We start from the raw sequence: 555,333 nt of genomic DNA, 5'->3' as shown, positions 1-555,333 counted from the left end.
TAAAGTACAAAAGGAAAAAACCGAATTAGCTTCTAGTTTGTCTAGGTTTCTACTTTTTCTGTTTCAGCCACCTACTTTCACGACCAGGGTTAAAATAAACATAAAGGGTCGCCTTTATTTGAGAAAAAAAGTTAAAATACAATGGAAATAATTGGTGTAGTAAGATCAGGTTCGTAATCGGTTATAATTTTAGAGATGTTTTTGGAATATTTTAACAACGATCGTAACATAAAGAGTTTAATTTCTGATAAAGCTGTGCCCGGATGGATATACACACACCCGAGAACGAATTTGAAGATGCCATTGGCCTTTTTCGTTTACTAGACAGGCATCACCAGCTTTTGCGTCTTTCATTTCCAAATAAATTTCCGAAATGTCAATGTTAACTCTATTACAATCAGTGAAGCTATTGATGTTGCGATATATGGCGACATCACCGGCTTTGCGACTTTTACTATTCGATTGTTCTTGAGAAGCCCTTTCCAACCGTATACGATCTCTTATTTGATTTTGGCTTTTCGATGCGTCTAGGCCGACATTAAATATTTTTGGGTAATATTTTTTTATTTTAACACCTTATTATATTAACTGTCACTATTTTACACTAATGTTTTATATACAATCGATAGATTGTGACGACAGCTGACGATTAAAACTCAAATGAACATCGTAGCTTCTCCGAGTCAAAAGTTATACTAATTGCAAATCTCGATACTCAGCAAAATGATCTCAAAATGGCGGCGCTTCCCCCTCCACCGCGCGCGATGCGTCACAGTCCTCGCTTATCGTAATGAATTCTTTGATCCTTTAGCTATCCAGTGGTCTAATTTAATTTTGGATATAGACGATAGATTCAAAACTATAATGCCAAACTGTATCCCCCGATTTTGTTATCATTAGATTTTTTGGATTGCCACCATATGATTCAAATTTAAAGACGTATTAACGTCAAAAAACCGAATTAGCTCCTAGTTCGCCTAGATTTCTACTTTTTTTGTTTCAGCTACCTACTTTCACGGCCATGGTTAAAATAAACATAAAGGTTTGAGAAAAAAATGTTAAAATACAAAAGGAAAAAACCTAATTAGCTTCTAGTTGGTCTAGATTTCTACTTTTTCTCTTTCTGACACTTATTTTCATGATTACGGACAAAAAACCTAAAGGGTGGCCTTGATTTGAGAAAAGAATGTTATAATACAAAAGGAAAAAACAGAATTGGCTTCCGGTTAGTCTAGATTTCTACTTTTTTCAACTCAGTTACCTACTTTTATAGCCAGAGTTAAAATAAACATAAAAGGTTGCCTTAAATTGGAAGATGAAATGGAAAATACAAGGTGAAATACCCAATTGTCTTCCGGTTAGTCTAAATTTCAACTTTTTTCAACTCAGTTACCTACTTTTATAGCCAGAGTTAAAATAAACATAAAAGGTTGCCTTAAATTGGAAGATGAAATGGAAAATACAAGGTGAAATACCCAATTGTCTTCCGGTTAGTCTAAATTTCAACTTTTTTCAACTCAGTTACCTACTTTTATAGCCAGAGTTAAAATAAACATAAAAGGTTGCCTTAAATTGGAAGATGAAATGGAAAATACAAGGTGAAATACCCAATTGTCTTCCGGTTAGTCTAAATTTCAACTTTTTTCAACTCAGTTACCTACTTTTATAGCCAGAGTTAAAATAAACATAAAAGGTTGCCTTAAATTGGAAGATGAAATGGAAAATACAAGGTGAAATACCCAATTGTCTTCCGGTTAGTCTAAATTTCAACTTTTTTCAACTCAGTTACCTACTTTTATAGCCAGAGTTAAAATAAACATAAAAGGTTGCCTTAAATTGGAAGATGAAATGGAAAATACAAGGTGAAATACCCAATTGTCTTCCGGTTAGTCTAAATTTCAACTTTTTTCAACTCAGTTACCTACTTTTATAGCCAGAGTTAAAATAAACATAAAAGGTTGCCTTAAATTGGAAGATGAAATGGAAAATACAAGGTGAAATACCCAATTGTCTTCCGGTTAGTCTAAATTTCAACTTTTTTCAACTCAGTTACCTACTTTTATAGCCAGAGTTAAAATAAACATAAAAGGTTGCCTTAAATTGGAAGATGAAATGGAAAATACAAGGTGAAATACCCAATTGTCTTCTGGTTTGTCTAGATTTCTACTTTTTTGGTTTCTGTCACCTGCAGCTATTGTCAGGTCTAAATTAAACTTGAGGGGTTGCCTTCTTTCAGAATATAAAAACTTAAATTCATGTAAAACGCACCGAGTTGGCTTTTAGTTCGCCTAGATTTCCATTTCTGTCTTTGTCACCTACTTTTTTGGTCAGGGTTAAAATAAAAATAAAGGTTAGCCTTCGTTTGAAATATGAAAGCAAAATACAAGAGATAATAACTGAATTGGCTTCCGGTTCTCCTAGTTTTCTATTTTTCCTCTGTATGCCACAAACTTTTATAGCAAGGGCTAATACAAACATAGGTTACCCTTCATTTTGAATATGAAAGGTAAGATACAAGGAAAAATCACTGAATTGGCTACTAGTTCGCCTAGATTTCTATTTTTTCTCTCTCTGTCACCTACCTTTGAGGCCAGTGCTGTAATCAATACAAAAGGTAGCCTATACTGGCAAAAATAAAGTTCAAATGCAAGGGAAATAACCGAATTGGTTTCCTGTTCGTCTAAATTTCCACATTGTCTGTCACTTTCACCTACTTACATACGTATATGTCCATGTCTAAATCAATGGTAAAGGGTAGCCTTCATTTTGAAAAGGAAACGTAAAATATTGGGAAAAGCACTGAATTGGCTTCCAGTTCTTCTGCTTCAGTGGTGTTAAAATGTTGGCCCGCAGGCAGCATGCGGCCTTCGGGGTATTTTTTTTTCCTAAGATTTTCTGAAATAAAATTAAAATAGAAAACTATTTATGATGAAAGTAGCGCTTAGGGAGACCAAGGGATTACCGTTCACACAACTCCTTTAACTGTTTAATTTAGGAATACTAGTACTCGTACGGGTATATACGTGGCCCAGTGCTTTTCCCAGTGGCCTGATGGCGCTGACTGGTTTCGGCAACGTTTGGAAGCTGTATTTCTGCCATTCTCAAAGTTACGTTATGTAAACAGTTCCCAATAGCGAAAAGATTCAAAATAGTATAATGTGTTTTCCACTTTGCCTATAAAATTGAGTTTGGCTTCTTTGCTAGAGGACGTAATTTACATGGAGAGCTTTAGATATAAAAATCGATATGGTTTGATGGACTTCTCTAAATATTGAGCCAGACTTGTTACAAAGTGTGTTTTTCCATGAGTATCAAAATCTTAATTTTTGGCCTTCGTGTATTCAACTGCCTTTTGTGACTATATCTACCTGCATTCGAGCTAATTATTTCCTTTATTTATTTACTTATTTAATGTGGTTATTTGCGCACGGTGCCTTTTTCGGGGGCAGTGCAGGTCTCTGTGGGTGGATGCTTTCATGTAAAATTTGGAAAAACGGCCACAGAAACTTATAAATTGATGTATAAGGTATATGGTAATGAGTGTTTATCTCGTGCTCGTGTTTTTGAGTGGTTTAAAAACTGCCGAAAAGACGTTGAAGATGATGCTCCATTGGGTTCCTGAAGGTCAAACTATTAATCAATATTACTACCTCTTGATGTCCTTGCCCACCTACGTGAAAGAATAAAAAAAAGACGTGAATTGTGGAAGAAAAAGTCTTGGGTTTTGCACCTGCTCACAGTGCATTGTCTGTTAGACATTGGCATCCTGGTGTTTGGCCATCCGCTTTATTCATCTGACCTGGCACCATGTGACTTTTATCTGTTCCCTAAGGTCAAGCCCCTGTTGAAAGAGATACGTTTTGATAGCTTTGAAGTAGTAAAAAAAAAAGCGGCAAGTGTCTTGAGGGAGCTTATCAAAGAAGACTTCCAGTCCTGCTTTGAACAATGTAAAGTTCGTATGGAGCAGTGAAAGGATAGTGGAGAGGTGCATATTGAAGGGGATAATCAATAAATATGTATAAATTTAAAATAAAAAAATTTGCATTATCAGTCTATTTTTCCTGCCCTCATAAAAAATGGTTAATTATTAAACAAGACCCCTAAAACAAAAAATAAATCAATAAATCAGTCTCGATATTTAATAGCCGCAGCTCGTATAATTTACATTAGAAAGCAGATTCACTATTTGAAAAGATTTAAATATAAAAATCTGACCTTCCCTTTATAATTTATTTTTACTTTATTTCATTAAAGTTGTAATAGAGCTATATTACATGTAAATCTCATTTAAATTCGAAAATTACAAATGAAATTCGTTCAGTTAACATATGAAAAAAATTAATAAATGAACAAAATTTAAAAAATATATAGTCATATGTTTTTATATTCATTACTTTATTTTGTTTTTGTAGTTAATGAGATGCTAGACAAATATATAGTTTTCCAAATTTGTTCAATAATATTTAATTGTATTTTAATACACTGTCAAGATGGAACAGAGATATATGGACAAGTAGCAAATGATAGAAAGAAATATGCGTCTGAGGTGGGTTTGATAAGGTACAACAAAGGATCGGAGACCGTCTACTGCACTGGAACCATAATTAACTCCGAATGGCTGGTGACCAGTCGACATTGTTTCCAGTCTGGAACTGAAATTGGAACAGTATGTAACCTAAATAATTTTTGCTTTTTGACATCGTTTTCACCATTTACCCAGAATTATACCGAATTATTTGAAAACTTTCATTTACTCAAATTAATCTAGATTTATTGCATCAGACATCAGTCTTCAGTTATTTGATTTACTCAAAAATTGAGCTTGTCAAAATAATACAAACTAACTACAAAATAAATTAACAGAAAGAAACAGTTCAAAAATTAACAACATTAAGAATGAATAAGAAAAAAATATTTCGGATTATACAAAATAGAATAAAGGCAAAAGCCACTTTTTCTAATAATTTTATTATTCAAAAATGACTTTAACAATTATATTTTGAAACTAGAACTATAAGTTATCAAAAAATTGCTCTTAAGAAGAATACAATTCTTTCTTTCTTCCGGTGAACTATCTGCTTATGGTAACTTACCTTGATTTATAATTTGTAAAATTGATTAATTTCCACTTTCTTTTGTTGACAAAACATTATTTTGGCAACGGTAAATTTTCTATTTGGGGCCCTTCATAGGAAATATCGGTTTTGAGCTCACCGGTGTTCCACCGGAAAAAGTGGTTTTTAGGAAATGGTATCTGGGTGATGATTTACAATTTATACAAAAACTTAATTTATTTGTTTTTTGTTCTTTTAGTACACCGCAAGTCAGCAGAAAATGACTTGCTACAGTCTGTAGTAAGGAAACTGTAGTGGCTCCTAGGAACCTCCGGCATATTAACCTACCGAATTACCAACTGAGCTAATCTCTTCTCTTTAATTATTATTCTCAGGTTTTGGTAAATGCATTGTCTTCAAAAGATAAAGAAGCAAAAAGTATTCGTTTTTCTCAAGTAGTGGTACACGGTGACTTTCAAGAAGCGGAAGGCATCAATGACGTAGCACTTGTAAAGGTGATTTCCAAAAAATATGTAACCGATCCGTTATAGTTGGTTTATTGATAATTTTCCCAAATCCCGCCTAATTTCCATGTATTAAAGTGAACATAGGCGCAGCTAGTATGTTAGCGGTTTAAACTACGGTCTGAAAGTTATTAAGGATATTCTTCTTCTTCTAAGACAAGATAAAAAATGTACAAATAGATGAAGTGGAGGGCGATAATTATCATATCTAATGAGATCGGTGAGGCAAATAAAAGTAAACATGTAAATGGTGGTAATAATATTTAGACCTTCATTTCACCTAAAGAAAAGAGAAGAAAAAAAAAATAAAAAAAAAAAATAGAAATAGCGAGATAAAGTGTATATATAAATTAAATCAATTAAAATAAGGTAAAGCTGCTACTGATTTTGCATAAAATTTTTTATCTTTAAAGATTTCAGAACGTAAAAAAAGAGGTTATTCAATTTACTATAAGAATCTATTGTCAATAAGTTTAACATTGTATTATCGCCCATGGGGTATAAAATATAGTTTGAAAGATACATTTGCCTGAAACAATTCAACATAGGGCATGATAAAAGGAAGTGTCCTATATTATCGCTTTCAATTGCACATAAGTTACATTGTTGCTCAGGATTAAATCTATATGAGACCTTATTAAGGAAGATTCTGCAGTACTTGCTTCCAAATAACAATTGGTTGGCTACTCTTAATTTGTTTATGTGACTCTGAAGAAAGAAATAAGATTCTCCGAGTCCTAAAGAACTTATATTTCTAAAAAAACTGGATTATAGGATGATGTGACCGCCTTGGTTACGTCTTTACAGATTAGGTTATTTTTAAAAGATTCCAATAGGTTGGGGAGAGAACAGGATAGGAGGTTGGGATCTTGAGATTTCCAGACATTATCAGCTTCTATTTCTAGTAAATATGACCTAAGTTCATGACACCAATTAAAGGGGATCTTTCTATTGTCTTGGAGTTCCAACATTTTACTATAACAAATTTTCGGAAGTAGATCATTCGGCATCAATAGAAGTTTGAGCCACCATCCTAATAAATATTTAAAAATTCTTAATTTGAGATGAACTCTTCCAGTCTCTAAACGGACGTAGAAATCGGGTGTTGTTCGCGGGAGATGTAAAAGAGATTTCAGAAATTTTATTTTTGTCCGTTCGACTAGCTCTGCATATGGTGCGGCCCAGACCTCGGTGCCATACATTAAAACACTTGCGACCAAGCTATCGAACAAGTGAGTCTTGGACTGCCAAGTATATCACTCTTTACCGAGCTGAGAATATTTAGAACAAGAGGGACAGATAGAGAACTCTTTGAGACAAAGTGCGTTGCCGAGCCGAGCAAATTTACCGGATGACGAGAAAGGGATTCCCAAATATGTAAATGTCTTACTGGTATTTACTGGTGAGCCTTCGAAATAGAGTTTTTTAACATTTGCTAATTTTACACTTTTTTTAAAAGGTACGATTACGGTTTTTCCCTTATTAACTTTTAGACCGTTTTCAGAGCAATAATTTTCTAAAATTCGAAGTTTCCTTTGAATATCATGCCAAGAGAAACCTATGATAGCAAAGTCGTCGGCATAAGAAAGCGTGAGCAAATCCCGAGAAGCATCAATACTGACCCCTTGAGTAGTGAAGTACTCGTAATCTACTAGTTCAGCAAAGTACGCCTGTTGTGACGTCAATCTCCTCAGAGCGTCCTATATTCCCCTCGATAAACATCTTCGCGTAATTATAAATTTGTTTAATGACTCTGATGGCTTTCGCGCTCATACCTGCTTTAAACAGTTTCAGCCAGGATTGTATAATTATTAAACGAAAATATTTTACAGACAGAGTCGCACATGGATGCAGCTATGGAAGGAGTTAATTTTGCTTATTTGATGAAGAATAACTGGCCGGGAGGGCTCAGGTATAATCGTTCATGCCGAATTGTGCACTACGTGCGAAGCGAAGGTTCTTCTGAAATTAAGTTGTACAAAGATGACGTTTTTGCAGAAGCTGGACCGTCTGCCTGCAAATGTAAAAACTTTGGATACGCTAAACAACCACCTTTGGGGTAGGCAGTTTTCATTATTATAGTTATTACGCAAATAGTATATTTAATGTACAGTAGTTTCTTATCCATACTGTTCCTATTCAGCTCCATACTGTTGCCCACTTTGTTTGATTGTAATTTTTCGAAAAAGTTAAGGTTAACTATTCCATAAACTTCATTGCCAGGATTGGGAAATCTTTTTGTAAAAATTATCCTTTTTCTTTTGTACATTATTATTCCAGACTATTTAATTTAATTATTTCATGTAAACATTTTTTTTTCACTTCTAAGACTTATAACTTTAGAGTTTTGGGTAAAATCTTTGGTGGGATGGTAATTTTTAATCAAACACTATCAATTCTTCCTAATCAGTGCTTTTCTAGTTTGGTCACTATTATTTTTTATATCAAGATTCCTTTTTTCATTCTTAGAGAAGTTTTTTGGTTTTAGAATGGTTTCTTCTGAATTTTCTAGTTATTTATCCATCTGGACTGTGGTGTGGTCGCTTCAACTTAATTACTTATATTTTTTTGGCTTTTAAAATACAAAATTTTACAGCCAGTGGTCTGGCCTACAAATTACATTCATATTATACTAAGAAATTTCTTACTAAGAAATAATATCTATAATAAATTTTTTAATCTTTAAAGCTTGACAAATAAAATATAGCTGGATAATCAAACTTTGTTTGCTCAAATTATTTCTAAGTTTCAAATAATTTTCTTTTCCTGTCAGACTACTGATTAATCTGTAATTAATAATACTTCAACTTTATTACTTGATTTGAGTAAACAGACCAACCAGCATCACCACCTTAGTTGGGCCACGGAGAACGAAGTGTGCTGCACCCTAAAACTACGATTCACCTGGCAAAGAGTGGCCCGGCTCTTACATCTGCGGTGAAGTTAAACCTCACTCATTATCCAAGTACTATTTTAAAAGCTTTAATCCTTTCGGTTTGATCCATTAATCGCTTGTGACTAACATTTTCAGTCTTCTTCTTCTCCTTCATCGAATCAGCTACCTACTGGACTCCACCATTGATTTCTGAAGGCAGCTCCATTATCTTGGGGGTGAAGTCATTACCGTCTCACCTGAATAAAGGCAGTAGCCAGTCATCTTAGTGTTTTTTTTTCTTCAATAAAGCCTTATTTCAAAACTGGTTACACCTACTTTTATACTTGCGTTGATGCTTTTTGAAATAAAAGCAGGTGCAAAAATAAAAACAGAGCGAAAGAAAACGATAATTCAGCGTTGAGACAGTGGCGGATCTACTGCATGAATAATGGGGTGACTGGGATGGCGTTGTGGATCCTATACTGTCAGTATTTATGTGTTTTATTTTTTCCCGATGTTTTAAAAGCTTTACCTACCATCTTCAGCGGATTAGATGAGAGGTATAAAACAAAAACCAACAATTACATGTTTAACTGTAGCATAATGATGGCTACGGGTGGGTAATCAACTTCCAATGTCTAAACCAGGTCGTCAAAGTGGTCTATATAGACCCCCAGGGGTCTATTTAACAAAAGTAGGGGTCGATTGGGGTCGAAGGAAAAATAATTTCGAACCCAATATAGCGAACCTTACAAAGAAACACCAGGCACACCTATCTCATTAATTAAGAAGTAATACAGTAGTTACTTTACTTATTATTTTACTTATTTATAATTACTTATTATTTAATAAATATTAAGGTATTTAAATTTCAACATTAAGATATTTTTCATAAAACTATAGTTACACAATGTAAAATTACTTTAATAAATGTTTAAAATCATAAAATAAATGTACAAACCTAATAGATAGTTTTATTTTAATTAACTGGAAATTACTTTTATGGGGTCGATGGAGATTTCGAAAAATGAAAAATGATATGATCAAAAACGTTTGGCGACCCCTACGCTAAACAATCGTTTTGATGTTAAAAATTGTTTCCCACGTCCCCAAAGTTAGTGAGATATTTATTAATAAGGAAGAGGAGTCAAAAGATACCATGATGTTTGAGAAAGACAGATTCGTTTTTTTGTAACATTATTTTTAGGTACAGCTTAGCCAACTAATTTTTAAGAAGAGTCAACATCAAATTTTTGTATATCCATTAATGGCGCAAAATATTCCTATTGTTCACATACTTGTGCCCCTGCGGGGGCGAGCAGCCAATTCCTTGCTAATGACATCCCACGGGTCCTTAGTTCCAAACTTTCACATACTCAACTCGCTTAAACTCACACACAGTTACTGGAGTTGTTCAAAAGAGGAGGTAAACTTTCGCTCACATATTTGCAATGAAGCCAGTCCATATTGGCGGAAAGGTGAGAACTGGGTCTGCTGAAGTGCGGTGGGTTTCTAAGGCCCTGCTTCGTCTGGATGGGAGGTCAGATGATAACCCTAGCATGATCAAGCGTATTGGACGATAATGATCTGCGTGAGTCCTGTGTGTGAGTTTGATTCTTCAGCGTTCTTTCCTTGAAGGGTTATATTCTGAAAGGGTCTATCCTGGTTTCCTCAACACCCCTGCGGGTTGTCTTGGCACCTATCGGTAACCACTTCTCTACTATGAGGAAGAAGAAATAAAGTCTTCGGGGGTAATTGAAGTGAAACGGGAGAAGACCGTCTCCAATAGTGGCGCTTACTTTTGATTTCACTGTAAATCTTAGGATAGTGAAGTTAGATTATGTAATATTAGCAGTAATTATACATGAATGAATTAACATTATAATACAAGCCCGCTTCGTGGCTTTAAAGATTTAAAATATGCTCGGACATTGGAACTTGCATGAGCGAGTTCCTCTTTCTAGGAGGAAAGTGAATGCAGTAATCCATTAAAATGCATGAACTGTACGAAAAGTCGGGTATGTCTAGGAAATGTAAAGCGAATGAAGATAAAAAGAAAAATACAAATATGGACGAAAATAAAGCAAATCAACATCCAATCCAAAAGAAGTATTTTTACCCGATCAAATAAAACGCTCATATGCACAAATAAGAAGGCTGAATCAAAATGGAAGAAAAGCTGGAAAATGTGCAGGATATAAGAGAAGAAGTTACAAAATAGAGAAGGGAAAGCCCAGCGATACTAGCCCATTTCTTTTGTAAGGAATAGTGCGACTGATAAACAGTAGATCAAATTACTCTCCAGAAAGTATTATCTCCCTTCAATATTTGGTTCAGGCGGAGCTGCTCCTCTGCGAACTCTTTAAAGATGAGTTTTTAAAGAAAATGTTGATGTCAGAAAGTTCTACAGACACTAAAAAACTAGAAAAAAGAAGATAATTTGTTTACAAATTGGCATCTGACTTTTGGACACCAATTGCTTATGACAAATAAGTAATTGATTTAGAATATTGTATGTATTTTCTTTTTTGTAGGTGTAATGTTTCATTTCGAAGGTGCAAAATATACTATCTCTGAGCGCCTAATGACATCAGTTAGTATTTATGTATAAGCAATGTTGTATTTTATTTGTATAAAAGTTACTTAAGGAAATTATTTTTGTCTTAGAAGCTTTTTTATCCGTCTGCACGATACTGTTCATTCCATTTAGACTAAAAAGAACATCTTTCTGTGGTTCTCTAGCTACAGAACATGCACTTTTTCTCTTCTTCTCGCACTCTTCGGGTTCTGTTGTTCGGCCGGCTAACGTTGTTTTCTTTTACCCTAGAATAAGTTAGAATAATCTACGATGTGGGCCATTATCTCTGTTGCCCAAATATGGAAAAATAGCCTTTTTTCTAATCTACTGGCGCTTTTGAAGCTGTTCTGTAGGCTTTCACTACGGTATTCACAGCAAACTACATCTCGTAAGCGATATTGCATCGGTTTTTGTAGGAGAGAGGTGAAGGATTTCTTTTTTTTTTTGTCGCAATTATTTGCTAAGGCTTCACATATCTCAAGTTGAAGTTGGATTTAACCACCGGGTGTTTGTTTCGGTGGTTTAGTTGCAGGGAACGTGTCATTTCTTGTTATCAATTTTGCCACCCAAAAACCATTACTGGCCATATTAAAGAGCTTTCTTGTTCTTTCAAGTTTAATGATACTTCTTTAGCCCTGACTTTGACCTTTTGGTGGTATCGTCTCTTGCCTTTGAATGAGGCATTTCTTTCCATAATTTTACCCTTTCTGCCTTGTACACTTTCAAGGACACTTCTTTACTTTCCCTTTCAATAAAGTATTCCTGGCAAGCCAAAGTCAGTGATAGAGCCGCAAGTTCCTATTCAAATGCACGTCATAAAACGTTCGCGTTTTATTTCCCAGGCCTATGCAGGATGTTGAAATCAATTCTTGTAAGCTTAGGTTCTATCGGTCTAGTTTTTGGGGTGATTGTGATCGAGAAGTCTCCTAGCAGATTTGCCACTAGGGTACAATGACGTCGTCTAAAATTTACTGCTTACAGAGGTTCCAAAAACTATTGTGCGGTCGAAGAATAGCTCGTTCCGACGACGTTAGGGCTCGTCTGAAGTACTCAAATTCCTTCCTATTTAAGAACTAGAAACAAGATTGACCGAGTTCTTTCAGTTATTTATCGTCCAGCAGTTATGGCTAAGCGATGACCCGCTGTAAAATAATTGTTAATTATAAAAGATCGACTAAGGAAATATTATTAGCCTTATTAGCCTTGGTTAAAATAAAAATTTCATCATTTACATTTTGTTCAAGATATTTATGATCCATAAACTTTATTTTCAGATCTGCCCCGCCAGAAATTGACTTGTGCATTGAAATTCTTTTTAGAAACTTAAGATTTGATAAGAGCATAAAATGGTTATTAATCTAGTCTCTTCCCACCCAAAAATTGTTTTTATAATTTGCTTTTATAATAACGAAATTAATTACAGCCTACTCTTAAGTGAGGTAATATGCGCACAGTCTAAGAAATTTAAGTCTTCATGTTATGCGCATAATGCAGCTCCGCTATTCTGCGACAAAAAATTGGTGGGCATTGGACATATGATAGTTGACTGTCAATCTGATGGGTTTAATTACAAGGACAATATTAAGATCTGTGACAATGGCCGTAGAAATTTGAATACATTCATTGAGTTAAACAATTACATTTATTGGATGAATTCCAAGGGAGTATTTTTACCAAAAACACAATTTGCTAACAAGGCTGCAAATATTTATCCTCTGCCAAATCTTATTTTCGTCTGTGCTGTTTATCTGAGTTGGTTTTAATTAGTCTTTGCTTCAAGATGACGTAAAAATTGGTAGTAACTGAGTTTGTCCGACTTTTCTCTTTTTTTTTTACACAATTGCTGACAAATAAATAATTGATATAGAAAATTGAATATAATTTCTATTTAACTTATGATGAGTTTTGTAGTTATAATTATACATTTAGAGGGTGCAAAATGCACAGTCTGAGTGTGTAATGTCAGCAGTGAATATGATCTTTAATCAATATGAACGTGATAGGCACATGATTATTTTGTCTAAGAGTTCATCTTCAGCTGGTCGAGTAAAGGTTCTTTTCAACTGGAAGAAGAAATTACTTTCTAGGCCCCTCGTGTGGCTACAAGGCTCTTCTTCTCTTTTTCCATCCTTTTTGGTTTTCTTGTTCCGTCCGTCTCCGTTGTTCCCATTACTCTAGTACAAGTCAGCCAAATCTAAAATGACAAAACTTCATATTTCTACTTCTTGCTAACATATACTAATTTAGCCCTTGCTCTAATTCCTTAACCAACAGCTATTCTATTCCGTTCCAAGCTTCAATTGAACTTCTTACTAACTAGTTAGTTATCAACTAATTTGTCACCCAATACTTATGAACTTATTTAAACCATTAATACTTGTTTATATAGAGGTTTGTATATTCGGTGACAGATATGTGCTGGTTTCTAATTCTTGTTATGTCCAGTAATGGCGCCTATCCCATCTTGATGTCTTATCTAGAACTTTTATTTCATAAGATAGATCCTCTATTCTGAGCGTCAACTTCTAAAGAGGCTTGCAGCGAAGAAGCAGACTGGTCGCTAGCAAAGTCCCTGCTTCAAATTAGCCAGCCTTACAGTCAGTATTTTACACCTCTCTCTCTCTGCATGCTGATTTGATTATTTAATATAATTTGTTTAGAAAAAATTAGTTGTTTTTTAATTTCTCCTCCCTGGGTTTTTGATAAATTATCAAATTATGCAATAACAATTCTATCAGATAATTTTTATTCAAATGTGATAATATTAATTGGTTTATCATATTTTTGCTTAAGGTAAAAAGAAAATTATGTAGATTTGTAATATATGTTAGGGAAGAAGCTAGAAGAACCGAAATTTTCCAAGATGTTTGTCAGGAGAAGAGATTTCGCCATGTTGTGATTAACATTTAATATTAGTTTGCATTTTAAGAAAAACTTGTTTCCTAAACATTATTGACTAAATATGTAGTTTTAGAGATAATTGGAAGTTCAATGCTGAAAAATTTTAAATTCTAGCATAAATGATCGATTCGGATGGTAATCTTCACTCTAAATTCTTCAACCCAGCGAGAGTCCTGGAACCTGATCTTACAATACATCCCTTGAAGCCTTACACCAATGAAGGAGAGCAGCTCTCCCTGCTGGTTATAAGGTCACTTATGTTTCAGATATATATCTTGTGATACCTCAATGCCTTGCAAAGAATCCATCCAGGAACTGAAAGATGACGTGAAAGACAAGCTACTTTCTGAATCAAAGTTAAATTTACTATGAAAAAAGTTTTAGTGCAACGTTATTGTTATTATAAAAATTATATCTAAGCTTGAATTTTTGCATTGAGTGACTGATATAGCTTTTTAAGTAAACAATCTATCAGTTTTGATTTCTCTTTTCATAGATGACTCAAGAGGAGGGGTTTGAATGTAAGATGTCTTATATATGCTAACGGTACATTATATATATATATATATCTTGCATTAACTTGTTATTAATAAACTGCATCACTACAGTTTATCTATGAATTTATCTTTTTTTTTAACCTACGCCATGGTCGCTGGCTTGTTCGGCCATTAGACTGCGTGCAGCCCAATATAAATTAGAATTTATCTTCTAATTTAGGAAAATCAAAAATCATTATTTTCGCTTTGGAAGGTAAAGAGGCGAAAAAAAAATTTGGTGGTACAATAGTGTGGCAGAACAAATATTGAAAAGTCTTTGGAAGAGGTCAAATTAAATAAAATAAAACTCCTACAGGAAAGGGAAGGGTGGGGACGCCACCGACACTCAGAATACCTTAAATGATTGAGACAAATACAATAAAATTTTATATATTTACCAAGTAAGATACAAATTATACAAGGTCCTAGAGTCTAAATAATATATCATGGTCATGGCCAGAGTAGACTTTAGAGGCACAAAATCTCACTAGACACATGCGCCTGCCGACGTGCCACAAGACAAAAGATGGCTGAACTGCAGACAAGACTGATATGCGTGTACACCCCTATACTCTCCTGCGAAGCCCAAGGGCAACTGGCTCGAGCTCCCAGGCACACGCTGGAGCCCCCTCTCCGTTGTCTTCTCCAGTGCTGCCAACCGGACAATACTGTGCCAAAAGATAAATTCTAGGCCGGGGGGCCGCACATCCCTTCGAGGATCGAACAAATATCTTTGCGTATTGTCGATCCCACAAAGGCTTCATTGTTTGCGAAGTATAAGATATTTGTCTCAGAGACCAGAGCAATTATGTGCTTTTCTGCAAAGTCTGGAATTGTCAAAATCTTCAAAAATATTTAATAAAAAAAAACTTGTTCTTGCCTACATATTGCCTTGATTACATTCAATATTTGGAGACGAGAAGATCGCCTCTGTTTCATTATAATCCAAGATTGCAAATTATGTATTAATAAAATTTTGAATTCATCTGTTTACCTTCAAAAACAAAAATGGATATGATGTGAACAAAAATATATTTTGAAATAAAGAAGTCTCATATTTTTTATTAACTATTATTGTGATGCAAAAAATATTTTGGACTGACTGTGAATAAATTATTAGAAGTGTTGAAATTAGATTTTTAGTGCAGTTTAATTTGTAAAATAACAGATGGAAAATTTCATAAAATTTATAAAAATAGGTCATCAATTGTCATGAAAGATAAATACGAACTAAAATTTTTTATCAATTACAATGATAGAGGGTAGAAGCTTCCATTAAATTATTCTGTACAGAGCAGCACAAAATGTATTTGCAAGCTATAGAAGATTTATTCCACTTTTGCTCTGCTACTTGATTTAAAAAGATGCATCGGCTGGTTATTCACTCGTCGGAGTCCTGCTTGAAATATCAATCTGTAGAGTCGGCAGAAATTCGTGATTTTCGGAACCCTCAACCGAAAAGTTGTGTACGCTGACTCTAAGGCTTTTATTGCATATAACGCTGTGGTTGCGATCATTAAAGATTGGCGTTATTCCATAAATGTTTGTGGTTTCCTTACGATGTGCTAGATTTAATAATTTGCGCCATCATTTCTGAATTGTACTCGAAATCAAATAACGCTAGACGTTAGATTTTGTAAGGGTGACTGTTCAGTTTATTTGTCACTAAGTGAACGAATATTAGATTCCAGGGTTATGTTTAAGGGTTAAGAACTTTGATGGAAGTCTGGGTTTCAGAACGTCTCCCAATAACATTCTCAATGAGCTGAATTTTCCTAATATATTCCTGTCAATGAAAATGCCATGATTTGCCTTTCTATAATTAATTTTGCATTGTCCATTCGCTTCACAATCAATTTCCACGCCAGCTTTTTTCAGTGCACGGCCGGTCAGTGAGCTGTATGAAGCTCCTGGGAAGAGAAAATCTAAAGGCCGACATCTGGATTTGAAACCGTGTGGAAATCCAATATGCTAACCGCATAGCTAATCCCCTTGCCTTAGTATTTCCTTTAAGAAATTATTTTATACTCTGATTTTAAGAAAACTTGAAATTAATTTCAGCCTTTTCCAACAAGAGGCGATATGCGCCAATTCCAAAATCAAGGAGTTTTCATGTTATACGCATACAGAAGCACCGCTATTCTGCAGCGATGAATTAGTAGGAATTGGACATTTGGTAATTGACTGTGATTCTACTGAACTGAATTATCAGGAAAACATTAAGATCTGTAAAAATGGCCGAAAAAATTTGAATACATTCACAGCAATACACACTCATAAGGAGTGGATGAAATCCAAGGGAATCAAGTTCCCACAAAAAAATTTGAGAGGTAAGGCTGCAAATATTAATTCACTGCTAAATCTCATTCTGGCTTCAGCTGGCCTGTGCTTCAAGATGACCTAAACAGTATGTCCAATATTTTGTTTTTTCACTCATTGCTTATAAAAAATAAATAATAGATGTGGAAAATTGAATGTATTTTTTTCGTATACGATTAGTAGTGTTGCTGTTTTATTCTGAAAAAAATAAACTGCACAATCCTTGTGTATGCATTAACTAGAGTAAATTAATTTAAATGATTATTCCAGTTTTAACATATTAGTGTCAACTAGAAATGGTAATTTTAGGAAAACAGCTTTTGCTTAGGACCTTATCTTCCGGCAGTTGAATTAGTGCTTTGCATTTCATTTTTAGAACTATGTATGTTATTTCAGCTTTAGTATTCTCAGTTCATTGCCTTGGAGTCTTCATTATTCATGAAGCTAATTTTGAAAAATTTATGAAAGCCAAGCCTATACAACGATAATTTGGAAAGTTAGGTATACGTAGATGAATGAATTTACTGGAATATTTTTTGGTGGGATAGATTTCCATTATACCTTTCTGTTTCATAAAAATTAGTACATACATATTTTTAAAAATATTTTCCATGCAATAAGAATGAATCACTTTAAAAGCGTCCTCACAACGTGGGTGGCTATAATCACTTGATAGAAAGTTTAGATAAAAATTAATTATTTATGAACCTGCTCTTTCAAAGGTTATCTAATAAAACCAAAAAGCTTGTACATGTGTTTTGTTGCTAAGCGAGTAGGTTTCCACACCACAGGCTTATTCTTGGTAGAGACACAACTGTGAGTGGTCTCACGAATCGCTGTGCGGCTATAGTCGTAAAAATAAAAATTAAAAATTAAAAAGAACAACGGGTACATCTTTTTACGCTCCGAAGTAGCGCGTTAGCTCTCGATCGGCTTCCTGAGCCAGCGCTGATTGGCTGTAGTAAACGTCTCCAACCGGAACAATCACCTTCATGCACAACAGTGCGTCGGCTATTTTGTTTTCTCTGCAGACGTGCTGTACGGGTATGTGTGCCTAGTTTTCGTAATCGCCAGGAGAATATTTTTTCAACGCGCTAGAGACACAGGTGGAGCTCAGTTCGGCGTCGCCTATGACCGCCAGCGTCTTTAATGGCCCTTGTCAAGTGGCCGGAACGAAGCGAATTGTGCGGGGGAAGCGCTGTAGACAGGTATGAGAGTGATGACGTCCAAGATTCTCATGCACGTCACCAAGCAGCACAGGCCATATAGGAGCTGCGAGGTGTACCGGGCCTCGAGCTTTCTTTCCGCGAACAGGCGGGCTACTCGCTGCCCCACTGATTGCAAATATGGATTTTAATCGCTTAACACTCATCTGTCCCTGACACAGATTCCAGCGGCCTCCGCCAATGCCTGTTAGTTGGCTTGTTTGCAGGCAAATCCTTGCTTGTCTCAAATTACAGGGACCACTTTTACACTTAGTCTGGCGCAAAAGGAGGGATAGATTAGCAACCTTTGGGCGGCTCCTTGTCATCATTCAGATTAGCAATTGTAGCGTTCTCTAGGCTTGAGTGACTATAACTACTTGTTAGAAAAGCGTTGACAAAAATTAATTATTACGAACCTGCTCCTACTAAGGATGAACCTAAACTGAATACAAAAACTAAAATACTTGCAGATATGTTATTGTTATTGTTGCTAGGCGACTTGGTCTTTACAATAACGATAATTCTGGATACAAAACCTTCCAGTATAAATATAAAAGAAACCAAGGTGTTCAGAAGTTTAATTGAGATTAGATGGATTTTAATTTAAAGGCTAAATGCATAACATTTGCAGTGGACAGTGGCAGAGCCAAGCCTGGAGGTGGGTCAGTTCTTTACATCGTATCAGATTGCGGTGCAATCGCCAGTTTATTATATGAAATCTAGAGTTCTGGTTGTCTGTAAGAGATAATACTCAAGAAGGGCCGAGGTATGACCTAAACCTTGTCTTCTAGATTTCTTTTTCAAAAACCAAAAAAGTCGCCATTTTTAACTGCATTACTGCAGAACAAAATCCGTTTATTCATATGTGACATGTTTAAAGATAAGTTGAGGTTACTGTCCCCCAGATACTTTCATTCTCGAATCATCAGTGGAGAAAGTAATAAATAAATAAAAATTGTTTACACTAAACATTTTATTTGTTCTAAAAAAGACGAAATACATATTCAAATTTAATTTTTTGTTTCTAATAATTTTAATGAAAACATAAATTCTCATCATAAATTTTTAATTAACAGACAATTCTAACTTTTCACGTTTATTTATTTTAGCAAATGAAATATTTGGTGCTTACTAAAGATTTTTCTAAAGAAATCATAATTAAGAACTTACCTGAATTTACTTCAAAAAACAAATAAAATTTCATACTATTTAATAAATAGAAATACACATTTTAAAATATACATGAAAATTTTACAATTAAATCAAATCTATCATTTAAACAATTAAAAATATTACATTTTGATTTAGTACAACTGCTTATTGTAAAAATAAATAACAGACATTCGAAAATGATGTATGTATAAAATAAGCAGTATTAAAAATTAAAATGCAGTTTGTGATGAACTTCAGAGCCTAATTGAGAATGCAAGAAGTAAAGGAACCAGTAGAGCTGCTGGATACATAGCGACTGAAGATCCACTCTTTCCACACTCAGCCGGTTTGCCATCTTTGATGTGTGCACACAACACGCTTTTGAAGTCGTTGCGGGCATCGTCTTTCTCCTTAGCGTCATAATGCTGAAACAATTTGTACGACAATTTGTAGAAAAAAAAAAATTGCGTACATTTTACCAATTTTTCAGGGGAGTAAACACTTTTTTACAGTACTTTCTGTGAAAATCAGAGTCAAAACATCTGCAGGTTAGTAATACGTACTCTTACCACTGATTAAAAAATATAATTGAATCCAGATTTATACAGAACAAAAATTTGGAAATATGTACTAGCTCGGTGAATGTAATAAAATTGCTCAAATATATATTAATATAGGAAGGTAATGAAAAAATAGTACAAATATATAATTACTTTAGTACAGTACATATTTAAAGGAATTAGAGAGTTTGTCGAAGAGTCAGAGGAATAATTTATTTTTAGCAAGTACTTAGAACCCAGATTTAGTTTGTATTCATAACTCTCCGCTGTTTCACTCAATACACTGTTAAGTACACTCCGCTGTTAAGTACATAAATAATCAGTTTGGCCACCAATCTGTGCGCTTAATATTTGAATGTAGGGCTGAATTATTAAATTTGAGCAGTAAACGTGGAGTAAGAATGGTATCGACAAGTTTCTCCTAAGTAGACATAGAAATAAATAAATTTTGGACGAGCAATCTTCAATAATCTAAGATAAGTGCTTAATAAAACTCCAGGCATAGAAATAAGTGTAAAAATATCATTGCGTGTGACCTCTTACATAGATTCCAATACGGGTTGGCCAGAAAGTCAATGATATCATAAGAGGGTGCATTAAGGCTCTACCTGATTTGGACAACTCTCCCAATTTAATTAAAATTAAGGAATCCTGGAGAGAGGCTCCTGGAAAAAATTGGAAAGCTTGATTCTTCTTCTCGACAGAGCCGAATCCTGAGCCAGCAAACCCTTACTGCATTCGTTCAGTACCATTTCTTTTCTTTTTAATCAAATGAACATCCGGATCAATGTGATGCATGAGTTTGCTCAGTGTACAGTGTCTCAGAGTTCTTAAATTCTTCTTTTTCATATCAAACAAGCATAAATTTCGAATCTATACTTCTATAAAACTCTTACGTCTTTCGTCAGCTTTACTTTACTGGAAGCCTCTCTGACTCCTCAGCCATTACTTCTAAAACAGGATGCCAAGGCAAGGTCGAAAACACAGAATGATGTGCTAGTTCATCTGCTCTTTCTAATCTAACTTTTCTATACAAGATGATGATGGCATCTTCTGATTCCTCTATAACCAACTGGTTTAGCTACTAATTTAATATGTTAGCTGCTTTAATAGCCGAGAAGATCCTTATTTTTACTTCTGCAATCACCTGCTCCGGATAGCCTCTCGTGCACCTGCCTGAAACCAACCATGAAGCCGTCGATAACATTCTCCAATTCAATTAACCAAAAATAAGGTCTCCTCCTTCCAGTTTATTCTTGATAATGTGAAAGTAATTGGTCATATACAACCTAACTTTGTCACTTTCTATCAAAAAGACTAGAATTTTGTCCATCTCTATGTTTCCCCAGATTTTGTGAGTCGCTCCGCCTTACAAGTAAATCTCAGAAAACTATGAAACCTAGATTCTCTTACAGCTAATTGTTAGGAATGTACAGATATGAATTTACAACTGATTTCAATTAAATTGCTCATAATACTAACATCAACCACAACCGTTGGTACAGAGATCAGTGGATTTTGAAACTTCATGGTCTTATCTCCTAGAGCGGCCAAATAGTCATTACCTTCGTTTGTGGTAGCACAAGATTCTATTTTTTCCAAAACGTCTCCACCGAGTTTGACCTCCTCGGCGCACTAAAAATACAAAATTTCATTTAATATTATTATTTAAAAAAAAAAATCACCAAACGCAAATGTAGTCAATAATAGCGAGATTGTAGATAATTTTATCATAAAGAGTAATCAAATTAATGTTTGATCGATCTCATTGTAAAGATTGGAAGATCGGACATGAAACACAAATTAGGATGCGAGTAGTGCTGTCATTACTTTTCCAAAATTAAAATAATACATAATTCAAACGCTCGGTAACAAGTTAAACTAAATGAAGAGATTATACAGTAGAGCACTGCACTTACACTTTTAGTAGGATACATATCCACAGAACTTTTAGCCATTGCCATTAGGCAATTGATGTATTTAACCTGCAAATCCATATCTGGAGTTGCTGGTATTAGCTTCAGAGCACAAGCTTGAACTTTGTTTCCAACACATTCCTTTTCTCCATGGTGGCAGGTGAAAGTGTAGTTATCTCCCATGTGTGTATACTGAAAACAGAATTTACAATAAAACTGCAGGCTAGTTATTTCTAAAATAATATTCAAAAATATCTTGTTAAAACAAGATTATTGTACTCAGATAGAGGAAGATTAAATGAACTTCACTTGTAAAGTATAGTCAGTCGAGAGATGCAATGCAGAACTTTGGTAATTAAAGATGAGCAATTATAATAAATAATAAAGTGCTATTACTGCTCATTGTACTGACTTGCTAAGTGCATAAAATTTAAACTCAGATATTACACTGAATTTCCAAATTTTTAATGATTCATTATGAAAGTTTTCAAGTTTTATAATTTACAGGCCATGTAAGAAATAAAAATAAGATCTAACTATACATATATATTTTTTATTTTATTTTTTCTAATAGGTGCGACGTCCTGGCATTTTTCAGTGCAATGCCGGCCTCTGGTCAGTAATTCTCTCATTACAAACAGCACTATCCATCAAGAAGCTCCTAAAAAGAGAAAATTTACGCGCCAGCAACTGGATTCGAACCCGTGATCTCCGTTTTGGAATTCAGTACACGCTAACCACTTAGCTAATCCCTTCCATAATAAGATCTATATATATATATATCAAATATATAAATATATCAAAAAACTGGTATCTTTATATGTTATCTGTTGCCGTACCTTACCAATAATTTAAGATGCAAAACTTATGATTGAAGCTTGAATGCATCACAAGATTTCATTTGATTTATACTTACATTGGATTTCCCAAATGGTACCAATTGCAGATCCATAAAAGATTTTAACGAGCTATTCCACGCTGGATACAGTTGGTTTGTGTAAAATTTGATACTGTCCGGGCACAGCGATTCATAATATACAGTGACTGGCACTTTCTGAAACAAAACAAAAGAAAAATAAAATAAATATTATATTTCAGTATTTCTCCGGTTCTTATTGACGGGAGCATTGTCATTAGATTCTTCTGCGGCTTAGTAAACAAAAGAATGTTATTATTTAAGGAAAGTTGAATAATCTAAAATAATTATAAATGATTTAAAACAATTGGGATTAGGGTTTCCAACTGTTTTCTTGCAAAATATCAATCTGCTTTTAGAAACTTCTCTTAGAAATATGTTTCATAATAGTGTGTTTAACAAATCATTGTTAACCACAAAAACCATCGAGTGAATGAATCATCCAAGCAAAAACAAATTACATAATCTTGTACGTTTCATAGCATAATGTGAGAACTATGGCCTGAATGATTAATAGTAGATTTTTGTTCAAAAATATATATTGACTCACATCTGATTAAAAAAATTAACTTTCTTGCTAAAACCTAGTAAATTAAAAAAAAGTTATTTCCACAAAAATGATCAAAGAAAAATGTTTTGATGTAGACCTAACAAATGATCTTATAATTAATAAAAACTGTTTTGTTATCGTTATCACCATTAAACTTTCAAAATTATGAAAATAATTAAATTAAATAAAAATTTAAATGATCCGAAATTAGTTGTTTAAAAAAGGAATTAATTATTACTAATTAAAATTTTACAATTACTTAGTTCAGATTTTATTAAATAAATTCGGAAATTTATTTTGTCAGTATGCTTATATATTTGGGTAGAAAGTCGATCATTATCTTCTTTGTCTATGTTAATAATAAACTATGGTGTATACCCTCCTAATCGAATGAAGAAAAAGTTTTCGCCCAACTCTTCTCTTCTCTGAGAGGTAGCCATTGCATTTAGCATAAATGCTGCGCTTTTTCTATCTGGTTATACCATCTTATTTTGTGTCGTTTGTTTCAAATCTCAAGTAGAACCGAAGATTAATATACTTTTTATGTCTACTCCAAGCTCCAAGCTCTGGGTATATAACAAAAGTCTGGTGTCACTACTTTCTCTGACCAAAAATTTCATCGTATAAACTCTGAATTTTTGGTACATATTAATTCTTCCAAGCATTATATTTTCTCCTTAATTCAATATTCTTCCTAGATTGTCAAACCGCCTGTCACACTGAAACCACACTTTTGAGGGTTGATTGCTTCCATCTCTTTCACAGAATGCTTTAAAACTTAATTTTTCTTTACAAAATTTGGACAAAAAAGTTATAGAACTTTGTGTATGTAATGTATACAAGAAGTTTATAGAAACTCTTAGGAGCTGATCTTATTTTATTTCTTCTGTCACCTACTATTGTCAATTTTATTTTTTTGGAAACTTTTCCCGTAAAATAATATAGAAATAAGTACATATTTCTTAAAATTAATTATGGAGAAAATTTTTCATTCTTAAGTGTATAATTGCGATCAGTGTCCTAGCAGAATCTTTATAAAAATATATTATATACATATCACGAATAGTAAATAGGGACCGAACAAGCAGTCTTTCATTCTAGTTTTAAATAGTTATTGATTCGCTAGAGAGGTTAATGTTCCTCGTATAACACTAGAGAGTTCAAGATTTTGGCGTAATTGAACAAGCTTGTACAAACTGGTCGCTAAGACTTGTTTTTGTGCGTGTGATCACTCAATAAAGATGTCCACGTGGATAGGCTGAAAAAAGTTTTAGATTTACTATCAGTAAACCTAGTTTAAAGAAAATCGGTGAAGACGATGTTGGAAAAATTTTTCATTAATTTTTGTTAAAATGGTACATATTTTGAAAGGAATAAGTAAATGTTAAGTATAGTAATGCCAATTGTTTTAGATAGGTTTTACATTATTTCAAGTTAATTGTATTCAGAATATACCTATCTTTATTTACACCCATGACTTAGAAAAGATAACAAATAAGTGTTCAGCTGTTATTATTTCCTGTGGACTGAACCTTATCTACATCGGCAATGGGGTACTTAAGTAGTTCAGTATCAGTATAGTTTTTATTTGTAAATAATATTAGGGAGTTCATTTTATACGAAATTTAGTGAAAGAAGTTCAAATTATTAATTATTTATTGAACTTGATGAATGAAAATTTTTCTATCACTGTTTTGTGCCTTAGTATATTTTATTTAAGCTGTCATTTTTAAATTAATCACATTAATTAATCGGTGTTCGGCATAAATGTTAACAACAAAAATCAGAGATACTTCAATCGGCAGATATTACATTTAAATGCCACTTGTTAGCCAGAAAATGGGAGAGTCACTTTAAAGAATAAATTTTTCACTTTTTTGTGCCATTTTATCAAAAACGGCTTCTACGATTTCTTTAATCTTAGTATATACATTTATTGCGAACTTGTGGATCTATAACTTTTATTGGAAACTTTTTCCCAGAATAATTGATTTTTTTAAAGGAGATTCTCATGAAATGCAACTTAAATCTTTTCCTAAAGATCAGATAATATGGTAGTAATCAATTTCATGAAAAACCTTGAAAGTTGATAAAGTCAAGTTCTACAGTCAAAAAATCTGACAAAGTTCCGAAGACTAAGTTCCAAAAATCTGACATTTCCTTCTACACAAATAAGGAAAATCAGATTTGGTGAACTCTAAATCAAAATTTAGTTGTCCATGCGGAATTTTCTCAGCTTATCGTTTGACTTTCGAAAATATTGTGGGAATTCTCTCAAAGAAACTTATTACATATTATTAGAAATAATATTATTTCTGAATATCTTTAAAATAAACCCAAAATTAGAACAGTTTTTGGAAAACATAACATCATTAGCGTGAATTAGCATAGTTAGTCCAACTGAGAACTACTCAACAGTGTGAATCAGCTTAGTTAGTGACTTTTAAATTACTAACTTTAATCTGAAAATTGTGCAGTTTTCAATGGGCACTGTGATCGTACAGAAAGGCTTTTTTTATTTCCAAAAAGAAATTGTGCAATTTAGTTCGTCATCCATACCTTATTTTTTTTACCTTATTACTAGTCCGCCCCGCCTCAATTTTCAATGCAGCAGTAGATGTGGACATGTTCGGAACATCAAATAAAGTCAAATCGATAGCACAGTTAAAGATCTCTCCTTAGTACCTCAGTACCATCGTTTGTGCGTAGAATACCAATTATAAGTTTCAAGAAAATTTAATTGCTTAAACGCCCATAAATCGTGTGAGTGTTCATTCATTGTTTTTGTACAATTTACATAATGTAGGAATTATAGTTAAATTAATAATGCAATTCTCTCAATTAAAAAATACCTATAAAACATGACCTATTTATTGTTTAGAAAAGTGGGGATGAAATCCTGCTTACTTTCAGGAGAAAGTTGTCTTCATCTAAATTATGTATACAAATATATGTAAAAGTGGATCTGTTTGGTTATTATAATTAACACGGTGGTCCAGTTATCATCTGCAGACTTTTTTTTTTTACTGTAAAAGAAAATCAGAGATGTTTTTTCAAAACCCTTCTTTCCTAAGTTTTGTTCCTTTCTCTTCATAGATTTTAGGAGGATTTAGGGGAATACCGCTTTATTGTAGGGTATGTACAATAAAATTGAATCTCACTAATATTCAGCGAAAATTTGAACTTAATAAAAATATAAGTTAGAATATTGAGAATTGTAAAAAAAAAAGTCATGTGAGAGATCAGACATTTTTTTTAAACTCATCAAGGAAGCAGTAATCTTGTTGATGAGAGTAAGAGAATAAAGGCGACATCCGAGGCTTGGAAGTAATGCTTCTCACACTACATCACCCAGTGTACTCAGAAGGAAGGAAGGAATGCGTTCTGGAATATGGCCAGATCCAATGGATAATGAAGTTTAGATAATACGGTATTGTACTGGACAGAAGACTAGCTGTTGTACGACGAATTCTAGTTATAAGAAATATTTCTTTCAGGACAATTTCCATTGTTTTACATTTTATAAAGATCTACCTCTATTTACTCTAACAACAGTTTGTCTAGAATGCTTAAAAGATTTCTAAAAAGTAGTTTAAACATGGAAATTCCTATTTGAAGGTTCCTTGAACATAATTGATTGTTTGCTTAAGGTTGTCTTGTCCCCATGACCCTACACCTAAATGAGGGAGTATTGTGCCGACCCCTATTTAGGTATAGTAGGAGAATATCCCAATTTTAAAAGTATTTCTAGTGCTCTTTCCCATTAGTCCATATTATGATATCATCTCCTCTGATTTATGGTGCCAAAGATCTCATATCGCAAACCGATTACAAACTACAACACACCTTGTTTTCAAGGGGACAAGACAACCTACAGTACATGACTTTGTTTTCCAGTATTTGTTGCGTTTTAAGATTGCGTTTGAACGACTCCGTTAGTTTTTCTTCCGACAGTTTCTGGTCCAGTAAATAGAATAGCGAACCAATCCCTTGCCAATTGGTCGGCCACTGACTTCACATTCAAGTACGGCCTTCATGCGACGGGAGAGCCACTTCTTACACTACCAAACAAGGGATAGGAAAATTTACCAAGCAACCATTGCCTTCAATACAGCTTCTAGAAAAAGACTTCCTTATTTTTTTAAAAGCCTTGTCTCAAGTTTTCCACATCACTAGTCTCAGTTTCAGTCTAGCATACCTCTAGCTTGGTTTGCAAGATATCATAAAAAGATTATGTCTGGATTCATTCCATTCCTAAGACGCAGGATATTTCAGAACTATCTTTAAACAGAACAGTTCCTTTTAGACCGCATGATTTCTATTAAATTTTTGTTCAAGTCGCTTGAAAATGATGTTCAAAACTGCATTAGGAGCCTCTTCCTGTTTTCGTTTTGCGCTACTGACCAAGACGTGTCCTTGGTTGTACCTGGGGCAGACACTGCAGCAAATGAGTTCAGTAGCTCCTGGCAAGTTAGTTAATATTAAAAACCAGCATTGGCCTGCTCCCACTTCAAGAAATTTATTGTTCCAGTAGAGTTAATTCAGGGAATTAGTTAACAATGCCAGGAAAGGAGAACATGGTTCTGAAATCTTCCAATCAAAAGGAACACCATTCTTAAGATTCCGTTTCTTAAGATTTTCTCCAAGTTATTTTTCTCAGTTAACTTCAGTATTCAAATTTTCCCATTGAAGTCCATTATTTGTATAAAAGCTGATTTTTTTGAGACTCATTTTCTTAATTAGAAATTAAGAATTTTCATTATTTGGCTGATTTATTAGGGCACATGTAGAGAATTCGATTACCAATTACAAAGTTTTCGTAACGTACTACACTGTGACGTGTGATGAAGGTTATTTCTTAAGTATTTATAACCTTCACAGTGTAATGTAATTCACACACTGAATTTTGATAGATAGTTAACCTACTCTGCTCGTTGAAAGAAGGTAGATTTACACGAAATATATTTTCTCTACGTGAGTACATCAGAGCCCACGACCTGACTACATGAACAATCGTACATGAAGAAAGATTGATGCAAGTCGGAAGGAAGGAAAACAGAATTTGAGTAAAGAAGCATAAACTTCTCTCGAAAGTGACATTTCAAGTTTGTTTAGTCTTGTGTCTGTTGGTTATCAAGACTAATTTTGTAGCCACCACTCAAAGAAACTGAATGATTGATTCATTGAAAAATTGATTGATTAACTTATTTAAATATGTTTTATGTTGTCTGTCATGTGGACAAACAGAGTGAAGATAGTGAACTCAGAAAATCACCCAGCAGCGATTCATTTTGAGCAAGCTGTACACCTAGACAGGTGCATGTTAAGTGTGGGTCATAAGTATCACAAGGAACTTAGCTGTCAAGGTAAACCGGTTCGTTTTTCTATGTTTCATGGCCTTCGTACGTATTGCATAACATAAACAACATTCTTGCCCAAGCTGAACAAGACGGTTTTAAGGGTATCTTGAGTGAAACTCACACACGAGTTTTTATTATGCTAGGCTACACTTAGGTTGTTAATTAAGTATATTATTTTAGATGGTAATGCCATGTTTGAAAGTACGTGATGAGTAAACAAAGGCGTGAGGGGGATTTGGGACTCAAAACCCCAAAGTATATAAAAATAAGTATTCTAATAATGTGTTTCAAAAAAATGAAATCGTAAATTACACTGCATACATTATTTAGGAAATGTGAGCTCTAAATAAGTTTAAACGGATCAACTCTTCTATAACTAGGTATATATGTAGAAAAATGAATCCATTTCTTGTTTAAATTCTCTTTATGATTCCCTTACCAAAAAGCTGGGCAAAGTTTTGATTCCGTGGATGTGCTGGGCCAGTTAACCTGCGCCATCGCGACAGTTGTGTCGTCTGTAGTTAGAGCACCCCTCCATTCCTGGTTAAGTCTTCAGCTGTCCGAATAGCCTCCTAGCCTTGTAGAAATGCCGTAGTAAACTTGAGCAAGTAGATCTTTTTCTCTTGCTTTAGTTTTTATCCTTCAGTATACGTTTAGTGATTCGCTAAATTTGAAAAAGTGGTATTCACAAATCGACCAGCCCATCATCATCAGTTCAATTCAAAATAAAAATTCGAAGACATTTCAAATTTGATATTTTGCTTTACCTTCAATAAGGTTTTGAACAATCGGTCCAGCAGGGGTGCTTCTCTATTGTACCGATTTTTAGTTTTTCGCGTAGTTCTCGAAAACGGCTCCTATATCTAACCAAATATCTAACATATATTATTTGTATACATACATTCTGATTTATAACTGCACAACAAAAATCTTATCAGCGCAACTTACTGTTAAGTCATTTATTAACAGAATCAATCACTTTTTAAAAAAGAGGCTAAATTTCATGTTTTGCAAAATCTCCCTATTTATTTATTCATCAATATCGTCTGTTACTTTTTTCTATAAAATGAGACTTAATTTGGATTTTTGTCTCTTAGGAATCGTATGTGGTGAGCAGTTTTTTATTGCTGGAATATAAGAGAGACCTGTTGGATTTACACTTTTTATCACTGCAATGGATTATCTTACTCTTTATTTGAGGTAAAGTGACCTATTGAAGAAAGTTTTTCTTTTATAATTATTAATTGTAGTCTTGTGAATTTAAAAACCAGTTTTATTATTATTGAAACAAGTAAATTTATTGGAAAATAATTTACAGAATGTCTCTTATGATGACGGAATTCCCATTGCAATTACTAGGATATTGGTTCAATTAGTTGTGAAGCAACAGGTTGCCTAACTGAGTTGCTATTTCCTCACTTTATATACTTATATATGTTCTCATTTATTTTAGTCTCATTGAATACAATATCTCAATAAGGGCTTAAACTTTTATAAAAAAATCTTTGACCACAGTATTCATAGTAAGGTTTTCTTGGACTTAGAATCGTACTTAAAACGCCTCTAGCATTAATGTTGTTCCCTTGAATAAAGGGATAGAAGAATTGAAGGAAGCGGGTTGTCACAGCTTCCACAAAATCGTATTTCTTTAAAAAAAAATTTAAACCCTGTAATGGGTCTAATACATGTACACAATGACATTCAAAATGGCTACAAACATTATTTTTATTCAGTAGACCCTCAAAATTTGTAAATTCATATTACAAAGCTGGATAGAACAAAAAATTGAGTCGTCAGTGCTCGACCAAGACTAGATCTCTGAATCAGCTGTCCACTTCACATCTTCTGAAATTCAATTTCCCATTCATTCTACTCTTTTTTGTATTCTAGAAGGTTTTTATATATTTACTACATAGATTACTTACTACTAGAATATATATATATTTACTACATCAACAAACGAGGTGGTTCAGCACATTGTAGTCTTGCATCCCATAAAGTTTAGCATATTTCGACCAAGCGGTGTCATCAGGTCGTCAGGTGTGAAATTATTCCTCAAATCCCTATTAGAAGACACACGTTAAAAGTTTGGACATTAGTCGATGCTCCACAAAGCCTACGATTCACTGAATTATAAAGGCCGATCGTGGGCTAGGAAACCATTCTTACGTCCTAGCATAAAGCCAAACTTTAAATCTTGTTTTTTGAAAAGTTGACCAACGTTACTAACTCTCTTTACTCTAGTGATACATTTGTTTTACTCCTACAAAGTTTTTGACCATGATACATAAGGAAAAGTTTGCATTCATGAACCATGTGTCCCAGTGATCGGCCCTGACTTTACCTTTAAACCATGCTTGGGGGACTAAACAGGAATTCCAGCGGATGCGTATTGTGCAAAACCAAAATTTTCACTCAAGCCTTGAGTGTGTCCTTGCTTGAGCTTTTCATCGGGATAGGCACTACAACCTCCTCACTTTATCTATTCTGGAGTCAAGAAGCTTTTTTCTGTATGCTTAGGGATGTGTAGAAGTTTGTCTTAAAAGTTCTGGGTTTGCAGGGAATTTGAGTTCTATTGGCTCAATATGTGGAGGCAAAGACAAGAGAAACACTCAAATAAGAACCACGACTAAAGTTATGGGCAGACTTGCTTGACCAGGGCTGAGTAGTCATCGTCCAAGAGTCACCGTCTGGACAAAGTTGGAATAGAAGACATATGAGCCAGCTGGGTCTGGAGGAAAGAGGTAGTTGTAGGGTTGCTTATTGAGGGAAGGATGCCCTTCTCGTACTTTCCCGTTGCGTTAGTGCCGATTAACCAGAGAACGTTGTTTCAGTAGATCGTTATTCTAATTATACCCACGATTTCATTGTGTAAAGAGTCATCCAATGCAGTACAATTTTGACTACAATTAAAATCATTTTTTGGTGCCAGAACCATAAAATCATGATGGCCACTGCCAAATATGAACACCTCGGTTTCTCTGCGATAAGAAACTATAGACAAATAAATATTCACCGTAATCAGTGGGCACCACGTTAAATATTTATTTTTATCGGGAATTAATTTTTGTTTAATATTTTCTGAAAAGGAAGGCAACCTTGAAGAAATTCGTGATATTTCTACCAAGGTAAATGTTATTAACTTGGTAATTATACGGATGATTTTTTTTTTTTTAACTTTCATTTCATTGTCAAAGGCTGAGCAATGTTCTTCTGTTAAACTTTTGCTAAACTTATTTTAGATTATACCCTTATTCCATTTTTTTGGCTAACTGAAGAATCAGGTGAAGTATAAAAATCAAAATCAAGGATAAAAATCATACTTATGTATGGTTGTAGCTCAAGAGAATTAAAAAGAACACTCTCACAAATTTCTCTGTCTACAATTTTAGAGCTCAGAGAGAACATTTTTTCTACTTCCATATTTTAAATGTTACTTTACTAGGAAATCCTTACCTAAGTAGTACCTTGTCTAAAAAATGTCCTTGATTGAATTTTCCTCGATAATTGTTTTAAAATCAATATTTTAGACCACCATCAGTGATCAGAGTGTAAGTACAAACTTGAAAGAAACATCATTTGAATAGTTTTCGACAAAATTTCAATTTTAATCGCCAGGTTATGCACCAATTGATTATTCCAAATCGAAATATAGTTGCATCTTCTTGCAATTTATTGGTCTTTAAGATGTTTTGTAAATACAAACACACACCTAATGAGAGAGAACAATTTTTTCATATTCAGGTGCGTCAATGTGGATGTTTTATGGAGGAATTTAATTTCGAAAAATTTAGCGTAATCGCAATACTTCCTTATACTAGTACACTATACAAAATGGAATGTACAAGTTACCTGTTTCATTGCAATGTAACGGTGAACGTGATCAATAAAGTTGTTAAAAATAACCGTATGTTTACTTTAAACGCAAATAGCGTTAGAAGTTAACTTTACTATTTTCTTTTTTGACAATATAGAATTAGTTATTTAATGTATTTAAATTTGCCTAAATTAAATCTTTGTAAAAGAGTTGCACATTATTGTTTTGTGTTTTTAGACGAGCTAGAATTGTCTCTCTGGTAACAAACAATAGAGGATGAGGATAGAGGGCACCTGGAGTAGATGTCGAAGAATAGAGATTCCGACTGTGACCAACTACTTCTTAGAAAGAAGTGTGGTCGATGGCACTTACTCGACTAGAAAGAGACGGCTGTACGAAGCAAGTGGACTCGCATACCTACACATTATACACCCAACCATGACTGACTCCTGATGCTAGTTAACCGGTAGCCAATTTTCAAATCATCATAACATTTCATCTGTGTAAACAATTTATTGTGTTTTACATTGGAGAGAAGGTAAGATTTTTGTTAAATAATTTATTTTATTTCCTCTTATTCCATAGTAAAGTGGGCACTTCAAATTTTCAAAATAATTTTCAATGGAATCGCTACATTACAAAAAAAATCTGAATTCAGACTAATCATGTTTATCATTACGTAATTTCTTAGTAATGTCATTACGTAAATTACGATAAGAGAAATTCGTATGAGTGTGTGACTCATATTCCAATGTAATTAAAGATGAAGAATTATATTAATATTAGTGACTAAATTGGTGATAGTGTGTAAAAGAAATTGATACATGGAGGAAAGAAAGTGGTTTGTGGTTTGATTGTACATCCGCTTTAAAAATTTAAATTAATTTCAGTGCACTAATTTTTTTGAAGTTATTCACTTTCCATTAGACTTTTTTGTACTACTTTTTATACTATGTCTTAGCCGTACAGAACTTTCATGTGAATTTCCCAAGGCAGCATCCTCTTTTTTACCAATCAAAACCAGACTCTGTTGTTATTATACTTATTCTTAAATCCAGAGAAAGTAAAAAATCGATAATGTTTATTACTAATTTTATTTGATTTAGGTAAGTTTTAGTTGATTTCTTTAAAATATAAAATGGAAAAAATGAAAATCTATTGCAAACTAAGTAGTATTGTAACTACAATTAGTTATTGCTGTAAATGTTTGATCTTTCTTGTTCTTACTAAGTAAGATGAAGCATTTTGATCATCTCAAATTTTCGATTTTGCTTTCTTAACCGAAAGTAGCCATTCTCTGAATGGATTTTTCACTTTTTGAAAGTTTCCTCCAAAAATAAAATGGAATTATTTAATTCTTAATAGTTGATAAGTCCCTACATCACCCAAAAATATCGTTTTAAAGAGATGCCTAACCGCCAACCTCGCTCTGAAGTGCGCTTAATTGTATTATTGAGAAAATGTTTCAAATAAAAGTTGAACATTATTTGTAGGTCTAGCGCCAAATTTAAAGAAAATCATAGGAACCACGGAATATGAGAAAATAAAAAGCGTATTTAATGAAATAGTATTTTTGGTTGATCGCTTTCACCAAAACTTAATTGACGCGATCCCTAGTGGCATTTAAGCAAAATAACAAATTTTAACTTTTTTTATTCTTTTGAGTTATCACGAATGAACTCATACATACAGACCAATTTGTATAAAACACTTTTTGGATCTCTCATAACTAGTTTTTCCTAGTTTCTCTCAAAACCGTAATACTTTTCTCTCACTAGTAAGAGAATGTAAAATGAAAATAAGAGAATCGTCTAAGATTGCTTAGGCTCATTTATTTTTAAAATACTAAATTTAGTTCCCAAATAATAAGTTAAGATCCCTTAGTGTAAAGATAAATAAGTGCACCGTAAAATCCAAAATTGTCAGATAAGGACCTAGCAGCGTAGACCACTAGACAGTCTTGACGAGGGTAGCTTCCTGTTGGCGTTTGGTTAAAGGGGGACACGACCCAGTAACCCTTAAATAAGTGAAGGTGCCGTGCAACGGCACAATTTCGTGAGCCGGCCGGCCGTGTCTAGCTAAGAGTTAGAGAGTGGAATGCTCGCCCCGGACCTTCTACTTGTTCTTCCAGTTACCCTACCTGCTTGGTGGCTAAGATAATTGCGCCAGCGTGAAAACAAAGTAATCTCCATCAACGGAATGAGGAGTGTTTCTACTGTTGACCCTGGCAACAACCGACAGAACTTGTTTCTCTTGCTTTTTACACTAAACCCATCATCTATCCTAATGCTAATTTTTCTACATTGGCAGAGATCTATTAAAAGAAAACACCATCTCCATAATAACTACTTGCAATGTATAGTAGAAGAAATTTATATACTTTTATAATTGCAACCGCCAGCGATGTAAATTGTAGGAAAAATAGGTAATTTATTATTTGAAAAATTCTATGGGGAAAATTAGAATTATTTAGTATTCAGACAATATTTTTCCTTGAATAGTATTATTACAAGGAAAAAGAAAATTTATCAGAACAGTAAAGTCAAATATTGTCACTTGATAATAAGAATTAAAAAAAAAGATAAATTTAATTGTAGGCTAGTTTTGACTTTCATTTATCATCCCTAATTAAGGGAAGTTACGATTGGGTCAGATGTTTTTGTCGGTAATATTAGTTTTAAATACTTCTAATTCCACTCCAAAAAAATAAAATTTTGTGTGTGTCTGGTATCTGGGTTGTGTGTGAACGTGAGAACTCAAGGACTAAAAATCGCAGGTACCTTGAGGTCTGCTTTAGGTGCCACCTAACTGTGGAGATTTTTCAGTTTTTTGAGTCTCTTTTTTATTTTTATTACTTCCTTAACATAAAATTTAGAAGACAAGAAAAATATAAGACAATAGTTCGATTAAAATTAGTTTTAGTAAATTGTGAATGATTGCCATTATTACAAGTATGATAATAAACCAACTTTATTAACCATTCAGTAGATCTCTTTGTGAAAGTAGGCGAGAATAAGAATGGGAATAAGATGGTAAATATCTCAAACTATATAAGGAAAATATCATAGACAAATATAAATATCATTGACTCTTATCTGGCATTAACCTGATTATCAACTCCAAATGTAGCTTTCTATACATGTATGTATATCATCTCACAATTCGGGAAAGAATGAAGTGAAATTTCAACATCACAATTTTATTACTATTAAGATCACCTAATGAGTCATATTCAAGAATTTATCGTGAAAAACATCTAATAAACAGTGAGTTGTTGTGTTTGCATTTTTCTTTTAATAATTGTAACTGTATCATTTGTTAGTTTGCCCTTTAAATAAACAATTGAGAATTCACCATATTGATAAAACTTAACAATAGAACCTTTGATCTTCCCAAATTTTCCAACAATAACTCAATCTATAAATTAAAAGGAAGTTTTTTTTCATTAAAAAGTGTTTCTCATGAAATATTTTGGTTGGTCACAATTGCATAAGAATTATTTGATTTATATTTTGGTTTCTCTTCGAATACAGTTTGGTCGAATGATCTTTATCTCTGTAATTCATTATAGTGTAATTTGATTCTTTTATTATTTCTGTATATTTCTGTTTACTTTCTGAAATATTGATTACTTAAACTTTTATTTACTTAATGTGATTATATATTCCTAAATCATTACTTTATTTTAATACGCCAAAATGAAAAATGTTTTATTTGTTTAATTCTATAGATGGTCAAATTTTATAGGTATTTTGTGAACAAAATTACTATGTTTATTCGGTTTTATTGCTAAAACAATAATAAATTTATCTAATAACTTTTTTCGTTTTTTATTTAAGACGCGTCAAACTATCGTAGGCATGCTATCTGCCAGCCCTCGGGCGGTGTTCACTCGTGATAGACAATGCTATCCATTAACTGCCTGCTGTAGGGAATTTGAAAAAATCTAAAGGCGATCACGTGGACAGAAATAACTTAAAATAATATTTTTCAAAGGCGCGTTAACGCCTAAGGTTGCTTGTTGGCGCTCTGAGCTGTTTTTCAGTGTTCTGCCAGTTTCCTTTGCTGATAATACTGTCAGCTACCGGAAAGTGAGCTGTTAGAATAACCTTGGAAGAGAAAATCTAGAGGGCTAGCTGCTGGATTCGAACCCGGGATCTCCGCGTAGGAATCTCACCATAGAACAATCTCTTCCCTCCCTGAGCTATTATTATTTACCTTCTCTTACTTCTGTATAGAGGGATTATTTTGATTGTGCCAAATTCTTAATATTGCGTTTTCACTGTAAATAAAGTTTTAGGGTTTCGTGAGTTCAGCAAGTTGTAGACCAGCTGTGCAAATCTCTCAGACGGAAGTTCTTACCCTTTCATGATTGGGTTTTTCAGCTCATTGAGTTTTTCTTACAAATTGTTTCTAAGATTCCATTTAAACGTAGCTAGTGATTTCAGCATGTAACTACAGATTATAATCATCTTATAAACAACCTTAGCGGAGGAACATGTGGTTCTACAACTTGCGTAATATTGCAGAAGATTGACTGCTAGATTTACCGAAACTTTCTTTATGTTTACTAAATCTTCTGTTTACACATACGGTAAAAATATCTGCTCACCACCTTGAATTTCATTAGAGGCCATCTGATTCTCTAATTTTGGTACAGCGTTCATCCTCAGAACATTGGAGAACCTTAAGAGGGATTAAGTGTGAGTTGCACCTACTGCCAGTGAGGCTTTGGTGGGAAGGCGTGAATTGCATTAGACAGTTTGATACCTAACCCTAGCTATAGGCACAGTTTTTTTCCAAGATCTCTCCCAGAGACCTACCTAGCTTGAGTTGATTTATTGAATTTGAGTTGCTAAAGGTAAGTGGTCCCTCGTGGCACCATTAGAAACCATAATTGGTGACAGTGCATAATTGTTTAAGAGCGAACACAAGCAATTCTAAAATGCTTCCACAATGAAAATTGCATTTAAAGAAAGTTGTGTGAGTTTCCTGCAGATTTGTTTTTTGTAACTATTGTTAAAAATTAAACCTAAAATTATTCAAAAGTATTAAGTTGAAATATTCATAATAAACAAAGTCAATGCAAATGAATAAGTAGACTAACAATTTACTCCCCTCCCACTGCCACATATAATTATATTTTAGGTGAAAAAAGGAACAGAAATTATGTGAGAAAGGAAATTCGTTCAAAACGGAAACAATGGGAATCATAGAATTAGGCAAGAAAATGGGAATGACTCAAGGAATTGTGTAGGAGGTGAATGGGAAACGTCGTAAAGGTCATTTGTGTCCGTCGGGTTGGTGACCTGCAACAGTCGTCATGTTTGGCGATGGCGTGTGTATAAGAATTTAATATTTTTCAATCAAATAATTCAACCAAAAAGTTCTAAATCTCATCGACTTCATTTCTTAAACAAAATTAAATTACTTCATTATTCAATTCTAATACAAATGAAGTTCATTTATTTCTTTGTTACAATTCAGTATGGTAATTGGCTAGATCTCTCTTGCCACAATTATTTCTTACTTTACAAAGTTAAAAAATAAAGTAAATTTAAAAGTTTGGACACGTATGTGAAAGAGGTTGAAAATCCAGAACAAAAATAGCTTTTACATTTTTTTTCTGTGTTGTGATATTTCATTATTCGAGGTTTATTTTCAATATTTAGTAATAGTTAAAATAAAATGATTAAATATTTTAACATAGAAAAAAAAAAGTTGAAATTAACTTTTTGTCTCTGATCTTAGCAAACAAGTTTCCGGTTCTGATGATTAAATTTCCATTCTTCAAAAACAACTTTTATCGAATGAGGAAAAAATGAAAATGGGAAAGATACCAATTTATTAAAAATTATCTCTTTGAAAGAAAGAAATTGATCGGTTAGAATTGTGCTTTCTAGTTCGTTATTTACTAAAATCTCTATTTGTGATGGGACATTGTAATTAACTGAGGATATTAGAGCAAATGGGTTACATAAATAACAGGCGTATAAATAACAAGAAATTACATTAAATAATTATTTACTCATTAAGGAAAAAAAAAAGAAAATGTTTACAGAAATACAATAATGTGATTACGCACTTTCATCATATGTAGATCAATTTAACCGGAATTACTTAATTTGGTTCAATATTATCGACGAAATACCTAGGGAGGATTTCTTCTTGAAGTTAATGATTTAATTACTGCTCATTTATTTGTCAAAATAATTACCCGTTAATTTATGACAATTGTGTGACCGTAAAAAAAACAGCACTACAAAATAAAATTATATCTATTAATTAATAACCGAAGCTATTAAGAGAGCACCAGGTTGAACTAGACATATTTAACCAAATGCTTTTACAATTCATTTGCTACAAAAAAAAAAAAAATGGTTCTTTTAAATACCGCCTGATTCTCAAGCTTGATTGAGATTTTGACTAGTTTTTTAAGATGTGCCGCGATTTCTGTACTTTCTTTTACTTGGAAAGTATCGCGAACATACCAATTTTTGAAATAGAGTATTTACCAGAAATTATGTCGATAAAAAATGTATAGTAAATATAATTAATGAAAATAATGATAATTGAAAAACTATAAGAATTAAATGTTAGATGTTTTCAACCAATGATACAAATAATATTATTATAGCAAACTTCCTGTAACAAAATATTTGGGTGGGGGACAAAAAGAAAGAATTTCACAAGTTATAACTCGGTTTTGGGTCATGCGCTAAACTTGTGCTGGTACATTTTAAAACAGGTGACGCAACTTAACATTTAGAAAGTAAACCAACTTCTTTATATGTATATTCTTATTTTAAAAAAAATAAAAAGTGTCACGCTTGCCAGAGCAGCATACAGACAGATAGACAGACGGTCTTAACGATAGAAATTAATTGCAGTTTCTCTTACTGGTGTACGAGAAAGTGCTGCACTAGTACGGATTAAAAATTTAAATTTTCGAAAGAAATAAGAGTTTAAAAAACAACTAGTGGTTTTTGTAATTTTTTTTAGAAGATCAATGATCAGTACAACTCAAAAAACAAAAAGTATTTATATTGTAATGGGCATATTTTAGATTTTAAGTTGTCACTGGTAATATGGCCGTTTTATCGTTCCTTGAGTGTGAAAAAGTTGTTTTTAAAATTGGTGCATACAGTGTGAGTGCTTTGGTCAGAATTGGACTGATTTAGTCTGAAGTTCCAAATAGGTTAAGATTAACGCAAACTAACACTAAATGACTGATGGAATGTAATATGTTAAACAGCGTTGCAGAGCCAATCGACCATCTACACTGAAGTGGGGTGGGGCTTTTTGACTCATTTTGGAATCATCTCTTATACTGGAGAGAATCTAAACAATAAGATACCGCTTGGAACGTGGTCTCTACTTTATAGGCGATTCCGTGAGGGTAACATTGAACACGAACGTGAAAGGAACATCCGTTTCCTGTACGGACAGGTAGATCTGAAACTTTTTATTGTTTAACCTTTTCTCTTTTAGGAGTAACATTTCTTATGAATAAAATCTCGTTTGACCTCTAACATCCGTCATGCATTCTTTTAACTTTCAGCTAGCTAAGTTCTATCTCCGACCTGGAATTTCTTATTTGTTATTAATAATCTGTCATCAAATAAGTAAGTAATGCTTTTAAGTCATACTGTCAGACACTTTTAGTAAAGAAAACCTCCGCCTTACTTGCTCTTAAGAATTAAATATAATTGAAGTTATTGCGATCTTTTGTCAAATTGGGTTTTTACTAAATACTTCCGATCTGCGATCCTCGTATTCAATACGTCATTTTATCGATTCGTTGAAGCTAATGGCAAAATGAAGCGATTGTTTTTTTAATATTCGTGAATTGATTTGTACGAATATAATGTTATTCACCTCAACCTACTTAAGAACAAGATTGCTGTCATAATCAATGTTATCTATTTTATTATTTAAAACTGAAATGTGAAAGATCTCAAATTACACCTAACTATGGACGCAATGGCATCGTTTTTGAAATCCCTTATTCTTAGCCACTGAATTCCATTTCTCTTTGCATTTTCCATGCCCTGTCTGGACATTGCCTTCGCCCAACCTACAAGTGGAAGTTTTTTTTTGAGGGGCACTCAGAAAATTTGATTTTTATCGTTGAATGAAAGGCAAAGATAAGACGTGTGTGTAAGAGTTCCCAAAAACTGAGTAATGAATTAAACAGTTCCCTACAGTCATTAAAATAATATTTCAGTAATGATTCATTTGAATTAAAAAATTTAGAATATTGTTTATTGAAGCCATTGTTAAGTAATATGAATTTATTACGCTCTGTCAACAAAATGAGTAATTTTTAATATGAACTAGGTATTGTTTATTTTGTAAAATAATTTTGTTTATCTCATGTAGTTTACTACATTTCTTAAATTGCTAAAATAGGTTATTTAAGAAATCATTTTAAAAAAAAGAATAATAAAGGATGAAAAATGTTTAGTATTGTACGTTTATTTTTGTCTTAAATAACTTTTGTCTCTATTATATAATCAGTTTTGTCTGTAGGAAAATTAAAAAAAATATATATATTTTGAACAACATACGACTTTCTCCTAATAATTAGCGAGCTATTGAACGTACATTATCTTAATTAAAATTTTAAGGCGTCTTAAGAAAAATGAAAAATTCATTCAGTAATGTGATATTTCTAGTTGGGAAATTTTGTTCAACAATTTTGGATTTTAGTAAAACAAGTATCCTTCATTTCGTATATTTAAAAAAAAATATTAAATTGTCATTTTTTGTTCTTGAGTTTTTGACATAAATTTTATTTCAATTATCATCAAGGGCATTTACAAATACTTATCTACAAAAATATACATATATGCGTTTAAAAAATATAACCCTGTCACTTTGTGGTAACAATAAGTAACAATCACCTTGTTAGTTATCTAGTCAGCCTTAAAATTTTAACTATAATTTATTTTACAATAAAAAAATAATAATAATAATACACCGTCTTGTTGAGGTAGAGTCATCTAAAACTGTTTGAAGTAATAGAAAATAGTCATTAATGTGAATTATTTTGAAACCTATTTACATGTTAAACTTGGTGTAACTTAATTTTGACAGTTATTAAAAATTTGTATAACTATACAAACATTTTTTATATCTTTACAAACAAACTATACATTTTCAACTAACTAGTTGAAAAAATCTAATTTGAATCCTCATAAGACTTTCTCTTAAAATCAAAATGAGCAGTTTCAAAAAATGAAAAGAAAAATTCATTGAAGGCTACTTCCGCTATATATAATTACATATTCTTCTCAGATCATTGTTTACTTTCTCTTTCTAGTGGCAAGTATAGCGATCATGATAAATTATCGACACTAATTTTTCATCGATAATTCAGTTTTGTATAGTTTTACAATTTTTTTCGAAAATTGTTCCAACAATTCTCTTCTAACTACTTGTGCATACTCACCCATTGCAGTTCTACAACTTTTATACGAAACGTATGTCCAGGAAAATTACGTTAATGGCACAACTAAGAGAAAGCGTGGTTAGACTTATCTCTGGAATGTCATGTTAGAAGTAAAGTAAGGTCTGTCAATTGTATATAATAATAAAAGGATTTAATATGTTGCTAAAATTTTGAGTTCTAAGGAAATTACTTAAATACCACTTTTCTTGTTTGAGATTTTCTTTGAAATACGAGCCTATGGACGGAAAATTAATCTTTGTGCAGTTCTGAAGAAGAGGTGGGATAGGCATTCGTCTGAAGTGTTGTTAAAGTACAGTTTGACAAACTATGTAATGTTATGAAGAATAATTATGTTTAAAAAAGTTTCAAAAATACGGAGTTTGAACTATTGAACTTAGGGATTTACAGTAAAGGAATATCGTGAAGGCACACACATTGGATTTTTCTGTGAATACGTAATATCGAATATTTGACATGATTACTTCCTCTCTCAGACATCTTTTACTTTGTACTAAGTGAAAGTTAAAAGAAATCAACACTTAGCGAACTTACTTACTTTGCAACTAAGTAATATTTTATGGCGAGTGTGCCAAATGAATAGCAGCATTAAAATTGCTTTACCGTGTTCATGTAATTGATTTTATTTCTTTATCCGCAATAAATTGATTAATAAATTAACTGTTTTCTGAAAGATTTGGTGAAAAAACACTTAATAACTTTCTCCTGACTGTAATTCTCACTAACTTCAAGCTTACTTTCTCTAACGTGGAATGTTTACGAAAGAATTGGCTTCAGTATTCTAGCAATTGTCTGTGAGACCGTACGAAAATAATAAAAATAAATAAATAAATAAAATAAAATAAAAAACGATTCTCCCAGAATATTCCATCAGTACTTTGGTAGAAATCAATATTCTTCGAGACAAAGTTCTAAAGTGACTGGCATAACGTGTTATGAAAAAACCTTTGGTATAGAATAAAACTCAAAAATTCATTTTGTAGGCGCACATGCGCTGCATTGATGTAAAAATATAAGATAATTAACGGTATATCTGATGTTTGCAATTGTTTAACATTAAATAATTGAGTAATTCTCCGGAGTCTTATTTTTATAGCAATACCGTTTTTATATGCGAACTTTATGTAGGTAATTAAAAAATAAAATTTTCAATTCATTTTAAACATTAAATGTTAAACCAAGGCTAGCTCGAAAATCTTGAACAGTTCAAATTCCTTGTTTAGATGAAGTAATTAAAACAAATTACATCATCAATTGAAAGTTCCTTCTGAGGTTTAAAAAAATTGCATTAAATCATTCTTTTAACTTTTTAAAACAGGTAATTAATATGAATAATTAATTCTTCCATGATTTAGATATATAACTAGTTTTGTTATTTATTATTAAAACCCCATTAATAGTATCACATTTTCGAAGTGCGTTTTTTTACTGCAAACTAAGGATACCCGGCCTAACAGTGTTTTCGAGACCATTTATACTGAAGGATTTACTAAGAGAAAAGAAAAACAACCACAATGAATTCTTATTTCTTTCTCAAACATGGGTTAAGGCAATCAAAAGAACACGACGCTACATAAATATAAAAAAAAAACCTCTAGCTTTAATAATTTTTTTTACATTCCATATATCATACATATGTTATATCATATGTCCGTATTATTATAATTATTTAATAATTACTATGATTTAAAGCGATTAAAATATTCGCTTACAGCTCGTCCAACCTGACCTTGATTGGTATCAAACAGTAATTCTTAGCAAAAAGTCGCGTAATGTGACACTATTTTACAACTACGATTTTCGTAAGATAAACAAAATTTAATAAACGAAAATAGAACTGACAATGTATTTTGCCTGTGGAAAATGTCGGTCAGCTGGAAGCGCTGTGTCAGAGCAATTAGTTTACTGCTTTTAATATGGTGTGTTTACCTTTATCTAACCTAAAAGATACACACCCAAACAAATTTCCCTTTAACCTAGATATTTCAAACGTTTTTACACGCTCAAGTGGCTAAATACAACATACTTTATAATGCGATTTAGAAGAAAAGTTCTGGTTTGAACAATCAAACAAAATAAACTGTCTCTTACTACAAATTCTTATCATATTCATCACTTACAACGAAGTAAAGGAAGTGTAAGGAAGTACTCATGCCTTTCAAGTTTTCAATACAAAAAATTGTATTATGAACACTCGTACTGTACTATTTTCTCTTTCTTCAAATCTCAAGATTATCTAAAGGTTCAAACTCCAAATTATTGAACCATTTTTAGTTCTTTTATACATACTTTTAATAGATATAATTTTATGTTTTTAAGACCTATGATGTATTTGATTTCCACTTAATGCAAAAGCTACGTTTTAAAGAAAATTCTGTTCGATGACATTTATGTTTGAGTTTGTTATACTTTAAAGAAAATCGTTCGTTGGATCCGTTTTTAAGAAGAAAATCTTTAAAATGGTGTGAGTAAAAACCTTCAAAGCGATAAGTCCCGTTGAGGAAGTTCCTTCAAAATGCTAGCTGCACCCTAAAGGTACTCAAACGAACTGTACAAGTTGACAGATATTTTCTGCTTTTTGAGCTCATATACTCACAAATCAACATTGCGCATAGCCATATTTTCGTTCTAAATTCTATAGTTCAAAAATTTAGCATGATCGCTATACTCTCCTTAACAAGAGAGAGTAAAACAAAAAATGACTTTCAGATTCCCTGAGTCGTTCACGACCGACGTGAGTAAGAAGGCTTCGCCGTAATTCCAGGGTCATAATCCCCTCCACAGTCGGGAGACTTGATCATAATTCTACCATCTCACTCTAACCTTTTCTTCTTACACCATTCACTCTGTCTTAGGGTTATTTTTTTTCTTTTGCTACCATAGCCTGTTAAACATTTTCTTATGAGCCGAGTACTTTTCAACGTTAGCAAGTGTTGTCACATTTTCTTTATAATTCTTTAAGTGCAAATTTCAGTGCAATTTGTTTAAATCAACTGCAATAATTTCAAAACGTCTGATGAGAAACTTTCATACGATCTACTTTTACTCTATAGTGAAATCATACTTGAATAATTTTCTTCAGCGGTTTGAAGTTCGGCCGTAGGCAATTCAGCCTTTAATTTTTACTACACCTAAAGTGGTAAACTTCTGTAACATATCAGTAGACCACTAGGGCACATGCCCGAACCGAAACTTTTGGCGTCTAGAGAAAGAAGAGTTTTTGACACCTATTCCCAAAAAAACAAACACAGTCCGAAACATATAAGTTGTCTATAAAATCTGGCCTTCATTAAATTGATAACTTGGCATTCGCACTCCACTTAACTGTGCGTTCAGCACCATAAAATTATATTTAAAATAAATAAAAAAATAGAAAGAAATATTAAAACTGTTGTATTAGGGTAGATCGTCGAAAAATTGCAAGAATAAGCGTACTGTTGAAAATCATTATAATGATGATATTTCTCATATAATAATAAACATTTTTTTGCATTCAGCAAACCCTTAAGACTGATATATAGTTAATGCAGGTCTTAGAGACAGTTACGATGATGCTAAGTTTTATAACTGTCCGGTATATTCAAAATAAACGTTATAAATACATGGACAAACAGCGGCTTTATTTTACAACTTTAGAGTACTGATTTTGTCAAGTACCTTGTTTCAGAAAATTTATCAAATGGTAGGCTTGAAATTAACAAGCTATATCTCCAGCTTCAGGATAGGTCGTCCTCTCCTCTTAAACTAAAGAAATGTGCTGCAAACGGAAGGCCGATTTGCGATAGTCAAGTAACTCACATATCTACCGGCACATAAAATCAGGCCTCATAGCGTTGGATCTAAATAGTCCTGATTATCGACAAGTAGTAAGCCGTCAAGAACGCCTAAATAAATGGAAGAGGAGCCGCTCGGAATCTTTTGTAACCAAGCAATTCCTTTTCACTGCTGGTATTCTTATTTCCCATACAGACAATGTCAAAAAAGTGCGTCAATAATAGACTGCGACTAATCGACATTTCCGATGCAAATGAGATATAGCCAAAAAATGAGAAGGGTTGAGACCTGGTGGTAGAACTGATGGAGCTCTACCATCTTGGAATTGCAAGAGTGACACTCATTGCTCAATCCTGAGGTCGCCTCTTGTGTACTTCGTCAATGCAGGAACGCATTATCTTGCTCTATCAGGAAAGATAATTAAAGAGACCCAACACTCGGTGATTTTAGTTACAAAATGAATAGTCAAGAAATCTTCTAAAGCGGTTGGACAGTTACTTTCCCGCTTTGAGAATTAATGCTAAAAGAGAGCAATACCTAAATATTAAACATTAATAATAATGCCCTAATGACAAAAACCCAAGCAGTTGATGTGCCCCCACCCAATAACAAATTATATGATAAAAATAAGTGAATGTCACGTATTCCATTAAATTATTATTATGATTAATTTGCCTTACTGAATTTCCAGACGGAAAATAAAAACTGTTCGCATAAATCAAAATTCAATAAAAAAATAATAATTCATCAAAGATAATTCATTATATTGTCTCTTTAAAAAGCTAATCTTATGACTTTAATATCGAGGTTAATCTAGATTGGTGTCATTGGATTGTAAGCCGTTCAATGATAGCATAAACAATCATTTATTATATTCTAAGTAATACACTTAACTTATATATTTATTTTGTGTAGATTTTTTACAATAAATTTTTATAATAATTAAATTTAATAATAATACCGAGCAGACAAATGTTTTGTTGTTTTTTGTTTGCTTATCAAAGGGTGTTTGATTAATGCCGGCAGGTACTGACTACCACACTATAGATATAAAAGAAAAATGACATATCTGTAAATCCCAGTTTGTCACTTCAATAATTATTAAATATATGCAACAAAACTGAGGGGTTGACTCATTCAATTGCACACAACGCAGCGCTAGCATCAAACCCAGAAGAACGATTTAAAATTTTAGATCTTGAATTTTCTTAGAATTTCTCTGGCAGAAAATAGCTACCCTCCACATTCCCAAATTTTCTTTTCACTTCCGGAACTGCTCTTGTTTCCCAAAGAAATGATAGCAGGGAGTAGTTTTTAGAGTTAGGTTTCTAGTTTGGAATAACTGCTTCCTAAACTTGGAACTATGTGAATACGTACCCGATGCTTATCAGAAAGTGTATCCAGACAGTCTCACACTGTTGCTTATCAGAAGGTGTATCCAGACAGTCTCACACTGTCTTGTATTAACTTCGAAGGAATTGATAATCAGAGAAAATGTCGACTCTAGGAATGGATTATCCTTAACTTATGATTTCAGCAACTTGCTTTAACTGCAAGACTATGAACAGTTTTCTCACCTTACCGTGATATGCCTTAGATTATTAGCTCCACTTACTCTCGGTTCTGCCCCATTATTTGTTTTGAAAAACGGGAAAAGCACCAAGTGTTGTCGCCTGACAACAGTTTTTAGGAGGGATCTTTGCGTTCAACTTCTAAACTTACCAAATTAGGGACGGAAGATAATATTGCTAAACCTTTTCCACATCTAATGGAGTTAAATATATACGAGAATAAAAGAAAATAGAAAGGTCATTTATCAGAAAAATCAGTTTAAAAAAGAAAAATTGGTGATGTTCTGGCACCCCGTGAAATTTAAAATTCCAGAATCTGCACAAATGCGATATTTCCATATAAAAGAGAGAGCATGTTGAAACAATGTGTTAATCAAGCTTATTAATGTAATTTTTTACAGGTACACATAGATGATGTTATATCTAGACACATATATCTGTTGATACAAGGCCATTAAGTAAAATGTTAGAGGTATATTTGTTGCCTATTTCAAATGAAGCGTTAAAGATAAAATATTAAAATTAAAACATACTTGCGCATATGCACTCCCGGCTGCAATGAAGACAATGAAAAAGGCAAATGTACTCATTTTTGCCAGTAATCTATGCAGAGTATAATCCTAAGTTGTAGGTGTGGACTTAATATGGTGTTACCGGCTTTGTGGTAAAGTAAGCGAGTACTCTTCTAGACTGACTACAACGTTGTCATCCACCGCCACTGCGACCGGTATGTTTCTCCTCCTTCGCTTCCACACAATCTGCCCCCCTCCACAATCTTGCGCCTCTCCATTCTTTTCCTTCTTCAACGGAAAGTAAAAAAAAAATTAACTACTACTGGCTGAATGTATAGGTGCCTACTTACTAAGTGCCTGATGGCTGACATCTTTTTTTTTTCTTTTTTTTTTCAAAGAAAAGTTGCCCATGAATAATAAAAATTAAAAAATCTGAAAAACTTGCATGAATTGCTCTCATTCAAGTTATTACTGTTTCAAGAGAAATATTTAATACAAAAACGCGTTATTTTTTTACTCAAATGAACGTAAGGAAAGTCGGGGTAGTTAATTGAGCTGCAGGTGGATTATGTTTTATTCCCATCAGATCAACAGGCAGCCATTCTCGCAAATTTACTTTGAACTCACTGTCATAGATTTTCCAGAAATCCAATAAATAAATATATTATTTATCATCAAATATATTATTTATTATTTATCATTCCATGTTTAAATAAAATCAATATTGCTGTTTTCCACATAATCCCCTACCCCAACACTTGAAAAGTCTAATATGCAAAGTCGTTTCCCCTCTTAACAGATTTCCTTAAAATTTGGAAATTTAGCAATGCTTTTAATATTACATTATTTAATAATATTATAATTTAATATTAAAATTTGTAGGCGACAGAGAACTTATTCTAAAGAAGCATACTTAAACTTACAGCCTACTAAGAAGCACTCGAAAAACTATTGTTGGACAAAAGTTTCTAATAAAATGATGCATATCAATATTAAAAATAGATATTTTATTTCCATTAAAAACATTTCCATATTTCTCAGAATTTACAAAAATCTTTTGGGGAACGCTCATGGCTTTATCTTACTATTGTTCTTAAAGTTCTAATTCAAACATTTTTTACAAACACCAAACGTTTGAATCATATTAAACACTAAGCTCTTTAGAAAAAATCTTCCTCTCTCCCAAAGTTTGAATTCTCTGGAAAAATATTCCCAGTTAATGTTGCAGAGATATGTATTTGTAATCAATATAAAAGATTAAATTAGTCGTGTAATTAAATAAAGAAAATTCGTGAAATACGGAAAATTCAACTCTCTAAAGTGGCACTTTCGGTCCGCCGACTTTCATCAAATTTGGAAATTCAGTCTGAGTGTTTTTTTTATTAATGTTATACAGGTGGCAAGCCAATTACAGTAAACAGAAATGGTACGTTAGAGTAAAGCCTAACCACCTTCTCTCTCCCAGAAGTGGCAAAAAAAAATTTACTAGCACGCTAAGTTAAGAGAAAATCGTACTGCATTAAAAAAAAAAATCCTTAAAAGTCAAATTTCTAGCTGACTGATTTTGACCAAAACTTTATTGTGGTATCCTCTGTTGGAAGCTAATCTTAAGTTTAAATTTTAACTCCCTTTGATTTTTAGTTTTTGAGGACGTTCGGCACACACACACACACACACACACACACACACACATATAAGAACGTATAAATTTACTTTTTCTCCGACACTGATATGTGTGGATTCCACAATGCGGAATTCAACATTCTTAGGGCTTTTCATCCACCTTGGCATTCTATATCTTTATCTGAGAAGCCATCCTTCTCAAATAGAGACCCCAAATATATCTCCCAAATAATGTAAAAGTTGTCTGAAAAGATGTGAACTTTCTTACTTTCATAGCTTTTTTCAGGTTTTCAACAGCACAAGCCTTAATAGTAAAATTTGTGACCTGATGATTGAATACATTGAAGAGATTTTCGAGAAGTCTTTGAAGTGTATCTCTGAAATCCCTTTGTAACTCCGGCCATTTTGAAACCATCTGTAAACGGAACGGTAAATGGTCTGCATGTAGTCCAATCAAATCTCCAATGCTCTTAAGCTCCCTCGAAATAGGTTTCAAAAACTAGAATTTCTTACCAGTAAGTATTTACATAGTATTTACCGTGCAGATTTTATTCCTTACATCAAACTTTTTAAACTACGTGAATATTTCATAAGGAGAACTATGTGTCAGCTTACATAATTCCGAAACATGATATCTGTAAAAAGGTAGTGAATTCGAATAATGATGGAACTGTATTAGCGAAGGTTATAATAGCATTGTAACCACTTCACATTGTTAACCTTACCTGCTTTTTAACTGCTCCCAAGTTGTGCTTTTAGTTAGTTACCAATAAATCGGGTAATATCGCTCGGAATGTCTTGGAAACTTCTAACAAATGTCAGATTTCTATTTCAAAACTTTAAGGCGAAGACCATGCATAGAAGATGGAAGAGCCGTTCGGTAAGAAGTTTGGAATTTAAAAATAAATAAATTTCGGTACAAAAACAGTTATTCAGTTTTATCTTTTATTTAAGATTAAGAGTAAAAAAAAAATAACATCTACAGATAAAGCGCTGGAATATTTTGATGATTTTTATGGAAATGTTTTTAATAAAATGTGGCCTTCAGTCAGATTAGCTTTACTTTCATCACAGAAGTACGTAGCCGTTGTTAATAATTTCAGTGATACCGACCGAATTATACCACACTTGGAGGTAAATATTTTTTTTAAAAAGAATTATTTAATTAAATAAATAGAAGAGATTTCTTTCTTTTGTGTGTGTGTGTGTGTATTTTCAGTAGAATTTAGGAGGAGTGAACATCCGTGACCATTTTGAGGTTGAAAGGAGAAAACTGAATGAAACTAAGCAAAACAAGGGTAAAGAGAAAAATATACGTCTTGATGTGCGCAAAAGAGTTCAAAAATTTAGTGAAGGAAAAAAGGAAGAGGAATTGACATCACTATATCCCTCTAATGAAAAATCCTATGTTGCAGCCTCTTCTTTGGGTGCGGAAAAGTAAGTTAATTTTAAGTAAACCAGGTTTTTTTTCTCATTATTTTTACTATATTTTAATGGTTTAGGGGGATATCTGAAGATAGACTAATAGAGCCCTCTTTAGGCATGTCTGCATCAGCATTATCTGAGTATATACCTGCATCTGCTCTTAAAGGAATGGAAGATTGGATGCTGGAATCACAACATTTTTCTTATTACGCCGGTAGTCTGGACTATCCAATCAGGGTAATAGAACAAGATATGTTGGAATTTCCAGTACATTTAAATGCATATACTTTTGAATTAGGAAACGTTGAACGATTTCCATCTCCTAAGAAAGGATCGACTGGCGTTTCTGGTGAGTTTGCAAAATCTTATTTGACTTAAATTCTTAGATCTATATTTTGTTTTAATTTCTATAAATTAATTCGAATAGACCAGTCGTCGGCAACCTATGACCCACTGGTCACCTAGTCACCCACTGGAAAATTTTAGTGACCCAGTAAAATTTTCCCAATTACGACGATCTGAAGATATTCTTGCCAACGAATTAAAGTGTGCTTGTATTGAGATGTACTGCAAAATGTGATGAAATTCTATTATAATGCAGAGAGTACACGTTTTAAACATGTACTTTTCTGCCAACATTTTATAATTTAGTATTTATTGGAGTTTTCGAAATCTGTAGTTCTTTTACTGGATTTTTTGTTCTTTGCTTTTCTCATTCCCAAGTGGGTGGGGGGAGTGTTGAATTATACATTTATTATGAATAATTTAGGTAATATATTGCAGAGTCAATGGGAATTAATTGGGGAAAAGAAAAAAAGTTAAGATACAGAGTTTATGGTTTTCAACTTTAATGTAATTATTTGATTAAAGACAACAAAACCTACATTTGTTTTAAAGAGAATGCACATGAAACATACATATATGTTTATTTTAATGAAATGTGGTTGGGACGGTTTTAAGAAAAGAATTGTGATAAATAATAATATGCAGGTAGCATACTTTTATTATTAATTTTTGGCTACCGCTGAGAATCCTAGCTTACAAAATCGGCAGTTATATTTCTCCTAAACCTTGATTGTTAAAAACTTTATTTTTCTCTTTTCGCTGCAGTCAATACCACCTTCAGACTTTATTTATCTATTAGTTATGATGGAATTAAACTCCGGAACCACGAAATAATACAAAGAAAATTATGTGTTCTACAACGTACAAAATCAGCGTTATTATCCAGCACTGCCGACCTAACCACAGTTTCACACATTAAAAATTTATTCTTCATTCACTCATATTGTGTTAATCAAGATCTTTAACATAAAGTAGAAGCTATTGCTAGTTGCTGCCCGCTAATATTTTTATATTTTCTACAGATTATTACCTACTTAACGGAGGTTCCTTGTTACCTGTTCTTGCCCTTGACTTAAAACCAGGAGATGATGTCCTGGACTTATGTGCGGCACCTGGAGGAAAGGGATTGTTATGTATACAAACACTTTATCCAAGTGAGTTATAAAAAGTTCTTTATGTACATATTTCTTCTTTCTTGGCATTACAGACCACTAACCATTAAGGGCCCTAGCCTCCTTAATTTTCCATTTGATTTTTATTTACACTCTGATTACCAAAACTAATATAGGTTATTTGAAGTTATGGCTGTCTACTTGAACTAGATGCAAAAAAAAAAATTCTTGGTAATCTATTCTCCTGCAACGATAACGAAGTTATTCACATCTCCTTAAGATCGTTGAAAGATGCAAAATATCCTTAACAACAATTGCGCACTCTCTACTTAACCAGTATGAGGACTATAGACCTCAGACAAATATAGTAGTACCGACGCAGCTGAAGATTAAAAAAAGATAACATTTCGAATCCGCTATCTATTTTAGAGGTTCTTAATATATATTGAACAGCTACAAATTTAGACGAAAAGTGCCTAATAGTAGAATAAAATTTTATACTTGGTGTAATCCCATGTAATTAAACTCAGCAACTGGTTAAATAACTTGTCCACTATAATAGAAATTTTTAAGACAACAGAGGGCACGTTTTTGAAAACAGTCCCAAAGGACTTACTTGTCAAGGTTTACAGTCAAGAATTTTGATTGCGATAATTTTCCAACTTTAATTTGTGAATCTCCCCAGGAGAGCATTACAATGTCTCTTGCGTACAGAATCAAAATCTTTAACAGAAGTGATATTTATACCTTCACGTTACTGTCTTCAAAAAACAGGACTATATTGGACAAAAAATAAGGCCTAAAAGGAGGAAGCTTAAAATAAAATCTTTCCCTGTAACAAACCTTCCAAGATTTCGAACTCCCTAGAGACCTGACCTTCGCAAGCCATGGGTCATTGTAGCAACACCTCTTTATAATTCGCCTTAATTTCTAATCTTAAAAAAAAAATTAATTATGTAAATTGTGAGTACACACCAGTTTTTTGTTTTTGTTTAATTAAAACAAATGTGTGTTTAATAGGATCTGTTGTATTAAACGATGTGTCAGGATCTCGAATTAATAAAATTAATAGGGTTATGCACGAATTTTTGTATAATTTTGAAGAAAGAAACCGAAAAGAAGAAATAGTAATTACTCAGCTGGATGGTCGTATGTTTAATTTGGAAAATACATTTAACAAAGTAAGATATTTGTCTTTTTTTATTTTGATTATTCTGCGATTATAAGTTTTTGTTTCTTTTTTTAAATTTTCAAATTTTCAAAGTTATGTTGGGAGTGAAAATGTTGAACTCTCCCTTACTACTCGTATATTAGCTAAACTCTGAATTCTAGAATCTGATTAGCGGTCAGATTTAATTTATCAGGTTAATTGTATGTGTATATATTATTGAAATGCAAAAAAAACAAACTTTTTTTAGATAATAGTGGATGTACCCTGCACTTCGGACAGGCATTCTGTCACAGAAGATGATAATAATATTTTTAAAAATGACAGACTAAAGGAGAGAATTAAAATTCCGGAATTGCAATCTGAATTGTTAATGTAAGTGCTAGTTCTATTTTTATTTTTTTATTTTATTATTATTATTATTATTATTTTGCTAGATATCTGTTACCTGCAGGTATTATTTGTTTTAAAAAAATGTTATTCTAATAAAGCTGAAGAATGAAATGATTTAACGCGCTGTACAATAAACCATTTATATTTTTCTTTTAATAAACACAGAAGTATTTTAAAACATCAAAACATAATTATTGTAAAAAAAAAAAAATTAATTTATTAATCTAATCAAATGGTTAATCTTTAAAGTAAACTGGTTTAAGGTTTTGTTTTTTAATCTTGAAAGAGTCTAACGAAGATTCACTTCAAACATGCTATAGGCTGTAGTTAGAATAAATTAACAAATATGTACCTTATTTTTGTTTCAAATCTGTATGAGTATAGAACTAAATAAATAAGTAGAAAAATAAATGTTGACGCAAACAACTACCTTTTCTGATCGTAACCATATGGTAAAAAGCACGACTGTGAAAAAACTAAATTTTCAGACTCTCCTAGTTCTAGAAGACCTGCTTATAGAAAAATAATTTTTAAAAAAATTAATTTTGATTTTAGCTTTTTTGATGTTGAAAATTTTACTACTTTTTTTTTTTTTTTTAGAAATGCTTTGAAATTGGTAAAAGTTGGTGGGATTGTTGTATACGCCACTTGTTCTTTATCACCAACCCAAAATGATGGTGTTATTGCACTTGCCTTAAGGAAATTATCAGAGCAGACAAACAACGAATATGTTGTCATGTGAGTAACAATAAAAAGTAATAGTAGCTATTTATTTTTTTTTGTACATATTTAATTTTGTTAACATTTTTTAAAGACTTTTGTTTTAATTCCGTTAGAAGTCAGAGTTTAGTGTTATTCTTTTATTGTTGGAAAAAAAAAATCGGCTCTAATAATTATTAGCATTATTGTGTAAACACCTTTAATGGCAACTTAGTAATAATAGTCATCCCTAGTGGTTACCACAGTTATCGATATGCGAAAAAGAAATGGTTTTAGTTCATTGGACATGCGAAGGATTTGACATTGAAGTTTTTTTCTGTAACTCACAACTAACTCTCATTACAACGCCCTGAGGACGACAATCAATTTGTCGAAACGTTGGCATAAAGACTAAGTGGGCTCGCTAGTTTAATCCTGAATTGTTCACGGTCACTAAAAAATAAAATAAATTCGTAAATTTTAGTAATAGAAGTATTGTAAAGTTCGAACCATATTTTTCTTTAAAAATTAATTTAATTTTTTAAATTACATTAAAGTACTTATTCAACATTAACTTTTTTGGTATAGATAATAAATAATGTTGATCATCAATAGAGCGTTCGCTTTTTAAAATTACATTCCTCTATGCACAACGTTCGCTACGCGCTTAAGTCACCAGGTTAAATGAGTTTAAGAAAAATACTACTTAAATTAGTTGTCAAATTACTACTATCACTTTACAGAGACATGAAGAAAGCTTTGGGATGTTCAGGCGAATTGTATAGATTTGGAAGTGAAGAGATACAAAAATGTGGTCACTTGGTATTACCGTATCTTCCAGCAAATTTTGGACCTACTTTTTTCTGTAAAATTGTGAGAATAAAGTGAACCTGAGAGAGTATAGATGATGTAAGTTCAGTATATCCTCAGAGACAAGGTCAAATGTAGGAATCAACAACAGAAGTGCCCATCAATTTTGACACTCCTAAGAGTTTGGTTATGTTGTTGTTCAAAGTTCCAATATAGAAGAAAAAGTGTGTTTGCGACAAGGTTACCGTCAATAAAATTTTTACTTTTTACTTTTTTACAAAAATGTATGTATTTACTGAAGGGTTATACCAAATTTCAGTGAAGAAATGTGTTTATTACCTACTTTGTATTCATTTTTTAATGAATTTCCTTAATACAACCTTTGTTTTTGACTGCAGTAAGCCCGCATGGTATGCCATTCCTTGCGTTCGAATTAAAGAAAAGATAAAAAAACAAACTTGGCTCCAATCTCAGCCTTGATGGTTATTATATTTTCTCCCTCAAAAAATATTTCCGTGGGCCGAACCAAATAATTGGATGGAGGTGGTCTGATCTGTAGAGTCGGTATAAAAGAACTTAAATGGCATCAAATTCTAAAATTTTCATTTAGAAGGTGGCCCAGGACAAAACAAGTTTGCGATTCACTAAAACGGTATAACGCCAGACTATTTTTGAGTGCAAACTATCTAGTTTTAGTGGTTTTATGTTTTTCCAGTGTATTTTTTAAACAATTTTATAGTATTATTTTTATGAATAATGAGATGTCATCTGGTCTGTAAGTCTTCTTGGTGAAAATAGAATATTATTTTCGTTATTACCTTTGGCATTAAAAGTTAAGCTATTATTTTTCTGTAAAAAGAAACCTTGAACTCCAGTCATATACACTCTTGACTTCGGATTATAAATATTACTTCTACGAAGGACGGCTTTGTCCTGGTTAGTAAAAATGTTTCATGTCGGCTTCCGATAAGTAATGACTGTAGATACTTAGATACCTGATAAGAAGTTTTAATCCCCTCCAGACAAAACTAATTAAAGATCCTGCCTGGTTTTATAGTCACTTGTACTGGATTGCTATAAACAGTGGTGAAAAAGAAAACTTAGTAAAGTTTAAAGGCTGTTACTAATTAGAAAATAATTGTATATAAATTGCTTTCAAACATTGCCCGCAAAGCTAAGAAGTATTACGGTATTGGGTAAGATTCCCTGACTTATTTAATTAATTTAATTGTTAGTGGTTGATTTTATTTAATGGTTAATAAATGAAATTTATAGCAAATTACGTCGGCTTGTTGGCTCCATCTGTGACCTAATTTGGCAGTTGGCTGTAAAGCCCGGCAGAAGAAATAGGCATTACATTACTCATTTCAGTATAATGTACAATATTACATTTTAAAGTCGGAATTAGAAGGATATTCTTAAATTTTTCTTAAGAATTGTAGAAAGTGAAATTGAGGAGTAGTTCAAACCAGATTTTGAATTATATTTTGTGCACAGTTCAGTTCGTATTGTCTACACAAGGTAGTGCTGCTTTGTCAGTTTATTGGCGCAAAAATCTCATGCTACAGTCATGTTAACAATGGCGCCTTCCAACCAGCGTTGTGTTTGATCTCATGATGTGGATATGTAGCGAACCTATTCTTATTGCTGAGCTCAGACTAGAAGTTTTGTGAAACTATGAAACCACCACCTAAGAAGATGAAATCAGTTTATTTTTCAGATAAAGTATTGTTCAACAGAGTAGATAAAGTAAGAATTATTTTCGCCATTTTTTTAATTATGGTTCATTGATTTCTCTTTTAAAAGATTAGATTTTTGTTTTATTATTATTGTTAAAGAACCAATTATCCACATTTCTGCAGTTTTATTTTCAGAACATTCATTCATGGTTGTTAACGAAAGTTATTTGTAACTTATCTTTACTAAGTTTGTGATTTTCTCAGGTGCAATATTACCCTCAAGTTCATTTAGCTAACATTCATCTATCTCAGCTATTTATTTGTATTTGAAAAATTGTTGGTTTACTTACTTAGTAATTATGTAAATAATGATATACTAAATTCTTTTCTATTAAAATAATTGTTCTAACAATTCCACTTGGTCCGAGAAGTAATTCTTTTATCATTTTATATTCTTACTTCTTCTCGATTAGATAGTATACTTTTTTCCAGCCCATACGAGTTCCGCAACGGATAACTTTCAATATTTTCAAAATCGGTTGTACCACAGTTTAGGTATCCCGTGATTGTTGATGTCAAGTAAACGTGATTCCAAACTAATTTCATAACAGAAAAAAAAACATGATTTTATTATTACACTGGTAATAGTTATTTGAACTGTAGGAACAGATTGTATGAACGAATTCATCCGAATCTCAGTTCACTTCATGCAAGCTTTGAAAGTGTGTTAAATGGGATGTAAGTTCTGCAGATAGTTATGCGACCGAATACCTGCCAGCTAGTTATCCCAAAATAAAAATCGATGCTTTATCAATTGTTGTAAGGGACTGACTTCTTCAGTAGCGATCTATACCACATGATTAATAAAACTTCTTTGTTTTTAGTATTTAGATGATAATATTGACAAACCTGTGATTGATAAAGAGGCGATGGTGGATGCCCTACGAGAGACGTATGTAGAATATAAAAGAAGAAATAGAAGTGCATTTCGAGCATCTGTTTTTAAAGGTAATTTCATCATGATTTCTACGTGTCACCCTGATTTCAGAAATAAGCTTAATTTTTATAGCTTGTTTAAACATTATAGTGTTATTCTTCTAACAATGATTGTTATTTTATAGCATATGATCTTATAAATCAAGTGATGTCTGAGACGGCAGAATACCCTGCGCGTTTATCAACAGACGATCCTGATGAAGTTGATGACGTTTCTATGGACCCAGATGATAATGATACATCAAACATGGTAGTATTATTATTATAATTATTTTTTATCATGATTAATGCTTAAAATGCTTCATTCTAAAGAAAAATATCTTGTAAAAAATAACCGACCTTCCTGGTCTATTTTCAACATTGAAGAAATTTCGTGATTTGCTTGTATTCATTTCATATACGATAAAATAATCACAATACATACTGAAATAATTCGCAAATTAGAATTCAGAACTTTAAAGTTAGAGAATCGCATGACAAAAATGAAGTGGAGACTAAAAACTTATTGCTAAGTATTGTTGGTGCCTAATCATAAATTTTTTCTCATTCAAGATTTCAAATTGATATCAATTTTTCCTTAAATTGCAAGAAGCCTTATAAATTGAAAGTCATTCCAATAGGAATTCTTATGCTTATTTATTTATTCCCAGAATTTTATTTTAGGAAACAACGTCACCAAACAGAACATCACCTATTGCGTATATTGAATCTGTAAGAAGTATGGCTAATCCTGGAAGCGCTGCTACGAGGTTAGTAGATAATACTTCGCACTTCCTTGAATCTATACAATCTGATTCACTTTTTAATCCTAATGATGAGGATAGAAAGTCGGCGGTTTTCAGATTTACAATTTATGGTAATTCCCGATTTTTACTAAATCGTACTAATAAAGCTTTCACAAGTTATATCTGATCTTTTACCGGAAGCGAACGTAATATAATATTATCATTTTTCCCTTAGATACATTTCTTAAATTATTCTGATGATTGCTATTCTGATTATTTGATGCTGTTTAAAATTAATCGATCTAATCAAACAGCTCCGAATTAATGAGCTTCTCTTTCATTAAATTCACTCTGAAGGAACGTATCAGGCATTATAATATAGAATAATGCCTGATACGTTCCTTCAGAGTGAATTTAATGAAAGAGAAGCTCATTAATTCGGAGCTGTTTGATTAGATCGATTAATTTTAAACAGCATCAAATAAATGAGATTTACAAATGATGGAGATTGGTCAAATTGGATAGGTAGCTTGGTCAAATTGGATAGGTAGCTTTAACTTTGTTGGTTGTTATTAGGGCAATGGATAAGATTAAGTAATGCTTATTGTCGTCACGTTGCCTTTGAAATCATCATCTCCTTAAATCCTTAGGTGTTGGTAAAATAGTTGATTAAGTTCAATTCTAAAATTTATTCACAAAAATAGTTGCTATCATTCACGACATACGATATATTTTATTATTATTTATTTTAGAAACAACACTTCAGAATTAATCAATATTAGCAGCGATGAAGATTGTGATGAACAGCCTTATCCACGGACTGGAAGTGACTTTGCTGTAAAACAGTCCTCTGCAAAATCTGTGAGAAAAACGCTCTCAATTATTTAATTATCAAAAATATCATTATACTGGTAACAATAATACTTTCATTTGAATTAATTTTCTTAGGTGTTGGATGCCCGGTCACTGATAGCTCGTAATTCATCCATCACTATATCTGCTGTCAATCCTAAATCACCAAATAAGAAATTATTAGGAAAGAGGAAATTTACAAATTCATCTTCACTTTTGTCTCAGAAACATTCAGTTTCAGTCTCCATACCAAATTTATCATTTAAAGACTTTGGTGGAAATGTTAAAGTTATAGAAGTAAGTTTGTTTGTTGTTTTTTTAAAAATAAAAACCTTACTATAACACAGTCTGTACGTGATCTTAAAGCATAAATTTATTCTAAAATGACCATGAGAAGGCAAAAAAAAATTCCGACTCCAGATTTTCCAGATATAATCTAAAGATGAAAAAGCGTGAGCATTTTCATAAACAACCAACTACTCCGTCAAAAAAAAATTGAATCTTTATACCTTTAACACTAAGTGTACCTTTATCACTGTAACTTGCGTAATTCGTTCCGCCATAAAAGATAATACATATACGGTAAAATGTAAGGTTGTCTTCACAAGACAAGATTATGTACGTAGATTAATTGGACTAAAAGTAACTTTGGGTTCGAAAGCACTTTAGTTTGCTTACCGAGCTTATCTGTTGATAGAACCTCCTATTAGCTGTATTAGCTTGGATGGTAGAAAGTAGAAACCGAATGAATTATGATAATACCTGGAATTAATACATAATCGCTCAATTTCTCTCGTGGCGGGGTAGGAAGAATTTTTGTTTTATTTGGAGTGTTCAGGTATGCCAATTCCCTAAATAATATATATTTGGACTCGAGGGACCTCAAATCGCGTAACACTGTTAGGGAGCAAAGCGGCTAGAAATATTTCTCTTCACACCGATAGTCGCTCTTTTCCGGTGTCCAGATTTAAATTATAGTAGAAGACTGATATGAGTGGGGTATGCTCTTCTTTCCACTTTGATCCAAAGAAAGTAAAAATATTTAAATTTTATATTCTCTAAGGATTAATTAGCTGATTGGTTTGCGCTTACGCGGAGATAACGGGTTCCAATCTAGCTATTGGTCCTTCGATTTTCTCTTCCTAGGATCTTCTTATAGCTCACTATCCGGAGGCCGGCCGTACACAGAACCCTAAATGTTGACACGCCTTAAATTAAAAAGAAAATCTCTTAATTATATTTGTTTTACATTTAAATTTGTCACTTTAGGCAGTGAGTGGACTTCTGTTGCATTTGAATTATTATGATGTATTTCACAAAATTGGAGTGCCGCCACCAAGAGGTTTCCTCTTACATGGACCTCCCGGATGTGGGAAAACTCTTCTAGCCAAAGCAATTGCAGGTGTGAGTATGACTTCAGTTATTGTTATTTGGCCAATCCATTGATGAGTGCGACTTTTAGATCATAAATAATGTATATTATGTGGAAAAATGCGTAAATTTTTAAAATAACCCTTTCTTTTTTTGCAAATTGTTTTTATTGCTTTAAATGATTGTTTTATTTGCGATATTTAGGAACTAGGGATACCTTTGTTAAAAACAGCTGGTCCAGAACTTGTAGGAGGCATTTCTGGTGAATCTGAACAACGTATTAGAGATTTGTTTACCCAAGCAAAAGAGCAATCACCATGTATTATATTTATAGATGAGATAGATGTAATTTTTCCACCTAGGGAGTCTGCCAGAAAGGATATGGAAAGAAGAATTGTTGCACAAATAATAGCTTCTTTCGACGGTACGAGCCTAATTTATATTTTGAATTTTATTTTCATCTTTAATTGCTAGATGCTATTTTTATTTCATTTTTGTTGCAGATTTGAATGATTCCTCCGATGGCATTGGCGTAGCTGTTATAGGGGCTACAAATAATCCGGACTCATTAGATCCAGCACTAAGAAGAGCGGGTAGATTTGATCGTGAAATATGTCTAGGAATTCCAGATAGAAATGAGCGTAAATTAATATTAGAAGTTCTTTGTCGAAATATGAAAATGTCCGAAGATATATCTTTAGATAAAGTGGCAGATCTTACGCCAGGTTATGTTGGTGCTGATCTTAATGCTTTGTGTAGCCATGCAGGGATTGCTGCTGTTACAAGGTTCGTATTACTTTGTATTTGTAACTTTTGTATTATATTAGTGGGAACAGTAAAAATTAGGCTTAACAATCAAACTAATTTTGTGATTGAACAATTCCGTCAAGTTCGTCAAAAGTTAATCTGGGGAGTTTTTTTATAATTTATTGTTGAATATTCATTATAATAACTAAAAATCGGTTCCATGAGTTGTAATTCTTCCAGTTACCAACAACTTTTTGGCCTCTTGTTTTGTATTAACGTTTTGTCTGATTGGAACTTTTAGGGATTTATTTGTTTTAGAAATATGCTGAAAAAAATTGAACTCACAAATTTCAGTTTCTAAAACTGTAAAACGGTAGAACCCCAAACATAATCTGTTTTGCAAATCTGTTCCAATGCAGTTGATCTGACCACTCTTCATTTTATTGCTCATTCTTCTAGTAGAGTGTCCAGAATAATATGAAAAGGTTTGACATAACTTACTTCAGTTAGCATCTATTGATTTTCCAATTTTCATTGGAGTAACTTAAAAGAGTAATAAGCCCTATGTATCCCAGCTCAACCTTGAACTTCTTACCAATTAATATTATAACTATTTTCTTTATATTTCTAATAAAATTAATTCTATAAATATAAATAACAAATAAAAGTAATCGCAATTTCTCCAGGCGGGGCTTAACTGTGTGCCGAAGCTCACCGTCATATTAACTTTTTCCCATACAGTATAAAGTAACTCGAAGTGGACGTCTCTTCCACTTGCCAGAACGCATCATCATACCTGACCCTAATTTTTGGAATAGTATGGATACTGTAATCTGAAAGCAGAACAGAAAGGCCAGATAGTAATAAAATTAAATACAAATTTTCATTTTGAAGAATGTTAGTTGGTTTAATGAAAGAAATTAAAAAACATTACTATGATAGCGTAATATTTTTTCTAATTAATGATTTCTTAACGTTTTATTTTTCAGGGCACTTTTGAAAAACAGCCATACACCAAATACTCAGACGAAAAGTATAGAAAATATTCCTTCAGGAGAAGAGGAGAGTAAAAAAGAAAATCCTCCAGAATCAGATAAACCTACAGAAAGAGATATAGAAATATTGGGCACTTCGTTTGGCCAAAAAAAAGATGAACAAAAAAATTGTGTTTTTGCTTTATTGAAAAAAGTTTTTAGTCTAAAATGTCAAGAAATTGACACTATGTGCATTGAAATGCAAGATATAATGGCTGCCATAAAGTCTGTTCAACCCTCTGCCAAACGAGAAGGCTTTGCTACTGTACCTGATATCAGTTGGAACGATATTGGATCTTTGAAAGAAGTCCGAGAGAAATTAGATATTTCAATTATGGTAAGAATGATTTTTCGCTTTATTGTTCTCAATTATATTTGGAAACCTCTGTAGAGCAGCAATTTAATTAAAGGCTTTCGCAAGATTTTGTCCGAACATCCTCTTCAGTTTCCATAACATTATGTTCCAGTTTTACTCTGAAAAATGTGAACCTTTCTTTTCTACGTGTCCTGATTCGCGATCTTCCGTGCATCATGAATAGTATTTAGTTCTAAACAGAGAAATAGTGACTGAGTAGTGGTAAGCGAAAGTCGTGTGAGTGTGTCCATTAGATTTTTCCTAAAATAGTTCCATTAGAATGTATTGTGTAATTTAAGATAACTACTATTCAATAAAAATACTAGTTTACAAGAAAACCCATTGTGGTGAATGGTAGTGGTAAGAGAAAGTCGTGCCCATAGTTTTTTTCCAAAATAGTTCCATTAGAATGTATTGTGTAATTTAAGATAACTACTATTCAATAAAAATACTAGTTTACAAGAAAACCCATAGTGGTGAATGGTAGTGGTAAGAGAAAGTCGTGTGAGTGTGCCCATAGATTTTTTTCTAAAATAGTTCCATTAGAATGTATTGTGTAATTATAGAAAACTTAACTCGGTACTTAAAAAAAGTCGTGTGAGTGTGCACATTAGAGTTAAAAATTAAATAGGAAATAAAATATTGGTCAGTTGAGCCGAAAATTACCGACAATAACCGATCGCATTCGGCTTGTTAGATATAAAAGAGAAAGAAAGTCGTGTGAGTGTGCATATTAGAGGTAAATATTAAATAGGAAATAAAATCACTAGCCGAAAATTGCCGACAATAACCGATCGCATTCGGCTTGTTAAAGAGAAAAGAAGAGAAGTGAAGTTAAAAAGTCACGGCTAAGGCTAGTTGGGTTACAGATCCAGTAATTCTTAGAAATCTGCTCTTTTTCTTAGAATTTTGCCGTTCTCTAACCCATCGGTCCTTAATCACATAGGTTTGGACTGACTTTAATACTATGTAGTCAGTTTATCGACTATATCTCAGGAACGGTAAATCGTAGAAATTTCAAATTTGATATTTAGTTTAAGAGACGTCACAGGAAGCTGCTATAAATTTTTCTTCCAATTAGGTGCACCGGAAGTACCACTTTACTGAATAGATTTTTCACTTTTTTAAGTTTTTTGAAAACACCGCTTCTTGGATTTTCTTGAAACTTGGTATAATTATAGCTGACAAATAGTTCTATAACTTTTATAGGAAACATTTTTCTGTAATACTTCAATTAAGGGCAGTTTTGGGGAAGGGGTGTGGTGGGTCAGTCTGTTAGAATGCGTGTGCTGTAATATACTCTTTATGGTAGGCTACTATTTACTGAACAAATATTTTGTATATGAAAATGTACCCTTATCTATGACATCTAATAAATTCAGTTAATGAAAATTTAATGCAGTAAAATTACTTAAATATCAATTGTAATAAAATGTCAAACACATCTTTTCGAACTATTCTAGTGGTCTCTCCAGATGGGGCCTCCTTTAGTTAGTAACTCTGGCACGTTCTTTTCAACTCGGTTTCTTCTTTTCAACAAACCAAATTGAGCTCGTGGAAAACATCGAAAAATTTTTTGTCACTTTGTTATTATTAAATACCTAAATTTTTACTTTTTAGATACCTGTCAAATATCCGAAACTTTTCGAAAGTGTGGGAGTTAGAGCGCCATCAGGTATTTTACTGTATGGACCACCAGGTTGTGGAAAAACCCTAGTGGCTAAAGCTGTTGCAAATGAGGCTAACATCAATTTCATTTCTGTGAAAGGTCCTGAACTTCTTAATATGGTAAAAATAATGTTTATTTATTTTATTTTACATCTATAACAATACAAATTTGTACAATATAGATGGAGAGTGGTAATGTGACTTACATAATTTTTTTGTTAAGGGAGGGGATTAGCTATGCGCTATGAGCACGCGGAGGTCCCGGGTTCGAATCCATCTGCTGACCCATAGATTTTCTTTTCCTAGGAGCTTCTTTCTTCTTTCCTAGAGCTCACTATCCGGTGATGGACGTATTGTCGGTAAAGAGAATTTGCTGTCCGGAGGCCGACTGTGCACTGTAAATTGCTCCGGGCGCCAATAACCTCAATGTTTTTTAAATCATTTTTAAAAAAAGTTGTTTATTTAATTAGTTATAAGAACATATTCCATATTGTAATTTCTCCCCATAATTTAAAAATCTAATTAACTTTATCCGCGCAATTAAATTATCCAAGTGATCCATTTTTCTTTGCCAGATTTTTAATTCAAACGTAGATCAAAAAGAATTCTCAAAAAGTAACCATTTATATATGACTTTTTTAAATTGTTTGCTTATTATTTCTGCTCTACAAAGTGATTACCAAATTGTCGTAACTTTAATGGATTTATTCCACTTGATTTTTTTGTTTTTTTAATTCTCGTTGTTAAGGGATTCTTTGTTGAGATTATTTCCTTTCCCATTTTCGTTGCCCCATCCAACCATTTTTTTTTCCTGGGCTCTCCTCTTTCACCTCAACTGTAGGAATTTTCGTACTATTTAGTTTTTCAATTTTTTCTCGTGACTAAATCATTGCATACTCCGCTTAATTGTCACCAACAGAATTTCCTTTACTCCTTACATGCTTCTTACTATAAAATCCTTTTTGTTTTGATTTTGGAAGGACATTAGGATTCCTCGATGTTGAGTTGGGCAATTGAGTGAGCGAGGCTGTTAATTAACAGGTGCTACTATATGTTGGATAATTTATATATCAGTACCTCGGAGTTGTATACAACACTAAGTCTATTTTCTTCGAATTCTTTTTTTTTTAATGTTTCAAATACAACTTTGCCATCTTTCCAATGGTGCACCATGTCACTAACCACACCGTAGTAAAGAACACATTGGACATTGCGTACAGTATTCTATCATCTTATGTTTCATCATCTTCGATTGTGGTCAAAAGCTTATTGCCGCAAGTATTATTTAAATTTTATTTAGTTAATTGTGGTGCTGTCTACAGTTTGTAAAGATTGGCAGTGAGCCTTATAAAATTTGTTTATAGTCTTAAAACTTTTTCATAAAGTTTAGTGGAAATTAAGTTTTGGAGCGTCATTGAAATAACACATCTTTTGAAATAATGTTCAACATTAAACAGTTTCGTAAGTCTCGTGCAGAGAGAAAGTATGTAGGCATACTTACAGAAATTACTCTTTAAATGTCATGTTATTGTTGTGTCTTCGTGGATGTAGCTAAGTAAGAAGGAAGAATTTTGTCCAATATCTTAGGCAACGTTCGCCAATAATAAATTATTTATTTTTTTAATTATTATTTTCCTTCACAGTTTAAGCAGTTTCTCGCTCTTCTGTGATATTTATTTCATATATATATATATATTTTTTTTTTCAGTACGTTGGAGAAAGTGAAAGGGCAGTCAGACTGTGTTTCCAAAGAGCGAGGAATTCACAGCCTTGTGTAATATTTTTCGATGAAATTGATGCTCTCTGTCCAAAGAGATCAGATTCAACGGAGGTAATATATTTATTTTAACTGTTGAGTGTTTTGCCCGTATTTGCAGTTTTCTCCACAAGAAAAACCCCCTCATTGATTTGAACTCTTACCAATATTTACTTAGCTCTTTTTGATGTCAGCATTTCATGCGCAGATTATATTGCAACAGATTTAATTGTAATAGTTTGCCAAATCTCAAAGCTGTGAGAATATTTTCTGACTATTCTTGTTAATTAATTCTCGCCTATGATACATAAATGAAAGATTTAAATTATTTAATACTAGTGTTTTTCAAGTGCCGTTCCGTGGTCTAATTGTACCTGTCAATGAAAAAATATCTTAAATTTGTTATTTAACGAATCGTAGTTTATTATTCATATGACATGCTAATTGGAAATGCGGTCACCAGAGCACATCCGTCACAAAATAACTTCTTCTTTTTTCTATTGAATGAATTCCTAACAAAACTTGAATTTGGTTAGTAGTTTTGAACTTTGAGGGAAAATCTTTCTGAAATTCTCCCTTCAAAGGCTTAAAGGTTGAGGGAGAAATACTGTATTTAAAGACACGCTTTTGGAATTAAGATGGATATTTTGATTTATTAAACCTCTACTCCGAAAGCTAGTAATAGTAGCCTTAATGTACTATGTATTTGATGCAAACAGGGCAGTGTAAGTTCAAGAGTGGTAAATCAAGTTCTGACCGAAATGGATGGTGTTGAGGACCGACAAGGAGTATTCTTAATGGCCGCTACAAATAGACCGGATATGGTCGACCCTGCTGTGCTGAGACCTGGCCGACTTGATAAATTAGTGTATGTGGGATTACCTAACCCTGAAGATCGTGTCGACATATTGCGTGCCATAACTAAGGTATGATTGAACTTTTAAATAATTCATGGTTGTTTGGAATTTTAGCAACAAAATAATAATAATAAATCGAAGTTCTTTATATCGTTACCATTTAAAAGAAATGCATATGTATTTTCAGAATGGTACAAAACCTCGATTAAGTGAGGATATCAAACTAGAAGAAATTGGACTGAATGAAAAGTGCTCTAGATATTCTGGTGCTGATTTGGCAGCTTTAGTGAGAGAAGCTTCAGTTTTAGCACTAACTGAATTTGTTAAAACTCAGACATTGGATGATGAAAACTGTGATGTTAACATAGCTGCTTCGCATTTTCTACAAGCATTTGAACAGATCAGACCTTCCGTTTCGGAATTAGTAAGTTCCAAAAACTTTAAGATATTAATCTTTTTTACTTTGTTTTAAAGATAAAATTCCGCTAATTTTGCCATTTAGCCTTTGCTACCAAGTTAATGGAAATTCTGTATCTGAAGAGTCTAAAGGTTTACCCTTTAGAAGTGACGAGCTGATTGGTTGGTCAAGGCTGAAAAGTCTGTGATTTGGTTTAAATATGTTTATTTTTCGACATTTCTACTTTTCGTTCATTACACTTCACTTATTTTTCTTATAGTTTCCACTTTCTGTGCAAAATCTACGGCTGTGATTATATCCTTAGTGACTCGAAAAAATTTTAACTGAAAATTTCTTAGATTTGGAATTAGGCGTAATTGTAAGCTGCTGTCTAGTATATCTTTAATCGCCGATCACCCAACGCTACATAGTCTACTTTCGCGATGATTTTCGCGAGCTAGTAGTTTTGAGCCATCTTTTTCTAAGATCTTGACGAAAAGTAGACTGTATGATCACTTTTAAATTCAGCTTCCTACTGCTTCACCTTGAAATTATGAAGTAAACCCTCTACAAACCTTCCGACAATCTTGAATGAATTTCTGATAAATTGTTTAGCTTTGAGCTCTTTCTATCGATTGGCCAAAAATGGTGATTTGAGAGCCATCCAGGCTTGTTAATGGATGTGAAGTCTCTTCACAGACCTCTGTTAGATACTGATTATTTTCTCCTTAGTCATTGTGGTTTAAGGAGGATACAATACATATCCATAATAGGACTCAAGCACCATCATTTCTGCAAAATTTGTGAAATAAATAAACAGACCTACTTCTTTTTTAAAAAAATCACTTTCATTTAAATTACATGTCTTAAGAGAGTTCCTAAGTTAATCAAATTTATTATGAACATTTACATATATTTAATTATATGAACATTTTTATAGGACCATCATCGCTATGAGCGATTCCACGCTATTTACGGAACAGTACAAAACAAATAATTTAAGGAAGTATATCAACAGGATCCGACATCTGTATAAACAATAGCAAACAAATGCCTCCGTAAAGACTTCTCCGAAAACCACTTCATTATTAACTTCCCAAATGTGGAATTATAATTTCGTTATCCACGCGCTAATTCTTCTTAAATCTGTATTATGTAAATAATTCGTGCCCAGTAAGCACATTAATTTTTAAATTATTGTAAATATTTTGTCTCGTACATTAGTGTAAAATATATTCAGATTAGTTAAATGTGTTAACAATTACTAGAAGGTTAATTTATATTACAATAGTGTCGATTAATTTAAACTATAAGCAATTGATGTAGTTTTTTTTTGTTATATTCGTGGCTATAGTTATATTTTTATTAAGAAACATTAATTTACCCAAAACAATAAGGATCTTTAAATTGTATTAACTGATCAAAAGAGGAAAGTAAAATTAGAATGACCTTAATTACCCTGAAGGCTGGGCAGCCATTTTTAAATAGATTACGTATTCAGCTTTTTGTTCAGATTATAAATTAGGAAATTTTTTGTGAAAGCAAAACGAACAGAATGTTAATAAAAACACTTATTTGAATTTTGTTATAATTTTTTTTAATTGTAAACCAGCTGCTACTTTCACTTTCATCTATGTTTATTAAAAAGTTTAATTCTATGCTTGTGATTTAATCTTAAAAATAAATAATTTTTAAAAAGTTTGTCTTTAACCAGATTTCTTCATTAATGAAAAAAAAAAATGTTTCAAGTTTCAAACCCCCAGATCTTTGCAGACGCCTAAAGTCCGCCTTTATCCTAAAAAACAACTTTTCAGACCTCAATCCGCTAATCTAAACATCGGTATTGATATTGGATTTTTCCAGTTCAATTAATTTTCAAACCAATTTAGGCTCGTAACAGTGATACTCCTGACTAAAGGTTGAAAGACTAAAGAGCCGACAGCTAGTAATTTTAGCTAAAATTCTTAACATTTAGTAGATAATCTGCTGGACCTAAAAGCAATAGGCTTAAGATGGACATTTGGAACATTCTTTACTTATGCAGCAGATTTACTTCACTCACCTCTTGAAAAGTATGCTTTTTCATGATAAAGAAGATTTAAGCAAAAACAAAAACATTAGGAAAATATTTATTTATTGACATAAAATCACGAATTTTTTGGGTTAAGTACATTTATACATTGTTTTTTCAAAAAAAAGGATACATAATGTTGGCAAGACTTTACAAAAAATCGAGTTGGAAGCCATGCTTGGACACAACTGAAACCTATTTCATACTCTTTTTCAACATTTCTTTTGGAGATCACGAAATTTTTCTTTTCAATTTTAAGAAAGACTAGTATTATAAGTAGAATACTTTTTGGTTATCTAAGTCCTTGATTTGCAATAAAATAACCTAAAAGTTTAATAGCTTCAAAGGTTTCTTTAGTTACAAAAGGTATTTGTCGCGGTGGAAGATCAAATCCTAGCTCTCCTCCACCTGGTAACTCGACCGTGTAAGAATACTTCACTCCTGCTTTCGCTTTCATCCAATCATCACTACCGCCGGCGGCAGCACCTGTAACAGGTAGGTTTTCATAACACCACAAATATTTTTCTGCCAATTCTTCATGCTGAATATGAAGCTCCATCTAAATGTAACCTTAACGTAATATTGTGAATGTATGAAAGATAGTCCGCAAGATACGTCGGATTAGCAGAATTTCTTGGAATAGAAGCAACCACCTGTCTTATTCAATATTAACGTAATTTTCATGAGACGTGGACTGATAAACACTCAGGACAGAGAAGGCTTGAATTTTTACATACAGTTCTTATTAATAGCGAACAGATGATGGATATGTGCTTTACACTGAAACCTGTACCTGAAAAAATGTTTCCACGAAAAGTAATGCGTTTGGGAAAATCAAGAAAGCTAATTTTTAACAAAACTTTATCCATCAAGTGGTACCCTTGACATCGAACGATGTTTTATACTTTTCTTTCTTTTATTTTTTATGCCAACTACACAGTTTTGTTGAGAAACTTAAAAGGTTTTATCGCTGAATTTAGACTCTTAAAAAAGTTAAGAGTCCTAGAGGTAGTGGGTAACATTGGAGAAAACCACCTCATAGTTCAGGAATAAACGGTAAACTCACCTAATAGTTGGGTCGAGGAGCCTACTCGATATCGTGTTCCATACACAGAAGAAAGAGCTTTTTCAGCATATCTGGCCAGTCTGTCCTATATTAAGAAGCAATTAGATTAAACCTAAGCATGAAATATCTGATTACCTGAAGTAATTAATTATATCTTAAATAATATATAATCATTATCTGAAGTGATTCGGTTAGATACACACCAGATCTTTCCAGTCTCTAGGCAGCTCTTCTCCAAAACCCCAAGGATATAAGAAGTACTGAAACATAAATGCTGCAATAATGACCATTCTTCTACTAAAAAAGTTAGAGAAAAAACTTAAAACTAAAAATATTTCAGCTAAACATATTTACTGAAGATAAAATTAATATGGACAGACAACCACCATATTACTCTGAATTCATTATATATATATACTATATATATATATTATATTCTACTTATTTTATTTTATTTTTATACTGGCCTTTTGCACTAATGCAAATTAGCCATTGAGGTTAATTGTAAGAAATAACAATAAATTAGAGAAATATAGCTTTTACCTTTTTCGCAATGCATATCAACATTTAATTTCCGCGGATACGGTTCGCTTCCTAGCCATTCCTTCCGCAAAACTAACAAAATTAAGGGAGTACAAAAAATGAACTTGCATGAGTAAACTAACCTTCCCGTAGCTATGGAGGGTCAGATACAATTTGACGTTTCTCAGTTTTAGCGCGTAATCTCTAAGCGCTCTTGTTTCCGGTTCAGAAAATGGTCCAGTTCCGATGAAAGTTTCATCACATGGATCTATACTGGTCCCATTACCTGGAAAGTAATCAATCAACACTATTGTCTTATCTAATGAATACCAGTAACTTGGAAAGTTTAATAATTTTCAGTTTAAAAAAATATATTTATACCTCCAAAATATAAATCAAAATTTCTGTTCAAATCTACCCCCGGGCAGAATGGATCAGAAGTTTTGGCCCTATTCTTTCTCCACATTCTGTCCTAAAATCAAACCTAAATTTTGTATGCAAAATATTTAAAATTGTAGAAGGGAGATTAAAATAAGAAATATACTACTACACTTCTACATTATTAAAATAGCTTAACATTTTTTTCATAATGAATTGTCTTTTCTTCATGTGTGTTTATATTGAAATAAGTGATTTGAGTATTAAAAGAACAATCCAGAGAGACTAAGGATCCAGTCCTAAACAAATAACTGCAATATACCTCATCTTACTCTCTTAGTTGGAAGAAATGGACGATCACACTTTCGAAATAAGTTATTACCAGAACAGGTGTCTTGAGACCTTATTCAATGAAATAGGTCAATATTTTATGAGTGTGTTCTTGCATGTCTGTGCACGATTTCTCTTAAGATCTTGAATGCGAAAAGTCATAGAAAGCTAAAACTTGGTGTTTCTTTTTAATATTATTTAATATGGCTATTTCTGAAAACCAAAAATGGAATTAGACTTTATTATAAACTCCGAGCATTATTCAGTTTTCTAGATACCTGACCTTTCGGTTTACCTTTTGTTTTTTGTAAGTAGGCAATACGGTCGGTCGGTCAATATTATGTTTATCGTGAGATATTAAAAATCCCTAATGCTAGTCTCCCTTTTGACAGATGGAGAAAAGAGCTAAATTTTGTTGTAGAGTTCTTTTAGTCTGGGTGCAATTATGTATATAATATTGATTCAGAGTTGGTTCAGGGTTGTTGGTAAGATCTTTTGGGACTACTCAGGCAGCTGATTGGTTCCCTTCTATTGAAGTTTTTAAGGCAGAGAAATAAACCCAAGGATCTTTCATGAGGTGTGAAAAAGTTCAGAATCATTGGTCGGTACTACTAAGGACTGGACTACCGTCTACTAGGTATGCTATATAGTATAATGCTATATAGTTCTTCATCGGGATAGCAAAGGGCCTTAGTTCACCCCAGAGAATAAAAGATTTCTCACCGAATGAAAGCTTGAGGCTTCAAATTATGGAAAAATTCAGCATTAATTTCTAATTGGAATGAAAATCGTTCACAAAAACTATGACAAACATTTTCTTGTCTCTCTGACTTTAAAATTTTTCAAGATTGTCGAATAAAATGAATAAATTAATAATAAATAGTTCATTCATTATCACCTCAATTCTAGAAAACTCATAACCATCTGGATTCAACAACGGAATGATATGCCACTCAATGGAGTTTGTTAGATTAATGTTTTGTTCAGAGTTCTCCACCAATGCGTGTATAATGTAAAGAGCAACAGCTGGTGCAATCCATTCTCTTGCGTGGATTCCTTAAAATAAATAAATAAAAATAAATATAAAATACTTTGCATATAACGATAAGTACTTAGTATACTTAGTATAAGGATAAAAAAAATGGCGTCTGCCGGCTATTGGCCCAAGGCGTGCTGTTTGCAATCGTACACTTCACATATCTTTGCTCTAGTTTTAGTTTGTAAGGCAGAGAAGGGAGGGAATTAGCTTTGTGGTTAACGTACGAAGTTCTCATGTAGAGAGAGACCTCGTGTTCCAATCCAGCTGGCGGACCTTAAATTATTTTCTTTCTAGGAGCTTCTTACAGCTTACTTTCCGTGAACTTCTCACGATGTTGACACGCCTTAAATTAAAATAATAATAACAATAATAAGGCAGATGCCGGCATCCAGGTAACCCAAGCTTCCAGTCGAAAGAAATACACTTTGGCAGCACAATGAAAATCTTTTGAGGAAAAAAAAATCATGAAATACAAGTGGTATAATAATACATAGCATGCTATGCTTTAACGGAAAATGTGCTACTGAATTATTAAATAGAAAATTAAAAAAATACCTGCATCAATAAGTATAGCAGGCTTATCAGGTACTTTACTGTTTGATATTCTAACTGCTTTGATTGGCCTTCCTTCAACACTCTGCCCAATAGTTTCCAATGTAACCAATTTCGGAAATTGTTTTTCTAACTGTTCCAAATATTCGTTTATCTAAAAAACAAAAATAATAATTAACTACAAACATTTATGTAACAGGTGCTTATTGTATTGAGCAAGGAATGCGAAAAAAAAAAATACCCAATTGGGTTAAATATTAAATTTTTTCTGCAATCGTTTCAATAAGCTAGAAGTTAATTGTGCGAAACTTTAAAAATAATGGCTATCTGCGTCATAAAATGTATTTACTATGAAGTTTAAGTTAAAAACTTAAATTCTAATAAACAAATAATGTAATTGTCTACTAATTAATAATATTGGTATTAGTTTTCTGCGACTTATTAATTTCATGAGAAGTATTACGCGAAAAATATTCACTATCACGTGAAGGTAGGAATTTTATACTGTAATAAAAGGAAGTTACAGAGTAAGATAAGGAATACCAAAATTTCATACATTAAAAAGTATGGCTAATCTTTGGTTTTTGAAATATTATTAATATAAAATGTAAAACTATTTTTAATAAATTAAATGGGAAAAAATAAATAAATACATTTTCGGCGTTTCGGACTCCTTTGGTGTCCTTTTTCCGGAACTGGTTCTTGACCTATCTTCCCTACATCCACAAACTAGTTCTTAAGAAGGACACCAGGAGTACATTTTTTTTGTTTTTTTGGGCCCCAAACAATCATTGAAGTTTGTAATGTAAGACCGGCTGGCTAAACATTCAATTTATTCATCAAACATTTTTGTTTGGACTTAATTAATGTAACCATGAACACACAGAAATTGAGAGCAAATCAACAATGATTAAAACTTCCTAAACAGAATGTATTAAGCTCGTCATTTAACGATGTGACAGAAAAACATATTTTATTAATTTTATATTTGGGATTTGTTTTTTGTCATTAAATTATTTATATCTCTGATGTTATCCGACGTAAGCTTTTTTTTTTATGCCTGACTAGTTTTGGTTTTTCTTCCCCATTAGAGGTTGTTTAGCCAGTCTGTTACAGAGTACTTCACTTGAAGTATCCACCTCATATTACACTTTCTGATTAAGTGAGGTGCGTTACTTAAAATGTTAATGTACAGAGTAATACATTTTGGCAAAAAATAAATAAAATTAATGAAAACTAGAATGTGTCTTTCTAGAATTCAAGTTGTCTTTTATAAGTTTCGTGCGAAATTATGCAGGTGACAAACTCATTTGTTCTAGGATGTAATTATGGTAAACTTATATATTTCTAATCATATGATTCTAATACTTAATAAATAGTGCACAAATATGTAAAATCTTTTAAAGAACACTTTAAATAGTAGGTTATATAAAGCATATTCAGTTATTTTTTTTTTTTTTTAAATATAAATAATGGTTGGGAGAGAGGTTTGCTCAGCTGTCTGTGTGTTTGTAAAGTAAATTTGGTCATTCAGAATGCTTTTGTAAACGCTGTTGTGATGTAGATACCGTTCAGTAGGTGACTGCATTTGATAAGGTGGTTTGCTTAAGATGGATTGCTTGTTGGAGCGTGATCTATGTGTCTGCCTGACCTTAACCCACTCTGGCCAAAACAGGTTCACCACTCTCGGTAAGGACAAACATCAGTTAGCATTAAGGGTAGTTTCGGTTAGTGCACACATTCTGTCCCGTGTTTATTGGGCATCCTAAACGCGGTTTTGAGCTCTAATTTCTTGAGAAGGTTACTTGGTTTTAAGTCTCGTTTTCGATGTAATTAAAACTAGCCAACACTATTTTTACAAAAATTATTCACATTTACTTTTTAGTAACACATACATACACAACACCCTCACTAATTATCAAATGTAATAAACAAACTAAAGCGAACTCAGGACATTGATGAAAATCCGAAACCGGTCTGGAGTATAAAAAATGAGCGTAACGATGGATAAAATCAGCGATAATTTACACTTACCTGATCAGCAGAATTATATTTATTTAAAATATATGACGATGCCGGTTTGAAATTGTATCCAAACAATGTATCCCTGTTGAAACAGAAATCAAACTTATTTTAGTGATTTGTACAAATTCAAGCATTCAATTAAAATTTCTAGACACTGTTTTCACATGATTTGAATGATCCTGTACCCAAAACACTTCTTAAAGAATGATCTCTGTGTATGTAGAACTAATAATTTTAAATTTTACTGAAAACAATTGGTTTATTCTTTAAATAAAAAAAATGGTTGGAATTGGTATATATTGCAGCTTGATTAAAAAGACACCTAAGGGATACCCGCTCTTAAATTATTACCTTATGTTACAATTTTCGTCAAAAGCCAAGCTTTTCAACTTATTAGCGCTATGAGCTGTGTTCAGTCAGATGAAAATATTTGGTGTAGACTACATTAATTCTTTTAATATTTCAATGACCTCAGACAAAAATACATAATTGATGCTTTGACTACCTTGCCACCTATCTGCCGAAACTATTTTATCTACCCAGAGATACCTAATCTTCTCCATAAGAATTAGTGTACAAAATCTTCATCTTAACTCCAACATTTCTGTCTTTAATTTATATATAATTCTAGTTGATTACAGGATAAAATTGGTTGTTTAATGGATGATTTTGTCGAGAATCAACACTGCACATTTTTGTATGTAAAAAGGGCCGTAGATGATTAAAAGTTCGGCTGTTCAGAGGAGAAAACCTGACACCAGCTCTCTCCAGTTGTTTAATCTGGCAAAGAAGGCACAAGGAATGCTCCAATAAATCCATGCTGGAAATCTAATCAATTCTAGACCAAGATTTGTGAGTGTTAAATTTATTTTACCGAGGCTTGTCGTTATTTCTGAGGTGAATACAGAAATAAACATAAAAGTTGCTTACTTATTTGTCTCTTTTCCTAATTTGTTTTTGTTTTTAATATTTGAACCCTCGTTTGTTGGGTATAAGTCTTGAAACAGTGTAATTATATAACACCCAAACGTTTCGTCATGAATGTGTACCCTAATCTGTAGTGGCAACAGTATAGTAGGTGCCACTACATGTGGAGGTTCTATGTTTGTTTAGATTGCTTGCTTGAATGAAAGAGCGATGCAACGTAAAGTGCTATGGCTCTTTTCTAATATTAACTTTTTCGTAAATGCTTTGATGTCTACAACAAATATTTAACCACACTACAGTTAACCTTCGAGACATATGAACATAAAACGAGAAAAAAGTAATGCTCATTTTCCTTAGATTTATATTTTTTGGCAGCACTTCATCTCGCTGGTGAAGCTAAAATTATTTAGAAAAGCTCGTAGATATAGTTTAATTTCAACAAAAATAAATCAAACGTTCCATCAAAACTGAAATTAATCCCCTTCCTTGACTACTTCATGGCTATGGCTAGCTATCCTATAAACTACAGATTTTTTTGTTGTTGCATAGCAACAAAAAATTGCCTGCATATATCCCATTTCCACCAAATCATATCAGTTGGAAACATAATTAGAATTATTTGAATCATTAAAATGAATGAAAAATTGAAAATGAACATATTATGGCTTACCTGAAGGGTGTTATCTCTCTTTCTAGTGAATCTTTATTCAAACTGATTACACTTATAATGAATAATATGAACTTCATTCTCCTGTTAAAAAATAATGGACACGATTATTAGACGTCATTATTGTAGATGCAAGTTTTTTCAATTGATGGTGAGTCAATTAAATTCAATTTTTATGGAATTTTACAATTATTTAAAATAAAATAAAAAAAATTATATTTAAAAAATCATCTCTTATTTCAATAACTCGTACTAATTACTATGGAAAACAAATTTATTTTTCTTAATATTAGACAAATAAAAATCCTTTGAGAACAAACACGATTTTATCTTTACCACTTTTCTCAACATTCAACTCACAAATTTTCTTTAAAGTCTAACCGTTTAAGTAATATTCGATTCTTAGCACTTAAGAATCGAAGGTTTCAGTAAAAGTTTTAGATGCAAACTATGCAAACTTCAAATAAAATCATTACTTTACATTACTTTACTTTACATAAAAATCACTTAACCCATTTCTCACATATTACCCTCATACAGATTGAATTTTCCTAGAAGTGTTAATTTTTTTTTTTATAACTAAAAAAAAAAGTTTAAAAAAATCGTAGGTGCGTTTTCGAAAGAACCTAAAAAAAAATGATAACTCCTTTAATAAAATAATACTTTCTGTGGTGCGATTTTGTTATTTCATACTAAATTCGAAGGTTTAACTTGATAGAATCGCCTGCCGGAAAGAGCCCTGATAACGCCGCTCAAATCTTACCTACGACTGTTCTGGAATTTAATGTTCCATTTTTTATATTCTTACTATTACTACTTATTATTAAACAATTTAATACCAGTTTTATGTCACTTAATTAACCAAATTCACTAATATTTTTTTCTACAAAAATTTATTAGTTATTTTATGTTACTGCTAGAAAACATGTAAAATATAAGTATGAAATATGTTGAATAATAAATTCCCTAGCATTATGGTTCTTCTTATTAGTGGGAAAACTAAGCTACAAAAAAACACACAGACACAGAAATTTTGTAAAAAAGTTATATCCGGTGAAAAGTTTAACTAGAAAATCTGTACGATTACAACATCTAAAATAATAAAAGAAAAGCCCTTACACATACATGGTAATCTGTGAACAGCAACTTCCCTGAAATCTGTCTCGATCGCTCGAACTACTTTAAATAAATTCAGACTAACGCTTATATATATGTACAGAAAATGTGTGTTCTTTTAGAGTATTTTAGATATGAATAAGCGGAAGGCAGATAAGAAACTTGAGATAAAAAGTGATTGTGAGATTGGTATGATGGAGGAAGGAAAGAATGGAAAGGGATACACTGACGATCACTTTCACACGAAATTAGTATCAATTTCTGCAGAATTCAAAATGAAAATTTAATAATTTCAGAAAACCAGATTTCCATTATCTGTAATAATTGCAATAATTCTTGGTTATAAATTTTCTTCAAACAAAACGAAAAGCCCCAAATAGTTATACAGTGTTTTAGTTGAAGACTCGCCTGATTGAGTTTAAGAATGGGGCTACCATTGTAAGGTATCAGGGCTGACACTTCTTCCTCCTAAATTTACTCGGTACCAAATGAACCAAACTCTCACTGCAGATTTTCTAATTTGAATATTCACTGGAATTAACCATTATGTGTCTCTCTAGAAGACAGATGTATGTGGTTAACATAACTCAAAATGAAAAACCAAAACTGAAGCCGAAGAAGTAATTCTTATTTTCTAAGCAAAACGCCAAGTTTCGAAATTTAGACATGATATCAGGTCTTCTGAGGAATTTGAAGAAACCGGAAATTAAAACTACAATAAATGCACCAATAAATGGAAAGTGTTTAGTATTAGTAGTCGACCAGTATAATAAACAACAGTAGTAGACAAAAATACAAATATACAATTAAAAAACATTATATAACATTGAATGTGCAAGGTCACTTAGACACTAACTGGAAATCATCATTTCAGTCCTGGAGCACTGGCACACCCCTCATTATTATACACGTAAGGAGTTTTACAAATTCTGCACAGAAAACGCCCAAGAATCTTTAACACGTTTTTCTGCTAATTTTGAATTGTTCGTTTGATGTTTGGTTGGCATCGCTGGTAGTATTTAATTTCATTAAGACTAAAAAATATTCGGCCGAAAGAAACGAAGCCTATAAATTATTGTTAAACAAGTTCCAAGCTGAGATGTAGATACCCACTTATGTAAATGAAAATTGTGGTTATCGTAGACAGACTGTAATTGTATAAAACTTATTGAGTAAACCAATAACTTTTAATGAATGAATTTTCATAGGCAATTAGGCTTCCTACTTCAAAAGTTTGCTTAAAAGTAAAAAATGAAATTACATTACCTTTATTTTACAGTGCCGTAACGTGTGTAGATAATTACTGTGACAATTAATTAGATATAGTTGAAAGATTCTGGCAGTAAAATGACGGCGTAATTCTCAATTACGGTGACGATCCCGCCTCGTATGCATTGTGTTAGATGTGGTTCTGATTGGAGCGGAACTGAATTATTAAAAGTATCTTTTTTTAATTCTTAAATTGATTTTTATAAGAACTTCATTGTACTAATTTTTTAAGCAAGTAATGGGTTACAAGTAACCAGGGGTACAGATGGCAGATCATAACAATGGATCCCCTTCTCTCTAAAACTCATAGAATTACAATGGTAATTATTTTTTGTCACTTTATTTCACACAACAATAAATTGCATTAAAAGTTTGTTTGTGCGAGATTGTTTTAACAAAAAATTAAAAGTTCCAAGTAAATTTAGTATTTTGTTTTGGTCGCTTCTAGTACTAAGGATTAGCCGATTTCGTCAAACAGAATACGCAATTTCATTTGCTCCAAAATAGTTCCAACAATTTAATTAACAAGGTTAGTAATCTGGCTTTATCGCAAATAATATAGTTTTCTTCAATTACATTCTCAATTTAGCTGTCATAATGCTTCTCATAATGTTGTACATATGTAGGTAATATAAAATAAATAAGATATGCATACTTTTAGGACAGCTAATTATTCCAGTATTTTACTACAAGTAAAATTAGGGGGACTAAACTAAATTACAATTGAGAAATGAATAAATATTGTTGAATAATCTACTTGTTATTAACTGTGTGTTATTTGTGCTCACGAATATTTCAGTAAGACGAATTCAAGACTGAAATATTGTTTTAAATCCGTCATTCAAATTTAAACAGTACCCGACTCTAATTTTATCTTTTTCTACTTTAACATACATGTGTATGTGACTTCTCAGAATAAAGAGCATATTAAAGATAAATCCGAAGAATAATTTGGAATAGAGTTAAAATAAAGTACCTATTTAAAAACGAAGATATAATATACATTTTATCATAATTATAACAAAATATTATTATGAATGAACTGGCCAGCATAAGGGTCTGCTGTGACATCTAATAAATTCTAAAAAATGTGAAGGAAAAGTTAATGCAGCAAAATTACTTAAATGATATCAACTAAGCATGAATGAAATGTTGGGTACTTGCTGATTTGTGTACCTTTTGGCGCTTAATCAACCCTTATACTTAACATTTTAAACTGTAACTTTTTATAAGGGGATTTTTGTACCTTTTGGATAGATTTTCAATTTTGTCTATTTTGCAAAGTTACATATTTGCTTTACTGATTTTTTTAAAATTTGGAATAAGCATTCTATCATTATAACCTGATAAGGTGTTAAGTCGGAACCGTAACTACCACTGGAGAGTTTTGAGAAAGCCTTTTTATATAAAATAGGAAGGTATTTGTACGTAAAAAGCAAAACTAAACTGCGATTTCAGTACTTCCTTTTAAGAGGAGTAAGAAAAAAAAACTGTGATTACAGTACTTCTCCCTAAAAGGCAGAGGCAAAAATTTTGAATCGAACGTCAATTCATTAATGTAAATAGGTTCACCCATTGATAATTTTAACGATTGCAGTACTTCCTCTTAGTAGGTGTAAGAGCATGATGGCACTTCACAGCCACGTAGAGGAGCTTTAATCACTTCTTCGTGCTAAATTTTATCAAAATCGGACTAAGTTATAGAAATATTGGTAATAATAGTTTTAGAAAGGGCCTTACTTGGGTGGGGCAAACTCCCCTCCTCATTAGGAGAGTTTTGCAAAAAGTGCAAATCTGCACAAAATTTCAATTCGAACGAACATTTTAGGGAAGGGATTAGCTATGAGGTTAGCATACTGGACTCCCACGCGGAGGTCCCGGGTTCGAATCCAGCAGCTGACCCTTAGATTTTCTCTTCCTAGGAGTTTTTTACAGCTCACTGTCCGGTGATGGACAGTGTTGTCTGTAACGAGAGAACACTGTCCGGAGGCCGGCAGTGCACTGGAAAAAGCTCCGGGCGCTAATGACCTCAGCTGTTGATGCGCAAAAAAAAAAAAAAAAAAAAAAATTCGAACGACACTTCATTCATGAAAATCGGTTCACGTGTCGATAATTTGAAATGATTGCTGTACTTCCCCTTAACAAGTGTAAGAGCAGATCGCCGCTTTAATGTTACGTAGGGGAGCCCTAACCCTATCATCCTACCAAATTTTATCAAAATCGGGCCAACATTTACAGAGTAATTAGTAATAATAATTTTGGAGGGGGCCTTACATAAAGGGGGCTAACTCCTCTCCCATTCGATGTACAGCGACGAGACCCCCAAAAGGCACATCTACAAAAAATTCCGAATCGAATGACACCTCATTCATGAAAATCGGTTCTCGCGTTTAGGCGCAACGCAGTTTACAAAAAAAGGTAACAACACCAACAAGAAGAACAACAACAATTTCTGAAAAAGCCGTTTTTGCTCATTTTCGGCAACTTTTTTCTCGAAATATATTAGATCTGGGTGGTTGCAAAAAAATTACAGTTATAAAGGAGGATTTGCCCTGTATTTTAAAGAAAATTTGGGAATTTTATCTTTTATAGAAAAAGAGAAAAAAATTGTCAAAGTTGGGTGTTTTTCAACGATACGCTTTTTCGTGCAGTTTTTGGCGATCAACCCTTATACAACTGTCCTACCGGACAGTTTTAATACTATTTAAAGGCTTATCTCCTGCCTATTTTGCAACATTTTGGATGATTCTCAAAAAAGCACGGTTAGAATTGCAAAAATTTAAAGCAAATACCTTTAACGAAATTTGTATCTTAGAATCTTACTTGTTAATGTTTTGGTACAATAACTATTACCTACTTGAAACTTGAGGACTAATGGATTTTAGCTGGCCTAGAAACTTTATACTAAACGCTTTTTGAGTTTGCTGGTCTCACTGCTTCCGGAGTAGAACAGAAAAACTTGTCCACTGAATCATTTCCTTCCAGTTAAAAACAACTGAGTTTCAGTAAAATTCAAGGTTATTACAAAATATGGCAATCAATATGAAATTATTGATTAAGGAAAAAGGAAGAATAAAAGAGAAGTTGAGGGAAGAAAATCGTTTTAAGTAATCATTTTTAATATGTAAACAGTACAATGACGGCAAGGACTAACGACTCAAAATTTAAAATCTGAAGACTGGAATATTTCCTTTTTAATCGGAAAATTGAGTTTCTTAAACGATTCTCCGCACACAATTATTTCACATTCAAAACGAGTTAACTAACGTATCGATCATTTTTATTTTTAGTTAGGCATGCTTATGCAATAATTAAATAATAATTATAAAAAGAATCTACTTATTTACATTTATTTAAACAATAAATAAAACAAAATTTGTACAAATTAAATTGATTAGATTAATTTTATAAGAAGATATGAACGATGACTAGTGGGATTTCATGAAAGCTTTTATATAACCGTTACAAAACTTAATAAGTATGCGAAACATCAGTTTTTAAAGATTAATTCTTGATTTTCAGATAAATTTCAGAAGATTTAACTACGTAGTGGATATACTCAATATTATTGTAGCGGACCTTGTAACTGAACTTCCTCCTGGCTCTACACTTTCCAAGATTTCCTCTCTGAGAATGCTCTTCTCTGAGTAACCATCAACAAATTTATTTTTTGGGGAAATATTTCCAAGAAAAGTGATAGCCTTTATGTGTGACTATAAAGATGGGACATTTTCCCGACATTTACACCTGGTCATCCATCCTTTGCATACCATATTATTATCAGTAACGGTAAAGCAATACGAAAGACAGATTTGTGCATTATGCTATTATTGACCCTGTGGGTACCCTAGAACTAGCAACAACTTTATGATATTTCTTAAAGACTAGACGTAGGGCTTACAGAAGTTGTTGACAATATGTAAGAATTCAAACATTTAACGGATCCATAGATTTTTTAGGTCCTAGTGGACTTGGCTTTAGAGTTACTTCTAGTACAAATCTAGAATTTAAAAGTAAGGGATTCTAGAGATAACGAAGGTCTGCTGGGTCTGCGTTGAATACTCTTACTAGAGTTCCTAAAGTCTTGTCGGTTTTTTCAAGTGTTAGTTGGTTTCAAAATTAGTCCACCGTTGAGAAAGACGCTGTGTAAGGAAAACATGCTCCATTTCCACAGTGTCCCTACTTCATCGAAATTGTACTTCCTACCATAAGGTTTTTTCAAGGTAAGATTTATAGCTCGATATTTATCATTCAGGAAGTAGATTCGCATGTTACGAGAAGCGTCGTAGGGAAAACCAGATTACCCTAGTTTGGATAAGGCCGCTATAAAAGTTTCGAGTATAACGCTTTCATTGTCAACAATTCCTGTTAACATTTTCAAAAAAAAAAAATTACCTAAATGTTCAAAAAATTATGTAACTTGTATTCTACAGTGAAAGTTTAAAAGCAAACAACAACAAAATTGTCAAAATTTACGTTTTCTCCCATTAGCCAATAATATTAACTAGACTAATCTCACTTCGTCTTAGAGAAGTAAGAAAAAGTATTGCGGTAGTGGCAAATTTTAGAAGCTAAGCTCTCAACAAAAGTAACCGGTGTCCGGTTTTAAGAGTTCGAAAAAAGTATTTTTTTAAACTTAGGATTTTTATTAGTAATTCCTTCTTAGGAAGACAACTTATTCCAATTAACACTCCTATTAATAATAAACATTTTAAAAAGAAATCTTATACCTTATATCTCTGAATAATAAGAATTAATAGAAGTTATTTATAAATATTAATGCACAGCTAGAACAGACAATTAACCGAGGTCAGCTAAACATCACCTCCCTATAATAATTTAAATGGAGTTTTTTTTTTAAATTTTCAAATAAAAAGAAAAACTGCAAGCAAATTTTGTGGGCAGAAAAACATCGCAAGTACAAAACAAAAACAAAAAATCTATTCTGACAATTCTAGAAGATGACGGCAGCGAGTTGATTATATTTTAATTTGGAAATTTGATTACATTATTTAATTCTTATAGTTCAGAAGAGCATGTTTATTACGTAAAAATGAAAATGTAAGGCTCCATTTCTCTACCAAATATACTTTTAAATGAATTTTCCTGTTAAAACGTTTCAGATAAAACTTGTATACAACGTATTTATCAAGGTTAAAAAAAATTATTCGACCCAACCATTCGTAAAAATTTCCCACACCTAATAAAATCGATTCAGTGAAGTGGTACTTCAGATAGTAAGGATTTTTCAAGAAAAATGGAAAACCTGCACGAATGCAATACATTATCTTACGAGCTAGATTCATTCAAACTATTTTTCTACGGCTTTCCCATTAAATGAATTTATAAATAAATATTAAAAATTTAGAAAGACTTATCAGGGTAAAAGTAAATAACATGCTGATGGTTCTAGAGTTAATGGGGAATGAGGCCGGCAAGGCGAAGGTCGAAAGCGAATCTCTAGTCAGGACAACGGATATTCTGCGGGCCTCCTGACCTCTTGGAAGCAGCTGAAGATAGGAGCGTTTTCTGCAGACAATAGCTTGCGTTTGGAAGATTAACCCCTCGAAAAAGCAGAGGAATTGTTGCAGCAAGAGGATTTTTGAAGGTATCACTCTCCAGATTTTTGCACTATCGTATTTTACATATTTCACCGATGTAGTGAAAGAAATTTGCAGAGAGATAAATAAGGAAGGATATGTTTAAGTATTTCCAATTCAAAATCCATTATATCAACAAACATTAAAAAAGTCCTTAAAAAATCTAAGGAAATAATATAAAAAATTAGAATAACTACTTATATTAAACAGCTGATTCAAAGTTTTGTGGGAGGTTTAAAACAGTTAATAACTGTTTCCAACATACCTATGTGGCTATGTGAAGGCGCGCGTGTTGGTTAAAGTTGCGCTGGCGGCCGTGGCACTAGTGGACGACTGACTACACCAACAATATGGCTTTCTGGAGGCGACTGGCGTCCAGCGTCCTTCTGTTCTTGCAGCAGCGTTCTTTACAATCGAGATGCCGTACAGACCCACCATCCCCACCATGTTCATACCAACTGCTTGGCAATAATTGCCCCATTGTGCTCACTCTTTCTCGCTCTACAGAATCCTTTTTGTTTCCTTTTAAAGATCAGAATGAATCTCACAGTTCACTTCAACTTTCTTTTACATCTGAAAGTATAATTGCGATTTTTACATAATTTTCAAAAAAACAAAAACCTATCTTCTAGCTGAGATGGTAATTTGATTCCTCAAAGTACCGTTTAAATCAAAATCATGTTCTCCTCTGAATTCAAAAAGTGGCTTTTGCAAATTGGTCTAGCTATTGCTGTGTCTGCCCTTGGGAACCGTTACTAAAATCTTTACTAAAAAACCGTTACTAATCTAAGAAAGCCAAAGTTCTAATTTATATATTTTATTACAACTAATGAACTTTAAAACATATTCTTACTCTTATTATATAAATAAAACCGTACATTATTATGAAGTAACACTAGGTGAAATCTCTGGCCATAACTGCTAAAAAACGAAATCTCCCAGAAAAATTTTCCAAATATAAGGTTTAGATAGATCTGAAATTGTAAAAGCTATTTCTTACAAAATCTTTCAAATTCGAAATATAATTTTCCTACTTTACCATTTCATTGGTATTGAGGCCGCACATTACAATGAAATGTATCTTTCAATCGCAAGCGACCTTGATTAATTTTCATGGGAAAATGAGTAAAATAAATGTTACTATCAACATATATGCAATGGTGTGCTAAGTTTAAAAAAAATGCTTACAAGCTATCGACCGAAATTCCGAAAAATCAAATTAGTAAAGTGGCTATTCTAGTTGGTTGAAGCATTTAATCGTATCTGCATTTCAAATTTGACCATCTTTTTGTTTTTGAATAATCTCACTACATACTCCAGTTTTTAAAAATCACTATTTCGGATCCAGAGGACCACAACCGATTTTTCCGGAAATAACTCTCTATTGAGTACTTGCCACGTTTTCAACAGTTTACGGCAAAGAGCACTGTCAACATGCGTTTAAGGGTGCAGGAGAATAGAACTTAAATTAATTTTATTAAGTTAAAAATTTTAATATTTGATAAAAATGCAAAGTTTGAAAAGAAAAGGTATCCTTTTATTTTAATACTGGTCGTGACAAAGGCTGGTTACTTCTTAATACTCTTACTTGAAAAAGTAGAACAATGGTAGCCATGAACGCTCGCAAGTATCGAATAACAAATAGCCCCGTACAATGGTCTGTTAGGTTTTCTTACCGAATATCCATGATTTCAAACATGACAAGTGTTCTATGAGTTTACAAAATACTCACAAAAAAATTTCTAGTTCTTTGAATAAGTGTAAGAAGTTTTCATGAACAGAAAAACAACACAAACTTCACCAACCTTTCTTTTAAATTACTGTCACTGTACTCATTTAATTTTTAAATTGAAAAGCCGGCTTTTTTTCCATTTCACCTATAAATTTTTCAGCCTTTATGAATATTTTGATAAATAGTAATCCAAGAAACTCGTCATTCGACATTTTTATGTTCCAGAATCGAAATTTTCTTCTAATTTGAATTTTACTTACGTGTTATTCTTGCGTAACTAGTCAGATTTAAGTGCAGTAGATTAAGAAGCCATGTTAAAAATTAAGAGTTAAAAGAAAATTACCTGCGAGCCGCTGCATAGAGGAGAACGGCAGGCGTACAGGAACATGTAAAAAATGAAAAAAGCTTCTTCATAGCGCTAGTCAACTCGTCAAACCAAACATCAATAGCTGTCTATGTGTCTGTCACTGACTGCAAAACAAAAAAACACTGGACTACATATTCTTGATGACAGCTCCATAAGATATATGAATTTGTGGGAGTTATGGTAAGATAAATAACAAATAACATCCAACTTTGAATCACTTAAACAAACTATAATGTTCGAAACTGGTACAATAAGCAAAACGGGTGAGCTCCCACATAACATAGTCTATCAACAACCGTGTACTTTGCAATTGGAGTCTGTTTTAAGTCCATCTATAACCTTATTGTAACCAGTGCGGGAAACTTAAAATATCTGTGGTGTGAGGCGCCACAAATTCAACGTTGATCTCCATTATCTACGAATGGATTTTCTGCAACCTTGTGACATTAGATTATAAAAAGACTGTAGAGTTAAGTATCACTATGAAATTATCAACTTAATAAAACTATGCCAAATGTAATCCGTCGCCGAATAAGGCTTCAAATCCAACTATGACCAGAACTGCAGGTATGAGACTTGGTCTTCGACCGGGCAATCCTATTTCTCCAGTATTAGTAATAATAAAGTAAGTATAAAAATATTTTCTTGTAGTAGTGACATAATTATAATGACCTTTTTCAAATATTAATTTACATAAATAATTAAGAAAGTCTACAAAAAACTGTTAAACTTCATGAATCTAAATGCGTCTGCAGAAATTGACTCCTTTTTTTATGAACTGAACTAATTTTTATGTTTCACAAAAATTAGAAAAATGCACCCTTGCCATTTCCTTAATATCCTCACTATTATCTATCACTCTTCCTGAAAACTCTGTGCGTCGACTTAGGCGTAGTGTCAAGAGTTCATTGAGACCATATAATACAAATATGCAAATTTCTAGTCAGAATGGTGTGTGGAGTCAGAATGGAACACTGGTGTGTTCTTCGATAGCGCCACATGTTTTTTTTAATTTGCGATTTTTTTTACTTGTAGTACTGCACTATATGGTAGTAAATTAATAAAAGTGAGACAGATAAAAAAAAAAATTGTCATTTTTCGTTTAGAACTGATCTTCTACTCCTCATAAACTATCTCTTCGGTATTGGTTAATTTAACGCACAAAATTGAGAGCCATTAGGACCAATCCAGAAGATACCCCAGCTTGCCACAAAGATAATGTTCGTATAGGTGAGCATTCCAGATCAAGTATCAAGATACGTGTATAAAACAAGGAACATTGTGAGTGTAAAAGAACCATTAATAAAGTAGTAATTGCACATCTGTTTATAGTGCAAAAAAATAAGTAGACAACGGCTGGTTATTTTTAAGAAATTAAATTTTATCCATTATGATACCTGGCCTGAGTATTTCCAATGACTTTTGTGGGAAGTCTTGCCAAGAAAATGCCTAATTTTAGCTGGTAAATTTACAAACAATGAGATATATTGTTTCCTGGATGTGCTTAAAAAGTCAGACAAATAAAAGGGTTTTACAAGGAATTCGTTAGCCTCATTTTGCACAATGGTATGTAAAGTTATTCTTTCTTGATTTTCAATTCATTAAATGTTCAAAAACAAAAATATTTACAAAAGAAGAAATTATGAAGATAAAGGACTGGGAAAATCCAATTGGCCAGAATAACTCAAAACACATTGCACAAATTTACGCCTTGAGGTCTCCTAAAAGTCTGGGGTGACTCTTAAATGTTCTTCAACTTGCGAATTTAAAAAAAAAAACTGGGAAAAGAGAATAGAATTTAGATTACAGCAGAAAGAAAAAGTTAGTATTCACGTCAGATTTTTTTTACTAACTGAACTCTAAACTCAGAATGAAGGGTGGCATTATTGGCACTTTACAAAATTGCTCCACCTGGGACAAGGTTCATTGTCTACAATACTGGAATTTTAATCATCAGGAATTGACAAATAAATTAGAAAGTGTTTCCCTGAAGTTGGTTACTAAACCTGAATAAGTATTCAACTGTTTATTGTTTTATCGTATATTTTATTCACTTCCCCTTCTTGTAATGGGTAAGAGGAATGAGTGTATCAAATTTTCTATTTTGAGTTTTAATCGAAAGTATTATCTTTATATATTATACAATAGTTTATGTATATAGAATAAAATCATTAAAAACTTAGTATACATACTGCAAACATTTAGAAATGTTACTTTAAAAAAAATCTAGCAACTTTGGTCTCCCCTTGAAATATACGTTTCTGTACATTTTAGGTACTAATATTTATGGAAATGAAGTGTCTAATCCAAATTCCGAGTTAGAAGAATAACAGTCGATTAGAAATGGGGCTAAAAAGAAAGTTTTTTTTTCAGGTTTTCTGAAATTTTCAGTCAATAAAGTTTTTCATTTGAACAAGTATCCAACGTGTGACCTACACTTGGTTTATGACTTTTCCTCAAGGAGTATGTATCCTGAGCATGATTCTGGGAAACCTGAGATGATAAGTTTCCTTCAACTTATCATTTTACATCAATATACAATATGTATGGCCTTATTACAAATTATTTAAGCTCCTAGACCATTTTATATGCGGCAAGAGAAAGTTGAAGGCCATTGAGGCCCTCAATGATGCTAGATGAGTCCACACACCTTATAGCAATAGCAACCCAAGATGATAAAACAATTTACCCAGATTTTCTAGAGAAGATCCAGGAAGAGCCTAATGCAAATCAAAATCCTCTAAAAGGAGAGTTAAATAATCTACCTCACCTATCACATTACTCTGAATTTCATTTTCTGTAAGGCCACTTTTATTCTGATAAATCCGAATATATTTAATTCGTTGCAATACTCCTGTCATTCGATTAGACATCTCGAGCGTTACAGTCCACAACTATGACGAGAACTTCTAAAAAATCTAATTGCGAATAAAAAAAGATTGCTATTTCCGAGATATTAAAAAAGTAATAAAGGCTTTCCATCTATTAATTAACAAATGTTTTGTATCAGGTGTCTCTGTTTTCTTGCACAAAACATACGTCGTTTAAAACAAATACACTGCTCCACAAAAAAAGTGGCGCACTTTAAAAATTCGTTATTTTTTTTTCTCTGTAACTTTTTTATTCCACATTTTATTTTAGTTAGCAAATATAAGAAGTATAAAGTTACGGGAGGGCTAAAATAAAATAAAAATTGATCTAAAAGAAATGAAAACCTTTAACTTAAAAAAGTACTTCTCAGCAAAAAATGAGTTTAAAAAAAAAATGTATTTCTTCCGATTAAAAGAAGAGAAAAAGAATTTTAGTAACGTGTATTGCTCGCATTACTGCATCCAATCTCCTCGGCATACTCCTTATTAAATTTCTCATGAAATCTTGTGTTAATTCCTCCCATATCTCCACCAGAGCACCTCGCAACTCTTCTAAGCTCCTGGGAGGATTATTTCTCCATCTTAATCGCCTACCCAGCTCATCCCAAAGATGTTCAATTGGATTTAGATCCGGGCTGCGTGCTGGTCATCTCAGAACACGAATGCCAGTATCGTGGAGATATTGAACAACACAGGCGGCAGTGTGTGGTCGGGCATTATCTTGCATAAAAATAAAATTCTCCCCAATAAATGGTACATAGGGTATCCACACATTGCTGCAAAAATTCCCTCACATACAAATCTGCATTCAAGATTGCCCTGTTGAACACGTGGAGCTCAGTCTTAGCCTCCATAGAAATCACAGCCCACACCATCACTGAATCACCTCCGAATGGTAGTCTACCAGAAATATTGCACGGAGCGTAGCGCTCCCCAGGCCTTCGGTAAACTCGTCGCCTCCCATCAGATACGTAGAGAGTTAATGTTTAATAATATTATTTAACATACTATTATTAATGGTTATAAAGAAGAAGTTATGAAGACTTCTTGTATCACTGATTGCATTTTATACTTTTTTTAGATTGTGAATAGCAAATAAATTTTAAAAAAAAAATTCTATCCAATAGAATTTAACTATTGATTCATTGTCTTCCATATTTATTTCAAATCAATCATATTTACAAAATCTATGAACCTTCAAGCTAGCCATTGTTGTTTGATGACCTTGCGACATAATATAATTAAATTATGGTCCACTAATCCCAAAATAATTAATGAACTTAACCTTGAGCTTGCTCCTTTTTTACTTTTTGTAAAATATTATTTATTAAAATTATAACCTTATAACTAATTAATTATTTAAAGCTATAAGTTTTTCACTTTCACTTTCCCCATAAAAGAGGAAGTTTTCTGGTATAAAATTTGTTATTTTTAACTTTCACCGAGAATACATTTTTGAGCCGGATTTTTAGAAATGATGAGGGTCGAAGGTGGTGCTTGGGTGTGTGTGAGAGAGAGAGAACTTTTTGTTTCCGGAGCACAAAAGACCTGGAAAGGTAGCTAGCGCCCTTCCGTACTTCGTTAAAAAAAGTGAGTCTGATAAATGTCGTTTCTTGCAAGTAATAGTTTCTATCATCAGACGGCCGGACAGTGTTAATACTCCTAAGAAGAGCTGCCACTAAGACTCGACCACGAGATTTCGGGCTTTCAATTCCACCGTACGGTCACTCAGCTAATTACTTGTTTTAAGTTTAAAAATGAAGTTTTTGAAACCCTGAAATTAACCACTAGAAGTAACAAGAGGCGGCTGGCCTAGATGAGGACATTACAACATTCACACAACCTATCGCTGACATTTTGGACGAAACCCATCAACTGGGATATGCGAGTTACTTGAATGTACTCTGCAGTTTTACTATCCTTCCCTAGAAAATACCACCAACTTCTGGACAATGGTTTTCAAGGGGGGCCTATTGAGGAATAATTTTTGAATACGTCTGAGTTCTTTCCTTATCGGACTTCCGTTTTCCTAAAATTGCTGCTCCTGAAGTTGTCAATCGTAGTATTTCGTGGTTTAGGCAATGGAAGGTCCTATTTGGCAAACATAATCTGGATTTCAAAATTTTTTTAGATAATATTTGGGAATACCGATTGGTGTCACATCTCGCGATTAGTACTTGAGACAAGCCCAGTCTTTAACTCAGTTTCAATTGTATAAAGAATTGTCTGACCCTAGTCCTTCAATTTTTAACCATAACATTGCATCGCCTTCCAGCCTTAGCCTGAGCTTCGATGGTTGTTTAAACTAAGAGAACTTATTTATTTAAATTATATACCTTGGATAGTGAGAGATATTGAGATGTGTTCACTTTGTAATTCTAGAGTCAGAGAAGACGTCTTCCATTTTGTAGCATAATGTAAAATTTTAATAGAACTGCGTTGTGCACGATATGCTTGGCATTATCGCTTTGAATTAGTTCAAAAGTTTAATTTTTGATTTTTATTTCTTTAAGAGTATGTATTCTTTTTCTTTTTTGGATTATACATATATCATCTTTTTTTATTTTTATTTCTTTGACGTTTTCATTATGAATAACCTCCTCCGGCAGACGGAATATATCCATGGCGATTAATACGTTTGTATTGTTGAATTTTTTGTTTAAATAAAGTAGTATTATTATTATATCTGGTCAATGATCTATCATTTTGATTGAATCAAAGTTCTCATGATTTTTTGAAACTTTTTCGAAAAACAGCTCCTTTAAACTTGATACGAATATTTATGAATAAAATCTAATCACTTTTAATAAGGCACAAGAAAAGTGTATTTTTTCTTATTTGTGCTTTGGTTTTGGTATTTAGTTGAATGTACTGTTTATGTAAACTTAACATTAATATTGTACTTTGATCTTGCTGATTACTTGACTACCAATTTTCAATGTAAAACCGCATTAAATAAAGATTACACTATACGAGTTGATTTACAAAATTGCAAAATGGGTGAATAATTTTTAAAATTCGATTGATATTGAAGCATTATTTTAAAAGAATTCCTGAAGAAGACCAATTAATTCATTATTGGTTTATGAATTTCATACAGGTATGAACCTTGAAAGCTCGAGGAGTGCGCACCGTTTCAAGAGAAGCTGTGGATATACTGATCCCAGTTCTAGCAGAAGGAAAAAGATGTCAGAATCCTGTTTTCCTGTTCCTCAAAACAAGCAGGAGAAAACTTGCAGGAAGGTAAGGACTATAAGTCTATGTACTCTATGCTGTATGTCTATTCATGATAGCTACCTAGCTGCATGACATTAGAAGATGCATAAAATAAAGAGGGGTGGCCCTTCGAATCCTCGCCATAGAAAAAGGCACACAAATTTGAAGTGATTAACATTTGAAGTTAGGGGAAGTAAAACCAAACTTAAAAGAGAATTATTAAAAATAAAATAAAAATATTTGTTGTGTGCACTTTATTTATTTATTTATTTAATTTTGTGATTACAATGAAATACAGTACAACGTCGATTAACCGGGCTGACCTCCGGCTATACCCACCCTGGTAAACTGAAATCCCGGTTAAAGCGAATACACAGTATTACATAGTAATGCATTACTGTTTCGTCCCAGAGATCAACTCCTATCTTAGACGGCAATCCTTTTTTTTCCTTTTTTTTCATACATATTTTATTATTATTATTTTTTTTTTGCCATCCCATGGTCTTTTGTAAGACCGTGGTAAATTCCAAGAAATTCAGTACCAATTGCACCATATTTTGGGTTTTTACATACATAATGACCCTTCAAGAAAATCAGGTATAAAAGAGTTGCTGCCACGCCTACAGTTATGTTACATCGGAGGACAAAAAATTTTCCTGTCGCCACCGAAAATTAACTTTTGTTCCGGCGCCGATCCAGGTGTTCTTATGATGACTCAACATAATCCCGGTTAATCCGAATCCCAGTTAACCGAGGGCCGGTTAATCAAGGTTGTACTGTAAATAATTTGATGAGTAGATTAATTAAATATTATTTAGTTTGATCCTAGTTGGCTGAAGGGAAGAAATGTACCTGCAAAAAACAGTTATACATTAGACTTTAATACATTTTCTCATTGCAAAAAAGAAGAAATTCTGGATTTTACCTTTTCACCATGTTTGGCAAAACATTCCCTGACAGATTTACCAAGTGAGCATTTCTCGTCCTTATTTTTGGTTACTGAAACAATAGAAAAGAAATTACAAATTTGATAATTAAAAAATATTTCCCATTGACAATTATAAAACTCAGGTAAATTGTCACTTCGTTTGGCTCTATTCCAACTACTTGATTGTCTACCCTGAGAAATTAGAATAGGGTGATTTTTAAATTCCCTTGACTATAGTTACAGGAAGACACTGATTTTAATGCTAAGTAAATATCTTCTCTTTATCAGCTCTTCCAACAGAACATTGACCAAAATAAAGCTGAGGCTTTTAATCGTGTCACGGTCCCCACAGCGACTAAAGAAGGTATTATCTAAGTTGTGCATTTCAGGTACATCCCATATATTGCACTCATTCGCTGCTGTATTTAACTTGATAGGCAGCAGTAGTCAGGTCCAACCTATTTCGTGAGGTTTATCTAAAGCTTTTTGCAGATCAACTTGAGCTGCTCGACACTGACAGAATTTTTACAAATAATTACATGAAGTTAAGTTTCAGACTTTGGAAAATGCTACACCCCATTGACATGATTGGGGAAACATACAAACTATGAAGTGTACCCTGGAAGAGGTGTGAACATTCAAGCATTTGCAGAAAAGGACTCTTGTACATTTCTCGAAGTGGCGCAAGCAAGATATTTCGACCATATAAACAGTCTAGGAAATACAGCAAGGGAAGGAACGGCCTATAGAAGCGCATGCAATCAATACCTGCCCTTCATATTCTTCGTTCTTTTGTCATCTTGAATTCGTCACCGGCAAATCTAGATGCTAAAGAGAGGTTGAGCCGTACCGGTTTTTTTCTACCCACCGTAAGCATTCTTTTCTGTCAACAACACAGAGAATAGGCCTCATCTTATCAGAAAGAAAGGGGAGTAATGAGCGATAGTAATTGCGATTGAATAGGGGAATGGATTATCTCAGTCTGTAACGCTGGATGTCTCGGGTTCAAATCCAGTAGTGCTACCCTTAAGATTTTCTCCTCCACAGCTCGTTATTGATAGACTGGTTGTCTGTAGAGTGCACACTTTGGAGATGACCTTCGATATTACCGCACCTTAAATTAAACAATAATAGGCTACGTAATCGCAGAGGTTGGAAATAATTGTTTGACTAGGTAATCATAGTCCACGCTGCTTCGATTTAGACTAACTAATTATTACATCGATTTAAGTGGAAAAGCGCCTTAGCTGCTTCTTCAGACATATTCATTCAGAAGATAGCTCAAAACAAGACACAACCACTAAGCACCCTTCAAATTCTATAAATCCTCTAAGAATATTGGATTTGACTTACGAATCATTGGTGTCAAACATATCTAACACGGAATACTGATTGTTAATAAGAATTTAAACACTTTGAAGGGGACATGATAATTTTTTAAAAGCCTATATCCTAATGACTACAGTTAAACTAATGAGGGTTATTTCGATAAAATAATCACTATATTAATACTTCAAAACAGATCAGATTTTGACCCTAAAATAAGCATTTGTTAAACAGCAATTAAATAAAATTAAAATAAAAAACTTACTGGAAGTCTTTTAATTATCGCAAAGGGAGTTGCTGCAGTAATCGTTTCTAAGAGAAGGGCCGGAGTTTAGCGCGCTCTCTGCCAGCTTCAAGTTGTTTTAAATTATATTTTTTTTCGACTTAATACTAAATTTCTACATACACCAGCAATAGTAAACTGTTCATATATTTAAAGCTTTAATCAAGCAAGCTCTCTATCCAATAACCTATATTAATAACGCAATATCTTCTACTAACGCTTATTTCTGATTATCTCGTTGAATCAATCAACCAAATTAGTTTTTATTTAACTAAATATAAACTGTCCGGTAGATAGTTGAGTATGGATTATTTACCTTCGTTAGTACAGGCATCGATCATCTTGTGGACAGTTTCAAGTTCTTTTTGGTCGGAGTACCTTGAGGTGGCCAATTTCTTGCTACCTTCCACACTGAATTCATCTCCTTCGACCTGTTGAATTGCAAATAAATAAATATTTTTACTAAGTACATACAGTGTATAACAAAAATATAAAAAGGAAAATAATTACTTACAACTCCAACTTCTTGGTAGACACATTCCAACAAACACTGTAGGTTTCGAAAACAAAAGAAAGAAAAAGTATTAGAACGGTTGTTTTAATTTTATGATTAAATTGTTAAAAGAGGCATTTTAGAATGAGTAGATATTGGCTTGAATGTTTAACTGTACTTTAATACTTATTAGCACTCTTTAGCAGCACAGAGCTGGTTTCCGTTCGTAGGGAAATGAGGAATATTATGTTATGTACCACATCCCAAGCTAATTTAGTTGTAAGAACAAAATTTTATCTATGAGTTTTGATCATTCCGGTTTAGTGAGAGCGCAAAATGAGGCCTAACACTTAATCAGACATAATCATTTCATCTCGAACATCATAAAAGTGTCTAATTTTATTCCATAATGTAAAATTAGAGACAACAAAAGGGAATAAAACCTGCTTGACTTTTTTCAAGTTAAAATCATAATCTCTTGTACAATTTAAACTTGTAATATGTATGTGATGTCACAAGTAAGGAAATAGAGGAAACATCAATCTATCTATTGACTGACCGCAGTTCCAGCAAGTTACTTAGGTTTGGGAAGAGGATATATTCTCCAAAAATCTTGGAATGAAGGGAATGTTCTGTATTTTCGTTTAGCTCCAGTAAAAAGAACAATGGATCTAGAAGATCGCGCTTAATTACACCTAAATAATGAAGGGGCACATTCAAAGGACTACGTTTTGCTTACATGATCGTAGCAGTTTATGCAGTCTATACATTTATATTTTTGCTTATTGTAGTGTCAAATTTATTTACATAACTGGCAGTGGGGTGTAATCCTAGCTGTTGACTCCTGTCTAATATTATATTACTAAGTAGTGTTACCTATTAGTTTCCTATAGTATATTTCATTTTGGAAGAAATATTTTCTGAAAAAATTCTTATCCACCAAGTGGATTTTCAGGAAATCGCGTTAACCAGAACATAAAGGTTTTCAATGTCACAAATCTCGGATATCCTACATTAAAATCTTTAATGGGTCACTTACTTAACGAAAAAGTAAATTTCAAAAGCTGCAGAAACAGGGAAACATCTGAAGATCAATGTAGAAGGGCTTATAACTTTCAAGAGCGCTAAATACTTCAATAATGTATTTGTCAAATAAAAGAAAAAAGTGATTACCTTTTCTACTTCATCTGAAGGAACTTTCTTTGACAATATCACCTTGGCTTGTTCTGTGGACAAAATTTACTTTAATTTGGATTTAAAAATACTAAGGAATTGTAATTTTCATTTATCTTTAAGGATATAATTAACTTTTTTCCACAATACCAATATTAAAAATAATCCAAATTCCAGTAATGTCAAATTAATTTTCAAGTAATATAAAATTAAGCGTAGTAATTAACGTTGAGAAATATTGTACTTATTTAGTAGTATTTTATTAAAAAACAATGTAATAAATAAACAAAAAACAGGAAATTTCTAAGATATTCTCCCAGCAATAAATTATTTTTTAAGTTAGCGATTTGTTAGTTCTTTGACGTCATGATAGGTAGCGTACTGTACTCTTTCAATAAAGATTTGCTAAAGGGATTCACATCAATAAATTTTACTGAATTTTTGAAACAATAGTTTTGTTCGAATTAGCGGTAACCCCTTCCGTGGAGTAAGGAAGTTAAATACCTGCGGTTGGTGTTACACTCGAAACTTACTTTCACCAAACATATAAATACAGTTTGTGATAAAGCAATAGGTATTATGTGTAGTCTATTTCCTCTCTTAAACTGCAACTCTAACATAGATTTTCTTAGCAAAAAACCAATTTAATATCTCTACATCCGTCCAGTACTCTTATATGCAGCCCTTATGTGGTCCAATACTTGTCGCACCAATTACGGGAAGTTACAAAGAGTCCAAAATAAATGCTTAAGACTAGTTGGGTCAGATCCCCGATGGACTCCCATAGACCACATGCATGCAGCAATAATTGATGTTGCCGGCGTATCTACATTTATCTATAACGCCACGGACAAATTTTTAACTTCCTGTACACTTAGTTTATACCCTCATGTAAAGAGTACTATAGACTAAAAGTTAAGTACTCTCAGTTATAAAAAATACAAGAACAAAAGGCTAAAGCATATCTTGCATTAATTAAATAAATGTAGTAAATTTTTTTTTCCTTAGTTTGACAGATTTACCAATGTAAATATTAAAGTTATGGAGTGTATATAGGCACTGCAGCCTGAAACTATATTTGAATAAACTGTATTTGTATTCAATTTTAAACTGTAAATAAAATATTTCAATTTCAAAACTGAATTTTTCGTACATAAATTCCATTTCTTTCATTTGTTTTTCTAATATCAGTACAAATTAGTAAATTTTCGCAAAAGTATCTGACTTGAAATATCAGGAGAAAAAGTGGCAATATCTATCTTCCAAATGGGTGTGCTACTCAACATCCTCCTACCAACGGCATTTCAAAAGTCTGCGAGGAATCCCGAATAGTCAGGGAAGACAAATTGGCGATGTGGGGTTTCTGTGTCCTCACAGATTGCTGTTTCATCTTTTGTAAAGTTATATCACTTACAAACGGAAAGTTAAGATCAGTGTGTAGTGTTCGTGGCGTAGTAGACTTATTGAGAGATAATATTTAAAATTTTGTTTTTTTTGTTTAATTTGGTTTGAAACTATTTAGGGTAAGTCACTTCTGCATTCCTTTATAGTTGAAGTCCAATCTAAGAAAAGGCTTTGTAAAAGTAAGAATAAGTAATCAACATTTAGTCACTCTGATGAGGTTTCTTAAGTGAGTTCCGTGGCTGACACTTGACTCTGTAAAGTCCGCTAACGAAAAACTTTCATGTGAGGCTAGGGTTAATTAGTTGATATAAACATTCGGCAGTTTGGACATTTGAGAGTAAAGTTAAGCGTGAAAATTAACGTTTTATTAATTTTGCTCTTCTAAAATTAAAAATGATTTTCAAGTGAAGCAGCGTCTTTATAAATTTGAAGTACTATTATGTCGTCTGCGTAAGTTACCAGTAATACTTCTTATACGTCTTAAAGGGAAGAACTTTTCATCACCGCTTCTTAAAGAGAAGTTTGAAACTATTTACAATCTGGTGGGCAGATTTTGTTTCACTTTCAAGAGAATGTTATATACCAAAATTGAATTACATCCAGGATGAAGTAACCTGACACATATAGAAAACCATTTCCAAGTAGGTGATATTCCATCTACCAGTCATTTGAAAATGCTGTGTACTTGACACAAGGTCAAACTGAAGAATAAGAATAAAGCTTTTTTTTAATAGTCGGCTAAACGCAGACCTGAGCTTTTTGCTCATACCAGTAGATGTTTTATGTCAATAAAATCTGAAAATATACCTGGGGTTGCTTTGAGTTCAGCTGAACATTTTTTAGACGCTGCAATTACTTTTTCTTCCACAGGGCTTTGTGTGGCGGCTCCCTAAAACAAATAAAAAATACGAATTATCAAATAAAAATGGTTTTCAAAATATTTCGATAAAGTATATTGCCTTATAACTTGATAATATTCAGAAGATGAAATATTCGCCTTTAATCCCAATTTGAAGAAAATGAAGTGATCGGAAATACAATTTTCCTGAGTTTCCTATAATATGTTCTCCATTCTTTCTCGATATTTTTAGCACTTAATGTGTAGCTAAAGATTCGAGATTAAAGAAAATCCCTCAAACAGAAGTACAACTTCACATTGTAAAAAATTTATAAGTTGGAGCGTTAGAATTAATGTACAAACCAAAATTGCCCTTCTCAGCTAACTTATTCCTTAATTTATCAATTAATGCACTTTACTCAACTTGTGAAGCATGTACTGTGCCTTCAAAGGTGCCTCCACTGGCTCGCAAGCCAGGATTTCCAGGAGGTTATCAACTGCTCTCTGTATCTGAGGAGGCACCTTTGAAGGCACAGTACATGCTTCACAAGTTGAGTAAAGTGCACTATTTAATAAATTAAGGAATAAGTTTGATCCTTTACATGCAAGATATTGATAACTTAAATATGTAGCAGAAGGTTTCCAATTTTTTCGGTAATTAAACGCAACTCTCCCAAAATTACCAAATAATTTTTAAACCTTCTTGTTTGTAACAGATGTAAAATTAATTTTTAGCCATTTTGTGTATGCTTGAGAACATCTAAAGCTCTTAACATTTGATTTTTCTTAGAAAAATCACTCAGAAAACAACTTATTTCCCGATATTAAGAAAAATACTAGCTTTACTGCTTTGGCAATATTTTTATTAGAAAGGGGATGAAAAAATACATAAAAATGACCTATCGCGTGCTCTTCTTTCTCTTTGATAACAAGTTAAAAAATTGAAATATGATTAATAAATACCAGATTTTGAAATGGCCTAGCACCTTTAATTTTAAAGATATCGAATTACGGTTTCCGGTTTCTTTCATAACTTTTAATACTCTTTAAAACTGCGTATAAGAAAATAGGGGTCAACTGCGAACCCTCACATTTGGTCGCGCATCAGCCGCATATTCGGGCAGGAATCAAAAATCAAGTCACATATTCTGAAATTAGAGGTGATGGGCAACAAATTTTACCTCTACCATTTTTTGCTCAGATTAACCGTTTCAGCATGAAATGCATTTGAGCCGTCTTAAAATGAACACCCTGTATATAAATTATGTATAATATTCTTTATATTTTTAATTTTTGCATAAATCTGAGCCTTGGTCATTTATTTCGGCACTTTTTTTATTTCAGAACTTTAACAACTCAATCCTCGTTAATGTTTTAGAAGCGGTAGGACCACAATTTAATTAAAACGAAACTTTCAAAAATGCCTAACCGTCACTTCCTGTGGAGCTCCCTTGAAATAGATTTAAATTAACACAAACTTCATATAAAAGTTCCAAACGTGTATTATATGAAGTTTACATAAGATGTTTTAGAAAAAAATTGAAAAATGATTAATTGAGACGGCTTTCTCGCGATTCAGGTTGAATTTTCGTTTATGATTGATTCTAAATGTAGGATGTTCAACTTTTTAAGACTCAATTTCAAAACATTTATTTCCGATAGAAATCAATATCGAAAATAGGACTGATCCAGTTACATTAGTGAGAGATAGTAAAAGTAATGATAGAAATGAAACTGGAGTGAAATTACATCATCTCACTTTTACAATTATTTTCATAATTCCGACTGGGGATCTGTACTAAAAATTTAAATGTTCTAAACATAATCAATTTGAATGCAGAAACAATAAGTATTTAAAATAATATTTAATAGTTTCAAAAAAAGTCTAGCTTTTAGGTTGCTTTAAAATCAATAAGCTTTACTGCTTTAGATAGACAATGAAGGTATATAGCAAGTTTGAAAACATAGCCGAATGCGTTTTTAAAAAAATCGTTGCAAGTCGTCAAAAAAATAATAACAATAAATGTAAAACTTTCAGATGACAAATTTTTAACAAGTTTCGAATTGAATCTTTGCATAGGATATCAATCCTTAAACCAGGATATATACAAACTGCTGAAAGAAGAAGTCGTCAAGTGATATAGAGAAAAACGCAGTATTTCCTCTGTTTATAACAAATACTTCAAAAGAGATACTGGAAATCGGGAAAGAACATAGACTTATCTTAATTACAATATCCAATTATAATATTCAATATTCTATTTTGTTGTGTCAATCAAAAATTTAAATACAAAATTATATAAACTTACTTTTATATAAGCGATGACTACGAATACAGCAAGAACTGAAAGTGTGGTCTTCATGATTGTTGATGGTAAAGGATGAGGTAAATTCTAAGTTAGAATTATTGGCTGTTATTAGCTAGATGGTAGAGAAATGTGTGATACTGTGAATCTTGCACAGACTATTTAAATAATAATATCCTCTCCACCCCCCATCAGGTACGCAGCCTCCCTCAATAAAAAAATAATAAAAACAATAAATTTGAATAGGTTTTTTATGTCTTATTGTTTTTTTTTAAATTTCAATTTTTGATGTACGATGTCGATATTTCCAAGGTGATATACTCTACTCTGATCATAAAGAGCTATTTATTCTTTTTGGTGACCGATTCGACCGAGATGGGAAAAGAAACGATTGCCAATTTTAAACTAGGGACTAGATCATCTTCAGGCTTTAATAATTATCAATTATTTTGCTGCATTAACTTTTCCTTCACATTTTTGAGAATTTATTAGATGTACAGACCCTTATGCTGGCTATTTTCATCGACAAAATATTTGTTCAAGTAGCATTGTGGATTGACTTTAATATCTATTAATCTATAATAATAAAACTATTAATTGCAGGTTAAAAAGAAAACGTTATAAAAAATAAAAAAAATTATGAGGCAAAAAAATTCATAAACTTTTTTTAAAAGATGCTTACATCAACATACATCAATGATTTTGTTTTTTTTTTTTATTTTCAATAAAAATCGTCTGTTTAAGTTCATTCTTCGATTAATGTAATTGTTATTTTATGTAGTAGTCAAACGTTTATATTAATAGGTAATAATTATCTGGCTTTATCGCAAATAATATAGTTTTCTTCATTTACACTCTCAATGTAGCTGTTCATCTCACAATGAGGGTATATATGTAATATAAAATAAATAAGATATGCATACTTTTAGGACAGCTAATTATTAAAGAATTTTACTATAAGTAAAATTAGGGGGACTAAATTAAATTACAATTGAGAAATGAATAAATATTGTTGAATAATCTACTTGTTATTAACTGTGTGTTATTTGTGCTCACGAATATTTCGGTAAGACGAATTCAAGACTGAAATATTGTTTTAAATCCGTCATTCAAATTTAAACAGTACCCGACTCTAATTTTATCTTTTTCTACTTTAACAAGCATGTATATGTGACTTCTCAGAATAAAGGGCATATTAAAGATAAATCCGAAGAATAATTTGGAATAGAGTTAAAATAAAGTACCTATTTAATAACGAAGATTTAATATACATTTTATCATAATTATAACAAAATAATATTATGAATGAACCTGCCAGGATAAGGGTCTGTAACTTGTAATAAATTCTTAAAAAATGTGAAGGAAAAGTTAATGCAGCAAAATTACTTAAATTATATCAACTAAGCATGAATGAAATGTTGGATACTAGCTGATTTGGGTCCATTTTGGCGTTTAATCAACCCTTATACTTAACATTTTAAACTGTAAGTTTTTGTTAAGGAGATTTTTGTACCTTTTGGATAGATTTTACTTTTTGTCTATTTTGCAAAGTTACATATCTGCTTTACAGATTTTTTAAAATTTGGAATAGGCAATTCTATCATTATAACCTGATAAGGTGTTAAGTTGGAACCGTAACTACCACTGGAGAGATTTTTTTAAAGAATGATTATAGTTGCCATCCTCAATAACAATTTTTTTGAGAAAGCGTTATGAATAAAATGGGAAGGTATTTGTATGTAAAAAGCAAAATTAAACTGCGATTTCAGTATTTCCTTTAAAGAGAAGTAAGAAAAATAAACTGCGATCACAGTACTTCTCCTTAAAAGGCAAAGAGGCAAAGATTTTGAATCGAACGACAATTCATTAATGTAAATAGGTTCACCCATTGATAATTTTAACGATTGCAGTACTTCCTCTTAGTAAGTATAAGAGCATGATGGCACTTCACAGCCATGTAGAGGAGCTTTAATCACTTCTTCGTGCTAAATTTTATCAAAATCGGACTAAGCGTTACAGTAGAAATATTGGTAATAATAGTTTTAGAAAGGGCCTTACTTGGGTGGGGCAAACTCCCCTCCTTATGTGGAGAGTTTCGCAGAAAGTGCAAATCTGTACAAAATTTCGATTCGAATGACACTTCATTCATGAAAATCAGTTCACGCGTTTAGGCGCTACGCAGTTTACAAAAAAGGTAACAACAACAACAACAATTTCTGAAAATGCCGTTTTTGTTCATTTTCGGCAACTTTTTTCTCGAAATCTATTAGATCTGGATTGTTGCGAAAAAATTACAGTTATAAAGGAGGATTTACCCTTTATCTTAATGAAAATTTGGGAATTTTATCTCTTATAGAAAAAGAGAAAAAAATTGTCAAAGTTAGGTGTTTTTCAACGTTACGCTTTTTCGTACAGTTTTTGACGATCAACCCTTATACAACTGTCCTGCCGGACAGTTTTATTATTCTGTAGCTTAAAAGTCTTGTTAAAATTCTGAATTTGAAGGAAACTTCTCTAACGGAAGTACCACTTTATTATACTTCAATTTTTTGGATTTTTCCGAAAATGAAAATAAAGATTTTTTCAAAACTCCCTTATGTATATTATAAACGCAGTGACCTTTAACTTTTGTTTTGAATTATGCAAAGTTATTATTAAATTTCTATCAGGACAGCTCTAGTCGAAGAGAGAGAGAGAGAGAGAGAGAGTAAAAGAGTTGTTTTCGTGTATTATTGTTTACATAAAAACTGTAAGTAAATCTGAAAGTTGGAATTATAAAAAAAAAATCTAACATTTTGAATCTCGAAAAATTTGGTAAGAGAAAATCATATGAGTATTCAATCCGGTGTATTTTTATTTTGTTTATTATTATTATTTTATTCCGGTGTATTTTTATTTTGTTTATTATTATTTAGTAATGTGCAAACAAGACCACTATAACAATAAATAAATAAATAAATATTATTATTATTTTATTCGTGTATAAGTTTTAAAACCATTACGGAGGAGTTCATTACATGCGAAATAAAAATTTACATTAAATCACAAAAGAAAAGAGAATGTAAATAAAATGAAATAAATAAAATAAATCATAATTTGCAAAATCTGATCATTATACAAAAGAAAGAAAAAATAGAATAAAATAAAGTAAAATAAATTAAACTTAGTGCACTATTTTAACTAACAACAAAGTTTCATGCTGTAAACATATTATGTTACATAGGCAAATTGAAGAATTGAAAATATGCATACATAAAGCCAAGGCGAACTAAGAAGAGAAAAACAGAATTAAAGAAGAAAATATACAAATATAAAAGTATTACATTTAATGTAAATAGAAATATGAAAATAAGATAATATTAAAAGAGAAAGAAACCATTTTAGAAAGCTGACAGATTGAGAAAGAGAGAGAAAATAATAAATAAATGAATGTATAAGTTTGATAAAAGTATAAAATTTGAAATATGGAGCTGACATAAATTTATAAAACATACTTAAGCATATCTGCTATTAACAGTTTTCTTTTTAAGCCTTTAATTGTAAAGTAATAAATATTATATAGTTTATTAATAGAATCTATTTTGAGGAGGCCAATCAGGCCATTACCATCCATCAAGTACTGATTTAAATGTAATATTCTTATAGATTCAAATAAAGGGCAGGTCAAGAAAAAATGAAAAGGTCATCCGGTAAATTCAGGTGGCAAAAAGTACAAATATTCTCAGCGTTCCATTTACAATTAATATCGTCAATTGAAAAAGTTATATATTTAAAGTTAATCAGCCGGATTCTGCTGATGAGGACCTTAATTCTGCCTTGTACCTTAATTGGAACAAGAAAATAAAAATATTCTTCTATGCCCGGCTCTGTTTTCAAGTGACAATATAAATGGTTATAAGTCGAATTTTTGGTTCTCTCCCAGTCTTCAAATCTTAATTTATTTTCAAACTTTTTTAACATATTATTGATATTGTTCTTGACGCTACTGGGATCCCGGTTAGACCATAACCATTCATGATCTGCTAATATAAACAGTTTTTTTAATTGAGATACCCAACTGTAAGTTTCATTAGAACTAGACTTATTTTCCAATTCCAATTGTCTATCAAAACAAAGTCTAGGCAATCTATTAGCGGGCATATTTAAAATTTTTATGTACCAGTGCAGGGTTAACTTGAATATAATATTATTAATTTTATTTTTGCCCAGTTCATATCTTATGAAATAATTAGGGGTACTAGCTGGCCAATGAAACACATATTTAAAGTACCTAGTGAGCACAATTTCTAACTGTTCTAGATAACGAGTGTCCACACTTCCGATCCGTAAACGAGGACAGATCGTATTAAGCTTTCGAAAAATTTATCTTTCGTAGCCAAACTGGATGATTTAGATTTAGTTAATATACCAATAACTTTACTAATGGCTGCAGTTGATTTGTTTATCATTTCAGTACTTGCTTAGGAAAATATACCCGAGCTTGAAAATAGAATTCCGAGGTAATTAAAACTATCAAATATGTTCAATTTGTTATTATTTTGTTTACACTCAAACTCAGATTTAGACAACGATTTTGTCCAACATTCCCAACTGTGTACAAATTTGAAATGAGAAAATTGAAGACAAAAATTTCATGAAAGTGTCACCAATATTTCTTTTAAATTTACTTTACATTTTTATTCATTATTTTCTAGAACTTATTATTTGATATGATGTAAAAATGAAAACAATAAAAATTAAATACTATAAAAAAAAAAATTTGAAAAAGGTTAATGTTTAATAATTTTATAGATTATTAATAGTTATAAAAAAAAAAACAATTGTTCTTGATCAGTTTTCAAAAATCAGTTTTATTGCTAAAAACATAAAACATTTTTGTCTTTTTTATTTTGTAATTAGTCAGTGACTATAAATAGCAATTATTTTAATGTTGTATTGTTATATCGACTAAAATACCATAATAATCTAATACTTTTTTGTCGTGAAACCCGGTTGAGACGTAGGAAATATGGACACCCTATCCGATACTGGTGCCAGGCGAATCTCTACAGTATCCTCCACTAGATCATTAAGTCGTTTTTTCCAGCGGATTACTATCTTTTGCTCTAGTTCTTATTAATCTATAATCTACAACTAGTAGATCTCGTAATATACAAGTAGAACACAATCTTAGGCTGGTTACACAAATAAATGTTACTTAACTTACCTATCCCTATCACTTTAATCTGTCACCGTAAACCTTACGAATCCATCTGCAGTTATGTAAGAAACTCCAGCGGGAGTATTGTTAGTGGGCAGCTTCTCTCCTCAAGCAAATCCAGTCATGAAGACTGGATATACCTTGGATGGTGAGAGATATTGAGATGTGTTCACTTTGTAATTCTAGAGTCAGAGAAGACGTCTTCCATTTTGTAACTAAATGTACGATTTTAACAGAACTGCGCCTTCTCTGGATGGATCACTTCGCTCAGCTTATTTTTTTTCCGCATACTGATAATTGTAAGCCTCTTGTCACTTATGCACGAAAAGTGTGTAATTATCGCTTTGAATTAGTTCAAGAGTTTAATTTTTGATTTTTCTTTCTCTTAGAGTATATATTCTTTTTCTTTTTTGGATTATACATATATCATCCCTTTTTATTTTTATTTTTTTGACGTTTTCATTATGAATAACCTTCTCCGGCAGACGGAATATATCCATGGCGATTAATACGTTTGTATTGTTGAATTTTTGTTTAAATAAAGTAGTATTATTATTAAATCTGGTCAATGATCTATCATTTTGATTGAAGACAATTTCTCATGATTTTTTGAAATTTTTTCGAAAAAACAGCTCCTTCTTTAAACTTGATACGAATATTTATGAATAAAATCTAATCACTTTTAATAAGGCACAAGAAAAGTGTATTTTTTCTTACTTGTGCTTTGTTTTTGGTATACTGATCCCAGAACAAGCAGAAGGAAAGAGATGTCAGAGAATCCTGTTTAGCTGATCCTCAAAACAAGCAGGAGAAAACTTGCAGGAAGGTAAGGAGTATGAGTCTATGTACTCTACGCTGTGTCTATTCATGATAGGTAGGTAGCTGCATGACATTAGAAGATGCATAAAATAAAGAGGGGTATCCCTTCGAATCCTCGCCATAGAAAAAGGCACTCAAATTTGAAGTGATTAACGTTTGAAGTTAGGGGAAGTAAAACCAAACTTAAAAAAGAATTATTAAAAATAAAAAAAATAAAATAAAAAGCTTTTTTGAGTGCACTTTATTTATTTATTATTTTAATTTTGTGATTACAATGAAATAAATAATTTGATGAGACGATTTAATAAATATTATTTAGTTTGATCCTAGTTGGCTGAAGGGAAGAAATGTACCTGCAAAAAACAGTTATACATTAGACTTTAATACATTTTCTCATTGCAAAAAAGAAGAAATTCTGGATTTTACCTTTTCACCATGTTTGACAAAACATTCCCTGACAGATTTACCAAGTGAGCATTTCTCGTCCTTATTTTTGGTTACTGAAACAATAGAAAAGAAATTACAAATTTGATAATTAAAAAATATTTCCCATTGACAATTATACAACTCAGGCAAATTGTCACTTCGTTTGGAGTGTGCTTATAACCAGTTGGCATTGAAAACTTTCAGTTTTTCGACGTCATAATTATTATTATGTCATAAGATTTTAATGTGAAATGATGATTAATAGACTACTGTCTTGTACAGCTAGTTGCGATCACCTTTGTTATCCATTAATTAGATCTCATTTACAAATTAATTGTTAATGTTTCTTCCGTTCTTATTACACCTTACGGTACAGTCTCTATTCCAACTACTTGATTGTCTTCCCTGAGAAATTAGAATTGGGTGATTTTTAAATAACCTTGACTAAAGTTACAGGAAGAATTAAATTTCTTAGCAAGCAAATCTAACATTAAAAAAAAGTGATTCAGTGTCTATTAAACAGTGATACAACCTTGGCCACTATTCCAATAGATTGTGACATAGATAATAAATCTACAAGACAGTAAAAAGTCAAGACAGAAGACACGGATTTTAATGCTGAGTAAATATCAGCTCTTCCAATAGAACATTGACTAAAAATAAAGCTGAGGCTTTTAATCGTGTCATGGTACCCACAGCGACTAAAGAAGTTATTATCTAAGTTGTGCATTTCAGGTACATCCTATATATTGCACTCATTCACTACTGTGTTTAACTTGATGGGCAGCAGTAGTCAGGTCCAACCTTTTTTGTGAGGGTTATCTAAAGCTGTTTGCAGATCAACTTGAGCTGCTCGACACTGACAGAATTTTTACAAATAATTACATGAAGTTAAGTTTCAGGAAAATGTTGTACCCCATTGCCATGTTTGGGGAAACACACAAACTATGAAGTGTACCCTGGAAGAGGTGTGGACATCTAAGCATTTGCAGAAAAGGACTCTTGTACATTTCTCGAAGTGGCGCAAGCAAGATATTTCGACCATATAAACAGTCTAGGAAATACAGCAAGGGAAGGAACGGCCTATAGAAGCGCATGCAATCAATACCTGCCCTTCATATTCTTCGTTCTTTTGTCATCTTGAATTCGTCACCGGCAAATCTAGATGCTAAAGAGAGGTTGAGCCGTACCGGTTTTTTTCTACCCACCGTAAGCATTCTTTTCTGTCAACAACACAGAGAATAGGCCTCATCTTATCAGAAAGAAAGGGGAGTAATGAGCGATAGTAATTGCGATTGAATAGAGAATGGATTATCTCAGTCTGTAACGCTGGATGTATCGGATTCAAATCCAGTAGTGCTACCCTTAGATTTTCTTCTCCACAGCTCATTATTGATAGACTGGTTGTTTGTAGAGTGCACACTTTGGAGATGACCTTCGATATTACCGCACCTTAAATTAAACAATAATAGGCTACGTAATCGCAGCGGTTGGAAATAATTGTTTGACTAGGTAATCATAGTCCACGCTGCTTCGATTTAGACTAACTAATTATTACATCGATTTAAGTGGAAAAGCGCCTTAGCTGCTTCTTCAGATCTACTGGAGAATCTGAGGCTGTAGGAATCTTAGCCTAACAAAACAAGTAACACTTGTCTTGACATCCCCACCAACATTCGTAATTATTCGTTGCAGGACTTGTGGAAGTTACAGTGCAACTGTTTTATTTTGGCATATTCATTCAGAAGATAGCTCAAATTAAGACACAACCGCTAAGCACACTTCGAATTCTATAAATCCTCTAAGAATATTGGATTTGACTTACGAATCACTGCCATCATACATATCAATCACGGAATTCTGATTGTTAATAAGAATTTAAACACTGTAGAGGGGACATGATAATTTTTTTAAAAGCATCTTTCCTAATGACAACAGTTAAACTAATGAGGGTTATTTTATATCTTCTAGCAACACTTATTTCTGATTATCTCACTGAATCAATAATGCTAAACTAAATAAAAACTGTGCGGTAAGTCAGTTGTGTATTTACCTTCTTTAGTACAGGTATCGACCAACTTGTTGACAGTTTCACGTTCTTTTGGGTCGGAGAACCTCAAGGTGGCCAATTTCTTGCTACCTTCCGCACTAAATTCACCTCCTTGGATCTATTGAATTGCAAATAAATAAATATTTTGTAGTACTTACAGTTTATAACAAAAATACAAAAAAGAAAATAAATACTTACAACTCCAACTCCTGTGTAGACACATTCCAGCAAACACTGCAGGTTTCGAAAACAAAAGAAAAAGTATTACAAAGGTTTCAATTTTATGTTCAAATAGTTATACGAGAATACATATTAGAATTAGTAGGTGTTGACTTGAATGTTTAACTGTAGTTTAATGATTATTAGCAGTCTTTAGTAGCACAGAGTAGATTTTTGTAGGGAAATGAGGAATATGTACCACATCCCAAGCTAATTTAGTTGTAAGAACAAAATTTTATCTATGAGTTTTGACCATTCCGGTTTAGTGTGACCACAGAATGAGGCCTAACACTTGATCAGACATAATCATTTCATCTCGAACATCATAAAAGTGTCTAATTTTATTCCATAATGTAAAATTAAAGACAACAAAATGGAATAAAATCTGCTAGACTTTTTTCAAGTTAAAATCATAATCATTTCTACAATTTAAACTTCTAATATGTATTACAAGAGGATGTGATGTCACAAGTAAGGAAATGGAGGAAACATCAATCTATCAATTGACTGACCGCTGTTCCAGCAAGTTACTTAGGTTCGGGAAGAGGATATATTCTCCAAAAATCTTGGAATGAAGGGAATGTTCTATATTTTCGTTTAGCTCCTGTAAAAAGAACAATGGATCTAGAAGATCGCGCTTAATTACACCTAAATAATGAAGGGGGCACATTCAAAGGACTACGTTTTGCTTACATGATCGTAGCGATATATGCAGTATATGCATTTATATTGTTGCTTACTGCAGTGTCAAATTTATTTATGTAACTGGCAGTGGGGTGTAATCCTAGCTGTTGACTCCTGTCTAATATTATATTACTAATTAGTGTTACCTATTAGTTTCCTATAGTATATTTCATTTTGGAAGAAATATTTTCTTAAAAAAATTCATGTCGACCTAGTGGATTTTCAGGAAATCGCGTTAACCAGAACATAAAGGTCTTCTATGTCACAAATCTCGGATATCCTTTAAAGATCAAAGTTGAAGTGCTTATAACTCTCACAAGAGTGCTAAATAGTTCAACAATGTATTTGTCAAATAAAGTATTAATTATTTTTGTAAAAAAAAAAACAATTTAACTCACCCTTTCTACTTCATCAGAAGGAACTTTCTGTGAGAATACCAACTTGGTTTGTTCTGTGGACAAAATTTACTTAAATTTTAAATTTGGCTTTAAAAATCACTATAAATATAAATTCCTATAATAACAAATTTATTTTTGAATAATACTAAATTAAGCAAAGTAATTAACGTTGAGAAATATTGCACTTATTTAGTAGCATTTTATTTAAAAAAATAATATAATAAATAAAAAGAACAGTGAATTTACAAGAAATGCTACCACCAAGAGATATCCAAGAGATTTGATAGTTCTTTGTCGTCACGATAGATAGCGTACTGTTCTCTTTCAATAAAGATTTGCTAAAGGAATTTACATCAAAACATTTTACTGAATTTTTCGTATTTAAATGTCGTTTCATTTACATGTTTTTCTAATATCATTACAAATTAGTAAATTTGGGCAAATAGTATCTGGCTTGAAATATCAGAAGAAAAAGTGGCAATATCCATCTTCCAAGTGGGTGTGTTACACACCGTCCTCTGACCAACGGCATTTCAAACGTCTGGGAGGAATCCCGAATAGTCAGGGAAGACAAATTGGCGATGTGGGATTTCTGTGTCCTCACAGATTGCTGTTTCATCTTTTGTAAAGTTATATCACTTACAAACGGAAAGTTAAGATCAGTGTGTAGTGTTCGTGACGTAGTAGACTTATTGAGTGAAAATATTTAAAATTTTGTTTTTTTTGTTTAATTTGGTTTGAAACTATTTAGGGTAAGTCACTTTTGCATTCCTTTATAGTTGAAGTCCAATCTAAGAAAAGGCTTTGTAAAAGTAAGAATAAATAATCAACATTTAGTCACTCTGATGAGGTTTCTTAAGTGAGTTCCGTGGCTGACACCTGACTCTGTAAAGTCTGCTAACGAAAAACTTTCAAGTGAGGCCAGCGTTAATTAGTTGATATAAACATCCGGCAGTTTGGACATTTGAGAGTAAAGTTAAGCGTGAAAATTAACGTTTTATTAATTTTGCTCTTCCAAAATTAAAAATGATTTTTAAGTGAAGCATCGTCTTTACAAATTTGAAGTACTACGAGTATTATGTCGTCTGCGTAAGTTACCAGTTATACTTCTGTCTTAAAGGGAAGAACTGTTCATCACCGCTTCTTAAAGAAAAGTATCTGGTGGGCGGATTTTGTTTCACTTTCAAGAGAATGTTATATGCCAAAATTGAATTACATCCAGGATGAAGTAACCTGAGACATATAGAAACCCATTTCCAAGTAGGTGATGTTCCATCTACCAGTCATTTGAAAATGCTGTGTACTTGACACAAGGTCAAACTGAAGAAAAAGAATAAAGGTTTTTTTTTATAATCGGCTAAACGGAGACCTGAGCTTTTTGCTCATTCTGTCCAGTAGATGTTTTATGTCAATAAAATCTGAAAATATACCTGGGGTTGCTTTGTGATCAGCTGAACATTTTTTGGCCAATGCAGCTACTTTTTCTTTCACAGGGCTTTGTGTGGCGGCTCCCTAAAACAAATAAAAAATACAAATTATCAAATAAAAATGGTTTTCAAAATATTTTGATAAAGTATATTGTCTTATAATCTTGATAATATTCAGAAGATGAAATGTTCGCCTTTAATCCCAATTTGAAGAAAATGAAGTGATCGGAAATACAATTTTCCTGAGTTTCCTATAATATGTTTTCCATTATTTCTTGATATTTTTAGCACTTAATTTGTAGCTCAAGTTTCGAGATTAAAGAAAATTCTTCAAACAGAAGTACAACTTCTCATTGTAAAAAATGTCTAAGTCGGAACCTTAGAATTAATGTCCAATTCAAAATTGCCTTCTCAGCTAGATATCCAATAAAATAGAAGTAAAAAGTAAAGTAATTGCCTATTTTTTCAGGCGGGCTTTACGTCCAACTACCAATTAGGTGTCGTGGACGGAGGAGGCTAGCAAACACACTTTACTGTAAATTTCTTGTATTAACCATTAATTAAAATCAAAGGCTTAAGACCGGGAATCGAACCCAGTGGTAATGCATATTGGCTTTGCAGGCCTCTTAACCGCTCGGCTACCGTGGCGCCTATAAAATAGAAGTATTTGACGCGTTAATCGGCGCCTTAATGTTACAATTTGTTAGACACGCACTTGGTACCCAATAAGCCCGTCTCTATACACTAAGCTACTTAATTCTTCAATTTAACTGTGGGAACTAAACTTGAAATGAATAGAAGCCTTGAATTATATTTAACATAAACCGGGAATGATAATTACTATAAAATGCAGATGGATACGTTTTTTATAAAGATTATTAATGGAATAAAAAGTACACACACACACACACACCTTATCTTTATTTATTCATTCTATTATGAACATTCCATTGTGGAAAATTTGGTAGGGAACTATCAGAAAATCATTCAATTTAATTATTATATTGTTTTTGTTTTTGTTTTTTTCATTTTAGGATAATAATAACAGGTTATTTTTAGAAAATGTTGGAATATAAATATAATGAAGTAGAAACCTTTGCCAAAATAAATAAAAAATAATCATAATTTCCCTTACTTGGTCGTAATTTTTCTTTTTTAAACTATATGTTCTTTATATTTTTAATTTTTATACAAATCTGAGCATTAGTCATTTATTTCAGCACTTATTTTATTTCTGAACTTTAACAACTCCATCCTCGTTAATGTTTTAGAAGCGATAGGACCACAATTTAATTAAAATGAAACTTTCAGGAATGCCTAACCGTCACTTCCTGTGGAGGTTTCCTGAAATAAATTTAAATGAACACAAACTTCATATAAAAGTTCCAAACGTGTATTATATGAAGTTTACAGAAAATCTTTTAAGGTGTTTTAGAAAAAAATCGAAAAATGTTTAATTCAGACGGCTTCTTGGCGATCCAGGTTGAATTTTCGTTTATGATTGATTCTAAATGCCGGATATACAACTTTTTCAGACTTAAGTAATTCCAAATACATTTATTTCCGATAGAAATCAATATCGAAAGTAGGACTGATCAAGTTACATTAGTGAGAGATAGTAAAAGTAATGATAGAAATGAAACTGGAGTGAAATTACATCATCTCACTTTTACAATTATTTTCATAATTCCGACTGGGGATCTGTACTAAAAGTTTAAATGTTCTAAACATAATCAATTTGAATGCAAAAACAATAAATATTTAAAATCTATAAACAATGAAGGTATATAGGAAGTTTGAAAATATAGCCGAATGCGTTTAAAAAAAAATCGTTGCAAGTCGTCAAAAAAATAATAACAATAAATGTAAAACTTCCAGATGACAAATTTTTAACAAGTTTCGAATTAGATCTTTGCATAGGATATCAATCCTTAAACCAGGATACATAGAAACTACTGAAAGAAGAAGTCGTCAAGTGATATAGAGAAAAACGCAGTATTTCCTCTGCTTATAACAAATACTTCAAAAGAGATATTGGAGACCGGGAAAGAACATCGACTTATCTTAATTACAACATCCAATTATAATATTCAATATTCTATTTTGTTGTGTCAACCAAAAATTTAAATACAAAATTATATAAACTTACATTTACATAAGCGATGACTAGGAATACGGCAAGAACTGAAAGTGTGGTCTTCATGATTGTTGATGGTAGAGAATGAGGTAAACTCTAAGTTAGAATTATTAGCTGTTATTAGCTAGATGGTAGAGAAATGTGTGATACTGTGAATCTTGCACAGACTATTTAAATAATAATATCCTCTCCACCCCCCATCAGGTACACAGCCTCCCTCTTCTCGACTGCTGCGACGGCGGTGGCGACGGGGTCGCTGTAGTTCTCCATGGCAACCTGATGTTTCATAGACCGGTTCTCTTCACAGAAGGACTTCTCTCTCATCTAACCTTTGTTTGTTGTCCATAATTATTGGAATTATTTATACACCTAGCCCTGAACTCTAAAATAAAGTTCTCTTTAGATCAATATATCTTTTTCCGCCTGTATACTTCCAGTGTCAACTACATCGCCATTTTTTTTTCTACTGTTTATCTAACCTTTACTTCCTTTTTTTTTAACCTTTCTTTCAGAGGTGGAGTATTGCTTAAACGTGACTTTAGAATTAAAGTTTTATCGGAAATACGAGTTTCGAGCGGCCTATGAGTTTGAAAAAAAACAGTTTATTTTAATTGGTCTATATGCTTCATTAACTACATAAAGTCACAAGTACAATTTTAAGCAATTCCCACAGGGTCCATTGCTCCACCGACTGCTCTAAAAAAAAACTGACACAACAGAAAAAAATTAAAAAAATTTCTACATTAATTATCATAATTACTGAGATTCGGCGACCGATCAAAATGTGTAAAGATGTTAAAGTTTCGAAATATTTAATATTTGTCAAGACATTTAGATGTGATGTAATTGTAATTGTACTTAGAACTTATAAAAACGTTACACAATTATAAATGTAACTGTAATGTAATTGGTAATTGCAAATATTAATTTTATAATTATAAATTAGTTATTTAAACCCGATAACCAAATTAAAATCTGGCCAATAATTAAATATTAGAGACTAATTTAGTTCATAAACTAAAACAATTCAATAGAATTTTTTATTGAAAAATTCGACAGTAATAGCACAATTAAGTCTTCTATGCTTGATGGGGGAAACTGAGTTTTCGGCAGATCAGAGAGAAGTTCGGAGATCTGTATAAGGAGAGTAAAGAAATATAATAGCATTAAAAAGAGTTGGTAGACAACTTGTAAAAGATATGTGCACATCAGTAAAATTTAAACAATATATTTGAATGGGTTTTCAATGTCTTGTTAATTTTTTTTTTTTAATTTCAACATTTTTTAATTTCGATGTTCGATGTCGATATTTCTAGGATGATAAACTCTACTCTGATCATAAAGAGCTATTTATTCTTTTTGGTGACCGATTTATCCGAGATGGGAAAAGAAACGTTGCCAATTTTAAACTAGGGACTAGATCATCTTCAGGCTTTAATAATTATCAATTATGACTGCTTCTAATTAAGTCTTTGAATTTCCACCAAAACCTTGTAATTCTCCACTAATCTGAAGCATTTTTTGTGCTAGAAAAACAAGCTGGTGAAGACACAATCGATTTGCCCTTTCTCAATTTTCAATGTCTTAAAAAATTAAATTTCTCCAAATATTTGAAACAAATTTAATTTTTACAAACAATATTACTTCGTAAAATAATTTACCACAATGAAATTAAACTGTAGAGCAATGGTTTTCAATCAATCTTTTTGCAATACCACAACACATTCATTCCATGTTTTTCTCATTTTACTGCTATTTTCGGGTAGCAATGTACGGTCCATTATCAACGATTTTGTCTGATATTAATTCCATGAAAATTGAACTGTGTACAAATTTAAAATGAGAAAATTGAAGTCAAAACCTTCATTGAAAGTGTCACCAATATTTCTTTTAAATTTTTTTTTACATTTTTATTCATTATTTTCTAGAACTTATTATTTGAAATGATTATGTAAAAATAAGATAAATGATTAAAGAAAAAAACTGTCAAGTAGTAAATCTTGTATTTGTGGTCAATATAAAATGTAGAAATTTAATTAGTGGTTTTTACTTTCAAATTGCGTACAATTCAACCAACTATCATTATTATTGTTCTAAGAAACGACTGAATAGATTTTCCGATTAGGCCAAGGTGTCTAAAGAGGACTATAAATGTGACATTGAATATACATAGCCTCCAATTTAGAGTTATTGCAGATAATTGTGGCATTTATTTATCGGTTGATAACGTTACAGTAGATAGCTTTATTCTCTCTGAAATTAGGTTCTTAATAATTTTTTAGTTACAATAGTGTGAAAACAGATATATTTTTAGCAATACAATGCACTTGAATTTGCGATTAACATCCCGTATTAAACTGAATAGGGGCCACTCACTAGTTGCGCACATACTTAGATTTACAGAACATTTAGATATATAGTTTCCTTGGAATAAATATTATTTGCATTCTATAAAAAGTCCTCTAAACCGCTTCCTCACTTCACTGCATCTAATAGCATTCACCTACTTTGCCCTGATAGAAAATGTGATGTCATTGTGTTAGTTTTTCCAGTCAAAATCTGGCGAATTAAATTGGCAGATTTTTATTTATTTACGCCCTTAATCTGCACTCGATCACTGTGATTCTCTGTACTATGTAATACATTAAGAAAAAAAATGCAATACTTTCTCTCACTACAATAATCAAAGTTCTAACCTAAATTTTATTCTTATTTAAACTTTTAAACAACTGCAGACGAAATTGCTCTAGCATAAGTAAATTAGATGACTGGATGTGGCATATATTATTTAAAAATGGAATTTCAAAACATATTGAACTTATACAATCTGCATTACACAGTTTGTTAAACCGTATGAAAATAATGAAGACATTCCTAACCATCCCAAAAACTACTCTCATTTAAAGACTAGCCCCGATATTTCTTCTTGTGAAGCCACCATTCAGACAATAAAGGGACAAACTTGGGCACTGATCAAGTAACTACTGTCCTCCATCCTTGAATTTTAGAAAAATTCAGTATTTAAAAAAAAAATATCATTTACAATTTAAATCATTGAGTGCTACTCTATAGAATTCTCAAAACGTATACTTCCGGAGAAAATTTATTAGTATTTAACATCATCAACATCATACTTCCACTTCTCATTCTTCATAAAACCTTAATCACTAATTGACTGCTATTTCAGTACGATGATGTTTATAATTAGTTAAATTATTTAGAAAAAGATTACCTCTCCGCTTTTAAGGCCAACAGTTCATTCTGATTTAGTATTCATATCAAACATTGCATTATCCAGTTTATATCTTTCTTTACCCTCATCTTGAGGAGAAGGTCCTTTTCGGCCGACACATCTGCAAATAAATGCAAAGATATTATCACAATTGCCTGGTAGACTCACATACCCGCTTACCATCCATTCCACAAATCCTTGCTAGTTTTTATTTTAACTGTTTAGATCCACATCTTTTCATAGTAGGATTAGTATTCATTTATTTGCATATTAAAACTGTCCGGTAGGACAGTTGTATAAGGGTTGATCGTCAAAAAGTGCACGAAAAAGCGTAATGTTAAAAAACACCCAACTTTGACAATTTTTTTCTCTTTTTCTATAAAAGATAAAATTCCCAAATTTTCTTTAAAATATAGAGCAAACCCTCCTTTATAACTGAAATTTTTTTGCAACCACCCAGACCTAATAGATTTCGAGAAAAAAGTTGAAGAAAATGAGCAAAAACGGCATTTTCAGAAATTGTTGTTGTTCTTGTTCTTCTTCTTCTTCTTCTTCTTCTTCTTGTTGTTGTTGTTGTTGTTGTTGTTGTTGTTGTTACCTTTTTTGTAAACTACGTAGCGCCTAAACGCGTGAACCGATTTTCATGAATAGGTGTCATTCGATTCGGAATTTTATGTAGATGTGCCTTTTGGGGGTCTCGACGCTGTACACCGAATGGGAGAGGAGTTAGCCCCCTTTATGTAAGGCCCCCTTCAAAATTATTATTACTAATTACTCTGTAAATCTTAGCCCGATTTTGATAAAATTTGGTAGGATGATGGGGTTAGGGCTCCCCTATGTAACATTAAAGCGACGATCTGCTCTTACACTAGTTAAGGGGAAGTATAGCAATCGTTTCAAATTATCGACACGTGAACTGATTTTCATGAATGAAGTGTCATTCGAATCGAAATTTTGTACAGATTTGCACTTTAAAAGTCTCGTCGCTATGCCTCATATGGAGGGGAGTTTGCCCCACCCAAGTAAGGCCGTTTCTAAAACTATTATTACCAATATTTCTATAACGCTTTGTCCGATTTTGATAAAATTTAGCACGAAGAAGTGATTAAAGCTCCTCTACATGGCTGTCAAGTGCCATCATGCTCTTACACCTACTAAGAGGAAGTACTGCAATCGTTAAAATTATCAATGGGTGAACCTATTTACATTAATGAATTGTCGTTCGATTCAAAATCTTTGCCTCTTTGCCTTTTAGGGAGAAGTACTGTAATCGCCCGTTTATTTTTCTTACTCCTCTTAAAAGGAAGGTCTGAAATCGCAGTTTAAATTTGCTTTTTACGTACAAATACCTTCCTATTTTATATAAAAAGGCTTTCTCAAAAAAATTGTTGTTGAGGATGGTTTGGGGACCGCAACTATAATCATTCTTTAAAAAGATCTCTCCAGTGGTAGTTACGGTTCCTACTTAACACCTTATCAGGTTATAATGATAGAATTGCTTATTCCAAATTAAAAAAAAACAGTAAAGCAGATATGTAACTTAGCAAAATAGACAAAAATGAAAATCTATCCAAAAGGTACAAAAATCTCCTTAACAAAAACTTACAGTTTAAAAAGTTAAGTATAAGGGTTGATTAAACGCCAAAAGGTACACAAATCAGCATGTACCCAACATTTCATTCAAGCTTAGTTGATATAATTTAAGTAATTTTGCTGCATTAACTTTTCCTTCACATTTTTTAGAATTTATTAGATGTCACAGACCCTTATGCTGGCCATTTTCATCTACAAAATATTTGTTCAAGTAGCACTGTAGATTGACTTTAATATCTATTAATCTATAATAATCAAACTATTAATTACAGGTTAAAAAGAAAACGTTATAAAAAATAAAAAAAAATACGAGGCTACAAAATTTAAAAACTTTTTTAAAAAAATGCTTACACCAACATACATCAATGATTTCGATTATTTTATTTTTAATAAAAATCGTCGGTTTAAGTTCATTCTTCGATTAAAGTAATTGTTATTTTATGTAGTAGTCAAACGTTTATAATAATAGGTAATAATTATCTGGCTCTATCGCAAATAATATAGTTTTCTTCAATCACACTCTCAATGTAGCTGTTCTTCTCACAATGTTATATATATGTTATGTAATATAAAATAAATAAGTATTGCATACTTTTAGGACAGCTAATTATTCCAGTATTTTACTATAAGTAAAATTAAATTACAATTGAGAAATGAATAATTGTTGTTGAATAATCTACTTGTTATTAACTGTGTGTTATTTGTGCTCACGAATATTTCGGTAAGACGAATTCAAGTCTGAAATATTGTTTTAAATCCTCCGTGATTCAAATTTAAACAGTAGCCGACTCTAACTTTGTCTTTTTCTACTTTAACATGCATGTATAAGATGTGACAACTTCAGAATAAAGGGCATATTAAAGATAAATCAGAAGAATAATTTGGAATAGAGTTAAAATAAAGTACCTATTTAAAAACGAAGATATAATATACACTTTATCATAATTATAACCAAATAATATTATGAACGAACTGGCCAGCATAAGGGTCTGTGACATCTAATAAATTCTAAAAAATGTGAAGGAAAAGTTAATGCAGCAAAATTACTTAAATTATATCAACTAAGCTTGAATGAAATGTTGGGTACATGCTGATTTGTGTACCTTTTGGCGTTTAATCAACCCTTATACTTAACTTTTTAAACTGTAAGTTTTTGTTAAGGAGTATACAAGGACATATTTGTTTAATTTTATTTTTTACATTATTGTTTTTCTTATAACCCCTTGGAAAATTCTGCAAGTAAATTCTAAACGAAAAGCAATTACTTCTGTTGCATTTTATATGCAACAAAATTAATAAATGAAACGCTTTCGTCTTTAATGTAATTATGGCGAACAAAGAAATGTTATTCAATATTATTTTCAATCATAAAAAAACAATAACGATCGCATTGAATTCTCAAATTTACTGGTCTCCTTCAAAAGACATAAATCTGGTGTAAACAGAACAAATTTCTCTTAAAGTAGTCCACGTAAATACACTTTCATGAAACTAACACTTTATACATGCTTACTTCATTGCTACCATTACCGAGACAAAATCCTAGAAAATTACAAAAATTTATTCGGTAGAGTGCACTTTCGGTCTGAAAATTTCGGTCAAATTTGCAATTTTGTGTATACATTTATTATTTAATATTTTATTAGTCCTAAATTACGTGAAATAGGATAATAGAGGAATGCCATACTACATACTCCTATAGAAATACCCTTATTGGAATTTATCCAGGAAAATGTCCCAAGTAACTAAGAGGTCTATTTTGGTCATAGTTCCATAATACCATCCATCTCCCATTTCAATGTAGAATAAACTTTACGAAGGCGAAACATAAATTTCTCTCTACCTAATATACCTGATAACCCAATCTTTGAACACGGAGGAGAAATACGAAACCTGACGGAATTAAAGAAGCAAGCGGACGATCAATGATAAATTGATTTGATCATTTTGATTTTTTTGCCTTCATATTACTTGCATGCATACTGAAATAATTACAAAGGTTATTCAACCACCGCACATTTGAAGGGTTGTACTAAATCAGCTGATAAAAATCATCTATTATTTAAGCTGGTTGCATTGTCGAGTCACTTCATCATTAAAAACACTTTCTAGACCAAGTTGGTTAATTAATTTGATAGATATCTGGTTAGCAAATTTATTACATGGGAAATGATTTATGATTAAAAAAAATGTTACGCAAACTTACTATCTATTAGCGACTTTAATTAGTAATAATTACAATAGTAAAGAAGGCAAATGAAATAAGGAAGTGTGCCCAACTGACGTCGAGCTTGTCGCTGAAACTGCCACAGAGGGTCGCGAAAAATTAAATATCTTTACTTTCTATTACACCCATTAAATTGATAAATATGTTTCAAGCTCTCGTTAAACGAGCAATACTCCCTTACAATATCATGAAACAACAACGTAAACTCGGGTTCCCGGAGAGGATATGAAGGCGGGCCTTACTTCCGAAAAATGGACAAAAGTATCCCGCGCAACCTAAAGTTTCAACAGACTTTGATAAGCAAGACGATTTGTGGAGAAACCATCCTTACCATTCCACGCTCGAGTTGTGTAGAAAAAAAAAATGATTGAGGCTTAATGATCACAGCTGTCGATGCGCCAGAAAATAAAATAAATGTCGGAAATAACCTAAGTTCGTTTGGCGACCAAAACATTCTCAGCGTTAAACATAAATTATAAAAAATACAAGTCTGTATCAGGCGAAAAATTGTATAATTTGTCCATTAGATGTTGATATATTGGAACATTTTTATCTGAAGTACTCCATCCACCTATCCATGATGTGGTTTCTCTAAATACTTCACTAATTCTGGAAGGTATTTAACTTTATTAGATACAAATTTCAGAGAAAAATATATAAAATATTCATCATTCTAGCCCTACTAAGTTTAACAATACGCTCTTTAGAATCCTAAGACTTTGTCATATGTTTATGTAACTATCCCTATTAAAGAATTATTGCTATTTTTATTGCTCTCTAATGGAGATGATTTATTTTTATTTTCCTTGCAGTCCATAATTATTGTAGAAATTATTTTGAATATTTGAATTAATAAGGCGTAGAAAAGAACCAGTTTTGTTTTGCTTTATTTTGTTTAATACTTTTTCCACCTTTTTTTTTGTTGGAATTTTATATTTTGTTTACTATTTGTTTACTCTTACTTATCACTTATACGAGTAAAATCGTAAGTGCTATTCAATAAACTATTTTTCTATATTAGCGTTTCTTAAAACTTCGGGTACTATTCACACCGCAAAATTACAATTTATTTCAGTAAGAGAAAGTCGTTTGAGTAACTTAAACCAGATTTATTTAAAATAGATTCCCTAAAAATATAAGTTTTTCGAACTTACGGATTTCAAATAGGACTTCTATTTATAGTTTGAATCAATCGTTTACATGAAATTCGAAAAAAAAGATGGCAAATCTCAGGAGAAGGAAGGTAGATGACATTAGGTAATGACTTTTTTAAGATTATTACATAATTTGAAAGAATAAGATCTATCTAGTGGTAGATAAAACGTGATTTGTGGTATAAAGGATTACTTTCAGTCTATTATGTTCAATGCATTGTTATATTATACGGGACTCAGTCTTAGTAGTATAATGATCTTTAATTGAAAAATAGAGATTAATAAATTAGTGAAATCATTAGAGATTCATTATAAAGAATATATAAATAGAAATATACGTACGTATATCTAGATTGACACAACTATTTCTTAGTTTCCAAATGATGGCGGCGAGTGAGTAAACGAATAACAAGACAATTTAAGCCTCTACTTTTCAAAGAGAAAGACCAAAGTTGTAAAATATAAAACTAACTGAATATAGTACTGTTTCTGTTTTTATCAAATCGTTTTTGAAATTCTATGGTCCAATTTTCTGTTCAATAACCTTATATCGGTTGTCTTAAAAATACCTGGAATTCCAAATAATGTGCTCTACAGTCTAACTCCCTCCAGCAACAAACTGGGCTGCGATGCAAGTACGAATTCATGATATTATAGCCGCTCAACAACTTCTTGGAGATGCCTAGCTTTATCGATTAGATGCACCTTGTAAACTACTCGGTCATGGAGACTATCTGTTGCTATTCATTTTCTTTTGCTTTTCTTAGTAGAAAGTTGGTTGTACATAGCTTGCTGGACCTCTTTAAATCTATTAAATACTCCGTTTTCTGTCTTGTTACTATACCCTTTACACACTGAACATTGGCTTCCCAACCGTTTCAGAACAATTGGTCTACATCATTTCTGATATATCCTACTAACAATTGATTACACACCTAGATCGTCCTCGAAGTTCTACGACTTTCAGATCTAGCGAGTGAATGGTAAAAATACTAACGAAATTACCTGTGTGAGTCCGCAGCGATTTTGTTTTTAGAAAAAAATAAAAATCAAAACAACCCAATTAAAATGGAAATTTGTGTAAAAAGTTTGTTTAACAATGATTGCTGTAATTCTGCTAGGTGCGGGCAGCGATTTTTGTACTTGAATTTTGTATGAGCATTCAGCAACAAACGAGTTTGGCAACCCTGATCTAGACCACTACAGCATACATCTAAAAGATTAAATTAGACCACTGGCCTTTTGCATTTAATTATCATATTAATTCATAAAATGTTTCCAAAGAGGTATAAAATAATGCTGCATGTTATTAAATATATTTTTTAAGGAGTGTGATTAGGGGTCATTGACTTCATTCACATCTTCACCAAGTCGCGGAAGGCAGCTTCTAACACTCACTTTTCCTGGATCATAGCAAGCAGAAGGCGGATGAACTGTTCTGATAAGGCTCAAACAAACAAGCATTCATTCATGTGATACCCTATCACAGCTGCACAAACAATCACTTCAAATCCTAGATACGGAGTAAATTTAAGACTTGTTTTACCTACCATCAAAAGAAAGAGTCGTCAGGAGATTCAAAGCAAAAGACAGAGAAAGACTCGCCTTAAAAGAGCCCGATTGATACGCATAGCGGTTTTTCTGATAGCGTACTACAGACTTGTAAGATATTGTACATCAATTTGTGAGTTCTGCTAGTAAGTAGTCATTGTGTAAGTAACATTGTGTAGATATTATTTGTCTAGTAGAATTTGCCTCGACACTAGCTATTTGTCTTAAACAACCTTGATTTATTCAAGCCAAAGCTCGGTCTTATTTTATTATTTTCTCCTACTCCTGAAAAGTTTTTTAGCCGTCAAGGTGAAACAAGGTGAAGCAGAAGAAAGAAGATACAAAATGATCAGAACATCTTTTCACATCCAAATCCATATCTTTCAATAATCTTGCAGACCAATGCTGACCACATACTTCCTTCAACAGAAGGTGTCTCATTAATACTCGTGATGTATAAAAGTTAGGAAGATAATACTTAATAGGAAATCTACCCCCTCCCAGACTCCCTCAACCGAATTTTCCAGGACAAATGTTTGATTGAAATAAAAGTGGTCAGTAAGATTAGTGAGATTTGCTGGAGGCAAATCAAAAAAGCCTTTTATCAGAAATTCATACTAAAATAAAAAAATAAAACTTCAATAATTGGCACTTCTGAATTACAAAACAGTCTAAAAGCACATTACAATGTGGCATTGATTCCAAATACTAAGGGTGAACTTTTTCTAATTTTCCGTTTTCAAGTTTCGCAGACCCACTAATTAGTGAAAACCACTTTTCTGACTCAAAATGGGTATTTCCGGAGAAACTCAAATTAGAAAATCTGCAGAGTCACTCTATCTGCACTCGTTTTGAAGCAAGAAATTAATGTTTCGATTATAACTTGAAATTAATCAAATTGATAAGTTATTGGAAATTTCATTATTTAAAATTATTTTTTCAATGAAATCACTTATATATTTTAATTAAAGACTGCTTCAAATTAAATACAAATAAACAAAATTGCGAAAATATGATCAATCTTTCTTTGAATTTATGTTTTTTAACTAAGATTTTGTAAAAGATGAGACAAATATTTCGGCCAGAAAGATTATTTTTGCACTAAACGTCTAATTTCTAGATCTTATTCGAACACCTGTCGTCCGCCAGAACAATTTCGCAAATACAAGTTATCCTTCAAAGCAGATATTATCTACTTTTCCTGGCCCATTATACATAGTTAGTGATTCAAACTCAAGATGTCTATCTATGTTTGTCCCACATTATTCCATTTACTAATTTATTTTAAATTAATATTTAACTATTTTAAATTTATTATTTATTTAAGATATTACTCTACTACACTATAATTACATTAGTGATCATTTCCTTAAAAACCTCGATTTGGCTAACTGAATCTTCCAAGTTTTAATCTTATAATTTTCAACATTTGTTGCTCGCTAATTCATTTGTGCAATACAAATTACTCTCTTCAACAACTTCTTAATTAAATCCAAACAAAGCTTATATTAACTTTACATTAAATTAAACTTAAACTAGTATACAATAAAAAGAAGAACCCTCTACTCAAAGCTCTTTATCTAGGATATAGCCGAGGACCTTAAATGAGATGTAGAAGAAGCAGTTTGCTGTTATTTTCTTCGTTCATGACTCCTTTTTAGGAGTTGAACGAAAAGCCTACTTTAAAAAATACGCATTACTTTATGTTGATTAGTAATATTCAACTAAGCGCGTCATCTTTTATAGTAACAGCGCCTGGACCTTTGTCAATTTTTACCGGCCATTAAACGATTGTCTCAAACACCATCTCCGAGGATAAACAACTTTAACATGTGCTATAAGTTCCAAGAGGGACAAGACTTCTACGAAGGGAAATTTAAGAGTAGAGGTACTAGGATTCAAATCTTGGAATCGTTTTCCCGATACACAGGTGTTTCATTTTTAAAAAAATGTCAATGCTTAACAACTCAATGTAGGAGATTTTAATTTAACGAATAAATTAATAATTAGTTAAAATAGTTGACTTCAAATTTTTGAAATAAATAAATCAAAAATTTTAAGAAGCAATCTTCATGGTGTTCGCTAACCTCGTATATTATTTTAAGAAACATTGCGTTCTTTTTTATGACATATCATTTTAGTTTTCAATGTCAATTTGATGGGCCCAAGTAGTTAGGCTCTGCCACGTCACATTCACTTGAATAAATGTTTCCAAATAAAAACTTATTTTAAAGGAATCCAGGCGAGCTTTAATAAACAACTTTGTTCTCAAGTTCGCATATCACTTTACTAATACACGATCGTGTAAAATGTAAAACATTAAAAACAGAAGAACTTTTGTTAAATTTACAATTTTGGTTGGTAGATCAGCCCCCTGAATTAAAGGTGTCTGTGGCTCATCTATCTACAACAGTTGACTTCAAGAAATGTAAATTAAGTCCAACTGCTGATTTAAGTCGCCATGTAAAATAACCACACCTATACCAAGTTCAGTGGTAATTGAGGAAACTAACGACCTCTAGCCAATAAAGATATTAAAACAATTATCCTGAAGAGTTCTTGACTAACGTGCAAATGACCCAGCCTACAGGAACTACTGTGACATCCTCACAAACAAGAATTTCACGCAAAGGTTGAACCTAAAAGGATAAGCTCTGACTCATCAACTCACTATATCATCGGCAGCAATGTTAGGGTTTAATCCCCACCCTTAACTTTTTGTGATTTCTTCACTAAATTTTCTACAACAAAAGAAAGTAGTTCTTAACTTCGTTCAGAATCATTCATCTAAAACTTTAATTTAGCTAATCCTCAAAAATGTCCCTGTTAACTGGAACGGATTGCAATTGGCCAAAAAATCTCTCTTTTTTTAGTACGCTATATCTGTAATTAATTCATTACGAAAAGTAACTATAAGATAACAGTAAATAAATAAAATGAATATATTACTTCTAATTGACACAATAACGTACAGGGTCGCCTACTAACCTTTACTTATGTGTATTTGTAAAAAATATACATATATGGGTTAGAATTGTTAAGTGATGTCGTGCAAAGATTGTCTTACGAACGAGGTTTTCTTTCTCTTTTCGTAAAATGATCATACTCCACAAATAGACCTTCAAATTAAAGCCAAATGATATATTTTGACCGATATGGTCATTTCAGTAAGAACTGTCACAGTTTAAGCAATTGGCACTTCTTCACAGAAATATGAACTTAACTAAAAATATCATGGGCAACGCTCACTCAACAGGTTCATTTTTGAAAGAAAAAAAAAGTGGAAATAGATTATGTTTACGAAATAACCATAATAACGACGTGTACCTTGCGCACATTTTCTCACAGAAAAAATAACCACTTGGAAACCTACCCTTGGAAAAAATAATTGTCTATTTAAATGAAATGTGGCAATTTTCTTTACTCGCAGTTTGAATAAACTATAAATAAATTACAACATTAAGATGAACCTTTTTGAAATATGTTTATTAATTAAATGAAGAACCAAATAACATTGATGGACTGGATGATAGGGAAAATAAGATAACTTAATTGAAAAGAAATTAAGACAGAACTTGTGTCTTTGAAATCAATATAATAATTTAGGAGGTATGCATTCTTTTCTTTTTTAATTTTAAGGAGCGTCAACATTCCGTATAATTGAAAACCAAAGCCTTTTCCAGTGAACTGACGGTCTCTGGACATTGTTTTTTCGTGACAGAAACTATCCATTCTTGGACAGTGAGGCTGTTTCCTAGGATTCATAGGAAAAAATCAACTCCATGAATTAGAAGTTACTTTGAGATTAATAACATTAGACTTAGTAACCAGTGACATGAAATTAATCTTGGTAAAATCAGTTTTTGCGAAAATGTATCCTCTTTTATACTACTTTATGCTACGCAAATGATAAAAATTATACATAAATGTTTAGTTATTGGTGGAGAAGACGGAAAAATAAGTGCAGTTGAAATCACTTCACCAAACATAAATATACCTCTGATGATGGATGAAAATCCGAAACCGGTCAGAAATATAAAAACATGGTTCCTTCTATAAAGTGCGCTCTATGACTTAAAATCAAAACTTATTATTTATAATAAACGGTAAAAGATAAAACGAAAGCCGACATTGCAGCAACACAAGTAAGCAAGTAGGTAATTTATTAAGTTAAGCAAAAATACGCGATTTTTACAAGGTTAGGTTCAAGTACATTGCTATAGTTTTAGATTCACATTTCACGGTCACATGTTTCTACTTCGTCATATAAAAAAATAAAAGAGGCTTAATCCTTTTACGTTTACACATAAAATATTCCTTTTTTCTTGTTTACTTAATCTCATCAAAATTATTCTACACAATAACCCGATTTGTATAGATACATTGACTCTGTAATGTAATTGGTAATACTCCAATTACCAACTTTATTATATCCTCATTATTTAATTCTTGGTGTGATAAAGCAAGAGTGATTGAATACTAAAAGCTACAAGTATCAAGGACAAAATCTAAAAGGTTGATTATAATTAAAAATACGCAATATTTAATATATGAATATACATGTGAATTCAACATTATAATAATGAATTGAAAAAGCTTACATGGTTCTTTAATGTTAGGATTTTCATTTCCTATATTAAATGAAATTATCGAAAGGAATCGTCAGATATTAAAATTGAGTTTTCATTGTATTATATTTTTAGGAATTATAAATACGAAAAAAATTATTTAACCACATGAATAACTCAAAATGAATGTTTTTTTAAGTTGGAAAGCAACTTAAATTGCTGCATTAAATAGGTGGTTTAATAAAATCCAAGTAAAAATGTGAATTTATTAGAAGTTTTTATTCGCTCACATTTGTTCTATAAAATATCTCCAGTGATTTTCAGCCGGACATTAATTTATCTTCAACAGAGCTTTAAAGTTTTACATAATTTAAGGCTTAGCAAGAATTCCAAGTCCAACTAAACTCGAATGATGTAAGAAAAGTTTTACAGAATTTACAATTTCCTCCACATAACTCTTGATGAGCGCAAAATAAACATTTTATTTTATTTATATTTATTTAAGATGTATTTTACCGTATTTCTTGGTAATTAATTGTGAAAAGGTACACCTATTAGTCTCAAGGCAGAAAGAAGAACTGGGACTTCACAGTAAACTCGCTGTATTCCAGTAATTAGGCCACTTTCTGTAAATTGCTATTCCAATGTCCTCTAGGAATTCCAGCAGTGTAGATAAAAGAAGAATTTAAAGAAGTGAAGTAATGACGTTTTGTTAGACGGGTTTCACATCCAACAACCCTTTTGGGGTGTAAAAGGTGGCTGATTTAAAACCGATGAAAAGAAGCACTTTAGAAGGAAGCATTTATTAAAAATTATTTAGTTCAACCAATCTCTGAATTGTCCGCACTTAAGCGTGACTTGAAACACATTAATCTAAACAAACTCACCTTTACATAGTGCTTAGAATTTTGTCTCCGCATTTGTGGTCAAAGCCAGATCACAGGCTAGTTAACCTCGTTTGTTATTAATGTATAAAGTATTCGCTAAAATGCCTTTTTTAGATCATTTATTAATTTAATTTCAAATTGTACTTGTTCTCAGGTAATAATGTAATGTATGTTTCCTGAAATAATTAATTACAATTTTCACCTTCAAAAAATGAGGACAATTCCTTGAAATCATTTACCTATTTTGTTTTCTTTCTTTGGCTCTTAATTCTTTAAAGAATAAATTTACAATGTTGTTGGATAATGTCATTTTTGTCCTTCCACAAAAAAAAAAAAAAACTGGATCATTTAAGTTTGATCTAAAATTAATTGATTTGATATTAAACAGTGCTTTAAAGATTTTTTTGTTTAAAGAGTTATTTATGGACATTAAATTTTCACCTAGTATAAAAAAATGAGTGCTAAAATTATTTTTTAATCTTCTATAAGAAAATATTCCAGATTTTCTCATATTACTGTTCTTAAAGACGCAAGTAAAGAATTTTCTTCTACCTTGAAATTGTACTAGATATTTAGTACCTTCAATATTATTAAAGTGGAAATTCGTGCTTTGTAATGAAAATAGCACTCTAGAGAGCATTATGACTTAAAATCATTCTCGTAGTGCCCACAATATCCAATTCTATTATTTTATTCATTTATATTTCTATATCAGTTAATGTACTGTTGTTTAATAACAATGAATTTAATAATTCATACACAACAAAAATTAATAAAAATGAATCCGCGCACAATACATAACCGAACAGAAAGCAATTTTTCAAAAATATTGGGTATACACATTTACGAGTATATATATATATATATCTCAATTGTTATGTTTGTTGTCTCTACGTCATTCAACTTTTTTAATTATATTTCAGCAAACTTTAATTTAAAAAATTTGTAGAGTATACAGAAATGAAAGAATTTAGACGAAAATCACTATTATTAAATGTTGAGATTTAAAACAATCTTTATGCGTCTAATTTTGGATTGATTGCCTAATTTTATTAATTAACTATCAAACTTTTTTGTCTAATTAATAGATTATCCTTATGAACATTAAGGAGCGGTCATAAATTTTGTAGACAAAAATTCTTTTTTTACCGACGTTTCGGTATTGCCTTCTTCGGGGTAATACAAATTTGTAGAATTGTATATTTAACTACTCATCATAACTGTGTGATGTCTGACAATGTTTGACCGCTCCTCAATATTTCTAAGGATAATCTATTAACAACGGTCGAAAACCAAACTATCATTCTTTAATTTATCAATACTGTTAATAAAACTTATAACTAAAGGTTGTTTACTTTGCATTGCTTGTCATCAGAAGACTATGGCTACTAAATTAGACTTCATTATTCTAAGAACGCTTTGTTGTATAATGCACTTTTCTTTTGGATAGTTATTAGGTTGTGTAAGTATGTATCACCTATTTAATGAAGACAATAGAACAATCTATATCAAAATGTAGTGGAGGGACGGTTCTGATGATATTCCATTGTGTATGCTCACCTATTCAATATAATGATGAGACAGAAAAAATACAACACTGAATTTCTAATTGGAATATAGTTAAAGCATGGCTTATTGTAAAGTTATAACATTGCTCTTAGGTATTAGTATTTGAAATAAAATAATAAACAAGAAAAATAAAATAAAATGAGCAGTACATTTACAAGGGACTGAAACTGAAACAGGAGATTAAACTGCTCATAAATTGTATATCATTTTTTTAATCAAATAAAACTTCTTTTATAACAACCCTAATTCTCCATTCATCTGAAAAGAACAAAATTTAAGTTCCTAAAATTCCGTGTGTTGTCTTGCTTCTCAATGTTCTCTGGAAATTAGCCGCCTTTGAACGGTTTCTTATTTTCGTCAAAGATGTTAGCTACTCCACAAAATCTGACTACGTGCAGCTGACTGCATCTCTACACTAGTAATGTAAATATACAAAGCTCACGTACAAATTTTGTTTCAAGTTTATTATCAAATTAGAAAATAATTTTTTGAGCAGATGCAATAAACAGACATTACATTGGAATCGCTACTGTGTGATCCTGAAACCTCTACCCTGTGCCAATGATGAAGCGATTTTATTGATAAACAAAATTAATTAGTTTAATCATTTTAACAGCAAAATTACTCAAATATAAATGAAATATAATATTATTAAAATGTAGGATACTTGCTGATTTGAGTACCTTTTATGAATAATCACCCCTACTACTTACATTTTTAAACTATATGTTTTTGATAAAGATCAGTAAATAATTCATTAAACTACAATTTCTCTACAATTCGGTACAGAAATCATTAAAATCTGAAGAACAGGAAGAGAGATATTCAGGGTGTATACGGAGGAGTGGTCGAAACTTGGGGAGGTGATTCTACAGCTCAAATGCAACAAAAAGTATTCTCTTCACTTTGGCCCGATTCTCAATAGAGTCCAAGATATTTGCATTTTTAACTTTTCCGTCGATATTCGCGTTTTCCACCATAAAAACAGCCGTAACTTTTCTCTCCTTTATCCTACAACAAATCTGCTTATTCCAATCTGTAAGAGCATTAAATTTCCTATAAATTTGCTTGGTACAGAGCCTCAAAACGATTCTTATAACAATGAAATTTTTACTTGAATGTCTAAAAATTTCGTTCTCGATATTTTGGTTTTTTTCAACTGCATTTTCTCAATGGTTAATGAATCAAGGAATCACATAATTTCAGAAAAAGTAGCGCATTTATTGAGCTTCAAGATCATATGGATTTTTTTGGTTTTTAATAATTCCCGAACAGAGGAGTGTAAATGCAGAAAACTGGGATTTTGCGTAACCGATTTTCCATTACTAATTTACTCAAATGTCAATTTTTACCATTTTTGAAAAATTTAACCTTCAATATCTCAATAACTATTATCACTGAAACATTGTTGTTTATATCTGCTATAGAGCTATCTTTTCTCTACAATTTGGTAAAGAAATCATCAAAAACTGAAAATTGGGAAGCGAGATATAAAGGATTGAAATTTGAATGATTTACACAACCTCCAAAATTTACCCTTTAATATCTCAATAACTATTATCACTGAAACATTGATGTTTATATCCACTATAGAGCTATCTTTTCTCTACAATTTGGTAAAGAAATCATCAAAATCTGAAAATTGGAAAGCGAGATATAAAGGATTGAAATTTGAATGATTTACACAACCTCCAAAATTTAACCTTCAATATCTCAATAACTATTATCACTGAAACATTGCTGTTTATATCTGCTATAGAGCTACCTTTTCTCTACAATTTGGTAAAGAAATCATTAAAATCTGATAATTAGGAAGCGAGATATAAAGGATTGAAATTTGAATGATTTACACAACCTCCAAAATTTAACCTTCAATATCTCAATAACTATTATCACTGAAACATTGCTGTTTATATCTGCTATAGAGCTACCTTTTCTCTACAATTTGGTAAAGAAATCATCAAAATCTGAAAATTGGGAAGCGAGATATAAAGGATTGAAATTTGAATGATTTACACAACCCCAAAATTTAACCTTCAATATCTCAATAACTATTATCACTGATACATTGCTGTTTATATCTGCTATAGAGCTATCTTTTCTCTACAATTTGGTAAATAAATCATTAAATTCTGAAAATTGGGAAGCGAGATATAAAGGATTCAAATTTGAATGATTTACACAACCTCCAAAATTTAACCTTCAATATCTCAATAACTGTTATCACTGAAACATTTCTATTTATATCAGTTATAGAGCTAACTTTTCTCTATAATTCGGCAAAGAAATCATTAAAATCTGTACAATACAAGGAGAGATATAAAGGTTTTATTTTTGAAGGAATTGGAATACCTCCAAAATTCAATCTTCTATATATATTTTATTAAATATCTCTTTAAAAAAAAATTACAGTTTAAAAGGTTAAGTATAGGGGTTGATTAACCCCAATGATTCTTCAAAAACAATTTTCTTGAGATAACGTTTAGAATAAAATGTGAAGGTATATGTACGTAGATAGCAATATTAAACTGCGAGTGCTGTACTACCTTTTAAGTGAAATAATAAAAATTCAACTATGGTTTTAGTACTCCCTAAATGGCAGAGATATTTAACTTCAATTCGCACGATTGCAGTAATTCCCCTTTAGTAGTTGTAAGAGCATTTTGGCACTTTACAGTCCCGTAGAGAATCATTAACCATTCTTCGTGCTAAATCTTACCAAAATCTGACTAAGCATTATAAAAATATTTGTAATAATAGTTTTAGAGAGGGCCTTACTTGCGTGGGGCAAACTCCCCTTCTTAAGAGGCACAGCATCGAGGCTTTAAAATACAACTTCATTCATTCATGAAAACTTCATGACACTCATTCATGAAAATCAGTAGACTCGTCGATAATTGGAAACGATGCTATACTTCCCCTTAACAGGTGTAAGAGCAGAAAGTCGCTTTAATATTACGTAGGGAAGCCCTAACCCTTTCATCCTGCCAAATTTATCAAAATCGGGCTATCTTATTAGCAATAATAATTTTGGAGAGCGACCTATATACATAGTAGGGAATCCTTACCTTTACTTATCCTTACTTTTACCTCTCCCATTCGATGTGCATAGTCATACAAGAATGTACTACTTGTAAAATACAAGTAATGTAAAATGGAATTTTAAAGAATCTTCATTTAGGTACCTCACGATTACTAAGAAGAAACATAAATAATGAGCTTCTCTACTTATTTTGTTTTTTTGGATCTTACTGCAAAAAAACAAAGCTGTACGATATCTGACGGAAATTTGCGGAACCATATGTATTTTCCTAATTTTATTTGTTTAACATTTTATCATGTCGTTAAAACGTTCCGAACGGACAGATTTATCAAACTTTTTGTAAATCTTAACACAAATTTTTCTATTTGTAGGACTTTATCACTTAGTGATGTACTCGTATGTCACAAAACGAAGAGTATTATTATAAAAATTTTACAAAATTTTGTTTTCCCATTTTTCCCTGGGCTGGATTGGTTTTTTTAAGCAAGAAGTTATTTTGTGGCATCTTCCATACAGCTGAAGAGGATGGTATAACGACCGAGCTCCCCGTAAACTTTCTGTCTCCACACATTTGTAAAAACATTTTGATTATGCGTTGAATGCAATATTAAGATGACCTCCTTAGCTGATTTATTAATTATTAGCTGAGTTATTGCTCAAAACAAAAGAGTAAATTCGTTTTTCATTACCAACATGAAGATGTTTTTTGTTTAGGAAAATTATTTAAAAAAAAAACTATAAATCTGTGTCATTCTTTTATTATTATTATGGTCTGCCCACTTAAAATATTTTAGCAATTGAACTTGTAAGTAAATCAACACAAATGTTTGTAAAAAAAAAATTTGTGTTTTCCTTAGAGAACGAGTTACATTATTTAAATGAAAAAAGAAAAATAGATCCGACTGCACCAAAACTAAATTAAATTAAGGAAACTTCAGCAGTTAAAAAAGCTTTGTGGTAGGAAAGAAAAATAAAAATCTTGCAGGTGACTGATATCAAGTAAGGATTTAATATTCCTCTTGAGGATCAGCTTCACCTTCCACAGAATCCATGCCAACTTCTTCGTAATCTTTTTCTAAAGCTGCCAAATCTTCACGAGCTTCAGAAAATTCACCTTCTTCCATACCTTCGCCAACATACCTGTTGATTTTATTTTTTAGAAATGCCGATATTTAACAAAATGTATTGAACAGAAATTTTTAGTTAGAAGGAAAAAAAAAAAATGTTTTTAAATACTAACCAATGAACAAAAGCTCGTTTTGCATACATAAGATCGAATTTATGGTCAAGCCTAGCCCAAGCTTCTGCAATTGCAGTGGTGTTTGAAAGCATACAAACAGCCCTTTGCACTTTAGCCAGATCACCTCCTGGCACGACTGTAGGTGGCTGGTAGTTAATGCCAACCTAATTAAAATGAATAAATTCTATAGAATGCCAATATTATTAGCAATTATACAATCTGGAGGAAACGTGCACACGATTTTCTCTCCCCTCAACTCTCCAGATTTATTTCTCACACTTCTTTCATGATTAAAGAGACATCCCTCAACTCTTTTTTAAAAATGGATTTTCGACGAAAATAAATAGACAAATACGAAATTGATCAACAATCGGTTTCTCTTTTACCTCAACACTCTAACATGTAAATTCACACTAGTATTACATTCGAATTGTTGAATAGGCCTGAGAGGGTAGCTTCACCCAAAAATAAATTTTCCTTCAACAAATGTTAAAAGCCTTTTAGTTTACTACTTAATAAACTTATTAAAGAATTAGCAAATTATAAGTCTTGGAAAATTAAAACAAAATATTTCTGGAAATTCGCGTTCTGATATGATAACCAATATTCTCCAAATTCAGAATTTTAGCAACTCACTAAATACCTGATAACTGAGCAAAACAAATAGGGGCAAACATTATTCTAAGTAAGCAGTTCAAAAAAGAAATTTCTTGAACCATTCCTTGCTCTTAATCGATTTTTGTTTAGGAAATGTTTCAATAAAAGTTATGGATTCAAGTTAAACTAAATTATAAAAGTTATTTTTTGGTAAATCTCAAAAAAACATAAAAGATCAATTCATTAAAATGAAACTTCGAGTTGACTGATCAAAACTTAGGTTGACATCTGGTTGCCACATTAGGCACGATTTACTTCTCAGTTGTATGTAATGGTACAATGTAGTATAATCCTTAATATATTTCTTACTTTTTAAAATATTACCATTTAAAATGCTCACCTTAAAACCAGTAGGACACCAATCAACGAACTGAATAGTTCTCTTAGTTTTGATTGTAGCAATGGCAGCGTTCACATCTTTTGGAACAACATCACCTCTGAAATATTTATTTATTTATTTATTTCCAGCTCTTGGAACAGGTATTACGAAAATAAAGTAACAAATTTACCTGTAAAGCATACAACATGCCATGTATTTGCCATGCCTTGGATCACATTTCACCATCTGGTTGGCTGGCTCGAAGCAGGCGTTCGTGATTTCCATGACGGATAACTGTTCATGGTAAGCTTTTTCTGCAGAGATTACTGGAGCGTAAGTAACCAGTGGGAAGTGGATTCGCGGGTAGGGTACCAAGTTAGTCTGGAATTCTGTAAGATCTACGTTTAAAGCACCATCGAATCTGTTTAAAACGAACAATAAAACATTAAGACACTAGCTATTTAAAACAAGAAAATGTAAACAGAAATTTCAATCATAAGTTGTTTGACAAAACCAATTTATTTTGTTTTCAATTGATTCATTCATTACCAGCTTAGTAAAGGCAGTATAGCTGAGGAACTATACAATAAAATTAGAAATACTAAAAATTGGTCTGAAATACTATTTCTTATACTAATTCTCAAAATTTCATCATTATAAGAGACAATATTCTGCGAATTTTTAGTAAATCGTAATTTTAGCAACATTTTAATTCATACGAATGTACGTGGAGAAAAATGACACCTCTACAGTGCTGCTAAGAAATTTTTACACTCTTCAAAAAATGATTTCATTTATATTTGGTACACTCAATGCAGATTTAAATGTTTTATTTGAAACATTTTTTCAGGTAAATTCTATTAAGGGAATTAATGGTGAGAACTACGGAGGCTTCCCACAAAGGAAACATTTCTGTAAAATTTGAGTCCTACCACTTTAATTAAAAGGGTTAAATATCTTACAAAAACTAGTTTTTGTAAGATATTTCAATCTTGACTTCTAATTTATTGAATGATTTTTTTCACTTATATATGATTTTTTTGAGAAAAAATATAGTCTTTTACATTTAAGGTAAAAATATACATATCTACTGTTGCATATGCTTGGTTTCTAGATTCTTTAGGAAAAGTGGAATCTGGCCAGACCAATGCTATTTAATTTCAAAAAGTATAATTTTTTCAAGTCACAAGTCTTCAGAGCTAATAATATGGCAAACAACAAAAATAATAAGTTGTTCAAAATGTACTTTAAAAGCTATTGATATACTTAAACCCTCACCTGAGAGAAGCGGTAATGGAGGAAACAATCTGGCCGATGAGTCGATTCAAGTTTGTGTATGTAGGGCGTTCAATGTCCAAGTTACGTCTGCAAATGTCATAGATAGCTTCATTATCAACCATAAAAGCACAGTCAGAATGTTCCAAAGTTGTATGAGTGGTCAAAATAGAATTGTACGGTTCTACCACAGCTGTAGAGACCTAAAAGCATATAAATTACCATTTAAAAATAATGAAATTATTCATTATATAAAAAATAAAAAACGAATACAATGACCTACCTGAGGTGCTGGATAAATGGCGAATTCCAATTTACTCTTCTTTCCAAAATCAACAGAAAGACGTTCCATCAACAGAGAAGTAAATCCGGAGCCAGTACCACCGCCAAAAGAGTGGAATATCAGAAATCCCTGGAGTCCTACACATTATAGAAAATGGTTAGTTAAGCGTTAAGCTGAACTTTAATATAAAGGTAATTAAATCTCACAACAATATCTCACCTGTACATTGATCAGCCAACTTCCTGATCCGGTCCAACACTAAATCTACAATCTCTTTGCCAATTGTATAATGTCCACGAGCATAGTTATTGGCCGCATCTTCTTTGCCCGTGATTAACTGCTCTGGATGAAAAAGCTGTCTATAGGTTCCGGTGCGAACCTCATCTTATAAAAAAAAATTAATAAAAATGTTATTCATTTTGTCTTTTATTTTAAATAAATGAATTTATTTTATTGTTTAAGGAAAACTTACCGACAACCGTTGGTTCTAAATCAACAAAGACGGCCCTTGGAACGTGTTTTCCAGCACCTGTTTCACTGAAGAATGTATTAAAAGAATCGTCTCCTCCTCCTACAGTTTTATCTGAGGGCATCTGTCCATCCGGTTGAATGCCATGTTCCAGACAGTAGAGTTCCCAGCAGGCATTACCGATTTGTACACCGGCCTGACCCACATGAATTGAAATACACTCTCGCTAAACAAAAAAATATTTAAATAAAAATTAAACGTTGAATTAAATAACTGTCGCCTAATAATAGTAAATATTTATTCAAAACATGAAGTGTTCTTTGGTAAGTGAGGCTTAACCCCTCCCCTCATTAACTCTTTCAAGGAAATGAACTAACCACTTTTTCAATATCCTTGGCGTCCCAGTGGGTATCTCAGACTAACTATAAAAACATTTTCTCAGAACCCCACTAAACAGTAAATAAAACTGGGACCGTAGAACTTGATGTGTGTTGTTAAATTTCACATAGCATATCAATAAACGTAAGCTTTCTCACCATCATATATCTGAACAATTACTCGCAATGACTTTAAGTCACTTTGTAGAAGGGTACAAACAAGTGACTAATGAAGCCAGAAATCTAAGTGGTAGTGGGTTTGTTTTTATAGGCATTCCTATGCATCCACATGTACTGCTGGTTTCTATATTATCAAAAGTCAAGAAAGTAAGTTATCATTTTGGCTGCAACTCTTCTTTATAGATGACATAATTATTAAAGCCAACAAAGGCAAAAGGTGGTCCTTCAATAAAAAGTCAAAAGAATGCACCAAGTACTTTAATTCTGTTGCTTAACTGGAAAAACGAAACCTGGGAAGAATGGATTCAGTCTAGAGGTGAAATGCTTCAGCAAGGGCAAAAATTTAAAATAGCCGCTTTAGCAAGCTGTTTTTTTCGTTGAAAAAGATTTACTTTTACCATTTAGCTACGAATTAAGATGTCTGCAGAAGTTTTCGCCAATGACACATTGGGTTTCCCATTTTTCAAACCTATCTTGTAAAACGGAAATTTACTTTAAATCTAGTTTAGTCCCAAATCCCCTTACAGGGTTGCTGAAAAGGGATGAGCCACTTCTTCGGGAATTTTGGTGACTCCCCGGAGTTATGCCACCGATAAAAATTTCACATTAGATTAACTCTTGCAGTGATGAACAATTTCACAATAGATTAACTCTTGCAGTGATGAACAATTTCACAATAGATTAACTCTTGCAGCGATGTTAATGTTTGTAATTACTTGAAATTAACGCAATAGTAAAGTATGGAAATATGTGCACTTTAAGTAGGTTTATTACTACCTTGTATACAAGTTTAATATCTTCCAAGGTTTTAGACAAAAACTGAATTTATGAGCACATTACCTAAAAAGGAAGGAAAAACTGATATAGTTGGTATTTTTCAACAAAACGCTTATTCGCGCAATTTTTTAACCATCTACCCTTATAAAACTGACCGGAATGTTTTAATTATTCAACCTTGTTTAAACGACCAAAAAACTGAGTATAGATTTTTTTAAAGCCTAATAAATAATTTTCAACTAAAATCAATAGGTAATAGTTATTGGCAAAAAGAAATGTAAGAGTTTTGTCAGTCAAATTTAAAACCGGCTAAAACGGCTAGAGATTTGTTCTTTATAAATGTTATGGAAAAACAAGCACACTCCTTTTAAAGAGAGCTATAAAACATAATCTAACTGAAATAAATAAATGGAAATTTAAATTTTATATTAACTGCTGACTACATTATCTCAAAATACAGATTTGAAACAAAAACAAAAAAAAAGTCTTAAATTTTAAGAGTATAATATACTTGAGTTTGTATAAAATAAAATAATTTATATTTTTATGAGAATTTTTTTTAATATACGGTTCTTTTTTTTATTTTTCTGTGAAAATATTAAAATCTTTCGTTTTTTTTTTAAATTAGATTTATTTTTGAAATTGAAGACTTGTTCAATAGTGGAGGGTTAGTTCAAGAAAAAGATGCTTAAAACAGGGCCCCACACAGGGCCACAAAAGGGAGATCTATTTAAGGACTGTAGGGTACAGAAGTTCCCCTCTATCACTCAAGCCTCCCTACTTTTCTAATTCTTTTACCTCGGGTAAAAAGTTTAAACCACTGCCTCTTTTTATTGTCAAATTTTATGTCTACCAATTTTTTTATAATAATAATAATGATGATGATGATGAACAGCAGAATACTTCGCTTTTCGTTAAGTGATAAATGTGGCATAATGTTCAGAATGTCTGGTTGAATAAACACGCTCACTTATGATCTTATGTAACTCCCTACATATTGGTGTTAATTACATAGAATGTAGAAGTCTTTAAAATGATATAATGTGTAAGTCCGAGCGTGCGCCCGGAAGGGGAAGGAGAGTTTGTCTTAAGTTCCCTTAAACAGGCGGCAAACTGGCGAACCCCCCTGGGTAATTTACTGTGGCCCACGGTGATCTGGTATAAAATGAAAATAGAAAAATTTGTAACGAAGAAAATAGCGCTGGTGGAAGATCGAGGCGATTCAGTAGACACAATTCCCTCGTTAACCAGTGCCTTTCCTGGAGGCCAGTGGGGGTGTACAAACGCGCTGACTCAATTCAGCGGGTGAAAAAAAATAAATTTAGTTTTATAGATACATTAAATAAAATAAATGTTTAAATATGATGAAAGATCTACTTGTTTTTATTGTACTTCTTAACTGGCAATTTTTAACTAAAAAATCAACTTATTTGAATTTTTTTTAACAATTAAACATCAAGAGTGGAGTCAAACGCAAATATCAAATAACCTAAATGTTCCGACTCCCTTAGGCATTAATTTCGGTTAACAGACACCAAAAAAGTATAAAATGGGTGTCTGCAGGATGGTTTGCTTATGGGTTGGTTACACCCAAGTAGTAGCATCCACCCGCAACAACCTCTAGAAACGGAATTATCAAATCATTACTTCAAAATTACAATATATTCTAATACAATTATCTGTGACAATTATAGCTATTTTTTAACTGTAAATTAAGATGAAGTGTAATCACTTTAGAGCAAGTAACACATTATTTTAAAAGTTTTAGTAATTGGGTAAAATTAAATATAAAATACAACGTAAAACTTACGTGCCGAGACATTTCCTGGACTAGTTAAATAACAGTAGAAAAATGTCGAAGCAATTGTCTAATTCAAGAAACAATTCTGTATTGACCCAATGAATTGTCAAGGATTCCTTCTCGCATTACTCAATTGAAATAAACAAATTTTGTTTTTGCTTACACCATTCTAAATAAGAGACAAATTGATTTGTAATCTTCCAAATTACTTATACACTTCCATTATTCCATTGATAAATTTTAAAAGCAAAACATTAGCCATTGTTATTTATCAATTAGTTCAAATCAACCGTAAAATTACTCAAATGCTAATAGGTTGCACGAGGTTACATCTTGAACGAATATCATTTTGAAAATAAGAGGTCAATTTATGGCAAAAGAAGGCACTAGGTATTAATTCAATAAAAATAAAGAGTACTGCGTGAAATACCGAATATAAAATAAATACCCATCACTCGTCAAATCTTTAAAAAAAGTACGCGCTATTTACAGCAAAACTACCAAAAACTATTTAAACTTGCAGATTTTATAAACCAGCATAATAGTTCAATAGACTATATGGGTAAGTTTGATAACCGCGTGTGACCACAATACAATCAATAATCTAGCGCAATGCACCATTGGCACAGTTGAGTGAACACGATGCCTGTTGAACATAAAAGCAACACGCATTTTATTGTACTGAACATTAACAGTGACATTTAACCATGTACTTTTCACTGAGACCTACATTTGGCACTATCATTACAAATTAGAACTATATGGTGAGCTAAAACGACCATAACAAAATATTACATTAAATTTCGCAACAGTTTTCTGATTATTACAGAGCTAATCACATTTCATCCTTATCATTGCACAATAAAGCAATTTTGTTTTAAATAAATTTGGTACAAATTTTTTTTTTTTTTAAAATAAGAATGGAGGGTTTCCAAGCTTAGATTTAGTAAAATTCCTAAACGAATACAAGATTATCTGCTATCATTTCTAAATGTATTTTACCGGCAGAGCTAAAAGTCTGATTATTGATGAGATCCCACACTTATCAATCGATTCAATGTCAGGATACTGATACTGAGGGCACAAGTTAAATTGATACTTAAAAAACACACCAAACTTGAAATACATACCATTGTGTAGAAATGGAGTAAACAAATTGGTAGAAAAAAACGCTAAAAAGAAGACCGTTGACAAAGCTGGCAATGAAGCTTTTCTCACGGTTTCTGGCGACGTAGTGATTCTAGGCGTGGTGCAAAACCGCTTATATATGGCAAGAATACCCTGTTCTGATTGGCCGCAACCATCGCCTCCACGCAGACTCACAATTTAAATCAAATTAAAAAAAAGACAAGAAAAATATTTAGTTAAAAATGAATACCTGAGTTATTTATGTAGTTTTAATTTTCCAAAAGAACTGAATAGCTTTAAAAAAGCTAATTTATATTTTAAGTTGATAAATTGCTACATTGTAGTAAATTATTGTAGTTTTGCAAGTATAAAGGGCACCTAAGATCACTACCGCAGCTCAATCAATACTTAGACTAGAGAATATTACTTTACTTCAAAAAATAAATCATTGAAACTGTTATATTCGAGTTTCTTTAATTATTAATAGCATTACTAAAATTTGTTTAAGTGCCAACAAATTATAATACACATAATTTAATTAATTTGGAAAACGAAAAACACTTGTTTCATTATCTAAATTCATTCCCCACCCAATGAAATGATTCATCTGAAATTTTTACTACTCAGCAATGTTTTTTATTGATTCCTTTGCCTCTCATCCTTATAAATTTGTATAACCTACTACATATATATTTTTCAGCAATTGAAAAAAATCATTAATAATTTTTACAAAAATCTATTGTAAAACAATGCAAGAAATTTGAAAATACTACTAATACCAGTGTCAGGGTATCTTTTGCAGAGGTCTCTGTAACAAAGAAGAAACTGGCCAAAACGCACCCAAACTACTGGGTTCAATCGTTATGACAATTAATCTACTTTCTCTCACACACAATTATGTCATCAATTCTTAAGTACAAATGTATATGCTCATATTCAATGAATGAACAAAAATTAGTTGAAACAACTCGTAGACTTTGTGCGTATTGTCTGAATGTTGGAGAGTAAGTTTAAATGACGTTACGTAGGGACATCAAAAGTCCTGAAGAAGTACCTAGTCTTTTTACCCACAGGTGAATCGTGGTGGTAGCCCTTCATACTTTTCACTTCTATTTTATTCACTAGTCAAAGTTTCGGCTTCTTGAAGTGGGTATTGCTCTACTTTATGAACGACAAGATTTCTCTCTTAAGCGAATCACTGCTTGGTCGGAGAAAACCATAGTTCATTATTTGTCAGAGAAATGTATAGTACATTTTTACTGAGAACATAATTTCGAAAATATATAGCATCGCATTACTTTTAAACAGTGAAGAGAACATGCGTTGAAAAAGCACAAAATATTCCACAATTTTCTAATGAGTTATTTCAGGGAGCAATTGTCTTATAATGGATAAATCCTTGACCTACTAAAAAACCTAAAAACTAGGTAATTGAAAATATTTCTCTGCTATTTAGGGTAAATGGAATGAACGAACATGAAGTAATCTAAAGAGAGATGACCTCATCACTATTTTTCTGACCATAATGTTATTGGTAGTAAGGCATTAAAATTTAAATAACACCTATTTATACTAGGGAAAAATTAGATAATACAGCAATTGTTACAATAAATATTAATTAAACTATAAACTATTGCAATAAACTTCATACAGAAAATAATTTTGCATCACAGCATTATTTTCAAGTAATTTAGGTCTTGATAATTAGGAATTGATGAATAATCATTTAAAGAATATAATTATAATAAAATGTAAAAATTCAGTTTTATCAAATATATAAAACATAATTATGCTCGTAATTAATAATTAATTTTCAGTAATTTTCAAAGCAATAAAATTTTCGTAAGCTGATAAAACTTAATAGACTCATATTTATTTCTGATTACAAAATGATAGAAAATATTTAATTTTTTGTGATTCTTTATTTTTTCATCTTAAACATTCACTTTAACTTTGTCATCGGAAGCAATAATTCTTGTAAGATACAACTTCAATAATTTATTTCTCATCGAGAAATGGGACTTGGTAAAGCTGAAAATTAAATTGAGGTCTCCATTATCAGGGGCTCCTACTCAATACTCAAGCCATTTTGCATTTTTGTGCGCATGACGAACTAAGAAAATCAATACTCAAGTAATTTAAAGCGATACGCCCAGTGTAATATCAACAAATATTTTATAAGATAAATTGGTACTATAAAAGTGGCGATTCTAGCCTTAAAAAGAATTCTGAAAAAATGGATGTTTCCGTAGATAGGGACTAATTTCTTAACTTTATTAATAATTCTATTTGAACAATTTATTAAATAACTTCAATTAATATCGTGTGCATCGAGTCCGAGGGAAAATTGCAACGTTAAACAAAGCCAAAAATGAAACCTCCTCAAAAGGTTTCTTGTTTACACTTGTCTGCCTGTATATCCCTAGTGCCATATTTTTTGTAGAGAAAATCATTAACAATGACTTCTGCAGTGTATTTGGAGCACTACTTAGACAGTAAGAAAATTATTATGTTTTTAAAAACGGTATCGATTAATTAAAATGGCAATAAATACAATTTTAACTAATATAACCTGAAAGTTCTGAGAAAATGTTTAGTTTATTACTTGTATTTGTAGTGATTAATTAGCATTTGATTCATCAGTTAAAATATGATCTCAATTAAACTCCGTTTGTTTAACTAGGCCTAGAACATTTGCCAATTGAATTACAACGAAACTTCACATTGATGCGTGACTTAGATAGTCGAGCACAAGCCGTTATGAGAACTATTGATCAAAAAGCGGATGAATTTATGAGCTCTATTAAATCAATGACAGCAGAGAGAAAACGTGAAGCCATGGCAGAAATCCAGCAACAGTACAACAAAGCAAAAGAATACGGAGATGACAAAGTACAATTAGCAATACAAACATACGAATTGGTAAGAAAAATGTGAACTTAAGATGTCATTCCTAACTTCTTGGAAATTTCAATTTTGGATGGTTTTTATAACGAAACACATTTAAGTTTGACATACTTTTAAAATTATAACTTGCATGTCAATACTAAAGTACCTACACTTTTACTTATCAAAGTTATTATTGATAAGCAAAAACTCAAATTTATTACAAATCACCTTATTTTCATTCATTAATAGTTTAACATCTAGTCGAAGTGTACATTATTTGTTAAGGTTGACAAACATATTCGCAGATTGGACTCTGATTTGGCCAGATTTGATTCTGAAATTCAAGATAAAGTATCCACAAGTGCTAGGTCGCAGGATGAGCAACCTACAGGTGTACATAGAAGTGAGCCGTGAAGCATTTTTTTAAGTTTTTATTTATTTTTTTTAAGGCAGAATACCAGTTTTATCTAAATTAAAAACCATTTTTAAACTTTTTTATTGCCATCGATTTAAGTATGCGATCTAATTTTATTTATTTATAATTTGTCATAAGGAGGTAGAAAAAAAGCCAAAGACAAAGAGAAAAAGAAGAAAGGATTATCTTCGGATGAAGATTCAGGTGCAAAAGCAAAAAAGAAACGAAAGAGTAAGCTTTTACAATTAACTTCAAGTGTAGATATTACTTTTTAATTGTAATTTTCATTAATATTACCTATTGTTTGAGTATGTCATATAATTTCCGATTCATTCACGTAATTGTTAATTTTAAGCTGGTGGAAAATCTATTGGAAGCGTTATAACTGGAACAGTAGGTGCGAAAGGTACCGGGGATAGAGCTCTTAGTGCATCTCCATTGGCGGGTCTTCCGGCCCTGGGCCCTGGAGCAGACGTATTGGACATGCCAGTGGATCCTAATGAACCAACGTATTGTCTTTGCCATCAAGTATCATATGGAGAAATGATTGGCTGTGACAATCCTGAAGTGAGTGAAGTTAATATTTAATATCTCACAGGGTTTACATTAATATATTCCTCGGTAAAAACATTAAGGGAAAAATGAAACCACTTAAAATTTAATCATATCGAAAACATGGTTCATCACAAAATAGCAATAAGAAATTTCAGCAAAACATTTTGCAAAAACATACCTTAGAATTAGAATTTCCACCACCATACACGTCAGTGCGCCTCATTGCGACAAGTTTGAATTAGGTTTACAAATGATGCCATAAACTTTTGATGTAATGAATAAAGGAAGCATTGGCTTATGTGGTTTTTCTAATTTAATATCGTTTGATTAAACTTATAATTCCTTTAACATTTAATTAATTTAATTGTGTCTTTATTCTTACTTAATTTCTCTGAATTAACCTTTTGTTTTTTTTTACTAGAATTATTGAATATTCTAGTTTCTCCATTTACTCTTCAGCCACGTTCAGTGATTTTATGACCGCTCATAAAAAAAAAATCATTGGACAGAAGTCGGTGGTTATTCAGAATAAATGTAATGTGATTTGGCCAGATTAATTGAACTGCTAAATAAATAATAAATATAATTTCAAGATAATGACATCAGTTTTATTACCGCTTGCCGAATGAATGAACAAAAATGCCGCCAAAAAGGGGGTAGGTTAGAAATTTTAATAAAATAACATTAAAATGAAAATCCTGACATCTTTTATATTTATGAATCTTATTTCTTCCGTTACTTATAAAGATCCTTAACAATGAAATGCAGAAATCGAAATTTCATTTAATTTATATTTATACGTATTAATTAATACAATTACTTAATGGGCCGGCTCAAGTGCATCACACATATGTAAAGTTGCGTATTCCAAATAGAGTTAAAACGTTTTAAGTGTGTCAAAATTCTTAAATATGAAATCCAGCCGAAGTAGATGTAATTATAATTCAGACTTCTCCGAAACTTATGAAACTTTCAGTGCTTCGGCTTACTGTCTGAAAGCTGATATTTACGTAGTGTTGAACCGACCATACATATAAAACTACAAAAATTTGCTTTTTTCAAGCATTTATAAGATTTGAATGTTACAGGGAAGCCTCCAGCTTGAGATTTGCTTAAAACTGCTAATTTATATTTGTTAATATAATTGTTTTTTTCTCACTAATAACCCAACAGTCTATACATCTCCCCTAGTGTATTTTTGCGCTTTCTTTATTGTGTTATTGACATACGCTTCACTCTATTCTTTCATGTTTATTTTATATAAATTGGATCTACTGCAAGATCTGTCTAAAGGCGTTTGTTTTCTTTTACCATTCTCCTCTGCATACAGCTCATAATTTGGTTTGATTTTTCCCTGACTCGTGGATTCTATGGAAGTTTTGGTTTAAATTTTTTGAAAAATTACTAAGAATATATTTCACTCTGTCGACCTCTTAATTTCGCTAACTGCTGCTCTGACTGGCTTTCTTTTCAAAAGTTTTCGATGAAAAGTGTTGAGCTTATTGTGTACAATTTTATTTCATTTACTATGTACTAAAGTATTTATTTAATGTTTCTAAACTTTAACAGTGATTTATATAAAATAAGCTATTAGTGTCAATTTGGCATAATAAATTGCTATCATTCCATGGTCGTAGTTAAACAATTAAAGATCTTTTATTCTTACGTACATGGTCAAATTATTAACTGATGAATTATTTTTTCAGTGCCCTATAGAATGGTTTCATTTTGCTTGCGTTGGTCTTACTACAAAACCCAAAGGAAAGTGGTTTTGCCCAAAATGTATTCAGGATCGGAAGAAGAAATGAGTAGTTGGTGCATTAATTAGAAGTTGTAAACATTTGTCTATTTTAATTAATTTAACATTTTTATAACACAGTCTAGAAAATATATTATTTTTTAAGTAAAAATTAAAAGGCTGTTCTCAATTGTTTATACTAATTATTCTTTGTGAATTTTTTTTTTTTATTATTTACGTTTTGTATGCATCTTTAATTTACTTATTAAAACTGTCCGGTAGGACAGTTGTATAAAGGTTGATCCACAAAAACTGCTCGAACAAACGTAATGTTGAAAAACACCCAACTTTAACAATTTGTTTTCTCTTTTTCTGTAAAAGATAAAATAGTGCAAATCCTCCTTTATAACTGTAATTTTTTGCAACAACATGGATAAAATAGATTTCGAGAAATAAGTTGCTGAAAATGGGCAAGGCTTTTTCAGAAAATCTTCTTCTTGTTACCTTTTTTGTGAACAACGTAGCGCCTGAACGCGGAAACTGATTTTCATGAATGATTAAATTTATTTAAAACGTTTAACATTTAGACAATACCTATAGCTTGGAAAAACCAATATATGCAAAACATTTTGTCCCTAATCCAGTGATTTATGAATTTGTTTTGTTTTGAACTGAAGAGCAACTTTTCCGCTTGGTAGTACCGAATTACATGGCGTCGATTAGTAGGGATTTTTACTGTAGTTGAAACCACAAACATGGTTACTTTTATTTAATATTACGATTTCATTTTTTTTCCAAACATTAATAAGTTCTAAAATTATGATTCTTAATAATGCTAATTTATTACAATACTTGTACTTTAAAAATTCCGCAACAACACTTTCTTTACTCTTTATTGTAAGATAGCTAATTAGGAATCTAAGTTAAATTTTCATTTCAGGGACTGATGAAAGTTTTTCTAAATTATGGAGAATATTTTTAATTTTTTATCTCAAAGCGAAACCTTTTTAGAAAATCTAGATAATATCAAGAAATTGTCATGCTAAATGAGTTTTGTAAGAACAAGGCATTTATAAGAATTTTATTTAAAAAATGTCAAATATAAAATATGATACACACTACCATTTTCATCAATAATAATTGCAGTGTTTAAAAAATTATATTTATAAAAAATAGATAATATAAAAAATACCTTATTCTAAAAATATCTGAATTAATGTCTACAATCTGTACTTAATCTAGTTGCAATGACTGAATGTAATGTGTATCAATAACAGGAATAATTTCTGGTTATTACCAAAAAATTCTATTATTGTCTTGGACAAGTTTTCCTCTACGCGAGAACAGTTTTTAAGAACTGGACAGAATGACAAAATCTAGCTACAAAAAATAAAATTTTATAAAAAATATTTACTTACAAATCAGCTTAGTCTTATTTCAGATTAGGTGTCAATTCAGCCGATCTACAAAAATAATAACTTCAAACCAAGAAATAAATAAGATTAAAATAATACGTTTGTTTAGCGCAGCTGAAAATACTGATGGAAAATTCAAAACAATTTATAAGATTAACGTTGCCAGAAGTAGTAGGAAAAATAAGGTAAATCTTTTCAGCAATGGTTTTGGCAATAGGCGATAGCAGGAAGTATCTTACGCTGCCCTATGCAAATTTTATCCCTCAATTCCGTGACTGTGGCATCACGAAGACGAAGCTTGGTCTAGTTTCTAGAATAAGGGCCTCCTTCATAAGTTTGGGTCAATTTTGGGAGCCTTTGGAGGGCGGTCCTTCAATATCTTGCTCCAGTCTAGAAAAAGTAAAAGTAATCGCCTATTTTTTCAGACGGGCTAAACGTCCAACTATCAATAATGTGTCGTGGACGGGGACGGAATCTCATATTTGACAATAAACAATTTTTTCGTAAAGAATAAAAAAATAGTTATAAGCGGGATTCGAACTGGGGATCTCCCACTTACGATGCCACGCACTTGACTACTAGACCAAACTCGCCCCAGCTGCAACAGTCTATCTGGGCCTTGTGTGTCTAATCCGCAAGATGTTCCGGAAGTCACCTATGGAGCTCGAGATGAGAGGTCAGAAAAGACCTAAAGGCCAGTATGTCCACAACTCTCTTAACTTCTGCTGGTCAAATGGCACACCGGGTCTTGACCCTGGGACCTACTGACTATCCAATACAACTTGTACTCGCGCCATTTTTTTACTTCGTTTGTGCCACTAAGAGGACAACCTCTTGTATTCTGTCTGATTCCGTTGGATTTGGATATGAAACCTTTGGCACTTGAGATAAAATGATACAATAATACGCAAAACAACTGGTAAGGAACGATTGAAGCGAAGCGAAAACCATTACTGCTCAGAATGGTGCTACCTAAACTAAAAAAAATTAATTTAGTTGATATGTGACAGTTCCCTAATACAATCATCAAATAAATCGTACATTCAACTTTTTCGTAATAAATCAAGAAAGTTGAGAACTTAAATAAAAATCACTAAAAATATCCTTTAAACATGTGCAATGCATTAACGGTACAAATAAAGTCCTCTAGTTCATAATATAGTACATACTTTAGTAAAACTAAAGTTAATTAAAATATTTTAATACACTAAAATTAAATAAAAATAAAAATATTAGAAAAAATTAACTGGTAACAAATTTCTTGCACTAAATCCTTGTTGTTACTAGTTATAAATAATGAACTTGTTACGTTCTTGGACGGATGCTATTACGGACGAAATGTTTTAGATTTATATACAACTAATCTTACAAGCAGTTCCTTAAGAAAACATTATTATGAATGATCCAAGAAATAAAATGCGCTCTTAAAGCAACAGTTTATACGTGAAGTAAGTAGTCTTGAGTTACTTACTCTTACTAGTTTAAAGTAAATCAGAGATCTTAACTTCTTTTTCTTTTTTTTTTCTTTTGGAGCAGAAAAGTTATTTCTTTCAGGTTTATCTAAGATTTGTACTTATCATAAGTAATTACTAATAAAAATGATTGCAATGATAAGAATGGCGCTGGCCGATGAATGTGAAGCAACTCCGTAGTGAAATACTTTTATGTAATTTTCCGAATGTTTCCAAGGATCCGTACCATCATCAAAATACATTGGACATTGATCACCTGCAATACAAACATTAATTAATAACCAAAATCTAAAGGGCGTCCCAAACTTTTATGTAAGAAGTAACTTTGTTGAAAAATACGGTTTATAAATAAAAATGTAAAAATCTTTTGATTCATGAATATTCAGTATAGGGTTATGTATGGAATAGCATATCAGGCAAATGGGCTCCATGGCTTTGCTGGCACATACGTTCCCTTTCGTTGAAATATTCCACGTTTTGCATAAATGTTGCTGAATTTCTTGATAAGCGCACAATTTCCTATTTTGTAGGCGTGATTGTCGTGGTCTTGTTGGCATAAATCTTAGATTTCAAAAAACTCTAAAGAATAAACTCTAACGGCGTTATATCGCACGATCTGGATGGCCATTTCTAATCACCAAAACGAGAAATTACACGACCAGGAAATTGTTAATACAGTAATTGAATTGTTTCTCGGGCTGTATGACATGTGGGTAGCACCACTGTTGAAAACACATGTCATCCACATCCATATCCACACCTTGCAATTTAGGCACAAAAAATTGGATTATCATGACGCGATAGCGAGCACCATACGTATTGCCTGACCAGCCGCATTTCGAAGATGATGATGGATGGATGGATGGATGAGGACCGCATCCAGCTTAAAATCCGCACTGAACAGTGATATGTTGTGAATGCATTTGCTTCTCAACAATCACTCGTAGATTTTTTTTAATCACAAATTGAGAAAATGTTGTCGATTAACCAAGCCATCAAGATGAAAAAGTGCCTAATCGCTGTATCTACCAAACCTTCATTTGAAATACTGAATAGCAAAGAAAATGCGTAGTCCCTTCTTCGATAGCGCGCCATTTTTAAAAACCCTGAACTGACAGCTGTCACGCAGGTTTTTATTACTGGCAAAAATTTACCGAACAAACAGGGTGAAATTCTAATCTTGAATTTTGACCCTCGTTATTTGAAATTTAATTAAAACTGATTAAAGTAAAAACATACGTTCTCTTTCATATTCTACCATATCAATGGCTACGGTGGCTCCTTCTGTAGCATTAAATGAGGTAACATCCTGTTTAAGATCACAAAATGGGCCAGCTGCTTGTGACATTAATACTCTATTAAGATCTGCTCTTTGGTACACCTGCACAAATCATTTTTTTGTTTTTGTTTGAAAGTAAACTACATTGAAAAACTGAAACTGAGGCATTAAACAAGATTAAAAAGGAACACTGACAATAATTCTTACTTCACAAAACCAATACTATTTACTTTCAATTTTTTGAATTGGATTGTTGTAATATTTACATACTGAACACTCACAAGACTTACTCGTACCGTATTCCAAGATTAAACCTTGTTGGATGTTAGAAATTGTAATAAGTTAGTTGGCTTCAATGTTCAAAACAAAAAATGACACTCTTGAAGGATGCATAATTTCTATACTCACTCTCCCAGGACCCACCCCTCTTTAAAGCAATGTGATCTCATACTCTGAGAAAAATATGTCATTAAGTAAAAATGAAACCCTTGGTGACGTTTCACTACCTAACTGGAAGAAAAAGGAGCATTACATAACCGAACTTGTGGTGAACTAGTGTTCTTCCTACTAGTATTTTTTGCATTCATGAATTAACAGTAGTCAAAATCTACAAAGTTCTAAATGATATTTTCAAAAGAGCATAGCTTCTTCTCGAGAGTTGCCAAATATAGTGTGTGATGAAGCTTTTTAAGTTGAAATCAACAAACTGTTTATGTACCGTCTACTATTAAAATCTACTACTCCTGAAATCAATCTACTCTCTACGACAGTCAATCGACCTCTAATAATGAATAAAATGACTTCGATAAGAAGTCAGAATACTTCGAAATTAATAAAATATGAAGAGTAGGTGAAACAGGTTTCTAAACTTAAAAAACATGACAAATTACAATAAATAATTACCCAGCATCTATATCTTGAAAAAGCATCCAGTTCATCATAAGTTATAAGGTATGACTTAAGATTTTCTTTCCAGAAACCTATGCACTTCATTTTATAATCAGGATCACCTAAAAAAATGCAAGTTCTTTACACATAATTAAAGTAATTTATTATCTTAAATTTAACGGAATAAATATTATTTAATCTAACTTACTGTATATATCGACTGGTCTGCCGAGATGATCTACAGTCAGGCAATATGTCTCGTCTACCCATATCTCTTTTTGTTCAGTATCACATACGGAAAAATCCGAAATATTTTCTTTACAATACAAGGTAGGTCGAGGTGATAAGGTGACTCCGCCCAATATTCTTGTTTCAAATGGTACTTCGCCTCGTTGGGTAAAATTAAACTTGCCGGCTACTGGACATCGCACTGGCACTGGTTTCGCAGCTATATTGAAGTTTATAAAATTAATTAAAATCAATGAGGCATTTTTTTTTCTGGTAGGTAATGCATTATAAATAACTCTCACATAAAAAGAGATCAAATTTCCAAGCTCCTCCTGACTTGAATTGTATCCAAGAGCAAACTGTAGAATAATCATCGACAATTACCGCTTGCCCCCTTCTGTATCGGATAATGTTATGGTGTCTAGGAACGAAATCGAAGCATACATAATCCTTTTGGCTAGAAAGAAAAATAAATCAAACACTGAACAATAGTAATAATAATGTGTGTATTTACTTTTAGCTATATAATAAGTTTACAACACTTTTTTTGCAAAAAATAAAATAAACATATATTCACCTGTGAGAAAAAATGATTATACAAATGGATTAGATTGATTGATTATAAATTATTAGGTAATAATAAAAGTGGGTTCTGTTCACACGAAACAAGTTCTTAAAGTCATTTTCATTTTCTTTTTTGCAACTCCACACAAAGATGCTCCAAGAACTTCTCTTCTTGTTATTCATTTTTTGACCCAACACCTTTTTTACGATGTTTTCTTAATATATTATTTTAATAAATTTATAGGATAAACCTATCATTGCTAATTTGTGAAATAATAAATTTCTAGCTACAGAATCAAAGGCAGATTTGAGATCAATAAAAAATAGATTAACCTTTTTTATACTTGTTTCTTCCAGATTTAACTCTTAAATGTACCAGACTAAAAATATTATCTGTAGTTGAATATGCTTGAAGTTCTAAACTCCGCTTGGAATTCAGAAATAATTTTACGCTTAAAAAGCCAATTAGTCAGTCGATTTAACAATAAACCGGTAAAAAGCTTACGTTTCAACGTCAATAAAAAAGATACACCTATAGTTTGACACTATATTTGAATCTCCTTTCTTATGTAAAGGAAATACCATGGCAGCTTTAAAATTTGGAGGAAAATTCCCTGAATCGAAAATTTTATTAAATGTATCAACAAGCCTTTTCAGAAAATTTTCAGACGCGTCCTTGAAAATTCATAGGATATTCTGTTCATACTAGACGTCTTCCCATTTTTTGTTTTATTGTAATTCTGAAATTGTAAAATCTCCATCTAGATCAACATCAGTTAAATATGGTTCTGCATGAAGTACAACGGATGCGGTTACTATAGGATTATATAAATTTTCCAAAAAAAACAACCTTAAATTGATCCAGACAACTTTACATATTTAAAGAAACTACGCAGACTGTACATCTCAATCAAGAAGAATGCTTCTTTCTTGGCATGCTGTTGGTAATGTGCCCGGTCCAACGCCTTCCAGCAATTGAGAATTGTCAACGGCTTTACATATGCCACAATTCGCAGTTCACGTCAAGCTCTGAATTTATTGGAGAACAACCTACACTAGGATGTATGCATTAATGACCCTTGCAACAAGTTACAACCAAATAAAATTCTTGCATTGTTTGCAATCACATTGACCGCCTGCGTTCCTTCATCTCCAACAGAGTTATGGAAGAAATATACATCGCACATAGCCGAAGATATATTTCGTCGAATACGCAAAGAAGATTGAAGATTTGTGTATAGAAATCACGAACGAAGTTCTCGACCAATTGGGAATGCCATCACCGAATCAATCTGCTGCTGCTTCGCAGCGGGCTGAGCCACAGCAACGCGTGGCCAGCTACAGCTAGTAAAAAATAAGAAGCTAGCTAGTTTAAAAATTAATACATTCATTTTAATAAACTGATTAATTTCTGTTCATTAACTAATAATTGCAACAAAGTATAAATGTGTAGTTAATGTTTTCGTTTACTGTCAATACTGCGGGTACAACCAAATAAAATTCGTGGTTATTAACTGCAATTTTACTTAGACAGAAACATTCATAAACTCGGAGAAAACGGATACTCTAACATAAAATAAATATGGTTGAACAACTCAGAGCTTCACGTATTTCTTAAAAATTAAATAGATATACCGCGTAGTAAAAAAAATATGGCTTTTCCTTGTTGCTATGCGCAGCAATACATGTTTATCTCAGAGCATCAAACAGCTTATAGTCGTGGAATTCACACTATAATTCAAATTTAATACTATTTGTACACCTGTAGATATTCCAATTCTTTCGTGTTTTTTTTTTAAACTACATTATTTTGGCAGGGAACAGACACATTTATACGTTAACGTCAACAGGATATCTTCTGCGCCAGGCGAAGAAGGTTTTTAAATTGAAAGGAACTGTTTGAATGCAAAAATTTTCCATTATCAATATAATTCCTACAATTCTTGCAGATAAAATAGGACATCGGTAACAACTTAATCTACCATCTTAACTTTATACCGTCTGTTAATATTAGAGCCCAATATATACAAGAAGGAATAAATTAGCCCCAATCACACATAAGATTTATGTGACAGGGAGCGATATAACTTAAAGGCAACTCGTTGATTATGATTTATATGTGAAAAATGTATTGGTAAATAACAAAAGGCCCGCGACGTTACTAAGAGTTTAAAGTACTCCTCTAGATTACAAAACTGCAACGCTTTGCATAGATAGAAAAGAAGAGCTATGAAATTGTACAGTAGATTGTAGCGAATAGCTACATCACTCTCACCAATCTTTTTTTTTATTTTCATTGTTTTAATAAATATATTCTAATAGTAAAGGGTAATTTCACTTTTATTATTCTGTAAATTATAATTTGGAAGATGATTACCATCCGTCCACAGTAAGCCTAGCCATCATAATCCGAGAACCTCTTTCTTGACGACATACATAGACTGTTCTTCTGAATCTCCCTTCATCAGGGTACCATGTTTCAATTATATGAGTCTCATTGATAAATACATCAGCATCAAGATTGGCAGTATTAATCCATTCTCCGCTGAAATTCTGAGGTAATCGGCAACCAGGTACAACAACTTCAGATTTTACTAAAAGAATGCAGTTAGTAAGAACAGTAAAATAATATAGAAGAATACTAGTTATTTACTTAACATTTTTTATCATCTTCTATACCTGGCGTAATTCTTAATCTCTCAGGGGACTGTTCTACTGTTTTTAAATAGTTACACTCAGCAGTGATTGATACTCCTAAGTAGAGGTCGTCATCTCGATTTTTCAAGAAACAACGGAATTTTTCATCTTTACGAGATTCCTTAGTATTGGCTACAGCAAAAAAATGATTTTTGTCTACGAACCAATCTCCTAAGCAGGAATATTCAACCACTAAAAAGAAAGCAAAACTTAATTTAATACATTTAATCTCAATTTTACCAAAATGTAGTCCCTTGATAGAAATATAACTCAATTCACTTACATCCATCGAATGTACCATCCATTCCTTCGCATTTTTTATAAGTAATATTGAATTTCTGGTTCGTTATCAAGAACTGATTACCCGGTTGTTGGCAAGAACGTATATATGCGTCCGGATGTTGGCATTCACCGGTGAATCTAAATCTATTCTAAAATTATAAGAGTAAAATTGTAAATCTTACACCTGTGACTAGAAAGTATTTAATTAGCCTTGTAACCTTACCTGATAAGCAAATTTCCATACTCCTTCTAAACTTGATCTACAATTTACTGGCACATAATTCTCCAAAAACAGTGTGACAAGCTGCTGATCAGGATTTAATGCTCGACATACTGTATTGACGTCTGGAGTGAAACCTTCCCTCAAGTTAATACAACCAGCTAAAACAAATATTACGATTTATTAATTTGACTAATTTTTAAACCAAAATACTTCCCCTATAAAACTGATTACACGACTTTACAAAACTGATTTGAAAAATCTTGAATTCTTTAAAGCATGTCAGCTGATATTATTTCTGAACTTGTGGCTTCTATTCTGAACATAAAATTATTCAGAATATACTATGTACACACAGGTATAACAGGTATTTTACTGCAAGTAATTCCCCTTACGTAGCTGGTAAAAAATACAATTCATAGTTTTCAACTGATGGCTCACATCTAAACTGAAGTAACATTTCGAATCCTGTGGATTCGACTAACAGAAAGATTGATTTCACATGGTGACAGCTTAAATTGTACACTATTTAATAATGGGTATACATTAGGCGTTTACCCCCCACCACCACGAACCAAAAGGCAAATCATCGTGAGCTTTCAAATTATTTTCTAAAGGAATTGAATTTCAAATTCGTGAATTGTTATTACTTAAGACCGAAGTAGGAGATATAATTCAAATGTAACTTACATTCTATTTTCTCCAATACGTTCACAGTTCTGACTAGAAACTTTACACAATGAAAACAATTATTATTTTGAAACACGAATGTGTAATTGGTGTGATATTCGTCCAACATATCAACACAACGTCCTCTGGAACTCATATCAATATGTGTGAGCTCAGTTTGAGTGGGTTGGCCATTTTCCCAGGAAAACCAAACACCTCTTATTACTGGTGGAATAATGCACTCATCACATAAATACCCTGCAAGAAACATGTAATTCGTTAAAATAGGAAATAACATTTGTTTATACATAAAATATCATATAAACTTGAAAACTGCTCAAATATAATACACTGAACTGAAGCGTAAGACTAGATAGAAGAATTTTGAGTAACCGTTAAAAGTTATAAGATACAAAAATAAAATCAGGAATATGCATTTTTAAATGAATTGACTTAAAAAAGCAATTTATAAATAAATTTCATGTTGATTAAGCTCAAAGAAACTTTACTTACCCTTAAGATAAAAAAGTATACAAATAAATCCTAAATAAGTCCTTTTCATAGTAAAAAATCAAAGGTAAACGTTGAATGCTCAAAAAAAGGAGGAGTAACTCGTTAACTCTCTATGACCGTTCGGAATGTATTTCTAACACGTTGCCAACTTACATTTAAAAAATATTCCAAACTCGTAAAATTTTTTTTTTTTTGACGTTATAATTAAATAACACTTGTTTCCATTTTGCTAATAAAAATTTATCTTGTTTGCTTCAATGTTATCTTTTTCATTAGTCACAGTATTTCACATTTGTGGCGCCCTCGAACTTCAGAAATATATTTTGCATAATTACTGTTTTAAACTAAGGCAGCAGTTTAGATTTTAAATAGCTTTTTGTTTAAGAGTAGTTTAATATAAAATGTAATCTTTAAAAAATCTTACAAGAATTTAATTTACAATTTCTTCAAGCTTAGAATTTTTATACACGGCAGATTCAGTGTAACAAAACCGACTTTTGAGACGTCGTACTGGAATACAGGTTCCCGCTTTGAAATGAATATCGGTCTTGTGTTTGGTAAATCCATATTTTAAACTTGGAAGTTCGGAGATTTATTGAATTCACTCGTAATGAACACTAAAGCAATCTACAAACGGATTATTTAAAAATGACAAAGAGAAAAATATTGCTACTAAGTGAAGCCTAAAACTACATATCAAATTTGAATATTTTGCGATTTTTTCAATTATTAATTTTACTAACCAGACACTCTTTTTACAAGGGTGAGAAAAATTATAAAAACTCTATTCCTATTTCTTTCTCACTCTACTTCTCTTTTAGCGACCGGTGTCCTGTAACACTCTATGACAATTTGGAATTAGTTTGAGTCCATTTTCAAATACCTACTTCAATTAAAGTCAGCTGATCAGAGGCCATAACAAGATGAGAGGACATTGTATCCCGTCAGTTTACGTTGCATTAGCTAATTTGCGATATGAGATATCTTCATAAAAGAACAGAGGAGATAATTCACAAAATGAAGTGTTGGAACTCTGGATTTCGTGAAAAGGAGAGTGGTAAAATTCTACTAGATCCGATCCATAGAGCGCACTGAGTTGAATAGGACCTGCAAACCTAAATGATAAAATCAATTACAGAAAATCGTTTGATCTGAAATATTAGATAATTCTGGTGATTTTAACTGTCTTTGCGAGCCTACAAACCTATTTTTTGGTCATTTTTACTGTTTCGAAATTTCATCCATCTTCAAAAATTTAATCATAAGTTGGTTGAGAGAAATATGACTTTCACTTATAAAGTTTTGGTCCGATTTAACCACACTCATACATGTCTTTCTTTCATCTTTCTGGACCGCCTTGTACAACCTTAACTTCTCATATATATCACCACACTGAGTTGGAGCATGTACGGGTAAATCTTATCTCATCACATTACACTAGAGAAGATTTTAAATTATCTTCTACTAGAAGCCATTTACTTTCGAGTTATCAGTTACTAGAGAACGTTGTCCAAAACCCTTTAGATATTGCTGTGTTTTAATTAGATAACAAGATAATTACTATTTAAAAATAAAATGGTTTCCAAAATTCCAGGGTTGCTGCATTCAGAAAAGTAATGATTAATAAAGATCCCGATTTTGAAGAATAAATGTAAAAATTTGAGAATTTCAAATAAATAAAAAAATCAAGCTGGATTATGTGTAGCATCCCATAAAGAAGATGAATTAAAATATTATTTGTTCATAACGTTTAAGTCTGTGATCTCATTTTCTAAATGACTGTACAGTTGTATCAATCATTGATTGAAGAATCGTTTCATTTAGAAGGGAAGATACGCAGATCAATCAAAATACCTACTTATGCCGTTAAAATAAGCAAAATTACTTTTTAAAAAAATGAGATAAATGTTTACCTTCACAAATATTAAAAGTATAGACTTACTAATGCAATCGGCGCAATCATTGCAATTGGGTGTGGCGATGTTAGAGGAGGGAGGATTTCCTTTTTATGATATATAAAGAAGGCCTGCGCAGAGCAGGACATCACTAGCTACGCCGACTATATCTTGGGCTCTCCGTACTCCCGTTTGTATTCCCAGTTATTCGTGCTTTTTTCTTGTAACTTTATTTCCGAAACCATGCCTGATCCTTGCTGTGGTTCTGGACAAAGTAAGTCACATATAAATCTCTAATTTTTGAAATTTTAAGAAAATATGAAATTTTGGATTTTTCGCCAAATGGCAATTAAATACTTTGAATTCAATTAAATAATTATTAACAGGAATATTAATAATAAAGTATTTTTTTTTCTTACACCATTGATGTAAAATGGAAGTAACAAATATGAGTTTTAAGCAATGAAATTTATAACTCACTTTCTGAAGATGTTTTCATTTTAACTTAAAATTTACTACTTTATTCCTTACTAATTATTGACTATAATTCCTACTACCTAATAAAGTTATATCAGAATATTTCAAATTTTGTTTTATTGATTAAATAAAATAACCAGACTTTTCTGCATTATTGTTTTGTATGTCTTTTTAAAAGATATCAAATTTTAAATTTAGCCACTGATGAAAGTAAAACTTGCTGGGAAACTTTTTTGTAATAATTAATTATTTTACCTATAAAGAATTTTCATTCCATAAGTCAACTACATTTTAAAAAAAGATAAAAGTCAATTCTTTACAGTGCAATTGATTAATTTTTCAATGTGGGTGCTGCAGTAATAAAAGACTGAATACAATGTTTTCATCATATTCTGACTCTAGCTCTGATCTATCACTCCTTAAAGTTCATTCGATACACACACGAGATACACCTGCAGAAGGAGTACTATATACAATTATTTTGGTTTAGCGAGGCCACCAGCAAACTCTAGCTCTTCGTAGCAAACTAGTTTTATTACACTGATTTATTACAGGCGCCTATATTAAATGAACAAACACTGGCACTCAATGGAGCCAGGGAACCACTCCTAGATCTTAATAGATTTTGCTTTACAGCAACTCTAAAATCTATTTATTGATTAGTCAATTTTGGTTTATTTATTCGAACATAAGCAAGAAGCAGTAGTAAATATAGTAAAACGCCCTTAATTAAATAATGTTATCTAATCCCTTGTGGAACATTAATTACAGTTTCAAAAAAGGAAATTTTTTAATCGTTAACAGTAAGATTGTTTATAATTATTTATGCGTACTTTACACAAACACACAAAATTAAATCTATTCATCAAGTAATAATACATAAGTGAAGCAGCAGGTTATCGGGTGGTTAAAAAATAAATACATGAAATAAACATCAAAATATTGGATGAGTTTTTTAAAGATAGGAAAATGCACAAATAACTATTAGAAAATACTAAGCTATGAGGGCTGATATAATCAAAACTAGTAGATATTTCGAATTAAGAACAAATAGGACAATTACCAGAAGCAGGAACTGCTTCAACTCTTATTTTCACCAAACCATAAGGTTTTTTTCTTCGTCTCACATCTTGAAACAACCCTGATAAAAGTCCTGATCACCTTTTTATATTGCAATAACTCTGAGCACACATGCTGGGATAAATACCAAATAGTCCACATGAAAAAGTAACAATCTATTATAAAACATTCCTACGAAAAACACTGAAAAAAAAAGTATTAATCTCAAATGGAAAATCAGACTCTTTATAATGAACTTCTATCTTACCAACTTTCAACAATTTATTTATAAATTTTTCTTTTTTATTTTCAGCTTGCGCAGGATGCAAATGTGAAAACTGCCAGTGCGGCAAAGACTGCGCGTGCAACACTCAGGGATCTTGTGGTTCGACGAAGGATAAGAAGTGAAAGCGGAAAACTCACTTTTTCTCGCTTGCTAATTTTATGTCTTTGCTTCTGTGTTGCAACCCCATTTATTTATATATTTTTATTATTTAAGAATGTATCATTAAACATTTAATAAAAAAACAATATTAACTTCTTTCCTGTTATTGTTTTTAATAATCACTTATGCACAGTGAATTACTTTCCTAATAAAATAATTATTACTAATATAACAATGAAAAGACTCTAAAAGCAGAAGTGTAAAATGTTCAGAAATACATTTTTGTAGTTTTCTTTTTATTATTATTTTAGAAGTTAGATTATTTTTTTTAAAAATACACTGATTTGGAGTAACAAAAATAACGGAACAATTTTTTTTAAGAAGTATATAAAAAATGATCCAGTCGCACGGTATAATAAGTGACTTAATCTTTCTGCCTAATTATCCATTTCAAAAACTGATTAATTTATTTTTTTGTTAAAGTAGTATAAATTTTCTCCCATAAACAACACAAAAATGTATGACATCCTCAATAGTAAGAAAGAATTCAAAGCTCAAAAAAATATATCTGAACTTTTGGACGATTTCGCTTAAGATGCTGTACCAAAAAAAAATTCAAATTTTATAAGGACAACGTCTGAGACATACCGCTCTAAAAAAAAAAAAAAAACTGCGGTAAGAATATCTTGCCAGAGTGTTGGTCTAGCGGTCAAGAGCGTGGCTTTGTAGTGGGAGATTCCCAGTTCGAATCCGGCTTATGACTACATTTTATTAAAAAAAAGTATTATGATGTATGTATTAAGCATTACGAATGACAGCATACTCGGGATTCAACTGGAGATCTCTCACTTACAAAGGCACGCTAGACCAACACCCTCCCCTCCCTAGAAAGATATTCTTACCCTAATCACAGTTCAAGAAGTCTTGCATTAAAATGATGTGATGGTTGCTTTTATTTGATGATAAAACATATTTATCCTGATTCGCCCACAACCATTACATTACACTACATTTTTTAAAAACTTAAATTATTTTTATTTGTTTTCTTTACAAATACAATTTTTTGCAGTCAGAGGACAGAGGTCTTTTTGGTGGAAAATTAATACTGAAAACCGATCACGAAAAGATAAAATTATAACTTTGATCTTATCTTAACAAATATTAGGAATATCAAGACGAGGTCAATGTCATTTTTCACAATTTTTTCTGTAGTTTTCATAATCATTGTCAAAACCAGTGGTCCTTATGAAACCCCGATCAGGATTTTGGCCGCCAAAAAATAAGACACAGCATTGGGGGGAGAAAATTTGAAAAGTAGACAAAAAAAACAGAGTTTATTAAATGGGTTTTCCCGGATTTCCGCTTTCCTAAAAAGTTATTAGCAATTGGTGCGTTTTAAATGGATCACCCTGTATATACTCGTATGTATAGAACTGGAACTTCTTTTAGAAGGAAAATATTTAATTTTTTTAATGATTTAAGGCGCGTCAACATCTGAGGTTATTGGCGCCTGTGGAATTTTTCAGTGCACTGTCGGCCTACGGACAGTGTTCTCAAAAACTGTACAGTGAGCTATAAAATATTTAAAAAAAATGCGGCAAATTAGGTGAAGAAATTACATATGGTTGAGAGATTTTGATCGCTCGCTACCTTCGAGCCCACTGCTGGTAGGACCCATCGAATTTTAAATTTTCAAATTTTAAATCGAATTTTAAAGTTCAGCTTCCAGTGATTTTTCACTTGTGAGATATTTTTTCTCACACAGACATTTTTCTAAAGCAGGACTACTAAAAAAATTTCTGATGAAATCTCGAGAAAAATAGCAACTCGCAATCCTTTACTTTTATAAATAAGACACTGGAAGTAAATATTATCATAAATGAAGTTACGATGTTTAGCCACCGAGTGTTTCCTAATGTTATGGGTTTTATAGAATTATAATCCTTATGAGTATGGCGTTGAAAAGTAATAAAATAAAGTAGATTTTTGCTGAGAAATTCTTCACACCATTTGCTAAATACAATTTGTTCGTAAAAATAAAATTACCTATGAGACTGCCTTTGAAAAATCAATTTCAAAATTATCTTATGACCAATATACCACTTTCTCTCTTAGGTTTTTTTAAATTCAGTAATAAAACATTCATTCAACTTAACTTTGCACAAGACTAATTACCATTAAATATCCCACAAATTATAAAATTATTTATGTATTTATAAATTATACAAATTACAGTAAATAATGAACTCAGTAATCCTTCAACAACAAACCATTTACACGTTTATGCGTTATTTTTATTCTTAGCAGTTCAAGCGAAATTGTTTTAATTTTGTGATTTTATTTTTTTATTGTTTATCAAAGTTTGATATATGCGCAATAAATTGTACGTCATTTATAATACTTGAAGTAAGCGAAACTAATGCATTTTTAATGCTTCGTCCTTGAATTACAGGTTAGTTATTTTGACCAGGTAATCATGACTAGATTATCTCTTTGGGTAATCTCTTCAATAATTACCTAGACTACATTTCTCCTAATACGCACAATACAATTTTCGTGTATTAATAATTATTTGCTTGAAAATTCTAATATGGAAATTTTAGTGTACGGAAATAAATAATCCTCAAATAAATCGCGAAGTGCCACTTGTAAATCAATAAGACAAACTATACCAGTTATTGAGAATACTTCCGATTAAAGATGGCATTGCCTCATTCTCAAGAATCTTGACAGTCCCTGGGTAACCCAGCCTGGTATATGTCAGGTAGTTCCTGCATGGATTTAGACTCTCCAAACTCTTTGTGTGAAATCACAATCGAACTCTAGCCCATTTATCACTCTCACTATCACTACATATTACTCCTTTACGTTAAGATCTTCAACCTGTAACAAAAGATCATTAAGTGAAATGCGAATTGCAGCTGGCAAACTGGAGATTCCCTTGTAATTCGTCAGCTAAATTTTTAGGGATCCATTCGACAAAATTCTTAATTGGAAAGAACATTTGGAAAATATTGCATCAAGGGTGGAAAAATATTTCAATAACTCCAGAATGTTTTCACACAAGAAATGGGGAGCAGACCCTGAGGTTTCCCTACTTTACTACAGAGCCACAATAAGAGCAATATTGGACTACGGATGTTTCCTTTATAGTCAAGCTAGCCAGTCTATAATAAAGCCGTTAAAGGTATTAAAAAACAAGTGTATGAGTCTCTGTCTTAAACAGTACTCCTACAGTACAGTAAACAGTCAGCGTGATGTAAGCAGAAGCGTGCGAATTGAATTGAACAAAATACCTGAAGGAATGAGAGAGTCAATGTTGACAGATTTCATTTCTACTCATTATCTGAACTGTTTATACATAGACGGATCGAAAATTGGTAACAAAGTCGGGAGTGCTGCATATTATCCTTGTCACAACCAGTTTATGACCACAAAGTTATGTGATGAGGCGTCTATTTACAATGCAGAATTAGTCGCTAAACTGATGTCACTGAAATATATTTGCTCCTTGTCAGAGAAAAAGTTTCTAATTTTAAGTGACAGTTTGAGCGCACTGCATAAATTAGCAAATTTGCACGAAGTATAAAAGATGAATTACATTATTGCGGAAATAGTAGAGCGCATAGCACTTCTTAAAGAGGAGGGAATTTAAGTTCACTTTGTTTGGGTAAGAGGATACAGTAGTTAAAGGGAATGACGCAGTGGATACATTCGCTAAAGATGCCACTGAATATGAAGGATTGGAAGGCTATAAAGTTCCAATGTCGGATTCAAGAGGAACAATAACCAACACCGCATTACAAATGTGGCAAACAGACTACAGTAAGAGTAAGAAGGGTAAATTTTACAAGCTTATGGTAAACCAATCTTAAAAGACCTTGATTTGAAGGACCGGCGTGAACAAAAGAATGGTTACTGCAACTAGCAGATACAGAGCGAACCATGCAGTCTGCGGGACGTACCTACATCGAATAGGTAAGCGACTTACTCCGTTATGCAAAAAATGTAAGGAGGAAGATTATATCATATCGACATGGAACGTCCCCTGTATAAGAAAAAATGAGATAAGCTGTTCAGCTCGCTTTACAAAAATTAAAAGTGCACCGTTTAGATACGAAGTCATAATCTTTTTTTTATAATGTCTATTCCTGAAACCTGTTGAAGATTTGATTAATAAATAAATTTGAAGATAGAAAGTTACATTGTTAAGAACAAATATTCTGGGAAGGAATGAACTTCGAAGTTGGCTGCATGGTGAAAAGTCAATTAAAAAAAAGAAGAAGAGAACTGTGGTAGATCTTTTAGTTTTTAATTTGGCTTTATGGCCACTCCCTAAACAAACCTAATTTTACAGAAATCATTAATATAAAACTGAAAGATACAGAGTAGTCGTTTTAAAGATTTTAAAACTACTACATGTTTTAAGATTCTTGAACAAACAGACTGAAAAGGGACACTGACATGTATGAATATATATTGTAACTTAGTGATGAAAATAACACCTCGGTACTTTCTTCACTTTTCTGAGATTTTCTCGAAAATGCTTCGAAATTTTTTGTACATGCCGCTTTAATTACAAACATGATGATTAGGACTTTAATTAGAATTCTTTTCTAGTAAAATTTTGTTTATGGCTAGAAGAAATGAGCTGGCCGTATCAAGCACCTCTAGTAAAATACCCGAGTACCTCAACCCTCCTCAAATAGAACAAGTACACATGTGAAACATTATTCAAAGCTTCACTAGCAGTTTCATACAAAATCTTCATAAACAGGTATGGAACCAGAGAGTACCCCTAAAGTTCCTTACCATAATATCCTATTCTAAGAATTCATTTTGGAGCCCTTAATCCCTAGTAAAATAAAAAAAAAAGTGAACTGTAAAGAAATGCCTATTTTTTTTTTATTTTTTAGGCGAGCTTCACGTTTAACTACCAATTAGGTGTCGTTGAAGGAGCTGATTAGGAAACATACTTTACAACAAAGTTTTCATATCATACATTTAATAAGCCTAGACCAGGAATTGAATCTAGTACCAAAATGCTTATTAGCTTTGCAGGTAATTTGGAGTAATTTACCAATCTATCTGACTTAAAAATCAAGTAAACTAAATTTCGATACTAACAATTTATCGTGAGTGAATCAAGATTCGTCCTCACTTTTTTGAGAACATTACAAACAATTTTCATCTATTAGTTGCATAAACATTTCATTCACTTTATTTTAAATTTTCTGAAAATAACAAGAAATCAGTAATTACGAACATATTATGAACATATTTAAAATAAATATAGAACAGACTACATACAATTGTATTATACAAATATAAACACAGTAATGCCATGAATTCAATTCATTTCGGAGAACATTATTATATCACGTCGCGTTAAAAACAATAATAAACATTACAATTTTTAAATAAGAAAGATTCAAACAGTTTCTATTACGCTCCATGAGATTATTGAATGAATCTGGTTGGAAGAGACAACTTTCTTTTTGACCGTAGTAACTGTTATCTCAAATGATTTAATAATCATTGATATCGATTCTTATCAATATTGATCCCATAAATTCAAGAAAAGAGTATGAGCAATTTTAATACTACCGTAACAACAATGCGCACTACTTTTACTTTATATGAAGGGGGATTATAACTTTAAATTCCTTAAACTTTCGATAAGAAAGTGAAAAATTATTAGAAGTTTAAATCAGACGAATGACCATTTTTTTACTTTCGTTATAATTGCTAATTGCATTATTATAAATTTTTCTTAATATCCAGATTTAATTCAGAAACTTTATTATTTAAGAATGGAAAGATACCCGTTTTTTTTTCAATGGTTATTTAATTAATATTTTAATTTTAGATGGTATTCGTAGTAGCAAGAAGTTAATCCTATTTGACATACAACACTGATAAGCGTAATCTAGATACAGTCATACATATTTGTCGCTAGTTTGTTTAAACTTCTGAAAATTAGTGGGAAATTCGTTAATTTGTTTTTTTGTTTTGTTTATTGGAGTAGAAGATTCTAGAGAAGTTTAAGTGGGAAAAGTTGTTGAAGTGAGTCATCCTACTAACGATAAAGGAATTATTAATCATCAGATAGTAGATAACATTGCGGTAAGAAATGGATGTACTTTTATGTATCTTTTAATTTAAATATAAGTTTTTTAACGTTCGCAATTGCTATTCAAGGTGAAGCAATTGAGGAGACTAGTTGTATAGCGAATTGACAATGCATCGTACACACGTTCATACATTTCTTCTTTATGTTTAGTTTTTTGTGAGTTTATAAGCGTTTTAATGGTGGAAATATCAAAATAAAACGATTTTCTCATTTCAGTTAACATATATTTAAATAATAAAAACAATTAACGTATCTAAGAGTGCTTTCTTATTTTATTTAGTCACTGAATTACAGTTGCTCGAAACCAATTTGCATACGGTTATTGCTAAAAGTTATCCTTGCAAATTTTTGCCTTCTTCATTGAAACTGATTTCCTAAAACTGTTTTGGTAAAAAAGTTTACAGTAATCTTAATAAAAAAAGGCATTTTTTTTTGTGGTATTGTACATATTGTGCTTCACATGAAAAGTTTAACGCTTCGCCAATCTATGTTGCAGCATCACTATATCAAATGACATACCACTCTTTAGTAAATATTAATTAACTTTTTCTTTTACTATATTTTCATAATTTTTGGTTATTTATGTTAATCGCTTTAGTTAATTGAATATTACTAAAATTCAGTGTTTTTTGAAGTCCAGCTTTACAAGATTATAACTTTTTTAAATGATTATTGACAATATTGCTCATATATTTTTTCTATTTGAAATCTAGCCTGATCTCTATTTAGTTTCAGTGTTTCCTGTTTGTAATCAATGTTAACAGATTTCTGTTAATTTTGTGTACTTAATTTGCTTGAAAACTTGAATAGCTGGAACAAGAGACATCATTATTTGATATACGATTAATTAAAAAAGTTTGTCTTGCATTAAATTATATACACAGAAATTTTAATTGCTTTAAAAAAAAAAAGCAAACAAAACAGAAATACATGTGTTATTTCAACAAAATTAGTCCCTTAAAGCATTTTTGCTCGAAGATTTTTTAGAAAGTTAGATATAACTGCCGTTTCGTTAATTACAGATACAGCTTATAATTATTATATTTGAGGTATCGTCATAGTAAAAAGCGGCTTATATTATTTACCTTCCTATCTCAAATAATTATGTTAATTTGAGTGTTATTATAATAATTTTATTTTGAAACGAACCATTTCTTCTATAAATTTCTCGTTAAAGAAAGGTATATTTTTGATTAAAGAAAACAAAACAATCGAAACCTTATATGTATGTTATATCCGTGAACATCAACAAATGATGGCAGAATAGAACTCGTTAGAAATGTGGAAAGAAGTATTTAATAAATTATTCAAATATCTTTAGTTTTTGTGGTCCAAGTTGTAAATTAGGCAAAAGACAATAATGAAGAATTGAGGTATCTTAAAACTACAAACAAAAAGTACAATTAAACACAAAAACAAAACAAAAATCTTTCTAAGCGGCATTTGCCAAGAATAAGTCGCGCGTGCTTTTAACCGGGTCTGGAAAGAGTCTCGTTGGCAGTAATAAGTGTGCCAACAAAAACTAGTTAGATGGATATGCGTATTGCACCGATTAACCACTTCTTAAGCTATAAAGGATCAGGAGCAAAAGTATATGGATATTTCTCTGAAAAGCCAATGGGTTTTCACTAGAACGAAGCTCTAAGAAACTAGGATTTATACAATAGGTCAAAGTACTGTTATTGTAGAATACGAGAATATGGTAGAATCGTACCTAACTTAATCTAATGTAAAAGTGAACTCATTTTTAATTAATTAATTAATTTATATATTCTTTTTCAGTACATAATATTTTATTTATTTTGAAAGATACACCAGCTTCAGTATAATTAACAATAACAATAATATTGACACTACTTACTAAACTGAGGGTAGAAGTTACCCAGCGGTAACATTCCCTAACAACAATAGCCTAATACTTTTCTTTCATATGATTTTCAATAAATTAAGTAATTAACTGTAAAACTAATATCATATGTCACTACATGAGGTATTCGAGAGGAGGAAGAGAATTTCAATTCAAGAAGTACGAACAGTTGAGTATTTCCTGAGCAGTTCAGTTTTTCGCAGTGTTCTCGATAATAACAGTTTCAGAAATTCAGTGTGGTAGCAGTTATTATAATGATCCAGTAAGGTATTTGTTCCGTTTAAATAAATTCATTTGGATTTTGGTTGCTGGAATATCAAGCTTAAAGTTTTGCCACCTTAATATATATATATTTTTAATTATAGGTGACTTGTCTTTTGATTTTTATAAAGTTAGTTTTCATTTCTACATTCCACTAAAGCTTGAATTCTCTTCTTCTTTCACTCCTTCCTAGAACTTCTTATGCACCTGTAAGGCCTTTTCCATTTCAAGCCAACTCATGTAGTTGCAGCATTTCTCGACTAGTTGCAGAACACAGGTGGTTCTTAATGGTCATAACCACAAACACTAATTTTCTAATGGAAAAACTGCTGCATTGATCAGCGGCTGCTTATTTTCTAATTAGATCAACTGAGACTTAATCCAGTTTTATAGCAATTTGGATACTTCATATTTAGAAAATATCGCCTTTGAAAGATAAATTTTTAAAAAAACGTAATTTTAACTCAACTTTTATTTGTGAATAAAACACTAAATTCGAAAATCTGACTTGGAATATAATATTCTTGTTAAGAAAAATTTGCATAGAATAATAATAAAAATGAACTGAGGTACTTTAATAATTTTGTACTAAAGAGACTTTATTAATCATTTTACTAGGTGATAAGCAATTTTTTTCCAGACATAATGGCTTCTCAAAGACTTGAAAAGTTCAAAAGGAGAAATTCTGAAGTAAACAAAATTTTTATCAGTGACGAAGAAAAACTATCCAAACAAACACCCCAGGTATAAAAGATCTTTTTAAAAATTATATTTAATATGTATGACAGAATAAAGATTAGTTAATTATCTCTTATAGCATATGAATTGTAATTATTTAGCCATCTTGGTAAGTTTGCTGCATGTAATTTTGTACAAGAGTGGTTTTTTGTTTCTTTTTTTTATTTGGAAATTAATTAACAATATATTTTCTAATAGAGTTTACAGTCAATCGTAAATATGTTAGGACGTATTTCTTACGGATATTAGACTAGAGATCGCGTGGAAAAGATAGGCATAGAACGTGATGGCATCTGCAGCTTCTGTGAGGTAATGAAAATTATTCCAGCACACCTCCTAACGGACTACGATGCTGTAATACAAGGAGGACTTAGATTAATGGGTAGTTATTTTAAAAGAGTAAACTCTCCCAGATTCTGAGATTTCTCAGATATCTTAATTTGGAAGGGATCCCGTCATGACGAACTGGCACAATATGCAAAAAGTATATTTTTTGTTTTGTTTGAAAAGTTAATTCAAAACGAACAAATGTTCCTTTACATGTTGAAGGTAAACATCCTACAGCTTTAAGGTAGATGGTTGATAAAATTCAGTCTAGTCTTGATCTTGCGATAATAGAGTTTGTTCTCTCCCTTACATTCTTCGGGGAGATTTTACTGGTTAATCGCCGAATCTTTTCAGATTCTGTAATTTCTCAGATAACGTAATTTAGTTGAATACTGTTGTTAAAGATCTCTTTTGGAACCAGTTCAGACAGAGCTATCTATCACCCATCTTGATGTTGTCACTACATTTTGATGTTTGGTTAGATATCATTAAGAAATTCTTCATTTCTGAAGGAAATTTGATTACATGATGTAGTTTAATTCGTTAAACCCAGTGGGAATCTGAATTGAATAAATGTATAAGAACTGCATTGGTATTTCAAGACTTCCAACTGTTTGAGGCCATAAAGTTTGTAGGGGTTCGATTCCTTTTTCATCAAAGAAGTAACAAGGGGTATCCGTCAGCCGGATTTCGTAAGGTCATGGCTTCGCCATTAGGGCTCTTCACAGTGGAGCCCTTTATTTCTTGATAGGAAATCTCTTGATGAACGGAGTGCCTATGATGCGAGGTAAACTAGTAGAACCTTTCTTTCAAGTTTAACATTTAGAAAGACTTCCAGCTTAAGTGCTATGCTATGGGGCAACATGGTTGATACTGTAACATTAGAGGCAATTCTTTTGTCTGTTTAGCCAATTATTATATCTAATAAGATTTGTCAACTTTCGGTTGATCATAGTTGGTTAGCTCTAGCTGTTTTTTAGGAGAATTTCTACAAATAAACAATTTTATTGACCCATTTCTTGAGATCTAGACACATCATCCTCGTATCTTTGTATCTTCTGAAAATTTCACTTAGGAAAATTTATTTTAGCCTCACTTCTTTTTTTTAGCAAAGTTTCAGTATCACGAATTTTCGTTTAATATTCAGTGCACTTGTTGGAGTCTGAGTTTTGTCAGTTTTAACTAATTGACCAAAAAAAGATTACTTATGTTGATGTTATCTGTTATTTTGCAGGATCTCATTAGAGAGTGGTTTAAGTGTATTTGTTTGCGACCCAGTACAAATATTGAATGCTCAAATATAAATTGCGGATTTAAAGCATTTGGCAGAGTGCGCAGATTGTGCCGAGCGCATCCAACGGTAAGCAAGTAATATGAACCACTTGGTGTAGAAAGTTCGTTGTGTTTTGTTTCCATCTTAGTCACATTATGATCAATGTTCTTCTATGTAACTACCTTAAGTCTATTTGACACTAGTTTAACGTATTTGAAGTATTCAACAGAAGCGATGCTATGTCTGCAGATGGCCTCTTCATTTATTAGCATTCTGCTGAAAATATCTAACGATAAATATGGTTAAACAAGAAATAAAATGCATATTAATTTGACTTCCAGATATTATTAAATAATACGAATGCATATAACGGAAGCAAACTGTCAATAATTCCTAGTAAATATGTAATTATTAATACAAAAAATAAAAAAATTATTTGTTAGAAAATGAATTAGCTCATAAAATCAAGTTCAATGAATTAACAGAAAGGGAAAGATGGTATCCGGTATGATAAAATTTTAATATTATTTAATTTCTTTTCTCTTAGTTTCCAATAATGGAAGGCCTCAGCTCTTTTTTTATAAAATAAATAAACTCAAAATTCCAAAATCAATTTCTTCCTTGAAACCCAGCTTTCAGTCTCCCATTTAATGTTTACTGATAACTAACTACATAATGGTGGTACACCATACAATTCAGTAAAACCGTACTCTAGGGGAAATAAATTGCTAAATATTTCCTGATTGGGCCTAAAACGCTTCCTTTTACCTCTGTACTGTAATTTCAGTTGTTATTAAAAATAAATTGTCCGGTAACAAATTCACGAACTTACTGCCTTCGTTATCAGATAATAAATACAAAGAATTAGGTGTAGGTATACATAGGAATCAATTTTGGCCATTCTAAAAGTCTATCATCTTCTGAATTATAAAAGTTGACTAGGAAAAAAAAAGAAAAAACTCTTAGCTTATAAAAACAGGACATTAGTGACTGCCAAAAAGTGGTTCATGTCCCTGGGGACATGCAGGGCATATGTTTACAGTCTGCTCTTCTTTAACCTTGCAATTTATTCTATTCTATAATTTTTTCTGCCAAAAAATATAACTCTATAAAATAAATTTATAACGAATCAATTAGGTTACGATCTTTTTGGCGTTGCCAGTGTGAAATCGCGCCCTTCTAGCTCGCAGCACATATTCGTTTAAGAATTACAAAGGTTTTTTAATTGGCAGTTAAGCCACTCCTGAAATGATAAGCGATTACTTTACTATCTACTTTCAAGCAGTTCCGGTTAATTCACCTTTTTTTTCTCTCTCTTACCAGATGGTGTCATTCGGTTCGTTTTCCTCTTTTTCTGACAACCAAAATATCAAGTTCAAATGTTCACGTTTTTTCAGTTTTTGAATTGCTGGCAAACTGACACAATCACTACCATTTTCTAAATTCACTATTATGTGACTCAGCGAATTTCAAACTCGTTTTTCAATACAACCTAACTCTAAACTGTTTACTTTTTATTTAACTTTTAATTAAATAAACTCTTTAATTAAGTATGTAATTTTGAAATAGGTACTTTTTTTACATGGATTTAGAAAGTAAAAACATCAATTGTGTACGTCGACTTGACTGTTTGCCCATTTAAGTGTTTCGGTCGCTGTACTATTCTTCATGAAGTTTTTACACATCTATTGTTTTGTCTGATGTTTGGAAATACTTTTTAAATCTTAAAGTGTGACTACCTATTACGTAGTCTACAACATAAGTGTAACACTGTTTCGCTTTGCACTTAAACTTTGCAGTTTACCAAAAATATTTTTCTTTTTCGTGTATTAGTAGTGGTAATTAGCAAAGTAAAACATGAGCAATAGTCTTATTATAAACTGCTTTAAAAAAGTTTGGATGAACACGTTTTGGTCAAACTCTTATTTAGGATATGCCAAAATGATTCAGAGGTGGATCGTTCAAATGATTAATTTTAAGGGCTTATAATAGCTGCCATGTGAAGCAACTCGCAAGACCTCTCGGGTCAAATTCTAACAGTCAATAATAAATTAATTTTTTGGCATAACATGCGATTCAAGAAGCATCTTTTCTAGAGCATACTCAGAAGATGAGGTAAAAATAAAAATTTAATTGCAAAGTAAAGTGAGTAACTTTCCTATTTTCTGTATTTCTTTTTTTCTCTCATACAACATATTTTTTATAAAAGCCACATCCTTATTAATCGAGGTTTAACCATAATTTTAATTTTATTTTCACTTTTCAGGTAACATATTTGCTAGATTTACAGATGTGTCCAAACTGTCTACAAACAGTGCACGAATTGCCAAGTCGAAATGATGAAAAGTATTAAAATTATTAATAATTAAATTATTTTATAATTTGATTCATAATGTTGTTAATGGTACATTAAAAATTTACAGTATTATTTTCTAGTTTTTTCTGAAATGTTTTATAATTTTTGCTATAAGTTTTTTTTATAAAAAAAATGTACAAAATTTAGCGCATTAACCTCCCTCATTAACTAACTTCTACACATCCCTATTTTGTAAGATACCTTAAGAGATCAATATTTAGTCAGGTTAATAGAAAATGTATTGTGATGGGTTTTTTATTGAAAGAAACCTGATAATTATTTATTAATTGCTCTCTTTAATCCTTAAATATATATTTTGTATTATCTTTATACTTAGTTCTTTTTTTGCAACCTTAGGTATGTTGTTTCGATCTTTCGCTGATTATTCTCTTACATTAATTTACATAAAACATGTTAATTACATTCTTTTAAGATGGGGATATAGACTAATGCTTTAAAATTTAGTTAAATGACATCCTCTTTTTTTTTTTTTTTGTAAAATAAAAGTTTTAAAGCATTTTGGAGAACGATTGCCCTAGGATGAAACCTCACACTAAGGTTGTACAAAGAATATATTCAAAAGATTTAGTGTAGACGTATTCAAAGTGAAACAATTGAGAATGATTAGTTACTATCTCAATGTTCCTAAACAAAACAAAAACATCACAAAATGTGATGAATTGTTATTTATAAAATTATAACAAATCTTTGAAAAGAAAATGTAAAGAAGCTACTAATTTTATTTTTATTTTTTGTATTTTTTATTGGTAAGCGGTTTCGTATTGATTTTGTTTTCGAAAACATAAATTTTTTTATGGATATGTTTGTGCTACTAACTAGTACATGAATATTAATTATTTGAGTTTGTATAAAGTTAATTATATTTATTCCTTGTCTTAATTCCGCACTTGGCCTTTGATGTTTGTTCATTAACTTACAGATTTATTTTGGAATAAGAGTGCACCTAATTGGAAACTGTGATGTCGTAACTAAATCTTTAAAAATATTCAATTTCGCCAAACCAAATAATTATTAAATTTAAAAATTATAAAATAATATTGGCAAGAAAGGGTTGTTGAGAGATTCAGGGCACTTTTATTCAATAGTTAGATAGCCATTATGATAAGTGATCGATTGCAGAACTTGCAAAGTCCTGAAGAATGATTCCCCTAATGGAGCTGAACCTATCATAAAATGACCGTTTCATAAATTTAATTGTATCAACCACAAAAAGTATTATCAGTATTTTCTTTTCATCTGCGGTTTCCTTATCTTTTCAAATTTGAATGAAAAAAGCTGCAACTCACTCTTACTACAAAAATAATAATAATTGATTTGAAAGGTACTCCAAACTATGCTACTTCTGAACATCATTTATGAGGTGGTTTACACACCTCACTAGTTGGTGCAAAAAGTTTATGTCCTAATTATTACTGAATATACTGCAGTTGTCTCTAGTCGTGTATTTTTTAATTCGAAGGAGAGATCTTGTGATTATTTTTGTCTCTTCTAGCTTCAGTAAAAAATTCGTCGACAGGGTTGGCCTTAACGGCAATCGCGTAATCCTCTGTAAGAGAGGAACTTTATAATCCATTTCATATGTCCTCACCTTATAAATTTATTATTTATCATACTTGGGAAGAGCCGGAAGCATAATAAGGCCGGATAAATTATGTAAAAGTGCAATTTTGAGGAGTTTTAGTGAAAGCTAGTTTGGGTTTAGATCGGTCCGAGCGCTAAACTTGTGATCAGGAAGTAATCCGCTTAATATTCTGGATTAATAATCCTAAAAAAGTTAAGTAATAGTTAAAAAATAATCAACTTTTGTAAACTGTTAAAATCATGCATAAAAAAATATTATATTATAATATTAAGAGGACAACAATTCGCGTAATGAGAAAAATAAAATGTAAATAATGTCTTATTTAAATATTTGAATGAATTCTTAGTGGTACACGCCTACTGCCTCTTGTAATGTTTGTATATTTATGAAGCCACTCTACTGCGCTCTAAAACATCTATTGTGGCTTCTTTAAGTTTCAGCGTTTCCTCATGTATAGGCATCAGTAAAATTTGCAATGTATGCGTGAATGATGATAATGAGTGCACCGAACCCAAGTAGTTTTTATATATAAAGTACTTTTACTACAATATTTTTACATGAGTATTGGTGTCTCAGAATAAACGATGTTTGAGTCAGCAGCAATACCAAGATCCTGAAGAATAGATTAAAGGCAGATTTCTGTCTTTAAAAAGCTAATGAAACTCTTTCGTGAACCAGAATAATAATGTAAGCAGTACAATGTATTATACATTATCAGTAAAATATTGAACAACAGAATGCTGTAAATATTGCTAATTACAATATTAAACAAATTTAAGATTTGAAGAAAGTCCGAATTTCAGCCGATTGTAAAATTCCGGATTGTAAAAGTAAAATATTCGATTCATTCATAAATTTACACCAAAATTAGAATCTAGGACGAAAAATTTAGTCCTTATGAGCGCTAATCATATTTAAGTTGGGAGTGCAACAAAAGTTTTTGAGATGTAGTAGTAGTAGTATTTATTTAAAAATAAATTACAAATAATAATTAAAAGAATATATACACTTTAAAATTAAATAATAAAGACAAGTTCTTGTAATGTTGAAGTCGATGGGATACACTTACTAAATTCGCAAAAAATACTTCTGTATGTCTTGGGAATACTGTTTCAAATTTCCTATGAATTTAGCAATTCATTTTTTACTATACGCTTGGTGCTAGAAATGTGTAAATGTTACACGTAATGCTATCTAGAGATGATGACAGCAAGGTATCTTATGCGCATGCCATCGCATCGCATTGTGACATTACAGAAAAGCATGTTAAGTCAAATAGTCAAGTTTAAAAATTGAGATGCTCTTTTGCTACTTATATTTAGTTATTTCTTGGCCGTTTTGTTTTATAAGCCTTCTTGGAATAGTGTTAGAAAAAGTTGGATAGAATGACATCAAAGCTTTAAAAAAAATATGTAGATTTTTCTCATTTACTAATCCTAATACTGATGTTAGGAGCATTCACTAAAAGTATTATATTATTCAAATTGAAATTAAAATTTATTTCATTCACTTTGCTTGGTATTATTTTTCTGTGACTGCACATTATATTCATGTCCAACATAAATTCGTAATCTATGAGTACAAAATCCCAAGTAGATGTCACGGAAATGGAACCCAATACGACTACAACTTGTTTACTTTATTATTTATCAACTAGTTATGTGCCATCTGTTAATGGCTTACTGCAGCAAGAATTGAAAAAATTAAAGACTCAATAGGTTTAATTTACAGATGAATATTTGTGATACTGCAAACCGTATGGATACCCACGTGCTCCACAAGATGTTTTAACTGCTAACTACACATAGGTTTTAGGGGATTCCTTGAATAATAAGCAAATGTTGAATTTTGCCTTCTTCATATTCCATTCTCATATCCTGATTACCCAAAACAATTTTTTTTTTCTAGTCATTATTTCTCTTCATTGAACTCCTTGTTCTTTGCTGAAGTGCTTGTAAACACTAATTCTTAAAGGAAGCTAGTGCTTACAATAGATTGATTGATATACCTTAACACAAAAATGTGCTCCCTTGTCATAAAAAATAAAAATAAATTGGAGAAGAATAGACAAGATGTCCCGATTCTGGTGACTACTGATACTGGTAGAATAATGAAATTGATTTATGAATATATAAAGTCTCAAATACATTTGCATCTTCAAAATATTGTTCCCTAATACCTATTAACGGAAAATTTATATTTTTAATATAAGCGCTAGCATCGCTATAATTTTATCGTTAGTTGTTATAACTGCGTAGAGATGTCGCTCCGATCGATCAAATTATCCATAACAAAAAAGATAGCGGTTTTGACTCAGTTACATACACCTTGCTAGCTTGGCGATAGGTAGTCAAAGTGTCAAGTTGTGATTTATCTTTCTGTTTTGTTTACTTGATAAACAATCTCATTTTTTTGTGAAGTGATTTTTAATGTGCTTATAATTATGCCCCTTTTTAAAAGGACACAATCAAAAAGGGAGGAAGCATCCAATACAACCAACGGCACCACAAAAAAGGAACCGGAAGAACGGATGGAACCAAAAGCGCGACTGGTTTTTCACTGTCAACAAGCCCACGGAAGTCCGACTGGTTTAATTTCTGGTTTTTCCAACATTAAAGAGCTGTACCAAAAAATTTCTGAATGTTATGATTTCCCTGCATCTGAGGTATATGATTTTCATAATAATTTCATGGTTTTTTTTTCTTCTACTTGTTAAATGCCACATGTACAAATATGATTTGTGGCAAATTTTATCTCAGTACCTTGACACGTATTGTTATTCATGTAAACATCTGCAGTACTATTATTTCGTTGCGAATCAAAACTAAATTTTAAGTTTGTCTGTAAAGTAAATACAAGAACATTTTGCAAACAAAAATACAAAATTTAAATGTAAAAATTCGTTGTAAAAAAAAGTAAATTTATTCTTGTTACTCCGACTTTTGTTATCTGTGGGAAGGTTATATTAGGTTACTCTTTACGCTCCTAGCACTGGGTTCAATAGAAGTAGTGTGGCGCTGTGATACAATTTAAACACAGTATCAAATTGTATCTAGTGATATTTCATTTATTGTTATTCATATTTTATTTTGAAATATGTACTTAGACACGAGATTCTGAGAAAATTCCTAGATTAATTCTGCAACTTTAAATATTTCGTTTCAGGTAGATAAAAATTTGTTCCAGTAAGACACTAGAATGTTTTAGAAGCTTGGAAGCTTCATCAAACGATGTTCTTATAGTCTAGGTTTAATTTAAGCCAGGTTTAATGGGGATTTCTGTGGATGGGGCAGTAGATATATTAGTCTAAACAGACTTTCTAAATGACCTAGACTGGCCGTTGTAGTATTGTTTAGCACTTGTGCACAGGCTTACACTATAGACAGCCTTACATTATTACAGATTGCCCGTAGTAAAGCTATCACTTGAGTGGTCCCTGTTCTGTTCTGAGTGCTGTGAATCTTAGACAGATTAGGACTGGGTCGAATGTATCTTAGACTTTGTTATTTTAACGCAATACTCAGTTCTCAGTATTCAAGAACCTCTTAATCCATACTTCACGTTTATGCAATAAACTGTATTGTTGGGAATGCCTCTTAATGGTCTGGTATTTGTATGTGCACAAAATTTATCAAACAGGAAAATTCGCAGTAAGCGAATAAGTCAAGTAAGCCAAGAACCCAACTGTAACTTAGCGATTAAAATCTCTTACCCGGAACTAACACTTTACAAAATGTATTTTTCCAATTGAATGAGATTTTCTCGAAAGCTCTTCCTTTTTTTTTTTTAACTTGGTGCAATTCTAGTATACATGTTGGCTAAAACGTTTGTTTGAAACATTTTTCCAGGAAATATTGATTAAGGGATTAAGGATAGGCTTTCCTCTAAAGCCCCAATTTTCGCGCAATGTATGGAACTGTGCTTATTCAATGTAAAGGACTCATATGACTTGCTAAAAATCACATTTTGAAGAAAATCCTAATTTACCAAATGGATTTTTCACTTTACGGAGATTTTCTTCCCTAAACTGTCATTTCGGTGGAATGGGAATTAAATATGGAGAATTGTAGTTTGAGAAAGAAGTGATATATTAAAATTTTCTCTTATATAATTTCATGATTTCCGAAAAAATCAGGTTAACTTATACATAACGTTAGTCATAAGTTAATATTTACTCTCTAATCGTATACTAATGAACTATAGATAACTAATAGTCTTGTACATAAACTCCAAAGGATATCTGTCCTTTTTTTTTCAAAAGATAAGTTCAAATTAAAGTTAGGATTTATTTTATTATAATGGTAATTAGTGATAATGAAAGTTCTATTGAAGTGTAAATGTTCTTACAGTTAATTAGGGTAGATGCGGGAAGATTGTGTTCGCCTAGCTTGATACTTGTTAACAGCAATTTATCCTTCCTACTTTATAAACACCTCATTAAAGCAATGAATGGGCCGTATAATGAATTTTATTATTAACCCAGCCTATAATAGCGTTATTTTAGATATTATTAACTTTGTGTTTATTGTTAAATTATGCACATTTAACCTAGTTTAAGGCAGTAACTATATGGGCTAGTGCTCAATGGCTCAATAGTACTTCGTGATGGTTTTAACTTGTTTTAAACATCTAATGTGAACACAAGTTAACTTTCTCTCAAGACGATTTCCCAAGTTCAGGCCCATACTCTATTAAATTCTGAATTTTAAAAATGATTATTATTTACTTCATAAAAATGCGAATTACAACGAAAGGGGTAAAGTAGCGCCATCTGTTATCAGAATAAGGTAAAAGGGATTTTGTTAGAGTATTCACAGAAAAGTTGTTGATCTATATTTATGTGTTGTTTTGAGGAAATGTGTTATAGCTATTTTCTTCTTAATCTCTTAATAAAATAACATCCATTCAGTAAAAAGAGACTTCTGGTTATGGAATTTAAACAATATATTCATCCCTGCTGTACATTATATAAGACAGGATCGCACATTGTACTGAATTTTTTTCTTCAGAATTGGGAAGCTACCCGTACCATCTTGCAAAAGCCCTTAATGCTATATTTCTTGAATGTTACAGAAATTATTTATTAGTAAATATTTAATAATAGTGTACATTTAAAAGTATTGAGACTGCAAATTTTTGCAATATATCGATTTTAAAACAACACCAAATTGTTATTAAAATCTTTTATTAAGTTTATAACATTTATAAACATATTAACAATTCCAACCATTAAGGAATTCCTGTTAATTTTGTTAATGATTGATGTACAGTAATTGAAACTTAGAACAATAATATTCATTATTCGCAATAATAATTGACGGAAAAGATATTTCCTTGACAGTTGACTGTTACGCACAAAGGTCACCTGTGACTGAAAAAAACTACTTGTGTCTTCATCCTGCACTTAACGGACAATCTCGCAACCGGATACAGCGCATTATTGACTAGAGATAGTGCCGTTTTTTGTGACTTCCCTAGTTCAGTTTTTCTCTTTTAAAATTTATACCCGCGTTTACATTTACAACAATCCAATAGAAGATTTATTTACCAAATTTATTATGGCACCTTCATGCCAAATCATTCACCACTAACAGCCATTCTCATACAATAAAAAGCATACATACCAAAATTTCTGCGAACGCAAATGCTAACAGACAAGTGTGAACGCACTTTAATAAGCGTAACATCCGCTTTCTTAGAGGATCTATTTGATTAATTACTAATTGATTAGCCACTTCATTCATCAATATTTTTTTTTTTTTTACATTCGGATGAATGCAGTCTGAAGCTCAGTTCATTGACAAAGTCTCTTGTTTATTACGTGTTATTAATTATTATTATTTTACTATTGAATTGAAAAATGTATATCCATTGATAAACATAAAATCTAACAATATCTGTGAGGCGATAGTAAGGTCTTAATAGACTGATAAGAAGTAGTTAAATTCTTATTCTGTAATTCAGATAAAATATATTCTACTGATATCTTACATAGTATTCTAAAAACTTAAAGACAGAACTTTATTAGTTCCTCAGTTTACAGTTTTTCTTACTTCTAGATGAAGGAAGTACTGCAATCGTCTCAAATTAGCGAAATTAAGTTTTTACCAGAAGTAAGTGGTTTAGGGTTTCTTGATTCTCAGTAAGCTGAAAATTAGTATCCTGTTATTGATATTATGACGCATTTGGATTCAAATGTTTTTACCAGAATTCTGATCAATAAAAAATTTTGTATCAATTTCAGTCCAGAACTAAAGAATGTTTATTATTGTTGGAACATGAGGTGGATCCTGTCTCTAGTTTATAGAGGCCGATTGCACTTCTAGTAGATATATATTCATCTCACTTAAAGAGCTCTAGGCTCTTACCCACTTCGTCGTTTTTACGGCATGATACTTCTCTGGTCTCACTCAACGGGCCACAAAGCTTATACTATTGTCTAGAGATTGGAATGCCAAAATATAGGGCAGAAATAGGCCACAAATCTACTGACATAATTCACATTGGTATTCTGGGTAAATCAACTCTACATTGCGATGAAAAGGGTCCTTATGCTTGCCTTTTCGCAAGTCTGGGGTTTCTCGTCAGTCATTTTTTTTTTTTTTTTTTTTTTTTGAGTGATCTCCTCTGAACGCGAAGTGCTGGAAGCGTCATTTCGCAAATTAGCGATTGCAGTGCAATGTCCCAGTGTTTAAGAGTGTTTCCTCTCCACCTGACCATACTCTCCGGCAGGGTCTCTCCAGCGGAACACCCTGTTAAAAGAAAATTTAGCTTTATGGAAGTAATTTTTAGATTCAAAAGTACAAAAGGAAGCCATTCCAATGAATATGACCCAATTCTAGGGTACAGAAAGAAATCGTAAAATCGTGGATAAATAAAATGGTTAGTGAATCGTCAGGTTATAAATTATGATGAGAAGATTTTTATGGGTAATGGCTGGAGAAAGTGTTTTGGGAGACCGATTTCCTTTCGGGCAACATTCATCAGAAACTCCTATTGGAAGGGGGTGATTGTCCAGTCCAGGATTCTTGACATGGAGGAGCTCTTGGAGTGGAGAAACTCATACAGGTGTTTTTACAACAAACACAGAGAGAAAGAGATTCTTACTTTATTCTATCTATTACCAAGTATGCATCATAGAATTATCCAAACTTCATTTTAGTGAAATTTAATGGAAAACCAATAAGTTTCTATTTTACTCTCTAATTTTTTATTTTTACTTTCTATGTTTGGCGAACTTAATATTGCAACATTTAGTGTACAGTTACACAAATAAAAATACTGTAGTTATGGATTGTGTCGCGATCGTGCCAAATTTTGGAAATTTGTATTCATTTTGTTTTGATTACTTTCTTTGGCCAAATCAATTTTGAGATCCTTTTTGAGACCGAAGAAGTTGTTTTTTTTAGAAAAACGTTATGTGAGAATGTGTGTTAGAAAATATTTAAAAAGTAAAAAATCGTTGGGAGCCAAGGGCTTTAAATTTCGATTTGGGGGGAATCTGACAGTAACTTAGCGATTCAGTAGCGATTTTTTTTGTAATGAAGTGAGTGTAGAGGGTGAATATTTCTTTCTTCTTCTGTTCTGAGCCTTTTAGATTGCTCGTTATCTTTTGCTAGATTGAGTCACATTTTGGTCATCAGTCTCTCATACATGTATAATTCTTCATTTCATAATCCTCACCACTTATTTTGTCGAACGTTAATTATACCACAAGAGAAAGTCGTACGAATGAATTCCACGTAATGTTTTTGTACAAAGACTTCAGTTCTGGCGTCACATGAGTAATTATGGCTGTATGATGATAAATAATACATCAACGCCAAGGAAGAAGAAAAAAAGAAGCTTAAACTTTTAAACGCGGGACTTAACTTCTAAGCGATTCCCACAAAATAGGCGTTGAAATTGTAAGAAAATTAAGCTTTATTTAGTAAAATAACTGATAGGAACTATTTTCAGAGCAAACTTGAGACATTCTTTCCCTGGTTACCCTTTTCAAACTTATGCTGAGTACGGTATTTTTAAGTATTGTACCGACTCTTCGCAGTCAAGCACGGAGATCGTTTTACAAGAACTGCTGCTCCAGATGGTTGATGTGCCAAGCCCCACTGGGAACTGAAGCGCCCTGGGACGCAACTCCTGCTTGGCCCAGCTAGCAAAGTGGGACAAGCTTTTGCCGCGTTATTAATCCTAAAAAACCCGACAAAATATTAGCAAAAACTAAATACAAAGCGACATCTTAATTTCAACCATCAAGATCATATCAGTTTACAATTAAATAATAATAGATCTTTTATCAGAATTATGTTATGTTGAATGCTACGAAAAATATTTGTTCGATGTGTAGTCTTGGTTTTTTCAAGTGTAGACGGTTGTGTAAATTAGTAAGCTAAACAGAATCGTACAGTATTGTCTATTGTTCTCCTTATATCAAAACCAAGAATTCTTTTTTCATTACATGATAGAAGTGAATAGTAATAGTTGGGGTTCCTTTTTTTTTTACTTTTTGTTAAATTTTATATCACATAAATTTATCTTTGGTGGTTCTTATTGAATAGTGAAGCATTCCTCCAATAAACAAGCGACTTATTCCACACTTTTTCTAAATAAGGTACTCTAAAAATGTAAATGTCCAATCAAAATTAAGTTTGGAAATTTTTATAAGAACATACTACTTCCTTTTATATAGTAAGAATAAGTATTTCAAATTCAAATTACGATTAGCTGGATGGTAGAGAGCACTCTGCGAAAGGTGCCTATAGGGACGTCCTCTCCGCCCGGTAAAAGAAAGTTTCAAGTGCAGTTAAAACCGTAATTGCAGTACATTGCGCAACAGTTTTATTTTCTTTTCTAATCTGTATTTTGTTTTATCAATAACCGATAAAATTGTCTTGGCTAATAAAACTTTCAATGTTATTTGTGTCTGCCCTAATTGTTTTCAATTGTTTCACGTTTTTTGCTTCAAAATATTCATCTTGCAAGTTTTCATTTGATTTCATTATTATTATTATTATTATTATTATTATTATTTAAGGCGTGTCAACATCTAAGGTTATTGGCGCCCGGAGCTTTTTTCAGTGCACTGCCGGCCTGCGGACAGTGTTCTCTCGTTACAGGCAACACTGTCCATCACCGGACAGTGAGCTGTAAGATGCTCCTAGGAAGAGAAAATCTAAGGGTCAGCTGCTGGATTCGAACCCGGGACCTCCGCGTGGGAGTCCAGTACGCTAACCGCATAGCTAATCCCTTCCCTTTGATTTTATTATTATTATTATTTTTATTTTCTTCAAATACTTCTGCTTAATGAAATATACGAATGTCTGTATTTATGAAATTTGAAGTGGAAGTGGAATTTGACAGGAAGTAGGAATTTTATGCTACCACTTCCCCAGTTTTCATTTCCAAATTTGGTTTACTACCCATACTCAGTTTTCTTGGTAAGTTTTTGGATGGAAAGACCCCGCTGTAGGAACAAAGAAAGTTGGGCGAGCGAGAGCAGTTCTTCTTCTAAGCCATTGTCTTGCATTTCTTTGTTTCATTCCACCCTTTGTCAAAATGAAAAAATAAATATATTAAAGAGGAAGAAGGTTATTGACATTCCTCATTATTCTTCTAGAGTTTCTAAAAGAGAAATGAAGTAGTAATAATTATAATGTAAAATGCCAACACTGAAATTGTTAATGCACATTAAAAAAAAAAAAAAATCAGATGTATTACTACATCAACTGTTAGTTAGGTGTTGCATATCCATAAAAGTTTGTATGTGTACTTTTCGAGTCATACATTGCCACTAGTTACGAGTTACATAAACAGTTCCGGAAGTGTGCGCGTTGTATTGTCTATAACTTGCGGCAGGATGTTCTTCTTCCGGTTTTGTACACTAATAGTTGATGTAGGGGTGAAAGATGCGTTACGCTCTGTGCTCACACTTTGCCCTTCTTCTATTGCCACTATTCGTACATGATGTGTTTGTACATAAACTGAGCTCTGTATGTAAGGCTGTAATGTGTACGTGATGGAGTTTTGATATATCCTTTGTTTCTTGTATTTTTTTTACTTCTCTATGGGCAGTTACTATGACACTGTGTTTTGATCTTTTATCCCTTGGAATAATCTGGCTCCCAAAAATAGTGAAAATCTTTTTTTAATAAAACCCAAAGTTTTGGCCACTACTGGGCAGAGACAGGCGAAGAAGTTCATTAAGGTCTATTCGCCAAAGCTGACTGAAGATTTAATCTGTCAAGGCCGAGAGGCTATCAGGATAACTGTAGGCCTATTGACCGGCCACTGCAGGCTCAGAAAACTTACGCTTTGCATGGGCCTGGCAGCCTTTGTAGGTTCTGTTCAGGAGGAGGTGGAGGAGGAGGAGGAAACGGCCACTGCACGTGTTGTGTCAGTGGTTAAGGGTGTTACTCCTCGGGTAGGAAAAATCAAAGCCTGAGAGATTTACCCAGGAGCTGATCTGCAGTATTTCTAGTCTAATTAAACGGACGGGTCTGGAGGGAGAGCTCTAGAGTAGTGGGAGCCACAATAGATCCATGGGGTCGCGGTGGCGCCTTTTAAGGCCGTCCTGCAAGAATCTATCTAATGAATTCTTTTTGAATGATCAGATATACGAAACCTAGAAGGAGCCTTTTCTACTAGAACTCTTCTTCCATCTTAGATGCGTGGCATCTTTACCATAGTATAGGAATCAGGAGGCCATAAATGCGAACTCAGAGCTTCAGAGGCTAGGCGTTGCACTAATCTATTGTATAATTGTATGTTAACAGTCTTTCTAAAATTTATAATTTGGTTTTTAATTTTCGGAGTTAGTTAGTTAGATTTGAGCAAAATTTGATCGAGACCTGAACATTGCGAAACAAGATATTAGCTATGTAAAATTTGAGATTATCATAAACTTAGACATCCTATAGCGTCACCGCTCACTCGTCAAATGTTTGATGCCACATTTGAAGAGATTACTAGAATAAAATTTCGTAAAGTTCTAAACAGAACGGTGCGAGATATAGAAATTCAAAATTTGAGTAAATATAAGGTTGATTAATTGTAACATCTCATATCTCTCTTGATTATTCTCGCTACTTTCCTTATTGATATAATTACTTTATTTGAAATTAGATTTATCATGCATCTTGATGAACTTGAATTGTTTAAAATTTGTCTTCTACTTTGAATTTCACTGTGGCAAGTGAAAACATTTAACATTTTCAGAGATCTGAGACATCTCTACGGTATTGCAACCAAATAATCAATAGTTCTACTTTACAAAAATAAATAATAAAAAATAGGTGATTTGAGAAAATTCAAGGGTTTTGCATACCTTAGTTGACCCTTGTTCACCCTAAAACAGTAAATTTTACAAAATACTAAGTTTTGCATACTATAGGCGATTTTTAGAATTTAAAAAAAAAAGTTTAATGCTTTACACATTAAAATAAGCACCAGTGGAATAAGGGGAAATAACGCTCGGAAAAAATTATTGTAGAAATATTATTTCACTTAAATTTAATTTAATTTTAATTCTGTTCGAGTGGAAATATTTACTAAACATTTTATTGCCCTCAATATTAGACTGTCTGGTTGAATCTGCTCTATGATAAAATCACAGTTTAAAGGAAAGCGTGACGATCCGGCATTGCCCCTAAAAATCAATTTCCTTTAAAATGAGATCCAATCAGGAGTAAAGTCTGTGTATGCAAAGTTAATGTATCACGTTTAACGAGACCCGGTTACTGTCATTAGTCAGAGAAAAAAATAATCATAGAACTTAAGATAAAATGAAACATTTAGTTGGGTGGCAACTTTTCAGTAAGCGGATGTTAAAACAGCATTTTCGCTTTAAATATATATTTTTTTTTTTTATCTATATATGATAAAAAAACTTCCTGCCAAATGACTTTATTAAAACTCCAGGTTTTAGCATTATATTAAATATATTCTCGTAATATATCAAATGTTAAAAGCAGTACTGTTCACTGAATAGAACTGCAAAGAAAACCCAAATAATCCCTCACCAATGCATTAGAAAGCAAATAATTCTTTGAAACTTTCAAATAAAAGTTTTACATATGGATTAGCTACCTTGAGGTTGTGCCACTGAGGCTGTCCAATTCTAAATTTGAAGAAATCGATTAAGTGAAAGGATCACTTTGTTTAAATTTAGATATCGATATATCGAACGTTATCGATTTTTCATGGCAAATTCCAAGTTTCAAGAAACTTACATTGTGTATATATTGTTAAGAGAAAGTCGTGTGAGTGTTCGCTTTGAGCTTTTTCACATGCGTGAGAAATGCTCCCGTTCTCACATTAAAATTTGTAATTATTTATTTTTTTTTTGTGACTATTTTAATTCAAATAAGACATGAGTTTGCTATAATTTTTGAGTTATGACGCTTAACGTGCAATAACCTTCTCATGAAACGCGCACGTACACAACTCACAGGTGAGTTATGCTGTAAAGCCTTAAAAACAATTTTTTTTCTCACACCCAACATCCTAGAACTCTCTTCCATCACCAGTGATCATTTCAATTACAATTAAAAAAACTTACTTCTCAACCGACAATATTTTAAAAAAGTATAAAGTTCTAACTTTTTGTCCAAAAATATGTACAACTGTACATATCCGACTGTCGATGAATGAAAACCTCAATTCTTCTTCTTGCTTACTTCGTGACGTTTCTTCCTAAAGAGCTCACCATTAAAATCAAGCGAATCGATGCTAATCTCGTTTCGTTGCAGGGATAATTGTTTGAATAAGTGTTTTTAGAGCAGGTACATTACCCGTAACTTTTCAGTAATATCTTTAGTAGGTATTATAAAAAACAATTATCAGTTTAATCACCAAATTACTAATCAATTTATTTGACTCATTAATGTTTAATCGTTTTAGTTGATAGGTTTGTAAAGAGAGTAGCTTTGAAATCAAATCCATTAAGCACCACAAACATTTATAGTTATCCCTAGATATCAATCAGCGCAAGTGAAATTTAGTTTGTAAAAAGTGTGCAACGACACCCGCAGAGGTTCTTTTTACGTAATGGGAGCATTGGAAAACAAGTCATTCAACTACTTCTTATCATATTCCAATTTAAAATTCTAAAATGAGTCAAGCATCAATGAAATCATTTAAAAATTGTTCTCATCTGACTCATTGATAAATATAATTTTGTATATATCTTTTTATTCTTGCTTAACAAGAAATTTCTCTGACCGCTGGACTTTCTCCTGCGTGAAAGATTGGTGGATTCTGTGGACTCTCTCATAGTTTCTAAATCGAGGTAACCTCACCAAGCTGACCTAGCTTAAATTATGGTGTGTGTGAATAATATAAGAGATAAGATGATAGGAAGAAATAGTGATGGAGGAGGTCGTTGCACGCCAAAAAATGGGACAATAAGATTTCTAGGACAACCATGGAAAATCAACATCTTCACTCGTCTATATTATAGACATAGAGAATAGCTCTCCCCACCAGCCTGCTCTAAGGCTTCTGTGTCCCCATCTGTCCGTGTCTGACCGTTACTATACAGTCTTATTTACTAAATTCCACGGCCTTTTAATACTCCTAACCTCTATTTAAATAGGAGCGCAAAAAAAAATCGATAGCTGTTCGGTGTTCGCCTGATTGGCTACTTTCCAGTTTAAAAGAAAAGTTGATTAGAAGATCCCATGTAATTTGTAATTTGTTGGTTATTTTGAGTTGGCTGTATGTATTTTTCTACATTTAGTTACTCCTTGCAAGGTGAAAGTTTTATTATTCGCGTTTAAAGTTCTCCTGTGTTTGTAAAAATTACTTTGGTTCTAGTGTGGTTGTCTACAGCATAACTCAAAAACGGGAAATTGTGAAAGTAAACATTTTATGTTTGGTTTTAGGGACCTAGATAGAAACTGACAATAAACATTTGATGTATATAAATCGACAATTTAATATATGTATATATGGTTTTTCATCGAATTTCTTTAGACTTGCTCAACTGCGTTGAATACTTGTAGGTCTAGTGGCCACATTTTTCAGGAAACTACATTTAAATGGGTTTCGAGAGGATGACAAAAGATTCATCGCTTTTCCAGATTATTGGAATAAGATTCCACGTTCAAGTATAGTTTGATGTGGGCAACAACTTGGGTCTGGTGGATTCACAGGAAAACTTACCTCATTCAATCTTTTTTATTTACCCAAAAACCCTTTTTGTAGACGACTAGCCTTTATATAATATTATCCACTAAAGTGAGCCACACAAGAAGTGTGAATTTTTGGCGGATTTCTCTTTATTTATAGCTACTTCCAACTATCTATAAAATATTTCTGAGAATCAAATTTGATGCTAAAATTCCGAGTTGTTGTGCTGCGTTGTACGGTACGTCTTTGTCCATTCTTAGTCTAAACGCCAAATAGATTTATTTGCACTTAATGGGTGTTAGGCCCATCACTTTTGGTTTGATGAAACCATTTTCAAAATATTTGAAGAAATCATTCTATTATTGTGAAGATTGTAGCATTGAAGCCTCGAACTATAGGAAAAATTCTATGTTTCAAGATAATTTAATTAAACTTAGTTACAAGAGAATCGTGTGTGTTCCCTTAACTTAACGTCCACAAATACCCACAGAAATGATGAAGAGGAATGCAAGACATCACACTTCATACTAAGCTAAGCACTATACTTTCGGCTCTCTTTCTGGTCACTCAACTTAAGGCCCTATTTATTTCGTAAAAAAATTTTAATTTTCTTCTTTAATCTAAATATTTGATACAGTTAATTTATGTGAATATGTGTGTATTAAAAATGGTCTACGTATAAGAAAAAACGTTTCATTTAGAATCTCGAGATTGTATTTCACAAATTGGCAAGTGATTCATGTAACAATAAAAAAAACTGCAAAGTATTAGGTGAGTTGTGGGTTTATTAAATTTTCACTTTCTTTAGAAAAAATTGCACATGACGTCAAATATTACACCTTTTGAAAAAATCGTCTGACATTTGCAAGGTCGTTTTGAAGCAGAAATAGAATTATGCAATGTCAGGTATTTGCTATCCATTATTGTGAACCTTAAGTTTATTCAGAAAAATTATTTACAATACACATACAAAATATGAATTAGTAATAGATATGATAGTAAATAAATAAACTAAGTTTATGTAATTCATCTTAGCATTTAAGGTAGTTTTTTTACGAAGTTCAATTAAATGGAAAGTTTAACTGCTTAATCATTTGGAAAGAAAGAAAGATGAAAAAACAAAACAACCAAATCTGCTTTGAAGAACACTTTCTTACTACGTTTACTTAATTATTATTATTATTATATTTTGTGCTAATAGTATAGTTGACTTTAATATTATACATTTAATTGTTGCTATCTTGGAGGAATTGTAACTTTGCAATTTCCCCTGACCATTCAGACAACTCTGAAAAACATGAAGAAGCCCTAGTTGCACATCTTCCAACACAGAATTTTAAAATAATTAGAACGCTGTAATTGAAAGGTTTTAGGAAATAAACCATACTTTAGAGGAGAGCGTCACTTCAACCGCCCCCTCATAAGAACTCCGCAAAAATTTACTAGGAAACTTTTTCAACTAAAAGTTATAGATCTACAATTATTTCGGGTATATGCAAAGTTTAAATATATGTATATTTATATTGGAAACATTTACGAAAAATTCGCCAGGAATTAAAAAGTGTATCGATCAAAATCTTCCAGTCAGGCATATAATTAACTGAAATGGCACTATGAAAGGTACCCAAAATATTAAGATCACTATATACATATGTATGTGTGCGAGAAGGATGGCATTGCATCAAAGTGCATTTAATATTAATAAATTCCATATTTGAAGATCGACTAACTAGAAGTGCTGCTTTACTACAACAGATTTTTCTAGTTTTAACCATATCTTTTTGAATTGATTCCATTCTAATAAACATGTATAAATGAAGTCAACTGATCCTATAGTAAAAAATTATGTGTTTAAAGAAAATGAAATTACGTAATATGCGGTTAGAGAAAGAAGTGTTGGAGATTGTTGTTTTTTTTTTTTTTTTGCTTTCTATGGGGAAGGTTGAATTAAATCTTCCTTGAACATCTGTTCAAGAAGACTAAGCTTAAAACGGGTTCAGTTTTGAAAAGGAAAATCGGTTTTAAACACTCACATGATTTTTTCTTATTATTTTTCTTAAATTTTTCTCACTTGTGTATGAAATGAAAAGGGTAAGATGTTCCTTCCTTAGGGACGCCTGCTTAGAAAGGGGGAAAAAGAAAAGGCTCCTCTTGTCAAACGCAACCATACCTATCGGTCAGTTATGGTTTTTGTTGATTAGGTAACAAGGAAATGGGATATTTTTTTTATTTGAGTATAACAATAATAAAAGAATTATTAAAAGAATTCCTTAAAAGATTTAAGGAATGATATTTTTATGAATTTCGCATAGATACGAAAGAATACGAGTCTAATTTTATTTTTCTCATTTGATCTAAAAAATATTTTTCTCCTGTGAATTTTAAATATTCGATAAGCAGCTTTACCTCAACTTATGAATCCAAATTACTAAAACTCTACAAATTTGCATATTTTCTACTAATATTCAGGATAAAACAAAAAAACTCCTCTAATTTGCAGGGTTCTCTGCTAATATTCAAGATAAATAAAAAAAATCTGCTGTTGCTTTCTAATATTGAAAAAAAAAAATCGCAACGAAAGGTAAAAAAACAGTAGTAATACAAGTTTTTTTTTTCTTGTGAAAGAGGGTAAATATTTTGTAATTATTTAGAAATTTGTATACAGTTTTGTACCTCCATTTATTTATTATACACAAGTATGAAAAAATGAAATAATACGGAAACTTTGCAATAAGAAAAAGAACTATTTATCTTATCATTTTCAAATTTTATCTTTTTTTATATTACCCCTGACAATCGTACAGCTAAATGTGGACCTTATTACATACTTTCATTTAAACTTACAAAGAAAACATGGACAAACATGTTATCTGAAAAATTTATAGTGAGTCTATAGGAAAACTTACGCATATTTGAGTTCTAAAATTTTGGAAATAAGAAAAATTTTAATTTATGATGAATTTTATTTTCCAACTAATTAATTAAAATGTTTGCTTTTATTTTGGGTTTTTAAATAGCCAAAGATTGTCTAAATAAATGATTTTGTTTTTATAAACAATTATTTATTAAGAAAAACATCACCGTTTAGTTTTTAGTAGCCTTTTAAATGAATTTTTAGTGAATGGTGGGGAGGTGATTTGAGTCACGTAGTCTAGTGCGTCGACATTTTCATTTCTATAGGTTAGGTTATGTATGTAGTGTACATTGTGTTTGTGATGATAACTTCGTTGTTTTTTTTAAATATGTTTTTCGAAAAGATTTAGTGATTGTCTAATAAGACATGTCGGGCGAGGAGGATTCAGGTATGTACTATTCTGATGAAGATTGCGGATATGATGCTTATTATAATATGGAGGATTGCGATATAGAGGAGAATGATTCGACATTGGATCCTGAACATTTTAGCTACGAGTGTTTGTGTGTAGACGAAGTTGAAAAACTTTTAAATGAATCTGTAGAGGCATTAAGTAATAATTTAAGAATAACTCCATCACTAGCAAAAGTTCTGTTGCACACCCATGAATGGGCGGTATTACCTTCTGCAATTGCTTATAAAAATTCTGATTGGATGCAATATTTGAATGGTAATCCAAAGCAGTCAAAATTGGAATGTCTAGGACAAAGATTAAGATGCCCAGTTTGTTTCGTGCCTGCTATTCCAGAAAAGTTTTCTAGTCTATCTTGTGGTCACTTATTTTGCAATGAATGCTGGTCAACACATTTTGAAGTACAAATTACACAGGGAGTCTCTACAGGAATATCATGTATGGCTCAGGATTGCGGTCTATTGGCTCCAGAAGACTTTGTTTTGTCTTTGTTAACTAAAATGCCTCAAAGAGAAAAATATCAAGAATTTGCTTTCAGAGATTATGTGAAGTCTCATCCAGAGCTTCGTTTTTGCCCTGGGCCCAACTGCAAATTCGTCTTCCGTTCAAAAGAACCTAAAGCCAAAAGAACAGTTTGTGAACATTGTATGATATCATTTTGCTTTAAATGTGGAACTGATTATCATGCTCCAACTGATTGTGCCACAATTAAAAAATGGCTTACAAAGTGTGCTGATGATTCCGAAACAGCTAATTATATCTCAGCTCATACAAAAGACTGCCCTCGATGTCATATTTGCATAGAAAAAAATGGTGGCTGTAACCACATGCAATGTTATAATTGTAAACATGATTTCTGTTGGATGTGCCTCGGTGACTGGAAATCTCACGGTTCGGAATATTATGAATGTTCTCGCTATAAGGAAAATCCCAATATTGTTAATGAATCAGTTCATGCACAAGCAAGAGAGGCTCTTAAAAAATACCTGCACTACTACGAACGATGGGAGAATCATTCAAAAAGTCTAAAACTAGAAGCTGAAACGCTAGAGAAAATAAAATCCCGGATTAATGCAAAAGTAATGAACTCCTCAGGAACATGGATCGATTGGCAGTATTTAGTGGACGCAGCAGCTCTACTAGCTAAGTGTCGTTACACCTTGCAGTACACATATCCTTATGCTTATTATTTAGAAGTTGGACCTCGTAAAGAATTATTTGAATATCAGCAGGCACAGCTTGAAGCAGAAATTGAGAATCTGTCGTGGAAGATTGAAAGGGCCGAAACTACTGATCGCGGAGATCTTGAAAATCAGATTGATATTGCTGAAAAGAGAAGGACTACACTTTTAAAAGATTTCCTGGATGTATGACCTAAGTAAGAAGTTTAAAACCAGAAGTAAGTTCCTTTACAATCGAAAAGACTCTTTAAATATTTTTAATATTACCAAAACAAAAGCCTAAAATTTGTCTAAAGAGCTTTCCATTTTATATATGGAACAACTAGGTACTTACATGTACTTGATGTACCAGAGATAATAACAAACTACTGAAGGTAGTGCTTTATAAGTTGCATACCTTATTTGTTTTAGATAACATGTACAATTTTATGTTGCGTTAATTTATTTTTAACATTTAATTTGTCTTTCATTTTTTGTTATTTGTTGCGACTTATGGCCGAATCTCTGAACTAATTTTGAAAATTTACCTAAAGCATTTATGTTTTCCTAATGTTGGAAAATTGTTTAGTTGGCTGATTTGTTATTGGAAAAGGAAATCATATATTAGTTTGTTTAATTCATTTTACAATTGCAGCTTATCATTGAACAATTATCTGCTTTTAAGAAATCTTTTAATTTGTAAATTATTGTTTCATTTAAGCTATTCTGCCCTGTGTTTGCTGATATCTTCGATGTATGTTACCAGTGTTAACGATGTGAATACAGATCATATATAAGCAAAATAATTTATTATTTTTTTTGTATCAACAATGTAAATAATGTATTTTTAGTATAATAGAGTCATGTTTCAGTTATCTCGGTATTTGTTGCTAAAGCTAGTGGCTTAAATACCTTATTAATGTTTCCTTATATAGCATTTTGGTTTATAATTACAGAAAAAATATATTTATATTACTGGCCTTCCTGTAATTTATTTTCACTGCCAGATATACTATTTCTAAAGTCTTTTGAAGTTTTTCCAGAAATTTTTCTTCTAAAGCCAATATATTGCGCTAGTGCACGTTGAGCAATATCTTCTGATTAAACATTAGTTATCTTCCATTTATTTTTCTTCTAGTCGTTAGGATTTGTTAAAAATAAAAAGATTAAATTGTTGTATATATATATATTATATAATTAATATGATGTACATAAGTTATTAAATTCAACAAAACATTGAAGCAGACATTAACTAAAGTACATAACAATAACTGCAATTTTCACTAATTTATAAAAGTCAGAACGAACACAAAGTTGTAGATACTATAAAAGAAAATTTATAATTAATAATAAAAAATATTAATAATCAGAATCAATGTTTATTTTGGCTTACTCTTCTAAAATAAAACAATACCAATGAATACTCTTAATAAGATGGACTGGAATAGTTGTATTATACTAGATTTGTAAATACTTATTGTATCTTAAGCCAATAAATAAGTTTCATTAATTTGAAGTTTTTATCTTTCGCATTTTTCAGATTTTTAAAGTTTAGTAATTTTTGTTGTTTACTTCCACATGAAAAGTACTTAATGAAAAAAAGAGCCAACTTGAGATAAGCATTACCAAAATAATTATATAATATGTTGCTACGATTGCTGGACAATTGTAATTCTATATTTCATATTCTATTTGTATACCCATTTTTAAGACTGGCTTGATGTCTGAACAGCCCTTTGTTTTGTAGCCCCGATAAAGAACTGAATATAATTCGAAACTCAACATGCGAAATGTAACATCATGCTGCATGATTTTACAAATAATAGAACACTCCTGTAAGGTTGTTATCTAAGTTGAGAGGATTAAATAGCCTCTAGCCTCCAACACCTAGTAGTATCAATCCATTTCCCTCTGCGGGAAAATACAAGAACTAATTACTTAAAAGTTATCTGAAAGCAAGCTTTACTTCTTTTTGTGTATTACTAAGTTGGTTATGTAGCTGCAAGTTTATTTTAATTTAGATCCAGAAAGATAAGAGCTAATAAGGTACTGCTAAAAAGCTTTCACTGATCTGAGAAATGAAAAAGTTCTTTTGTCCTGCATCTTAATCACGTTATTTACATCTTAATTTTCTTCGGCTGGAATCTTAATCACCATTCGTGTCCTTCGATAGGAGCTTCTTTAGAACTTCATGAGTTATTAGGGCATTACATCTGCCTTATTTGATTCGTAAAGCAGCAATAAATATTTTAAAGCCTTTTTTTTATGGATATTCCTGAAAAGAAAGAAACTTTATATAATTAAATACTTGAACTTTTTTTAACCAGGAAGATTCAAATCTGTATGAAATATTAAAATTGATTTTCTAAGACCTTCTAAACTAATAATTTAATTTTAATAAAGTTAACAATAAAATCAGTAATTGAGAAATTATATTTTCTTAACAATTGTTTAGTCAGTAAGAATGATATTAAAAGATTTAAAATAGAAAAAACACCTTTATGAATTTAGTTTGCTGAGAATTTTTTTTTTTTATCACATTGTTAGAATGTCTCGGAAAGTTCAAAATACTAAATAGAAATTTAGTTTTGAAAATGTGATTCAAAAAATATGCATGCTACGATGAACAAAGAATCAGTAAGCAGTACAGTATAATAGCTTACACGATAATCATTAGGTTTTTTTCAGATAATTAAGAAAATTATTGTATTCACTTACTTTTTAAAGGGAGGTAATATTCTTGAAATTCTTCAATATTTGTAAACTTATATTCTTCATTTGCAGATACTGTTTTGCACCTTGAACACACACAAAGTGGATATGACAAAACTGTTAGGTGGACAAATCGGATTGGAAGACTTCATATTTGCTCACAGAAAAGGTAAACTTTTTTGTTTTTATTATTAAAACATATTACTGATAAAAAGTGAACTTAACAAGTTGTTCTTAACTGATTTTTGGTTTTAGGAAGGCCTAAAGAAATAGAGATCACCAAGACTGAGGAATCCCTGGGATTAACTATTACCGATAATGGAGCAGGTTACTCATTTATAAAAAGAATTAAAGAAGGAAGCATAGTTGACAAAATAGACTATATCCAGGTACCTGCTTATAATCTAACCTTTAATTGAAGAAGATTGCACCTTTTTATATTATTTTCGTAAGAGCGAATTTTTTTATATGGGTGAAATAAACGTTATCAAAAAGAAAACATTTTTGGAGTGAGATGAGTCGAGTGAGACTTCCTCGACTGTTCTGAGATTGATCTAGAGTCATATTTCCTTTTATTAAAACTTGTTGGCATAGAATTTTCTTGAGTAAAATGCTTTTCAAACCAAGCGAATGAGGCTTGAAATCTGCCCTTTTTTAAAAATAACGTAGCGTAGACTAATCATACTTTGGTCGAGATTCAAATTCAAGCTTAAATGAATTGACATTGTGTTTGTGTGTATTTTAAATCCAGCCATGCTCGCCAGGATAATTTCCACGGGTGTTCGATAGAAGCCCAAATCCGTAGGGTCTATTACGGTGTTAATGGCATACTTCCTACTATCCTGTCAGTTTAATTAGACACACTTGCTGCGGTGCTCTGAGCAAAGTTTAAGTGCATTAGTTTTTCTTTTTCGAGGAGTTGAACATTTAAGTCATACAAGCTCTTCGAACTGATACAGTTAAGTAGCGTCCTTTCCTCACAAAACCTTCACTTGACTTGGGTAATTACCCATTCTCTAGTGTCACGTCAAGAAGTTCACGAATATACGAATGACCGAGTCCTTTTGGAATAGGACCTGAAGCGTGAGTAGCCAAAATCTGGCCTGGGATATTTTTAGGATTTCTCCCGGCTAAGCCTTTCTACCACCTCATTTCCCTTATATCCCGAAAGAGTTATATCCATCATCGTTAACTCTCCCTTAGAAAAACAAAGTAGATAGGAGAAAAGAAAAATATGAAATTTAAACTTTACCTTTGGATTCTACCTCTACTTTAAAGGTAATTTTGATGGTTTACTTAAATATCTTGATGGTAATTTTGATAAACTGAATAAACTTAATATAAGATACTCTGTCATTAATATAAGGAGCTTTCGTGGATCTTAATGAAAAATATCCTATTAGAATTCATTTTTTACAGTTTATTAGAAATATATATCTCAAAATCTTTACATTAGAATGAATAACTTATGTTTTGTGTGATACAAACTCAAATTTTATTTCCAGATTGGTGATCATATAGAAAAAATAGATGATGAATGCTTGGTAGGAAGACGACATTTTGAAGTGGCCAAAATGTTGAAGGACATTCCAGTTGGTACTACGTTTACTTTAAGATTAATCGGGCCAATGAAAGCGGGTTTTGGTAATTATTTTAATTTTTTACGATTATGCTATGGAATGTACCTTAGTTTTGTTCTTAATTATAGTTAGTAATAATTATTTTTTTCTACTCGTCGATTTGCCCATAAGGAAGGGCGACTAATGTTTGAAAAATCTTTTTTGTCCTTTTCTTGTTGTAAGGGAGTTTCTTTTTAATTTTGAATTATACCCGCAACAACTTTCAGTACCAATAAATGTAGGTGTATAGAAATAGGTGTTCTCACTCTCTTCTTAAATTACTATCTTAATCACCACATTGCTCTAAGAAAAGTTGACTATGGCGTTTTATCAAATTTTTGATGTCGCCAGTGGGTTTATTTGTCTTGAGCTAATGTTTGTTAGTACTGTTTCTTAGATTATTTTATTCAGAGAGCGTCGATTTCAGTCGGGATCTAGACTAGCTCTGACTTTATACTTCTTTCAATGATAACTTTTTAATTTCTGCGTTAAACGGTAATGATGTTCATGACAGAACAAAGGCAATGCTCTAGAAATACAAATATTTGACTTGAAAAACAAAACAGTGACCTCGGTTTTTTCTTCAATTATTGGAAAGTTTCACAGATAGTTCAAATATGACGGTTTAATACAGTTCCCAGACCTTATCAGTCTTCAGTTTATGATCCAGCAAATTATTCATTACTAGGGAACGGATTCGTATGTATTTACATATTTTTTTCTAGGCAATTTACAGACGTTTTTCAACTAGAAGTATACATTCTGACACTTTTTAAGCCGTTTGAGTCTACTTTTATTTCACATATTTCCACATATTTGGATGTTATCGCATATTTATACATATTTGATTAAAATAAATAAATATTTCTACATATTTAATCAAAATATGTACATATTTTTTCATATTTTTCATTTTGGGCATATTTTCATAATTGGAAGGTGGTTGACAGGAACTGTGAACCACAGACTGTAGGGCTGTGAATCACAGTGGGTACAATGGTTATTGTAATTTACTCAGAATGCTGCTAAACAGTGACGGGCACTTGTTAGTTCTTTGAAGTTGTCTGACGTTGTCTGTTCTTTCAGCTCGTTCGTTGAAGTGTCCAATTCATTTCGTTCGGTCACTTAGTGTATTCTTTTTTGGGTGAAATGCCACGAACATCGGCCTGGTTGCTAAATATCTTCGCGAGTTTCCAGCAGAACTTTTTCGAAGTGATGGAGACATTTTGTACTGCACAGCTTGTGACAAGCGCGTTTCTTGCTCTCAACGTTCCCAAGTCACCCAACATATTGCCACCAGATCGCACATAGAGAATAAAAACAGAAATAAAGAGAGGACGTCCTATCAAGCCTTCCTTACATCTCCATCATCAAGTAAGTCTACTCTGAGTACAGATCTGTGTCGGGCTTTGGTTAGACCAGATATCCCTTTCCACAAACTTAAAAATCCTCATTTCAAAGGATTCTTAGAGACCTATATTGGGAAAAAAATGCCTGATGAGAGCACTCTGCGGAAAAACTACCTGGAAGATATCTATAAAGATACACTAACCAAAATTCGAGAACATATCAAAGATGGACCGATTTGGGTGTCGATTGATGAAACCACTGACGTTGAGGGCAGGTATATTGTCAATGCAGTTATTGGAAAACTTGACAGTGATGCTGATGTTCTTTGTTGTATAAATCATTATAACTTGTAAAAACAAATTACATTGTTCCTAATAAATTTTTATAATAATAATTATTATAACTTGCCAAAAAAAAAAAATTCCATTTTCATAAAAAAAAATGTCCATTTTACTTAAATATTCCAGAAAATATTTTAATAAAATCACATATTTTCCACATAATTGACGAAAATAAATGCATATTTTAATTAAATATTTGGCATTTTTAAATACATAAAAATCCGTACCTTATTCATTACATTAGATAGCTTGTAGATATCACATTACTTTCGCTGACAATACATATCGTGTTTTTTCCACTTCCTGATGCCCTATTAAAGGAGTGTAAATAATTCTGTTCTTTTGGCCACTTTGATAAAACGCGCCTAATGAAATTTCATTGCTTCCAGTTTAATGGCAAATCGTAACCCAACAAACATTTGAAGGTGATGAAGTAATTTTGTACAGTCTCTCGATATAAAGCAAATATCAAAGAGGGGTAGTAGCGTTACAAGCGCATCGGCGATTGTATTATATGTTTCTCAAGATTGAATTTTGTTTGTGTAAGAAAGTATCTGAGTTAAGCCGGCAACATGTTAACTCTCATAAATACTGTGAACTATTTAAGCTTCAGAAGGGATGACGAAGGAAGCTAGCATAATTGTTTTTCCACACAATCAACTTCCCTTATCTTTCAGACTAAAATTTATGTTGAAAATGTGGTTAGGTCCGCAGTGCTAGATAATATCATTTTATCCGTCATGGTGGTTTTATCATTTTATGCAGCACGCATGGTTATTATATTCCTGATCGGTTTCAGACTTTCAGCAAGTTTAGAGCAAGATGGTAACGTAAGTGGAATCGAAATCTCTTCACCAAACTGATTAATGAAATCCACAACCGGTCAGGGGTACAATAAATATGCTTGATACAACGGATAAAATTAATATTTTCATATATTCTTCAAACACTTTACCTCAGGAATAATTTATAATACTTCCAGCGAAACAAATACATTAACGAATCTTTACAACACCTTTTGCCGATCTATTCGAAGGCAACTTAATCCAATGTAATGGAAAAATGTTTCAAGGCCTACACAAAAATCAGGAGAATTCCTCTATGAAACGCCCTCTGCTACCAAAATACTTCCTGACTGCATACCTTTGATTCTTGCATGCACTGTAGCTTAGATACATTTGTTCAAAACAAAGAGACTATTCTAACTACTCTTACACAGACTTCTTCTAGGTTAGGGTCGAACTTCGTTTTAATTTTTATAAAATCTACATGTGCAGACTTTAATTATCATTTATTGCATTCAACATATAGCAACATATATTATTGATTCAATAAGAAAATATGGTGTTTTCACCATATTTTTAAGGTTGTATTTGTGTCATAGTTTGTTACATAGTTGGCCTTTTTTTCAATCATGAACTAGCCAGTTTCCAACTACTCGGTTCATGATTTCTAACAGAACCCCACCATAAAGAGTCAATGGTTAGATGATCAAAAAGTTCTCTTCTGTTAATAAATCCTAAATAAACGAAGTAATATTTGATTTAATACTTTCGGTATATTGTAGTTTCGAGTGAAAAATATATGGAAAAAAGAAATTATTACTCTTTCGATCATTTAAGTTCTTGTGATTAACAGTTTTTTGTTAGAATCGAAATTTTTCAATATTCATTTTCAGTAAGTTTATTAAGCCAGTATACTACTTTACATTCCTCAATATAAATCTAAGCAAATAGCAAAATCTTATTTATTTCTACACAAAATTTGTAAAATGTATCATTTATCTTTGTTCCAGCTAACGTAGATGCAAGAAGTAGTCATAGAAATAAAAGTAAAAAAGGATATGGTTCAGGAAAAGAAACTTTAAGATTTAAAGCCAATGGTCAAACACAAATTGTAGAGGAGGTAAATATATTTTTCACTAATAGATTATAGTGGAATTGACTTTTTGTTGATAGGTAAAGGGATGCTATTATGCAAGTAGAGACTCTACTAATCAAGCTCCAATTCATCGAAGTGGAATGCATTTGGAAATGTCTTTCTCAAACTACTGAACACAACATTAAAGAAGGGAGGACTTCTGACCTAAAGTGATGTGTAGTCTCCTTAACTCTTTTGTCACATGAATTTGACAATCATCGTATTCTGTGAATTACAAGTCTTCTGTAATCTTACTTATTCCTCCTACTAAATTGAGTTCTCTTCAGTAAGAGAGGTACTTCGATACCGGCTTCCTAATTTCTTGTACAAATAATATTATTACCACAAAATAAATATTAGTAAAAATAATTCACATATTATGTATAAGGACACATATTTTTGGCTCTTTCATTGATTGCTTCTCTAATTCTTCTCTCAAATTTTGAATTATTTGTGCTATTCTTCCGAAAATCTACCACTGGTTGGAGATCACGGAATTTAGGTATATGTCACCTTAGCCAATTTAGGTTCCTTTCATCACGTCTTGTTCGGCTCTAATAAGAGCGGTAATGTTTTTATTATGTGGAAAGTCTATTATAGGTAGTGTGTAAATGTGAAGATTTGCCTGAAGGGAAACATTAAACCCTGGTTGTGCTGATTGCAGGCCTCTAGAGACTAAGTGAATGTTGGAATGTCAATGAAGTGTTTTTTTCTTTGGCATCCTTTCGCCAAGATCTCTGAATGACTTCGCGTAACTATTAAGATCACCAAAAACCATTAAGTCTACTCATTTAACTACTATTTGGAACCTCAGTGAGTCCTTCAGTTCAGATTGATTATCCTAAAATGTTTTCACCTATTTTGCCTACTCTGCCATTCCTCCAATATGCAGTAGCCGTCAGTAATGTCAAAACTTAACCTGGAAAACAGTGACCTACCTACCTTTCCTTCCTAAAGCCACTATTTTCCCTTCGTTCCCATTCTACAATATATCAACTCCAGATTATCCTGTTTTGGAGAATATGATATAAATGTGCAAACTAACAATCTTCATTAACAAATCTTCTCAGATGCTTTTAAGAAACTCATGTAGAAAATTCAGACTCTAATATGCCTTCGCTAAAGAGGATAAAATTAGGGATGCTTCGTTAGGAACGACTAGGTAGATTGCAAAGGAGAAGATATATGACAAATCCAAAGATCGTATGACGCGCTGTGGCTTCCTGTAGTGTTGTTTGCTCAAAAAATCTAGACTCTGTCTAGTGTTGAATGTGTAAATTTAGTGCGTGCGTACTTGACATTGAAGTAGGTTAGTCTGTGGTTTCGCTTTATCCAGTTGCAAACATCAACATTATCAGAAGCAGATTGTATATTGACACCGGTTCATCGGCAGAGATGCAAAGATTTCTGAAGAAGTGACTAGTCCATTCCAATTCTTTACGGGGTGTGGTTTTAAGAGTGATTCAGTTAATTAATCTACTATATTTGGTAGAATAGAACTATGGAATTTTCATTTTTATACCTATGATTTGTTTTATAGCCTAACAAGGAAATGCAACTTGGATTGGAAAGTATAAATCGGTTATTAGACAATTATCTTGGTATCAATGATAATGAATTAGGTAAGTTCTATTATTTTTGTTTAACTTACAAATCTTAATAATAAAATTTGTCTTTAACAGTGTCATTCATTTGCAGCAACTCAGATCTGGGAAGCAGCAGAAGGCAAGGTCAATTCAATGGATTTCGCTGAAGCTATAGATAATTCTGACTTAGGAGCGTTTGGATTTTCCGATGATATGATAATTGAAATGTGGGGTGCTGTGACAGATGCTAGAGCTGGAAGAACAAAACATAGGCCTAATTAATTTATATGTATCTTTTCTTATACATATCTCGAAAAATTATTTATCGCGTTTTACATAATCTAAAAAACAACTTCGATTTCATATAGAATATTTTTCCTTTTTTCATTCACAAGTTTTACTTTTCAACATTGGAACTAGTATTTCAGATTACTAAAAGTCCTGAAGTGAAGTAAGAAATACTCTTTTAAAATTTAATTTAATCCTTAAATTCACCCCTTCATCTTTTGGAACCTAATGACATTTTTTTGCGAATTTTGAGCATCCACCACTGGCTTTAAAATGCGACATTAATCTTTTCTTCCTATATATCATCCTTTCCTTAACTTTATTATTATATACATAAGAACTAGAGATATGTTCTTTTGCGTAAGTTGTAAAATTTTAATATGAAAAGCAATGAATAACATACCAAAATGTTTAATTATACTTATACGTTTAACTATACATATAAATTGTAAATATTTACAATTGGAATTCTGTAAACATATTTTTCCTTTAAAAAAAATATATATTTTTAATATTAAGGGTTCTGCATAATAAGAAATCTAGTCTTATAATTGTGAATTTTAATTATATGAAGCTTTATTATTAATAAATGTTTCAGATTTTATTTTGTCAAGAAACTTTTTAATGCAGTTATAAATCTCAGCGATCCGAATATAGTTCACTTTCACTGAGCTTTATACCTTCCCTTTTATGTAAATAGCTTAAATTGGAGTCTGTCTGTAGGGGTTAGATGCAAGTTTAAAGAATGTAGTAAACATTGAAAACTTCGAACCGAGGACCTCACGGGGATGATAAAAGCTGGAGTTCTTTTTCTTTAACTAATTTAATCCTTTTAATGGTTCTATTGTTTTTAATTTGTACGACGCCGTAACGTTGGATTAATAAAACGAGAAGCAGGAAGCCTTAAATAAGTTAGTTAAATAACTTGGAGCTTAACCAACACATTTATTAATGCCTCTCATTGTTTTCTTCAATGTTGCAACAGAATATGGAACGAGGCGTTTCTGTAGGATGATGGTGTCCATTAGAAAAATAGTTACAGAATGGTCGATAATTCTACAAAAATTATAATTTTTTACTGCATTTACTCAAACATAGCGATATCTATAATTTAGTTGAAATCAAACTCTCATCATATCCAGAAATGCACGAAAAGTCTTTAATTAGAGCAGTCACTCAGAGACCGATAAGAATGGTGACCTGTTACAAATCTTTTTCTTAAATCTGTTCGTTCGGTCAAGAAAGGGTGAAATCAACACACTACAAAGTAGGAAATCATCAAGGGATACTCTGTTGAAATTCTACTAATTAATCGAATTTATTTAATTCAAATGAGGGCTTTTGTTTATATAAACAAGGCTAATCATTTTCTTATGTATCCACTCATATCGAACCAACACAATCGTTAAAATTGATTGTTTTAGGTAAAAAAAATATATATGAAACAATAGATACTTCACAGAGATTCTTACCTCTGTGTTAAACCTTAAATATTTTGTTTTATTCTGTATAAAATAAATGCCTTGAGGATAACAATCTATTGACTTCGATTTGTTTGTATTTACGTTTATTGACTTCAACTTTCACTATCTGCTGATTAATAAATAACTTACTCTTTCTCTGCTAACATGATCACGAATTTTTTAACTTTAATATTTAACATTCAAAGATTAATTTAAAATTTAATAAAGAATAATTTATTGTACAATCAAAATTAATGTTTAGAGTAATGCCTAAACTAAAACTCAAAAACTATTACAAAGTGTAAATTATGTGAGTCTAATTCTTAAAAGAAGACGCCAATCACTAAATTGATTGATCAGCTGAGATCTAATTTTAATTCTTTTCATATGTTTTCCTGAGTTTCATATTTTAATAAGTGTAATATGATATTTGTGTTATAAATAATTATTGTAATTTAGATCATAATTTATTTGTTATCTTTAAATGCAGAAAAGTTGAATAATGGCTTCTGCATTCTGGAGGTGACTAGATATCATGGCCTACAATAGACAGCTTTGGGTTTGAGACTATGTCTTTGGCGAAGCTGTGTGACCCTTGTTTTTGTGGAAATATTGCTCCGCCATCTTTAGGTTAGTCTACTAATCTACAACTTATTTAGTTTTGACTGTGTTTAAATAAATATGAATTAGTGAATTTTGTCGGAAATGCTAGTGCAACTGTTTTTCTATTGATGGACATTGAACTATGATTAATTAGAACCCTTAGTAAGTGTTGATATGTTGTTGTTCAAGACAAAAATAACATTTCTCTCAACATATAATTATACGTGAGTATCTTCTATAATAAAACATATTGTCTTTCGAAATCAATTTCAATGTACATTTCTGTCCTACAAATTATCAAAAAAGAAATTATTGGATTAATATTAACGTCATACATCAAAAATACCTTTTAGTGTTCGTATTGTAAGTTTGATCATCCAATGTTTTTTTCTTTTACTGAACTATCTTGATAATTTCTAGCAAATCATAAACCATTTGCTTTTTATCAAAATATTCTTTCGGTAAGTTATCAATAGCTACCTTCCCTATTGTGTAAATGTTTAATAAATTAACCATACCAATGCTACAATCTTGAAACCAATTTCAATATTTTACGAACTTAATCTTATCGTTTGTTTTATTATAATCGAATTTGTTAAGATTCATTGTTACTTAATGCCATTTAATAAAAACACAGTGTAAAAACATTTTTTTATTTTAACTTGTAAAGACGAAATAATTATGTTATACAGGTGAATCGAACTGTTGTAATTAATTCACGATATTCTTAAATTAAATGTACTTCTGCAGCACAGTGTCGCATGTGTGACTTTAACCACTGTTTACAATTTTGTATTACAAAGGTATAGATATTTACTATAAATTCGAGTGCTAGAGATTATATGAATACTTCAAAGATTCATGATTTACTAAATTTCGTGTTCAAAATCTAGTTTATTTTCACATAGAAATTTGTTATTTAATGATAAAGTTCTACAGTATTAGATAAGTGTATCGTAAATTTTTATAAATAGATCTATTTTAGCATTGGCCGTTTTTTAAGGAGTTATAATTTTCTATTAAGAATTATATATTGAGGACTGTTGTAGGTTCAAGAGGTTGTGTTACCATCTTCTTAGTGCCATAACTGATTTACTTTTATTGTCGTTGTCGTTAGACTGTTTCATGTAACATAGTACACTTCAAAACAGATTAACACAACACTTATTCTGAACATTGTCGTTCAATTGTTTGCTGGTTTTTACAAGAATTCATTTTTGTATATTTTCCGCGCGCGCGATTTCATTTTATTATATTTTTTTTGCCTTGTGTATTGTGGGGTCCTCCAGCAAGGGGGTTTGACTTGGAGCCCCCCTCCGGTATGAAAATCGATGTTACTGTTTGCCAGTTGCGTCACAATATGGCCGTAGGGACTTCGTTGCTATAGCAACGTAAATTAATTTTTTTTCTTTTTCTGTAGATTTCATGATTTAATTATTTTAAAATTAAAATGTAATAAAAAACTCTAAATTTTATTTCTTATAAGTTTGTCAATTCATTACACAGTGACATTCAGAAGCTAGTATAGTGAGCGAAATACGATCTGCAATGGCCAGACGTAAAAGTTGACAGAATGTCCCACTAGTTTTGTGTATTAACCTTCAAAGACCGCGGTGTTGCCGGATCTATTCATCATACGCATGCGCGCTCAGCTGTTGGTAGACTAAAAAATCCAACTGCACACAAGCTTTTTGACGCTTGTCTATTGATTCAAGATGAGCCTTAACCTCAGGAGAAAGTGGATAAGTGTTGGAATATAGAAGATATTTGACATAGAAAAAATTATGACGGACTTGAGTACCCCCAACTGAAGAAACGACCCTGTTGAGGTTGGAGGTGTTCATCTATATTAGATTAATTTAAAAAATTCTGTTCGTCATTTAAGAGAAGTAAATAAAATTTGGACCACACAATTGGCTTTTGGAATTTCTTGACTACAAGTGCATTTTGTAGTTATTAAACTATAAAAAGCAATTATTTAAGCCATTTAAGTAACCCTGCATACATGAGAGATTAGGATTAATGTTATGAAGTTGTGACGTAATTTTCTGTAATAAAATATTTTTACTATTTTTACGAGAAGTTAGCTAAAAAAGCTAAAGAAATATAGTTCATTTAGGACTTAAATGTTGTGGGAATTGAAAATGATGCCGGAAATACAACAAAGCCTAAAAACTCCTTTTATGAACATACTTAAAAATTGTTTCCCTTTCTATTTTTAGGAATTCATTGAACTCGATAAGTTTCCGAGATGCTTGATATATATATATTATTTTCGAAGCATATTCAACATACCTTATTTAGAACCATATACTTATTCCTATGTGTTAAAAAAAAAAACTAACAATAATTGTGTGTCACTTAGTTAATTTTTATGTGAACATTAAAAAATGCAATTTTTTTGTTTCAAAAGCACAGTTATTTTCATCTAAAGGATTAATCTTAACAAAAATTATTGCAATTAATTTATTTTATTTTTGTTAGGTTTGAATGTACACACACGTTAAATGCAGTGATACCAAGGTCATTTCATGTTGGATGTTTCATTTTAAAACCTTTCAATTCATATTAACGGTATTAAATGTTTAATGTCGCACTTATAACTCGTCGGTTCATAATATCCTAATGATTTAATAAATGTAAATAAAAAGCAAATTTATTAAGATGTTGCTTTTATACTCGTATGACCTCAATTTTTAAAGAACTTTTTACAATGTAAATTATATGATATTGCAAAACCCATAAAGCAAATTTAGGATAATTATTTTGATTCAGAATACAAATTGTGCCCTTAAATATTTTTAAAAAAGTAAGATAATGTTTTGTAGTTACATAGTAGAATGAATTATTTATACTTAAAAAAAAAATTTTTTTTTTGTTGCTTCAATTTACAAGTTACGAGTTTCAACCAAAAATTTAAAGAGCCTATTTAAAATTTATATGGATGTTAGAAGTGTAATATTTGGATCTGTTTATTTATTTATTTGTTTGTTTTATTGTGGATAAAGTTATACATAAATTCAATTTTCAGGAATTTTAGTTTAAGATGAAGCCGGGTGGTGGAGGAGAAGTGTCACCCGAGCAAGCCAGCCTTGTCGTCCAACTAAATTCAAGCACTGTACCGCACAATTATGCGTAAGTTGTTAGTTTTTTAACTTTTTTTTTGTTTCTTTAATTTTTTTTTTAATGAGTATAAAATTTCTGTTATCTTCCTGGAAATAAAGCTAGTCAGGGAAATAAATAGTTCGGCCTGTATATACGAGTACTTAGTAAATATTTGTGCAAATATTGAAATTATATTATCTGAACTTATTCGAGAAATTGTTATATTTTATTTCATCATTATATTTTTAGCAAATTTCTTGTAAGGCAGATGAAAAAGAGGATTGGCCTAATTATTCATCACAATACAAGCTACTTACATACCATTATATACTCTTAATCTAAATAGTTACGATTGCGAACTATCATTTTTTAATCTTTCTAATAATTAGATAGTAGTATTCTTAGTGTTCATCAAAACTTGGCCAGGCAGTGCCGATTATCTTGAGGTAATCTAATGATGGAAACTTTGGTTTCTCGCTTTAAAAAGGAAATAATATTATATATATAATAGATAGATAGATAGATAGTTTGCAAAAAGAGCATAAAAATATAAAAAGCTTTTCTTAGATTGTTTCGGAGGGCTCTTTTTGAGTATTCTTCAATTAAGTGTGATCTTTATCTAGACGGATGTTGAGTTTATTGGATAAAACTATGAATTTGGAAGAATTATTTTAAATCAGTTCATCAGGTGCGTGAAAGGACTATAGATTGTACAAGTCAGTGGCTATACCGAATTCACAGTTACCTAAAAGGTGTAAAAAAGGTACTTTGTACAGTTTCATGGTTTGTTGCATAAAATTCTGGTAAATGTTTACTTATAGTGGTTACTTGCGGGACCGCTAAGCCCAAATAGTTGATGTGCAACTACCTCTTTAGACCATATTGTAACATTGTAAATAATGTTCGTTTGGTAAGACTACCGTAGAAGCACCAATATTTCTAAAGTAATGACTTTACTTTATACTTCCGGGAACCGTAGAACGCTGCGATGCATCCTACTGGGAACCGTAGGAACGCCTGAAGAATATCTAGAGCCACATAAAATTAATCTATGACCAATTTCTAAAACAGACGAATAAAATTATAAAAAGTGTTTAAAAAACAAGTTTTTTCAGAATTAATAAATGTCTTTTAGGTAAATAGCTGTACGATAAATAATCTAAAATACCTGTATTCGTTACTTGTAAAATATAAATAGGGAGAAAAGTGGTCTGATTTCTGTTTTTAACGGTCAAACATTTCACTAGAGAAAGAAGTGTACTATACCTCTCTTCAGGGATTATTTCCCAGCGGATATACAGCCTAATAATCAAAACCTATTTTAGGCCAGTAGATATAGTTGGTGAGTGCAATTATTTTGGTTTAGTAAATCCATTGGCAAAAACTAGCCCGTCCCAATCCAATGTGAACTGCCGAAGAATGGATGACATGTGGGAAACTGAGAACACCTTTTCCTGATTACTCCAAACAGGAGAGAGCATTTTTAATTTTCTATAATAGAAAGCCTTAATAATTACTACGTTTTGAAGCGAGGGTTTTGAATTGAAGGAGGGGTTTCATACATTAGGGAAAGATCCTTATTCGCAGGGGAGAGGTATTGTAGGAGAAAAGGGAAGTTGGTATCAGAGGGTGGTTATCCATAACTACGATTTTTCACTGATAAAAGTTCTCTACAGTACCTGGCTTAGTTTGTTGCAACATGAGGTGGTAAAACAGTAGTAAGAGTGAGTGGCATCACCTGGGACCAATGGAGGCACTACAGTTCTATTGGGTCGTAAAACTGAGTAGCCTAATTAAAAAAGAAACCGGTGAATATGAATGTATACTTTATTTAGATGCTCTGGTATCACGAAGATTATTCTGCGTGGTTTATACCCTGTTGACCCTCCTCACAGGTTGTATTAAATCAGAGCCCAGATGAAAGCTAATATCCTTGCCGATAGATATTTGGTCATTATTAATAAACAAACTTTCTGCAAAATAAATATATCAAATCTATATACAATACTATAAATAAGTCTATACATATATAATTATGTTGTAACCGTTCAATTTTATTTTAGTTGTTATTTTTCTGAAAAATATATATTTTGTTTTTTACCATTGAGTTTTTTAAATATTTGTCGGAAGTTTTTATTATCAGAAGTTGATTTTTTATTTACTTCTTGTGCTAATAGAATTTTATAAATACATTTCCTTGGAAAAAATTGCTGTTTTGAAAAGTGAATAATAGCATAATTTCGAAGAAATTGTGATTTTCCTGAATTCGAAGGATTTATAACTATACAGTTCTCTAGAATATTGAAGATTTAACATTTTGGTTTAACTTTTCTGGGCACAGTAACCTCTCTTCGTAATTTGTTTCATTTTTCTTGAACATGACTAAGCAAACAGAGAGAGACAGTTATATACTCACTTTAAAAAATTAGTAACATGTCATGTGCTCCATTTACTTCTTTTGGCTTCTCTATTAGTTCACAGTAATTTTTTGTCCTTTTAAGAACATGTATTTTGGACTGAAATGTAAATATATTTATTTAAATATTTATAAGTTGTCACCATCTTTGGTATTTAGTATGTATTTGTTTATTTTGAATTGTAGTTCAGTTCGTGGAGGTCGTGGGCAAGGTCCCGGGACAAGACACAAACTTCCTCTATCTCCTTCAGCACCTCGTTTTCTGCCAGCCAGAAATATCAGCGCAGTTGCTCGTCCACTCCCTAAAATTATGTGAGTAATTATAATTTCAGTGCCATGGAGGTATACAACACTATGTCACATTTTTTATTTTTTACAGGAGAGCAAATGAAAGAGTTTTTTTCGCGGTTTTTTACTTATAAGCCCACAGGAGCTATTTTGTTTAAATCTTTGGTGGATAATAAGTAACATAGATGCACGTTAACAGATGGTTGTGTAATAAAAAATAATAATTTTGTATTAGAAACATTAAAAAAAGAAATTTTGAAAAAAATGAACTTAATGTTGTATACCTCCGAGGTACTGATTTATTTAAAGGTAAATATACGGCAATTGCTTTATTTCTAATCTAATAATTGTAGGACAAGTCCCAAGAAGAATACTTCTGAGCAAAATGATCACGATTTTATGGAAGGCATTGTTGAGAAGAGACCAAAATTTACTAAACATTTTCCTCCAAGCTTTCAGGTAACTAACTGCCTCTTACTTTATACATTATTATAGAAGTACTTAACAATTTTATAAATAAAGTCACTTTTTGAAGGAAATAATTGTTCAGTTTTGCTTTCAGTACGTCGTTCATGAGCATAATTATGCTGCTCCACAACCTCCACCAACTCAGCTTTGTTCTCCCATTCCCCTGGGGGCTAAATCCATCAATAACGGCATTTCTGTCACCCCAAATGGTCTTAATAGAGTTGGACCTACTCAGACCCTTGTTCCAGCGCCGCATCACTATCATCATCCATATCCAGGACAAAGAGGTAACCAACTTACCACCAAGCTTTGGAATATTTCTCACTTGTTGAGTTTTAAATCAAGTTTTAAAGTCACATAGATATAGTAGAAGTCTTACTTAATTTATATCTTTTTTCCAGCGTACTCTCGAAGTGTGAGTTCTCCTATGACAAGTGCTGCTAATACTGGGGTTGGTGGCACAGTTTCTACATTAGTTCCTTATAGAGGGCCTCCAAGCATTGTGCCACCACCTTCTCAACAACCGACCACTGCTACCCTCTTGTCTGTCAGTGGACACCAACAGCCGACACCTGATGACGAAAGTGATCTAAGTTCTGATGGCGAATCTGGAAGTAGTCGTAATCTGAGAAGAACAGGTCTTCCTGGAACACAATTGACCAATCTTCCTTCGCAACTCGGACCACAAGATGATGGGGAAGAAACAGAAACTGCACCTGAAGATGAGGATAGCGTTACCAGATGTATATGGTGAGTGTTAATAAATAAAATCGGCTTGTTTACATGTTAATTATTTTTTAAAAAAAGAAAAAAAAGGTGAATTAAAAAGTGTATTTTATAGTGTAATTTGTTCTTGATTAATGAAACAGAACAGAATGTATAAATGTTTATAGTGTCAATAATTTATTTTTTCCAGTGATTTCCAACATGACGATGGATATATGATCTGCTGCGATAAATGCCTGTGAGTAATGAGTTCTATTTTTAATCTGTTGCAAGTTTCCTTGAATGGTATTCGCAATCAATTAAAGTTAACTTCGTAAAGGAATTATTGAAATGATAACTTCACAAGAATGTAGTATTTTGAGGAACTAAGTGCTTAATTGGAAATTTGGAGAAGTGATTGTAAAATTTAAAACATACCTTTCATATTTTTTTTAGTGTTTGGCAGCATGTGGATTGTATGGGTATTGAGAGAGGAAACATCCCTGATGAATACAGATGTGAAGAATGTGAGCCAAGAAAAGTTGATAAAGCTCGAGCCATCAGAATACAAGTTGCCAAAAGAACTCAGTTCAATGATTCTTCTGATTCTTTGGAATCTGCCAGAGATAATACCCCACCAAGTGAGTTTTCTAGAAAATATTTTATACTTGGTGTATTCCATTGTTTTCTTTAACGTTGTTTCTTTGCCAGGTGGAGGGCGAGCAACTGGAGGTCGGAAACAACAGTCAAGAAGTGTTTCCAGAGGTGGCAATAATAGACGAGAACGTGGCGGTAAGTCAGGAAGTGGAGGTCGCCAGTGGAGACAGGCCGATAAGAAGCAGCCAAAAAATAAGGGAAAACAGAAACAAAGGAGAACTACGAGTAACAAAAAGGTAGTTTTTTTTTTTTCTCAGTACCGTTCTTGGAAGGAAGTATAAATGTTTAAATCGGATTCATTTAAACTTATTAAAAAATATTTCTTTTGGAACATTAACTTCTAATAAGTCTCATTTACGTTACTTACGCTAAGATTACAAAAATGAAGTAAAATAAAAATATGCTCGCACAAAATATAACATTCAGAAAATAAATAAAATATCGCTTTTATTGATCCTGTTATCTTAAAAGTTACTCTTGAGTTGTTCTGGCAAGAAGTACACCAAGAATCACCCACCGTTTCTCCTGATAGCTTCGAAAAAGTTACCAAAAGAAGGAGTCCTGCTATCAATTGGAACTTAAAACTTTCAGTGGGTTCAAGGAATATTGTTCTATATATATTGTTTTATATATATAGATTATAGGTTAATAAATGTGCGAGTATAAGCATTTTAGCTTGAACTTCAATTGTTGATCACAAAGCCTTATAGCTCCTAGAATTTTTTCATTTTAAATTCCTTAATTTCGATTATTATCGAAAATTTGTGAACAGTAGAATTATTTAATGCCAAAAACTCGTTTCTTGACATTTAACACTAATCTTGATGAATCACTTTGTTACGGATTTCTCTTTAAAACTATTTTTTTTACAATAATATAGTGTATGTACTAAAATTATTTATTAAAGTGAGCTGAATATTTTATAGTCAGAGAAAAAAGAAGCTCTTTCTGCTTTGGAAAGATCTCCGTCGCCTTTACCGCCCGCACCGCAAGCGGGATTAAATCAGCTAAGACAGTGGATAGACTCTTATGAGGAGGCTGTAACAAACCATTACTCACCAGAGTTAAGAGCGAGAGTAGCGGCCATTAAAACTAACGGATTACATTCATCAGATAGTGCAAAACTGTCCGCAATATTACCAGCAGTACCGAAGTGTAAGGTGTCATTGATGCCAACCGGCATTAAGGTAACTTGATATACAATATATTCTGAAATATTTTTTTTAACTTGATAATATACACATTTATTTACTTAATCCTTGCAGATACTAGTGACAACGGCAGTTGTCGGGCCTAATCTACCCATCATAGAAGTACGAGGGAAATACATGCTCTCAAAAAGTCCTTCGTCACCAGTTAGTGGACCTGGAGGAGGTAATCTTGGAAGTGTAACTGGAGGGGGCACAGGCGGAAATTCGGGAAGTGGGGGTGGAAGTGGAAATAACCAAAAATGGAGTCCTTACGTGTTCCATCATAGGCTCTCACAAGCCGATCATACGACAGAAATATGTGTTGATACTACCACGTATGGCAATGACGCAAGGTTCGTGAGGAGAAGCTGTAGGCCAAATGCTGAAGTGAGTGACACTTAAATGTTAATTAATTTAATTTAAGTTATAAGGTTGTTAAGGTTAAAAATTTATGTTTTTACTAAAACATTCTTAATTTTGCAGTTACGCCATTGTATAGAAAAAGGTGCCCTACATTTGTACATAGTAAGCACCTCGCAAATAGAATCCAAAACGGAGATAACACTTCCAGTTACAGTAGGGCAGTACTGTTCTTGTGGACTTGCTGACAAATGTCAAGCCAATCATGTTCAATATCAAAGGTACATTTATTGTCTTGGATGGTTTGTTGTATATTTGTATAGTAGTGCTGCTTGGAAATCTTACGATCATTATTAAAAATAATAATCTTCTTAGGATTCTTATGTATGTAAGAATAACTTCAATTTTTTATGTTTAGTACTCAAGATAAGAGGCGACGTGGAAGAAGACGAACCATGTCCGAGAGTAGTGGTCCACTTGGTCCTCCTGAAAGAGCGAAAGCTGGAGCACTTGCTTCTGCTAGTATCAGTGGAAATCAGGCTTCAACAATCAACAACAACAATAATAACATTTCGAAAGATAAGGAAGCAAAAAGAGCGTCATATCAGTCTCAGATGTCACAGAGAAGTGTCCCCAGTCCTCCGAAGGTATGTTCAATTTCTTTAAATGTGATCCTATGCTTTCGTCTTCCTTTTTGCTTAAAAGCACTTCTTTTTCAAACTAACTGCAGTTGACTCTCCGGAGTTTTAAGAAATCTTGTATAGGCTGCCATTGATTAATAAAGCAGATAATTAGAAGCCTCATTTTACGTTATGTGACCATTATAAATATTTTTAATTTTCGTAAGCGTTAAATTTTCGAAATTGGAGAAACTAAGAAAACCTAAATTGCAGTTGTCAAGTCTTAAGAGAAAAGAGTAAGTGTTGTAGTCATGTCAAATTTTCAGAATTTAATTTTACTAGAAATACATGTTTTTGTAGTCCTCCGAGTTTGCAGCAGTAAAAAGCGCAAATTTTAGTACGCCTTTTATATATACGTATCCTAAGAATTTTTTTGTTTTCCAGAGACTGCAATTTCTTTAAGATTTCGTGAACTTGGATTTATGTAAAGGCCTGACTTTATTGTTGTTTTTTTTCATTGAGTTTTTTTTTATTATTGTACTGGTTACGGCAGTTATTTCGTGCCAGTTATGTAACATTAAGGAATCTTGAAAGATTCATTGGAATTTCCGAGAATTGTCTAACCCGAAATTTGAGTTACGTATTGAATTTCTCAGGTTTTGAAATTTTCTCGTAAGCATCTTTGTTCAGGGTTGTTTAGGAATATTCAGATGTGGTATCCGTTTGAAATTTTATATCAAGCTCTAGCAGCTTAAGAAGGCATAATTATTTTTGGGGGGTTTTCTCTAGCCACTGCAACATCGATGTAAAGTGCGATTAACTTAATACCGAACAATCATTAATAATATTAAGGGACTAATCAAACATTTTTAAGATCAAACTTTTATTCCAAGAAAATCTGTTGAGTGGAATTTCCACTCACAGTTAGCTCTTTTATTGATTTTCAAGAAACTTGGATTGCTAACTCTACTTCAAGCAACCCTTAACGTGGATTTGGGAAGAAGTAGGCTTAACTTTAAATTTGAAACCCTACTGCCATATTTGATGGTCGTGCACAAACTTTCTGTTCATTGTATTCCCCATAATCTCATTGAGTAACTTATGGTTGTAACTTAAAAGATCTTTAGGCTCTCTTTCCTGTCAGTGTCTATTACAGAATAGTCGTCTGGCATTAGTACAATGAGTATATGTAATAAAGATGAGCAATTTTCAATGAATTATATTACTGTACGTCTCCGTCCACGACCCTTCATGGAAGTTGGACGTAAAACAGCCTGAATGAAGAGGTACTTAGATTATTTCTTATGTCTCTTCGCTATTCTGTCCTCTAATTCTTCTCTGATACTTTGCTTGCATTCGGTCTGAAAATTAAATACTTAAGATAAACTCGTTTTTCTTACTAGAAATAAAAAGTGTGATTAAAAAAATGGTGAAGAGAACACTTACTGCATTTTTTATCTTCATTTGACCAAATACATTTAGATACAGGGGATGTAGATTGTGTAGGATGTGATTACATTGATAAACAGAAATCCTGCACAGAGTGTGAAGTCCAGTGTACAACTCTGGTTAACTTGAACAGTAAAATTCTCAAGAAAATTGAGGGAAGCTTATGATGGCATCTCCAAGAAAAAAAAAAAATCTCTCCTACATTAGGAAAAAATTCAATTTCCTCTGAAAAATGTTACAAGTAACGCTTAAGGTATAAACAAAATCAATGCAAACCATTTTCGAGATTTTAAGTTGTAACAATAAATACAAAAACTGAAGTAAGGAATTAGTGTAGATGGCCATCTACAAGTTAGGTCTACCACTGATTTCCTCTTCCTAGGAGCCGATAGCAGCTGCAAGCTCATCGATAATAATGTGTCAATAACTTGAGCGACAACAGCATTTTTATGTTCATGCGCCGTAATAATTAAATAATAGTTAACTTCAATGATGACTTAATAACTCAGTAAATTTTACTACCAGACAATGGATTTCACCCCAAATCTCAGGATTGAAATCGAATGGTAGTATCCATATGGAAAGTCCCAAATTTTATGTTTTTTGTGATTTTCCGTTTTTTTGGATGTTCTGATCTAGCAAAAAGCCATTTCGCTAAAAAAAAGTTCGTTTCTTTGGCTTCTTCATAACCATGCACTTCCAATGAAGAAAATTTACCACGTTGAAAGTAATTTCAATCCACATAAAAAATAAATTTCTTATTGAACATTAATAATTTGTTTTACTATAAATGCCCAGAATTATTTATGACTGTCCAATTGTTCTTATTTCTGTATGTTATGAATTAAAGTCGAAACATTGATTTAGTTTTACTAGAAAAATTTCGGTACTAATTGACTTATGACTTACTATGTTTATTAATAAGCAAATTACGCGACTTGATGCCTGTTTTATTATGCTTGCTTACCATAATTGAAGAGTTTTATTGTATTTTATTCATTTAAACGTCATATAGTTTATTTAGAGTGATTCATAATAAAGGAAAACTTTTATGATATTGTAGCTTTGTTTTTGTTTTTGAAATGTTCTTCGCTTTTTTCTTTTTTTTAATGTTAGGTGATAAAACAAAAAAATTATCCCGATCAGCTAATAAACTTTATTTTAAAACATATGTACGATTAAACATAAGATTTTAATTTCATTTTTTAACAACTTTTTATGTTTGCTATTATAAAAGTGAAATGGAGTTAATTAATTTAAGGGTAAGCAAATTTAAAATGACCTTATTTTTACTCTGTAAACGTGACTTTGTTTTTGTTTTTTCATCTTTGAAGAAAAAGTTACATTTGTTTGCAGAGAATTCGTAATGGTGCAATAGGAATAATAAAAATAAATGTCTATTTTAATGAGGTTATATATTTTTTATTTTATTTTGAAACAATTGTATGAACTTTTACAATTAACCATGTGTAAGCAGTTGCTAACTAAGACTTAGTAACAATATTCTAAATAATAATTCCTCATTTATAATTCAAAAAAATACTGGTACTTCAACACAAACCCGTCTAAAGTACACAAAAACCTTTTCAAGTGATCCTTAACATTTACTTATTTCTGATTACAATTTGTAGACTCTCTCTTGTTTTCCTTTTCTTGGAGTTAATTCATAGCCACAAATTTCATTGTTTTCCGTTAATGCTTTTATATTTTATCCACTTTAGCAATTTTCTAACGTTTGAGCCGTTCCGTACATCTTTGAGTTCATCTTCAGTCGATTGAACACTCAATCATTATCACTTGTGCCAATTTTGGTCTCGTCTGTCATAGACCGCTAGTTGATCTCCATCCAATAATGCCACCACCCGGTTTTGGACACCATGTCTTCTATTGCAATTTCGGTTTACCAATTTGTCGGGCTTTTATGTTCTTTTAATAGCTTATTAGTAACCTCTTCAGGATTCATTCGTGCTACATCTCCTGCTGTACAAAAATCCCCACATCTAATGGAACTCATTACGTCATCATTCTTTTTACATATTTATGTTCCTCAGTTCCATATTACTAGATATCCTGCAAGTTTAACAATCCATGATGGCTCCCAAGTTCCTTGAAAGATTTTCGTTTCGAACCTAAAAAGAACAAGCTCATCATTTTCAATAATCGTTCAATATTCTGAAGCTTACATCAATATCGGTTGCTTAAGGGTTTTAGATAATATTTCTTTTATTGAATTTATTACCTTTCCTAAGTAAGATGTGTTCATGATACCATTGAGCGTTCTTTGAGCGATTGAAGATGGACTCAAAGAAGTTAGAAATAATTTTTTTTTGTTAAAGCTAAAATTTAATGTTTGCTCTGAAGATAAAGTAATAGCAAAATGAGACATCATACTTCGTATCTGAATACGAGTAGAACAGATTTGATTTATTTAAGTATATTTTTTAACTTTTGTTAAAAAAATTGATCGCTCCACTTATCTTTTTTAAATTATTTATCTTATAAAAATTAATTTATAGAACACAATTTATGTATTCGCCTAAAAAATGTGGTGTATTGAACCCAAGGTGTATTTTTTTTTAAACGTTTGCCTTGAAAAAGTCATGTATCATCTACTTATTGTAAATAGATGCATTGTACTCCGTTGAATATCGTGCAACGGCTTATCTAATTTTTCAAATTTGACTTGCACCTTTACTGTTTTATGTGATTAGAATAAATAGTACGGATTCATTCATTTTTTCCTGGAAAAATAACTTTAAAATACCAAGATTTTAATTTGGATTCTTTTGCTATTTGTGAAAATGTCTATTGTCGTACTTAACCTTTCCTCTTGATCATTTACCTACTCTGCAAAGAGCTGCAAAAATATGTTTCCATTTTCTTTTTGTAACTTTCAAGGTTAAGCTTCCCAAGCATCTTGCAATTGCACTTGCAAAAATGCTTAGGGATATTTGTATACCATCTTAAATTGTACAAGTTTTTTTATCAATTTCAATCCTGGCTACATTCCTTATTAATGATGTAAACTCTATAAATTAGGACGAATCATATTGAAATGTAAGAAAGGAGATTGTACAAAGCCCGTCCCCAGTACTACAAATGATTCACAATTTGATAGCTTGTTGATTTTTTGAATCAGTTCAAGAAGTGAAATTTTTTGGTATTTCACAAAAAATGTTTAGATTTAAAATTATACTAAAAAGTTCGCTTGTCTTTATACTATTGGTAAGTGTTCTCAATGAAACATAAGTAGTTATTGATCGCTTCTAAATACAAGCATATCTATACTTATGAAGTAGAAAATTAAATAGAAATGTTCAAAATATTGACCACCAATTTTAACAAATTGCTATTTAAATACGAAAATCTTTCTATCTAGTTTCTTTAATGAGACGAAAAAGCCTGAAATGACTGATTTATGGTTTTGTTGCGGTATTTCTTATATTTTTGAACAAGAACGAAGCTTCCCTTTTGGAACTAGTTATAAATAGGAAAATCGTTGCATTTATTTACAAGTTTATGCTTTACTAGTTAGACCTGACCTGCGAATGGTTTCCTTACACTTCAAGTGCTGGGAAAAACTAAAAACTCTCAAGAACTGGGATAATCTAGTTGTTCGATAATTGGATCGACCTGGATAATTTATTTCTCTGTGTGAGGACCTGCAGGGGAAAGCATTACAATCTCTTCAGTAGAAGGTTGGATACTTCATTTTATAATTGTCACAGCTAGTTTTATTTAATTCTGACTGGTATCGGATAACTTTAAATATGAGTTAGTCAGGTTTGTGTAGAGAATTTGACATCCATGGTTGCTTGCATTATCGCATTACAATCACTGTTAGGAAGTGTATTTTACTCTGTAAGTGCATATACTAGTACAGAAAAAGAAGTAGTAGAAAATACATTAAGATAAATTTTAAAAAATTGAAATAATTAATGATAATAAAAAGTTTACACTTTTTATAACAATATTAGGGAGTCATATGGTTTGTTTGTTCAAACTTGAAGTATTAGGGAGTCACATGGTATGTATATGTGTGTGGTATAATTATCGTATTTTCTCTCTGGGAAGGGGAATTTTAATTTATTGATTTAAATGAACACATCTATTATCAGCATTGAACTATTGATAGTTGAAGCACTGTCCAAGTACAATATGTAAAAACTTCTTTACTAAAATTACAGAATGAAATTCAATTCGAATTCTGAATCAGCCTCTTACGGCTTAAAAATAATCATTACCAATTATTTGTTGGTTTTCTAACGAATTGCTGATTAAAAAAAAGGAAAAGGCTGCATTTTATTTTTAAATTTAAAGTTTAAAAGTAAGTTATTTCAGTTTTCTATTAAATATGTATATACTTAGGCTATAACCTTCTTCAGGTCGTCTATTTGTGTCACAGGGGGAAATAATACTTGAAACAATATTTGAAGATAGATGAAAATTTGATATTGAAATTATCAACGTTCCTTTGTTATTTTCCTTTTTTAAAATATATCTGTAATTTTTCTGAATTTGAGAGTTGTTAGAACTGGCGAGTAAAATATTCTCCACCTTTACATTACAGCTGCTGAAAGTATTTTAAGCAGTTCAAACTTAAGGACAAACAAAATAAAATTAGCAATCGTAATATGTCTTTTCACGTCTATTTGAGTTCAACTAATGTTTTAAGATATTTCTGAACATTTACAATTTATTATAAAAAAATATTTTTAAGTTTTTTTTCGTAATTATTAATATCATCTAAATGAACTAATTGTGAGAATGATTTACCATCTATAAGTGGTGTAAAATAGATTTATTTGCCGGAAATTAACATGAAGCCTGATTTTGATAGGAACATTGACGTGAGGATAGAATTCTGCAACATCATAATGGAAGGGCTCCATCTTTCTTTCCTAACATAAAAATTGAACTTTTCTTCCCTTAACATTGTTATATAAGTGACTTTGTTAGTATTTTGCGTGCAAAAAAAGTAGCGAATAGTTATTTGTTTCAACTTGAAAGTTATTCAAGTTAATCTTGGAGTAAATTTTTACATTTCAGAGAGCAAAAAAAAATTAAAATGTGTTTACTATGTGTAAATGTTGCTTATAATTATGTTCTGTACCGCACAATTTGGAATGAGACCATTCGAATCCCCCCAAGTTGACACAGCAGCTCACCACTTAGTTGGATGACGATTGAAGGAAATTTCATCGGTGTAGAGGATATATCTTGTGACCTACAAATAATACGAATATAACGAGAAGTGCAGCATGAGAATAAAATTCAAAAGATTAAAAATGTTTCGAGTAACTTTAGCCTGCATATAAGGAACTTCCTGAGTTAAGCTATATCTTGTCGGTCATATCTTATGCTGATATGACATCAGCAGCAAACTCAAAATTGCGATGTTCCTTTCACATATGAGCTTTGACACTGAAGATAATGAGATACCAATTCGTTATAAATTGGTTTATTTTTCATTCGCCTTACTTATGTCAAAGAGTTAGTTTTCTTCAAAACATCAGTTTGGGTTTACTGATAAGTAAAATGTACATGATAAGTAAAATGTACACCTGGGCCTTTGCAGTCTTAATACGATAATAAAGTTAGGATGAATGTTGTAATGCATTGGCCGGCATCCGCACATTTATAAATTATTAATTCGTAATTTATAACTTGTATCATTTCTTCAAATCGAATGAGATTTTGTTTTGCTCTTTAATTTACTGACTTTCTGACATGCTAATAATAATCCATTTTGTTAAAAATCACTGCAAGTTAGTAAACTAACAGGAATCTTGATGTCTATTTACTAATAACGCTTCTTCATTTGTGATCTGGCATCTGCTTATAAATTAACAATTGTTTTAGGTACTTTATTTAAAAAGTAATGCAAATTTGGTCTGATTGATTATAATGAAAGTTGTAATGATGTTCAAATAATTATTTGGTGTTTTGAGGTGTCTTTTTTAAACGAATGATTACAATGAGTTTCTTTTAAAAGGTGGCAAAAATCTCACCTACACCATCATCTTCGCCGGACACTTCTCCGAACGGTGTAACCAACTCTACGGTATCTACCAGTAGCGCGAATAACGTTACTACTTCATCCGGTAGTGTTTCCACTTCTACTACCTCCACTAGTGTCGCTTCGATCACATCCTCCGTTGTGAATAGCAACAGCAAGGTGCGTGGTCAAACGGTGAGCACTAGAAGGGCAACAACGCCAGCTACTAGACAAGAAGAACGGAAACGGGCAACTGCAGCTGCAGCTGCTAATTCCGGCAATTCTGCTGCTCCATCAGCACAAATGAGATCCGTCTCTCCTAATAATCTACAAGGCGTTAAACAAGAAACAGCTGGCAAAATGGTTTGTGTCTCCTATTTCATCCTGTTTACAAATTTTGCTTTTTGCTTTTTTTTTTAAATTTTTCTTGGTTTACTCTTTTAGTTGTGAGTTGTGTTGGATTCATATTATTTCTTATTAAATAGGACTCACTAATTTAGTAATAGTGTATACTAGTACAGAAGATAGTTTAGAAGCAGTATTTGTGGGGAGAGTTAATTTTAATGATATTTTTGTTTTTACCATTTAAATGTAAAGAGTTTTTAGTAGAAAAATGTGTACATTCAGTGCCAATATTATTGAGTTATTATTACTATGTTATTCTAGTGACATATTTTTTGTCTTATAATAATAATAATTAATTATTATTATTATTATTAAAAGTTCTATAATTCTTTTATGCTTCAAATTTTTCCTCAATTTTTGTTGGCATTTCATTGCCAGCTTCTGTGTTGCTAATTAAGATGGTATTAATTTATTTCTTTTGAATTCTCAACAAGACTGAGGGCCTAGACACCTGTTCGCATGTTGACTTTCGCTCAAAATTTTTATTATCTCAACACCTTTTTACTTCTGAAACACTAATTTATACAAATAATAAGAACCACAACATTACTGAGTAATAATGGCATATGTTCCTCAAGTTGACTTCTATTGTGTCAAATTTGATTTTATTATGCCAGAAATAAAATAAAACTAACTAAATTCGCAGAATGCATCTCAAGCTATGGCAAACTGTACTTAGTAAGATAACATTTTCTTCATATACATGTATAAATCAAATATTGTATTGTGCAGAGTACTTTTAAAATATATTTAGTAAGTTTTATTTATTTATTTTTGTGATCATTAAATATTAATAGTAAAGTATACTAATGTAGTAGGTATTTGATTATATCGTTGATTTTGTTCATCGTTCAATGCAATTATACCCGGCTGTTTATCCATCACCATGGGTTGTTCTAGCTGGCTCACTGACTTGGCATAGCTGGCAGCAATATAAGCATGTTAGTGAGTTGGGGTCATTCTGTACTCACCTTACGGAACTCACCTGCTAAGGTAGTAGTAGGCACTGAAGGGACCAAATTCTTCAGTCTTCACCTCGAAAGTTGATGCTAGAATGTTCTAAATGAGTGAGCAAAGTTACTTCCGTCTGGGATGTACTTACTTCTAGTATGGTTGGAAGCCACACGGGTACTTCAGATAAAGAGAGGTTAGGTTAACTGGATAAGATAAGATGCGCTTCTCTTCTTTAGTGGCCTCGAACCTGCTGATGCCATGTTAGGCATATGACTGTTAGCTTCTACGAGTGGAAGGAATCACAGCGCATATACTCTAAGGGTTGAAATAAAGCTGTTACTATGAGTATCACTGACACACTTACGACTCCGTTACTTGATTCCTAAAGAGATGCCCAATTAGTCAAATTAATTTTGCTGAGTTTGAGTAGAGGAAGACACATCCATTTCAAAACATGGTTTAGAGCGTGAAGAGGTTGTTTTCAGAATATTCGACCGGTACAGGTCATAGTGAGTTATTGCCTGATTTGTTCGGATGATGTGAATCTTAAAAGATTCAAATCCAGGTCTGGATTTTTTAACTAGGTTGGCTTTGGTTGCTGTTATTTTCGACTAGCTATATGGGTGGGACCAGAAGGGCTTTGTTCATCCCCACACATAAGTAATGAGTTCCTCGTTTTCATAAATTTGAGTTCAATATGTGGATTAATTTAAATTGTATTCAAATCTTCCAATTTTTTTATTTAGACTCGTGAAGAACGTAAAATGGAAGCCATCATGAAAGCTATAGAGCGTTTAGAAAAGGACGAAGCTCGTAAGCAGCAAACTGTCACTGGAAACAGTTCGAGTGGAAGTGGTAGTGGAAGCGGAAGTGGAGTCAGTTCTGTTGGCAGTCGAGCAAGGAAGTCTTCGTTATCTGTATCGCCCCACAGGGAGAGATATGAGAGGGCTGCAACTATTAAAAAGAAGTGAGATATATTTAGTTTTTTTATCTTGTTTTTATTTTACGTTGTTAGAAGAAAAACATTAACAAGTATATATAATTTCAGAGCACCACGTTCAGTGCGTGAGACGCGTTCTTCCAAGTCTTCAATGAGGACACGTCGCGGAAAGCATGTTCAAGTTGCTTCTTCTCGTCGTTCCACAACAAGAAGAGCAAAGGTAACTGGTGGTACTAATTCGAAGCGTAGTCCAGCTAGTAGCAGAAACGAAGTCGATGATGATGAGGATGAGGAAGAGGAAGAGGAAATGATAAGCAATTCCTCGTCAGCAGGAGCAGTGGAAGGAGGAAGTGCCACAGTTGGTAGCACTACATTGCCCACCATACCGGCCCAAAGTCTTAGAAGAACAACTAGACGAAATGCTGGTCTTAAGATAGTAAAACCGCCAACCCAATCACAGTCACCACCCCCATCTAATGATATCCCAGCGGAAAGGGATGAGCAAATGATGGAGGAACCAACTATAGTCGCTTCGACCATATGCCATCTTCCTGATCAAGAGACAGCAACAAATGGTGCTAGTCCACCTACTGTGGAAGAGGAGGTGTTACAGGAACCAAGTGCTAAATTACCACCCTCTCAGCCCTTGCAGGTTGATACTCCAAATAAGGTGAATTGCACTTAATTTAAGTACCGAACTTTCTCTTTTCACGAAATTTCAACCACATTTAACCCTTATTACAGTTGGAAGGTGTGAATCAAATTTCATCAAGCTCCGACGTGACCCAGTCACCAAATGTTAGCAGTAGTTGCTTATTGGTGCCAGCAACGTCAGTTGGAGGACCTCTTGCTCCAGGGTTTAAGTTTCCAAGGACTAAAAAGGTAAACAAAACAAAAAAAATTTGGGGTTATATAATTCAGAAGCATTCCAAAATTTTAACCATTTAATATATTTTATTTGATGTAAATTATTATAATCTTTTTTTTTTTTTTTTAGAACTACATGACTAGCTGGTTTGGCACAGATGCTTCACACTCAAATCTTCCTACAACAGTTTGCGGCTCCAGTTCACCTCCAAGAACCAGTGCAACAGTACAAGCATTGGCACCAGACTGTGCAAAAAAGCGTTGGCTTAGACAAGCAATTTCTGAAGATTCGGATTCTCCAAAACAAGGTTATTTATTTAAATTTCTATTGCATTTTATTTCATTTTATATTATCTAGAACATTACGTACATTAAAACCAATTAGTTTGATTTGAATCTTTAAAAGAACTAAGGTTTTTAGTAGAGTTTAGGGAAAGCTTGAGGCGTCATGATTCTTTTGATAGTATAATTTTATTTTGAAGAACTTACATATTATAAAAGTTAATTATGTTTAAAAAAAATTGTAACTTGGAAGAAAACATATTAATACGTTAATTGCAGTAAGTGAAAGTTGTGTATGTTCGTTTTTGTTTTCTAATTTTTGTTGTCAAATAATTATTGTAATGTTCTTTTATTTACTTTAGCAGAGGCAGTATCTCCTACAGAGATGGCTGCGCCTCTAAAGAAGCGCAGATTTGCGAGAGAAAGTGTGTCATCGGATCATTCATTCACTCCACCAGCTACACCGCAGGCAGATAATGCTACCCAGGTTTGTATTTTTTCAATTAGTTATTATTTCACAGTATGTCCCCACTGAGAGGGGACAACTCTGTTCATTCATCGATGTACATAGACAGTGGCGCCATTGCTTCTTCTCTTAAAAGAAAATCAAATTGGTTGGACTAGGGTATTATCGCTTGTGACTCCTAACAATATGTAGTCCCAATCATCCTGTTAATTACTTCAAAAATTATATGTAACAATCCGATTCTTCTGAATCAGCTGTGGATCAGTTACTTCTTTCTATTCACTAGTACTCGCCGAAGTTTCTCAGGGTATATTCTGTGTTCACGTTTTTATAAATTTCACGCGGCAGATTTTCTAACTTAAAAATTTGGTATTTACAGTACTTTTCACTTAGGCCGATCTTTCATCCAGCTCTGACCATATAATTGCCTCCACCAGCATAAAGACCGGCTTAACCTTAAATATCTGGGCCAAAAATTGCAGTATTTTATTGAATCATCAAATTTGTTACATTACAGCGTGGTCTCTTGACTTTCTTACAAACTTGATTCACTAATTTTGCCCTTTAGATTTGGTGTCACCGCTTGGCATGTTCATTGTCCAACAATAAACGTGAAACCCTTCCATAACGAATTGATAATTAGAATCGTGCCTTCAATTATTTTGTAAATATCAGCCCTAATCCGTGTTTAACATCATTAAGAGAATCATCACGTAAATGTAAGAAATTGTTGAAAAAAAAAGCCTTGTAAGTTTTGCAGGAAATTAAGTCTTATGATAAATAGTGTGAATAAATTTAAACACCAACCCCGAAGATTTTTGAATAAACATAAATTGGAACGGTTTCTGTTACATAGTTATTTGACGATGAGGAAAATTCATTGACATCACCAATGGAATGCAATGGAAGCTCCGCAGCCTTGGACGTGAATCACAAAATGGAGATTTCTTCTAACAAAGAACACGAAACTGTAAGTATTTTTATGTGATCTGTTTTATTTTATTTCGCACTCATCTTGTTATTGCATGGTAATAACGTTTTATCTAATGGTAGGTAAATGGCCCGAAAACTCCACCATCGAATACACAGGACCCACCGTTAGATCCAACGGACGACTATGAAGGTCTACGAAGAGAAATGTCAGCTGCCTACGATTTCCTTTCTGAAACAAAGTCATCATCACAGTCTACCCAACCGCCTCCGGCCCAACAACCGCCACCCCCTCCTCCGCCACCACCTCCACCACAGCCGGAGGAAACTTCACCAGTAACGCCTGCCAGTGTAAAAGAAGAAGCTAGAGTTAAAAGAAAGGTTAGTTCTCAATTTTTTTTTGTTTTCTCTTTCTTGATTTTTGTTTAAATATGACATTTTATTTGAATAGATAAATAGCAGTAATCAAGAATTATTTTAATGCAAAAATTGGGAATAAGATGTTTGGGTATTTTTTATTTTTCTTCAAAAACAAAGAAAGAAACGTTTGCATAGAGTATTTAGGCAACATTTAATATGTAGTACACGATGAACTTATGTAGCTGTCGTCAGGTAAAGTAAAAACAAATTTTAAAAGAACTAAGTTGACATTTATTCGGTGGGGTAAGAATTTTATAGGTTAGTTCTCATCAACATAAGTAAGTTTTTTAATAAATTAATGCACTAAAATTTAACATAAATTTGACTGCTTATGCTTTGGTTTTCTTTAATTTGATTTCTTTTCCTTTTCTTTACCAACTGAACTTACTCTTTTATTTCCATTGCATATTCCTTTTACTACGAGTATTTCCAGTTTTTGTCAGTTAATTTGAATCAATTAATGCAATAAAAAGAACTATTTAATACTAATTAGTTTAAAATTCTTGTATGATCTCTCACTTAACCTTTCCTGACTATAATTCTCAAGGTTTTTTTTCTAATTGATTTTCTCTAAAATTCCATTTTTAAAACACCAATACGACTCCCAAATCGACTTAGAGAGAAGCCTACCCGCATCCCTATTCAAAACTGCTCCAAAACTAGAAAAGTGCTCTTAATAAATTTATAGATTCATGAGTACATCACGTATATTCGAAATTTAGTGAACAACGAGAAAATTTAAGGCAACATTTCAGAAAAGTGAACAATCCTGCTAGTAAATTTTTACTTGGTTTGAGGAATTTTAGCTAACACATTTAACCTGCTCCTAAACGATTTGTATGACCTAAGACCGTAAATTTTGTTTAAATGATACCCTATTATGTGCACAGAATCTTACATAAGCATCCCCACGTAGATGGTCTCAGTCTCAGCAAACTGCACGCCCAATACTGGTGGGAGTCTTAATCTCTTAACAAAACTTGAGTGATTTTAGATTCATTAAACTTCATCATTGTTATCATGAGAAGTGGAATTGTCTACTGCGGAAAATACAATGCAAATAGATTAACCCGCTGTACACAACCACAGAGAGGAAATATATTTGATAACATGTTGCTGCGAGTATTGATGAAACTCATTTTGAGATCATTGATTCCTAATGGCCGTGCAATTTCATCCGCAATCTTCGATGTTCAGCGTTTACTCCGTTTTGGCTTCCTCTTTTTTTTTTGCCAAAATGGTTAAATATTTAGGAGGAAGTATGGTTGCAAGTGAGTGCAACAACATCTTAGAAACGAAGAACTTAGAAATCTAAGAGGCTCATTTAGATAGTATGTCTCTGTGTAGCGACAGTACACTGGACGAAAGTCGGCAGTGCTCTAAGAAGCTGTTAATCACCATTTAATTTTCACAATATATAAAATATATAAGATCTTTCAACGTAGTTGAGCCCTCCGGGCAAAAGCTCTTATATCATATGTTAAATTTGCCATAAATTGTAATATTAAAGTAATTTTTTATAGAAATCCAAAAAATATCCAAACATTTTGTTCGTATTCGAATAAAATAAAAATTGAAGTACTGGGAAATATTTTTTTTTTTCAAAATCAGTTTTAATTTAATTAGAATTAAATTGTGATCTGAAAATATAATTTTTATTACGATTTTCTTTTTGTTTTAAACGCGAGTTAGTCCTTAACATTTTATTACATTAGTTTGGGTTTTTTTCCAGTTGAAAACTACGGAAACTGACTTTCCTATCTTGGAACCACCACCATTTCCATTATTCTCTTGTGTTTCACATGGCAAGAGCAAGGATTTGTAGCGTATAATTCCTTCTCTTTTCATTGATTCGCACAGAAATAGCCAATGAAAGTAGTACTCGGAAACGACAACAGCGCTGACAATTAAGATGAACTCTCTCTGAATGAAAAGAATAAGCTGCACAAATTAAAATTATAATTAATGAAGTTTTTAATTAGTTTATCGATTTGAGCTTTGTGTTTGTAAAAATGTAAAACACACCTTCGAATAAAAGCGGGAGTTTCTGTAAAAAAAAAAAAAGTTTTAAGTAAGTACATAATAATATAAAATCGTGTAAAAATACGTTTAACAGTTTTATAAATATATATGTACAAATTTCTGTGTGATGTATATCCTTATTAAACTTGCTGTAATATAAAGGATTTTTTTTACGAAAGAAAATATTTTTATTTCTGTTCAAATGTTAAAAGAAATTTTCATTGGCGTGTGACTGCTTTATTGAAAAAGTATCATTTTTGTGCGTGGCGAGGAGCACAACGCTTTCCGCTCAGAAACTTTCAAAAATGGGGAACAAACTTACTTACACGCACCAAATCTCATCGGTTGTGGGCGATGCTCCAAATATGTTTCTTTCCTTGCTACATATTTCTAATTCTACATTATTGCATGTAGTTTCGACATTCCTAATATCTTAATATTGGTGATGTTTACATCCTGCCTTCATGTAGGAAAGGCAGTTCTCAGGGATCCTCTAAATCAAAATTACCTTCAACTCACTCTTTTTCCTGCCATCAAAAAAACATCATAGAAGAATTCCGTCAGGTTTGTATGATATTATACAATCTTGCACTCGGCCAGTGTTTTATAACTCATTTATGGATTTCTCCTCCGGGCCGAATTGATATGGTGGAACATTATGTAAGAATATTAGAGAGAGAAGCCATCAATTTTATGGTATCTCGTCTGGCAGAATAAGGATTGGTGGTACAAATCAAATTCCTCAACAAATGACCTATGGCTACCCAACATTAATTCAGTTCCAAGTAGTGTTGCCATCACATTTAAATAAAGTGACCTTTTTTTTTACGCCGACTTCATACAACGAAGGATTCCCAAACTGAAGTAATTATAATAAAGAACCACAGCAAATCCTACCATATGGTTTAGAAATCCCTTTTATATAATTCTTTTTGCCAAATCTTAAAGCAAAGATAAGCTCAGTTTATATGTATACATACTTGTAAAATCTTTACACAGATAATACTATTGGTAAGGGACGACGATTAATTTGTTTTATTGCAAAGCGTTAACTATACAGAAATTTGTTTAAGACGTAATTGTGAAACAATGTTTCTCGTGTAATTAATTATTATTTTTCAATTCAGAGTAACTGTTGATTGGATTTTTCTGTTTAAATCTATCCATTTTTTCAAGATGGATCATACTTGAATTCCTTCGATGTATTCTTTCTCCTTAAATAAAAAATTTGAATTGATGTGAAATATGATCTTTAATGTGCAGTAGAGGGATATTGATAGATTTCAAAGTATAAAAAATTATATTTGATCAGAATAAATAAATAAATAAAAATAGCTCCCGGTTAAGTAAATTTGTTAATGGGTACTATAATTTGTTTAAAATAATCTGAAAGATTTATTTATTTCATAATAGTTACATTATCTTTTTCTTCTATTCTTCTCTTATTTTCCTTAATATATAAAAATGGTAATTTTCTTTTGCAGCTCTCAATTTCTGAGTATCGAGAACGGTTGAAATCAAATCCAGAAAAAAGAAGTGCACTGACAGAGAATTCATCCAATTCTGCGGGAAGTAGTTTATCAAACGGACCTAGTGTTGCAAACAGTCAATCTTCTGAGACTGAAGAAGAAGAAGAGGATGATTGTGATCTTAATTCACCAGATTTTCTGAAAAGTTCTGCTTCTCTTTACAGCGCCACTGCCAATATCACCACCCTCGATCACCATGGAGCTTTCAAAAAAGGTATGGATTCCTTAGATTTATACTTATTGTAGATTATATTTACTTTATAGCGCACTTCCTGTATTCTGGTTTATTTTGGGCTTCAAATGAGTGTTGTTATTGTCTAGGAGTTGGAAATGTTAGTAAATTCAGTCCAGCGCCTACACAATTAGAACAAGAAAGGGAAGGACTTTCAGATAGACTTCGAAGAGAATTTGGGCTTTTTGTTAGTGACGACGAAGATGACAGACATAAAAGAAATTCTTGTAAGTTGTTTGATTTTTCAATATTTTTCTGATTTTTCTTTTAATAACGTGCGAAATGCCTGTTTATTTAATTTTTAAGACGTTATAAAATTAACAAACGGACCATATGACTTGTTTGTTTACCTGTAGTTCAAGAACTTCAAGTCCTCTTTTGTATCCACAATTTACTTTTATATTTATTTTCTGTCTGGCATCAAAGGTTGTTTAGGAATTCCAAAGTGAAGTTGCGGAATTTTCAAAAAATTCCGGACTAACTTTCCTGGGAAATTAAAAAAAGTCAACTTCGTCAGTTTTTTATTTTCTAGAAATATTTTCCGGGAATGAACCTAGAGAGCTAAATCAGTTCTGATCTAATAGATCTACTATAGTTTCTTATTCATGAAAAACTATCAACACTAGGTTCTAATAGAAAATTATTAATTAATATAGATGGTGAGTTAGACTCTGCCCACCATCTTTGAGTAAAGTTTTCGATGGAATATTTTGTTTTGGTTTTATAAAAATGAATAAAATAACAGTCCTAATATCCAAAATGTAGCCTATTACATTTTAAGTATTGTCTCGAAATTACCCATATTTCGAGCTGTTCATGTTTATTGTATTGTTTATGCCACTTTTTTAAATATTAGCAAAGTATTTTTGAAGAGTGTCTTAGGTAGTTTCCTCCGCACCGCCACGGAGAAAATGAGCGATTAAGCGAAAAAAAAAAAATTTTGTTGGTGCTAGCAAAGCATGTACGCAAAGTTAGAGCCGGGTATTTCTCAAATAAAGATGATCCAGGAATCCCTCAGCTGCTTACAGTTTGGCCATCTGGGGTAAATAATTAATAGATAATTCCCTTGACTTTTTTTTCTGGTTTCCACATCTGTCCAACTTTTTGGTAGCTATACCCTCATAAAAATACTTCTATAGAGAAGAAAATTGAGCAAGAGATAGTCCAGAGAATGCTGTTCGCACCCTCCATTATCAAGTAACCCTCCTCTTTTTTTTATACATTAGAAATTTGTATTTTGTATTAATTTTATTGCACAGTGGTGAGCGGAGGTCTATGCGGCAGTGTTGGTGGATTAGGTCCGCCGGAACTAGTGCCAGTCAGCGTCACTTCATCTGCAATGGACATGCCCATGAAGAGGTGTCGAACAAGAGGATCAGCTGCGCCGCCTCCACCGCCACCGCCACTGCCAGTGTTGGTGGGCGAGCAATGGATATATTACCCACCTCCACCGCCCCCGCCTTCATCACCTCCACCACCGCCGCCACCCCCACCGCCTCCGCCACCTTCCGCTGTCTACCACCATCCTCACGTCGCCTGAACACCACGCACTCTCTCCTATCATTATGGATGACGTTAGTATACAATGTCTTTGCAACATTTTTAACTTATTATAATGCAGAACGATATTTTCTATGACCTGTTCCATATCGCTCAAAAAAGCAGTGAAATTTTTCTAATGGAACAAATATGTTAGAGGAAGTTTTGAGTTTAGGGGGAAGGGCCATGATGCCACGATATTTTTGAAGATTCGCCCATCCTTATCGGTTAGTATTGATAAAAACTGTCCGTCAAGTTATCAATACTTCTAACATTACTTCAAAATTTTTGTCCATACAAAGGATATTGAACGGTACGTTCTGGTTTGTAGTACGGGGATCTACAGTCTACAGAAACTCTTTACTTTTCCTCGGTGATTATAGATTTTTTTATTTTATTTTTTAATCCCAGTTGACTACTCAGGAGTTTCAGGCGCCACGGTAGCCGAGCGGTTAGAGGCGAGACCAGCGAAGCTAATATGTATTGTGGTACTGGGTTCGATTCCCGGTCTTGAGGCCTTGGATTTTATTTAAAGGTTAATAAAAGAAATTTACAGTAAAGTATGTTTGCTAGTCGCCTCCGTCCACGACACCTTATTGGTAGTTGGACGTTAAGCCCCGCCTGAAAAAATAGGCGATTACTTTACTTTACTTTACTTTACTTTACTCAGGAGTTTCTACTGAAGCATCTAAGGTTTGGTACAATTCCTATCTATATCCTCGAGAGGTCCAGGTGAGCACTTGCCTGATTGTACATTAGATTAAAACAATATTGTCTTCATAACAGTAACTAAATTTCAGCTGACGATTTTGTTTTAAAGTCGTTCACTCATAAAGTTCTTGAAGCCGTTTTTAAAATGAAGTGTAATTTTTTGCAACATTACAGATCAAATATGGTTTGAGAAAAGCGTTGCCAAAAATTGAAAAAAAAAATGCATTTTCAGAAATTGTTGTATTTCTCCTTGCTTTTTTTTTAAAAAACATAAAAGCGTCTAAACACGCGAACCTATTTTCAAGAAATGGTGTCATTCCATAAGAATTTCATGTTGATGTACCGCTTTGAGGTCTCGATCTTGTATATCCTTTAGGAGAGAATATAAGGACATTACTAAAAATATTACTAATTTTATTAAATTTTAATAAAACAAGCTTTTTCGAACGTTTCTAAATGGCTGAACAGCCAAGCTGAAGTATGAATGAAATGTTGCTAATTTCTGAACTTTTGGTCGTTTAATAACCTTCTTTTGAAACTCTTTAAAGTTTTTGTTAATGAGATTTTGAAATTCAATAGCGATTAGCTGGTATTTACGCATATATTCAGCCACTGTTTGGACTCCTGTAGTCATTACCAAGCGCTTTACTGCGTCAAACAAGATTATAGTACTGTATCACAAGATTTTTGGCTCGATCGTTTGGCAAGATTTTGGAAACAATCTTTCAAGTTTGCATTTATATTAAAGAACCTCCTTTTTTATATGTCTGATAGAAACTCCCTGACAGAAAACTTTCGGTGGAACATTATAGTAGTAGTTCTCATGGTAGTTCAAAGAAGAGCATTCGCACCAGATATGCTACTGTGAGGATTCGCTTGTTTGTTTAGAGGGACATAATTTTCGGTGAACATTCAATTTAGACGATGCAACATCCTCTTTCACGAACATTAGTAGAAAGAATTGAAGATATTCAGTATAATCTTAGTAAAATTAGCAGGCAAAATATTTGAGTGACTAAAAATTGTAACTTTTTTCTACCTTCCAGGATGTACAAGCGGAAAAAAAAAACGCTGTGAAAAGAATTCGGGAGTTGATTTGTTTGCTCTCTCATTAGAAGTACAAAAGAAATCGGGGGCAAAATTCAATATTGTAGATAATTTAAAGAAGAAAAAAGCCAATATTAATTTTAAGTGAATAGAAAGAAAAAACATTGTATAAATATATTTTTTTTATTATAATTATTAATTATTATTAATATTAGAAAAAGAAATTTTGGATAAATGATTAATATATAAAAGTACATATTTATGTATATATATTTATATATACTACCATATGTGTATATATATATATATATATAAATTGTTTTTAAATTTTTTTTTATTTTGCTAATTAGAATTTTAATTATAATAAAGAAAACAAAAAACAAAATTGAACATTTTCTCTTGTACAAAAATAAATATTGTACATGTTTAAAATAATATTTTGTAAAGAGTTTTATAATATATAAAATTATATATACACATGAAATATTTATAATTATATAATTAATAACGTACTAGATATATATAAATATAGTGTTATAAAGAATAATTATAATATATTGGATTGTGAGATTTTTAAAATGAATAAGACGACGAAAAGGAATAACTTTTAGGTAAATCAATCCCAGTGTAAATATTCTATGTATTTTTGAATATATATAATATATATTCTTTCTTTCTTTTGCGGAAAAAAACCTATGCACTAACCAACGTCACATATTAACAAGATATTAAATAAAAAATTAAAATATAAGTAAATAATTTATCTTTTTATATAAATATAAAAATTACATTAAAAAAAATTAATTAAAAAAGTTTGTATAATTTTGTAAAACTATAGAACATGTATGAGGAATGAAAGGAGAAAAAATTCTCCTTCATTTCCACTCCCGTTCAAAAAATTTGTTTTTAATTGTTTTGTTATCAAATATTTTTCCCCCTTGAGGTGTGTTTAAGTTTTGTTTAAGGACTATCGTGCAATAATATTAAACTTTAATAAATAGCAAACTTTTAGTATATATATTTTAAAAAAACATTACATTTTTGCCTATGAAGAGAAAGTAAAAAGTAAAAGTTGAACAAATTTCAATTTATCTAAGCTTCTGGATTCCTAATTTTATTCTTTAAGTAAAGAAGAAATCAGAAGATTCTATTTAATTTTTTCGTTCTAGAGAAAGCGCTGAAAAATTATTTTTTCCAAATATAGCAGTGGCATATCCAGAATTCTATTTAGGGGAAACGAATCTACACGGTCAAAATATTTTGGGGGGTTTCCATACCTTAGTACCAATAAAAATATTATTTGGTAAAATGGTAATCTTTTTCAGTGAAAGATTGATGGTATTTGACAGCAGTTTGATCGAATGGTGGGAAACCTTAATTATCGTCAATTTTATTAATGCAATAGTACTGACGAATAAGTTCGATCGGATAGAGTACGATTTAGTAAGATTAAACGAAATAAATGCGCATCCTATTAATACTCAATTAATGGCGTGATTGAAATATTCGTTTATTATCAAAGCACTTGTTTCTGATAAAAATCATTCGTCCCTTTATCGTTTGAATGGTGGAAATTTGAATAAGCTGTCAAAGCAACTACTGGGTCAAAAATAGAGTTCAAAGTTCAAAGAAATAGTTGTTTTAGTCAGAATATATATATTTTTCCATTTAAGCTACCTACGTGGTCGTTTCATGTTGAATAAAATGGTATACACTTCTGTTTCATTGACCACTTCTTATCAATACCAAAGCTATGTTAAACATTAAAATTACCTATGCAAAGTAAAAATACTTTTCACTTTACTTTCATCGTGATTTTTTTGGGTGTATGTTTTCAAAGCGTGTAATCGCTCCCCCTCTGGATCTGCTCCCGATATCTAGCTGGAAGTTTATACATGAACTAAAGCCATTTGCAGTAGGAATAACCGTTCCCTTAAAATATCCTACCAAGGGTTAATTCTAGGATGAGAAGAACTAGCGCAATTCTATCCAAGTACAGCTTGGTTCACGTTGCTTTTTCTTAGTTCTATTTTTTGAGTACAGATTAGATTTTTTTCGCTACTTCATTTAAAGTTGGTTCGTTTTTTGATCTAATTATTTAGGCTTCTTTTTCATAGCAATTTAATGAAAGATTTTGGTTTAAATAATTCAAACCTCAAAAAACTTATAATACTCATTATGGTCTATTCAAAAAGTAAATACTACAAGAAAAAAGAAAGAACATTATGTTTGGTTTTTTGAAAGGAAATTAATATATAATGCAACTATAATTTATTATTTTGAAAAAGAAAATTACAAATAAAATTTATATTTCTTTTTTATTTTTATTATGTTTATTTTTCTTAGTTGAGATGGATCTTAGACTAATTGATAAAATTTCTGTCTACTGGAAGAGTTTTTAAATTGTAATCTTATTTTATTTTGTAATCTAATTACATAAATTTATTTTCTACTTCCGACATATGATGAGTGGATATTATCGTAGATTATATGCTTCTTAATAACAAATGTTTATCTTAAATTGTTTATTTACTTGACTTCGCAAGTAGTTAAGACTTTTTACAAAGAAATAACATGGTATTTATTTCCTGTTGAAGTATTTTCTGGGTTTTGTCCGTTTTTTTTTGTTTTTACATCTTTTTTTAAAGCTGGTATAACTTCAACAAAAAATACAAATAAATTTTTTAGTTAAACTTAGTAGGTGTATGAGTATCCCAGTGAAAGTGCAGTATCTCACATTCAATTTTTTGGCTACAAAGTTTTAGAGGTTGTTTATATGTTAACTAATTGTCAAGCAATGAATTACCAATAAAAAATTAAATATACAAATTAGGCATACCTAAACTAAGATTGATTACAAAGCTTTACATGCTTAAGTAACATAAATCAATGCGTAAATAATAGGAAAAACTGTTAGTTGTTGGTACCTAATATATCCAAAAAAGTTTATAAATAATCAATCTTCCTGTAGACAAAAATTTAATTATTTTTTTAATAACTCACTCCCCTGATTTGCAATCTAGATTAATGATGAATTTAATGTGTGCATATTGTACAAATAAAAAAAAAACTGTAAAAATATTTTGCTTCTATCTAATTTTTATGATAATAAAGTTATTTAAAAAGAATATAATGGCACTACTTAAAAAAGTTTTTTTATCTAAATTAAAGCGCTTTAAATTTAAAGAAAAAAATTGTCTCAAGTACAAAAATTGATACGATGCCATTTTACCTTTTTTTTATGTACGTAAAATTATTTTTTTTTTAAATTTTTTAACTTTTCTTCTAGTATTGGTAAATTTTGGTATTCGGAATCAGGCCATTTTATTTAAAAAAAAGTACATAAAATATAGTTTCGTTTAAAAGTAATTTATTTTTATTTTGCCAGATTTATTTATTTTTGTTTCCTTTTTTTACAAAAAAGAAAGGTTGTGTTTTAAACAATTTAACCTGAAGAAATTGTAAAGTGAGTTTTTGTCACATTTACACTCATAATTATTTAAAAAAGAAAAAACAAAAAAAAAACATTTAATTATATAAATATAAAATGTAAATATAGAAAATACATTTAAAATTTTATGAAATATTTTTATTACAGGTAAATCCTTCTTTTCAGAAATTGCTTCCAATTCCCAGGGGCTTTTTAAAAAATGGCATTAAATTGTAACTATTTAATATTTTATATGGTTAAACTGTTGTCATAAGTAGATAGATCGGTTCATTTGTTTCACAGAGCGTTCATGTACATTCGCCATATTGGTTACGATTAACTTTGTATGTTATTCTATTTATTTCTACTCTCTGAGTAGACTCCATTTCTAGGCTTGCAGATATTATATCCGAATGTCCCCGTTAGGGAAATATTTACATACTCATTCGCACTCCTTACCCATAGACCCTCCTCCCATGATTTTTACCTGACCTTTAAAATGCCACATTTATCAGCGTCATCAATTAAATTAAGTAAATGGAGGAATCACTTTTAACTGTAATCACCCAGAAACAAGGCTTTAAAAGATGTGTTCGAGAAAATACAATTTTTGTTGCTAACAGTCGCCGGTCCCAAAGCGAAAAATCTTAAATGCTGTCTCCCAACTTAATTTTTAATTTTATTTTCTCTATTATACGTTAAAAATTATTAAAGAAATAATGCTGATATTATTTTTAAGAACATTAAGTCTATAAAAAGATGCTGTAGCAAAACCTGCTAATTTAAATTTGTCTAAACTTAAAATTTTATTTATCTTACTTTTTTTTTCAGAATCATTAACAGTTTAACTAGTTGGTCGTAAATTTCCGGTATGAAAACGGAAATTAAATTATTATTAAAATAAAAATAAAAATAATTGTACAAAACATTCAATTATCTTTGTCAGGGCATCGATGACAGTTGTTTCTATCAATCAATTTAAACATAAAAATATTAAATGACATGCCGAAGCAACTGTAATTATTTTTTAAGGCATGACATCCTAGGTTTTTGGAATAAATTCAACCGAATAGCGACCTTTGCAGTGAGATTAAGGAAGAAAAAAATATGAAAACAAGGGGCTCTGGACTCGTGCGGCCGCTCTCCAAACAGAATTACTCAGAAAAATTCTAACAAAAGTTGATGCGGCATTGGATTAAAAAAAAAATCTGCAGGCGCCACATATGCGTACATTGTAAACGCCTTAAATTAAAACATAAGTTCCTGAAATAAATAATATTCAACTTACAGGAAAAGGAGTTATAAAGAAGGAAATTCTCAGCTTTAATTTGTGGGGCACATTAAAAATTATTTATATAAGCTTTTTTACGTCATTTTTATTATCTCTATTTAACTAGATACAAATGCGCTTACATAAAGAGAGATGTTCTAGGAAAAACTAAAAGTAAAGGAAAATTTATTTTTACTTGTAAACAATCAAGAAACTAAACCAAAGTAACCTGTAGAGGTACCACTCCACCCAGACACAAATGTTTGATTAGTTTTACTATTTTGCTACTTCTTTCTGTTACCTTTTTGTTTTTAAGGCGCCAGTTACTGAGAGGGTAGTATTAAGCTTATGAATTCATCGTTGACAGAATGTATGAGTCACTTTGAACATTTAGAGTGTAATTATGGTTTATTTCACTAGAAAACTTGTATTTTGTAAAATGAAAGTACACTTTTTACGTACAGCTCTAGCACTTTTGAAGTTGCTAAACGATTTTTTTTCGTGTGATTACCATCAGATCAGTGTCTCATGTAATAATCAATGACGGTTGAAAACGCTGCAAATCCAGCAGCCCCTATCACACCAGCTTTAACACCCGCTCTAAGACCTATTAAACCTCCAGTTACCGCGCCGGCATAGGTACCATTTCTCCAATCTGATTTACCCCTTGCTGATTCAATATTACATTCTACTGCTGAGAAAACTGCACCGATCAATGCAAAATTCTTAGCATAACTCAAACTAGTGGTTTTCATCTCTCGTAATATCTCTCTCGCAGTCTGTTGTCTGATTTCATTCCCTGGGCCTTGGGCAAAATTTGGATTAACACTGGATGTAAACAAACCTATGGCAGCACCAAGTCCGAAACCGAGAACACAACTCATGACAGTCTTAAAAAAACAACTTTCAAAAAATGCTTCTACCCTTTTTTCATCTTGTGTCTTTAGTGCTATTGGTCCTAAGTTACGTGGGACTATTATATTCTCCCGGTATCTGCACAAGTTTCCCAAAAAATAATTTGATAATGATTTAAAATCATCATCGTTCTCTAAATTGAAAACTTTCTCAGGCATGACTATATTAATTATAACCTTATTGCAATGAACTGAATAACGTTCTATATAAGTTTCTATTGTAAAACAAAAGTCCAAATGAAAACAATTTCCTGCAATCACAACTCGGCCCCATTAACAATCAATTAATTATCAATTATACACACTCCCTAACTTAAACTTTCCAGCTTACATTTTCACTGTTATAACTTAATAACACAGTATAACCTTATTTTCTATTAAATAAGTTACACTAATATAGTTACCCTAATATATCAAAAATTTAATAATTACACAAATAAAATAATTGAAAATGTTTCAGTTTAATATCAATTATTATCTTATATTTTTTTGAAAATCAATTTGACCTTAAATAAAATAAAGTGTTCTCCAAATTCAATATAGTAGGTCTTGATGTGAACAGAAGGTCCAGCTCGTCCATAGTTGTTTTGAATCAGGCAGAATGGTAAGTTGAGAATTTATATTTGAAGTTTTATCCGTAATTATTTAATCAATCCAAAAGATATCTTTACTTGTTATATTTTTAAATCAGAGCAGTTTGTTTTTTAATTCTCAACATTAGGTTCTAAAATGAGTAAACATGTGTTAATCTAACCCATGTTGCATTTTTGTTTTTTATTTTGTCCATCGGGTTAAAATGTTCTTGTTATCCTTTATGTTCTTTCCAGAATCACCAGTGGTTCTCTGAAGGCAATTAATAGTTCATAAGTTTAGGTAAAAAAAGTAGTTTTACTTAGGCACTTTTTTGTTTTCAGACGAAGGGTACTTCGAGTTTTGGAAAGCGGCGAAACAAGACCCACACTCTTTGCAGAAGGTGTGGCAGGTCTTCGTATCATATCCAGAAATCCAGATGTGCCCAGTGCGGATATCCAAGCAAGAAACTCAGACATTGTTAGTAACTAACAGTTTTGTTTTGACTAAGCCGCTATTGAAAGTACTTCGTTGTGTGTATGTCTTTATTTTTTGTAGAAAAATATTGGATAATGGTTTCTTTAATTTGATGACGTGTTGTTTTAATGGAATTATCATTATTATTTGAACAGGAAAGTCTATCGTTTAAGAACCAATTTCTTAATGGTTTTAGAATAAGAATTGATTCTAAATATTTTTATCATTAAAGGTAGCAAAAATTCGGGCTGAAGTTTCATAATGACCCACTTTAACGTTGTCAGAATGGCAAATTCCATTTAAACTGTTAAATTTAAAACCACTTAAACTTCATACACATTTGATAAAATTAATGTAGGCCTTTAAGGAAGATCTACATTTCGGAAAACAAGTTTCTTTGTTGTACGTTATAACGCACACACTAACCAGCTCTTTAAACTCCAAAGAAGCTCGGGATGAAAAGATACTAGAAATGTAAAGTAAGAATTTCAAGTTTCTTTGCCTTACATTTATTTCACTAAAACCTGGTTTTTGAAGAAAATTTAAGGAAGTTTTTTTCGACAATGTCTAAAAGAATTCCTTCAAACTAACTTTATTGTCCAACTTTCAGGTATGTAGTTACTGTTCATCAGGAGGAGCTTTTTCTAGGAGGGTAGCTAGTGATGTTCGTGCAACATGTTAGGTTGCAATCATAATGGTTCAAATCCGAAGAAATTAAAGCTTTTTGATGTATGGTTTATAGCCATTCTGTGTTAAAATCTTGATTAACGAAAAGAATCCGTTTTTTTGCATTCTTTTGCTATACTCTTGCTTCTAAGAGAATGCTCCAACATTAGTGAATTTAGCATTATCTATGAACGTGATAGGAAATTTTTTATTTATTCATTTCAACCTCTAAGTTTTTATAAGTGTTTGTTGATATTTTCAATGTAGATAGTATACTTTAAAACCCTGTCCGTTTGTCGATATTTTTTGTGGCTTTCAATATCACCCAAGGATAATCTATTAAATAGTTATTGTTCTATCATTTCAACCACAAGTCAAATGGATGGATTAATTTACGAACTAGTTAAAATTTAAAAGTTACGCATATTCAAAATATTTTAGATAGATTTTTGTTCAGTATTCTTTATTTCTTCCAGTAATTAGGGAAAGTTTAAAACAAAGGGTAAAGGGCAATTTTGATTGGTAAAAATATGTATATGTATCCATGTGTTTATTAATGTTTAGATTAATAAGTAACATTACTTTCAGATAACTGGAGTGTGAAAGCTCAAAGGAGGAAGACAACTGGGACTGGCAGAATGAGATACTTGAAAGTTGTGAGACGAAGATTCAGGTAAAATTTTTAATACATTTTAAATTTGCCCAGAGTGTTAGCATCCTAGGTCATTTTAAATGTTATATTCACAATGGAATTGTTCTCGCTTTTGGAAAAATTCTGTCATTGACCTATAGTCTTGTCAAGGTTATTTTCTATCACTTCAAGGAATCAAGTACTTATTCTAAAATTCATTATTCTTGCTATTAAAGCATTTGGTAGTTGTGTTAAACCCGTCTAAATATATTATATCACTTTGAATAAAATAGGCAATGCCTAAAGTGTCATAATTTTTAATATTAAATAAAAAAATTATATCTATTCCTAGCTGTTATATGAAAACAATCATTGCGAGAAAATAGTTACACAAAAAAAAAATAACAAATTTCAATACATTAAATAGTCAATCATTTAATAATCTTAAAACTTTCTGTCGTAAACTTCGGTACTCGTTATTTCTCATTTTATGTAATATTTCATAATATATCTAAAAAGTTTTAATTTAGAATTATTTATATTATATTACTTTATCATCGTTAAATTATTTATAAATCATAACTATATTTCAAGAGGCGTATTTTTATATTAATCATATTTTTCGTAGTTATTAAATCAGAGTTGGGCAAAAATTTAATCAATTAAAAAACAATTGAATTAAACCGAAATTTATTTTTAATCATAACTAAAAATTAAGATTAAAATTAAAATTAAATAATCAGAATTTTAATTGATTGAATTAAATTCCAAATTTAGTTTTAATCAATTTGGACGATTAAATTTTTTAATTTAATCAAAATTTGAGAGATTAAATTTTTAAAACCAAACATTGCCAATGGTTAAACCAGAATCGGACCAATGCATCTTTATTCCGCCTAGCTGGTGTCTCTTCTCTATCAATATTATCACCTTTCCCAAACTTGGCACCTTCATTCTACCATTCTGGTGACTCTCAAGACTTAGATAGGACCACCTTACACTCACATTTAACCATGTTTACCACTCACTATACTTAGATAGGACCACCTTACATTTAACCATGTTTACCACTTACTATACTTAGATAGGACCACCTTGCACTCACATTTAACCATGTTGGCGACTCACTAGACTTAGATAGGACCACCTTACTCTGACATTTAACCATGTTTACCACTCACTAGACTTAGATAGGACCACCTTACACTCACATTTAACCATGTTTACATCTCATTATACTTAGATAGGACTACCTTACACTTACATTTAACCTAGTTGGCGACTCAATAGACTTATGAACAGGGTGATCAGAGTTATGTGTTCCACCCACTTTTTTTTTAAACGGCGGGAAATTCCAAAAAAATATAAAACACGTATTTAATCAAATCTAGTTTTTTTCAGTAATTGACCCATTTTTTAAACCCCAATTTCCCCAGATACAGTATCTAAGTTTTTTTTCAAATGGAACAAACCAGATCTAGGCAGGCTAGAGCTATTCGATATATATTCCAGATCTATTCCTAGCTGTTATATGAAAACAATCATTGCGAGAAAATAGTTACACACAAAAAAAAAATAACAAATTTCAATACATTAAATAGTCAATCATTTAATAATCTTAAGCCAAGGGATTAAGGTTACTGTACACTTTATTTTTTAGATTTCCCCTCTGAAAATAGTCTATTGGGGTTAAATCCGTAGTTCGAGGTCAAAATCGGCTCTTCTTGAACCGGATGATAACTGGGGATGAAAAGTAGATTACCTACGAAAACATCGTAAGGAAAAGGACATATTGTGAACCCGGAAAACCTAGCCCTTCCACCTGTAAACCTAATTTCACTCTGAATAAGAGAATGTTGTGTATATAGTGGGACATTCGAGGACCTACACATTATGAGCTTTTAAAACCGAACGAAAAGCTAAATTCGGAGAAGTATTGTTAGCAAATGCATAATTTAAAGACAGCAGTTCAAGAAAAAAGGCCGGCGATGTTCAATAGGAAGAACATACTGCATCATGATAATGCCAGGCCAAATGCTGCTTTAAAGACTCGTCTAAAAATTGCAGAACAACGCTGGAAAATTCTGTCGCATCCACCATATTCCCCGAACTTAGCACCCTCCGACTATCACTTGTTTTTGTCCTTACAAAATTTGTTGAAGGGCGAAACATTTAAAAATGAAGTAGATATCAAACAACTACTGGTTCAATTTCTCGCATCAAAAAATAATACATTTTTAAAAAATGAAATACATAAATTGCGCTCACGCTGGCGAGATATCATTAATAATAATGGCAATTATATTATTTAATAAAGTTTATTGGTAAGAAAAATTTGTATTTTGTTTTATTCCAAAAACGGACAGAACTTTCCGGTAGACCGTATATAAGTCTAGTGAGTGGTAAACATGGTTAAATGTGCTTGTAAGGTAGCCCTATATAAGTCTAGTGAGTCGCCAACATGGTTAAATGTTAGTGCAAGGTGGTCCTATCTAAGTCTAGTGAGTGGTAAACATGATATGGAATTTTGTTCTCTTATACACTTTGTTTTCCCTCACTTATAAACTATAGTTATTTTGTGCACAGATCTAAAAATGTAGAAGATATAAAGGGTTGAAAATTTTTTGGGTCATGAAATTCTGTAAAATTATGGCCGTTCTATATCTCCCACTGTGAACCATGTATTGGTATGGAATTTTGTTCTCTTATAGACTTTGTTTTTCTCAATTATAAACTATAGTTATTTTGTGCACAGATCTAAAAAGGTAGAAGATATAAAGGGTTGAAAAGTTTTTGGGTCATGAAATTCTGTAAAATTATGGCCGTTCTATATCTCCCACTGTGAACCACGGATTGATATGGAATTTTGTTCTCTTATACACTTTGTTTTTCTCAATTATAAACTATAGTTATTTTGTGCACAGATCTAAAAAGGTAGAAGATATAAAGGGTTGAAAATTTTTTGGGTCATGAAATTCTGTAAAATTATGGCCGTTCTATATCTCCCACTGTGAACCACGTATTGATAAGGAATTTTGTTCTCTAATACACTTTGTTTTTCTCAATTATAAACTATAGTTATTTTGAGCACAGATCTAAAAAGGTAGAAGATATAAAGGGTTGAAAATTTTTTGGGTCATGAAATTCTGTAAAATTACGGCCGTTCTATATCTGCCACTGTGAACCATCTATTGGTATGGAATTTTGTTCTCCTGTACACTTTGTTTTTCTCAATTATATACTATAGTTATTTTGAGCACAGATCTAAAAAGGTAGAAGATATAAAGGGTTGAAAATTTTTTGGGTCATGAAATTCTGTAAAATTATGGCCGTTCTATATCTCCCACTGTGAACCATGTATTAGTATGGAATTTTGTTCTCTTGTACACTTTGTTTTTCTCAATTATAAACTATAGTTATTTTGTGCACAGATCTAAAAATGTAGAAGATATAAAGGGTTGAAAATTTTTTGGGTCATGAAATTCTGTAAAATTGTGGCCGTTCTATATCCCCCACTGTGAACCACGTATTGATATGGAATTTTGTTCTCTTATACACTTTGTTTCCCTCACTTATAAACTATAATTACTTTTTGCACAGATCTAAAAAGGTAGAAGATATAAAGGGTTGAAAATTTTTTGGGTCATGAAATTCTGTAAAATTATGGCCGTTCTATATCTCCCACTGTGAACCATGTATTGGTATGGAATTTTGTTCTCTTATAGACTTTGTTTTTCTCAATTATAAACTATAGTTACTTTTTGCACAGATCTAAAAAGGTAGAAGATATAAAGAATTGAAAATTTTTTGGGTCATGAAATTCTGTAAAATTATGGCCGTTCTATATTTGCCACTGTGAACCATCTATTGGTATGGAATTTGTTCTCTTGGAAACTTTGTTTTTCTCAATTATAAACTATAGTTATTTTGTGCACAGATCTAAAAAGGTAGAAGATATAAAGGGTTGAAAATTTTTTGGGTAATGAAATTCTGTAAAATTATGGCCGTTCAATATCTCCCACTGTGAACCACGGATTGATATGGAATTTTGTTCTCTTATACACTTTGTTTTTCTCAATTATAAACTATAGTTATTTTGTGCACAGATCTAAAAAGGTAGAAGATATAAAGGGTTGAAAATTTTTTGGGTCATGAAATTCTGTAAAATTACGGCCGTTCTATATCTCCCACTGTGAACCACGTATTGGTATGGAATTTTGTTTTCTTGTACACTTTGTTTTTCTCAATTATAAACTATAGTTATTTTGAGCACAGATCTAAAAAGGTAGAAGATATAAAGGGTTGAAAATTTTTTGGGTCATGAAATTCTGTAAAATTATGGCCGTTCTATATCTCCCACTGTGAACCATGTATTAGTATGGAATTTTGTTCTCTTGTACACTTTGTTTTTCTCAATTATAAACTATAGTTATTTTGTGCACAGATCTAAAAATGTAGAAGATATAAAGGGTTGAAAATTTTTTGGGTCATGAAATTCTGTAAAATTGTGGCCGTTCTATATCCCCCACTGTGAACCACGTATTGATATGGAATTTTGTTCTCTTATACACTTTGTTTCCCTCACTTATAAACTATAATTACTTTTTGCACAGATCTAAAAAGGTAGAAGATATAAAGGGTTGAAAATTTTTTGGGTCATGAAATTCTGTAAAATTACGGCCGTTCTATATCTGCCACTGTGAACCATCTATTGGTATGGAATTTTGTTCTCCTGTACACTTTGTTTTTCTCAATTATAAACTATAGTTATTTTGAGCACAGATCTAAAAAGGTAGAAGATATAAAGGGTTGAAAATTTTTTGGGTCATGAAATTCTGTAAAATTATGGCCGTTCTATATCTCCCACTGTGAACCATGTATTAGTATGGAATTTTGTTCTCTTGTACACTTTGTTTTTCTCAATTATAAACTATAGTTATTTTGTGCACAGATCTAAAAATGTAGAAGATATAAAGGGTTGAAAATTTTTTGGGTCATGAAATTCTGTAAAATTATGGCCGTTCTATATCTCCCACTGTGAACCATGTATTGGTATGGAATTTTGTTCTCTTATAGACTTTGTTTTTCTCAATTATAAACTATAGTTACTTTTTGCACAGATCTAAAAAGGTAGAAGATATAAAGAATTGAAAATTTTTTGGGTCATGAAATTCTGTAAAATTATGGCCGTTCTATATTTGCCACTGTGAACCATCTATTGGTATGGAATTTTGTTCTCTTGGAAACTTTGTTTTTCACAATTATAAACTATAGTTATTTTGTGCACAGATCTAAAAAGGTAGAAGATATAAAGGGTTGAAAATTTTTTGGGTCATGAAATTCTGTAAAATTATGGCCGTTCAATATCTCCCACTGTGAACCACGGATTGATATGGAATTTTGTTCTCTTATACACTTTGTTTTTCTCAATTATTAACTATAGTTATTTTGTGCACAGATCTAAAAAGGTAGAAGATATAAAGGGTTGAAAATTTTTTGGGTCATGAAATTCTGTAAAATTACGGCCGTTCTATATCTCCCACTGTGAACCACGTATTGGTATGGAATTTTGTTTTCTTGTACACTTTGTTTTTCTCAATTATAAACTATAGTTATTTTGAGCACAGATCTAAAAAGGTAGAAGATATAAAGGGTTGAAAATTTTTTGGGTCATGAAATTCTGTTAAATTATGGCCGTTCTATATCCCCCACTGTGAACCACGTATTGATATGGAATTTTGTTCTCTTATACACTTTGTTTCCCTCACTTATAAACTATAATTACTTTTTGCACAGATCTAAAAAGGTAGAAGATATAAAGGGTTGAAAATTTTTGGGTCATGAAATTCTGTAAAATTATGGCCGTTCTATATCTCCCACTGTGAACCATGTATTGGTATGGAATTTTGTTCTCTTATAGACTTTGTTTTTCTCAATTATAAACTATAGTTATTTTGTGCACAGATCTAAAAATGTAGAAGATATAAAGGGTTGAAAATTTTTTGGGTCATGAAATTCTGTAAAATTGTGGCCGTTCTATATCCCCCACTGTGAACCACGTATTGATATGGAATTTTGTTCTCTTATACACTTTGTTTCCCTCACTTATAAACTATAATTACTTTTTGCACAGATCTAAAAAGGTAGAAGATATAAAGGGTTGAAAATTTTTTGGGTCATGAAATTCTGTAAAATTATGGCCGTTCTATATTTGCCACTGTGAACCATCTATTGGTATGGAATTTTGTTCTCTTGGAAACTTTGTTTTTCACAATTATAAACTATAGTTATTTTGTGCACAGATCTAAAAAGGTAGAAGATATAAAGGGTTGAAAATTTTTTGGGTCATGAAATTCTGTAAAATTATGGCCGTTCAATATCTCCCACTGTGAACCACGGATTGATATGGAATTTTGTTCTCTTATACACTTTGTTTTTCTCAATTATTAACTATAGTTATTTTGTGCACAGATCTAAAAAGGTAGAAGATATAAAGGGTTGAAAATTTTTTGGGTCATGAAATTCTGTAAAATTACGGCCGTTCTATATCTCCCACTGTGAACCACGTATTGGTATGGAATTTTGTTTTCTTGTACACTTTGTTTTTCTCAATTATAAACTATAGTTATTTTGAGCACAGATCTAAAAAGGTAGAAGATATAAAGGGTTGAAAATTTTTTGGGTCATGAAATTCTGTTAAATTATGGCCGTTCTATATCCCCCACTGTGAACCACGTATTGATATGGAATTTTGTTCTCTTATACACTTTGTTTCCCTCACTTATAAACTATAATTACTTTTTGCACAGATCTAAAAAGGTAGAAGATATAAAGGGTTGAAAATTTTTGGGTCATGAAATTCTGTAAAATTATGGCCGTTCTATATCTCCCACTGTGAACCATGTATTGGTATGGAATTTTGTTCTCTTATAGACTTTGTTTTTCTCAATTATAAACTATAGTTATTTTGTGCACAGATCTAAAAATGTAGAAGATATAAAGGGTTGAAAATTTTTTGGGTCATGAAATTCTGTAAAATTGTGGCCGTTCTATATCCCCCACTGTGAACCACGTATTGATATGGAATTTTGTTCTCTTATACACTTTGTTTCCCTCACTTATAAACTATAATTACTTTTTGCACAGATCTAAAAAGGTAGAAGATATAAAGGGTTGAAAATTTTTTGGGTCATGAAATTCTGTAAAATTATGGCCGTTCTATATCTCCCACTGTGAACCATGTATTGGTATGGAATTTTGTTCTCTTATAGACTTTGTTTTTCTCAATTATAAACTATAGTTACTTTTTGCACAGATCTAAAAATGTAGAAGATATAAAGGGTTGAAAATTTTTTGGGTCATGAAATTCTGTAAAATTGTGGCCGTTCTATATCCCCCACTGTGAACCACGTATTGATATGGAATTTTGTTCTCTTATACACTTTGTTTCCCTCACTTATAAACTATAATTACTTTTTGCACAGATCTAAAAAGGTAGAAGATATAAAGGGTTGAAAATTTTTTGGGTCATGAAATTCTGTAAAATTATGGCCGTTCTATATCTCCCACTGTGAACCATGTATTGGTATGGAATTTTGTTCTCTTATAGACTTTGTTTTTCTCAATTATAAACTATAGTTACTTTTTGCACAGATCTAAAAAGGTAGAAGATATAAAGAATTGAAAATTTTTTGGGTCATGAAATTCTGTAAAATTATGGCCGTTCTATATTTGCCACTGTGAACCATCTATTGGTATGGAATTTTGTTCTCTTGGAAACTTTGTTTTTCTCAATTATAAACTATAGTTATTTTGTGCACAGATCTAAAAAGGTAGAAGATATAAAGGGTTGAAAATTTTTTGGGTCATGAAATTCTGTAAAATTATGGCCGTTCAATATCTCCCACTGTGAACCACGGATTGATATGGAATTTTGTTCTCTTATACACTTTGTTTTTCTCAATTATAAACTATAGTTATTTTGTGCACAGATCTAAAAAGGTAGAAGATATAAAGGGTTGAAAATTTTTTGGGTCATGAAATTCTGTAAAATTACGGCCGTTCTATATCTCCCACTGTGAACCACGTATTGGTATGGAATTTTGTTTTCTTGTACACTTTGTTTTTCTCAATTATAAACTATAGTTATTTTGAGCACAGATCTAAAAAGGTAGAAGATATAAAGGGTTGAAAATTTTTTGGGTCATGAAATTCTGTAAAATTATGGCCGTTCTATATCTCCCACTGTGAACCATGTATTAGTATGGAATTTTGTTCTCTTGTACACTTTGTTTTTCTCAATTATAAACTATAGTTATTTTGTGCACAGATCTAAAAAGGTAGAAGATATAAAGGGTTGAAAATTTTTTGGGTCATGAAATTCTGTAAAATTATGGCCGTTCTATATCTCCCACTGTGAACCATGTATTATTATGGAATTTTGTTCTCTTGTACACTTTGTTTTTCTCAATTATAAACTATAGTTATTTTGTGCACAGATCTAAAAAGGTAGAAGATATAAAGGGTTGAAAATTTTTTGGGTCATGAAATTCTGTAAAATTACTTCCGTTCTATATCTGCCACTGTGAACCATCTATTGGTATGGAATTTTGTTCTCCTGTACACTTTGTTTTTCTCAATTATAAACTATAGTTATTTTGAGCACAGATCTAAAAAGGTAGAAGATATAAAGGGTTGAAAATTTTTTGGGTCATGAAATTCTGTAAAATTATGGCCGTTCTATATCTCCCACTGTGAACCATGTATTAGTATGGAATTTTGTTCTCTTGTACACTTTGTTTTTCTCAATTATAAACTATAGTTATTTTGTGCACAGATCTAAAAATGTAGAAGATATAAAGGGTTGAAAATTTTTTGGGTCATGAAATTCTGTAAAATTGTGGCCGTTCTATATCCCCCACTGTGAACCACGTATTGATATGGAATTTTGTTCTCTTATACACTTTGTTTCCCTCACTTATAAACTATAATTACTTTTTGCACAGATCTAAAAAGGTAGAAGATATAAAGGGTTGAAAATTTTTTGGGTCATGAAATTCTGTAAAATTATGGCCGTTCTATATCTCCCACTGTGAACCATGTATTGGTATGGAATTTTGTTCTCTTATAGACTTTGTTTTTCTCAATTATAAACTATAGTTACTTTTTGCACAGATCTAAAAAGGTAGAAGATATAAAGAATTGAAAATTTTTTGGGTCATGAAATTCTGTAAAATTATGGCCGTTCTATATTTGCCACTGTGAACCATCTATTGGTATGGAATTTTGTTCTCTTGGAAACATTGTTTTTCTCAATTATAAACTATAGTTATTTTGTGCACAGATCTAAAAAGGTAGAAGATATAAAGGGTTGAAAATTTTTTGGGTCATGAAATTCTGTAAAATTATGGCCGTTCAATATCTCCCACTGTGAACCACGGATTGATATGGAATTTTGTTCTCTTATACACTTTGTTTTTCTCAATTATAAACTATAGTTATTTTGTGCACAGATCTAAAAAGGTAGAAGATATAAAGGGTTGAAAATTTTTTGGGTCATGAAATTCTGTAAAATTACGGCCGTTCTATATCTCCCACTGTGAACCACGTATTGGTATGGAATTTTGTTTTCTTGTACACTTTGTTTTTCTCAATTATAAACTATAGTTATTTTGAGCACAGATCTAAAAAGGTAGAAGATATAAAGGGTTGAAAATTTTTTGGGTCATGAAATTCTGTTAAATTATGGCCGTTCTATATCCCCCACTGTGAACCACGTATTGATATGGAATTTTGTTCTCTTATACACTTTGTTTCCCTCACTTATAAACTATAATTACTTTTTGCACAGATCTAAAAAGGTAGAAGATATAAAGGGTTGAAAATTTTTTGGGTCATGAAATTCTGTAAAATTATGGCCGTTCTATATCTCCCACTGTGAACCATGTATTGGTATGGAATTTTGTTCTCTTATAGACTTTGTTTTTCTCAATTATAAACTATAGTTACTTTTTGCACAGATCTAAAAAGGTAGAAGATATAAAGAATTGAAAATTTTTTGGGTCATGAAATTCTGTAAAATTATGGCCGTTCTATATTTGCCACTGTGAACCATCTATTGGTATGGAATTTTGTTCTCTTGGAAACTTTGTTTTTCTCAATTATAAACTATAGTTATTTTGTGCACAGATCTAAAAAGGTAGAAGATATAAAGGGTTGAAATTTTTTTGGGTCATGAAATTCTGTAAAATTATGGCCGTTCTATATTTGCCACTGTGAACCACGTATTGATATGGAATTTTGTTTTCTTATACACTTTGTTTTTCTCAATTATAAACTATAGTTATTTTGAGCACAGATCTAAAAAGGTAGAAGATATAAAGGGTTGAAAATTTTTTGGGTCATGAAATTCTGTAAAATTATGGCCGTTCTATATCTCCCACCGTGAACCACGTATTGATATGGAATTTTGTTCTCTTATACACTTTGTTTTTCTCAATTATAAACTATAGTTATTTTGAGCACTGATCTAAAAAGATAGAAGATATAAAGGGTTGAAAATTTTTTGGGTCATGAAATTCTGTAAAATTATGGCCGTTCTATATCTCCCACCGTGAACCACGTATTCGTATGAAATTTTGTTTTCTTGTGCACCTTGTTTTTCACAATTATAAACTATAGTTATTTTGTGCACAGATCTATAATTTTAGAACATATAAAGCAGTGGTTCTTAACCGGTGTTCCGCGAATATGGTCCAAGTGTTCCGCGAAATTTCAATTTTAAATGTATTGAAATTTAGAAACTTAGGAAAGATACGAAAACAAAAAATTGTTCCTTTTTTTTAATTTGAATTTAATTTTAAGTTCTTGCTAAATACCGATTTTCAAATTATTTAATGTTAGTGTTCCTCGAGAAAAATATATACATATAATTGTGTTCTGCGTCTATGAAAAGGTTAAGAACCACTGGTCTAGTGACTCGTGAAGAAGTCCAAGTCTACAAAAATTAACCGAAAAGTATTTATTGAAGACGCTTAGAAAAAGGGCCTCGCCAAAACGTGGTTCGAACCATTGGTTGAAAAGCCATAAAAGTGGATGATTAAATTAGTTTGATTAACGATTGAAATTGAACTAATTCGGTGATTAAAATTAAAGTTCAATTTAATTCTCAGATTTAATCATAATTTTTTTAGTTTGATTAACGATTAAATCTGAAATTTAATTGATTAAATAACTGTCATATGATTAAAATTACGATTAAATTCGCCGATTAAATTCTGATTAAAATTAAAAATAAAAATCAATTAAATTTAGAATTTAATTTTTTTTTTAATCAGTGCCCAACTCTGTATTAAATTATAGGTTTTCCTTTTTTACCTATTTGTATGCGAAATATGTAGAATTTATTTTATAGTTTTCTACTTTCTCTTATATTTTAATTTATTTTTGTACCCGGATGTTCAAGTGTAATTTACATGATTTACTCTTGTATGAAACTGTCATATTAGGGTAGATTTATGCTATCGCCCTTACAATTAAAAGAAAAAAGAAACATACTTTTTGTAGTTGGCTTTAATTGTTGCATGTGTACGGAGTTTCTTGATAACAAGCAGTAAACCGGACTATTCAGTTCCATTTGTTTGTTTTTTTTTTAATTTTTTTAGTTCACCTTTTTATATAAAGCGACAAATTATTTTCTTTAAACTGATAACGTTCTTTGTGTGGCGCTGCGGCCCCATGTAGATCCTTTGCTGCCTCTTTCAATAAAACATCCCTCTCGTGATGTTCTACAGCTTTCCTCCACCACTGTCGCACTCCCAGCCATTCCAAATCATCCTCAACGTCGTCCAACTACTAATTGTTAAAAAATAGTTCGGCTCCAGTTACTTAATTTTCATACAATGACAAAAACAAAATTAAATATATATGTATATATATATTTTTAAATAAAAACAACCTGAAATTAGGTAAACAACGGTTCCGATGTAACTGTGGTAAACAATTATTATAATAAATAATAAATAAATAAATAAATAACTTTATTGCTTATAAGTTTACAGCTTTTTGCAATGAGTTGGTTAAACATAAATAAACTACAGTGTACTACATTAAATGAGCATAATGTAAAAAAATAATAATAATATAAACATAAACAAAAATAAATGATACATTTCACTAAAAATTATTGTTATTTCAATTTTTTTTCCTTAAATTAATACACTCAACTGTGAATTTTACTTGAGCCCTAATATTACACCTGCTTTTTGCCGCTTTTCCAAAGCTTGAGTTACAAAATGGTATAAATTCTGTAACTCTAATTTAGAGTGGAAAGTCAAAAGGGAAACTATTTCCAATGTATATTTATTCAAATGCTGATACCTTAAGGGACTGTAGTAAAGGCACTCTATTAAGAAATGTTCTAACGTGTCAGATTTAAACAATGAACAGGTAAAACAGAGGTTTTCTGGATTAAATTTAAATTTCCTCCCCATTATGAAAAAACTTGTAGATTTATTGCTAACAAGCCTTAACTGCACAAATAATCTTAAAACTGCAATGCTCATGTTAACATTAAGAAAGTGCTCCTCGATGCCTAAAGCACTTACTAACCTGTAGTGAAAGTTAAACCTGGAGTTCAGAACATTATTTACATCCTTACACAAAAGGTTATTCTGAAATGAAATTTTTAAATTGGTGAGGTTGTTCTTTAGAAGGACTGGATTTTGACTGTTCCAAATATCTATGGCACCGATGCTGTACAACATATTTTTTAAACGTGAACACCAATTGTAAGGAATATTTGTATTATTATTTTCCTGAACTAATTTTAAATAACAGATTTTCTGAATTTGATTATTAGGTAATGATAACAGTTTGTGCCAGAATTTAATCATTCTATTGAATATATAACATTTTAGGTGATAACTATTTACTTCTAAGCGGATGTAACTATTTGGGGTATTGGAAGATAAATGTAGCAAGTATTTGAAAAATCTTAATTGTACTCTTTCTAATATATCCGAGTAATCAGCAGCCCAATTTTCGGAGGAATACAGTAGGGTCGGCAATATTAGTGACTTAAAGAGTTGAACTTTAGAGTTCCAACCATCAGATTTATAGCGAGATAATATGTTCATTACTCTAGGAATAACCACCTCGCTTTTATTCACAAAATAATCGCAAGCTTTTCTAAATTTTCCCGATGAAGACAGTGGCACACCTAAATAATTAAAAGACTTTACTAAATTTAGCGGCTGCTCATTGTACATAAATCTATTATTTATTTTAAAGTGTCCAGCTTTTGTGAACGGCATTACAACTGTTTTTGTAATATTTACTTGTAAATCATTTTCAATGCAATAATCGTTCAATAACTTTAATTTCAGTTGTACATCATGCCATGAGTAGGCTGTAATTGCAATATCATCTGCGTACAATAACATTAACAGGTCTTGTTTACTGTTTATATTAATGCCACATGCTCCTTTTTTCCTAAAGTATTCCACAATATCACTAATGTATAAAGAGAACAGCAGAGGACTCAGGCTTTCACCTTGCAAAACTCCACGGGTAACATCTATTATCTCAGATTGAGTATTATTCTTTTCAATGATAATATTTGCAAGTTTATATATTCCCTTAATGACACGTATATATTTCGGACTTACTCCAATACTAAATAATTTCTGCCATAACTTATCGTGCGGCACTGTATCGAAGGCCTTTCGAAAATCAACGAAAATTACGTACACCTTCCTCTTTTTCACTGTCAGCTGTAGATTGATAGCCGATGAGAGAACAAATATTGCATCAGAACAGCCTTTATTAGCGCGGAAGCCTAACTGTTCATCGGGAATGACATTGTTGTTTTCTGCCCATATTGTCAGACGAGTTCTTAACATTTGGGTAAAAATTTTAACGACGCAGGGTAAACAATTATTATAACAAACGAACAACCCGTATTGAAATGTCTTATCTTATAAGAAAAGAAATTGTCAAAATAAGAAAATTATTTCGCAATTAGACTTGATAAGTTAGAGAACGGTTCAGTACTAAGTGTTAACATAATTTCTTATGTAGTATTAATAATAAATAGTAAAGGATTATGTTAATTTAAGTTACTTTTCTGTTTTTGTTAAAGTAAATTAACAACATTTTATTTTTGTGTGCATTTCTGGAAGATAAATAATAATTTATTCTAATTAAACTAAATTGATAGACTTTTGACGTGGTAATCTATTTGTATGCACGATGTCAATTAGCATGCCTTATGTTTTACGTACGTTCCAAACTCGTTAATAAAGAGCATACTTTTGCACGAGTAAGAAACTATGTATTGCCGATGAAATTAAGCACGTTCTTAATACTTCCTTTTAATGGTAAGGATTGGGATAGACTTTGTGGGTATGTGAGGGCGGCATCCACATACAGAGATTTTCTTGTTGCCCGGTACAATGGATAATGTAGGTATATAATGTAAATAGGTTATTATTATTAATATTATTTCATTATTATTTTCTCCAGGTTTTATTTTATGTTTGAGTTATGTTATAGGTTTATTTAAGTTGCGTTTTCATTTTTATTTTTATATATATTCTGTAAGTTAAAGACTAACTTGGCAGACGGACGTGTGTCTATTGCCGAAAAGTGTATTTTTATTTAGTATGATTTATACAATATTCTTTTCAAATAAACACTTATTATTATTATTAATAATACTTCTTTTTAACGAGGGCTAAGTCAAAGCGAGTGAAAAGTTAAAAATAAATAAATACATTGTGTGAACAGTCACATGTTTGGTCTTATATACTTCTTAAGTTCCTTACTAACAAATCTTCTCCAAACTCAAATATTTGAATTATACTTTGTTCTTAATAGCGTGATACATTTTGTAAGGACCTACATTTCACTGAAGTAACACTCGAGACCGGGAAGTTATCAATCAGCCCCTCCCTGATATCTGCCCTAAAAACGAATTAAATTTTAAATTATAGATCTTAGTGTGTGTATTGTATTGTCTCAAAGAATAAAACATCTCTTGAGCTTAGTTATCAAGTTAGCGCTGTATGTACACTTCGCTGAAGTGGCACTAAACAGGTAAAGTATCCGCCCTCTCCAAAAAAATGGCTTCAATTAGATTTTCATTGAAAAATCATTCTAATAAACGTATTATATGTGTGTAATTACTATACGAGGATTAAACAAAGTCGTAGAAGCAGCTTTAATAAAAAAAAAATCAAAATACTGGAAAATTATTGCCGTTAAATGAACTCACGTTGACTGACCACTTGGTCCCAAATTTATTTCCGCACCTAGTGTGACTCATGCGTTTTTAGTTTTTGAGTTACGGACTATCATATTCATACTCATCTGTATTAATTATAGGAAACCATGTTTTCATACTTACGGGACATTAAAACGAATATTCCCATAGAAACCTCAAAATGGAAAGTCTTCCTGATTACGATATTTACTTCTAGATGATTGGAAAGTGGTTCTGCTTTGGGTTTGGTTTGTGTTAGTTAACCCTTTCCGGACCGAATTATTACATAGAAAAATGCAAAAAAAAAATCAATACAAATTCAGACAAAAATGTAAAAATCACGACTTGTGCTGTCTCAACAGATATCATGAAAGAAAACTAAAATGATGCCAATTGTATCATTTGGTCAAAATTAAGCATGGAATAATATATTTTAAACTTGTGATGCCATACGGCATCATTGAGCTGGAAAGGGTTTTAAGACATTTATTTGTTGGCATTTATTATAATAAATTTATAATTATCCACTGTATTTAGATTCCTTCACTTGTAAATGTTTTTAAACTGCTTTTGCTTGATTTGTTTCAGAAATGGATTTAGAGAAGGACCTCGCCCAGTTAAAAAAGTCACCTCATAATTTTTTAAGACAAAATAAAAGAATTAAAAAAAAAAAATATTTTAAAAAACCCCTTCAAAATTATTTAATAAAAAAAAAAATAGTTTTCACTTTTAAAAATAAAATTGTAAGAACAAATAATAGATTGCATTTTTTGTTTCCTTATGATTTTTTTTTTGTTTAAATAAAATTTAAAAAAAATTGTTTTAATATTAACATATTTTGAAGGGAATAATATGTGTTTTTATTTCCCCTTTATCATTACCAACCTTGATTTCCAGATTTACTTCTTTTAAAAACAAAAAAAATTACTTATTCGTAATAATGGGATGTTTTTATAAGGGCCCACGTGTGAATCAGAAAAGAGATGAGTTACTAAATTCTGCCCAGCGTTCCCCAAACAAAGTGAACTTGTTTCCACAGACCTTTCATCACGGTCGCACGCCTCACTACCCCTGCAGCTTACATAGTACACGTGTACAAACACGTAGGACAGCTGTTCTACTCTCGGGGTACTATCATTGCCGGCCGCTCTCTTTCTTGAATAAACTATATCAACTCCTAACACACTCTTCTGTGTTGAAAGTGCTAATGTGTTCATAATTCCATCCACTTATCGGTTACAATTCTTCTCCTCTTAATGCTTGAATTAATCAATTCTTTGCCAGCCTTGTCACTTTGCTTAAATTAACGCATCTATCAAAAAAGTGCTTGAAGAACTATTTCTTAAAAAAGTTCAAGAATTAACGTACAAAAACTAAAAAAAAAAAAAGCGCGTGATCTCATTATGTAAGAAAGAATAAAATAATAATTATAATCGGCGCTAGTGTCCATTACTGAGCCGTGGCCTCCTCAATTCGCTTCCGCCAGTCAGTCTCTATTTGTTGCAGCAACCTTGCAGTTTGTTACGTGGAGTAGTTTCCTGGTATCTTCACTTACTTCATCCATCTTAATTTGGGTTTGCCTACTTCTCTATCCCGGTTTAGTTCTAACTGTATGAACCTTTTGGGCATTTCTATCCTCATCCTCACTAAGTGGACCCCGCCCATCTAGTACGTTAAGTTTGATTTTTTAACGGACTACTTGGAAAAGATGCTGTAAGTCCTGATTCATCTCCACCAAACTGTGTCTTCTTTGACTAGACTGTAGATGTTACAGAACAAAAAAGATGTTCTTATATTATGTACACATCCTTGAAAAAGTAATATAATTTTAATTTGCCCAAATAAAAAATTGCTATTTAGTAAAAGCCGAAACGTAACAAAATAGAAAGAAAAAAAGAAGTGATACCGATAAATTAAAAGAGAAACAAGACAGTACCGGGTAAGACAGTAGTAAGTAGGAGAGTCACATACACTATTTAAATAGACCATGTATTGGGTGTTAATAAGAGAACATCGATTGGAGGCCTAAAGTGCATAGACGCCTTACTTAAACATTAATTTGTAGAGTTTACAACAAAACTGTAAAAACAGTTTGCACATGGCAGTGACACATTGGAGAGAAGTATATCTTAAAGCAACTCGTGCCTCAAACTAAAATTTGCTGGAGAAATAATTCAAGTTAAATTTTAGGTACCATTTACTTTATTCTACTTTGGTACTAACAACCTGAGAGAAAATCCTAAAAGCATGTACGAATATAAATCAGTGCCCTGGAGGTACACAACACTATGCCCAATTTTAAATTTTTTACAAGAGAGCAAATGAAAAAGTTTTTTCTCACTTATAAGCCCATGGGAGTTATTTTGCTTAAATCTTTGGTTGATAGTAAGTAACATAGATGCACCATAAGTGATGGTTGGGTAATAAAAAAAGAAATATTGTATTAGAAAGATTAAAAAAATAAATTTTGAAAAAATGGACTTAGTGTTGTGTACCTCCGGGGTACTGAAATAGAATCTAATGAAAGCACATGTACTTCTACATGTAAAATATCATTACACCAAATTTTCAGGAAATTGTTGGAGCTGTTTTAGAGAAATTCTCAAAATACTTGAAAATCTTAATTGATATTGAAAGAGTCACTCTGTCGATTTTATTTCAATCGGGGAGTAATTAACCAATTCCATCGTTATACTGGTGACTAAACATTTCAAGACACAAAAACCTTCAGAATGAGACCAAACTATGTACACCCTTCTTCACCCAGAAGTTCCTTTAAACAAATTTTTCTGAAAAAACTGTACAGTAAAATGGTATTTCCGGTGGACCAATTTTTACCAAATCAATGTGGCATTCACTAGTACGTGTAGCGAAATTTCAACAATTCTTTTTTAGGAAGGTCATTTTGTTTTTGTTTTTTATCCAGGAGTTCTCAAAACGGTTTATTTCTGGTATAAACTCAAATCTGCACGATTACAATGCCTACTGTAGTGTTCCAAGAATTGAATAATTGATATGTGAGGAACATTTTTTTAAAAAAATAACAATAGTACTGTATCAATAAAACTCAATAGCTGCACATATTAAATTAGGAGCAATAAAAAAGCGCTATTTTTCTAATAATTTTATCTCTCATTTTTAGATAATCAATAGCTAGCTAGTAATATTTTGCTAGTTAGTTACCTAGCAATCTGCCACCAAGTACCTAGCAATTATCTCTTGTTTTTTTTTGTTTTTTTTTATACTTTAATTTGGCGATCTTGACTACATTAATTGTTTGTCCAATAATTGTTATTAGGCCACAATTTCATGCAAATGAATGTAAACTCGGTAAAAACAATATATGAAAGATAATGTACACAGCTGACGACAGTCTCAGTCACCCTACAGCCAAACAGGTGCACTCTAGGCCAATAGGCTTAAGTTTCGTACATGGTTGGTGCTCTTCCATAATCAATTAGGGGTGGTAAGCATCATACAACTATCTCTAATCTGATTAAACTATCTTAATCAGGATCAACTGCTGCATTTAAAAATCTACTTTTCATTTGTTGAATTCCTCCTCCTCGATGAAACCCTCCTAACCGCAAGTGCAAACAATTTTACGATGATTTAAAAAAAAATATCATGTATATTTTACTGAAAATTTTATTTCATTTATTTATTTGTATCAGTGGCTGAGAGGAGAGCATCGATTCAAATTGCTGTTACAATATAAATTTCGTATTGAATTTTTTTTTTTAAGTAGAAATTCACCTTTTCATTTCTCTTAGAGATGAATTTCCGAAGTTGTAGATACTCGCAAATACATGTTAGGAGGTCCACTGAACAAGAAGACGTCGTTAGGGCATGATCTATACGTACTGTACATTGAGTGCTTAGAACTTTTTTTTCAACAAAAGAGTTTTTTCAACAAACCATCCAGAGGAACAACTTCAGTAAAGTAACAGTTAAGAGCGAAAATAGTTACAATTTTTGTTGTAATTGAAAATTAGAAAACCCAAAAGTGTCAATAAATTATTTATTTTAATTTAATTATTACTACTTATTATGGTAGTTAACATGGGTCTGTATCCACCTTCTGGCACTTAGATTTTAATAGATTTACTTTGAAGATACGGTATTCCATTGTACGGGATGAAGCTTCCCTACTGCATTATTTCCTTGTATGGTTCTGGGTTGCATATCCGCTCCATATCCTTCCTTAGTTCATTTAAAGGTTAAAACTTAAATTTTATTTCCATCAATTTCGAGGTCATTTTGCTGTTGCTCATAAGTTCCGATACCCGCGTGTTTTAAAAATGATTACTGATAACATTGGCTTTTCAAGCTCCCGAGTATGAAATATAACTTTGTTTCCTCGCTTATCACTACCTGGTCAACCTTAAAAAATAGATAACAAAGACATTCGTTGTTAATGGGTAGACCTATTCTTTTATATTTCGTTAAATAAATTTAAAATAAGAGTTGGAGCCATGATGAAGCTCTACATTATACTATACTAAGACAAGTTTAGAATATATTTCTACTTTTATTGTCTACTGGGAACAGAAAATAATTACAGTATTAATGTGAACGAAAAAAATAATTATCGATTTTTATTCTGTTTACTATCAAGTTCAGGAGATATTAATTTTTGCAGGTACCTAATCACCACTTAGTAAAGGATTAACAAGACCGTGATAAGGTAAACAAACGCACGTGCCATTGTGTGTACAATTACTGATATAAATAGACACACGTGCAGTCGATTATTGACGTGTGCCGAAGCACAAGACCTGCGACAATGATAAAATAATCTGTTATTCAATCTGGCGTTATTTTAAAATATAAAAAAAGACGAAAAACTCTACGGATGAAGCTAACATGATCAGCCTATTTCCTGAAATTGCCAGTTCTGACTTTAAAATAGTTCCACTACCAATACCGCTTTTTGAGGCCAAGGGAATGGTCAAAATCGCTTTTATCTGGATTGATTGTTATTCAAACGATCTTCTTTAAGCATTGTATCTGCGTCTATTAATTTTACCTGAAACATTTTTCCTGAAATAATGATAGAACATTTTTTATAGGCTGCCTAAACAGCAAACCACAGCCTCTATTCGAAGTATTGCCGTCAAAAAATTGCTTCTGATGGCAACGGCTGGCCAAGACCGCCGAACTGTTCAAAAATCCAGCTCATTCAGCTCACTGCCTTCACCTCAGTTAGCCAGAATAATTTTACATTACTCCTTTAAGTAAGGCTATTGAATCTTCTTCTGCAATTTCCCACATATTTGGAGCCCCACTGTTAGACAAGCCTTGAGTGCAGTTTGTCTATGAAAATATTCTCATTTCACTATAATATCCCCTGCCTCTTCTGTACAAGGCAGTAGCCTTCATCATTTCAATGCAGTCAGTCTAGAAAAAAAATGGCTACATCTGCAAAAGCACCAAACAGATTCTCTTTTTTCAAACCATGTAACCAAGCTCCAACTCAAGCTATAGCACCTTGGGAGGAGTATCCTCTTCTAACGTGGTAGGAAATATAAATATATATTTTTAAGAATTAAACACAAAAGTTGGTTTTATGTAAATGTAATAAAACGACGTAGAACAAAGGTGACAACACCCTTCAGATTTTCGTGGATGAAAGAGGGTGAGCTGGATATATACAGTAAAGATAGTGTGAAGCTATTGGACAAGTGTGCAAGTTCCCAGAGGAAGTGCGCAAGTCCTTCTGCATTCAGGTGTGTGGTTCTCAGGTCGATATTATTTCTGGCCACTCCTACAAAATGGCTTCGTAATATCTACCCTGTTTATTTTTCTTAGGAAAATCAAAAGTGAAATTTAACACGAGAGTGAGACAGAAAGAAAATTCGACAGAGTTTATCGTCGTATGATAACACAGTCGATGATCCTTAAGTTGGTCTTTTAACTTACTAAGTGCGGCTGCTTAGGTCTTTAGAAATGTAACACTGGCATAAATGTTCCTTTTTCTCAAAATTTCAAAAGCTCTTTCCGACCTCGGAACTTTTATAACCATTTACAAGTATTTAAAGTTAACTTAAGTTGTGACCATAAATTTAGATAACAATTTAGGCATCACTAAAATACGGGAAACCAGCTATAAATATTTTAAAAACTTACAATTCAAAAATCTACAAGATCGTAATGTTTCTATAAATAGAAAAGAAAAAGTAATCAAGGTTTCTTTTTTGATTGTAAGATGTTATTTTAGGTTTTTATAGGGATCTAATTCAATCACAAAAATAATCCTTGTTTCTGGTTCATTTCTCAGACTAAGTGACAGACAGAGTGTTTAAATAACTTTAGAAGATGAATTGAGAAATGAACATGCTTCATTTTAAACTGGAAGCGTAAGAACTATAAATAAAATATCTTTTTGTAAAAAAAAAAAACTTTTATTATTCACAGTCTATCACATTAAATGCAAATAAACATTAAAACATTTAAATTACTTAGATACATAAAGGACTAGAAATTCTACAGCCAACGAAATTGCTTTAAATTAAATTAAAAAGTGACCATGGAGTGTCAATGTTCTGTAAACTATTTGTTGCATCTCAGCGATTTCTTTATTAAGACTTAGTACTTGGCAAAAGCAAACAGATATGTTCAAGAGATTTTATCAAGTTTAAGGGTTTTTATTTTCGTTTAAAAAACAATTTTTAATAAATTAAACGGAAATAAAATGAATTATTATTGCTGAAAGCAGACAGAATTGCATCAAGTAAGCACAACTCTCTCTTTAACACTGATTTGCTTTATAACTTTTACCAATTCTATTAATCCTTTTTCCAATAACCACTGCATTTTTTGTTTTACAAACTTAATAAAACTTTTTAGCGAATTAAACTGATTGATAACCACCAGATTTACTCCTTGGATCGGCAGGTGTCCACACCTTGGCAAACATTACTCCATTTCTTCCGTTTTCTTTGTCCGATGACCATGATAGACTATGAGATGTATACGGGCATCCATAACTACCTGTTTAACATTACCAGCAAACTATTTAATAAGTGCCTATTATGAAGATAAGAAAAAAAAAGTGCGAACTCTAACACGATTTTTTTCTCACTACAACTCTAGATGCTAACGATACATTTCCTTCAAATGCCAAATATTTAAATATAGTTGAAACTGGCAAAAAATAAACTATAAATGGCGTAGAAAGTTTTTAATTTGTGTTTTGTTAAAGGCTTGATTAGTTAGCAGTCATTGCAATCAGTCGAATGGGTCAAAAGCTACTTCAGCTTGAGTATTTATTATTATTACGTAAGAATTTAAATATGTTGGTAAAACTCGCGAGTTTGAAAAAAACTTTTTTTGGAAGAATCAATTCCTTGAACAATTTAGTATTTATCGGAATAGGCATCCACTTTTTAATTTCTCTGATTGAAATTAATATCATACTGGAGTTTGGGAAGTCGTTTGGATGTTCTCAGATTTTCTTCTCTGAAATCTGAACTTATTGAATTATAAGTTCCTATTAATCACTTGAGTGATGGAGAAATTGAACATTTCAGGGCTTATTTATAACCTTTACAAACACTACTTTAAAAAAGATCTGCACATAAAATTGATGCTCATAAAATTAATAATAATACCTCTAGTAAGTATAACTTCATGTTTATCTTAAGTAAAATAAAAACTTAACAATACAATATAAAACTATTTTAGAAGGTGTATTAATAAAATAGAGCCAATGTATCGCTCTATTATTATGTTATTTAACTGATTTGTCACGATAGATTGAAAATAGCAAATGGTTTATTAATGTACTGGGTGTTGTGAATTGAAACAGCTGTCCTGGGGCCTACCATGACGAATGTTTTAGTTTGAAGGGTCACGATGCGATGATACTTGCACGCCCTTCTCTTTCAAGAGCACAGCAAGAGATAGAGATAGAACCATCATCCTTTTCAATTTTATATCACTAGTTTCAAAATAGGAAGTATAACTTATTAATTAACTCGCCTAAAGTAGATAACCTACTGCTTAAAATTTACTTTTAGGAATGGGTAAATGCAAAGAAAGCAAAAAGGCTGGCGATGAAGAGCTACTAAACACGGTACCTTATGACATAATAGCTAAATACCGGAAGTGCAGGTGAACTGAAAAAGGCCAGGTGTTATGACATATACCGCCGGTATGTTACGCACTGGTAAACAGTTTTGGGGTCATCAAAAATTTAGTTTTATAAATGTATGTATGTACCTAGTTACATTGAGGTTACAATGTGAGTGCGTTCGACAAAATTATGAATCGTTAAGTGAAGTATATGCAGTACACCTTTATAGACCATTAGATTCTAGAAAAGTTACTTTGTGGCAGAAGTTAGAAGAAATGAACCTATAGGACAAGATGAAATATCCGTAAAAAAAAGACGCCGCAGTTAATCACTACATTAGTTTTTTATTAAATAATTTTGTTTACATCCACAACCCACAATTAGGTAAAAAAAAGAAACTAGTCTCTTATTCGGGGCTATGTAGTCGCTGCCGGTACCTCATCCTAACCATACGAATAAAACATTCACTAAGTGGAAACCATAAGACTTAAAAGGTTTAAATCACTCTTTCACAGCATTAGACCGCTTAGTAACACAAAAGTAATAGTTACCAACCACGACTAAGGATGACATTAATGCGGTTTAGTTAAAATTAAGCAAAAACTCTAAAAATAAAGAGAAATTTAATTTACCTCTGATGATAACTTTCTTCTGTTCTTTAACGTGATTACGACCTTTAGTACCAGACTTCGTTCCTGTGTCTTCATGATTTTTATCATTCATTACTAATTCGCTAAGAAATTTGATATAACTGGTAAAACAAAGAAATAAAATTTTTATTGAATATTAAGTGAATAATATTAAAATAAGTTAATTAGTTAATGTTAATTAATAAGTAGGTATATTCACTTCAAGCTCTGATGTTATTGCTACACGAATATGATTCTTTATAGGAGTGGAAAGAGAAGTTCGTCCACACGATGAAGGAAACGACAGGACTGAGAAAAACAGGGAGATGGAAGTCGCATGCTGAACACTACGAAAGGTACGTTCGATTCATATTCAGAAACAATATACGAATACTACTGATATAATAATAATAATAGTATCAGTAGGGTAGTTGCTTTATGCAATGAATAGATCAGCACGATTCACCTCTACAGTAAGATTTTTATTAGTTAGATTATTAGATTTTTTTAAGTTATTTTTTACAGCGTCATACCATTCTATCTCATAACAACTTAACTGAACAAACAAATACAAAGTAAGTTCAAGTAAGATTAGATGCATAACATTCAACAACTTTTGTACTTGTAGTTAAAATATTCTAAATAACTTGAGCTCATATAAATACGTAACATAGATTAGTTTTAATTTTCTTCGCTGCCTTCAGCAATGCTCAAATGAACCACAGGGCCCATACGTGACCTCCGTACCCGGGTGCAAATACTGGAAATTCGGAATGTTGGGTCACTATTGCCAGACTTTCCACAGAATGGTAACGAGTTAGTGGAAGTTACTTATGGGTTTGTACAATTCTACGACAGATAAAGGCTTTGTTCGAGAAATAAATGTTAGAAAGGGTAGCCTTTTATATCAAAAGGTACTGCTGAAACTTAGTTGTTTAGCTCATGGTTTGCTATGAACTCAAGGGTACACCTGCTTTTCCTGGCGCAGATCTAGAGATGAAATTGATAAAACTTTTTCAATTATATTTTGAAGAAAGGAAATTAAAACTAGGTATCTATACTTTACATTTATTAAGTAAATTTTAGCTTCACGAACTTCTTGCTAATAAAAAACTCTGATAATAAATCCGAGACTATCAGAAATATATATTTGTATTGGAACAGACAGATTGATGTTACCAAAGCTTAATGAAATGAATTTTTGCATGAATTGAAATGTACTTTATGGGGGGGGGGGAGTTGTTTTCTGAATGAAACCGATTTTGAGCCGCCATTCCTTCTACTTGTAAGCATTTGTAAGTCTCACCATCTGTCTATCGAAAGGAGTAAGACTGATTTCATATATAAATAATGTGCATAATTTTAATGGCAACAAATTAGTCACATCTTAATTGCACCATTAAAAGGATGAGTGCGCGAATGCAAATGCTCCTTTTGCATAATACGACTGAAATAATTGCAAATATTGTTGCATCAACTGAATGGCTTCCACTCTGAAGCATTGATAGCCCTGTGTCTAATCATTATATCTCTTCTAAATTATATTACCTCCCGAGTTGGGCCCGTATAGCCTAGAATCCTCCTCCTAAAAGAGTTCTTGCACACAGGTCACTGTTAGGATTGTTTGCTTTCAATAGAGCCACTACCCTTCTTAGAGTAAAATACCTTGAATTAGAACCTAATTTCGAGATATAAAGAAAATAGATATTTAGGATCGTAGTGACGGGGTTCGTTCCTGAATTGAACTAGGTCCTTTTCAAAGATAATAAAATTGTTGAGAAAAGTAGGGAGAGACGAAAATCATCCCAAAAAGAGAAATCCAAGTGAAAAGTTTAAGACCTTTCTAAGAGTATTGAAAAAATTATTTAAAAAATATAATTAATAAATTATAATTGAACGAACCCAATTGCCAATTTAAGTGTGTCAACTTTGGAAAGTCTTTTCTCATATGGTAACGTAGGTATATGGGCCCGTAACCCATCGAAAGCTTCATTAATACTTTGCATTCTTCTTCTTTCGCGTAGATTAGCCGCCTGCCTCTGCTGTAACTGTACTACTGCACATCTTCCCTGTTGCCTCCTACATGGACGACTTCGACCTGTTCAACGTTCACATACAGGATCGATATTTAGGAATTGAAGTAGTTTCTTTCTGAGGGATTGTAGTTACCTGCTTAGCACGACCTGAATGACTATAAATTGGCCAATGTAATCTATGATGTTCTATGGAACTTACTACAAATAAAGAGCTTTATATATTTCTGAAGTTAGTGTCGTGAAAATGATCATGGATTCTTGTGGTAAAATTCTAAAACTATAAATATAAATAAATTTATCTATTAATAATATCGCAGATTTCCCATTACTTTCGCTTATTAGGTATCGTGTAAAATTTTTGCGATTGAACTTTTTACTGGACATCGTGTTCTGAGTCTGAATCGGTAGTTGTACGTAAAGCCCTCCTAAAAAAAATAGGCATTACTGTAATATATGTAATATAAAAGAAAAGACGTGTTCGGGTCCCTTGTTTATTTTATCGCGCGATTTTACATCTCCTTCTATGGATTTTGAACTGAATAACTCCAACTTCATCAGAGTAAACATTTCTACCTAGGCAGTGTGAGGAATCTTGTATTATCTCTTAAAAACAAATCATGCCAAACTATTTCTTTCGTATATTGAAGTTTCGGCCAGAATCAGCGATCAAAAGTTGACATTCAGTTTTTCACTATTTTTTAACTCATCTCCAATAAAATAGAGTTTCCAAGAAAGGGCAACTAACCTTCAGCATCTCTCCAAAGTGCCACTTTAGTACAATTGGTAACTGATATTTCTTACAATAAGAGCATGCCAGAATTGCATGATTGCAAAAAGTGGATTATAGTAGGGAAATGCGACTTTACAGCGTGGGTACTTGATTGTTTACTTTCTGTTAAGTACTCTAACAGTTACAGAGAGTGATGTAATGGTGCAGATTTTCTATTTTGAATTATCACAGGAAATATCCGTTTGAAATCCGCTGAATACAGAAACAAGTAATTATACAAATTGGTCTGTGAGCGTATAATTTATTCAACGTGACTCAAATACGAATAAATCACAGTAAGTTAAACATTTTCTATTATGAACCCTTATTCCATTATATTCTGAATCTATTGAATCTATGTTGTTGCAAAACAAATTACAGTTATAGAGGAGGATTTGCCCTATATTATAAAGAAAATTTGGGAATTTTATCTTTTATAGAAAAAGAGAAAAAAATTGTCAAAGTTTGGTGTTTATCAACGTTACGCTTTTTCGTGCACTTTTTGAAGATCAACCCTCATACAACTGTCCTACCGGGCAGTTTTAGTACAAAAAATTCATTTTTTGTGAATTTTTCCAATTAATTTCTCAGGATTATGTGGGTTTCAACTACCAATTCCTCCCACAATATTACATTCCCTCGTTAAATAAAAAAATATTCGATTTCTTTCTTTTTCAAAGATTTTTTTTTATGAAAGAATATAAATTTGAAGTATTTAAACATTTTACTACATAAAATGTTCACCAAGGTGTAACTAGCGTTTCTTAAAATTTTGAACGTATAGCTCAAAACCTTGTTGGTAATTTAATTATATTTGTAATATTTGTGAGGCAGAAATAAGCTACTGGACGGGATATAATCTTAAAAAATCAAAGTTTCTGGAATAAGGTTTTAAGTAAAACGATGTATGATATGTTCTGTTAGCATTCCAACTTGAAAACCATAACAAAAATTAGATATCTTCTAAAATCATTAGATCATTTTCTAAAAACTACTGTTTTTTCATTATTCTTAAAAAACTAATACGATAAAAACTGAATATTGAAAATTTTGTGGCAAATGCCATAATTTCTCTTTCTGTAAGCACAAAATTATTGGAAAATATCTATACATTCAATTTATTGTTAACCACCCATCTGACAGTAAGGTTTCGTAAAAAGTGGCTCTTCCTATGGTGTTTCGGTGATTTCTCTTAATTTCTTAACAATCGCCTGTATTCTTATTTGAAGCAGTTTCTCCCTGAACAGAGTTCCACAATTCTTCTCTAAACGGAAATATTTTTCTACTCGAATCGTTTTTACTGATAACCTGAGTGATTTGTTGGTTAAATTTTACTGTAAACTGCCGCTAAAAAATGGCGAAAAAACACAGAAACTGTTTTCCGACAATATAGTCCTAGTCCCATCCCAATATAATACTAGTTGAAAAAAGGTAAAACTACAATCCCTAACATATAACTTAATTTTGAATTTAATTAAATTTTAAAAGTATCTTTAGAGTTAATATTAGATTATTTTTTCCAGTATGAACTTACCTGATTCTTGATCACTGGAATAAGAAAAGCTGGAATCTGACTGGTTAGAATCTTCAGAATAGAGGAATAGTTCTGAAGAACTGTTGCTAGGTGACCCTACATATGACTGGCTGTCCACTAAAAATCCATTTCTTACCTGTAAAAATTAAAAATTATTAGATAAATAAAATGGCTCTTATCACTTCAGATGTTGCCGTGCCTTAATTTAAGAAATAAATAAATCTATAATTTAATAACAATAACTCAGTAAAAGCATTTCAAAAAAAAAAAAAATTATTAACCTGTTCCAAATCTAGATTGTCCATAGAACTGTGGAACATGTCGTCGTCAGCCTTTTCGAAAGTCATCTACATTGCCAACTTGCCGTACGGCTGATGGAACACCCTGGACTGAAGCGAACAGGCGACTAAAATAAGGGTCTACAGCCACCCCCGACTGAGTAGTGGGGAGAGGCGGCACTGTGATCCGCACTTCATCCCTGTGGCCAATTTCACAATCATTAACTATAAAATTGAATTGCGATGAATAATATTAACAACTCTTTTATGAGTAGTCGCACGATTGTTCTGAAGGTTGGTTTCTATTTCTATTATATTTTAACTCGAAGAATCACTCCTTAAAATTAATGTCATATAAAAGCGTTTCAATAGGTTTTTATGAAGTGCTAGAAATATATTTTTCAGGAGATATGCTCTTCCTACAAGCGATTTTCTTAGAAATTTCGGTGGTAACTACCGTAAAAAAAAGAGAAACTGCACTTCAGATACAAATTACATCTCTACGCTCTCCTCCAAACACTGCCCACTTAAAAAAAAAAGAAATCGCACAGAATATCTTTTCCGAAAGATTTTATCCCAATTCACTTCCATTAAAGTCAAATTCTCTAATAGCGACTGTGTCCTCTGGCCACTCAGTTTCATAGTCACCGTTACATTCATCATCACTAGTTACTTCTCTATCGTCTTTAATAGCTCTTAAAAAGAGACAGAAACAAAATGTAAATAAAAATTTACAGTAATTATTTCAAACAAACATTTAGTGGCTTTTAAAATAAATCACACTGAACAAGACTGAATGTATGAAATATTAGCGGCTGTGTACGTCGTTAAATTCTACGAGCTCTCTTGTGGCAACTAAATTCTAATTCTAAGAATAATTAAAATAAAATAACGAAAAAATATTTCATCATTTCTTATTAAAAGAAGGTTGAAGGATATAGAAGATAATAAATTCAACACTAATAGACATTTAAATAATTGTTTTATAGAACTAAAAATATAGACTGTAACAAACATCGTGTGCTTCTATAAGACACGCATTGGCTGCTATAGTCGTCATTTACGCCAATGGGTTAATAGTTTGACAGTGTGTCGCCACCGCAAATGAATCGGGGATTCAGGGAAGATAAAGTTGGACCCTATCGGCTAAGGCAAAGATGGTCTTGGTTAATTCAAACATTAGGTGGGCACTATACGGCTGCTATGTGAAGGAGAAGCGCTTCGTCAATAAAGTGGTCACGTTAGTCTGGAGAAAATTACAAAATTAACTATAAATATGACACGCTGTTTAAAGTCATTACATACATACCAAACAAACAAATAGCTGAACGAAGAGCAATCTACCACTGATACAAAAAATAAAATAAAAAGCGTGAATGTTTCAACAAGTTTCTTATTCCTTAAGATTAAAGGTTTTACAAATTTTATTATTTAAGCATTATTTACATGTTTATCAATATTAATTTTACAAATTTCCAAGTACAAATGAACTTAGTATAATCATTGCTTTCTGCTTCCATAAAGCGCACCCCCTTTTGTAAAATACAATTCTAATACGTTACTTATGTAACAAAAATATTCTAGACTTAAATACATACTTGGTTTTATTAATTTTATTTCACTATTTTTCAAAAAATGTTTTACAGCTTATTAACATTTTAAATATTACACAAAAGGAGATATCTTATAACCTGTATGTAACCTCCCTCACTTAGCACTCAGCCATGTAGGGTGAGCCCGAAACAGACGTGGATATCATGTGCCTAACCAGTTACTACGAACCAGTATATATTTAAACTGATTAAACTGACCGTCGTCTGATAGTGGATGAAAGACCAAAATCTGTAAAGGATAAAACAGTGTACTATGATGGGCAAAATCAACGAGGCTACATTTTACGTGCAGGTAATAAGAAATAGATGTAATGCTAGTGATATTTTAAAATAAGCATGTATTGAGATATTATTTAAAAAAATAATATATTTTTTTTATTAAAAACAATCCTCAAAATGAAAGAGGGGTTTTTAGTGACTTTATTATTTTTTTAATTTGTTTTAGTTGATTATTTTTACTTGATGTACACTTTTCTTGGTTTTTATTTTAACACAAAGATAGCTTAATTTTTTTAAAATAAATAATGGACACTAAAATGTCTTAAAGCATCAAACTTCGTTAATGCTCTATATAAAGATGCAGAATCTATTGGCATGATTTTTATTTTTTAGAATTTATCCCTCAACTGGTATCGTCGGGTCAAATTAGACCCGCGCGTTTTTCTTTTGTGTAGTATTTTGTGGGAATTAGCTACAAACATCTCCTTTTCTCTGAATTCTTCCCTGTCATCCTCACCAACAATCGTTCATAAAAATCAGCCGTTCTTGAGCAGTGCAAGTAAATAAAATATAGGTTTTGGGTCAAATTTGACCCGACAATACCACTTACGTTATAAGTTTTTTTCTTAATAGTTTTTTTATTTTTATGTTTTAGTGTTTGTTTTCTGTTCCATTTTTTAAAATTATTCTATAATATTTAATATTATTGCTGATAGCTGATTCTCTTCAGTTAAGCTGGTCGATGAATTAGGAAAGCTAAATTTGATTTACTCGGGGACATTACGAAAAAAATAAAAAAGAAAACCCCTCCTATATAATTCCAAATAAAAAAAAACTACCGTCGGGACTTCATTGTTTGTTTTTACTGGCAACAAAACGTTGGTTTTTTTTACCAAAACAAAACAAGTAAACTCGCATCTTGATAATTTAACTGTTGTAATTTTAAACTTTTTTTTGTTTTTCTAAATTTTATGAAACTAATTTAAAAAATATTCATCATTTTCATTTGCTAAATAAATTTTCTAACAAAAACTAAATCTACTTTAATTACATCAATGACATTTTAAAGTAATGTGCATTTAAAGCTTCGGGTCGACACCGATTCGACGATGCCATTTGAAGTTGAGATTTTGAGGATACCAGTTAAGGCTTATGTACTATAAAGTAAAAATCAAAGGTTTAATTATATTTTGATGTTTAATAGCCTGCTGAAATGACCACAGTGACAGACACTGCAGTCAGGAGCTTCTTATCTCAGCTTTCTTCTGGGAATGATTATCTCTATGGCTTTTCTTTAAATCCAGCAGCACGCTTATATTATTACTGGTGATTCTCATCAAGCCATATTCTGGAGTATTAAGAAATGAAGGAAATTTACTTACTTACTACTCTGCCTGTGACGGACTGTTCTTCAGGTAGTCTTACTTCACGTTTATTTCAAACGTTCTAAGTATTACAACATAAACTAAAACTTTTTTCCCAATACTATCTTTTAATCTGAATAATGTTTGAATTTTTGTAAAATTTGATTGAAACATTGGGGAATACTGTCGCATAATGGTATTGAACATTTTAACAGTGTGACCCCGCATTAGACAGTACTTATTTAAATTTATTTACAATTTTTCTATCCACCTTTAGGCCCCTAGGTAATTTTCGCGACCCCAAATGGGGTTGCGGCTTATAGATAAAATACCAGTGCTATAACATTTTCAATCAAATATAAGCATTCTTCAGCCAGATTAAACCTTTTCCAAAAAAGGTTTAAGTTCTTAATCATCTATTTAAATGTTCTAAACTTTCAAATTAGCTTAATTGGCAATATTAACCTTGGTTGTTCTAATTTTTTGTTAAACCTACATTCCATTCGTAGGACGTAGCATTTTCAATTTAGTTAAACATATCTGGCCAAATTGAACCTCTTTTCCTCAGTCTGTTAATAATTCTGTTTAAATATTAAATTACGTTAATAGGAAAATGGTAATATTTAAACCAAACTAGAGTTATATTTTTTAGACAAGTAAGCTAACTGTTAAAATAAAAATATTAAGTTAAAATAAAATTAAAAGTTAAGAAATTGGTCAACTTTATTAGAAATTCTATACATTCTGTTCTTATTTTAAAATTAGGAATGGAAAAAAAATATGTCGTATTAAGGTCATGCCAATGCTATCTAGCGGCAATAGCTTAAAGTAGGGAGATGAAATTACATAGGATGTAGTTCCAGTGATTACCGCTAGGTAGCATGAGCGTGTACTTTGACACTATTAAAATAAACATTAAATAACCTAACCAAGCAACTGTCCGGTAAGGCAGTGGGGTAAAAAGGTTATTTGGTTTTGTCCAAATATTCTCTATCATGTAGCAACAGTAATAATTTGCTGTATTTATTAAATGTTCTTCACCGACGTTGATAAACGTTGTATATCGTCAATATTTTAAAAAGAAGTTTTCCTCTAACAAAATTTCCATGTTTAAAATTTAGTGTTTATTTGATGTTTTTTATTTATTTATTATTGATAGTGTTTAGATGCTGCTGTAACTAAGTCAGTGAAAACTTTACATACCTTAGAAAACTGATTGTAGTATCTATTTGCATTAAGCGATAACTTCCTAGGAAATTAGAAAACTTGTTTTTGCATCATTACTGCGTTAAGGACTTCTTGCAGGTAAGCAACATTTTTTGTACATGCTTTGATTTTTAATTAACAGTTGATGTGATTAGAAGTGTTTATGAAATTGACATGTTTCCAACACAGTTGGTAATAGATGCATTTTAAGTGTATGGATGTAATTTTAAAAACTTGATTTTAGTTTTAATTATTTTGTTTCATAAAAATGTTTCAACGGTCATAAGTTGGTAGATTTAGTTCGTAACATGTTAATAATTTTTGGTCGCCTTTATTACTGTAAAAGTAAATTGCTAATTACGATTATGTATTTGGGAATTATGAACTTCCACGTAAATATTCACATTTCTCTCATTTAAAGGGGAGAGTAATCTCCATGAAATTTAAATTAATAATATAAAGTTTAATAACGTTCTAGAATTATGGACCTTGGATTTTGCAAGGTTCGCACCAGTAGTTTTGAATTCTAACTTATTGAAAATTGTTTTTTTTTTTCTAAATATTTTTTAATTACAATGAAAACAATTGTATAAATAATAGTTTATATGTTTTTATTTTTGTTCGCAGCGTTCTTTCGACATTCTAATGGTAATTCTGAACTAGTTCAATTCAAACAAATGGCTGGATTGATGACATATTATACAGTGTTACACATTTTAACTCCTACAACAACTGTAAGTACATGTTTTCAGCTTACAGCATGTTGTTTCTCAGTTAAGATATTATATAGTATTATCTAAAGATAAATAATAAAGTATACAGCAATAGATTAGATACCTAGTAAGTGCAATAATTTGCCTAAGTTCAAACTATCCAGATGGTACATGAACTTAGATTTACGTTTTTTTAAAAAAAGTGCATGTGCTTACACTTTTATTGATTCTCTATCATCTTAGGGCTTTTTAGTGATCAAATTGGTTTACTGAAGTGAATTATTAAGTCATAAACATTAGGGTTGTACTGATAGCACATTCAAAATATTTAATTATATAATTTGAGCTTCTTCAAGCTGAACTTTTTGCAACAATTAAGTCAAGTATATCAAATAGGCAGATGGGGCGTGTTGTTTTCTGCTATTATAACCCATGTTTAATGAGTTATTGAATGAGAAATGGGAAATTGTTTTAAAAAGACTTAATTTTCATACAAACTCTATTGATAATAATTTTACAATATTGAATATTGTCATTAACTTAGGATTTAATAGGTATAAATAATTTAGTGAATTTTCATTTAGTTTTTATTATTATTGTTAATCATTATCTTCGTTCGTTATTCTTTAGGACCTTTCTTTAAATCCAGCATCCACAAAAGTTGAGGTGTTTCGCAATCCATTTCATCATTCCAGGGAAATCAAACCAAACAATCTTATTGGGCTGTTTTTCAGGTAAGCTTTACTTTTATTAGTACATTACCTTGAATAGATAAAACTTTTTATCAGATGAATTAAATCTTCCCCTTGAAAGGTTTCAATTTAGTTGAAAAATACGATGTTCAGTCGTTGTTTGTGAATTCTGTAGGTTCTTTGTATTTGTTCTATTTAAATCAAAGAATAAATCAGAAATTGAAGTATTTATATTCAAATTAAAGAAATTGGAAAATTTTATTAGAAATTCTATACATTCTGTTCTTACTTTAAAATTAGGAATGTAAAAAAAAATAGAAGTACTAAGGTCATGCCAATGCTATCTAGCGGCAATAGCATAAACTAGAAAGATGAAATTACATAGGAACTAGTTCCAGTGATTTCCACTAGGTAGCATGAACATGTACTTTGACACTATTAAAAAAAACATTAAATAACCTCCTAATCAAACAAATGTCCGGTAAGGCAGTGGGGTAAAAAGGTAATATTTGGTTTTGTCCAAATATTCACTTGTATCATGTTGCAACAGTAATAATTTGCTTTATTTATTAAATGTCCTTCATCCAAGTTGATAAACATTTTATATCGTCAGAAAATATTTTATATTTCATTTTCTTTTAAAGAAAGGGTTAGATTCTTTAAAAAATGATTTAAACTTTCATTTATTCACATTTATTTAATTTTTATGAATAAATAATCAATTATTATACTTTTTTTTCTTGGTTCTTAATTCATGCTAAACTCAGTAAAAACTAATTATTTTATGTACATAAATAGTGTTGATTTTCAGATTAAATACCTCTGATACTGGATTACGGTCTGCAAAACTGTTCATCAATAAAAGCCCAAGTGAAATAGTCGTAAATCATCTATTCTAGGAAATTTTTGTGAAGAATCAATTAATAAAAGTATTATGTACTTACTATATGTAATATGCACGTTAATTTCACAATGAAATGTTAGAATTTTTACTTATAATTACTTACTAATTGCATGTTCTTTGTTTTTAATAAAAAGTTTAATGTATAAAAAAAAATTATAAATTTAAGAAAAAGAATCTTATTCTCCTTTTCATATAAAAAAAAAAAAAAAAATTGTTTTATTATCATGTTGGTACAGATTTCTTGTTAAAAAGCGTTTAATTAGAAGAATAAACAGGCAAAACCTGAAAAATGGTTAGAAATAGCTGCAAGAGTGGAAGGAATAAAAAAGAAAACCTTTGGAAAAGGTTAAAAAAGAACCTTTGAAAAAATTGGAAATAGTCTCTTAATTTCACTATACTGCTGCTGTTTCTACATTTGATGGTTAATATGAAAGGCAATCCTAGATTGTGTTTGTTGTGTGGTAGTTATGTTTGGAAAATCATGAAGTAAAATACGTTTAAAAAATTAAAAAGGAAAATTAGTTTCAAAAATGGCCATAAGGTAGCAGCACTTACTGGACCTGTCAACTATATAAACACATTTTAGTTCACATATTTGCCACCAGGTACCACTAAAACTATAATGCTACATTCAAGATTTCTCTTCAGTACGACTTGAGTGTCAGAAGGGAGTAGATCGCTTTGTCGCTCGTCTCCTTAAACGTATCTATTTTAGTCTCACATCATCAAATATGAAACGATGTATGATGACATATCTCTGCCTAGTCAAAAGTAAGAATTATAATAAAAAATATTCCAATCAAATAGGAAAAAGGTATAACATATGTCAGTCTCGTCTAAAAATCACTAACATCAGCATACATGAAAATTCTTCTGTAAGAATTATTAAAAAAATCATGGAAACATCAAATATGAAAATTAGGTATCATGCTTGTGCAGACGACATAGGTCTAGTAGACTAGTAGAGTGTAATTGCCCCACCTTCCCACCCTGCAAAAAAAATCACACCTATATAGCCTGGCAGTACTATTGCATACTCGACAAGCAAGATACATTTTATGCATTTTTTCAGCATAAAACAATTTATTTTAACTTACTTCCGGTTTCAATAATTAACACATTCATAATGCCATCTAACTATATTATATTTCCTAGTTAAAAAAAGCTTGAGTTACATAATAATTAATAAAAACAATGCAGTTATTAACAAATGAACTGCAGTTTGTACTGCCACTCCTAGGTAACAGAACAATCATTATTCTAACCATTACATTTCTCTTTCTTTACTTTGGAGGCCTTTATAACTATTTTTTTATGTTTTCTTTTTTCGTATCTTTTTCATTATTTTTAATTTCTTATTATTTAAGAGATTAAAAGGAAAAATAAATACAATATTATTAAATAACTATTTTTTTTTATTATTTAAAAATAATTTATAAACTTTTTTACAATAAGATTAATAAAATCTTTACAGAGTTTGGGAAAACTTTAATCTACTGGTGACTCACGAGACTTGTACAGGACCTCCCTTCACTCACATTTAACCAATTAAGTTAAATAATTTGTGAATGAAAGGAGTCGTCAATATAATCATATTGACTCATTTAATCAAATGTGAGTGAAAGGAAGTCCTATATAAGTCTAGTGGAGCTGTGTCTAGAAATTTTGCCCAAATCTGACTGTAACCATGCTGATTAATATAGTAACTACATACAGAAATAATTTCCAAAAATAAAAATAAATTGTTAAAGATGTTTTATTAACATGTTTGCACAGATTTATTGTTAAAAAGAGTTTAATTAAAATATTAAAAAATAAAAAGAAAAACCTAAAGAAAAGGTTAGAAATAGCTGCGAGAGTAGAAGGAATAAAAAAGAAAACCTTTAAAAAAGATTAAAAAACCTTTGGAAAAAGTGGAAATAGTCTCTTAAAGTGGAATTTATTTCTTTATTTCACATGAATCCAGCTGTTTCCGTGTTTGATAAGCCATTGCAAATTAGCTTGTTCTATTTTGAAAAACAAGATGTAATAGCCATTGGAAAAAGTAGAAACTGTCTTCTAATTTCACTGGATTGCTGTTGTTTCTGCATTTGTTACTTAATTTAAGGGAATGTTCATGTTAGTTCGATCTATTTTGAAATATAAGAAAAAACCATCAGAAAAAGTGGAAATCGTCTTCTAATTTCATTCAAAAACTCCTGATTCGTGTTTCATAGTTAATATTAAAGCAGATGTATAAACGTAAATGTAGGTTCCATCTTTTTTTAACAAGAAGACGTAAAAACCATTGGCGAAATTGGAAACCGTCTTCTAATTACACTCGAACACTCCTGTTTCCTATTTGACAGTTAATATTAAGGCCGACTTAAGAATTTTCATGTAGGTTCGACCTTTATTTGAAATTATGAAATAAAAACGATAAGAAAAAGTTGAAGTTCTTGCCTAATTTCTCCTGAATACTGCTGTTTCTGTATTTGATTGTCAATTATAAAGTCAATGCAAGTTGGAAAATTTTGGATTGATATGTTTTGAAAACCAAGAAGTAAAAACCAATGAAAAAAGTCTCTTAATTTCACAGTAATGCTGCTGTTTCTGCATTTGATAGATAATTGTAAAGGCAATCCTAGATTGGATATGTTGGGTCGATCTGTTTTGAAAATCAAGAAGTTAAAACCATTGGAAAAAGTAGAAATCGTCTTCTACTTTCACTCAAACACTCCTATTTTGTATTTGATAGTCACTATTAAGGCCAATGGAAAAATGTATTTGTAGGTAAGATCTTTTTTCAAAAGTAAGAGGTAAAAAGCTATAAAAAAAAAGGTCAAAATTGTCGTCTAATTTTGTTTATTTGATAGTATTAAGACGAATGCTAGATTGTAATTGTAAAGTCTATCATTTTTTAAAAACAGAACGTAAAAAGCAATTGGAATCATTGAACTTTTATCCCTATTTCACTGAGATGCTGTGGTTTCTTTGTACATTAGTTAATAATAAGGCAATGCTACAGGAATGATGCTGCTCCTGTATTTAATAAATACTGTACAGGACTTAAATTTTCGCGCCTCCTTCGTAAAATACATTTCCAACTTCTCAGTTCTAAAATATTACTCGCACAGAATTAAAAAAAAATATTGCTTTTTATTATGCACTAGTTTTCAATTATTTTAATTCATAATTTTTACATATGTTTGACAACTCATTAATATTTTGGATAACAGAACGTAACCTCCCTTGCTCAGTCTGCTCAGTTAGAAAGTGTAGTGCGGCACGGGAAGAGCAGGGAAATAGTAATCCTTACCCAAATCTGGTTATTCTACCTCTGAGGTGGTTGACTGAGGGTAAACTGATGCCTTTACGAAGATCTATAAAAAGTAAGGTTCTAGAAGCCAGTGTAAGAAAAAATAACAAGATTACAGAACTGATAAAAAGTTACTAGCACTGTATTTCGCTGGTAATGGTTTTTTACTATTTCGTAACAAGAATGAAGAGGGTAGTAGTGCCTACAAACAGGAGTAGAATGAGAAGTACTTTCTGGAGCGTGTGTGAACAAGACCTTTCCTTTTATATCGGCTTCATAAGGTATTTTGCTTATCTTTCTCAATTTGCCGCTTAATTTTTCACCATTCCTTTAATATCCACCGAACACGCATTTCTTTAGATTTTATGAATTAAATGAAATAATTTTGAACAAAGTTGAATTTGAAAAATCGTTTATTTTGGTTGATAAACTTAACAAACTAATGATTTAAATTTATGGCAGAGTGTAACTTGACTAAAACAAGTTTAGTACAACGTTAAATTGCAACGGAGGAGTAATTCATGTTAAAATAATTTAATGTTTGACAATGCTACGAATACGTTCTAAAAAATTGATCTGTTAAAAGATTTAAACTAAAATTTCAGCATTCATATTTTATATATTTCTTAAATTTTTGAAAGATACAAATTTATCTTCGCAACAAATGGTTGCGTTTTAATTTGCAGTGTCATTGAATAGAATGCTTTTTAATTAACAATTAAATCTATAAACTGTTTATTTCATTGAATAATGATTTTCAGATTGAAAACAGCCAATACTGTGAGTCAATAACTGTAAAACCATCCATCAACTAAAGTGGAAATGAAACATCGGTTAAATGAGTAAGTACAAAAAAATTTGTTATGAATCAATTACTTAAAAAATGTATTATTTAGGTATAGGTAAATTGCATGTTTGTATCACAACCTTGTTAAGTGATTTTTTGACTTAAAGTGAAAATAAAAAGTATTATTTAGTAGGAGAATAAATCAAAATCTTTAATTTGAAAAACAAAAAAATTTATTTGCATACCTATTTTGTTTTTACATAGACTTCATATTTTACTTTCTACTATACAAAAAAATATACATATAAATCATAAAAATACAAAAAGAATTGCTAAAAAACATTTAAACCTCAGGGAAACTTAAAATAATTAATAAATAGTTATTTTCAATCATGTTTGTTTTAATTTTAATGAAAAATTCTATATCTAATGTAATAACAGTCGCCGTATGTTGTGACGAGAGAAATTCGTGAATGCTCTCAACAGAATTCGTTAGTGTGGCTCATTGGTGCATCGACTAAACTAGGTTATGAATGTTATTTTTGAAGTTTAATATTTCAGATAGTGTTGGCTTTTAATCGACCTTGTAGGTTACACTGAGTAAATTATTTTTAGTTTTATTTCCGCTTAATTAAGCATTTTGTACATACACTTATTCAGTGTAGCGTACCCTTAGTGTCAAATTTCTACCTGTTTTCACCATTTCATATCTATACTGACTCAACCTATCTATTTTCAGACAGCAATTTTTTAAAAAATATTTTTAGCTGTTTTTTTGCAAATTTTATTTCTATACCAATTTTTTGTCAGTATTGAGTCAAGTTCAGAGTTCGGTAAAACGTAATCGCGATTCACTTCTAAATTAGTCACAAATAGATAAACGACTAATAAAAAGATGTACATAGGTTTTTAAGAAATTATCAATTATTAGTTTGATCACAGTATTCTTTATTTATTTTTTATAATATACATAAATTGTTATAGAAGTTTTTCTCGGGTTTCTTAATGCTAGGTAAAACTCAGTAAACATTTTAATTATTTTCATTTCAATTAAAATTAATTGTTAATTTTCAGGATTAAATACTGGTGATTTCAGAGAACTGCCTGAAAAACTATTCATCAATGGAAGCCCAAGTGAAAAAGACGTAAAACATCAATTCAGTGTGAATATTCCAACAACTTTGGTTAGGAATCTATAAAAAAAAAAAGAAGTATGTAATTAATATACGTAATATAGATGATTTCATCACAATTAAAAATTGCATGTTTAAAAAAAATATAAGTTGGTTTCTGAATAAAAAAGTCTTAAAGAATTATTTTATTTATTTTTCTATTTATTCTGGTAATTAATATAAAAAAAGTAAAAATAAAACGAAAAAAAATAAATATTTTATTAATATTTCAAAATGACGAAGAAAATAAAAAGGAAAACCTAAGGAAGGAAGGTTACAGAGTCTAGAGAGTGGTTAAAGTAAAAAAGGAAAACCTAGAGGGAAGGTTAAAAATGGCCGGAAGAGTCGTGAGAGTGTGTAAGAGCAACAGTCAGCTGGAGCAATCTAGAAGCCAGTGGTGGAACCTACCGATCAGGTGGAGTCTACTGCCGCCATCTTGCTCTGGCGGGTATATAACTAAGTTCGCTGGAAGGGCGGGGTAGGGTGGGGAGAACTGTCGAAGCGACAACATCTCCCGACATCATGATTCTTTGAGAGAGAGGTGATGGATGTTAGACTAGACTAGAATAGATATGTTTGGGAGCGACAGAGCGACCTTCCCCCCTGCATCACTCAAGTCATACTGACGAGAATTACTTGTGTTGCCGTATATATAGGGAAAGTTACAGCACTGCTACCTGGTGGCTACTTTTGGAACTATTTTTTACCTATCTGATAAGTAGCGCCCTCTGACGGGTTTTTTTGGAACTATTTCCCAACTGTCTGATAAGTGGCGCCCTCTGACGGATTTTTTTGGAACTAATTTTTTTTTATCTCGATTTCTGTACTACTTTAAGTTTCTCTGTTAGATTTAAACGTTTTTTAGCTATTCTTTTTGTACTTTGTTGATTTTTATGTATATCTTTTGTATAATAGAATGTAAAATATGAAATCTATGTAAAAACAAAATAGGTATTCAAATAAATAATTTTATTTTTTCAAACTAAAGGTTTTTATTTATTCTGCTAGTAAATAACACTTTTTATGTACCCTTTAAGTCAAAAAATCATTTAATAAGATTGTGCAGTGCGGCAGTGCACTGAAAAAAGCTCCGGGCGCCAATTACCTTAGATGTTGACGCGCCTTAAAGCAAAAAAAAAAAAAAAAAAGATTGTGATACAAACATGCAATTTTTTAAGTAATTGATTCAGAAGAAAAGTTGATTGTACTTACTCATTTGATCGTTGTTAACTCAACGTCTTTTACATTTCCGTCTTTGCCTAAATAAGAGAGGGATATGTAAGGGTGGGGAGAACGTTTGTCGTGAGCACATCACTCTACCCCCTACTAATCTATATACAGGAAGATTTTAGCACTGTTACCTGGTGGTAAATATTTAAACTACTTCTTAACTTGCCTACTTTGTCGCGTCCTCTTATGGATTTTTTTTGGTAATATTTTCCCGTTTTTTGATTTATATTACTTTTCTATTATATTTATTTGTGATTTATTTTCTTAAATTTTATACTACTTTTTTTGCATGCTGGACTTTTGTATTATATTTTTAAATATGCAAGGAAATAAATAGAGTTACTAAAATTAAAGGTTTTTCTTTATTGTGGCAACATCATGTCTTTCGTATTGATGAAAATTTCAGCAAGCAAATGAACAAACAATCCTGAGGTAATTTTATAACATTTTATTGGTGATACTAAACTTTTTGAAGCAAACTTACATTAATTTAAAAGTTTAACTTAGGTTTTATAGAACTGAAATCTTTTTGTAGACGAAAATTAATTAAATTTCAAAGATTACACAGAAACATAAAATATTTAATACTTGCATTTTTCAATCAGTTTGAATCTTTTTTCATGAAATTAAAAGTATTGATTTATCTGGACTTTTTTCCCCTGTTAACATGCTTTAGAAATAATAAAATTATTTCTAAAATTATTTAAAAACTATTAAGTTAAAACTACCTGAAGTAGAATTTCACAAATTAACAGTGTAGGTTCCAAGATTTCATGAACGAAATGTAGAAATTAGATGTGAATCACCTCAACTTATATATGGAGTGCTGCTGGATGTAAAGAAGGGCCAAGATCAAGAATTGCCAGCGAAGGGCAGAAAGGGTCCTTGAGCAAAGGCACTGGATGGAGAGAAAAACATACATTTTAAAACACAACTTTTATTTTTTAATGCAATTTTGATATTGAAACATAAGAAGTCGAGGCATAGCCTCTAAAACGGTCCACTATATGGGACCCAAGATTTCAAAATAAACAATTAACATTCATCACAGAATAACCAATTATGAAGATATACATATTTATCACATAGAAGTAGAAATGTTGTAAAGGAGATTTAATCTGAGCAAGCTTCATAATAATATTACATTACAGGTTGGTATTACATAATGTAAAGCCAGGACAAAAGTAATTTAGCACACTTCCCTTGAGCAAGCAAATCGTATATAAGACAAACCGAACATATTATCAATTTTATATATAATTTCAATAGCATAATCTAGGGAAGGGATTAGCTATGAGGTTAGCATACTGGACTCCCACGCGGAGGTCCCGGGTTCGAATCCAGCAGCTGACCCTTAGATTTTCTCTTCCTAGGAGCTTCTTACAGCTCACTGTCCGGTGATGGACAGTGTTGTCTGTGACGAGAGAACACTGTCCGGAGGCCGGCAGTGCACTGGAGAAAAAGCTCCGGGCGCTAATAACCTCAGCTGTTGATGCGCCAAAAAAAAAAAAAAAAATAGCATAATCTGATAATTTATCAAATACCTATGGGAAAAAATTGTTTCAACATCTTAATTTTTCTGTGAAATAATAAATAATTAAACATAAAGACTGCAGAGTAAGGGGAGTAAAATATAGAGTAAAAAGCAGGGGCTAAAAGGGATTTATCATTTATACTTTATATTGCAAAGAAATATTGAAAACAGAAAACCAGTGAACTTGGAGGTGTTCCAGCCATGCAGATGCAATTTTATATAAGATTAAGAACTTACTTGTTTTTCAACCAATTTTGCACTTAGAGTTTCCTTATTGTTGTAGAATATTAGCATAATTATTCTGTCTCAGGTAGTGTTATTGGAAGTTAAGAATAACTGCGTAACCCGACTAGAGAATAGTTGCTCGCCGACCCTCGAAGCGACATCTCCCTAACCATTATCCGAAATCATGATTCTATGGAAAAGAGGCGATGAGTGCTAGGCTAGACCTCACATATGTTTAGACTGTCCTACCCACGCATAACTCAAGTCTTACTGACGAGAATTTGTGCTAATTGGCGAATATCTATATAGGAAGGTTACAGCACTGCTATCTAGTGACTATTTCTGAAACTATTATTTCACCTGGCTGATATGTGATGCCCTCTGGCAGATTTCCTTAAAACTAATTTTTCATTTTTAATTAAATTAATTTTTTTGTTAGTTTCAAAAGTTTTTTTAACACTTCTTGTTGTATTTTGTTAATTTATAAATGTATTTTTTCGTATCATAGAATGTAAAATTCTAAAATTCTAATTACATAAAAGGTACGAAATAAATAGATTTTTCTTAAAAGTAAACTTTTTCTTGCTCCTGCTAAATAATAAGTATACATTTTTTTTTTTCCACTAGTCAATAAATCATATGTTAAATAAGATAGTGACACAAACATGCAAACTACCTACACCTAAATAATCCTTTTTTTAAAGTAATTCATTCATAACGAAAGTTGTTTGTACATACCCAATTGATCAATGTTTTCTCAACGTCTTTTTTATTTCCACTCCAGTTGATGGACGGTATTGCAGTTATTGGCTGTTTTCAATCTGAAAATCATTATTTAATGAAATAAACAGTTTTTTTAGATTTAATTGTTAATTAAAAAGCATTCTATTCAATGATACTACAAATTAATACGCAACCATTAGTTTGAGATACAAAATTTGTACCTTTCAATAATTTAAGAAATAAATAAAATATAAATGCTGATATTTTAGTTTAAATCTTTTAAACAGATCAATCTTTTAGTACGTATTCGTAGCATTATAAAACAATAAATTATTTTAACATGAATTATACTTACGTTGCATTTTAACTGTCATATATTATACCCAACATCATATTTTTTTGGGAGAGAGGTGATGGTTAGATTGTCAGAGATAAATGCACAGCAATTTTTTTTTTCATGACGTAAATGGTTTTTTTTCTGCTCCTAAATAGAACCTTTTTTACAATAGTAAAAAATTTGCATAATTATTTAGACTACGATATAAATATGCATATTACATATTACAACTAAATAATACCCTTTTTAGTAATTGATTTATGACAAAAGTTATTCGTACATTTTCACTAGATGTTTTCTCAACGTCTTTTTCATTTTATCTTCATTTGATGGACAGTATTGCAGGTAGTACTCCCAGTATTGGCTGTTTTCAATCTGAAAATCATCATAATTCAGTAAAACGAGTTAATCTTGAATAAATAAACGTTCTATTCAAGAGACTACAAATAAAAATCAAGTGTTTTAATTAGATGTAATAAATGATTGATTAGTCTACCTGATGAACAGCTCCACTAGTTATCATGGTAGGTACATAGATTTCCTTATTTGTTTATTGACCAGAATGTAGAAATAGGTACGAATAACCTTAGGGCCATGATTGGTACTGCGAGCTAGAGCATGGTGACACGGCCCTGAGGACAAAGGCACGGGATAAAGAATACAAAATATACATGAATAACATTTTGAGCTTGCAAATTAACATTAGTTTTTACTAATATTTTAATACTTTTTAAATGAATTTTTGATATTAAAAACGATGCGGCTTGTCCTCTTAACATCCCAATTTAACAGAACACATTTCAATATAATATTAAATATCCATTAACAAGGTAATTAAAATACCAACTTTAAACAAAAATTAATCATTTAAAAGTTGAAATCTAATGAAGGAGATTCAAATTAAGCGAGTTCGTTTACCGATGTTATAGTTTTTAAGTAACAGGATTTAAGTAACTTATCTCTTATAGTAATTTCCTTAACAGCAACAGTTTCAAAACTTAAGTTTTTGGGTTGATTAAACGACAAAAGGGACAGAAATAAACTATCATCCAACATTTCATTCATACTTCAGCTCATAAGTTCACAAGTTATGAAAAATCTTTATTTAATTTTTATAACAATAAAAACATTTAAACAATTTTACTGCTATAAATTTTCATTAATATCGTTTAGAATTTATTAAATATCACAGACTCACGCTGGCCATTTTCACATACAAAACCATTGTTCAGTAAACAGTAGCAAACCATTTAACTTAGATTGACTATGATTGGAGGTATCAAACTATTAATAAATGTTTGAAAATTGTTAGATAACAGCTGTATTTAATAGAACACACTAAGGCTGGAAACATAGTGGAGCGGCGGGCAAAGCGGCGATGATAGCTACTTCAGATCAAAGAGAGCGACGAGCAGCGAGCAAAGATTCGCATGCACATAGTGACGAGCTTAGTCGCGTTCTCCTTTTGACAAAACAAGATGGAGGAACTATTTTTATATGAAAATTCTTCGTTGAAACTTTGGTATTTGCAGCAGCTTAGTAGTAGGAGCTGCAGTGTACATGACATAAATAAGTTTAGAAATGAACTTGGTGAATTTCATCACTTGTACCAACAACTTCGGGAGCATCCTGGCAAGTTTCATGCGTATTTTCGAATGTCTATATCAACATTTGATTACATATTAGCCCAGTGTAACCCCATTAATCAAAATCAAATTTTATTGTTTTTGAGTAATACAGCTCATAACATGAGTTAGGCACAATATAGAAAAATTAACTATTTAGGTTATTTACTAAATACAAATCTGTGTAACCCCATTAATCCTAGCAGTTACTTTAAGATAAGAAAATCAAAATAAATAAAAATAAAATAGAAATATATGCAGATAAAAAGAAATTAGTCAATTAAAAAAACACAATAATTTTATTAAATCACTACACCATGATTTGTCATAAATTAATGTTGTTCATCTGAAAAACTGGAGTAGTACGACGCTACAGAAGAAGGATTGGAGAATTCGTCCTGATCAGAAGTAGTAGGACGTGAAAATGTAATTTAATTTTGCCTAGTATTTAGATGAAAGTTAGCATTAAGGGATTGAGAACCAAATTAAATGTAGCAAAAATTACCTGAATTCTCCATTAACTACTAATTGTTAATTAATTTAAACTATTAATTATTAAAAACTATTGTAGCTTCACAAATACTATGGCCCCACAGAGGTTTCTTTAAACAAACAACTAATAATGTATCAATATCCATAACCTTTGAAAAATAACCTTTACAAATTGAGCGCGATGAGAGCGAAGAAATCAAACATGTCATAACGCTTCGCTCTACTCTTTATAGATAGCGTTGCTCTATCTTTGCTTTGCTCGCCACTATGCGCGGTCCCATATGTTTACTTGTGTTTGATTTCGCCGCTTTGCTCTTCGCTATCATCGCCGCTTTGCTCGCCGCTCCACTATGTTTCCAGCCTAAAAGAACCGAATCGTGACGCCTCATTCATAAATGTCGGTTTACGCGTTTAGGTCCTACGTTGTTTACAAAAAAGTTAACAAGAAAACGAATTCTTGTAAGTGCCGTTTTTGCAACTTTTTTTCCTCGAAACCTATATAGTTTTTTATCTTTTATAGAATAAAAATGGTCAAAGTTGGGCATTTTTAATTAAACGTTACGCTTTTTCGTGCATTTTTTGGCGATCAACCCTTATACAATTCTTACTTAAGTTTTAATTATACGCACATCAACACAGAATAAAGTAATAAATGTACTTACTTTAATTTCTATAAGACAGTTCCTTCAATTGTTCAGAATGAACTAAATCTTTTTCTTCTATCTAAATAAAAAAATAGAAAATTAATTTATAAGCGACTTAATTTTTCTACTAATTACTACTTGTTTACTTAATTACAAAAATATCATTTTAAATTTCTTGTTTTGTTTTAGCATTCACATCAAATCATTTAGCCAAAATGTCACTTTAAATTGGATGCATAATTTAACATTTTGTAATTAATATATTTAAGCGTGTACCTACTGATAAATTAACTTTCAGTTTGAAGGAATATCATTTTTCTCCCATTTTCCTTTGTTCGCAGTTTTCATTAAATTTCTTTGTTTGTAATGGTTGCAGATCGGATACAAATCTTTTGTATTATTTACTTCTGCAAACTGTAAAATGTTTGCAGAAACAAAAGTGAAAATAACTGTAGCGGTAGCTAAAAAAAAAAATGAATGTTTTAACAAAGTATTGCTCTACCGCGCATGCACTTAAAATAAATAGACCACACCTATTTGGGCTAATGTAAAGATTAATCAAAACAATTACATGATTATTAGCTTGACTAAAAATAATATGGAAACAAAACAGAAGCAACATGCACATTGATGATGAATTTTTCAATCAATTTAAAATCAAACAAAAATTAAAACTTAAATTTTTCAGAAACACAGAGAATGATCCGAATTATATGAAAAAAAGTTTTAATGTTGTATTACTTTGAACATATTAAATAATATGTAAAACTACCTTAAGAAGTTTCACCAGTCAAGTGGTAGATAGATTTCCTTGTTTAATGTTTCATCACCGGGCTGCAAGTTGACGTACTGGTTAAGCCCAGAAAATAAATGAATTTGGTAGTAACAAACTTCAGTTATGTACTTTTAAATTACCTAAACAAATAGAACAAATATAATGAACTCTATTGTATCTATAAAGGCGAATGCAATCTTCAAAAGTACTTTTGTCAGTTACGTTTGACCAAGAAATCATTCTTCAAATAGTACAAATTTTGAATACAATTCAAACTTTTTCCATTTAAGATAAAAAAGTAAGATTTCAATAAGGGAACAAATATCGTTAAAAAAAGGAAATTATAAATTGACTGAAAAATAGTTTCATTTGATGTTAACGTATACAAATGAACGTTTATATTATACTTCAACCTTAGAAAGCAGCATTCTTTCAAGCAGTTCTTATGTACTTGAATGACACATACAGCACCCACAGTTGCTATTTGAAGGTTACATGGTGTGTTACACCATATGCTACATATGTATGTGGTATCATGACGTAAAAATAATGAAATAAAATTAATTAAATCGAGTATACATTTATTTTTTTTAAGGATCCTGTACGTGTTATTTGTATATTTTAATGTTCTGAGTAACTTTTTTAGTAGTCAGAATTCTAGAGAGTTAGTGTAGTTTATTCGGAGGGGGCTCATAAGATACTAAAGATTAGACATTTTAAAAAATCTGTAAGAGTTTAAATCCGTAAAGAACACGTAACATTTATATTGGTACGGAATGAATTTAAAGAGAGTATATTTGATCGTATTTCGAATGGCTTCCTGTTTGTATTCTTTCTGAAATGTCCTTACCTAAAGGTTTAGACTAACTGGAATTTTAGTAATTTATTTTTACACGAGCCAAAAAAAAAGAATGGATGCCACTGGCTTGAAACTCTGCACTTCATTTCATCAAGGAAATAAATATTGATACACAGGTCACATTAGCATACAAATAGGTCGATATAAGATTTTATTCAAAATAAAATCAATCTTAGCCGTACTTTGGTGAGAAAATAAAACATTAAACTTTGCAGGTCCGAGAATTTTGAGTAAATAGTTTTACACAAACTGACTTGTCTTGGTATTCGCTACAGAAGTTGGTGGTATGCTTGCGGTGTACAATTTATACATTTTAAATCTTTAAAAGCGACTTTTTAAACAAAAATCTAAGGCGTCTAACATAGTTCTTTGAAATTTCAGAAGGTATATTCTGATGCGTATCTGTTACAAGGGGACAAATGACTATCTCATTTGCAAGTATTTTATAAGATGTACATATATATTTTAAAAAGTAGCCCTTATCTTAGCGGCATAGATGTGAATTTCGGAGAATAAAACACAAAAACCCGATTTGTATTCCGCATGAGAAATATCTTCGCGAATATTTGTTCCAGACAAAGTAGGGCACACATTTAAACGAGCTTTTCTTGATAAAGACAGTAATAAAATACTAACGATTATTTTGCTCCGCATGTTCTGTGAATAGCTCGAAATTCAATTTTCAAACCGTGGATTGCCTGCAGAGCGACCTACGAAAAGGTTCTCATTAAGTACTTAATTATTTTTATGGGGAATAGAAAGATGTAAAAAATCGGTTCTGGCAGTTCTAAGATCTTAAGGAATGCCTTAGAAAATGTACCAGTTCGTTTAAGTGTATCTGTGGATAAACTGGACCGACCACAGATTTGGAGAAAAGTAATGTTAAAAATTTTGGTATAACAGCATCTATTATTGATCATGTCCTTCGGAAAAAAAAACCCGATGCAAATGGTGTTTTCTACAAACTAGGTTATTTTTTAAATGCACAATACAAACCTCCTCCCATGCGTTCAGAGACTAGATTAATCTCCTCCCGTAATTTCGTAAATCCAAATACAAAGTGAAGTGATAGCATATTAAATAAGTAGTTCTTGTTAGTTTGAAATTGATTATGGACACCAAGCACCAAAGCAATGTCGGACGGAAGCTTAGAATGAATCACATAAAACTCAATACCTTAATAAGTTTGTTTCCTAATTACATATCACAACTGCATTTACTAAGAGTTTCCAATAAATTAATACATATTGGTTTAATCTCATCAATCTAAATGAGAAACTAAAAAAAGATTTTTATCCATTTTAATATTGACATTTTTTCATAAGAAATGAAGTTATTATGGATAAAAAATGTCAAAAATAATTAATTTATCCCACATACTTCACCATTGCCCTCTTTCCGGAAACTATCTGCGTCTGTAATGAGCTAAACAAAGAAGGAAAAAAAACAAAACAAAAACATAATAGTAACAATCCAATAGCTTACAATGACTGAATGTTTTGTAGCAAGTAGCCGATGTTTAGCAGTAAATTAATAACATATAAAATAAATATAACTAAAAATTTGACTTCACCTTTAACGACGTAAAAATAAATATTTACAATTATTTACTAATCTAATCTATTAAGTTTTCTGATAACTTTCCCTGCCTTTTTTTTTTTACAAATTCACTTATTTCTCTCACAAACCATAAAATTTACATAAAATTGCTAAGGCAAAAATATTACTTTAACGCAATCCAAAAAAAGATGGTGAATATTATTATCTATTTAAACTGATGAAAAATATAAAATAAAATAAACTTAAATAATAAAAAATAATGCATTTTTTTTTTCACTGCTATTTTCACCCATTATCTTGACTTTTTTTATGAGACGCAACTTTAAATACATTTTGTCTTAGCAGATATGATGCTAACATGACGTTGGTTTTTCTATAACTATTCACACACACCAACTTTTTCATTCGAGACTAACAGTTCTTTGAAATTTTAAAAGCTTAACGACAGAAATGAATCTTTCCTGTAACTTGTATTTTCAGGTCCTTTTCAAATCTAGAGAAGAATCGTACCCAATAATTAAGGATTCAAATTGGCGAGGAATCCTTAATTTAATATTTTACTGTCACTAAAACCAATAAATTTTATAGTCGCAAATTTAAATAAAAACCATAAAAAATTATTCCATTATTTCATTATTTAAAAAAATTAATGTAAACTTCTCACAAAAGCTAAAAAGTAGAATTTTATATAATAAATACAAAACATTGATTTAAATTTAAAAATTAATGTATGTATTTTAACTGCACGTCATTCAAAATTATGAGATGAAATCCAAAATTAAAGCGTTTTTTTTGAGACTCTTAGCTTTGTTTTTTGTTCTTGCAACAAGTACAGACAACCTAGAAGAAAAATACCGAATATGAGACTCCAGATATCAGCGCCTTCATTAATAGTCTTTCTTATAGTGATTGGTTTCATACGGATGAACGTCTCGTTTTCACGAGAACAACGCGCCATCATCAATTTGTTCCACTTGAGAGGCATAAACCCCTAATCAATCCCGAAACCAAACAACTGTCGAAACAATGGAAATCTGGAAACTCGTCAGTTGTCAATAATACCAAGGAGGAAGTTTGGAGAGAAAAAAGAAAAATTAAGAGAAAATTCTGTTTTCATTAATTTAGGACAAGAACAACTTAACACTCTCCCAAAGACTACAAAAACGGAAAACAGAACTCAAAAGAAAAAGTTTTTTCACTTTAACACGCCCTCATATGTAGATGAAGCGTCTAAAGAAATCCTGGCGAATGAGGGATAGACACCCTCCTTTTCACCGGAGCCTTCCGATTTTTGGCTCTCTCTTATCTTAAAAAATTCTTAAGAGGAACACTATGTCTAGATAAAAGGGGATACGACGAAGACAACCAACTTGCGATGTTGCAACTGAATTCGTGGAAATATTTTTTAGCACTTTTATGTGTTACTTTTGGAGTACACTTCTTAAAACCAAGATATTTACAAAGCAATGTATGAAATTGACTGGAGCTGTTATGTATGTGTAAATAGTTTTAAATTAGAACTACTAAAAACCCTCTTTATCAATTTCTTTACCGACTACTTACAATTATTAGTCCGGACCAATGTTTTGTTTATTATTACAAATAAAGAAGAAATCTTGTCCGTAAAATCAGTAAACCAGTGCTGTTGAAATCGCAGTCACTATTAGGTCAGTTCCAACAAAGCCTCGCACTGATTTGTGATTGGCCAAAGCAAGCTCAAGAAAGTTCAACGTTTCAATTCAAAACAAATTCCAAACTGATAATCGGAAATAAAAACCAACTAGGTTGAAAATAGTTTGAGATGAACAGAACAGTATGAGGACCATATATTCACCAACAAATCTTTTTTTCTAATTAATCCCAAACTCATCAAGGATGCGTATGCTTAAGTGAAAACCACAAATCAGGTAGTTGGCTTCTAATCAGAAACTATTTGTGGGAACAAACCTAATAAAAACGGAAGACTTCACTTGTACCATATAATAAATAACAACCAAACCAATTATTTGAAACTGTGCGAACGGTGAATATTTGATAATTAATTTATGTTTGAGTCACTGATAGTTAAAAAGTTCTCGTATGATCTATGCACTGTGATTACGACTTATTAACAATGAAAATAATAATTTTGAAAGAAGCAGTTTAAAATAAATAAATTGTAGAAAAAAATCAAGCTGAATTATGTAGCCAACGAAATAAAAACATCATTACAATTAAGCTTACCAAAAGTTACCCCTGAAAGATGGAAGTTTAAGATGAGAAGATATATCAATAACTTAATAATGAAAGTATTTACAAAAATTTTTATCAAAATTTGAAGCTATTTGAATAAAAATCCTACATTTTGAAAAAAGAAAATAATTAGTTGGTAATTTGTACAATTTAAAAAACCTCCTTTGATATATCTGTTGCTTGGAACTTTGCACCACCAGTTTCTCTAAATGCACTATTTTTCATCAATAATTAACGCAATTTAGTAAATTTATTCATGCAGTTAAAGGAAGTTTTTTGTTTCTTACTAAAAAATACAAAAGATAACTTGTACTCAATTTGGTCCAGTTAAGAATATTTTCAGAATAGTATATCTTACCTGCAATTCATTGTGCTAATTATGCACTAAATAATTAAACTATTCTCTAATAAAAAAAAAAAAAGCTATCACAGATCTTAGATCACAGATTAGTTGAATATGAGATCACTTATCCTCCACTGAAGACTTAATGCGTATTTTCACATGAGTGAAAATTGTGAATAATTTAAATTGAATTACAATATTTAACTTTTTCATGCTAATATAAAAAAACCAATAATATTGGTAATGAATTGTTTTTGTTTTTTAAATAAAAATAAATAACTGGAAATATCATAATTTTCAAATCATAATAAAAAAGTGGTAGTGTAGACAAATAACTGCCTTCATTCTGTGGATCAATCTTATTAAGTTAGAAAGAGATGTTTTATTATTTACATAATCTCATTAACTATAATTTTGATTTTCTTTTCTTTTTTTAATTTCTCTAACTAGTTTAATCATTTGGAACAGAATTATTGATAGTGAGAACTGAAATAACAGCTATTATATTTAATTTTAAGATTTTTTTTTTTGTTTAATGATAATTTGCAATAAAGAGTACAAGATATAGTAAAATTCCGTGGACTCTCGTACTTCGCCATCAATAAAAAATCTCTTTCATTTTCGAAAAATATCCTCCACATTTTCCTTTTTTGAAATAGAAAATAAGGAATTAAATTATTTTTCACGAATAATTTCTAATTCCTATAAATTTCTTCAATCATGGATACAAGATGTTTAAATTTTAATTTTACTTATTTTTTAAGTATTTCATTTAGATTTATTACTTCATTTGTATATTTGGAAAAGTTTATTTTATTTTTTTATCCAACATAAAAAACTTTTTATCCTAAAGTAATATATAAATTTTATTTTTGTTAGTTATAAAAATCAATGCATAAAATTACATGGTTATTTGTTTAACCTGTCAGTGATTAAACTCAGCGTTCTGTTTTATCCTGTTATCATTTTTTAATTCTTTTAATTCTAGTCACTAGATGACGAGTTCTTTGAATTAAAATCCAAATTATATTTTTACTCACTTGCTACAGTGTTTTTTCAAATGTTTTCCGTAAAATACAATTAAAAAAGGTATAAAAGAACGAGAGAGAACCTTACTTTATCTCTCTATCAGGAAACTATCTTCAATTAGACCTATTTTGTAGACAAATTCGTAAGAAATGTTTTCAATAACTATTTCAGTAAGTCCTAAAAATAATAACAAAAATTACATCTTAAACAGAATGAAGGACGTTATTTGGAATTGGTAAAAACAAAATAAAATAAAAACAATAAAAAATTAAGTAATCTACTTTTTGTTTTCAAATCTTACCTGATTTTTGTTTCTATTGCATTATATAAATTGCATTCATAATTTAATATGCACTCTCATCAATACTGCGTCTGCTATAAATGAATTTTTCTGGTAAGTTGGTTCAGTAGTCGCTGATAATATAAATATATGCGCACTATATGATATATAAATTTCACAAGTTATTTATACATGTAAATAAAAGTATAGTGGTTATTTATTTATTTTTAGATCTTATATATATATTTTTCAAGTTTTCTTTAAAAAAAAAATCGGTTGACAATGGAAAGAAGTTTTTTTTTCTAAAGGAACAGAAAGTCATGATAAATTATACAGGTAGTTCGATTATAGAGACACTTTTTTCTTCTATTTGTCTATGATGCCGTTTGCAATTACATAAATAAAGGTGAAATTGGTTAGTCCATGACAATTTTTTTTTTTTTTTAATTTTCTATCTTAAACCTGAACGTTTGAAACAATCGATGATTTAAAAGTAAAAAGCAATACAAATAAATAGAAAAATATTTTAAAGCTAAGTTAAATTCTGATGTTTGAAGATTAAGAAAAAATTCAAACTTAGAAAAAAGATATTAATTAGTTTTAATCTAATTATCAATCATTCAGGTAGTAGGATAGTGTCTGAACCGGAAATCCATCAGGTACGAAAATTCTAACAATTTGACTAGAAGGTAGTATGCATTCAATTTTTATTTTAAGTTTTGGCTGCATTGAATTTTGTAAAAAACAAATTGGAAAAACCAATGACTGTAGACTTTTAGATTTGGATTTAACGTGATATTCTAAAAAATGTTCAATATTTTTCTATAACCGAACTTGTTTACAATTTTTTTTTTTTTTGCTTTCTTTTATAGCAAGCCATGTATAAATAACTTAATAATGTTTACGAAAATAATTATTTTTCCTTGCAGGAAATATATATTTGAGATTATAAGTAGTGACTGTTCACTGGAATTGGTTAATAAATCACTAATTAAGGACAAAGACTTAACTACGTGATTGAAATATCTAAAAATTCAAAATGTGAGAAGAAATTAAAACTAAGGACAAATAAAAAAATATAAAATCAGAATAAATACAAAAATGAGAAGCAAAATGACAAGGGAATCTTCCAAAAAAGAGAATAGCCATACTTTTTTGTACTTAAAACAAGTGCATCCTCCCGCCATGTTAAAAAATAAATCTGATGTTACAATTCAGATATGTAGGATTAAGTGGCCAAGTTTAAGCCTAAGGTTATTTTTTTATTGTATATAATTAAACTTATTACACTATTCGTTTTCTTTTTTAATTATTTTTTCACACATTGTTCATATATATCATGTATTTAAAATATATATGCAACAATGTTACATATTTTTGTCTTATTTTTTCTTATATTATTTATATAGAATATTATTTATATAGAGACACTAAGATCATAAGACTAGAAACTAACAATAATATGCTTTTTTTTCACTAATTATATCAACTTATAAAGATTTGAACTAAATACAAACAAAATTTAATTGCAAAATAAATTTAGACGCTTCTTACTACAAATTCTAAGGTTGCAATTTTTGTTGTTGCTTTGCATATTCAAAACTTATTTGCAAATTACTAGGACAAATGTGATTGAACATATTAATGATTACAAAATTTATTCCACAAATATGTAAAAATTTTTTTTTCCCCTGCATTGCTAATAATATTACAACCACGTTCAGTACTTCGAGAAGTTCACTGTTGTATCTTTATTTATTTATTTTTTAAAATGCTTTCTACCTCAATAGGCAGGTTTGTTTGAAAACCTTACAACTGGATGTCATAATGGAAGTTTAGTTGGCGATACATTCTTCGGTTGATCATTTGGTTTCGAAACCGACAAAGACAGATTTGATGACCCACCAATAACTTGTGATGCTGAGGATGCAGGTAAAGTGCTACCGATTCCATCACCAACACTACTAGTACTTGTTGTTACTGGTGAAATATCCTCTGCGCTGGTCACCATCCTCAATGATATCATCGACAAATCCACCATTTTCCTTTGGAATTTGTGGACAAATGCCGCCGCACTCGTTGTATTTTCGAATATAACTGTAGCGCGTTTCGTCTCTGAGTTCAATTTCACGCGCTACAAAGAAAAATTCCTAATGATATAAACTTGAACTTAACACTTAAAATTATATCTTAGTTCCCAAATTGATTAATGTTACGACATTCTTGTTCTTTAAAATGAATAGAAAATTCTTTTCCAACCGCGGCTTTACTGGTGACATAAACATTTCTATAAAATGGATTATTATTATTTTTTTGAACTAGATAATTACATGATCTTCCTAAGAAACGAAGAAGAATAGAATAGAAGGATCTATAATGTCTGCGCGCTAAGTTCCTAGAACTTAGAAATTCCCTCTCCCACAATCAGGATGTGTGTTGAGGATTGTATATTTTAAAAACATAAATACATGAATAATATAATTCAATTTGGGAACTATTGATATAAAGTACATATTTAACTGTTGTTGGTATAAGCTGTTAATAAAAAATACAACCAGCAAATGACTACATCAAGCAAATAAGTGCTTATTCAAAAAATAGCAAATGAAAAACAACCGCATGCAAACCATACAAATAGAAGAGAAAGGACATGAGGAACAGTAAATAATTGTATTTAACATATGATGTGAAAACTGGAGGTAGCTTTAATAAAAACAAACAATATTACTTATAATCGATTTTTTTTTACTTCAATCACTTACTAACGTAAAGAAAATAGAATGCACTAAAAGTTTGTTAATTTCTCCGGTACTTTTCAACAGCGCTTTTCTTATTCCACAAATTCATACCGCTGCTCCCCATTCTTTCCTCCTATATCTATAACTAAGAACTTAATATCCTGGCCTAATCCTTTATAATTGGTACAATTTGTTAAAGCCAAAACCAAAAATACATTTAGTTACACTATCAACAAATATATTACATTAAAATGCAACATGCATAACTACTAACATCATCCAAAAAACAAAGCTAATAAAAATATGCTTCTAAAAAGAATACAAAACTCCACTCCAGTTGATATTTTATGACTAATTTCTTATTATAAACTACATTACGCTTGAGAAATTCTACAAGTGTGAACTAGATGAAACAAGTATAAAAGTTATAATAAAGTTTGGGCTCAAGATTGAATTTAACGTCAAATAGATTCCTTCATTAAATAGATAAAATAACAAATTTTTAACGAAAATTCGTAGAGCAAACTAAGTTAATAAGCAAATTATTACTGGAATTTTGTAAGCAATTTCAAATTTTATTAGTGTTAACAGGTTTTTAAAAAAATGAAAAGAAAATACAGTCATCCAATTTTTTAAAAGCAAGCTTGAAAGGAAGTGGCATTTACAAAAGTAACTTACTTCAACTTTTCCCATTTGTTTCGCCATATTTTCCAACTGTTTCTGTGTTGTAGAAGCAGAAAGGTTGTCTACGATAACTATTCGACTTTTCGGTGGGCTATCATTCTAAAACAGAATAAATCTTACAATGTTGCTTATGTGTTGATCTTTACTTATTCACTTATTACATATTTTATTTTACTGATTTGTTGGGATACATCTTCATTAAAAAAAACAATCCGTGCACATCTCTCTTTAAAAAATATTCTTTTCATTACACACAACTGAATCAGTTAATTTGAAAAGAAAAAACAGCCTATCAGCATGAAAAACTAATACACTGTCAAATAAGGGTCAGACGTTCAACCCCTGCATCCAGGCGTTTGGTAGAGATAGTTAAATTGTGAAACTACATGAATTTAGCACCTAACACGATGTTTCCAACTTACACTTAAGAATGACTTTGGATTTCTTAGGCAAAACTAGTCTACAAATAATAGCCTTGGCCTGCAGTAAGTCTCATAATCTATAAATGTTAATTATTACTTACTTTTACTTGGACACTAGGCTTTGTCCCTGTACTGATTTTTTTCAACTTAGAAATCTGGGCAGTAGATAACTATCAACACATCAAGAGAATTTATTATTACACATTGTTTAGTAAAAATTCTCCACAATACATAATATTAATTACATAACAAAGTTTACCTTCTTCACGACCGTTCTTCCGTCTTGTAACCTAACCCGCACTATTCTGAACTGTTGGGAAGCATTGCCAGTATGAAGGGCTGACGTCACAGCTGCCTGTTCATCTGTAATTAAAATTTTATTGGAAATCGTTTTATATTTATGCACAATTAAATTTTAATGTGGATAAAAATACATTATTTCCATTCTACACCCGAAATATTGATTTTTTTTTTGTATGGATAACCCGGCCTGCAATAGTGCAGTAACCAATGGCAGGTTAAGCGAATCCTACATGATGTGAAGATTATTGCCAATATTCTTACACACTGGCAAAAATGAAGTGTGTTGTTGTTTAAAAGATAGTTTGCTTAATACTGTCCAGTGGTAATTATCAACATTACTCTCGTTTTTCTGCGTAAAACCACTTTCTTCTTTGAATAAGCCGATGGTAGCACTGGAATTTCTACAAAAACAACTAATTGAAAGACTGCCGGTTCAAAATCAAAATAAGATTCACAAAAAATAGATTAACAGCAAAGCTTTCTCATAAATTGTCACCTACTCTAGTACTTGTACAGATTGTTCTTTCCGAGTCGATCACATGATCTACTTAGGGATCAATGCATCGAATACAACCAGCGAACATTGATGGCTAAAATCCCAATATAAGGTCTATCCTTTTTTTAACGAAATTATTTTATAAAACACTTCGTAAAAAAAAATTAAGGAACCTTCTCCAGAACGTTTTTAAAAGTTAAATTTTCACATATTTTGCTATCCAGTTTCTTGAAAGAGAAAATAAGAAGCTAAATATTGTGAAATAAATATTTTAGTGAAAAAATAAAATGCACTCTTTGTGGAAAGCAGCTTTAGATATAATAATGATTATTAACTATTATTAAAGCAGATAATGATTTTCAATTCTTGGCATCTTTGAATTAATTTTCAAATTAACAATATTATGGAAATTGAAATGAAATCCTACTAACCTGCAGTTCTTTTCCTCGCTGGCGGGAACAAAGATCGGAGAAAAGAGAACAAAAAATAACAGTTAAAATAATGAACGAACACAGGTAAATAAATCAGTTTAGAGGCCCTATATACCTGCCAACATCTGAGATTTTTGTTGAGCTGCTACTTTCCTCTTCTCTTCTTTTTGTTTCAGCACTTGTTCCCTAAGCTTCTTCTGTTCCTCGATCTTTTTCCGGTAGGCTTTCATTTCTTCATCTTCTTCCTGTAAAATATAACTCAAAAATGAAACATCTGCTAACACAATAGCAAAAATATAATTGGCATATATGGTACGATAATTGACTGATGGTGGTACTGCATCAGTCTTTGCCGAGTAATCTTGGGAAAATCATCACCAGATTTCCTTAATTCAAAGAGGTATCAAGGATACCCTTATCTCCAGATCTAATTAACTCCACCATTGAACAATTTTTTTGGAAGGTAAATTGAGCAAACTATGGTTTCGATATTAATAGAACCAAAATAAGCAATCTACCCTTTGCAGACGCTATCATTATTATGGAGGAATTCTGCAGTAGAACTGTCCCAAATTTTTCAACAGTTAAATAAGCGAGAAAACAAAGCTTAAGAAAGCCTTTGAACTCTAATTAAAGAGAAGAAGCGAAAAAGGGCAGAGGTTATTATCTGTCTTGGCCAGCATATCTACAAGAAAGGCATACTGTGAGAGCTTAGAAGAAGAATGGCATTAGTCAGTTAAAAAAATAGCAAAAACATTAAACATCTAACACCGTTTACAGATCTAACATCGTCGAATTTCATGATTGCGCGAATAAGATATATCCTTTAAAATACGTTATCTATTGTTACAGGAAATTTACAAATTTGCACAAGAGAGATAACGAGTCAAAAGATCGATCCAAAATACTATTGTATATCTAAGCTATTTTACGCTCGCCATTTACATTCCTTTCTCGTACCAAACAATTTCCTGGCTGGTCAAACATCAGTTTCCATAAATAAGTTCTCTCCAAATTTAATTTGCCAACACTTGAAGCTGGTTGTTTTGCTATTCAAAACTTCTTTTTAACGTACTACGTACTAATAACGTATTAATTTAATACTAAGTAAATAGATACCTCAGGTTCTGGAATGTTTTTCTTTTGAACTGGTGTATTGGTGACAGGAACTTCATGAAGGTTTGTGATCTGTATCTTTCTTAGAGCTCCAGTTTCTACTCGAACAGGTTTTGGTGGCGTTAACTATCAAATATTGAAATATATGCATATTATACGAATAGGATACCTGTATCTGTTATACGAACGTTGTAATATCAGAAATATAATAATTAAAAAAATAAAAAGCATAAAAACCTTATTTGGTTGAATTGGCTCTTTCCTCATATTTAACAATTTACCACCTCGACCTCTGACAACTGGTGCTAAACAAAGAATAATTTCAAGAATAAATAACGAAGAACAAATAACAAAGTAATAATGTATCTTTAATACGTGTTAAAACTTATTCAACTAGAAAGTCTTAGATACTACAATAAATTGTATTGTAATCTTTATAAAGTTATAAAATTTAATATTTATACCTTGAAATTTGATATTTTTGAAAATGTACTTTTTATTAACCATTGGTATAAATGGTTTTTTATGTTGCAGTTGCATATGATGATGATGTGGAGGTCTGCTGCCGCCGAACATATGGGGTTGATTCAAATGCTGGTTCATCTTATGTGGCAAAAACAGTAAAATTTGTTTTAACGAAATATTCATGTTAATTAAATGTTAATTTTATTTAGATATCTTTTGGCTTTCATACCTGCGGATTGTAAATATCCTGTTGAGGACCAGACACCGTTGATGTCTGTTGACCACCGTAATAACTGTTATCATTCCAATTCATCTGAAAACAAGGTATCAATATAAAATTGATTATTTATTTTTTGCACCAGGTTTCTGGGACGTTTATTATGTTGGGTTCAGGACTTAAGACTTACATTGATGAGCTTTACAAATCTAAGAATTTGGTGTGAACACCCAAACGAATTTCTCTTAAAATTTTCAATGATCTAACTCATAATTTCAAACTCCGAATGTTAAAAACACACTTCTTACTAACATTATCCATTGTTTGAAACCGTACAATAAAGTAAATGACACTTTTATCATACATGTCGCACCAGTTGGCAAATAACAGGAAAAATTAGCTGCCTAGACTAAATTTTGATAACTGGGATTAAACAAAATTTCACACTTTGGCGATCTTTTTTTTTTTTTTTAAATAAATACATTTTCAAAAAACTACAACTCTTGCAGACGCTTGAAAATATGAAGAACATTTATTAGCGTCCTGAGCATTTTATTTTTAAAGGGATTTATGACTTGATTTTTATTTCGTCCTTGTACAAGGAATGTAGGAATTTTATGTATGATGGATGCTCATCTTACCAGATTCGCTAGCCATTCACCTACAAAACTATTGTAATTCATCATCGCTTTTAAAGGTTTATAATCATTCGCAGTGAAAGATGCTACCAATATTGTGAGCTACTGCATTAATCTGAAAAGACCGATTATTAACTGAATTGGCAGCTTTTAGCATTTCTTTGATTACCGTTATCTGGCAACATGCCTTTTTTTATAGGGCTTAGAAAGGTGGGTCTAGCTCCTAAATTGTCACTGATAGGAGGAGAGGAAACGGATTCACAAACATCCAGTATGATTGCAATGCTACAGCCAGTTCGCGAAATGAGATGGAATAATACGCTAAAATGACTGGTGGAAAACAACATGGATCTTGTAAAAACGATAAGATTCTCCAAATAGTGCTACAAGGATCGGCGAAATAAGTTTTCACTAGTTACTCAGTCTGGGGAACAGAATCCGCCCTATGCTATAATCTAAACAACCGGCCAAAATATAAAATTCTCACCTGAGGCGGCGCCAAATTTGATCCCACGTTAGGCCCAACTGGTTGATAATTTGATTGCACTGATTGTTGTTGAGGTGGTTGTTGCTGATGATAGTAAGGATCTGCACCAGTGTTCACACCATTGTAATACTGAAAATATAATGCATTTTTACATATAATAATGTACGTAACTTTAAATGTTAAGAAATCTATTTTTTAGGAGAGGCCTAAGTTCTACCTACCAAATTAGATATCGTAGACAAAGATTTGAAGCGTATTCTTTACTATTAACATTTTTCAAACTAAAAAAAAGGTAACTAAAAGCAGGACTCTAAGTCATGAAAATTAACAGGAAGAAGTGGATCAGTCTTAAAGTTATTTATTTATTTATATTAGGCTATAACTAAAAAACTAAACTATTCACCTGTTCACCGTGACCATAGTTACTACCAGGGGTGACTGCATTCTGACTGGAATAATAATCATTAGTACTTCCTCCTTCACTCCACTGTGAAGCCTAAAAATATATTTTAAATCTTAGATTAATAAATAAACAAAAGTCATGAGTGATCTCACACTAATTTTCCTTACAACACAACAAGATATAATTTTTTTCTTAGACAGAATTCAGTGTACATAAATGTTGCTAACATTATCAACATTGCAAAACTGCATATTATACAGAAATGACACTCTCATTTCCGCTTTGTACTCCATACAGCCAGAATAAACAAGAGATGGAGCTCACCTGATGACTCTTACCTGATTTGGTTGATATTGGTTTTGATATGGTGGCGGAGCTGGCTGGAAATTAGATTGTAAGTTTTGGCTTGCTTGGGCATAGTTTGTTCCGTTCCACATGTTAAGATCTGTAATAATAAAAGCGAATATTAATTTTAAGGAGTTTTGTACGAATTCCAGGACAGCTTCAAGAATCTTCCAAATGAGTAATAATAAAAATGTGACGAAGATTTTACAAGTCAAAATTTAAAATCTGCCGTGGACACTGTTAGAATTTTTTAATTCTCAAAACTACAAAAATTTGTTTCTTTCAAAATATGTTTACTGTGGTAGGGTAGGGTAGGGTAGTAAGCAGGGTCTCCTCTCTTTCTTAAAATCAATTGTGGAGAAAAGATCTGATTTGATGGTACATAAAACAAACCACAAAAGACCCCGTCATTCAAAACTTTCAAACTTCCGTTCAAAACATTATACTTATCGGTTATAATCTTACTTCGCTCTCAATAATTTTAGAAGGGTGTGTCATACAATATGATTCAGTGAAATGGCAGATTGAAGGAACCCTAATTCTCGCTGAGAAATGTCCTAAAATAACTTTTCTTGGAATATTATTATTATTATTATTTCTTTTTTTAAGCTTAAGAGACTAAATAATATCCTAAGTTTAAGCAAACCTTGGGAAAAAGGAGTACTTTATTGGAGTGTTTCTTGAGTTGTGGCAGGCTTTCAATGGAAGACCAACAGCATCCTTCAACTTATTTCCTTATTTTAAATTCTTACTTGACTGATAGATATTTTCGAGTGAAAGTTGGAACTATTTTTTCTCCGTTCAGTCTTGCTGATGCCGGAATGCTGCATTGCAGGTCCTGACCCCTACACAATCTACTCTTCATACCTGAAGAGATGACTTCAAACCTGAGACTAAAAGTGAAGTAAAGTAATCGGCTAATTTTTCAGGCGGCGCTTAACGTCCAATTACCAATTTGTTATTGCGGACAAGAATGGAAGCGCACACTTTCCTATTAACATTTTTCTAACTAACTAAGCAGCTCTACAGCCCACAGTGAGCCTTGGCTTCCCCAACAATGCTCCACCAGTCCTCTCTACACATGGCCCTTCTTTTCCAGTTCTCCACCTTTAGCACTCCAAGGTCCCTCTCAACATCCTGGAGCCAACGTCTTCTCGGTCGCCCTCTTCGTCTCGTACCGAAAACGTCCGCAAGTAACATTTTCCGAGGCATTCTGTCCTCCGCCATTCTCGCAACATGTCCTAGCCAATCTATCCTCCTCACTTTGATGAACTGTACAATATCACATAACTCATAACTCATACAGCTCTTTATTACTTCTTCTTCGCCATGCACCCTCCTCCAGCACAGGTCCAAATATTCTTCTTAATATTTTACGCTCAAACACCTTCAGCGTGTTGACTGCGCTAGCACTTAGGGTCCATGTTTCTGCAGAGTATATCACTACAGGCCTTACTAATGTCTTGTACAGTGCTACCTTTGTTGCACGAGACAGCAAGGAGGAGCAGAAAAACTTCAAATTGGCGAAATAGGCGCGGTTTCCCAGCATGATTCTCCTGTTTATCTCCTGTTCAATTTTGTTCTCATTGTTCAGCTCAGCCCCCAGGTATATGAATGATGTCACACTTTCAAATGTGTACCCTTCTATTTCGAGTGGGACTCTCACATCGCAATCTGAACCAACACTCATGTACCTTGTCTTGTTCTCATTAACTCTCATAACAGGATATGCAGACGAGTTTTGTGCTCCCAGCATTTCTCTAGTAGTTGCCTCATGACAAAGATCTGATCCACTGTCCCCTTCCCTTTGCGAAACCCACATTGGTACTCCTGTAAGATATTTTCCGCGAAGCCATTAAGCCTCTTTACCAAGATGCTAGAAAAAAATCTTATATGCAACGCCAAGTAGTGATATTCCCCTGTAGTTCTCACACAGGAGTCTATCCCCTTTCTTATGAATTGGGTATATTAGGCTAGTGCTCCATTCTCTCGGCATGCACTCATTTGTCCAAATTCCTTCCACCAATTTTTCTAACAAATAAAAAGAAGGGATTCGGACTGAGGATCTCCTACTTACAAAACCACGCTTCATACCCACTAGATTAACACCCGCCCCTTTACCTTCCTGATTACCTCAGAAAATGATTCTGCCAATCCATCTTATCTACGAACCAAGTCCCATTAATAGCACATAAAAACTTCAGTCTTACTTCACCTATATATATATATATATATATATATATATATATATATATAAATCTCCTTAACAAAAACTTACAGTTTAAAAAGTTAAGTATAAGGGTTGATTAAACGCCAAAAGGTACACAAATTTTTCAACGTTACGCTTTTTCGTGCAGTTTTTGACGATCAACCCTTATACAACTGTCCTACCGGACAGTTCTAATATATACACACACGAGTATATAAAATATGGTTCAAAAAATAGGCCATAAAAATGAACGAGGCGACATCTCAACCCATTACCTTCATTCTTCAATGCTTTTCATTCTTCTTCCAGTCTTTTACAATCAAATACTTTTACCAGTAATCTACCTTGGCTTTGGTTTTACCTTGACAAACGCCTTACTTAAAAACTTTAAGACAACAGAACTGTACAGTCGATTCCGACAACTGAAAAGTCTATTAGACAACAATTCAAAACTCACTCAGGATAACTAAAACCTTATTTATGTAAGGGTATTAAACCCGAACTGGGCCAATGGCATAAACTTGGGGTTTCAACCTAACGCTGAAACTTCCAAAGGATCCAGTCTATGCAGTCCAAATCTCTATGCTCTAAAGTTGACGTTCATTTATACGTCACCTATAAAACCTTTCATACAAAAAATTTGTTAGGTCTGCCGTGCTGGATAAATATCTTTTGATTTAACCGTCGAGGCAAGCGTGTTTATTGCATCCCTAACCGGTTTCGCACTTTTATTCATTATCATAGGTAGATTATTAATGAGTCTGGTGCTGAGAATTCCACTTCATTTAGTTACCATCTCGCACTAAACTTGCTGCCACTAGTTTTTCTTCTAATTCAGAATTAAATTATTAATTATTTATTAAAATTCAGAAGATCGAATAAACAAATGAAAATCTAAAGGAGCCATACTTGGTGATGCAGCACCACTAGACAAACTCTAATAATTTTTCGCTGGTTTTAAGAGAAGAATGTCGAAGAACATTGACAAGATGACTGAGTGATTTTGGCCACTTAATGGAAATGCTTTGTTTGAAGTTTTAGTTGTAGACAGCATTATAGCAGTATTCTAATAATGGTTACATATTAACATTTGATAACTCACCAAGCCTAAACAGGAACTTATAGAGGTTATTCTCTTTATGTCTTATAAGCGACTTTAAGGTGTATTGTAATGTCCTTTATTATAGAACATTTTCATATACAATACCACTTCTTCACCTATAACCATTCGGTATAGAATAATATAACTGAAGCCAGCTAATTTTCTTGTAAGCAATAACGGAAAAGATACAGAACCAATTAACGTGATTAAGATATAATACTATATATAGAATTCATGAATCATTAAACTCTAATCCGAGATTCGGAAATTATTATTTGTTCTAACAGTACGAACATTAAAATAAAATATTAAAAATAAAAAAGAATTCCTGAAGTTCCTTAATTCTGCGAATAAAAACTTTATTTTGCCAAATCAGAAAGCAGTAGTTGTTATAATACCCTAGAATTATCTCTCAATTCTAGTAATTTATAGGAAATAGTAGTAAATAAACGTTTGAATCCAAAGATTATTCCCAGAAAATACATTCAAGGAATGAATAAGGACCAATTATACGAAAATAAAAAAAAATAAAAAAGATTACTTACTTTGATTCACTTGAGGACGTGGTCCTCTGAAGTGAGGATTCACGTGTATGTTGGTAGCTGGTGGCTGAACAACGGGATTAGGATACGGAGGTTGAGGCATGGCAGGAGGTGCCTGGTAACAATCCTCACCGGGAGTATTGTACGGCTCATTCATTACCTGAACAAGCACATTAAAAAAAATTATTATACAAATTTCTCATTAAATTAATAACTAAGTCAAATTAGGGAACGGATTAGCTCTGTAGTAAGCGTGTACTGGATTCCAACGCTAAGAACCAGGGTTCGATCCAGTATTTGGTTCTTAGATTTTTCTCTTCCTAGAAGCTCCTTACAGCTCACTGGTCATGTTTTCTACAAGAAAACATAATCCGGAGGTCGACAGTGCACCGAAAAAAGCTCCGGGCGCTAATGACCTCGATATTGCGCGCCTTAAATACAAAAAAATAAATAAATAACTAAATAATTATTTTCCTTTTATTTAATAATACATTTAAGAATTTTAAAAATTTCCCTTCTGCTCAAAAACTCTATCTTTTATTTGCTATTTTTGCTAGAACTAAGAATAAATCATCATAAATGTGGTCTCTATATCATCAAGTGCATTACTTCTTAGGAAATCTTAAAAATTTTCTGTGTAATGAAGAGTTGAAACAGATACTTTAAACCATTAAAAATCGTTGAAAACGAAACAGACTGCCCAGAAATTTAGTTATTTCTAGGTGCCTCATATAATTATTAATACTCTCTGTACTCTCATACTAATCTGTAATACACACCTGCGGAAAATGATAAGGTTGGTGTACTTGGCCCACATCGATTGGCGGTTGCTTAAGTGGCATTTGCATATGAGGTATAGGACCAAACTGAGGATGTGGAGCTCGGAATCTGAATTGAGTGATTCCTCTCTGAAATCCTCCTCTGAAAATTCCGCGAAAATTCCTTCTTAATATGGGTCCACCACCGCGAGCCCCACGATTCATGTAGGCAACATGTGGTTGGGACTTCAATGCTACAGCATCTGTAGTAAAAAGTATAAACAAGAAGTTTGTTAGAAAAGAAAAAGAAAAAAAAACAAAAAAACTATTATGAAACAGTTTCTGTGCAATACTGAAACAGTTGCCCAGTATTGTTTCATAAAAAAACATACAAGAAATAAGTACCCAAGGTTTCTGGTATGGAAGCAGTCGGACGTGGTACTGCATTGATGTTTCTCTCAGTCTTGAACCTTGTTCTTTCTTTTCCACCTTCATCACTGTCGTCTGAGACAACAATATAAAAAAAAAACAACTTATAATTACTGTTTTAAAACAATTTACCTAGGACCTATCAATAATCACTTCACTTTTGTTTTCGAGCAGTCTCCCACCTTCAAGATTAACAGAGAAATGACCTCGGGCAAAATCAGTCTTTAGATGCGTTAACTCGCCTTTATTGACACATTCTTGAAGAAAGGCAAACCCCGATGACCAACAAAATTAACTGGTTATCACAAAAAGATCTCCGGTATTTGTTAGGTCCCCATAGATCACAATAAATTATTATCATAGTTGAGACTAATAACTTGGAAGACGTTCTCATTGCCCCTGCGCATTCTACATGTTTTGTAAGCTCTTTCATTGCTAAAAACCTAATTAAAAAAAAGAAAAAATATTTAGTTTCTAAATTGAAATTTCCTCGAATGAGGAAGTGTAATGGTCACTTTTTCAAGTTTCTTGAATTGTGTGAAAACCCAATCGTGTTGATCTCACACCGGCATCCCGCCCGTTAAAAAACAGAAGCTTTAAGGTAGCAGATACTCCGGATTAGCGTCCCAAGAAGCAACTGAAGCTTATCACAATGATATGCACGGTTTACATTACGACGTCCATAGTAAAAGTGATTAAACATGAAAAATGCAACAATATTTTAGTTTTGGAATAATGCTTCAATTAGTCCTAACATTCCATTTAATAATATACTCGGGGGAAAGCCATGGAAAACGTACTATTCACTGTGTATTGTAAAGAACACTCTTAGCTGCAAAAAAAAGCGCGTATCCGGTATCAATCTAGATAGCTTTTACGTAAATTAAATTTTTTATTGAAACTAAAGGCTGTTTAGTACAAATTGTGAGGACAATAACGAATAATCAAATCTTTTCACACTTAAGTGAGATAGTTGTCAAGAAGTTTGCAAGTTTATAAAAGCTAACTGATTTTTTTAATTTAACATAAATTCTTTACATAAATTAAATTCCATTTTGCGTAGGAAGTGCAACATAATATTTTTTCTTGAGTTTTCGAGTTTTATGAAATTTTCTTGTCAGTCCCTGTTCAGGTTTTATTCGAGCTTAGGGTAAGTTATGTTAGACCTATAACTTTAGTTTCCACCTTTTTTCTTAAGGTCTATCAATTTTAGTAGTGGTCCCAGACAGACCTCACGTTTTTTTTACAAAACTAACAGTCAGCCATCTTTCTTGTACTCAAAAGCTCATTTTCCAGAACATTGTATTACTTATGTTGCTTTCAGAAAAAGTAGTATGACTGTTCTCATCAGTTTTTATTTTACACTTACTAGAATAAATTGAGGAGACGAATGAATGGCAACTGCTGATCTATAGTGAAAATAGAGATTAATCAAAATAAAACATTGAATAATGCGGTAAGAGAAAGGGGAGTCTTCCAAGTTGTCTCTGTTTGTATAAATCAATTCAATTTCAATAAAACAAATCACTTACCATTGTTACTGTCGTCAAAAACAATTGTTTTGCGAATGTTCTTTCCATTGTCTCCCTGTACAGAAGTTAGAAATATATGTGCATTACTTAAAGTCTCATTTTGTTACCTCAGTTAATAGGTTTCTATTATCTTTTCTAATTAAATAATTACTTTTCTTATAGCAAAATTTACCTCATTTTTTGATTCATCAGCAAGAGCTAAATCTTCATCAACACCAATTTCAATGAAATCTTCATCTTCAATATTCTGGTGGCCTCTTCTAGAAAACGCAGAATAACTTAAAAATTTAAATAACAATCAACTTTGCAATTTTCTGGTTAGAAATAATTTAGCTTACCCAGTCTCTGAAGTCCTTATAGATTTCATAGGTTTCTGAAAATAAATTAAGATGAAGTTTATGTCAATAAATTAGTTTTAATGAAATTATAACGAGGGAACTCAAGTTTCAAGGAAGTTTGTACAGCTCATAACTACTGCAGAGCACATCATGGGAAAAAAAAGTTTGGACACTTAGAAAAACAAGTAAAGTAGGGTTATGCTCAGTCTCAGTAAATTTTTATTAAAAGACATTCTACTGTATCTTTTATCCGTGAACGTTTCAGTTGCTTAACTTTAAGGTAACTATCACTGCTGAAATACTGCTCTGTAGAAAACAGGCTCCTAGTAGCCGGACTATTCAAACTTAAACCAATTCTCAAGCCAAACTTACAATATCCAAAAATAAAATTTATGATGTAACTTTTCTTTCAAACACAATACAATGATAAGATTTATATTTATATTTTTCCAATCAATCGAAAACTAACTTCCTTTCATATTACTTCGTAAGCTATTAAATATAATTATATAAATACTTACATAAAACAGAATAAATTATGAATCGTCATTAGTTATTTTTGATTAACCACAGCAAATACTATACATTTGTATTTTCACAGACTAGCGGGAGTCTAAACAAAAAACTTAAATTACCTCATCATAATCATCAGCTAAAAGAGCATCCTCATCAGCTAAATCGAGTTCGAAATGTCCATCTGCTATATCTCCATCTTCCAATAAATCATCACTATAAAAACAAATTATTGGTTCAGTTTAAATGTAGAAGAATTTCTGGAAAGTATAAGCTCGTAAATAGGTTCAATATATCTTTGAACTATTAAAATTTAAACTGAAATATATAAATACATTTTAAAAAGAGCTATTCCCACAAGCAATAACAACTAAAATATAAACAATGAGTTAACTTACTTAGGATCAGCCATTTTGCTTTCTGTTCCAGTACACTGTAATGAAGAAGTGTAAACGAACTACAGGTTTTTTCTTCGGAGAATGAAGAACCACACAAACATATTTTCAACTATTTGTTACAGGAGTAAATTAGTTACTTTCATTCGAGCACACAAATGGTTGGAAGAAAAGAAAAAAAAAGGCAAATAACCCTAGTCGCTTCGTCACTAGCCTTCCACAATAAGTACTAAATAAATACCATAAATGGAGGAGGTTATGTATTAGCAACCCTTCCATGTAACCTACATAGCTAAATAACAAACTCCACAGCTTCAGCCATTGTAGGTGTATGCAAAATATGAGACATGTACTTCAGAGCATTTAACGCTGCTTATAATTTAATTTCTTCTTTTAAAAAATTAACATTGAGGTCTCAAAACTATTCCAAGTTTCTCGTAACTGGAAATCAGTTTTTAAGGTATCTAATGTGGAATAATTGACTGAAATATTCAAATGTAATGAAGTAGAATTTTTGGAATGTTAATAAATCTGTAGAGTTAAAAACATTTTCTCAGATTAAAATGTGCAGCTTTCATTCACACTTCTGGAGCAAATTTGGGTCTCATGGAATTTTTCGACGAAAAAGAAAACTGGGTGGTGAATGAGATAAAGGTCGGAAGAGCATGGAGAAAAGATGAGCTAAGAATAAAAAGTAATGAAGATTTACATAAACTGTGGTTAGTATCGTAAAACTTTTAAAATTAAAATATAGTAAATAATATTCGTAATTTATAAATTAACTTATAACAATCTTTTAGTAACTACAATTACCTAAAATGTTATTTAGGTATGTACTACTTAAGGAAAGGAATATGCTTCTTACAATGGAACATGAATATAAGGAAAAAGTGGAATTGTTTCCTTCACCAGAAAGAATTGACAAGGTAATTGATAAAATAAATGTGCATTTATCATTTCTGTAAAAGATAATTATACTCCCTTAAAATCATTCTTGTATTTTATCTTTCACTAATTAGTAAACTTAGGTCAAAACCTTTTCAATTCTGGCCGGTTTCCTTTAAGTACAAACCGTACTGACCATATAAACAGTGAGCTGGAGAATCTTATCGATGCGAAATCTAAAAGTACCAGCTCTAGAGTGCCTAGACACGACCATCTTGCCAGTGCAGCAGCTTCCTTGCAGCTAATCAATTCCCTTTCTTTCTTAATTTATTTTAAATTTTAAGGTAAGAGAGAGCATGATAAATTTGGAAGAAGTCGTCCGAGAAAGGAATAAAGCTTATTATCTGTTAGAGACTGGAGAAACTGGAGAACGTCCAGGAAAAGTTGCTCACAATAGACTAGGTAAATTGATAAAATTTAGGTGATTAGATAATTTTGTGTTTATTGAATTATTGTATTCGTTATTATGTTTTCGTTTCACAGATTTTATTTTATTGTTTATTCCCAACCAGCATATTAGGGATGCTAAACTTTGTTAAAAACACTCTCTGTGTGACCTACTGTCAAATTTGAATCCTTTAAAATTGAAGACCTTGATGGGAATCCTTATATGCTTCGTATAAGGAATGTAACACTTGATAAAACACTGTGAATAAATTTACATTTATGAATAAACACTTAAAGTTGAAAATATTATTTTAGGAACTGCAGATAACTATTTAGATGCTAAAATTTCCGAAGTTTATAGACTTCGTGTTTCTAAAGATACATATACCCAGATTAAGAAACATCTTTATCTGCAAAATTAAATATATTATATTTAATAATTCTAAATGTTGACGAATCTTTAAATTGATATAATTGCTTAATTATTTATCATTTATTTTAGGAATGAAATACTTTTACAAATGTGCGGAGCATCTACTGCCTCCAGAGAGAAATAGATATTGGTTTGCTAAAATGCAATTGTGGTACAAAAGAAAAGAAGTGCATAAATTTTTGCTCTTTTATAGAGAAAAAATATTTTTAGAGAAGAGGAAGGCCAGAGTGTAAGTGCAAATTTTCTGTAACGTATATCTCAAGGTGAGAAAGTAGATGTCCGTTTGAGTGTGTGTACTTGCGGTAATATTATTGCTTAATATTGGAAAATTTTAGCCAAATATCTGTCTGTAATTTCTGTCATTTACCGTTTAAAGAAATTAATCATTTAACCAATGAGTAGGTTTATTAAAATGACAACAAATTTGGCGTTTAGCCGATATAATTTACTAACTCCGTGGGGATATGCGCTCGCTGAACCTACAACCTCTGGTAGGCATTGTACCAGAGAAATGAAATGGTACTGCTTAGATAAGGGTGGTGGTTTAACCAGACCCAATGAAGGAAGGGAAAGACTGGAGAGATCAGCTTGAATAGATATGTAGTTCGTGGTACTTATTGACTTCTTTTATTTTAGCTTCTATTACTTCTTTAGCAACAAACGGCGGCCCAAAAAAAGTTGAAACTACAAAGATTCCAAAAATTATTGTGGTTAAACATTTTATAAGCATTATTTAAGATGACTTCAATTTGATGGAATTTATTGAAGTATTTCTATTTACTATTTTATATATTATGAAACCTAACTTATTTTCAGTCGTGAGAGGAATAGTGTACTTCAGCTTCTTAAAAGATTTCCTGATGCAGATATGGAAGCTTTACAAGAACAATATCCCAATGTTGACGTAGAACGGTTAAAAACTTGGAACAAAGCAAGAGGGCATTGGGTGCCCTAGAATGTGTTTTTTTTTTAACTTAAAAACAAATTGTTGGCATTGTAAATAAAACATTATTATTTATTATATTTTGTGTCTATCTTGTTAACTATTTACTCTAATGATATATATTATATAATCACCAGAAAGTTTAATAAGGCTTGTTTCTAGATCAAATGAGTAGAATTTTGGAAGTGGATTAATCAATTTTGCTAAATTTTGCGTAAAGGGGCCTTTTTCTAGTAAGGTCACCGAAATCCTCGTTAGAAAAATTCTAGCTTTTACCCACAACGTTCTAATCTCTTCGCGCACATTCTTTGCCCACTGCACGTCTGTTTTCGCCTTGTGAGATGACTAGCTCTAATTGAGCACCATGTACAGAATGAACTACTTAGCTTTAATCGATATTAGTCTACTTTTTACTTACCGTCACAACGAATATCCAGATGATTAGAAGTTAGAAAAGAAATAATGAACCAGATTATTTCATTAAACATGGAAGACACAAAGCGGATACAACAGGAAATACTGATGAAAACCCCTTAATCGATGGGTACACATGAAAATGAAGTTATAATTCTTGGATTTTCTCTAATGGCCTTACCGAAAACTAGAAATATTGCTTAACTATATTACTCTTCTTTAGTTGAGTTCTATTTACCCACACCTCTCACTTCTATTGTAACTTTTCCTTGTCATTGTTTTACAGGGTTCCCGAGGACGTGTCCATTAGGAGTAACCATTTTCATTTGTCTAATGTAACTTAATAAATAGTTATAACTGCAAGTTTTTAAATTAAATGAAACTAGAATAATCGAGAACCTATCAAGTACTACGGATGTTAACTGATCCATAATTTGAATAATCTCTGCGTTGAGCATTATTTTTTTAAAATTTATTTAGTAATTTACAATCTATGTATAAATAGTTATTACGAAAAAATTTACAGTTATAAACAAGGATTTGCCCCACATTATAAAGAAAATTTGAGAATTTTATATTTTATAGAAAAAGAGAACAAAATTGTACAAGTTGGGTGTTTTTCAAAGTTACGCTTTTTCGTGCACTTTTTCACGATCAACCCTTATACAACTGTCCTACTGGACAGTTTTAATATACAATTCATGTTAATGAATATTATATTTAAAAGCCACTGATGTAAAAAAAAAAATCATTTAGAAAATGTTTAAAAAAGTATGGAATGAAAAAGGATTGTTAAGGATTTTAACTAATTTTTGTAATATGCATGATGTGTAAATTTCAGAGATTTTTCTTTAATGATAAAATATTGTAAAACCATTTACCTTAATACGTTTGTATTCTCTGTAAAAATAAAATTTAATCCTGGATAACAGAAGAAAACACTTTACTTAAGTCAAATTTATTAAGTCAATTTACATTCTGAAATTGCTGAAACATTTACAATATATTACTGCATTAAAGTACAACAAACTTTAAAGGCAATTCATTACCACACCGTTTTAACTGTTGGCCGAAAAATAGTAAATAAAAAACAATCGACCCTACAGTAAAATCTCTAAAAGAGATTTAGCATTTTAATTTGTTAATGTTTAAGAGGCCTTATAAACTGGATAATGCGTATCAATACAAATAATCCATTGTTTTCAAATTCAACTTTGAACTCTCTTTAATAATGAACATTATGAGCATTTTTGTTTCCTTTTTCTAAAAAAAATATGGCAGTCCCTTATTAACAATCTGATGTTAAGGAATTGTTAAATAAAACAAGGAGAATGGTGAACTGCTCATCACACTATTTTATTTACAAAATTACAAAGTAATTTATTCTTTTTTTTTTAATTTCCTCAAATTAGAATAAATCAAGTAGTATAGAAAAATATACAAATAAATTCATAATATCTTTTGTTTACTCTTTAATATGTGATTACACACACTGGGAACAATTAGAACATAAAAAAAATAATCAGAAAAAAAAAACTAACTGTAATGTTTGAAATAGTTTGGTAATTAAAGGTTTACCCTAATGAGGGGAAGTCTTGTTCATCATCAACCCTTGGCGCAGGCTTTTGCTGTTTTTCCTCGCGGACGTTGTTGTTATCTTCCTGGTTCTGAGGCACCGTTCGACGGGCGTTGAAACCACCGCGACCACCACCCCTCCCTCCACCCCTACGGCCAGAATCTTTGAATTTTACATCAATGTCAAGACGTTTAAGGCGGCCCACTCTCTGGGGGCAATCAATTATTTCATATTCATCCTCCTCTTCTCCATTATCATTTTTCTTCTTATTCAAAGCATACATTTTTTTCCAACGGGTCAGATCCTCCCCTTGACCAGCTTCTCGTAAATTAAATACAGGTTTTTCCCTTGGTGCTTTCATTGCAAGCCATTCGTCTAAAGTAAGCTCCTTCACAGGTACTTCCTCTTCTTTAACAGGTGTTTCTTCAGGACTAGGCAATTCAGGAGACTGTTCAATTTCTGGTTCTTCAGCTAAAGCAACTTCAACATCATCCTTCGGATTGCCCCAATTATGCGCTCCAGACCCTTCTCTCTTATCCACAGATTTTACACCAGTTTTATCAGATCCAGATTGCCTGTCAAACATTCTCTTACCTCTAGAATCAAAGCTATCCTTGACGGGACCATCCCTTCTCCTTGGCTCCTTCTGAAAATCTCGGTCACGCTGTTCACGTTGCTGTTGTTGATATTGATCTCTTGGAGGATAATGTTCTCGTTGGTTTTGTTGCTGCGTTGTTTGTTTTGGTTGGTGTTGGGAAGCCTGTTTTTGTTTTAGCGCCGCGGCAGCTTCTTTGTTCTCCTTCTCTGCGGCCTTGTTCTTTTTCCTAGCCTCACGTTCTTTTTCTTGCCTTTTCAATACTTCAATTGGATCTTCCTCTTCCATATCAAACAATTCAAATCTATTTCTCGCCACCCCAATTCCATACTGCGTCATTTCGGAACACAAATTTGGATAGAACACCAAACTATAAAGAAAAAGAAGACACGATGCAATAACCTGCTTACAGGCTTGTTTTACCCTAGCGCCCCATAATGACCAATTCCAAACTAGAACACATCCAGCCTTCTTTATAATGTGTTAATGTTCACTGTTACACCATATCTTCCTTAATAACACACTATAATAATCAAGATTTGATTTTGATGATACTTTATCGGTAATTATATTTCTAACATGTTTACCGGGTAGTACCTGAAGCAAAAAAAGTAAATATATTAAAGATTTACTAAACAAGCATTAATTCAATTAAATAATACTAAATATATTTATAATTATCTCCAAAACAGTAAGAAAAAGATGATTAATTTACTGATTTATTTTTCTTGTATAAATTTAAAATTAATATTTCAAAATAAAAATGATCTATTTGCCACTGGCATATCTCATTACTTGCAACAAATCCTCTTGCGGCCAGATTAGGAATCATATAGAAATTCCAGTAATGATATATTTATTGCTTGGACTAACTTGAACTATAGAATAAATAGTAAAAATAATATGTTTAACAAAAGATTCTCTTCGCTCTTAGAGGAACTGAAATGTTTTCAAAACAAAAAGTTATGAAAGAAAGAAAATCATCTTTTTGATGAGATTAGTAACAGAAATGACTTTCATTCAGAATGTAACTTAATTATGGAAAAACTATAATACCAGCAGTTAAGGAACCAATATAGAAAAAAACAAATTATATTACCAATCCTTAGTACGTCTAAAACGGAGTGAAGGAAGTACAACAGAAATAATTTTTTGTGGAATTTTTTAAACTAAACATATGCTTCCTTATTCATTTCTATTCAGCTGTGAAACATCAAATAAGGATATAATATTACACATTGGGCTATATATTTAGAAAGCAAGTTGCCTAAAATACACCGAGCACAAACCTTTACAAGTAAAAGTGACACTGCACATTTGCAGAGTACAACTTTACAAAGTGCGAATGTACCTTGACTTAAAAAATGAATTTAAAGACAAGAAACTATTATTTTAATTTTCACTTCAGTCTTTTGTTTAATTTGCCAGTTAAAAAAAATAGTTTTGAATGTTTGCTTTTACCAAAAAGTAGGTATGCCAACCCTCCTGGGATGGCCGGGAGAATTGCAATTATTTGTAAACCCCACCTCCATTATATAAATAAATTCCAACGGAAATAATAGTTTTGCTCTTAGCCGAATGATAGCCTTTAAAATAGATGGCTTTCTGCTGTTAAAAGTGATTTCATTTTTAGTTCTTTCATTGATAATTTTAAGTATGTTAAGCACTTAATCTTTAAAAGTTTTGTGCTGTTACAAAAAAAACTGGCTAGTAGTTCTTTTATCTTCTTAATCTAGCTCTTTGTTTCACTTTAATGCAAGATAGGGCTAATTCAAAATCCATTCGCTCTACATCGCATTTCTAACTTTCCTCGTATATTTAACTTAGCTGAAACTTCCTAGCTTTTATTTTTTTCATTTTCTCAAAGTGGTAAATTTTGTCTTACTTTTTTACCGCAGAATGAAAGCAGGAATTGTTGCGAATTTTCTGCTTTACTTATAGATTATTGTATTTATTAAGAACATGAATTTAATTTTTAATATAACATTAACAAATTATTGTTGTTCATTCTTTTTGGTGACTGATTCCATGAACAGACAAGACAGAAGACACACCAACCCTGAAATGTAATAGTATTACTTTCTAAACTAGCCCTGAAGATGACCTAGTCCCTAGGTCGAAAGCTCGGCAAAATAAATCTTTACTAGACTGAAATGGCAGTTATTTTTTCAATTCCATTAACAAATTACTTATTGCGAAGTTCTAATCTATTTCATTCCGGCAAGGAGCGTGTGGTTCTCTCTCCTTCGTATTGGTACCTTCCGAATTTAGCACTTTTCATACTAGTTAGTAAACAGTAACTCTATCAACAACAATCCTTAATCATCTGAAATACTTAGTCTAAACTTCTACTTCTACCATTGAACTGCATAGAATGAACTGTCTTAACTTACCGGCAGTACTTCTTTGAATAAAACCGAACCATATTAACTTGCCGTGATCAATAATTTATTGAGGAAAATTACTCCTATTCCAGCTCTGACAGCAGCGTCGTTCCTCACCTGATTATTTTGGCTACCTTACCCAAAAAATTTTATCCAAATGCAGTAAGAATGTTGTCTCACATCCGAGAGAAATTCTTGAAAATAATTTCCAACAATCACACTTAATTTTAATCTATTTTTAATATAAAAAGAAAAAAGATTATTTGCCGATTCCAGTCATTTTCTTTTTTAGCTTTCCACTTAGGGACTAGGTCATCTTCAGGGCTTATGCTTATTAGCAATAATTTTTTATTTTACATTATTTTATTAAGCGTAAGCCCTTAAGATATCCTAGTCCCTAACTTGGCAAAAAAATAAATATTTTTTTTTTTTTTTTTGGCGCATCAACAGCTGAGGTTATTAGCGCTCGGAGCTTTTTTCAGTGCACTGCCGGCCTCCGGACAGTGTTCTCTCGTTACAGACAACACTGTCCATCACCGGACAGTGAGCTGTAAGAAGCTCCTAGGAAGAGAAAATCTAAGGGTTAGCAGCTGGATTCGAACCCGGGACCTCCGCGTGGGAATCGAGTACGCTAACCACATAGCTAATCCCTTCCCTTAAAAAAAAAAATAAATAAATAATTATGGTGAAAATAGGTGATGATCTTTCTTCCTTTTAGATTATTGAATACAGCAATTGACAATACTCTTTTAATACGTTATACAAGTTGAGTTGTTACTCGCAGGACACGAACTGGAGATCTCCCACTCATAACTACAATTCCTCAACTTGTCTCCTAGAAATTATTTTCATGCGAACGTGTTTTGACCGCCTGGTTAAATTTGAATTAAATAAAATAATTTGGAAAGAAAGTCGACTTAAAATGTGCATACATACCAAGGCTGCTGATATAATTCCTGTAAGCAGCAGGTTCTTTTTATATACCTGGGGGGCCTTTTAAGAATTTGGTAATTTATAATGGCAATTCGCAACTGTTAAAATACTTTCTTTTCTTTTTTTTTTTTGGCATTTTAATTTATTTATTTTAAAGGAATAAGAGGAAGGAGATGAGGAAACATTTTAATAAAATAAACACAATTTTTCATTTTTCATAACTAGAATAATTTATATACTTCCATGGTAGAAAAAGGAGACCCGAATGCTTGCACAGACCGAGAGCAGGGGTTTCGTTACATGCTTGTCATTTCTTATTATATTAAATATGCACAATTACAATAAAATTTGTTCATTTATACAAAATTAATCATAACTAAAAAAAGTTATATATATATAAAAATTTGAAATAAGAAATCATAAATCAATAATAGGTTTACAAAATTATTATTATTTTTATTATTATTAAAGAAAAATAGCTAGTAAAAATTAGTAGGGCTAAGAATACGTTAAGATTTTTAATGTACAATCTAATTCAAATAGAGAAGGTAAGAAAAAAATAATTACGCTGAACATCTGTATTGTGTATATTTTTGGGGATTTTTATGGACGGCTGCCAATGAGTATGTCCTAGATAAAGAGGAAAACAAAACATGCCTCATAATTTCCCCAGTTTGAGACTTGCTTGGTAAATTTTTTCAGTTTTGTTATTTTATTAATTTCCAGCTCGCAAAATAATTAAACATTAATTCCATTTATATGCCCTTTTTAATCAAATATGCTAGATTTACTAAGGCTGCATTTTTTTAAATTTTTGTTTCAATAATAATAATAATAATAATAATCATAATTTTAATTTGAATTTCAAATAACATAAAGAAAAAACTAATAATATATAAATAACCAAAATAATAAACAAACATACAATGAATAATCCCCACTCGATCAACTCTCTTATTTCAACAAACAGATTTTTCTCTTTTTTTTTCTTAAAAAAAAGAACTTTTTGGAGCCGAGCGATTTCTATTTTTTCTTCTTTTAGCGATTTTTTTGATAAATAATTTTTTCAGCTAATTTTATTCCTTGCTTTAAGTTGAAATATTTCATTCTAATAAAACATTTTTTTAAAAAAATTCATTTAGATTGATCGCCAAAAAAGAAAAAGAAAAGAAATTCATATACATTGAAAAAAAAAATCGCTACAGCCAATACACGGATTTCACTTCAGCCTCCGATACGATTATTTTTTTAAAAAAAAGAAATCATTATTACTGATTGTTTTTATTAATTAATATAAAATAAAACACTAATTAAACAAGACAAATTGAAAAAAAAAAAACTGTTGTAATTCTGAATTCGCCTTTTTTTCCTTTTTGTATCGTATTTTACTGTTTAGTATTTCCATAATTTATCTATGGAGGGATGTACGCTGACAATACATAAGTAATAAAAAAACAGTAAAACCAAAAAAATTAAAATAAAAAATAAAAAGAATTGCGCCTGATTTATTTTTTTTATTTAATCTAAGAAGTAAAGTAATTTTTAAAATAACAAAAATTAGAAAATTACACAAATATTTTGTTGGCATGTTCATGCTATTTTTTGGGCGAAAATAAAAATCCTATCCTATAACAGCGTTAAATAAATTTAAAAAAAAAAAAAATGCTTCTCTTTTAAGTTCACCTTGACATGACTAAAATTCATTTAAATCTATTAACATAAAAACTTGTTTTACACACTACATTATATTGTTAATTCTTTTAAAAAAAATCTTTAAGAATGTTAGAAAATATTAAAAACAGGTAGGCTGAAAAATTGCTTGCTCAAAGCTGCAGGAAGAAAAAAAAGTGCTGCGAACTAGGATATTCACTACTTAAAAAAAAAATCTCTAAGGAGTCTTTTTTTCTTTGTTGGAAATATTCGGGACCGGATTCTCAAGCGTTTGCCCACCTATAGTTTAGTTTGTTCTCATTGTTATCGCAATATCTTTTTCTTTCTTTTCTTTTTTTAAGGCTTACAGGCAAATAGCTGCTCGAAATCACGGCCAATGATGAAAAAAAGAAGACTGGAACCCCGGAAAAGATGCCTTCTTGTAATTTCTAGCATACACTGTCGCATCGAATATAACATAACTATGTAGTCATTTTTATATTTTCCCTTCTTTCTTTTTATTCATCTAATTTTATTTTCTGAATATTTCTGTTTGTTTAACACATAATATTTTACATACCACCTAATATTTACTTTTTTAAATTTTCCGAAATTCTTTTGTAAACAATCTGTAGAAAACTAGAGTGCACGATTCTAAGGAACTGCGGTTAATTTTCTTTTAAATGAATGACATAAAAAAAAAAAAAAAAAAAATGAGAAAAAATGTATTAATATATATATATAAAAAAAAGACAAAAATTCAGGAACACCCCCAAAAACCAGACAACAATTGTCTATTTATTTTTATGTTTTACTTATATGGATTAAATATGGCTTACTATATATTTTTTATGTAAATCAAAAATTATAATGTAAAATAATATTAAATGGATTATCTATTGAGTATATATTTTTGTTTGTTAGAACTATTATAATTATTCAAAACTATAATCAATATATATATATATTATGCTGTAAACGGATAAAATATAGGTTGTAAATATTGTAACAAATATTGTTTGAATTATCGTAGTAAAAAAAAAAATAATAAAAAATAAAATATATATATATTCAGTCTTTTTTTTATCAGGACATCAACCTTTTTAAGTTTAAAAAGTTGTGTTCTCTTAAGGTTAGTTTTTATTTTTTATAATGTTTTACTTCTTCACATACCTTTTTTTTAATTTTTTTTGTTTTTTTTTTTCTACATTTTTCCCCAACATTATTATTGATATATTTGTATATAAATATACATATATATACATACACTTTTTTTTTTAATATGTTACATATAAAACACTTAAAAAAGTCCCAATAACTGACATGAAAACATTATTTTCTATATATTTTGTTTATAAATATATAGTTTGGATTAAGCATTTATATTATATTCCATTTTACTATACAGTAGATTAATATTATTATTATGTGAGCAATAATCAAATTTTTTAAGAAGCAGCGTAAAAATTGTCTTCTTTTTTTTATAAATTCAATAAAACTTTTGTAGGTTATTCAAAAATTATTAAAATGTGTAAGTGGAAAACAAAAGACAGCTTTGTAAAAGCATTTAATAAAAAAATATTTATTAAAAAACAAAAAAATTGAATACTAAATTTTAATGAGCTGAAAACTGTAAGTTAAAACGGAAAGTAGGTTAGAATTAGGATCAAATATGGTTTTGTGAAGCGTATAAACCAAAAACACTCACCATGACCCAAGTATTTTTTTTTGTTTTTAACAATGCCGAAATTTCCTTCTATGCACATTCAACTCTCTTTTTTTTCACGTTATTCATCTCGTTATAATTTAATAAATTAAGGCACGTTTGCATTATCAATATATGTATTTATTTTTGTTTTACTTGTTTGGTGAGAAATTAAGGTATAAGCAAAAGCAGATAAGGAGGTTCGTCTCTAAGTAGCTCTCTTATTTTATAAGTTTTTTTTTTTTTCCAAAGAAATTGCTAAACGTTTCATCGTGTTCCTGCGTTTTTATCATACCTATTAATTCGAAACTAAAAATAATTATGAACAAATTTATGAATAAATAATATTAATAAAATAAATCGTGTATATCACAGTTCCCTAATAAGTCGTGCCTACTTGGTTAGTTTGCGTTAATATTAATTATATTTCCTTAGTAAATTCAAAGAAATAACATGAACATATTTCATCAAAAAATAAAAAAAGGAAAATTAAAATTAACAAAAGAACGTGATCTCAAAAAAGTACTAAAATAAATGAAACCTGCTTATTAAATTATTTTATTATTATGTTTTTCTTTTTCTAATCCCTATATAGTATTTTTTTTTTCTTAAAAAACACTTTTACATTCTATTTTTATTTATTTTTTTAATATTATGTATAATATATATATATATTTAGTTTTAATATTTTAATTTTTATTTTAAATGAAAAGATTTTTTTTCTATATAATCATTTAAAGAAAGAAAACTCATAAATTTACAAGTATTCGTATCTCTATTTCATAACAATATAAAATAAAAACAAAGTTTAATCATTATCATTTATATTATCCAAAACTAATAGACGCGTTTGCGTTTAGAGATAGTGAAAACAAAAAATTATATTTAAGGAGAAAAAAAGAAAAAGAAGATTTTTACAATCAATCTCAACTTCAATACGGTTGTATTCCACTCACAGATTGACTCTAATTACAGTTTTTCCCTTTTAAAGAATTATTAAGACACCACATGAAAATGTTAAAATACATATTCGTTCTTTCAAGGGGGGAAGGTGAAAGCAATTAAAATAGTTTTTAGTTTTAATAGAACTGTAAGGAGAGGGGGGGCTTGGTGGTATGACAGGTGATGTGATGGATATAATAATAATTAAAAAATATGTAATGGAGAAGTTTAATTACCCACAAATATGTTTAGTCAAATAGTAAATTAAGTTATTCACATAATTATATTTAAGATAAAGAAAGAAAATAATAATAATAATAAAGAAATGCCCAATTATAAAAAGCTGTGGAAGGTGTAGCTCAATACATCGACGGCAGATTAATTTCTAAAAATACAACATTAATGCCTAATTCCTATTTTATTAATTAAATAATTTTTTTTTTCTACCAAATTGTATATTGTATTTAGCAACAGTAATTATGAAAAAGCATTAATAATTTGAAAATTAAATAAAATAAATGAATAAAACTGCCGCCTTTCAAAAAATTTGAACTCCCACGCACAAAATAAAGACATCTAAATGCATCTTTTTATGTGTGAGAAAAAAAAAAAATGCATAACTACTTAATATTGGGTGAGAGAAACTAAAGTAAAGAGAAAGCTTATTTTTTTTACAGAAAGGTAAATTGCATATAGTTGTAAAAAGTAATTTTATTCATCGTATTGCATATTAATACAAACATATTATGTTTGTATTACTTTCCTTATATATTTAAAATTTATCAATATGATGAAAGAAAAAAAATAATGAACGTAAAATTTTGGAAAAGAGCCCACTACAAAAAAAAAAACAACTGTATGTTCACCTTTTATTATTATTTTTTTTTTTAAATTTTAGATAGCTTTTTCTGTTTTTTTTCTTTTTTCTTTTAATAATTAATAATATTAATATTTTCATTTTATTAATTACTATAATTTTTTATACGAGTTTAGTGTTTTATATAGCATATGACAACCCAAATTATTATTAGTAATAATACAAAATTAAACCTTTACTTCCTTTTACCCAAGACATTCTTCCTTTCAATATAATCAATGGACAAAAATAAAAATAATTAAATCAAATAAAAAATTTCAGAAAATCATAAAAAAAAAAAGAAACAAAAATTCTATGAGCATATACGCACACCCTATAAAAACTGTTATAAGTTTAACTAAATATATATAGCGAATGAGAAATTGTGGTTAGCTTTTTATTTCCATTTAATCCAATTTCCTTTATTAATTACATAAAAAACAAAAATATATAATCTATTTTAAATATTTATAGGTGAAATATTTAAAAAAAGAAAAAGAAAAAAGGGATTTATTACAAGTAATTTTTATTAATAAAATAGTACCTTAAGAAATTTTATTTTAATTTACCAGTTATGATAATAAAAAAATTAATGAAACTTATTGTAGTTGTTGGGAAAAACAAAACAAAAATCAAAATGTAAAGATAAATTTTTAAAATATTACTTTTTCAAATTCTTCAAATTATGATCTAGATAAGCCTAGAAAAAATTAATTAAACAAAAATTGTATAATTTTTTTATTATTATTTCTAATTATGTAATATATATATATATAATAATAATATATAGTCAAAGAATGCCCTTCGTTGCAACTTACAATAAAAATATGTATATATATTTTCAAAAACATATTAAAAAATAAACGAAGCTTTTTTCGCCATTGCGGGTGTATAATCAAACAAAACACAAAAAAAAAACATAGGTAATCGTTTTAATAAAACGTAAATTTTAATGACGTCCAGTGTTAGAAAATAAAAAGTTTAATATTGAAAGAAAAGTGATTTTCTTTAACAGATTTCACCGAGGATTCCAAAAATCCGGTGGAGGGAGAGAGCGCAAGGAAAATAATACTTGGTTAAGTTCCTTTCTTCTTCTAGAATACAGAACAAGATGTATCATATCACGAGGCTGTAATCATAACCTCAAGAAAATTATATAAAAAATGAGAAGTCGGGTGTCGCATCTCTAATAAAAAAAAAAAGAAAAAAAAAATAAGGCAAATTTATAGTTAAAATTTATAATATATGAATATTGTATTTATTATACAATGTAAAGATCTGAATTTTTTTTTTTTTTTTTTTCTCCAGCTTTGTAAAACAATTAGAACTAAAACAATATAAAGTACTGAATACTATAATGTTTGTCACGGTATGAAATGGGTGGGATGTTTAATAAAGGGATTTCACAGTCGGAAATAGGAATGTTATGAATAGTAGGTAGATTAATAATAACAGATAGGTTAGGGACAGTAAGAAAATGAAATACTGATTTAAGGGAAAGGAGGAGAAAAAAATTGATGCTATCCAATATATATATTTTTTTTTGTATTTTTCATTTTTTAAAAATTATTATTTAACTTTATCTTTTTTCACTTAAAAATGAGGTAGTCTGGTAAGTTATATATTTTATTTTTATTATATACTCTCGTCTATATATTCGTATTATATCAAAGAGAATATACATATATAGTATATTGTTTGTTTTATTTTTTTTTATACAGATATATATGGATTATAATATATATGTTGTTGTTGGTTTTTTTTGTTAAAAAAAAGAAGGCCTTCGATTGACAATCGAGACGGCAGTGGCATTTTCTTATAAATCGATTTTTTTTTTTTATATATATATATATATATTAAGAAAAAAAAAGCATTATCGGCTCCTGGAATTTTTAATGATAATCCCGAAATTGATAAAATTTTTGCCAAATCCTTCTTTTTTTTGTTTTTAATTTTGTAACAACCTGGAGAGATATTTTTTAAATTTCAAAGTCAGTATGGCCGTCGCGTGGCCCGTGGCATTTTTTTAGATTTTTATTTTAGAAATTTTAGAATTTTTAAGTATATATATATATATTGAAGTATATATATATATAAAAATTTAGAGATTTCCAATGGAGCATTTTTCTGGCGTCCGATGTATTTTAAGAAAAAACTGAATATCTAAAAAAATATTACATAAAAAACAAAAATTATAATAAATGTATTTATTTACACTTAAACTGTTAAAACCGTTTATTGTTTATTCTATTAAAAACAAAAAAAATTGTTTAAAACCAGCAGAAAAGCGATTCTATGAGGTATGTGTGTGAAGTGTTTTGTAACCTGAGATAATGTAAAACAGGAGAAGTGATTACCATTTTTTTTTAAATAATAATAACCAACAATAAGATTTTGTATACAACACTTCTCCTATTTCTGTTTTAATTAAAAGAAAAAAAAAATTAAATAACTATTATATATATTTGTATTACTATGATTATTTGTATCTTTATAAAAAACTATGTAATGTATAATATATATTTGTATTTATTTTAAATCATCACTTGTTTTTATTATCATTTCTTATTATTTTTAAAAATCACTATTGTTTGTTTCTCTGTATATAAAATAGTTGTTAAAATATCTATGAGTTTAAAAAGTAATAATATTTAATAATAACCAGTTATAATATTAATAACAACGGTGTATGAATTAACAAGTATGGGGGGAAAAAATTAAAAAAAAAAAAAAAAATCACGTACTACGGTGTGCCACGCACACGTAAGAAACAATCGATATATGTTTATATTTTTTTTCTGACATCTCTTTGATCTTTTTTTTAAACTTGACTCTTTGTATTTGATGTTGGTCTAATGTTTAATTTGATTGATGATAGTAAAATGTATTATTACTTGTGATACAGGGGAAGCCCTGAAATATTTTTTGGAGCTACTAAAGAAAATCCTCCGTTGAGAGTCATGAGCGTTTAATTATTTTAACAACAGAATAGGCTTTATTACTAATAATAATAATAATAATAATAATAATAATGAGTAATAGTGAAACAAAATAAAAATAATTGTAATATACATAATTATAATAATTGTAATATATGTAAAAATTCAACAACGTAATGTCCTTTGATTTTAAATTATTATTTTTTTAAATATTAAATAATTCAATAATTAACGAAGATTTTTATTCGTTATTTATATGGATTTTTTTTTTGTATTATATATTAATATGTAAGTGTGTGTTTGATTAAAAAAAGAAACCCACAAGTACCCAGCAGATTATTCGTCATTATTTCAAAAAATAAAATAAAAATATAAAATTATTAAAAATAATTCCTATTTATTTATTGACAGTACAAAATAATCGCGTTTTTCTGGCAGTTAAAAGAATGGAGCCAGTTCTCACTCGATTAGTGAGTTCTCCATTTTTTTGTTTTGATTCGGACGTTTTTATTTTTGGATTTTTTTGTTTTTGTATTAATTTAATCTTTAATCTACTTTTTGTTTTTATTTGTGCCACGTAAAAAAAAAAAAAAAAAAAAAAAAAACACAACAAATATTAGTATTTTAAAGTCATTATCCAGTAAAATTATTTTTATCTTCTGTTTTTTATTTATATATATATAAAAAAAAACGAAAAAGTTATTTATCCGTAGTCATGGGTAATGTTATTTTGTTTGTTTATTTAAAAAAAAAAGAGCAGCCGTTTTTAACGTTTCTTTTATATACATTCAAACAAATTCGCATTATTTCAGTTGTTCGGTGTTTGTAAAATACACGATCTTAATTTTGGTTGTAATTTTGTTTTTTGTTTTTTTTTTTTTACAAACAAACCGCAAAAATTGAGGGGAGGCGATTGATTATACAAAGAATGATCTTTCTAATGTTGTGTTTTTCTTGATATTCAAACTTTACGATTAATTATATTTTATAAATATAATTTTTTTTTCTTCTTTTCATTTGTTAGGTTTTCCCAAATAGCAATAAAGAGAAAAAATGAGTTAAGATTTCAAAATGTCCGACGATAACTGTTCTAAAACAAAAATCAGGCTAATCGGCGATGTATTAATTTAAACACAGCGTTAATACATATATGTAACTATATATTCATATTAGAAGGGTCGTTTTTGTTCTGTTAGTGCCTTTCTTTACTGGTTTCATGTTTTACCGTCGACAATTGAAAAATTTCTTTTTTTTTTTTTGCAACTCTGAACAAAACAGGTTACGTGTATTTAGAGGTTTTATTTATATCTTCCAAGAAAAAAAATTGAATACTTGATTTTAAGATAGTATAAACCCAAAAAACTTGGAATTAAATTTTATTACTTATGGAAATATTAGAAAAAAAATAGAATTTTTTTTTCCATAAAAAAAAGAATCGTTTGTATTTTTTTTTTTTTCTTATATTTGTTGGTGTTGAATTTTTCAAATAAAAGAGCGGATGTTTTTCAAGTTTTTTTTTTTTTTTTTTTTGAAGTTTGGAGGGGAATTTTTCTTTTTTTGGGGGGTGGGACAAGAGGGACAAGAGCTTGGCTTTTGAAGGACCTAGTATTTTTTTTTTTTTTGTAATGTACCAAAGTTTAAAAATGGACTTAATGAAAAAAAAAAAAGGAGAAATTGGAAAAAAAGTTGGTTTCAATTTTTAGAAAGAGGCTCAAGTTACGTTTAAAATAGTTGAAGATTCAAGCTGTTCATTAAAAAAAAAAAAAAACAACAACTTGAATAGGAAATATATGTCAAAAAACTATTGATTTTGAAATTATTTATACATATATTAAAGAAAATATATATATAAATATAGATAAATTTTCCGATGACTCTCCTTAATCAATGGCCAGTAAAAATGACTGGCCGGTGCCGCCATTTTCCCAGAAAATTTAATTTTTAAATATACTTTATTTATTTTAAAATATATCATTTTCTTTTTTTTAATTTTTTTTTAAAAAAAACTTTATTAAATACAATTTAATTTTTTATAATAAAAAAATTTATTTTAAAATCGTCTCTTTAATATATATATATATATATATATTTCTTTATTATTTTTTTAAATTTTTTACTTCAACTAGAAAAATTTACATTTTTTTTAAATTTAAAAAATATTTTATCTTAAAAAAATGTTTTTTCTCAAATATTTTCTCTCAATAATCTAAAACAAAACAAATATTTATTTTACTTTTTTTTTTTTTGCTTTTTTAATATTAATTTAGCGAGACGTATCAAAAATAATTTTTACCCTTTTTAGTATTAAGGGCAAAAAATTTCTTTATTTATTTTAAAATTATCTCACTTTCATATCATTAAAAAACATCATAAAAATGGGTTAATTTATTTAGTTTAAATTAGGGGGCCTCTAGATAATTTATTTTAGATTTTTTAATGATTAAATTTCAAAACTAAAAGGTTTTTGCAATTTATATATATATAAAAAAAAAATTTAAAATTTAATTAGGGACTGGGGGCGGGGTATAGAAGGACCAATAATTTTTATAAATTAAAAAAAAAAAGATGAAAACACAAAAATAGATTTCCGCTCTAAATTAGTTTTGTTTTTTTAAATAAGAGGTAGATAGTTTCTTATACCTATCTTAACGCTCGAAAAATTTTTATCTCCAAAAAAAAGGGTAAATATATGGAGGCACACAATTCTTCTCTTTTGTGGTTGCCCCCCAGAAGTACCCCCGGAGGATATATTTTTTTTTATTTTTAATTTTTTTTTTTTTAAATAATTTACATTTAAAAATTTGTACTCTTAATTGTCCACTCCCTCTTTGGTTTGAGGCTGCTCATTATATAAAAGTAGTCCGAGTCACTCGTCCATATATATATATATATATAGTACAAAACCAGTCTATATATATACAATTATAAAGTAAGTCATGTCCATCAGTCAAGTCGTTATTTTTTGTTTTTGTTTTTTCAAGTTGGATAGGGGCGTGTAGCGTATTTCGTCACTATCTCACTTTACTGTGTGGGCTGCAGCTGAGGTGCCTGGGACTGCTGTTGCTGTGGAGGTTGCTGCGCTCCAGGTCCGCCGCCGCTCGCCCCCCGAAGACCGCCTCCACGGGCTCCACCTGGACCACCACTACCCTGGCCGCCAGCTCCGCCGGTACTCACCATCGCTCGGATACGTCTTTGCGCAGACTGTTAAGTAAAAAAAAAGGTCTTGAAAAACTGACACAATATTCTCTTAAAATGTGAAGTGTTTAAAGAAAACAAGTTTTAGGAAACTCGTTTAAGAAATTTCTATAGAAATTCTTGAAAAAAAAATCGCAACGAAGTAAAAACGCACATCTGGTTCATGAATTTGGTCAAAAGAAGTAGAACTTCAGAAAACCAACAAGTTTGAATTATTCCCACGTTGTTTCGTAGTCTACACACGCCAACCATTCGCTAAAAACATGTTTTTGTCTTCAGTGAATATTCCGATGAAAACAAAATTTCAAAATTTTGAAACCATCACAAATCCTTCCTCTTACTAGGAGTATGGAAATGTACAAGTATGATAAACACTCCAAATTACGCTTATAAAGTTTAACAAGATTTACTATAAACAATTATAATAATATTTTAGTTAATATTTATTTTATCTACAATAAAACAGCGCAATGTGGCCTCAACGGCCAAAATTCTTTCTTTTTTTTAAATCAATTTTTATCAGAGGATTTCACACACAACGTGGTCTTCTTCTACCTAGAGGTAAATGAAAAATAATTTTTTTTTTTATTGCTGCTTTACATAAGGTAATTTAGCAATGATCACAACCGACGAAAAACGCTTGTTGCTTTTGTATTGCCATCAGTTTCGCTTATTAATTTTTAAGGTGATACATACCTTCGAATTATCAAGAGTGACAGATGGAATATGTTTTTAAGAGAATAGGACTTCTACTAATAAGTTCTCAGAAGTTTTCTGCATAAACTTGAAGGAGAACCAAGCGCTAATGTGGCATAACAGTGACTCAAATAATAATTAAATGTGAGGAACAAAATATAGTTAGTAAAAAAAAAACAGGGAGTCCACAAAAAAAAAACAACTGTTGTTTGGAGAACAGCACACTTTAAGAGAAGGTAATAAATATAAGCTATGTTACCTGGACACTAAAAAATGCGCCAATGATGTGTACAGTGGTTTCATCATCATGGGTGCCGGCACTTCCTTGTTCTGGAAGCTTAATTATCGAACCTGTCACCCTTTGAAGCTCTCTGACGTTCTGTCCTCCTTTACCGATAATTCTGCCAACCTGAGACGATGGCACCAAGATTTCCACGGTTAGCCGGACATCGTCTGAACCAGATACAAATCCCTCTTCTCTCATTTTCTCAAATATCAGGTACTGGGCCTAAGAGAATGAGTACAATACGTTAATGTTGTTTGACAGTTTTACCGAAAAGGTTTTAAAAGCTTCTTCACTGTTATTCCAATAACATACCTTCCACTGAGACTCCGGGCTACCAACAATGGTAACCCTCCTTTCTGCTTGTTGGCTCTCTCTCTCCATTTTTTCACCTTCCAGTGGGGCTATTTTCACCGATGCACCACTAAACCTTATCATATTCCTTATATGAGAACCTTTCGTTCCAATTATCGCACCTACAGCGTTATTTGGAATATACAGATATGTCGTCTCCTGCAAGACAATAATATACCAATTTTTTTTTTTTTTGTATCCTCGACGAAGAAACAATGTTCTATTTGCGAGAAGGAAAATTAGTAATAGTGAGAAGAGGGAGTTAATGTCATTAAAAACTTTGGAAGAGTAGTGACTACGAGAATCGAATTCCGTTGTGACTCCTTCTGATATCTGAAAGGATTTTGCTGGACTAGAAAAGATTCCAATATAATGCAGCAAGGACGGAATTTGCAGACACAATTTCGATACACTTGATAAAAAATGATAGTAATTGTGAATAGTGAATAGATAAGAATTTTTTCAGTTATTTTAGAAGTAATATATATATCGTGTACGTCTGAAATATAGAATTATCTGTGAATTTGTTTCAAGTCAAACAAATGGCATTTATATCGGTACCAAAGCCTCTAAAATGTGGGTAATAGTTTGACAGAGTTACTCTAGATACGAATTGGGCAGGCGTGTATCAGGAGAGATCTGAGGAGTGTCTTATTGCGCTTAGTACAATGCAGAAGTGTTTATGTGGAGATGTATTTTAGTTGAATGAATGTGAATAAAATAAAATAGATTTTTCAAATCAGGCGCATGCTCGTTGAAGAAATTTGACATGCGTGTAATCGTCCCAGATTCGGGATTATGACCGGAAAACTTATGCATTCCTTGACTTTTCTTCTTCCAAAGAATTCCTTGAATGCTAGTTGTAAGCACAACTAAAACTTCGTTCTGAAACCTTTGCTATTGCGATGATTTTTGTTCTGACAGATTTATATTCGGTTTCCATTGTAAAACCAGATTATCAAGTTAGATGATGTCCAAAGTATGTTCGAATGCAGCTCATTATTGCCTTCTACAGTCAGAGAAAATAAGTCTAGCACTTTGCTTTATTCGAGTTTTTTTATATAAATTGTTCTGACTTGTATGAAGGATAGTAAAATTTGTGAAATGACACTAACCGTAATTTCTAAAGAGCAAAGGATGCCGAATGGTAAATTCCAATTAACAGCGACTCAAGCATAGAGGTCATTTGAAAATTTACTAATTTAATACGTTTAGCTAATAAATTGTATGAGTTAAAATAATATTTTGAAGAACCTGAGCATCTGGCGCATGAGATGCAGGAGGTATAGGTTGATAAACTGGTGGGTACGCTCCTGAGTATAGCCCGCCCTGGTATCCTCCTCCTCGACCGCCATAGCCCATTCCAGAAGTGGCCATCATAGCCATTGGATGCAAACCAGGAAACATCATGCTTTGAGGCTGTAAACCAATATAATAATTATGTTATCTAAATTTTCTTTTTTACAGATTTTATTAATCATTCGACAGATTCATTTGCAATACTTTTCCTTTCTTCAACCTATTGCTCACAAAGCGACCATGCTTTTTGAAGGTCGTTAAAAAGTAAACCTAATAAAGACCTAAAAATAATAAATGAAAATTCGATACCCTTAATATAAACAGACTTAATGCCTTGTTCTATTAAGTACCTCAATTTTTTAATATTTTTAATGTAGTAAACCAGAACCAGTGCAAAGAATGATATCTATGATATCTCATCTAAGAAATAATAAATTATGCTTTTTAGTTCAATTAGAATCAAAACGAGAATGTTCAATTATCTTAATATCTATTTTAAAAAAAAGCAAAAAATATATATATAAAAATGATTTGATAGACTGGATGACAGACTTTATTAGCATTCATGGTATTTACAACAAAAAGTGGAACGGATAAAAACATCAATTCTTTCCTCTCAGTATATTTGACTTTTCTCTCTTCCACCATATGGCATTGCTTTTTAATAGATTTAAAATTCTATATGTTAATGCATAAATCTTTAGTTTGATAGGGTGATATCTTGATTTGGGGAACATCTGTAATTAAAAAGTTGCATCCAAAAACCTGCAACGTAAGGATAATTTAAAGGAAAGGATAAAGTAAACAACAAGAAATTACAGGTTAGGGAGTAGATTTTGAATTAGTAGGATGATAAAAAGAATAAAATTAACGTGAGTTAGGAAGCCTCCCACAAAAAAGTTCCCGGTCCACATGCGAAATCTCAAGACCTTGTAACATCACCATTGGTGCCACAACGTCAAAGAAAATTCACATGGGCTCTTGTTTATACTATTAAATATAATTTCTTTTCCTTTTTTCAGGATATTTAATTAATATCAAAGAATTCGAAATAATGCGGTTCATAAGGACACTCAAAAAATAATTCAAACTATATGTAAAAAAAACAGAAGGAGATAACGAAAACTTACAGCCATTGCTTGCAGATCATTTTCATAACTTTGTCTTAATTTAGAGCTGATCATAGATTCTGCCTTCGACATATTATCTATAGATCCTTTCACAGTAATTATCCGTTCCAAGTTAAAGCTATTTATATCGTTTATGCTAAAATCAGAAGAAAAAGATAAACTGTTAAAAATTATTCAAGACCTAAAACTGAATTTCAAAATAAAAATTAATCTACCTTTTAAAAAATTGTTCTTTCTAAATTAATATAAAATTTGAGAAAGCAAATTTTTAAACGAATCTGAGTGCAGTTATCAGAAAATGATTGCACAACTGTCGATTAGAAATCTCCATTTTAAATATCACAATTTTTAATAACAGTACTCTATTTGCGAGTAGCCATTAGACCAAGAATTTATAAAAATGTTAAGCACTGGTTGGAACTTAATACACAAATTGAAATAGTTCATTAGTAACAAGTTTTAGGGATTGCCAAATTTCTTTACGGAACATCCTTATGAAAATGCTCTCTGCAGTGATTTGTGTTTGTAGTTTTATTTTTTTGTTTTTTAAATTAAAGACGCTTCAGTCAACGTTTGAAGTCAACAGTGCACTGGTCTCCGAATTAGTTCTGTCATAACAAACATCTTTGCCCATAATCTCTGCAGAGTATCTCAGAACGAGAAATGCTATAGAGGGCTGCAAGTAGGACTCATACAGATCCCGAATCCTGAGTCGAGTGCAAAAACGCCGAGCTATTTCCTCTCTTCTTAAGTTGAAATATTTTCTACTTTTCCCAGGCAATTTTTCAAGAATAACGATTGTAAAATATGCATAATAAATGAATGATATGATGACTATTTGAGAGTTTAGCAGGTTTCGAGATAATTCATTAAAGTTATTGCGTTATCATCAGACAAATCTAAGAATTCTCAAAAAATATATAAACAAACTTCCTTAAGGCCTTATCTTAAACACGTTTTAACGAAAAAGATATATCAAAACTATTCCAGATAATTGCTAGAATCAAATATCATTTAAAATCTTTGCCCTTTATTACTTAGCTAGGAGGAAAGATATTTCTATCACATACTACACTTGGTGAACACACTACTCCTATATAAGTTTGGGGATAACAATAAAAAATAAATCCACCTCCGATGATGGATGAATATTCGGAACAGATCACAAAGAAAAAACAACCATGCAATGACGATGATATTACCCATCATCACTGGTGACCCAATCACTTTTTCTACAAGGTGATCGATCAAACTGAAATGAAGAATTAGAACTACTCAAAAGTTTAATTCACAACAGACATATCTTGTCTGCTGAACGACTGTAGTAATAAAATATGAAACTTTAAGCTTTCTTAAAGAGGAATGCCTAAGGTTTTTCAGTACTTTTCTTCTAGCTAGGACCTCTTAAAATAGAAGAACTATTTTTAATTTCGAAATAAATTTCTAGTTTGAATTATTCCACAATTGTTTTAAATTCTGACTACATTTTATAATCTCAATGAACATCATCTGAGAAACTTTCATTCAATTTTGAGATAGATTATATTGGGCTTGTAGGATATTTAAGATTTTACTTTAAAAAATGAATATAGAAGAGCTTACCTTGAAACTGTAATCTTGGTATCCGTCTCTTGCATGATTCTTTTGATCGTGTTACCAGCCTTGCCAATTATTCTGCCTATTAGATTATTGTGGGCCAGTACTTTTAAAGTGATCTCACTACAAAAAAAGGAAGATGACAATCATTTTTAATATTTAGATTTTCATGATAGAAATCCAAATAGTATCGAATAATTTAAATAAATAAAATTTACCCTTTATTGTTGGTTGTCGCTTCCTGTTTCATAACTTCAAGAATCCTTTTACAGGCATTCGTACAATTTTCCGGATTACCATAAATTGTAATGGCTTTCTCCAGAGAGCCTACATTATCTTTCCGATGTACATCAACTCTGTAAAAAGATAGCATACGAAAATCGATTATTAGAATAAATAGTCTCACAACTTTTCAAGTATCCTGACATCCTTTCAGATATACCAGTCTATAACAAGAGTGTACACTTAATTTAACCTTCCCTCAATACTCTTATAATTTAGAGATTCGTTTATCTTTAGATTTAGCAAGTCACTATTTGTACTAAAAAAAAGGAATATTTAAGCTGACTAGCTGCAACAGTGGAGTGGAGTACGACTTCTAGCTATGTTCATCATGTATTAACGTGTCCAAATTGAATCTAGCAATCTGTATTAACTGTAATACTGGCTAAATTTAAATTGTTCGTAGAATAAGTGTGGGTAAATTACGCTGTTTACTCAGTAATGTAGAAAAAGACAAGTTTGAATTAATTTTTAAAAACTTATTGTTATTTTGTGGAAACCTAATTCCCCAAAGTCAAAAACTTCGCACTCTATTAGAAACTGTCCCAGAACTAACAGCAATGTTAGCCGAGTACTCTTGTGTTCTAACCTTACTTCTTCCTTTCGATTGGCACCGTGATATGGGATCAAATATAGGAGAAACCTTAAATTTCCTACCCCCTCGTCAACCTCCGAAAAGTTTTAAATACAGATCTTCAAGCCCAGCCTGCGTGATATCTTATTCGAGGAAAACCCAAGATTTGTCTACCCATTAAGGATAAGGGTATTTTACAAAAAGCCGCTTTTCCAGGTAATAATTTTAAATTTGAAGAAACAATGGAATTTAGTAAGAAGTGAGCAGTTCTTAACGACGAATCGTGCACCCCACATTATCTGATAAGATCAGGTAATTAGAAAGTTATGGGACTGAATGAAATGCAATATGTGATACCACCAGGCTGCTTATCTACCCAACCATTATGGATGTCCACCGGTGTCTGTAGAAATAATTGCAACTACAACCATAGGCAAATCTGTTTTGAAATTAATACACTTGTAACATTCTTCTACATCCTATACTTTTAAGGCTAATAATAAGTCTAAATTCAATAATTGATGGCCATAGGAAAGATCCATCTTTAGAGGAGGATTAATCTCTGTGCAAGTAGTCAGTTTTTTTAAGAAAATACGCAAAGACGGTTCAGTCGGCCAAGAATATCAGCACAGTTTTTTTTAACTTATGAAAATTTAATTTGCGAAACCATGTTATTGGTAATCATCACCACCGTCTGTTTTATTTATAATACAGTTTCTTATTTTAACGAACTAAATTTCCTATTTATGTTTATAACCAACCTTGCTCTGCTCTGTTGAGTAATCTGTCTAATTGTGGAACCTTGTCGGCCGATGATCGCTCCTACCATATCTGACTGTACTAATATTCTGAGTGGAAAGTCAGTCTGTCTGGCACCACCTCCAGCTCCAGCACCTCCTCCTAGAGGAAATCCAGTCGGCCCTCTCGGTCTGCCGCCTCCACGACCGCCTCTCTTCTCTTCCCCACCGCCGCCCATTCCGCCACCGCCACCTCCGGTACGTAGTTCAGCCTTTAAGAATAATCCTTCAAATTCTGTACCGTTCAATTCGTTCACTGCCCTTTGGTTAAAAAAACAAAAAACAAATTAATATCAGGCTAAATTAGAAAATATTTTCAAATTTATAATAAATAATGAATGTTTATTTCACTTAACTTGCTAAATTTTCAAATCTATTACGAGTAAAAACTGAGAAATAGGGGTAAAAGAGACAAAGGAATTATTTCAACTTTTCTAAACAATTGTACTCCTTTCCAATTTGGAATCACTTAAAATCGACAAATAGTTTTAATATTAGTGGAATTAATTGCAGCTCAAGAATAGTAACTTTAAAAGATACTAAAAAGACCCAAGGACTGAAAGATGGTTGGAGCATTGAATCAAGATGTACCAATTATTTGATGATTCAATTCTATTTTCTTGCTTCTTACACAGTAAGTAACAGGATCAACGGTAAAATAAGGTAAAGAGCTAAACGAAAAAATAGCCTAATCAAGGAAGTTATTTTTTAGAAGTAAAACAATTGAATGCCATCTGTTTGGAATACAACTTTAATAGCAAGCTTATAAGTGGTTCCTTATAGAAACCCCTAAAAAGAGCCGCTTAGATGATTTGAGCCCTGAACTTAATGTTGGACATCAGAGCATTGGATTTAGCAGCACTGGGCAGAAGAACGCCGAAAAGAGGAATTGGGAGGAACCTAAGAACGATTATCGAAAAGAAAGAGAAGAGTTGGGCTAATGCCAGGACTAAGGCCAAGAATAGAGAAGAATGGCAGGCCTTAAAACCACAAAAGAAAAAATAAACCTTTAAACTTTCTGATTTTTCATCAGCTAATATAAATTTAGACAAATTTTTTATATAATGAAATTTATATACTTAAAAAAAACAAAAACTAACTGTTGAGCCTGTTCGTTGGATTCGAAGGTGACCAAGATCGTCTGCGTTTGGTTGTCTCTTGAACTGATTTTCTCACAACTTTGTATATGATGATACTGCGACAGAAGTGGTTCTAAATCGTTTATTCCTACGTGGCTAGCAACATTCGATATCATCACCTTTGCCTGCCCCCCGCTGCAACAAATAGAAAAGAAAATTTTAAATAAATAAAAAAGATTAATGGATGTAAATAGCACATATGAATTTTATAAATCACAATAAGAAAATAAAATAAAATAGTGATGAAACTACGAACAATAAAAAATAAATATAAGACAAATAATATTTTTAGCAAGTCTGAAATAAAACAAATTTTTAAATAAATACAAGAACTAAACTAGACAGAACCAGAATAAAAGAAATACAAAAGAAACGAGGCATATCACACAACTGGAATAGAAAATACAAGTTAATAAATGTGGAAAAATTAATATTCTTGACCTATGAAGAAAAACTGTAGTTATTAGACACAGAGAATTAAGATAGCATTATTTAATGACTAAGAAAGTATTCCTCTAGTCCAACTAAATGAGAATTGATTCAGATAAAAAACTATTAAAAGTAGGTAAGAAGGAATTGAATATGAATAACTAAAAAAATAATAGTTTAATAACAAAGAAAACCAAACTACACACTAACACTTGATACCATGCAAATAATTTATTTATAAAAAGGAAAAAGGAATCATACCTTGCAGACACATCCTCATTATGGCCCATTTACTTGACACAAGCGTTAATAACAAATACCACTGCAATTCAGCACACATTTCTCACAGTGCACTCACATCGGTTTTTGCCCTCTCTTAAATTCTAATTTTATAACAATAACTGGGTTAGACAAAGGTGGAAAGTTAAAAATCAGTGAGGAAATAAGAAAATATGTTAGTATGAGAAGAACAGAGAAAAGTGAAAAATGCGAGAAAAAAAAGGACTTAATTAGATGAAGCTATCATATTAAGTGCTCCCTTTTTTAACATTTACGTTTTTTTTCTTCTTTTTTTTGTAATTCATTCCAGGAAAATAAATACTCCAGGTTACTTAAGAGTTAATAGAATATTATTTTGAACTTGAATGATGTATTTCTAAAAGCAGTTGAATCATTCGTTTAACCAGAAGAAAACGATGAGTCATTAAAAGACACCACACTGCTTAAGAACTTAAAAGGAAACTCAACTATCACTATTTTCAATATTCCTCGGCATAAAATTTCACTAAATTTCCTATTTTAAAATTCATTTTTAATCCAAAAGATAAGAATCATCTTTCTTTTAAATCTATAAGGGAATCCTATACTCTTTTTTTTTTTTTTTTTAATAAAATTGTTGCCCCTTATGTTTTTAAAGTGTAAATATTTAAGCACAAGATTGTTCTTTCAAAAGAGTCTTGAAAATCTGAGATCTAAAAATATTGTGTAATATTTTAAGATACGGCACTATTACTTTTCGAACTTACAAGTAATAAAAGAAGGGCAAGGCCCTTTTTTACACAAGACAGATTAAAGGAGTAGCCATTGTTATTTCTTTCCTTTTTTTTTGTGTTGAAAAAAAATTATTGAACGATAGATAAAAAAAAAAAAAAAAAAAAATTAGTAATTGGAGTACAATTCACATTAAGAATTGATTTTAGGCCTTTCAAAAAATGGAAGGAAATTAATAAAAAGTTACAAATTTTTATTAAAATAAATGTTTCCTGCTTCAATAAGTGGAGGGGAGACCCGGTCTTTCTTTTTTTAGGTTAGAAAGAAACTATTTGAACTTTTATTTAACAATGTATAAATGTTTTCTCAAATTGGGAATTTCTAAATGTTTTATTAATAAATAACTGTTTATTATGAAATGTGCCTTTAAATAATTTTAAAAAGTTGCATCTAACACGTGTACATGACTTTGAATCTGCGCAAGGTCAAAGGGAGTGGCCGAATTTTTTTTTCTTCAGAACTTTTAAAGCTCAAATAAATAAGCTCACCTGTAATAATTTTTCTTCGGAGGAACTCTGATACCATTGTAGCCCCTTTGGGGAGTAGTCACTAAGAATGGAGTATACATCTTTCCTGATAATTGTTTAGCACATCACACCCGAAAGGAAAAAAGAGAGGGACGGATCAACAGAAAGAAAAAAAACAAAATTTAAAAAAATATATAACAAAAAATAACTGGGAATTGGGAAGTTAAAAACCGGCCAAAACGTAGAAAAAGATGATAAACGAAAAAAAATTATGGATTTTGAGTGAAAAACCTAAAAGCGGGTGTACGATAGACTACAAGGACCGAGACTACTTGGGGATATGACCCGACTATAACCCCCACCACTTAAAGGAGACAGGCGGTCGCCGTCCAGTGTTGCCACCTATACACATGTAGACCGGCTAGCGTGAAATTGTCGTATTACATTTTCTCTAACGAAGGACGCGTCTTTCCTTGAGACATGCGCCTCTTACGAATCGATATGACGGGCGACTTGAATGAGAGTATAACACTCTCACACCATCAGATATACTCGTTTTGCTCCACGTGGACTTAAAAAAGAGTAGAGTCGATAACAAGGCGTGGTCCATTTGAAGGTTCAATGCCCTTACCAGGAGCTAGGAAAACTCATGATAGGATTATCTTTCTCAATTTATCTGATAAGATTATCTGAAAATTCCATCGGCCATCTTGAACTATGTTTTGACACAAGTATTCATAATCAGCCGATAAGTAATTTTACAGACTTTTTTTTATGGACATAAGATTACAAAATAACGGCCAAAATTTGAATATTCAAGATTATAATTCTTTTAAGTGATTTTTAAATGTTTTTTTCACTCTATTATGGGCAAAATCTCTTCAGTGCTGTTCAAAATGCTGCAGTAAGTAAAGTTTTAAGCCTAAAAGTTATTTTCCAACTTAACTTGGTAACTACTGCTTTGTAAAAGCCAAGACAGTTAATTGGTTTGTTCTAAACTTGAGAAAGTACTGTTTTTCAAAGCCAACTTTAAAAAAATCCTCTCCGCCCCTCACAAAAGCGAAAAGTATTAGGGAAATATATTACATTCCTTCTGCGATCAACAATAGTACTGACTTGATTGCTGTCAGTTTATAGATGACCTTTTTAAAGGTTAGGTCGCAATGTACAATGAACAGAATAAAAAAGAAAAATTTCGCCACCTATTTAAGTCACCATCCATTTAAGTATTTTTGATATTTTTTAATTTTTCTAACATTACTGAAATGAATATCGACATTTTTACTACTCTATAGTCTAACCCTCGAACAGCAATTATGGACAGCCAAATCTACTAAGCTCATCCATAGAGATGTTTGTTGATAATTCACAAAAATGTACCCAGAAGATAAGACAGACGTTCCAGAAAACACCAGATTCGGGACCAATAAATAGTAAATAAGAAAACCTACCTAGCTCGATCATTTTCTGAAATGGCCACGTACAATGGTTATGAAATGGCGTAGCACCCAAATAAATAGAACAATCTTAAAAAACATAATTTTTCTAGTTTGCAGAACAATCTGGTATAAATTTTGAAGAAAAGTCGTAAGAATTTGGTACCTCCAGGGTACTCCTTTTTGATCGTAGAGATACATATCTCATTGGAAAAAACGTCCGCACTCGCTCATCCGAAATACATCAAAGAATTGCGTATCCTCAGCCAAGAAGATTGCACTCCATCACTTAAATGGCACTCCACTGACTTTCCATTTACTCCTGGAACCACCCGTCAATCACAGCAAACGGGTCAACATTAACAAGTCATCCCTAGAGAGCAATCTGAAGCTGGAAGAATATTATTTAAAACACACGTTTGCATGCATTGCCCTTTATAAAGAGTGGTGGTATTCTCCGCAAAATTGCCACGGTAGCAGTAGATTTGGGAGTAACCCTTTCTTCTTTTAGGCTTAATTCCTTAAACAATCCTTAGAAGATTCTGGAGAAATATTTCCATCAACAGTAAGAAGGATCAATATCCCAGGCTTCTCTGAGTTTATCAGCCGGACAAAAGATTTATTGCAATTTCTCAATAATGATTTAGATATTTCTAATTATTAGAGAAAAAAGAAATTGCATTTTCTGTGAACACTCTTATTAATGGTATTGCATTTTAGTTTCAGTTAATGTATTTTCTGTTAACGGCTATCAAATAACAATACAAAACAAACGCATGCATTTCCATCTTTAAAATGTGTTGATAGGTATATTGGTACTAGATTTTAGAGGATATTTTGCCCATACCGACAGCGAATGAATATTGTATAACAGATTCGCAGAAAATATTTTGCAAAATAGGATGTTGATAAAATGATCTTATTATTAGTAATAGCAAAACCAGTTCACCAGAGAAAGATACTGGTTGTTTGACCATCACATCATAGATAACATACATTCACAATCGTTTACCCACACCAGCGCAACAGCTCCCTGATATGATTATCTTGGAATTTTGTTCTCTTCATTGTGATTTATTAATAATAATGTAAATTGGAAATAAGATGACTAGGATGTGACACGGCTAGCACGGCCCCCCCTTCCTATCGCAGTAACCGCATAATAGCGAGGCTGGGGACATTATCAGAAATTGTGGTGAAGGTTTGGGGGGGGAGATGATTGCGTGTAGCCGATGAGCTGTTCCCGGGCCGTACCTCGCCAAAACTATGTTTGGTTAAGAGAAGAACAACACAACTATAGGCACAGCCACATGAACCCAATCAGGTCCATTCAACTTTTCCATTTCTATGGAAAGTAGTTAGAACGGTTCTGCATGTAACACATATTGCCCTCTTATCGCCAATACACTACAGTTATAAACACACAACACCATTATAATAGTGATCATTCCAAACTAGCGCTACCTACTAACGACAGTCCTTCCGTCCAACAACACATGCAACCATCGCTTCCGTAGAAAAACGGAAATGTCATCCCAACCATTCCCTATTGAAATCTGCTATTTCTCTCTATCTATCTACCCCTCCATCTACCTCTATTTTCCCATTTCTACAGCACTATATAAACACCAAAACCAAATCTTATTACACAAGTTTGAAACGTTTATTAACTACGAAACACCATCACCATCAAAATGCTGACCACAAAACTACTGTTCACTCTCTTGTTCTACCTCTCAAACAGGCGCCCCCCAAATGCCATATCTTTGCAGTTTATATCATCGAACAATACCATATTCCCCCCTCACGTTTGAATTTTGAAGTACAAACTAGCTAAATCAATCTTACTACGGTTACATATACCATTCAAATAGATAATAACAATATTTTAAAGCGTTCTAAAAGGTTCGTAAAACATTTTATTTAAAATTTATATACATATCAATGCACATTCACATTCATGTGACATATAGTTAATTTTGAAGCACCCCTAATCATTTTAAGGAAGTAGGTAGGGTAGAATTGTCTCTCTTACGCAAGAATTTCAGTAAAGTTATTGATGTTTAAAATTGCGAGTAGATTGCTTTTTTTTTTATTTTAAGAGGAGAATATATTAATATGGTGAGTAAAAGATCAGAGGAAATTGGACATTCAAGAACTTCTTAAGACAATGGTACTGGTACGAGACAAGTTCTTCAGGGCTATTGGTATCTGGAAGGTATCGTGGTCTGTGAAGTCAACAAAGCGCTCAATACGCGTAGTTCTGTATGTGGACTCTAGTCTAATTCTGATTAGAAGCAAATTCATACCCTATTACATTTGTGCTTTCGCTGTTTTGGAGATTTTTTTTCTTCAAATTTGAGATTTTTAGTAAAGCCTAAATTCCAAAAATTTGAATTTTTAAAAATTTTTTTTTCTACAGAAAGAGAACTAAAAAAAAATAGCACAGACGCATGAAGTCAAAATTTGCAAAGATTTCTACTCGTATTTTTAATAAAGTAAGTTTACTTCCAATTAACTATTTTCAACTAACCGATATTATTAGGGTCAATCGAATTAATTGGAATCCATTTAATACAAGATAATTAATCCAAGCTAAATGTTTTGAAAGTGCAATTGGTAATACTAAATGCCGGAACTATTCTTAAGCACTTGCAGACTGTGACACCCGTCTTCCATCATCATTGGTTCTTAGCAGGGTACCGCGCACGCAACCTACTGTTCATTCATGGAACTGTTTTTCTAACAAGCGCTGCCATCTAGGAATAGATAGAGTAACTACTTACTAAAAATTTGCCAGCACGTTTTTTTTTTCCACAAACTAAAGTAAAAAAGTTAATTTTAGGGATATAAATATATAAATATTTTTCCCAGATAATTGCAGCTTTATTTTGTAATTATGTTATGGTCTTTGTAAACATAACTTAAATACAAGAAGAGGAAAAAGTAATTATGGAGTGAACTCTCTTATAGTATAATACTATCTAAACTCAATTTTATATTTATTTAATGAAAAAAGCAGAAAAGAAACCTCCAGGCACATTTATTATTCCAAAATATTTTAAAGATAATATTGTCTTACTGTGTAAAAAAACTAATCCATTGAATGTATTATAATAAAAAGGTTATAACAGATGTCGTACATTGACATTAAACAGATAGGAAGTTGCAAAGAGATTTGAACTCAACACGAAATAGAGAGGTGTCTATATTTAGAGCCTCTAGATGGGGTGACCCATTTTCATGTCTGCTAATTATTTTTATTCCAATAAAGTTCAGTAAACTTAAATTTCCTCGAGCTATTTCCAAGCTAAATAAGCTTTTTTTTTAAAGTAACAAAATTGCTCAATTACTTCTAAAGCGTAACAATATATATATTTAGCAATTCTAAATAGATGAATAGAGTAGTCTGAAAGTCTAGAAATGATAGTCCAGAAATCAGGGTGCCGAAGACCTCAGGTGTTAGAGTATATTCAATTATATTAAATTTTAAAATGTAAATAAGTCAATACCTTATAGTGGCCATTGGCGATTTAAGGTGTAGCCGTCTAGATGGATATAGTAGAAAGGGAATGAGAAAGCTTTATACAAGATGGATGCTGCATTTATTAAATACTGCACCAATTACACAATATGCAGCGATGTTTGGACTTTTTTAAAAATAAAATATTCAAACTAATTATGTGTCCAACTGATTACTGTAAATAAGACGAGCCATCAAGAAATGCAAGTGGACACCGCGTGGCTCTGCAAGGGGCGAAGCGGATCTACAGTTTAAAAGATCTTTTTTGTTTTTTGTATTGATTCCCTTGCAAAAGGTAGAACCAAATACCTGGAGTTTCGGACTGGCTGGTTACAGAAATTCAACGAAAAATGGCGTAGATTTTTGCCAACATCTTTCGTAGACAATGAACCCTGATGAGTATTTTACACACCTTCCCACAAAACATCGCGCTACAGAAATGGAATCCTATTTATTGGGAAGACATAGAACAAACTGAGAGAACTGATCTTAGAAGAGAATGACTAGAAAAGTAATCGTAATTTGCAACTAAAAAGAAGCTTTGCCACCAGATTTAAATGTTTGTTAAATTTTTTTTTTTTTAAATAATTCAAAGATCAATATGACTTTTGTGATGTGTAAATTTGCATCATCATGTGCCCGTGAACGGATTAGACGTCACTTATGATGACTGTAAAATAAGAAGGATAAATATGCAATTACATCAACTATATATATATATATATATACAAATAAAGTGTGGGAAAATGTCTACTTTATTGCTATGGTAATTTTTATTTGAACAAAGTGCATATTCATGAGGATGCATTTTTTACATTATCCATGTCTTTTTTACTTATTAATTTTTAAACAATCAACAATCAACTAAAAAAGCAAAATCATAAAACTCATGTCAGACAGTCATAAAGAAAAAAACAAGTTGTTACATAATCCTGCTGAAGATATATATATTTTTTTTAAAAAAATATTGCCAAGCGCGCATGTCCATAACATTCTAATTATAAAACCTATTTCTATTAATAGATGTTACAATCATAATTCACTTTGATGGTAGGTAACTTTGTGCAATTGTGTCTTCTATCTGAATCCAGATCCAGCTTATATGTACTGTAATTTCAAATTTTAACCAAATTTGAGCATGTTTGACTGTAAATGAGGCGTCTTTTGAAAACTTGCGAAGCTTAACTATAAAAAACAGAAGGGATTTGATGTTCAAACTGAAGGAGTTGCAACAACTACAGCCTGGTTAGATAACTCCCACAGAATCTAATCTAATCTAATCTTTTATATATATATATATATATAAATAGAATGTACAACCAATGCATCTAGTTATAATGTAATCTAACTAAAGTTACATTCACGATAATCTAATAAAAACGTTTGTGTTAGTTACCTACTCCTATACATACATAACATACACTATCACTGGCGTCAGTTAAGTTTGTTACGTAGTTATTTATCAAATAGTTACAATTAATTTAGTGCAAATCACATGTTAATAAATCAGTGCAACGCAATTTGATTAGTGTTTTTTTGTATGGAATTTTTCAAGGCCATTGTTACGAACAATTATTATTTTTTAAATAATTTTATCAAGAATATGTCCAACGTATTGTGCAAATTTTGTATTTTATCTTAAGTATTTACTGGTACACAGGGTGTTTATTTCACGCAATCTAAACTAAACCAATAACGCTTATCGTCCGGCTTATTTTAAACGATTCCTGATGGAGGATGACTCAGTTCTAGACTGATAATGAAAATTAAAGAGATTAACTTCCGCATTTCTACTTGCAGGAAAATAATTCATACATTATTAACGGTCTTTCATAATTAACATTTATCCAGACTGGATTCCTGGATGAAGCGTTAGGACGTCGCCTATTTGAGAGCTATTAAGGGGAAGGAAGAAGGAAAAATGACGTAAGAGGAAATGAATTACACCAGGTTCCCAGATCACCTATTGCAACACATTGTTTTATGAGAAGGAAATAAAAATAAAAACGTAGAAGAGATGCCCAAATTGCAGCCAACACGGAATTGTTAAATTGTCAGTCTCCCCATAGGGATGGCAATGGACTAGCCACTTCTACATAGAATCTGCCATCACTACGGGTATCCCAGCCAAGTCACCAAAAATAATTTCTCTGCTCTCCGATTGAAATCTCCTACACACCTCCAACACAACACAGATGGGCCTGTGCAGACAGTTCGTGCAAAGCTATTTGGGTTAAGCGTTGTCTACAGTCGATCTCAAGCTCATTACACCCACAAATACTCGCTATATTGCTTATTTATAGACTTAATGGGGTGCCAACATACGACTTAACAACGGAGCCACAATAGTTGCTTGACTAGCATTCCCACTTACAGGAGCCATAATAGAGCGCTGATAGCTCGAAAGAGAAAAATTGGAAAAATTTTGATTTCCTTATAAAAGATTTTCTTTGAAAACTAGATACGTCATCTATCATTTTAATGTTACATTTACTTCTTTTGATTGTCATTTGGGACAATTAATTTACAATTTAAACTTGCTAAAACAATGACATCATTAAAAGAATCCAAATAGTTTATTAGTTTAATCTGATGGATACGTAAATGCAGTAGGTACGTTGTACATATTTTTTTTTTTTTTTTCACTCTTTTATAAATAACCGATCAGGAAAAGAAACATATACTACTAACTAGGAGGGACATGAGCTACAAGTAAATATCGATTGCAAGATCGATGCAATTCCGAGAAAAAAAGCTTGGTCATCCACTAGCCTTCTAAATATCCCGTGTTGGGAAAAAACAACTAAACATGATTCATAAGCGGAAGTGATGTAGTTTATTAACTACTTTTGACTTCTCATCAAATGTTGTCACAATTTGTTTTTCTTACTTTATCTTAATTTTTATTATTAATTTAATAATTTGTTAAACTTAATTAATTCCGAAAAAAGATCTTAGAATCTCAAGCACAATAATACAAAAATGTAAATCAATTTTGATTCATCTCAGTTTGATAAGTATTATCAGTGTTTACTAAGAATATCTTCAGTTAACATCGCTGCAAACTCAGTCTGAGAGAGGAGAGCATTCTTCGAAAACGCTAACAACATTTTTTCGTATTAAGCGTACCTCAAAATATGTAAAAATTTGACACGAACAAAATATTACTATAATATTATAAGCGAAAGAAGCAATGCAGATTCCCAACGGAATTATTTTTAACAGAATAAGATACAGCTGGAAGTTTGCAATGCACCCAAATCAGTTCTTAACTTCCGGTATAATAACTTACATCTGGGAAAATACAACAGGAAGTTAGGAAACAAATAACGAAGGATGGACAGTTGGTCACGGGTTCTGGGGCAATGCACAAAGAGCTTAAGAGGTTTCCGTTTCTGTGTCCCAGTTACTTCACTTTACATAAAAGCAGGACCCACAATCTATCAAAAGATGTGTATGTATGTACTTATGTATTAGATACAAAAACGTTTCTGACAAACACACACACACACACACACAAAAAAAGCATTGTGTCATTCTTGCCATTGTTGTGCTGGAGATGGTAAAGGCATCATGTGGGAAGGGTTGACGCCTAAGTGTAGAAAAATCCTGTAAAAAAAGGGAGCTCTAAGACATTCTTGGAGGATGACCCCCCCCATTAAATATACATACATATGTTAAAATGGGGTGCACTTAACACCTAATATACATACAGGGATGGGTATAGAAGTATATAGCCAGTAGCAACAAGAAGAGCACAAAGTTAGGATGTGGTCATTGAAGAGGAACGTGTGCTAATGTTATCTGATGCTGTAAATACACAGACAACGTGTACAGGTTGGTGAATGACTCTTCAAATCATCTGCACAAAACTTTACAAAGCGCAATATATGTAAACCAGTTAAACTACCCCACTGACACGTTCCTGAAGATGAACTGGATTTAAATTAAAAACACTACGAAGCATTCATGTTGCAAACAAGGAATGATCATGAAGCAGGAAGAAGGAATGTTTAAGCCGTTCACTTCCTCTTCCGTCCGATAAGAATTCCCCCGTAAGTATAGTGTCTAACAGTTCAAGCTGTGCCGTTCTCAAAACCAACAAGTTTGGAAAGGAAGAACTTTCTCTGTCCAGAGACGACAGAGCATGACCGAAATATGTTCCGTTTAGGCTCTACTGTCCCACCGTCGAATCATGCTTTGATCTTCCTCGTTTCTACTTAGCTATTCGGCACCATATTGCTCTTTTCCAATGCTCTTTCTATTTCCGACTTCTTTATACTACTGCCCTATTTCTACTTCGACATCATGTCCTTTCTAGGATGAATCTAGGTTTTCCCCAGGAAGTTCATCATGCTTCCCCGGATGTTGCTATACAAGAGCCGCATGCTGAGGAGCTAAGTTAATGAGGCTACGCTACATCATCTCTGGTATTCTCTCCAGTTTGCTTAATATGACTTATTTAAAGTAATAGACTACTAGGTGAGCTTGTAAACGCTGGTATTTCTTAGAACCCTATAGCAAGCCCTTTACAATATCCCTAACACATGCCTCTTCTTCTCGTTGCCTTCACTTTCTTACAAATAACTGATGCTTGAAATAGAATTCTTGGATAACTACTCCTTAGAAGCATGCTAAACAATAGAAGTATGCAGACTTTTCTTTGGTTCTGCATGTGAGACCATCATTAAATTGTTGATACGAAGCCGGGACTTGAGAGAGTCGAAATCGGATATCCAATTTCCTGTAAATCAGAAGCAACATGACTACAAATAGTGAATTATTCCTATAAACAAATGTTAAAAATCCTTTTTTTCCTAAACAGAGAATCCCAAAATATGTAAATCCGGTACGTCACCACACTTCCTCGAACGAACAATAAAGAAAGAATGCAAAAAGCCATAATCTCTTATATTCAACTTCCTGCCAGAATTAAAATTGGGCAAAAACCTTATTTTTCAATGCGAGGAAACTTAGGGCGAATTTTCTATTGTAAAAGAGAGCTTATTACGAGACCTGCAAAGCTAATATGCATTGTGGTACTGGGTTCGATTCCCGGTCTTAGGCCTTGGATTTTATTTAATGGTAAAAGAAAGAGATTTACAGTTAAGTATGTTTGCTAGTCGCCTCCGATTTAAGTCGCAACTTAATTTGGTAGTTGGACGTTAAGCCCCGCCTGAAAAAATAGGCGATTACTTTACTTTACTTTAGAGAGCTTATTAAACTCATCGTTGAGTGCAACTAGCTCTTTAAATATAAACCGTGAATTCGCATACCCTTAAATATAAATGCAATCGCTGGCAGTTCATTTAGTTATATCGACTGTCTAGTGCGGTAACAGTCGCTTACATGTACTGACTAGCATGGAGAAGGTGCGGAAGGACGTGATACCGCGGTCTAAAATACGTATAAATTTAATTATTCAAAATAAAATTTAATTGCCAAAAAAGAACCTTGAAAATTATTCTTCTACTTCCATTTCGATGCCAAATCATTAATTTAATATCTTTTACGGCTGCCAAAATGAAGTGACATTTGAAATATATCCTAACCCTTAAAGTTGTGACTATTTCTGGTTACTTACTTTGGTTAATAAATTGAACTTAATTTACTGAATTGAATCATTAGTTTTATTTTTATGGAGTCCAGTTAGTTAACTGGACGATGAGAAATAGAATAAGGCATAGCACAGGATTCGAAACACACAGGATGCTCGCGTAATTAGAATTTCGAAAAAAAGGACTTGTTTTGAGTGGCTATCGCTTGGTTGCGTTATGGAGATTTTTGGGACATATTGAAAAATGACTGTGTGGAGGGGGCGGCAGCAAAACCCAGGACTTAGTAGACACGGGTTTTCCTTCAAACTAGACCTTTTAGCGCCATGGGAAAAAAAATAAGCTTCTAGCTGCAACACCTTGGGGATTAAAAAAAATCCTCAGTATCTTTTCGAGGAAACTACCATTTCCCATTAAAACTAATTTACATTAATCTTGGAATTCTATGAATACTTTACTTAGAATGGCTTAAATATTGTACAGTTGGTAGAACTGCTAATCGTACCTAGAAAATACATTAATTAGGGATATAATTAGGGTCACAGCTATTCCTGAGAGAATCTTTTCAAAGTGGAGAATATCACTCCTTAAAAGAGAATTCAAAATTCCTACATAAAAAATGTTTTCATTTCGGCCTTCCGCCTTAAGGTTGAAACCATCTTTCGAGTGAAAAGTAAAGTAATCGCCTATTTTTTCAGGCGGGGCTTAACGTCCAACTACCAATTAGGTGTCGTGAACGGAGGCGACTAGCAAACATACTTTACTGTAAATTTCTTTTATTAACCATTAAATAAAATCCAAGACCTAGGAGACCGGGAATCGAACCCAGTACTACAATACATATTAGCTTCGCAGGTCTATCTTTCGAGTGTATTCCAAGCCTAACAACTCGTAACCCGACGCCCCCTTCTCACCAATAACAAATATATTCTGCACCAACTAGAAGAACCAAGAATGTCTTTAGTTGGTAAAGATAGAAAAAACGGAAATCTTTTGATTGGTAAATAGAACTGCTCACGATGAAGGTTTTTTTTTGGCAACCGGAAAACTGGAAGACTTTGAAATAAGAATTGTTAGAACTTCCGCTCTATTTACCAGATTCCCGCCTATTCCCAAAACTAAAAAATATTTCATGGATAATATTTTGTAACAAATGATGAGGGAATTGCAGCCGAAGACGGTGTACTTTGCACACCTTCCAGAGTCGGATTTCTTACGAATAGAATCTATTCTTTAAGGGCAAAAAAAAGTAGTTGGGCTACATTAATTGGTCACAGGATAAATGGAAGAATGTCTGTTACCTTTCGAAGAACTCCGAAGAGGTAATCAAGACGTTTTTGGAAATAGTTTCGGACTTTCTAGAATATTCTTCATCCTCTCACATATAAGGACGACCCACGTACACTGCTACACCAATATTTGGCTTTGGTCTTGAAGACAAACTGTCAGAAACCGGTTTTGGTGTGCTGGTGGTAGTAAGAGGTTTTTTTTGGTTCTAGAGAGAGAGAGAGAGAGAGAGAGAGAGAGAGAGAGAGAGAGAGGGAACACCCTAAAGGACAACAATAGAGAGCTCATTAGACTTGGCCAAGGAGACTTCTAGGGGTGCCACATATACATGTGTGTCTGTAGTATTATTATACACTAGAATTTTACTAATACCAGTAACAGCGAGCTATATGATATTTCGGGGGTTCTACACTGAGCGGTTGTGTTGGTAGTTTCAACAAGGTGAAGACAGAACGAGTAACTGGTGTGTATGCTGTAAAACACTATTTCATTGCGACATCGAACAACCACCAAAACGAGAAGCTAGATTCTGCACAGGCGACAGTCACTTATTACTTGTTCATTCTATAATTCTAAAGCTTTACTTACTTTGACTTTTATTTTGCCGATCGCCCAACGACTCTGCTTCGTAACCTAATTAAGAACTAGATAAGTTCTAAGAGAGTTTCAAACTTCTGGCGCCTAGTCAACGTTTAAAAAAATTAAGTTAGAATTTTCACAATTGTTTGCTGTTATTAATCATATTTTACCGACATACGAGTACAAGCTGATTCCTAAGATGTGGACAATAATTCTATCTTGGTTGTACAAGTTCAATCCAAACTAATTTAATACCCCTCTGATAGATAGATAAATTAGAAGATTTCATCCTGGACAGCGGACCCACAATTTCAACATCATATTTCGTTTGAGAAATCTCCAGAGCTGAGAAGCAACTTTATAAATATTGCAACCAGTAGTATCACTTCACTAAGTGATGCGAACAATGCGATTGAGTGAAGTTAATGCGAACATACAGATCTACAGCCTTTATTACAGCAATATCGACAGACCAAACAGTGTGAGAAGTTCTGTGAATAACCTATCGTGACACAGCCTCTATATGCCACAAATAGGGTACCTAATGGATTTCCACTTACAGGTATTTCCTGTTGTGTAACTCAATTCAGGAAATTAGTAAAAATCTTAGTACTTCCTGAGTAAAACAGTACTCGCAAGAGTAAGAGAAAGTTACAAAAAAAAAAAGAAAGATGAAGCAAAACCTCCTTAATATCATCTACGTACTTCTCTTTGCCAAACCCACTGAACTTTTGATGCGGAGAACACTAATGCTATTCGAAACTTAGAGCAACAGTAGAAGGTATTTATTTCATGAGACTTTTCCGAACATACCTTTTTCATCTTAGCTTTAAAATGTTTGTTTTCCCAAGAAAATTCGTTTAAGGGTTCTAAGGAGGGGTGAGTTGCCCATGTTTAGGATAAGATCCTATCCACTTATATAATAAATGAGTTGCTAAAATTGCGAATTTGAAATTAAAAAAATTAAGGAAAACTGCGAATTGCTTCTTTTTTATTCAGTATTTTTTTTTGGGGGGGGGCGGATTTTCACGAATAATAATTTCAAACAACTGGATTCGAAACCGTATATCACAGCTGCATGTGATATCCAGTGAACCTCTGATTAAACCCTACTCTTTACTGCTATCAGTAAGCACGCAAAACATCGAGAAACATATCAAACAATAGGGAGAATTGCCAGCTACAAGTATTTCCGGTAAAAGCTGAAAATCCCGAAAATCGGCTAGATCGTAGGTACTTACTTCCTGTGAGAAAGTACTTACTACAGTAAGTGAAACATTCTTAATATTCTCCTCTTGTTAGTAAATTCTCTCTTCAGTCAGTCTCTATTCTTGTTCCCCCCTCTAACTCACCCCTCCACAGAAACACATCCGCCACATGTTCATCTATTCAAACTATCCACACATCACAAGAAGAGCTGCTGCAACAACTTCCGCCCCCAATCTTGTTTACCTCTTTCTACCTCATTGAATTTAATTACAATTGTCCATCTCAAGATAGTTCATTAGCTATATTATCTAAAAAGTTATTTACCATACAACATCCTCTCTCGCTAGCTCTCTCTCTATCCTCTTGGACCAAAATACGTAATTATCATAAATACAATACTATTCCTGATTATAAAGAATCTCTGGTGAATTATCGAATGTTTTGTTCGTTGTTTGCATGTTAAATGAACTTTGGAAACATATGTTATGCAGAATAGAGTGCAGTTGAATTGCAATCTCACACATCCGATAGTATAACTAGAAACACAGATACTCGCTGCTAACAGCTCTAAATTCAGAAACTGCAATAGAGAAAAGTTTCTTTGTTAAGTTCTTAAGGGTTTGTTAGGGTTAACCTTCTTTTGTTTCAAAACAAAAATTTCAATATTAACCCCCCCCCTCAAATACAAATTAGCCTTCCATATCAACACTGGAATCCACATACTGTTTTAATGATTTTACTTTATAACAGCTTTAGGAGTTCATCTCCCCTTCCGACAACTGTTCAGGTATAATGGAGCAAGTCAGTTCAGGAATGGTAAACAAACAACAGAGACTCAGCATGTTGCTAATGTACACTAACCATTAAGATGGATATTAATTAGATGAAATCTGAACGCTGTGACAAGTATGAAATCATTGCATCCAATCAGAAGTAATAATTTCTCTAAATTCCAAACTTTACAGTAGCCCCTAGCATTGCCGATTGTCCGGAAACTGCTTCTGCAATTCCCTAGCCTTCTTTTACGCCAAAAAAAAATGCTATCAATGTTCTTAATAATACAGTTCCAAACGACTCCCACAAGAACGGATAGTGCTGACAATCCGTGGGTGGCGCTTCTACAGCACAATAGCAAGTTGTCTTCTTTGAAGAATACTGACCATTGAAGGATACTTAGAGAAGCTCTGGCCACTGATAGAAATAAATATATAAATCAAAAATCCTAACTGGATGTGTACAACATGAGAGGAAGACAAGTGTGCAAAGAGGCCCATCGACCCCCACCCTAGACATTTCTGGCGCCTCTCTGTATGACTGATAACAATGTCTGATTAGATAGCCAACGCAATCTCTGCCATCCGCCCTTTCACTGTATCTCTCTTCTGTACCACGTGCAACTTCCACAATATTCCAGCACACTCTAACCATCAGGAGCATTTATTTAAGTCTAAATTCAACAAACATTTCTATTTGTATTTCTAAATAATGTAAATCTACTCTTGGGAAGGATGTGGACCCCATCTTGCTTTTATTCCCTCAATAATATCACTAAAGGGTGCATCGAATGATCAAGATTCTGCACTTTCACGCAGACGAAATCTCGAAATACTTATTTCCACCAGCACTGATCAAATAACAATCAGAGAATAATTTTTCCTAAAGTCAAATCTCTAAATTTCCACAAATTATTTGGACAAAGTGCTCTGGGCCGCTTGTGTTAAAAGCTGGAAAAATGAACACAGACACAATCACTTCCTCTAGCTACAGGAAGTTACTGCTGCGATCGGGTTCACAATGTCCTGTCTTGGTGCTTTCACCACAAGTTCATGTTTTGTAAGCACCTGGGAGTCTAGATAAAGTGTTTCGTTGAAAAATGGACAGCAACGGAAAATTAATGATTTTTATTGATTAAACAGTTTTGATCATGATGATTGATTGATAAGATTGATTTTCCTAAAAATTTGAATATTTACCAGCATTCATTTAGTAGATCTACAAAATTAGCATATATCTTTCAATATTTTCATAGATATCTTTTAATAGAGAAGGTGGTTTAGAGTTACCTGAAAACTTCACATTTCTGAATAATGTACGGTGGGCACTGTCGCTTATATCCGGATATACAATAAATATATTGTTAGTTCTGAATTTGGGGGATATCGCACCACCGGAAATCCCATTTTACTGAAGGTATTTTTCATTTTTTATGTTTCCTTTAAATTATCAAGTTTGTTTCAAGTCTTACATAGATTGTTCGCACATAGAACGAAGATTAAATTTGTCAATTCAATCATTTTTCCAAGAATTTCTGTTTCTACATGAAAGAGAATTGGTGAGATATATTTCCCTGTCAGGTGACATTAATTATAATAAAAATATATTTCAAAAAAATAAGAAGTTAGTAAAAAAAAATATGTAGGAGTTACGACAATTATAGTAAAGAGAATGAATGTTTACTAAAGAATTTTTGGTTAAATATAATAATTAACAGTATTTAAATAAAATAATATGGAACAGAAAGATAGACAGACGAATTAAGAATAGCCTAGTGACGATGAGAGCTGATATAGTGGGGCGTTTGCTCACTTCACAGGTATGACTCAACATTTGGCATTCATTCAGAAAGATTGAACACAAATAACTTATATTACAGACTCTTAACAATCGTCTACATCCCATTATGGATCACTATAACATCGTTACCAATAGCAGCACCCAAGGAGTGTTTATGATCTCAACAAGTGAGGAGGACGGAATCCACTAACGTTCTAGGCTAATTTCAGAAATCATTTGTGTAAATTACCAATTTAGATATTGATTCTAAAAAAAATTTTATTAACCCAAGAATGGAGAGCGCCTAAATAGTAAGATTGATTTCTAGAACTTAAGAAATATTCCTTGAAGAGGAATCGAAGATGTTTCTGAGACCTTGACTGCTGCGATAAAGTGCTCAATTATTAACTCAAACTCATTAACTCGTGAGTTCCTAGAAACGTTCAAGCATTCCAAGCAATTAGGGAATAATAGAACACATAAAGGGGAGCGCTCAATTTCAATGCTTAAGTTAAAATCGTGACGTTTTTACTTTTATTTTTGTACCGATAAGAGGGAAAACAATTAGAATATCTGGGAAATTTGGTTTTCATATCCAATACTCGACGTTACTTATTTTATTAGATGAAGAAGAGGATGAATCATTAGAATACATTAAATCATGTCAAAGTATATTATAGATAGATTTTTAAAAACTACAGTAGAGTTAAAACTTCGAATGCAAAGTTGGTAAAGTATACGACTATAAAATTGCATGCTTTCTCCAAAAAAAAAAAATCACGATACTGCACAAAGGATGTTACAAAGAGAATGATTGGATTTCCTTTTGAACTTCAAAATACGCACAGGTGAGTTGCACATGAAACTGCAAAGAATCTGCGAAAGACTATTACATTTTTTTTTAAAAAAAGCTTAGATTGACTAAAAAAAAAAATCACCCAATCTGGTTTAAAAGGATATTTCCATAAACTAAGCCACCCTTCATTCCAAGATGGCTTAGCTGCATTATTCGGGATGATAGGCCAGCTAACTAGCAGGTTGCAGGATGTCGATATGTAAGAAGATTTGTGAAAATGATCCAGGAACCGACTAACAGCTCTTTGCTATGGGAATGAGGATGACTCGGCCACCCGGTACGAACTTACTAGCCAGGTGTAAGGAGCTACAAGGACACCTGTCGCACCGCTCTCCTTCAACACAGCTGTCCCTATTAAATTATTAATTTATGTTAACTTCAATATCTTGTTCAAATTTCCTTGTATTACAGGACCCCTATCTGTTCAACCTATTCCCTGTATAATTCCATAATTTTTTATCAGTTTAATCCCGGAAATATAAATTGATATGCTAATTCTGAGGTAGGAACGAGGCCGAAAGGTGGTTAAGATAGCCACAATGTTGCCCTCACTAAGTTTTCGGACGCAGAGATCTTTTTTTTAAGGAAAACAGGTCTTCATCACTTCGCACAGTCAAATCACAGGTCTGAGCTTTCTGCAACTTGTGAAGAAGAAATTGGACTTCATCTTTAAGTCGAGAGTAAACCGTTTTCTTGCACATGAGGCTCCTCCTTCATTCGTCCTCCTAACTCTCTCACGACAAACACTTACATAAAGATTTCATGAATGAAACTGCATATCTTGAAGATAATTTAAAGGTCACTGTTGTAAAATAATTGCAAACCTTCTTTTAAGCTTCATTGCCTACAGGCCACCTTTAAGAAATATGAAATTGGTGGGAAACAATCCTCCGTAGGGTACTTACAAACCTGGAAATTCATGAACAACGTGCCAGTGATGTCAACGATCTCCCAAGAAATTCCTAGAGATACATGAAACTTCCACAACCAAGATGTACCAGAATGTACCATAAAACTTGAATCTTTAAATTCCTAATAATACCTAATCTCAAAGAACATGATAATTTTCTTAAGTTTCAAATAAAAATTTGAATATACAAAAGTGAGAAAGAAACGGAAATAAATTACAGGAGCTTAAATTTCAATGACGTGTTCCAAGTTGAAATGAATAGTGACGTAATACAATGAGATCATTTCCTCCTCTGGCACTTCCTTCACCAGTCTATTAAACACGAGAATGTTAAAATGTTCCATAATTATGGGAACACGACCTTTTTGTAGTTACAACCACTTCTATGTTGGGTTACACATAGGATAAGAATTCTTTGCGTACAATTAACCTTGTTTCTGATATTACCTATTGGAAAAACTAACTCTACGAACGTTAAGATTTTCAAAGGAAAGATCTTCTTTGTCTAAAGATTATTTTGGAAACGCATCATTAATCCCATTCAAAGAGTCCAGTACTTTTTATTTAAACCATGATACGCTTGCTGAGTAGCTAGTTAAGTTTCGATTGTCCCAGAACTTTAATGTTCCTAACGACAACGAGTCTTACAAGAATAATAATTCAATTTCTACACGTTGGGCCAGATGCAACTGAAGAAATCAGACGGCTTGGAGTTTCTCTGGTAATCGTAGAAAGAGTATGTCAACGCCATTTTGATCGAGAAGAAAATTAGCAGAAATTAGATTTTCGTAAATGGAGTTCCGATGATTTGCTTAGTCGTCGTTTCCTACCAAAAAGGAACGGATTGAATCGTCCTTTCAATCAGAGATGAGCTTCATTTTGGTCAAAATTATTATTATACAATATTGTCAAAACACTCAGTTAATCTGAATAGGTCGCTTCTTGAAGCGCTTCCAGGATTGCAATAATCCTATATTTTGATAGGCCGAAGAAGATTATTAGAAGAATTTAGCATCTTTTAAATTTACAAAGCTAATTTAGATCAATCTGATTTTTTTTTTTGTCCATGTGAACAGTCACTGTTCTACGTCTAGCAGAACTTCCTTTTTGGGGATTAAACTGGAGGGAAGTCTATTTAAAAAGCTCTCTCCAAAACCTGTTAAAAAGGAGATTGATCTGAAAGGACTTGAGCATCTTTAGAAGTCTCAGGTCGCTACTAAGAGATCTTCCTTGGAACCCCTTACAAAGAGTTCCTTCTGAATTCTGGTTTCAAACCGATTTCCAGATTGCAGTGTATTACTTCCTCAACTCCAAAAAAAAGTAACTTGTTTGGCAGAATACGGTTCTTCTGAAGAGTTTTGCTTGGTACATTACTACACTCCACCAGACTATGACCTATCCACCTGTATTGATTTAGGCCCACGCGATTTAAATTTAACATTTTTTTACACAAAATAATTATCAAAGAAGTCAGTGTTTCCTCATACTTTAATATAGATAATTTTTATTTAATTAAAATTTACAGCCAGTGTAGATAAGAACACAAAATGTAAATCTTTGCGATGTAAGTAGAAGCAGAAGGAAAGAAACTACTCGCTGGCAACATTCTCGACAAGTCGCCCATTTTGCTGAAGGAGAGCTCGGTATTACTGGCTCTACAGTCAGCTTGGAGGATTGTCAGGGATGATAGGAGAGGCGAGAGACTGTACGAATGTGGATTACAACAATTAGAGAGTGAAGAATGGTACTTATGGCATTCTTCCTTGGCTAGCTGCTTTGCAAAAAGCATGTTGAGACCTGTGTAGTGTCAGGTTCGCCACTTCTAGACGGATATTTTTAGATTTTAATGTCTGTATAGTATAGTATGTGTTTGAGTCCCAGAGTTTTAGTCCGTAAGGTCCACATAGGCTTGATTACAGAGTTTTATATTAGTCTTTTCACATTAGACTAAATAGTAGGTAAAGAAGTTAGGGCATGTTTTGTCATGGCTTATTTTTAAAAGACACTGGTAAAAAATTTAAGAGCATTCCACGTTAGTCTTTTGATTAGGAAAAGTCCTAGCTAGCAGACAGGACATTTCCAGGCATGTGAGAGGAAGAGGTTCGCCGGAGAGTGAATATAGCGTGCCTACCATTGGTGAGGATTCTCTTCAATTCTATGAGGTGTAACTTGAATAAAGCTGATGAAGGGTTTGTACTAGTCGCAAGTATGGCTGCGTCATCTGCATATGGACAGAGGTGCGAAGAGACGCCCCCCAAGAGAGCCACAAATTCAAAGTTTTATACAACTTTAGTCGTACTTCGTGACGGATGAGAATAATATTTGTCAAGAAAATATATTAAAAATGTAAGGCTTCAGACAATAAACCAGCATTAGAGAAATCAACAGAAGTGTGATAAAGAGCAAGGAGAAAGGAGCGATATATGTAACAAGATGTTTTGACGGCCATATCTACTAATAATGTTCTTGTAACCCTTTCTCCAACACCCGCGCCAGGTCTACTTCGACTTTAATCCTCCAACTCGGCGACCAGAACAAACAGGAGTTATTTATAAGATTCCTTATTGAGAGTAAATCGCTCATTTACAGCGCATCACCTTACCAACAAAATTCTCTCTTTCCAGTAAAGCTCTCATTTCTTCTCTCCAAGTTAGAGAGAATTATAGTCATCTTTATCCAATTGGAGACTTGGTGTTATGCCACTACAGATACTGTGTACTGAAGTCCTCGTTCAGCACCGAGATCATTTTCAAAGACATCAAAGTTTCGTCTGAAATCAGCCATGCGATAATAAAAACATTGCTGGATGAATTTTTCAATTTTTCATGATTTTCTTAAAGTACGCCTTTAAGATTCCTCTTATACGGATTCTCGGGTAGTTATGCGAAGATAGGTCAGAATAATCATTTTCATGGAAAGCCAGGCGACATCTTCGTAGACGAAGTCTGTCCTGAACTAGTATAAGACTGCTCTTGGAGTTCTTGGCGAAAATTAATGTCCTCCCAGGGGGGGAAAATATACCATTTCTCATCTGACTGCGCAGACGTTCAGGATATTCGGCGAAAGATCGCTTTGCTCGGAAGGATTCCCTACGGAGCCTAACTGAACCCTTTTTTGTGGCATTGAACGGGAACATCACATATATTATCAGTAAGTCAAAAAACATTGTGCGTGAAAATCTCTGGCAGATTAAAAGTTGAATTCGTTATTAATTCAACAAGGCCAGGGCAACCACTGCGGACCCCTTCTGACGCACGATTACAGACAACGGAAGTCTAGTGCAGGATTAGTCAGGAAGACGAGGAAATTTTAAAACATGCTTTCATACTCTGTCCAGGAACCACTCACCCATCCTTCGAAGTCTAATTAAAGGGACAGAACTGGAAGAGAGTGCTCCAGTTATCGGGTGGCCCAACAGAATCTTAGCGTCGCAATGGAGGATTCCGGACAACCCCAATACACATTCTTATTTTTACTTTAAGAATACAAGCACTAACTACTACCCTACTAGAAATTAGCCAATCGGAGACGCAGCCAATGAGCAAAAATGCTCAAAAACCCAGAAAGAAAACCTTTTCACTTGCAGCGAAGGTTGTCTTGGCATTTTCCTTCTAACAAACGCAGATCAAGCATAATTTTTTGCTTCTTTTACAGCGGTGACATCTTCCACTAGGAACAAGAGAAGGAAATCTTCAAAATTTACCTAATCTAGTCGAAATCTGAACAAAAGAACTATTCTTTTCTTTTTCTTTTTGTCGGTTGAATGGGTACCCACTACGACCTTGTACATCTATTGTGCCCCTCCCTCCTCTAGAGCTGAGGCTTCTTCACCCCTCTCTGTTGCCACTACTTTTTAGATATTTTACGAGTTGGGAACAGCGTTGACATGGGGCAGCATTATGAATTGGCAACGCAGCAGTTCTCTCTACGCACAACTTCACTCCGGCTTTCTTGAGATATTTTCCACTGTTCGTATTACAGTATATCATTACAGTATTCGAACATGCAAAATCAGGATTATGTTCTGTTCCTCTCGGATACTGCTGCAGGCCGCCCAATAATACTCACCGCACTGTGATTAAATAGCACGAGAATGCGTAAAAAAATGGACGACATATTGCTTGCAATTAATGGACATCATCATGGGAGTCAGCTTTTAAAGCTCTTCTTTCTTGTTAATGTCTTGAGTAGCGCCGATCAGGACTATCTGTGAAGAACTTTCAACTTTTTCAACAGAATTCATTTGAAAATGAAAATGGGGTGGTTGCGTTCAGCCGCTCAATTTTTCATCAATTCTGCTTAAATCTTCTTCTTCATTCTGGAAATATTTTAACGTTGGGAATGTCAAAGATGGAAGAACAGCTGTACATGACTTTGTCCTGCAATCTAAATTTTACACACTATCATCGAAAAACGTGTAATAAAGTCAAACACGAATTTAACCATTTTCACCACATTATCAACGCATTAAACGACAGAAGAAATGACCTACAGTTTCTTTATAAATGGAATTAAAATAATACTCAAGTTGAGAAGAGGAAAGAAAACACGCACGGCTGTCCAAGATATTGCTGCAATACTTGATCCCATTTATTTGTGTTATGTTTACAGTCTTAGCTAGAGCAGGATGCGGCGAGGTAAAGCGCAGAGGAAGCCGTGCACAGTGTGTTTGTTATGGTGGCAGTGGAATGCCAGCTGGAGAGGGCAATGAACACACCACCACAACTTACCGAGAGTTGCGTCTTAAACAGCAAAAACCAGGGTCAATGTATCGATTTTTTTTTATTTATTTATTTTTTCTAAATAAACCTTAGACCAGACAAAAGTTGATTGTGAGAGAAATACTAATAAAGAAATGATAATAGCATTACTTTTATCTAGTTTTATTTTATTTTAAAAAATATCAGCCTTTGCTTCAGATGTTTTCGAGTCTTGGAAGATCTCCCGAACTAACTCAAAAATCCTCTTCCCAAAAACCAAAGCGGTACTAAGTACATATCTCAAAAACTAAGATCTGCAAAAGTAACACGTCTGGTAAACCGTTCTTCTGCAGACTTAAAAATTAATATTACCTAGCTGACAGAACCGTACATTATTCTTGAAGTAGCTACCCACTTCCGGACCAAGATTCACCATTTATTTTTGTCATTGTAGTAGCTATGTCACGAAAAGCTACAGGGTCTGCAGCTGGTTATTCATGGGTCCCTACGCCTTTTATCTAAAGTTTGGCTTACGTACCTGCGGCACTCGTTGGCCATCTGGTACTGGGTAAAGGCAAACGGCGCGTATGTACTCACAATCAGTAGGTTACTGGCCACATAGATATTACTATCATTACGAGAAAGGCTATGCCTATATAGAGTACAGGTCCTTGAACGTTTTATATAGTGCCAGCAGGCACAGAAAATATCTAACACAGGGTGTCCTTACAATGATTGGTTCCAGTTTCTGAGCATAGTGAAGCTGGAGAAGAGGTATTATTCTGTATGAGTGCTATGCAACCACCGATACTCAGAGATTAGAGAGTATAATACAGAAAAACGACTATGAAGAGAAGTTCTAAAAGAAATCATTGGAAAGAAACGGTTCTTGGACTGCAAGGTACAAGGCATTCCTCCTTGTTCTAACCTAGTGTTTGATTATATGTATACTTAATCACATGAATGGCTGTGGTGGTATATACGCGAATATTTGGTCGGAGGTTGTTCGTGCAAATGCCAAGCTTAAAGAGGTGCTTCATTCTAAAAGATTGAAGAAGAAAGTTCACTTGAGACAGCAATGGAGGAATAGTTGGGCTGATGAAGCAGACGACTCAAAGGATAAGAAGAAATGGTAGTCTCTGTCTCCTGTCTTAAAACGGAAACGCTAACATCAGGAAAACACTGGTGCAAAGGGAAAATGAAGTACTTTTATTCATCATTTTAAAAGATGGTAAAATAAACTGCATGCGGCGTCCACTGAGGAGGAATATTCGAATGGAAAACTAATATACGCATAGCACAATGAAGATGTACCATTAAGGGAACTCGTGTGTGCCACAGAGTATCCCAACACACAGATGTAACAAGCAGGGAAGGAAGTTGAATGTATTTTGGCAAACATCACCACTGCCTTTATAATAATGTAGACCCAACCCCACAACATCAGTATACCCAACTGTTATTGCGAACTGTACTGTACTGTTATTCAAATTACATTACATAATGGGAAATCAACAATTGCGCATGCAATATTTATAATATCTAGTTTATCAAATGGAGTAAAGAAATTATTATTTTAACTGATAACATTGAATACATCTGTTTTCTTATGTTTAGATCAATTTTGCTGCTGAGGTTTTGAAACGCAAAAGAAAATATCTGAAAAGGTAAGATTTCAATGAAAGGATTTTTCACTTTTTAAAATAATTTTTCTCTAAACTGGCCACGACAATTTCGTTGTACGTCATACTATAAATCTATGGGAAATTCAAAAAATTTTAAGAAAATAGATGAGAAAGAATATAGCAAGAAAGAATTCATGCGAGAGTTCATCTCAGAAGGTTTTTGGTGAATGAAAACTGGACTGGACTCTAGATTGGGAGAGTTTCCCATAGAAATAGACGAACCCGAGGAAAACAACTGACATTTATTGAGGAATAAGTGAGTCTAGGGTAAATGTACCAATTGCTACGATCAGTGGTAACAGCCTAAAATGTGATATTATTATTAATTTGATGCTCAACTGCAGAGGTGCTGCGCCATAATATGGCTCACTACCGTTTTCCTCCCGAAATTACTTCTTCAGCATCTTTAACCAAATATACTTCCTTGATTCCTTGCCTGATACCTTTTATCCTGAAGATGCCATTAAAAGCTGTGCCGGAAAAACCAACTAGACCGTCTTAAGGACTTCAGCATCGTAAGGAAGGAAGATCAAACCAATTTGTTGAAACAAGAAAGAAAAAGGTGCAACCCTGTGTAACTTTACAATTTGTCAAAATGGACAGAGATTCTAAACAGCAAGATAGGATTTAGAGCTTAAATTGTATTAATTTATAATCTGGGTATTGGATTTTAGTGTTTGCCTATGATCAGAATACACCTTTTCAAAGACTCTCGAGAGAACCAGAAGAATTTAGTTAATTAAAACAACTGATAAAAGAATATTTCACAAATAAAATATTCATTTATATATTTAAATTTTCAATCATATAAACAGTAACATAAAGGAGAAAGAGTATGTGGGTGTGTTTGTATCCCAGTTTTCCCGGTCACATCAATCAATCTATCTATCAATCAATCAAGTAATCAATAAATTTTAAATGATGAAAAGCAAGCATAATTTCTATTGGAAAGCTTTTAACAGCTGATGTAATATCTCTTATTTGAAAATTAAGGAGCAGGGAGATCTATTTTTAGGAAACTAAATTATCTAAAACAATTTCTAGAAATATATTGAAGATTACGTTCAAACGGAAATGCCCTTAATTAGAAAAAAATTTGATAAGCATCCGAATGGTTTAGTAAGCTGATACCATCGTGTTTTGGTGCTCATGCTGTACCAAATCTCTGCGCACTTCCTGCAAAATATATATTCCAATTCCTTTCTGAAAAATATCTAATTTGGCTTTAGAAAATCCGGTTTAAACAGCCATATTCTCACACTACAATACGAGTTTTGAGTTTTCCGAACAAAGAAGCTGCAGGAAAATGTGAACTGTTGGAAAAACATTGATCTTTAACCCAATTTTTTTTTTCTTTCTTTTACTGTAAAAGAAATCTCTTCCTTTTCTGCAGAAATGAGGGCTTATCCTCAATTATTTCATACAGAGAAGTGGAGAAGGGAGTAGTCTATAGAAGAAAATTAAGTTAATTGGCCAGAAATAAAAAGAAAATGTATTAATTTAATTAAACAGTCTTTCCTTTATCTATTGTAACAACGCAGATATAAAATAAATTTCGAGAAAAACTGTGATAAATATGGAAAACTCCAAAAACGGAGTTTTCAAAAAATTGTTTATTTTCTTTTCTGCTTCTAGTTATTTTTCTTTTTGAAGAACTCAAGGGAAAACCTTAAATGATCGCCATTCTTAGAAAATGTTTACACTAAACTTGATTAGCTTTCTCGTGATTTAGCTCGGCAAGAGTTTTCAAGAAAAATCAATGAGGGAATTTTCATGAAAATAATTTTTAAAAAAATAATAACTGAAGATGCAGAAAAAGCAGTAAAGACGTTCTCTTCCGGTTTATACATTTGGGGGGGGCAAAAACTTTAAAAAAAATTATTTACAGTTGCATTACTCTAACAATTACAGTAGTAAGATAATTACAGTACTTTCTTTTTTTTATCCAGAAAACAATATATACATAATTCCGTTTAGATTTTCTTAAATTTCTGGTCTCTTCAAGAAAAGATCATACAGGACAAAGTACTTAGTACTGTAGATGAGTTGTGGTGTCGCAGGAAGTAGATCCCCCCCCTTAAAACTATTTGCATACATAAATATGTTGTACAAGTAATCACATAGAACTGTAAATGTAATAACATCCACACAATCACCAGGATTGTAAGGACTCCTCAAACTGTAAGGACAGTGTTCTACCGCTAAACTTCTTTTCTTTATAAACAGCACTTTAAAAATAAAACAATGGTTATTTTTATCGAATCAAACTTTCGATTATATTTATTCAAGAATGCATCACACACTACAACAGAATTGTAGTTAGTTCTAGGTTAGTAGAGCTACCTCTGGACATCAACACGTGTCTCTAAGAGTACACATTGTGACATCATCAGTGACATAAATTTTTTATTTTTTTTTTATTTGTAACGAATGGTCAGGAAAGAACTGCTTGAACTAACGGAAATGAAGAGATGGATGGGTCATCCAATTCAAATCAAATATATCAACATCCAGCTCCGCGTTAAAAAGTATATTCATTTTACATGGAGGAAAGCAAGGAACGCCAAGGTAAGGATGAAGTCTTCACCTTGTATCAGAAGCAGAAAGCTGATTTAAAGAGATTAATGAGTTATCTCTGTTATTTTATTGATTCTCCTTGTAATTATAATTAGTAAACATTTGTGTGTACGTTAGTGGTATAACTAGAGAAATATCAAATGAAATGTGTTCGGTAATTCTAAAAATATGTGAGAAACACCAGGCTTAGATAGTAATGAGGTTTGGCCGATACCTATCAGCGTTACTTTTCAGGCTTCTGTTCTATTCCAATATACAGTTTGTAAAAAGGAAGAAAAAAAACCCAACAATCTTACTCTTAAACTATGGAATTCAGCTACAATTCAGCAATTTCCTGCGCTGAACTCAATTTATTTTCAACAAATAATTATACAGCGCTTTTCTTAAAGGAGATTAGATGAGTGGCCAGAGGAGAAAAATAAGAAAAGTCATGACCATAAGAGTGGTGGAAAGTAGAGGAAACCACGTGGTATCCCCAGGTTTTGCTTCACTGAATGCTTCACTGTGTACAGCGTGGAGAGAGACAGAGCCTGCTGCTGCTGCGTAAGGGGCAACAACTCTGGGACCGAGTTGCGCACTACATTCTTCTACAGCGAGAGAGGATTTAATTCAAGAAGAATATCCCACTCGTGGGAGACAGAGACAGAGAATGCGAGTTGTGCAGATTCATTCTTTACTACCAACAATCTTTTTCACGAACTAACTACAAAGTTACAAGATACAAAAATTTTTTTAGATCGTTTCCCAGTCCCTGGAGACTGATTCTAGTGAATATCTTTGACCCTCCTTCCGTTCACGATTACATCAATTGCAATTCCTAAGCAATGGGTTCAAATATTCCGCATATTTATTATTTTTTTTTTTTGTTAATGTTTAAATAATCAATTCAATGACTCGACAACTTGTTACGTTCACATTATTTTTAGCAGTAAATCTTTTTCAATCTTTACAGAAGTGTAGGGTGGATTTTATTTGTAGCAAACTAGGAACTAGTGGATACTGCAAGCGTCGTTGCGTTCTTCGTACCTAAACTCTGACGCAACGCAACGAGTCCGTTCGGCCATTTGTCGGGTTTATAGACATCAAAAAGAGATGGATAAATTTACACTGTACTAGTACTAGTATGGTTTAGTTCGAGTACGCTGCTGAGATTTTGAAACGCAAAAGAAAATATCTGAAAAGGAGGTTCAGACTTCAATGAAAGGATTTTACACTTTTTAAAAATAATTTTTCTCTAAATCTATAATCGGCTATCCCAGCAGCAGAGACAATAAAATAAAACAATATTCTAGAAATGGTTACGTCGATTTTTCTTTACACTTTTCTTATTACAATTTTAAACTAGTGACTCTACAATTCCTATTAGAAACTGATTTTTCCGGAAAATTCTACTAACAGTACTTCTAGAAAAACGGAGCGTGTAGATTCCCCTCACAAATACCATTTTTCCGCATGAATATCTGAGATTGAATGAGCAGTTAAAAAATAGATTTTGAGGTGAATTCCGAAACCGCAAGTAGATCTTTACTCAAATGGTTCCACGGTTTTTCCGCTAAGTTCCCTTTGTTCATCACATTCAATTGGATTTTTCTAGGGCAGTTTTCCCAGAAAGAGGTGGAGGTAGGGTTTTCCTGTAAGTAGTATGATGTACAGTTACAATATATTGTACCAAAAGTAGCAAAAAATTAGCAAACGTTCTAAATGTAAATTCATTTCCAAACTACTTGCCAGACAACAAACAATGGATTTACTTTTCTTTCGAATTCAAATTGAGTTTAAGGAATTAAAAGAATGAAACATCCGCTAACTTGAGACAGATTTAGTTCATTTCATGACAAATAGCCCAAATATGTGTAGGTATATATAAGAATTAAATTTTACAGTAATTACTTTACAAAAACAAGTCACCATTTGCACAACCTGGTTTTATGATGATCAAACTAATAATAAAAAAACATTCTTACGTCGGAGGGAGAGGGGTGAGAGAGAGGTAGAGAATTTTTATAAATTTTGACACTTGGCCAAACACGTGGCATGGTCTCCTCTCTAATAGTATAAAACATGTCCAACCAGAGACGCGGGTAGCCCCCCCAGAGATAACAGTCCACATTTTCTAACTTTTCGTTTTTGTTTTAAATCTACACAAATAAATTTAACTCAAAAATTAAATTTGTTGGGTTTGAAATTTTCACCGCAAATACAAGTTATGATGAGGCCTCCTAAATTTGAAGAAATTGAGAAAGATTTTTGTGTGGTGATCAGCATAAATATGCCCAAGAACTTCAAAAATCTAGGGTTCCGTTTAGAGATATCTAGTGCAGGGGTCGCCAGCCTATTTTAAGTAGAGAGCCATTTCTCCTTAAATAATTTTAATAAATCTTACCAAGAGCCGCAAGGATGATAGTGTAAACAACTCTGTAGATCATTTGTATTCGCAAATTATTATTTTATGATATTCAATAACATTTAAATGTTTTATAAGTAGGTATATTATTTTTACAAGTTGCTTAGTAAATAAATAAATAATAACTAAACGAATAAAAGGGCGGTAGTCTTACAATATATATAATCATGTACTTTATTTTAATATTGTATAATTTTGAAAAAATATCTTTAATAAATGTAATTTTCATTTGTTTCAATAAAATTGGAATACACAATATGTTTTGGGCAGGCTGAAGAGCCATACAATTTGGATAAAAGAGCCGCCCCGGTTGCCGACCCCTGATCTAGGGGGATCTGGTAAATGAACGATTTGACCGGAAATACCACTGAATGCTTTCCTCAATTCTTCACTTCTTTGTGCGGGAAGAACGCTTCTAATTGGTATAAGACAGTTTTGGTCTTATTCGCGGGGGATAAAAATAAATATGAATAATTTTTATGCCATAAAAATGAAAAATTTTACCTCCCTAATTCATGAAAATCAACTAGCAATATCTGTGCGTTTTAATTCGATAAAAGATAACAGATAAGTATTTATAAAACTCATTAAAAATACATTCTATTGTTTTTTAAAAATGACAACTTTACAAATACTAGTGTACACTTTGATGATCTCTTCCTGATGATGATGATGTTGAATAAGAAATTGGTAATTTTCCGCGAAAAGTTAATTTTCTTATTTTATTTGTAGAGTTAATATTTTGCGGGAAGCAGAAAGCTGAAAACAGAGAGGAGGAGGAGAAGAAGAATGAGGGCCGCCGCTACAGTCAAGCAACCAACCAACCCTCCTCAACATTATAAGGTGAACGTACGATGATGGGGGGGCTCTGCCCCCTGTTAGTACGAGGAGAGGCGAGAAGAGTGCGCGCGTGTGTAGGAGAGAGAGAGAAGCCAAAAAAATACTAGTGGGGGCAAACCCAAGGTCAGGTTAAGGACCCCCGGAGTCCCTTACATTTCTTCTTCTTCATTTTATTTTTTCTTACTTTTCTCGCTGTCTCTGTCCAGGCTCATCTCCATCTTCTACACCACCCTACTTCCTCACCACTCTTTCTCTTACACCTAGCTAACCGGAAGTACAGCGATCATTCTTTTGAGATGCCCCCCAAAGAATCCTTCACTCCTTCCACCCAAAAAAACCTAAATGAATTTTTTTTTATGATTTTGTAAGTGTGTCTGTGCACCATCACAAAAAAAAACTTGCGAAATATGTCGCATTTCATACACCTGACCGCGTCTTATCGATGATGATTATCCTTTTCTACAGGAAATATAGTTTTACCTGAATTTAAATTTTCGCTTCCTTAAATTATTTTTTTTTGGAAATAACTTTCAAGACATTGCTCGCTTGTACAACACTTAAAAATCAAAGTTACTTTTGGAAGGGAGAAAGATATAGCAGTTACCGTCTAAATCATCACTTCAGTATAAAATGCACGTATTTTAATCGCTTCTAAATTTAGGAGAAAACAAAATTCAAGTCTCCCCGTAAGCACCACCAATTCTTCCTAAAAGTTGATTTTAGGTTGCCGCAATTTGCTTAAAACAATAACAAGAGCTGAACTGCACCAAAAAAAAAAAATTCATTTTTCTTTCGTGTTAATTAAATTTAAATGAGTTATTTTAGCTACTAACTTAACTTCCACATCCGGGAAATCCACACTGTTTTCCCTTTCAAAAAAAAAATACTGATTTAAATATGTTGTTATAATTCGGTTTGCTGGAAATTATGGGAACAAATTTTTCCATCATAACTGTGAGGCTCATAGCAAAAAGAAAAGTGTTAGGCGCCAGATTTCCCATTTCATTTTTACCATACAGAGAAAACTTTAGCTACTTCTACACTATTTACATTAAATACATTTTTTTTTTTTTTTTTTTAAACAAAAACCCCTCGATTACTTTACTTCCAAAAGAAAAGCAACTAATAATCTAAAGATTGAAAAAAATTAATTTCTAATTACCTGGCAGAAGATCCATATCCATTGTACTCTTCCGGGGTAGGTGATGATTCTGTTTCCATTGCAGATGGTCGCATACACTCGCGGTTTAAAGTTCTTTAAAATATTTTTTTTTGGGTTTTGTTTTTTATCAGTTTTTATATTATCTTATCGTTATAAAGTTAGTCTTCTTTTATTTTAATAATTGTTCAAAAATAGAAAAGTAAATAATGCTTATTTATATTAATAATAGAATCAGATAAAGTCGAAACAAAACAATACAAAATATCCTCGCTTAAATAACTATTAACACAGCCACCTTTATATAATAATTATAATAAAACAATATTTCTTTTTAATACAACAAAATAAAAGAAAATCAAAAGTTTCCTTTCCCCCACTTTTCCTTTACACTAATATTGTCCTTGTGTCTCTCTCTCACACGAACACACAGTCTCTGCCACGCTAAACGTAATAGCTCTATCTCTTTTTTAATAACACGTTATTTAAGAAAAAAATAATCTCCTTTTATTTTTGGTAACGCTAAAAAACTTTGTAAGAAAATATAAAAGTTCTTAAAAAAATATTCATTAAACAAATATTTAAGCGGTAGGGGATAAAAATGCCGCGACAATCGCGATACTGTTGATAGAAAGAAAATTTTGAACAATTAGTCCTATTTGTGGAGGGGGAAAGGTAACGTGGGATGATGATTATTTTGAAGCTGATGATGGTAATGAGATCCTGGTTGTGGTTTTAAGATATTATTTGAATCTTCTCGGTTATTCAAGAATGTTCAATCGCCACGTCAATGGATTGTTATTGCTTAGCCAATACTAACCAAATTAACTGGTCCGGACTGTGTTGTAACGTTGTCTGTGTGGTTTGGCTTTAGAGGAGATGTTACTTTTCTTAGAAGTGGTTGTGCCACTAGCGATAATAACACTCGCACTAGATTAACCGACTTCAACCAGGTTAAGTGTTAAATAATGGAAAAATGTGCGTGGTGTTAAAAATAGCAATGTTGTTATTTTTAAATAAAAAAAATTGAAACAAAAAAAATGAAAAACTGTGTAATATGTTTAGTGGGAGTATCCTGTGGGTGGAAGTTGATTTCCGGGGGTGATTACTGGTGTGAAAACTGAGAGCACGTACTGAGAAAAATTAGAACACTAACAGCCTTCTTGCCTTCACATAGCTTGTAGATGGACTGAGAACTGGCTAGTCTCACACAAGGCGCGTACTTTAACCCCCACTCTGTTACATACACACACACTGGTAAACCTACCACCACTACCACCGACAGGGCTTGGAGAGGGAGAAAAGAGTGTTATAAGAGATAGAGTGAGAGGGGTGGCCCGGAATGGAGGGGAGGCAAGCTTTTGTAGGAGAGTTGTGAGAAGGTATCCGTCTCGTCTACCACCACCACCACCACCACCACCACCACTTGGCGTCGCTGCTGCACAAGAGTGAGTTGGTGGGGGCTGATTCTCACATAAACACACACATGCACACAGAGAGAGTGGAAGAGAGAGTACAGGCTTGCCAACATAACACCATCAAGAGAGTCAGTAGGGCCGCAGATCTCCCGCCTGTAGTTCGAAAATCACCGCCGGTATTCCACACAACAGCTCTTTCTTCGCTCTCTTGGTGGGGCTGAGGTAACTCCCGCGCGTCCAAACCACACAACCACTTTATCCACAAACTTTTACACACTCATACAAATAACCCCATCCAGACTCGTATCTACTCAAGTAACAGCCGCGTGTTTCTTTACTCTTCCAAGAATTAAGACCTAGTTCCTTCTAGATTCTTTCTTTTTTCTTTTTTTTTTTTTTTTGCTGTAGCATGTTGTTTGTTGCAAGGCTACCTGGGTTAGTTGGTATACACATAGCCCGGCTAGAGAGAGAGACAGAACAGTCCAGTGTATGTTGGTTCTCAACAACAGAAACTTCGCGCGCCTGACCACCTGGCGGCACGAATGGAATTTTATTTTTTTGGTCAAACCGGAACCAAGCTCGTCTTAAAAAAAACAGGATATGCCTGTTACTTTGTCATATTTATATAAAATGAAATGTTATAAAATATAACAAGTTCCACCCATTATATAGAAGAAGATACTGTCTAAGATTCTAAGATTTTTTCCAATGAAATATTTAAAGAAGGATTTTCATGAATCGCATGAAACAATGAACTTAGCAAGGTGGATTCAAGTTGCTGCTCTTGTCACAGGACTTACAGGAAGTCCAAAATAAAAAAACCTAGAGTGAAATTCCGTAATTAAAAATACCCTACAAATGAATAGGTGACACAAAAACAATTAAAGATTCAGCAGTGCTGTCAACAAATACTGAACAGAGCCCGCCGAAATAAGTAATAAAAATAAACTGAACCTCTATTTCCTGTTTTTAAGCCCGCCTTTCTACCAATTCCCGCTCTTCATTCCTAAATCCTCTTAAGTTACCTAAAGTTTCAATTTTCACGAAGTATTCTGTAACCTCATCATCCTTATGAACATAAACTTACATCATCCAAAAAAAGTTGATAGATTATTGCCCATTTCGGTCATAATGATTTATTTATTTCACTGCCAAACTTCCGTCCTGAGGTCATCTTCAGGAGTTACGCTTATGAACAATTAACAACATTTTTCACGTTGTTAACATCACAGTTTCCTGTGTCTTCCTGTGCTGAATGTTTAGGTACTCACCGATGAATTTTGGTATTTAACAATGAACAATTAACTTTTACGTCATTCATTCAAGAAACCTTGAGTTAACCGAGCAATAAGTTCAATCAACAGTTTTATTGGACTTTCAACAATAAAATCTAAACTAATTTTCCACTTTGGGTAGTAAATATTTACTGTATGAAATATTAAAATAGTCTAACAACATATACTGCTGAATATTCAGGTGCAAATAAAGTTATCGGGAGCAGTGAACTAGACTTTGTCCTATGATTAAGCTGAACCCAGTAGAGACTAACCCACAAGTATCTCCAGTAATCTAATTTACATTCGGGTTAGAATTTGAGAAAGAACCTGTAAGTTTTTAATCGAGTGGGATAATTAACTAATATCGCTTAGCCAGAAATTACGATTACCAAAATGTTGGGACCCCAGCGGAAGAACCATTGCTTCCCAATTCTGCTTCAGGTTGATGTGCTTCCGTAACTGCTTTTAATACAAAGTCTATGTGAGTCAAAGATGTGTCCAGGATAAGGAGTTATTCATCGTGCTCGTTGTATTTCCCAACTGACCTAAACGTAACGTGAAGATTCGTTCTAAAAAAAATATTATAATGTGATGCTGTTAACCAGATTAGTTCCTTAAAATTACTAAATAGAACAAAATCTTGGTAAATGAAGGTTTATTACATTATTTAATCGCAAAAGTTTTTTATCCGTCACCAAAACTTCTTCCGTGTATTGTGCTAAAATTTAGACATCATCCTTTTTTTAAGATGAACCGAGAAGAAATGGTCCCACTTACTACGTCATAATCAAGATCTAGGATAAAATAAGTATGGTAAATCTAAAAGCTGAACAACATGTAGCTGGTTTACTTAAAGTCCAGGCTAAATTGAACCCCGTATCCATGAAAAACGATTGCTTTTCCCAAGTGTTCGGTGTCTGTACCCACGGAAACCCTTATTTTTACAAAAATACTGTAATTGCTGCGAACAATTTCCGGTATAGGATTTTTTTTTTGTTCCTGTTTATTAAATTTGGAACTTTGGATGAGAAGGAGCAGAAAGTTAGTCTCGACTCCGTTCATATTCATGAGCTTCAATGAGTCATTTAATGATTACAGCGAACGATATAATCAATCAGCATCTGATGTCGTACTGCTCCTTTTAATAGAAACTAGTCTGGAACTGAGAGTAAACAACTTCTCAAATAGGAACATTTTTAAAGGGCTAGCTAATCCTAAATTTAGGGTTAATCCTAGCAAATCCCCTTAAAAAACAGTCTCCTAACGGGCAGTTTTAATAAAGTAGTAGGGTTATAGGATGGACCTGAACAAATAAGTGGTACGTCAGAGAGTTCTATTTTCTTCAGCCCACCCACAATTTGTAATTGAAAATCTACAAAACATTCATCTCATCCCGGAAAAACAACTTTCCCGAAAAAAAGAAATGCTGGACCAATTAAAATGAGAATTAAAAAAGAAAATCGTTGACGCCATTTTTGATAAAATAGTAAAGAGGGGGAGGAGGGAGAAAAACAACTGATAACTCCATTTAATAAAGTTGACGCCATTATTAGGATTTCAGCCTTAAGCGACAACAGTTTGGTGTGATAGCAGTGACTACAGGAAATATTAACTTAGAGAGAGAGTTTGGTTTTCGAGACATCCTGTTCATTCACAACGCTATGCGCTTAACGCATTTTACTTGCACTTCTTTTTTTTCTCATTTATTTGTGCAACAGTCGGTGCACTGGGCGCTATAAAGTAGCAATGATAACAGTGAATTGGAGGAAGTAAGCTAATGGAGAAGTTACCCCAATAGTAACACCCCAAAATCAATTGGAAACTTTTCTTCTTTCTCGCAAGTGTAGTGCGATATCGTACCGGAAGTGAAGTCGAAAGTCGAACTACACTATCTGTAGATGATGGTCATTGATACAAAAAAAAAAAAAAATCAAAAGATTTTAGTCGAACCATGTTCACTAGAGAGAAGATCCACGAGGCCCACTATCTTTGAAGAAGTCTTTTTTTGGGTTGTCAGAAAGAGTTCTAGAAGAAAGATTTTGAGCTAGAGGATTTGTAGGTTGAAGTGGAGTTTTCTGTATCATTTTTTTTTAGCGTTTTGTATGACTTGGAATGTTAAGGTCTGCTGTCCGTCCAGTCCCCGTTTAGAGATCTATAGAAGAGCATTTGCTTTGGATCGAAGTATTTTAGATTATAGTGATTGAATTCTTTGGTTTGTTTGGTTGAAAAAAAAAAAACCACAGCTCTATTCCATACATCCAGATGATTTTTTTCAAAGCGGAAGTCTAAATTAGTCTTGTGATATCTCGAGATAGTATAGATCTACCGCCTAAGTCTTTTAAGTCGCCGATAGCGTCTAAGTTTCTAATCTTTTGGGTCAAGTATGAGTATATTCGTACTTAAGAAATTTAAAAACAAAAACCAGAGACTAGCCTACAACTACCGGAAGATTACACTTTTCTCCATCTCTTACTGGGTGACCATGATAAGTGCCCAATTTTAGATTTCCCGTTTTTGCAGGAAAAATCCGTTTTGAGTGTCTCTCTCTCTCTCTCTCAAAAAGTTCGAAATCAACGGGAGCTGAATCTTTACAATTAGATTGGACCTCTCCAGGGGGGGGGGGACCTGACTCGAAACTATCTCAATAAAGTACCACTTTACACACTAGCTTTCCCACTTTTTGGAGATTTTTCCATTTTCATTTCATTTTAAAGAATAATTTTCTTTATTTTTTTTTATTTTTTTTTTTCAAAATGGATTATTCAGATATTGAACTCAATTTTTCCAAGGAGGGCACTACTATGACAGGTGGCTAGTTAAGACATACCTCTAAAGAACTAATTGAGTATAATACACTGTTCTACGCCCTACATGCTATAAAGGAGGATTAAATATGATGCTAAATCCAGAGTTCGATGAAAGATCTCTAATCCCTAAAAATCCCTTTAATTGGGATTTTTTTTTTAAAGAAAAAGGCTCCAAAGGTTTGTATACCCTAATTACAATAGTTATAGGCTATAACTAGAGAGACAGGGGAATAGGTATTTTACCCTATTAAATAGCTGTGCAGTATAATGTGCGGTTCTACGCGTTTATCATCATAAAGGCCGCTTTAAATATTAAGGCTAAAATTCCGTATGAATTCGTAGAAAATTAAAGAACCATAAGTGCTAATGGATTTTCCATTTTCCTGAGATTTTTGCGAACATAACTCAGCAATAATTACAATTCTCTTTAAATTTCCAACTGAGATCAAACATTTTTATTTTAAGTTTTTTGATTTTGTGAAAATTCGTTTTGGACGAATTTTGAGGCGTTAATTAAAATATATTCGTAAAGTTTGGGATCTTGAGAATTGTGAGAGAGAACCAAACACGTTTCTGGGGGTTCACACAAAAAGGTTTTCTTCATAGAAAAGTTAATAATAAAAAACATGAAGGAAAAGAAGGAACTGTAGAACAAGATCCTAGATAAAGAAGGAAGAATAATTATTAACTAGTCAAATAGATAAAGAAGATAAGAGCAGAAAGTAGACAGCGATATACAGCCAAGAAACGCATCTTAACTTTTAAATACAATCCTATTTATAGAATAACATTTCTTTTTAAAGCAATTATTACAATCATTTCTGTTTCAAGGACTTTAAAAAGGGTAAGAATCGATAAAAGTGATTTCAATAAAATCGATTTGTTCATTGGAAATTAAATTTCTATCTTAAAAGCCTGTGTTCTGTTTGGAGTTTAATTTCAGAGATTTGTGGGGGGGTGTGACTTCTTAGAAGTAATGTGCGTCTGTTAGTACAAGGCTCAGGATAGGCTAGGAAAGGGATTCAAGAAGGCTGAATGTTGGGGAGACTGTACTAGACACAATTAGTTAGACAAAGGCTGGAATAATCGTCAAGATTCCTGAAAGAAAGATGGGAAGTGATCTGAGATAATAAAGAGACTACAGATTCTTGAATATGTAGCTCTCTGCCTGCCAGTTCCAGCTAAGGTAGGCCAAAATCTCTTAAGATCTGCAGTTGGATCTATCTGTCCAAGAACGATCTCCTCCGATTTCTTAGAAAGTGAAAGTTGAAGATGCTCCTGTTTGTTAGGATGCGACATGAAGAATAAAGCTGGGAAAATGAAGCTAAGCTGTTGGAGTTATTTTGAACGGAATACCCGAAATGCAGCGGTGAAGAAAAAGGATTCATTTCTGCAGAGAAAAAAAACCGATATAGACGGAAAATGTTAATGATTGAAAAGTCACGACAATGGAAATCACTATGAGTTGAGAAAAATCCGGTTTGTTTAAATAAGGAAATAATAGCCAACCAATATTCCTATGAGTAACTTTACTAAAGAAAATTCACCACCAGTTTTCCATCACAAACTAAATAGATTTTTCCTTCCCCCACTTCCATAAAACTGCAATCATAGTTTAGTCATTTTTCATTTCTTTTTGTTTTCCATGTTTGTACAAATTATCTAAGAAGAGATAAGATAATCGATTATTTGCTTAAGGAAAGTACATCCTTAAAGGCCATCTAATCTAACCAGATATCTCAAATAAATCAAACAGAAATTCAATCAAAAGTATATTTCATTTTTACTGTAAAAATTGATTATAATTTAAAGGAAAAAAAAAAAAGAGAAGAATTTAATACGAGGAAATACGACATGAAGTGCACAAGGTGATGGATGCTGCAATTGTGACGTCATGTCACCTCTCTTCACGTCACTGCGTAATAGTTATCTGCGTTTGTGGGACAGTGGTACTTAGTGCGCAAGTACTGAACATAGACTAATTGGCTTACATTCATTGTCTAAACTTATTGCAAGTAACTTTTACTATAATATTGTGAAAATAATTACGAAATACCACTTCTTGGAATAAATTATATTATAGTTTACATATATTAATTGAAGTACTCGTAAATATCTATCTAGTCTAAGGAGAGATCTACCCTCCATATTACACACCTAATTATCTCCATTAATATTCATTTATGATTTCAAAATAACTAATTCAGTAATAAAGACGATTCAAATTCACTCAAGTGCCACATCATACAGCTTTTATCCCGTTGGTCAAAATAACAAAACTAAGAAATCTTCAGTAAATACAGCTAAATGCGCGATTTTAATCGTTTCTAGAAACATTCTTGTAGTTCTAGACTCGTAACTTCTGTTAATCGTCTCTAACTTAGTTAATTTCAAGAGTTAAAAGAAAATTTTTCAAAATATAAATACAATTTTAAGGTTGTTTGAATATGAAAAACGAGAAAAACACAACGTCTATGTTAATGTAAAATTTCTTTCAAAAAAGTAAAAAATTCAAAGAAAGCACCGACTTTAGCTTTTCGTCCGAATAGTAACTGTTCGTCGTTTCCGTTCTAAGTTGGCGCGCATTGTCCAAGACAAGTTGTACATCTGCTTCTTGTAAGACCAATATGAGCTTGTTGAAAACTTCGACATGATAGACATCTTAAGACATACTGGAAATTTGAATTTGCTCCAAAAACGAGGAACCCTTTTAATCAATATCCAGCATGAATCTTGATTAATGGACAACTAAGATCTTATAAGCATAAGTTAGCAGAGTTCCAGGCTTGTGACACTCCAGACAAACTAACAAAGTCATCAACTAAATATCTTTGTACACAAGGGTCGGACACACAACTCTAGAAGAGTTCAATCAATGGATCTTTGTTAGCCCTTTTAGCGGATAAGCAAGATCTTGCCTCAGTTCACTGTCCTCAATTCTTCTGAAACCTTCAGGAATAACAGCTAGAAGATTAATAGCTCTCATTCGATTGTGGGAGAGATAGGCAGAGAGCATAGCCTTTAAAAAATTAGTAGATTATGGAGCCCCGATGTGTAAACAACAGTCTAGGGGAAACCGCCCCAAAATATCTTTACGATTTCTCGGTGCACTTAGTGTGAAAATTCTGCCTAATATTATAAAATGAAGTAGAAATATTGGGTAGTTACCATAACGTAAAATCAACAATACGCACGCTATCCCATTTGGCTTTCATTGATTCTACCAATCTCTGATAATTTAGGAAAAACAGTTTACAGTAAATCTTAAATTGAAAGACGATAATTCATGAATTGCATAAATGCACAATACTGCACCTATTAATTGAGACTTTAGACTCCTTACTAAAGTGTCACTTCATCAATTCTCTACACTACTAAATGACCTACTAACAGTAACTATTAAATTACTTAATTATATGTACATATATATTGTAATTAAGGGCCTTAGCTTTTTTTTCAGTGCACTGCCTCCACTCGTCTTAAGAACTCCTAGAACGGTCTGACCAGAACCTCATGTTTCCTTTTACTTCAAATTCTTTCGAAGTTCCCATACTTTATTTACGATTTTTACGCAGAAAACTAGACAACTGTCATTATTTTATTTATTTATTAATTTTTTTAAAGAGTAAAGCCTACATCGTGGAGCGCTAGAGTAAGCCTTTTCCGGTTAGCCTTTTTGGAAATACTCCAAATAAAGGAATAACTAAATTTTTTCATCTTCTGCACCACAGTAAGTTGAAAATAATTTGATCTGATAACCAAAGTACGTAGTAAAAAAACTAATTCAGTTGTAAGCAAACTGTAAGGACACGTAGACAGCGTTCAAACAGATCTATTGTCAGCCACGTGGAATGAAAATATGTTTTCAGAACAGTTAGTAAAGTTAATTTTTTATTAAACAATATTTTATGAAAGATAGAGGATAGAATATTTACCAGTAATACTATCTATTTATGACGTCATTTGAAATGTTGAAAGATAATGACTTGACTAAGGGAGGAGGGGCGTCGATGAAGTTGAAGTGTTTTCAAAATGGATGCATAAAATTGTTCATAATATAGAAGGTATGAAGAAGCTAATATAATAATATTATTTATAAATGAAATTTATCAAAAATAAATTATGTACTTTATACGTTACGACTAAATCTGCGATTTCAAGATAAATCTCCGGGCGCCAATAATCTCAGATGCTGACGCATCTAAAATAAAATTATTTAAAAAATCTATTGCCTCTACGCGTAAATAAGTTAATCTAAAAAATTGGTAAAAAAAAAAAGTGATCGTTTATTAAATGAACAGATAGCGTTTAAAATTTAACAAATAACAGAGCGGCCATTTTCAAAAAATAGTAAAAAACAAATCAGAAATCTCTCCTCTGGTCAACTGATTTTCCACAAATTGCAATTTATTGCAATGCTTTCTATATCGCTTGATTGTGCACTCTCCCTTTGTCAGGAGAGGTGTCTCTCTACATCTGCCAGGAACACACTAAGATCACTTTCCAAAAGCTCTTTTCGGTTTCAAGGAACTTAAATACGAGTGATTATCGATGACAACTCAATGTAGTAAGTATGCCACGATCACTTTACTTCTACTAACTAGCAGTAAGAGAAAGGAAAAAGTGTTTTCGTATTCGACTCATTGCTTAGTTTTAAGATCAAATATAAAAATAAAATTCTCCGAATTTTCCTGTTTTTCTAAAAATGAAATAAAAGTTCCTCAAGATTGTTTATAGTAGAAGAATGAAAATAAGAAGTATTGTGGAGTGTGAACTAAAAAGAAAATGAAGTGGTGCATGAGGGGGGAGGCCCAAGGGTGAAGACGGAGGAACCGGATAGGGTTAAGGGAGTGGGGGAAGCAAATTGAAGACCGGAAGAAAGAGAGCGCAGCGTAGTGTTTCTGTGAATTAGAGTGGGACAAAGTAAGGTTGGAATTATTAAGATAAGGGGGGCCGCCAGCGGAGTGGGGGCAAAAACCGGCGTTTAGAGAACTCACGCTAACTGCTTGGCTACAAGGGCGGCAAGCGGACCACGTGGTCTCAAACAAACATGGCCATGCCGCGTTCCACTGTGCAGGGAATTTTATAAGTTGGTGTGGTGGCCAGACTGACGCTAGGAGCAACGTTGTCAGGGTAACAGACCACGCCCACCAACTGTATGGCCAGCCACCCTATATTTACCATTGGGAGTAGAGCTTAACTGCAGCCAACTATCTTTCCAATCGTTCTCACACGTTGTGTGCAACGTAGTGTAGAGCTACAGCTTCCCCGTCACCAACAACAGCAAAGACCAACAACCCCTAGCCCTAGCCGGCGCTGCATACATTCCACACACCCCAGCTTAAAAACAAAAATGTATCCACGCAGATCATCTCCTTCCACAATCTGCTCTCCAAAATCAATTATCTAAGTCCAAAACAATTTTCACAAAAGATCAATTTGAAAATGTGGAAAATGCCGGCGCTTAAAACACACAACCTCCTCAAAACGTATCTTTTTTCCAATTTCCCTTTATTCTCATTAAGGTGGCCATAGGATTGCAGACTACCTACTTCTAAGAAGTTTTACAGAATTCTTACAGAACTCCAGTGTTCCGTCTGCTCAAGTCCGTTTCCAAGGACTTATCAAGTTCTTCGTCTTTGTTTCAGACCTCGTATTCATAAAACCCACAACAAATGAAGTGGTTAATCAGGTTTTCTTTTCTAAATACTAATTATTTTTTGCTTTTAACTAAGACTTTTTGGAAACCACATTTTCTGCGATAATTGACATCCTCGCTTTTTAAAAAAGATCTATCCTTTACTTTGTGCAAAGAAAGAGTATTCAATTTGCTACTTGTTATTAGTTACTAAGGCGCCATTGGGGAAAGCCTCAAGCGACTTGCGAATCATATTTGAGCTCCTCATCACTAAGCATTAAGTGAATAGATTACGACATATCTTGTAAAAATTGAGTAGGATAGGCGGCAAGAAAGACCCATAATAAAAAGGACTAGACTATAAGGAGATGGATTCGCAGATTATGGGAATACAAGTCTTCAACTACAGGAAGTTATTCGCCAGGTTCTGTCTTTTCCTGGAATTGATTGTCAACTAGAAAAGCTAATAAAATCCTCTAGAAATACCAAACTTCTCCAGGCTTACTTCTGGATCGTTCCTGATTTGGAACCTGCCAGATGAACATGATATTTTATTACAGAATAATTATGCTTTTCAAGCATGACAAACCAAAAAAAAAAAAAGTTTAATAAAATTAAAAATGCGATAACATACAGATTTAGGGCGCTAATGGCCATAGACGTCGATGCGCCGGCAGAAAAAAAAAAACAGATTTATCTTGACACCGCCATTAAATTAGGCCATTCAGCTTCCAAGTACGGTTCGTTTTGGAAAGTTCATTAACGTCAGAGAAGGGAATATTTAATTCATAAGAAGGGGGGGTGGATGCCCTAATATCAAGCAATTGGTACAACTGGAGGTATATTGAGATGGTCATGGATTTCTTAAAAACGTACATACTTTACAAATTTATCGCATCATCTTCTCTTGTTTAATACATATCGTATTTCTATATACTCGTAAATACGCGGGCAATAAAGTTTTATTATGTAGAAGGAGCTCCGGAAGGAGCTACTTGAATAATTGCTTTCATGTTACTGCTAGAGGGAAGTTGCGTGGTCGTGCAGGGTCCTGGACTTCAGAATCATCGGAAAGTGCACTTTCTGAATACGCAAAAAAGACAAAAAAAAATTGTCCGGTGTTTGAGAGGGGAGGTTCAGATAATAAATCGCGGGAAGTTCGAATATTTGGTAGAAATGTTACCACCGGATCCTACAAAAAGCTATTACATTCGGCCTCCCGGAAGTGCCAATTGATTGAATCGAGTTTTTAACTATTGCAGGAACAAATGGCCAAAACGATTTAATTTAAACTTGGTTACTAGTCGGACACATGCAGATCTAAAATTTTTACTTGGGTAATTCTTATAAGCGCACTTTAGAGAAATGCAACCTGAATTGGGTGTGGCATTTATAATCGGCCTAACTGCAAAGATCTGGTGGCTAGTCCAAGGTGATGCCTGCTCTTCTTACACAGACACCTGGGAGCTTTTCCACTTTGGACCAGCTTGCGCTTCATCCAAGAATACTCCATTAGCCTTTGCTGCTCAAGAAAAACTTATAGGAAATGGTTCCACTGATAAGTGGTCATCATAATTAGGCTTATCTGTGGGCAAAATCCAGCATCACGAAGAGTAGAGAGGCTTTGAGGCTACAGCTTGTTTTGGGGGGGGGACAGGGCCACCTCATGCCCCAATAAAATTAAATCTCTTTCCTTGGTTCCATAAAAATTGAAAATTTGGTTCAGAAATGTGAGCTTTCTGATTGGTAAATTTTAACCTAAAGCTTCTTTGGAGACCAATCGCATCATTACTAGCAAATTTAGTATCAGTACGTTCTGGTTGTGCAGACCATTTTGTATAAACACTATATTCTCAATCTCTGGGGACCACAAAATGTCTACTAGGTACCGATATTCCTAATATGGAGGCTCTGAGAGAAAATGATGCTGATTCTAACAAAACTAAATTCATTACTCCAACTAAAGGAAAAACTAGCATTGTTTGGAAAGTAAATAGTAGTGAGCAGCGGTCTAGACATGAGGGCGGTATTTCGGTATAAGAAGAGCAGAAGTAATGAAGTGGCAGGCCAATCGTCTGGTTGGCTTCAACTAGATATGACTTCTTCTTCTTTCTCTATCTCCTTTGTGCCATGAGGCGTGGAGAGAAGCAGTCCCAATAACTTCAAAGAGATGATCTGAAATGAGTTTGCCCCCCTATCTCACCTGACTTACAACTTTCACAAAACTGGAACAACTCAGGAAATCTCTGACGGTGTATATGGCATTCGTCCTCTGTTCTGTCAGAAACTGGGATATCTTTAGAATGGCCCCCAAATAGTAATTAGTTCCCTATCTCTTGTTGTGAGTAACCATCATTTTTTATTTAGCCATACAGATTGTCCATGACACCACCTCATTTCAGACATCATAAAGCATTTTTATTTACATCAATTTACTCAATTTGGTGCCTACGTCACTGGATGTATGTGAAATATCGGCGATACTGACCATTGGCCAGGTTTTAGAAGTCTTAATAAGAAGGATGGGCATGCGGACGGAGATGTAAATTCCTGTAAATTTTGTTGCACGTTCCTATCTCTTTAGATGGTTAGATTAGGCATTTAATGGGATCTAAATAAGGACTCCCACTTAACTATGGCTGCTAAAGACATGAAAAGAACTGAAATTCTATGACTGAGAATTCAAAGACCCTACTCGGGTTAGTTTAAGATTTAAAAACTAGATTTCACTAAACTCATCTCACCAATAGGTAAGTGAAAAGGCTGGATGGCTGCGGCCAGTTCAGGTACACACAAGGAGACGATTAAGGAGTGAACTAGAGAACGTGGAACAAAAAAAAAAAAAAAAAAAATGGTTAAGAAGGGATGCCCTAAACACCATATCCTGCGTTCTAGGGGAGTATTTTTAGATCTAGCCGCCCTATTATCTGTGCAGGTTTTGACCCTATCTGGTGAACCTAGCTCATATAGTAAGGGATGTTAAACTTTATATGTGAATCTAAAAGTTTACTTTCTTTGTTTCTTTACTTTTTTTAACCTCATTCTAGAAATTTGAAAGTGTCAAATTATCGAAATTGAGTTTTAAACAAAAATACATATATCTGGGGGGAGCCCCTGAATTTGAAAAATAAACTGGTGCAATCCCTCATAGGGCTTAAATTCACAACTTTCCAGTATCTAACTTATTCATTCCTTCAAAAATTTAAAACATACTTAATTGTTACTTTCAATTCAAAGCTTGTAGAACCGTACATTACACTAAAATGACACTTCAGAGTGATGCCTACCGTTATCCATAAAAAAAAATTCCAAAACTCTAATTCAAACAAATATATAACTAGTTTTTGTAATGTAATATATGGACAACGGAAGAGTTCTTCCCGCAGAAGATTCGCTGTTGCATGCAGCTAGGTACTGCAATTCCACGGGTTCCTAGCCCAATACTCCATTCACTTTCACCATACGATAGCGACGCAATATACTTAACGCTACATTAACGTAAACAAGCACACCAAGGCACATACACTACGCCCCCAAGGGTGAACCTTCCATTGGAGATAGCTTCGGAAAAGGGTTTAGACCCTTTACATCCAAGGGTCCTCCTCGGCGTACCGCCGACAACCATACCCTGCAAAACTTTAATACGTACTGAAAAAAAACTGAGGAGGCTAGTGGCCCTTCTTCGGCTGTACTGCCAAGAAAGTGAAGAAGAGTATGTATATCTTACCAGAATTTAAAACCCAGTTAGCTGAATGGAACTAACGATTGTGGAATTCCAGTTGCTAAGTTAAACTGGCCTCCTGGGGGACCCAAGTTTCCGCCTCCTCAATTATACGCTTATGAACGCAAACGCCAAGAACGTGTAACAAATAACAGATCTGTGGCAGAGCTTTGAAGAAGATAAGGCGTAGGAAATGAAAGAATAAAGAACCTCTACATCTTCAGGAAGATGAAGTAAGCACTAAGAAAGAAGAAAGACGGACAGAAGAAAACAGGAAATCATGAGCATGTTTTTACCAGTTTTTAAGATCGGAGAAGACTTCAGAAGCAACCACTATCATCCTCTTCAATCAAGAAGGTTTAATATGTTGAACACCGTGGGTTTGGCCAACTCATCATCACAAAATCCCACTAACAAATTAAAAGAAGACAAATTTCAGTTTACAACCAAACACAGATTTGGAGGAACATTTTCTTTTTTACTTCGCAGTGGACCGTATCAAATCCACAAGATGGAGAAATCTACATCTGCAAGACGGAAACTTTGTCGTAACTTCTGGCTTAAGATGCCAACCATAGCATAGAAGGCCAAAATTAGTTGTAAAACTGGATGACGCTGCCTACACCCTATCGTCCAGAGGTGTATAATTAACGTTTTATATGACCGCAGTATAGTTTAATCTTGATGGGGGGCCGTGGCGATAAGCACAGAGGGCAAGAGAGCACCTGGAGCCGTCACTAGAGCAGATCAAGAAGAATTAAGGAGTGTTTAAAACGCTAGAAGGCCAACAAAGGATTCATATCCTTAGCGTTCTAGTAAGAGACTTTCTGGGCAGTTAGTCACCATGGAAACCAGCTTCTCCTCCAAGTACTCTACTGTTCAGTTGGTAGCTTCCGTCCACACTATAACACCATATCCAACTAGTTCATCTTTCTTCAATCAAGAATTTGGTTAATTGCTGCTCAATGTCTTGTGGTCTTCAGAGAATGGTACAGTGTCAGTACGAAGATCTGATAAAGCACAGGGTTCGGCTCTTGGGAGAAGGAAAATCCATGCATTCAAATCTTCTTCACCTTGGAGCACCCTCACCAAAATTTTCGAGTCTAATTAAACAGGGACAGAACTGGAGAGAATAATCATTCTCAGAATTCTCGTAATAGACGCTTCAGGTTGCCAAGGCTGGTCAACCCCAATCAAATCTATTCTAAGAGCTGTAAGAACTTAGGTTTCATTAATCTCGTCATTCACAAACTAGATGTCAAATGATTCTTACGATGATTAATTTAGTAATTAATATTGTTTAATTGGTTCTCTTCTACATTTCGCTTCTAATTAACACCATCCAACTTTCGCCCACACAAAGCCACACATCTAGGGCTTCCAGCTGCTTATTGAACACTTGTGTTAACTTCGCCTAAGTTTTCATTTATTATTGTATATTTAATTCCGGTAAAGACCGGAACTGATGTATGAAACCATTTATAGAGAAATCGATTCCCATTCTCAGATCTATTTTCCTCTCATTCCTTTAAATTGCAAGTTTCTATTTGCTTCTAATTGGGCAACATTGATTCCCGGGAATCCCACTGAATTGAAAGAAAAAACCGTGAACGTCGGGGCAATTATTTTTTCCTGACTTTACAAATTGGGAAATACAATATCAGCAACATATGGGGGTTGGAAAAAATAAATCAGGGAAAGCTATGTGCATTATTTCATTTGATAACGTCATGTCGTTCCAAGCCTGGTTCAAAAAAAAAAAAAAAAAAAATGGGGAATATTTGGTTGGGATAGCTGATGTACCCTGAAGTCCTAATATTTTTGGTTACTATTAATTTTTTTTTATTTTAATGGGAGCTGGTATAACAAGCAAGAGAGAAAGAAATGGGATTTAGTGGATGCAGTAGCGCACCCATCCAGGGGATATATGGAGAAAGGTGATTGTGTGCTGCAGTTAAAAAATAGTATTCTAAGCTCCTCCTACTGTAAGTTTGGAAATGAATATATGTATATATAGTATATATTAGTGATGGGCAGAACGAGTCCGTCTTTGGACTCGTTGGATTTGAATCAGTTCCAGGGTTGGAATCGATTCCAACAACTCGTTCACCGATTCCGGTCTCTGTACTTACCCTATGCATTAGTAAAAATGTCACGCAATTTATTAAAAAATATCATTAAATGTTAGCTTTCCCAGTTAATAACAAAACTATATTTCTTTAACACACATTGAGTACTATCCCTAATTTCCAATTGCACTGATAAATATAAAATTAACAACGTAACACAAAAATTAACATAAAAATAGACTAGTCAATTATAAAAATTAAAGCAATGCTGTTTAGTCATTATCTAGCTTGACCACTGGAAGACTGGAGTTAACGTGCTTCAAGAGGATCCAAGGTAGAGAAACGGAAATGGGTAGGAAATTATTCCCATAAAAAAAATTCTAACCCTTCAAGCAAAATGATAATTACTCATAAATAAAGAAATATTTATTTACTAGGACTTGTATATCAAGCTTTAAAAATATTATCTTATTATCTTACGAAAAGAAAAAGCTGTGTGCTTAATCTTTAACATAGCGCTGGACACTCTTATTCTTATCTTCATTGGGTAAGTTTAACCGTGTACATGACCGTGAGACAGTCAAAGTAACACTGAGCCAAAATTTAGTATTACCTAATTGGTTTACTTAGTGTAGTATCCCTCCCACTCTATCACCAATTTCACAAACATTCATCGATTGGAAATAATTTTTAGTTAAATATTCGTTTTATTTGAATACAAAAAACATTATAACGCTTTCTTAAGATGACTTTAATTTTTAAAATTTGTTTTTGTCCATTACTCTTATATAATACGAAGAATTTCAAATAAAATATAATATACAAACACAATGATCTAGTATGCAGGTGGAGTCAGTCCTCGTTACCATAGCAATGGAACCGTTAAACAACTCCGGTTCCAGCTCCAGCAATTTCTATTGGCTAGATTCAGTGAACGAAAAAATGGAACGAGTCCGGTTTCAAAAGGATTTAAATCACTCCGGATTCGACTCCACCAACTCCAGTGGATTTAACCAATGAAAATGCTAGAGCTGGGCCGGAGTCGTTTAACGGTTCCGTTGTCATGGTAACTACGACTGACTCCACCTGCACACTAGATCATTCTGTGTTTGTATATTATATTTTATTTGAAATTCTTCGTATTTTATAAGAGTAATGGACAAAAACAAATTTTAAAAATTCAAATCATCTTAAGAAAGCGTTATAATGTTTTTTGTATTCCAATGAAACGAATATTTAACTAAAAAATATTTTCAATCGATGAATGTTTGTGAAATAGGTGATAGAGTGGGAGGGATACTACACTAAGTAAACCAGTTAGGTAATACTAAATTTTGGCCCAGTTTTACTTTGACCGTCTAGCTGACATGTACACGTTCAAGCTTACGCCAATGAAGATGAGAGTAAGAGTGTCCAGCGCTAAGTTTAAGATTAAGCACACAGCTTTTTCTTTTTGTAAAACAATAAGATAATATTTTAAAAGCTTGATATTCAATTCTTAGTTAATAAATATTATGAGTAATTATAATTTTGAAGGGTTAGAATTTTTATGGAATAATTTCCTACCCATTTCCGTTTCTCTACCTTGAATACTCTTGAAGTAAGTTAACTCCAGTCTTCTAGTGGTCAAGCTAGATAATGACAAAACTGCATTGCTTTAATTTATATTTGACTAGCCTATTTTTGTGTTAATATTTGTATTACGTTGTTAATTTTATATTTATCAGAGCAATTGGAAATTAGGGATAGTACTCAATGTGTGTTAAAGAAATATAGTTTTGTTATTAACTGGGAAAGCTAACATTTAATGATATAATAATATAATAAATTGCGTGACATTTGTTCTTATGTTTAATCGTTCCAAACCTTCTGCTGCCTCATTTTCATTTTTATTTGCCTAAATTTTTTGGGGCGGGGCGGAATCACTTTTTTTAAAAATAGGGATTTGAATCAACTCGTTCCACCATCGGACTCGTTCCAATGGAACGAGTCCGCTCAAATAGCCCATCACTAGTATATATATGTACAGTGTTCTCTCACTAACACACCCGGTTCAGGGAACATGGTCTATTGCAGCAGTGTGGAGGTTACAATATTGGCGGGCTAAAAGTAATACTGGGAGGGAAAAGTTGCGAGAGCACGTGGTCACTGCATGACTCTGGGCGAACTGCATGCAGGGGGGTGGTGGTGAACAATTCAGCTATTCATCCCAGACCGTCATCAACAATGCGACTCCCTCCACCGCTGCTGCTGGCTGCAATTCACAGCCCACAACACTCTGTTGCTGCAATTCTCTCTACCATTCCCTCCTAGTCCCCAGCAGGCCAACCACCACATCAATCTCATCATCATCATCATCATCGACAAACATCAAAGCACACACACTCTGCATTGCAAAAACAAAATGGCGAACTTGCAGTTTAGAACTCCCCCCTGGGCGACCAATGGTAGTCCATGTTGACAGGAAATAGCCAATGATCTAATCAAATCTAGAATCCAATGAGTGGCACAAACATTTTATTGCACGCAATAATTAGGATATAATTTAGTGAATCATAAGATTGTCCAAAATTTTCAATTCAAAGCAAAAATAGTTCACTATTATAGGAAAAACTTAAGGAGTTCCACTACGCTTCTCAATAGTTCTAAATCTTTCGGGCCGCCGCCGAGCTGGATAATATAGCTTTTATTTCATAAGTCATTCATTACGTAAGCACGACCAATTTCAGACTTACATCCATCCTCAGAGGGTAGGGTTAATAAGTTTAGTGTAGAGATTTCAACTCTCGCACTACTGAGTCAGCAACTGTCTTCAATTCCAACCTCCATTTCATCAAGCTCTAATAGTACACTACTTTAGTATTGACGTCATCACTTCAGCCACAAAATAAGAGGAGTCATACCCTGGATCTTCTCATAGATGGCAGTGGATTTCACTTTATAGACACATCCTTTACAGATCTTCCTTTTTACATTATGCTCCTCAATATAAAAGTTTTTCCGCAATACATTTTTAAGAAATCAAATTTCCAATTGTTTAAGTTGAAGATTAGGTAAGTACACGTTAATAGCAAATAACAGAAAGATTTAGCAGTTCCAGGGCACAACAGACTCCTGGGTTTTTTAAAAGTAAATTTAAAAGGAAGGTAGAGAACGATTTCACAGAGTCTCCAAAATAAGGGGAGAGACCTTCCTCTTTGCTTGTTCCCAGTTTGAGAGGTTTTTGTTCTTGATTTCCAGCCAAAGAAGAATTAAAACCAATGCCCCATTACAGCCAAAACTCTCCCTCTCTTGGTCTATTACTGTGAATTTGTAGGCAAAAAAAAAAAAAAAAAATCTATACAGGGCGTCCCAAGGTATATGGATAACGACTTTTTCTCGGAAACTAAGATAGCTAGAAAAAAACTAAAAAATACGTGTTCCCTTAGGTTTTTGTTAGGAATCCAAATTTACTTTGTAAACTTTTTTCGGTGCTTCCAGAAGCGAGACTTCATTTTTTCAAATGGGAAGGTGCGGTTTTTATTTCAGAAATGGATTCCTCTATTTTTTTAAAGAAAAATTTACCTGAGCGGTTTTTATCTGTGAGCGATATTTTACAAGTTATGAATGAAAACATGATTCTTATAAGAAATGTCAAAATGATAATATTATAACAGGTTTTTTGATTGAATAAGAAGAAAAGTACTATTTTATTATAAATTTTACTCCTCATTAATATCTCTTTAACAAAAACTTACAGTTTAAAATGTTAAGTATAAGGGTTGATTAAACGCCAAAAGGTACACAAATCAGCAAGTACCCAACATTTCATTCATGCTTAGCTGATATAATTTAAGTAATTTTGCTGCATTAACTTTTTCTTCACATTTTTTTAGAAATTATTAGATGTCACAGACCCTTATGCTGGCCATTTTCATCTACAAAATATTTGTTCAAGTAGCACTGTAGATTGACTGTAATATCTAGTTATTTATAATAATCAAACTATTAATTACAGGTGAAAAAGAAAAACGTTATAAAAAATAAAAAAAAATTATGAGGCTAAAAAATTCAAAACCTTTTTTTAAAAAATGCTTATATCAACATACATCAATGATTTTGTTTATTTTATTTTATTTATTTTTTTAAATCGTCGGTTTAAGTTCATTCTTCGATTAAAGTAATTGTTATTTTATGTAGTAGTCAAACGTTTATAATAATAGGTAATAATTACCTGGCTTTATCGCAAATAATATAGTTTTCTTCAATTACATTCTCAATGTAGCTGTTCTTCTCACAATGTTGAATACATGTAATATAAAATAAATAAGATATGCATATTTTTAGGGCAGCTAATTATTCCAGTATTTTACTTTAAGTAAAATTAGGGAGACTAAATTAAATTACAATTTATTGAGAAATGAATAATTGTTGAATAATCTACTTGTTATTAACTGTGAGTTATTTGTGCTCACGAATATTTCGGTAAGACGAATTCAATACTGAAATATTCTGTTAAATCCGTGATTCAAATTTAAACAGTAGCCGACTCTAACTTTGTTTTTCTCTACTTTAACATGAATGTATATGTGACTACTAAAAATAAAGGGCATATTAAAGATAAATCCAAAGAATAATTTGAAATGGAGTTAAAATAAAGTACCTATATTTAAAAACGAAGATATAATATACATTTTATCATGATTATAACAAAATAATATTATGAATGATCTAGCCAGCATAAGGGTCTGTGACATCTAATAATTTCTAAAAAAATGTGAAGAAAAAGTTAATGCAGCAAAATTACTTAAATTATATCAGCTAAGCATGAATGAAATGTTGGGTACTTGCTGATTTGTGTACCTTTTGGCGTTTAATCAACCCTTATACTTAACATTTTAAACTGTAAGTTTTTGTTAAAGAGATTTTTGTACCTTTTGGATAGATTTTCATTTTTGTCTATTTTACAAAGTTACTTATCTGTTTCACAGATTTTTTTTAAAATTTAGAATAAGCAATTCTATCATTATAACCTGATAAGGTGTTAAGTCGGAACTGTAACTACCATTGGAGAGATCTTTTTAAAGAATGATTATAGTTGCCATCCTCAATAACAATTTTTTTGAGAAAGCGTTTTGAATAAAATAGGAAGGTATTTGTACGTAAAAAGCAAAATTAAACTGCGATTTCAGTACTTCCTCTTAAGAGGAGTAAGAAAAATAAACTGCGATTACAGTACTTCTCCCTAAAAGGCAAAGATTTACAATTCATTAATGTAAATAGGTTCACCCATTGATAATTTTAACGATTGCAGTACTTCCTCTTAGTAGGTGCAAGAGCTTGATGGCCCTGCACAGCCAAGTAGAGGAGCTTTAACAACTTATTCGAGCTGAATTTTATCAAAATCGGACTAAGCGTTATAGAAATATTGGTAATAATAGTTTTAGAAAGGGCCTTACTTGGGTGGGGCAAACTCCCCTCCTTATGAGGCACAGCGTTCAGACTTTTAAAGTGCAAATCTGTACAAAATTTCGATTCGAATGACACTTCATTCATGACAATCGGTTCACGTGTCGATAATTTGAAACGATTGCTATACTTTCCCTTAACAAGTGTAAGAGCTGATCGCCGCTTTAATGTTACGTAGAGGAGCCCTAACTCTATCATCCTACCAAATTATATCAAAATCGGGCTAAGATTTACAGAGTAATTAGTAATAATAATTTTGGAGGGGGCCTTACATAAAGGGGGCTAACTCCTCTCCTATTCTATGTACAGCGTTGAGACCCCCAAAAGGCACATCTACATAAAATTCTGAATCGAATGACACCTCATTCATGAAAATCGGTTCACGCGTTTAGGCGCTACGCAGTTTACAAAAAAGGTAACAACAACAACAACAACAACAACAACAACAACAACAACAACAACAACAACAAGAAGAACAACAACAATTTCTGAAATTGCAGTTTTTGCTCATTTTCGGCAACTTTTTTCTCAAAACCTATTAGATCTGGGTTGTTGCAAAAAAATTACACTTATGAAGGAGGGTTTGGAGTAAGATTTAAAGAAAATTTGGGAATTTTATCTTTTATAGAAAAAGAGAAAAAAATTGTCAAAGTTGGGTGTTTTTCAACGTTACGCTTTTTCGTGCACTTTTTGACGATCAACCCTTATACAACTGTCCTACCGGACAGTTTTAATTACAGATCATGCTCGAAATGGCCTCCACCATTAGAGATGCATAGACATGCACTTTCCTGCCAATTGCCCCTTACTGCCAAAGAAATAGATTCGGCTTTAACCGACTTACACGTATCTATTATTCCCTGCTTTAGTTAATCTACAATTGCAATTCCGGCTTGATTCTGGTACACCTAGATTTAGAAATGCTTTTAGATAAGCAGAAATAAGGAAAGAAAGAAAAAAGTCATGAATAATCACCTTCTTTTTCAGGTATACCCAAAGGAAATAGTCCATAGGTGTCAAATCTGGTGAACGAGGTGGTCACTGAATTCCCCCCGTGTCGATATAACACCATCAGGCATGTAAAGAGATTTCTCGGTAGGCAATTTGATGGGAATTTTATATCGACACGGGGGATGATTCAGTGGCAAATTGGATTCCTTACAAAAAACTAAGGGAACACGTATTTTTTAGTTTATTTCTAGCTATCTTAGTTTCCGAGAAAAAGTCGTTATCCATATAGCTTGGGACACCCTGTATACCTCTTGGCTTGGTTGTTGAGAATGTTTAAACAATTTAGGGCAGAACTAAGGAGTAACTTACACTAAGAGGGCTAAAAATACCTTTTCTACAACCTTCATCTACCTGGCCTGTGGCCCTTCTTGGAAACCTTTTCTCTCCCTAAACCTGCCTTCCCTTCACTTTGCACAAAGAAAAATTTTCCATTTGTTCCGGAATAGTAAAACTTTTAGAGATTGCTGTACTAAAGCAGTTGTATGGACAAATGAAAACAGAGGTCATTCCAGACGACCCACAGTTAGAATATTTTTCGCTTTAAGCTAGAAATAATCAATTTTGGATGTCCCTCTAATATCTTGGACAGTAGAGCAAGTGTGCCTATCTTCCAAACTAGTCTAAGGTTTGAGGTTAGTAATTCAAAAATTTTGTAATAAAAATAATGATATTTGCAAATAATATAAAAATATCTAAGTCGTGCTTTAGAGGGGTTTAAGTATTATATAAGCCTTAGAGAAAGATCTTTGTGCCTTAGAGGGAGGTTCTTTGTGCCTTATAGAAATGTGGGATTAAGGGTGTAAGGAGGATTAAGGGGTTACAATTCTGATTGCATCGAACCCAAAAGAAAAGTTACTTAAATATATCAGTACCTCGGAGGTACACAACACTAAGCCCTCGGGAGTTATTTTGCTTAAATCTTTGGTAGATAATAAGTAACATAGATGCACTTTTACAGATGGATTTGTAATAGAAAATATAATTTTCTATTAGAAACATTAGAAAAAGATATTTTGAAAAAATGGACTTTAGTGTTGTATACCTCCGAGGCAATTTTTGATGGAAATTGCCCTCCCCCTAAATGACAAAAATTTAGAATCCAGAAGCAATCTATCTTCTTCTTGGTGGCAAATCATATCCGATAAGTGCTGCTGCATCAAGATTGTTCTATTTTGCGTTCTGTAGCGGACAGCCGCCGAAAGATGGTCCCAAATTTGTATCGGACGTCTGATATCGCGTACTTTCATGTCGTCTGACCTAACCTGTCTGTCTGACAGTCATTAGTCTATTAAGTAAGTCTAGTAGTTTCCGGTGCTATACAGAAGTTATGTTTCCTTGAGTTTCTATTCCTCTAGTGGCAGTCCACCATTTTTCATTCCTAAAAACTTTTCAATTTCCATTTGGAAGCTGTTTTTCCAATATGTTTTTAGAAATTTTTGACAGCTACTGACTTCATGTGCTTTTCTCCGCCGATCTATCAGCCATCAATTCCAACGTGAGCTTTTACCCACTACATTTTCACGTCCCCGTCGATCGTTGTTAGTAAGAGTCCCATTTATCCTGGATTAGACAAGGCAACAAAATTTTCCCTCCAAATCATCCAACGGAAGTGCCAGTTTTTTACTGAATCAGTTTTTTGATGTTTTCCGGTTAATAGCTCATACAATTTTGTTTAATCCAAGTTTACTGGTGGCATTTCTTTAAATTAAAAGTTTTATGTCTCATTTTCATACATTTTTCCCAGCAAATTTTATTAAGGGAGCACTTCTCAGCGAGGAGAGTGGGTGGGTGAAGACAATTCTCTCTAAATTACCCTTAAATATGAGCTTAAATTTTATGAAGAGAGCTTGAATATGTTTCTATCTTGAATTTCTTGAGCAAACTTTCTGTGAAAGCACAACTTTACAGATTGAAAATTTTCACTTTTTAATAGATTTTCCAATGAAAATATGATTAAGTGCAAGTCTAAGGTGGGGTTGAGGCAGGCTTCCACAAGTTTTTACAATTTAAAATTTAACTTAGTACTTCGAGAATTTGAAATAAAATGTTTCACAGATTTTCTTATTAAATAAAAGTAATTATTAATTAGCGACCATTTTTGGGAGCATTAAGTTCTTCAGTTAAGCACAGAATTAAAGCTCCAGTTTACGTATCTTCTATTGGTTATCCAGCAAAGTACTAATTCAAAGCAGAAAATATCTAATATTTATTCTCCAGCCAATAAACCATTTTCCACCAAATAGAAATAATTTCCAAAATTCTAAGAGTATGATTTGGTGCGGTAATTACAATGAACAGGTAGCGGCTATGTAAATAAGATAAGTGGCCAGGATTGTTGGTTGAATACATGCAGCTGTGGATACCTTTACAACTGGTGAACCAGAATAGCAAGCGTTATGCTAATGTAAGCGTGTGTATTCATATATAAATTTGTGTATAAATCTCCTACAATGAAGTGGATAAATTGATTTCTCTTTTAATTTTATATTCAGTTTATTGCATTTCTTTGATCCGCCACCATAAATTGGGGAAGTCCAAGACAATATGTTGGTTGTTTAAGCAAGCTAGATCGTTCTCTGGAAGGTTTAAGAAGAAGCAACGGAAATGACTTGTACCGTTTATCGTTCTGTAGTACCAACATTTGCAAGTAGGTCTACTATCTCTTACTAGTAACTGAAATACTTAGCATTTCGGTCGCATCAAACTTAGATTTCGAATTTTCCCCAGCAATACCTAAGATCCCCTGAGTTCTTTCAGTGGTTTTTAGAGAAACGTCTTTTTGTATATGTGGAAAGCCAGTAGCTCCTTTCCATTATTCTGGTGCTATTTACAGCCATTCTTATTTAATCAGGTCCAAGGGGTTAGCCTAGAAGATAAATCCTACATTGTTTTTTGGATAGACAATTTTTCAAAATAGAAATTTGTATTTTGCGTTAAGATGACGATACGTGGTATGATCATCTGGTATCTTGCAGTGCTTATAGTTAACATTCAGTACTGATTCCTCACTTAAACACTCATAAATACGTAACACATAAGGGTCTATGGGCAAAAGTATAGTTGTTGTGGGCAACTATTTGGGCTTAGCGTACCCACAGGCAAACACTAAATCATCACATTCATTATGTACACATTCACCAAACAATCAAATCTAAATCCAATAACCATAAAAACCTTTAAAACTTTTTTAAAAAACGTGTCCCTAACAAAAACACTTAAAAAAGAATTTTAATGTCTAGGAGCGATCAGAGAATGGAACTTAAGGCAATAAATCCGAGATCTACTACTGTGAGTGATGAGAGAGCTTAACAAAGTCTACATCCAGCTTAACCAATAAACCTGCAAGACTTTTATATAAGCAATATCTTGCGTCTCCGAAAAAAGAAAAAAGTGATGAATCTGAAACTCCCAAAGGAGAAGCGCTGACTGTCGAGCGCCCTCTAAATCGAAGTAGTTCTAACGTGAACAAGCTAAAATTCTTATTCTAAGGCGAGATCTCTGAGTGGAACCAGGAACTAGATGAACGACGAAGACTTTTTTTTTTGTTTTGAGGAAGCCAAGAAATCAATCACAGGATGTCGTACCAGAGACCAAGCGAGATATATTTCTTTATACGGTTGGATATTTAGGATTTGCCAGCTCCTAACATCAAGAAACGCCCCTTAATACTGACACATACTATTTGATGACCCTTACAAAATTTTGGGTAAAGCAGAGATAACTCCAGCTTATGACGACAACATTATACTATGCTGTATACATCATAGATTGTCATATTTTGTGTAATCCACAACAGGGACATAGGAACTATTTAGCAGCATCACTTTCTTGCGGGTCATGTACTGAAACTTTATACAGAAGATAAAGAAGTTCTTAAGACGAACTTAGGTAGACGCTAATTAACCCTATCTAGAAATCAATCAGAAACAAGAAAGGAAAGAAGCATCACCTAAATCAACCAAATTTCCAAATTTTCCGAACTTTCAAGATGGCTGAAGGACAAAAGGGAATTAATAATAAATTAAATCTATTCTCCCCTAGAAGATCTATTGTGGTTTCCTTTAAGTTAGTCTTTTTTACATAGAATTTTGGCGTCCGTAAAATGGTGAAATATGTTGTTGGGTGAATGTGTACATAACGAATTTGATGATCTAGTGTTTGCCTGTGGGTACGCTAAGCCCAAATAGTTGCCCACAACAACTATACTTCTGCCCATAGACCCTTATGTGTTACGTATTTGTGAGTGTTTAAGTGACGAATTAGTTCTGAATGTTAACTATGAGCAGTGTAAGATACCAGAAGATTGTAACAAATCTATCTGCCCAGAAGAAGAAGAAGAAGAAGAAGAATAGCGCACCGCCAAAACAAAATAGATTAAAGTTCTAGAAATAATCAAAACTAAAGGACAAATATTCATTCTTGAAGTTCATTTTTAAAATTTTTTATATTTTCCAACGGTAACTGCACCAGGACCTACCAGATTAAATCAACGTTGAAAATCAATGTGGCAGAGGAGGGAGAAGCTGCAAGGGAGCGGCGGAAGAAGGCTCGCGCCACAATGATAGATGTGGTAACCATAGTGGGGGAACACATTTTCCAATATGGCCGCCAAAGGCTGATCTTCTTCGCTGAAATGTCCTGATGGATACAGTAATCTCCTTCTTTTTTTCTTTTTTTTTTTTTGGAGGGAAAACAACAATTGTATTGTCCAAATCTGGGATATACGTACGAAGAAAATTGTTTTTGAATTATTTAATCGATTACTTTTCTTTCTGAAGAAGTCGAAGAGAATGAAAACTATTTCCGCTGAAACGCATCAGTAATACATGAGCAGTTTATTCACAACTTTAAACAGGAAGTTATACCAAACTGACTGAGTTTTCAGTTCTGGTAGTAGATAGCAGACAAAGAGGAAGTATTGCAGATTGAAAGATATCCCGAGAACATTGATAATCGATTGATTCGATTGAATTGATTCTCGGCTGGGTCGGAATAGTTGAATATGGCTAAATTCCCAAATGTGCATTATATGCAAATCCACCCATTTTATTTTATGCGTGTGGAGAGAGAGAGGAGAGAGAGAGAGTGAGAGACCCCATTTTCTAAAAACTACATTTTCAATTTCAGAAATCGTTCGCACTCGAATAATAGGTTCACTTTTCAACAGAAATGTGGCCAAATTATTTTCAAAAATCTGTGTAACGTGAAAAATTCACAGATTCTTTAAATTAAAGGCAATTATATCTGTGATTCATTACAAAATTTTGCGCAAGCAATATATACAGGGTGATCCATTTAAAACGCACCAATCGCTAATAACTTTTTAGGAAAGCGGAATTTCGAAAAAACCCTCGAAGTAAACTATATGTTTTTTTTTGGTCTAGTTTTCAAATTTTTCACCCCCGATGCTGTATCTTCATTTTTGGCGGAGTTACGGCCAAAAACCCAATTAAGGTTTTATAAGGACCACTGGTTTTGACAGTGATTGTGAAAACTACATAAAAAATTGTGAAAAATGACGTTAATCCCGTTTCGACTCCCCTAATATTGGTCGAGATATTTAAGATCAAAGATACTATTTTATCAACTCGTGATCGGTTTTCAATATTAATTTTCCACCAGAAATACCGTTTTGGAAAGTCCTCTGACTACAAAAATGTTATTTGTGACGCAAAGAACCAAAATAATAATAATTAAAGATTTTAAAAAATGTAGTGTAATGTAATGGTTATGGGTGAGTCAGGATAAATTAGTTTTATCATCAAATAAAAGCAACCAACACATCATTTTAATGTACCCCATATGCAAGACTTCTTGACCTGTGATTAGGGTAAGAATATCTTGCCTGGGAGGGGCGGGTGTTGGTCTAGTGGTCTAGAGCGTGGTTTTGTAAGTGGGAGATCACCAGTTTGAATCCCTCGTATGACTACATTTTATTAAAAAAAGTATTATGATATATTAAGTATTATGAATAACAGCATACGCGAGATTCGAACTAGTGATCTCTCACTTACAAAGCCACGCTCTTGATCATTAGACCAACAACCTGGCAAGATATTCTTACCGAATTCATAGTTCATGAAGTCTTGCATACCGGGTGCATTAAAATGATGTATTGGTTGCTTTTATTTAATGATAAAACAAATTTATCCTGATTAGCCCATAACCATTACATTACATTACATTTTTAAAATCTTTAATTATTATTATTTTGGTTCTTGCGTCACAAATAACATTTTTGCAGTCAGAGGACCTCCCAAAATGTGTATTTCTGGTGGAAAATTAATATTGAAAACCGATCATAAATAGATAAAATTTGTTTCTTTGATCTTAAATATCTTGACAAATATTTGGAATATCGAAATGGGATCAACGTCATTTTTCACAGTTTTTTATTTAGTTTTCATAATCATGGTCAAAACCAGTGGTCCTTATGAAACCCCAATCGGGTTTTTTAGCCGTAACTCCGCCAAAAAAAAGCTACAGCGTCGGGGGTGGAAAATTTGAAAACTAGACCCAAAAAAATCATATAGTTTACTTCATGGGTTTTTTTTTTCGAAATTCCGCTTTCCTAAAAAGTTATCAGCGATTGGTACGTTTTAAATGGATCACCCTGTTTATAAGTACTTTGCAATATTTCCGTTACTGACAGTTTCTTAAAGAAAGATCCTATTTAAAAATTGAATAAAATTAGGAATGAATTAGAGATCAGGTACCGTACAACAGGAAACCATTCTGCAAGTACCAGTTGCTAACTAAATCATATAAAATCTTAATAAATCTCACGCCTAACAACTACAACGTCCAAATCACAAAAGAATCTGTTGCAGCCTTAAAAAAAAATAAAAGAAAATAAAAAAAAAAAGCGATAATATAGTTCAAAAAATTAGGAGTTTCAAGTTTCCCCTCCATTATAAAAATAATTTTTTTATTATTCTCATAGTACTGTAGTTTGGTTTAGTTATTTTCTTTTTCATTCAACACTATTCCAAACTAGTATTGCTTTAAATTTAGTTTTATTGTAAACAAGTATTATTTTCTTATAGAATATGAATTAAATAAGTATAAAAAAAGGTACCCATTGAATTCAACTAAGTAACGGTTTCTTATTTGTTATATTTACAATAACACATGACAAAGGTAAAAACAGGTGGAGCGTGAACTATATAAGGCTGTGGCACATTGGTTTCTATTGGTCGTTCTCTTAATGAACATTAGAATTGGGAAAAAAATAGTAATTTTTGACGTTAAAACTCATAAGACTATATTTTCTTAAAGTTCTCTTCAAATATGGAGTTTATACTAAAAGTTAGCTGCCTTCAATTCAGAAACTTATCTTTTGAGAAAAGTCACAGAACGCCATTTTGGTAAAAAAAAAACCCATTTCATTCAAAGGAAAGCGATTGTTAGAAAATTCAATTCAAAATATGATATATAAATGCTAAAAACAAATTCTTCTTCAATACAAACACACTTCCGGAATTTCAGAAACTCATTTATTAAAAAGTAAAGTAAAGTAATTGCCTATTTTTTCAGGCGGGTCTTAACGTCCAACTACCAATAGAAGAACACGATGAAAGACTCAATGGATGGCTTATTAAGGCAAAACTTCTTAAGAACATTGCAAAATGTAATAAGCTGTAGACCTGTTAAGTACAGGAAACCACGAGTTCAGGCTAAAGGTATAACTTTTTCGAAATGACTGTGAATCCGGATAAGAAAAGATCAATGCGTCATCTTTGACGAACAATTAATGCAAGTAGTACACATTTAAATATCAGATTGTTGGGAATCAGTATTGGACATTTTAGAAGTGGCTTAGTCCCAAGTAGTATAAAAGGAAATAGTTGTAAAACAGTGCAGAAAGGACTAGGATGGAGAGGAGACCTCCATAAGAGGAGGAGAGGAGACCTGTGTTCAGTATAATATCCTAGTTTCAAAAAATTAGAAATATGTTTTGAACTTTTTATTTTATCTATTAAATTGTAAATAGATTACTGTTTTCAAAACTACCGCGACAGATAGTCGACCCACCTTTCTTGCTCTTCTTAAAGACCTCAACATCCCATTCGTACAACTCGCGAAGACATAATATCACAAGTTCCATACCGCTCACTCTTTTTGCACCTCTCGCCACCTCTGTCATTCCTGACCATCCACTACTGAATCGCCGGGACTCCCTTAAGATCATCATCGATACCGCTGAGATAGTTTCCCTCCTGCTCTTCACGTACCGTATATATCTTCATTACTGTTATTTACTAGTTTTATTATTTAAATGGAATAAAGTAAATATATAAAGATTGAATACCTTTTAGAATATTATTAATGGCATAAATTTGAGATTAATAAAGATTGATTATTAATATTGTTGAGATGATAAGATCGCGTACACTCTACTTATATGGGACTTTGGAAGGAAGGGCAATTTCCTTTCCGCTGGAGGTGTCATAAAAGGAGTTTCCGGCGGTAATAATAGTAATACAAGTGAGAGAACTAAGTTCGGAAAAGGAAATCAGAGGAAAAATTTTGCCCTAAAACCTTAACATAGGGTTCCTCAGATAGAACTAGAAATCTAAAGGTTTAGACAGACTAATGGATGGACAAACAAGGATTGGTATAATTCTTCTTTTTTTTATTCGAAAGGACTTCGAAAGAACACTGAAAATCGGAAGTCTGTCTGTTCGCAACAACTATTCTTACGTCAGATAAAAGACAAAATTAGAATCTCCTTTCCACTTTCTGTTACACATTTTTAACTCTAAAAAGTAAAGGTTTACATCAGGCAGATATATTTGGGATGGGGATGGTACGGTTACAAAGTGGCAGGGTGCTCCACAAGTCTTAACATCCACCCTTTTAAAATTGTACTCTCTGATTCCCTAGAACTATCTAAAAATGTATTTCACAAACTTTTTTTTTAAATAAATAATATATATATTTTTTAATCTCCTTTGACTGCTTGTAATGATCGAAATGTCTTTAAACGAGCCAGATTAACCACCAAGATGAAACAAAATATCAACTTTTCTTTAAAACTTTACTCCTCCCCCCAAGGAAAATTCATTTTATAGCAGTTCTGGGGGAAATTAATGAAATAAAATAAAAAGAAAAACAGAAAATCAAACATTACTAACAAAGTTGAAGAGTTTAAACACTCATTTGACCGGAAGAAATCCTTGAACGATTTCATTTTTTTACTTCCTTTATAATTGGAAGGAAACCCGGAAAATCGGTTTGAAAGAGTTAAGTTGGTAGTCCTGAGAGGGTAAAAAATGGGCGGACGCTTTCTCCATGAGTGCAATAACCTTTTTACAGCTTTTCTTTGTGAAAATTAAATTTTAAATACATAAGTGTTTAAAAAAGTTTTTAAATTTTAAGGAATTAATATGTAAATTACATTAAACAAATCGGAATTTACGGAAAAACTATCAGCACTATTTTCAACAAAAAAAAGTCGTGTGAGGGTTTACACAGATTTTTCTTTTTAAATCAATAAAAATTAAAAAAAAAAAAAATGATCAATAAAATAATCAATAAAAAATAAATAATAATATTGAAACCAAAGCAAAAAAAGATTGGAGTAAGGCGCTGAAGTTATGTAATACCGCATTACCTACGTACATTTTTGCACAGTATTTACTGTTGGGCCAACTCTAGAAATGGGTTACAAGTCTTTATTGGCTCTTCAAGGTTTTCGGGAAAAACTGGTCTGTTTTATTGCCAATATAATTTTCACTTACAAAATTTTCATATTTATGAACAGAATTTGGGACTTTTTTTTCCCCTGTGTGTAACGTACGTAGATGTTGTTAAGTGGGGAGTTTATTAACAGTAGAATTTTAGTAAAACCTTTAGTCCATCCATTACTCGATGGGTCTGACGGCAGATTCTACTGATGATAGGGAGAGATCTAGTCGTACTGAAGGGCAGCCATAGTTCTAGTACATAGTATTAGAATAGATGAATGTGATCACAATGCGAGAGGGCTGCTGTAACTCCCTTCTACACCCCTAGAATAGAGCACTCCAATCTGCCCTTACTTCTTCTTCTGTTATATAGGCTAGCTATGCTATAGGGCTACCTTCACCCTAAACTAAAACTAGTAAATACACCCTCTCTTCTAGTAATAGTAAAAACTATAATACACGCCTTCACATATACACACAGAGAACTGTACTCTGGACACATCATCCTATAGAAGGAAAACTAGTTCTTTTCAATTGTCCAAAACTAATAACAATGCTATCTTGTGAAATAGTTGATGTAATATAACTGGAGCAATGTTTAACAAAATGGTGGAATCGGGTTCAAATTCTCTTCTATTTCGACCTCCAAGCATTCCAAATATTGGCAGGAGTAACTGACTGTGATTCAACAGTTAGCTAGCTTCCCACGTTATCTATTCCCCTTACCCCCCCAAAAAAAGAAACCAGGACCCTACTTAGAACGGAAAACTAAACTGTTTTATTGCCGATTTGGCATCATCTCCTTCTTCCCTAACTGGAAATGATCCTTGTTGATCCAACAACTATCCAATTTTACAACATAAGGGAAACAAAAACACTTCTGGGCTTACTGAACTTTTGACTTCCCCATCATCCGACCACGTAACTTCAACTTAGCTTGAAGCATCCATCCCAACAACACACTAAATATGGTTATTTTCTCAACAAATCTTACAAGTACGTAGAATGTTACAAGAAAGAATTCCACCAAGGACAAAAGCTAAAAGGTGAAAATTTAGAAGAAGATCTAGACTTAACGAGCTTCAGGATGTTGAGGAGGATCTTCTTGATGATTTATGTAAGAGAAGATAGTGAAGAACAACTCAAGATCGCAAGTAATCGTTACAGACTGTTATGGGCAGTAGGGACAATTACAGTACAACCTCGATTAACCGGGCTGACCTCCGGCTATACCCACCCTGGAAAACTGAAATCCCGGTTAAACCGAATACACAGTATTACATAGCAATACATTACTGTTTCGTCCCAGAGATTAACTCCTATCTTAGACGGCAAAAACCTTTTTTTTATTTTTTTGTCATCCCATGGTCTTTTGTAAGACCGTGGTAAATCCCAAGAAATTCAGTAATAATTGCACCACATTTTGGGTTGCTGCCACGCCTACAATTATGTTACGTTGGAAGACAAAACATTTTCCTGTCGCCACTGAAAATTAACTTCTGTTTCGGCGCCGATCCAGGTGTTCTTATGATGACTCAACATGATCCCGGTTAATCCGAATCCCGGTTAACCGAGGTTGCACTGTAGTAAGTAATGTTTCATCAATACAGATTGATTGATTTGAATTAAATTTATTTATCTAATTAATAGGAAATCTAAGCAGGCTATTCAATAGGAACTTAAACCAAAAAGATCATAGCTAGGTTTAGCTTCGATTCTATCAAATAGTTACAGCTAGACTAGATGATTCCCTGACTCTATTTTCCTCTATATGTTACTTTTATTGTTCAACTTTTTCTATTTTTATGCTATCGATTTATTTATTTAAACTTTAAATCGATTTTCACCGGTTATATTAACAAAAAAACTAATAATTTTCAACCATCTGTCCAAGAATTAATAGTGGCCAGGGCTTTAGACAGGTAAGACTAGTTGACTAGCCCAGGAGGCGTTGTTCTATATATATATAGACTGCTAACATTAGACCTAGCAACCTAGTAACATGTCTCCTCCCTTCTTCTACCTTCAAACAAAACCACCCTCCAAGGCTAGTGTTACCATGGAGACGAGCAAACGGTAATCCACCAACCATATCTAGCCTACAGTAGACCAGTATAATAGAGATAGACTAAATGCAATGCACACCACCTCTAGCTGTTACTATTACTAAAGCATAATCTTAGCTCCAGTAGTGGTGGCCCCTCCAAGTTAATGTTCACAAGAAGATAATGCTACCTAAACGCCCCCTCTCTCTTCCTCCTGCAACCACTATCACTCTTCTCTAGCCGGCCAATCTTCTTCTTAGTTAGTCTAACCACCAAATACACGATTCGCTCCATCTAGCGGCCGTTACATAATCTTAACTCTTCCACTATTCTCTCTCCTTTATTTGACCCCCCTCCACCCCCCACCACCAAAATATCCTCTTTCAAAATAGAAAATTTGAATATCAGTTAAATATTGCGAAATATATTTAAAAAAAAAAAAAAATTTGACCGTTAACTTCCTTAGCGACAATAACAAAAAAGAAAAAGCGACTAACAAAGATGGCATATCTATTCTCTGATTATTGGGCAAGTTTTACTGTAAATAACGGTTTTATCGTAGTACCAGGCCACAGCTTCTAGCCTAAACCGTCAGATTTAACGTATATTCCATTGCTTACAACAATCATTTTAACGGTAATATGGTAATTTATACAAAAATATATATATTATGTAGTATAAAGAATGCTAAAAATAAAAATGGACAAAGAACATTCGTACAGGTGGTTGTTTGATATTTCGGTTAGCTAAGTGATTAGTGATATATATGTATGTATTTATATAAATGGAACACATGTTTTTTAACGACTTATCTAGAAAAACTGGCCAACCTATCAGGTGCTTTGCAACAGTTTTTACAATATATAACGTACTTAAATAGTGTCATACATGAACATTATATGCAGGAGACAAAATTCGGTGGAGTGTACGTACACATCAATGGGAAGATGACAATTGATTGAATGAAAGAATCAATTCAGTCTCATTGTTAAGTCCATTTTCTGAAGGATTACTTACTCCCAGATCCTACAACCAGAGCTAACTGTTGGGTTTGGCGGTTAATCAGACTATGTCACCTCTTTCAGTCCATAGTCCTATGTTTAGAAAAATATCACTTTTGGTCACATCTAGACAATGGCAGTACCACAGGAAACAATATGTGCAATATGATTTCCACCCCTTTCTGTTTACAAAACGGAGGATGAGGCAAAACAACCTGAGTGATCAGTATGACTGTGTATGCGGTCTGGCGTTGTCGTGGTGGGAGACAGACACCTTTGCGATTTGCCAATTCTGGACCTTTTTGTGCGGATTGCATGATCCAATTTGGTTAACTGCAAGCAGTATGCGGTTTAAACAATTGTATTGCCTGACGGTAACAGCTCGTAATAGATGCTATCTTTATAATCCCACCATACGGTGAGCATAATCTTTTCGGATTCAGGTTATTTGCAAAAAAAAATTGGGGAAAAATTTGGCTAGCCACATTTGATTTGATTAGATTTAACGAGGATTTGCTAGTAAGTCTCCAGAGGGTCAAGTGAGGAACTCACTAATTAGAATCCTACTTGGAGTTCTATCTGTTGTAACTAGACAGGAATTCTGGCATGAAGCTGCTGGGCAAAGTACGAAGAAGTGAATTTTTCTTCATCGTACAACAGAACCAATACCGTTTTACATCTTCTTTCTGACAGAACCTACACAAGACTACATCCTCGGTCTATCCAAGTTTATTTTGGAACTTTTGAAAACATATCTTTTTCGGGAGCTTCTGTGGAACTCCAACATTAAGTATTCTAAAACCCATTCTTGGATTCTGCAAGACCTGCTGGGATATTAAGTTCCAAGTATTTGGGTGCGTTGCTGAAGGTTTGAGTCTCTCGAGAGTCCCACTAAGCTGTATTAGTACTTTAGGTAATACTTGACAATGTGAACTTATTGGACACACATCCAAATTATTGAATTAAATTGAATAAGGGAAGACTTGATGCTAACATCCGTCAGAGTTCATTTCCGGTGGCTTCTTGTCAAATTTTGCCTACTATAAAAAGCTGTTATTTCATCTTTTTCTTAATTGCAACAATAACCGCAGAGATTGAAAACCTATTTACATCCTGATTCACCCTATTGTTTGATAGAAAAATTTTAAAAAAATAAAATAAGAGCAGTTTCTAGAATAGATACTCTATTCAGTAAAAAATAGATAAATAGAAAATGAGGCAGTAGATGACAGCGGGGGCGGCGGCCATGTTGGCAGAAACTGAATAGAGGGTTGGTGGGTAGGCTGTAGGCTGGAACGTTTGTTACGGGGGGGGGGGTGGAGAAAGAGTGAGAGGACAGATGGTGCTGACTATATGCAACGGCGCGGGTCCGCTTTACTGCAACTCTCCGACGAACTACTACAGCTCAAGGGGGGTGGCCGCCCTATAAAAAGCGATCTGCAGCAGTAGAGTTTTCCAGGCTAGAGTGAACTATAGAACGGAGTCAAAGGCTTGGTTCTCAAAAAATGACTCAAACTTTACTCTATTTTATTGATTTTGTCTATTTATTTTCTAGTTATACGTAATGGCAAACCGGAAGTCGTTTTGAAAATGCTTACTCCCATTTTCTGCGATATACTATCAAACTACACCCTAAAGAACGGTATTCATCCACCGGAAATGCGCCATTAATGATGTGATTTTTCTGTTGTTGACATCCTTTAAACTTCATAAACGTCTACACTCTACGAACAGCCCCCTAAGAGTCAATGGGCACAAATCTACAGAGCAACATAACTTCAAGAATTATCATTTCTTTAACCTTAACCCCGCGATTCACAAATTCTGTACATATTCAGGCGACTAGCAATGGACTGTTCATCCATTGGAACAGATTTTCCAGAAACTACAACGACCTAATTCCCTTTTCTAATCTTATGGGATTACAGTTACTTCCATGGACTGAAGCTACACCCGAATACTGTATAATTATAATAAGGTATAATGTGATCCACTAAAAAAAGTAAAGTAATTGCCTATTTTTTTCAGGCCGGCTTTACCTCCAACTTCCAAATTAGGTGTCGAGGACGGTGGCGACTACCAAACATACTTTACTGTAAATTTCTTTTATTAACCATTAAATAAAATCCAAGGCCTTAGACCGGGAATCGAACCCAGTACCACAATACATATTAGCTTCGCAGGTCTCGCCTCTAACCGCTCGGTGATCCACTACTGTTCCACTATTCCTCCTCTCAAGATGTAAAGAATTAATATCTCAAAGTAGAGGCTACAGTCGCTTCGGTCAAGTACCAAGCTTTGGCTCCGCAAATCACAAGACCCACCTAATAACACACGATTCTAAAACACTTATATCTAAAGATATTCTATAAAAAAAAGTGTTGCGTTTAAGTACACTTCCACCAAAAAGAGGTCCCTAAGGTCTAAAAGTTTGGATACCCTTGACTTACATCACAGGCTATCACTTTTTTCCCCAGCAAAATCCCTCTTAGGGCAGATCTGGGTGGCGGGTAGACGATTCTAAAGGGACTGCTGCTATTGGGACTTTCCTCTAACATTAAATCGCTGCCTCTTTGATTTTATTTGTCCTTAGTAAGCATATTTTTTGTATCCGCACTAGTCGGCAAGTGTAGTGCGCGGAAACGTTAGTTAAGGGCAAAAGCTCTGCACCAAACTGATTACTCTATCTCGTGATGATAGAATGGAGATTCCGAAATCTGTCCGAGATACAATAAATATGCGTGCAATGACGGATAAAAACAAAGACACTGTCCAGCGCTGCAGATCTGACCATTTTTTTCCAAATGCCCATCACTGGGTTTTAAACTACTGCACCAATATATTGTTTTCTCGATATAATCATGTTACTAAAAACTAGAAGCGGAAGAAAGGGTAAATTTTTCACTGTTTACGATCATTTCCGTAATTTCTTAAAATAAAATACCATTAAACCATACATTATTGGTGTACCAATAAAACTTGGGAACTATTAAACTGTAATATAGTTTATCCTGTAGTTGTATTAGTAAAACCCAACAGGCGGTTTTAGTGCTTGCAATAGTTTAGTTTGAGGAGGGGCCAAAAGCCCCCAACCATGGTCAACATCCAAAACTAGTTCTCTTACTGACATAGTAACACACTAACAACTGAGGGACTGTTACTATGTATATAGCTAGTAACTACTACCATTATCAAACTATTATTAAACAGTCGCAACTATAATGTATGTGTGACCCTGGACATATTAACTAACTCACCACCACAGTTAATCCTTCTACGAGAACTATCTATCCACACTGCGACTGTTCTCCATGAGAAAGTTAACATTTCCCACTCTCATCCCCTTCGTAAACAAAAGTAGAGAACGTTAGAATCATCAGAATAGATTTAACATTATAGAATGTGGCTTAGCCGTCATTGTCGCGTACTATTTGACCACTACTTTTTTAAACATGGCGGATGATGGCGGGTGAAAAACGCGCGCTAAAAATTCTCTTGAAGAAAGTGTGAATCAAGATTTCTAAAGAAAATTTTTTATCCAAACTGATTGGCCGGAAAAAGCTTTCTCATTTAGAAAAACAAAATTAAAATGCTTTTCTGATATTACAATTTTAAAAATATAGTAGGATACTGTAAATATAAGTGTTTAAATATAAGACTCTGAATCGTCACCGAGAAGATGACGTTCGTAACTTAAAGCCAACCTAAAAACTGCCCGCTTAAAAGAAGTTTTCCGGAAAAGTGACTCAACTCAAAGAAAAAGAAGACGTTTATATTGTGTTCATAACAATTTTTTTTGTTTTCTAATCGCGAAAAACTATTGAATAAATCAGCACTTCCGCCGTCGATCTGTTGGTTCATCATACCGGAAATGTTGGTTAGATATTTAATTTTTATTAATATACACTGCTCCACAAAAAAAGTGGCGCACTTTAAAAATGCGTTATTTTTTTTTCTCTGTAACTTTTTTATTCCACATTTTATTTTAGTTAGCAAATATAAGAAGTATAAAGTTACGGGAGGGCTAAAATTAAATAGAAAATGATCTAAAAGAAATGAAAACCTTTAATTTAACGAAAAAGTACTTCTCGGCAAAAAATGAATTTGAAAAAAAAAGTATTTCTTCCGATTAAAAAAAGAGAAAAAGAATTTTAGTAACGTGTATTGCTCGCATTACTGCATCTAATCTCCTCGGGATACTCCTTATTAAATTTCTCACGAAATCTTGTATTAATTCCTCCCATATCTCCACCAGAGCACCTCGCAACTCTTCTAAGCTCCTGGGAGGATTATTTCTCCATCTTAATCGCTTACCCAGCTCATCCCGAAGATGTTCAATCGGATTTAAATCCGGGTTGCGTGCTGGCCACCTCAAAACACGAATGCTAGTATCCTGTAGATATTGAACAACACAGGCGGAGTGTGTGGTCGGGCATTATCTCGCATAAAAATAAAATTCTCCCCAATAAATGGTGCATAGGGTATCCACATATTGCTGCAAAATTTCCCTCACATACAAATCTGCATTCAAAATTGCCCTGTTGAACACGTGGAGCTCAGTCTAAGCCCCCAAAGAAATCCCAGCCCACACCATCACTGAACCACCTCCGAATGGTAGTCTACCAGAAATATTGCACGGAGCGTAGCGCTCCCCAGGCCTTCGGTAAACTCGTCGCCTCCCATCAGGTGCGTAGAGAGCAAAACGGGACTCGTCTAAAAAGAGAACGTTTCTGCAATCGTTCTCAGACCAGTTGCGGTGTTCCCTAGCGAACTCTAGACGGGCTCTCCGATGGTCTACGGTGAGCAATGGTCCTGTGGCTTACTTCCTAGGGCGTAAATTCATTTCAGCGAGCCTTCTTCGTACAGTTTCGGCACTGACTGAAACTCCACGAACAGTAAGCAGTGTTTGAGCAGTTTCAGAAGGAGTTGATGTACGATTTCTCAGAGTGTGAATTCTAATAAATCGGTCATCAAGTGCTTCTGTGTCTCTTGGTCCACCCGAACCTTGTCTGCGAGTGCAGAGGCCTGTCTCCCGGTAACGATGGATGGCTCTACGGACGGTGGTCTCAGGCAACCCTAACGTTCGTGCTGCGTACCGCTGACTCCGTCTATCCTCAACTAATGCAATAATACGGGCCACTTGCTCGGCAGTAATCACCATTTTTTGAGAGTTTGCAATGCTTTCAGCTTGAAAAAAGTCGAAACGCAACTGTAGAGGTCAATAAATTTATTTACTGTTGAGGTAAAGTTCATGTTGTTGTTTACACAAAAAGACCGAAGGGGATTAAACGAGGAATTGCTTCACTATTTTCAAGAAACTTTGGGCCTTGATTCGATTAGTTGTTCCCTGACAGTTTGTGAAAATAATTAAAACTAATAATCTTTCCCCAAAATGTGATAAAACAAAAAATAAACGCTTTTTTCAAAGTGCGGCACTTTTTTTGTGGAGCAGTTTATATATAGGGTGAACCAGTAAGTATTGTCCATAGGCCTATTGTGTGTAGTACATCTAAAGTGGAGTTCAATGACGTATTGGCCACCTACATATTTTCCTCTGTTCTTGAGTGACGTCACTTTAATTTTTTTTTCTAAAATCATTACTTTTTTCCAATAAAAATGTTATTACTCAAAAAGTTTTAGTCCGAATTCGATTCTGATGACACGGTTAGAAAGACAGAAAATTTTTCTAAAAATTGACACAATTTCGAAGCATAAGTTATTCTCCAAACATCCTCAATCTTCCTCCTGAATACTGGAAAAATAAAAGTAATCGAAAATCCTTAAAGAAAACTCATTAGGCCCTTATGTGATCATTATCAGACCTAGGTGCTGGCCACTTTTTATAGACGTTTCCTTGTCTAATGTGGACTTTCAAACGGTATATCATTTTCCAGAATTCCTTTTATCTTCGAATGAGAAATTACGTTTGCTTTTACAAGAAAACGTGTTCCCGAGCACTCAACAGTGTTAGTTTATCAAGTTGTTTAATTCATTGAAAAACTCTTTTAGATGGAGCAGCAGTCAATTCTTAAAGTAGGCTGCCTTAAAAATAAGGAAGTCAAAGGTTACAAATTGCACTATAAACATTTACTTCTGATCACACTGAGATAATGTTAGCAAATATTTTAAACTTTCCTTACTGGATCACCCTGTATTTACAGGTGATATGATCATGCATTCCAAGGTAAGGACACTTTTTTAGGGAAACCAACCCTTTGCCCTAAGTTTGCCCTTTACCCTTGGTTAGATCCTCAACCTAATGCAAAGTCTTATCAAATTTTCCTGGAGTAGAATGTATGTTTTATTACAATATCCAATTCAAAGAATATCGTCTTATATGAGAAGATCTCAGAAGACAGACAAAACACAAGATTCCATGAAGAATTATTTCCGGATGGCTAGTTTGGACCAAAACATTATTGCCATGTACTCTGGTGGCCCCAACAAAAAAATTAATCAGTACATTTTCACTTCCTGCGAAGTTTTTCTTTTACTTATCAATATTCAGGATTAAGCTTTTTCTTGGTGAAAATTAAAAGCAAAAATATCTGACCAAATAATTGTGAAGAATAAAAGAAAACTGATAATAGAAGATTTGTGAGAAAGCATCTCAGAATTCCTCCTTAAAAACTACTTCTATATATAAAAAGAGAATCCCTAGAAAAGCGACTCTTCCTATTCGGGAATTTTAGTAACAACTTTAAAACCTCACCAAATACATTATGGCAACACTGTACAATTCAGTGAAATTAATCATTAGATTAGAGAGAAACCTAAATTATTATTAAACATGTTCAGACTTGGCTGAGCAGTTACTCACCGTTCACAAATATTCAACAAACATGCGTATTCAGCAAAAAAGTCTAGTAAAATAATAAGTCTGTTGTAAACAATTAAAAGAAAAAGAAGGAAATTAGCGTTCAAAGCTATCTAGATATTGCAAACATGATTTCCTAAAAACCAACGCAATGATAAAAGCAAAAATAACAAAAAATAATTGTGCAAAATGGCTGCCAGCGTGTGCAAAGCGCGGCGTTATGTATAGGCTAAGCCTGCAATACACCGAGACCGAACCTCAAACAAGAAAAGACGTCATCAAAGGAGAATCTTAGTTTCATAATATTACGTCATCCAGTATGAGAAATCAACCTTGGAAATTTAAATGAAATAGAAATTCTTCTTTAGAAATCAATGTTGGTAACACTGTACTTAGCAAACCATTTCCCGGACAAATTGCCATAATGGTTTGTTGGGAAAAAATTCTAACTATTTTTCTTTTATCTTAATTCCATCGTAAGTTACAAAATCCTAAGAATTTACAATGAAGTCTTAGTAAATTGTAGCAACTCGCCTTTGCCGAGTCAAAGCTATTTTATTCAAATTCTGATTTCAACAATACATATGATTCGCGTCAATATTATATATATATCTGATATATCTGACTCTTCAGAGCGCAGGTTCCCAAAATGGGCGATATTGCCATTCTGAGCGTTTAAACATTATTTCTCACTGAAGCAAAGTTGATTTTCAGACAGTGCCCATTTTAGATTACGGGCTAGAGTTTAATAATAATAATAAAATCTCTAAGAACATATCTGATTGGCTCACAAAATGGTATATAGCCTATTTAATGCAAAGATTTAATAAAATAAATCTATTAAATAAATTAAAGAATACAAAAAAATAAAATCAGCCAATTACAATATTTAATCAAAGAACACGATATCATCGATTCCATCATTCAAAGGAAAAGAATATATTTCATAAAAATGAACATGCGCAGTTACATTTTGAAACCTTCTCCGGTTTTTAATATTTAAAGTTTGAACTCTTAAACTTTGCGTCAAAGACTTGATAAAATTAAGTACACAAATGAGGAACTTGAACTTAAATCCGGGTATCAATATTTATGGCTAGAGAAGTAGATATCTGAAACTCTATTCTGCATTAAGGGCTGTAGTACTTTTAAGTTATTATATAATCTTATCCTTCAGCCCTACTTAGTGGTTCCTGGACTTAGTCTAGTCGCTACTTTATTAACTCCAAAGAAAAGAAGAAGCATATTGCAAAGTTTACTGGTGACCAAAACAAAACATCGGATGTTGTGTTTTGCAGACTGAATCTAATTCATATCCAATCTCATTAAAATGATTCTATACGCGGTTAAAAATGCGATTTTATTACAACTCAACCCTGTTTGTTAGATTCCTTGTTGATTTTATTATAAATAATATAGTTATTTCATGTTGCAAGGTCATTATTTGTAACAAAATTCTTTCAAGTTATTTGTGTCAGGTACTTCTGTAAGGTAGTTGTTTGCTCGTAATGTGTTGGGGCGAAACATTTATTTATTTTTTTTAATCGGGGCAAAAAATTGGGGGTATTTATGTCTTAGCGTAACCACTAATGGCCTCAAAACCATTTTAGCCATAATTAGTAAATTTTGTTAAACTGTAGATGTAAAATAAGTAATTTTTTGTTTAATCTTGTTTGCTGAATTAACATTAAGTACGTGATGTATTATAAACTAAATAAATATGAATTTCTTATTGTGAAGAGAAAGTGTCATAAATTGAGAGCAACAGAATCAAAACGTAAAAGAATTGAAATTCTGGAGCCGGATGCTTCAAAATCACGAGTATTCGACTTAGACAAAACATCGTTAAGGAGAAAGAACCTAACTCAACTACTAACTCGATTCATTTAATGTTTGAGTGGATTGGTAGAAATCGCTCGGGAAAAAGTGGGAAAATAGTGTTTTCTATAAAAGCCTCTAAAGATCAGAAAAACTTTTGGATATCAAAAAAGAAGGAATACGTAGTCAAATATCCACCAAATAACATCCCAACTTTGGATACTGTCTGCCAGATTGATTCCAATAATATTTTTGAGAAATGAGAGCAGTATAGTAATTAAAAAAAAATTATTTACTAACCCATAGCCGTTAGTTAGTGTTTCTCCTTCCATTTCTTCTGAGGATGATTTCAGATTTCTACAAAAACCAAATTAAAATAAACCCAATTATAAATGCTTACTAATATTTTAATTAATAGCAGCAAAAATAGTTATAATATTAATTACAATGTTAGTACAGTAGCTACTACACCGGAAATACACCGAAATAACTTTTAACCAAAAGTTCTAACCAAAAAGAGAACAGAATGTCTAAAATAAGAAAAGTGAGCAACTTGTTTCGAAAATAATTCTCTAAACTTGAACCTGGTAGCTTTCTAAAGTAATTACATTTTACTGTAGACAAATGAATTGGCGGTTCAAGGTCAAATCTCTTTATGCCTTCCACTGTACGTGAGGTAGGGCTAGGTTATATCTTCCTTTACCTATTGATCATGGGCTAAGATAAGATTAGGATTGTGTCGAAAGCGTTCAAAAATGGTGAAACTGCATTTGCATCTTTCATGATTTGATTTATAAGACAGTAATCCCAAGTATCTAAAACATTGGATATACCTAAAGCGAATAGACCATGGAACAATCCCCCTTTTTTTTTTGCAACCATTTGCTAATTTGTGCCATTTTGCAGGGAGAGTAAGTCACCTTACTAGTGTAATGTAACATAAAATTTGCAATGTTTTAGTTGACCTTGCACAAGAATATCTCAAAAAACAAATAATATGAAAAGGCCAAGAGTGGGGGTAAAAAAAAACGCTCTAAAAACATTGACCTTGAGCTGCCAATTCATTTGGTCATTATGATAGTTACTCTAACTCTACAGCCTGGGGTGTCACGTTAACCGAACGGTAAGTGGTCAGCCAGCAAAGCTCAGGTGTTTAGTGATATTGCTTTAATTTTACTGTTATTTTACTTCCTGCTCCTATTTATTTAGTAAGCAGGAAAAGAGTAGGATTTCTGCAGCGCACTTCCTCCATACAATCTGTTATCATTTATCATTAAAATTTATCACTGAAGTATGATAAAGAAAATATTAAATAATAAAACATGAAGGTCTAATAAATAGCTCAGTATGATAGTGAAAGAGCCATACAGTAGTTACAGAAATAAGGCTTGTAATGATGCAGCTTAAAGCTGGACAATGATGAAGAAGCTGCAAAGAGAGATTTGTAAAGAGAGGCAAAAAGAGAATAATGGAATTAGATGATAAAAATGGCGAACAATGGTATTAGTTAGTGCCAGAGAAGGCTGAGAGAAGAGAAATACCAAAATGGAACAGGAGATGTAGCTCTTAAAAATCCAGGAGGAACTGGCTAAAAGAGAATAGCAGAACGGCGACTTGATGCACAGCAAAGAATCGGAAAGCTGCTCTTATTCTGATATCATCCATCAAGGGAAAGCCGCGGCAAAAGAAAAAAAGAAAATGGATGATAAGATCGTTCTGTCCTGGCCATGACATTTCATAACTTTACAGGATTCGTAAGTGCAGAAAGAATAGATCAATCTCCTACATATTGATTGCATCTCAGGTTGTTGTAATGCTCTGAGGCTTTCCTTATGGAACAAAATAGTAAATGTCAATCAGACCAGAGCTGGAATATTCTAGAACTGCAGCTCTAAGTTCATGGAACTGCAGAAGATCAGGTGAAGCTTCATCAGAACAAGAAACGAACTTGCAGACTTCTCTGATGAAACGATGGTCTATAACAGCGAGATGTACAAGGTGGGTGATAACAAAAGACATTGTCCTCCAGCAGAATAGGAGCACCAATAAACTTCTCGCGTTTTAAGGGCGTGAATACTAGGTGGTGCATTGGGAAAAGATATGAAAATGTAGCTGTGCCCTCTTTGGTCCCATTTTCCACTTCCTAACTTCGAACTGCGGTGCTTTTCTTTTGCAAACTGAATGCTTCACTTTCCACCAATATAATTAGAAAGCAAAGGATGTAGGCCAACATCTGGCTTTACACTATCTAGCTTAAATATGAAATGGCACTTCCCAATCAACAGAACTTCCAATTGGGTTATTGGTAAACTGACTTTGTTAAACTTAATTCGGATTGCAGGGTCCACTCTCGAGTCTCAGAACATTCCATGGACTTTCCATGAACTTCTTCATGATCATTCTTGGTACTCAAAGCCATTCTTTTTGTTACCATCAAATCGCCTTTTTTTTGAGCCATTTTTTAAAGAAAACTAAATTTTGCATGATTACATGCGAATTGAAGCTTTAAAATGATTCTGTCACCCACTGAATGTGCGTGAAGAAGAGTGCAGCAGGAAAATTCCAGCAGATATATATATATTTTTAGGAGCCAATAAGATGGTTAGTTGAAAGACGATATCAATAAGAACTGGAATATTCTAAAACCCTGCACAGCGGTACTCCATAATCTCATTAACTTTATGATCTTGTTAAAACTTTTTCTCCTTAATTTTCCTTTGATGCTATTACAAGAAAATTATTGAGTTCTACTGTTCAAGATTCGATTCCCCTTAATTTTTTTGGAAATATTCAACTTTTTCTCTTCATTAGAAAAAATGATAAATTCAAGATTCAATCACTCTAAATTGGTACTTCTAATTCAAGATTTTTGTTTGTTAAACTCGGCATTTCAACCATCTTTAATAAAAGTAATAGGACCGTACTTAATATTTAAACGGTTTTTAGAGGGAAAACTAGCCATTCCAAAATTCAAATTTAATATTTAGATGCACGTGCAAACAGAGGATGCCCATAATAAGGTTTAGGTCAAAAACGGTCCACCGGAAGTACCCCACTTTACTGAATAGAGTTTTCATTTTTTAAAAAAAAAACGCCTCTGACGATTTCCGTTAAACCTATTGTACTAATAACTTTTATTTGAAACACTTTTTCTGGAAAATTTAATCGAGGCCACTTCTAGGAGAAGAAAATGGCTGCATTGGCATTCCTCTAACGTGCCTTTACTGTTTATTAGGCTTGCCACCCGCAACAAATGTGTGTCAAGAATAAAGTTCCAATTTTTTTTTTTTTTTTAATGATTTAAGGCGCGTCAACATCTCAGGTTATTGGCGCCCAAAGCTTTTTTTCAGTACACTGCCGGCCTCCAGACCGTGTTCTCTCGTTACAGGCAACACTGTCCATCACCGGGACAGTGAGCTGTAAGAAGCTCCTAGGAAGAGAAAATCTAAGAGGTCAGCAGCTGGATTCAAACCCGGAACCTCCGCTAATCCAATACGCTAACCGCATAGCTAATCCCTTTCCTAAAGTTCCAAATTATTAATTTTTTATACCGGATGTGCCATTTTATACCCAATAAAATTTTTCGTATTTTTATGATTATCTAGCAAACGGATCCTAAGATTTTATTTAAACTTTGTATTGTGATTTACAAATTTGACTATTACTTCAGAGAGAGGGCACGGTTAGATTTCTTCTAAAACGATAACAAAATTTATGACTTGAACGTTCGAAGTTCGAAAACAAAAACAAAAATTGTGATTTTGATCTTAGAATAGTAGCTAGAAAAAGTCGTGCCAGAGTTCAAACCAGATTTCCGTTTCAAGCTGCTGGGTTTTGATTTAAATTTATTTTTCCACCACAGAACTCTACAAACCAACATTCCATTCAATAGAGTTCAGTTCACTATTATACACTCTTCTCTCAGGTATAACCTTTAGAGTGTAACTATTTATAGTAAGGTCTTTTTCCCAAATCGGACAATGACTTCCATTCCTCAAGGTCTCTTTACTCAACATTCTCCCAATTTGGAGTATTCTAGCTTTCCCTTGGATCTAATTTTTGTTAATGACAATAATTATCTTCTAAAGTTTCTCTCAAACAACGTGTTGACGTGATGGAGCCGCAAAGTCGACGATACCAAGACATTCCTTAAATCCGTCAATATTTCTTGAAATTTATTCTTCAGAGATCAGAAAACATCTTCAAAAGACTTCCCATTGAAAAAAAGTTTTCAGATAAATGCAATTCTGTTAGAAAAAGTAAATCTATCGCCATTTTTACAATGAATTTCATATTTACTATTTAGTTACGGACTAGAACTGTGGGGTTCAGTCAAACCTACAAACATAAGGACAATAAAAAACATTTCAGACAAAACTACTCTTGACTTCTCCTTTCTACGGTGACTAACCTCACTCTTCACACCGACCTCAATATTCAATTCGTACACCAACTCGCTAAGATTAAATATCAAAACTTCCATACTGCTCTCTCCATTTGCTCCAATCCTCTTGTACTGTCTCTCGCCTCCTCTGACATCCCTAACAATCCTCCTCAGACTGAATCGCCAGTGGCTCCGCGACTTCTTTGAGGTATGAAGACCTAAAGATCAAGTGCTACCACTGGGTAGTTTCTCTCCTCCTGCTCTTCACGTACCAATTGATCTTAGTACTTCCAGATTTACTTATTGTATATATGTAATACAGATTGCAAATAACTTAATAAATAGAAAAAATTTAGTAACGTTATCTAAATTATAAAACTGGTACAATGCACCGGGATAACACTTTAGAGGAACTCTAGCTTATCTCAAGACATTACTTAAATAAAACATTATTTAAATAAAACTTCTGATCTAAATGTATGCAATGAATGGACGAAGTTTAGAGGCGATCCTAGATTTTCAAAGATCCGAGATTTTCAAAAAAAAAAAAAACCTCAGAAAAGTGAAAAATCTAATCGAGTAAAGTAAACAAAGACAGTGAACCTTTTCGATCAGACAGGATTTTCGATCGCTAAGGCAGTGGCAGGGCCCCATATTGGGATACAATCAAAATATTACGTTTTAGGCACCAGTGATTTTCCGTTTTCGTGACATTTTGTTTATATGTAGATGCACACCGACCATTTTCGAAAACCACCATTCCAGACTCATGGATTCCTCCAAATGGATATTTCCAGTTTTTTTTTTTTAGTACTCATTTTTCCTCTTTCAATTGTTTGTAACACCCACACAACTGCACTTAACTTTTTGAAAAATACAAAAACACTCCTGCATTCATTACACAAACAGATGTAACGTTTAGATCGGTGTTTCCCAACGTGGGGCCCACGCCCCCCAGGGGGGCAATTCGAAAATGGACTCGACACGACTTTAACACTTTCGCTCCGGGCCATTTAAATGCAATGCTAGATATCGGTGCCAAATTTAACAAAAAAAGCAAATTCTTAAATAATTGCGGTAAATAATTATTAGGTAAAATTCCGTTTGACGAGACCAAAATATCAACTGGGTGATTGGCGTCGTCAAGTAAACTTCGTCCGGGGTTCACCGCGGAGCGTGCAGTCTGCCGCGGGGAACCCCGGACGTTTTAAAAACTCGCTAAACAGCGCAGTTGTTGGCACTTAATTGGCCTATCGCTGCATATCAAATATGCAGTATCAAGAAGAACTCGCAGAATTGCAAAATGATGAGTCAGTTAAAACTTTATTTAATATAAAAGGAGCGATGGCATGGCTTTGTGAGGAAACAGAAATCAAATACCTAAATTCAACCAAAAGTGCAAGAAAACTATTGCTACCATTTCCATCTTCATTTTTAGCTGAATGTGGATTTAGTGCTGTAAATGATTTACTGGTAAAACAAAAGAAATCGGCTGGATATAACACAACGTGGAGACTTGAGACTGCAGCTAACCAAATTGGAACCTTATATAAAATCTCTGTGCAGCAAGCATCAAGCGCAAGGATCTCACTAAATTAAAATAATAAATTAATATAGAAAAATCTGTATTAAAATTATTTGGAATTTGAATTTCAGTTTTTCATTATATGTTTTGAAATTTTACTTACTCTGTTTTGTTAACAATTTCAGAGTGATTTCTTCCTAGAATCTATCATTTATGTTTCTTAAGTGAACGAATCAATTTTTTAATGTTAAATATTATATATGTTACATAGGGGGGCATAAAAATTTTATAAAGGTTAAGGTGGGGCATGACACAAAAAAGGTTGGGAAACACTGGTTTAGATTGAAAAAACAAAAGAATGAAGACCAAATTTTTCCTAAAACAGGAAATGGGGACTTGTTAAACAGACAATTTTGAGTACTTAAAATTATCTTTACATATCCTGTTTCAGGAAAAAAAATTCGAATTTTGAATGATCACTAAAATTATACTGTTGAGTTTGCCGGATATCTCCTCTGATTAAAGTCAACTCCAGGACCATTCGTAGTTTCAATGGTAATGAGAGACCCTCACCTTATTTCCACACGTGGTACATCTAGCTAATCTACGGTACCAACTTAACAACTACAAGCTCCAAGTGCTAGTGTTTCCTACTCTATAAACATGTTACATACCTTTTTCTGTGAGCTGAACTTGTCACTGAAGGTTCGACCACAATTGGAGCCCCAAGAAATGTTATGCCTAAAACAAACATGTTGCAAAGTTTAAATCTTAAAAAAATCTATTGCAAATATTACAATGATTTTCAAAATTTTCAATGAAATTTTTTTACCGTGTTTTTTTAATTTGGAAAAACATTTTCCTACGTATTTTCCGCAAACATTGAGTTTAATTGTAACATATTTAATTCGCTTTAACACAGTTGGTAAAACTGTTGGAATAACTAATAGTTCCTGTATAATGAACAATAGCACTTTAGAGGCAGGGTTAAGGCAACTAAAAGACTCTACATCCAGATTTGGTTTGCAAGAAAATTAAACATCCAGAAAATTCCCACTTTCACTCGTCCCATTTCCTTCAAAGTCGTCATCATCTCAGCCCTTCATTTAAATCCATATTTAAAATGTTACCGATAGGATCCATATATTGCATTAATAACGGCACTTTACTAGAACATAGAGCAAGAGCAAGAACTGTATTCCGTGCTCGTTCAGCGTATTGTATTAGTTGCCCATAGAAAGTTCTTGCAATAAATGCTATAAAACGCAAAGCACAGCAGTTTAAGCAGAGCAGACACACGCAAGCCAATTTGCGCAACTTTTTGGTTGCATTGTACGCGGATGCACTGCCTTGAAGATGACTGTCGAAACAGCAGGAATTCCCCCGGCTTCTGAATCCGATGAAGTCAGGTGTAAAAGTTTTCGCAGACTGAGTCTGGCCTGGCGTATAACTCGTTGAAGATATTGCAAAGAAATGGACATCTGTTAAGTGGTGAAGGTGTTCATTTTGGGAATGCTAAAAGTTTAGGTCATGTGTGATGAGCTAAAAGTTGCGACTGTTTGGTTTGGCTAAATCCAAATAGTTGTACCACAGCCTTAGGGTATGTCATGTCAAGAGTGTATCCGGGTAGAAGTTTAAGTCTTGTTCAGATTGTTATACCAAAAACCCCTGAAGAAGTGGCTAGTCCACAGCCAACTACAGGATTCTGGTCTTTTTTTTGGCCATCCTAATCAAACCTTTTTTCTTCTCTGGACACTTACTACAACGAGATACCATCCTATTCTAAATCATAAATTGGCAGAGTTCATAACGAAGTTTTACATCAATTGTTATGAGAATTTAACACCAAATATGTTATCTTCTTTGGTAAAAATTGTGTTCGACTCTAGTTATCGACCTGATATGAGTCCTATTTGTCCCTATCAAAACAGACGAATGTCTCAGATAAGATAAATAAATATTTTTACTGGCTACAACGATTTAAAATAGTTCCAATTAAAACAAAAGCAATACGCCATGAATATTCACTAGAATTCTTTTACCACAATTTCGTAATTAAATTTTCTTGAAAATTACTATTTTGAAATAAATAAAAATATGGCTGACTTAATTATTAATTATTGCAAATGTTCTCCTTAATGAAATAATTCTTTATAAGGAAACGCGTCGGGGTAGTTACCTTACTGAATTTTAAAAGGTAAATGAATTTATTTACTGGTGAAAATGAGTAGTTATGGCCACAATACTTGATTGATCTTTGATGTTATACGACATGTTCATAGTATCTCTGTCCAGTTTCTACTTGAAGGACATTCCTTCATGATCTAACCCCTGCCTAAATGAATTTTCATTAAAAACAAAATTTCTGGAGTTTCCTGTACAGTCGTACATATCCTTAAGAAGGGATAAATACTTTGATTCAATTTCTTGTTTGAAGAAAATTCCTCAATTGGAAGAAAAACTGTAGTTTTCACTTTTCAAAGCTTTCCCCGAAAAAAGGCTGCAACGTTTTTCTTTCAACTTATTCTTATTACAGACCTGAAGATCATTAATCTTTGTTTGAATGGTTCTAGAAAAACTATTTCCCAGTTACCTAAAAATGACGCGGATTTTGGTACCCTCTTAATTTCATTTCAGTATAGCAAACTTGGGCAATCTATGCATTGTTAGTGAGGCTAAATATGTTCCAAAAATTCGGATTATACGAGTGCCCAGGCCAGATTTTTTTTGCATTTTTGGACTTCAATCAAAGTATAATTTTGTCCGGAGTTTCCGAACAGTAGTTCCCTTTTGTTGCCAAGTGATTGCGCTGTAAATATTAAAATTGAGGCTATAAACTTATGAATAATTTGATTCGGGTATTAAATCACGCAACAGAAAAGGATCAAGTGTACAGATTATGTACATTAGGTGGTCAGGCAATAAATGATGTGTAGATGTAAATTTAGCGGGCCTAAATGGGGCTAGAATTAGCAACAGCTCCTATACTATTGTGGAATATTTGTAATATTATAATGATAATAAAAGGGACAACAGCCAGAGCGACAAACGAACACTTAGAGGGGGAGAGCAAAGAATTGAGCATAAAAATGGATAGATGGCACGGGACACCACTCCTGTAGGTGTATGCGAACAAAGGTGAGTTGGAGGATCCCCCTTCTTGGGGCGACCAACGGGACCAGAGGCTCGTGTCGTCTCAACACCACCAGCATCCTCCTCCTCCTCCTCCACCACCCGATGGGGCACCCTCTTCCTTTCCATAATCTGTGCATTATTTTGCATAACCGGTCTCCTTGCACACCTTCAAGTATTCATTTCTATTGTGATTGATCAATTCTTCTGCCATATATATGCATTATGTACTGTATAATAAACTACATTATCCACTTTATAAATACGATATATTGATAGAGGACCCTCCTTTGTGCATAGTCTCTGTATATATATAATACCGGCAGGGCGTAACAACAAGTGTCCGCCTACTCATCTCTAAATCGCCACTTAACCCTTTTTCCTGCTGTCCTAAATTTTTAGTCCAAGCTACTTCTTTCCTACAACAGGATACTGGTACATTATTCTCTCAGATTAAGAGAGGGAAGAGCGCACACGACCCTTAACAATCCATTGTAATATTCCAATTGCAAGGGAGATTCAAGCAAACTTGGATGACTCTAGCTGGAAGCCATGATCTCGATTGGCTGAAGTACCCATATTGGCCTGTAAAGAACATCTTGGTCCTACTAAGTAGTCGCCCTCTTGCCGGTGCTATTAAGTTACCAAGAACTTCACAACTTCCTTCGGAATAAAAGATTTCCGCTAAAGCAACGCTAAAGACATTTTATCAACGCCATCTCATTGTCCATTCAGCCACTGAGCACCCTTTTTCCCTATACACACACCCAATAGAATTGCTTATCTCGGTATTCCAAACCAAAGACTTGGAAAGCACCAAAAAAGAGAGAGAGAAAGAGATAGAAACTATAGTTGGGTCTCATACAAAAGTGCCAAAAGTTATATACTAAGGCAATAGTTCAGTTTTTTTGGTACCTATTTAAAAACTATTTTAGAAAATTTAAATTCCTTGGACCAAAAATACTACGCTATGTAGCTAACATCCGCTTCTCTTTCCCGAGACAATCCAATCCGATCTCCAAATTCCATCCATCATCAATGACCAAATCGCAAATTACACTTCCTTCTCGCACATCATCACAAAATCCTTTAACCCCACCAACTTCCCTCATTATCCATTCCAGATTTTCCCCCTCCACGACTGAGGTGACATTGGTGGCTCTGCGATCTCTAATAAAGTGTCCACAGTGAAAAAGTATGGAGTTTGGCTGGTATCCACTAAAATGGTGTGTAGTGTTACCACCATTGGGTTAGGTCTCCTTCGTCGTCATTTTACGTTAGATTTTTTTTTTTTTAATTTATTTGTTAAGTTACACCAGCGCCTAGATACGCCATAAGTAACAATGACAATAACTGACCACTACAAACTCACTAATTGAGGGGAGAAGTTACCCAGTGATAACACTCCCTAAGTCGTCTCCAGGATTAGCTACTCTCTTCAGAAGAGAGAAAATCGCGAGGCCACTAACGTTTCAATCGTCTGGGAGGATGATCTGGATGATGATGATGAGATGATAAATGGCGGACAAGAGGAATGGAATGAAAATGCAAGTTCTGAAGAAAACTTTTATAACGAGTTCGTGCAACCTGGACCTACAAACGGAATTTCCAGGTCTGTGTGGATGGTTAGATTTGAAACGTAAAATGGAGCGTTAACGATAGTGCGGAGAATTCTAGACTGAAGAGATTGAATTCGTTGAAGATTGGAGCGTTTCGTTGAACCCCACAGTTCAATACCAGTACATCCAGGCGGATTTTAGTATAGAATTGTAAATCAGTCGTTTGTTATTAAGTGAAAGTTTGGAACGTTGGTCTTGTAGTCTTTTAAGCAGTCGATAACGCCTGTTAACTTCAAGTTCGTTTAAGTCGTAAAATATCATAAACATGGTAACATCGCAATAATCAGTAATACCACAATGTGATGAGTCGTAATATCATAAACGAAAACAATGGCACAAGGACCGCTCGGACCCACGTTTGGAATTAACTTTCTAGAAATTCTAAATAATAATAAAAATTATTGCACTCATGAAAGTGGTACTTCCGATTGAAGAATGAATGTGGAGTTGAAGTTCCTGCGATATGTTTTTTGGAGTCGAAGTTTTCACATACACACAGAATGAGGAGTGAGAGGAGGAACCATTTGCTAAAATCTATTTTTTATTTTTGGAGTCAAAGGAAATAAAACCGGATACTTCCGGAGATAAAACTCGAATCAAATCGACACTTCCTTTTAGTTATGGAAAGTTAAAAATCGAATCTCCTTCCAGATGATTGTTAGTAATATACACGATGATAAAGGACCTGTATTTACACTTAATATTGTTAACTGATGATGGTACCCGTATTAGTACGTCAGTAACTCTGTTAGCTGGCTGATGTTGAATTAAATCTGAGAAGAACTGATCGAATTGAATTCTGAATCTAATATTGGACTTAAGAATGTACATCGTGGAATTATCATCGTACTTTTTCTAAATTCAGTTTCCCAGGGAAGTCTTCTGCACATGATTAAGCAAGTATCGCAATCGATGATCAATCAGTCGGTCGGAAAAATATGGAGAAAATTCAAATCATTCATTTGGTTTCCATAAAATCAACACAAGACATCCTACAATGAAACTTTGGGGGTCAAAATAGCTGACCTAGAAGTTCAGTTTTACGAAGTTGCTAGCACAACATCACAACAGGGCTAACCAAAGTTTGATGTGTCCAAAAGAAATCACAGGATTTAGGAAAATTTTTGTAGCTTTTAATAACATTTTTAGACATTGTCAGCCTTGACGTCCATTTCCATCAGGATGTTGTCTTAGTCAGTACAACCCTAACGAATTTGTTGATCTCTACACAGTTAAAGACTTCTTATTTTCTCTTTTAAGCTTCAAATTTTCTTGACAAGTCTCAAGTACCACGTTATGTGGTAGAAAGGAAACAAATGTTTGACGACATACACAGGTAAATTTAGATGCACCATTTCGCTACGAAGACATAATATTCTCCACCAACATCTACGTGCTTAAGTCTATAGCAGAGCTAGCAATGAAATATGAATGTATTTAAAAGTTATTGAATGATGCAAGAAAATGATTAGAGAAGGATTACGTGATTTTAATTTCGGTTAAGCTATAAGGATGACAGGACTATAGAGTACTGATTCATCCATTAGCTGTAGTTTATGTAAATAGTCATATATAGTAGAGGGATGAATGTGTGAAGCGAATGTATTTATAAGTAAGAATGGAGAGTGAGTGATATTCTAGTGATAAGCACCTAGACGATGCTGGCTGTATGGCGAAAGCCACAATGCCAAAAAAAAAAGCAAAACAAAAAATGTACCAGGGAATTTTCTAGCATCAGAGCCATTCAATCATTTACTTGGAACCCTTTGGGGTTCACTCATTCCTTCCCTCTGCTGTGAGAACGATGTTGTCCGCTAAGGACAGGATCTAGTACAAGCAGTTGGTAGATGTAACCACCAGGGTAAGTGGTTACACTTCTTACCATCATCTGCAATACGAGATTGGGCAAAATTTAGGGCAGAAGGTCTGCCGTACTCCTAGTCTGGAATTTCGTTCCTTTACTTAATACTTATGGTTTGTTAAATTAGCTTCTTGGCAGGCTTGTCCATGGGACATATTTTTCTGTCCCATCCCATGGCAATTTATGCCTGTCCCATCCGACGGGATTCCCATTATAATATTAATATGGAATACAGTTCAAATAAAATTATTAAATTTATGAAAGTTTACGTTTAGTGTCTACTAAATAGGACTACATGTACAAAGAGACATGCAAAACGACAAAATTTATTAACTTTAACACTCAAAAGTATAATCTAAGTATGACAATTCAGTATCATTCTGATACTTTTATTCTATTTCTGAGTCACTCTGCTCATTCAGCACACTATCAATTTCCTGCTCACCGACCGTTCCTAATAATTCAGAAATCCTTCTCATAGCACCATGCAGTTGCATAGATGATGAATGAATTCTATCTTGTTGCACTTACGCAACTGCAAATTTCGGCCTAAATTTATTTTACAATATCAAGTATCGACTACCATGGGAAATATAAATGTATGCTGTCCCATCCCATCCCATCCCATCCCATGGGAATAACATTCCTATGGACAACACTGCTTCTTGGAGATAAATAAAATGTGAGACTTTTCAGTTATTCTGAAAACTGATTTCTTTCATTTCACAGGACGGAAATGGGGAAAAAAAGTGCTTATCATTTCAGCCGGAAGAGAGGAAGTATTCTCCAATGCACCACTCTGAATATCCGTTATCGGGGTTATAACAAATTTTCTAGCATATTCAGATCATCTGAATTGTATAGAGTAGAGAATGTTTCCGAAGCTTAGCCTCAAAATTAATGGATACCATTATCGATCTTACAATAATCTGAGAGGATTCGAGACCAACACAGAACAATGCAAGGGCTTTTTCTTAGAAACGAATGGTACGTAAACATCTGACAGTCCGGGAATGACGCGGGCTAAGAGTTGTTTAGAGAGAAATCGAGGAAGACGAAGAGGTATGACGCCGCAGCTGTGGTAGCCATGGAGACGCCCTTGCTATGTACTCAGTCCGTCCTTGTCTGAGGGTCGAGACGTCGTCTAGATATGTAACCACCCCTCCAGCAGCAGCAGCAGCAGCCACTTTGGTTCACTCAACAACCTACACCCAATAAACCCTACACTCACCCTTTATAATGGAAACATGCGCACACATACAGTGACATACAGGGCCCAGCTTCAATGTATGCGATAGTAGTGGTAGTAACTCACTCCGCTTCGCTTTCCGCGCGCCCTTCCCCCCTCTCCACCCACTAAAACAAGCCTCCATCCATCTCTTCTGGACACAGTCACCACCAAATGGACCAAACTTGGCCATATATCGATTAGAAACTTCAATGTGTACGTGACTGTAAGTGGACAGACTTCAAAAGAAATAAGAATTTTTTTTTTGTTTAAACCAAGCGACGTGAAAAAAATTTGGGAATACAAGGGATGTGACGTCATAGCCAAATTTTTCTTTTTTAGGTTGTCTCGCCAGAATAATTTAAATTAGAATTTCTTTAATAAACATTTTCCCATCAATGAAAATAATTTTCTTTTCGAAGCCTGTTCTAAGGTTTTCTCATCCTAGGAACCGTCACTCTCCGGTGATGGACAATGATATCTTTAACGAGAGAACACTGTCCGGAGCCAGACCGTAAAAAGCCTCATGTACCATTAATCTTAAATGTTGACTCGACTTATTTTTTTTAAAAAAGCAAAACTGTTCGACTTCCTGTAACAACGAATTCTTGAAACTCGACTTTCTATTACCATCATTCTCAAAAATCCTAACTCTTACTTAAAACACCCAAAATTTGGAGTCAAATTTTAATTCTTACCAACATTATACAGATGATAACCGTACATTACACTGAAATTTAATCTTTACTAACCCAAACTCCTTTATGAAAACTGCTCAGTAAACAAAATCCCCCCCCCCCCACAAAATCAAGTAAATCTAAGTGAACGTAATGTATATACTCATTTTCCAGAGAAAGCCTTGGAGCCATTTCCGGGAAAGTAGCCAATCCGTTGAGTAGGAGGACTTCAGATTGAAGAAAACGTTTTCACACTTGATTTGCCATTCCTCAACATTATGCAAAACCGGAAAATAGCCCTCCAAGGGAATCTACCCCTCTCCACAACCTAAGAAATACCCTTAATCTAATATTTTGGGAAAAACTTGACGAAATAAAAGATGTAGAACTGAACCACTGGTGGTACGCGAGATGCTTGCTGGTTGGTGGTACGCGAGATGCTTGCTGGTTGGTGGTACGCGAAAAATAATCAATAATGGCGGACATGAAAAATTAAAAAAAATTAAATCACAAAAATATCATAGATACGTTTTTCCTATAATTCATAAAAATTATTTTAATTAAATATTATACAGTAAAGTTGTTAACATGTACAGATTAAAGTAAGTCTGTCTCAAGATATACGAGAAAATATAATAGCACATTTAACAGAATTAAAATTGTCTTTCACGGAGTATTTTCCAAAACCCGAAAACACAAATGATAATTGCATTTCACATCCCCTTCTATAAAGAAAATTTAGGAAAAGCTACATCATGATCGATAAAATAAAAAGAAAATTTAATAGAAATATCATGTGACAGAACTGAATGATAACTACGTAAAGATCTGCTTAAAGAGACTGGATTGTAATGAGTAACAAACTTTATAAATACAAATAATATGTAATACAAACTTTATAAAGTGAACATAAACTTGAACTCCTTTGTAACAGGTACATAATGTATACAGATACATTGTATCTCTATACAAATAAAGATAATAATAATAAAATAACAGACTCGGAATAACAAATTTCACGAAATACAATCATTTTTACGAAGTGGTAAAATTTAGCGTGATGTACTACCCAATTGGTGCGCGAGCCTAAAAAGGCTGGGAAACGCTGTTCTAACAGAAAGCCAAACTTAAAAAATACAGTAGTCTTTTTCGGATAAAATCTCAAAATACTGGAAAATCTATTCATTAAATGGTACTTAATCAGCCAATTTACTGCTATTTTGGAAATTCAGTACCAAATTTGGTACTTAGATATGACAAAGACCAGACAAAGTATAAAACTGACATTTCAGAAGGGAACCTAACCATCTCCCTTGCCCAGAAGTGCTTTTCTTGAAAATTTGTTCTAATGTAAGTAATAGATCTTAATCTATACAATTAGTGCGCCAGTTAACAGAAAAACAAAATCATTGTAGATGATTAAACCTTTACCAAAAATATGTCGATGGAGAATAAAGATCTGAAAATATATAATCCACCCCTTTCACTTCAACGAATATTTTTTAATTTTTTAATACCAATTTTAATAAAATGCAAAAAAAGTAGAAAGAAATAGAAATAGAATAAAAGATAGTAAACATATGGCAAAAATAATACAGCTACTTGAAACAATGCGATGTATCGATTGAAACATTTTTTTTTCTTTGATAAAATTTTGCGCGGAGGGGGCGAACTGCAATCTATTCTCGATTTGTCACAACCCCAACTGTGGGGGAGAATGTACAAAAATAGAGTTCAAAAATCGAAGAGTTCAAAAATAAAGTTCCTAAAAATTTTTTTACAAAATTTAGCTAGATGAATTGGTTATCGATTTGTCAAGTAATCATATTTCTATCACTTATTTATTGTTTAATATTAAAGTAAGCAAATAAAAAATATGTAATGCATAAATATTTTAAACATTAATAAAATTGAGATTATTATTAATCTAAATTCACACAGAGAACAATAACTAATTGCACTTACAAAGGCGAATAATACGATAACCAGCTGGTGCTGCATGGGCAAAGAGATATGTATAAAAAATAAAAAAAAACTGTAGAGGCAACCTAACCTTGTCAACTGTAACCTTATCTCACATACAAAGCTCGTTTTTTTTTTATTACTTTTTTTTTTCTTTCTTTCTTGTATTTTTAATTAAAAAAGAATTACCATTTTTGGAAATTAGTAGTCAACAGTAATTTTTAAAATAAAAATCTATTTTCTGTTTTCTAGTGTATTGTTTTTTTGGTCGTAATCTACGAGTCGTTTAAAAAGAAGTAGAAGAGAAAAAAAAGGTTAACTTTTGAAAAGGAGTTAATTCAAAAATTGTTTATTGAGAAAAAGCTTCAGTCAAGATCCCTAATTAAAGTATGTTCAATTATTGTCATTGTGTTTTAAGCACCTTTTTACAAAGAATGAGACAAAATAAGTTTTACTAATTTTAGCATATTTTTTCTTTCAAACTTCTATGGCTCTTATTATCCCAATTAAAATAAGTATATAAATAAAGAATTATGTATAGCTGATAAATTGTTTACTAGCTTACCGTTTAATTTATCAATAGCTCTATCTGCCAAAGATTGTTCAGGGCAGTCGACAAAAGCATATCCACCCCTCTTCAATAGAACGCCAGAACAAGCGATACAATTTTCTAGGAATAATTGTTTTAATTCATTTTCCGTCACCTCAGTCGGCAGATTTCCCACATACAGTTTGCTCATAATATTCTTCCGTTTAACCCAGAAAAAAAATAATATATTTTGGGGTGAAGCTGTTTTCCGATAAAAAAAAAAAAAAAAGAAGAAAAATTATAAATAAATAAATAAAACTGCCGGTCACCACTTTTCCAGTTTTCTCTTTCCCCTCTCCCTCTCTTTCTAATAATATATGTTCTTTGTTTGAAGAAGATTAGATAGAATTTAGAGTGATATCTGTTTCTGGTCGGCTACTGGGATGATACTGGAGTGTTAGAAGAAAGAAAAAAAAGAAAATACGATACCCCACCACCCGGTGAGCGTGTGTGAGTGGGTACATGCAAGCTTTTCCAGGATGAGGTTCTTTTTTTCCCTTTTTTTTTCTTTTTATTTTTCCTAGTTTTTTCCAACGTTCGTTACTAGAGCGCTCCCCGGTCTAACTCTTCTATTATCCGATCACTTTACACTCGCTGCACGGCACTACCATCACTTTATTTTTTTTATTTTTCTACACTTTTTTAACACTAATTAAATTGAAAAAAAAAAAAAAATTCTACGCAAATAATGATAAAAATTATTAAATATCTACCGAAAAACTCTAAACTAGCATGTGTTCTCATGTTTGCTAATAAACCATATGTTTTCATCCTAGTAGTATCGAAAATAGTGTCTGTAATGTAACTGGACCAGATTTTTTTTTGCAGGAGATGCGACAGTAAATATTCTGGATCCCCCTTCCTGCTTTCCACGAAGTGAAATATCAAATTTGAATCGTCGCGATTATTAGTTACATACCACCCAAAAAACAAATCTAAAATAATCTTACGAGGAGCGAATTCGTTCAGTACAAGAAAACAAAAAAAAAAAGAACACCTCTGTAAAGTTTGGGAGGTTCAGTTGGTGATTGGGAGCAAAATCCCTGGAAGAAGAGGCTAGAGCCTCTTCCTCCTTGCGGGGAGCCATAAAGTACCATTAGGACTACCACTGGTTTCGAACTTTTTCTCAGAGCGATAATACAAAAAAAATCTAACAGAAAATAAGAGTTCGAGGAAAGATTTTTTTCTCAAGTTATCTAGGCTATTGCCTAGTGTTATCATTTGGACTAGCAAATAACATATGTAAAAGCCTAACTATCTACCCATTTTGGTTTGTGAAAGTAAATAATAGAATAAATATTTATTGTAATAAATAAATACATAAAATAAATATAGAAGTATAAATGTACAATACATTTCAACCTTCTTAACTAAGTGAAGTAAGAGAAAAGTTAGGTGAGGAGGATTGGAATGCAGGGAAAAAAAGGAGAGGAAAAACCTGCAGCTAGAGTAGAGAGTTAGAGTAGGATATGCTTACACAGAAGGCTACTGTATGTTGTGGAAGGATCTGTAGGAGGCTATGACCGCGGCACAGTGGATTGGGACGGCAGTCTAGGATGGAAAGGAGTTTGAGCAGACGATTTTGGATGAAGGAGTGTACGGAAATAATGGACGCGTGGGGTGAGTCAATTCTAGTGCATCGTGGAGAGTCTGTTGCGAGTCTGAGAAATTTGTTTTGAGTTATCTGAAGTTTCTTGATGTTGCTATTACAAGTCAGGCTCTAAGCGGAGCAACGTCGGCCTGATGTCTACTTTGTAAAGGAGTAGTTTGTTAGGTCACAGTCATTTTGGAGTCACGTGAGAGAAGAGGAAATAATAATCGTATAGCCAGTTTGCCAGCGTTTACTTTGCCCTGAACGTGCGAAGTGAAAGTAAGTTTGTTGTTTAAAGTTAGCCCTAAGTACTTAGCGTGGGTAGACCACGGAATTGAGTGTGTTATTGTGTCTGATTTGACGGTTAAAAGTGGGTCTGCGTTTGGTGAAGAGTATAGCGTTAGTCTTGTCGTGGTTAATTTTAATTTTCCATTTGCTGCAGAATTTGGTTAGTCTGTCCATTGTAAGAGTATGTCTGTTGGTGATGGTGTCCATTCTCCAAGATGACGTGTAAAAGACCATGTCATCAGGTTTGTGTAATTGTTGGCTTTAGGGAGGATTGGAGAGCCGTGACAGTAGCCATCAACAGTATTCTTTTATTACCTTAGAACAAATATAATGTTGAAGTCAAAGTATCTTTTTAGTAAGAACGCTAAGTTTCAAGAAAATTTAAAGTTCCTGTCCATCATTCCAAGTGCAGACTTCAGGTACAAGATCTAGAAGTGATAATACAGAATGGGCAGTGAATAACTTTAGAAATCAGGATATCTGAAAAAAGTTTCACCCTTACAGGATGAATTAATTATCATACGCTCTCCAGGAACACCTGATTTTGGATGAACCATAATAGAGCGTTTCTAGGGACAAAATAGAATCTAGTGAGCGGTATAGAACAAACAGGAAACAGTGTTACTAATGATTTCCTTTCTACTTTAGGATGTGTATTATCCTCCCCTCCTTGACGTACTTGTTACGTTAAAAATAGTAGAAATGTGTGGAGTCAATATTTGGAACTCCTAGTTCTACATGATTGTACCAGGTAAAATAAACTTCCTTTAAAGACAAACATAGACAACCAGACAAAACTTTGCAATGACAAAAATTTGTTATCCTAGATATTATTTACGTAGTTCTAGTTCGTAAAATTTAAGAACAAATCACAAAACAATGACATCTCATTTGAAAAATTTAATTAGTAAAGACGAGTTGGAGCTAGATACTCTCCCTGTGCGTTTAGAGACATCCCTTCAATTTTTTTTGGATCCTAGTGGGATCACAAAGAGGTAGCAGAGGATGTTTTTTTTTGGAATTGGATTTCTGTATATCCACCTCTGGTGGAGATTTCATCCCTTTCGGAATCACTCAGTATTGAAGACCTGGCGACTATTTTAAGGGACACCTACCCAGTTCGATCCCCGGAGCTTTCGATATAAAAGATTCCTACAGAAAAGACCAACCCATTAGCCACTATGCTGGCTTTCTGTAGAACATCGCTATGCTCAGAACAGATCTCCACATTGTCTTCCAGAAGGTGTCCCAGTCTTAGTTCAGATCCTGACCAAAGTAAACAGATCAATTCATCCTAAAATTTATTTTAGGCTATGTAAAAGAGTGTTTGTGTTCCTGTGGAATATGGCGTTTGTCGTCAATATCATTCAGAAACGGAAATAAGCACAAAAATTCAAATTTGAGATTTGGTATAGCTGCCACATCTTCCGCATCCAACAAATGTTTTGCATTTGCATTCGCATCCAAGCATGCGACCGGAAGTGAATCAATTTACGAGTTTCTAGGGGTTTTCTCGACAAAGGCTGTCAAGATTTAAATTAATTACATTCATTCAGGTAAAAAGCCTTCGGAAAAAGGCTTCTAAAAAAAAGGCCTCTTACAGTCCCGATTTTACAGTATTTTCGTTATTTCTTTAAGATGGCTGCAACTTTCATTACACTTGGTTTACTAAGTGTCTAAAATTTTATAATTTTCCCAAGGAAATTTGTAAAAAGGACACTTTTGGGAGTGGAAAAAGAATTTCATTGAATTGAACAATACTACCAACACAGAGGAAATAAGTCGCCTAAATTCAAACATTTTTTTTTTTTTGAATTTTAATCGTTTGACCGGAAATGTGAATCCCACAATTGATTTCTTGTTAATGTTTAGCACACTGTTCACTCTGATGCTTTTCTTGGTAAGTTTATTTTAAGCGGAAGTGGCGTGAGGGATGTCCGATAGGTTTTTACCAACAAACCTGTAAGAAAGAGATTATTATTAGTGGACTTGAGATCCCAGGTCTAGATCCAGCTGCTTGTCTTTAGATTTTCAATTTCTAGCAGCCTTCTAGATTCATTGCCCGGAAAACACTCACATACGCCTTAATTTTTTTAAAAAAAGAAGTCATTTCCGGCGAAACAATTATTTTTTATCAACAATTTGGCACGATCGCCACAAGAAAGTGAAAACATAGTTTTTTTTCCCCAACAGAAATCGCCAAGAACAATGGTGAGCTTGTAATAATTTAGTATTTTCTGCAAAACATCTAACACAGCAATGAAATATTTAATAAAAATGTACGGAAATGACAGATGTTCATCAACCACGTAACAATGGTCTAATTCATTTAATTACCGCTGAGTCAGTATTAAACAGGTGGATGGATATCTTCTTGACTGTGCCGCCGGAACAGCTGTCACTACTCTTTTCTAGGGCTAGCTTTTCTTGAAAACTGTTCTGTAAGCACTACTGGACACATTGTGCTCCTCTGTAAACACTACGTATTGCACGAACATCTGGGTTAACTTCAATAACCAGAAGACGCGCTTGAAAAAAATACAATTCAAAATGGTTTCATTGTGTTTTATGGCTTAATGTGTATTAAATTGACCAGATTGGTCAATCATTTGGACCAGTTTGGCGTTATCACTGAATACTGATTTTCTGGAGTTCTGAGGTGAGCCATGGACATCACACAATCTTCAACAATATCATGTTATTATAGTACCTGAAGTTAATTATTGTCCTGTTCTAATTGTAAGCGACAAGAAAATTTAATCGTGTATATAAATTGGGGTAAAGAGGAAGTCCTGAGAGGTGCAACCTCTCTCGAAGAGATTTTGATCTCACACCGGTAGTACACACTGAGTTTGTAAATAAAAATTAGTTTTACAAATTTTTTGAACGTTTTGGATGTGGTCAACATGGGTAAAAAAAAAATGAAAAATCGAAGAAAACGATCCCTTTTGGACTGAATCAACGAACCGGAACTAGTTATTTCCCGAGGCTTTTTTTTTTAAGGCTCTGAGGATATTTCTTAAACTTCACACAATAAGTCTCTGTAGATGTACAAACATTTGTTGGAAATATTTCCATAAATGTCACTCCTAGAGATGGTTTACGTTTGCTCTCACACTAACGAACATTAACGAGTTGAAGGTGTAGCGGAAATTTTGATTGTAACACGATTTTTCCCGAATGATTCTTCTGGTGAGTGCGTTTCTTAAAGCCAAACTTTTAAGAGGTCCAACTTTTACTTAGGAAAATTCTTTTCAAGTTCGGTTACTGTCAAGCACTGCTTAGGGCTTCAAAGTAAAAGGGCGACACCACAGTAAAATTCTAATCAGAGATCCACAGGATCCATTGGATGCAAAAAGTGAAACTGAAATAGCAATCCGTAATGGAGGCCTCCCCAAATATTAGAAGAAAAATTTGCCCACAGATAGGCGCAACAAGTAAAGATCATTCAGATTAGTTGATGGTCTAGAAATCGATTGAAAATGTAGCCTATATATTAGGGTGGGTCAAAAAAATCGGCTATTTTTTTTTTTACAAGTGCAACGGAAAAATGGGTTCCTAGACACCTTAAAAAAATTCCCACCAAATATGAGCTCTTAATTTTGAAAGGAAGATCCTCCGCATCGCAGTTTTTCATTTTTTTTTTAGTCCAATAGAAAAAAATTCATACCTCTCTATTAATTGACTGTACAAAAAAATGTTTCGAATGAATTTTGTAGGAAATTTAATGCTCTACAAAAAAGGTATCTTATATTTTTTTCGTAAACCTCGCCATTTGAAAGATATAAAGGATTTAATTTTGATTATTTTATGACAAATTTCATTTTTGTTTATGAATTTTATAACTCGACAATAAATGACTTTTACGAAATGCAAAATACCAATTTTTGTTGGAAATTAACTGCTCTATAAAAATGGTTTCTTATGTTTTGGCGATAAAATTAACCGTTCAAAAGATATTCATCATCAAACTTTCATGTGTACGGATTTTAAAAGTTTTTGATTAGATATTCGAAAAATTTCAATTTAATTTATGATTTTTAAGAAAATTTACACGAATTTTAGTTGTTATCGATTGAGAAACGTCAAAATATTTTTTAAGTTTTTATTTATGTTTATGTATATTTGTCTCGATTTAAAAAATAAATTGGACATTATTTATCGCTCAGTTAAATATTTATTAACAAAAAAAGCAAAGTTTTCATTATACATATATTATATTATGATATGTTTCAGTATCAGAGAAAAACAATGTCCAACTAGTTATAAATAAGTATTTTATTTCAATTTTCAAACAAGTTTTTGTTGCAAGTTGGGTAATTTTTCCGATGCTCTTTGACAACTTGCAATAAAAATTGAAATTGCTCTTCGTTTTTTGTTAAGCATTGGTTGTATTCACTTACTAATGCGACACCTCGCTCTGCCACATCATTAACAACTTTTAATTGTGCGAAAAATTCTTTATTTTCATTATAACTGTCATCAGTAGACCATAAATCAATATTTTTATCAAGAAAATCATATGGCAGATCAAAGAGCTCAAACAGTTTCATTGACTTCTTAGAAACAAAGTCACTTATGTTTTTTTGCAGAATTGAATCCAAATTTTTTTTATCAATTATAAATCTTCTTGCTTTAGAATCTGTACCTTCGCGAGTCTTAACAGCTTCGACAATATTCTTCTTTATGTTTACTGGTACGGTATCATCAAATAGTGATAAAATAAAACTCAAATAATACTTATATTAATGACAAGAAATGAAATTTATAAATTAAATTGAAATTTTTCGAATATCTAATCAAAAACTTTTAAAATCCGTACACATGAAAGTTTGATGATGAATATCTTTTGAACGGTTAACTTTATCGCCAAAACATAAGACACCGATTTTATAGAGCAGTTAATTTCCAACAAATATTAGTATTTCGCATTTCGTAAAAGTCATTTATTGTCGAGTTATAAAATTCATAAACAAAAATGAAATTTGTCATAAAATAATCAAAATTAAATCCTTTATATCTTTCAAATGGCGAGGTTTACGAAAAAAATATAAGATACCTTTTTTGTAGAGCATTAAATTTCCTACAAAATTTATTCGAAACATTTTTTTGTACAGTCAATTAATGGAAAGGTATGAATTTTTTTCTATTGGACTAAAAAAAAAATAAAAAACTGCGATGCGGAGGATCTTCCTTTCAAAATTAAGAGCTCATATTTGGTGAGAATTTTTTTAAGGTGTCTAGGAACCCATTTTTCCGTTGCACTTGTAAAAAAAAAAATAGCCGATTTTTTTGACCCACCCTACTATATGTACTAAAACTGGTCGATAAGGTATCAATCCTGCATAGAAGAATTCCAATTTGAAATTATAGAATTAGCACGTTTTTTTTCCCTCTACCATTTCAAAAAAATGTTGACCAAATTCTAAAAATTAAAATCTATTTGAGATATGAGATAAATAAGTGTACAAAAAATTAATTTCATTTGTAAGGGTTCTAAATATATGACAGTTTGATAACTCTGAATACTGGCATTTCTAAAGAATTGTTCTCCATCTAATTCTAGTGGCTATGAGGCTTTTTGTGAAATGGTTCAACTTTGGCGAAGGTGGTGTCAATCGTTTAACATAGATCTACCTTAAACCCATTTCATGTGTTCAGAGCCATAGGGAAAGTTTAACTTTAGATTAAGTCTTCTCGAACTTTATCAAATAATTACAGAGAACAATGACGATTGTTTACTAAATGAACTATTGTAACATTATTAGCCACAACTTTCTCAACTGCGTGTTCATCTTCTAGGATGAAATTTATTAAAATTCTCATTCGAACAAATATGCAACAAAAGGTAGGCTGGATCTGATCAAATATTTGGCAAACTAAAAGTTTTCTAACAAAGTACAATTTATACAGTAACATTATTTTCTTTCTACCTTCCGGTACATTTGGTTAATTTCGATAAACTAAATTATATTTTACTGTTATTTATACCTTGAATTATGTATAATATAAAGGATAGTCAAAATGTTTTGAAGCATAGGGCCTCCAACGTCTTTAACTAAAATGAATGGTATTTTCAGCCGTATTACCAAAAGTATGAAACGATTCCTTTAAAAGCATCCAGTCAATGGATCCAGATAATGGATAGAAGGACATCCACAAAAGACCTTAGTAACGGTGAATCAAAGAGGAAGCCAACAATCTTCAGTAAGCATTTCGAACCAAACCTTGAGAGAAGTAGTTTATAAAAGTCATGCGAGTATTCAGTCTATTTTTTGTTAAATTAGAGTTTTTTCAAAAATAGAACTAGCTGAACAAGTTTACAAATAGCTGAATATTCTCTAATAAAAAAAAAAAATAACCTGTTCAATAAAAGATTTTAAGTAAAATAAAATAATACATTATATTGAAAAGCGCATGGAGGCAAGGTGTACAGTTTGAATGAGAAACTACAACTAGTTCGTATAAAAAAAATGCCCAAACAATGTGTCCTTGATAAATACTGCTCCAATCTGTGAGGTTACAATCCATGTGAAACTGGTAGACATGATTTCCCTCCATAACCTTACCTAAATCTAGCCAACACAAAGGATTCTACTACTAACTAGAAAACTGGCAAGCTCTCGTACGAGTTTTGCAAATAGTTTGAATATATTATTTAATAAATAAATAGGGGCGCCATTAGGGTTTCCGTTCTCCCTATCTATGTGAAGGTAATATTACCCTAGAGCCGACAGCTCGCATTAACAATAGACATTTATCTCCTCAAGTGAGGAGAATAGACTGACCCTACTAGATGGGAACAGTTGTCCTAGGACCTAATCTAGCTGGTATTCAAGATGGCCGCCAGTATGGTGGGGCGGCAGGTGGGCCCCACTCTAATAGTTTTTGTCACTATTATTGAAGGTTCCCCTCGCGACTACCTCCAACTTCTCACTCACTCTAGTGTAAGCAACTTACTATTACTACAAAAAAAAACTGAAAACATCTGCGCTGAAAATACATGACGTAACAGAACATTAACTGCCTTAAACAGTAAAACCTTGTGCAGGAAAAAATCTCTAATATAAAAATAATAAATGAAGCTGCAGCTAAAAACTAATAGATTATAGTACGATTACTTTAGACTATGTGAAAGTTTAGTTTCCAAGTTGAAACTAAAGATATTCTTAAAAGCTAAGGCTATCTCGCGAATGTCCCTCAGGCGTAGAAAGGGAATAAACTGGAGCTTTTGAAAAGCAAAGCCTAATCCGAACTGGCCGAGTAAGGGCATAAGCAGAAAGGCGTAGAAAGGGAATCTAGTGTAATAGTTTAAAGTGACTCCATATGCCTAATTCAGGAGATGATCCTCCATAAGCGGAATGTGAATAATAGCTAAGATGTCCTAGCAAAGATACAGTAATTCAATCAGGTATTTCGGTTCAGCAATGCACTGGTAAGCTGTTGCTCACAATTATGATCGCCTTCTAACGCAAAACAACCATATAAATCTTGAAGGTCATGTACCCACTATTATGAGGGTATTCCTTACTGATACAGATAGTAAATAATCCTACTTATGGCCATGGGTGCGACAGAATGCTAGGCATCAATCATTTCTCTTCGGTTGCAACTAGTACCCTGTTAGTAACAGATAATAGTACTTTTAATCCAACTGTCCACTGATGTCCGATTTCACTATAGCGCTAAAACATGAATGAAAACCAAGAGAAGGCGCCTTTTTTTAAGTATAATTTCATTAGGATAATATAAATAAATATTTCTAATAAAAGATTGGAGCTATCTTATTTTAAAGTTAACAACACACTCATGGAGTTGCGCCACTTTTTATGGCTATGTTTAATTGTATAATACTTTATGGTATTTTTATTATAAAAAGTAAAGCGTCTATCTGTGTAACATTATATACATTTTAAATGGCATTATTTTGCATCCGGGGTTATCCTAGATATCTGTGGATGAAAAAAAAAAAGTGCTGAAGCAATACAATGGAAGATTCTCTTGTTCGCTGAGATGTAGGAGCGTTGCAGACCCAACATACTCGCAACTGCTTAAGAAAAAAAAAAAAACTTTTTCGCTAAAATACAATTGAAACCGAATGGAAGCCTATTGTAAATTGTAACTAACGTTTTTACAGACCTAACAAAATTTAAAAAAAAGAAGCTAACTTCTTAAAGACAAAATTGCAAAATTAATGAACACAACAATAATTAATACATCGGTCCTAAGTGATGGGCGAATAAGCAATCATGATTAGATGACATGTCATCCATTATCTATTCTTAGACTCAATTTTGATGATAATTTATGGATTTCAGATTTTCGCCTATTTTCAGCCAATCACCTATACGATTAGTTTCTTCCAGTTTAGAAGCAATAAAGTGTTCTCTTACAATTTACATTATGTGTAGCTCCTATCTCTGAAAGTGAAAATATTAATATTGTGATATTAATCAAGGTAAAACTATTTGCTGGATGATTACGAGAAAATATTTGGATTTTTCCAAATTAATCCTACAGAGATGGACGTTTTACTACTAAAATAGGTCTTAACGTTCTTGCGGGTCTAACAAAGCCGATAACTAATTCTAATTATACAAAACCAGCTCTGCAGAAATGCAATAGATAGTAGTTTATCTATCAAAAAGTCGATCTAAAGTCAGTTAAAATTCTCAAGCGTCAATAAAAATAAGCTTACATTTAAAGAAAATTGTAGTCAATTAAAAAAATCAGAATTAGAATAAATTAATAATCAATTAGGCAAAAGTACCAATCAATCGAAAGAAAAAACAAAAAAATTAAAAAGGGAACTGCTGAGATCAAACAATATTGAACCAATTAACTAAAGACTTCTGCTTTATTTGAAAAAGTAATAGTTTCATTAAAAATAATTTCATATTTAGTAGTAAATGGAATATATGATGTAAATCTTAAAATACAAAAAACAATCTAGACCTCCCAACTATAAGAAAAGACATCCACATTACAGAAATAGAATACTGCACTGTAACTATAAAAATATAATGAAAAAACACACATCCTCAAAATATAGTAATCAAAAAATTGGGGCAAAATAGCATAGAAAATTACGAATGTAAAAGGTGTCTTTGTTACTTATACTTATAATGTTTTCGAAACATTCAAGTACATGTGAAAATAAAAATCATCGCAAAAGAATTAACATATCGGTTTAAGTGAACTATTATTAATCAGTTTTGATAGTGCAAGAAATAATAAATTGTAGTTCTTTTAAATGAATCAATCATAAGTAATTAAACAATAATTGAAAGATGGTAGATAATACAGTAATGTTTACAAAATTGTTTGGCTTTCTTTCAAAACTAATTGACTATTTTTTGTCTGATAATTCATTCATTATCCTAAACCAATACTTTATTTTAAACAATTAAATCGAAATTCTGTCCGCGTTTTAAAATTAAAGTAATTAAGACTAAAGTCTTATTGATGTGGTGAAATCCACCGTGAAAGAGTTTCACTATTGGATGATTGCACTACAATGTTATAAACAATTGAACTGAAGTAGTAAGATCAAATTTACTTGTTAGTTGTAGTTGTAAATATTACTAATGGAGAGAAAAAAAATTCGATGTATGTGGATGTAACAAAATGAAAATCACAGTAACTTTAAATTTGATAATTCAAATTGGAGCCACCATGGGAACTGATAATCAGCTTTGGTGCAAAATTACTTTGGAAGAACCATTAGTGACTGAAATTACTAAGATTTTTTGGCTTTTCTCACAACGCCTCATTTTTTTGTTTTATTTGTAGTATATCTATAAATTTTATTTGAATAATTTTCCTAGGAAAATACTTCTTAAGTGAGACAAGCTCCCACTCTTAAGAGACTATATTACCTGTGTGAAGTTATTACGAATTAAATATGTAAGCAAAATGTTAAAACTCTCAACACCCGTAACGAACAAATTGATTTATTTCATAAAATATTCTAACTAATTTGTAAGATTAAAATAAAATAAAAGAAAGCATGCAATAAAGTTTAAGAAAAACAAATTCATTTGTACTTACCAGGACAAGGCAAATTATTGCGGAAAAATGTGCAGTTTTTGCAATGCAGAAGGACTCGTTTATTCATTTTCGGCATCTAGAAAAAAAGAAAAGAAAAAGAATTTTAATCACAACAAAAACGATGTGAAATAATAATTAAAAAAAAAAACATTTAAATCAGTACCTATTAAAAATAATAGTACTTTTGTAAGCCATATTTAAAAATCAGAACTCGACAAACTAGTGTTTTTTTAGGCAGTTCGAATCACCCGTTTTATTATGAATATTACAAAGATAAAAATACAATAAAATTCTATTAATTATTTGGAAAGTATTATAATAAATGAAAATACATTGATAAAGTTAAATTAAAGTGAATTCATTTAAACCTGTATTTTCCGAACTAGCATTTTGTGAACTGAGCTGACATCTACCGCACTTTTCAGGAACTAAAGCTGGTTACATTTAGACTTGAAATAACAAGGATTCGGTCTAGGTTTGACCGAATCATCCCAATTTCAATCCTAAATATATATCAACCCTTATACAACTGTCCTACCGGACAGTTTTAATATTTTTTTTAATTTGTTTATTTATTTAGCAACTGTAATAGATGGTAATTACAGAACTATATTTACTTATTAGGTTAATCAAATGAAATTCATATTGTATGTACAATATTCACAATAACAAAGTTCTTGCTAAGAGCACTTTATAAAACTTCTTTTTAACAAGATTTTTTTTGTAAGTTCCTTACCTCACTTAGAATTTCAATCCTGATTCAAAATTCTGTCCTCTTTCTGAAAATTAAAAGCCCTATTTATTTGCAGCAACTCATTTAAATACTGAGTACATATACTGAGACTCTAGGGAACATGCTGCAGGAGGCAGATCTCTCCTCATCTTTCCAAAATCCTTTTGTGACTGTATAGAAACTGTACACAAGGTCGGGATTCATCCTTATAAAGAACAATTATTACTTTTCGATGCTGGAGAGAATTTCAGCAATACTAGCAATCTCTATTAGCAACAACCACACGTCCGCGTGCTGACGCTTGAATCTCGCAAAATTGTTGTAACGAACTTACAGCACCTGCCTCTAAGCGAACACAGCACATTAAAAAATCTTCGGTCTTATTCGATATTTTTCATGCGTGTACACATTCACATAAGTATGGTACATACTTCGGCTGCATGAAAATCAAAATCCACAAATGCATTAGTGATTTCTTCCTTTTTTTTTTCTCCGATAGAGCATACTCTTCGGATTTTAAACTCATTTTAACAAATAAAAATACTTATACACTATTTTTCAAACAATTTAACCGTTTAACTACGAGGTAGAGGTCAAATCACGTTTAACTTGTTCGGTGTGAACAATTAAATCGAGAATGAATTCAACTGTTAAAGCTATAAGAATGTTCTCATTGTAAACCTTGAATAAATAATTTGTCGAAGTAGCGGAACTATATCTCTGGATTGAGGAAAAACGAATTTAGAGGAAAGTTATAAATCTTTAGGACTATCTTTAGAGAAATTTGTTGTCCTTTCGCAACTCCATAATTAATGTTGAGGGTTCAATGTGTTTTTAAAATGCCGAGATTAAAGAAAATAGTCCGCCTTCGATGAAGGCATTTTTAGTGTTTCCTGATTTCCTCAATAAACGTTCTAACTGACTTCTATCATAAATACAACTTTTTTTGACACCATTTTCTAAGAATATTCTTTCCAGGGTAGTTGCACAGGATTAACTTTCCTAAAAGAGACACTAGATACTAACTCCTAGCGATTTGTTAATCTTAGACCATTTATTCACAGATCACAAATAATTGTTTTTCTCATAAGTACGCTTCTCTCAGAAGTTCTTTCATAAGTGTAAAACATGCTTGAACACCACTTATAAATTAGTCAATTTTACGTCTATCTTGGAGAAGAGTATAATATTAGCATATTTAAAGTGAGAGTTTAAATTGTTTTTTCTTTATCCCACTCAGTGTATCTTATTTTGAAGTATTCACTCAACTTGAAAATTGAAGGTCAATGGGTAATATAATTTAGATAGACCCCACCAATTAACATAAAGATTAAATTATTATTTTTTCAATTACTCTCCTAATTTTGTGAAAAAATGTTTTTTAAAGACATAAGCAAAAATGATAAAGCGCAATAACTGAAGAGGTGTACCTCCAAACTAATTATCTGAAGTGGCACACTTTATTTTTCCTCATATATATATAATTATAATTATATAATTTTTTATTTTTAATTTAAAGTGAAATCTACATGAAATAATTGAAATTTTGCAAAAGGCATATGACCTCATTTTTTTACTTGAAATATTTTCCCATAAGTGTTTAGTTTTTAATTATTTATTCGTTTTTGTTATTTTTGTTTTATTTTTTGTTGCGACAATAGAATAAAAATTAATTAAATGAATGTTTGATTTGCTATTTACTTCATCTTATTGTCTTTTTTTGTGTGTCCATAATCTTAATTTCATGGATTTTCTGTGCTAAAAGGAGCACCTCATGGAAAGAATATTAAACCCTACATACATAGGTAAAATAGCATATAGAATGAAAGAGTATTATATCCTACGTAGATAAATTAGCAATGAGATGGAATTTCTTTACAAATAGAGACAAAATAATAACAGCTTCCATCTGCGACAGTCCTTCGCTGGCGAATTTATTAAGCAGCCAGAAACTAATTTTAAAATCAATCTATTTTTAAAAATTATTCTGCAGAAATGTTTAACTTGTCTAAATGAGAATACTGAACGAACTCTTAAATGACGATGTAAATTAAATATGATGTGAACAGAATTAATTCATGCGATGATTTAGAATCTTTAAAGGTTATTTAAAACTACAAAATAAGTTTTAGAAATTTTGCCATTTACTCGTATAATTGAAAATACTTATTTCCTAATTTATTCCATAGATTTAAATACAGCACCTATGGAGAGCCTTCCTTTCAAAATCAAAACAACCCAATAAGAAACCTCCTACGACCGAAATTTTCTGAAGGGGGATTATGTAACTAAACCGCAATATTTTGGATTAGAAGTCTTACCTATTCACAATTTTCACTGTAAGACAGATGGAATATCTCCATAATTATGAATATTAAACTTGCATTTCAATTGAAAAAATGTCAGTTACGGAAATCTACCACTTCAGAGAACTTAAAAATTATTTGATGATGTGTTTGAAAAGTGATAACAGTGACAGTACGGCTACTTCATTTTATACAGCATATCCGATACAAGGTTTTAAGTAGAATCAATGAATTCTAAGAAATAAAGAATAGTTATTAATAGAATGGTTATTATAATTACTTATGGTAACTAAGATTGATTTGTAATCTCGTCCCTACAAATTGTTTACCTTATACTGGGAAGGAGATATTTTACACCCTGCTACCCTATTTCTTTCAATTTTTTTAATTAACACCTTTATTAAGCAATAATACCATTTTAGTTAAAAATGCAGATTTTAATAAATTTCAAAGACGAAATGGCCTTTATGCGATTTTGTAAATCTTTATCGCATGAAAGAAATTATTACAAGATAAAGATTTAATCTGATTTTAAAAACATTTTCATAAATGACTGAAATATTACTTAGAAAATTTTGTTGGTACAGTAAAAGATTTGATTTTCATTGACAACCTGAGCATTCAAAATAATACACTTAAACATGAAGAAATGAGCATATAATTGAAAACAAAAACTGTTGTACAATTCGTAAATTTGAAACCATTCCATTCCATTCAACATCACAATCGTGTTTTCATTTTGGTTTACTGTATGGCTTGTAATTTTAAATTGTTCAAATGAAGAGTAATGATTAAACTATGATAAAATTAATAATACTGACAATGAACACGTTTTACCTTACTTTTTGAAGAAATTATCTCCTAACGGAAAATCTGTACTCGGCGACCAGCACAATAATGGCGAATGGAATGGCGGTAACAGAATCGATTAAAATTATTACATGTTCGATAAAGTATAAAACAATCAAAATTAAAATGTTCTAAAGTAAATAATAATTATTTTTTTTAAATGGAATTATTTCTTTTTATATTCATTAGAGAGGAAAAGGTAATAAAATACTTCGAAAAAGTTGATTAAGTGGAATTACAAAATTAATGTTAGTCATTCAATTTAAAATAATCAACAATTTTGTGTTATATTAATTCTATTTTTTTAAATGAGCAAATATTTAAGAAGACACATAATAATTGAAAAGTTGAAAACTTTAGAATAGCTGTAATTCATTATTTTTTGGGGGGCTAGATTTATTTTGAAGATTATAACATGAGGCGATCAGTTTTAAATGGATCCTTGTTCAATCTTTTTGGAAAATGAGATATTGGTATTACTGCTTTCAGAATATTCTTCTCGACTCATCGGAATAGATTTTACTCATGACCCTAATATCTTAAAAAATTAAACGAAAGTACTATACAGTTTCAAACCGCCCATTATCCTTTCTAACATTTCGACGATTACATTTCTTCTACCTGAATCAGCAATAAAAAAATGCCTCTTTCTCAAACATATTCATTCTATAAAATTGTTTACATTTTCTAAACATTTCATATCTATGTATTGCAGTACTAAAACAGTCATTGTCACCGTACAGATCCAAAAGGACCCTTATCCAAGTAAAAAAGTCGCTTATTTTTTTATTATTTATTTTTTTTGTTAATACTAATTAAATATAAATAACATAACAATAATAGAAATGAAACTTCTCCAAAAAGTTTCTTAGTTATTAAAGAATTATTATAGGAGAAAATCTTTAAAACAGTTTTTCTTTATTTCCCCAAAAATTAGTTATTTTAGAAAAAAGAACACCTCTTATCTATAGATTTCAGTAGTTCTTTGAAGGAATTATCTTTACTTAAACTTTTTGTTTCAACATGTAAATCATTAGAAACTGGACTTCAGGTTTACAAAATAAGTTTAACTAGAATAGATTTCGAAAATTGGATACATATTATGTTTCAGACAAATAGTTCCAATAAAATATTAAAAAACAAGTAAATAAAGTGACTACTATTTTAAATTATTCTAATCATTTGATTTATAACAAATATTATTTTTTTTACAAATCTCAATTATGATTAAAACTTTTACATACAACTTAATTGAATACATTACGTGAGAAATAGATTTCATCATAGTTTTTCATTTAAAATTTACTAAAAGAAAATCACAGTCAGTATTTTTTTTTTTTTGTAGAACTATTACGTGGTTAAAGATTATTCCAAATTCGGCACAGTCTGTTCCTCTTTTTCTAATGACCTATCTCGATTAGGTGATTCCAAATTTATAGTAACTGGTCCATCATTTTGGATGCCCACTACAATGTGCTTTCCAAATATTCCTTCTGCAACAAAAATGTGTAAATTTTAGAATAATGTTTGCATTCAAATAAAAATAAATAATCTAGAAAACAAAAAGTTATCTTTCAGTGTCACGTGTTTGTTCAGAAAATAGTCTAGTGTATAATTTAGAAGTATTACCAACTTTTCAGAAGAGCTTCACCACTAAAGTTTTACTGCCGTCTTTATGAATATTTTAGGTGTTTGATTGTGATGTAGGTGGATAAACTAAGTTCAAGTAGTTACACCAATCATCTCAGGGAATGGAGTTAGTAGGTATCTGAGCATACCTAAACCTCTAAATAGATAGCCATATTTTCGAGGCGGTATATTTCTGTCTATCTATCTAGATATATAGACAGAATTTAGAATCCCCCCTCCCACACACACACACACATATGTATACAGGGTGACCAAAGTTATATGCTCCACCCACTTTTTTTTTTAACGGCGGGAAATTTCGAAAAAATAAAAAACAAGTATTTAATCATTTTTAGTCTAGTTTATTTTCAGTGATTGACCCATTTTTTTTAAACCCCTGTATCTCGAGATACAGCATCCAACTTTTGTTTTTCAAATGGAACGTTATATTTTTTGTTGCACATTTTTATAGTATTTGAGCTCCAAAAAAAAACAAAAATTTTTTTTTTGAAATCGGTTAGGTTTTTCAAAAGTTATGGTAATTTAAAATATGAAAAACTAATTTCAGTTTATTGTCAAAATTACGTTATTTTTTTTTAAAGAATCTGTTCAAACTGGGCACAATCAACAAATAGGCAAGCCAAAACTTTGGACTCCCACGCTTTGCTTGTAGCAGCAGTTATGGTGGCGAAGTCAAGATCTAGGCAGGCTAGAGTTATTCGACGTTCAGGTTGTTTTTTCAACAAACGTTTACAAACGTTTGAATCTACATTCAAATTTACTGCATCAAGCAGGTAAGTATATTTTTCAGATCTCTCTAGATTAATATAATAGATTTTTTGTTTTGTTTTTGGTAAATGCTTCACGCCTATAATCTTCACCTTTTAAGGTGATACAGATCTTTAGAAAACTTGGCATCTTTGAGAGGGTATTCTGGTAGTACAAGCAGGACAACACTTAATGCTGGCATTTCCGTTTTAATCGGACCTGCAAGTTATGGTACATTCAGTAATAGCTTATATTTAGGCAAGTCTAACCTTTCAATGAAAAATATAATCACTAGATTTGTTGGTTCCTTTACAGATAGGTGACTCAATAACAAAGGGATTCTCGACAGTTTTAGTGAAAAACAAAATTAAGCTACATCATTAAGAAGAAACAAACCAACAAACAAACAAAAACTAGCGATAAAAACCAAATAAAACTTACAGTATTTATATTATATACATGTATGTCAAAATTTTTATTAAAATTGATAAAAATGAGTTGTTATTTTTCCAAAATTTAATTACACAATCTTAAGGAATTTAAAAAGTATACAATTACATCATTCGGAAATTTAAATTTTTTGTTAATAAATAACACTCATCCAGTAGGAAACCATTATTAGTTATTTTGGGGATTTTGGAGCAAACGTTTGCTCATTATTACGACTTTTCAACAAGCCTTTGATAAAGTATAGCATCATAGCTTAAACAAAGAACGTTGAAGTAAGGGGGATTTTCGAGTACTTGTAAAGAGGTCATCTCATCATATCAGATATGGTATAAAATTAAATGTTACACAATTAATATTTCGCATTATTGGCCAAAATTAAGAGGGTATCTCTCAATGTTCTGAGCTCTCTCAACTTTGTGACCCTTGTCTATCTGGCATTATAGCTGATTCTGATTCCATGGTACTTTTTTTTTTTGGAGATAATGCAGTAGTGCTTAAAGGTTGCATCTTGTGAATCCCTTCAAAAGAATATAAAACGTTACTGGACCACTTCATAAAGATGTTTATGATTCTAAACTTTCAAAAAAAAATTATGATCAATCATTCACTATAAAACCCAAAGATATACCAAAGGATCTCCTACAAAATAATCACTCACAATTATCATCTACAGCCCGCTAGTGAGCCATGGTTTCCTTTTCATGCTCTCTTGAATTTGTGCGTCAGCCCACCAAATCCTGATTTACAAGAAAATAACAAAAAAAAAAAGAAGCAATACATATTTACTTAAGCTCTTTGATCATTCTTGAATTTCGCCTCTCCATTCGCTTCTTCTCTTGCAAACTCTCCCTTCTAACCCTGTTCGCAACTCCGTGAAAGCATCTTCCTCCATCCTTATCATACGTCCCACCCAGCGTAGCCATAAATCTTTATCAGGATTAACCTGGAGAAAAAATCCAGCAAACATATAGGATCAATAATACCTTGGATGAGAGAGATGAAATTACTTTAAGAGGGGTCCCAGGGCCGGAATCTCCGCAATTTGATTTCATTGCGCTACCCCGTTCAGCTAACTTAATTGCTCCCTTTCTCTCTGTAGCACACTGAGATTTTCCAACAGCCTCAACAGTCACTATTTTCTGTTTGATTGAAGGACGGTAGAATAAGCCAGAAAATCTTCACACACACACACAAAAGCGGGACTAAACATTTAGGTATTTCCGACATCGTCGATTAACTGCGACATATCGAGAGATGTCATGCAAAATTTGCTCTTCTTCATCCAATCAACAATTGAAAAATCCAAGTTAAAATATAAATGTACATTAGACTTTGAAAGTCCATTTTCAGGCAATTTCTGACGTAAGAAAACAAATTACAGCGGCATGTACGACAAACAGCGTTCAGGTGGATATAAAAAGTTTTAAAACCGTAAGTGGTTGTTTATTCGCAATGCAATAGTCGAACATCTTATGGAAGTGGATAAAAACCATTCAATAACACATCACGTATGTACTATTTAATTAAATGTTTTAAAACGAAGCTTTCTTGTCAATGTTTACATATAGATTCAAATCTTCCCAGTATCTTCTTGGAACACGTGATGTATGAATCTTATTATGATCTAGTAATTAATACAAAAATTAATAAATGATGAAAAAATGATATTTTTCATTTTATTCTATTATTATTATGATTATTATTATTTATTTGCAAATTTAATATCTCAACTCTTTTAAATATCTACTTTACAAATACTACTAAAGATAATAATCAAAATAAAGTAATAATGATGTTTTGAAGTACTTAAAGATGTTAACACCATATCTTCATTATTGGTGTTTCTCAAAATATGATCAATTTCTAAATATAATAATATTTTCATTTATTTAAAAGTGATACATTTATAAATATGAAGTACATATGTTTAATACCAGATTGCACTCAAGACATAGAATAAAAAACAAAGCTTTTGATGCAAAAGAATTTGGATTTGATCAAATAAATTAGCATGTAGGTAATAATAATAAATTTCATATGAAAAAAATCTCATTACCAAATTGAAAAACCATTTATCAATTAAAGATAATCAAATTTTAAAATTAAAAAATCTTTAAAAATAAATAAATATAAAGAAGCGATATAAAAACTAATATGACCATGCCGGCGTCAACATGTTGCGATGTAATAATTGACTTCACTTACCACGGACGTTAAGTGGGACACGCAATAAATGACCAATTTATCAGACAATCAAGTAGTAGGGCAATTGTTAAAATAAATTAACGCTAAATAATATTATTAAAAAAAAAAAAAAAATCTGCCAACATCTCGTTTCCTGGTTGTTAAATATTAATAAGCAAAGTTAACAGCAATTTGGATGTTTTATACAATTAAAAAACACATTAAATGAATACTTTCTTAATATTGTATAAATATTGTTATAGTGTCAACTTATCAAAAGAAAACTTCAAGGAAAATCTGCTGCAAAAACTAATCTCTCATGAATTTCTCTTACCGTAATTCCCAAGGTTATAATATAATAATAATCAGTACATTTTCACCAACCTCTGTATTTTAGCCACACATTATAAAAGAAGGGATGTATAGTGATTAGGAGTTCAGACAAGTATGTGGGAGATCTACAGCTTGAATTCAGCAAGTAGCTACCTTTTATTTATTGAAAAAATGTTAGAAGTAAAATATGAGATTCACCCTCCCATGATACCTAATTCTGAAGTACCCTCAAGCCAGACAAGATAGGCATAAAATTTACTTTTCTAAATAAAAGACATACGGCCTAATATTATACTAAAATGGTAGGTTAAAGTTAACCCACCGTGGCTACGTCAGAATTGTCTTTAATCTAATTAACCTGGGATAAACACCACATTAAAGGTGAGGACCAACATTAGTAAAATGTTTAAATCATTTTTGGGTAAATCTCAAATAATTGAAGCTCCATTCCAGTGGTAAGAGAAAGTTAGTAGTTCTACTGTGAGTATTCAGAATATTCAGGAAAAAAAGGTTTGTAGAAATGAAATGAATAAGTTGGCTGTTGTTAACATATAATACAAATTTTAATGGTTGGCTGGAGCCAAAAATAATGAATTCTCTTAAATGTCAGAAACGTCGAAGATAAAGGAAATCTATTTTCATTAATGCAAAATAAAAAATTGAAAGCAAGATTCATCATTTAGAAATGCAATTCTACTAAAGATTTTTTTTCTTTTTTCCTAGCAGCTTTAAATGGTTTTCCCGGCACTAACGTTTTCAATGATCTTTACTTCAAGGGCCTATCGTTTTATAAATTTTGATTACAAAAAAGTATTATTTTGAAATTCTGAAAGTTTCTTATTAGAGCGCTACTTCAATGAAATGTAAAGTTTATCAGCAGTATGTTAAATTACATTAAAGATCTAATGAAGTTGCTACGAAAGTACCAATATCATCTACCTATTTCAGATCAGGTTTGGTATTGACAAATATATTAACTGGGAGCAATTGTGATCGGCCATTTATAAAAGCAGTGAATTTATTTACTGGAAAATTATTAGGAGCAACAGCTTTCGTTCCTAACAACCACCCTTAATTTGGTAATTGGTTGTTCACTTGACCGCTTGCCGATTAACAAGTTGCTTACTGCCCCACAACCTATCTAAGGACAATTTAACACTAAAGTAAAAATTAAAAAAAGAATATAACATCTGAAATTGTAATTATTGTAAAAATGACTTTTTTGAGTTTTTTCCTTCTTTCTTTTTAAAGTATTTGCTTTAGAAAGAAAAAAATAATTAAAAATTTCAGTCAATCTATTAGATATGAAAATCTTTTCCGCATACTTCACAGTAACTTATTTCGATCGATGTTATTTTTATCAATGTAAACTTACAGAAAACTGTATTGCAATGAATTTAAGATAGTGACTAACTTCATCATTAAATATCCCAACTAAAATCATTACAGTTTTAAGTGGGTAAAGCATTAAATTTCAATATTAAAATTTAAAGAATCTTTTGAAGTTTTAATAAATCAGATAAAATGGACAACAGTTGGTCAATATTATTTTTATAAATGAAATGATTAGATTAATTTCATTCGAATTTTAATAAACAGAACAGTTCTAAAAATAACTAGAGCCTCACATTAATGATAATGTCCTATCACCAATCATCTGTACGTTCCCTTAAAAAACTTCTCATAAAATTCAATGTGGAGATGAAAATTAATATGCATAACAGCATGGTGAACAAGAGTTTATTTAAATTACTATGGAAACGAAGGAAATGACCAACAATCTACCCATTTAACTCATTCAGCTAACAAGCTCATGTTTTTTCCGTACACAATGTGTATCCAGTATTTGTCTATTGCAAACATTACACTTTCAAGAATGAGACAAAAAAAAGAATAAAATTTAAGAAATGCTAAAACATTGGATCACATAAGTTTTTAATTCAAAATTTAATTTTAATAAAATATTTTAAGGTTTCTTGAAATGAATATTTCATAAAATTTTAGTTGACAAGTGCAGATTTCAACAAGCAAAGCTACACCTAATCACATTATTAGAACTAATGTGATGTTTACAATAATTACTAAAGAGTTATAAAGCCACAATAGCTGAGCGTTTCAGTCATAAACGAGATAAGAATGGAGAATATGATGAATCATAGAGGGGAATGATGGGAGTTAAAAAGAGGATGAGTGGGAAGCAGATTGGCTAGGCTTTGATCAAGAGAATTAAAGAGAAGAAGAAACCGCCATATCAAGTGACTCCAAAAGGGCGTCGAAGAAAGATAAATCTTACGAAAGAAATTGGCTAGAAAAGAATAACAGAAAAAATTGAAAGGTGCCCTTGGTTCTGACGTCCTTCCCATGGAAACTCACTCAGGAAAATAGATAGAGATATAGATAGCGGAAAGAATCTATACTAAAAACCAGCGAAGCGATGCTTTCAATTATATTTTTGTGTCTTGTTATTTTAAAATTTCACCAATTAATGCACGTAATTGAAAACTAAAAGAATGTTTTAAATAAAAACATTAAATGTATGAAACAAAATTTATTTATCGGTCATTTAATAATCTCAAGAATAAATGATTTAGAAAACAAAAGGAATATTCTATTTCATGCACAGCACACTAAAGCATATCATTACAATTCTCACCTTTAATTCTCTCTTCACAATAATTATTTCTCATTTCTTCTAAAAATTTCCCATAAAAAGATTTGGATAATTCTGGTGCCATAGCAAGATGGAAATCAGGCTTATTTCCTTTGAGCCGATGATAGAGTGTTATTTGTGATAAACATAATACTTCATAATCTTTTTCTTTAACACTGCATTTCCACATTTTACCAGCCTCATCTTCAAATAAACGCATATTCAATATCTTTCGTACCCTAAAATAAAAAAATAGAGTTAGTTTTATTGCAAGAATGTATAAGCTCTTAAATTGATTATAAGTATTTTAATTTTCCTAAGAAGGATTTTAAGAAATGTTTTAATTAAACTAGTTTTTACTATCTCTTACAAAGAGACAGAGGAAGTACAGGAATCACGCAGGTTTCTTGATATTGAGTTTTTTTGTTTGATCTGTTTTGTAATTTGCCAGGCTTTATATTAAATGTAAGTGATTGGATGTTCAACCATTGTTGAGAGACTCTCTTCCACCAAAACTTATTTTGATGCTCTGCGTATCGGGTATGACTGATAAGGCATATTGATTGATAATCAGATTTTATGTTCTACGTTTTTTTTAAAATATTTTTTATAATTGTATGCAGAATGATAATCTGTTTGCCAATTACTTTAGTTCTATGAAAGATCATAACAATCATAGGATCAATTGGATCAGAGATTTAGAGTTAAAGCTACTTACCCTCGAAACATCCCCTAAATGAGTTTTTCTGGCAAAATGTAAGTAGTTAATGCACCTAGTTTCAAGTAAAAAGAGACTTTTTCGAAAACTTTTTGAAATACTTGAAAATTCTATTTTATAAAAAACGTGCAATCAATAAACCAATTCTGCCTCAAATATGGAATCCTAGCAGTGCTCTTAATATCATTTGATATTAGACATGGAGCAGTAAGTCGACTTAAAGTGATACTTATCATGGAAGATCAAGTGTCACCTTCTTGAAACCCCTAAAAAGCATTTTCTAAGAAAACTTATGTAATAAAATTGATGTTGTTTTTCTGTAGTATCATTGTTTAAAGAAAATCTTAAGAAATATTCGAGAAAATTGAGTTACACTTTGTTTAACGTACTTCGACCCTTGGTGAATCAGAAATGAATTACCAATTAAAGCTATCTGCAATTAAAAAAAATTAATGAGATACGGCACGCCCAAACACTTCCTTTTTTTAAAAAAGATAACTGAATATTTAATATAAAATTTATTGTTTGAACAAAATTTAGCAATGAGAATTATATTATAGCATGGTATGGGCATTACGAAAAAAAAAATTGTTGTTTCATTAGTATTTTTGTTTTGTTTTTGTTTTTAAATAAATTAACGGCAAACAATACGTGTTTAAAACAATAACTGAACTCTACAAAAGTTTTTATGATGTCTTATCTATTGAAATTATTACATAAATGATTTTATATATATTTTTTTTTATTTACAACTTTTCCATTTGCAATTGTTAGTTATTTATAAAATCGAGAGCTCTTTTGAAAGAGAGAAATAAGATTATAAACAGTTTCTCTTCTATAAAAATGTTGGCAGAGCTCCATTATCATTAAAGCAGACGACACAGATTAGATCCTTTCTTAGTACGCTAACCTTAATTTACTCACTCTACTTTTATTCCATTTCATTCCAATAGCTGTTCATTTAAACTTTATTCCAGAGGAAAAAAAATCTGGTTAGGATAAATCCCGCTAGTATTACATTTCCTGGAAAAATATTTCAAATAGAAGTAGTAGTTACTACAGAAACATTGAAAAGAAATTTAATTTTGACCATTCTTACTAATTAACTTTACCAACACTATCATGGGTTTGTGTTTAAGATTAGAAACTTCATTAATAACAAAATTAAAGTTAATTTTCAATAAATTAATTCTAAAAAACATTTTTGTATTTTATAATTCATCTTTATATTCAATTCTATTTTAATATCACAGTTGACTAGAGCATATCTAATAACCAACGATTGCTAATTTGCTCTGAGCCTGGATAAAAGGCTATAAATCTAATAATTAGTCCACTGGTTGTTTCTTTATTTAATATTAACAAAAATCATCATATCCTCGGATCATAAACATAGTTTGAAAAATGTGCATCCAACAACTGAGTTATTAAATGAAATTTGAAACGGAGGGGATTTGGAAGGTGGATTAACAAACAAATAATGTCTTGTTGCAATAGAATTAATCTAATTAATTTCAAATTCGTTGTTCAAATAAAATAATGCCTATTTTTATAGGCGGGCTTCACGTCCAACTACTAAATTAGGGTAGGGTACATAGGAAAGGAAAGGGAATAACTACATTTACATACAAATATGAGAGGAATGTTCGGTATGGAGGTTAGAAATAAATTTGGAGAAACGTTAGTACAATGCAACAGGTCAGCCACAAGTGCATAATTTGGAATTGGATATAATTTGGTGAGGTAATTATTGAATATTGTATCGTCAAGTACTGGGATCAATTTTGTGTAAGGAAGGTACCGTTAAGGGCGAAAAGGACCAGTTGATAAAAGGAAGAGTAGCTACGCTTCCTACAAACTTAAATTCGCAACTTCCAACTGCAAGATTTGCGTCGGAAATGGAATTTGGGAATCTTGCACGATTCCCAAATGTTTATGTAAGGGAAATTTTCTAAATAAAACATTACACTGAACAGTGGATTGATGAGAAGAATACTATGGTGAGGACATTTCTTTCGTGCGAATAAAGCGTTACTTCCATACAAGACTCTTCCTTGGAGACAAAAAAGAGGAAGGCTTCAGAATAGCTGACATTACTATAGCACTATGTCTGTGAGAACGAAACTCAGTTAGAGATGCTTGCATAATCGGTGACGAATAGAATAAAAAGAACCCGCAGTATTTGCTAATTAGTAGAAAAAGTTGTGAGAGCAATTATACCATACTTTTTTTTAAATTTTCTTTGATGAATTCTAGATTAATTAGTTATGGTGTCTTTTTATTACATATATTTAAAAACAAAACTTCCCTAACCTGTAAGATTAATTTATATTTATTAAAAAAATTAAATTTATTTTATCTACGAACCGTTAATATAGTTAATGTTCGCACAATCAAGTTCTATTATAATAAGATTACGGTAGCATTATGGAATTAGCACCAAGCAAGAATGTAACGCTGTTTCTAAAAATAAATTAGTTGGAAGGGGGTACAGTTGCTTCTTCCTCAGGAATAAAATGTTAACGTACTCTTTTCTTTCAAGCCATGCCTCTCCCTCAAAAAAATATATATGTGTATAGTGCAAAAAAAATAAATTAAAAAAACAAACATTTTGAGATTAAAAAACTGGAAAATAGCTTTGGTTAAATCGCACTTCCAGGAGGCTAAACCCATGTATCGGAATCAAAGTGGTGCCAATGTGGATTATCAGCTTTCTGCAGCAACTTTTCTTAAGTGAGATGTTCGTTCACAAATACTAACAAGGAACATGATATTTCATCGAATTGGAAACACATATTTTATTAACTTTTAGTCGCAAATCGACACTTGAAATACATTTTTCGAGTTTCTCTACTTTTATGTTCTTAAAAATTATAAATATTTTGAAATTTATTTTAAAGGGCTAGTTGCAATTACAAATTTTCGAGTCCTACATGTAACAAACTAAAATCCGAAACAGAACGAAAAAAAAAATCCACACTCAATTTTATAACACTGTTATTTCAAAGCTCTAGTGCAGTTTGTTATTAGACTTTTCTCAATAGAATTACGTCTGACTATGAAGAAAAGTTGTACTTTTAGAAAAATGAAATATAAAAAATGGTGAGAAAGTCTATTGTTACAAACTTGCAGGTTGGAACTTAGTAAAGACCGCCAAGACAAGTTAAAAACTAGATTAAATCCTCAAGTCTGCCTGGAACGATTATTGAATTCCAATTTCCAACGATTTGTCGATTTTTCCATCAATCTTGCGAATTTACAAGATAACTTTGGGAATGCAGCTATTATTGTTATTACTTTTTATGTCAACTAGTTACAAAAAGGTAAAAGTATTAATAAAGAACAAAAAGGTTGTTACGTTTTGCATTTGTGATGACTAAGATCCGGGGTCCCATAAATATGGGAAACTTCCTTATTAAATGCCAAGCAGATTACTCCGATGATACAAAAGTTCCGCAATGAGATATTCTTTTTTAATTAAGTAAACATAAACTTTAAATTCAAGGGAGAAATCAAGTTGGATTCAGTAACAAAAGAAAATAGATAAATTAAAAGTTGAGCACTTAGTTGATAAATATGTACTATTTACCTAACATTTAGTAAATATTGGTAACAATGAAATATTAGTATTTCTTAGCGCAATTTAATATCACACTATTATTGATTAGAAATAAAAAAGTAACCTGTCGCCTGACAGTTAGTAAACATAATGCTTAAATACAAAATGGAAGGCTACAGATGCAGATAATATGCTCTTTTCGATTGATTTAAAATGATAATTAGATCAGATTTTAAAAACATACTTATACAATATCACATTTAGAGAATTTCAGCTTAAAATACCGAAAAAGAAGAGAAACAGGAATTGTCAAAAATCAGAAACTAAGAAATAGATACTTACATATAATCAATGTCTTTCTCCGTATCATCTCTGGATATACCAATTAATATGCACAGACCTTTACCAATTGAAGAAATTACTTCCCCGTCGACTGAAATCAATGAAAGGTGATTGACATATAGAGCAGTTGCAACGGTCCATCAAACAATCAAACAATTGTATTTCAACTCATCTAAAATACCTGTAACATTTGCATTCAACACCCTTTGTATCACAGCCTTCATAGTGGTGAATTTTATCACGCACAGAAACTAAAATTAAGGCAGCTTTAAGCCATCACGTTTGTAATTGTAACCTTCACCGTTTCTCTTGTAACCTCTTTTCAGTTACAGTGCTATATCTTTTAGCTTAGTGTTACCAACTGTCAATTAAATAATAATTTTTGTAAATAATAATAATTGTCATTATTATAACGGAGCAAATAAAAGCATACTTTTTTTAATAGTTTACAAGTTTCATAGTTTATATATTGTCATTCTTGTTTTTATTTAATACGTGTTGAACAACACTGATTTTCTATATTTTCAATTCATTTCTTTGGTACATCTTGTTAGCTTATCAGTAGTGATGGGCTATACGAGTCCGCCTGTGGAATCATTGGATTTGAATCAACTCCAGGGTCGGAATCGATTCCAAAAACTCGTTCATCGATTCCAGTTGCCGTACCTATCCTATGCTTTCGTGCAAATATCATGCAATTTATTAAATATTTTATTAGTACTTAACTTCATCAGTTAATAACAAAACTACATGTAATTTGCAACAGTTTTAAAAGATATATAATATCTAATTGTTATTGACAACATCAAATAAAATTAGCTTTACACAAGAACAAGATTTAAAACAAAGCAGTTTTGTTAATATCCAGCAGGACCACTGGGAGGTTGAAGTTACCCTGCCAGGAGGGGAAATGAAATGGGAAGGAAATAAGGTTGTTAAAGGTATCAATGATGTTAGTTGGACCTTAAAATATGTACATGCAAACAAATTAAAATATAACAATGAACATAAACTAAGAAAGATTAACGAAATGAAATTATATTACTAAATATTTAATAATGAATAAAACTAAGCCGTCTATATATATATATATATCCCAATACAAAACAAAATGAATAATTTTTATCACAGCATTATCACAGACTAGAGAAGGATTAAAGTTTAAAGCTACTTAGAACTTAAGAAATTAATTAATGTAAATTTTTATTCAGAAATAATATCATAGAAACATTGCTCGACTTTAATCTATTGCGTCTGTCAACTAATATTTGTCCAGCTTTAGAGAAAATCCTTTCGCAAGGAACTGAAGTGGCTGGAATGCATAATCTTTTCAAAACAACGTCATACAATCTGGGATATAAGTCTTTCCTCTCTCTCCACCAATCTAACGGATTGGCTTCTCTATTTAAAAAAGGTTCTGCCAAATATTTGTCTAATTCAATTATACTGGCAGATACTGGGGTCTGTTTCGCGTTTAACGTTTTAATTTTTGCATCGAATTCCCGCCAAAGACTAGAAGTAGAAGTTGTGGATGATGGAACATCGGTAGATAACGAAGCTTTCGGAATTTGAATAAATGATAATTTAGTGGCAAGAGAATGGTACATTTTCCGGAATTTAATGTCGCTCGAAAAACCTTCGTTTTTAAATCGCGGATCTAAAATCATCGATTGACCTATAATTTCTACCGATTCTAAATTGGAAAACCGATTTGAAATATTAGCGCAAATTACTCGAGCCATTGATTGTATTTCAGGTCTGTAATTTGTGTGCAAAAATTTTGAAACGTGATCGGTCATAAAGCGCGAGAATATAATAATTTTAGAAATTGTTATATAATTTTCCGAACTTACTTCGTCCGTAATTTCATTAAATATCTGCAATAACTGAACCGCGCTCTCTAATATTTCCCAATCGATTGTTGTTATATTATGTTCACCCTGTAGATTTAATAAAGCTATGGTCGCGATCAATGGCTGTTTGGTTTTTAAAACGCGATCAAACATTATAAATGTGGAGTTCCAACGAGTGGGGACGTCTTGTTTTAATTTTAATTTTGGGAAACCCATCTGTGTTTGTGTATTATGTAGCTTGGTCAGAGAATGAGAACTTCTTTTAAAATATTCTACTAAAGCTTTAATTTTGTCGGTCGTTACGCGAATTTCTGCGATTCCCGAATGGACAACTAAATTCATTGAATGGGCAAAACAAGAAATATGCCTCCAATTGCACTGCTTTACTGCCGAAACAATATTTGCACCATTATCAGTAACAACGGCAGTTACTTTATTGGTGAGTTCCCATTCTTGGACCGTGGATTGCAGGTGTGAGGCCAAGTTATTCGCTGTATGTCGTTCAGAGTAACTAGTACACTTCAATAAATGTGTTTGTAAATTTGTGTTTTGGTCTATGTAGTGGGCAGTTATAGCAATAAAGCTTTCATTATTCACCGATGTCCAACAATCAGTTGTTAAACAAACGGCATTTACTTCGTTGAATCTACTTTTTAATTTTGATTCTTCCCGCTTATAAATCATTGGGAGTAAACTGTTGGATATATACTTTCGTGAAGGTACATTATAACTGGGGCAAAGCAATTTAATTAATTTTCTGAACTCTTGATCTTCAACAATACTAAAAGGATGATATTCTTTTACTATCATTTTGAGCAATTGTTCATCAATTTCCTTGGACTTACTGGGGTGCAAAGGTTTGATTACTTCTACAAAGTCAGTCAAGGATTTTTGAATTACCGGAGCCTTATGGGCAGATGAAGAGAGAGGAGCGACATCTGCAACTTCTGAATGGATGGAAGCTAAACTAGTAGAGGGAAGCGAGCTTAAATTTTGAGTGTCTATAGAAGTTAAATGAGATTTCTTAACAGGGATCTCTTCAGTGCTTTGCTCTGTATTCTTTCTTTTATTGAATGATATAGGATGTTTTCTCTTCATATGTCTGAACAAATTACTAGTAGAGCCACTTGTAAAGCTAACGATTTCGTGGCAATACCGGCATTTAGCTTTGACAGAATCAATAGAATTAAAGTGATTCCAAATTTCACTGCGTTTTGGCATTTGTCTGAAATTAATTTACTAAAAATTAATAAAATATTAAATTTAAAAAATAAGAAACAATAGTAAAAAAGGCGATAATAACCCCGTAGTTGATGGGCAAAAATAAATAAATAAATAAAATAAAATAAATAAAAAAGTAAAAAAATTAAACTAATTTATTAAATATTTTGCTTTTAAAATATTTTCAAATATTCAATAAAGAAAAACAAAAGATAAAAATGAAATAATTATTTAATTTAGGAAAATATTAGTCTTTGAAAATATTTTAGAAATCAACAAAGCACATGCTCTTCAACTTAATTAAGATTTACCACTGGAAAACACCCTTATCTGCTTATCATCAGAAGACAGACACACATGAAATATTGTTATCAGCACGAAAGATGAAATTGAAATGGCCCTTATTGCTATAGCTACATATCTAGAGACAAAAAAATTATATTACCTAAAGAGCGTACTTACTACAGACTCCCTCCCACTCTTATTACCTATTTCACAAACATTCGGCGATTGGAAATATTTTTTAGCAAAATATTATTCTATTTATTCTAAGCAGATTCTTAAGATGATTTTAATTTTTAAAATTTATTTTTGTTTATTACTCTTATAAAATACGAAGAATTTCAAATAAAATATAATATACAAACACAGAATGATTTAGTATGCAGGTGGAGTCAGTCGTCGTTACCATGGTAACGGAACCGTTAAACGACTCCGGTTCCAGCTCCAGCAATTTCTATTGGCTAGAATCAGTGAACGAAAAAGTGGAACGAGTCCGGTTTCAAAAGGATTTAAATCACTCCGGATTCGACTCCACCAACTCCAGTGGATTTAACCAATGAAAATGCTAGAGTTGGGCCGGAGTCGTTTAACGGTTCCATTACCATGGCAACCACGACTGACTCCACCTGCATACTAGATCATTTTGTGTTTGTGTATTATATTTTATTTGAAATTCTTCGTATTTTATAAGAGTAATGGACAAAAACAAAATTTAAAAATTAAAATCATCTTAAGAAAGCGTTATTATGTTTTTTGTATTCAAATGAAACGAATATTTAACTACAAAATATTTCCAATTGATGAATGTTTGTGAAATAGGTGATAGAGTGGGAGGGATACTACAGTAAGTAAACCAATTAGGTAATACTACATTTTGGCTCAGTTTTACTTTGACCGTCATGCGGACATGTACACGTTTAAACTTACGCCAATGAAGATAAGAGTAAGAGTGTCCAGCGCTTAGTTAAAGATTAAGCACACAGCTTTTTCTTTTTGTAAAACAATAAGATAATATTTTAAAAGCTTGATATTCAATTCTTATTAGATAAATATTGTGAGTAATTATAATTTTGTTTGAAGGGTTAGAATTTTTATGGAATACTTTCCTACCCATTTCCGTTTCTCTATTGAATCCTCTTGAAGCAAGTTAACTCCAGTCTTCCAGTGGTCAAGCTAGATAATGACAAAATTGCTTTAATTTATAATTGACTAGCCTATTTTTGGGTTAATATTTGTGTTACGTTGTTAATTTTATATTTATCAGAGCAACTGGAAATTAGGGATAGTACTTAATGTGTGTAAAAGAAATATAGTTTTGTTATTAACTGGAAAAGCTAACTGTTAATGATATATTTTAATAAATTACGTGACATTTGTTCTTATGTTTAATCGTTCCAAAACCTCTGCTGTCTCATTTTCATTTTAATTTTTTTGGGGCGGGGCGGAATCACTTTTTTTTAAAATAGGGATTTGAATCAACTCGTTCCACCATCGGACTCGTTCCAATGGAACGAGTCCGCTCAAATAGCCCATCACTACTTATCAGTTTACGAGTTTACCGTCTACCGATCAGAAGTTGCAATGTCCACTAAGGCATTAATCTTTAACGCTTTACTACTGGATTCATTAATCATTAAAACAGTTCAATGCATCTTGTTAAATATGTATTATGTTTGATAAGTATAATTTAAGGAATCCTATTCAACAAAAAAATGTAGGCCAAAATTCAACTAATTTACCTCATTCCTATTTTTCTTGAGTTATATATATGTACCCTTAAATATATGAAATTTATATTTCTCCAGGTAATTAACATGAAGGAAAATGGAAATAAAGGAAAGTTAAGCATATCTAGAGGATCATGATTGAATAACTGCAAAGTTGGGTGTTGCGAATGGATTCTTCAGAGAAGAATTGCTACAAAAAAATAGTAAAACTTCTGGTAACTATTAAATTTTGCCAAAAATACTGTATCAATACAATGATAATTGTATTTTGCTTGTGATAATATTTCTTAGCAGAATTGTTTTCATGTAATTGAAATATTTCATCATGCGTTAGAAATATATTATTTTATAAGAAGGTAATTGAAAAAATTGGTGTATTTTCTTCGGTAAGTGCATAAATGTACAAAAAATGTCAGTATTTTATACATATATTTGTATAAATACATTTATCTTAATATTTTTCTGTCTAAAGGATTTCAGTAATTCGATATTGTAACTTTTAGCCCTGCAACAAAGTAATTTCTTGTTCAAATTTTTAAGAGCAATAAACTATTGGAAGTGTGAGAATAAAAATATTATTTTCAAAAAAAAATGCTAGCTTAGCATTTTCTATAGTTGAGAATGTAAACAATGTCTTATAATAGTTACCTTAAACCAGCAATATTTTATAAATGCATTTATTACCAGTTGGTGCGCAAAAGCTTCTATCTTTGGTTGGTTTGGGTAAGAATTATTAACTACTATTTCGAGAGTAAAGGTAGTTAAAGTAAAATACTATTAGAAACCAAATTAATATTAATTAGGAATAATTGTTTGATAATGCTGTTTAATAAGAGCTTATACACTTGTGATTACCGTTTACCGAGTTTTAGAATTTGTCATGACCTTTTTTTAAATATTCAGAAAAAGTTGATGAAGTTCTAACTTTGCATAGATGTAGCCAGAATACTGAAGGCAAAAAAATATTACTGTCGTCTCTAATGTTCTCACAAAACACAGAGCTGTAAGAGTAAAATTTGTTTTCATTTTATCTCTTCAGTTTTATAGACCTTTGATTTAGCTGAAATTAGTCCCTTTTTCAATTTTAAAGTAACTTATTCAAATCTGAAAAAAATTGCAGATTTTTGTACACAATTTTTTAGATATCGTTTTCTAAAGTTCGTTTTTGTTACAAACAGCAATCTGCTTTAGATTTTCTAATGGCATATTATATTAAGTTTTAAACCACCTATGTTTTATTTCAAATATGTTTATTACGCAAATATTTATTTGCGTTTATTCGTCCTGTTTTTCTGTTTAGTTAGTGGCAATGTGAACTATTTTAGAAAAACTTTTGCAATGATTTTTAATTTTTACGTTTTTAGAAAATAGTTTCTACCAAGAAAATTCTATTATTCAATGATGATGTAATCCAAAATTAATGTATACCTTAGAAATTTTACAAACTATTACAACAAGTTATCCATCATGAGGGCGTATTGTTTTTGTTCGTATAACCTTCCTCGAATTTAATTGGACTAATAGTTCCAGTTATCGTATTTACTGCTTAAAGTTAGACGTTATTCCTACAGAGATTGCGTAAGACATTTCAGCTATAGGTCGTTGTCCAGTCATTCTACCTCAGCGCCTTACCGTAATATTTTTCTTTTAGTCTTGCCCTGTTGTTTTGAAACTTACATAGTATAGGAAAATAATGGGCCCTTATACTGTGTGTAGCGTCCAGAATGATTTAGGGGGCGTTCAGGAAATATTAGATCTCGCACAGAAGGGGTTTGGAGTGAGTGCGTGGCCATATATAAAATGCCGTGTGCTTCCTTATCAATCTCATTCCAAGTTTAAACTCCGGTCGTTTCACATCTATAGCAAAACTACTTGCACGCCGGTTGTACACACACATACATTCCTATATTATTATATATTTATTCACATCAATTTAATTTAAGGTAAACTATCTCAAGGTTTTATGAAAGTGGTTTAACAAGTTTTGTACATTTATCACTGAAGTTTTTTTCTTCTGTTTTTATTCGTAATTCATTACTTATGTTACAAACGAAGCCGAACAAGTCGTACTTTTGCTAAGGTTTCAAATAATCTTAAGTAATTGATTTTCTTGTATCTCTTAATATTTCAGAATTACTTTTCCAGTCTGTGATATTTAGCTAAGATGAAGCGCCTTGTGTACTGCATTTTTATATTCATAGGTGAGTCGTTTTTTTTATTCCTTTTATGGCGTGTTGATAACGTTTGATTAATTACTTGTGGTTTTCCCCTCACAACGTTTAAAGTTTATTATCGTGACATACTAGTTAACAATTATTTTTCACCATTGTACAACATGCCTACATTCATTGGAATAATTTTTATTTATTTTGGACTTTTATTCGGTAGCTAATAACCATTACTATTGTTTTTAGATTAATTTATATTATTTTTGGATAATAAATCACTACATATCGCATAGATACAATGGAAGAGATTTACTAAAGTCTTAGATAAAATTACAGTCAAATCAAAAACATTACTACAGGCTGTTTATGTTTATTGCTGCTACCATGGTGTAAATTATTAATGCTCGATAATATTATATAAGCACATTCTATTACATTAGAATTAATTAAAAATTAATTTTTGCCCATGTCTTTTTATTCTAGATAAAATGTTGAAAGTTGTGGAACTAAATATTTGCAATGATTTCTAAGTTCAAAGAAAATCGGTAATAATTTTTCGGTAATATCTTGAAAAAACAGTAAATTACCACTTCCAGTTAAGAGATTTTGATCGGTAACTTTTTTTTTAGGTCCTGTAGAAGTTCCCAAAAGGTATATAAACTCGGAACTTTTTGTGATTTTATTTTATTTTTTTAAGTTAGTTTGCTCATACACTCTCTCACAAGGTTTTTTTCTCTATAAACTATTTGGGAAATTAGCTATTTTTGTCAGTACTTTGAAAATTGCAATACTTCCCTTACTAGATGTGAGAGAAAGTAAAAAACTTTAAATATAATGCACTGTCAGCAGATTTATGTGAATAGAATCTAGTAATTATTGTTATTCAGAGGTTTAATTCATCGTTTGATTAATAGAGAGCTATTCATGTTAGGCTTGCCAAGAAAAGTGTCCTCCTTTAACCTAATAAGGTCCTTTTTGACTTCTAATACTAACTTTCGCTTTGTTATTTACTTTTAGAATTATTATTTGTTAACATTTCTTTTACAAGTTAAACAAAATAATTTGTCAAAGCTGCTGTTTACAAGAAAAAAAAAAATACAATAAAGAATACAATTCTTTGAATGTCCAATATTATGAAACATCTTTTAACGTATTGTAATAATAACATTGTCATGCAAATGTTTGTGGGATGTTTAATTTAATAAAATAAGGCAAAAGAAATTGTCATGAAAACATTACAGTCATACGGGTATTTATCAAAATGACTGCAACCGTGTTTATAACATAAAAAATGCAGCTATGATAGTTATCTACCATCATATTCATGCTTAATCTTTTTTCCTACCAGATGCTGATAAGCTAAACAAAAAAAAAAATCTTCAAATTATCAGTGGCTAGTGCTTTATCTTTTATTAGTGTTTTATTGTTCAAGTTTTGAAATTTCTTTCCTTTCATCAGTATAAATGGGAAGAAATTATCTTAATTGTAAAAAAAAAAAAAATTTGTTTATATTTTGCAGGAGTAATTAACGGAGAAATTACATTCAGTATTCAGGATTTGGAATTACTGATAAATGAAACATCTACTATTGTAGTGGGTTCCACGTAAGTTATTTAGCATTTATTTAAATTTTAAAAGTCACGAAAAAGAACAGTCACGACTTTTTCTTTTTCCAATTCTCAAGATTCAAGTGGTAAATTATTTAAATTCTATTAATAGAAATTAAATTAATTCTGTTATTTATAGGTCTTATTAATAGTTTTCACTATTCTACATTCATAAGCCGTTCATCAAACCAAACTATGTTTCAGCCCACCCTCATCCCTCCTGTCATGAAATTACTTTTTCTAGACTAATTACTAAAATTATAGAAATCCTGTGAACCATTTCTTCTGTAAAGAAACCTTCCCAGAGGCAAAACATAAACCCTCCTCTTTCCTTAATGTAAACATTAATAATGGTGAGACTCCAAGCCCTTCTCTACTACCAAGTACCCCATATCTCGGAAGAAGTGGCTAGTCTACACTTCCCTCTGCAGATTTTATTTAACTCTCCATAATAATATATGATGGTTGGGATGGTATATGCTGAAATAGCAATTTAGAAGATAAAATAACTATCCCTTCTCCACCAGAAATGCATTTATTTGTGTTTTCAAGGAGAATTTATCAAATAAAAGTATCTCTCTCTCTCTCTGTATATATACATATACGATCCCATCTGTCATATATTTAAGAAAAATTATTGAGTTCGTTTATAATAAAAATAAAAAAAAAGAAAAAGAAAATTCAGTTAAGTGACATTCAAGGTTGAGTAATTATGTTTTTATCAGTTCCTATGAAAGTCCGTAAGTAAACAATTAATTTTCAACTTTTTGAAATTTTCGTTTTGAGTAAAAGAGTGCCCGCCCTCATATAACCCAGATATAAACATATATTATATATATACAGAAACATGACAGAGTGAGCATTACTAAAAACCACTTCTTCGGCCTCCAAGAACCTAAAAACATATTTTCCCATGGAAACTCGATTTTAAAAATTTTACACGTCGCCATTACAATTCTTCTTATTTACCATTTTACATATTTACTTTTCTTTTCCTTACTCCAAGGAAAAAGAAGTATTGCATTCACGTTATTATGTGTTTTGTATTGACATAATATTTCAAAAACCAAAAGTAATAACTCAAAACTTAGTTATTTATCGCTATTATCGCTTCAGATTGTTTTTAGAGTTTAGTCGAAATCAGTCAATTGAAAATGCGACTTCTATTTCCATTTTTACGGGCTCTTCTTAAAAATGGTTCCAACTATTTTTTGTAAACTTCTTTTTGAGCAAATATTTTTTAGAATATTTTACACTAATAAAATCGAAAAAAATATTGATTTTTTTACAATAGATAAAGTTATTTATTTCAATTTTTTTAACCGCCTTATCTCTAATTGTTGTAATTGACGTTAATGTATTATTAATCAAATTTGGCATTGAATGTAAGCTTTAGATTAAATTTTCTCTCGTCAATGAATTTCTTCCAATAAGTTATAACATTTCCTTGAATACTCTAATAATTCATGTAGGATAAATTAAAGGATTACCGTCCATTTTCTAAATTTATTTGTTTAAAGGCATGCCTTTAAGATGTTCAACTCCTATTTAATTTGCTTATTTCATTCAAATATTGATGGTGATTATTAAAATGTATCAGCATTCTTTGGATTACTTTTTGGTTTTTTTACTTTGAATAATGTACTAATAGGTCATGTGGTAACAATGAATAGTGTCTGTTCGCGTTTCTTTTCCTTGTGCCGTCCTTATTTAAATTTACGTAAGTAAAGCAGGTCTATTTTTTTAAAATTTGAAACGGTCTTTCAGATGAAAGTTGTTTTAGAGGGTTCGAACTGTTTTTTTTTTTTTTTTTATCCCTAGGGATGATATTACACTATTGTAGTTGATGTGTGTTACTTTTCTCAGAAACCTTAATTTTTAGGGGATTTGTGAGGGGCATCTTCGTACAGAAATACTGTATGAGTATTTTAAACCTAAATGTATTCCTAAATTCTGTGTTGGAAAGGAAACTATTAGACTAATTGGTTAGAATTTGATTTCCAGCATCACCCTAAGAGAAAGACATGTTTTAATCGGCACAATTTTTTTAAGTTAGAAGGACTGATGATACGTTTTCAGGAGTCATCGATTAAGATTAAAGTTTCATTTAAATAAATGAACTTTATTACATTATATATTTACTCTTATTTTATAATGTGTGTATGTAAAAACACGAAATGCCTCACGTTCAAAAATTTATTTTAGTCACATTACTTACGAGTAAAAATAAAATTAATTAATAGTTGGATTTGTATTGAATGACACAATGCTGTATGTTGTTATGTCTGTAATCTTTGGACTAGCTGTTTATTTAACGACACTTGTGTTTAAATATGCTGCAATTTGTGTTTATTACTCTTATCTGATGCTAAGAAAGCTGTGGTTGATACATTTTAAGAACGTCAACGTATCTATTACAAATAAAAACTTCATTTAACCTCTAACTTTTATGAGATTAAAAATAATTTAATTAATTTTTTCTCTACGTGACATAAATAAATTTCTTTTATTTCCTGACAACATTTCTTAATTTATGTAAATAAATTTCAGTTTCGATTAAAATCTAATTTTAGGCTTTTAATAGTTTTTTTAAAATTTAGATCAGTTTTGTTATAATTTAGATAAAAAAACAACAAAAAAACTGGTGTGACTACTTCAGAAGGACCCCCTTCTTACTCAAGTTATTTCAGTTACTTATAATTGCCCAATTACTTCAGAGGTTTAGTATCCCTCAAATAAATATAGGATGTTGGGGGCTTATTTTTATTGATTCACCTTCAAACAAAAAGGTTTAGTATGTTCAATTTCCGTGTGTTCAGGAGATAGGTTCTTCCCCAAATACTTATTACCTTATATCGTATCCATAGATTCTCTAGTATCCCAAATCCATTTAAAATTACTTTCTCATTAAAATAAAAAGTAAATAACATTGAACTTATCTTTAAATATTCAATGAGTCATTTTCCAGAGAGTGAAAATAAACCAACATTTATTTTGGTCCCTTTAGGTTACAGTTGCGCTGCCTTTACATTATCATTAAGTATTAAACACATTGATGGTATTCTAAATTTAAGAAAATCTGTTAGTGAAGTTTTTTTAAAAAAGTTAGTATTTGAAGCTTGGGAATTCAATGAGAGAAAGTTAAATGAGTGTAGGACTTGGATTTCGAAACAATACATTTAAGCAAGGATTACCTTGGGCACATAATTGATATCAAAAATTCTTGATGTTATAGCAATATGTTAATAAAACATAAGTTGAAAATGTTCTTAATTTTCAGTGAACCCAGATTACCAGTGAGAGTAAATGTTACGTCTAAACACGATGATATTCTATCGTTTAATCCTACATTCTTCGATACGAACAGTTCACCACCTTGGAATCTTGTTGTGAGAGGTTTAAGTCCAGGCCATGATATTGTCAGCTTAACCGCTGATGGACAGCAAATAGAGTGAGTATTTCTTTTCTTTGAGGTAATCATTAAAATACTTAAGGATGGACTCATTTTTCAGTAATAATGGTTTCTTGCTTGAAAATTATCTTGAAATTCAGTAACAAGATGACTTTTTTTTGTATACCAGTTTATCTAAGGCATTCGTACGAGTAACAGTTGAAAAATCAAGAGTGTTGACCACAGTTAGTGTTGTAGTCGGATGGATTTATTTTGTAGCATGGTCGATCTCTTTCTATCCACAAATCTATGAGAATTATCGAAGAAAAAGGTGTGTAGAAAAAAAAATAGTTTAAAAAAGATTCTATTTATTCATGTTTAAACTCAAGCTATTTTTACTATTAATTTAAATTTTTTAGTGTAATTGGTTTGAACATCGACTTCGTGGGACTAAATCTAATAGGCTTTGTATTGTACTCAGTATTTAATTGTGGCCTGTATTGGATACCGTCCGTGGAGGTGAGTTACTAAAATTTTGCTTACTTGCAGGAAGCCTAATTTTTTTGGTAAAAATTGGTGCAATCAAAATTTTTTTCAACAAAATGGGTCGTCAACGTTTATTCAATAAAAATCATACTGTCGCATTTCCTTGCAAACCAATTATAAAATCGGATCTTTCTGTTCTAAATCACTCACACAACGTCTGATTTTCTCATTTTTCGGTCACCAAGAGGATCTCAAAACATTCTGTTTCGAAACTTTAAAAAAAAGGCGCAACATTCTCATAGCCAGTTAAGAGAGAATAAAAAATTATTTCACTTAGGAAAAAAAAAAAAATTATAATTAAAAAATCTAATCATAGTTTGTAAAGAAAAAAGATGCAAAGTAAACGTATTTAGTTACTATGGAAACCACTTAATATAATTGAAATAAATCAAGATTTATTAATATTCGTTAATTTTTTACTTTTTTTGCTTTCGTTTTGTGCAAGTATTACCTAATACCTCTTATTTCTTACTCTCTCACCTAAGATGAGGACACATGGAAAAATTGTTTAAGAAGTTTTTACATGAATGCACAAATATTAACTCCTGATTTAAAAATATGTAGTCGAAATCTTTTAAACGTTTCACGTATTTCGGCTGCTGGAAGGGCAAGATTCTTGGGGAAACCATGAACTGGAGGGATAGTGGCTCTAATTTTATCTCTCTTCCTGATGCTTCTAAATTCTTTGTTTGACCATCCATTAACATGTATAAAGCCTTCTTCCTTCAGATCAAGCTAACTGGATTGTCGAAGCTACAGTGAATGCACCACTTTTTTCTGTTGAAACCTTCTTTAGTCTAGTTGAACGGTATCAGTCAGTGATGCTGTTTTTGGTATGTATTAGGGCCAAGTCGAACTTATCCTTACTTGAAATGGGGAACCGTTGACAACTCCTCAGAAAAGCCTTCAACAATTTTGGAATTCCTGAAGTCTGGCTCAAAGAACAGTTCCATTCTCTATAAATCACTGCTAAATTCAATAAAAGACAACAATAATTTTAAAATTTTATATTTTTCACTAGTAATAGGAATTACAATTCATTCATTCATTGAAAATCCATTTCCTGAAAACAAATTAACTTATCACATTCCTCGCCTGAATTTGATTCCCAGTAGTCCGCTAAAGCGAAAATTTTGTAAATTTTCGAGAAAAATTGTTAAATTGACTTAGTTGGAAATCGCTTGTTCTTATAAAAGTTCGTTACTCATCACTTAAACTATTCGTCTGCCTACTCGAATTAATAGGAAATGTTTCTAATGATAGGTAACATGGAGTAAATAGAAAAAAAAAGAATAATTTGTTAGGTTAAAACCGGAATATTCAGCTTAATGACTCCTTACCAGTCGTTTAAAAGCAGAACAGGTTCAAAGTCCTGTAAACAATTTTATTATAACATTAATGAACATTTTTAAGAAACTTCCACTGGACATGCTACTACATATATTTGCTTTTGTTTAGTTTTTAAAAATAAATATTTTATTTTTTATGTATTGTTTACTTATTTAAATGATAATACTATTTGACTTAACTGTTTTTAGCAGTAATAATAGTAACAATTTTTAGGGAAGGAATTAGCTGAGTAGTGAATACTGAATACCAAAGCGGAGATCAAGGGTTCGAATCCAGTTGCTGGCCCTTAGATTTTCTTTTCCTAGGGTCTCTGTCCGGTGATGGACAGTGCTGTCTGTAACGAGAGAAAACTGTCCAGAGGCCGGTAGTGCACTCCGGGTGCCAATAATCTCAAATCTTAACGCGCCTTAAATAAAATTCAACAATTAATATAATAATAATAATAATAATGTTATTTATTATTATGTTGAATGTTACAAATTAGAAATAGCAACAACAAAAATTGTAATGTTTGCTCATTTCATTATTTATTTTACAGGCTGAATATTTTGAAAAAAATCCTAAAGGGCTAAATCCAGTACAGTTGAATGATATAGTTTTTTCAGTACATGCTGCTTGCGTAACACTTTTTACGTTATCACAATTTTTAATTTATGAAGTAAGTATAATTGAATGTATTTTTACCATTTCTTACTCATCTAAGGGAAAGATATTGTAATTTTTACCGAGTTTAGATTTTGAGTTTCCACTAAATATATAGTCTCCGTTTTGTGATCTCCTGAATCGGAAAAATGGTTTTTATTAATTGGCGTCGCAAGAAGCTAAAACATTCTACTTCGTTTGTGTACTTTGTGGTTTTTTTTATTTTATTTTCTGCGAAAGGCTCCAGCGAAAGCTTCCAATTTGATATAATCATTGTTTTTTTTTTTTCTTGGAATTTTATATTAAGGGCACTTTGTGGGGGGAGTTTTTAAGCATCCCTCTTCTAAATTAAACTTTTTTAAAACATGAATTTGAAAAAAAGACATTGAAAGAGCACCCTTTTTTTCAAAAACGTAGTACTATAAAAAAGTAGATATCGAACAATTCTCATATTTTAAAATTTTATTATGCTTTAGGATAATTATTATTGTAATAGTAATTTTTAACGACAGTATTGTCAGAATTGTGAGAAATTCTAAATTTTATGAGTGTTGTTTTTACTTGACAATTATCAATTTATCGAATGAAGATTTAAGAATTCAGTGATATAATTAGAAAGATATAAAGAAATATATTTATTATGCGTAACCGTATACTATCAATAAAAAGAGCAGTAAAAATTGCTTAAAAAACTAAAAACTATTAAAATTTGAAAAATGGAAAGTAATAAAATATTTATTAGAATTCTATTGTTTTTTTTTCTAAATTTTTATTTTGTTTTAAAAAACTAATTTGGAAACAAATTTAACCTTATAAAATAAACACAAAATAACATCGTTTTGCTGAATGAATTCCATTTATTCTTTTAGTAGACAATACTGTTTTTTTTTTTTTTTTAGCCAATGTAATAAACCAAAGTGTTCTTGTACTTACGTAATTTAGTTTAGACGTCCTTGGACTACCTTGGAAAATAATGAAGGTCTCACGTCCGGAGAACCTGGTTTAATAATTATTTGTAAAAAAAAAAAAAAAAAAAGACTTCCCCGCTCACTCACCTTTATCTGCATCGACTTCATATAACCGTCACCCCATGATTAGAAGAAGTATTAATTTCCGGTTATTTTTTTTTGTTTTGACTTACTAGTTTAATTTACACAAACTTATAATTTAGAAGAATTTGTTTCAATGTTGTTTTTAGACATTGTTTTTAATTTTTTCAATGACTTTGCACTTTTATTTCCACTCAGGGGAGGGGGAATGATAAATGTAATTTTTTAAAGTTTATACATCCTGTAAAATGAAGGTACTTTTTCTTTGAAGTAACTATTTAATGACACGTGCGGTTTCTTCTAATTCATATTTTTTTTTTTTTTTAAAAAAAATCATAAATTGAAGAAAATTGGTCGACCAAAAATGCCTAGTAATTATTTAGGGGGTTTTCTTCTATTTTTTTGGTTTCGAAATTGTCGCCATTCTTCTCGAGATTTTCTTTGAATTTTAGAACTGTTCCTTTTAAGTTAAAACATTTATCTATGAAATTCAATTAGAGGAAATTCTTAGAGAAAGGTGTCGTTAAGCTTTCCTGTTAAGTGCCGTTTTCCTAAAAAAAAAGAAAGCTAGCAGCTTTCCTGGAAAAATGATCCAAATAAAAGTGATTAATACATAAAATCGGGCTAGTTAGCTAACTGTTAAAGTGAAACTCACTAATTTGAAATATGGGAGGTTTTGGTCAAAATTAGTGACACTTAATTGAACTTTTGTTTGTGTACTTCGTTCACACATTCATACAAGTTGATCTAAAACTTATATTTAGGACATTTTTTTAAGAAAAATTAGAATAAATGCACTTCTGGGGAAGGAGGAATAGTACACTTTAGTGCAACGTACAGTTTATCGACTTAGTAGACAAGACATGACGCTACAGACTATTGCAACATTTACTAACGAACTCCAAACTAACATTAAAAAACAAGAGACTAATTCACTTGACAGTTATTCAACCTATCTGGACTTACGGAGCTGAACTATGGGAGTTCAACCAAGCCTTCCATTTCCCGGCGCATCTATTTATCCCAATCTAAAATCTTTGACCCAAACATCTCAACATCCCATTCGTTTCCCACCATTTCTGGAATACTTATTTTTAGTTTTACGCGAAGACAATTTCACTTGATTTTTTTTTTTTCTAATTAGTATATTTAAGCATTCCCAAATTATACATAAAATAGCATACCGAAAGTTGGTTATATCTTAAATTCTGGCAATAATCGGGCAAAACATACGATATCTTCCTCATTTAGATATGTAATTTTTTGACCCTAAAAATTTCTGATTTTAATATTGACCAATTTTTTTATATTTTAATGTTAAAATTTGTGTTTGCAGAGAGGTGGCCAGACATTATCCTTAGTGGCCAGAATACTTATGGTTGTATTTGCTGTAATAATTATCGTCTCCTTTATTTTACCATTTGTTAAAGTCATGGGTTGGCTCAACTTCCTGTATATATGTTCTTATATCAAGCTCGCTATTACATTGATCAAATATATACCTCAGGTAAGTTTCCTATCATTTTACAATCTACAGTAATATTAACTGTTATTTATAGAAAATCTTGTACATCATGAAACCTTGTTATTTTTGTTTTGTTTTGCGCTCCACGATCATGATTCAATCAGTTTTAGTTGAGATATCTTTATGATTTATTAAATAAACCAAAAATAAAATAAATATATAAAATAACTTTTCCGCTGTGAATGCCAAATTATAAATGACATTTTTTCAACAGACGACTCGGTCTGTTTATCTTAATATATATAAATATGTCTATTCTCAAGAAACTAAACAAATTTTTGCATACATTATCCCACTGCCATCGTCTTTCCTAAGTACTTATTTCCAAAAGTTCTTAGGGACAACCGCCCGGGGTCAGCCGTCGGGAATCGCATAATTAATGCCTAACCATCGTTCAATAGATTCATGTACATTGGCGTCTAAAACTAGAAACCACCACAGTGACGAAAAGCAAGAAGTTTGAACATTAGAGTCGTAGTTACTCCCAGCCATGTATGTTCTTTAATAGCCTAGAGATTTCCATTCGTTGGAGAAAGTGATTTTAATCCTTTGCCCTAATCAAAATTACTACTGAGGATTATTCTTTAATAGTTAAATGTGCCGACCTTTTCTTTTATGAAAAATAAGATTTCATATACCTATTGAAAATGGGCAATTTTGTTTTTCTTATTTTCAGTAGGTTTTGTTCGTAAATGGTATTTAGAGCCAACTAACCTTTGAATTATAGCTGCATTGTCTTTCTCTATTCTTCTTTTTATTGTTGAGTTTAAAATATAATTTGTTAGGCAGGAAGAAGTTAGTTAAAGTGTAGTTAGGTAATCATGAGCTAGACGTAATTTGCTGCAGATCAAGTAACTTCAGGAAATAACTTGTTCACGCTCAATAATTCGAACACGCTTAATGAGCCAAATCATTTGACATTTAAGCTGAGATATTGGAAGGATCCCAAGATCTCTTTGATTACAAAATCAAATAATTCTATTTATTGTGTTGAATTTAGAAACTTGTATTTTGTTGTACTACAACTATCTAAGGGAAAAGCCCTTCGTTTTACTATAAGTAGGAGAATATAGAAAAATTCTATTCAGACCCCTTGGCGTTAAGCAATTTCATCATTTATATTTCAGGCTGTGATGAACTATAAACGTAAGAGCACCATTGGTTGGAGTATAGGAAACGTCCTCTTAGATTTTACCGGTGGCATGCTGAGTATGCTGCAGATGATCATAAATGCAGATAATTACAGTGAGTTTTTGTATTTAAGGTTTTATTTATTATTTTTTAAATAATTTTGAAAACAAATATATTTATTTAAATTATTATTTAATTAAAAAATAAAGTAATAATAAATATTTAAATATTTGTATAGATGATTGGGCGTCGATATTTGGTGATCCGACAAAATTTGGATTAGGTTTGTTTTCTGTATTGTTTGACATTTTCTTCATGACACAACATTACATCCTATACAGGTAAGATCAGTAAATAGTATTATACCCAACATTTTTATTTGACTAACACTAGAATTCATTTCGTTCGGGTTGAAGATGAAGTTCCCTCTCATTTAGTTGTTCCACCATTTCTCCGTATAAATATCTGAATTTGAAATTCTATGAATGTTTAGGAATCCTAATTACTTGACTCCGAAAAATCTAACTTGCTTTTTCAATTTTTATACATTTTTTTTTTAAATATCCATCCAATTTAGCTTATTTATTTTCTTGAATTTTCCCTGCTTTTTGATTATCATCCGTTTTTATTCTGATTTAAAGAAAACCAGTTACAAAATCAGCAACTCTTACCTAGATTTATGTATGCAGCTATCAAATCAACCGTAAATTATTTGAAAGTCCCATACATGCTTAATAGTAATAAAACCTTCCAAAGAAGCAATTCATTTATACAATTTTTTTTTCTTTAAATAATAATGTTAACGTAGTATTTAAACTCACAATTCTTGACAAGTTCACAGCATTTTTCAATTTCAAATCAGATTAAATTTATTTAATATTTAAAAAGAAAACATCGTATGTGCTTCCATTTTTCAATTGATTTTTATCAAGAACAGTGTTGAACATAGTTAATTAAAAAAATAAAATTAGTTTTTCCTTTAAAGTTGTATTAAAACGCATGCGAGTGACAACAAAATAATAAAGGAAGATCCATACTTTTTCGAATGTTTAACTGAAATTAGCAGGAATAATTTATAGGCAAGTCAGATTGGACGAGAAAAAGAGTTCCCAAAGGAATGTTGTCGAACGATTACCAAGTATTGTGAAATTGTCACCGGAATTGATTGTGGAAGAAAAAAATGGCAGTACGTCACCGTTACTGTTGCTGCCTTGAATCCATCAAATGAAGAACAAGGAACAAGATCTCAATCTGAGAATCTCTAGATTAAGGAGGCCGCGGTTTAGCAGCCCCTTGTCAGTATTCAAATTAAGAAGCATGATGCGCAAATCTAAAACGAAGAGAACTTGACTTAGGGAAAAGAAATCTCATCTAAGGAATGAAGATAAAACGTCGGACTTCCGGAAATGGAAAGTTATTAAAATATAAAATGATTGTATGAAGTGCTAAGGCCGGCAAGTTGTCTTTATAGTGGAATCTCATCCCCTCTTCGAGGATGGTCCTCTGTGATATTTTTATGAAGTTGTCTTAACAATTTCCATATTTTCGTTTAAAAAAACACAGCAGTCAGACTCCATTAAATCAAAGTTGTACAGGGAAAGGTTTAACCAACACTTTTTTCTTCAGAATCTCGTGACATGATTGTGCACAAACTTATGAAACTCGGTTAAACTAAATTTATGGCATATTGGAGCTTTGTATTTTTTAGTGTAAATATTTTAATTTGTAATCCAATTATTTAGTGTTTGTTATTTTTTATATTTATTTGTGTAACAATTCTGAAAATAAATATTTTTTTTTATTGGAACTGGCAAAAAAAAATGTTAATTTGTATTAACTGAAAAATTGGAAAGATAAAAATGTGCAATAAGTTTCACAATTAACCTATGCAGCGAAGGATTTCTATGTTGGGGGGCCAACAATTAAACAAAAGTTCAGTAACGCGATACGTTACCATGGCAAATTCATGCTTCGATGGGGTGAACGATATCCTCTTGTAGGATACTACAAGATATTAAACCTGAGTTGCTGAAGTTGACGATATAACACCTTCAAGGTGTTTTTTAGTTGAGCGGAACACCTTAAGCACTGACTCACCGTGTCACTCACATTTTCAAAATGGGGTTAAATCATAATAAATTATCATTATTGCTCAATGTGCATGAAAACTGGCCTTAAGTTCTCGATGATTTACCTTCCCCCCCCCTTAAGAGTATCATATCTTTTAGGTATAACTTTAATTATTAATGGTGGGTACTTTGTTCATTTTTGTATGTATTGTTTATTTTGTATTTAGTTTTTGACAACATACTAGGAACCAAATCATATCAGATTTGCGTAATCATATGATTCTATGTCAACAATGAAGATCAATAGAACTCAAATAAATGCATGGGCAATTTGTTAAAAAAAAAAAATTAACCACTGGAAAATGCACCCATCCCTAGCCAAGATGTTTGGCATCCCCAAATTCTGTTTATCTATGAATACCCCAAAAACTACTTACAAAGTTAACAAGTAATATATATTTGTGATGTCTCCGCTTCTATTTGTGTGGTCATTTATCAAAGAATTTTATTTGCTTAGCTTTGGGATTTTATAAAATTATATTTTGCTTGAATTAGGAAGACATATTTTAGCACATGTCTCCGAGCACTTTTATTCATTTTTAATTGGCTATATATGTAGGTGATTTATAGTTGATGAATCAAATATTAGAATCATTGATGAACTGTCAGTAATAAAGAAGAGAATTGTTTATTTAATTTAAAGAAACCAGATAAATTTAAAACACTTTGTTTCGTTTGGAATAAAAAAAATCTAATATTTAAGGTCATTTAGCACCCAGACCTTGTTGGTCTCCGAGCAGAGATCATTTACGAGTATTATAGACAAACTGCTCACACTACTCAGCAGAGTAGAACTTCCTCTTGCAGCTTAGAGGAAGTGGTCTCAGGCCAAGGATCTCTGTATTTTAATTAAGTGTGCAATGGAAGAACAGAAAACAGGTGGTACTTCAGAAAAAATATCTTGCAGCTAAATTTTTTTGATTGCAATCTGACAAAAAAGAAGTAGTTAGCTAGAAGTTTTGATTAGAAGGCAATTTAGGAGTTTTAAAACGGGTTTAGATTATTACCATTAATAATGCTGAAATTCAAACTGAACCTTAGTTTGTGAAGTATGGTAAATTTATTATAAATAAATTATTATTGTTTATTTATTTATTTATTTATTATAAACTCTTAAAACCGTCTTATAGTGGATGTTCTATGTATGTCAAATGCTTTTGTTAAATATTCTTAGCTTTACAATACTGATTGTCATTTAAGTGCAGTAAAATAGGTACGGTATAAATGGAAACGTCCAATTTTATAAATGTCTAAAAGTTATCATGGCAGAATTTAAAATATTCATGAAAATAAAGAAAAAAAATGGGTAAAAGGCTACTGGTTTCCATCTAGTTAGTTTTCTATATTTAAAGAATTGACTGACATTTTTTCATAACTATGACTGCATTAAATTGCACCAATTGTGTAAATGTTTGGTCACGAACAAACCACATATATTTTCTTCAGTTTTCCTTTTGTCGCTGCTCAGCGAGGGTGTTTAAAAAGTGAGACGGTATCTGTAATTTGTTTTTAATTTTGTTTCCAAATATGTTTTCACCTGATGGTTTTTAAAAGAAGCTATTGTTTAGAATATTGTGGTAATGTGTTCTGTCATTAGAATCTACTTCAGTTTTAAGTTTCTTACCATTTAGAAACGATAGTTTAAGAAAAATATAATGGGCCTGATAATGATTTGAATATTCTAGGTAAGTAACCATTTATTCATTATCTTTGTTGGTTATCTTTGAACTGTGGTGTTATCTAAAGGGATTAAGGGACATTACATGCTTGGTGATTTGCGATTCTAAGATTGAAATTTAAGTGAACATGCATCATTAGAGACGATTGTGTGTTAGCTAGCCTCTTTTTTAGCGCCAGTTTCTTTTCTAATGGAGTAAAGCATCATTTTTTTAAAGGCTGAAGAAAGCCGCTCAGTAGTAGAAAACCAAAAATTAATTTCCCTTCGATTATTTTGAATTTTGTTCTGTACATTTGGTTAGAGTCTTGAATGATTGTTCCTTATAGAACTGCGAAAAGTTTCGGCACAGGTGGGGGCACCTGTATTATGTGTTTTTTTGTTCAGATGGGTTGAATCACTCACTCTAAAACCAGTGGATATGAGCCACTGCGAAAAAGGCGCTATGCGCTTCGTACCACACAATTTTGACAAGAAATTATAAGTTACGATCTTCATACATTTATACATCAAAACCTGAGACCAATAGTTTCAAATTCAAAAAAGATACCAATGGAAACCTGGAAATTATAAATGAATCCTTCATAAAAGACCAATAACCAACAAAAAAACTTTATAGATGATAACATTGAATTATCCTACGTGTGTTTTCTTTTTACAGAGTTGCTTCCAGTAAAATGTATGATCTCGAATACAGGACCTAAAAACTACAGTTTATCTCTTTGAAAAATAAAGTACCTTACATCCCCTTTATTCTTTAGAATAATTTTTGTTTTGACCTAATTATATTTCACATTGAAACAAAAAAGGTTGTGTTCAAAATGTGTTCTAACAAAAAACATAAACACAAGGAAAATTACTGCCATAATTGAATTATTGTGTACAAATTATTCTAAATTTACAAATCAAAATAATGATAACCTTTAATATTAGGTCTTGTTAATCTTAAATACATGTGAAACATTATTTATTTTTTGATATATCAGTATTGTTAAAATTTAAGAAAAAACGTTTATTGTGAAACTGACAAAAAAAAACCAAAATTATTACTGTCTTAAGTTTTAATTTGCACATTATTATTTTTTTTTAATAAAAAAAAAAAGTATTTCATTATGTGAAAAGTATTAAGAGATTCTTAAGACTTAATTTGTTAAGAGCTTTGTTTCCATTGTTTTTGTTTAAAATATAATAATTTCTTGTTTTTTGTTTTTGTTTTTGAGCACACTTTTATTCCATTAAAAACGTTCCTATTTTTTCTAATTTGTCACCCTAAAATTGTGTATACCAATTTACATATATTCATAAAATGTAATGGTGAAATTAAAACACGATTTTTTTTTGTTTAAATTGTACAAACTGTAGCTGCAATTCTCCAACTAAGTGTGGTAAAGACTGCGAACAATAAATTAAGTGTGTAACTTAAAAACGTTTTTCTGAAAAAGTGCCTTTTACAATCCGGCCTTGCCTTTACACTATCTTTAGCAAATACGTACGCAGGATGGAACTGATTTACTCAGTGTCCCTGTGCAGATTGTGACAGGTTTTAGGAGGCCGAAATACTTCTTATTTTGCTGTTCATTGCGTTGCAATCGTTAGATTACGATATAAGATCTACGGCATAAGAGACTAATTAGGCAATGCCGAGGGACTAGTACACCTAGGCTAATCTAGTTTTAACGAAATTATACAACGAAATAACTTTAAAACAAAATTCAACATGATAATAAATAATAATAATAATATAAAAGGGAAGGGATTAGATGAGTGGTTAGCGAATACTGGATTCCAACGCGAAGATCGGGGGTTCGAATGCAGCTGCTGGCCCTTAGATTTTCTCTTCCTGGGAGCTTCTTACAGCTAACTGGCCGGTGGTTGACAATGTTTTCTGTCATGTGAGAACACTGTCTGGAGACCGGCTGTGCACTGAAAGAAGCTCCGGGCGCCAATAACCACAGATGACGCGCCTTAAATACAAAACAAAACAAAAAAATAATGATTTAACATGTTCCTTAGAGAGTTCGAGTACAGATAGTCCGCTTTTCTTGTTGGATTTTCTGTTTCTAGAATCACCAGCCCACTGGAGGTCGGCAATGTTCTGAGAAGTTCCTTGACGCCAATTTCTTAGATTTTATCGCGCCTTCAATTAAAAAAAAAAAATTAATTATGCCATTATCAGCTGTTATTTTAGAAGACACAGTTTTTAGTACGTCACTTACTTTTGGGCGAATTAAAATTAATAGGTATGGAAGTAGGCCATTGCCTGTTTTTCTTTTTACTTTTATCTATTGTGGCCAGGCAATAATTTATTTTATTAAATATTTATTTTTTATATTCACCCCAAGAAAGAAAATACAAGTTTTCAGGGCCATGCACCCTATATAAATTATATTTATAGCAACATATTATACTATTGTATTTTTTTATTTCAGGCATCCACGGTACATGGAAATCCCAGGAATAAATTCCAGTGCTACTGTTTCAGTAAGTGATAATGGACAATCGGAACAGACTGTTGGAGTTAGTGAACATCCGGATAGGTCCGGTGATGTGTCTGTGAATACATAGTGTGCAAACTTTTAAAATGGAGCTGAAGATTTTTTTTAAAAGACTTTCAGAAGAGGAATCTCAGTGTCAGTTTTTAGGTGCACAAATGAAAAGAAAGCAAATGTGCATTTCTGTAATACTTAAGTTTTCTTTTATGAGACTGATTTTATTTTGTAGAAAATAATTAATAATATTGAAAAAGCCAAAGAGGTCTTAATAATAATGCGAGCGTCAGTCGTGGGACCTTGAAAGTAAAAGGCACTGTGGAAAAAATTATTACTGCAATTTGCCTGGGAACATTTATTTGATCTTTTGTCTAGCTTATGGAAGCTGTTGTAAAAAGATCCGGTAGTACCTTAATTTTCGGCTTAAGTTTAGACTGCACAAACTGTACAGGTCTTCGGATACGCCGATTAAGTATAAGCATTAATGTTTCAGTACTTGATATCGCACTGCTCTTCATCAGTGAACTGAGATTAAATATCAAGCTTGATGAATCAGTGCGCAGAAAGCAGACAGTGGCAAATCCAACCTCTTGATTTTCTAAAAAATCCTGTTTAGAAAGAAAACCAGTTATGCTAATTAGGGAAGTTTATTGTGCCTTCAAGGTTCAAAATGTTGTATAAATTGTTAATAATCGTTACATACTGTAGACAGTAGGATCGAATTATACTAGCAGAATTTTTATTCAGCGTCAGATCTGCATCCTACAATGGAATAAAAAGTTGGCGGAAAGGATTGAAATCTAAACCATGGTTGAAGGGAAAGTAAAAGCCACCGTAGAACCAAAGAAACTTCACTTTAATCGCGCTAGAAGACTGTAATGCAGTAACATCTTTATTCCTAACTCACCTTTCTAGGTAAGGAAGGTGTTGAATTTGCCTTCACTTAGGCACATCCAGTTATTTTGAGTTGTTCCTGCCAGGATGAGGTGATTTATTTTTTTTATTAAAGTGAAAGGGGTAACTTTATCTATTTCTCTCAAATGAGTAGAACAACATGCGTTATCTACACTGTATTGTAATGTGCGCCAAAGCAATTAAAATAATTAGTAAAATATTGATAAAACAAAAAATCTATTTCAATTTTTTGAAATAGCTAATCATATTTTTTTCAACAGAATATTTAATTATTTTGTTGTCTACACATATATTTTTTCGTTACTTTAATGAATTTTGCATGTGTATTAAATGTTTTTATCCTTAAGGTACTGCTTAATTTTACATACTTATTTAACATTTTTATAAAATATTAAAGAACATAGAATGAAGTGATCGTGTATTTATTAAGTTCTCTTGATTTAGATAGTGGAAGAATTAAAATCCAATTAATTACAAAAAATTGAGGTTTCCACAGAAATATTCAAAAAATTCAGGAACATCAAACTTTAATTAGCAGAAAGAGAGAGCGGAAAGAAATACTTCGACTCACCACAATAGACTTATACATTTATAATTAAATATACAGACATATATCAGGAATCTAACTGAAATTATAGCTTGGTATCACCTTGTAATTACGATTGGTTCTTTTTTCATGATTTTATGAAACTTATTACCAACATTTATTTGACAAATTTTCGAAGAATCCTGGGGATGGAAGCTAAGAATTAATAAACACTTGTAAAGAGCCACAATCAAAATATTGTATGCTTCACCAAACCACGGAGTATTAAGAAAATTCGCAAAACGAAAGAGAAACTTTTTGAGTATTCCCTTTTCCAATGATTTGTTTAAAAACTTGATGTAGATTGGCTCTTCTGTAGACCAATTAATCCTTATTTCTAGCCTCTGATTCCGATCTTATTGAGATCAAATTCTGTATCATCTAATCATCTTATTTTGGGTTGACCTCTGCGTCTAGTGCCCTGTGGTATCCACTAAAAGCTTTGCTTAGTACCAAAACTGAGGCAGGTGTTTGTATAGTGGTAGGATAATTGGAATAGTATAGGATAGGTTGGTATGGCAAACGTGTATTTTGGAAGTGGCAGATCCCCAGTTCAAAATCCGCGTGTAGCTACTTTTTATTTATTAGAAAAAAAGTCAATTCAGTGCCAAGTATTTTTTTAATTTATCACCTATGGAGAAGCATCTAAACCTGAAGTACTTGCTGACTCTGGACGTTAAAAAAAAGTACAATATGGAAAACTGCTCAAGAAAGGCAATTGAAAAACCTCATAAAAGGACATGAAATATTAACTTAACCAGTAGCAACATTAATAAAACTTTTAAAAAAAGAGAACGTCCTGGTAAAAAAATGTATTTCAATTAATAGGATACAAAGCAGCACAAAAAACTAACAATAAACACAATTTCAGTCTTTCTTTTATATAATACATTGTCATAACTAAAAACATACATATAAATATATAAAAATTAGGAACTTATGTTACGATTTGTATTTATCAGCTAGACTAGCAATGAATTTATTAGGAATCAAGTTAATAAAACCACAAATTAGCAGAATGGAGTTATAATGAAAAATAACTCAAATCTTGAAGAGGAAAAACACCGTTTGTTACAAAAACTGCATTTGATTATTCTAATCACGATTAGAACATTCAAGAATTTTCATTTTCATTAGTTCAATGTGACTAAACACATAAATTAGCATTTATATAACTAACCAAATAGATTTATGTACTAATTACTAAATTTAATGTTCGTGCTACCATTAAGAGTACACATTGGTTTAAGCAACATTTTATAGAAGTAATAGGAACTTTCGATTTATATTAATACAATTTTTGAATTCATAATTAAAAAAGCTGGAAATTGACCTTATTAAGAGCAAATTATTGTACAAGGAATATTTCTTAGCTATTATTTCTTAAATTAAAATTAATTCTTTGATTAATTAAAATGACTTTCAGTAGATATTATCTATTGTAATAAATCACGAAGCTATATTTAGGAGTTGGAGAATTTCATCAGTATTGTATTGATTTATTTTCATTACTATAGATGAAATTTATTTCCTTCGTATTAAGTGTGAGGAATGCATATGGTCAAGTAATTTTCTTTTATCAGCAATTTCATAGCTGCATTCTGAACAACTAAACAAATATATATAGAAACAAAATTAAAACCTTATAATAATTCATCTCATAAAAGGAATTTGAACATAAAAATACTACATTACAAATGAACGAATGACAGACAAATACATATTTATGTACATATAAATTTATATACATACATTTCAGCAATTCTTGGAGTACTGTAATTTTTTAGATATGTATCTAAAATACAAATTGCCTGTTGGGAGCGCTGAATATGAATGTGGGGTAATATATCTTCTAACTGAGGGTGCTCAGCCTTTTGAAGATTTTTGGAACATTAATTCATTAATTCTAATAGAGATTTTTTTTTTAAAGAAAGAATAGAAAGAGAAGAAAAGAGTTTTTGTAATTTTCCAGTCAGTTTTGAGAAATTTAAAATTTCGCGAAAGGAAAAAATAAATTTGTCTTATATCGGTGGCCGAGCGGTTAAAGGCGAGGCCTGTAAAGCTAATATGTATTTTGGTACTGGGTTCGATTTCCGGTCTTAGGCCTTGGATTTAATTTAATGGTTAACAAAAGAAATTTACAGTAAAGTAGTTTGCTAGTCGCCTCCGTCTACGACACCTAATTGGTAGTTAGTTGTAAAGCCCGCCTGAAAAAATAGGCATTACTTTACTTTTTTTTAATTATATAAGGAGTTTTCATTATTTCTTAACTTTAAATTTCATATAGGGGACACTAAAATACATTTTCGCAAACGGGCCCCTTGTACCCACCCACTGATCGTAGTACCCATAATAAATTTATTTAACAAAGAATTGATATGATGCTAACTATTCATTCCAGCGTACCTGCATTAATTTCCCTACATCGAATTTTATAAACTCTGTTAAATAACTTTCATTTAAAAATGCTATTTTGTGATTAACGGAGAAAGATGACACCTTTATTAAAAGTGAAAAGTAGTATAGATCTCAATATTAACTAACAATTCAATCTGTGATTTATGTAAGGTAAATTTTACCCACACACCATCCTGAGCAGTCATCAAACATTAAAGAACCTTCCAAACTGGAGGTTCTGTCACTGTTCATAGGCATCTTGTTTTATCATCCTGGTAAGTTTTAAAGACTTTATTCTAATTTATAAAATAAAACAAGCGTCTAAAGTTTAGTTTTATTAGTGTCAACTTAACAATTAAAGATTACTTTTCAATACAAAATATAACAATTTTAACTACAAAATAATTACTATCTGATCTGAAATAAAACAAGACAATGTTAAAAGACACTTTTATAAAATTTAAATAATTTTGTTGATTTATTTTAAGAAATAGAGCACAGTTATTATTTTAATAATTGTTCTTAAATGAAAAATGTCCAACGACATTGATGTGTTTGCATTTTAAATTATAAATCTTGTTCATTAGGTTCAGCAGAATGGATGACTTGTGTAAACTTACAACAGTGAGCCCCTATACTGTTTTATCAGAACTGGTTTCTACAGTTTATAATTTGTCAGCTCTGGCCAAAAGTTTTTCACAAAAGAATGAGGACAATTTATCAGACGCAGAACGCATTAAGAAATGGTTAACAATTTTGGAATATTGTGAAACATGTTTGGAGTTAGCAGCTATGAGTGTGCCAAGAGCCAACATTTCTCACCTTGGGGGAAATAATTTAAAATGGGCAATTGTTAGCCTTGTGCAGTTAGCTAAATGTGCAGGTATTATTTTATTAAAATATGAGTAAGAAGATAAATAAGAAAAATACAGAATGATTTTGGGAGTATTGAGGTGCGGCCAATCAATAAATTCGAACACAATTTTGTATTATCTCACCAACGTTTCGGTAAATCTATTACCTTTTTGAGGGGAGTGTAAAATTTGTGGAGTTTAACTTTAAGCAACAACATCATAACTGTCAATAGTTATGATGATGTAGCTTAAAGTTAATCTCTACAAATTTTATACTACCCTGAAGTTGGTAATAGATTTACCGAAACGTTGGTGAGATGAAAAAAAATTTGTGTTTGAATTTATTGATTGACCGCACCTGAATATTCCCAAAATCATTAATCAACAACGGTCGAAAACCAAAACTTTAAAAATTAAAAATATAGAATATCATTTTGATTTCAAAGATAGAATTAATTCCTAATCTTTATTACAGGACGAATGATACTTTTGCTAAAGTATAAAGAAGGATTGTTACCTCACCCCCCTTTACAAATAAAACGAAGTTGTGTTAACTATCTTAATGCGTCGCAACATATATCAAGAACAAGCAGTTATGTTCTTAAGTCAGGCAGACGAGTACGTAGCGTACGACAAGTTTACGTTCAGTCTAACGGTGAAGTCGAAGACATCTGTAATGATGAAGCCAGCAAGGAATTAAGTGATTTGGAAATTATAGCCGAAGCGGCTTACATTTTTAAACCGATTGCACATTTGAGTACTCTTTATTTTGCAGGTCGTAAAAGTTGGAAGCCTTGGATATTATCGTTAAGTATGGATATAGCGTCGTTAATTATATTATACAGAGCTTTAACTAAAAATGAGATATCTGATGTGCAAAAGAAACAAGTATTGCATCGGCGTTTTGGGTTATTGGTATATCTACTTCGTTCCCCGTTCTACGACAGAAATACGAAGCGGATATTAGAAATAGTACTGTACAGTTTGGAATATTTTGTTCCGTGCACATCTAGATTTTTGGTTAGACCTCTGTTGGCTCATCTACCTTTAGTTCAGCAAATATATTTTTATTTATGGTCACATTAATCATTCTAATGAATGAATAAAGAATAGATTTTAACTGATTATAATAATTTCAGAGGTTTTAATTATCTATTATCTCTTTTCACTTTCTTATATTTCGTTTTGCACTCTACAGCATTCTGTCTACCCGGCGGGGTGATTATTCGTAAATGAATAAATTACGTTTGTTATAATTAATTCCAATCTAAATCTCTACAAATAAGTGGCTTTCTTTTTAATGAAACCTGTTTATATTCAGATTTATTTGGTTGCGGTTGGGATTTTTAAAGTAATACACATTGAAAAAAGAATCCGAATTTCTTAGTAGATATATAGATTTAAGTAAATTTATAAAATCTAACAGAATTTCAAGTATTCAAATTTAGTGTGTCAATTTTGTATTGAAGCTACTTTTTAATAAAATGTTAATTTTTCGTTACTATGAGTAGTGTTTGTGTTTATGATTACTTAAACTTTATTTAAGTAAGGTTTAAATTTTATGATATTAAATGTACTGAGATAGTCTGGATATTTCCTGCAAAACGAGCTTGCTTGCCATTCAAGAAGAATATTTTTTGGAAATTAAATTATTATGAGTTCAACAAAGTACTATGGAATAAACTTCAACTGCGACTAACAGAGTACAAAGGCAGGCGATGAAACCACCCAAGCCCTATGGATTTATTTATTAAATATGCAAATATAAACCGATAAGGATTGAGCAAACATGGTAACTAACAAACGTTGAAATGCCCAGATGTACCAAGCCTTCCATTCCGAAATTTTCCGAATTATGTATCCAATTATAATTTTCATTATAGTCTTCATTTTTACAAAACCGAAACAACGGAATTTTATTAAAAATACAAATCCTTTGCATCTTGTTTCGCAAAATCATAAATCGCTCCTCATTGCTTTCATACTAGGCCGAAAAGGGTAAGCACTAAGACTACCTGATTTTACAGACTGGTCCAGTAAGTAGGATAGCTTCCCACATCAATAATAGCAAAACTAGACAATTAATCGGATTTACTAATTACCCAGCAGCTTTTAAATGACAAAAACAATAATAAACTCAAAAGCAGAATAATTTGGATTTTCTTATGTCTGATACTAGGTATTTAAATGGCCTCAAACACACAGATGGTTCTCCGGCCAAGAAAAGACAAGTAGACCCGTTCAGTAGTTAGTAGACAATTATGTGTCCAACTATTTCGAATTAGCGTACCCATCACAACACGGTATCACTTTAGGCCGCTAATTTGAACAACGCTAACATCATGAGTGCCAAATGGATGTTCAACTAACAAGAGAATTTGGTTTTCTAATTATTCTGTATAGGTTGACATTCTTAGTGAGATGGTATTTGTTAATATAGTGAATTTTGCTGAATAATACTGACCTGTAAAGAGTATTCTTGCTTTGAGTGATTAACTCAATATGACTTAGCCTGAAGTGCGAAGAAACATTGTATTCACTTTCAGAAGAAAAGTTGCACTTGCTACATACATAATACTGTTTAGTTCCAGTTCTTATCTTTCTATATGATCCACTTGTATCCATTTCGGCAGAAACCATATATCAACTCTCCTGTGAATTGCGTAAATCAACGTTTTCATAAAATTATTTTGTATAATTTTGACATTGATATTAAATATTTTTTAACTTAACTCTTGCGTTTACTGCAAAGAAATAGTTAAACAAGATAAAGGAACTGTTCGCGAAAATCTCTTATTAAAAAAAAATAATAACACTTTGAAGCTAAAAGGTATTTCCTGAATGGCCATTAAATTTAAATATTTCTATTTGAGCCAAAAGTTACGAAACAAACTGTGTGTGGGAGTTTGATGAACATTTATCAAACAAGGCATTTAAAAAAAAAAAAAAATTATTCGGAACCTAATCGCAAAAGAACAGTCTCTATTATCACACATTTTCCCCAGTAAATAATTATAAAAATAACTCACCTAATTGTTTTGTTTGAGTTAGTGTAGTGGGAGCCCCGGCTCCAACCTTAAGGGAGGTTACTACTACCTAAGTGATTTATTGTTTGTATTTTTTTTTTTAAGTTTTACCAAACTAAAAAAAAAATGTTTGCTTTACGAACCACATTGAACCTTTCTAGTAGGCGAAATATTATAAAGGCTTGCATGATATTGAGAACAATGTCCGAAGAAACACACTTCGGCTATGAGAGAGTAAGTGAAGAAGAAAAAGGTAAGAAAGTTTACGAAGTTTTCCATCGTGTAGCTGACAGTTATGATTTAATGAATGATCTAATGAGTGGCGGAATGCATCGTTATTGGAAAGATGTGTTCATTCAACGTTTGTCTCCCAGTGACGGCACAGAACTGTTAGATGCAGCTGGAGGAACTGGAGATATCGCTTTTAGGTTTCTTAGGTAATACTAATTTGAATTTCTTACCATATGTGTAGAAAATGAACTCGTATGTACGGTTTTTATTAGCTATACTGTTACAAAAAAAAAAGAAGAAGTTATTTAGCTTATACATATAAGTATGTATAATACATACATAGGTTTCCAGCAAGATATCAGACTTCCAGCAAATTTACTACTTATTAGGAAAAGATCCTTTTTTTTGGGACAGGAATGAAGCGTGACTTAAACAAAATCTTCGTTATCACTATGTTCCTACATTTTTTTTTTGAAATTAAAAAAAAAAAATGTTGCATTACGTGTCGGGTCCTGTTGGTGCTTTTTATCAGAAGTTTCAATATTCGTTCCTTATAAAAGCTATCCAACCCTATAGAAGCTGATTAAGGTCTCTTACGAATAGAGAGACGATGAGGATTTTTTTTAAAGCCTTGTTTCTGGGCACTGTTGAAAAGGAACCTCATAGTTTAAGACCTGGTGATTTTAGAACAAAAAATGTTAATCTTTCATCAGTATGAAACATTAATTAATCTTCACCCAGGATGGACATTAAGTGCTTTGGTTTAGTGAAATAACTGAATTATTTCTGAAGAATTTTTGATAATTTTTCAGCTATTAAGGTTTTTTTGGGGGGAAGGCCTCGCAACCTTAATAAAAGTAATTAATTCAAGATTTCTAAGAGCGAAAGTCATTAATAGGCTAATTAAAATGATTTTGTGCAAGCAAATCTCGCTGATTGTCGAGATATCTTGAATATGAGTAAAAACCCGAAATAGTTGACCTAAATTGTATGCTTAATATAGGAACAATTAGATGTATGCTTATTCGATGTTTTTAACTTTTATAATTGTATATCTTAATAAATTCTCAACAGGTGCCCTTAATAATTTTTCTGCGGCTGGCAGGTACCTTCAAAATTGCAATTCGATTGGTCGAGTGACAGTATGTGACATAAACAAGGAAATGTTGCGAGTAGGTGAAGATAGAGCGAATAAAGCTGGCCTGGGTGGAAAAATTGAGTGGGTTGAAGGTAATGCCGAACAACTGCCATTCCCTGAAGAATCTTTTTCTGCGTACACAATTGCGTTCGGTATTAGAAATGTTACAAGGATCCATGAAGCATTACTTGAAGCATACAGAGTGCTCTGCCCCGGTGGAAGATTTCTTTGCCTAGAATTTAGCCACGTTGATAATCCAATTCTTAAAAAAATGTACGATGAATATTCGTTTCAGGTAATTTCATTTTAATGTTCCTTAAATTAGCTAGTAGGACTAATTTTAAAAGAATATAGTTCAAAAATGTTGTTAACGTTTACAGTATAGCTTGTGTTCTTATTATACTTTGTAACACATATAATGTAATCTTAATTTATTTACTTGATCAACTATTCCTGTAGGTTATACCTGCAATGGGGCAGGTTGTGGCCGGAGATTGGAGATCCTATCAATACTTAGTGGAATCAATTAGACAATTTCCAGATCAGGAGACATTTGCAAATATGATCGAAGAAGCTGGTTTCAAAGAGGTTTCATATGAAAACTTGACATGTGGGGTAGTTGCTATACATTCAGCATTCAAATTATAATTTATGTTTTTTATTAGAATGTAATAATGCAACAAATAATGATAAAATTGTATCCCAAGCGAAAATGTTTCCATATTATATTTATAAAGTTGCCCACATCATTGAACCATAAAAACCCTAAAAAATATAGTGCTTGTATCTATAAAATCACTTTATCTGAATAAGTTTTTAATCTCCTTTTATTAATTTCTTACCAGAATTGTACCTTCTTTGTCCAGAATAGTTCTCACTAAAATGAGATCAATAATTAAGTATCCTTACTCAGTTTTTACAATATTTTCTTAGTATTAACGGAATATGTCTATAATAAATGAAATTAAAAAAATATCGAAATTGATCCTTTGATTGTAATTGATTACAATAATTAGATAAATAATATGCTGTACTGATGAATTCAACACTAACTGCTCCAGTTTTCAACCTTATAATCATGCTAACTGCTAAGAATTTTTTGAGTTTAATCACTTCCGGGTTATGATACTTTTCTGGGGAGCGATAGATTAATCATAGTTAAGTCTTGGGAGATATCATAGGTAATCGCCAATTTTCAAAACTAGAAAGTTCATTTCAAAACGAACACAGATCTAGAAAACTTATCACATCTCACAGACAATTTTTTTGGCCATTTTTTTTCAGAATTGTGAAATATTCTAATTCAATCGTAATCTTATATTTTAGAACCTAAAGGTTCGTTACTATATTTTGTAATGCACTGCCAACTAATTTAATGCACAATGTCACATCTTGATACAGAAATATATCAAATAGTGATGGATTCCTGGAAAGAGAAAAATCTAGAGATAGTCAGTTGAATTCTTACTCGAGATTTTCGTCTTCTCAGACTAGTGCTCCACTACTGAGCTGATTTCCTCCTCAGATAAATATTATTATTATTTCATAAGACCGTATGTTTTTTTTTTATTAAGCAAGTTCTAATAAATAAATAAGATAAAATCTTGAAAAGTTTTCATAGAGCTAATTAACAGATTTATCAATTAATAGATCACTAATAGATTATGTGGACTAAAAAGTCAAGACTAAAAAATTGGAATATGGATGGAGAATGTTTGTGGATTAAGGAGTCGAAAAAAGTGTACAAGAAACAACCGGAAGATAGAAGAATAGTTCACAGAACTAGGAGACACTCAGGGAGAGGACAATGCAAAAGGAAGGCTCAGGGCAGAGGACAGATGTGCCTGAAGTCTAATTACCAAGTAGGGCCAAAGTTTTTAAAAGAAGTACTGATTCGACTATTCAATTTAAATCAATCAAACATCCGTCATTAAAATCAGGAATAAGTTACTCACTAAATCCATTAGTGCGTTGCCGCTTAATAGTAAAAATTCATTAGTCATCCAGCTAACTTGTATTTCAGGATCACGTTCCAAACAAACTTTCGCGGGGGACACTCTTAAAATTAATGGAGGTTTATTTGTTACGTAAAGGTAAGAAATATTAGTTAATTGAACTATTTCTACTACTTTATATTATATTTTAATTAAAAATTTTTGCTCAAATATAAATAAAAAATTATTTATAAATCAAAGAACTGCACTTTCAATTCGTTTCACAAGGTATTCTTCACTATTTTCTTTATTATTTGAATTTCCTTCTCAAATTTATAAAAATTATCATCTAATGCTTTTAATTTTTTAAACTAACAATTGCATGGGGTAAGTTTAAAAGAATTGATTATTTTAAACAGATAGAAGTTTTATTTGTTAAGTTGTTAGCCCTGATGTTACTCCACTGGCTAGTGGGTACTTCGATATAGTTTGTAGTTAGCTGAATTGCTGGTTGTAAGATTTGGCAGATGTGATGTCTACATGATTTGTATTATCAGTAGTTTATTTGTAAAGTAATACGAAAAATTTCCAAATCGGGCGAATTTTTGTCCTAGATTGTATCTTTTTTGAAAGGGGGTTATTCCCGTATTTTCGGGCTGCCCGTAAAACTAAACATTCAAGATGATGTCCCTGATTAATCGTATATTAGACTGGTTTCGAAGTTTGTTTTGGAAAGAAGAAATGGAACTTACTTTGGTTGGTTTGCAGTGTTCTGGAAAAACAACTTTTGTGAATGTTATTGCAGTAAGTTCATTTTTTTAAATTATTTTTTTTTCCTTGTGATCTAATGATTTTGAAAGCAATACATTATTTAAGTTCTTGAGAATTAACTAACTATATCTGTTGAATTGATTTATTTTTTACTTTTAATTTTGGATTGTATGTTAAATTGCTTAGGCCTAATTTATATATTAAAACTGTCCGGTAGGCAGTTGTATAAGGGGGTAGATCGTCGAAACTGCATATATATAGCACCAGTTTTAAAGGCTTGTTTTTCGTTAAAAGTGTTGAAATGCTATCCATTTCTAGAATATGATTATTAGTTCTTATTTCCAAACTTACTGTTACAAGTTTTGTAGATATATAGTGAGTCATTCTGAGCTACGTTTATGAGATACAACCTCTTGGTCGATTAAGCGTAGTTGATCGACATCGTTTTGAAAATTTTATTATCCCGATGTTTTCTGCCCCCCCCCCCCAATTCTTTGATATTCAATTAATGGTTTCTCATGTAATCAAATGCGAGTTGCATAATTGACAAGAACTTCTTAGTAATTGCAATTTATAATCCACTGCATGGTTTTTAGTAGTTTACTTTATTTTTTAATCTGTTAAGCAAAATAGATAAACTGAGTTTGGACAAATAAACTTGAGTAAATAAAAGATAAAGTAAATAACCTATTTTTAAAATGGAACTCTTTTTAAAAATATGTTGATCTCAACTCCGGTCTGCTGTTATTATTCATATTTTTTTTTTTCGCATTGGGCAATATATATATTTTTAATGTAGTAATTATTTCTTAGTTTATTCATTTTCGATATGTTAAACGGAAATAAACATTTTACTTCAGTAAATAAATTTATATTTTGTAAAGTTCAAGTTTAATTTAGAGTTATGATTCAAAAAAGATGTTTTAAAAGTACTTAGTTACATGGTGAAATTACTTCAAAGGTTGAAACTATCAATTAGCAAAATTATATATATAATTTTTTTATCCCATTATAGATAGTCTTAATTTATAACTTTTTCTTTAAGATTATCTTACCTCTTCACGTCCCTTGCACCAAGCAGACATTTCTGAGATTCTGAGAGCATCGCTTTAGATTAGGCCCCTTGCTACCAATATTTCTGTTTGCGCTAAATTTTTCTTGGTCTTCTTCTCTTTTCATTTCCAGGTGGTGGCCAATCAAATGCTTCCTTAGGAAAGCATGACGTTCATTTTGATTATATGTCTTAACCAGACAGTACATCTCCTTTTCACATCAATTCTTTTTAAAACTTAACCGACGCTGTCTCCTTAACAGTGGAGTACCGTCCTTTTTGAGGATGGTTTCCCTTTTGGTTCTCTTATAAAACGTTATTCGGAGACATTTATGAAGATAAAACCTAAGAGAAATATTTTTTTTACAAGTTAATTCTCTCTTGTTACTGAAATTCATTAGGTAGGATCCCTAAAGCTTCATCAAATCTGTCCTTAAAAAACTTATTTAAAATAAAGGCAAAGGTTTTCGGACTTATTGAGTTTTTTTATTGTAACCTTTCAAATGGTTTCATCTGCCATAAACCGTTAGTTTCAATCCAAAGTGGATCTGCAGAATATTCCTTTCCTGCGAAATCTCAGTTTTGGAAATTTGGAATTTCGGAATTTGTCATGAAGGTTATCATTTTACGTGCTCTGACCTCTAAACTTTGTGATGGTTATGTTTTCCCCTTGTCTTTCAAGTACTACCTTCAAAAAATGATTGGTCTTAATTCTTTTTAAAAACTAATATTTGCAAAGGAGAATCCAATTCTTTTTTGTTGACTTTAACTTTTTAAAAATAATAATATTAATAATACTTGGTCTGAGCTGTTAAACTGAATCTTCTAATTTTTTCCATGATCCTTGTTTTTTTAGATTTTAAAATCTACATTAGAGAAAATCAGATATGTTACAAAGTAAATTTCGATTTGTTGATTATTTTAATGTTTGTGCAAATTTTTGATAATTGTATGTAGAAAACAATTAAGTGATATTGAATTTAAATTTTTTTTAAAAAGTTTGTCTACATCATAGGTTTAACTATTTATTACGTATTCTTACTCGCCTGAGTGCATCGTTTGATATCACACTATTATTTAAAATATGTACTGAAGTAGACCAGAAAATAAAGAGTGCTGATAGACAAGAGGAAAAAAAAAAATCATTAATTGAAACTGTATTTACAATTCAAGTCACCTTACTTAGTTTTTGTAAATTGTTTCAGTCAGGCCAGTTTAGCCAAGACATGATTCCAACGGTTGGATTCAATATGAGGAAGATCACGAAAGGGAATGTTACAATAAAAGTTTGGGACATCGGAGGCCAGCCCAGGTTTAGATCAATGTGGGAACGTTATTGTCGAGGTGTTAACGCAATTGTGTAAGTTTTATTAATATATTGTTCAATGATTATTTTTATTGAGAGAATTCATGAAATTGAATTTTACGATGAAGAACTGCGATTACTCTATTTAATTGCTTTATTTATTTAATTACGTTGGTTTTATTTTTACATTAATTATTCTTTTCCGAGGGCTGGAAAAACCAACATAACAATTCTAACCTCTGTTGGCATCTAATGCGTGCAATTGTCAATGCATTGGAGGAAAAACTAGCCTATCTTTTCAGTTTTATTCATCCTTTGTTGATAATCAGGCGCCTCTCTCATCCTGCCCCTACAGGAGATAAGGGACTCTTGAGTGCCGCAGACACTTTGCTCGCACTGTTCATTGTCCGTGATCATTGTCTTTAATTTCTATGAATCAAGAGCGGGGTTAATGTCCGTTTACCCAGATGAGTTGCAATGTACACTTGTGAATTATGCATGTAATATGTTTTTGAGACTTAGCACTCATTCAGAAAATTATTTTAAAAAAATAAGTCCAATATTTAGATCAAATAGCTTCTATCAAAACTGAGATATTGAGCAGTTTTAGTTATCTCCTTTAATGGTAATTTTTTGATTATTGAAATCGATATTGCAGCAGATATGGCAAGGTATTAGTTGTTATCAGAAAAACCAGTGTACATATTATATTAAGTTTTCGATAATATGTATTCTAAATATCTGTACTCTATATGAGATAATAAAAAAAAAATAATGAAAATTATGGGAACTAATGACCTGGATGTCGATGTGTACAAAAAATATATAGAATAAAATATAAATTTAGTTAATATTTAGTGTACAAATCAAAAATCAATAAATATTTTCATCTTTTTGGTGCGTATCCTTAAACTTGGAGTGTTACCTTCAATGCATCCTAAAGAAATCGGGAGAAAAAATTAATTTATCTATCAGGAAAATTAATTTATCTTTTCGTTAATGCTGAAAATAAAAACATTTGACTGAAACTGGCCGTAAATTCTCTTCTCTTTGGATAAATAAATCGTCCAGCAAAAGTTAAACAGTTCTATGCAACAATATGGGACAATTTTATTACAATTTCAGATATATGGTGGATGCCGCAGACATGGATAAATTGGAAGCCTCACGTAATGAGTTACACAATCTACTGGATAAACCTCAATTAATGGGAATACCTGTACTAGTGCTTGGCAATAAACGGGACTTGCCGAACGCTCTCGATGAAAAGGAGCTGATTGATAGAATGTAAGTTCTGTTTTCCTAATTATTAATGATAGTGTACATGAATTGTGTTATTATTTAATTTGTAATTTAATAGTCTAATTAATTATTGGTGTTTATAATTTTTGTGATATTTAGAAAGTGATAATTATGAATGAAAATCCAAATTGTGTAAAATCCCAACTTGATACGGTGTTTCCTTCCTTCTTAGGGATGGGATAGATTCTTGTAGGATGTCTCATTCACAGATCAAAATCTGATTTTAAATTCAAACTCTTGCCCTTCAAGCGATTTTGTTTGAATGTTATTTTTGTTGATGAATATATAGGTTTCGTGACCTACCACTTTATTGATGATGTTTTGGGCAAGATGTACCAAGCATCTTAGGGTTATTACTACTTTCTTATATCTTCGTAAAAACGAGTATGGTGACAGTACAGTTTTTCGATTTTGAGGTTCACTAGTAATACGTTTTGAGGAGTACTAAAAACGAATAATAGTAGTTAAAATCGATATTTCGTTTAGATGTCACCAGACTGTGAGAAGGTATGGCCCAAATATATCAACAGGCAGTGCCAGTTCAAATTGGTGACTCGATTTTTTTAATGAACTACTCGCATCGATGTTTTTATTTTTTTTTATATTAAGAAAGTCACACTGCTCATATTCATAACTTTTGTTTGAAACATTTTCTTCGATTGAGGGAATGGCAGGTAAATAACCTCCTCATTGCAATCAAGTATATCCTTAACGTAATATTGACAAGACTTAAATCCCAAGTATGAAGAAAGAGGGGTGAACTGAAGTGTGAATTCCCAAAAAAAGTTATTGAGCTTCTCCCTAAAAATCAAACAAGTGGGTTTCTTAATAACCACAGTTACGATGTTCACTAATTCTGGCTGATCTATGCCAACCAGACGTTCAAAAAGGACAAAGTGAATATTCTTAGCCCCATTTTTATTACTTCATTTCTACTTCTTCAGTGATTAGTATTAATTAATTAAATTATTTTATAGGAATCTGTGTGCAATACAGGATCGTGAAATCTGTTGTTATTCAATATCATGCAAATGTAAAGACAATGTGGACATCACGTTACAATGGCTAATAAATCATAGCAAATCTGGCGGTGCTCATTGAAGTGGTGGACGAATACATCTTTAACTAATAAATTATAAAAAAAACTAATAGATATGCGGCGTATATATTAATTTCTATATATATGTTAAACAAAACAAAAAATTTGAAAATACTGTGGCAAAATGTTTTTATTGTAACCACAGAGATATTTAAATACGAGCTGCATTTTCTATTCAAAATTTACGGTGTCACTGCCGCCTTGATCAGTGCACGACATTCATCTTTCTTTTTAAAAATTTACCGATGTAAGTGCTATATGTATATTTATGATTATGTACATATATTAATTCTGATATATACAAACATAGTGTATGTATATTTAGAATTAAGTTAATAATTATATATATACGTATATATAGTCAAATAAAATAACTCGAAAAGACTTGTACCTATTATATTATCTGTATTCCACTATTCGATTATCGCTGTAAAAACTTTCTTTTGTAGATTATAATTAAGCACACTTTAAAGTTAAAAAAAAAAATTGAAATGAAATATTAGTGGATAAAATATTGAAACATTAACAAAAGCAAAAAGGCAACACTGTTTTTTAGGGGAACAATGTGACATTTAGTGTAGGCAAAACAATTTCACAATCTGTTTGTTGTTAATTATGTTTTTAATTTTTATTGTTTACCTATTTATTAAAAAAGTGAACACTGTATTATAATATATATATATATATACATTATGTTATATATAGTTTTTAATTAATTTAATAATCTCTGATTCGTGAGTGTTTTTGTAAATTATTGTAACAAATCAAATGCCATTGATTTTTAAGTTTTTTATTTTTATTTTTTTATTTTATTTTTTTTTTGTGATATGGTCATGATAATTGGATATTTATGATACTTTACCGCTTTGTATTTGAAAATGTTCAAAAAATAAAATGTTAGAAAATTATTTGAATGGTTATTATCATTAAATAAAAATAATACGGTATTTCGATAAGTTTTTGCAGGTTTCTGCAATCCGAGGAACATGTATTTAATATTGATGAAATAAATTTAGACTATTAAAGAAAGTCACCAGAATCATTAAGCTGTTAGAAGTGTGATGGCCTAACTAAGCTGGTAATGGTTTCGAATTCAGGCCTAGCACTTTTAATCTAATGAGTAATTCTGAGAAAGTTATGAGATATATTTGCTGTCTATTTCCATCTATGTCCCCTGCTCAGGTGAAAATGTAGGATCCAAATTTTTTTAACACTCAAGCTGTGCAGAATTGTTTGAAATCAAAAGTTAATTGGCTGTTGAGCTAAAGACAGATATGCTTTTAGGCCGTTTTAAGGATTCAGTTGAAAGTAACATTTTAGCATACTGCAAAAGCAGGTTTCACAAGTTTAAAGAGCATTTGTGGGACCCCTCATACAAGGTGCGGTAGCTTGACTCGGCAATGGCAGAATATTAAGCGAGACCCATGCATATCGTCCGTACGGCACCAGTGAGGAGGGCTCCATGTTCTCATCAAGATCAAGAGGTAAAAGTAGTTATAAGCTTGCAGAGCTTGCCGCTATATTTATCAACACTACCGTTACCATAAAGTAAGAAGCTAATACCTGAACAAGTTACTCTTCTACTATGCATTACGTAGTACCTTTTCATGTGAAATTTGGAACTTTAGGAAGTATAATCCTATAAGGGGAGCGAATATACAATTTCCCAGATGTTTTGTTTATATTTTCTTCATGTACTCTTAGGGATTTTTAATAGGAGCTCGAAGTTGCAATGCTTGTTTAAGTTATCAAGTACTAGTAATTTTGTCCGACACCTAATTGGTAGTTGGACGATAAGCCCTGCCTGAAAAAATAGGCGATTATTATTTTTTTTAAATTTTACTAGTAATTTTGTAAAAAAAACAACAAAAACAAACAAACCGATTATTCAATATACCTGCGATATTAACTTTTAATTAGATGTATAACTTCTATTGTAATTATTATTCGACGAGAATCCATTTCAAAGTATGGGTAGGGTCATGTATAGTTTTAAGTTGAAAGCACGTATTATCACAAATCCTGTAGTTGTCCAGTAATTGTACTAGCACCAGCTTAGTTTAAAATAATGTGTACATGACTCCAGCTATTGCTAGAAATAATCCATTAACTAAACTATAAACTGCCTATTCTTTTCTTGTTCAGAAACGATTAAAACTATGTGCATTCTCTCAGTTCACTTTACCGTTCGACGGTAGAAAACTGTGTTTTCAGACACCATGCTTCTGCATTTCCCAAGATCAATTAATTTCAAAAATTCTGTTTTACTTAGAACAGAATGTGAAAAATGGAAAATACAAAAACAATTTTTAAAATAAAATAGTAAATGTTGCCATCTAGCAGAAAATTTGTAAACTATAGTTGGATATGTAGTTACTAAAGTTGCCGTTAGATGGTGCGGGCTTATCAATTATTGTTCTGTACAGTACAACCTGCCAAATCTAACACATAGTCTGAAGTCTTTTAGGTGCGTAATAATTTTGTTTGATAGCGGAATCTTTTTAAACAGCAATCACATTGTAACCTTACCTAAAAGTTGAATACACAAAATATGTCAAAATTTAAGCAGCTAAGATTAAATCCGTCTAAAAAAAAAGGGTTTAAAAATGAGGAAATAAATGATACATATAAGTAGCTACTAATAAATCGAGAGGAAAGAAAAAGTTTCTCCTGACATTAAAATATTCGCCTACACGATGATATAGCAATCTCCCTATTGTGACCTCTTGTTGGCTACACAAAACTTTATCAAGCCCATTTCGAAGCATGTTGGCACCCAGAAGTAGAGAACCAAGGTCAAAAGTTATGGAATGAAAAACAAATTTAGAATGCTTTGGACGAATTAGTATTGAATAACGGCTAGTTCGCTCTAATACGAGGTGTACGCATGGGGGTTTAGGTGTTGGAATCCGATTTTCCTAAAAACGGTTGCTTTCAATTGAGCATACTACAAAAATATAATGATAACGAAAGCTAGAAAATTGGGGACATTTTAGCGCAATGTAAAAATTACAATTAAACAATTGTTGCATAAATTACATCTCTTAGCTTGTAGTAGTTCCTGAAACAACTAAAATGTCTTGCATTTTCTTTAAGTTGAAAGCACGTATATAATCACAAATCCTCTAGTTGTCCAGTAATTGTATTAGCACCGGCATAGTTTCAAATAATGTGATCATGAATCCAGCTATTGATAGAAATTGTCCATCAACTAAACTGTAAACTGTCTATCCCAATGAATGTTTGAATCTTTCTTTGACAATGGCATCGCAGCCAGGTTATTGTATTGGAGTTTCCTTTATCTCCCACAAAATCTGCTGGTGGCGTTCCAGACCCTGTTTCATCTTGTGCTCTGTGTATCAACGATGCCCTGTGAGCAAAAACCCATCTAACGGAATTTATCTTTACTCAGACTAAGGCACATCGCAGATCTGTTCCGTTTGCGTCATTTATACAAGATCTAAGGATAACTAATAGTTCCAGTAAAAATCTGTATTTATACAGAATTTGGCAATTATATTTTTAATAAATTTCAAAAGGTTGGTGAAAGTCCAATGTCCACACCATGTTCAGAGCCATCTAAAACATAAATTTACGTGAAACAGTTTCTCAAGTTTTTTATGCGATTGCAATACTTCTCTTAATAGCCAGCAGTAGTGAAAGAAAAGCCGAGCAATTCATATCTAGGTCCACCAATCCGTAAGAGGCTCTAAAAAAAAGTGTTATAATTCCTTTAGAAAAATGACTAAACGTCCTTGAAAACGTTTTATAATAGTATGTCTTTATTTCAACTTTTTATTACGCATCTTTACTTTACTTTTTTTTTATATATTTTCAACAAAAGAATGTTTTCACATCCTTTCGTAAGCTGGGATATTGTTTTTTTTTACTCGCTCGTATATGTATGGGCTTTTCTCTGACGTATACTGTTTTTACCTTTTCGAAGAACAAGAAATGACTACCTGTAAGTGTGCGTCAGTGATGATGTTATTAATTTTGTAGGCGTCATTGAACTTAACGGAATAAACCTGGCTTTACTGAAGTTAACAGGTAGTTAACCAGTTAGCGCTTTTCCACGAATCTTTCATATGAATCTAATGCGATAGATATTATACACCATTCTAATTTAAACTTTCTGACTAAACGTTTAAGGACAATACATGTTCTTAATTAAGTAAATTCGTGTTTAAGACACTTATCATGCCGAATTTTTACTTTGGGCCTGAAATTATATCTACTAAAGTACTTATAATACAGATTATTTTGGCCTCCATTTGTTAGTAAGTAAAGTGTTTAGTCCACGTTTCATAGTGAGAGATGATTTAAAAAAATATAAGCTGAATGAAATTAATTTTGGAATTCGAGCGATATTGAATCTTTATTTTAAAAAAAGGTTTCATGACAGTGGCCACGAGACATGGACCTTGAAAGTGAGCAAGGTCTGGAATCCCACTGTCCCTTGACCTGCTTTAAGAAAAGCAATAGAACAAGCCCTGGCAAACTTGCAGGCAAATTAGGAGTGTCTCACACAACTTTAAATAGGGACTATCATGACATTGGAATAAGGCCTGTATGTTAATCTCTTAAGCATTGCGAAAGGCAGATGCAGTTTGAAGTGTGGCAAACTCTTCGTAAAAACCAGTAATTTGCGATCTATAAATATGTATGGTCTCTTGCAATAAAAAGTGCATTAAATAGAGGTTAGTGCCAGTCAAGTCTGCTCATTTTCTGAGTCTCGAAGAAAGAGGTTTGCGAAAAAGAAGAAACTTTGCTTTTTGAAGGCAATTTTGGGGACATGTTTGTAATTCAAAGTGATTCCCAATTGGCGGGTTATCTATTAACTATTCAGCACAGAATTCCGTGCAGAGCAGCATGTGGCCGAAAAGTATGTCTCTTTAGTTAACAGAAATTCTTGTGCAGCATTATAGTACTAGACCAAATCCCTTCGCCACAGACTGCCTCTAATAAGTTGCAATCTAAACCTTCACCCTGCTCGTTTCTTCTGACTTTCTCTTATTACTTGCAGGGTAAAAATTTTACTCCGAAGAGGTGGTGAAAGCAGATTTAGTGGATTCTTTGCCTCTTAAAGCCCCTTAAAGATTCCAAACGAGAATTGAATTTTTTATACAAATATTAGTAGAAGTATTGTATAGCAACGGATTACAAAGAATATAAACTGTATCTAATCTTTATTTATATGACTTGTTACTCCACAGAACTAAATGGAGTAAGAAAGACAAAGGCATGTGACGAATCTCACCAAGTGTATTTTGACTTGATAAATAAATACAAATGGAAATGCGATGAGGTAGATATGGGTAGTTCCTTTACTATGTCAGGTGGTTTTAAATTACTTCAAAGAATTTCGTTATTGGTAAAAACATCACGATTTTGCTTCTTTTGAAAAAACCATTGCTTTTTTTTTCTCCGCAAACTATTCTCTTGTCAGTGTGAATAATTATAATATCTGTTTACATTCATACCTCTCTAGATAAGACAGTAAAAACAGTTGTGGTTACTTTAAGCTAGAATTGAATTTCTTTTTTCTTTTTGAGTTGTTATTTTTAGTTCTTGGTTCTTTTTTCTTCTAGGTTATCAATTCCAGGATGCCTATGACGGCACATAACTCATGGCCGTGCGTTCTTTTCTTTTGCAGGGAACTCCAGTGACGTTACAATAATCTTGAACACTATTGTGGTATCACGATTTTATTACTGAAATCAGAGATTTTTTTTTTTTTTACTTAGTTGCGAATGTCAATAAAATTGATCCATTCGAGAGTGGTGCTAATTCTGAACATGTTTTACATTTTTTTTTATTGCACCTGCAGTAAGCAGTAAATTTCAATAAAGTTCTTTATAAGAATTTAAAAAAAATTCTCTAAATATACGAATCTAAACAAAAAAAAACTAATATTTATTGCTTTGTACCAAGTAAATTACACTTAGTCTACCAGAATAACCATTTTGTAAAATGGTTAAGATAAGTAAAGGACAAACTAATCTAGTTATTTAGTTATTTTTCAATTATCTAACATTTGAAAATTGACTTGGGAAAATTATTGTATTGAATTATCTCCAAAACATTGTTTATTTTTTTTAATAAGTGAAAACAAAATGTTTTTTTCAACTTATTTTAGTTTGTAGTCAAACAATAGATTTCGATAGTAAGAAGTAAATTAGGAAAACTTATTTTGCATTCAATAATTTACTTAAGAGAATAATATAAATCAAATTGCTTAAAAGTGATTCAACTTTACTATTTTGAAAGAGAAGAAAGATTATCGCAAATTACTGTCATAATTTTTTGTTTGTATCAATGCCAGGCATTCAACGTGAGGGGTGAGGCCATTTTCACGGGTTATACTTAAGAAAAATTGTAGTACTGTATTAAAATACATACATAATTATAAGCCCTTTAGAGAAAACTTCAAAATAAACAAAAACTTCTGTTTAGGTACACTTTCGGTTAATCGATTTAATTCAGATTTTCAAATCTGAAAATTTATTTCTGAAATGGTAAAACCATGAATTTCACTAAAGTGGCTGGCCATTGAGGAGGAGGGCTTAAAGATGTAGTTCTCTGGAAACCACACAAACATCTGTTTTCTTAGAGAAACGTTTTAACAAACTTTTAGGCTTAAAGAAGGGGATATATATAGAAAAAATTAAAGAAGAACGTAGGACATATTCTAGAAAACAGCAAACCAATTGAACATTTTTTTGGGCTCTTTTCAAACAAACATCATTTTATTAATAGTTTTTTTGTTTTCCTGTTGGTTATTTGGTAAAACGTTTATTTTTGGTGTAGATAATTTAGAAAATCTAAGAGAAATATCTTGTTTACGTAAGAAGAGCCATTCAATGCGTGAAGAACTAAATGTTTACCGGTCAAATGTGAAGATATATGGCGCATGTTGCCTATTTTTCAGAAGAATCTCCTTATATGTTTACCTATATATCTAATAGTTATTTTCTTTTAAGCTGTCAATAAAAAATTATTTCCGTAAGCCAGTTTTGTACGCTTGTTTTCACGTCTTACTGTTAAAAGAAACTAGTCGCCATGTTAATGACTATTTGGAGGATGTCAATCAAATAGAAATGTGGTCTAAGCGATTTACAAACTGTTAGATAGCTTTAGTAGAAGTATACTGCCTGATTACTTTTCTTATTTGTTCCAAATTACATTTCTTCTGGTTTAGTTTCCTTCCAAAACCTTAATTCTGAAACTGTATGAAATGGGAATATCACGTTTCAGTTTCCTTAAATTGTATATTGAGATTTTCTGTTCATACTCTAACTAACAGATCGTGCACTCGGACATTTATTTATTTCAAATCAGGGATCCTCGGATTTCAAGTGAAATCTCAACTTCTGTATTTTGACATGACTGAAAGTATGTAGAATATGGAGTAGATAAGATAATATAAGATCTCTAAATAGGAGTAGATTAGTTTCCTGGGGGTGTTGACCAGCAAGCAGCACCACATCCCTGCAATCCTAGGGGTTCTATCCAGAGGTTGTGCCAATCACTTGTTAAAGCGCCTTTTCCACTTCTGTCGTTTTAACTAGGCTCAAGAGATTGGTAAGGAGGTCATGGGCAATTCATTGAAGTCCGAACTCTGCACTGAAACAATAGACCCTCGGTAGGTGCTGTTTCACACTTAGGATATCCCCGGCTAGACCTATGTTATGTTTGTGTTTCTCTCAGTTAGTTGAGGACCCGCCTAGGACATGCGAACAGCTGCCCTGTCGTTGTCAAAATACCGTGGTAAATTTCTTTGTTTTGCTTCACTTAGGCGGGGAATTTCCACCCTTGCAATTTATTGCCCGCCCATTCTCTGGCGGATGCACTTGAACAGATATTTTCTGATGCCGAAGATACCGTGAAAACTCCATAAGGCTCTCCAACTCATGGGTAAAACAATCTGCCGCCTCATTGCCACTAAATCTTGATTGTCCAGGCAGCCTGACAAGAAAGGCCATCTTGTGGGCAACATTTTTCGTCAGGGTCTTCAATCAGATCTGGCCCTAGCCTGTAAGGTCGCCTAACTGCACAAAGCGGATGTCGGTTCTGGAATAATTTAGTTATCCTTGACTATCATCTTGACTTAAGAAAGAAAACTTGTGACTACCTGTGTCTGTAAGTCTGTAGCTTGCTTAGCCCCAATATTCTGGGTCCTCTCTTTGCCTCGGAGTTTCCTTGTACCGTATATAAGCAAAAGGAAATGAAATGAAGGAGAAAAAAATGTCTAAAAATAAGATTTAAAATTCATTTTATTTATAAATTAGAGCTACAATGAATGAAACATTTCTTTTGCAAAAACAAATTAGAATGTACATAATAAATAAATTATAAAAAAGATGTATAATACATTTATTTTTAGCCATAAATTTAAATAAATAAATATAAAAACTGGGCGCAGTCAAATTTTCATTTTTGCTTTGTTGCCAGAGATTTATTGTTCATTTATTAATAAAACGAAAATTTATTTGTTTATTTATATAAATTATGTTTAATTTATGCTAAATTGTAGAAAAAATTATTTTTATTTAAAAAAACTTTTTTACCGGTTTACTTTACAAAAATTTTTCAAGTGTTTGGAGAGAAGATGATTAGAGTAGTTACAGCCTTCTTAAAGGTAGCCTCCTAGTTACAATTTGAATCGGTATCGATCTTATCAGTTAATAAAATATTGAGGCACTAAATTTACCAAGAGGTACCATATTGCCTTTCAACATGTACAAGCCTGTTTCTCATCGCCTCTGCGGGCTCGAATGTGTGTCTGTGGGTAATAGTGTATCGCTTAAAAAGAGAGAGTAGCGGAAGTAAGAGAGGCAGAACGGAATGAGCGAAATGAGACAAAGAACAACTATTATATAAATTCTTTCTCATCTTTAGCATTTTTTTTTACAGTTTGTGACATTGTTGTTGGTTGCCATTAATTCCAACATTTTCACATTGTCAGTAGAATTACTATCGCTATGGTTGTTCACAATTGCCGCCACTGCTGAAGTAGATGTCGCTAGTTTTTGTGATCGTGATTTATATGATGTCATATAGAATTTATAAAATAATATGAGAAATGAAGATGTATTAAAAACTGCAAATATAATAAAAGCATTTGGTACAGTACATTCAGATCCGGACATCAGTAGCACCAAATATATTATGATCACAAGAAACTGGCTCTGTAAAAACAAAAAAGAAACAAATATATATTGTTAATAAATTGTCCAAAAATATTTATTTATTCATACAGGAAAGCATAGTTCCCTCATACAGGAAAGCATAGTTCCGTCATACAGGAGCATAGTTCCCTCATACAGGAAAGCATAGTTCCCTCATACAGGAGCATAGTTCCCTCATACAGGAGCATAGTTCCCTCATACAGGAGCATAGTTCCCTCATACAGGAGCATAGTTCCCTCATACAGGAGCATAGTTCCCACATACAGGAGCATAGTTCCCTCATACAGGAGCATAGTTCCCTCATACAGGAAAGCATAGTTCCCTCATACAGGAGCATAGTTCCCTCATGAAAAATAGTTTCATCAATTTTAAAAGAATAAAATTCATCAATTTTTTTCTGTGAGCAAAGTTTTACGATTTTTGATTGAAAACATTTTACTTATTTTTACTTTCTTTTACTTCACTAGGTTAGAAATTTAAATTTAAATTTTCGATATCCAGCTTTCAATAAAAATGCCCTTTTGAAGGCCCAAGAGCCTAAAGAAGAGGTTTTTACAAATCGCTTATTACTTATATATGCAATTTTCTTAATGTTCACTATGCTTACAATACAGATAAAACTATTAGTTATTGTCTTAACATTTTATAAAATAGTGTTATAAGTACTGAACGTCCAAGTATGTACAAAGTTATTTTAAGAATGTAGTAGGGTTACGACCGTGAAATTCGCCGAACACAAAAGTCGCCAAGATTACTGGTCCATTTTAAGAGCAGCACCTACTTATCAGAAATCTGGATCTGTTGTGACAAGTTTCAGACACTGAACTCTTCCGCCTATTAAATGTATGCTGCTTTGGTTCTGAGAAAACTTACTTATACTTTATGTATCTATAGTATTAGTTGAGCGTTGGATATTTCTAAATTTCTACTTTTTGACCAATAGAAGTTTGAAGACTTACAACGTAAGCCTTACTAGGGATGCATCCTTCAGAAGGTCATGAACGTCTTCTAGAATTTATTACGTTATTTTGTCGTGAATTTCAACGCGCAACCCGACATCTGCCTTCAAGATAAATTTATGGTGAGGTCTTGTGGTTAATCAAGGCAATCAATCAAGGGTCTATTTGGCCGCATATATTTTAAGATGTCTCTAACAGTACTTTTAGACTAGACTGCTATACCACTACCTCTGCAAACTTGATGCTATACCAGAAATCATAAGTTGCAAATCGCAAGTTACCAATACTAGTGAACAAGCCGAAAAAAAAAAATAATACCGGTGTGAGCTATAGGCCAGCTGTTACCGATATCTGGGCCAACTTCTGTCCGAAAGTGAAGATTCTGATTTCAGTTTAAGAGTAAATTATCATGAGACTGCCTCCTTGAATTATTAATTATAAACCAACCATTAATCTACTTACAATTTGCGCCCTGGTAATATACTTTTTCCACCACAGGTACTTGTGAACTTTGGGTCCCAGGGCGGCCAGCAGATAGTACCCGTACATCAGGATATGTACAAAAGTGTTACATAAGCCTATGGGCAACGTCTGTATGCCTGTTAAACACATTATTTACTACTAGAATGAGCAGAATAAAAAGTTACCTATCTCATATATTTACATAGTAAAAATCCTAAGTTTTACCTTTAACAAATTTAGTGAAAGCCCACGTGGAGACTGCCATGTTTGTGTGATGGTACACATGGAGAAAAGTTATCTGATTCTGTTTCCTTCTCAGCACAAAGAATACCTACAAATAAGAACATTAAAATACTTCCAAACATAAATGAACTTTATGTTAACGTTAATTAAGAGTCGTCGTTAATGAAACTCGATTAGAAGTAAGAGTTTTATCTCTAAATTAAGACAATGCAATTTCCGGTTGTCGTTTTTGTATTGCCTACAATTAATTTGTAACAGAAAACTTATTATTAGTCATTCTAAGGAATCCATCGTTGAAGCAGTAGTAGTTAAAGTATCTACTTACTACTGCAATGGCGGAAGTAACTACGTTTTGCCGTGGTTAAACCTCTCCCTTCGGGGTTTTAGCTGCTGCGCTTTATGTGTGGGTTCTGAGATATTCTTTGATATCTAGGAGGTTTTGGGTGAATTTGGTACTTAGGGCTAGCGTGCAGCCTACTAATCAATCCCACTACCTCTGCAAACTTGATGTTTCCAAGTAGTTCGACTGGTACGTAACTGGCTGCGTCTTGAGTCAGACTAGATAGAAGGTCTAAGCCGACTTAATTTGGCTCTTTTGCTTTTTACAAGCTACGGTGCGCTCCAGAAAACATCCCCACGACATAACTCATACCCCTGCGCAGATTTTGGCCTTGAGAAATTGGAAACGGCCTCCAACATCCTGTTCGATTGCGTTGCAATCTTTTATCTGCAATATGAGGCCACAGGAAACGACAGGTACGAAAAATCCTTGACTTAATGAAAAAGGGAATTTCTTCCTGCTTAACCGCAACGGGGATGAGAAACATTTGACATTCAGCCGACAGCCTGGAGACTAGCGAGTTTATCCTATCTTCTTATCTAATGTATTCTAAAAATGGCTGTGATGGTTGAGTATTCCAAATAGTAAAACTTGGTACTGCCCGGAACATAAAAAGAAACAAATCCACAAGTTTTGTTTGTTGACTTAAAACTTATTTGCCCAGTTCTTGCTTGTATGAAAATGTAGTGAACTTGAAATTCTGATTGGCATTCCCGATTACCTACTTTTATTCGTTTACAATAGTTTTTTTTCTCCAGAAATGGATTGCCGGAATGCCATTTTTTGCAGTATAATTATACTCTGCATGAACAATTGTATCTTACAGTATCGAATGACCAACACAAAGACTTTTAATTTCTCTTCGCAGTAAGAGAAATTGAAAATGGTTATTTACAAATTACCAAAAACAAGGAAACCATTTTGTAACAGATAACAAACTTACGGTGTCTAACAGTTCAACAAACTTTGACATCAGATAATACCATGCCATAGAATCTATCTGAAATATACAAAAAACAATTAGTGTGAATTTAAATTTTCTTTGCAAATTTTGTAGTTTAAATTTTGTAGTTTAATAAAAAGCCATACTTCGTACGTAAGTTCAGGAGCAACAATGTGCGGCCTACAAGCACATTCCATAAAGCTTAGTGTTTTGGTTTTTGATATATTTAGTAGTGCCTGTCAATGGAAGTAATTTCAATATAAGTACTCCAAATAAACAAAGATTATAACTTCAAGTAGTTGAGGAGAGGTTACCGTAAAAGACCACCAAGATGAAAATACCACTTGTACCAGATTGTAAAACAGTATCAATGGTTTCAAACTGTACGCTTTCTTATTCGACATAAAATTTGGCCCAAGTTTTAATACGAAGAATAAATAGAATGATGCTATGCCTATAACAGGCCATGGTGATTCCATCATAAACCATTTGTTAATATCACTAACGTTTTGGTAAACATCTTGGTCTTGTAATACCACGTTTCCACTTGCGTAAATTTTCTGTTGATCATCCTGTTCTAGAACAGAAAAATATCAAAAAACTAATTAATTATTATTATGTCTCACGTCCGAAATTAATATTTAAGCCCTTTAGAATTGTATGAAAATATTTCTTGCTAAGTCTACAGCTTCGTTGTGAGTTTTGCTAACCTCCAACCACCTACATACACTGGGCCAAAAAAGTCTGTGAACACTAACCTAAATTTTATTACTTTTATTATTATCTTAGTAGAAACTTCTTTTATTTCCAAATGAAATATACTATTCGATAGAGTGAAACCAGAGTTTTCATTTTATATTCAATCTTTTATTTTAGTCCAACAAGAATATCATAATTAAATGTTTAACAAAACAACACCCCAAACGAATGCAAAAAAAGTCTGTGAACAGCTGTATAAATGTGTAAAAACATTAAGATAACAAACAGAAAAACGATTGAATAAAGTTTCAAAGTTCTCTATTGTATTGTAGAAACCACAACAGTCAGTTTTGTGAATAAATAATCTAATTAGTACATATTTAACCACTAATATGGAAGGTCCCAGACCAATTCGTGAACTTATTGTGAGGTTGCGAAATGAAAGAAAAAGTATTCGAGAAATAGGGAAGATAGTTCAAAAAACCCTTCAACGGTGCATAATATAATTAAAAAGTACGGAAATGTGATTAGTAGGCCACGCAGTGGACGGCCACCAAAACTTAATTCCTTTCATAAACGGCAAATTCTGGTCTGTTCGAGAAGAACCCAGGACAAGCGTTTAAAAACTCAGTCAAGAATTATTAAGTGGTTATGTGTAAGCGTAACACCACAGACAATTAGAAATAAATAACATGAATACGATTATTGCGGTCGAGTCCCAAGGAAAAAACCTTTTATCAATAAAATAAATCGTATGCGCCGATTGGATTTCGCGAAAGAATATGTTTCTACGCCTTCTAGTTTCTGGGAAACCGTAATCTTTTCAGATGAGTCGAAATTCAATGTTTGTGGGTCTGATGGACGACAAAAAGTGTGGCGAAAAAAGAATGAAGCTATGAAAATGAAAAATATAAAGCCAACTTTTAAGCATGGGGGAGGTAACATTCTGGTGTGGGAGTGCATGAGTGCTAAAGGAGTGGGCAAGTTAGATCTAATTAATGGTAAGATGGACCAATATCTGTATGTGGATATATCAAGAGAAAGTTCAAAAAAATTAGGGTTGGAGGGAACGTTTGTCTTCCAACAAGACAATGACCCGAAACATACCGCACTAAAAACTCGGGAATGGCTTTTAAATAATACACCCCGGCGCCTAAACGCCCCTCCACAATCGCCAGACCTTAACCCAATTGAACATTTGTGGGATGAAATCAGCCGCCAAATAAATAAAAGAGGAATAAGAAACCGTGAACAACTAAAAAACGCTATTTTAGAAGAATGGGATAAAATTCCAACTTTGGCGACCACAAAATTAGTAGGATCGATGAAAGCTCGCTTGTTGGAAGTGATTAGGAACAAAGGGGGTCCTACAAGTTTTTAAAATTTATAATACACGTACAATGTGTAACAATGATTTATTATCTGTAAAGTGTTCACAGACTTTTTTTGCATTCGTTTGGAGTGTTGTTTTGTTAACCATTTAATTGTGATATTCCTATTGAACAAAAATAAAAGATTGAATATAAAATGAAAACTCTGGTTTCCCTCTATCGAATAGTATATTTCATTTGAAAATAAAAGAAGTTTCTACTAAGATAATAATAAAAGTAATAAAATTTAGGTTAGTGTTCACAGACTTTTTTGGCCCAATGTATGTGTTAATTTCACCAACTACACACTCGCAAATTTCATTTATACCAACATTGGCGAACGAAGGGAAAGCAAAATGAATGTAGTGCACCTTCTTCAATGCTTGTGCAGAGGCATTTACAAGCTGTAGAATTACGAATTCCACTGGTGTACCCACATCTAACAAACAACTGCAAACGTTTTGGGAATGTACATATGTATCTGGTTTTATCAATTACTTTGACAATAATTCGCGTTCGTACGTATTGATTATGTGTAATTTGCGAGCAGCCTGCTTTGGTTATGAATTTCTAAAATTACTATGAGAGGAGAATATTTCAACGTGGCAATGAGTTTATTGTTTATCTTCGAAATTTTCAGAACTGAGGTTATGGTAAAAGTAGTCAATTGGTATATGCATTGGTTTCTTTAGGCTTAGTTTAGCAACTACCCTCATTTTTCTGTGTATGTCTATAAATTTTATTTATAAAATATTATTTAGGGTAATAATGGTGTTTTAATATGCATAGTAGATCGAGGTTAAGAATAATTTTTTTCAATTAGAGTAACGTAATTTTTACTGTCTGAGTTTTGTGCCAGTTTTTCATTAAATACCTTCGCGATTCCACAAATTATGTTCAGTTAGGAGAACAATAAAATAGTCCAAATGTTCACTTTTTAAATTCCATTTAACATGTTTCCTCTCTATAATAATAAAATGTAAATCGCCTAAAAATGTAAATCGATAGGGGGAACACTAGCGTGAATAGATGCTAGTTAGCGTAATGAACTAGAGTTGCGCCATCTGGCAGAAAGCATGAAACATAATTTCTGTTGTTTTCCTCTAAGGATAACTAAACACCTGATCTCCAGAAGAAAAAATTATTGTTATAATTTAGGAATTTTCGTAGAATTTATTCTAAAATCATAATTTATTTATTTGATTTTTAAATTATGGATGGCCAACTACCAATTAGTAGCAATCTCTCTGTGATTCCCAGCAGCTTTGATAAGAGCCAAGAAAATTTCGGAATCGCTGGAGGTTCAGTCCAAGGGAGGATTACCAATGATGACAGTAAAGGCGACAGGATTAGAGACGACCAATGACAGAGGCTGGGAACTTCTGTTACTGGATCAGTGTCAAGGTGTGGGCAAAAAACTTTGGGGACAGAAGACTAGCGGAAGGCACATTTGAAAATTACATTACAAGCCACTTCCGCAGGAATCATCGATAAAATTGAATATCGCCGTATCAATCAAATTAATGTCCTTAACGCAATAAAGCACTACCTCTACCGAGAAACTGGATGGATATCGATGGCTTTCAGATAGCCCTGGAAAAAAGAATAGCATTCTAAACGTTCCGCATCATCTCCAAACTGCCCATTGGTCTGAACGACTCTTAAACAAAAAGACACGATTGTCAAAACTCTACAATTCCTTGGTTCCGGAAATGACAACGATCAGCGAGTAATTGCTAAACATTGTGCATTCGCTTTCCTTCTCCCAACTCTACGTTAAAATATCCCAAAAAAGTCACACCTTTCAGCTTTATCATTTTTTTTTGACATGTCATCAAACTGTTGTGCGAAATGGATTTTGATGTAGTCTTACTGGAGGAAGCTTTAGTACCTGTTGAATGGTAATGTCTAAATTATTCAGTTTTTATAGGTTTGGACAGAACTATAAAAGTCCATTTAGATTTCAGTACGGTGGTTAAAAAATGTTTCTCACTGGATGGAATTTTAAATGGATTTGTTAGTTAACCCAGGAAACCGAGACCCACAAGATTAAAGTCGCGGAACTCTTCATTAGAGCGCCACTCCTAACTCTCTCATAGATCTAGGAGGCTGGAATGGAGTTCCAGGATTTAGCTCGAATGCCTGAAGAGCCACTTCTCATTCATAACATTAAGTGCAATGTCGTTGCTTTCATTTTTTGGCAAAACCTAACAAGAAATCAAAAAACATTTGTTGCCTAATTCTCGTTTGCTATGCTCTTAAAGAGGCCAAAGGTCACGTAAGGAGGCCCTGTTTAAATAATGTCTAGTCTACCTAATTGGCGAGCGCGTGGCTTTGACCTGGGTTTTCACACGTCATTTTTCTTGCAACTTCAATGCACAATCTCTGGAAAACTAACTAACTGCAAGTCCTTTCAGTAGGAAACCCTATTCAATATGGAATCTAAAATGGATGTTGATAAGTGATAACAAAAGAATTAGGGAATACTTCGATTCCAACGCGGAGATCCAGTTGCCGGCCCTTAGATTTCCTCTTCCTAGAAGCTTCTTACAGCTCACTGAGATGGACAATGTTGTCTGTAACGAGAGAACACTGTCCAGAGGCCAGGTCTGGAAAATGCAACGGGCACTACTAACCTCAGATGTTGTCACGCCTTAAATAAATGAATAAAATAAGAGAAGTTTCTAAATACAAATATTTGTCTCCTGACGAACCTCAAGGACGTACTAAAGATATATCTGGATACTCCAAATTCAATCTTACAATCGAACAGCAATCTTACGGGAGTCAAAAACATTAGAACATTGGATGCATTCTTATGTTACAGCAAGGTAAGTCATGCATAAAAGTCTGATTAAGAATCTAGCGATTACCAAAACAAAACATTGAGATAAAAACTGTTCTTGATAGAATACATTTACGTTTTAAAATTAAAATTAGGTTTTAGAAGAAATTACCATCTGCCTTTGACTGTTTTGACTAATGTAATTGTACCAAATTCTTTAGGTTTTCCTGTAGGAGTCTTCCCTTTAGAAATACAGGCAATTAGCCTTACATACTTTTCACTGTTATTGTTAAAACAAACTCATTTTTATTCAGCTTTGGTCGGAGAGTTTAGCCTTTCTGGATGGTAAAAATATTCAAAATTCCTATTTCCGGTTTTTTTTTTGTATAACCGGTATCGGATTCGTTTTTCTATTAATAAAATATGATCGGCTGTTTTCTAAAAATAGTTTTTACACTATATTCTTCAAGTTTGAAACTTCAACGACGTTCGTTAAAGATAAGAGAGAATTAAGGATTAAGAAAGCAGAAAATAATTATAAACGAACAGGTAGTGGACAAGTAATGTATAAAAAAAGATCCTTCTTATTTTTAGACAAAATTAAAATAAAAGAAAGTTTGATCGATAAAGCGTTCCGAAAATAAAACATAAAAAGTCAAGTTAGCACTGGATAAAAATAAAAAAAGCAATGCACACATGGGATTCTAAAAAAAAAAAAAATAGTAAAAAAATCTACGTGTACTTACTGTTGATAATGTGTGATTTTTCAGCAACACAGCTAGATAGTAACCAAAACTGCAAATAAGTAACTAACATGGTGCATCTTTGATGCACTGAACCACAGCAGTTTCAGAGTTTGTTAACCGACAACAGACCAATGATTTTCATCGACTGAAAGTGTGGTAAAAAAAAAAAAAGGTTAAAAGCCGGCTATCCCTTGATCGATGTTTGTGTGTGTTACAGTATCTATGTGTTTGTGTGTTTTAAAGGATGAGGTGAGGCGGAGTTGTTGTGTATTATAGGAGTGGATTAGTAGAAATCAGAGAAGCTTGCAGGTATGACGTAGCGCCCCCAGAAAAGTGGTACAAGGGTCAGGCGGAGTTCTCCATGGACTCACCCCCTAGAAACCTTCCCGCGACCCTCCTGACCTCCACCTGAAGGTGGAGTAAATTTGCACGTCACCCTCACACAAAGCACAAGAACGGCGGCGGCAATAGGTAGCCAGCCAGCAGCAGTGGGGGTGGCTCCTTACTCTTGCCTCTCCCTTCAAAGACGTCGGGTCACGAAACATTCCGTGTGTGCCTCCACTAGTTCCTTTGTACTTTAAGGCAAACCACTATTAAAAAGGGTGTACGGGTTGGTTGCGAAGGCGATGCGCGCCTACAAAACTCCCAGGATGGTTGTCAATGGCAACCAACATACATATTATTACTAAATACAAACAGTTTCTCATATGTTCCATAATTTATTCATTAACGTCACGGCCTGACGATAACATCTCTGCCAACATATTAAAGTCATACAAGTTTCATAAAGTAAAGCACCAACCATTCAATAAGTGCAAATAAAATGCAGACTGCATAGCCATCCATTTGTATTTGGTCGAAACATAGAAATTAAAGAGTTTATTGTTTTGTAAATTTATAAATTCATAAAAATTACAAAAAAAGAATTTTCATGGATTTTATACTAGCAAGTTTTTGATTTTCTTCTTCAATATTCCACTATTTTCTTACAACCTCGCCTGGGTGGCAATCAATATTTTTTGAAACTTTTCTTTTAATGAAAATTGATTTCTAAGGGGAGTGGAAACTACGGGAAAAGCGTTCTTCTTCTCAGCAGTTTAGTCTTTTAAGTAATATCATAGAACACTAAAAGTTTTATTTATTTAGTAATTTACAATCTGTATACATGTATACAATGAGTAAATATGATAAATATAAGGAACTGGTGCGGGAAGAGCAGGAGGAGAGAAACTACCCAGCGGTAACACTCTATTGGAACTCACTATAAGTACGAGTACATCTGTTTTTGGCCAGGAAATAGGTTAACCTTTGTTAAAATATTTTCATAAAAGGATAAATTAGAAAGGAAGTTTTATATATCTATGTAAAAAAAAGTCTTTAATTTAACATCAGTCGAGAATTAATTCAGTTACCGTTGTCATAGAGTATTTCAGGTGAGAACATATTGTATCTTAACTTGAGTAAAAAACTAAGTGGGAAATTGTTTTTAATTTCCCACAAAGCAATTGTTTTCCAACGCTTTCCTGTATATTCGTATTGAGGCATCCGGATTTAATCTGCCGATACAAATGCTCATCTTTTGAAACGTTCGTGTAAAAAATAACTGTAACTAGTATTATTGTAATTAAACCACTTTTTAAGCGTTATAATTTCAACCAGATGAAAAAAAGGAAGTAAGCTGAAAGATATCAAGTTTTTCTGTTTTTCCAGTCATTTTATCGACACTATCTTATAAGCGACCCTCCTCAATCTTCTAGATCCCATGACATTAAGTTTTTTTTTTCTTAGTTTTTCCAATCTTTTCTTATTTGAGGTAAAAAAACTACAGGTTTTTTGAACTTGGTTGTCGACCCTAGTATTAGCGGCCCTGAAGTACCAGAATAATGTAGGGCCAGGTTGAATGCCGGGACACAGAGACATTTAGAGGGTAAGAAAAGGCTTGACAAAAGGAGACCTGCGGAAATCCACAGCCCAACGTTATTGCATAATTTTGAACGGTAATTGAGGCCATTGCAAAATGGTAGCGTAAATTCCTTTGTAAAAAAAAGAAAACAGGGACTAATAACCTCTAGATCTTCCTTGATGACTTGGACAAGTCTCGCTTAAGCTATCACCTCCTAGCAGAAGTGTAGAAAGTCTGTCAAGGACGACGGAGACGGAAGACCGCAGCATCTTCTTACATATACGAGTATTATGTTCGCAAACGAATTCTAATGTTTGGCACCTGACAATTAGAGCTTAAATGAGAACTTAACAAACCAGAGTTAATTAACCAGGCTGTTTAAAGAAAAGTAGGCGACAGAGAAAGAAAAAGTAGAAATCTAGAAAAACTGAAAGCCAATTCGGTGTTTTTCCCTTGCATTTTACTTTTCGTTTCCCAAAAGAAGCCAACCCTTTATGTTCATTCTACACCTGGCTATAAAAATAGATGACAGAGACGGGAAACGTGGAAATCTAAACAAACTGAAAGCCAATTCGGTATTTTTCCCTAGTATTTTACTTTTCGTTTCCCAAAAGAAGCCAACCCTTTATTTTCATTCTACTCCTGGCTATAAAAGTAGATGATAGAGACGGAAAAAGTGGAAATCTAGACAAACTGAAAGCCAATTCGGTATTTTTCCCTTGCATTTTACTTTTCGTTTCCCAAAAGAAGCCAACCCTTTATTTTCATTCTACTCCTGGCTATAAAAGTAGATGATAGAGACGGAAAAAGTGGAAATCTAGACAAACTGAAAGCCAATTCGGTATTTTTCCCTTGTATTTTACTTTTCGTTTCCCAAAAGAAGCCAACCCTTTATTTTCATTCTACTCCTGGCTATAAAAGTAGATGATAGAGACGGAAAAAGTGGAAATCTAGACAAACTGAAAGCCAATTCGGTATTTTTCCCTTGCATTTTACTTTTCGTTTCCCAAAAGAAGCCAACCCTTTATTTTCATTCTACTCCTGGCTATAAAAGTAGATGATAGAGACGGAAAAAGTGGAAATCTAGACAAACTGAAAGCCAATTCGGTATTTTTCCCTTACATTTTACTTTTCGTTTCCCAAAAGAAGCCAACCCTTTATTTTCATTCTACTCCTGGCTATAAAAGTAGATGATAGAGACGGAAAAAGTGGAAATCTAGACAAACTGAAAGCCAATTCGGTATTTTTCCCTTGTATTTTACTTTTCGTTTCCCGAAAGAAGCCAACCCTTTATGTTTATTCTACTCCTGGCTATAAAGGTAGATGACAGAGACGGAAAAAGTGGAAATCTAGACAAACTGAAAGCCAATTCGGTATTTTTCCCTTGCATTTTACTTTTCGTTTCCCAAAAGAAGCCAACCCTTTATTTTCATTCTACTCCTGGCTATAAAAGTAGATGATAGAGACGGAAAAAGTGGAAATCTAGACAAACTGAAAGCCAATTCGGTATTTTTCCCTTGTATTTTACTTTTCGTTTCCCAAAAGAAGCCAACCCTTTATGTTCATTCTACTCCTGGCTATAAAGGTAGATGACAGAGACGGAAAAGTGAAAATCTAGACTAACAGAATGCCAATTCGGTATTTTTCCCTTGTATTTCAAGTTTTCGTTTCCAAAAGAAGCCAACCCTTTATGTTTATTTTACTCCTGGCTATAAAAGTAGATGACAGAGACGGGAAACGTGGAAATCTAAACAAACTGAAAGCCAATTCGGTATTTTTCCCTAGTATTTTACTTTTAGGTTCCCAAAAGAAGCCAACCCTTTATGTTCATTCTACTCCTGGCTATAAAATTAGTTGACAGAGACGGAAAAAGTGGAAATCTAGACAAACTGAAAGCCAATTCGGTATTTTTCCCTTGTATTTTACTTTTCGTTTCCCAAAAGAAGCCAACCCTTTATGTTTATTCTACTCCTGGCTATAAAAGTAGATGACAGAGACGGGAAACGTTGAAATATAGACAAACTGAAAGCCAATTCGGTATTTTTCCCTTGTATTTTACTTTTCGTTTCCCAAAAGAAGCCAACCCTTTATTTTCATTCTACTCCTGGCAATAAAAGTAGATGATAGAGACGGAAAAAGTGGAAATCTAGACAAACTGAAAGCCAATTCGGTATTTTTCCGTTGTATTTTACTTTTCGTTTCCCAAAAGAAGCCAACCCTTTATGTTTATGCTACTCCTGGCTATAAAATTAGATGACAGAGACGGAAAAAGTGGAAATCTAGACAAACTGAAAGCCAATTCGGTATTTTTTCCTTGTATTTTACTTTTCGTTTCCCAAAAGAAGCCAACCCTTTATGTTCATTCTACTCCTGGCTATAAAGGTAGATGACAGAGACGGAAAAGTGAAAATCTAGACTAACAGAATGCCAATTCGGTATTTTTCCCTTGTATTTTACTTTTCGTTTCCCAAAAGAAGCCAACCCTTTATGTTTATTTTACTCCTGGCTATAAAAGTAGATGACAGAGACGGGAAACGTGGAAATCTAAACAAACTGAAAGCCAATTCGGTATTTTTCCCTAGTATTTTACTTTTAGGTTCCCAAAAGAAGCCAACCCTTTATGTTCATTCTACTCCTGGCTATAAAGGTAGATGACAGAGACGGAAAAAGTGGAAATCTAGACAAACTGAAAGCCAATTCGGTATTTTTCCCTTGTATTTTACTTTTCGTTTCCCAAAAGAAGCCAACCCTTTATGTTCATTCTACTCCTGGCTATAAAGGTAGATGACAGAGACGGAAAAAGTGGAAATCTAGACAAACTGAAAGCCAATTCGGTATTTTTCCATTGTATTTTACTTTTCGTTTCCCAAAAGAAGCCAACCCTTTATGTTCATTCTACACCTGGCTATAAAAATAGATGACAGAGGCGGGAAACGTGGAAATCTAAACAAACTGAAAGCCAATTCGGTATTTTTCCCTAGTATTTTACTTTTAGGTTCCCAAAAGAAGCCAACCCTTTATGTTCATTCTACTCCTGGCTATAAAATTAGATGTCAGAGACGGAAAAAGTGGAAATCTAGATCAACTGATAGCCAATTCGGTATTTTTCCATTGTATTTTACTTTGCGTTTCCCAAAAGAAGCCAACCCTTTATGTTCATTCTACACCTGGCTATAAAAATAGATGACAGAGACGGGAAACGTGGAAATCTAAACAAACTGAAAGCCAATTCGGTATTTTTCCCTAGTATTTTACTTTTCGTTTCCCAAAAGAAGCCAACCCTTTATTTTCATTCTACTCCTGGCTATAAAAGTAGATGACAGAGACGGGAAACGTGGAAATGTAGACAAACTGAAAGCCAATTCGGTATTTTTCCATTGTATTTTACTTTTCGTTTCCCAAAAGAAGCCAACCCTTTATGTTTATTCTACACCTGGCTATAAAAATAGATGACAGAGACGGGAAACGTGGAAATCTAAACAAACTGAAAGCCAATTCGGTATTTTTCCCTAGTATTTTACTTTTCGTTTCCCAAAAGAAGCCAACCCTTTATTTTCATTCTACTCCTGGCTATAAAAGTAGATGATAGAGACGGAAAAAGTGGAAATCTAGACAAACTGAAAGCCAATTCGGTATTTTTCCCTTGTATTTTACTTTTCGTTTCCCAAAAGAAGCCAACCCTTTATGTTTATTCTACTCCTGGCTATAAAGGTAGATGACAGAGACGGAAAAAGTGGAAATCTAGACAAACTGAAAGCCAATTCGGTATTTTTCCCTTGCATTTTACTTTTCGTTTCCCAAAAGAAGCCAACCCTTTATTTTCATTCTACTCCTGGCTATAAAAGTAGATGATAGAGACGGAAAAAGTGGAAATCTAGACAAACTGAAAGCCAATTCGGTATTTTTCCCTTGTATTTTACTTTTCGTTTCCCAAAAGAAGCCAACCCTTTATGTTCATTCTACTCCTGGCTATAAAGGTAGATGACAGAGACGGAAAAGTGAAAATCTAGACTAACAGAATGCCAATTCGGTATTTTTCCCTTGTATTTCAGTTTTCGTTTCCAAAAGAAGCCAACCCTTTATGTTTATTTTACTCCTGGCTATAAAAGTAGATGACAGAGACGGGAAACGTGGAAATCTAAACAAACTGAAAGCCAATTCGGTATTTTTCCCTAGTATTTTACTTTTCGTTTCCCAAAAGAAGCCAACCCTTTATGTTTATGCTACTCCTGGCTATAAAATTAGATGACAGAGACGGAAAAAGTGGAAATCTAGACAAACTGAAAACCAATTCGGTATTTTTTCCTTGTATTTTACTTTTCGTTTCCCAAAAGAAGCCAACCCTTTATGTTCATTCTACTCCTGGCTATAAAGGTAGATGACAGAGACGGAAAAGTGAAAATCTAGACTAACAGAATGCCAATTCGGTATTTTTCCCTTGTATTTCAAGTTTTCGTTTCCAAAAGAAGCCAACCCTTTATGTTTATTTTACTCCTGGCTATAAAAGTAGATGACAGAGACGGGAAACGTGGAAATCTAAACAAACTGAAAGCCAATTCGGTATTTTTCCCTAGTATTTTACTTTTAGGTTCCCAAAAGAAGCCAACCCTTTATGTTCATTCTACTCCTGGCTATAAAATTAGTTGACAGAGACGGAAAAAGTGGAAATCTAGACAAACTGAAAGCCAATTCGGTATTTTTCCCTTGTATTTTACTTTTCGTTTCCCAAAAGAAGCCAACCCTTTATGTTTATTCTACTCCTGGCTATAAAAGTAGATGACAGAGACGGGAAACGTTGAAATATAGACAAACTGAAAGCCAATTCGGTATTTTTCCCTTGTATTTTACTTTTCGTTTCCCAAAAGAAGCCAACCCTTTATTTTCATTCTACTCCTGGCTATAAAAGTAGATGATAGAGACGGAAAAAGTGGAAATCTAGACAAACTGAAAGCCAATTCGGTATTTTTCCCTTGTATTTTACTTTTCGTTTCCCAAAAGAAGCCAACCCTTTATGTTTATGCTACTCCTGGCTATAAAATTAGATGACAGAGACGGAAAAAGTGGAAATCTAGACAAACTGAAAGCCAATTCGGTATTTTTTCCTTGTATTTTACTTTTCGTTTCCCAAAAGAAGCCAACCCTTTATGTTCATTCTACTCCTGGCTATAAAGGTAGATGACAGAGACGGAAAAGTGAAAATCTAGACTAACAGAATGCCAATTCGGTATTTTTCCCTTGTATTTTACTTTTCGTTTCCCAAAAGAAGCCAACCCTTTATGTTTATTTTACTCCTTGCTATAAAAGTAGATGACAGAGACGGGAAACGTGGAAATCTAAACAAACTGAAAGCCAATTCGGTATTTTTCCCTAGTATTTTACTTTTAGGTTCCCAAAAGAAGCCAACCCTTTATGTTCATTCTACTCCTGGCTATAAAGGTAGATGACAGAGACGGAAAAAGTGGAAATCTAGACAAACTGAAAGCCAATTCGGTATTTTTCCCTTGTATTTTACTTTTCGTTTCCCAAAAGAAGCCAACCCTTTATGTTCATTCTACTCCTGGCTATAAAGGTAGATGACAGAGACGGAAAAAGTGGAAATCTTAACAAACTGAAAGCCAATTCGGTATTTTTCCATTGTATTTTACTTTTCGTTTCCCAAAAGAAGCCAACCCTTTATGTTCATTCTACACCTGGCTATAAAAATAGATGACAGAGACGGGAAACGTGGAAATCTAAACAAACTGAAAGCCAATTCGGTATTTTTCCCTAGTATTTTACTTTTCGTTTCCCAAAAGAAGCCAACCCTTTATTTTCATTCTACTCCTGGCTATAAAAGTAGATGACAGAGACGGGAAACGTGGAAATGTAGACAAACTGAAAGCCAATTCGGTATTTTTCCATTGTATTTTACTTTTCGTTTCCCAAAAGAAGCCAACCCTTTATGTTCATTCTACACCTGGCTATAAAAATAGATGACAGAGACGGGAAACGTGGAAATCTAAACAAACTGAAAGCCAATTCGGTATTTTTCCCTAGTATTTTACTTTTCGTTTCCCAAAAGAAGCCAACCCTTTATTTTCATTCTACTCCTGGCTATAAAAGTAGATGATAGAGACGGAAAAAGTGGAAATCTAGACAAACTGAAAGCCAATTCGGTATTTTTCCCTTGTATTTTACTTTTCGTTTCCCAAAAGAAGCCAACCCTTTATGTTTATTCTACTCCTGGCTATAAAGGTAGATGACAGAGACGGAAAAAGTGGAAATCTAGACAAACTGAAAGCCAATTCGGTATTTTTCCCTTGCATTTTACTTTTCGTTTCCCAAAAGAAGCCAACCCTTTATTTTCATTCTACTCCTGGCTATAAAAGTAGATGATAGAGACGGAAAAAGTGGAAATCTAGACAAACTGAAAGCCAATTCGGTATTTTTCCCTTGTATTTTACTTTTCGTTTCCCAAAAGAAGCTAACCCTTTATGTTCATTCTACTCCTGGCTATAAAGGTAGATGACAGAGACGGAAAAGTGAAAATCTAGACTAACAGAATGCCAATTCGGTATTTTTCCCTTGTATTTCAGTTTTCGTTTCCAAAAGAAGCCAACCCTTTATGTTTATTTTACTCCTGGCTATAAAAGTAGATGACAGAGACGGGAAACGTGGAAATCTAAACAAACTGAAAGCCAATTCGGTATTTTTCCCTAGTATTTTACTTTTCGTTTCCCAAAAGAAGCCAACCCTTTATGTTTATGCTACTCCTGGCTATAAAATTAGATGACAGAGACGGAAAAAGTGGAAATCTAGACAAACTGAAAGCCAATTCGGTATTTTTTCCTTGTATTTTACTTTTCGTTTCCCAAAAGAAGCCAACCCTTTATGTTCATTCTACTCCTGGCTATAAAGGTAGATGACAGAGACGGAAAAGTGAAAATCTAGACTAACAGAATGCCAATTCGGTATTTTTCCCTTGTATTCAACCCAATTTTTTTTTTTTTTTTACCCTTTTTGTTATTTAGATCATTTCAAATTACGTTACTCTGAAAGTGCCATACGTTCATATCTTTTCCAAACGTGGCTGGGACTAGTCAGCGCCTATATACACGTGCGCAATTTTTTTGTATAACTTTTTTTTTTTATTTTTATTTTATTTCAGAACCATAAAAAATTTCTTTGGTGGCCGCAGGTTTACAGCCCGCACTAGGGCCATACACATCCAATCCATTAAGTTACGATTAATATCCAATTTCTTGGCTACCATTCTGCGACATGCGGAAGAACAATGGGGATTGTTGTTCACATGCCTAGAAAAAATGTGGAACCACTTTCCAATAAAGCATTCATTTCTAGTGAAAACTCTATTAACTTGGTTTAATACGTAGTTTAATACTTAATGTTTGCCTTGGGAAAAAATAGGCATTACTTTACTGGAATAATCAATTTACCTTTTAAGATGTTTACAGTAGCAGAACCGTTCATCGCGCAAGTTGGACCAGTAGACGGATGTCTTCACCAGACTGGCGTTCCAGACCTTCGCCTCTAAGAAAAATCAAAACAAATCATATCTTACACAAACTTTGCAACTGGATCAGATCAACTTATTCAATTCTTAATATTTATTTATTTTTTTCATTAATCGTTCGAAAACATATGGTTAAATATTTAATAGTTTATTTGTTTTATTTTCTAACCAAATTTATAAGTAAGTAGACAAGGTTTTAGCTATATTGCTTGGTTGGATAGAGACGATACTTGGTTAAAATTCGTAAAGTTTTCCATATTAATGGTATCACTCTTATTTTAACAGCTGAGAAATAAAGCCTAGGATAAGAAATGGTAGCTGTTACTAGAAAAGCATTCCTAACTCTTTTCATGGCAATTTTCTGATAAATCTTTGGGCACCATTTGCATTTGGAACCCTCCTTGAATAAGGGCAACAATCCAATTTTAGCTTGATCCTGCAGTAATGAAGTTTCTAGTCATTACACACTGGCCGCAGCCTAAGTGACAAAGACCAGCTTCATGCTGGAAAATTGGGTCAAACACTTGTTGGACTGCCCAAAAGAAATTGGGAACACCATAAGGAGATTAATCTTGGTACTTCGTTTGAAGTACAAATCTTCTCACTGAAATCTCACAAATTTACTAAGATTTTCAGTCACGACTTCTAGGTTACTTCAGAATTAGTGGGATGACTTTTTCACCACCTATGCATCCAAAAGTAAGAATTGCTTACAAAGCGAGCGTAAAATTATTTTTTTTGCCACAGTCACGAGGATTCCGGCTTCTGAGGCGGCTTACTGTTGCACAAGATTGCCTCATCCTGATAGTTCCAGTAAAGTTAAAAAGGAAATGTCTCAAATCATGTAAATTTTAGCCGGAAAAGAAACCGGCTCCTTGGTGTTTGCCTCTTGAGCAGGGCAAGAGTAGGTCTTGCGACTGAATCACTCCATGATTTTTTTTATTTAACTGATCTCCAATAATTAAGGAAAGTTAATTTGCGAAAAAAGTTTTAATTTTTGAAACTGGAAAACGTTATTTTTTCCTGGATTATTTTTACGTTATAAATCCATAAATTACCATACTAAAGATATACGCCATCAAATGTAAATGTTTAAAATAGGCTGCAAACACACCTGTGATAATTTTGAATAATTCAATATTTTGTACCTTAAACAATGGTTCACCTTTGTTATTGACATTCCTAATAAACTATGAATCATTTGAACCAATAGAAATTTTTTAAAAAAGGTTTGTAGGTTACTGCATCTTACAGATTTAAATCAGCTGTGGAGATTATTAGTAACTTTAAAGGACCCTAACTGCTCTCCATGAATTATAAAAAACCAAGAACATTACAAAAGCGTTCTAGACTTCCAAAGTTTGATGGTGATAATGCCGTTCCATGATGTAGCAGTATCTGGAATGTGGTTGTTTCAACGGATGAAAGCTAAATCTACTCCATCTTAGAACAATTATTCTTGTAGATAGTTCTGACTAAACTTTATTTGAGCACAATTATTAATTTCGTTTACAATTGGTACGGAAGGTTTTTTGAGAATGAGTTAAATTTGGGATTTCGAGTTTTCAATGGATCGAATTAGGGAGTCTGACTTAAATGTTTTATAGGGGAAAAAAACTGTTATATTCAGGTGTAAGTATTATTATTATTATTATTATTAATTTATTTGTCTTTAAGGCCTAAGCCTTTTACAAACGGAGTGACAATAAACAAATTTCATACATAATATAATATTTAAATTAAATGAACAAACTTGATAATAAAAGTAAAATCAAAAACAATATCATTAATGAAATTAAAATAAACAAACAAAAAGTAATAAAAATAGTAAAATAATATTTATACATGTTGTCTAAAGGAAACAAAAAATATAAAACCTGTTTAAAACACAAAAACAAAACTTTAACAACTGAAATTATTCGTTTAGTAAAAATGACCTTAACTTTAATTTAGTATTAAACGCTTAATTATAAAGTAATTTTACATTCTGGCTACTATACATTAATTCTAATAAATCTCTTTGTACATCAGAGGGCAGATTACTGTTAAAATAATGAATCCTTATTGAGGCATACAGAGGACAAACAAGAAACAGATGCAAGAAATCCTCCTCAACGTGCATATCACAAACTGTACACAACAATTTACAATTTATGATATGAACGGATTTCTCTAAAGATATTTTGATAAAATATTTATTAGAAGTTCGCATCTGAGCAATCAACCTAATTACCCTAAAGGGTTGTCTAATATTAATATACTCTTGAGGTACTCCAGCCAAGAGTGGTAGGCTGTTATAAATATCACTAAAACGGGAATATCCAAGAGATTGCCTGTCCAACTGGAGCAAATTAGTTTTAAGTTTTGAAACATTCTCTCCAGCAGAAAGTCCATTGAGAACTGACGCTTCAAAAGAAACACCATATTTGCTCAACAGAACTCTCGACTGAAGAAACCAGTTATACGAGTTATATTTCACAGGAGCAGTACTCAACTCCAAAAGTCTAAAAAAACAGATGCGCCCTCTCCAACAAATCGACGTATCTTAGACTCCAGACTTGAGCCCCATACAACATTACACTTCGAGCTATAGCATTAAATACCCTCACTCTCGAGACCCAACTATCACATTTTGATTTTGTTAAGATATTATTATAACTGAGTATAAGTACCAAATCACTAAAAAAAAAATTGTAACTGCCCTAGGACATCACAGAATTTAACCGGCCAAAATCTCCTCGCACAAGGGTCTGTGACATCTAATACATTCTAAGAAATTACTAAAAATTAAGAATGAAATGTTGGGTACTTGCTGATTTGTGTACCTTTTGGCGTTTAATCAACCCTTATACTTAACTTTTTAAACTGTAAGTTTTTGTTAATGAGATATAGTCTTAAAAGTAACTGAGCCAATTTTCCTAAAACCGTAGATCTAGACATTAAGGGCGGAAGAAGGCTATTGATGGCCAAAATCATTGAGTGCTCCATGTAGATGTAGATCCACTCTTTCTTCACGTTGGATTTCAAACATTACGAAGGGAGACATTTCTGGTGTGATGCAAGATCCCCGAATTTCGACCGTCTATTACTCTCGCATTAATACTCTGCTGAAGTCAATATTTAGCACAAATTTAGAGATAGATTAAAAATAAATTCAAATTCTTAAGTTAACATAAGATAATTACATGAATTTGTTTTTTGTTTTTGGTATTTAGTTTGTTCATTGAATTTATAACTTATCTGTTCGTTGTTTTATCTATTATGTTTCAGTTTAGTTCATGGCAAAGACGTTAAGTTACAAATGCGCAAACTCCACATTTCCTTCATTTGTAGATATGGACCGGAGTCAATTATTACAATAATAAGGCACTATTTAACATTTAGATCTACTATTTGGAACCGTTTTGGGGTCTTACAACTTAAATAATGCTGAGGAGCATTAAGTTTGTTGCAATTATTTCCATTGTGGAGAAAATTTCTTGATTAGAAGTAGCCCTTCACTAAATAATTCGATTTATTTATTTTTAGCAATTCGGTTCTGTTGATTTTCTCTAAATTTCTCATTGAAGTAGATTAAATGTCTAACTTTTATTTAAATATTTTTCTAGAAAAATTCTTCTCTTTAGGGGTTTGATTGTGAATGTGTTTAATTTGATAGGAGAGTGTACAATTCTATGGAGGCCTTTAAAATAGATAAGAGATAGATCAATCTAATTATTGGTCTGCTTACAGAGCATGGATGGGTCAGTTACATAAGCAGTTCCACAGGTTGTGATTCTCTATTGTAGATTACGTCTGGAAGAAGGAAAAAGAGGGCTCTCAGACTGATTGCCTGGGCTTGATCTATGATAACATTTTATCGGAGGAGATCATGTCACAAAAACAGATATTGAAAATATTCCTGGTTCTTCTGGAAAGAGAATTCATCTTACTAGACTCAGACTGAAATGCTTGCTTAAAAAAATGTGAATTTACTGAATTAATTAAAAAGTGTAACATTTATGAATTTTCATCACTTCAATAATCGCATGATAACCTTTAATCTACTTTAAAAAGTAGTGCTAATAGTTTAAGAAAGGTTGAAAGGGACCTTTAAATAATTTTGAATCCTACTGATCCTTGTAAATTGATAAAAGCAGAAATGCAATTTAGAAGATAAAACATACATATTAATTAAAGTTATTCAAAAAAACAAAAAATAAAAGAAATACGATTTAAATATGATCAAGGATTTGAAAAATTATACATACAGCATACTGATAAAATCTAAAAGTTCTTATTATCACAGGTGTGAGTATTGTATGTAAAATGCTTTTTTTTTTTTGGAAAGATTATTTTTATAAATTAAATCTCATTCTTATTCCTATTACAATGTAATGATTTAACCACAAAAAATTGTGTAATGTAAATTCCCAGCAATTCTGATAGACCTTAAGAATGTATAAAAATTAATTCTATGACTCTCGAGATCTGTAACAACATTACTCTTTGATTCGCTACATTTTGAGGAGTTGTACTAATCTCTATGTTGTTCTGCTTACTTGAAATGATACCCTACATAAGAATTGTCAAAAAATGCATAAAAATAATAAAGATTCCGGTCCCTTATGAATTTAGTCACTTGAAAGTATTGACTGTGTTCACAAATTATTTAATGCAGTCTTCGAGAATGAATCAAGATTGAGGTATAACGAAAGGTTTGAATTGTCTTCGTAAAAGAGTCCCTTAAAATTCGAAAATTTTAGAGCAATTTATGAAGTCTTAAAATGTTAACTGAGTTTTCAGTAATAGTCTCACTTGATTTAGACAAACCGAATGGCTTCCAGAAAATTAGAAGCTGCACTAGTAATTGATTAGAATATCGCTTTTGACTTATTTAGTTATAATAAAACCAAGAAGTAAGGTGTACGCATGTTCTCTTGATTTAAGAATGGCATTTGAATCTGTAGTTTATTGTTTGCTTTGGTGAAAATAGTTAGAATTTGGGATGAATCACACATTTTTATATCAATTACTACCTCCATCATTATTAATATTTGAGCAAAATTAAAACTTTGAAGTAATTTTATATCGATAATTTAAATGATTAGCGTTAGAGGGCACTTGTTAGCATGATGGTTCTGGATTCAAATTCCTTCATTCCTTCTAGGAGCCTTTCTATCTCACTGTATGGATACCGGCAGTGCCCTTAGATGTTGTTTGCTGATTTAACAGATAGTGGCCTAAGTATTCATCATATTTCCAATAAAATTAGTTGAAGAAAAACCTAAAGTTTGTTATTAAATTGAAGGACATTTTGAGCGACCATGTCATGAAATGGAGTACTGCTCTAACCTTTACTATCTTTTTAACAATTATTACTAAATACGGTTATCGCTTATTTATAGTTATTTTACCCAATTTTGTGTTCAACAATGAACCTCTCATTTTGCACTAACAATTTAGTTAATCTTCGAAGGTTTTTCTCTGTGAACAAAGCTACAATTTTATATGACCTACTTCAAAATTGATATTTTCTAACTTAACATTGAACAACGGGTCACCCACGACGCCTTGGGTTAATTTACCCTCTTTAAGTAAATTTGGATTTTTTTTTCTTTATTTATTTTTGTTTTACTTTCTTGTACTGCGATCAAAATTTTCTTTAAAAAAATATTTTTACTGAAAATATAAGTTTTGGAATAGCCCGAAACCGATTTTCTCTGAAGTTCGTATACTACTCACCCAACTGAATGTACATACGTTTCACTTGAAGCGTTTTATCAGACAAATTAATTGCTTTCTGGAAACTACAACTTTAAGCATCCATTTGAAGTGTCATTTTTGTATTGTGTATCGTTTCACCAAGTGTATTTTAAGCAGCGTTAAAAGAATTTTCAGAATTTCCAATTTGAATTAACTAGAAGTACACTTTAAAGAATAAGATTCAGATTTGTCATTTTCTTTGTAATGGCTTCAAAACTATTTATTCTATCCAATCAGTAAAGAAATTTTTTAAAAAGGTTTTTGTTAGTGACATATATTGGCAACTTTTGTTATCATTAAAGTAACTTTTTTTTTTTTTTTTTATCAAACAGAGAGTTTGTTTCTGAATGTAATATGTAATGCAAACACAAATTGTACAATTGCAATTATCATTGGCTGTTTGCTAAGTTCGGAAGTACCTCCTATAGTAGTTTGAATATTAACCAGCGTCTGTCTGTTTTCTCACCGAGACATTGGTCTTCTACAGCCGGTAAGTTATGAATCATAAATTCTTCCAGCGCTCTTTGGATTCCGTAATAACCATGATGTTCCAAAGGCGAAGCGCAATAAGCTGCAGCTTATTACTTCCAGTTTTACTGGCACCCATGCGTGTGTGGCCAAGCCATTAGTCAGTAAAGGTCTTAGTGCAAGAGTAAACAAGAATCTAGAGCAATGAGGTTTTTAGAGATGACCGTTGGTTAATTGGAGAATAGAGCTGTCTGAGTATCTGGTAGGCCAGTCTTAAATTTGTTACTTAAGGCATCACTTGTTGTTTTGAACAAACTCGAAATTGCCTAGGTTTAGAAAAAAAAGAAGCTAATAATTGTTTCTGCTTGCTAACTGTTTTTGTTTAAGTTTTCTCTGAACTTAGAGCAAAAGTGCACTTAAAACATTGCCTCACTTGATTGAGACAAACCGAATGGCTTCCAGAAAATCAGAAGCTGCAATAATAATTGATTGGAATGTCGCCTTTGACTCATTTAGTTATAATAAAACCAAGGTGTACGCATGTTCTCTTGATTTAAGAATGGCATTTGAATCTGCCAAAGTTTATGCTTTATTTTGCTTGTGTTGATCGTTTATAATTCATAGCAAATAATGAGTAAAAACAATTATTAGACAAAATATTCCAAATTTGAAATAATATGAAGGATAAAATGTTTTCTCTTTTTGCCATATTAAATTTCACTTTTCTAATGTTTAATAAATAAAAAAGATATTTTCCGGTTTAAAACAATTAAAACATATTTTTAAATTTTATTTTCAATTTTTCTTCAGACCATTCCAATTGTAATATTGATTTCTGGCATACAGACGGTTGTAATGCCAGTAGCCTCGAGATTTCTTCATCGAGTGACAAGAGCATCTAGATCAGCAAGTTACTTAGTTAGCGTCTCCTTTCCAAGTGAGTATGTGCGCGAGGGTCTTACTTATATCATCATGTTGCGGTAAAAAATAAAATCGCTAATCCAGAGACTTCCATTTTGAATCTGTATGCAGTTTAGTGTTTTATTTCAAGCAGAGAACGTGGCCATTTAAATATGTGTCAAATGCATGCACTACTAAATCTAGTTTGTTAATCTAGTGTTTTAGGAAAGTGTAGAAGAGCTAAAAATTGGGTAGCAAATATTTTGTGATGTGAAACAAAACGTGTCTTGGTTTGAAATACAGAATTCCCCAATGTACGCAACAGTCACAATCTACATTTTTTCTATCTTGATAATAAATAAAAATTTCATATTTATAAACGATCTAATAACAAGGTCATTTTTTTCCAGCTCGCGCGAGCTGGACTTTCCTCCTTAGTTTCCTCCATTCTTATTAAGGCTGGTTAGGAAGTTAATTTCCGCAAATTAATTTCTATTAATGCTAATATTCAAATCAATCAGCTGAGATATAGAATAACATAAAGATATTATTTTACAATGACAACAGTTGACACGTATGAATTATTTTCTCGCATCATTTTCTGGTTTCGAGTCGCTCGAAATTCGGCTAGCTTTTTGTCTTCAAATTATAGCTCTATTTGTAACAAGTATAATAATCAAATTCCAGGGAAGGGTTCAATGGTATAAGCGTAAACTGGATCACGCGGAGATCTCGGGTTCGAATCAAGTTGCCGGTCCTTAGATTTTCTCTTCTTAGGAGCTTTTTACACAGTCCAGTGATGGACTGTGTCGCCTGTATCGAGAGAACACTGTTTGGAGGCTGGCAAAAAACTTCTGGGCACTAATGTTCATCTCAGATGTTGATGTTGATTTAAAAAAAAAGAAAAAAAAAGTGATAGCATTTTCTAGCCAGTCTTAATAGTATGTTCTATTATTAAAACGCGAGTCCATTTTTTTGGGGCTTTCCAACGAGATTACTTCCTTAAAATCATTAGTCGATATAAATTAACGTAGGGGTTTTCCATTTTAACTTTCTTTTGCCAGGTGAGGAATGCCGTCTGATCATGTCAAAAAAAAAAGTAGGAATATCCACATTGAGATCCCCTGAATCTCAGAAATGGATTCTGTGCTTATGTAGCGAATAATAATCGCAGAAAGCTGGAACTTAATTTTAATGTTAGGTCTCATCAGAGCAATTGATTGCAACTAAGCAATTCCTTCTCTATTATTCAAGACATCTTTTTTAAAAAGAATAATTATTCTCTGAGGCACAGATTTATGCTTCCATATGAAGGTCTAATTTGAAAAGCCTGTAGTGAAGCTCTCAGTTCTTTCTCTTAGTACAATTAGAGGAAGAAACGGTTTCTCATATTCGGTGTTGAATTGGCTAGCTTTAGCCAGGTTAGATATGAGATCTGCGGCACCTTGTGACCATAGAAGATAATATCGCAGAAATAACTACTGGGTAAAATCTTCGCTCTTGCAAAAAGGAGAGATTTTTCTCTATTATACTCTAGGGGAAGCAAGGGATGCGTTCAAGGCTGCTGTACGTATTAAAAACAAATGGCAGTTCCCTCATGAGACGTCTAAAGGTCGCAAAGACTGTAAGTAGTACTGGGTTTCGATTCCTTGTCAGGGCCTTAGTTATTTATTTAATGGTTAATGCGAGAAATTAATAGTAAAGTGCGTTTGCTGGTCGCCTACACGTCCAAGACACCTAATTTGATGATATTCAAGTTCGCGGAATACATGAAAGAAATTCTTTAAAATTAGAAAACGCGCCGTAAATATAATTTTCATGAATGATGGGTAAATGTTTTTAATTATATAATTCAATATTTACACTTACATGATTGGTGATTATGCTAGAATTGAGGAATTATTGCTGTTCACAGTAAAAAAATCACAGACTTTTAGTTTTTATTAGAAATAATTTATAATTTGAAAGACATAAATACATGCCAATATATTTAGCATAAACAACTAGATCAGCCACTGTATTCGGCTCTAAACGTAATTTCCCTTTTAAATAGAATTTCAAAAAGTTCTCCCCCTCCCTGTTTAAAGAAAAAGTGGTGCCCCTACACAGCACTCAATTCACAGCTGAGTTCCAAGTCGTGTACCTAATAGTGATGGGCAGAACGAGTCCGTCTTTGGACTCGTTGGATTTGAATCAGTTCCAGGGTTGGAATCGATTCCAACAACTCGTTCACCGATTCCGGTCTCTGTACTTACCCTATGCATTAGTAAAAATGTCACGCAATTTATTAAAAAATATCATTAAATGTTAGCTTTCCCAGTTAATAACAAAACTATATTTCTTTAACACACATTGAGTACTATCCCTAATTTCCAATTGCACTGATAAATATAAAATTAACAACGTAACACAAAAATTAACATAAAAATAGACTAGTCAATTATAAAAATTAAAGCAATGCTGTTTAGTCATTATCTAGCTTGACCACTGGAAGACTGGAGTTAACGTGCTTCAAGAGGATCCAAGGTAGAGAAACGGAAATGGGTAGGAAATTATTCCCATAAAAAAAATCCTAACCCTTCAAGCAAAATGATAATTACTCATAAATAAAGAAATATTTATTTACTAGGACTTGTATATCAAGCTTTAAAAATATTATCTTACGAAAAGAAAAAGCTGTGTGCTTAATCTTTAACATAGCGCTGGACATTCTTATCTTCATTGGGTAAGTTTAACCGTGTACATGACCGTGAGACAGTCAAAGTAACACTGAGCCAAAATTTAGTATTACCTAATTGGTTTACTTACTGCAGTATCCCTCCCACTCTATCACCAATTTCACAAACATTCATCGATTGGAAATAATTTTTAGTTAAATATTCGTTTTATTTGAATACAAAAAACATTATAACGCTTTCTTAAGATGATTTTAATTTTTAAAATTTGTTTTTGTCCATTACTCTTATATAATACGAAGAATTTCAAATAAAATATAATATACAAACACAATGATCTAGTATGCAGGTGGAGTCAGTCCTCGTTACCATAGCAATGGAACCGTTAAACAACTCCGGTTCCAGCTCCAGCAATTTCTATTGGCTAGATTCAGTGAACGAAAAAATGGAACGAGTCCGGTTTCAAAAGGATTTAAATCACTCCGGATTCGACTCCACCAACTCCAGTGGATTTAACCAATGAAAATGCTAGAGCTGGGCCGGAGTCGTTTAACGGTTCCGTTGTCATGGTAACTACGACTGACTCCACCTGCACACTAGATCATTCTGTGTTTGTATATTATATTTTATTTGAAATTCTTCGTATTTTATAAGAGTAATGGACAAAAACAAATTTTAAAAATTCAAATCATCTTAAGAAAGCGTTATAATGTTTTTTGTATTCCAATGAAACGAATATTTAACTAAAAAATATTTTCAATCGATGAATGTTTGTGAAATAGGTGATAGAGTGGGAGGGATACTACACTAAGTAAACCAGTTAGGTAATACTAAATTTTGGCCCAGTTTTACTTTGACCGTCTAGCTGACATGTACACGTTCAAGCTTACGCCAATGAAGATGAGAGTAAGAGTGTCCAGCGCTAAGTTTAAGATTAAGCACACAGCTTTTTCTTTTTGTAAAACAATAAGATAATATTTTAAAAGCTTGATATTCAATTCTTAGTTAATAAATATTATGAGTAATTATAATTTTGAAGGGTTAGAATTTTTATGGAATAATTTCCTACCCATTTCCGTTTCTCTACCTTGAATACTCTTGAAGTAAGTTAACTCCAGTCTTCTAGTGGTCAAGCTAGATAATGACAAAACTGCATTGCTTTAATTTATATTTGACTAGCCTATTTTTGTGTTAATATTTGTATTACGTTGTTAATTTTATATTTATCAGAGCAATTGGAAATTAGGGATAGTACTCAATGTGTGTTAAAGAAATATAGTTTTGTTATTAACTGGGAAAGCTAACATTTAATGATATAATAATATAATAAATTGCGTGACATTTGTTCTTATGTTTAATCGTTCCAAACCTTCTGCTGCCTCATTTTCATTTTTATTTGCCTAAATTTTTTGGGGCGGGGCGGAATCACTTTTTTTAAAAATAGGGATTTGAATCAACTCGTTCCACCATCGGACTCGTTCCAATGGAACGAGTCCGCTCAAATAGCCCATCACTAGTACCTAATGGAGTGGGAATTTCAGCGTAATACCTGCGTGCTTGTATTGAAGGTTATTTGCCTTTTTTATTTTCTCTTATTTCTCCTAATATGAGAAACTATTTTGGTCGAAACTAATTTTAGCAATTGAGTTTTTACTAGAGATATCAATTTACACGATACCCGCGCGGTTCTAGGCAAGGCCAGTAAAGAGGTAGATGTATTGCCTTACTAGGCTTCGATTTTAGGCCTTGGGTTTTTTTTTTATTAGTTTATTTGAGAAATTTATAGTAAAATATGTTAACTAGGCGCCTCTATTCTCAACACTTAATTTGGCATTACTTTATCCTAATTTTTACATAAAAAAATTTTTACACGATAAAAAGCTAAATGGAATTCACATAAATAACTTCGTCTACCCCAATAAAAATAGTAAAGTAATTGCCTATTTTTTCAGGAGGGCTTTACGTCCAACTACCGAACTAGGTGACGTGGACGGAGGCGACTAGCAAACATACTTTACTGTAAATTTCTTTTATTAAACATTAAAATAAAATCTAAGGCCTAAAACCGGGAATCGAACCCAGTACCACAATACATATTAGCTTTACAGGTCTGTCCTCTAACCGCTCGGCTACCGAGGCGCCTTCGTCTACCCCAACACATAATATGACAATTTTTTAAAAAATTTCCTCAAGGAAGGTGTCGAGGTGGGGATATGGATCGTTCCTTAGCAGCAGTAAAAGAGTAGCGTATTTACTTTATCTGGATCACTCTCCAATAGTTAGGAAGTCAAACTACTAATGACCTAATACCTACGGCGAACACTTTTATTCTTCTTTCTGGTAGTTTATAATTCTTCAAATGCTACAGTTTGGGAAGAGATTTATTGGTGAGTTTCAATAAAGAAAAGGAGATTTTTCTTTTTTCCAAACAGCTATCTCGAAATCTTCGACGCAATGCGCAGCAGGAGTGAACAAGGAAATTTTAGATTCCCACAGATCGAATTACCTGAGCCAATCTTACAGATTTACGTCACTCAAGGAAAACAGATAAATTGAGCGTCCATGAAGGCCTATATTTTAATCATTTAAAGTAGAAGAATTGAATTAAATCACAAAAATTCACACATTCTTTATACTTATATGAGGTAAGCAAATAATATTCTTAAATCGTTCTTTCCTTTATTAAAGTCTTCATTAATAAAAATTTATAATATAACTTTTACAAATGTAAATTAGAAAATAATTATTATTAGAGATAAACTTCCTTTGTTAAATTGTTCAATTTTATTTTACCACAATAAAACTGCCCTAGCTCATGCAAATTTTCGTTATTATTTAATTATAGCGCAATTTGCTGATATTTGTTATAAACCTTTTTTCTAAATTCTTGAAATATATTGCATTTACAAGTTTAGCTACCGCTATAAAATGTAATATTTCAAAAGAAATAAAATTTTGTAATTATATTACTTTAAGAACGTTTAGTAAATGCTAAATTTTAATTTTGTGTAAATTTAAACAAGCGGTTAAGGTTGCCTGACTGGAAGAATTTTTGCTTTAACTTCAACAACACAGGGTGTCCCCAAGCTATATGGATAACGACTTTTTCTCGGAAACTAAGATAGCTAGAAAAAAAAAAATGGAAAAATACGGGCCCCCTTAGTTTTATAGTTAGAAATCCAAATTTAATTTGTAAATTTTTTTTCGGTGCTTCCAGAAGCGAGATACAGGCACCAACTTCATTTTTTCAAATTGGAAGGTGCGGTTTTTATTTCAGAAACAGATTCCTCTATTTTTTTAAGAAAAATTTACTTGAACGGTTTTTTTTGTGAGCGATATTTTACAAGTTATGAATGAAAACATGATTCTTATAAGAAATGTCAAAATGATAATATTATAACGGTTTTTTGATTGAATAAGAAGAAAAGTACTATTTTATTATAAATTTTACTCCTCATTAATATTACAGATCATGCTCGAAATGGCCCCCACCATTAGAGATGCATAGACATGCACTTTCCTGCCAATTGTCCCTTACTGCCAAAGAAATAGATTCGGCTTTAACCGAGTTACAGGCATCTGTTATTCTCTGCTTTAGTTTATCTACAGATGCAATTCCGGCTTGATTCCGGTACACCTAGATCTAGAAATCCATTTAGATAAACAGAAATAAGAAAAGAAAGAAAAAAGTTATGAATAATCACCTTCCTTTTTCAGGTATACCCAAAGGAAATAGTCCATAGGTGTCAAGTCCGGTGAACGAGGTGGCCACAGAATCGCCCCCAAGTCGACATAACATCATCAGGCATGTAAAGAGATATCTTGATAGGCAATTTGATGGGCATTTTATATCGACACGGGGGATGATTCAGTGGCCACCTCTCTCACCAAGCTTGACACCTATGGACTATCTGGTACTTTTTTCATTTTTCGAAGCTTATTCTCACATATTTATAGCATATTCTTATGATGAGGTGAATCATGTTACTTTTGATGTTTTTTTTCATTACCTTTAGCATTTTTAAACAATTAACAATTTTTTTAAAATGTTTTTTCACTAATAAATTAGCTATAGTTTAATCTTGATCAAAGGTTCTTTTTCCTTTTTAAGGTTTTTAGGACTTTAAACAATAAATTTGCAATTTATTTCTAACAAATATTGGAAGTAATACTGTAAGTAGAACTTAAGAACAAGTTTTAAGCAAAGAGAAAGTCGATATGGCGGCCTTTTTGCATTAGATCGGTGAATTTAATTAGAAAATTGCTAAATTTAAACAATAAAATTAAGCTATAGTTTAAAGATAAAGAGGCTTGACAGAAATGCCTTTAAAGTTACAGGTTGCTCACCACTGATCGAGACTGTCTTTAACCAAAAATATGCAGCACTATTCCAATTCTCTATCTTTCTCCAAGACAACTGTTACTCGATCGTTCTTAAGAGTAACTACTGAAATATTTTAGAAATAAAATTTTTATGAGTCTCAACAAAAATTGATGCAAGCAGCTACTTGTCGGGGGACGACTTGTTGAGAGTAATCCGCCAAGAGCTATGTTTAACTACACCTCCATACTCTAACCAGAACATAGTACAGTTACGCAACAACATTTAAATAAACAATATCAAGGGCATATATACCTTAGGGCTAGCAATCCAACGAATACAATAAACAAGTATAAACCAAATCATGTTGTCTTTTCTGCAGGCGTTGAATCAAACTTTGAAAAGTGTGCATATCTCTATCACTTATACCCTTAAGAAACAAAAACAAGCGTTTGACGAAATAGTGATACTATTCTAGGTGTAATATTTGCAAAAACAGGAAATGTAGCGACATTTACTAATCTCTACCTTAAATAGTTACTATGAAAAGTTTCTGGTAAGAGCGGTCGGCGGTCGTAGCAGTTTAAAAATTGAATTTTGACAAGAAATATCTTTGGGAAGAAAAAGATAAAGAGTAATGGCTGAGAAGCGAGCTTTACGTCCAACTAGACGTAGTGTCGAGAGTGGAGGCGACTAGAAAAATAATTTACTTCTAATTTCTCGCATATACCATTAAATAAAATCAAAATACACTAGAAAACGAACCCAGTACCACAACGTAAGCTTTGCGGACCTCACGTCTAATCGCTTGACTATCTTGTGGAATCAACTTTTTTTGAGCTCTAATGAACAGAACTGCTCAATAACAAAACGTTGTTGAATGCTCAAACTCAAATTACTTTTGGTATTCTATTTTAAGACATTACTACGGAGCCAAGGTTTCGACCAAAATCCTGCCCCTAAAGTGTTTCCTTAATTATGCAGTCTTAAGTTGTTCGCGACTTTCTCGATAAATTAATGAGATTAATTCATTAATGTAATCTATGTAATGCAAAAAAATGCACTCAGTTTTTCTTGAACAAACTTGAGTTACCCTCCAAAATGTTCAGATTAGCTCATCTTTCCCTCTTCATTTTCCTTATTTCCAAATTTATGTTGCGACATTATACCACTTCCTTCCTTTCTAACCTTTGCTCTAATTTCTTAAGTACATTTGAGTAGATCTATCTTTCCGACTCCTCGTTTTTTTTTCTTTTATACAATTCTGGTAATGCCTTCTACATCTCAATCAACTGTAACGATAAATTATATACTTTACCCTTTTAAATTTTGATTTTCGTTGTTTTTATTTCCAGTGGCAACACGTGGGTTGAACACAAGAGGGCAGTAAGAAAGCAAAATCTGCCACAGCACTGCAGTGAATAAAACAGATCTGTAAGGGCACATATTTATAGTGAAACTAGTATAAAAAAAGTTAAATTTAATTTATAAGTAAGATTTAACTACCCTAAGTGTCATGTTACTAAGTGTAACATGTTACCCTAAGTGTGTCATATTACTGCCCAAAATCACTTAACTAGTGAGTGTCCATTTTAGGAGCAGAAAGCCTGAACCAGTGAGAAGGCGAATGACAATCGAGGTTCGAATTCATGCCATATTCTTAGTTTGTGATTGTTCCCAAAGTAAAATAGAGGCTAAATGCAATGTTAGGAAAAGAATAAATAAATTTATAATTTATAAATTAGCTGAAAAAAAAAAAATCCTCCAAAATGCATCGGCACTGGAGAAAGCTCTATTTAGACCTAGAATCAGACAGAAAGCTCGTTCAATTGAACTTATCAATATTCATCTTTCCACCATCTGCGCTCTCGTGTTCCAATCAGGACGTGACTAATTCAACGCAATTTATTCTCTATTCTCTTTTCCACTGGTCCTTAATACAGTTGACAACTCATTTTCATTTGTTCTCTCTTTAAATCTTCCACGCAGATATCATTCCAGCAACCTGAAGATAATGTACAGAACTCCAGTGTGTGAACATTGGACAATGCCCCAAGGTATGGTTATTTTGGGATATATATTTGACTTTTAAGGCGAGCCAATTTGCCGATCGCATTGTTAATTACATAAAACATAAAATTAAACAAAATTTATGCACAAATCTGTTTCCAACTAACTCTGTAAGAAATCTGAGTTCAAATAAGCAAGGCAAACGGGTTGAAGGTAAGTCGGAAGGGTCAAGAAAACTCCCAGAGTTGATAATTAACTAACAAATTAATCCACTTATTAATAAATATAAATCATAAATAGTAATGTGTTGGTTTAAAAGTAAGTAATGAATTCGATGACCCACTAAACTTCAATAATTACACAATTGGTGTCAAATTAATATTTTTCAAAAAATTATTAATGAGTTTCTGGTTCATTCATGAATAGTAAATCCAAAATAGTCACACGTTTTCAGCTATTCTATTCTCGTTTAGGGAAGGGATTAGCTATGAGGTTAGCACACTGGACTCCCACGCGGAAGTCCCGGGTTCGAATCCAGCAGCTGACCCTTAGATTTTCTCTTCCTAGGAGCTTCTTACAGCTCACTGTCCGGTGATGGACAGTGTTGTCTGTAACGAGAGAACACTGTCCGGAGGCCGGCAGTGCACTGGAAAAAGCTCCGGGCGCTAATGACCTCAGCTGTTGATGCGCCAAAAAAAAAAAATCTCGTTTAATCCAAACTATTGGGAAACAAATCTATTATCTCTTTTTCATTTATAATTCAGTACATTGATAATTTGTTAATTAATCGTCTAATAAACTTTAGATTAGCTATGTGATTGTCGCCGGATTTGCACAATGCTAAATATAGGTCTTTCAACTTGTTTTAAGGAGGCGATTGAGCAAATTTTCAAAAAACAGATTTGGTTCTACTAAATTGGTTATTCGAGTGTGTGGTCAGTAACATTGTACCGATAAACCTCTGTTACTTTGACCCAGTTTTTCCTTAACTTCAAATTACTTATCCAAACATATGTTTAAAAATGGTGTACATACACATTTCTTAAAAATACCACGCATTTTTTAAACGTTTGGTGATATCTTTTGAAAACTATTATTTTATTTAAAATTTAGACCACCTGGCTGGGATTACTTTGGCTCTTCATTTATTTCCATTTAAAAAACAAATTCTCTTAAGCTAACTAATCACTTTTATTTATTTATCTAGTTTCGAATCCCATCTCCTCAAAGACTTTTGTTTAAACTCTTCTTCAAAGTTGATTTTTAAGGTTGTTCTGGGAGCTCTATGCTTCTTTCAAAAAATTTCCTTGGTGTTAAATATCCTTTTTATATGGTATTTCAAAGAAATGGTAATGTTAGAACCTTGATTTTTTTTTTGTCTCAATTATTCTTATAGATTTACTTACCTTCTCGAACAAAAAATGCCAATTAATATTTATTTGTTTGAATAATTAGGCAATTAGAATTTCAAGGATTTGATAGAAGCGCTCTAGTGGCATTCAGTGTAACTTGCTACTTTGTGTAATCTACAGGGCAAAAACTAGATTTCAATACTATTTTCAGCATTTTTTTTTTAAATAAAGTTGCCATTTGTAATTGCACTAAACACTGGATTTACTTTTTTTTTCCAATAATCAAAACTTAAAACAGGCCAACCGCGAATCAAGTATTAACATGCCACTAGGTTTTTTAAACATTAGAATGTCACCACCACTTAACATGGCTCTGCAATTGTGTTAGGTTAAAGATGAAAGAGGAATCATTGAAAACTCAACGACTGAACAATAAATCAGCTCTACAATTGAATAATTTACCAGAGTAACCAAGTTGGAGCTTGACGATCACTATCTGATTATAGTTTTGTCGTTGCAAGACAGCTTCTTTTTCCACTTTTCTGGCTATATTTTTGTAGAATATGTGTGCTCTACACTTCACTAACGTTTACCTCGAATGCTCACTTATTCTCGCTGACGTACTCCTAGCTAGGAACTTCAGAGCTGTGACCTCTTTTTGTATAGGAAAGTTGGCAGGTGTCACCTGTCTGCACAATTGTTCATGTACACACCATGAGTCCCTCCCTTCATTTCTTTTTGGGCGCACTAGACACAGCTTTCTTTTGTGTTCCAGAAGCTTCTTTATACGGTGCTGTAAGATAGATAAGTCTCC

General features: G+C 32.2%; 27 protein-coding genes and 15 long non-coding RNA genes across 103 annotated transcripts; 22 read left to right on the top strand and 20 right to left on the bottom strand.

Annotated features, from left to right (window-relative positions):
* The first annotated feature begins 4,380 nt into the window (after positions 1 to 4,380).
* LOC141450383 (U21-ctenitoxin-Pn1a-like) lies at positions 4,381 to 16,943 on the top strand. 7 transcript variants are annotated; one of them, XM_074120763.1, is made up of 4 exons: positions 4,381 to 4,666; positions 5,450 to 5,569; positions 7,411 to 7,637; positions 12,455 to 13,629. In XM_074120763.1, exons 1-4 carry the CDS (start codon positions 4,421 to 4,423, stop codon positions 12,792 to 12,794), a joined length of 933 nt encoding a protein of 310 aa, XP_073976864.1. In that variant the 5' UTR covers positions 4,381 to 4,420; the 3' UTR covers positions 12,795 to 13,629. The 7 variants fall into 7 exon arrangements, with proteins under 7 accessions (XP_073976864.1, XP_073976865.1, XP_073976866.1 ...); XM_074120765.1 differs by lacking the exon at positions 12,455 to 13,629 and adding an exon at positions 14,199 to 14,397 and having other exon boundaries at positions 4,385 to 4,666; XM_074120767.1 differs by lacking the exon at positions 12,455 to 13,629 and adding an exon at positions 8,610 to 8,768 and having other exon boundaries at positions 4,385 to 4,666.
* Positions 16,944 to 19,144: 2,201 nt separating this feature from the next.
* GILT1 (Gamma-interferon-inducible lysosomal thiol reductase 1) lies at positions 19,145 to 47,821 on the bottom strand. The gene is made up of 5 exons (XM_074120772.1): positions 47,614 to 47,821; positions 22,537 to 22,674; positions 21,624 to 21,812; positions 21,187 to 21,339; positions 19,145 to 19,569 (listed from the first exon to the last, which is right to left on the bottom strand). Exons 1-5 carry the CDS (start codon positions 47,668 to 47,670, stop codon positions 19,399 to 19,401), a joined length of 708 nt encoding a protein of 235 aa, XP_073976873.1. The 5' UTR covers positions 47,671 to 47,821; the 3' UTR covers positions 19,145 to 19,398.
* Positions 27,927 to 42,548, top strand: LOC141450396 (uncharacterized). 2 transcript variants are annotated; one of them, XR_012456096.1, is made up of 5 exons: positions 27,933 to 28,452; positions 29,544 to 29,646; positions 32,501 to 32,801; positions 39,519 to 39,712; positions 39,825 to 42,548. It is a non-coding gene; the product is annotated as an uncharacterized lncRNA (long non-coding RNA). The 2 variants fall into 2 exon arrangements; XR_012456095.1 differs by having other exon boundaries at positions 27,927 to 28,452; positions 39,519 to 42,548.
* A 674-nt stretch (positions 47,822 to 48,495) lies between the features above and the next one.
* Positions 48,496 to 49,869, bottom strand: LOC141450394 (uncharacterized). Its single transcript, XR_012456091.1, has 3 exons — positions 49,729 to 49,869; positions 49,484 to 49,630; positions 48,496 to 48,790 (listed from the first exon to the last, which is right to left on the bottom strand). It is a non-coding gene; the product is annotated as an uncharacterized lncRNA (long non-coding RNA).
* On the top strand, positions 49,857 to 55,509 carry l(2)10685 (5-methylcytosine rRNA methyltransferase l(2)10685). 2 transcript variants are annotated; one of them, XM_074120755.1, is made up of 9 exons: positions 49,857 to 50,095; positions 50,170 to 50,349; positions 50,438 to 50,652; positions 50,718 to 50,989; positions 52,008 to 52,139; positions 53,118 to 53,278; positions 53,516 to 53,640; positions 54,259 to 54,396; positions 55,101 to 55,509. In XM_074120755.1, exons 1-9 carry the CDS (start codon positions 50,009 to 50,011, stop codon positions 55,243 to 55,245), a joined length of 1,455 nt encoding a protein of 484 aa, XP_073976856.1. In that variant the 5' UTR covers positions 49,857 to 50,008; the 3' UTR covers positions 55,246 to 55,509. The 2 variants fall into 2 exon arrangements, with proteins under 2 accessions (XP_073976856.1, XP_073976857.1); XM_074120756.1 differs by having other exon boundaries at positions 49,915 to 50,095; positions 50,201 to 50,349.
* A 1,217-nt stretch (positions 55,510 to 56,726) lies between these two features.
* smid (nuclear valosin-containing protein-like smid) lies at positions 56,727 to 69,302 on the top strand. The gene is made up of 15 exons (XM_074120751.1): positions 56,727 to 56,916; positions 57,731 to 57,854; positions 57,968 to 58,092; positions 58,506 to 58,591; positions 59,320 to 59,428; positions 59,516 to 59,716; positions 60,689 to 60,823; positions 60,995 to 61,214; positions 61,294 to 61,576; positions 62,527 to 62,908; positions 64,547 to 64,714; positions 66,303 to 66,425; positions 67,070 to 67,276; positions 67,395 to 67,631; positions 68,545 to 69,302. Exons 1-15 carry the CDS (start codon positions 56,845 to 56,847, stop codon positions 68,599 to 68,601), a joined length of 2,529 nt encoding a protein of 842 aa, XP_073976852.1. The 5' UTR covers positions 56,727 to 56,844; the 3' UTR covers positions 68,602 to 69,302.
* A 419-nt stretch (positions 69,303 to 69,721) lies between these two features.
* On the bottom strand, positions 69,722 to 87,369 carry LOC141450382 (carboxypeptidase B-like). Of its 2 annotated transcripts, XM_074120761.1 has the most exons (11): positions 87,242 to 87,369; positions 85,432 to 85,739; positions 77,185 to 77,265; positions 75,597 to 75,669; positions 73,566 to 73,716; positions 72,870 to 73,027; positions 71,645 to 71,735; positions 71,407 to 71,549; positions 70,945 to 71,001; positions 70,742 to 70,826; positions 69,722 to 70,161 (listed from the first exon to the last, which is right to left on the bottom strand). In XM_074120761.1, exons 3-11 carry the CDS (start codon positions 77,259 to 77,261, stop codon positions 69,968 to 69,970), a joined length of 1,029 nt encoding a protein of 342 aa, XP_073976862.1. In that variant the 5' UTR covers positions 77,262 to 77,265; positions 85,432 to 85,739; positions 87,242 to 87,369; the 3' UTR covers positions 69,722 to 69,967. The 2 variants fall into 2 exon arrangements, with proteins under 2 accessions (XP_073976862.1, XP_073976861.1); XM_074120760.1 differs by lacking the exons at positions 85,432 to 85,739; positions 87,242 to 87,369 and adding an exon at positions 78,307 to 78,422.
* Positions 87,370 to 93,590: 6,221 nt separating this feature from the next.
* LOC141450389 (uncharacterized) lies at positions 93,591 to 102,265 on the bottom strand. The gene is made up of 7 exons (XM_074120774.1): positions 102,106 to 102,265; positions 99,766 to 99,847; positions 97,555 to 97,607; positions 96,403 to 96,438; positions 96,205 to 96,319; positions 94,277 to 94,350; positions 93,591 to 94,203 (listed from the first exon to the last, which is right to left on the bottom strand). Exons 1-7 carry the CDS (start codon positions 102,157 to 102,159, stop codon positions 94,177 to 94,179), a joined length of 441 nt encoding a protein of 146 aa, XP_073976875.1. The 5' UTR covers positions 102,160 to 102,265; the 3' UTR covers positions 93,591 to 94,176.
* A 6,081-nt stretch (positions 102,266 to 108,346) lies between these two features.
* LOC141450388 (uncharacterized) lies at positions 108,347 to 115,655 on the bottom strand. Its single transcript, XM_074120773.1, has 7 exons — positions 115,475 to 115,655; positions 113,329 to 113,410; positions 111,899 to 111,951; positions 110,796 to 110,831; positions 110,601 to 110,715; positions 108,548 to 108,621; positions 108,347 to 108,474 (listed from the first exon to the last, which is right to left on the bottom strand). The coding sequence occupies exons 1-7, from the start codon at positions 115,526 to 115,528 to the stop codon at positions 108,448 to 108,450; spliced, it is 441 nt and encodes a 146-aa protein (XP_073976874.1). The 5' UTR covers positions 115,529 to 115,655; the 3' UTR covers positions 108,347 to 108,447.
* Positions 115,656 to 116,175: 520 nt separating this feature from the next.
* LOC141450393 (uncharacterized) lies at positions 116,176 to 128,579 on the bottom strand. Its single transcript, XR_012456090.1, has 3 exons — positions 128,208 to 128,579; positions 118,695 to 118,815; positions 116,176 to 116,596 (listed from the first exon to the last, which is right to left on the bottom strand). It is a non-coding gene; the product is annotated as an uncharacterized lncRNA (long non-coding RNA).
* A 237-nt stretch (positions 128,580 to 128,816) lies between these two features.
* LOC141450398 (uncharacterized) lies at positions 128,817 to 137,926 on the top strand. 2 transcript variants are annotated; one of them, XR_012456098.1, is made up of 2 exons: positions 128,817 to 129,364; positions 137,652 to 137,926. It is a non-coding gene; the product is annotated as an uncharacterized lncRNA (long non-coding RNA). The 2 variants fall into 2 exon arrangements; XR_012456097.1 differs by having other exon boundaries at positions 128,817 to 129,372.
* Positions 136,029 to 147,889, bottom strand: LOC141450381 (tubulin alpha-1 chain-like). 3 transcript variants are annotated; one of them, XM_074120757.1, is made up of 9 exons: positions 147,830 to 147,889; positions 139,533 to 139,755; positions 139,280 to 139,444; positions 139,061 to 139,197; positions 138,781 to 138,980; positions 137,693 to 137,923; positions 137,524 to 137,620; positions 136,527 to 136,690; positions 136,029 to 136,426 (listed from the first exon to the last, which is right to left on the bottom strand). In XM_074120757.1, exons 1-9 carry the CDS (start codon positions 147,872 to 147,874, stop codon positions 136,294 to 136,296), a joined length of 1,395 nt encoding a protein of 464 aa, XP_073976858.1. In that variant the 5' UTR covers positions 147,875 to 147,889; the 3' UTR covers positions 136,029 to 136,293. The 3 variants fall into 3 exon arrangements, with proteins under 3 accessions (XP_073976858.1, XP_073976860.1, XP_073976859.1); XM_074120759.1 differs by lacking the exon at positions 147,830 to 147,889 and adding an exon at positions 143,795 to 143,955; XM_074120758.1 differs by lacking the exon at positions 147,830 to 147,889 and adding an exon at positions 142,674 to 142,700.
* Positions 145,934 to 149,588, top strand: Ing5 (inhibitor of growth protein 5). Its single transcript, XM_074120771.1, has 6 exons — positions 145,934 to 146,287; positions 146,476 to 146,714; positions 146,967 to 147,084; positions 147,235 to 147,327; positions 147,452 to 147,663; positions 149,358 to 149,588. The coding sequence occupies exons 1-6, from the start codon at positions 146,251 to 146,253 to the stop codon at positions 149,457 to 149,459; spliced, it is 801 nt and encodes a 266-aa protein (XP_073976872.1). The 5' UTR covers positions 145,934 to 146,250; the 3' UTR covers positions 149,460 to 149,588.
* Positions 149,589 to 150,455: 867 nt separating this feature from the next.
* On the bottom strand, positions 150,456 to 161,696 carry udt (protein undicht). 2 transcript variants are annotated; one of them, XM_074120753.1, is made up of 11 exons: positions 161,559 to 161,696; positions 159,125 to 159,361; positions 158,438 to 158,595; positions 158,216 to 158,363; positions 157,915 to 158,124; positions 157,613 to 157,829; positions 154,974 to 155,128; positions 154,652 to 154,891; positions 154,459 to 154,565; positions 153,516 to 153,657; positions 150,456 to 152,532 (listed from the first exon to the last, which is right to left on the bottom strand). In XM_074120753.1, exons 2-11 carry the CDS (start codon positions 159,258 to 159,260, stop codon positions 152,381 to 152,383), a joined length of 1,665 nt encoding a protein of 554 aa, XP_073976854.1. In that variant the 5' UTR covers positions 159,261 to 159,361; positions 161,559 to 161,696; the 3' UTR covers positions 150,456 to 152,380. The 2 variants fall into 2 exon arrangements, with proteins under 2 accessions (XP_073976854.1, XP_073976853.1); XM_074120752.1 differs by lacking the exon at positions 161,559 to 161,696 and adding an exon at positions 159,617 to 159,769.
* On the top strand, positions 161,644 to 163,588 carry LOC141450391 (uncharacterized). The gene is made up of 2 exons (XR_012456087.1): positions 161,644 to 161,785; positions 163,361 to 163,588. It is a non-coding gene; the product is annotated as an uncharacterized lncRNA (long non-coding RNA).
* Positions 162,694 to 169,057, bottom strand: LOC141450392 (uncharacterized). 2 transcript variants are annotated; one of them, XR_012456089.1, is made up of 4 exons: positions 168,743 to 169,057; positions 168,560 to 168,666; positions 166,105 to 166,315; positions 162,694 to 163,182 (listed from the first exon to the last, which is right to left on the bottom strand). It is a non-coding gene; the product is annotated as an uncharacterized lncRNA (long non-coding RNA). The 2 variants fall into 2 exon arrangements; XR_012456088.1 differs by lacking the exon at positions 162,694 to 163,182 and having other exon boundaries at positions 165,626 to 166,315; positions 168,743 to 169,033.
* Positions 169,058 to 169,321: 264 nt separating this feature from the next.
* On the top strand, positions 169,322 to 179,499 carry LOC141450390 (uncharacterized). Of its 7 annotated transcripts, none has more exons than XR_012456084.1 (5): positions 169,322 to 169,558; positions 172,312 to 172,437; positions 173,993 to 174,118; positions 174,373 to 174,536; positions 176,298 to 179,499. XR_012456084.1 is itself a non-coding variant. In XM_074120775.1 (4 exons), the coding sequence occupies exons 1-4, from the start codon at positions 170,076 to 170,078 to the stop codon at positions 176,382 to 176,384; spliced, it is 357 nt and encodes a 118-aa protein (XP_073976876.1). In that variant the 5' UTR covers positions 170,061 to 170,075; the 3' UTR covers positions 176,385 to 179,499. The 7 variants fall into 7 exon arrangements, 1 of the variants encoding a protein (XP_073976876.1); XR_012456081.1 differs by having other exon boundaries at positions 169,324 to 169,558; positions 172,334 to 172,437; XR_012456083.1 differs by lacking the exon at positions 169,322 to 169,558 and adding an exon at positions 169,953 to 170,093 and having other exon boundaries at positions 172,334 to 172,437.
* A 793-nt stretch (positions 179,500 to 180,292) lies between these two features.
* Positions 180,293 to 207,023, top strand: kermit (PDZ domain-containing protein GIPC-like protein kermit). The gene is made up of 7 exons (XM_074120747.1): positions 180,293 to 180,655; positions 199,388 to 199,484; positions 199,571 to 199,704; positions 200,821 to 200,959; positions 204,421 to 204,530; positions 206,086 to 206,167; positions 206,244 to 207,023. Exons 1-7 carry the CDS (start codon positions 180,434 to 180,436, stop codon positions 206,411 to 206,413), a joined length of 954 nt encoding a protein of 317 aa, XP_073976848.1. The 5' UTR covers positions 180,293 to 180,433; the 3' UTR covers positions 206,414 to 207,023.
* On the top strand, positions 195,226 to 198,119 carry ari-2 (E3 ubiquitin-protein ligase ari-2). Its single transcript, XM_074120746.1, has 2 exons — positions 195,226 to 196,842; positions 197,325 to 198,119. The coding sequence occupies exon 1, from the start codon at positions 195,398 to 195,400 to the stop codon at positions 196,814 to 196,816; it is 1,419 nt and encodes a 472-aa protein (XP_073976847.1). The 5' UTR covers positions 195,226 to 195,397; the 3' UTR covers positions 196,817 to 196,842; positions 197,325 to 198,119.
* Positions 197,758 to 208,179, bottom strand: LOC141450377 (uncharacterized). Its single transcript, XR_012456080.1, has 3 exons — positions 207,892 to 208,179; positions 199,322 to 199,401; positions 197,758 to 198,878 (listed from the first exon to the last, which is right to left on the bottom strand). It is a non-coding gene; the product is annotated as an uncharacterized lncRNA (long non-coding RNA).
* A 113-nt stretch (positions 208,180 to 208,292) lies between these two features.
* Positions 208,293 to 241,089, top strand: upSET (SET domain-containing protein upSET). Of its 13 annotated transcripts, none has more exons than XM_074120745.1 (25): positions 208,293 to 208,709; positions 211,517 to 211,620; positions 214,193 to 214,318; positions 214,648 to 214,753; positions 214,857 to 215,049; positions 215,164 to 215,512; positions 215,679 to 215,726; positions 215,924 to 216,108; positions 216,179 to 216,360; positions 217,051 to 217,311; positions 217,390 to 217,701; positions 217,798 to 217,955; positions 218,093 to 218,321; positions 225,739 to 226,104; positions 227,847 to 228,067; positions 228,149 to 228,710; positions 228,785 to 228,922; positions 229,038 to 229,215; positions 229,555 to 229,676; positions 230,512 to 230,625; positions 230,709 to 230,966; positions 234,512 to 234,770; positions 234,878 to 235,015; positions 236,048 to 236,362; positions 238,085 to 241,089. In XM_074120745.1, exons 2-24 carry the CDS (start codon positions 211,532 to 211,534, stop codon positions 236,326 to 236,328), a joined length of 4,875 nt encoding a protein of 1,624 aa, XP_073976846.1. In that variant the 5' UTR covers positions 208,293 to 208,709; positions 211,517 to 211,531; the 3' UTR covers positions 236,329 to 236,362; positions 238,085 to 241,089. The 13 variants fall into 13 exon arrangements, with proteins under 13 accessions (XP_073976846.1, XP_073976836.1, XP_073976840.1 ...); XM_074120735.1 differs by having other exon boundaries at positions 208,294 to 208,512; positions 214,845 to 215,049; positions 229,552 to 229,676; XM_074120739.1 differs by having other exon boundaries at positions 208,294 to 208,709; positions 229,552 to 229,676.
* Positions 212,107 to 220,913, bottom strand: LOC141450376 (uncharacterized). 2 transcript variants are annotated; one of them, XR_012456079.1, is made up of 5 exons: positions 219,741 to 220,913; positions 219,526 to 219,655; positions 215,142 to 215,478; positions 214,007 to 214,308; positions 212,107 to 213,563 (listed from the first exon to the last, which is right to left on the bottom strand). It is a non-coding gene; the product is annotated as an uncharacterized lncRNA (long non-coding RNA). The 2 variants fall into 2 exon arrangements; XR_012456078.1 differs by having other exon boundaries at positions 219,521 to 219,655; positions 219,741 to 220,905.
* A 1,998-nt stretch (positions 241,090 to 243,087) lies between the features above and the next one.
* LOC141450374 (mitochondrial import inner membrane translocase subunit Tim22) lies at positions 243,088 to 244,047 on the bottom strand. The gene has a single exon (XM_074120749.1). It carries the CDS (start codon positions 243,856 to 243,858, stop codon positions 243,304 to 243,306), a length of 555 nt encoding a protein of 184 aa, XP_073976850.1. The 5' UTR covers positions 243,859 to 244,047; the 3' UTR covers positions 243,088 to 243,303.
* A 119-nt stretch (positions 244,048 to 244,166) lies between these two features.
* RpL37a (ribosomal protein L37a) lies at positions 244,167 to 262,156 on the top strand. Its single transcript, XM_074120750.1, has 4 exons — positions 244,167 to 244,303; positions 244,614 to 244,749; positions 246,001 to 246,085; positions 261,894 to 262,156. The coding sequence occupies exons 1-4, from the start codon at positions 244,301 to 244,303 to the stop codon at positions 261,940 to 261,942; spliced, it is 273 nt and encodes a 90-aa protein (XP_073976851.1). The 5' UTR covers positions 244,167 to 244,300; the 3' UTR covers positions 261,943 to 262,156.
* A 5,539-nt stretch (positions 262,157 to 267,695) lies between these two features.
* Positions 267,696 to 276,348, bottom strand: LOC141450361 (pancreas transcription factor 1 subunit alpha-like). 2 transcript variants are annotated; one of them, XM_074120727.1, is made up of 6 exons: positions 276,227 to 276,348; positions 274,632 to 274,828; positions 274,351 to 274,486; positions 271,914 to 272,109; positions 270,015 to 270,133; positions 267,696 to 268,298 (listed from the first exon to the last, which is right to left on the bottom strand). In XM_074120727.1, exons 2-6 carry the CDS (start codon positions 274,695 to 274,697, stop codon positions 268,159 to 268,161), a joined length of 657 nt encoding a protein of 218 aa, XP_073976828.1. In that variant the 5' UTR covers positions 274,698 to 274,828; positions 276,227 to 276,348; the 3' UTR covers positions 267,696 to 268,158. The 2 variants fall into 2 exon arrangements, with proteins under 2 accessions (XP_073976828.1, XP_073976829.1); XM_074120728.1 differs by lacking the exon at positions 276,227 to 276,348 and having other exon boundaries at positions 274,632 to 275,176.
* On the top strand, positions 270,140 to 274,592 carry LOC141450369 (uncharacterized). Its single transcript, XR_012456076.1, has 3 exons — positions 270,140 to 270,367; positions 273,009 to 273,112; positions 274,340 to 274,592. It is a non-coding gene; the product is annotated as an uncharacterized lncRNA (long non-coding RNA).
* An 8,039-nt stretch (positions 276,349 to 284,387) lies between the features above and the next one.
* Positions 284,388 to 286,737, top strand: LOC141450366 (uncharacterized). Its single transcript, XR_012456073.1, has 3 exons — positions 284,388 to 284,918; positions 285,399 to 285,479; positions 286,499 to 286,737. It is a non-coding gene; the product is annotated as an uncharacterized lncRNA (long non-coding RNA).
* A 330-nt stretch (positions 286,738 to 287,067) lies between these two features.
* On the bottom strand, positions 287,068 to 317,284 carry LOC141450352 (uncharacterized). Of its 10 annotated transcripts, none has more exons than XM_074120701.1 (29): positions 317,051 to 317,284; positions 316,775 to 316,868; positions 316,140 to 316,174; positions 315,974 to 316,061; positions 315,802 to 315,856; positions 314,246 to 314,344; positions 313,862 to 314,103; positions 313,086 to 313,242; positions 309,223 to 309,329; positions 308,885 to 308,977; positions 308,482 to 308,610; positions 307,369 to 307,452; positions 307,139 to 307,277; positions 306,912 to 306,979; positions 306,678 to 306,800; positions 305,674 to 305,803; positions 305,559 to 305,576; positions 304,588 to 304,691; positions 304,430 to 304,498; positions 303,901 to 304,005; positions 294,595 to 302,618; positions 294,179 to 294,321; positions 293,687 to 293,867; positions 293,425 to 293,485; positions 291,142 to 291,277; positions 290,926 to 291,020; positions 290,664 to 290,803; positions 288,555 to 290,406; positions 287,068 to 287,855 (listed from the first exon to the last, which is right to left on the bottom strand). In XM_074120701.1, exons 1-21 carry the CDS (start codon positions 317,062 to 317,064, stop codon positions 302,307 to 302,309), a joined length of 2,265 nt encoding a protein of 754 aa, XP_073976802.1. In that variant the 5' UTR covers positions 317,065 to 317,284; the 3' UTR covers positions 287,068 to 287,855; positions 288,555 to 290,406; positions 290,664 to 290,803; positions 290,926 to 291,020; positions 291,142 to 291,277; positions 293,425 to 293,485; positions 293,687 to 293,867; positions 294,179 to 294,321; positions 294,595 to 302,306. The 10 variants fall into 10 exon arrangements, with proteins under 10 accessions (XP_073976802.1, XP_073976798.1, XP_073976800.1 ...); XM_074120697.1 differs by having other exon boundaries at positions 287,068 to 288,724; positions 289,598 to 290,406; XM_074120699.1 differs by having other exon boundaries at positions 287,068 to 288,724; positions 290,324 to 290,406.
* A 29-nt stretch (positions 317,285 to 317,313) lies between these two features.
* Positions 317,314 to 319,835, top strand: mRpL47 (mitochondrial ribosomal protein L47). Of its 2 annotated transcripts, none has more exons than XM_074120725.1 (6): positions 317,314 to 317,507; positions 317,605 to 317,766; positions 317,877 to 317,973; positions 318,277 to 318,394; positions 318,882 to 319,041; positions 319,629 to 319,835. In XM_074120725.1, the coding sequence occupies exons 1-6, from the start codon at positions 317,395 to 317,397 to the stop codon at positions 319,765 to 319,767; spliced, it is 789 nt and encodes a 262-aa protein (XP_073976826.1). In that variant the 5' UTR covers positions 317,314 to 317,394; the 3' UTR covers positions 319,768 to 319,835. The 2 variants fall into 2 exon arrangements, with proteins under 2 accessions (XP_073976826.1, XP_073976827.1); XM_074120726.1 differs by having other exon boundaries at positions 317,341 to 317,507; positions 317,585 to 317,766.
* A 1,666-nt stretch (positions 319,836 to 321,501) lies between these two features.
* LOC141450357 (intracellular hyaluronan-binding protein 4-like) lies at positions 321,502 to 323,562 on the bottom strand. The gene is made up of 2 exons (XM_074120721.1): positions 323,440 to 323,562; positions 321,502 to 322,937 (listed from the first exon to the last, which is right to left on the bottom strand). The coding sequence occupies exon 2, from the start codon at positions 322,677 to 322,679 to the stop codon at positions 321,744 to 321,746; it is 936 nt and encodes a 311-aa protein (XP_073976822.1). The 5' UTR covers positions 322,680 to 322,937; positions 323,440 to 323,562; the 3' UTR covers positions 321,502 to 321,743.
* Positions 323,563 to 326,159: 2,597 nt separating this feature from the next.
* On the bottom strand, positions 326,160 to 456,042 carry Imp (IGF-II mRNA-binding protein). Of its 8 annotated transcripts, none has more exons than XM_074120709.1 (13): positions 455,855 to 456,042; positions 451,979 to 452,054; positions 429,656 to 429,722; positions 423,373 to 423,429; positions 345,056 to 345,229; positions 343,920 to 344,216; positions 342,521 to 342,658; positions 342,309 to 342,425; positions 340,707 to 340,842; positions 339,532 to 339,696; positions 338,239 to 338,436; positions 337,900 to 338,148; positions 326,160 to 336,950 (listed from the first exon to the last, which is right to left on the bottom strand). In XM_074120709.1, the coding sequence occupies exons 2-13, from the start codon at positions 452,052 to 452,054 to the stop codon at positions 336,771 to 336,773; spliced, it is 1,854 nt and encodes a 617-aa protein (XP_073976810.1). In that variant the 5' UTR covers positions 455,855 to 456,042; the 3' UTR covers positions 326,160 to 336,770. The 8 variants fall into 8 exon arrangements, with proteins under 8 accessions (XP_073976810.1, XP_073976807.1, XP_073976811.1 ...); XM_074120706.1 differs by lacking the exons at positions 451,979 to 452,054; positions 455,855 to 456,042 and adding exons at positions 440,026 to 440,206; positions 440,319 to 440,757; XM_074120710.1 differs by lacking the exon at positions 423,373 to 423,429.
* On the bottom strand, positions 355,887 to 378,296 carry LOC141450370 (uncharacterized). Its single transcript, XR_012456077.1, has 2 exons — positions 368,088 to 378,296; positions 355,887 to 368,046 (listed from the first exon to the last, which is right to left on the bottom strand). It is a non-coding gene; the product is annotated as an uncharacterized lncRNA (long non-coding RNA).
* LOC141450367 (uncharacterized) lies at positions 439,469 to 441,400 on the top strand. Its single transcript, XR_012456074.1, has 2 exons — positions 439,469 to 439,847; positions 440,878 to 441,400. It is a non-coding gene; the product is annotated as an uncharacterized lncRNA (long non-coding RNA).
* Positions 455,658 to 468,842, bottom strand: Dtd (D-aminoacyl-tRNA deacylase). Its single transcript, XM_074120730.1, has 4 exons — positions 468,681 to 468,842; positions 468,500 to 468,590; positions 463,884 to 464,119; positions 455,658 to 457,359 (listed from the first exon to the last, which is right to left on the bottom strand). Exons 1-4 carry the CDS (start codon positions 468,721 to 468,723, stop codon positions 457,232 to 457,234), a joined length of 498 nt encoding a protein of 165 aa, XP_073976831.1. The 5' UTR covers positions 468,724 to 468,842; the 3' UTR covers positions 455,658 to 457,231.
* Positions 458,134 to 458,711, top strand: LOC141450368 (uncharacterized). The gene is made up of 3 exons (XR_012456075.1): positions 458,134 to 458,289; positions 458,385 to 458,494; positions 458,579 to 458,711. It is a non-coding gene; the product is annotated as an uncharacterized lncRNA (long non-coding RNA).
* A 4,549-nt stretch (positions 468,843 to 473,391) lies between the features above and the next one.
* On the top strand, positions 473,392 to 494,609 carry Ctns (lysosomal cystine transporter cystinosin). Of its 6 annotated transcripts, XM_074120718.1 has the most exons (12): positions 473,392 to 473,569; positions 473,661 to 473,797; positions 475,714 to 475,783; positions 477,270 to 477,354; positions 480,638 to 480,808; positions 480,939 to 481,079; positions 481,168 to 481,267; positions 483,183 to 483,302; positions 485,672 to 485,842; positions 486,988 to 487,105; positions 487,230 to 487,332; positions 493,225 to 494,609. In XM_074120718.1, exons 3-12 carry the CDS (start codon positions 475,747 to 475,749, stop codon positions 493,358 to 493,360), a joined length of 1,182 nt encoding a protein of 393 aa, XP_073976819.1. In that variant the 5' UTR covers positions 473,392 to 473,569; positions 473,661 to 473,797; positions 475,714 to 475,746; the 3' UTR covers positions 493,361 to 494,609. The 6 variants fall into 6 exon arrangements, 5 of the variants coding, with proteins under 5 accessions (XP_073976819.1, XP_073976820.1, XP_073976818.1 ...); XM_074120719.1 differs by lacking the exons at positions 473,392 to 473,569; positions 473,661 to 473,797 and adding an exon at positions 473,827 to 474,305; XM_074120717.1 differs by lacking the exons at positions 473,392 to 473,569; positions 473,661 to 473,797 and adding an exon at positions 474,330 to 475,525.
* Positions 494,610 to 495,582: 973 nt separating this feature from the next.
* On the bottom strand, positions 495,583 to 501,206 carry LOC141450365 (uncharacterized). Of its 2 annotated transcripts, none has more exons than XR_012456071.1 (3): positions 501,066 to 501,206; positions 500,501 to 500,688; positions 495,583 to 496,394 (listed from the first exon to the last, which is right to left on the bottom strand). It is a non-coding gene; the product is annotated as an uncharacterized lncRNA (long non-coding RNA). The 2 variants fall into 2 exon arrangements; XR_012456072.1 differs by lacking the exon at positions 501,066 to 501,206 and adding an exon at positions 500,770 to 501,032.
* Positions 497,299 to 499,540, top strand: Pex16 (peroxisomal biogenesis factor 16). Its single transcript, XM_074120723.1, has 3 exons — positions 497,299 to 497,457; positions 497,770 to 498,065; positions 498,512 to 499,540. The coding sequence occupies exons 2-3, from the start codon at positions 497,780 to 497,782 to the stop codon at positions 499,120 to 499,122; spliced, it is 897 nt and encodes a 298-aa protein (XP_073976824.1). The 5' UTR covers positions 497,299 to 497,457; positions 497,770 to 497,779; the 3' UTR covers positions 499,123 to 499,540.
* Coq5 (ubiquinone biosynthesis protein COQ3, mitochondrial) lies at positions 501,189 to 503,229 on the top strand. The gene is made up of 3 exons (XM_074120724.1): positions 501,189 to 501,499; positions 502,399 to 502,726; positions 502,891 to 503,229. Exons 1-3 carry the CDS (start codon positions 501,189 to 501,191, stop codon positions 503,077 to 503,079), a joined length of 828 nt encoding a protein of 275 aa, XP_073976825.1. The 3' UTR covers positions 503,080 to 503,229.
* Positions 503,230 to 504,807: 1,578 nt separating this feature from the next.
* On the top strand, positions 504,808 to 510,802 carry Arl8 (ADP-ribosylation factor-like protein 8). The gene is made up of 4 exons (XM_074120729.1): positions 504,808 to 505,169; positions 507,393 to 507,547; positions 508,619 to 508,780; positions 509,773 to 510,802. The coding sequence occupies exons 1-4, from the start codon at positions 505,047 to 505,049 to the stop codon at positions 509,894 to 509,896; spliced, it is 564 nt and encodes a 187-aa protein (XP_073976830.1). The 5' UTR covers positions 504,808 to 505,046; the 3' UTR covers positions 509,897 to 510,802.
* A 7,350-nt stretch (positions 510,803 to 518,152) lies between these two features.
* LOC141448897 (very long chain fatty acid elongase AAEL008004-like) lies at positions 518,153 to 546,202 on the bottom strand. Of its 5 annotated transcripts, none has more exons than XM_074117752.1 (8): positions 546,031 to 546,202; positions 536,972 to 537,065; positions 522,347 to 522,609; positions 522,179 to 522,268; positions 522,033 to 522,089; positions 520,732 to 520,837; positions 520,507 to 520,643; positions 518,153 to 519,085 (listed from the first exon to the last, which is right to left on the bottom strand). In XM_074117752.1, exons 2-8 carry the CDS (start codon positions 537,003 to 537,005, stop codon positions 518,792 to 518,794), a joined length of 981 nt encoding a protein of 326 aa, XP_073973853.1. In that variant the 5' UTR covers positions 537,006 to 537,065; positions 546,031 to 546,202; the 3' UTR covers positions 518,153 to 518,791. The 5 variants fall into 5 exon arrangements, with proteins under 5 accessions (XP_073973853.1, XP_073973855.1, XP_073973856.1 ...); XM_074117754.1 differs by lacking the exon at positions 546,031 to 546,202 and adding an exon at positions 538,163 to 538,263; XM_074117755.1 differs by lacking the exon at positions 546,031 to 546,202 and adding an exon at positions 537,218 to 537,236.
* On the top strand, positions 538,322 to 541,050 carry LOC141448898 (uncharacterized). The gene is made up of 2 exons (XR_012455249.1): positions 538,322 to 538,680; positions 540,781 to 541,050. It is a non-coding gene; the product is annotated as an uncharacterized lncRNA (long non-coding RNA).
* Positions 546,203 to 555,333: the final 9,131 nt, after the last annotated feature.

This window comes from Rhodnius prolixus, unplaced genomic scaffold (assembly GCF_049639745.1).
Source record: "Rhodnius prolixus isolate KJV_2025 unplaced genomic scaffold, Rpr scaffold_2, whole genome shotgun sequence".
NCBI lineage: Eukaryota > Metazoa > Arthropoda > Insecta > Hemiptera > Reduviidae > Rhodnius > Rhodnius prolixus.
Note: the sequence above shows the minus strand (reverse complement) of the source record. Positions and strands in the feature narration are given on the sequence as shown.

Bases quoted from the DNA above. Each gene is read 5' to 3' on its own strand.
- GILT1 (XM_074120772.1), bottom strand. From the start codon at position 47,670: ATGAGTACATTTGCCTTTTTCATTGTCTTCATTGCAGCCGGGAGTGCA. The intron at 22,675-47,613 runs GTATGTTTTAAT...GTTTTGTTTCAG, and splicing joins CCGGGAGTGCATATGCGCAA to AAAGTGCCAGTCACTGTATA. The intron at 19,570-21,186 runs GTTAGTATTATG...AAATTGTTTCAG, and splicing joins TACCAACGGTTGTGGTTGAT to CATTATGACGCTAAGGAGAA.
- LOC141448897 (XM_074117751.1), bottom strand. From the start codon at position 527,702: ATGTTAGTTACTTATTTGCAGTTTTGGTTACTATCTAGCTGTGTTGCT. The intron at 522,090-522,178 runs GTATGGCTTTTT...TGTATATTTCAG, and splicing joins CTCCTGAACTTACGTACGAA to ATAGATTCTATGGCATGGTA. The intron at 519,086-520,506 runs GTAAGTAGATTA...TTGTTTTTACAG, and splicing joins ATATTACCAGGGCGCAAATT to AGCCAGTTTCTTGTGATCAT.
- LOC141450357 (XM_074120721.1), bottom strand. From the start codon at position 322,679: ATGACGCAGTATGGAATTGGGGTGGCGAGAAATAGATTTGAATTGTTT.
- LOC141450381 (XM_074120757.1), bottom strand. From the start codon at position 147,874: ATGAGGCGCACTGACGTGTATGGTGGTGGAAATTCTAATTCTAAG. The intron at 137,924-138,780 runs GTGAGGGTTTAA...CGTTTTAAACAG, and splicing joins TCCATTACCGCTTCTCTCAG to ATTCGATGGTGCTTTAAACG. The intron at 136,691-137,523 runs GTGAGCATTTTA...CATTTTAATTAG, and splicing joins GGTGTCCTACTGGTTTTAAG to GTTGGCATTAACTACCAGCC.
- upSET (XM_074120732.1), top strand. From the start codon at position 214,095: ATGTATTTTGGACTGAAATGTAAATATATTTATTTAAATATTTATAAG. The intron at 215,050-215,163 runs GTAACCAACTTA...TCTTTTTTCCAG, and splicing joins TCCATATCCAGGACAAAGAG to CGTACTCTCGAAGTGTGAGT. The intron at 230,967-234,511 runs GTTAGTTCTCAA...TTTCTTTTGCAG, and splicing joins AAGCTAGAGTTAAAAGAAAG to CTCTCAATTTCTGAGTATCG.
- LOC141450352 (XM_074120703.1), bottom strand. The intron at 314,345-315,801 runs GTAAGTGATTTG...TTGTTGTCTCAG, and splicing joins TTTTGACGACAGTAACAATG to ACGACAGTGATGAAGGTGGA. The intron at 309,330-313,085 runs GTAAGTAATCTT...TTATTATTACAG, and splicing joins ACGTCCTCAAGTGAATCAAA to ATCTTAACATGTGGAACGGA.
- LOC141450361 (XM_074120727.1), bottom strand. From the start codon at position 274,697: ATGACTTTCGAAAAGGCTGACGACGACATGTTCCACAGTTCTATGGAC. The intron at 272,110-274,350 runs GTAAGTTCATAC...AACGTTGAACAG, and splicing joins TTCCAGTGATCAAGAATCAG to GTCGAAGTCGTCCATGTAGG. The intron at 268,299-270,014 runs GTAAATTAAATT...AATGTTAAACAG, and splicing joins GAAGAAAGTTATCATCAGAG to GTAGTTATGGATGCCCGTAT.
- Dtd (XM_074120730.1), bottom strand. From the start codon at position 468,723: ATGAAGGCTGTGATACAAAGGGTGTTGAATGCAAATGTTACAG. The intron at 468,591-468,680 runs GTATTTTAGATG...CATTGATTTCAG, and splicing joins GTTGAATGCAAATGTTACAG to TCGACGGGGAAGTAATTTCT. The intron at 464,120-468,499 runs GTAAGTATCTAT...TTTTTATTTTAG, and splicing joins GAGAAAGACATTGATTATAT to GGTACGAAAGATATTGAATA.
- udt (XM_074120752.1), bottom strand. From the start codon at position 159,665: ATGAAAAGGACTTATTTAGGATTTATTTGTATACTTTTTTATCTTAAG. The intron at 154,566-154,651 runs GTAAGTTAGATT...GCATTTTTTTAG, and splicing joins CAGACCAGTCGATATATACA to GTGATCCTGATTATAAAATG. The intron at 152,533-153,515 runs GTATGTTTTTAC...TTTGTATTGCAG, and splicing joins GGTAGAATATGAAAGAGAAC to GTGATCAATGTCCAATGTAT.
- Arl8 (XM_074120729.1), top strand. From the start codon at position 505,047: ATGATGTCCCTGATTAATCGTATATTAGACTGGTTTCGAAGTTTGTTT. The intron at 507,548-508,618 runs GTAAGTTTTATT...TTACAATTTCAG, and splicing joins CGAGGTGTTAACGCAATTGT to ATATATGGTGGATGCCGCAG. The intron at 508,781-509,772 runs GTAAGTTCTGTT...ATTATTTTATAG, and splicing joins AAGGAGCTGATTGATAGAAT to GAATCTGTGTGCAATACAGG.
- LOC141450389 (XM_074120774.1), bottom strand. From the start codon at position 102,159: ATGAAGACCACACTTTCAGTTCTTGCTGTATTCGTAGTCATCGCTTAT. The intron at 99,848-102,105 runs GTAAGTTTATAT...TATTTGTTTTAG, and splicing joins TAGTCATCGCTTATATAAAA to GGAGCCGCCACACAAAGCCC. The intron at 96,439-97,554 runs GTAATCACTTTT...CGAAACCTACAG, and splicing joins CTTCAGATGAAGTAGAAAAG to TGTTTGTTGGAATGTGTCTA.
- LOC141450382 (XM_074120760.1), bottom strand. The intron at 70,827-70,944 runs GTGTGTATCTAA...TTCTTAATATAG, and splicing joins CTAGAGACTGGAAAGATCTG to GACAGACTGGCCAGATATGC. The intron at 70,162-70,741 runs GTGAGTTTACCG...TACCTGTTACAG, and splicing joins CTCCTCGACCCAACTATTAG to GTGCTGCCGCCGGCGGTAGT.
- LOC141450388 (XM_074120773.1), bottom strand. From the start codon at position 115,528: ATGAAGACCACACTTTCAGTTCTTGCCGTATTCCTAGTCATCGCTTAT. The intron at 113,411-115,474 runs GTAAGTTTATAT...TATTTGTTTTAG, and splicing joins TAGTCATCGCTTATGTAAAT to GGAGCCGCCACACAAAGCCC. The intron at 108,622-110,600 runs GTAAATACACAA...CTATTGTTTCAG, and splicing joins CGATACCTGTACTAAAGAAG to TAACCAAAAATAAGGACGAG.
- LOC141450374 (XM_074120749.1), bottom strand. From the start codon at position 243,858: ATGCCTGAGAAAGTTTTCAATTTAGAGAACGATGATGATTTTAAATCA.
- Pex16 (XM_074120723.1), top strand. From the start codon at position 497,780: ATGGATGACTTGTGTAAACTTACAACAGTGAGCCCCTATACTGTTTTA. The intron at 498,066-498,511 runs GTATTATTTTAT...TCTTTATTACAG, and splicing joins GCAGTTAGCTAAATGTGCAG to GACGAATGATACTTTTGCTA.
- Coq5 (XM_074120724.1), top strand. From the start codon at position 501,189: ATGTTTGCTTTACGAACCACATTGAACCTTTCTAGTAGGCGAAATATT. The intron at 501,500-502,398 runs GTAATACTAATT...TGCGGCTGGCAG, and splicing joins ATCGCTTTTAGGTTTCTTAG to GTACCTTCAAAATTGCAATT. The intron at 502,727-502,890 runs GTAATTTCATTT...CTATTCCTGTAG, and splicing joins ACGATGAATATTCGTTTCAG to GTTATACCTGCAATGGGGCA.
- Ctns (XM_074120716.1), top strand. From the start codon at position 475,918: ATGCCTACATTCATTGGAATAATTTTTATTTATTTTGGACTTTTATTC. The intron at 480,809-480,938 runs GTGAGTATTTCT...TTTGTATACCAG, and splicing joins GCTGATGGACAGCAAATAGA to TTTATCTAAGGCATTCGTAC. The intron at 481,080-481,167 runs GTGTGTAGAAAA...TAAATTTTTTAG, and splicing joins GAGAATTATCGAAGAAAAAG to TGTAATTGGTTTGAACATCG.
- LOC141450383 (XM_074120762.1), top strand. From the start codon at position 4,421: ATGCTAGACAAATATATAGTTTTCCAAATTTGTTCAATAATATTTAAT. The intron at 4,667-5,449 runs GTATGTAACCTA...TATTATTCTCAG, and splicing joins CTGGAACTGAAATTGGAACA to GTTTTGGTAAATGCATTGTC. The intron at 5,570-7,410 runs GTGATTTCCAAA...AATATTTTACAG, and splicing joins ATGACGTAGCACTTGTAAAG to ACAGAGTCGCACATGGATGC.
- mRpL47 (XM_074120725.1), top strand. From the start codon at position 317,395: ATGTACTTCAGAGCATTTAACGCTGCTTATAATTTAATTTCTTCTTTT. The intron at 317,508-317,604 runs GTATCTAATGTG...ACATTTTCTCAG, and splicing joins ACTGGAAATCAGTTTTTAAG to ATTAAAATGTGCAGCTTTCA. The intron at 317,974-318,276 runs GTAATTGATAAA...TTAAATTTTAAG, and splicing joins CACCAGAAAGAATTGACAAG to GTAAGAGAGAGCATGATAAA.
- RpL37a (XM_074120750.1), top strand. The intron at 244,750-246,000 runs GTTAGTAACTAA...CATTACTTTCAG, and splicing joins AAGCAAGAAACTCAGACATT to ATAACTGGAGTGTGAAAGCT. The intron at 246,086-261,893 runs GTAAAATTTTTA...GATTTGTTTCAG, and splicing joins GTTGTGAGACGAAGATTCAG to AAATGGATTTAGAGAAGGAC.
- Ing5 (XM_074120771.1), top strand. From the start codon at position 146,251: ATGACTTCTGCAGTGTATTTGGAGCACTACTTAGACA. The intron at 146,288-146,475 runs GTAAGAAAATTA...TTGTTTAACTAG, and splicing joins TTTGGAGCACTACTTAGACA to GCCTAGAACATTTGCCAATT. The intron at 147,085-147,234 runs GTGAGCCGTGAA...ATTTGTCATAAG, and splicing joins ACCTACAGGTGTACATAGAA to GAGGTAGAAAAAAAGCCAAA.
- Imp (XM_074120706.1), bottom strand. From the start codon at position 440,200: ATGAGCAAACTGTATGTGGGAAATCTGCCGACTGAGGTGACGGAAAAT. The intron at 340,843-342,308 runs GTAAGCTCTTCT...TTCTGATTTTAG, and splicing joins ACCAAGATTACAGTTTCAAG to CATAAACGATATAAATAGCT. The intron at 336,951-337,899 runs GTAACATAGCTT...TTTACTTAACAG, and splicing joins GCGCATTTTTTAGTGTCCAG to TCTGCGCAAAGACGTATCCG.
- ari-2 (XM_074120746.1), top strand. From the start codon at position 195,398: ATGTCGGGCGAGGAGGATTCAGGTATGTACTATTCTGATGAAGATTGC.
- smid (XM_074120751.1), top strand. From the start codon at position 56,845: ATGAAACCACCACCTAAGAAGATGAAATCAGTTTATTTTTCAGATAAA. The intron at 58,093-58,505 runs GTAGTATTATTA...ATTTTATTTTAG, and splicing joins ATAATGATACATCAAACATG to GAAACAACGTCACCAAACAG. The intron at 59,717-60,688 runs GTAAGTTTGTTT...TTGTCACTTTAG, and splicing joins GAAATGTTAAAGTTATAGAA to GCAGTGAGTGGACTTCTGTT.
- LOC141450390 (XM_074120775.1), top strand. The intron at 172,438-173,992 runs GTATAAAAGATC...GTTATTTTGCAG, and splicing joins TATCCAAACAAACACCCCAG to GATCTCATTAGAGAGTGGTT. The intron at 174,119-176,297 runs GTAAGCAAGTAA...TTCACTTTTCAG, and splicing joins TGTGCCGAGCGCATCCAACG to GTAACATATTTGCTAGATTT.
- kermit (XM_074120747.1), top strand. From the start codon at position 180,434: ATGCCCCTTTTTAAAAGGACACAATCAAAAAGGGAGGAAGCATCCAAT. The intron at 199,485-199,570 runs GTAAACTTTTTT...TTTTGGTTTTAG, and splicing joins CATATTTGCTCACAGAAAAG to GAAGGCCTAAAGAAATAGAG. The intron at 206,168-206,243 runs GTAAGTTCTATT...ATTCATTTGCAG, and splicing joins TATCAATGATAATGAATTAG to CAACTCAGATCTGGGAAGCA.